Source organism: Meles meles, chromosome 8, assembly GCF_922984935.1.
Source record: "Meles meles chromosome 8, mMelMel3.1 paternal haplotype, whole genome shotgun sequence".
In the NCBI taxonomy this organism is placed as follows: Eukaryota; Metazoa; Chordata; class Mammalia; order Carnivora; family Mustelidae; genus Meles; species Meles meles.
In genome coordinates this window covers 103,279,275-103,713,865 of record NC_060073.1, presented here as the reverse complement: position 1 = coordinate 103,713,865, position 434,591 = coordinate 103,279,275, and the positions used below count along the sequence as shown (strand labels likewise).

The 434,591-nt window shown below is 51.4% G+C and overlaps 2 protein-coding genes across 2 annotated transcripts; both read left to right on the top strand.

Moving 5' to 3' along the window:
• Window positions 1-12,422: 12,422 nt before the first annotated feature.
• Window positions 12,423-430,374, top strand: GRIK4 (glutamate ionotropic receptor kainate type subunit 4). The gene is made up of 21 exons (XM_046017419.1): window positions 12,423-12,565; window positions 129,783-129,887; window positions 136,061-136,192; window positions 255,147-255,311; window positions 267,024-267,121; window positions 271,663-271,828; window positions 282,064-282,242; window positions 286,469-286,522; window positions 314,755-314,916; window positions 324,931-325,083; window positions 325,776-325,880; window positions 347,468-347,575; window positions 353,694-353,897; window positions 384,438-384,551; window positions 396,091-396,200; window positions 399,820-399,993; window positions 404,035-404,200; window positions 405,067-405,292; window positions 409,197-409,325; window positions 423,705-423,823; window positions 427,398-430,374. Exons 3-21 carry the CDS (start codon window positions 136,111-136,113, stop codon window positions 427,752-427,754), a joined length of 2,871 nt encoding a protein of 956 aa, XP_045873375.1. The 5' UTR covers window positions 12,423-12,565; window positions 129,783-129,887; window positions 136,061-136,110; the 3' UTR covers window positions 427,755-430,374.
• On the top strand, window positions 165,971-169,927 carry LOC123948119 (fatty acid-binding protein 5-like). Its single transcript, XM_046014588.1, has 3 exons — window positions 165,971-165,996; window positions 168,485-168,701; window positions 169,336-169,927. The coding sequence occupies exons 1-3, from the start codon at window positions 165,971-165,973 to the stop codon at window positions 169,756-169,758; spliced, it is 666 nt and encodes a 221-aa protein (XP_045870544.1). The 3' UTR covers window positions 169,759-169,927.
• Window positions 430,375-434,591: the final 4,217 nt, after the last annotated feature.

Here is a 434,591-nt window from a genome sequence, read left to right as displayed (position 1 = left end):
CATGAGCCCGAGTTCCCCGCTCTTCTGTCATGCCCCTGGCTTCCCATCCTGTTCCCCTCAAATCCACAACTTTCCTCATGTCTCTTGCCTGCCCGAGGGCCATAATGGCCTTATGGGGACTGCTGTATGGAGACGGAACTCTCCTTGCTTTCTGAGATGTCCACGATTCATTTGGGCAACTTGCTTTCCCTCTCCTACCCAGTCACCCTTCACCCCAGTCAGGCATAGCCTCCTCCCTGCCCCCTCCCCTTGCCTCCAGGTGGTCCTGCCTCAACCTTGGCTCTGACACCAGCCTAGAACGGACCCGTCTATCCACGTCTTGCTCATCTTCCCAACCTCCCTTTCTCATTCTCTGCGGCTGCTAGTTCCCGTTCACTTTGCCCGATTCTTTCAGCAGTTGTGGTTCCCCCCTGTGTTTCACCAGCCCCCCACGTTGCCAGTTAGCAGTGCACGCTTATTTGGGTGCCCGCTTGGCAGAGCAGTGTAGCATGTCCTGGGGAGGATCCAGCGGCGGGGATGAAAGCTAGCTACATCCATGGAGTAGCTACAGTTCCCTGCGCACGAAGTACATGGCAGGCACCGTCCCTTTATGTGCCTAACCTCCAATCTTCACAAGCGCCCTGAGAGGTAAGCGGCTTCTTCTGCCCCCCCCCACCCCTTTTTTTAAATAAAAGATAACTGAAGCTTGTGGCCGTTCTGATGTCCCTAGTGGAATAGCTAGGATTCAAGAGGAGGTCTGGCTTCCACCAAAGCCTTGCTTTATGACCCTGCTGTGGAAATAGTTTTTCCCTTAAAAGTGTGTTTACAATCAAATAGCGAAGACAAGGCATGACTGTCGCTTTTCTGCCTCTCTCCCTTACTAAACCGCAAGTTACTTACTCTGGACCAAGGGGCAGAAATTTGCATTTCATTTCAGCTGTTTGATCTTAGGATGGGTTTGGACACAGCTGAACATAAAAAGAATAAATCCAGCAGCTGAATCACACTGAGCAGAGTTGAAAGGAGACAGGTAGTAGATAGGGAAGCTGGTGGGAAACTATGCTAATGACCAACAAGAGGCTTGAAATCGGTGGTGACAGAATAGGGGAAATGGTAGAATCGAGGTAGGGTTTACAGATGTTGGCGTGTAAGTTACTGTGCAGGAGAAGAAGGAGTTAAAAAAGAAGAAGAAGACTGTTTTGTGCACCTGAGAGATTGGTGTTGCCATTAACAAGAGTGGGGAAGCGTGAAGGAGGGAGGCTTCAGGGGCAACGAGTTCCATTTGCCATGTGGAGTTCAGGCAGCTGTCTGTCAAGAGACACGTCCGCCAAGAAGCTACAAGTATGCTCCTGGGGCCAAACTGAACTGAGTCCCCCATGTTAGTGTCCTGGCTGGAGAGAGAACAGGAGCCCTGCGTTCATAAAACCTCGGAGTGGAAAGCACTTCACAGTCCATCCGCTGACGTACCGTTTAACAAAATGGCGCACCCACACAACGGAATATTATCCGGCCATTAACAGGGATGAGACACACCACCACATGATGGTCCTTGGAGAATTCACGCTGAGTGAAGAAGCCAGTTACAGAATACCACAGATTGTATGATTCATTTACATGAAATGTCTAAAATAGGTGATTCCATAGAAACAGATTACCGGTTGCCAGAGGCTAGGAGATGGGAGAATACGAATGAGTATGGAAGGATCACAATGTTCTGGAATTCGATGATGGTGACAACACGACCTTGGAAATACACAAAGAACCATTGAATGGTACACTTAAAAAGGGTGAATTCTATGGTATGTGAATTATATCTTTTAAAAAAAAATGGAAGGAAAAAAATAAGTACCTCAGAGAAATCCTACTTTGTTCCCCTACTGAGTGATTCAAGGCTTTCATCCGTTCCCTACTTACATTCCTTAAGCATGCTCAGCGACTCCTGCCACAGAGAACTCACTCTCCGTACACCTCACAGGGTTGTGTTGATGAAAAAGAAGGAAAAAATGTGAAGCATGTAGTACCTAGCACATAGTCCACTCTTGATCAATGGCAATCATTTTTTCTTATTTCTTGCCTGCCCTTTACAACATGAAATCCTAGCAAGAACTCAATCAGGACATACATGTATTTGGTCGTCCGATTGCCTGAAAAGCCTGTAGCACCAAGTTGAAGCAATGACCTTGTTGGAATAATCTGTGAAAACATAAGGTTGGTTAGTGGTCTTGTTTTTTAAGACTCTCGACGGGGTCTACCGATGCTTTGACAGCCGGTGAGGTCAGTTGGCTAGCAAGCTTGTTTTCCCCTTCATGAGGCACGCCCCCACTGTGGCTAGACATCTGAGGTGCTGTTGGACGGGGACAATGGCGTGACCTCCCACTAAGATGTGAGAGGAGCTCTGTATTTAGTTTCAACGTTTCACCCCCTGACCCAAAATGCCAATGATATTAAGAGTAAGAGCAGTCTATCGGAAACGAGGCAGCTGACCCAAACCTTCCTAACAGCCCTCTGCTTTTTGGTAACTAAAATAGAGAAAGAAACCTAGTTTGTAAAGGGAGTGAAAGTAATGAGTTGCTTCCTAGATCCTTTTTTTTTTTTTTTTTAAAGATTTTATTTATTTATTTGAAAGATCATGAGTAGAGAGGCAGGCAGAGAGAGAGGAGGAAGCAGGCTCCCTGCGGAACAGAGAGCCCGATGCGGGGCTCGATCCCAGGACCCTGGGATCATGACCTGAGCCGAAGGCAGAGGCTTTAACCCACTGAGCCACACAGGGGCCCCTGCTTCCTAGATTCTTACCCCAATCTCAGACTTTTTCTCCCGGTTTTGGCTTAGGTCAGGCAAATATGATGAAATGATATGGCACAAAAATCCTAGGCAAGAGACAGCTTATTTAGGTTCAATCATCTAGAAGATTGGGACACCTTTTACAAGCCATTTGTTATATGACATTAGCCCAATGCAGCCCTCATGGTAGCTGATGTCTGGGTAATCTCTTGGATTGCTTCATAAAACACTGTAATAAACCCAACAGGAGAAGCCCTCAATAGCTTTGCACCAAGGGGGCATCCCTCCCACCTCTCATTCCCTCTGCTTCCTACTCCCCACCCTGTAACCCACTCACGATGCTGGGCAGTTGGAACCATGGAACGCCAGGGTTCCTTTCAGAGGAACAAAACAACCAAAACGTCCCCACCTGCTTTTTTAACTGGCCAGTTGGTTTCCTGACTTCAGTAGTGTGAAGCGTTTTTCCTAATCAATGTTTTAACCTCCTCCATATTTATTCCACTAGGTTGAATATACTCTATTAAATGGAACTCTGCGGATGGGAAAATAAATCTGAATTTCGCTTCTCCGGAGACATCATAATATTTCTTATTATCTGAGGTTAGTGTTTTGCTAGGATATTAATGAGCTGTTTGCCTGCTGGGGAAGTCATCGCTTCTTCCTTCTTTCAACCGCCAAACAAACGGTTTTGAATGAACTTGGAAACCAAGCTTAATTTCTTGATTCCTCCTCTGAATCTCGTTTGAATCTCGTTCACTGTTCCTTGCCACTGTAGGTCATTTGGTGCTCCTATCTGTCCATTTCCTCTGACCCTTGCCACTGATAATAGGATTAAAGCCTCCACTCTGTTGCTTTTCATTTACTTCAAATTATTGGTGATTATGTGTGCTGTATTTTCTTTATTTAGACCCAAGGTATAATTAGGGAAGAGAACTGGACAAAGGAGTCTATTTTTTTCTGTCGCTCACCATGGTGTTGGGTGGAAAATGTCCAGCTCTCCGGGTAAGATCCCAGCTGGTCCATGGCTTCTGTGACAGTTGGGGGAGGGGCTTAGCTACGCAAATCCAGGAGTGTGACGGCAGCTTTTTTGTCTCGCTTTGTGTTTAATGAGATTCTTCAGATATTCTTACTTTGAAGTACTGCTTCTATTTTATCTAACACTCATTAAGTGTCACCCACGTGCTCATTTGCACACGAAGGATTGAAAATCTAGAATGCTTGTGGGTTTAATTTCAATGCTGGTGACTAAAAAAATATGTCTAGTGGACAGTGTATATCATCCTAGGGTATGTTTTCCAAATATTTCCTCTGAAATTAATACACATTAGACCCTGCCCCTGGGAAAGACATCTATAAAACAAGGCACAAGGAGAGAATTATAAACAAAATACACTGGAACATACTTTAAAAGTCAGATTGATCTAAAAATGAGATTTAATTTTTGTCCTTGTTTTGAGTGATTGGTTGAATTTTCTAGCTATTTTGGGTTTGGGTCTTACCAGTGTTTTCCATTCTACAAAGAACATTTTGGTCTTTGCATTTGGCCCAAGGCAGAATGGGTGGCTTGGCTCAGTTACAAGGAGCGGAAGTGTGGTCTGCAGATCACTTAGTCAAGAGGTGACATTGCTTTGTTCCATTAAACATCTTGTTCCTCAGGTTCTATACATACTACATTGTTGGGGGGTGGGAGGCACCTGGCTGGCCCAGTCTGTAGAGTGAGCAACTCTTTATCACAGGGTCGTGAGTTCAAGCCCCACATTGGGCATGGGCCATACGTAACATAAAAATGAATGCATAATGGAAGAAAGGAATGAATGAATGTATAAAAATAGATAGGTATTACATCAGGATGGCAGAGTAGTTATTAAGGTAGAACTGTAGTGGAAGGGGAATTTTCTGACTTAAAAATCAGAAGATACAACTTGAAGGCTCATCGTTGACTATGACTTGGGTGATGTTCCCATCTTTGAAAGGGGGATAACACCACAAGTCACAGGGCTATGATGAGAAACACACATCTCTGATGGCAGCAGCAGCGAGAGCACATTCTAAACTGTGAACTGGGGTGCAAATGTCACTTGTCAGAGTGGCAGGGAGATGGCCCAGGGACCTACATTGTAACAGAATTGAAAGGTATGTATCGGGGTGCCTGGGTGGCTCAGTGGGTTAAAGCCTCTGCCTTTGGCTCAGGTCATGATCCCAGGGTCCTAGGATGGAGGCCCACATCCGGCTCTCTGCTCAGCAGGGAGCCTGCTTCCTCCTCTCTCTCTGCCTGCCTCTCTGCCTACTTGTGATCTCTGTCTGTCAAATAAATAAATAAAAATCATAAAAAAATAAGAAAGGTATGTATCTTGAGAAGGCTTTCTATGTGAAATCTTTATTTTTGGTTTTTCATAAGTAGTGTGCAGGGGCAGCAGTGAGAGCTGGGGACTGGAGTTAAGGGGGTGGACTCCCGCAGAAGGGCCTCCCCAGCCTCACCGGAAGGAGGGGGGGCTTCTGGAGGGCAGGGACCCCATCTCGTCACACCTGCCTCCCCAGGACCTAGGACAGCGCCTGGCAACCAGCAGGCAGTGAGTAGAATGTTCAGGAAACCCCACTAAGGACTGGAAACCCCCCAGCAGTAACCCTGGCTGGAAACACCCCAGCAGGAACCCTGTTATGAGACAACCTTTCTCTCCTCTGCCCCCATCCACTTTTTTAATCCAGCTATACCATAAAGCAGGTCCCGGTAGGAGCATGAGAAGACACAAACCTTGTCTCTGGGGGGTTAGGAAAGAGAAGACCTACATTCTATTCCGGTTAGTAAATGTCTAAGTATTTATGTATAGGTATTTTTGCCCGGGTCTGCTTTTGCCTTTTTTTTTTTTTTCAGTTTAGCTTCTCTATTTCTCTTTCCCCGCCAAATTTTGAAGTCAACCATATCACCTCTACAGGCTCCCTAATTAGCATTTGAAAAGCAGCGCACTCCATCAGACTGGGGGCGGGGGGCAGGCAGGATAACTTGGAGTCGATTTGTATTCCAAAGAACAGGGTGTTACTGTGCAGGGCTAAGCTTTGCCCAAGTGCTTAACACTTGAAAATGCATGAAGAAAACCATCCTTCCTCTAGCAGGTGGTACAGTCTGATTCCAAGGCATAAAATCCGTAGATATATTGAGATACGTCTTCATTTTTCTCCACTCACTGTTTGCCTTCTTGAACGTGTATGCATGTGTGCACGTTATAAGAAGCCATTTAAAAAACAAGCACGATGTTCATCTATTCAAATTGGTCTTATTTGGGAACTATCGTCCTGTCTCGTAAATAGATTTCCTTCTTTAACAAGGCCATTAATGCTATTTACCTAGTAACACTTGAGTGTATCAATCATATTAATTTCGTCAATAGAGCATTTAAGTGATTATTGCATTTTCTAATATTAAGTATCTTCACTGCATTTAAGGAAAAGTGCCCATGCATCCAAAGAGAAAAGCCCAAACACATAAGGCATGTGTTTACTTTCAACGATAGGAGTTACATTTCTCCAAAGATTGACTTTTTTTTTTTGCCTCGGGCCAAAGAGACAGACTGAGAATCCAAGAATTTAGCGGATGGAGGGTACCTCATTCAACCTCCTAATCCAGTGCTGGAATCCCTTCTCTGGCAATCCTGGCAGATGGCCATCCATCTGCTTGTATACTTCCAGTGTTGGGGAGCTCATTATCTCCTGAGGCAACTCATAAATTCTCTCTTATTTGAGCTAAAATCGGCCTGTAACTTCTACCCACCGGTCTTGGTCGTGAAGCAAATGGGGACGATCCTCAGTGTTTGAAGACAGCTACCACATCTTCCTTTAGTCTTTTTAAGTTAAGATAACTGGATGCTTCTAAATTAAGACTTTCACCGGGAATCTGGAAGAGTAAGGATGTAAACAACCGAGTGTTAAAGCATGCCGTACCCAGTACAAAACTTCCACTACAAAGCCGCTAGCGGGTAAACATCTCTTCTATCTTCAAACCTGGCCGTAGCCCACTGCGCAGTACAGTTCTGGAACATAACTCATCCCTCATTTAGCTAGGAGTAGTAAGAAATCTGTCCTGGGCGAATAGCAATCCTACTATCTTATTCTTTTTACTATTCTGAATTCCTTCAGAGGGCACAAGCTCCTAAAAATTGCTGTGAGATAAAACGTAAAGGTTTTCCTTTAGAAGGGAAAATTAAATGCACCAGAACATAAATTTTTGAAAGTAGGAACTATGTCCAGTTTTTCTTTCTTTCCCCCTTAGTGCCTAATATCATTCCTGGCAGATGGAAGCTGCCTGCTGATTTATAGTTTTATTGAGCTGAAAAAGCGAACCAGCCAACATTATGGTGAAATATACATGTATTTGGGAATGCACACTCACATCCGTCTATCTATCTACCTATCTATCTGTAGAGAGACATATATACACAAACATATGCACATACATCTTTTTTTTTTTTTTACCTTTACACTATCCTGGGGTCATTTCATAGTAATTCGTGGGAAGACTTAAAGCCACGATGCAGGCAAAGCTGTTCTCTGGATAAGCTGAAAACCCCAACCACCTGGGGTGATGTGAAAAGTGGCATCTTATTTACTTATTTTGGCATCTTATATATATTTTTAAAGATTTTATTTATTTATTTGACAGAGATCACAAGTAGGCAGAGAGGCAGGCAGAGAGAGAGGAGGAAGCAGGCTCCCTGCTGAGCAGAGAGCCCGATGCGGGGCTCGATCCCAGGATCCTGGGATCCTGACCTGAGCTGAAGGCAGAGGCTTAACCCACTGAGCCACCCAGGCACCCTTTTTTAAAAGATTTTATTTCTTTATTTGAGAGCAAAAGAGAGAGAGAGGCAGGGGGCAGAGGAAGACGGGGAGAGAGAGAATCCCAAGTGGACTCCCCACTGAGCGCAGAGCATGATGCAGGGCTTGATCCCAGAACTCTGAGATCAAGCCCCAGACTGTCACCAGGAGTCAGACTCCCAATTGACAAGACACGCTGGGCCCCCCTTGGCATCTTATTCTTGCATCCCGAGGTGGTCGCACTGTGAAGGCAGACCCTCTCCCGTGTCCCCACACTGCTAAAGCCGTTAGGCTTTGCTCCCAGGTACAACGGGCACTACCCCCCGCCCCCCGCCCCCTTCCTCCTCTTCCCTCCCTCGTCCTCCTGCTCAACTGTAGCGCTTCTCCAGTCACTCTTGTTCTTGGAGCTCGAGAAGGACAACACTGAAAGGGTGAGAAAACGTACAACTACTTTCATCGTTTGCTTTTATAAAGCACTTCACCCAGTTTGACTTAAGTGGGCTTATCCCCTTCTCGCAGAGGTCTGTGCCCAGTGGTCCTTCACGCAGGACTCGCCCTAAGCCACAGGTGCCTGCTGCTGGCCTCCACCCCACCCAGCCTGCCGCCTAGACCGTGACCACGCGACGGAGTTCACTGTATGGGAAAGATGGCACAGGGAATACCCGATATCAGAGTGCGCCAGAACTGTGACAAGACACGACATTTTTTTATTTGACTGAACCCCAAGAGGCCCAGCCCTGGATTTGTCTTATTTCCTATTTCATCTCCAGGGCCTGACACATAATAGGGACCAAAGATTTCTGGAAGAAGAACAAATTGCCACGATGGCTTTCCTCTGCGCAGTAGTAAATGGAAACTGAGACATGGGGTGGGGACGACTTAGGTTGCTTAGGTTGGGAGCAGAGCAGGCCTACAGGAGGAGAGGCCGGGGTATTCCGATCAAGGAGGATCCCCGTTTTCACTGTAATTTCAGTGTGAGCAGAATCCTGTATGCCTAGACTAATAAAATGGAGATAAGAGAGGCTGGGGGAAGGGAGCTGCATCAGAACACAGTCGTCAAGGGGAGATGAGGCCTTTTCACCATAGACATAGTCTTTACAGTCAGCGAGGCTGAGCGACGTGCCGCCGTGGGGCCTGGGGGCTGTGTACAGCGAAACCTACAGGCACACATATCTGCTCTTGGCCGACACTCAGTCACAGTGTCATTAAGCAAAACCACGGCTTAGTGTCTCTTCTAAGGCAAGAGAAAAAAATCAAAGTAAAATCAAAGAACGATTCTCTTTCTCATTTCAGTTCTGCTTCTCAGCCGGTCCTGTTAGACATTCTCCTTTAGGAGGGAACCATGTATCCCCCAGACAGGTGGCAAGAAGGACAGAGAATTATGTCATTTAATCTGGAGTTGAGTGCCAGCCTCCAGCAGGGCTGCTGCGTTTGACACCGTGGGGCGGTAGGGATGCTCGGCCAGGCTCTTGCTGTCTTCAACCACAAGGCCCTCAAGTTGAACCCTACGTTCAGCTTAGGTCTGTAAAGGCTGCGAGCTTAGCGGGGACCAGGGGTTTATACTGCCCGTCAGGAAGTCTCATCTGGTTCCCAGAGACCAGCGCCAGAAGCAAGCTCGATTTGCCAGGACAGCAGACCTTACTAACCCCTACTTCATGCTGGTTCATTCATTCAGCACATTTACTGGGCACCTACTATCCCAGGCATTCTGTTGTTAATATAGATTTTTTTTTTTTTAAGTCCGTACTCTCATTACGAACTTGGGATTAACCTTCAAAGGGATCTTTAGAAAAGAGGTGGTTGGTAAATTTAAGAACAACTGTTCTGCTCTGTGGGTATACCTGAGGAAAATACAAAGAAGGAAGAAGCTAAAAATAAATCCAGGGGAACAAGTCCGTAGTCTTTAAGCGCACGCAGACACGAATCAGGTAAGTAACCATAAGCTCTAATAAGTGCAAGAGAGTTCTAGAGAGGGGAGCAGCTTCCTGTAGGAGGAGATTCCTAAACTGAGTTCTGGGTGCCTGTGTGTGTGTGTGTGTGTGTGTGTGTGTGTGTGTGTGTGTGTGTAGGGGGTGCAGTTTAGGGGCCTTCAGGGCCGAAATCAATGTGTTAACATTCACAGAATGCTCACAGAAGCATAAAACAGGAGGACCAGGGAACTAATTGTGGGCAGCTTGGCGTTGATGGAGCAAGAGGTGGGCAGTAGTGGGCGGTGGGTGGGCTGACACGCTGTGCCGAGGTGTGTCGGACTCAGTTTTACTTTATAGGCCACATGGGGTCATGAAAGGGTTTTAAGCAGAGCAGTCATGTTCGTTTTAGATCCCTCACTTGGGCAGCCATTTGTGGGGGTACTGGGGGGTAATCTGAAGGCAGGGACATCTGTTAGAGACTGCCACTAAGAGATGATGACAGAGGGATGGCATGTCCCCCGAGGTCAAGCATGCAAAAGTCACCCGGTCACTGGAGGCCTCAGTTGGCCTTACCGATGTAGTGGGTTCACTCGGCACTTGTGACGAGCCTTCACAGGGACCTTTGGAAAAGACGGTCGGTAAAGTTAAGATCACGTGTTCTTTGTGGACAAAGGAGGAAAAAGCTATCAATAAACACGGAGAACAGACTCCTTCCCGCGCACTGAAGCTCCCAAAGAACTCAGATCTGCGAGACTTCCCCATGGTGCCCAGGCACTGCTGAACCCTGGCTGGGATAGATGCTTCAGTTGAGGAGTTCTGGGGTGGGGGTGGAGCCCCATTTCCCAGCTCCTCGGGAATCCCCCAAATGGTCTGGACTGACCTCCGCAGCCCATCCCCAACCCCAGCTGAGCTGGGGAGCTTAGCCTGTCTGGAATCAAGTTCTGGGGGACGAGTGGCACCGACAAAGGAGGAAAGAACGCGGAGAGCAGTGAGCACTCTAGACCACTCATCGGCGGAGAGCAGAAGAGAGGTTGTTGTCACAAACCCAGCGTGGGGCTGCCGGTGGGCTTCTCTGGCTCTGTTGCCCACCCCCCCCCCCCCAACTTGTACAGGGCCCCTTGCTTCTAGGGTTAGAGCCCTGAGGGGCAAGATAGAATCATCCTTGCAGGAAGGGGAGCAACAGGGGCTACCTCACACCCACCAGCAATCTGTCTGACCTTGTCCAAAGCTCCTTCCCGCCTCCTTGGCAATAGGATGAGCTCACCAGGCAGAAGAATTAGATGAAGAGTTTCACATAGTATTTTTCCTCCCAAACCCTTAAGCTTCTACGGTCTTACTGATCTTGCATCCTTCCTGGAAAAGGGGCCCGGGATCCATGCTTGGAATTTCACAGTTGGAAGTCACTTTAGAGATTATTTCGTTTGCTTTTCTCATGTTTAGAGATGTGGAAACGGAAGCAGAGGGTCATGAAGTCTTTTGCATAGGATCCCAGGGATCCCTTCAGTGTACTTTCTGCTGGGCTCAGGGCAGTCCTTCTGCCCATTTGGCAAATGATGCCTGGCCTGAGGGACTAGAGCTGGAATTAGAACTTCCTTCTGTGTAGCCTGTTCACCCCTGTGGCCTGCTTTGCCGGCTTCCTCCTCTGCGGAAGGGGACTAGTTTCACCTTGCCAATTGATGCGAAGGTGACTGGGAAGACAGTGTGTACCTGTTGTTGTCGCAGTACACAGCTGGTGCTAAATAATGTCCTCCCTAGGGAGCATGCGCCTGGCCAGCGTGGGGAGGTGGGGGATGGGAAGTTGGGAGCCACACTGCTGCCTGCAGTCTGGGTGGCAGGGAGGTGGCAAGGGCCGGCGGCCAACCCTCCGTGGGGAGTGCCATGCCAACCAGTGTTCTGTCCCTTCAAGCCCGAGACCCAACTGCCAGGGCTGAGATCAAGCTGTTCACTGAGGGTCCCATCAGCTTGTGGGTTCGGGGGCCGCAGCCTGAGGGCGGGACGGCTCTGTGATCGGTTCGGTTGTCAACCCAAGGACAACGTGTGTGGTGGGAAAGAGGGACCGATATTTGCGGACCTCACAGGGTCTTGGACCTCCTTCCCCAGCCTCCCTCTGGGCGCAGCTGCGCTGTAGCAAACCGAGCACCAACTGCGTGTCAGACGGCTTGGTTGCCCTCCCGGTCCTGCCTCTCGCTACCTCGCTTACTTGGGGCCCTGGGCTCTGGGCTGGACTGTGCTCCTCTCCTGGCCTTGGGGTCCTCATCCGTAACACGAGGAGACAGTTCCTCCCAAGATGTTTGTACTCATCAAACAGCGCCCTGGAACCGGGCGCGGGGTCTCTCTGGCTTTCTGGTACAATTCGCTTTTCGGTCCCCGCACGGAGCCTCCAGCTGCCGGTCTTCGCCGCCACCGGGCCGCAGTCTCTGGCAACCCCGCACGCTCGTCCCCCGCGCGGTTCCCCCAAGTCCCACCAGGGGGCGCCCTTTGCCCGCCGAAGCCGGCGGGGCTGTAACTCCCGGGGCCGGGACCGACTGCCCCCTCGCGCCGGGCGGTGGAGGGTGCGGGCCGCGCCGGGTGCCTCCCCCCCCGCGCCGCCTCCAGGGCGCTACACCGCAGCGCCCGCCCCTCGTCCCGCGGCCGTCCGGCTGCGCGCGCCCCTCGCGCTCCGGCCCCGGCCTCCCGCTCGGCCTCGGTCCCGGCCCCCCCGGGCGGCGTCAAGTTTGCCTCCGGCCGCCCGACCCCGCTGCCGGCCCGCTCCTCCTGCGCCTCGGCTCCGGGGCGCGCCAGACGAGGCCCCCAGCCGGCACCCGGGGCGTGCGGGCTGCCGGCCACCCGGCCCCGAAGGGGCGCCCCCCCGGCCGGCGTGCGCGGGCCGCCGCAGTTCCGGCGCTGGCCGCCGGGCGGCGCCCCGTGCCTCGGCCGCGCTCCTCCCGCGCTGCCCGCTCCCCGCTCGCTCGCAGCCGGACACAGACTGCCTTCAGCTGCCGGCGGATCGCGCTGGGGCCGCCGCGGCTGCTGCGGAAGCAGGGAGAAGCGGAAAACAACAGCCCGGCGGCCCGGCCCCAGCTCAGCCCCCGGCGTGCGGAGCCGCCCAGGTAAGGGCAGGGCCCGCCGCGGCGCCCCCCAGCCCGCCTCTTGGGCTGCCCCCGGCGCCCCTCGCGTCCCGGCCGCGCGGGCCCCGCGCGCGCCCCCTCCCGCGCCCGTCCCCCCGACTTCTGACGTCTCTGCCTCTCCGCTCCCCCGGGGCCGCTGCCCCGCACCCTTCCCTGCCCCCCGCCCCCACCGCCTCCCCGGCGCCCTGCCTCCCCTCTCCCGCCTTCAGCCCGCCGGTCCCCTGCCCTCGGATCCCTGCGTCTCCCGGGCTCTGGACCCCCATCGCTCAGCTTCCGTAGTTCCTCCAGTCTCCATTCCCGTCTCTCTCCCTCCGCAGCCCTTCCCCGGGCTCGCGATCCTCCCGCGCTGGTCCTCCCCTTCCCCTGTGCAACTCCCCGCCCTGCCTCTGCCCCCTGCAGGGATGCCGGCCCCTGCCCGCCGCGGGCGCGCTCCCCCAGCCGCCTCCACCCCTGCTTCCCGCCCGGCCCCGGCTGCTCTGCCCCATCCCGGCGCAGCCCCGGAGCCCACGAGACCCCCCTCCTTCTTTGCTCGCTGCCATCTGCCTCCGCTGCCCCCTGCCCCTGCGCTGGACTCCGGCCACCACCACACCCCCACCCTCCACGCCGGGCTCGCTTCGGGGGACCGGCGTCCTATCAGAAATGACCCTCTTTCCCTGGACTAAAGAGGCTCCCACCCGTCTCACCCTAGTTCACCCGAGTGGGAAGTGAGGGAGAAACTCTGGAGACCTGCATTTGGGCGTGTGATGGGGGAGGGGGCTGAGGAGGAGCGGGGGGAGGGGAGCTGATTGAGATTCTCTCCGGTGAGGACTGGCAGAGCGGTGAGCTGCTCAGACCTGGCCTGGGTGGAGGGCCGGCTTGCGACAGCTGGGACAGGGGTTTCAAGGCACTGAGAGCACCTGTGTCTCTTTCCCTGGCTCCCCGGAGCTGAAGAAAGTGAGAGAGGAGGAGCCGGAGCCCGAGGAGAGTTGGCCAGTGGGCGGGGGCGGCGGCGGTGGGGGGCTGGGCCAGGGCCCTCTGGCCAGCCGGCCTGCCTGGCAGTGGTGGGGCGCTGCGGTCCGAGCTTCTCCCCCGCTGGACCTTTGGCTGCACAGCTCTTGGCATCTCTACTTTATGCTGCCATCTTCCTCCTGGTGCTGTTGTCTGGTGATGCCACGAGGTGCCACCTCCCTGCCTCCCTCCAGTGGCTCTCCTGGGCATGTCTCCCAAGGGCCTGGGTTGTCTGGAAAGAAGAGGGGAGCTCTGGGCATGTCCGGGCCCCTCGAAGACCAGACGGAATGGTCCTGGGGGCTGGCCCGGAGTGCAGAGCCCTGCCAGGAACCGAGAGCTACCTTCCCTTAAGCTCCCTGTGGGTCACCTGGGTGACAGGGACACTTCCAGGAGCACCTGCCAACAGCTGGCATCCCCTATGGCAGAGGCTGTCTGGGTTGGCAGTAGACATCTGAGAGAGCAGTGTGGTCCCACTTTGTCCCCCGAGTGTCTGTGCGCCTGTGATCTGGCGCGAGGGGCCTGGGGAGGTCAGCAGGGTTCCCCCCCCCCCCCACCCCCAGCCTGGGAAGGAAGCCCCAGGAACTCCACTGGGCATGGGCAGGCCGGTTGTATTTGCTGAAGCTGCAGCCCATGCCTCATCATTAATCAGGTTTATTATTTTCCTCACTGGCTGGATGTGTTCCTCAAGGTCGCGACCCTTTGGAGAGTTAATCTAATATGCACACATTACAGTGTCTGGGTTTGTTTAATTTTCTGTATTTTGTTCATTTCTTGCGGAGCGAGACTTCCGTGGGGAGCTGTGGCCCGGGCTTGCCCACCAGCCTCCTGCCCGCCTGGCTGGCTCTATCCCCTAGCCCTCCTCTGGGCCTGCCACCTGACACCAGGGGCAAGGCTGGTCCCTGGAGGTCTTGGCAGTGCCTAGTGGGGAAGGCGGGTAGTGAGTGGAGGGGCGCTGGGGTGGACGTTCTGGTTTTTCTTTGTTTTCCCCGTCTTCCCCCCTCCCCCAGGCATCTTGATCATTGGCTGACATTTTCATCAGCACCAAAAGTTCTTCCCAGAGCCTGGGTCTGTGTCCCGGTCTGGCTTTCCAGTTTGGTTTTCCCCGAGGATGGAGATGAACTTTGGAGGAGTGGGAGAGAAGTGGGGACCCTCATGAGGGGATGCGAGGGGCTTCTGGAGAGCGGGTCTGAGCCAGGTCTGATGGGAGGAAGGAAGGCGGGCAGGAGGACCTGTCCTGGGCGAGGGGAGACGCTGCTGGAAAAGCAGAGGAGTGGGGTGGCAGGGGTGGGTGCTGTGCGGCTGCTGGGGGGTGGGCCGTGGCAAGGAGTGTGTGGGAAGAAAGCCTCTGCCGCTACTTCTGCAGAGTACGAATCCCTTATGTTTGTGTGATGAGCGCCGCAGTTTTCCAAATGCTTTTTAGGAGAATTACTTCATCTGATCTCTAAGCGGGCCCTACAAGCGTTTCATCTGCACTGTCGCCCTCTATGGAGAGATCACTGGTCCCCCAGGCTCTGAGGCCCGGAGAGCTTAGGTGACCTGCCCAAGGCTCTGCGGCCACACAGAAGGCCTCCGGACTCCCGGCCCAGTGCTCGGGTCCTGCTACTTGTTGCTGGTGAAGGTCTCTGCCGCTCAGCCCTCCCTCTCCCTGTCCTGTGCTTCATTTCATCTTCACCTTCTCCAGGGTCAGCGCTGTACTTTCCCCTCCCCGTGGGGGCTGGCTGGTGGTCCCCACTGCCTCCCCCACCAAGGTCTTGGGTCTGGCTAATTCTTGGCTCTGTATTCTCAGCCCCTAGACTGGGGGCTCCTGCACGTGGCGGTGGCGGGGGTGGGGGTGGGGTGGGGAGGGGAGTGAGGGGGAGAATGTCCCGCCAGCCCCGAGCTTCCTCTTAACTGCCTTCCGCAGAGAGTTCCAGGTTCTTCCAGACACTGGTCTGGAAACAGCAGACCCCCAGGCTCTGTCTTCCTCCTCTGTCTCCCCCACCCCTCTCCTGGGCGCCTTATCCCTTTGGCATTCAGTTCTTTCCGGGGTGCCCGGCCTGACCTTTTCTTTCGCACTGCCACTACCCCTCGCTGGGCTCAGCCCCTGGGTGATGGGGACACAGCCTCCTCCATGGGTGGCCTGCTTCCAGACACCCTGCTGCCACACCTGCTTTCCCAGAAAGATGGCATTTGTGATGCGTCGTGACCAGGTCTCAGGAGCCTCAGGGCTGCACCCCCCCCCCCCCCCCCCCCCCCGCAGCTCCTGGACTCGGTTCTGCAGGGGTAGTTGGAGTTTATGGCCCTCCTGCTGTGGCCCTGCTTTAGGCCTCTGGACCTGATCCCCATCTCTGCCCTGCCTGCCCTCGTCCCGGGCTAAGTGACTTCCTGTCCTGTTGTCACTCTCTGGGTGACTTTGAACAAACTGCTTAACCTCTCTCAGCCTCACTCGTCTCATCTGTAAAATGGGGACCATCTCACCTGCCCGAGAGGCTAGTTGTCAGCATGGCTGTGTTTGGGCTGGGGCACGTGATCTGTCCATGGGAAGGCGCACGGAGGGCTCCTCTCATCCTGCTTCCTTGGGGTGATCTGTGGGTCTCCCCACCCAGAAGGCAGGTCCCTTGAGGAGCAAGGCCTTTGCCTGGTGCCTGAAGTTTGTCCTTCCGTGCCCCGGTTTTCCGCACCCATGCATTGGCCCCTGCTTATGGTGGGAGTGGAAGAAATAGTTGCTTGATTATAACATTTGGTTACATAAAACAGGGTATGCCTTACACTGAACAAACCCAACACGAGAAAGCAATTTATGCCACAGTAGCAGGCCAAGGTAAATCGTGGGAAGGAAGGAGGGAATCGGTTTAACACCGCACACTCCGCTCATTTCACAGAGTCACCCCAGCTCCATGTTTACGGATGAGGAAAGGGGGCCTACAGGGAGCCCCTCTGAGCCCCGCCATGGTCCAGGGAGTGCTCCAGAACACCCCCCCTTCCTTCCCTCATATGTGGGCCTAAAAATGGGAGGGAGAGGCTCCTTATGGAAAGATCTGATACAGGTTTTCTTGGAACAACTCAACACCTCAGTCATTTACATAAGCAGCGTTTGGGTCTTTGGGGGCTCCTTAGTGAGGCAGGGCTCAGCGAAGCAGGTTAAGGATTTGGGGGGCGAGCACAGGAGGACGCCCCCTCGATGGGACTAGGATGGGTGCTTGGATGTGCTCAGGCCGCCGTGGACGCTGGCAGTCGGGTGGGGCTGGAGGTCAGCGAGGACGGGGAAGGACTTAGCAGGTGAGGATAGCAGGTGAGGAGGGCTGCCCAGGCGGAGTTGGGGGGATGGGGGCGGCCTGAGGGGTGGGTGATGCGTGGGACGGGACTGAGGGGTCCTGTCTTCGGGGAGTCAGCGTGGGCAGGTGTAGGGTAGAACTAACAACTGAGAGGACCTTGAAAGCCGAAGAGAAGAGGTTCACTGGCTGCCTGGGGCTTGGGGGTGTGGATTCTCCTGAGCAGGCAGATGAGTGAGGGCCCAGGGAGGCCTTGAGGGGTGGGGGCGACAGGGGAGGGGTGCATGTAAGTGGCATTTCCAAGGAACAGCAGAACGTGGGGACAGATTGGGAACAGCAGATGAGGCAGCAGAAAGTGTCACCGAGAACTCGGAGATTTGGAGCCCTGGAGGCTCCCCAGGATGGTGATGCCACTTTGGAAATGGGGAAGCCAGAAGGGGAAGTGGGCCTGAGGGAAAGCCGGGGAGTGTGTTCCCAGAAGCGCTGGGAGGCAGGTGTGGGCCCAGAAGCATTTGGGGATGGAGCCTGGGTGGCCCGTGTACTCCTGCTAGAAGTTACTCCCGGGTCTGTTGCCTGGGGGGGGGGGGGGGGGGGGGGGCTGGGCTGAGCTTCCCTCCAGCTGCCTCACAGAGTGTCCCAGTGCCATGCCCTAGGCAGGTGCTAAATAAAATTTGTCTTATTAAAGTGGCCCCAAGTCATGTTTAACAAACGTTTGTTACCGAGAGAAATTCCTGGTGGAACGTGGTGGGTGAGGAGGGGACCGAAGACCGTGGGATACCTCTGGCATCCAGGAATGGGGTGTCCTGGGGCTCCCCCGTCAGAATCCAGGCTACTTCTTGCTGCCTCAGTTTACTCTTTGTGACCTCTGCCATCTCAGGCATATGACACACTCGATCTCAGGGATAGAGTCTCGGGCAGGCTCCCCGGCGAAGGGAGGGGGTGCGGGGAGGGGGGCATGACGCCCAGGGCAGGCATCACAGCGGCGGCCCGGGAGGGTGACTGCGGAGTAGGCACATGTTTAGAATTGGACTTAACGGCCGGAGTTAAAGAAGAGGATTTAATAGAATGAGAAATCAATAGCCCAGAGGAGGTTAAGATGTGTAAGTGAGAGCCTGGCTACAAGGTGCACTTAATAAAAAAGAAAATTTTAAGAAGAGCAGAGGACGGCCGCTCACCGCGGGGCGGCTGGGGCAGTCGCTGCCCTCCAGCCCGGAGGCTCCTGGGTAGGGAGACTGGGTTTCGGGAGTGTGGGGCGGCTGTCCCTTTGGGGGGCTGCTGTCTGTCTTTCTGGGTGGCCGGGGTGCGACACCCCCGTCCCGCCCCAGGAGGCTGTGTGGGGTCGTGATCGGCCACAGCTGGCTCAGATTGCGCAGGATTCGAGTCCCGGCTCCTGCAGCTGTCAGGCCGCGAGCTAAGGACCATAATAGTGGCCAAAGGAACCCTCAGCAGGTGCACTGAGCACCCCGTGAATGATCACAGTTGTCGCTGTTACAGGTACAATTACGTTTTCATCTTCACAGAGTCTCTCCTAGCCCAGTTCGGCTCATCCGCCGCTGCGGACTGCTGTCCCTGGCGAGGCTGGTGAGACCGTGGGAACTGGGTGCGGCCCTGGGGGCCTCGGTGTGGTTAAGTCACTTGGTCCAAGTTGCAAGGTGGGCAGTGGCAGAGCTGGGGCCTCCGCCCGGGGCTCCAGGCTCCCTGGCCTGTGCGCCTTTCGGGGGCCTTCGTGGTCCTCCATGCAGGAGTGAGAGGGCAGGCAAAGAGGGACGTCTGTAACCCACTCGGTCCCATTTGGCATCTGAGCAAAATCAGATTGGCACTGTGCAGGAACGCTGTATTTCTCTAAGGTGCTTAGACCAGGAGCCCCTCAGGGTCAAGGAGATGGCCCATGTTTTGTGTCTGGCGGCAAGCTCACGCGGTAGGTCCTCAGTAAGTCGTCGTGAAGTGACAAATTAGTCGAAGCAGCAACACCGATGGCCGTGGTAACGGCTCGTATTTTTTTTTTAAGGTTTTATTTATTTATTTATTTGGCAGAGAGAGGGAGAGATCATAAGCAGGCAGAGCAGCAGGCAGAGAGAGGGGGGAAACATGATGCGGGGCTCAATCCCAGGACCCTGAGATCATGACCTGAGCCGAAGGCAGAGGCTTTAACCCACTGAGCCACCAGGCGCCCGGCTAGTATTTTTCAGATGCCTCTTATGTACCAAACAGGACACAAAATGCTTTCCATATAGTATCTTAATTTATCCCCTTACTAACTTCAAGCTTTGGGATACAGTTTATGGTACTATGATTAGCTTAGGCAGTACTTAGCCTTCTGTTATACCCATTTCACAGGCAGGGAGGCTGAGATTCGGGGAGATGATTCATTAGCCTAAAGTCCTGTAGCTGGTAAGAAGCAGAGTTGGAATTTGTACCCAGACAGTCTGATTTAAAAAAATATATATTTTCTTGTTATTAAGTAAACTCTCTCCCCAACACGGGGCTCAAACTCACAACCCTGAGAACAAGAGTTGGGTGTTCTACCAGCTGAGCCGGCCGGCACCCCTCAGGCTGCCTGATTTCAAACCAGGGGTCAGAAGCTTCTGCGTGCCTGTGAGGGTACGAGCACATGTGTGCACACGTGCGTGTCTGTGAAACAGGCACTGACTGTCCCCTGACCTCCGGCCCCTCCCGCCCCCCTCACTGTCCTGTTCCTCATCTCATAGGCAGGGAGGCCAGGCACGGGGGAAGCACAGACCTTCCACACACTCTCTGGCTTGTCTTTCCTTGACCTGACTTCTTTGACCCCCCGAGGGAGAGGTCACTGGCCCTCCTGGGGAATCTGGGAAAGGCCTCCCTCCTCAGAGCTCCTGCGCGGGCCCTGAATCGTGGGCCAGTCTCCTCCCCCACAGAGGCCGTCCAGGCGAGGGCCGGGGCGGGCAGGAACTACGGATGAGACTCTCTCATGAGATGAAAAGTTTGAGGACTGGTGACACTCGCGGGGACACGTGGCTCCTTGAGGTCGCAGCAGCCCTGGCCTGCCCGGACGATTCCCTCCAGGGCACCGGGGTCCAGCCGGCTGGCGTGCAATGCTGCCTGCGTCATCAGTTGGGGGTCTCGCTGGGGTCTTGGACTCTCCGAGGCATGACGGGGTAGCTCTGGAAGAAATCTGATGGGTCGCTCCTGTCACGGTGGTGCCTTTTCATCTTTCCAGCATCTTCCCTGGCCTAGTTGTGTTCATACGATCACGACAGAAAGTCCCCAGCAGGGTTGGTGATGGGATAGGAATTTGGGGATGTCTTTCTGGAGGCAGCAGAGACTGTTTCCGAGCTAGAGAAGACTGGAGTGGGCATAGGGAGGGCGAGAAGGCCCGCCTGGAGTCCTTTCCTGAGGGTGGCTCTGGGGTTTCTCACGAGCTGTTCGCTGCTCCTGAGTTTCCATCAGATGATCAGCCCTTATGCTGAAGCCGCTAATGCCGCTTCCTGGTGGGTATCCCATATGCAGCGCTTATGATGTTCTTGATTTCCACCCTTGCCCCAAGGATCGCTCTCAGAGATGGACAGAGCTGCTAGGAATGATCATTTCAGACTCCCAGAATTTCCATAACTAGCTGAAAACCAGTGTTTCTCGATTGAAGGCTTAGATCGGGATCCAGGACCCCTGCCCCCTGCCAGGCAGGGGCTCTTCTGAAGGTGCCATCTGAGGGTCACCCGTGGTTCTTGCACATAGCGAAGGCAAGTGGTCCCTGGGCGCACCTGCTCTGCCCAAGGTGGAGAATATTCCACACAATGAAGCGGCGTTTGTCCAGAAATGATAATGCCTATTTTATTGCTGGGAAAACGGAAATCCAGGGAGGGCACTGATAAACAGAGTCTAATCCCTGGAACGAACTTGAACGCATTCGTTCAGCGTCCTACCTGATGCTCTCCTCTCATCTACACACAGAATCCCCACTGGCTAGTTATCCAGCCCCAGCTGTCACCTCTCCCCTTCCTCCTCTTCCTCCCCATCTTCCGAAAGTTGACTTTATTGAGCACCGATTACATTCTAGATGCTTTACGCGTATTAAGTTGATCTACCGACAACCCACCCCACGAGTGAACCGAGACCCAGAGAGGTCGTGTAGCTTGTTCAAGGTGATGCACTAGTACGTGGCAGAGGCAGGACGTAAATTTGGCTTCCCGGGCCATGCCCTTGACCACTCCCGAGGCAGCTGTAAATGAGGGAACGTGTGAGAACACCCAGCACGCTGTCTGGCATACAGAAGGTGCTCAGGAACTGCTAGTGATTTTCTTCAAAAAAATACCAGAAGGTTTTACCTTATTCCCAAGCCAAATCTCCTTCCCATGGGTCCTCATTCTTCACCCCTCCTGGCAACCCCATAAGGCACTTGTGCCCCCCCCTTCCTGTTCCAGTCCTCGGACTGTGAAGATACCTCCTGAGCAGAAGCAAAGCCAGCATCCAGGCTTTTCCTCGCTGGGTTTCTGTCCAAGACGCCCTTCCCCACACCGAGTCCCTGGCTGGGAAGATGATGGGGGAGCTCAGAGAGAGGTCCGAGGCTAGGACTCATGGGTGGGTCGTTGCCTGATCCTTGGCCACAGGCCCGTGAGGGCAGCTGCCACACATCCACTCACAGGACATGTTTCCGGAGCGCCTCTGGGGTGCCAGGCGCAGCCACAGGCTGGCACTGGGTGGGCGCACCCCATGGCGGGCCCTTACGCCAGGCCCGCACAGGTCCGGAACCTGCCAGATGCTAGCTACACTGGGTCTTGGGTCCTGGGGGTGGAGGGCTTGAGGCCAAGGTGACCACCTGCTCCTTTGGGCTCCTCTGAGGTCCTCCGAGGCCAGATGATGCCGCAGCTACCCCTCCCCCCGAGAGGGCTGGAAAGTTCAGGTGACCCAAATCTAGGAGTACAGAGTGGGCAACTAGACGGAGGAAGCTCCCCATTTATTTGAGCTAAAATAGCACCATCCCGTTCGCCTTTGAAAAGGGAGAGTCCTGCCAGAGTCCAGAGTAAATAGGCTGGAACATGCGGTCGGCCAGGTGGGGTGCGGATTGGAAGTAACAAGGCCATGGGCTCTATAGGCAGCGGAGAGTCAGCTGAGAGAGCGCGTGTCCCTCAGCACAGCACGGGGCTGGCGTGCTCCCTCTTCCCCTCCGCTCCTCTTTGGGGAGGGGGTTAGCCTTGAGGTGAGGGGGATGCTGGGGCCTGACATGCTGGGCCAGAGCCGACCTCTGTCGCATGTTCCCAGGCCAGGAAGGGCTGCTGCTCTCCTCTTGTGTCCGTTATCCTGTGTCATTGCTGGACCCTGCGGCAGCTCTGCCTGGGGCTTATTCCTTCCCTCTGACCCAGGAGTAACTGCCCTTTTTCCCTCTCCGTGTCTTCTCCTCCGTGGCCTGTGCTTCTCCGAGGAGCCAGTAGGTGTCTCTGTTCAGCCTCCAGCCCCGAGCAGGGGAGACACTGCAGCCGCTTATCTAGGGGAGGGTCAGGCCACACTGATGCTTTGGGAAGGTCAGCAGAGGTCATCACGTCTGTCTCTGCTCCACTGGCTCAGGGGCTGTCCGCTTCTCAGCTTTGCATTCTCAATGACTAGGACAGCCCCAGTACATACTAGCTGCTCAATAAACATTTTGCGGCGTGGATGGCTGCGTCTGTGAGCTCCTTGTCGGCCGAGGCCGTGGATGGGGGAGCCTTCGGCTGGCGCTGAGCCCTAGCTCTGGAAAGCAGGGATGGGCTGCTTTAACTCACAGATGTGGGTGGCTGAAGAGGCAGTTAGTCGTGTGGATCTCAAAAGACATTTCTCTTCAGACCAGGAACAAGGGGGCAGGGGGTTAGCATGACCTGTCATGAGGCAGAACAAGTACGAAAAGCAGCCTGGGGTCTGCCTGGACCTTGACCCTACGTACACACTTCACACTGTCCTCAAACCCAGCTGAGCGCTGCACGAAGGGCTGGGGGTTGGGGGACTGGACGGGGCTGTCTTAGTGAGAGCAGGGGTGCACCCACGGGTGAGGGGCTCTGGCTTGAGATCAGAGTGGGGGTGCTGTGGCTCCTGTGAGTCGGGGGGAGGGGCTGTGGGAGCAGGGACCTGAGCCCCATGGGTGCTCCTTCAGACACCCAGTGTGACCTGGGCCCGTGTGCACTCTGGAATTCAGGTACTTGCAAGTAGAGTCAGCTGTGCGGGAGGGCAGTGTGCAGGGAGGGGTGTGGGGAATGCAAGCGCAGGGGCTGGGAAGAGGCTGCCTTTGTATGGAGACCATGGAAAGGGGCCCAGGGTCTAGGCGATGAGAGGAGGTCTTGTTTGATATTTCATGCCGTGGATCCCAGGCCATGATCATGAGCCACGTGGGAGCAGAGCCGCAGGGACTCTGGTCACCAGCTCCTGGCCATGGTCACCCGGGGCCACTGAGTCGTCCACACATACCCCCCTCCCGTGCCCATTTCTGCTGATTGGCGGCGGTGCCACAGGACTGAGTGGAGAGGGGTCTGAGGCCAAGTGTGGGCTCCTGGGGCGGGGCCCAGTTCGCCTTGTGTCTGCTGTGGGCGCAGGGCAGGATGAATTTGTCAAGTGAAATTTTGGCCAACCATCTCATTTTACAGATGAGGAAATTACTCAGAGAGGGGAGGCAGCTCGCCCAAAGTCACACAGCTTGCAGAGTCGGGATTCCCCTGACCCCTGGTTGGTTCGGTCTCGTGCCTCTCTGACTTGCAAGGAGCCTCTTATCAAGCCAGGGGACCCAGTGCCTTGCTTCCCTGCTCCCCCCACCGTTGGCTGGGGCCCTCCCCAGCTTCTAGCCACCCCCCTCTGCCTGGGCAGGGTGTGGAATGGTCCACAGAAGCAGGTCCTGCTCTCTGGGAGTCGTGACCCCAAAAGGGGTACGGAGGAGGTCCGGGGCAGAGGCGTCCCCCCGGCAGGCAGTACACACACGCTTGTCAGGAGCACCCCGGGTTAGCTGCGTGTGAACACTGGGCCCAGTTGAAATGGACAGGGCAGGACAGGCTGATGATGCTCCTCTGAGCAATCCACGCAAGCTTCCCAGAAGAGGGGGCTTCCTGGCAACACGAGTCCCTGTGTCCTTGCTGACTGTGCAGCTTGGACATGGCGGTCAGCATATCCGAAGTCTCTACTCGGCAACAAAATGGGGGCAAGAAAGAGCTTATCCTCATGGGGCTGGGGGAGGAGCGAATCAGGCACATGTAATAGAAGCCCATCTTAAATCATAAGGTGCTTGCTTTTTTTTTTAAGATCTTTTTTATTTATTTGAGACAGGGAGTGCGAGAGAGAGCAGAAGCCTGGGGGGCAGAGGCAGAGGGAGAAGCAGGAGGAGCAGACTCTCTCCCTGAGCAGGGAGCCCAATGTAGGGCTCGATCCCAGGACCCCGGGATCATGACCTGAGCCGAAGGCAGACGCCTAACCGGCAGAGCCGCCCACGCAGCCCCAGAAAGTGCTTTCATTAGATACTGTCTGACTTTATTTTTGTAAGATTCAGGAACAGGCAAGGTAATCTTTGGTGATAGAAGTCAGGCTAGTAGCTTCCCTCGGAAGGGGCGGGAGGGAGCCCTGGGGACCACTGGGGACGCTCCGGGGCTGGATCTGTGAACCCAGCGAATGGAAAGTTCCTTGGGCTCTACGTGTGCGATGCGTGTGCACTTTCTATACACATATTATATGGTCAATTTTAAAAGTTTCTAAAGTGGTTCTCATGGCTAGAGTCTGGTCACTCGACAGAATGTCCTGGAGGAGAGCTAGAGTGACATTAATGGAAATAGCAGGTGGTCTTTGCTGGACACATTTTAGGCAGTGTTGCTCATCATTCATGTGCATTTTCTCATTTAATCCTTATAACCAGCCTCATTTGACAACACTCAGAGAAGGGACATAAATGGCCCAATGTCACACAGCCAGCCCCCGGCAGAGGCAGGCCCAGGCCAGGTCTGACTACGGAGGCCTCCGGAGCTGCCCTGACGCCCTGGTCTGTCTGCTCGCGGTGGGGTGGGAGGGGGTGCGGGAAGCGGTGGGGAGCCTCCTGGACGGTGTCGTCTTGGCCACTCTTCCAGGCCCGGCAGCTTGTGCTGGAATGTGCAGAACAGCCACAGCTGCCGGGCCAGCCCTAGTCTGGAGATGCCTCTAGAAATGGAAGTGGACGGGCAGCAGGAGCCAGAAGGGAGGCAGTGTCCGGAGAGTAACAAGCGCTGCTGGTGCCCTAGGGGTCTCCGAGGGGCACGGGGGAGGCCGGGGGTGGGGGTGGGAGGACAGATGATGAAAGCCTCCAGGGCAGATCCCTGCCAGGTAAGAGAGGGAAAACCAATATTTCTCCCAGCAGCCGGAGGGAGGGGGGAGCTGCTCTGCATAATGCGAATTCCCACAATTGTCCCCGCCCGCTGGGGGATTTGCATCTTCTCGGAGACCTCCCTGCTCCCCGGGAGAAGACAGGAGGAGCCGGGGCACATGCTGGCATCTTCCCCTGGGCTGGGGGCTGGGAGGACGCTGGGAAGTCAGGCGCTTTTGTTGCCTGTCTTACTTGGCCAGGCAAGTCAGCCTAACTCAGACTAAGCCACCCTGGCGTGTGGCCTTGTCGAGGGGGAAAGAGGTGGCATTGTGTTCGTGTTTATATGCAACTGGCAAACCAGACAAAGCCTTATTGTTGTCCAAGGTTTCCAATCAGATGGGGACAAAGAGGGCCTGTGGCTTCATTCCTGGTGCTGGAGGGCAGACAGCTTCTTAGCCAAGGAACCGGCTCACCTCCTCTGGGAGCCCTGATTAACCCTCCGGCCCCTTCCTGTTACATCCCAGTCCTCAGCAAGGGCGTATATATATATACACGCTGGGAAGGGTGTAAGTACATTGGCGAAGTTTGGTTGTTTAGGGTTGATTTCGTCTTCAGTCTATTTCCAGTACCTTTTCCTATTACCCCCTTTGACTGGAGGCTGGCTGAGGGCAAAGAGTATGAGGAACCCTTCCTTGGAGCCTCTCCTTGCGAGTCCCTCTTTGAGCAGTTGCCCATCGAGCCCAGGTGGCTGACTCGAGCTCCCTAGTGCAGCTTTGGCTCTCTACCTCAGGATGTTTGCACATGCTGTTTGCCCTGCTTGGAACCCCTTCCTCTACCACCTCTCCTCCTCTTGCTTTGCTCCTGCACATGGACTCCTCTTTTGGGCAGCCTTTTCCTGCTGCCTCCTGCAGTCTGAATGAGGCCCGTCTTGGGTGCTTCGAAGCCTCCAGCCCTCCTTCCTTTTGGAGCGCTCCCCACACTGCGTTGTAACTGCCCGTTTAAGGCTTGGACTCCGTGACTGGGGCCTGAGCTCTGGGGAGTCAGGGATTGGATTGGGCTGTTTGGGCCACTTCTGGGACCCAGGCCCTAACACAGAGCCCCGCACACAGGAGGGTCTCGCTGGATGTTTGTGGAAAGAGGTGAGGCACTGAGTGCCAAAGAGAGATGCGAGGTCCTGGAGCTGCTCCTTCAGGAGCCCACTTGCTAGGCCTACCTACGTCGGAAGGGTCGCCCTTCCAAGTGGAGTCTGTGTGACTCCTTCCGGCTGAGTCTGAGCCCCAGACCAGCTGCTAGAGGCAGGCATCGAAAGCCCAGCCTGGGCACCAGGGATCACATGGTTTTTGCTCTGCACCGAGTTCCTGACAGCGGCACACAGAGGTACGTGTGTTCCACAAACATGCCTGGATGCCAAGCGTGTAAGACCCCTGTGGGGACTGGGGACCAGGAAAGGTGCTGGCCCTCATTTATTCGTCCATGGAACCAGGTGAGGGTAATTTCAGGTATCCTGCAGTTCTTGGTAGGGAGAACCCTTCCTCCCTCATGGCCACCGCCCCCGCTGTGTGCACGTTTGCCAGCTTGCCCATGTAATACTCCCAGCAACTCTGGGAGGCGAGTGTTATTGACCCATTTTACAGATGAGGAAACAGGAGTTCAGAGTGGTTACGCTGACACGTTTGCTTCATGGCGCTAGATTGGTAGGCAGTAGACCTGGGATCCAGGGCTTCTAGCATGCCTGCCATAGCTGCCCTTCCTTCCAGGCAACTAAGTGCCCTGCTTAGGAATCAGGGAGCCCCAAGTGCGAGTCCTCAGAGCACCCCTCCCTCCCCCCTGCTCTCACTTGGCGCCTGAGAGTCCATGACCTTGGAAGGGCCTGTGTCCGACCACAAAATGCAGGTGGGAGGGAGACGTCTGGCTTTGACAAATAGTCCTGTGGTCCCAGGACATTCAGGGCTAATTCAAGTGCAAACAGTGTATTAGTATTTATTACTCATGCTCCACTGCTAATAAAATTTGAGTTTTAAAAATAATGGTGAGCAAATGAATTGGTCGATGGTCTGTGGGAAGAGGATGCAGGGAAGGATATTTCATGGAGAGGAGTGACGGGGGACTTAGCTCCAGCAAGTTCCTTGCGGGGAGAGGTGGGGCGGGGCGGGAAGCTCTCCTCTGGCTGCCCTGTCCGGGACACTGTTCATCTGCATATTCACATCTGTCGGAGAGTCTTTGTCCAAGGTGGCAGCGTCTCCAGGCTGGGTGCCTATGGCCCAAAGAACCATTTACATCATCTGTGCTTAAACTCCGAAATTTGGAAAGGCACTTCCTTCAGGGTCCCATGCCCGTGATCCAGGGGGTGCCCCCACCTCCGAAAACTGAGTTGAATGAGCAGGTTGAGCTCTGCCAAGCAGGGCAGAGACCTAAGGGGTTCCTCAGATAAACAAAGGGACATACCATAGGCTCCGTGATGTTTGAGGCTGTGAGAAAAGGGACAGAGGACCCCAGGTGTTGAGGGGACTCGGAGCTGGGTAGCCCTTTGGAGTGACGAGAAGTCTGATTGTCAGAGCCCCTGCCCTCTGCGGGAGGCAGCACCCCTGTGTCTGTAATTCACTGGTCTTGCCTGTGTCTCAGGAGCATCCTGGGCTGGAAAAAAGTATAATTTAAGAAAGACAAGACCTGCTACTGTGTGACTTTGAGCAAATCATTTAACTTCTTTGGGACTTAGTTTGCTGATCTATAAAATGGGACTGCTGAGGCCTGCCTGGCCCGTCATGGGATCAAGAGGGAAAACAGGGCTGTGCAAGCAGAAAGGATATGATGGGCCATCTGGTGTTTGGAGACGGTGCTCACACTCTCCTCAAGAAACTGCTTGGCTTAAAGCTGGGCTTTTGCAAGGTTTAGAAGATATGAGGGGACCTGGGGTCTGTGTGTGTAGGTAGTACTTACAAGAGCTTTCAGTATGTATCTGTCAGGAACGATGGAAGGGGGCGTGGCATTTTCCTCCCCTTGCCTTCTTGACCCCCACATGGACTTAGCCCCAAGTAGGGCTTAGACACCCAACGTTGCCGTGCGCTGGACTGAGCACTCTGCCCACGTGCTGTCCAAGTCTCACTCAGCCTCGAGGCGGGCACCAGTGTGATCCCATTTTATTGGAGCGGGAAACTGAGGCCCGAAGCAGTGAGGGGCCTACCCAAGGTCACAGTTAAAATTGACCTCTGCCTGGTTCCCTTCAGCGCCTTGCGCCCTCGAGGTTCTGGCCCAAGGATATCATGCCAAGGGTTGCGTCAGTGACCCTGGGGTGACCCTGTGGAGTGGATGCTTTCTCTTTTCTCTCCCATGTACCCCGAAAGGGAGACGTGCCCCGTCTTTGGATGCCCTGAGCATGAAGATGGACTTCAGTGCACCTGGCAGGTGCTTCGCCTTCAAAGCGCCGTGGGCTGCAGTGAGCAGGACTTCCAAAGGCCGAGCCAGGGTCTGTGGCCGCTCAGATGCCTGCCTGATTCTGATTTTGGCCTCTTGGAATCTCTGGTGGTTCTTCTCCAGTTCCAGAAGTGACCTGGCCATGTGCTCTGAACATCTTTGCCCCAAACCCCGGTCCCAGCTCCGTGCACCTGCCCGGGCCCACCCTTCCTTCATTCCAGGATCTCTCAGTCTGGCTGTCCCAGTGGGGTCCGCCCTGGGTGCGGGCACAGTGGCCCTGCAGGGTTAGCAGGGAGCATCCCCCCCACTGGGAGGCATTGACTCAAGATCTCCCTGGAGGGGGAAAGGGTATTGTTTAGACATTTTGTGTAAATTAGTAATATTGTAACTGTTAATTGAATGTGCATCGATTGCCTGTCAGAGGTTTGATTTAATCTGTCCTTCCTTTCCCGGTCTCAGTCGACTGCTTCAGTGTTTTGCTTGGTCTCGTTTTTCTTTCTCTAATGTGGACGCCTCCCCGGAACCCCCCAACCTTGGTCTCATTTCGCTGGCTTCATAATGAACATCTTCTGTTTTCTGGCAGTGGCCTTGGCCTCCCTGCGGCCACCAGTCCCTCCCACGTGGATCCGCACAACTCGTCCCTCAACTGGAGTTTTCTCAAGTATCTGGAGACCCAGGCGAAGACAGACTTGGCCTGGTGCCTTTCTTTCGGGATTCGAATGCTTTGAGATGTTCGGAGGTCTGAAGACTTATGGGATGAGTCCTGGTTTTGCTGATTCATTCGTTCATTCATTCATTCATTCATTGTTTTGCGGGGGCATCCACTTTATGCCAGGCCCTATGTTCAGCTCTCAGGGAACACATTTCTGAGTTCAGCATTTTGTGGTGAAGCTGGGGCAGTGGACAGACAACACAGTGCAGCATTATGGGCCGAAATGGAGGCCAAGGCACTGAGCCGGGGGGGGGGGGGGCGCGCTGCACAGAGAGGACATGGAAATCAGATGTGGGCAGCAGAGGAGAAATAATACCTGTAATACAGCTTCAGCTGATTTCAGAGAACAAGTAGGAGTTTGTCTGGTAAAGAAAAGGTCAGAGGCAGCTTAGGCAGAGGGAACATCGTGTGATGGCTGGGCCAGGGCGGGAGCTGGGGGCAAAGGTGGCCAAGAATAAGGCAAGGGGCTAGAGACGCCTGGGTGGCTTAGTCATTAAGCGTCTGCCTTTCGCTCAGGTCATGATCTCAGAGTCCTGGGATCGAGTCCTGCATCAGGCTCCCTGCTTGGTGGGAGGCCTGCTTCTCCCTCTCCCACTCCCGCTGCTTATGTTCCCTCTCTTGCTGTCTCTCTCTCTGTCAAATTAATTAATAAAATCTTAAAAAAAAAAAAAAGGCAAAGGGCTAATCACAGTTACAACAGAGCACTCCCTAAACGTTGGGCCGTGGCTAAGGGTTTTCCTCGGATTATCTAGTTTGTACCTATAGCCATCCCGCATGCAGGGGCCAGTAGCATCTTTCATCTCTGCGGTGGCAGAGTCCGGATCCCACGTGTCCTTGGTGGGAATGCAGGGGTGCTGCTTCCCTCAGACCCTGCGGCTGCACAGCAGTTGTCTGGCCCTAGGATGCTGTGCCAAGGGTTTGGTCAGTGACCTTGGGGTATCCCCATAGTGCCAGCTTTTAGAGGGGCTTATGTGTGTGCACTGGAATGTGTGAACTGTATCCCAAAAGCTGCAAAGAATCACTAAGAAATTTTAAACAGAGTAATAGCTCGATCAGATTTGTTTTTAGAAATAATCACTCTTGCTGCGGGATGGAGGAAGAATGGGACGTGACCCGGAGCGCAGGCACAGAGAGCAGTAACCATGTGTCAGTGACCCTGTGCAAAGGCTGGTGCCACCTAAGGCAGGGGGATGGGGGTTCGGGCAGCACGGAGGACACAGGACACCTAGGGATCGATTGTATGTGGGTGAGGGATGCTGAGTGAAAGGCAGGTGTTCAGGTGATTCTCAGATTTCTTTTTTTAAACCAGAGGTTACAAAAATTTATTTTTGTAAAATACCTATATACATCTCATCCAAATAAAGTCTTGTCAAAAGCCAGATTATTACCTGTTCCAATTTCCAAATCAATGCAGGATATCTTTGTTGATCGTGGAAAGGACTCATGCCCCTGTTCCCTAACATGAGAAGACACGTGCGTGGTACGGCGTGCTGATTCTTTCTGCCCACTGACCGGGAGGCTCGTATAGGCCTGGATCTCACACTGAGGACCATAAGCTGATACAGCATCACTGACATTATTTAATAGCACTGTTTCCCCAAACACAGAAAAGATGCATATGAAAACTACCCAGGGTGAAAAAGAAAGCCTTGTGGTACTTCATACCCTCTCAATGTAACTGCAAGGCTCATTAGCTACAGAAATTCCTCATTAACAGTTACCCCAGCCAGGACGGGGGGCTTCTTCTCCCCAGCGTTACTGAGATGTAATTGACAAGCCTCGCTGTAGAAGTTTAAGCTGTCCGGCTGTCCAGCGTGGGTATCGTGGAATGATTGATTAATGAATTTAATTACCACCCATCAGCTCATAGATACAATAAAAAGAAAAGGCAAAAAAAAAAAAAAGGCAAAAGAATTTGTTTCCTTGTGATGAGAACTAGGAACCAACTTTCTCAGCAGCTTTCTGTGTCTCCTCCAGCCATGTCTACTGTGCTCATCCCCTCGTACATGACCCCCCGAGGACCAAATCATCCCATAACTGGAAGTTTGTCTCTTTTGACCACCTTCCTCCAGTCCTCCCTCCCCCCTGCTCCCCACCTCTGAGAACCACAAGCTGGTCTCTTTTTCTGTGAGTTTGGATTTTTGGTTTGGGTTTTATTTTTATTTTTTTAGATTCCACCTAGAAACAAGATCATATGGTATTTGTCTTCCTCTGTCTGATTTATTTCACTTAGCGTAATGCCTTCAAGCTCTATCCACGTTGTTGCCAATGGCAGGAGTTCCTTGTTTCTCGTGGACGAATAATATTCTGCTGTATATATATAGCGCATCTTCTGTGTCCATCCGTGCGTTGATGGACACTTGCACTGTTTCCATGTCTTGGCTGTTGTAAATAACGGGGCAGTGAACGTAGGGGTGCAGATAGGCCCTTGGCGTAGTGTTCTCACTGTCTTTGGATACATTCCCAGAAGTGGGATAACTGCAATATACTAGTGCTCTTTTTAAGTTTCTGAGGACCCTCCATCGTGCTTTCCACAGAAGCTGCACCAGCTTGCACACCCACCAGTAGTGCACGAGGGCTCCCTTTTCTCCACACCCGCACCAGCTCTGGTTGTCTCAGACTCTTCTTTTGGGGCAGCTGGGAGTCACTTACCGAGGCCGGGAGTACAGGGAAGGACTGGGTTGCCGTAGGAGATGATGGACTCAACCCGGTTGTTGACTAGCTAATTTGCAGCGACCGTGGCGATCTCCAAGGGACAGTTGAATATGCCCACCCAGAGCTCAGGACAGAGGCAAGGGCTGGGGTGCATATTTGGGAACTGAGGCAATAGGGGGCACATGGGTTTGGAGGAACTCCCCGTGAAAGACATTTTTTTAAAAAAAGATTTTATTTATTTATTTGTCAGAGAGAGAGAGAGAGCACACCAGGCAGAGTAGCAGGGAGGCAGAGGGAGAAGCAGGCTCCCCGCCAAGCAAGGAGCCCAATGCGGGACTCAATCCCAGGACCCTGGGATCATGACCTGAGCTGAAGGCAGCTGCCCAACCAACTGAGCCATCCAGGCGTCCCCCCCCATGAAAGACATTTAATGGGAGAAGCGGGGAGCTGGTGACGAGCTCTGAAGACTGTCCACTTGGAGGGGCCCGAGTCCGGGAAGGAACCAGAAGAAGTAGACAGAGGTAGAAGGACTGGCAGGAGAGGAGGGTGTCTCAGAAGGCAGGGTAGACATGGGGGAGTGGTCCCAGCGTGGAGTGCTGTAGAAAGGTACACACGATAAGGCAAGAGCAGCGTTTAGGGGTTTGGCAGCTCAGGGGTCCTTGGCAACCTTCCTGGGAGAGGATTGGATGGGTCAAGGGGAGGGGGAAATTCCAGGAGGGAAACGGTGTTGGACAGGACAGGAAAGGACTTGTAACAGTGACCTCTGCAGCCTGGCCTGGAGGAGAGGAGAGACCAGGAAAAGCTTCGGGCGAAGGCAGAGGGTCCAGGGAGGGCTTCTCCAGCCTGAGAGACCCGACAGTTTACTGCTGAGGAAGATCAGCAGAAGTAAAGCGGGGAGGGCGACCAACCATTCAATTGCCCATTCAGGACTCAGAGGCTTCCTGGGACTCAGACTAAACCTGGGATGATCCTGGGCAGACTGGGACAGTTGCTCATTCTGGGAGAGTTTACTTTCACTGCTGAGCTGGTCAGTGTTTGACAAAGGGCTTGTGTGGAGGAAGCCCTGATGCATAGTGTTTACTGAATGCCATGGTACGAACACCCTTGCTATGGTGAGAATACCCTTGCTATGGTGTGAACGCTCTTGCTATGGTGCGAACGCTCTTGCCATGGTGTGAACACCCTCGCACAGTTCATTTTAAGCTACCAACGTGACATCACTGAAGGCAGAATGGAGAAGTCTTGTGAGGTGGTCTGGGCTGGCTCCAGCACACAGCAGAAGAGAGCCAAGAGGAAGGGCCTGGGGGGCAGGAGGGGCTTCCCCTCAACGGGGACCAGAGGGAGGAGGCAGGGCTCTGGGTGAATTTCAGAGCCATCAGGAAAGGGAGACCCTGCTTGGCGGCGGTAGGGTGGGCCGGGGACCAGAGGTGAGGCTGGAGGGAGCCTGACCTATGGGGGCAGATGCGGTCAAGGGTGAAAGTGAGAGTATTGGAGTCAGTGCAGGTTTGGGGAAAGAAGAAACAACCGCCAGGAGCTGGGCGGCCCCGGGGAGCCAGGTGCAACATGAGGCAGAGGCCGCAGGTGGGCAGCCAAAGGCACATTTAGATACACGTGTCTGTGCCGTCATTTGGCTGCTAAGAGGGACAATGAGGGGACCCTCTTACCCCACAGGCAAGGTTAGGGTGAGGTATGGCAGCACTGGGCCGGCCTGGGGAGGCGGGAGAGGCCCATGGGGGAGCCCAGGACGGAAGCACCTGGTCAGGCCTGGCCAGGCGTTTAGAGTCTCTCTCCTCAGCCATGCCCCCCGTTCTGGCTGCAGAGCTGAACACCTCGCCTGGGAGCCAGCCGGCATCCCGGGACTGTCCAGGCTCCTGTCGGGCTCAGGGCTCAGCTTGCAGAGTCCCTCTCTGCTCCCTGTGCTGCACTTTGTCTGCTCTTGGGCATGTTTTGGGGCTGACCCAGACAACAGGAGGCTTGGCTGGTACCGCTCGAGGCTCATGACTTCTGGGGTGTGGGGAGCCAGCACCGTGGCCTCGAAGTCAGAAGGACATGAGTTTGAGTCCCAGCCATCATTTAAACTCCGTGGGTCCCTGGTCCAGATGCTTAACTTCCCCAAGTCTCAGCTTTCTCATCCATGAAAGGGGAGTAACAATAGTATTTGCCACAGAGACCTGTGAGGATTCGATGAAATAATCCACAGAAAGTGTTGGGCGCCATGCCTGGGGGCACAGACTGAGCTCAGTTACTGTTAGACGTGATCGCTGTGGATGGGTGATTGTCCCCGCTATGACCGCACATGCTCTTTCCCATCTGCATCTACCCCCTCAAGTGAACAGGAAGGTCTTGGCTCCCTGTCCCTCCCCTCTGCTCTCTACTCCCTCCCTCCCTTCCTCTCTACTCCTCCTCCCACCCTCCTTGACTCCTCCCCACAGCACTCACTTGCTGCTAATATATTCTACTGCTATACTCCGGCTACATATTCTACTGATTTTATTTATCATTGGTCTCCCCTCACTAGACTGTAAGTTCCACAAAGGCAGGAATGTCTGTGTTTTGTTCACTGCTTTATCCCCAGAATCAAGAAGAGTAGCCTGGTATACAGTTGGTATGAAATAAGTATTTATTAAATGAATTAATAAGTGAAAGCCTCAAATAGCCTGCAAACTTTATTCTTTTTTTTTCTTTAGATCTTATTCATTTATTTGACACACACAGAGAGAGATCACAAGTAGGCAGAGCAGCAGGCAGAGAGAGAGAGGGAAGCAGGCTCCTGCCTGCAAACTTTACTTGCTATTTGTGTCGGCTCTTAACATCTCCGTTCCAGAATCTTTTGCTATTTATAAAGCCCGATCTGGATGGTCTTGCTCTAGTCTAGTGCAAATGGGTTGCTGTAGGACCAGGAGGGAGGGGACAAATCATTCTACCTGAGGTGAGACTAGGATACGATTCACTGAGAAGATGATGCCGTTGAACTAGCTTTGAGGGATGAATAGGAGTTTTCTGAGTGAGCAGGAAAGGAAAGACTATTCCAGGCAGAGCCAGTAGCAGGAACAGAGAGGGGCACAATGATGTAAAAGTCCTTGGAATGTCTGCAGAAGAGTGAACAGTATCTGGGTAAAAAGAATGTGATGCCTGCCGGGGCTGGAGGAGATGCAGTGGAAGGCTTGGGATGGGATCTGGCTGATGTATGGAATCACACCTAAGAGAGGCAGACTCCAGAGCCGGGCGTGTGGGTGCCGCGTGCCTGCCAGGGGCATGCTTCTATTTGCTGTGAAGTGGGGACAACCACAGTCCTCACCTGTAGGGCTATAGTGGGGATTAAACGGGTAAAATATATGGAGCACTTAGTACCTGAGCAAAGTGATATAAAATATTAACTATTATTATTACAGCAGGAACTCCGCGAATGCTGAATTTTTTATATGCGCATTCGTGCACATATGCTCGCATTTGCATTGCCACTTGTATGCATCCCTTGCTCATACATAATGAACAGTCCTTAAGATACAAAAATGACGCTATAACCTGCCTTCGAATCAGCGGGCACGGTTTTAATTTTTCGGCAGTAGGCATGAATGTACATGAATACGGTATTAGTAAGCTCAACTCGCTCCTCCCGACCACAGGGCTGCATTTATACCTCGGGGGGCCAAAGCCAGGAATAAATCTGAGACCCAGACAAACAAAGGTAATCATAAAGTCCTTCTTAGAGGGGAGGAGCGGAAGATTGTAAATGCGATTCTGGAAGCATCGCGTTGAGGAATCGCGGAGAGGGTGAGAGGTGCCGGAAGTCTGCAGATGGGCAGATGGTTCCACAAAGGAGGAAAAGGCAGATTAAAAAATATTTTAAAGCACTAAGTGTTATGACATTTTCCTCCAACATCTTGAAAGAGTTTACGAAGCAGATGGTTTTGGAGCTCACCAGGGCTGGTAAGGGTTCATGAAGAACACGCAAGGTCAAGTCCCATGTCCCGTTCTTTTTCAAAATCTTACCGTGTTTCAGTATCTTAGACATGGTGTCTTAATGTCAGGGAGCCTTAAGCCATGTCTTGATGGTGTCTTTAGAGATAAGATGGAAATCTATTAAAAAAAAGAAGAAGAAGGAAGGAAAAGCTGTAAACAGCCTAGTGGTACAGACAGTTGATTTGTAGCTGGCGGAAGGCATCGAGGAAAGGCCAGGGTGGACCTGGAGAGATTCCGCAGTCCTCTATTTATTCAGTTGCTCATGGTTTTGCGTGACGGATGTTAAGTGAACCGTCCCCGTAGGTCTCTAGTACCACGGGTGTCATCCTCAGCCCCATCCTTGTGACATATTTGTCGATGTCTTGCATGGGGAGAGGGAAGGCAGACTATCGAATTCACACATAGCACCAGGCTGGCCAGGAAAGGAGCTACACGGCTGGCTGACATAAGCAGTGTGTGGAATGATCGATAGGCAGGACGATGGGCCCAAACCAAAGGAGATGGAATTAACCAGGAGCGAATGTGAACTCTTGCATATAGATTAAAAAAAAAAAAAAAAAATCAATCGCCTGAACACAGGATGGGGAGGGCTGGCGTGGCGTCCTCCAAGGCAGAGGACTTGGCAGTGGGGCTGACCACGGGCTCTGTCTGCCTAGGGCGTGCTGAGAAAAGCATCACGTGGTCAGCCGCGGGGCACGTTCCCCACCCTGCACCCCCCTTCGAGCATAGTCAGGGGTGCATGGTGCCTAGAACCCAGAGTCTCATTCTGAGACACGTTGATAAAAGCTACCATGTGTCCCTGAGCAGGCCAGCAAGATGGCAAGGGACTGCAGGGAGGTTAGAGAGAAGACGCAGAGCGGTTGCTTGGGACATTGGAACGTTTGGGGTGTGGCTAACGGAGAGGGCCTGACTTCTTTGTGTCACTCTCCCTCACTCTTTGCCCTGCCAGTAGACATACAGGACCCCTCCTTTTCTTTCCCACACTTCTGTCATCCGCTCCCTACCTGGCTCACGGATCTTTCAGAAATGACGGACGAGAAAGCAGGCGGGAAGACGGGTTGTGGGCAGCAGGGGAAGCACCCGGCTGGAGAAGTTTAAGTGCTCTCAGGTCCTAGCCCCGGAGCAGGCTTCCATACAGTCACTGTCCTTGATAGGGAGGTTGTACCGCTGTTTGCTGGGCATGAAGACAAGGGAAATGCATGTGTACAAATGAGATCTGTGGGATCTCCGTATTGCCTGGGGGAGTTCTACCTGGAAGGAAATGCAAATGCCTTCTGGAAGTTCTTTCCAAACCTTGGGGGGAGAATTTAATCATTCTTTCTTCTCTGGTTCCCAAACACTTTGTGTTCCGCTTCTCTCAGGCACATATAGTATTGATTAATACATAGTAATACAGGCATATGCTGTGTGTGTGTATATGGTGTACGTCTGTCTGTGTCCATACATTTGTGTGCATTTGCAAGCTACGCCCCCACCACACTGTGAAACCGCCTTCCCCTAATTTCAGCTTCCGCCGCGGTCCCACACCATGCGCAAAGTAGATGTTCAATAATGGATGAGAGAATCTATTGCAGAATAAATACACGTTCTTCTGTGTACAGGTTGGAAGGCGTACTCACTCGTTCCTAAAAACCACCCGAACAAACAAACCTTTGCATGGGTTTCCCTTATTAAGGGGAGGGACCCAGGCTGGAGGGCAAGGATATATATTTACATGTCCTACAGCAAGGAACACCAGAGAGCACGTTTGTGATTTATTGCCAAGGCCAATGTTTAAGTAAAAACCTTGTCTTAATTATTTAGCTTTAATAAACAGGAGCGTGTTTTGATGTCCCCGCTGCAGACTTTCATATATCACACAGCCGTAATGAGGGCAGAAGTCTTTCTTTAGCGATGGGAAGAAACAAACATCAGCACCACCCACCATCTCTGAGGTTGCCCGCGTCCCTCCGGACGTGTGTCTTTCTCCAGGATGGGTCTGCTTTCCTGGACGGGTCTGGCACCAGGTCAGGGGGAGAGGGCATGTTTTTGGAGACGCTGTCCCTTCTGGGAAGAAAGAATGGAGTCCATTAATTGGTTACGGGCAGGTTCTTGTAACGGAAGTAGACACTGTCCTGTGGACACCACCCAGTCCCCACCCCAGTCCACACTGGGGGGGCGTCTGATCCCACACTGTGACGTCTACCTTGTGGAATGTCTCACTCTCCCAGGGGCACGCACATCCAGCCTCTGCAAATCCTTGGGACTTAACATTCCAAGTGTATTTTCCCTTTCTTTCTCCATGAGTTAGAATCAATTTTCACATTAGTAATGAAACTGTGTGTATTGCATTAGCCATTATCATTGGCTTCCTTGCCGCTCTGGGCTGGCTGGGCAGACTGCCTCAGGTCCCTTATCCCCCCTGAAGTACGGAGATAGGCCAGGGGCTGCACTTGGCTACTTGTCTGAGACCTTTAAACTGGCAGCTTACCTAGTCAGTCTCATCGCAGAGAAGGAGGAGGTCAGGAGGGGAAAAAGAATGGATTTCCATCCGCAAGTCGGTGTAATTCGTGGGTACGTAAAGCCTACAGGACAATAATGCTGGGTCCAAGCCAGGGCTCAGGGCTCCGACTGTGTCCCAGGATGGGCGAGGGGTCCTCCTACGGGTGTCAGAGGGAAGGCCAGTGACCTCACTGGCCGGGGGGCGGGGGTGGGCAGGTTAGAGGTTTCTTCTCTGCTTATTCTCTGTGCTGGGAAATCCCGAGTAAAGAAAAGGAAGCAGCCCAGACTAACTGCCCCTCAAGCTCCTGGGGGACCCCAAGGCCAAAGCCACTTCTGAATCAGGTGAGAGCTGCTCAACTCAGGCTGTGGCGGGGAGGGGAGGGCTCCCTAAGGTAGGAGGTTAGCACCTGGGGCTCTCTGCCTAGGGGAAGGCGCCCTCAGGGGGCCGTCTCCCTGTGGGAGGAGAGTGTAGCTCCCTTGCAGGGGCTGGGGTAGCTTCTGGGGGTCTGTGGGATAGTCCTGGGTCTTGTGTCCCTGCGGTCTGGAAGAGGTTCTGGGTAAGAGGTCTGGCACATCGCAGAGTGGACCCCTGGAGCTGTGAGTGTCTTAAACTCTCTGTGGTAATCGTCCCTTACCTTGGTAGTCCACTGTGGGTCACCAGAAGAAGCAGTTTTGCAAAGTTTCTTTTGCTTTTTTACACCACCACCATAGGAAAGAGTGCTATTTGCCCCTCTGCAGATGGACTCTGAGTCCAGTGCTCTGCCTGGGATACACAGCTGCCCCTTGTGGCCATCTGCTTTAAGCAAAGCTGGCTGGGGACCTTACTTAAAGTATGTTAGGTCCCACAAATCGTATTTGATCTAGAGCTTAATTCGAGCTGCCATGAGCAAAGTTATTATCAATGCCTACGTATTTAAAGTGGTTAAATATTTAAAGCCATGTCAGCTTCTCCTGGCTGAACAGGATCCCCAAACACAGAAGCCAGATGCCTTCCCTGGGAGCCAGACGGTGGGTCTCTGCAGGGGCCATGCATGCTGGGGGTTCCATGGGGTTCTGTGGGGTTCTGTGGAGCAGCCCGAGGGCTAAGGAGGCAGCCAGGTAAAGGGAGCGAGCGGCTCTAACCTACCTGGCTTTCAAAGCCCTTCCCAGGCACACCACCAAAGGCACTTTAAAAATTCTTGGGTTTCTGTGGGGCTAGGACTTGGTCATAGGTGGAGAGAATGTGTGTCAGTGACCCCATAGGGTGGGGGGGGGGGCAGAAATGGAGTGCAGCTGGGGCGGGTTTGTCAGGGGCCCATCCAGGCCTCTGGGGAAGGATCCCTGGGGTCCCAGGGGCCTGCCACCTGGGGAAGGAGCAGGGCCCTCTAGATGGTGTGGCATGCTGCTTTTGGGGGGAGAACCCAAACCACAGAGCACAGGCTCTGAGCCAAGAGATGTGGCCGTGTCGCCGGGTTTCTTCCTGAAGGCACTTGTCTGCGGTTTATAACCTGGGGTTTATCAACGTGTAGGGGTCCCTGAGAGGGTTCAGTGTTGGGGTACAAAGTCAATAACATTCATCAGGTTCTCAGGGAGGTCTGTAGCCTCAAAAATCCCAATAACCACCCGTCTGCTGTGTCAGGCCCTCCCCAACCTGCCCTGTATTTTATCTACCCCAACCCCCCAAACTGGGGTCTAGGCATAGGATTTAGGTAAAATCTCTTGAATGTTTTATGCTAGTTCAGGCTCCAAGGTCTTTGTTGGTGCCGTTCTGTCTCTGCCTCCTTCTCCACCTACCAAACTCCTGCTCATTCTCTGAGACCCAAGCTCAAGCCTTTGCCGAGCCATTCCCTCTGGGCAGAGCCAATGGCCCCCTCCTTGGAGCCCCCAGTAATCCTTCGCCGGCTTTCTGGAGCACCTGTCACTCGGGTTGACACAGCTGGTTCCTGTATCTATTTCCCCAGAAGACTGGAGGCCAGGGGTGCCTTCCACCTTCAGAGGAAGCTTTTTGGGTCGACCTTCAACGCAGCATGGTATATTGACCTAAGTCCCTTCAACCACGTTAGAGCAGGCTAAGTTTGATCCTGTGGGTCCTCAGAACTCTGGTCCTAAAGTAGGGGAGCGAGGTCAGGGCTGGAGCTGGAGGGTTGGGGATAATCACCTGCCTCGTCATCAGGGAAACCATGTTTGACCCATGTCCCCAAGGGAGTGGAAAGAGGAAAGTGGGAAGAACTAGGACCTTGTTGAGCACGGTGCAGGTTCCCAGGTTGGGGTCAGACATGGCGCCCGAGGTGTCTCATTTAATCACCACAGCAACCTAACGAGGGGAGTTCCTGTTTTCTCTCATCTGTGTGTGTGGAAATTGAGGCAGAGAGCTGGCACAGTTTCCAAGGCTATGTGGCTGGTCAGCAGCGGGGTCAGAACTCGGCTGCCGTGGTCCGTCATGAGGCCAGAGCACTACCGTCTCCCACGGTGTGGGGGGCGGCATCTCGGAGCTAGAGGAGGTCTGGGCCGGGCATGGCGGGGTAGCCCGCAGCTGGGGCTCCCCGAGGGGAGGTCTCACCCCTCATCCTGGCTGTGAGGAAACCTCCCATTGTTGCCAAAAGGACTGAGGCATCCCAGACCTGCAGCCCAGCTCGCTCAAAACCAGCTTATCTCGTTTTTAGAATGTTCTTTCAGCTGGAACTATATTAAGTTAATTTAATTGAAGGTTGTTTTCCTAAGATGCTTTTTTTTTTTTCTAATTATAAAATGATATATGCTCATTGAAGACAGTTTAAAAATACAGGCAGGCAAATGTAAGGGGGTGGGAGGCATCCGTCACCCTACTGGGGAGTAGTAAGCGCCATCAAGTGCTTGAAGACACTATTGTTATTAAGCCTTCTTTACACTCGAGGAGAGCAGATTCTGAGAGGTTAAGTAAACTGGATGAAGGTCACACAGCCAGGAAATGATGATGGCTGTAGTAGACGCAGTTGGCTCCAGGGTCCCCCCTCTTAAATTCCCCCTTTATTATGTGAAGTACCAACAGCAATGAATTTTGAAAGGGAGGAGTTGAAGCAGTTTACTGGGTTTTAACTACTCAGAACTCCAGAAATCTTGATTGTAATTGTCAGGTGGGGACCACCGGCTCCAGGAATCTTTAGATAACAACACCTAGAGGGTCTCTAACTCAAGCTCTGTGAAGACAGAACAAGAGTTATTGGGAACCGCCGAGCTGCTCTCCGTCATGAGAAGTTCACTCGGGCGGTACTGTGTGATGAGTGAGGGATGGAACAGCGAGGGGCGTGGCTCGGGCCGCTTCACTGGTGGGCCCCACGTTGTGGTCCAGTGTCCCACAGTGTGACCTCGGTACCCTTGGGTTCTCCCCAAGGTGGCCCTAAGGCCAGTGACCCAGAGGCCTTGGTCTTCTTGGGTTGGTTCAGGTGCCGGCCCTGAGACACAGCCGTTCTGTGTTTCCCACGGGGTTTCCTGGGGCCGCATCCTCCCCGGGAAGCGGTGTGCGGGGACGCCAGGCAGGAGCCCTCACTTGAAGACTGCCCCTGACCGCTGCTGCCTAGCCTTTTCGGTTTGATTCATCCCCAGTTGGCGGGGGTTTGCTCATGGATTTCTCAGTCTTGCACCCCGAGAAAGATGGGCTAAAGCTAGATCTGGGCCAGAGAGTGATCAGGAGTGTGTTCCAAGGAGGCCGAAGGGGTGCAGAGAGGCTGAGCCCTGTGAGAACAGACCGGACAGTTTGGAGTGACTCCCTCTGGAATGGCAGAGGACTTTCTGAGGGACTGTGCCTGCCCGCTTCCTGCCGGGGGTGGGGGTGGTGGGTGGCTTCTGTGCCTTCCATTCCAATAGTCCGATTCCTTCTCCCCAGAGATCCACTCACAGCAGGGGGACTGCAGCCTGGATGGTCGTCCCGCACCTTGAGGGGGCTGGGCCCAGCGTGTCCCCGTGGGAGTCCTGTCCCAGACTGTATAGAAGGCGAGGGCTGGAGTCTGTGGCCCACACAGGGACGGTGCATAGGGACGGCCTGGGTCTTGAATGCCTCAGCGAGTCACTCCCCTTCCTGAGTCAGATACCCTTCCCCCAGCCCCCACCTACCTCCTGGAGTCCCCTCCCCACCATGTGGCTCCTAGGACCTAGGACCAAGGCTTCGGGCCTCCCTGGATGGGACATAAAATTGAAATGCAAGAAGTCGATAAAGCATCTTGCTAGAGGAACCAGATGCCACTTCGATCTCTAATCTCAGGCTCTGAAGCCGAGCACAGCTTCCAACCGGCGAGGGCTCTGCCTGGCTGTCCAGCTTCAGGCTGTTGCCTGCAGAGCCCCGGGAGCCTCCCCAGCACCCCGCCTCCTGGCTCTGGCAGCTTTCCCTCTGCGTGCTGGAGTCTGTTGCGCCCCAGGCCCTTGGTTAGCCATCCCATCTACTGACTGCCCTCCTCTCCCCGCCTCCCCCCCCGCCCGCCTCCTCGGGAGCCTGCACAGTGGTCTCCCCCTGGGAGCCTGGTCTGGAAGCCTTCCCTAGAAACATTCGTGCCCTCTGTACCCTGGGCATGCCCCCACTGTAGCCTTCAGCATCTGAGCTAGTTTGTTTTGACATCTCTCTTTGCAGCTGGACTGTGGGCCCCGGGAGGTCAGAGACTCGCCTAGGGCATCTCTGTGCGTCCAGATTCTAGCACGCAGTGACCTCAGCAGGTGGCTGCATGGCTGGAGGGACAGACAGACATACGGGGAAGTGGGGTCACAGCAGCCTGAAGTGTCACACACATTCAAAGGCAGTAACCAGATAAGTGGGGGGTGGGTTGGGGAGAGGCTCTGGGGTGGGGGTTGGAGCTGGTGAGACCAAACAGGGAAGACTTCCTCCTATTTCCAGCCCCTCAGAAATGGTTTTTTTGTCCTAACAAAGACGCATCGGTTTTCTACATGGAAAATCAGAAGATCTGTCTTCGGGAGAGACCACAAATTCCATGAGCTTGTCATTATTTTTTAATTAAAAGACAGCAACTGCCAGTATTTGGTAAATTCAGCCTCCTCCCTGTGGGTCCACTAATGTGCCGAATTTATTTTTTATAAGAATCTGTTACTGAACCTGCTCGGTGGAAAGAGCCTCGTTAGAGCTTTAAGGAACTTCTCATTAGCGGGATAAATGTGCCGGGTGCAGGGGGAGCTGCGGCTCGCTGCTGCTGGGCTCCGGCCAGGGTGAGCAGGCTGCCTGGCCTTATGTTGGGGGGACTCCTGAGCCTTCCTGCAGGAGCACACATGTGCTGGGGCGGGGGGCACCAGGGAGATGCACGGGTAGTCTTGTGTGAGTCCCCCCCGCCGCCCCCCGTTACCTGGTGCCTGTAGCAACTCAGCCCGCTGGCAATGCAAGCCTGCCAGACTCCCCAGGCCTGCCCCATCTCCCCCTGCTCCGCCAGTTCCCAGGAGCCCCCTGATGAGTCAAAATAGCCATCAGCCGTGTTACAAGTGCTGGCTATGGAAGGGGCGTAGAGGACCCAGGGCGTGGATGTCCGGGTGATGGGCCTCTAATTCTGACTATGCGCTAGGGGTGGGTGAGGGTACACAGAAGACACTGATGCAAAGCCTTGATTCTTCTTCTTTTTTTTTTTTTTAATTTATTTATTAGAGAGCACAAGAAGGGAGTGGCAGAGGCAGAGGGAGAAGCAGACTCCCTGCTGAGCGGGGAGTCTGACATGGGGCTCCTTCCCTGGACCCCAGGATCATGAGCCGAGCTGAAGGCAGACGCTTCACCGACTGAACCACTCAGGTGCCCCACAGAGCCTTGATTCTGAGGTTGAATTGCACAGTGGGGAGGCCTAGGGCACGGGGGCCAGGGAGGGGTTCCAGGCAGAGGGAGCATCTGAGCACCGGCATGGGCATGGCGGTGTGGAGATAGGAGGGGGTAGTCAGAGGAGGGCCCAGTGTCTCGCTGGGCTGGACATCAGGCTTGTGGGAGGCAGGAAGGAGAAGTGGCTGGAGGCGGCTTGGTTCCTGATTGTCTCGCTGTGGGGGGTTAGACATTCTCTACTGGGGCCTGAGAGACATGACACCATCCTGTTAGTGTCTGGGGAGGAGGGCTCTGCAGACCGCAGGGAGGATTCGGAGGGGGAGAGAGGAAGGTCTCTGGTGCAAATAGCCGAAAGCAGAGGCAGGGCCCCAAGGCCCCTTCTGTTGTCAGCAGACTTCTTCTTTGGGGCCAGACTTTGGTGTGGAAGCACAACCCCAAAAAAGGAACTTTCTAGGCCTGAGAAGCATTGTGTGTTAGAGGCAGAAGGGCCCCAAGGCCACTCTCCCAGCCCCTTCATTTTACAGAGGACACAAAGCCCCAAGGTACTGTGATTCATCCCAAGTCACTCAGAAGAGGGGGCAGAATTTGCAGGGAAGAAAGGGCGCTCTTGGCCAGGAGAGAGCCTCCACTTGGGCGCATAAGCCTGCGCCCAAACAATGCCAGTCAGACACGTGGACGGGGGTGGGGGGTGTCGGCGCACAGCTGGAGGCAGGCCCGGGTGCGGTCTGGTCCGTGGTCTGGTTCGTGGTCAGGTCTTCCCTCCCAGGCCGCTACTGCTCTCGGCCCATTGTGCCATTTGGAAAAGGCACCCCTGTAAGGGGAGGGATGAAGATCCGAGCTCCCCCACAGCTTCAGCCGTTTCGTGTCCATAAATTAGCTTCTCTCACTTAAGCCTGTTTGAGTTGGGTTTTCTGTCGCTTGCCTGGATTTGGTTCTCAGTGCAACAAAAGCTGCGAAAGGATTTTGAGCTGGGGGGTGACGGGCTCCGATTTCTATTCTAAAAACGTCATTCTGGCAGCCATGGGGACAAGGAACTGTGGATGGGCAAAGATGGGAGCCGGAGACCACCGAGGCACGGGAGAGGTGGCTGAATCACGAGGGTCGGTCATAGCAGAGCAGGCAGACGCCGGGAGTCACGGTCCGACCCGGAATGGCATCGGCGGTCTGCTGCTGGTGGGCTGGAAGGATCTGGGGCACTGTGGTGTGGACCGGGCTGCTGAGTGACCCTGGAAAGAAGAAGAGTGTGAGGAAGGTGTGGCTTGGGGCAAGGGGCTGGGGTTCTCTTTAGAGCGGGCTACATTTGAGATGCTGGTGATACAACTGAGTACGGTGATAGCAAGTCAGCGGTTGGATGCGAGCCTGTTGCCCAGGCTGGAGGTCCGAACTGGGGAGTCGCCAGTGATGAAGAGGAAAGACAGTAATGTGGGGAGAAAACAGAAATACTGAGGAGGAGGAGAGGGGTGAGGACAGAGCTCTGGGGAATGAGCGCCAGGCAGAAGTGCAGAGACCAGCGTGGAGGGTGAGAAGTTGTGGCCAGAGAGTGAGGAGGCCGGGGCGGTGTGGTGTCCCACATGGCAGGGAAGAAAGGGCCCCGAGAAGGGGGAGAGGAGGGAGTGGTCAGCTGCACCCACGGTGCAGAACAGAAGTGCAGAAACGTCTGCAAGGTTTGGCAACATGGGGGCGCTGATCAGAAGCCCGACCGGAGCGACCAAAGAGTGGACAGGACGAGAGGGCTGGGGGAATGAGCATGAGAACGTCTTTGAGGGGCGCTGTGAGCAGGTGTGGGGACAGGAGCAGTGGCAGGGAGGGGGTGGGGAGGTTGGGAGGGGACGGAGATTCTAGGGAGCACGTTTTAGTTCTAACGACCAGAGGTGGCAGAGCACGTGCATACAGGGATGGGAATACTGGGTATGCGAACCAAAAGGATAATAGGGGAAAGCGGGTCACTTCCAGAATGAAGGCCTTGAGAGAGGGAGGGGTTGGAAAACGAATGGTGTGGCATCTGATGGGAGAATATTTGCTTGGATGACGGAGAACGTGACGACAGACAGAGGCAAGTCTAGATTTCGGTGGGGGATGTTAGGGGGTTCCTGTGTACTTATTTTCCCCGTGGACTTTGGGGCAAGGCCATGAGGTACAAGGGACGGGTGAAGGTATAGAATGCCAGTCAGGGGGACTTGGTGTCACTCTACCAGGGATCTGTGGAGCGGGGTGGTCACAGGGCAATGATGAGTGCCTGTTGAAAGCTTGTGGCTCTAAACTACAGGGCAGGTGACCCGCCGGCCATGTGGGGCTGTCTGGACACATTCCGGTGCTGGGGTGCAGGCCTGGAGAAGACCCTTAGTTGAGCGCGGGTGGATGTGGGATTTTGCCAGGTGAGAAAAGGCTAAGAAGGAAGGTGCAAAGGTTTGGAGGTTAATTTATAAGGGACAGAGTCTAATGAGCTGTGATTATGCATATCCCCAAGCTGGAGAGAAGACATGGAAAATGCAGGTTTGGGGTCATCGGGGTAATAGGCAGTGGTGAGGGTTTTGACAGGTGGCCAGGGGCGTGTGGGGGGTGAGGAGGAGGAGGGCCAGTGACCAAGCCCTGAAAGTCAGCATTTAAGGGGTGAGCGGCGGGGGGGTTCAGGGGAGACGGGTGGAGGAAACCCAGGCGAGGTGCTGCCGTGGACAGCACGAGGGAAGAGGAGAAGCTGGGACCGACCATGGGGCTTGCTTCTAGGCAGTCCCGGAGGCTGGAACTCTTCATCTGGAGGCCACCCGGGTCCAGGGGAGAAGGTTTGCAGAGGAGAGGTGGGGGGTGCTGGCCAGAGCCAAGAAGGGAAGGGAGGAGGCGGGAAACAATGAGTAGGGTCAGAGGATCAAGTGTTAGATTTGGAGGATAGCGGGTCCGGGTCTGGAGAAATGAGAAATTGGTTAATTTTCCAGAAGCTGTAGGGAGAGAAGTTATGATCTGAACTCGGGGTTATATCTGGAACCAGCAAACAGCACTTGGCTTGCAGGGCCTGGAGCTATGGAGGAGAAAACCCTCTGGGCCCGGCGGGGCAGGGAGAAGTTAAAAGGGGTCAGGGGAGGGACGGGGAGTGAGGACGGGCGCTGCTGGATCAGGACCGGCTGAGGAGCTGCACCTGTGCCCCAGGTGTCTCACCCCTCTCGGGGTGCTGAAGTAGATGGAGCTCTCCCAACCCCTGCTGAGCAGGGGAGGGGCCGAGGGAGGGAAGACTCAGGAGGGCCAGGCCCCAGGGTCAAGACAGACTGTAACCCCAAGAATCCACTTTGGAGGGAGGTGCTGTCGAGCTGGGCTGGATGAGGGGATGCTAACAGGACGGCAAGTGTTGTAGGTTTTGCCCCCAGCCCCCACCCCCACCCATACCTGCCCCATGAAACTGACACGCACAAGGCTCTAGGAGTAAAAGGAAGGTGGATAAATAGGCGTTAAAAACCTAGGGTCTGGCCCAGATGGGGCCAGCAGCGATAGCTGTGGGTTGCATGAGTGTTTTGAGCCCAGGATTTCACTGGCAGGGACAGTCTGTGCTTTAAAACAGCCCTGGAGAGTTGGGGGGATGGTGGGCAATTCGTTTTTCTCTGCCATGAGAGCCTTTGCACGTCTCACAGCATGTTCTGCCCTCTCTCTTTGTATCAGGGTGGGTGGTCAGGGCTCTGCGTGGGAACACACTGTCTCTCAGCCTTGCGACCCCTACAAGGCCTTCTGCCTCCCCTGGGTTTTCTTTTTCTCCAAGTTTCTCTTCCCACTCCCCCAGCGGGTGTGCGGTATAAAGTCAAAGGGGGGCTCTGGGTCCCTCTTCCTCCGAGGCTCCTGGGAGGGGCTTGGTTGGAGAGCCTCTGTGCATCTTTTCATCTCCTGGCTGGTGAGGGATGTGCTTGGCTTGAGGACGGCTTGAGGACGACTCCGGCGGGGGTGGGGAGGGGAGATGGCAGCCACGTTGCTGGGAGGGTGGGACCTGAAGCCCACTGGGTGGGGTGGTTGCTCCCACTGCCTGGGAGACCACAGACTGCTGCCCACATGTCTTCCTGGCCATGCACGCCTGGATCAAAGTGCAGGTGTCGCGGTGTTATCCACCTCCTTTTTTTTTTTTTAAGATTTTATTTATTTATTTGACAGGCAGAGACCACAAGTAGGCAGAGAGGCAGGCAGAGAGAGAGGAGGAAGCAGGTTCCCCGCTGAGCAGAGAGCCTGATGCTGGACTCGATCCCAGGACCCTGAGACCATGACCTGAGCCGAAGGCAGAGGCTTTAACCCACGGAGCCACCCAGGCGCCCCTATCCACCTGTCTTTACCACGGCTTCACACTTAGCTCCTGCAGATGGATCCACAAAGCCCCAGAAAGCACGGTGCTCGGTGCTTTTCGCAGGCTGGGACCCCGAATGCAGAGCCCGGCTAGTGGCTTCCTGTTTATTCATTAGGTCTGGGAGCCACGGCGGGCTTTGGGGTCAGATGAGAAGTGGAGAAGATTCCCTGGAGCTGACAGGAGCCCACGCAGGTCCCGCCTTTGTTTCTCCCAGTCTGATTTGCACTGAGGTTGCTGTGAAAGCTTTCTGCTGGGTCTGCCATTTATAGGAGTAGCCTAGCCAGCACTCCGGACTTTCTCATCTTCCCTCCGTGAGATTCACAGTGGGACTGAGGCTGCTGCCAGAGGCACACAGCGGGCATCCTTCTCTCTCCCGGCCCACCTGCCTTCCCTGACCCACCCACTCCTAGACGGTTGACTTGGCGGCTAGCATCCAGAAGCATCCAGGGTCCTGATGGAGAGGTGGGGGAGGGGTGGAGAGCTTGGCCCCGGCTCTCCTGCAGTTCTTTGGCCGCCCAGGAGAGCTGAGAGTGGCACCAAGTATGCAAGTTCCTTTTATGTCTGTCCCCAACCACTCTGTCATCATGAGAGGCCTTGGGGTCCGTTCCCACTGTCCCTGTTATGGATGCCCCTGCCCACTGCAAATCACAGCCAGGCTGAGGCCATTCGTCTCAGGGGCAACAGAAATTGCTTTGCCTTGGATTTGATGATTTGGGCAATGACAGCGTTTAAACGGGCACTTCCTACTTATGTACGGGTCATATTTCTAGTGGTTTATTTACAAATTGGCTGTTGGCTCCTTGAAAGGAGAGAGAGGAGGAAGCAGGCTCCCCGCTGAGCAGAGACCCCCGATGTGGGGCTCGATCCCAGGAGCTGGGATCATGACCTGAGCCGAAGGCAGAGGCTTTAACCCACTTAGCCACCCAGGCACCCCTTGAAAAGAGTTCTTAACAGAAATAGGTTTCCTGGTGATGCTTAGGTTTCCAAGCCAGTGCATGGGGGCTGTTTCAACATCAAAGCCAAGGATCTGATAGCTGCAAGCCTTGGGTTACAGGTCAAGTTTACACTGAGAGGAGAATAGGCAGGGGTGGGAGTAAGCCTGGGTGAGGACGAGGTCACCACCCCTGGGTTCATGGAACGCCATCGGGCTGGGACATTCATTGATTCCTGATTCCTTTCTTCACCTCACACCCGTCTTCAGTTCCCCTTTGCTCCATCCTCAGAATATATCCCGAATCTAGACCCTTCTGCTAGCTACCACCACCCTAGTCCCAACTGCTGCCCTCCCTCCACCTCCCTGCTACGTGCCCCACCCCCACCTGGCCCTGCCCCACCGCCCCCAGCCAGAGTGAAGCTTTGAAAATGAAGTCAGCTCAAGTCTTTTGCAAGGATCACTCAGAACTGGGTCCAGGAGGCAGGAGACTGGCACCTACCCCTCCCCTTCCCCCTCCCACCTCTACCCCAACCATTCCACTTACCTTGGCCCACTCCACCGTGAAGTGGGGGTCAACGTTTCTCGGGCTCCTGTTTTCTTTTGGAGCTGCCTGGTTCCCTTTTGTCCCTATGTATTCCTGCTTACTTTCTCAGCATCCTGGGTGACCTCTGTCTTTGGAGCGGGCTTACCACCTACCCTTTGCTTTAGGACAGAAAAATGGCACCTCCCTCCTCTCACCTGCTGTGTATAGACCCCAGAGGACAGGAGGACAGGTTTTTTTTTTGTTTTTTTTTTTTTACTGCGCGCCACAGGTTCATAACTGCAGTAATTCATCTCTTCTGCACTCATTCCTTAATTGTGAGTGGCAGTCACGTTCCCGCCCCCGTGTCAGTTTAGCTCAACTCCGTGCACCAGGCCTCGGATTCCTCCTTATTAGTCACCTTCCCTCCCTCCCCGGCATCTTGCCACCCTTCGCTCCTGGGCCCCCAGCCTTCTCTTCCTGGGGTGAGCTGACCCATCCAGGCTTCATTCTGCCCCCTGAAGGCACCCACCTCTAACTCCCACTGCCACGTTGGCCTGATAGGCTCAGGCTGCCCTGATTCTCAGGCAGGCGACTGCTTCCTGGAGCTGCCCCAGAGCAGCTTCCAAGGCTGACTGTTCTCTCCTGCAGCTCCATGAGTGAGTTGCTGCGCCCAGAATCTGGGACTGCAGGAGCCCCTGGGGGTCATTTTGCTCTCCCCTTGCCCTCTGTCCTTCCCACCAAGAAAGAACCTTCTTCTCTGGCCAGGGACTGTCGTGTTCAGCACCCTTCTCTTGCGTCTGCCGGCAGGCTTCATGCCGTGGGCTCCTGTCCTTGCATCAGGGGAAAAGACAGCCGATGTCCTGCTGCTGGAGTCACCCGCCTCTGGGGCTGCACCCCCGCCATCCCAGGCTCTTCTCTCCACCACTTGTTTACGGCTTCCCAGCCGCTCTGCTGTCTGGGTGACGGGAGCACCCAGCCAAGACAATCTGAATTAATTTTGCAAGTAAAATTTCATCAGACGACCTATCAAGCGCTTCACTAAATCAAGACATATTACATCTCGTGTGTGCCCTGAGCCCATTTATCATGAAAGTCAGCCCCTGAAATGCCAGACAGGCTTAGGCCAGGAAGGAGGAACATTCTTCTGTGAAGTGAAAAGGGTCTTCTTTATCTCTAGATGTGTGACCTGAGGGCCTTTGCTCTGCTCTTTTGCAGAGAAGGCACTGTTGACGGTCCTTGAGATTCAGGGTCAGATGACCCTGAAACAGAACCCCTGCTTTGATGCTTTCTCGCTGTGCAACTCTGAGCAAGCTGCTTAACCTCTCTTAGCCTCTGTTTTCTTGGGTGTGAAATGGAAATCAGACCTACCTTAGAGGGCTATTATGAGGTTAAATGAGATGAGCCTCCCTGAAGTCTCCGTATGGTAGCAAGGACTGTATGAATGTCCATTCCTTTCCCCCAAACGAGGTCAGTTACAAACCCCATGGGTGTTTCGGTTCTGACAAGCTGACGTGCATCTGCACGTATCTGCATATGACACGAATGATAGGAAATTAACAAGCGAGTAGATGCTTTGCAGGTTACAAGGACGAGTATGTAGTTGACAGAGGGGAGGGAGATGGCCTCAGGGCAGTTTCTGTTCACACAGAAAGAAAGTAGGCAGAAGATGTCACCTTCCAGGCACGGTATGAGTTCTGTAGGTTGGTCCCTCTTTTGTGTCTTTTTTTCTCGCCCTGACTCATCACCTGTGAGTTGTTGGTTTCACAGAGACCTCTGAGATCTTGACAGGGCCTCACTACGGTGATGTTGATGGACCCTCCCCTTTCTGCTTTGTTGTTTGACTTTGCTCCTGTCACCTTTCCAGGCAGCAGTTGACTAGAACCATTTAGGAGCAGGCAAAGGGAGATAGAGACACGTGCTCTCTTATCTGCTGCCAACTTAGGTTAGGACTCCTTCCAGAGAAGTCTGGGGTGGTGACCCTCATGGGATATGGCCAAGACCCCCTTCGTGACAATTATCCTCTAAGCTTGGCCTCCTGGGAGCTGGGAAAGTGAGGTCCTGGGTTCCCCAGGACTGGTTTTGGAGGGAGCCCAGGCACCCTAGTTCCCTCTGCCTTCTCGGCTGCACATGCAGGAGGCACGTGGGCACCAGCGCCGCTGTGAAGGTCCCCCGTCTTTTGTTGGGGCTTACCTGTGTTGCGCCCTGAGCTGAGAGGGCCAGACGGAAGAGTCTTTCCGTCCACCGGGAGCTCCCAGTCCTGACTGGCAGTGGTGGCGAAGGACAGAATGAATTACGGGATGTAACTTACTTCTTTAAGAACCACAATTAAAATATATATATATATATATATATATATATGTATTATATATATGTATGTATATATATATATATATATATATGTATTATATATATGTATGTATATATATATGTATTATATATATGTATGTACATATATATATACATATTAAATATTTCCATGCAAGTGAACGTAAGAAAAGGACACTAATATGCCTCTCTCTCGGACAGAGTACACAGAGCCCGAGCTGGTCATCCTTCTCATTACTCAGGGTCTTATTAGAAACAGCAGCTACTACCCGGATATTCTAGGTCCCACACCAAGTGGACCCGACCTGCTCCGTTCGTGGGTTCTTTACCCATTTTGTGATTTTCACCTCTCCTTCTTTATCTGTTGCTTCTTGCTGTTTTTGCCAGCCTGCCTGCCTCCCTTCTGTTTTGCATTTAGTATGAATAAACTCTATTAGCATTAGGCATAGAATAGAGTCTGGAAGGGTCTCTCTTGTTTATTTTGAGTTGTTGTTGTTGTTGTTATTTGGAGAGAGCTAGAGAGCTTGGGGGTGGGGGTTGGGAGTAGGAGGTAGGGGAAGAGGGAGAGAGAGAATCTTAAGCAGGATCCATGCCCAGCGAGGAGCGTGGGGCTCGAACTCATGACCCTGAGATCATGCCCTGAGTTGAAATCAAGAGTTGGATGCTTAACCAACTGAGCTGCCTAGGCGCCCTCCACACTGAGTTTATCAGTAAGTTTACTTAATAAAACAAGGAATGAAATTGAATATATCATAGTTGTATCACTAGAAAGCAAGAGAGTACTTCCATGAGCTCTACAAGAGACAGTCTGGCCATGGGTAAGACTTAGTCAAATTGGGGCTCCCATTTTAGCCCTTCCATTTACTATTTGGGCGATTTTAGATTACTTTGTGCCTCAGTTTCCTTGCCTCAGAAATGGGATGATTATAATGGCTGCCTCACAGAGTTGTGAATTAAATGACAAGACAGCTTTTAAACTGCTTAGCACATATCTGGCCCATAATGAGCAGGGGATGTTCACGACAGTGATAAAAAAAAAATAGCCAGAACGTCTGATCTGGCGGAAGAGTGGTAGAGGTGGTATGACCTTTGTGGGGGGTTTTCTAGGGACCATCTCTCTCTGCCCAGGATTTCCTCTTCCTCCTCCTTCCCCTCTTCCACGCCTCTGGGAAGCTCTTTATTTGGTCTCAGTGCTAGATGGATATTAATGCAGAAATGTTAGGGCTGGAGATTTCCACCGCCTTTGAATAATAGGCATTTGGAAAATTAAATATTTCTGTCAAGTAGGCCATAAATCTTGCCTGTTTAGGAAGGTGAGAAATTAAAATTGCAAAACAGCTGGGGAGGGAGCGTGTGGTCCAGCCCCTGTGTGTGGTCTCAGGATGAGGGTGGGTGGAGCCCCCGGCTCCCAGCCGCCTTGGAGCAGGGACGGGAGCAGGGACAGGAGCAGGCCCGCGGGGCAGAGGCAGTCAGGAGGTTGCCTGCTGCAGGTCCTCAGCCTGGCAGACTTTGAAGTCCAGATGGTTTTGATGGAGGCTTCCCGCTTTGTGTTCTAGATCTGCATCTGGCCTGCTCCTGCTGGGCTTGAAGCCATCTTCTCTTCTTTTCCTCCCACTAGGGCTTTCCTGCCCACCCACCTGCCCACCAACGAGGCGCCCCCGCCCTCCTCCCCTCTCAGAGGCAGCGTGCGGCACCACCGACAAGAGCTTTCCCTTAGTTCCTTCTGCTGCTGGAGAGCTACCCTGAAAGGGGGCAGCCCACTCTGGGCATCCCCTGCTCCAGCAAAGGCAAAAGCTGTGAGAGGGACTTGTCTCCCGGACCACACAGAGGGGGCAGTGCACGTACTCCCAGGAGTCAGGAAACAGTAAAGACAAGAAGATAAGCGGTTGGATAAGGGATAAGCGGTTGGAACATTCCTGATACACCGGATACCTAGGAAATACAAGTACCAGTGAGAACAGACTGTCTTACCTTATATTGGGCATTGAGCTAAATTCTTTAAACACATTAAATCATTTAGCCCCAAGAGTCTTAAGGTAATATTGTCATCCGCTTTAATAAGGAAGCTGTGATTCGGAAAAATGAAGTGACCTTCCCAGATGGAAGGGCTGAGAATTAAAACCCACATCTGACTCTTATTTTTTTAATATGTATCTTTTCAGATTCTGTTTATTTATTGAGAGAGCGAGTGAGTGGGAGAGCATGAGCAGGGTGAGGGGTGGTGGGAGAAACGGACTCTTCGCTGAGCAGGGAGCCCACTCTGGGGCTCGATCCCTGGACTCCTAGATCATGACCTGAGCCCAAGGCAGATGCTTTACTGAGTGAGTCACCCAGGTGCCCCCACATCTGACTCTTAATCACTTTGGATCTCTAGCCAATAAGTCCTTATTGAAAATTCAACAGGGAGTCCAGCCTTGCTCCTAAGAAGCTCAGTCTAGAAGGAGAGCAGGTGAGTATATTTGAGGATGGATGACCAGGGAATAGGGAGGGCTTCCTGCAGGAGGTGATGCCTAAGCTTAGTCCAGAAGGAACAGGAGCTAGCCCAGGGAAGAAACATTAGTAGGGTGTTGTGAGGCCGAGGGAAAAGCTTCAACAAAGCTATGAGTGAGAATCAACTGAGTGAGAGTTTGTGTCTAGGTAACAGGAAGCAGGTTGGAACTAAGGTACGCAGGACAGAGAAAAAGCCAGAGAAGTAGCAGAGATCAGACATGAAAGGCCTTCTATGTCAGACTTAAAGGCACCAGGAAACCACTGCAAGGATTTTCCCAGAAGGGAACAGGTTGAGATCCTCTGGGGGTGGTAGGACGGCTGGGTAATAAGAAGCAGAAAAATGAGGCTGTGGCAGATATCGGTGAGAACCGATGTGGCCTGAAACTGAGGCCTGCACATGGGCAAACTTGAGAGACTCTCTAGAAGGCAGAATCGAGGGGACTTAGTGCCCATTAGACATGGTGGGGGGGGGGTTGCCATGTGTAGAGAGGGAGAAACCAGGTCTGAGGGGCCAGGGTGGGCAGCCTGTCCCCACATATGTGTGGCCCACCTGCTTGGTGGCCGTGGAGATCCTCACCATGGCACAAACGCTGTGTCTGGCCTTGTGTGGATGAACGGGATGTGTTCCCTGCCTGTGGGATGCACATGATCATTGAGCTGTCAGTCATGCCGGCCAGGGCCCAGCTGGCCCAGCTCCCACCTCTTAGTCCCCTCCAGGCAACCCCCTTCTTTGTCCCTTACAAAAGGAAGTAGGTTCTTCCTGTATCGGACATATGGACGGTGTCATTACTGGCCTCTTTTCCTGTATGGCCTAGGGCTGGCTTGGCCAGCCAGCACTGCGCTTGGCCCTAGCTGCTTCTAGGTTCCTAGCATATGGCCATGGGGAAGGCAGCTGTCGGAAAGCCCCCCTGTCTAGGAGCTCTAAGTTCCAAGTTCCCTTACACCCCAGCTTCTCAGGACTCTACAGACTACCTTCTGGGGCCAGGATGAACTGGTGCCTAAGGAGAAGCTTGTGAAAAGGAGATAATACAACCCCTAGATTTCTGGGTTTCCTGGGAAGAAAGCAGAGTAGGGGGCAACCTTCCCTTTCTGGGGTAAAATGTGAACTTTGAAAATCTGGGGACGGAAAAGTAAGTTCAGTCTTAGGCCAAGCTAGCTAGGCCAGGGGCTGAGAGGGGGACAACAGCAGCCTCCCCTGGTTTAAGGGCGGCATGGGTGGGCTTTGTTCCCCACCCAGATGGCTTCTCTTAGCTTAGCAGACCCAAGCACTTAAGTGATTCTAGCCTTTGGTCCGTTGGTCCTCCATCCAAGGAAGTTAGATGTGGTGCTCCTGGTTATTCGGCTCTGAATCCCCCCACCCCCTTTCCTGCAGAAGAAGCCCACCTCCTGTTCAGAGAATTGATGGATCCCCATGTGCCTGTTCTGTCCGTTCTGACACCGGTCACACCTGGGGCGGGTTATGCCTCCCGGGCCTACCTGGAGCACCGGCTGGACTCCTGAGGATGCCTGAGGGCCTGGCCCCATTATCTGGCCCTCTCAGAGGAAGTGTGCCATGCCAGGCCAGGCGTGTCTCATGAATTCAATACAAGCTCCCAGGGAGCCTTTGAAAGGCTGAGTTGGGGGTTGGCGGCGGGGCGGGGTGGTCGTCCTCGTGGTGAGATAGCATGTGCAGGGAGAAAGTCGGGGTGGGGATCGGCGATGTCCGGGAGCACAGGATTCCTGGTGGCCGGAGGAAGGGCCCGGGGCCTGGGCGTGGATGGCGGCGAGCCTGGCGCCCCCCGCCCGGCCCGTCTCACCACGTGTGCGAGGCCTTCGTTACTCTGGCAACTCGCCCGGCTCAGAAGGCACCCGGCAGCTGAATCCAGCCCCTTGTTACGGGGGAAAATGCTCTCATTGAAGCGCCCGAGCGGAGCTTCTGCTTTTTATTGCGACCGGCGCCACCGGCTTCCATTTGTAAACTTATTAGTGTGCGCGCGCGGCCAGGGGCCCGGGAATCCGGGCGGCGGCGCGGGGCGGCGGAAGGGGGCGACGGTCGCCGCATGCTAATCAGGGGCCCGGCCGAGCCAAGGGGTGGGCAGAGGCCGCCCGCCGCGAGCGCCCCAGCCCAGGCGTTGCCCTTGGCCCTTCGGGCTCCGATTCCCTGCCCTTGCGCTAGGAGTGGAGTCGGAGCGGCGCACGGGTGGGGAGGGTCTTGGGACCCAGCGAGGAGACAGGTGTCTTCCCGGGGCAGGCCCCCCGCCACCTCTACCCAATATTGGGATGGGTCGGCTCCCTCCCCACCCCCGGGGGTGTCTCGGACCCAGGCCCGGGGCTCCCCGCAGCCCCAGCCCGTGGGCTCTAGCCCGGCCCGCGAGGGGAGGCCCCGGAGCCCGGAAAGATACTGCGCCCGCGCCTCCTTATTCTGAAGGGGCCGGTGGTTAGCCGGAAAGTGGGGCCGGCGCCCCGCTCCCAGAAGGCTCCCAAGTGGGCTGACGAACAGAGCTTGGGCCTCCCGGAAGCCGGCTGCTCTGGACCCATCCCCGGACTTCGCACAAGGGCAGCTCTTTGTTGACAGCGCCCGTCTCTCTCCCCCCGCCCCGGGTTTCCTTCTCCCCGCCTCCTCTTTCCGGTGATCAGCTCCACGTGGGGGCGGGCTGGGGGGGGGGGGCTGTCTGAGCGGCGCCGTCCCCGTCCTGACCATTCTGCTAGGGACCCTTCCCCGGGGAGGTGGCGCAGGCTCCGGGCCGAGGCGGTGACGCTGGGGCAGGCGTGGGAGGACCGACTACCGAGCCCACGTCATCTGGCCCGCGAGGAGCGCTGTGCTGCTCTCCTGCCAGCGGGCGGAGGGGCCTCGCCGCCACGGAGCGGGGCCACCTGGCCACCAAGCGAGCCAGGCTTCGCTTGCCTCGTCGCCACCAGCTGCTGACCTCATTAGGGCTGGCATCATGGAGGAGCGGGCGGTTAAAGGACCAGAAGAGCTGGAGCTAAGTGGCTGCGAAGAAATTGACAGCCTCCCTGGAAACTCGCTTCCCAATGAGCTGCTGCATCCCTCCTCCTTTAATTAGCAGGAGGGAGCTGGACAAGTTGTTACAACTGCAGGGAAAACGATAAAAGATGGCTTTGTATTAGTGTGGCAAATTTTATTAAACTGAGAGAAAGGGTAACTGAAACATGACAGCCGTGTGTGTAGTGCCTCCTGAATTTGTAATAACCCAATCTTGTTCTGAATCATCCCTGCGTTGGCAAACGGAATATAAAGCATTTAACAGATCCAATATTGTAGGAGGTAAAACAGAGAACAGCGGAGTGGGAAGGGACAGGTAGAGGAAGAGGGCCTCCAACCCAGGGCAGCCTTGGCTGGTTAATGAGACCCGAACAGAAATACAGGGTCTGGCTCTGGGGTTTGTCTCATTAATTACTCCTGCCCCCCTGGCTCGCTTTTACATCGTGGTGTTTCCACTTATAATTCAGAGGTACTATCTGGCCACAAGAGAAAACTTAACTAATAGCCCATTAGTTGGTAGGGAATGAACAAAGCCATCTTTCCTAAGGGGAGTAGAAAGACAGGGTGTGCCTGTGGTTATCATTTTGATGATAGACAGGCGCGTGAGGCCCAGACAGGTTAAGTCCTACGTCCAAGGTTTAGTAAATGGCAAGCTTGCTCTCGCATCTGGGTCCTTCAGAGTCCAAAGTCCGCACTTTGCCTGCTACCTTAGGTCTCAGATTTCAGCTGACAAATGAAAAGGGGGAAAAAATCATTTGTAGAGGCCCTTGAGTGAGGAATTGTAGCTCTTGAACTCTAGGGGGATATCAAGATCTCCCGATCTAGGCAAGATATTATTTACTCTGCTTTTCAGAAGAAGTGACTGTGCTCCAGAGATGTGAAGCCACCTGTCCACGGTCACCCAGCGAGGTGACTGAGGAAGGAGACCAGACCATACATTCCTTCCTACTGAGTAAAGCCTCAGATGTCCGATAATTCCATGCTTTATTAAAACAGGTCTATTTAAGATGATTGCGAGCTGAATCTGCGGACTGAGCCTGACTGACTCCTGCCATTTCCTATTCTTTGATCCTCAGTGGAGACAGCAACGTATATCGTCGTCTTTCCTGTGGCTCCTCCTGGAGTTGAAGGCTGGCATTTAAATCTGACCTCTCCCCTCGCTCACATTCTTCCTGCCAAAGAATGAGTTGGACCCTCTCAGGGGTTTCACTTCCCGCTCTGGAGTGATTAACATGTCCCTTCTCCTGGCACACAGAGGAAATGAGCAAAGCACTTCTGTTTGGAAGAAGAGAGAGAGAGAGAGGGAGAGAGAGAGAGGGAGGACAAAAATACATAACACAACCCCAGGCTCCAGTTTGGGTTTGCAAAGTGGAAAACAAAACAGAACCATTTCCCAGGTACTTTTATGTTATTGCCTCTATAATGTGCCCAAAAATATTTTCCAAGTGATTCATCTACAATCCAATAAGAACAACGGCTGTTGCCATTCGTGGGAAGGAAGCTGGAGAGCATTAGTGAGCCATTTTATTTTATGAAGGGGAAGTGGCACAGGTGTTTGGAGCCATTTGCCTGAGGCATCGAGGCCGGTGCCCGGGGCGTCTCTAGCTCCGGGCGGGGCAGCTGGCGGAGGTGCAGGTTGGCTGAGGCACCAAGCAGACAGTACCCCACGGCTAACTCGGGTTGGGGCTACCCAGGCTGGAAGCTTTCAACTTCAGCGCACTGGCCTCCTGCCACTCAAAGATCTTTGTCGCCTGCCAACTTTCAGAAAGTATCATTAACGGTAATAATTCACATTTGTAAGGGACTTTGTAGTTTCCAGGGCTGCCGTTTAGCCATCATCTGGTGTGATCTTGATAACCACCCTGAGACTGAAACAGATACTGTCATCCCCATTTTACAGATGAGAAGACTGAGGCTTTGAAATGTTTAGTGCTTTATCCAGATTAAGAGGCTCCCTTCCCCCACCACCTCTCTCCCCCTGCTGTTTCCCTATGTCCCTGCCCCCCTTGTGAGTGCTGGGGATTTTCTGTTGATAGAGCAGGAGGTGTGGGCTTCTCTAATGGGTAATGCCGCACAGTGTCCATCCCTGGGACAAGAGGAAGGTTGTTAACCAAGAAACAGAAGTGGTCAAGGGGACCTCAAGGTGGCAGGGGAGAAACTCTGCCGGGCCCTACTCTGCTGAATACAGACATGGAGGAAGCTGGGCATAGGGAGTGGTGCTTCTCCAGACAGATGGGCAGGGCCCAGGAAGGGTAACGAGGGAACCTCAGAGTGGGTCTAAGGGGACCAACAGAGGCCAGGTTGGATAGATGAAGGACCCTCTTGTTCCTTTCCTCTTCTTATTTCCAGGCTGGTAGAAAGGTCTTATTGAATCACTCCAGTCTCATTAGTCGTGCATTTGGGATTAAGGCGAAGGACCTGGGTTTGCAGCAAAGCAATAGTAAGGGGGACAAGATGAAGCTTAGGGGACAAAGGTCAAGGGAGAAGGCGCCTGCTGCCTGCCTCACTGGAAAGCCTCCCTCTCCTGCCAACCACGGAAGGCCAGGCAGGGCTTGAGGAATTTGAAACTTAATTGTCCACAACAATGTGAATTTACCTAACACTGTTGAACTGCACACTTGAAAATGATTAAGACGATAAACTTTACCTCGTGTAGTTTACCAATAAGAAAAATAACTAATTGTAAGAACTGCTCGTGGTTGATGAGTCAAAAGGTTTATGAGGGTTCTGACAATAGACAGAATTTCTCTGCCCTACCTTTTCCTAAGCCTTCCGCCTCCCCTCTTCCAAGCAATGGCTTTCAACTTTTTATCTCCTTCTTCTGACATTTACATATCTCTAGAGTTCTAAATAATATGTATGTATCGTTTAGCCTAATGCATCAATTATATTATCTATTGACTTTCTATTTATGCTAATGAGGGTTCTCTTTTGCCACCGTCCCCTCTGATTCTTACCCTCTATGTAGGGTATTTAAATTCTCGTTAAGTCAGTATTCAGGATTTATACTGTGCCCATTTGAGTATGATTCACAGCTGACAATTATATTATGGTTATGTTTCTTTTTTTTTTTTCCTGATGTTCATAACCTCTTTGTTTTGCTTAATTTTTTTGCTTTAATTTTCTCTGTACTTACCAATAGCCTCTGAGAATAACTTTCCTGAAGGTCAGGCTCATCAGACCATCAGTCCGTTCCAACACGTGTCTTGGAGACTTCGCTTCTGGACATTGCTGTCGTGTCCAGTTGGCTTATGCCTGGGCCTGTGGCTCGGCTGTGACCCCAGGATGACCCATGCTCTGGTCCTAGGAAATCCCTTTGCCTTTCTGTAATATACATGCCTTCTTTCCAGGGTCTTGCTGCTGCTTTTTTTGGCTTGCTCCATTGTTTGGATGGAGCTCATTTATTGGGAGTTTTCTCAGGTTTAAAAAGATGCGCAGTGACCAAAGGCCTGGTGAGGACAGGCCACAGTGTGGCGCTGTGCCCCCTAGACTCGTGTGTTCCTCACCCGGGGCACAGCAGCCTCCTGTCCCCTGGGTAGGATCTCCTGCTTTCTGTAGCCCCTGTGGACTTTCTTCCTATCTCTTCCTCCTGCTGAAGGATTTTGATTTTTAGGAAGGCAGGGCCCTCACCCATGTCACATTAGTAAGGGACAGAACGGTGACTTGAACCCAGCTCCATGGGTTCAAGTCCAGCATCTTCTTCCATCTAAGTATGATCTGTACCCCTCCTACCATAGCCAGGACCAGTGCTCCCAGGTCCTTGCCACTCATCAGCCGTCAGGCCTCATGCAACAGACCTCACCTCTAATTCCCTTCCTCTTTTTTTTTTTTTTTAAGGTTTTTTATTTATTTATTTGACAGAGAGAGAGAGAGATCACAAGTAGACAGAGAGGCAGGCGGGGGAGGGGGGGAAGCAGGCTCCCCGCTGAGCGGAGAACCCGATGTGGGGCTTGATCCCAGGACCCTGAGATCATGACCTGAGCCAAAGGCAGTGGCTTAACCCACTGAGCCACCCAGGTGCCCCTAATTCCCTTCCTCTTTACCCAGTCCCATTGTGGATGCATGTCCCCAGCCTCCTGCGCCCCTGCCTGGCTCCTGTCCAGGGAAGGCATTGTCCCCCTGGGATGAAACCCCAGGGGCTGTAAGATGACCTGGGGGTTTATCCTTTTCTGGGTGGCTGGTCTGCTTGGTGGAGGGGAATGTGGTTAAAAGGATCAAGGTCTTCCCTGCCTCCTCCCTTCATCTGTCACACAGCCCTGCTCAGGCCCCTTTGAATTGGCAGGATGTCAGTGGAGGGGATCCCCTCTACGACATGCCTGGTTGCCTTTGCCTGGAAAAACTCGGGTCTGAATCAAGCAAGGGAAGGCGTAGCGCCATGGAGGAGAGAGTCAGGCTCCTCTCCATCAAGTCCTTTGTAACTCAGTAGGCGAGAGCTTGTCATGGCAGCAAACAGGGCGGGAGAGCCTGTCCTTTGCGGGGCGGTCTCTGGGAGGCCTTGGCTGGCCTGCTGAAGGACGCTGCCTCCTCCCTCCCCTCCTAAAGCATTGCCTTCTTTGGGAAGTTTTCTAGGCAGAGTGGAAGCAAGATGGCCATGCTTGCCTGAAGTCATGCATAAGTAAAATCCACAGATAATTCCCAAGCTCTGCTTTAGCCATTAGTTTTCATCTTTCTTCCCACAAAACCTTTCTCCGAACTGCTAAGGGAGCAATGCTGATTGATTTGTGCCTTTCCCCTTTATGTTTCCTCTGCTCCCGCTGTCTGCTTCTGATGAAGATAGAAATTAGCTATGAAATAACCCGAGTAAGGCCACTTCTTCTGCACATAGGTAGACAAGCAAGAGGCTTCAGTAATCCATAAAGTAGATGATCAGGCCCAATGCCCTTTACTACTTATTCATTCATTCTTTCATTCTATGCTGTTTACTCTATGTTGTTTACTCATTCATTCATTCATTCACTCCATGGAGTCTTCTTGATTGAAGAAAGTTCTAGGCTCTGGGGTGATGAAATCATAGCATCTCGCTGTCGGAGTTATTTAAAGTACATTTGCAGCAGCGTGACCTCTTACAGACTGTAGTCACCCCAAGTCCGTGAACCTGGATGGATTTGCTCATTGGGTATGGGGTCGTCCGGGTCCAGCTTGGGCGGCGGGAGAGGCTGTTTGCTCAGAGTGAGAGCCCGGTAAGTGTGTGTTGTTGATGGTGATGCTTGGTCAATAACGCTAATCCTGCCATTGTCATCAGGGGATAAATCAGTCCTCGCGTGTGTGAGAATTTCCCCTTGAACGTGTTTCCGAGGATGCTCAATCACACTTTTTATGGGTTCCAAGAACTGGGGAGTGATGAAAAGGGCCTTGGCAGCTGGCTGCCGGGGAGAAGTTGAGCAGAAAAGAGGGAGTCCGTGAATTAGGGCCCCGCTGCTCACCCATGCTACCCCGCGGCCGCTGAGGACCCTGGGCCTCCGCTCGGCGATCTTCAGCTCAAGCTTGCGGGTTCTTTGATGGCTGCTCCCCTCTTGTCTCTCTGGGTGGGAGGAGGAGGTAGGTGCGGGGATGGGAAGTTGGCACCCGAGAACGTGGGACTCAGAATGGTTGTGAGCAAGTGTGTAAGAGAGCAGAGGAGGACTGGGCAGGGGAGCGGCTGGGACTGGACTCGGACCCAGCAGGCTGTGGTCCTGGCCACTGAAGACCGCGTGTGCGTGGCCGTGAGTCGGGAGCCAGGGAACCGCAGAGGTCGAGAGCTTGGGGTTCAGGACCTGCTCCCAGCCTGACGGCTAAGCCTGTGCTCACGCTTCTGCTCCTCAGATTGAGGCCTGGATGGAAGGTGGTTGAAATGGCTGATGGCAAGGCCTTGGGGCTCCAGCTGACTCTCCTCCACCAGCTCAGGGATTGGGGGCGGAACAGCCCTGAGAGCATCTCCTGTGACTCATCCTCTCCCCTCTGGGACCAGCCCCAGGGCCTCCAGGGCAGAGTCCCTGATAAGGTTTAATTCTTTGTTGCCTGTCTTCTCTGCAACCTTATCTTGAGCTTCCTGAGATCAAGTCAGTAACCTCTCCCATCATCCGAACGTGCCCTAACTTGGGCCAGGCGTGTGGCAGGGGCTCCGTAAGCGCTGGGCGGACGGAGCCGGGGCCGCGCTGCGTGGTCATCCCAGAATGGACGGGGGACAGCGCCCGAAGCATGTGTCTGAGATGGAGTTGCCGGGCAGGATGGGCTGCCATGGTTCTGGGTCTGCTTCCAGGGAGGGGAGGGAATGGATGGAAATGACGGTGAGCAAACACTAGAAGGGTGCGTGTTCTACCCCCGGGCCTGTTGGAATGCTTTACACAGATGCCCTCATTTAATCCTTTTTTTTTTTTTTTTCTCATTTAATTCTTGGTACAGCCCTATGAGGCAGTGTTCTGATTACTCCCACTTCCCAGATGAGGGACTGGAGACCTGGCTTACTCCTGTGCGTCCTTCACGTCTCTTCCTTGGCAAAGCCTCGAGTTCCCTCCACCTCCCTGTTACTGCATTTCTTGCTCTTCCTGGCTGTTGGCTTGTCCCGCTTCCCTAGGACTGACCGTAAGTTCTGTTTGCACAGGACGAGGCCTGTCGTGAACCCCTGTATTGAACCCCTGGTACCCGGCAGGCGGCTGGTATGGCGTAGATGCCCAGTGCACGTGTTTGAATGAATGAATGAATGAATGAACAGACCGCAGGAGCGTCCCTTGCTCTCCACTGACGCGTTCCCCCAGGCTGCAGGCAGGATGGCTCTTTCTTCTGTGTCTCTCCACAGGGCCCATGAGCAGAGGGGTGCCCCAGAACCAGACCCCTCTGTGGAAGCCGTGTTTGTTGAGCTCCTACTTTGTGCCCAGGTCCATACCGAGTGCCAGGGAAGGGGTCCCTGCCGTCAAGGAGTTTCCAACATCTTCTGCGGAGAAATCCTTTCCTTTGAATCTCTCCTGTGCTGCTCATGAATAGCCCCCACTTCATCTTGTAGGAGTTGTAGGAAGGGACAAATGAGGGCCATTCTCGCAGTCTGCTCAGCCTCGGAGGACCCTGCCAGAGCCACCCCACCCCTACGTAGACCAGACGAAATGATTCAGTTGTGCACCTTAATGCTGGGATCTTTTGCTCGCTTCTTTTTGGGGACGTGAGGTTTTGTTTCTTTGTGTTTTTTGTTTTTTTTTTCAAAATTGGAAGCATGTAAGTTTTCTGCTCAGCCTGTGGCAGACCAGGGGTATCTTTCCATTTACTGTTTCCAGTCTTGCCTCGCCTCCCCTCGCCTCTCCTCTCCTCTACTCTCCTCGCCCAGCCACTGCCTTGTACCTGGTGTAATGTTCCCACCTTATTCCGTGGCTCGTCACGGAATCTTACCTGCATCACTTCCCTCTGGGTGCCTGGGTCTTCCCACCATCTTCCACGCTCCCCTTCCCCACTGGGACATTTTTGCAGGAGATGCCAAGGGTTTTCTGCATGGGGTGTGCTCGTGAGAGTGTGGACGTGTCTCGGCATGTGCCTCACACCCTGCCCCAGGCACAGCTGCATATCCAGCTCCAGCTCTTGGCTGGTTCCAGACACCACCAGCCTCTCCGACCTCCTGCTCGGCACCGCAGGGACGCTGGCAGGCCTCGATGTCCTTGTGAACTGCGCAGCAGAAAGCTGCTGAGGGGACCCTGAGCAGCGCGGCGCAAAGGTGGTCCCCAGGGCATTCTGCTGCCACCGGAAGAGGCAGCTCCTTGTATTTTGAGGCGGCGACCATAGGAAAACAAAGTATGAATGGCCATAATTTCCTGGGCTCCTGAGCAAATTTGTATTTCATTCTGATTATTGAATGTGTTGCCTAATTGTGGCTATAAAAAGAAATAGTCCATCTTCCCCATGAAAGCCTGGTGCTGGCTAATTGTTGTTTAATTAGTTGATTCCAGTGGTCGAGGGGTGAGTGTGGAATTACAATTACAGCTCCTATTATTTCACGGAGATGGCTGAATTAATTAGTGGGACAATAGGATTCCTCATTGTTGACATCTTAAGAATCCACAATAATAACTTTAAGATGGGTTGCAATCATAGAAGTTGGTAATGGATTTGTCTTCTCTGCTGGGTGAGGCTGGACTTTAGGAGGACCAAGGCCTCCCTTTCTGTCCCCCGCCCAGGGGATGGATGGGAGTCTGCAGAGGCGGGTGCTCTCAGTCAGAGTCTGACGGGCCAGGGGTGGCGGAGGAAGCAGGGAGGGATCCCACACCTGTGCTTGGCTCTCTCGTGACCTGAGTGGGTGGAGGCCAATGGTCATGTGAGCCGGGGAAGAGGAGGGAGGAAAGGGCCCAGCCAAGAATGTGCAGGGTTTGATTCAAGGTCAGTGAAGAACTTTGCTTAGAGCTCTGGTGATCACGGACAGCCACGCTGGCCAGGGGCTGGTGGCAGGGCTTTCGGGGAGTCAAGCAGTGACAAGGCCAAGGTCATGCAAGGAGTTCTTGGAACTGGATGGGTCCTCAGGAGCCTGTGTTCCCAAAGCCTCTCTCTGACTACCAGCCTGCGCTGGGCCAGGGACAAGGTTGTTTCCTGTTGGGTTCCAGGTGACCTCCAGCCTTCTGCTTAAGATCTTACCTTAGCTCCCGCTGGGCATGCCCAGGTTGGGGTGGGGAGCTGGGAAGATTCTGCTCCCTCTCCTTCATTGTCATTTTCCGCCCTCTCCCCAGGAGTCACCAGAAGCATCCTCCCCTCTGGATGTAAAAGAGAAATATTGTACTGTAGCTTCAGCAAGAGAGGTGATAATGAGGATATAGGAGAAACTGTTTATCCAGGTAGTTAATATATGAATCATCCTGAAGGTCACGTGGTAGCTTTCTTTAAAAGAGAGATTCCTACCCCAGCCTCAGCCGCACACGTGGGCCCGTGGGCCAGGGTATTGTTCTGCCCCGAATTCGGGATCTTGTTGGAGTTGGAGCCCGGAGACGTGAAGTCTGGGATGGTGGGGTGGGTGGGTGAGTGGGCTGTGGCCTCTGAGGAGAGTGGAAGGGGCTGAGATCCTGTGGAAAGCACTGAATGGGGTGATGGAGGTCTCTCGGATTAGAAGGAGGACCTTCTCCCTTCAGGTTCTGAGGACAGTTGCCCAGTGAGAGCTGGACGGGAGCCCATTCCAGGCACCATGTTCTGGGTGGGCTCCTTCCCCTTTCTCCCACCAGTGTCCACTCTGTTCTTCCAGGGCTAGAGGCATCCTCCAAGGGGACAGAGGGCCCAGGGTTTCTTGGAAGGCACATCATTAAGATTTAATGGGACATTTCCTGCCAGACAGAGGGATTGTAAAATGCAACTAATTCAGATAGCTAGGGGAGCACAGAGTCATTTCGCCTGTCGGCTAGCAAAGGCCAGACATGAAATTATGCCAGTCCCCTGCTCTCCTCTCTCCAGCCCTCCCCACCTCATCCCTGGGCTGCAGCCTCGCTGCTCCCAAAGCAGCTCCTGGTCAGTGGCCCTCCCACCGGCGGCGGGTGTGCTGAGCAGCCCGCAGAGGGTAGTTAGCAGCGCTGAGAGCTTAATGAGGAATGCCACGCCAGGCAGGGTCCAGGCGGCCACAAGCCCCTATGCAGGGCACAGGCTCCTTGGCTCGAGCCCTGGGGACCCCAGCCGCAGCCCAGGCAACCTTTTGATTCCCCTGCAGTGGGTTTTCTGGAGCCTGATCTGTCAGGATCCTATCCCTTTGGCAGAGGGAGCTGAACGGCTGAAGGAAGAGAGTTGGAGAAGCGGATGCGGTGTGTGCGTGCATGTGTGTGCAGGCGCCAGCGAGAGACAAAGGATCAGAGACAGGCAGACAAAGGGAGAGAGGGGGCCAGAGTGAGAGAAGGAGAGAAATAAGAGTGGGGGTTGGGAAGTAGAAGGGCAGTGGTTGCCTTCCCCCCGGCAGGATCATTTGGTCAAGGCCGGTCTCATCTATGAGTCTATACCCACAGGAGCCTAGAAACGAGGACAAGGAGGGACAGAGGTGGGCACAGCCCACAGTCGTCTGGGGCTCTCTGGTCTGTGCCTCCATGCTCCGGTGGAGAACATGCTGGATTAGACTCCCAGGAACCCCGAGAGAGGCGGGGTTTTAGAGCTGCCCATAGGCATAAGGTGGAACCACCTCTAGAGGTGGCCTCCAGAAGCCTCTGCCTCTTACAGCGGGTGTGACCTCTCTGAGGTCACGTGAACACGAGGCTGCTGTTGCCAACCTCACAGGGCCGTCACAGCCAGAACTTCCGGGACAGACAGGTAAGCCGATGTTAGCCGCCTTGCCTCCCTTCTGTGACAGAGTTGCCTAAGGCAGTGTCAGACACAGGCTCGGCTCTGCACAACCTGGTGTCATCAGCCTCTGGGACCCGAGGACGATTCAGGAGCTGCCCAGCAGGACATGGGATGGGGCCGGGCCCAACCTGCCAGCAGGTCCCTACCCTGCCTGCCACGTATCCCTCGCTTTCTTGCATGGCCCAACTTTGCCCATCCCCACAGGTACCCTAAGTGAGAAGTTTGCTAATGCCGCTAGCTTGCTGGTGGCTGAGTTTGAGCCGGGCCTCAAGTTCTGGGCTAGGTACTCCATCCAGAGCAGGGCTGAGGCTGGGCCATCTTTCAGGCAGTGCCGGGCCTCCCCTGTGTCTGCGGCTCAGAGGCAGACTCCTTCCTGAGGACACAGCATTTGCAGCGTACCTACTGTGTGCCGGGCCCCGCCCCTGGCACCGAGGATGCCGCAGAGGGTAAGGCTGGTGGGATGACCGGGTGTGATAAAGATGATCAAGATGTGATAAGTGTCATGACGAAAACCCCAGGACAGATGAGGTGTGGGGGGTTTCGGGGGACCTGAGGGGGCATCTTTCTGAGGTGACGTTCTTCTGCTCAGGTGTGGAGGGTCAGAAGGAGCCCTCCCCACATAGGTCAGGGCAGAGCCTTCCGGGTGAAGGGAATTAGGCTGGAGCAAAATCCCTCACGTGGGGCATGCTTGGTGTCCTCAAGAGACAGAAAGATGGCCAGAGTGGCTGGCTCATGGCGGACGAAGGGAGGCTGTGTGTTGGGGCCAGAGCTCCAGGCGTGGCCTTGAGGGCCGGGCAAGAATTTGGATTTTACTCTCAAATGAGACAAGAAGACAGCGGAGTTTGAAGTAGGGAGTGACACAGTCTGATTTATATTTGAAAAAAGTGATACTGACTGCCCTTTAAGAATACATTATAGGGGGGCGCCTGGGTGGCTCAGTGGGTTAAAGCCTCTGCCTTCGGCTCAGGTCATGATCTCAGGGTCCTGGGATTGAGCCCCACATCGGGCTCTCTGCTCCGCGGGGAGCCTGCTTCCTCCTCTCTCTCTGCCTGCCTCTCTGCCTAGTTGTGATTTCTCTCTGTCAAATAAATTAAAAATATTAAAAAAAAAAAGAATACATTATAGGGGAGGAAGAATTAAGAAGTGACGTGTAGCAGGCTGGCTTCGAGCTGACGGCGGCTTGGATGGAGGGCAGCCCTGGCAGCAGCAGAAGTCTGTTGGGTGGGATCCAGATATGCTTGCTTCCCTTTTCTGAGGAAGGTACACTTCACAGACATTAAAATGCACCGTGTAATGCGAAGTTCTGTGAATTTTGACAAAGGCGCACACTGCGTGACCAGAGCCACTTAAGACACGGAACGCTCCTGTCACCTCACAAATTCCCCTGTGCCTGTTGTCAGCCTCTCCTCCCACCTCCTTCCCCTGGCCTTCCACCAATCTGGTTTTGTTCCTGTGGGTTTGTCTTTTCCAAAAAAGTCGTGTAAATGGAATCATACAGTACATGGCTTTTGGAGTCTTTGCCCAAGCCGTTCCTTCCCTTCATGAAATGCACCCGAGAGCACTCTTTGTTACTGCTGGGTAGTATTCTATTCTATGACAATACCGGTTTATTCATTCACCTCTTGAAGGACATTCAGGCTGTGTTTCATGTTTGGCAATGTCAGGTAAACCCTCGAGTACAGGTTTTTATGAGTATAAGTTTTGACTTCACCTGGGTCAGCCCCAAGGAGCGGAATTGCTGGGTCATCCGGTAAATGTAGGTGGTGTCATTTCATCAGAAACCCCAACCTGTTTTCCAAGGTACCATTTTTGCACCCCCACTTAGCCATGGATGAGAATTCTAGTTGCTCTGAATCTTTGCCAACACTTGGTATTGTCCTTTTTTTAAAAAAAATAAAATGTTTTCCCCCATTCTAATAGATACATAGCGATATCTCATTATGGTTTTAATTTGCGTGTCCCCAGGCACGAATGATATATGTTTTCATCTGCTCATTTTGCAATCCCTCTATCTTCATGGGTAAATTGTCTGTTTAAGTATTTTGTACATTTTTTAAAAAATATTTTATTTATTTGACAGACAGAGATCACAATTAGGCAGAGAGGCAGGCAGAGAGAGAGAGGGAAGTAGGGTCCCTGCTGAGCAGAGAGCCCAATGCGGGGCTTGATCCCAGGACCCCAGGATCATGACCTGAGCCAAAGGCAGAGGCTTTAACCCACTGAGCCACCCAGGCCCTCCCTCTTTTGTACATTTTTGTATTGCTTATTACTTTTCTTATTATTGAGTTTTGGGAGTTCTCTATATATTCTGGATGTACGTTCTTTATCCGAACTGTGATTGGCACAGGTTCTCTCCCACTCTGTGGCTTATCCTTCCTCTCATGCTCACTCATTCTTGCTTGCTCTCTCTTAAATCACAAGACCAAAGATATTTATAAAAATAGAACAAAGACTAAAGCATAATTCTTTTATCACAGATCACTCCTCTGTTGTCGTTCAGAGTGTGGTTTCAGAAGACAGCCTCTATGAGAATCTTACCTTGATGGACCAGATTTTGTAGTTTCTCTGTTTTTTAATTATAGTAAAATACACAGAGCACAAATTTAGTATCATAGCTGTTTTTAAGTGTATGGTCCCATAACATTAAATACAGGTACATTATTGTATAACCAGCCTCTAGGGCGCTTTTCACCTTTCAGAACTGAAATCTTCACCTGTAAAGCAACAGCTCTGTATTTCCTGCTCCTCCAGGCCCAAGCGACAACCATTCTTTCTGCCTCTCTGCCACTTAACGAGTGGAATCATACAGTATTTATCCTTTTTTGGACTCACTTATTTAACCGAAGATAGTGTCCTCAAGGTTCATCCATGTTACAGCCTGTGACAGATTTTCCTTCCTTTTAAGGCCGATTGATGTTCTAGGGTATGTAGATGCTACATTTTCTTTATCCATTCGTGTGTCAATGGACATCTGATTGGCTTACACTTTTTGAAGATTTTTATTCATTTATTAGAGAGAGAGAGTGCGTGTGCACACATGCGTGGGAAGGGGGAGAGGGAGAGGAAAAGAATCTTAAATAGACTCCCCGCTGAGTACAGAGCCCTGACATGGGGCTCACAACCCTGACTGAGCTCATGACCTGAGCCAAAACCAAGAGTTGGACACTTAAGTGACTGAACCCCCCAGGTGCCTTTTGCTTACACTTTTTGATTGTTGTGAATAATGCTGCTATAAAATTGGGTGTAAGCTTATCTCTTTGAGACCCTGCTTTCAACTGTTCTATATTCTTTTCATTCTTTGGACAGTGCCTTTTGAAGAGCGGAAGTTTGGGGTGCCTGGGTGGCTCAGTGGGTTAAGGCTCTGCCTTCAGCTCAGGTCATGATCTCAGGGTCCTGGGATTGAGCCCCACCTCGGGCTCCCTGCTCAGTGGAGAGCCTGATTCCCTTCCTCTCTCTCTCTGCCTGCCTCTCTGCCTACTTGTGATCTCTCTCTCTCCATCAAATAAATACATAAAATCTTGAAGAGCAGAAGTCCTGAATTTGATAAAGTCTAATTTGTCCGTTTTTTCTTTTATGAATTGTTGCTTTGGTATTGTGTCTGAGTACTCATTGCCTGATCCAAGGTCACAAATATTTCCTCCTACATTTTCTTCTAGAAATTTTGTAATTTTAGATTTGATTGTTTGGTTCATGATCTATTTAAAGGTATTTTTAAAAATATGGTGAGGGGGAAGGGTTAAGGTGGGTTTTTTTGTTTGTTTATTTGTTTGTGTTTTGTTTTGTTTTCAAGTGGATATCCAGTTGTTTTAGGACTGTTTGTTGAAAAGGCTACCCTTCCTCCACTGAATGACTTCTACATTAGTTATGTTTTTGAGCTAGGATTGATAGGACTTGTGTTTGGGTGTGGAACACGGGGGAGAAAGAGGAATAAAGGTTGACTGAGTTTTGGCTCAAGCATCTGGTAGGATTATGGTGCCATTTTCCAAGTTGGGGGAACTTAGAGGAGAACAAGTTTGGGAGTTGGGAGTTAGGCTTTGGAAAAGCCCATGAGGCATAAGAGCATTTGGCAAGGAGACAGCTGACAAAGGAGTCTGGAGTTCGGGGCAGAAGTAAAGGCTGGAGATACAAATTTTGCAAGTCACTGGTGCAGAGAGACAGGTAAGCCAACACTTTTTATGTGCCATGTGCTGAGTGTAGCAGTAGAGCTTTGTGCGAGGGGGCAGGGCTCTGGGGCAAGGAGTAAGGGCGGGAGCCCAGAAGGGCCTTCGAGGGGGCCAGGTGAGTGGGTCTTAATGAGTGAGTGAGAATTTTCCAAGAGAGGACCTGGAGCATGGCGCTTCGGGGGAGGGATCAGAATATACACAGGTGTAGGCGTATGAAGCGTGGGGGTCTTCGGGAACCTGCAGCGTTTGGAGCCGCCAGAGGAAAGGTGCAGGGATCTGGAGGATGGGGCAGGGCTGAGTCTGGAAGAAGACAAGGCGGACTCAGGAAGAGCTGTTATGTAGAGAGAAGAGTTTACACTTTCTCATGGAGACCCAGGGAGAAGCAATGACAGACTTTCTGCGAGGTCATGACCATATGCCTCTGCCCTCACGTGTCTGTTTCAGACAAATAACCAGGGCCATGGTGACAAGTGGGGACCTGGAGACAGGAAGGGGGAAGGTCAGGGAGGAGGAGTTGGGTGCCTATGACAAGCTGATGTGTGCACTTGGCAGTGGTGGGAGGGATGGGAGGCTAGAGGGGGCAGTGAGGACATTTAGGACAAGTGCCCTTCTCTCTTAAGGCTCCCTCCTTCTGCACTACAAGCCAGTCTACCCTTCCTCTGACCCGTGGAGTGTGTTTGTCCCTCGGGATCCCTGATTAGATCAAACCCCACAATGTAGATGGTTCTCTGGGCTTTGCAATCCTGATGTGCGGTTAAAATCAAGGCACCTGCTCACTCCTGTCTGCCCAGGCTGGGCAGCGAGGGGGGACCAGAGCCAGGCCTCTAGTGGACAGCCGCTGGGTCTGATCCTTCATCCATCGGCCTAATCAGACCCTGTCTGTCCTGACAGGAATACAGATGTGATGCTTCTTTTTCACTCTGTCTGAAATTGCTTTGTAATAACAGCAGGAGTTAGAGAGGCATTTTTATTGATTAAACAATCGAGGCAATCTGTCTTTACAAAACTGAAAATATAGAGGTGTCTCTTTCTCCCTCTGTATACATTACACATGCTTATTTATTAGTGGCAACAGTCTCTGCTTATAATCAAGCTGATGTTTATGATGGGGCTGCTTTACCATGCCAGGCCGAGATGGTATAATGGGAACTGGAGTGCAAAGAAGCCTAATGAAATGACACTGACGATCAGGGGTGAGAGGCCCCCAGGGAAGGCAGCGCCGGCGGGGATGAGTGGTTGGAGGGGACCGTGGAGCCATTTTGATGCGGAAAAAAGGATTCTCATCATGTCACATGGGCAGAACAACAGGGCTTTGGATCGGGTGGCTCCAGGATTGAATCCTAGCTCTGCCATTTATTGCGTGTGTCACCTGGGAGAAGTTACCGAAAGTCTCTGTCACCCGAAATGGGGATAATGATGTCTCGTAGGATGGCATACGCGAATCACTTAGCACAGTGTTAGGCATGTGGAGTTATTACCTCGATCTTTCCAAAATGGGGTTCTAGGTAGGGCTGGGTGTGTCAAGGTGCTTGGTTTGGTAACTTGGGCGGTGAGCAAGTTCGGAGCTGCTCAGAATTAAAGTTCAAGCTCAGCTCATTCATCTTAGATCCTGCTTGCAAGGCTGGCCTGCTGTCTGGAGCCTGCCGGGTTCCTGGGCCAGGTGCTGGTTAGCTGTGGTGCTGGGGGAGTTTTCTGGGGGAGGGAGCAGGCCGCGGGAGGTTGGTGAGTCACCTTTCCAGTCGAGGGGGTGGAGCGTGGCCTTGTTGGACAAGGAGGCTGCTGCTGGAGCGACTGGCTGTGTTAGTAAGAGATCTTTCTAATTCCAAGCTGCTACGGTGTAATTGTTCCAGCCCTGCAGGGCTCTGTAGGAAAACCGCTGGCAGTCGCTTGGCTGCTGGGTTTGCTAATTCGGTTTATCACCCTCGATTGTGAGCCTCGGCACACAGACCTGGGGCCTGCAGGCTCAGGAGGGCAGGCGGCTGGAGGTGAGCGAAACAGATGTTCGGAGCAGCCATCTCTGCTGGTATGGGCCTGGACTTGGCCTGCTCTTGGGGATACCCAGAATCCAGAGGGAGGTGAAATAGCTTAGGTGGGGTTCTCTGCATGCTTCTGGTCCTCAGGCTTCTGGGTGCTCGGATTAGGGTCTCCTGGGGCAGAAGCTTCTTGCAGCATGATGTTCTTGGTGTTGAAATGTTAGGGTGAGGTGACCACCCTGCCAGTCAACTCCCTTCCTTACTGCCTGGCAACCGACCAGTAATTGCAAACCAGGTATCCACTGTGTGTACGCACCAAAGGGGATGGGGTTTCCCTGGAGTGGGTGGCGGCAAGCATTGTACAAGGTCTTCACGGGCTCATCTGGAGTAGGCTTTCAGAGGTCAGGGAGTTACTGTGAATTAACTAACCTTGTGAGGAAGGTCTTGCAGCGGGAGTGGGGTTTGCAGGATTCAGTCTGCAGGCCTGGGAGGCATTTCAGGAGGCCAAGGGTATAAGCCAAGGTCAAAGTGTTTGGAATAATGAATGGAAGAGTTTGGTGTCAGGGAGGAGTAGGGACAGTGTTCTCAACATTTTGGCTCAGATGATTCTTTGTTATGGGGCTGCCCTGGCATTGTAGGGTACTTAGCAGCATCTCTGGTCTCTACCTACAAGATGCCAGTCATATCCAAATCCCCGAGCCCCCACGTTGTGACAACCAAGTATGTCTCTAGACTTGCCAGACATGTGTGCAGAGTCACACCCCTGTTGAGAACTGTTGGTGTAGGGGATAATCAGAGATAAGAGCGAAACATTGCTTGGGCCTTCTGGAAGGGCCTTGGGTTTCTTGTTAACATTGGGATTTCAGCTCAGCAACAACAACAAAATCAACCTGATTAAAAAATGGGCAAAAGACTTGAATAGGCATTTCGCCAAAGATGAAGGGCCAATAAGCATATCAAAAGGTGTTTGATGTCACTAATCATCAGAAGTATGATCAAAACCACAATGAGGTATCACTTCACACTCATTGGGGTGGCTACTATCAGAAAAATAAAAGTAAGTGTTGATAGAGATACGGAGTTGTGCACCGTTGGTGTACCCCTGTGGGAAAACAGTATGGCAACTCTTCAGAAAATTGAAAGTAGACTTACTATATGATCTAGAAATCCCACTTTTGGGTGTAAATCCAAAAATAATTGAAAGCAGGTTTTGAGGAGGTATTTGCACACCTGTGTTCATAGCAGCGCTCTTTAGAATAGCCAGGAGGTAGAGGCAAACCACATGTCTATTGATGGATGAATTAATAAACAAAATGTAGCCTATGCATAGAATGAAATATTATTTGGCCTTAAAAAAGGATGATCTGTCTCATGCTACAACTTGAATGAGCCTTGAGGACATTTTGCTAAGTAAAATAAGCCAGTCACAGAAGGATAAATATGGTATGATTCCACTCATATGAGGCATATAGTCAAGTTCATAGACGGTGGTTACTTGGGACTGGGGAGAAGGAGCAAAAGGGAGTTGTTTAAGGGGTATAGAGTTTCGGTTCTGCAAGAAGAAAAAGTTCTGGGGATCTGTTTCGCAACAATGCAAATATACATAACACGACTCAACTGTGTGCCTACCATGGTTAGGATGTAAGTTTTATGATATGTATTTTTTACCACAATAACAAAAATTAGAGGGAGTTGGGACTTTCTTCTGGAAATAACGGGGAGATGTAGGAAGATGATTCAGAGAGGTTTTGCTGTGCAACCGTCATCATCATCCATCTTCAGAACCTTTCACCTCTTCAACCTGAAACTCTGTACCCATTAAATACTAACTCCCATGCCTCCCTCCCCCAGCCCTTGGAGTCACCATTCTGCTCCATCTTGATAAATTTGACTCCTCTAGCTACCTCATAGGAGTGGAATCGTACAATATGTGCCCTTTCTTTTCTGGCTTATTTCACTTAGCATAATGCCTTCAAGTTCCTCCCTTTTAAAAACTGAATGATATTCCATTGTGTGGACATTTTGTTTATCCATTTATCCGTTGATGGGCATTTGGTCACCAAGAGCTTTTGCTCAGTTCCAAACTCCCTTTCCTGCCAAGGGTCCCCAAAGACAGACGCAGCGTGGGGCCCAGCGGGATGGTAATCTGAATGCAACGGGCAGGCCAAGCGGAAGCCAATGCTTGTTCAACAGCTTGAATTGGGGCCCAAGAGTGACCCCTATCTGGTTATACTACCCTAGTGGTCCTCAGGCTTTACCAAGCACCCCCGCCATGAAGAGGACTGGTGGAAACACAGGCTGCTGGGCCCAGCCCCCGAGTTTCTGATTCAGGAGAGAGTCAGAAAATTTGCATATTTATTGAGTTCCCAGGTAATATGTACACTGCTGGTCTGGGAGAGGTTTGTACTATGTAATTTTAACTCATTGCCCAGGCCAGACAAAACAGTTTGCAGGCTGTAGGTGTTCAGTGCCTGACCTCCTCCTAGCAGAGCTCAAAATCCTCCCCTTGACCCCGTCTTCTGAATGGCGAAGACCTGTCTAGGAAGGGCTTGACAGATTGGAGACACCTGCTTTTAGCCGAAGATAGTCTCCGGAACTCCTATTGGCTTAGCCACTGGAACATTCTCAGTGCTGACTACCCCATTCTCTTGAGCCTCTTGAATTAGACGCAGCTGCTGGAGGACAGCGCTCAGAATGTCTGAAAAAAAAAATGTCCAGAGGCATTGAGCCTTTGACCCTTTAACTTTGGGAGCAATTTTTGTATGCACTCCCTGCCTGCAGGGGGATCTAAGAAGACAAAACATGACCCTTCCCATAGAGGATCCCCTTGGGCCTCTCACTGCCCCCCTGCCTGCCTTGCCCCTCTGTCCACAATCACGGCTCTCCTCAGCAGGGCAGAGCGCATTGGTCTCTTTTAATATGTATTTAAAAGGTATTGATAGCCTAAAGGGCCGGAGGGACCCATACACAGCCCTGCCTGGGCGGCTGGCATTTTCAGATGTAAGCTTCTGTCTCCTTCACTCCTAAAAGGTGAGAGCAGGAAGGGGCCTCAAAGTCATTCTACCTAAACCCCCGAGGCCAGAGCAGGAGGTAAGTGTCACAGGGTCATGCAGCCAAAGGAGGGACAGAGTCAGCTCTGGGACCCTGGTCTTACTGATGCATCTTGACTGAAGGTCAAGGTCTGGGGCCAGGAGGTCTCAGTGGCCTTTCCATCCATAAAAGAGTAATTCCTATTGGCTTTTTCTTCTTTCTCTCTAGTGTTTTGGCTCCACCCCGTCGCCTGCCCCTTACCCTGCTCCTGCTTCCTCTCAGCTGGCCTGCCCTTACCCACAGGCCCCAACACCACAGTTCTTGGGTTCACCTGGCCTGGGCTGAGCATTTCCTCGCAGCCTCAGATTTTGTCTTTGCCGGGGAAATAGAGTGAAATTGTCTTGCAGATTCTGCCTTCCTCCCCAGAAGGGGTCCTTGACTGTGTGGATCAGCCCGGTGACCTGGGTCTCTGGTCCCAGATGAATTCTTAGTATGGATTCCCTGCACCCTGATGTCCGGGTACCACCTGCTGCTGCTGGGCGCTTATCGCCCTCGCTGCTGTTTTTCTAGGCTGTGCACAGGGTCTGACATATGATCGGCGCTCAGTCTGATTGTAGATAGTGGATGCATACATAGGCTTCGTTCCTTCCCTTGAGTTGGATTCGGGTCTTGGGAACCCCAAGCCTGACCATGTAGTGACTCGGGCATGACTGAGTGACCCATGTCCGTGGGATCTTAGACCCTTCGTGCCACAGGGTCGCTTTCTCCAGACCCATCTAACCTTCATTTGGGGAGTACCTACCAATGCCAGGCACCTGCTAGGCGTTTATGCACGTTATTGATTTTCTCAGCAGCCCCGGAGGTAGGTATTGCTGTCTTTATTTTATAGTCTGGTTAAATGAAGATGTTGAGAGGTTAAGGAGCTTTTTTTTTTTTTTTTTTAAGATTTTATTTATTTATTTGACAGAGAGATCACAAGTAGACAGAGAGGCAGGCAGAGAGAGAGAGGGAAGCAGGCTCGCTGCTGAGCAGAGAGCCTGATGCGGGACTCGATCCCAGGACCCCGAGATCATGACCTGAGCCGAAGGCAGCGGCCCAACACACCGAGCCACCCAGGCGCCAGGTTAAGGAGCTTTTAAGAGCCTTGCCTTAACTCGTCCTCAGCTCCCTCCCTCCCTTCCGTGGCTTTCTGTTGCCTGACCCTGACCTAAGCCTTGAGGCAGTCCCACATTGTGGGGGTAATTGCCAAGAGGCGTGTGTTCAGCGGTTAAGTCACAAGAGGTCTGGCTTGTTCACGTGCATCCTTCTTGTCTGGAGGGGTAAACTGAGGCAGGTCACCGCACTTGGGGGATCCAGCCATATCTGAGCACCGGGCTCTCTCGTCCTTCTTCCCAAACCTCCAGCTGGGCTCTGGCAGGTGGGTCTGGGCACAACTGGGCCCCCTGCTGGGCAGGGGCGCTAATGCATCCTGAGGGCCACCCTACAGCCACCTGCCCTGAACAAGTCTGTTCAACTCCGAGTCACTTTCACCCGTCCTCTTGGTATCGTGTCATGGTAGCCAGAGCGCCGATCGTGTCAGGAGTTTAGGTGAAGAACGTGTTGGAAGGGTGAACCCCAGATAATGGGGCTGCACCCCACGCTCCCTTCTGCTCCTCCCTCCCTCCCCTTTGCTGCCCTCTTTTCTCGGGAGTTGCGTGGGTCAGGACAGTCACACACAGCTCTCCGATGTCTTCGTCCCACGCGGCCCTGCTGTTTGCCTCCGGACTAAGGCTCACAGACACCCATCTTTGGTGCCAGCGAAAGGCTGATGCTTCTGTTTTGCTGAGCTGTACAGTTTCTGAGCTGGGCCTCTTTTTGAGCTCCCCTCCTCATCTGTATTTGCCGGCACAGGAGCTCCTGTTCCCATCAGATGAGTCAGGGGAGAGATCTTGGAAGAGTAATTAATTTGAGCAGATGTGTGTCAGTGTCCCAGGAAATAAGAGCTATGGGTACAAGCCACCTGCGGGCTGCTCTGACTGCAGAGCTCCGGGAACAGGTGTGCCTCTCCTTAGGAAAACCCACGAGGTCAAGGCCGTTGGTGTTACCAAAAAACCCATCACTTTACTGAAGTCTTTGCTACTACGTTCTTTAAAATCGGAGCTCTTTTAGTTTATATAAGTGGTTTACAGGTCATTAAGTACTTGACAGAGGGGCTTTAGGGATAGGAAAACTTTATGTTTGAGCTTAAGAACCCATGCCAATTACGCATCCTTTAGAGATGAAGATGAAGCATCTCAGAAATTGTATGTAAGCCCTGGGGGCCATGCTGTCTGGCTCAAATGGGGCTCCCCACATCCTTTCAGAGATGGTAGCCGGGGATTCCTACAGAAATGTTTCTCTTCAGTGATGAACTCTGCGCCCCTTTCCCAACTGATCCCCTACTCAAGGCTCCACCCCCTCGGCTGTTGGGGGCAATCACCGGGCTGAAAAATCAGAGTTCAGTTCATGGCCTTTGAAGATTTACTATCCTATGCTGTTTGTCTAGTGGACTCCCTTTCTGCACCCCAAAGCTCCCTTTCTTACCTTCTCTTACTGGGACCTCCCTGCTCACCCCTGTGCCCTCAGGCTGAGCTCGGCACCACACCCCAGAGCTGGAGGAGGACCCAGAAGGCCTGGAATGGAGCGTCCTCCTCTCCCCACCCCGATCTGCAAGCCTGCAACTCTCACACGTCCCAGCCAGAACTCCGAGGGCGGGTCCTCCCGCGTGTGCTGTGGATCGCAGCCTGTTCCCTTCTCGCCCACCTCCCTGCCGGGATGGGTCCAGCGGCATATGGGGGCGTGCCCTCTCATGGGTCATCTCGGAGAAAGCCACCTACCACTGCCTGCTGAGACACTGAGCTCCAGCTCGGCTCCTTTTCTTGGCCCAGTGACTGAGAACAATGTGGCACACTCAGTCCCCACTCCTTCACCCCCCCAGTCACTCTCCTGTCCACTTCAGTCCTGTCTCTGTCTCCACCACTCTGCCCCCCACCTCCCAGCTTGGGGAGGCCACTGGTAGCTTTCACGTGGCCCGGTCCTGTGGACACTGCTCATCTTGGCTTCTCAACAACAGGGAACCCCCTCTTCTGCTTGGAGACCCTTTCTCCAGGCTCTGGACAGGGTACTCCCCTGGCTCCCTTCCCACCCCCTCTGCTTGTTCCTGCTTTACTCTTGTCTAAATATTGCGGGTCCCCAGTGTTGGCCCCAGGACTTCTCCTCTGTCCTCGCTTCTGCACCCCGTGGTCTTGCCAGATAAGCTCACCGATCGCCAAGCATTAAGTACCATGTATACAGTGATGATTCCAGAGTTCTCTCTTGATCTCTGGTCTTGCAATTCTATCTGTGGACTGTGTGACACTCCATTTGAATGTCCTACAGGTATTGCAAATATACACACACCCAACAACCCAAACTCTTGATTTCTCTTTCCAAATCTGTGTCTCCCTAAATCTTCCTCATCTTCGTAAATGGCATCCACCAGTTTGCAAGGCCAGAAACATGGGAGTCAGCCCTGAGTTCTCCTGTCTCAACCTCACATCTCCTGTCCCACCAAGTCCTGCCAGTGTACTGCCCCTGTGGGTCTCATATTTATACCCTCTCTCCATCCGCCCTGCCACCTACCACCCGAGGCCACCATCATCTCTGACCTAGGACCATAGCTTTCGGATTGATCTCTCTACTTCTATTTCTGCTTGCTGGTCGTCACGGAACACGGCGTTTTAAAACACAAGATGTCGCACGTTACTTCTCTGCTTCCAACCCTTCAGTGGTTTTAAGGATAATGAAGAAAATCCTAACTCCTTGCTGTGCCTTATAAGGCTCTGTGTGATCCGGCCCATCCATGAGATTATCCAGCCTTAGCTTATATGCTCTTCTTGATTGGTTGTCCTCCCAGCAACCCTTCCTCCCATCCTCCATTGTAGCGGAGGCCCGATTGTGTTCAGACTGGGAGAAATTTTCGTGAAAGGGGTGGTGTTATTTTCAGGGGGAGATGAGCCCTTCTCCCCTCCACCTCCACTCCAGGAGGTGACCGTGGTGAATCTGAGCTAATCACGGGGTGCTGTGACTCTGTGGCCAGTGACTGGCTTCAGGGCGGGTGTGGGACTGGATCTGTGCCTTAGGACTTAAGAAATGTCTGTTGGCCATGTGTAGGAAGGATGTGTTGCTCTCATGAGAGAGTTGTACATAGGGGTGATGCCTCCATGGTACCCTTCCTGCTTTTCAGATGTTGGGTCAGGATGTGGTTCTGGACACCATGAGGGGGGACGCTGCCAGCACTGAGGGTGGCAGATGACAGGGGGCTGGTCCTCAAAGACATGGATGAATGGCAGAATCTACCCTGTGATCTACTGTCTCCCTTGAGTGGGATAATAGATGTCTTTATGGTTCCGGTCACTTTTGTAGGAAGACTTCTGTTGCTTGTAATTGACCTCATCCTCGCTGATATTCTTCCTCTTCTCGCTATGTTTCACCCTCATCACCCTATCAGCCCTTGGACAGGCCAAGCTCTCTCCTGCCCCAGGACATTTGCACACACTCTCCCCTCTGTTTAGAGCCTCTCCACCTGCTTTTCCCACGGCCACTCCTTGTCCATCCTTGGGTCTCTCATCGCCCTCACATCACGGCTTTCTTGCCTCTATTATTTTTTTGCTGATACTCTGGTTAGTTTCATTTGTAACTTCTAGAGCATTTTTTAAAAAAGATTTTATTCATGCATTTGACAGACAGAGATCACAAGTAGGCAGAGAGGCAGGCAGAGAGAGAGGAGGAAGCAGGCTCCCCTGCGGAGCAGAGAGCCCGATGTGGGGCTCGATCCCAGGACCCTGGAATCATGACCTGAGCTGAAGGCAGAGACAACCCACTGAGCCACCCAGGCGCCCCTCTAGTGCCTTTTTAAAAGTATTTCTTGTGCTTACTTTTTTCTTCCCCTCTAGACTAAGCTCCATAAGGGCAGAGACCGTATGTCTCGCACGCCACTTCAGCCCAGCCACCTTGCACAGTATCTCATGGAGAGAAGGTGCTCACCTCCTGTGTGCGCATCGGTTGCCTGACTGAAGGAACCGTCTGATCCGTGCTAATTTTCCCGCCTTTATCCTCTACTACTCGGTGACACTGCATGCTTTGTGCTGTAGCCCTGCTGATAGGATAGTTTCTGGAACATTCTGTACTCTCTCTCACCTCCAGACGCTGCATGTGCCTCGAACAGTTCTTCTTCCTTCTCTCAGATACTCCCACTCATTCGTAGGTCTTGGCTGAGATCTCGCCTCTTCCCAGAGCCTCCCTCCCCAGATCGGGAGCTTCAGGATGCCCTTCTGACCCACCGAAGCCCTCACCAGACTGAGGTCCCTAACTGTCTGCCCCTCCCCCCCAAGACTGTGAGCTCCTTGAGGGAATGCCTTCTTCCTCACTTCCCTATCACTGTACCCCTAACACCAGCTCACAGTAACTGTTCAATCCTTAGTTGCCGAACCCAATCTTTGACATTTCTGAGTGCTCACGGTGCGCCAGACATTGTGCTAAGTGTTCAGGATACAAAGGTGAATAAGAAATTGCCTTTATTCTCACATTCTAGAAAGGGACACCGGCCTGTTAACCAGTAAATATAATATAATGTAGTGAGTGTGGGAAAAGGGGTTGTGGGGACTCAGGTGAGGGAGCGTGAATTCTGCCCGGGGAGTAGGACGTGGGGTGCTGGGAGAGCTTCAGAGACAGAGTGGGAGAACAGCTGGAGGGGGGTTCAAGCCCACAAAGTTATTTCCAAAGAGGAAGGGTGACTCTCTGTGTTTATGTGTATTGGTATTTACAGAATGTAGAGAAGAAGGGGCTGGGCTAGGGAGGTATGTTGGGGTGTGTGTGTGTGTGTGTGTGTGTGTGTGTGTGTGTGTGGCCTGTGTTTGATCCCGTTCTCCCCTCACCTGGTGCTCCTTCGTGTGTCAATACTGGGGTGATGGGGGGACTTCGGGACCCTGGCTTGGTCCTTGGCTACTCTCACAGAGCTGGGGACACACCAACCCCATACCACTCTGGTCTCAGGCGACTTTGTCCCTGGGCTCCCTGGTTGCCAGAAGCATCGCTAGTCACCTCAGAGAGCTGGCCCCTTTCCTTCTGCTTCTGCTCCTTACCTGCCAGGTGAGCAGGGACGAGGCCCTTCCTGCTGTGACGGGGTGATGCTGCTTCTCAAGGTGGTGGGTTCTTGAGAGGCCTCAGGGGGGCTCGCGGAGCGTGCAGAGCAGGGTGGGGGCTTGCAATGGCGGATCCCTCCTTCCTCATCCCCTCCTGGGCTGGCTCTACCTGACAGGGGTCTCCTTGCCCTGCTCTTGTCCCAGCCCCCGGCTCCCTGGGCGCAGCCCTGTGGCGAACAGCAGAGTCTCCGTGTAGCATAAAAGCGGTTCCTTCTGCTGCTTCTTTTTAAACAACAAAAATAAAATTGCCTCTCCGTCTTCCTTGGTTGCCTCAGCCGAACGCCTTGCCAACGTGTTTACATTAAGGGATCGGCGGGGGTCCTCTAGGTTGTGGGCTGTGTGTGTTTTTCCTATCTGGTGCGGCTCCCACTTTGTCTAATTTCCTGATATGGTGCGGCATGCTAATTTTTTCTCTTAAAGGTGTGAGAGGGAAAGGGCAATTGTGGCTCTAGACGAGTCCCTCCTCAGCAGCCCCGTGCAGTCACCGCCCCCCCCCCCCCCCCCCCCCGCCCCGTGTCATGCTCCAGCCCAATTAGAAACCTGCTTGGCTTTTAGGAGCCAGAGTGCCTGCCGAGGAAGATTCCTATTCCAGGCCCTAATTACAGCTTGATGGAATGAATAAAGACATTGTGTTTCCTGCATTTTACTTACAGAGTTGCTGATGCAGTGAATGTTGGAGGAAACGTCTCTTTCCTCGGAGAGATTAAAAACCAAGTGTCTCAGCGACTGATCCGAGTGGCTGTTTTGGCGACAGACTCCCTCCTGCCCCTGTGTGGCCCGGCAGTGGAAGCGGACCTGGGGTCCAGAGTGGGGTGGGTCCCGAGAGGGACCTGCCCTTTCTCCTCTTCTTCGTCACAGTGGGAGACCCAGGCTGGATGGCCTGAGTACAAAAGAGAGGGTTTATGCAGTCCTGGCTGTGTGTACCGAGTTTTCATTCATTCTGTCCTATCGCTGTTTTTCGAGGACTTACTAGCCCCACTGGGCAGATGAGAGGCTCAGGATCCTGCCTGAGGTCACACACAGCTTGCAGGGGGCAGGATGGTGGTTTGAAGTCAGCCTTGTGGTGGTGCTGAGTTCATGGTCTTTTTGCACTGGCCCCAGGACGCTTGCCTGGCCTGCTTGGTCCAGTCTGCCCTAGACCTGGGTGGGGCGGGCGGCCAGTTCTTTGCCTTGAGAGTGGCTGGCAGACTACAGTGGTTAACGTTCACTGCATAACAAACCTCCCCCAACCTTAGTGGCTTCAAGCAACAAACTTTATGGTTTTTCGTAGCTCTGCGTCCCCATGGGTGTTCCTTGGGTTTGCACTAGCTCGACGAAAGCACGGTCTGGGATGGCCTCCCTCGGTCTCACCTGGGGCGAGAGCCATGCTGTCTCTCGCTTCCTCAAGAGGTGACTCTGGGCCTCTTCGTCTACCTATTTCATATGCAGATGAAACGTGGACACAGGTACAGACACCCATCCTTCGTCTTCGCAAAAACCCGCCAGCGTGAAGCCCGTCTATCTTTACTCATTCACGAGGCGGTGGAAAGTTCCTAGCAGTGGAAGAGGGACACGCCAATGGAGAACCCTTTCTAGAGCCTCTGTTATTTTACGTTAACTAGTGTCTGCTTGGCCAGAGCAGGTCCCCTGTTGGTGCTCGGATTTAAGAGCCGGAGAAGAGACCCGTTCTCTCCCTTGGAAGGGCTCACGCACCCCATTGCAAAGGGTGTGCATCCCAAGATGGGGAAACTGGGATCGTTTTGCCATCTGCCGTGAAGGGTGATGTTCAGGAGGTTGTCGCAATATTCCTGGTCCTGTCAACCAAGGGCTCAGCGAGGGGGACCTCCCGATCCTCTGTATCTGGACAGGATGCCACCAAGCCTGTTCCAAATAGTTGTTTCTTTTCTTTTTTAACATGCAGGGAATGAGAAAACAACCTCCCGTGGTAATTTATCCACATTCTCATAACCGGCTATTATCTTTCATTATTTTTTATTTCTTGGGACCAGATGCTTCCGATGCCTGGGAGTGCATGTTTGGACTGGGTGGCAGGGCCCATCCCCGCTCCGTGGCTTGTCGCTACAGCGATGGTGGAGGGGACAGCTCTGTGCTGCCTGCCTCCTCATCCTGCCTTCTCATCTCTTCTCTAGGACTCGTGGCGTGTCCCGGTTTCTCCATCCGAATTTTACATATTCCCCCCACTATCTGCGAAACGCAGACCAGAGTGTTTTAGAGGTTCTGAGGAATCAGTGTAGTGATCGAGTCTCTGGGTGTCTTGCCAGCTCCGTCTCAGAGTCTGCATTCCGGGCCCCCCAGCCTCTCCCCTGTGCCTCCAAGGCCATGGTGACCTGTTTTCTGAGTAGTAACGGTTTCCATGAGAGATTTGTGGAAGCCAGTTCCAAGGCCGCCTGCCTTGGGTACTTTCGGGGTGTGGGCCTCATTTCGAGGTTGCTCTGGAACTCTCCTTCCACCAGGGGGACAACAGGGCAGCAGGAAGTATAAGCTCCTTGGGTCTTTCCCCAGCTTTACCGTCTTGGGTCCATCACGGTGGGAACCCATCAAACACAACAAGGCCCCTGAGGAGAACGTCGCAAAGGTGAAATGCTTTGGGGCTGCTTAGCACTATTGGCTGGTTTTTGTTTTTTTTCCCTTCCTGCATTGGCTTGGGCACCTAGCCCTGGGCCTGGCCCAGGAGACGCGCTCCAGAGGGCAACTCACCCTTCGACCCCTGTTCTGGAGGCCGAAGGCCCCTGGTGGGAAGGGGTGGCTCCTGGTTGCCAAGATGGGAGGAAGAGAGGGGGGAGGTGAGACCCTGAGAGTGGGGGCCCCGAGGCTACACCACTGAAGCCTACGTGCTCTGCCCTCAGAGGAACTCCTGAGGCTCCCCGCTCCGGGCCCTGCCTGCTGGCTTTCAGCACCGAGGTTGACTCCTGGTGCTTGTTCACTGTCAGCCTTTATGGGTCCCGTTAGAGCAAGAGAGTAAAAGGTTTTATGAGGGTGGTTTTTTCCCCTTTGTCTTAAAAAAAAAAAAGTAAAGCGTTTTCCTGCAAATTAAACAAATGTCAAATCAGCTTTGTTTGCCTGAATGGCAGTCTTCCAGAAACGGTGCCTCAGGCTAACCCAGGGAAGCTGGGGTTTCCACTCCTAGGGCCTCCCCAAAGGCCTGCCTGTTCCTAGTCAGCAGAGGGCTGGGGCTGGCTTCTTCCTGCTTCTCCAGTCAGGGCTGTAAGAGGTCCTGTCCCAGGAGCTGTTTGTATTATTGAGAGTGAAATTGGGGGAGGGGTAAACCTGTAGCTTTCTTCACATCCTCCAAGAGGTCCTCAGCCCTAGAAAAGATTAAGGGCTCATGAGAACTGGTCCAGCTCTCTCTTTATGGACCAGAAGAACCTCAGGCCCACACAGGGCAAGTGATCCAATTCGAATCACACAGACCCTCAGCGGCTGTTTGTTTATAGATCGGATCCCCATGTTCAAGGGGAGGGAGGCCCGAGGGAGGAGGGGAGGCTTTTTCTCACTTGCGGGCGATTTGCAAAGCAGCTTGTTTCTTAATTGATTGTGTGTGTAGTGGTGGTTCTTTTTGTTGTTGTTGTTGCTGTTGTTGGAATCACTCCCAGAAGTAAAGGGGCTGAGATGAGCAAAATAAATAAGGAATAAACAGGCCCATCGCGTGGGGGAGGCGGGAAGTAAAGGGCCGCTGTGAGTTTGGGGGCGAAACGGATCAGAAGTGAATGGGCTGCGGTAGAGGCTGGGCCGGATGTGGCCTTCATGCAGCCTTAATGAGATGGAAAAGGAGCGGCATCAATGATGAAAACCTGGAGGGAGTTTCTGTATTTTCTTTTCTGCCACAGCGGGGCCAAGGGGTTCATGTTTTCTTTAAACGAGGAGCCCCGGGCTTTGGTGTGGCCCCCGACTTTTGCAGGCCCCTGCAGGCCTGGAGGACTGATGTGGAACTCTAGCCTTCCGGGCCATTGATCCTTACCTTTGATCTTGCCCGGGTCTCCTCCTCCCAGCTCAGTCACCCGCCAGGTACCCCGGGGCCGGCTTCCGTCTGCTCTCATCCTTCTCCTTCATCCAGCGCTGCTCCTTAAATTTCTAGCTTGTACCACGTACCGTCTTGATCCCGGAGCTCCTGGGGGCCAGCTCCCCGCAGATGGGCCCCTCCTCTGTGTTACCGTCGAGGAGCTCCTGGGGGCCAGGTCCCCGCAGATGGGCCCCTCCTCTGTGTTACCGGTGAGGAGCAGTGTCTCTGCCACTTCTGCTCTCTCTGGAATGATGGGGATGCTGAAAACATCCTTTTGTGATTTTCAACTGATAAGAGTTTTTGCTTCCTGGGGCCGATCTCCCTTTAGTGGATAAAACAGAACCCTGTAGGAATTGATTGCCTCCCCTCTGGCGCCTCCTAGGCCCGTTCAGGGAGGGCCAGCCCCTTCCTGGGAATGGGGAGTTGGCCGGGTTGAGGCCTGCCCAAAGAGGAAGGAGGAGGAAACTGGCTTAGCATCTTACAGACATTCCCCAGCACTGACGTCATCACAGTCCCTGGGGGTGGGCATTCATAGCCCATTTTGAAGATGAGATTATTTTCTTTATGGAGGCCCAGAGCAGGAAAGGAGCCCACTCCAGTCTTGACAGCAGGAGGCTTGACTACAGGACCGTCTGCACCCAAGGCTCATTGTCCCCATGAAAGGCCTGGGTGCGAGGGTACCCTCCTTTCCTAACTGTGCTTTCATTGGTATCTTGTTAATGCTGGAAATACGCCCATGCGCTCAGTGCTAGTTCTCGTAACAGGGGCTGGAGGCAGAAGAGAAGGAGGAAGAAGGCTGAGGAATGATTTTTGATGGGGAGTCTCCAGAGCAGAGATCACAAAGCGGGAGGAGGGGCTGGGTCCCGTGGTCCTGTGGGCAGACGTGCTGTGTCCGGAAATGCTGCTGCTTTGAAACGACTTTGAACGCCTTTGAGCCGGGCAGACATTTTCCAGTGAGGCCACAGGCCCACCGTTCCCTCCTGCCACCTGCCTGTCTGGGTCACACTTATTGTATTGGCTTGGCTGGCTCGGGAGAGTGATTCTGCACATCTCGCCCCAATTCTGCATTCTGCAGTGCCGGATCTGTAGCTTGAAATTGGCCATTTTGGGCCTACCCACACCATAGAAGTCAGCAAACACGACACATCAGAGCTTTTTATTTATTTTGGTTACTGGCTTATCGTTTGCGCGCTCGTGTACCTGCACACCACTACGAGGAGGCGTTTGCTTTCGACACTTGCTCTAAAAATCTCTCCAATTTGTTCCAGGCATGTTCACCCAAGTTCCTTTATTTAACTCAGTCTCATTCACGTCTCTCAAAGACTCTGCATGGTGGATGTCATCGACCCTGTCTTTGAAGACAAAGAAATGCACGCAGGGTAGGGCCAGAGCTGGAATTCAAAGTCAAGTCCTTTGCCTACAAGGTCAGTGCTGTTTGATGGCTCGGCTCCACTGGTTAGTGGGTTAGTTTCGCCCCCCAGGGACACTCGACGAGGTCTGGGGACATTTTTGGTTGTCTCGGTAGAGGGGGCTCTCCAGGCATCGAGTGAGCAGAGCCCAGAGATGTTGCTAGAGATGCACAGTGTCCGGGACAGCCTGTGCAGGATTGATCCAGCGCTAGATGTCTGGGGTGCCAAGGCTGAGGCCCCCTGGCCTAGCTGGTCGTTCCCCCATGCGTATTTCTCTTCCTCTCCTCTCTTGGGAAGAGATGAGCAAAGTAAAGGGAACTTTCCTCTTGGTCAGAAAGGGGGAGCCGCTGATTGTCCAGCTGAGGCTGATTCCAGAATGGAAGTGGTTCAACCCTGCCTGGTTTACGTCCGGACCTAGGAGCCAAAATAAGACTGGAGAGGTTCAATCGTGCCTGAGCAGAGGGAGTTGGGCCCTGAGTGAAGACATGGAAGGATTTCACAAGAAAAAGAAGTTGGGGGAAGGTGATAATGAGCAGAAAAAGCTCTGTCCCAAGAAGGGGCCAGTGGGATTCTGTTAGCCTTAAAGACTGAGCTGGGGAAAACGTAGGTCAAAATTCAGATGAGAGGTTTAGTCAAAATACAATGAGAACCACATTGGTGGTTCCCAAATCTGCCTCATTAGCAGAACAGGCCAGGTGACTTTAATAAGGGAAAAAAAATGTATGTGGCCTGGCCCCACCTGGGACTTAATTGGAAAGGCCAGGAGTGGGGTCCAGAACTCTGAGTTTTTGAAAATTTCCAAGGTGGTAGTGATGACCCACCAAGTTGGAGGGCCCCCGAGATAGATGGGTGTGCGGGCTGTGACGCGTCAAAATGAGGATTTGAGGGAGGCTAGGAATCAGGAGTCTTTCCTGTACCAGATGCTTGAAGACTTGGCCCACGCCATGCCTAGCTCTGGGCTCACAGCGGGAGGGTGCACGGGCCTTCTGTCCTCTAGGAGCGCTCAGAATGGTGTTAGGCATAGGCAGCAGAGTCTGAGTCATTTAACTCACCAGTTAGATAGGACAAATACTGCTTAGAGCACAGGGTCTTTGCGAAGAGGAGTGCGACAGCCATCAGTAAGTTCCTAGCCGAGCATGGGGCCGCCGGGAATGTTCTAGAACTGGTTCTCAGTGTGGGAGCTTCCTCTCTTTCAGTTCAAGTTCCACGTGGTTTGAGGATCTCCTCTGTGTCCGGGATGTTCCAGGCTCTGGAGGCTACTGAAGGGAGGGAGACCCGGTCTTGATCATCAAAGAGCTTAGAGTCTGGAAGGGAGGCGGGTGTGGAAGGCCCCGAGCTGTCACATGCAGAACGCCAGGCCCCCGTGTACAGAGCGACGTGTGCCCTGCTTTTCCTGGGTCTGGGGTGAGAGTGTACAAGGGCCAGGGGAAGGCGCTTAGAGAGAATTCCTGGGGAAGTTGCTGGATTTTGCAGGAGGAATAAGGTTCTTTAGACAAGGAAGGGGCAGGAGGCTTGTAGACAGCCTGCGAGGAAGGTGCGAGGGTAGGGGGTGGCTCAGAGCAGGTGCGTCCAGGGGGTGGTCTCTGGATCTCACGTTCCAGAGTCTACAGCCCCCCCCCTTTTAAAAAAGATTTTATTTATTTATTTGACAGAGATCACAAATAGGTAGAGAGGCAGGCAGAGAGGAAGGGAAGCAGGCTCCCCGCTGAGCAGAAAACCCGATGTGGGGCTTGATCCCAGGACCCCGAGATCATGACCCGAGCTGAAGGCAGAGGCTTAACCCACTGAGCCACCCAGGTGCTCCCAGGCCCTTCATCCTTGCCCTCACTTTCTCTCTCCCTCCCTTCTTAGCCTCCTGGGGAATGGCACATCTCAGGTGCAGACACTTGAAAAAGTTCATCTGCTCAGTGCTTGATTTATCGGTCAAACCTTCGGTAACCGATTCCCAGTCTCATAAAATATTAAATACATCCATATATTGAATATCACATTTTGATATGTTTTCACGCCTCATTTGCCACCGAAGTCAAGGACAGACTCACATTTTTCATGGCACGGGGCCCAGATTTGTCCTCGTACGGTGTTTTATTATATCCCCTTTCCCATCCCTCCGCTGCGGACCCGCCGTTTCCACTGGAACAGCCACACTGACAGCCCAGCTTGGCCTGGACCTTCTCAGGCCCAGGGCAGAAAGGCCACATATATCATCCCCAGGAAAGGTCGTTTACATAGCACCGTAAACATCTGCAGAAAGGCAAGGCCTCCACCAGCCGTCTCCAGATCCTGCATCAGACGGTGGCCAAGCCAGTGGCAGAGCCGAAGGGGAAGAAGCTTTACGTTCCTTCTTCCCACCCATTCCAGGTCTTATGCTTGCAACTGATGTTTACTGAGCACCTGTTACGTTCTCAGGTGCTGAGCTAGGCTCTGGGGATTTTAAGATGATAAACCGTTGCCTCACCTTCAAAAAGAAATGTATGGATGCCATTCAGGGCACGAGAAAGCCATAGGTATACAGAGAGAGGTGTGTCATAGAGACTACAAGGGTCTAGAGGAAGGCATGGAATTCTCTCGTGGGAAGTATGGGGAGGCAATGGGCGGCAAGAAGGACTCCACAGAAGGAGTGATCCTCGAGCTCAGTGTTGGATGAGGGGTATGTGTGCAGAAGGGACAGGGAGGACACGGACAGGCCTTGGAGGGGGGAAGAGCCTGTTCCTGAGTTGGGAGCTCTTGGTAAGGCTGGGAAGGCGTGCTCAGGGAAGAGTCCAATGAGGTTTGAGGGTGGACAGAGGTGAGGACAGATCATGGAGCTTCTCTGAGGCCGTGAGGATAAAAGGCTCATGGGCTTTTTGGACTGTGTCCTCTGGACAGTGGTCTCTCCTCCAGGGTTTCAGGTAAGAGAATGCGGTGATCAGATGTGTCACTGGAGATGGTTTCAAGCAGGACAGGCCAGTCGGGAGGCTGTTTTTCTCATCTAGGTGGGACACCATGAGGGTAGAAGCAGGGGCAGGAGCAGAATATCACTTTGAGACATGTGGGAAGTGGGTTTGACATTGGTGATGGAGCCAGGATTGGGTGGGCATTGAGGCGGGCTTCCCCCAAGGGCGGAGCCTGAGGCCAGGATTTCAGTTGTAAGAGGTTCGTTTGGAGGCCGTGATCAATGGCAAAGAGAGACAGGGAAGGGAAGGGATCCAAAGCAGGGAGAATTAACGAGCAGGTTACAGCTACAGACACATGGGTTCAATCCCACTGGGGTCTCACAGAGACAGTGGGGGAACACAGCTCTGATGTTTCCCACCCAAAGGGCCAGGAAGTTGGGGTCCTCATCGTGTAGTTCTCCCATGGAACTGGCTCAGGTTGAGTCTGTGTTGAACTCCCCAGCCCTGCGGTCTGCGGGAGGAAGCCCCCTGGACTGGGAAGTCCAGGTACTTGCAGTACGGGGATGGTGCTTGCTGGGGATGGGGGCAGGGCCCCACCAACACCTGTGTGGTGGGGAAGCAAGAGAGGCATGTCGAGAATGATTCCCAGGACAACTGGTTGTGTGGTGATGCCGTTCGGAAAGAGAGGGTTTGGGAGAAGTAGTCATTTGGGAGCAGAAAGAGGGATGATGAGTTCGGTTTGGACATGTTGAGTTTGGGGGGCCACAGGGAAGCGTCTTATTGGTGCAAGCAGCTAATTGATGGGATCTGGAATTCCGGATAGGGATATGGGCTCGAGACACGGATTTGGGCTTCATTTGGGTAGAGATGCAACCAAAGCCATGGGGTCAGAGGAAGTCACAGTATCATAAGGGCTAAGAGGAACAGGTGACTAAAGAAAGAGCTGGGGAACACGAGCATTTATGGAGGAGGAAAGCTCAAACGCCACCCGAGGAGTAACTGGACAGGTAAAGGACACACAAAATCAACCCAGGGGACGGAGGGAGGCAGTTTCCAGGAAGGAGGTGGTTGGAGGCGACAGGACCTTCTGAGAGAAGGTGCAGTGAGGTGGGGCAGAAGGCGTCCGTGGGGCAGTGAGGGGGTCATGGGGCCTCTTGGGGGAGCATTTTCAGTTCAGTGGTGGGAGCAGAAGCTCAGAGCAGAGGCAGCTATATGAAGTTGATGAGCAAAGAAGTGGCAAGGTCAATGTGGCGTTTTAGAAGATCATTCTGGAACTGGTGTACAAGATTGGAGAGAGGGGAGGCAGCGAGAGGGCTGCTTCAGGCATCCTGGATCCTGGCTTGGAATGGAGCAGTGGGCTTAGGAAAGGGGAGACAGATGGGCGGCAGCTTGCGAGGAAGACCTGATGGGCCTCCAACTTGCTAGGCTGAGCGGGGCCCGTTTGCGGTGGCTCTCAGGGCCGGCCCCGCCGGTCACACTCGGCTGGGAGCCTGCAGACTCCGCCGTTATCATGAGCCTGTGTGCGTTCTGGGGCTGAATGCTGTTCCCATTAATACACATAGTCGCTGCCCTCCTCCTACTGACAGGGTGACCTCGGCCATGCCCCTAACCCCTCTGAAGCTCACAGTGTGGAGGAGGCCATGATGCCCATCTCGCCCACCTCCTAAGTCGTGGGGCTCAAGTGCCTGATCTTTTCAAAGTGCCGCACAGGCTTGTGTGGGTTTTTAACTATGGACAGAAGGAGCATTGGGGTCTGTATCTTTGGAAGGCCCAGGATGGCGTCCACTGATCCCGACCCTGCTGCCTTCTGCTCTGTTTCTCTGCTCACTGGGCTCTGAGCCCCCAGATGTCCCCTTCTGGAAGCGCCAGTGTGTGCTGACCTTGGATGCTTCCACCTCAAGGTGGACAGGCCTGGCTGGATGGCAGTCTGTGGACAAAAAAAGTGACCTGCCAGCAGGAGCCCTTTTCTCTCTTCCTTCTTCAATTCAGGGCTGGTCTGCACCCCACTGGCAGGGAGATGATTGAACCTGATTTGCTGAAGTACAATAGCAAATTGATTTTTGTAGCCACCAGTGCCTGTAGCAAATTCCGAGTGAAGTTTGGAGAGCGCCATTGTGGGGTAATGACATTTTAATTGTGTGTCATATTTGGTCTGGCTACAATTTGGAGGCCTGGGGCAGAGGCCCAACCCCACCTCCTCCCTCCCTCCCCCTTTCAGCCCAGTCTTGTTTTCCCTGATGGGAGGTTCTATCCCCTCTCCCAGCGGTCTTCTGCTCCGGGGATTTGGGCGCTGAGCAGCTGGGGGGTGACATTGGGGCCATAGCTGGACATAGCTGGCTCACATGTCCCCCCTTCCTTCCTCATCCTTTGTCCTTCCTTCTCTGCTTCTCCCTTCTTGCTCTCTTTGTACTTCTTTACACACCTGCCTCCTGCCACCTTGCCCTCCTCTCGCCTTGCCCTCTTCCACATTCTGTTTTTTGCTCCTTTGTTCCTCTTATCTCTCCTCTCACCTGCTCTGTGATCTTGGTCATGTCACTCACCCTCTCTGAGCTACAGTCCTCTCATTTATAAAACCAGGTGGTTCAACTCGGTGGGTTTGTTTCCTCCATTGTCCCTCTCTCCCTCCCCGTGCCTTCTCCTCCCTCTTTGGATTTCTTCCTCTCACTTCTTGGATTTAGTTGCATTTTCTTATGACCAGCCTGCCTTTAGGCCAGCCAGCCGTGCTGTCGGTGGGGAGCAGGACCTTCCCCTGTCCACAGTACAGGTGGAGGCCCAGGCTGCTTTTTATGGCCTCCGAGCCGTCCACGGGAGAAGGATTTAGGAGGCAGCTGACTGCTCCCCTCCCCCAGAACAGCCAAGTAATTGAAGAAAACATGAATGTTAATGATGCATTTAGCATTTGGAAGTGAGAAGGGTGATTAATATGTTGTAAGTTGTATATTAACACCTTCACGGTGGCATAATGAAGACAAAATATATACTTGGAGATGAGATGGTTTATTCTTGTGTGCAGCACTCCCAGATCCCAGCCTCTCAAGCCTGAGAAAACACGGCGTTGCTGTGTGTGCGTGCAGGAGAGAGTGGGTGGAGGGACAGCTTTCTGGCAAAATGGGTCCTGCTAGTGGGCGGCCCCTCCCACCTGTCTCTCACCTGGCCCGGGAGCTGAGAGCCGGACGCGGAGGGCGGGAGCATGGCAGGCGGGGACCTGGGGTCAGCGGAGGACCAGATGGCAGAGAACACTGTCCTTGAGAAGCAGCCTGCCCAGAGGACAGCGCAGCGTGTTCTTGGTGGCTCGTGGAGTGGATTCTAAGTCTTTGAAGGAGTAAACGGACAGGTACTCTCTTCAGACTGCACCACCGCAGACGGGGCGAAGTGAGGGAAGATGATGGACATAGGAACCCCCTGGGGCATCTTGATCCTCAGGGACTTGGGGATTTGCCCACCCTGCTCTGAGGTGGTCTCCTCTCCTGGATGGGGGATCCTTGCTAAGTCACAGGCTGGTCCACGTGAGACACACTGATGGGAATTCTGACTAGCTTCTTGTCCCCTGCCGATGCCTCAGGCAGACCTTTTCGATGAGAGCCAGAGTCGGAGAATGTCAGAGGGGGAATTCTCAGAAGAGCCTCTAGTCCCCATCTCATGGTTGACCCTTGGAAGTGAGGCACAGCTTAAGGCAGAACGGGGAGAGGGCCGGTCCCCTTGCTTGTTCCTCCGGGGTGCTAGACCACAGTGCCGACACGGGAGCCGGGGCCACTTGACCAGGTCGCTCTTTTCGCTGCGTGGACCTGTGGAGCGCTCAGTTATCCAGGGGGCCAGGGAGGCGTTCATTTCTGAATTCCCCTCCCCCCCACCCCCCACCGCTACCCAAATTCCGAAGTGCGGAACAGTGGGTGGGTTTGAATCTCAGCGCACCCGCCTGTGGGCTGTACGGCCGTGAGAAAGTCACTTCGTCTCCCGTTCGCTCAGCGGGATAGTAATACTGAAGATCCAGGACAGTTGCGAGGCTCACTTGTATCCCGAACACACACAGCAGACGCGGTTAGAATCCATGTGTCTGTGTGGACGTGTGCGAGGGTGTGCGTGAAATGTCAAGTACTGTTTCGGCCACAAAAGGGAGCCTCCCCCCACAAACCGATGGTACTGAGGGTGCACTCTGATTCGTGGTGCCGTTGTCATCATCGTTTGCGTTCGTGGCCGCAGCCTGCCCACCCGCCTGCTCCCTGTGATTCAGGATTCCGCTTAGTCATGTCCTCTGGGCCCGTCGCCTTGCCCCCCCCACCCCCCTCTGGAGTTTCCCCCCTCGTGTGTGTGCTTCAGGCATTTACCCATCTGTCCTGTCGCCGGAGCGTGCTGGTCTCATCCCCCATCTGACTGTAAGCTCAGTGAGGGCTTCCCCCATCTGACTGTAAGCTCAGTGAGGGCTTCCCCCATCTGACTGTAAGCTCAGTGAGGGCAGAGACTGTGCCTCGCTCTCCCTGGCATCCTCAGGATCATTCTTTGGCAAGTGTTCAATGACTGAATGAGGGATCTAACTGCAGGCGTGGTGAGCTCATCGTGGACCGCAGCCCGCGGGCATGAACATACCCGTCTCGTTTTCCAAGATTAATCCTGCATCCTTCCATGCTACGCAGGGAACAGTGTGCTTTCGGGTCACATGGTCCTGTCGTAGTGATGGGGAGTCTGACACTCCGCTTACCTCTTTATGTGGCTAGTCGTGACGTCGTCAAGAGCTGCTTTCTCAAGACCTGCCCTGCTCACACTGCCTTTTCTGTACAGAATCCCAGGATACGTGATTCGTTCTCCTCCTGACATACTTGTCATTTTGCCTTGTCCTCTGTTCACTTGCTCACACAGCCTGTCTCCCCCGGGGTCTTTGGGGCCCCCATCTCTATCCCCATTGGACACCTCTCACCACTTTGAACTATCAGGGTGTTGGTCTATAATAGGCTATACTGTGAGTATTTCACTGAATGAATGAATGTATGAATGATTCCTACTGTATTTATAGTGCAGGAGCCCATCCACCTGTTACCTCGTTTTTTGTCATGCTAATTTTCTTACTCATCCAGGGTTCTAAGCTCTCAGAAAGAAAGGATCTTTTGAATTCTGTGTCTTCCCAGTCCTGGTCAAATAACGTTTAATGGGTAATTAGTTGCTCATTAATTTCCTCAAATTCTCTGTCCTATTAAGACTTTTGAAGAAAAAAAAATCTTATTAGCCTTGTTAAGGGGTGACAGCATTTGAAAGAATTGACTGAGCCCGACTCCCAGTGATGAAACTTACGGCACGTGGGATTCAACATGATGGGTGGAAATCCTAAGAGTTTTTTTGATCGTTTCCTGACAGGCCCTCATTCCATTAATGAAGGCAAAAGATCTCAGTTAAAGGGAATTATTAGACTTGACAATAGAAGCTGTAAATGCATCCCTCATTAATGACTTGGTTAATTGAGCTGTCTCATTGTGGAGGGTAACCAGCTCTGGGGCTTCCCCTGTGACATCTATGAAAGAGAGAGGGGATCTCCACTCGCTCCAGGTCAGGCAGAGACCACACCACAGCTCTAAGCTGCCACCGTGTCTGCAGTCTTGAGCTAGGGGCCCTGGTGGACATGGGGAAAGAGAAATGACCATTGACAACTTAGAACCCGGGGAGGGGAGAAGGGCCGTGATCCCATGATGCAAGCCAGTGGGTCTGTGCCTGGAAAGACAGTTCAAAACAGTCCCGCATGTAGGAAGTAGAACTTGATATGTGAGCAGTGGGGATGCTGGGGGGAACAGTCATTTGAGGCCAGAAGGGCTGGTCTCTGCCAGGTCATCTCGGAGTGTGAAATCCTGGGAGTGGTAGCTATTATCTTTACGCAGCCATGGTTAGGAGCGCACTCTGGAGGCTGGGGAGACTTCAGTTTGCAGCCGAGCTCAACCACTTCCCAGCTGCTTAGCCTCCGGTCAGTCCCTTACTCCCTGTGTTTCTTTCTCTCTTGTGTGGGGTAGCAGAGTAATCACAGACACACCTTGTTTTACTGTGATTTGCTTCATTGCACTTTGCAGATACTGTGTGGGGTTTTTTTTTTTTTTAATTTTTTAAATTTTACAAATAGAAGGTTTGCAGCCCCCCTGCATGGACAAGGTCTTGTGGTGCCTTTTTTCCAACAGTATTTGCTCACGCTGTGTCTCATTCTGGTAATTCTCACAATATTTCAGATTTTTAAAATTATTATTACATTTTATTTATGGTGATCTCTGATCAGTGATCACAATTCCCTGAAAGTTCAGATTATGGTTAGCATGATTTTAGCAATAAAGTATTTTCTAATTTAGGCATGGACACTGTATTCTATTATGTATTATTATTTTTAAAGATTTTATTTTATTATTTGAAAGAGAGAGAGCATGAGAGCAGAGAGGATCAGAGGAAGAAGCAGACTCCCTGCTGAGTGGGGAGCCCGATACTTGATCCTGGGACCCTGGGATTGTGACCTGAGCCAAAGGCAGTCCCTTAACCAACTGAGCCACCCAGGTGCCCCTGGACACTATCTTTTAGACATAATGCTCTCGTGCACTTAACAGACTACAGCATAGTGTAAACATGACTTTTGTGTGGGCTGGGAAACCACAAAGTTTACTTGGCTTGTTTTTTTGCGATAGTCATTTTACCGTGGGGGTCTGGAACCGCACCTGCGGTAAGTCTGAGGGTTGCCTGTATTCTCTGTATCTTGTAGAAGGAGATGCCTCTCTCCATCTGGGGCTAGAACCTGGGTCTCGTTAATTCATGTCTTAGGCTTTCCACACACGACAGCCAAGGGAAAGGGGACTGTGTCTGTTTAATTAGCTAGTGTTGGTAAGAGCTTTGGAGATACAAAGCTCTCGATATGAGCTAATCCTCTTAATCTTTGTAGGGCTAATGTGTGAATGGAATATACAAGGCACATAGCACGGGGGGAATAGAGCAGGAGTGCAGGGCAGCCCAGAGAGAAGGGGAGGGAGGGAGGGAGAATGTGTACGTGCATTTGCTCACACATATGTTTGTAGGCACGTGTGTGTGCACCTGTGGTTCACACTCGCCTTGAGAGCGCGGCAGAAATGATGGAAGGGGAATACGGTATTGGATGGGATTTGGGGGAACTGCCCTCCATGGCTTCCCATCGCAGAAATTCTGTGATTCCGTGCTTGGTTGGGAGGCGACCCCAGGACTGGGGACAGGGAAATTCCTAAGTTGTGAATGCACATCTGTGTGGTCCAAGGGAATGAGGTCAGAGCCTGGTGCAGGGCAGGCTTTCTGCATGCCTTCCCATTCATTGTCTCAGGATGCCTGGAAAATTTAGGAGTTGGCCTGATGGATCCCTCTGGCAACATTGCCCGCCATGCTGTAGCCTGGACTGGGGAGTCCGTGATCACTCTGGTCTGCTTTGACTTGGTGGCGGACACTCTTTTCTCCCAGGGTTCAGGTTTGGTCCTAAGTTATAGGTGGGTTCACCCTCTCCTCCATTTCCTCCTCCTCTCCCTAAGAAGCCTCTGCCCACATCCTCCCTAGCTTCCTTCTTCCCTCCTTCCTCCTTCCCTCTGCTGGGGGATGAACACAGACCCCCATCACTGCAGGGCCTGGCCCACAACTAGGCTTGCTCCCCCAGAAGCAGAGAGGGCATAAAGATGTAAGTGTGGTGGGTACCTTGGAGCTGATCCCAGGAAACAGTCATTTGCCTGAGAAACAAGATAGCAACGAGAAAGCAGACAGTAACACACTGGATGCCCAGTGCCCTGTCCATTGCGTCTGCGAGAGAGAGAGCAGAACAATGGGCAGGGTATCCCGATGGCCACTGACTGCACATTGTGGCACTGCGTCTGCCTGTGTACATGGGCTGCATGGACTCCAAAGACCAGAAAGTTCTCAGGTGAGCCACAGGTGCCCGCAGCTGGAAGGCCTCTGATCGCTGGTTTGCTGAGTCTGAGGGGCAGTGGGCGGAGTCCTGAGGCTTCTCCTGGCCATTCTGAACCAAGTTATAAGTTGGACCCGTGCTTGGCCCACTGGGGGGAGGATAGCTTCCATGGCCATAGCCCGCTCGCTTGTGGATGGCACTAGCCTCCAGATTTAGGAGCGTTTCTACAATTTTTGTTGCCCGAAGAGCCTGGCAGTGATCAGACTTAGGAAAACTGCGAACAAGTCATCATTTCTCCAGGGGTTCCTGTGTGCCAGACGCCGTGCAAAGGGACTCTCCTGTGTACCTCATCTTAGTTCTCACGGTATCCCATGAAACAGGTCTTGTGATGCTTGTTTTCCATTTGGGGTGACTGAGGTGCGGGTGGGTAGGGGATTTGCCCCTGTTCACACAGCTTGGAAGAGGCAGATAGAGGGCCCTGACCAGGCCCTTGGTCCTGCCCTGCACAGCTCTCCCGCCTCATCGCAGGCTCTGGGAGCTGGCGTATGTGTGTGGGTGGGCCAAGTCTGTGGGACTCCTTGTGCAGACGCCCGATGGAATTCATCTAAAAATCTGTTAATTACCCCCTGGATTATGGATCCATTGGTTTGTGCACCTGGAGGGATGGCAGCTGCCTTTAAGCCAGGCTCTGAGGAATGGCCCAGCCTCTGGCCCTTTGATGAATTTGTCTCTGCCTGGCAGGGCCTGGCAGCTGCCCGAGCCCTGGTCTCTCCCCCATTCCAGGAAGCCCAGCCATGCCAGCGTCTGTTTGTCACTCTCTTTGTTCCGGGGAGCCCCTGGAGACCTCTCAGGAACACATTCTACCTGTTGGGTCTGGCTGGCACTCTCTGCCCCCAGGGCCTGCTACCAGGACTGCCATCGGGCTTCGGGATTGTAGCTCACGGACAGGGGACCCCAGGGTCCTCTTTAATTGGGTGCTCGGTTTTCATTTGAATCATACAGCTGAGGAGCCCTGGAGTAGGAGATCTTGATTTAAATCCCACTAATTGCTTGTATGTCTTTGTACTCTTCTTCTCTGGGCCCTAGTTTCTTCGTAAGTGATGGAATCCTGTATCCCTTCTAGCGCTCCGATCCCTCAGGGAGACGTGGGATGTGACTGGGTTACACAGAGGGAGGCAGTTAACAGCTATTTTCAGGCGCGTGTCTCTGTTGGGTCACAGCTGTCCTCCAGCTGACTTCTCAAGCACCCGGGAACCTTAGAACGGTCCCAGAGACCTTGGATCCCACCCGTCCTAGGAGCTTGAAAAAACTGCTGGCCATCGATCTTCATGGGGATGAGGGGCAGAGGGAAACCATGGAGATCTGTGCACGTGTAGTGTAGTTGGGAAGAAGGGCTGTGGACACAGCCAGATTTGAGCCCCTGGAATGTGGACTAGTCCCAGGAACGGAGCGGCCAGTAGTATGGACCAGACATGATGGACTGTACCCGCCGGGCTTCTGGGTCAGTAATCCCTTCACTGAGGGATCCCCAGGTACATCTGAGCCAGAGCTCAGTCATAAGGACAGCGCTGGAGAACAGAGCTTTCATAGGGGTCCTGGGGAAGAACCTGGTAGATTGTTCTTTCAAATTGGCTATGACAGACATGGGCCTCAAGGAGCCATTATGAGCTTTCTGTCTCTCATCAGATGGAAGCTGGCTACTTTGTTCCAGAAGATTTGACCCTAAGCTGTTCAGCCCGGGTGGATAGAATTGGAGGTTGGCCCCTACGGGGCCTCAGCCAGAGGGCACTGGGCTCAGCTAGCATGCCCGAGTGCCATCTTCAGCCCGAGCCTGCCTTCAGCCCAGCTCTCTCTGCCCCATAGTCTCTACCTCCCCAAAGAAGACTGCAGCATCAACCAAGCACCTGTTAGGGGCCTGGCACTGTGCAAAGCCCTAGGGGATTCCCAGGTGGATCAGACAGAGACCCTTCAAGGGGCTTAGCTCCTGTGGGCAGAGACAGGACATGTGCACGTGTTCCTGGCGCCCATGGAAGATGAGCCCAGAAGAGGAGAGCATGCCATGGACTGGGATATAGGTGAAAATTCCCCAGGATTTACCAGGGTGAGGGAGAGGTGGGAGTGGGGTTCCTCTCTAGGGCAACTGCAGAAGCAAAGATGGCAAGATTGCATCTCTGCCTGGCTTGAATGAGGGCTGGGGGAATGAGGTTAGGTCTGGAACAAGCACCAGGAATCAGTGGGCAGCTCTGGCCAAGGGAGGCAGAGCTTTGAGTGGGCTGGAGATGGACAGACACGAGCCACTGACTCCCGCCCGAGGGCCATCAGAGACCCAAAGCCAGAGGGTGAAGCCAAGGGGATAGTTTGAGGGAACAGACGGATTGCAGACATGGGGTCAGGCTGTTTGGATTTTTACAAGATACCCCTCGGCCTCGGGCAGTGAGAGCTTTTCTTGCTCTGAACATGCTGTGATACACTGTGATGACCTAGGCAAGTGATTCCAGCACCCCCTTCTGCGTCAGGCTATTTTTACTGGGCTCTGGGGGTTCCTCGAAGCCTCCTCTCGCCTCCGTGAGATGCGTCGGCGGGGGTGGGTGGGGGGTATTCCCAGGGTGGTAGTAGGCGAGTGTCCTATGACAGTCCAGCGAAGTAGACATCATTACCCCTCCTGTACAAATGAGGCTCCGACCACAGTTAAGTTCCTCACCCGAGATCGGGCAGTCAGTAAGTACAAAAGCTCAAATTCCAGCCTAAGCCTGCCTGACCCCCAAACCTGGATCCTCAGCCCTTATTTCAGGGCTGGGTAGCTCAATGCTGAGAAAGAGGCCTCCTCTAGCCTTGTCCCTGTTGCCCCAGATTGGCTGAATTCTCTTTGGCTGCGTGTTGCCATGGAGTTGTCTACACAGCCCACCCAGTCCAAAGCCCCTGGCAGCTCCAAGAGGAACACGGTCGATCTGAGTCCCGGGTAAGGTAAGGAAAGTGGCCGGGGCTCTGCGGTGAGTCTGGAGGATTGGCTGGTGATCTTGAGAATCCCCTCTGCAGCCATGCTTTCTCACAGTCCATCCTGCTGTCTCTGGTTAGCTGGCTGCTTGGATGCCTGCAGGCCCTCCTGCTAGACAGGATCAGGGGATCAGGCACTTGGAGCTGTCAGGGAGAAATATTGGAATCATTTGAACAGGTAATCGTAGGATATTGTGAGCTTGTTCTGTGCAAGGAAAGCTCATTGGTGCAGAAACCCTCTCCCGGATAATCCATGGGCACAAGATCTAAGGGATTTCCTGTGGGTTGGACACAAAGGAGGCTTGTGTAGGGCCCTGCCAGTGGGCCAAAGGCCTTGGCTGGAAAGAGGCCCGTAGGAGTGGTAGCCATGGTGCCCTAGGGGCCAATGAGAGGTCATGGGGAGTTGGAGGTAGCATGCCTTTTCATTAGCCTGGGAGTTCTAAGACTAAGATCTGGTCCCACCTTGGTCATTTCATTAACCACGTCACCTTGGTCAAGTCAATGTTCTTTGGGCCTCAGTTTCCCCTTCGCTGAAACGAAGAGTCTTGCTTGCATTGTTTTAGTCCGTTTGCTCTACAATTCTGCCATCCCAAAAGTTCTCAGTTGGGGCAGCAAAGGGGTTTGGTACTACCTAACGCAGCATGGGATATGGCTTGGGCCTGTCTCTACATGTGTCTGGTTATCATTAACCATAACAGCAAATATGCGATTACTCACATTCCTTGAGTTTGCGGTACCTGGTGGGCTCTGCTGGAAGGGCATGATTTCATGTCCGCTTCACAGCCCTATTCTAGAGCAGGGTGAGTGACTCGCCCCAGGCCACGTAGCCTGTAGGGGGCAGAAGTGAGTTATTTGTCTGTGCTTGGACTCCAAAGCCCAGGACCTTTGCCACTGGGCCGGTTTTTCAGTCTCTATGAAGACAATCCCTTGCAAGAAATAACGTTTCAGAGTCAGCCAACCCAGATGACCCCCAGAGAGATATCTTATCAAACTCAGCTACTATGTCTGTGTGCTTTGACAGTTCTGTCTTCACCACTCTTGGCTTTCTCTTTTTGGGATATCATTATCGTATTAGTTTCCTGTGGCTGCTGTAACAGATGACCTCAGACTGGGTGGCTGAAGACAGCAGAAGTATATTCTGTCACAGTTTTGGAGGCTGGTTGTCCAAAGTCAAGGTGTTGTCTGAGGCGTGCTCCTTCCGAAGGCTCGAGGGGGAGAATCTGTTCCATGCCTCCCTTGCAGCTTCCGGGGGCTTCAGGCCGCCATTGCCTTTGGACGGCGTCCCTCCAGGCTGCCTGGCCATATCCTCCCCTGCGTGTCTGTCTCCTCTAGATACAGGTGATTACGTTCGGGGCCCACCTGATAGCCTAGGATCAGCCTTCCCTTTAAGATCTTTAACTGAATTAAACCTTTTGCCCTATAAGGCAATATCCCCAGATTCCAAGGATTAGTACATGGACTTAGTTTTTGGGGGACCCCCCCTTTTATCTCACTACAGTTAGGGACTCGTGAATGGTTCAAAGTGTCTCCATCAGTTATCCTCACTCTTCTTCTTGAAGCTCAAATTGTCCTGTCCTCAGCCAGACGGAGCCCCTTCCAGTCAGCCCCTTGCTCATCAGATAGGATCCCAAACTAATATAACATTGTATGTTAATTATACTGGAATTTTAAAACGATTAATTAAAAAATTTACAAAATTAAAAAAAAAATTGGATAGGACCTCCATAATCTAGGAGCAGTTCCTTGCTTTCTGGCACAAGCTGGCACGGGCTTACCTGGGCATTCCTCGCCTCTGATTTGTCCAGGTTGCCCTGATTTGTCCAGGTTGCCCTGATTTGTCCAGGTTGCCCTGATTTCTTTCTGTCATGAGCAGTATTTCTTGTGCAGTATAGCTCATTCTAGTTCATTAAAAAAATGTACTGATTATACCTATTGAAGTGATTTCAGGGACCTGCAGTTTGAAAATCACTGAGCTGGGCTCTTCTGCTTTTCCTCGCCCTTCCCACAGATTTTACAAGCTTCTATCCCATTTGAGTGTGAAGTACCCCAAAGATAGGGCGAGATCTCCAGGCACTGGCTCTCCCTTGGCCCCAAGACAGGGTGTGTGTCTGGCTTCTAGCCACTAAGCTTTCTGGGCTTCCTTTCTGGGCTTCAGCTCTCTCCTCCTCCCCTTCCCTCCCTGCCTCCCCCTCCTCTCCCTTTCCCCTGCCCTGCCTCCCTCTGTCCCTCTCGTCCCCCCTCCCCAGCCCCCTCCTCCTCCCCCTTCCCCACTGCTCTACCCCCTTCTCCCCCCTCCTGTCCCCACCCCTCTACATCACTGTGGGGCCTCCGATTTGCCATTCTGAGAGGCTAATGTGAAAATTGCTCACAGATGGCACAAACAATGTGGAAAAGAGCCTCTCTCTTCATTAGAGCAACACAGATAGTGTTTTTAAATGATTAAATTGTTATCGCAATAATTATGCCCAAATCCAAACATCTCAATGTGCCGCTCCGCCTCTCATCAAGGGCTCCTGAGGCCCCCATGGGGGTTCTCGGGGAGCAAAACCTCTGGAGCACCCAAAGATGGGCCACCCAGGTCTTTCTGTGGCCTTCAGCTTGGGACCAAATGGACAGAAATCCGGGCTGAGGGTTTGTCTCCACAGCAGCCCCGCGTCTGTGACCAGGTGCCAGGGCAGGTCCCCAGGCCAGACGCCCCTAAACTTTGGTCTTTGGTGGCCGCCCCTCCCCCAGCAGTCTTTTCCTTGTCCCAGCCCCAGGCTCCGAGCTCTAAATTAGCCCACAGGTGCTCCTGGAGGGCTGGCCCTGTCCACCCCTCTGTGCTGACTGCCCTGGCTTCTAGAATTCATGATCCTCTCAGCACCCTATCTGGAGTGGGGGGGCACAGTCTGTGGAGGAAAGCAAACTGGGTGAAGTCCTTCACAAGACAGACACTCATCTCTGACCCTCCCCAGAGTGTTTGGATTTTTGGAGTGTCTTAGGGATCGCTGGCATTTCAGCCCTCCCTCTTTACCCATTAGTGCCTGGGTTGGTGGGCGTGGGGACACACACACACTCTCTCAGGTCTTCCTTCCAGGACTGGGAACCAGCTCTGCCTCCCTTCTTGCCTGCCAGCCTCCACCCTGCCTGCTGTCCCGGGAAGCACCAAATAAAGACAGCTTCAGGCATCTGGTGATCGGAAGGGGAGGCCTTGGGGTGGAAGAGAGACTTAGGTACGGTGAAATACATCTGTGTTAAAAGTAATGACTAGCCATCAGGAGACTGCCTTTTAAACAAATATTTAGAGATTGATTTTAATTTCACAGTGTGGTCAGCTGGGAAGGAGATCTAGACGGAGGCCAATAAAGAAGGGAATGGTCCAGGAGCAGCTGGGAGGGAAAGGGGAGCCAGGGGATGCGGAGAGACAAGTGGGTGAATTGTTAACAGACGGCTTCATTTTAGGTTCAGAATTCAGTGTCACGAACTCGGGAAATGTTGATGGGTCAGCTCTTAAGCTGCTCTCTCCTTAGGTCTTTCTGTCCCCCCTTTAATAGGGACAACTCCATCTGTCCAGTAGAGGAGACGTTTCGGTCTGCGTTTCAGTGGATGGAAGTCCGACCTGGCTTATATATTCTCGTCCCCAGTTCCAAGCAGGGTGCCAGAGACACGGTATACTCCGTGTGTCTGGGGGGAGGTGGGTGGACCGACCGGAGAATCAGCACTTCCGGGTGGAATTGTCATGACGGGGGACCGACTGGTCAGCAGGGGGAGACAGGGTAGCCTACGGGGGTGTGGGGAGGTGTCGGCGGTGGCCACCCCAGGCTCTGATGGATAGACACGGCTCCATCCCTCTCCCATTCAGATTCTACATCTGATTAAGGGCCCTGACACAATATTTGAAGAAATATGAAAAGCCAAGTTCATCTGCCAGGATAGAATTACATTAAGGAGGATGAAATTAAAGGCTTTTCATGGAAAGAGATCTCGAGGATAATTTGATGGAAGACTTTAATTACTTCAGAGTGCCCCCCCCAAAAAGGTGCTTTCAAGAAGAATTCGTTTGGGGGAATCGCATAAAAATATAATGTAGGAGAAACTCTTGGAGTTTTACAGCTGCTATTGATCTAGCGCCTGTTGGCAGCCCACAAAAGGGGGCTTTGATTCCCTGCCCTCTCCCCATGTGCTGGTGCGGATGAGGCAAGACTTGGCCACCAGGGGCACCGAGACCAAGTCACGCGAAGTGGGTTTAAGTTACTCTGATGAGATACCAGGGAGGACTTTGAAGCCATCTTGCCTGCTTTAATGGACCTGGTGTAGATGCTCTCTGGAAGGAAGCTGATGAGTGTCCCCTGCCTTTGGAAGACAGAGCAGCAGATCTTCTGTGAGTCAGGAGACACTGTCCGGAGGTTGTGCTCAGGGCCGCACAGGGTAGTGGTTCTAGGACCCCGTGTCCTGCGGCCTGAGCATCTTTCCACTGCGAGACCACTACTGCTTCCTGGTGCACTCACATCTCAAGCTCATTTCAAGCTGGGCTTTCCCCAGGTGAACCCAGCTCCTAAAAACCCCCTGAGTTCGCTCAGTCCATCCCTCCGTCTGAACCCCCGTTCGGATCAGAACTCAGGAGTGACCAAGCTGCTGCCCATTCTTTGGTCTGCACCCACAGAGTCTAGAAACCCTTCCCACGGCCCTTTAAGCCTATCCCTCCTTGTTCAGGGCTTTTCTGGAAGGATGGTAGAGTCCGCTAGGCAGAGCTCTGTAGGGGTGAACGGATTAGAATGTTGGCTACATAGGCCTGCCCCCAAGAAGCACCTGCCGGATGTGATTGGCAGAGGGCCAAGCCTAGCAGCAAGAAACACCCCACTTCCTGCTGTGCTTCCTGACGTCTGGAGGCTCTCGTGACTCTTCTCTGGGCTCCCCAGTCCCTGGCGCCTGGGAGCAGCCCCATCCATGTCAACCTTGTCTTGGGAGCCCCTGGGCCAGTCCTGGGGATGCATCTGGGCTTGTAGGGCTCCGTGGCCATCTGCATCGTAGTGCAGCTTGCTTACTGTCGTATCCCCAAGGACAGAACCTAGTAGGTGTCTCGCTAATATGGGTGGATGAATGAGCATCTCAGAGCTTAAGCAAATCTAGTCCTTTATTCATCAGAAATCGTTAACACTGGCCATTTACTAACGAAACTGACATGAGCTGGGAACCTTCGCTCTCGGTCTTCCCCAGAGGAGGAGGCGCGCGGTCCGTGCAGGGAGAGCACTGGACTGAGAGTCATAAGGCTGAGTTCTAGCCTCAGCTCTGCCAGCATTGGCTCTGTGAACCCCCGTCTCCGTGCCGCTCTGCCGTGGGGCACGCAGGCTCTGTTCCCTCCCCCCAGGGTTAGAGAACTCTCTTCTTCTGTTTCCCGCTCCCTACTTGGCCCTTTGCCTCCCAGAGTCCCAGGCTGGGTGGTGGGCTGGGGCCTGCCCACCTGCCGCCTCCCTGTCGTCCTCACCTCCTGCCTGCTTGCTTTGTATAACTGAGGCCATGTCAGTCCTCCAGTGATCTGCTGTATACAGCCCGGGGCTGCCCTGCCGCTCCTAAACCAGATCACCTCCTGGGGAGAAAGGCCACCTGTCCCCAGGGGCAGGCGCTGCTGGAGCAAAGCTCTCCTTACAGCTATTGTCCTCTTGGCTGCTGGGCTACAAGCAGCTTGAGCTTGTGGCCTGGGGGCACCTGCTAGAGCTGCCCACGAGGGCCTGACTCATTCCTCCCTGCTGGAGCAGCTAAGCCAGACAAGCAGAGAGGGGCCCTTGAGAACAGCCCCCTTCAGGCTGTACACTCCTGAATTCCAGCATGAAAGTGTTCTTCAGGTCCTAACCTACCCCTTGAAGAATAAAGGTCAAGGCACACTCCAAAGAAGACTCCTGCCGGCAATTGCTAGGCCCCTTAATTTCCCCAAGCCTCAGTCTCCTTGTCTGCAAAATGGGCCTAGAATGTTCACGATGAGACGGTTAGAGGCAAAGCTTGTGGAAGTGCTTTGAAAAGTGTAGCCTTGGGGGAGAGGAGGCAGGGGTGATAAGAAAACTGGGCGGAGTGAGGGCATGCTCCGTGGAGGGGTGCCTGTAAAGATGGCTCAGATGTGGGGAGAAACTCAGAGGCTTGGCAAGCTGGTGGGTGGAGGGAGGGTGAGTGGGTTCTGTCTTCATCCCCCGGCCCTGCATCTGACCTCTCTGGCCCAGGCTGTTCATGGATCTGAGTGCTGTCTTCTTCCCGGCCTGGAGGAGTTATTAATCTTGCCCTAGAAATTTATCTTCCGTCCATGACATCAGAAGACCCTAGCCACCCCTGACACCACTCGCTGCCTCTTAGCTGCCTGTTCCCTTGGCAGAAATAAGGGATCTGACTCTTGAAAACCTGCTTACTTGGTGTTCACGGAGCCTCTCTGATGGCCACGTGATCCTTTGGGTGAGAGCATCCCTGGAGGATTATAGGTTTCCCGAAGTCAGGAGCTGGGCTCCCAGTGTCCCCCTGACAACACACAGCCTGTGCACAGAGGGACCTGTGGTGCAAAAGCCCATGATTCCACCGAGATTGCCAGCTCATCTCTGCACTGGCCCCTGTCTCTGCTGGACGGAGGACGGGAGAGAGCAGCTCCCAAGGTCCTGTGGAAGCCTGCTCCACGGGACCCAGGAGGGCCTGAGAGTAAGAGCAGCCTTGCTAGCTGTTGGGGTGGAAGACTTCTCCAGAAAGAGTGAGAAGCCCCCCGCTCAGTTCTCATTTTTGTTTCCTATACCATGAAAAATAAATGTGAAGTAAAGAGGGTTTCAGGAAAAGATCCATCCCTCTTCCCTCCCGCCCTCCCACCTTCCTTAAATATTTATCGAGCAAGCTGTGTATGCCTTCCATTATGCTAGGACGCTGAGCGTGAAGAACATGTCTTCTGCCCTCTTAGGAGCTCACAGTGTAGTCAAGAAGATGGAATAACCACCAAACGAGGCAGTCAGAGTGGGCATGCAGGCACAGAAGCGGGTACCGTAGCCGGTCTAGACTGGGTGGGTTTGGGGAAGCTTCAGGGAGTTGAGGAGGGCAACATGGAGGAGGCAGCCCAGAGTTGGGCTTTGGGTGATCACGGGGATCCGGAGAGGTGGGGGAGGTGGGAGGCACGTGGTGAGAACAGAACTGGTCCAGGGTGGTGGTTGATGATCTGAGTTTGTATCCGGTCTATACCACTGAATAGCCACGTGGTCTGAGACCAGTCGCCTTCCTACGTGAGCTTCAGTTTCTTCATTTGAAAAATGGGGGCAAGCACGGTATCTGCCTCCTAGCTTTGTTTGAGGACTCAGTGAATGGAAATGCTGAGCACGTGAGGCCAGGTTGCTCCAGGGAACGCGCGCCCTCAGGAAGGGCGGCCATTGTTGTTCCCAGGAGCACCGGGGCTGCTCTCTCCCCTCTGCCTTCCACCTGCTCCTCCTCAGCCTCCTCATGCCCTCCCAGCCTCCCCTCTTCTGGGGCCACAGATGTACTTGATTATGTACTCGGGCCCTTGGCCAATCCCCTCTCCCCAAGCAGGGGAGAGCGGACCACCTCCAGCAGGTGGGAATTAAACACAGCTTCCCTCCAGCTCTGCTCCTTGTCCTCTCAGGCAGGAAGTCAGTGTTTCCTCTGGACGCTGTTGCTGTTTGTCTCGACAGCTCCAGTCACCTCGGCCTCCCTGCCCCCCCCCACCCCCGCCATGGTGGGTGGCTGGGGAGCTGGCCTTTTGGGAGGAGAAGGGGGTGCTCTGGTCTCAGAGGCAGTGTCCGCCCACCCCTGCTGGAGCCTGACATTTTGTCTGCGCCAGGCCAGAGGCCTCTGTGCTAATTGGGCCCTTCCCGGCTGTCCTGTGTCAATCCAGACCGTGAGCCTGTGGGACCCGCCATGGACTGGCAAAGCTCGGGGGCAGAGGGCCTCGGCCGCACAGGAGGGGCACCTGGCGTTTGGGCCCAGAGGGACGGTAGCCCTCCCCAGCCTGGGTCTCGGAGCCCACCGAGCTCGTTGTGCTGGGAGGGTCACAGGCTGCAGAGTCACTGCTCTTTCCAGCCATCACGGCCCTGGCCCTAAGCTGCCACTCACCTGTCAGCCTCTAGGATGAGCAGAAGGCCCTTCAGCCGGACTATGTGGGAGCTGAGCCCCTCGGGAGTGGACAAGCCAAGCCTCCCGGGGCCTGCTCTTTAGCTCAGACAAAAGGCTGCCTGGCCTCTTTGTGATGCCCTTAAAGGGTTCCTGAAACAAATCGAAATGTGCCTGAAGAACGAGGGTGAATCAGAATCTCCTTGGGTTGCGTGTGCTCCTGGCAGCCCTCTGGGAAGAGGGGGCCATCCAGACCTTGAAGCAACACTTCTGGCAGGGTTCTGAGCTCGCAGCCATCGCCACCCTTCCCCGCGCTGCCGGGGGAGCCTGCCATCGGCAGAGAAGCCCGCCCCTGACTCCTCTTCCCTGGGCGCCGGGCTGTGTGCAGGGGTCGCTAGGACCCTGTCTCCGGAGCTTCAGGTAAGGCAGGGGCTCTCAGGAGCGAGCTTCTGTTACGGTCCGGTCCGTGAGTCCACATCGTGTTGAGCACAGATGAGCTAATGATTTACTCCTGGCCCTTCCGGGCAACACCACTGGACGCTGGGGGAGGGCAGCATAAGATTCTGGGAAGTACACCGACCAGGGTTCTGGGGCCTCGGCTGTGGGATCTCGGGCGGGGGCCCTTCTCTTGCCAGAACTACTTCACCTGTGAGATGAGAACGTGTGCCCAGGTGACCCCCGAGTTCTTGGAGAAGCGTTCTGCTTCTCGCCTGCATCTGCAGGAAAGAATGAGGCAGGGGCCGGGACGTTGGATGGTCTGGCTCTGGGTCCCAGCTTTGTCATTTACAAGGAGGCTTAGCCTGTGTCTGCCTCAGTTCTCTTGTCTGCAGAATGGGAATCATCCCAGCGCCGGCCACTCTAGGCTTTTGGGAGAATTGGTAGAGAGGCACAGAGCACTGAGCCCCGTGTTTAGCTCCTAGACGGCACCTGGAACGTGTCATCTGTCTTGTCTGCTCTCGCTGCTGGTGTCTTCATTGTCACCATGCTCTCCAGTTCTGACAGTGCTGGCTGTGAGGCTGGTTGGGAGTTCCAGAACGCTTTTCAGACTTTAATCTGCTCATGAATCACTTGGAGACCTTGTCAGAAAGCAGATTCTGACTCAGTAGGACTCTGAAATGGAGCCTGAGGATGTGTATTTCTCACAAGCTCCCTGGTGATGCCACTGCCATGGTCCCTAGGCCACACTTAGAGTGGCCAGGCTGCAGGTGCCCGGCTTGGCCATTGATGCACAGAGTGGGTCAGTGTGTTATCCGGGGCCAGGCCTCCGAGGGGGATGGGAGCCTAGTGGGGTCCCAGAAGAGAGGTGACCAGCTGGTAAGTTCAGCAGCCCGGTCATCAGAGAAAGAGAGGGCGGAGGCCTCTGGGGGGGGGGGCATGAGGTCAGGAGAGGTCTTCCCCACTGATGTCATGAAAGAGAGTTTGAAGATGATTCTTGCCGTGAACTCTTAATTTTCTCATAATTTAGAGCTGATTGTGATGATTGCCTCATGAATCTTGGGCTTGTCTTTCAAATTCTTCCAAAAGCTCTTTGAGGTCAAGGGTCTGTCTCCTACTCCTCTTCACCCCAGAGTTCCCGGAATCTAGCTGGGCTTGTGAGAGGCGCGCGGGACACCTCTGCCTGGAGCCCCAGCTGTAGAGCTTGGTGGGGTGGGGATGTGGGCTTTGCGGGTGGCCCCAGCTGCAGGCCGGCATTGTCATGCGCTGTCGTGCAGCTGGTGGGGGCACGTGCCCTTCCCTCGGCAGCCTTCCACATCTGGAACGATAAGGAGGGCAGAAGCCGTCTTAGAGATTTAGCAGGATTAAGTGAGACAAAGATGGAAAGGACCCAGCTCCTAATGGGGCTTCTGCACCCAGCTGCTCCCATTCTGTCCTCTTTATCTCCATTCCGTGTCTCCATCCGTCTTCTCAGATGCAGCGCGCCTTCTCAGAACTCTGGAGCCATTAGAACTCCATGCTCATTGCCAAGGCCTACCTCCAGGTTAGCTCCAAGCTGTGAAAGGTCTAAAACTTGTCCCTCTTTTCCCGAGGGTTCCTACCCCTTCTGCCTTTGCCCCGTTCATCATTTTTTTTTTTTAACTTATTTAAATTCAACGGGTGAACACGGTGTTACCATTAGTTTCAAATGTAGAGTTCCGTAATTCACTAGTTGCGTATCACACCCCGCGCTCGTCACACCCCCTGTTCGCCTTGCTTCGAACTTTGGTCCTGCAGGACTGGTGTTCAGGTCGCGCTGCCCAGGGAGTCCGGCGGGGGGGGGGGGGGGGGGCGTGCCCTCCCAGTCCCCTGTAGCCCTCTGCACTACCACCAGCAGCCCCCAGAGGCCTCTGTGTGTTCATGGTGAACGGACTTTTCTCCAGGGACCCCGGGGCCCCTTCATTCTGTGTGCCGGAGCGGGAGTACTGCGCTCCGCTTTGCTGCTGGGGGTTGCTGCCGAGGGACATCTGGGTTGGGGGAGTTGCTGCTAGTCCTTACTCATTACGCCTGTTTGTAACCCTCTTAGAGTTCCCACGTGGCTGCCTACTTCCTCACGTGGAACCTGTGAGGCAAGCCCGTTATTTCGCAGGTGAGGGGCCCTGGAAGTCCCCTGGTTCACTCAGGAACACAGACGGCGGCACCTCTGTCCCCCGGCTGTAAGTGCCTTGTCTTTTGCTGTGGGGAAACAGTGGCCCGGGGACCACCCACGCAGTGGCGAGAAGGAGCGTCGGCCAAGGGCACTGTCTGTGCAGTGACGGTGATTTCCGAGTCTTCTTGGCCTGAGCCTTCACTTAGGATGAAATGCCGTCAGCAGGGTATTATCATAATTGGTGTATTTAAAGTGCTTAAATGTCTGAAGCCACGTCGGGCTTGCACGGCCCCCTGAATCAGAGAGGAGCCGCTCCGGGGGACCGGTCTCTGGAATTGCAGCTCCCTGATTAGGAGCAGACAGAGACCATCTTCTGGAATGGTCCCTGCGCCTCTCTGCACACACACACGCCTGTGTGTGTGTTTGCGTGTATCTGTCTAAAAACCCTTTGACTTAGAAGTTTTCAGCGCAGTACCCTGTGTCTGAAGTTAGGCTGCCTCACCTGTCATTGGTGGGGCTCAATTAGGGACCTGAGAGGCTGTTAACTTTTATTACTTAAGAGAAATTCTAAGCATTAAAACTGTACTGGTGTAGTTTTTCAAGTGAAGATGCAATGTTTCCTAGGTGAACGGAGAAGGGCTGGGAGAGAGTATGAGAACCTCTCTCCCCCTGCTGGCTTCCTGGTGTTTGCTGGTGGGGAGCCAAGCAGAGAGAGAAGGGAGGCATGGCTGTGTTTGGAGATTTGGGGGAGAGAAACGCCCCACTTGCAGAACATCTACCATGGGATGTGCAGAAAGGCCACTGGGAACCTCTTTGCTTGTGCAGCTGTGTAGCTGTGAGCCTGTGTCACAGGGAGAGCTAATGTCACAGTGAGCTGTGCAGGCTCTGAAGGTGGCTGGACATGGGTTCAGATCCCGTTGCTTCCGCTTGAAAGCTGTACCATGTCAGAGCAGCAGCTGCTCCTTCCTGGACCCTGTCCCTAAAATGGGGCTCTTCAGACCCCCCTTTCTGTTTGTGTGATTGAGAGCGATAACGTATGTAAAGTGCATGGAGTGGTCCCTGTCACGTGCTAAGTCCCCTAATAGATGGCAGGAGGCAGCCCCCGGTGCCCTGTGTTTGATGGCACGCTGCTCTGTCTCCCTAAGGTGGTTGGAGTAGTTCACGGACACCCAGCTGTGTGCCGGGGCCATGGCTGAGGCCCCACAGCCCATGGGGACTCCAAGGTGAAGGTGAGATTCACACCTTTACTGGTTCACGCCTGTGCTGCCGCTTCGCAGGTGAAAGCAGAGGGAGCCCAGAGAGGCATCCACCCGGCACACGTGGTCTCCTCCTTCCTCAAGGGTCCTGCCCTGGTTTGCCCCCCTGCAGAGCCTGTGTGCAGGGCCCTGCCCCGGGGTTCTGGTAAGAGCCCTCCCAGGTGCGAGACTCTGGCCCGCCGGCCTGCCTCCCCTGAGAGACGTTTCAGAGAGAGAGAGAGAGAGAGAGAGAGAGAGTGTGTGTGTGTGTGTGTGTGTATGTGTGCCTTTGTTCCCCTGGGGACCTATTCAGGGCAGAGTCTGTCAGACGGGGGACCTGTTGCTATGTCTGGGAAAACCACTGATCTGGAGACAGCGGGTTTGGGAGGAGTCCGGAGAGCGGGAGAGCTTCATCTCCAGAGCTCTCGTGAGACCCTCGCAGGCAGGAGGGGGCGATACCCCTAGCCAGGGGTTTCTGTCTCTCTCCTCTCTGCCAGTCTCCTTGCCCGACCCAAACCTGCGGGGAAAAAAAAGACCCAGGGAACTTGAGCAGCCTGAGGGGTTTGTTTCCTGGTCCCTTATTTGCTTTCAGGACTGAGAAGAGTGGAGGCAGCCGGGTGTGGCTCGCAGCCGTCCCCGCGGAAGCCTTAGGTCCTGGTCCCCACGATGCGTCTGCTTCCTGCTCTGCGTGCTGTGAATTTTTGTCCGAGATCACAAACCTATAGCAATTCCCACGTGCTCAGGAGCAGGGAAATATTTGGATAATTCTTGGAAACGCGATAGAGCTGCCCAAAGGACACTCAATCAGCTATGTAAATTAAGAGATCTAGGTCAAAATCCTGTTTGCTTTTTGGCAGTATAAGGTTGTAGTCCCTGGCAAGACTTGCACGGACACACCCATGACACCCGCCACCTCCTCTCTGCCTGGAGCGCCTGTACGTTTCCGCCACCCACTCTCCGTACCTTGGGGCTGACCCAGGGCCCCCTGAAGAAGGTGCCTCCCTCCACTGTGGCTCATGCTCCGGAAGAAGCAGGACGCTCAGCGTGTCCCACGGTCTTTGGGTGAAGCGACGGCATCGGGGTGTTGAAGGCAGTAGGGAGGAGCCCTCCACCCCACAGCTTAGGTCTCCTTGCTACTTCCTGGCTATGGTTACTATCTGGAGTTCAGGCGAATCTGCTTTATTAAAAAGGACATCCCCCAGGGAGGGGTCATACTGTTGAACGGCTTTTAGTCATGGACAATTTAGTGTGAATTAATTAATCTGATGCTTTCTGGTGTGACTGTAGATGAAGAGGTGCAGACTGCCGCTCGGAAGGGGCGTAGGGTCACTTGGGTGACTGAGAGATGGTGCAGGGCTTTGAAGACCAGCAGGACTTCTGCCTTGCCAGCTTATCTCTTATTTACCTTAAAAATTTTTTTTAAAAGATTTCATTTACTTATTTGACAGAGAGATCACAAGTAGGCAGAGAGGCAGGCAGGGAGAGAGAGGAGGAAGCAGGCTCCCCGCCGAGCAGAGAGCCCGATGTGGGGCCCGATCCCAGGACCCTGAGATCATGACCTGAGCTGAAGGCAGAGGCTTAACCCACTGAGCCACCCAGGCGCCCCTTAAATTTTTTTTTAAATGTAAACTTTTTTGTGGAAGTCATTCCAGTGTACCAACCAATGAAGAAATCGTAAGTGTATAGTTTTGAGTTTTTGCAGTGAACACACCGTTATATCCAACACCTGGGTTGAGAAACCGCATAGTCGTCCCAGTCGGACCCCCCACGGGTCCCTGTGACCCGAAGGTCCCCACTGTCCTGACTCCCAGTACCAGGGCCAAGCCTTGCCTCTTTCTGAAGCGCACGGACATGGAATCACAGAGCATGCACCTTTTGTGTCTGGCTTCCTTTTGTTCTGTGTTCTTCTCCTTGTGGGATTCACCCGTGTTGTTATACCTTGTTCATTTCATGGCTGTGTTCCATTGTGTGAACATCCTGCAATTGATCCATTCTGTGGTTGGTGGGTGTTGGGAAGTCTAGTTTTGGAATATCATGAACAGGGATGCCTCGAATATTCCTGGACATGTCTTATTTCTCTTTTACCTCTCAGGTTAAATGGTGTTCTCCTGGAGCCTTCCTCTGACCTCCACCCCAGGAGACCTTAGGTGCACCTCCGTTAGCTGCCCCGCCTCACACCTCTGCATGGGACTCCACAGTATTCCATGAGGACAGGAGTGTTGAACAGTGATATTTTCAGCTCCTAGGCCATGCGCGGCACTAAGTAGGTGCTCAGAAGTGTTGGTTGGATGAATGAGTGAACAGATTTCATGTAGATCACGGTTTTGGCCAGGGCTGGTCCTTATACCAACTGGTCTAAGGAAAGCAGCTTAGGAGAGCTGTATTGGGGCATTGTCGGGACCAACTAGGATTCCTCCTTAGAGACAGTGCTGCTCTTTGGGTCCTGAGTGTCCCTGGGAATGGGATGAGTCCAGGACCGTGGTCAGGGGTGTCTGGCTGGGCAAGAGCATCCTTCTCTGGAAGTTTCACAGAGACCCAGAGACTAAACTGATGCCAAATGAGCTTCCCCCGCTCTGTGTCTCAGAGGGCCCCGATGCCCTGGGCTGCCCCGGACATAGGCCTCTGGTAGCCAGCTGGGAGGGAGGAGTCACAAAGAACAGACGAGAATGAAAAGAGGCAGGAAGGAAGGGAAGACAGAAAGAAGGAGCGAGAGCGAGAATAGACCAGCAATTTTTCCTTTCCTTTCCAGAAGTGAGGCGTGGGGACAGCCACACAGGCATGGAGCCTGTGATCTCGGGGGAAGCCAGTGACCTCGTGTTGGGGCTGTATTGTTTTCACTAGTAAGTGACAAAGTCGAAGCAGGAACATGAGCCTGTAGGAATACAATGTCAGGGTGCCCTCATGGGATGGGCTTTCCTCCCCCTCTCCACAGCCAGAGTGAGTAGCTCTCAGGCTCGCTGGCTGAGCAGTGTTGAGCAAGCAGGCTCGTCTTTATTCATACACCTTTTGCTGAGCTGCATAGCAAATGTGCTGTAAATTTCAGTGTTTTAGAGAGCGAGTCTGAGACATACAACAGGACTACCCCTCCCCCCGCAATATCACGGAGGCTGGTCAAACTCCACATACATCAAAGCTATTTGGGGTGTCTTTGCTGTGTTTCTGCAGGAAACATTACTTCTTAAAGAAGATCCACACCCAGAATAATTATTTCTCGGAGTGATCCGAGGCTAAAGCTGGTTTAATCTATTCGTTTGGCTCAGCCCAGTATTTTCCCTAATGAGGAGTGCCAGAGTGCTTAAAGCCCACACTGCAGAATGCTCCTTCTTTCTCCTGGGTCCCCTTGGCCTGCAGAACCTCACCTCCCCTACTCCCAATTATCTTGTTCCTGGCAACGGCATCTAAATCCCCATGTTATGCGTATATTTTTATTAATCTAACAAGTATGTGGTGCTTACTGTCTGCCAGACCCTCTTCTAAGCTCCTTAACAAATGAGGGTCCTAGAATCGAGTCCCGCGTTGGGCTCTCTGCTCCGCAGGGAGCCTGCTTCCTCCTCTCTCTCTGCCTGCCTCTCTGCCTACTTGTGATCTCTCTCTCTGTCAAATAAATAAAAAAAAATAAAATCTTTAAAAAAAAAAAACAAAAACAAATGTTAATTCGCTTAACCTTCACAGCTCTGTGAGAAGGCACATATTTTTTTAACCCCATATTCCTAATGAGGGCAACAAGGCACAGAGAAGTTAAGTAACCTGCACAAGATCACATAGCTAGCGGGTGGTGGAGATGGAATTTGTCCCATTCCAATTGCGTCTGCATTCTTCATTACCACGCTCTGCTGTCTCTGAGTTGTGTCTTCTAAAGTGGCATGATAAGCAGGGGCCTTTTTTCAGGAGTGAGAAATAACTTTCTGTGCCTTTCTGAACATTCTCCTTCTCCAAGCTGGCCCCTTGACCTTGGAAGAGTAGAGGTTCAGCCCCTGGGGAAGAAGTCACATGCTATCCAAAGGCTCCGCTGACTTGGGAGCACCACAGACAGCTGGAAAGGTGACCTTGGAGCTTAGCCCCAAACGGTCTGAGCTCTGTATGGGAGGATTTCAAGGGCCTGCTGTTTATTCTCTTGCTGGACTACATACCAGAAGCGCTCTTGGCATCTCAAGGTTCACTGTCCCTTCCTCCTGATTGTTGGTTCCTCTGTTCTTCTGGGATGGGGTGTCATTCCCCACCCCCTGTCTCTACCTGGTCCCCCCTCCCCCGTCTCTCCTCTGGTGGAACCAATGTCCACACAGTTGCTCATTCTAGAAGCCAGGAAGTCCTTCTTCCTTCTGGTTTCTTCATGATCCAGCTCTACCCTCTAAAGAGGTCTAGATGCAAACCTGCCTCTTCCTTCCTGCACTGCCTCTACATCAGGTCATGTCATCCTTAACTCGCACCAGGACTCCCATCCAGCCGATCGTCCCAGACCCCAGCTGGAACCCTCTAAAACTGTTTAGGTTCAGCCAGAGTGATCTTCCTATAAGTAATTCTGATTACGTCACTCTTTTACTTACAACCCTTCAATGGCTCACATTACTCTTAGGATAACATTAAAATCTCTTAGCTTGGCTGCCAAAGCCTTGGATGACCGAGTCCTGCATGCTTCTGGGCTTCGTTTCTCACTGCTTTCAGATTACTAAAGATCCCCGTTTCCTCTCCCCTTCTGGCCACGTCCACAGGTGCTGTTTCTTCCTCCCACCGCTCCCCTTGCCTCTGGCTGACTCCGGCTTCAACATTCTTGCATCCTCCTGATGCCCCGACTGTGGCATGGGGAACCCCCCCCCCCCCCGGGGGTTCCCATGGCAACCAGCCCACACTTCCTCCAGGATAACACTGTGCACCTTGTATATGAATCTGATGTCTGCCTGTGTGTTTATCCGTTCGGCATAGTGTCTTGTGTCCCCAACATCCAGTTCAGCGCTGGTTTGTGTGAGATAGTAAAACAAACAAACAAATTTAAAAAAAAAAAACCAATATGTTTTAGTGAGCGAGTGCTATATGAAAAGGACATTGACCAAGCAGTCAGGAGAGTTGGGTTTTAGAACCTGCTCTGGTACCAATTCTTGACCTCGATGAAGTCATTTTCCCTCTCTGAGCCTCATTTTTCTATCTGTGAGCTGAGGAGCCTGTCTGGGTGATTTCCAAGGTCCCTTGCTGCGTGGAGATTCTGGGATCTCTCTTTACCAGGAGTTGGGTTTTCCCTGACTTTCAACTTCCCAGGCTGTGAAGACTCACTGTCCCACTGTCCCTTCGCCATGTGGCTGTCCCTTCAGGATATGCTGATAAGCAGAACTTGACTTCCAGGCTTCAGCTGGGCTCTGACGTGGCCTTGGGTTCTCCTTGTATCCTAGACAAGAACACCTTGAAACTCTCTGATGTCCTTCTCACTTCATCTTGTTGGCTGTCAGAACATTGTAAATAGGAAGCTTCTACTGCCGCCTTTGTATCTGAATTGTCACGGTAATCAATAGGCCGTCCTCCGATCTCGAGCTCCGTGCTCCTGAGGCTGCCCTACCCCCAGCAGAATTGGGAAGCTCCTGGGGGCCATAGCCCCCTCCCCAGAATATGCACAGCCTCCTCAGCGCTCTGCGTGTGTAACGTCGATAGCTGTGTACTGTTCAGAGGTTCTCCTATTAGTTCTGCACCTTTATTGAGCGCCTGCTGTATGACACGCATTACTCTAGCTGCGTCGGAGGCCCAAGGAACAAAGGAGACCAAATTCACAGGGAGCTTACATTTTAGAAAGTGTGTGTTGGGGTAACCTATATAAATAAGAAACATAAATAAGTCAGAAAGTTATATAATAAACTAGGAGTGGTTGGTGTTACGGGAAGAAAGGAAACATAGAACGGGGAGGATAAAGACGTCTGGAGACTGAGATTTGAGTCAAGGCCTCTAAGAAGGTGAAAGCACGAGCCAGTCTTCTGGCGGAAGAATGTTCTAGGCAAGGGCAGAACCCATGCGAAGGCCCCCCGGGTGGGATCGTGCAGGGAATGCGCGAGGAACCTTGGGGACTTGGTGTTGCCCTTCACGGCGCACTCCCTGGTGCATAGTAGGCCTGTCACCAGGCTTTGTGGGAGGTCAGAGCTGGGCTGCTGGGCCTGCAGCCAGAGAGGCGACAATTAATCAGAACTGTGCCGTGTACTAAATCTTTCCTGGCCCTCTGGGAGAAGCTGGCGGGTCTGAGTCAGACAAACTGTTTGCATCCTGGCCCGTCGCTTATTAACTTTGTGATCCTTGGAGAATTACCTACCCTTGCTGAGTCTGTTTCTTCGTCTTCGCAGGAGGGTTCAGAGTAGGGCCTCAGAGGGTTTTTGTGGGACCAGATGGTGGGAGCACATGGAAGGGGCAAAGTCACCCATATGCACAGGGCGCAGGGTGGGTGCCCAGGAACGTCAGTCCCCAGGATGCCCTTCCCTGGGTTTTGGGCCAGACATTTATTTTCTCTAAGCCTCAGTTTCCTCTTCCAGAAATAGTATAGTCATTCCTGCACCACCTCCTGCCTGGACTCTCATAACCATCAGGTCACACAGTGTGGATACTATATACTTCCAGCGTAGACGAGCAGTTTCCAGGGGCTCCGTGTTTCTGTGTGTATGCACAAATGTATGCGTATATACGTGTGTATGATTGTGTGTGTGTGTGTGTGTGTGTGTGTGTGTACAGCTCTGCAGGACACAGGTGGGTTTCTTTTTCTTATGATTCATAAATGCTTCAAGGACAAGGACTTTTGTATAAGACCTTATGCTTCCCCACACTAGGTGCTCAGTGAATCCTCGTTGCATGAAGGAAATCATGCCGATGAAAAGGCTCTTTGCTGGAGTAAATGTGTGGACCCCGATCGGCAAAGCTCTTTGCTTCTAGGTAGCAGGAATGTAGGGCCATTGTGAGTTCTATTTGGAATATATTTACTGGGGTGTATTTACTGGGGGCTCAACTATGTGCCAGGCACTGTATTGGGCACTTCATAAGCATTTCTTCTTTAAAACGGCCAACAGCCCGACGAGGTAGGTGCTGTTATCATCAGTGTTCTACAGGGGAGGCAGCCCAGGCTGAGAGGTCTGTGTCTGCATCCTTCCAGACCAGCTTAATGGTCCTTGCCTGGACCGTGCCTGGGCATCACTAGAGCTCTCTGCCTAGGGGCGTCACTGCTTTGTGTCTTGGCTGTGTGACTGCCCGGTCCAGCCTATGCCCATTGACGGATGTCTGTGCCTGACTCTCCTTGAAAGAGTGTCTCGTGTCCTATTCGCTTTTCCCTCACTTGCCACTGATGCCTAATAAACACATGCCGAGCATCCGGATGAAGAGATGAATGGTCTTCATGCCGCCGTGGCCTATGCCAGCTTGGGCAAGCGCATCAGTCTACCCCCGATCCCTCATTGGGGCATGGGTTGGTATCACGGAGGGTGCCTTCCTGTGGGGTGGTGCACTTGGCCGAGCTGGACATCTTTGTCATCTCAGCTCACGGAGGGATATCAGGCAGCGTGGAGCTGACCCAGATGTTCTCCCCTTGCTCTCAGATCTGCGGAGGGCACTGTGCCGGACAGCCAGCTGTGGTCTGCTGGAAGACCTTTCTTCTGCAGTTCTGGAGCGGTCCCCATCTGGTACCTGCTGGCTTCCTGTCCCCTTGCCTGCTGGCTTCTCCTTGGGTCTGTGTGGAGAAGGAAAGCATTGGGAAGTCGTTCCTCCCCATGTTTAATGTCTTCCCTGCCTGCTGTGTCCCCTTGTGCTGGAGTTCCGGGCAATTACCCTCCTGCCGGGTTTTGTTGCTGAGCACAGCAGGTGGGCCTTGTTTGTAATTCACTTGCACCATTAACGCTGGGTTAGCACCAGAAGGGCCACTGATCCACTCAGTGCCCCCAGCCCCAGATGCCACTTGATAGCTGGTTGTTAGATTGACTTGGGGGTCTAGGCATTTCAGAGCTCCCTGTAATGTGTTTTCTCCAGTTGAAAGCAATGAGAAGCTTGATCTATTGGCGGTCACAAAGCACACACCATCATCCACACTAATGGGAACTCTGTACCCAAATACCACCCCCTCCCCCAAATCACAGTGATTTGGCTCTGGACAATAATAACAATAGTCACAATAACACAGTAGCCGTCTCGGTAAGCTCAGTATCAGGGCAAGCCGGCCACACTTTCTATTTGCAGCCGCATTGCTAAGGTCACGGGGAATCTGTGAAAGCAACCTTAGGAAGAGCTAACATTTTCTCCATTTTGTGGGTGGGGAAACTGAGGCTTGGGGAGATGACTCACTTGCCCAGCGTCACTGCTAGTAAGAAACCGAGTCCCGACTCAAGGAACGGTCTGAAGCAGACACATAGCTTCGTGCTGCTAACCTCTGCCTTATGCAGCCTTCCTTTGGGAGGAATTATGTGAAGGGAGATGGGGAAGGGGAGAGATCTCTCAACCTGCCATCCTAATTATTTTTTTGTTTTTCCTAGCATTGATATTAAGATGAGCCACTGAGCGGGGGAATGATGAGTAGGATTAAAACATCCTCTATAGGTTCACTTTTAATAATTAATCGTACATTTATTGAGCTCCAACTAGGTGGAAAACATTGGCCTAGGTGTTTTATAGAAAACAATGATAAATCATTCATCTGTTCGATCATTCTGAGAGATGGGAAGTCAGACATAGATTCTAGGACAAAAGACAAGGAATAAAATGTTGGGGGGGTGCGCAGCGGAGGAGATTACCTCGAACAAACCCTAGAGACTGATCTAGAAGAAAATATTCCTAACTTTCTGATTGCAGGTTATGAAAACATTTTTGGACACATCCTATCCTCTTCGATTTTTGAACAGCCTTGTGCCTGTTTTAAGGGAAACTACGGGGCAGAGAGGCTGGAGGACTGGACCATAACCCCATCCTACAGGGAACAGTGACGAAGTCAGGTTTGAATGCAGGCCTTCTGACTCCCCATTCACTCTTCCACAGAGTCCCTCCCCGCTGGGCCCCATCCAGGCCCTACCAAATGTTCGATGTCCCGTGTCCTGCCGAGGCTGGCTTTCGGCTGCCTTGGGCTCTGCTTTCCTTGGAGACCCATGACGTCTGTGCTCCTGCCCAACGCTTGGCAGCCTAGAACCTTTCTTTTCCAGTCTGGGCAAACCTAGTGCCCTAATGTTCAGCAGTGAAGGGTCTGTTCCCTCAGGGATGGCTTCTTCTACAATCTCGGGCTCTCCTGCAGTGGCTAAGTGCCCACTCCCCAGCCTCTCTGCCCTCCAGGCCATCTGGCACACCTCGGTCTCATTGATCTCCTGCAAGTACAGCTTCAGGATCCACCCTCCCTTGCCCAGAAACTTTCAGTGTGGCTCTTTATTGCCTGCACAATAAAGTCCCAGCTCCTTAACCTTGGCATTCGAGGCCTTCCAGAATCTGACCCCAATACTTATCTGTCTCTGGGTAGTGTGCCTCTGCCAAGCTGGTTAGTCACTGCTCTTTGGACAGCTCTTGCTTTTCCTGGCGCCCTGCTAGAAGGTCTTCCTTCCTAAGCAGCATGTGCCCGTGCTGTCCAAGAATGCGGCTCACCTGTCCAGGCCCGGGGATGCTCTCTGCCTCTGTCTTCCCAGTGCTTCCTTCTCATTTGGTGACGAAGGTTGCCCTGCCTTGTGAAAGCTGCTGTGGGACTGTGGCACGTCATGCATTCACAGGTGTGCTGCTTGTGACGTCCTCCTTTTCCAGGGCAGATGGCACTCTGGAAGGTTCTGCGGCAGCTTTCTTAGAGGTGTGTCCAGGCCCCATTTGGGTGGCAGCCCCATCGGTAGAGGAGCAATGCTCACAGCCTTTCTCTCCCCTTCTTGGAAAGAAAGGAGCTGGGTTCCCGTGGTCACGTTCTGTGCTCCTTTCACCACGGTCCCTAGGTGGGGGATGTGGAGTGTGGAGACAGCTCCCTGCTTAGCTAAGGAGGTCAAGGTTCTCCCCCACAGTCATCCTGAGACTATGGGTGCCCCTGGACTTCCAGTCCTTCCCTTGTGGATGACAGAACCTCTCCGGGCCATGGCACAGGGAAAGTGATGGGACTTTGGCAAGCTGAATGTGAGCTGTGCTCTCCTGTGGCTTGTTACAAATGCAAAAGCCCAAGGCAGCTTCTGGAGAGGGTGTCCTCTGCATCCCAAGCCCCTCAGAGACCAGCTGAACATAGCAGCCCTCCCACCCCGGGGTCTCTCCTTCAAAGGGAGGGCCCTCCCTTTGCCCAGGGCATGGGATCCAGCCAAGATCGGGAGCTCAGGTGTGTGTGTGGGGGGTACTCAGAGGTGAGCACTGAGGCTGTAGGTAGCCTGGGGAGGGGGGCGGGAGCTGTGGGGGGAGGAAAGGAGAGCTGAGAGTTGGGCTTGGACTGTGGCTGGGAGGGGAGTGTGATCTCAGACCAGGCTCCAGGGTCGGCTCAGAGCAGCCCTTGCTGACGAGGGGCCCCAGGCAGGCCCAGCAGTCACTGTGCACTTGAACCTGAGGTGTGTTTAGCCTCACTATACAGAACAAGGGGACGCAGGTTCAGGGGCTTAAGTAGCATGCTCATGTCTCTGAGCCAGTCATTGAGAAAGTTGGGATTCTTTATTGTTTTTTAAATTATTAAGTAGATTTCTTAATTGAAACAGCAGTCCAATCTCTGAAAATGCACACACACTGTAGAGAACGCTTTAGAATGAAAAGCAGGTCTCCTTCCTACCCTGACTGCCATTCTAGAACCCTCTCCGGGGGGCAGCTGGCCAGCAGCCAGTGACTGTTCTCTGCGCTCACAGAGCCTGGTGCCAGACCTCCCCTAAGCAGATGGCCGTCGGTGCCAACAGAGCTGGGTGGCAGGGAAGGGGTGGATGGACCGTTCATAGGCTCTTGGGCAAGTCCCAGAGATTGTGTTTTGCTTGGATGACCGCTGGAACAAGTGCAGTTGCTCTGCATCTTGAAGGGGACACCACGTGCTTTGTTATGCACCTTTATCTTACCATACGGGCTCTCCTCTTCTCCCCACCCCCCACTCATCCTCCACCCAGGGGAGAGCCCAGGGGGTCCCTCCTGGGCTTCCCCGTGGACTGCAGACACCTAGGGAGAGTTCCTTTGGCCCCTGGTCTGGCTGGCACTTAGAAAAAGAGGACAGGGCCTTGCTTTCTGACCATGGTGTCAGAGATGCCAAAAATCGATATGTACGTGAAGTGACCGTGGACAGTCACTTCGGCTGGGTCAAGGGAAGGCTCCGTGTCTGCCACGTGCTTCTTCATTACTAACATCAGAACACTTTCCTCTGACTTTGACCTCAGTGGAGTGGGAGAGAGTCTGCGTACCATCGCCCGTGAGTCTCTTGTAACCCGTCTTTGGCTTCTGATAGTTCAATTCTGATGAGCCTCCCCTCCTGCGTCACACACTGCCCACCCAGCCGTGCTGGCTCTTTCCAGATCTCCTTATGGAAGGCTACGGCGCATACAGCTTCACTCTAGGGCGTGGCCAAGCCTCTCCAGGACAACCCTTCTCCTCCCAGACACCCAGACAGATCCCGAGCAGGGGAAGAAGAGCTGTGTTTATCTGGAGGTAATTAAAACACTGTCCTTAAAAAGCAGTTTTTCTCTGCATCTGCTCACTCTCTCTTCCACTGTGGACACTCTTGCAAGGTCTCCCTGCTCTAAATGTGTTACCAACAGCTCCAGCACTGGGCAATTTTGTTTCAAAGCCTCGGCTCACGTGGTCTCTGCTAGGAGCTCATCTCCCCCAGGACCCAGCCTGGTGGCCTCAGATAAATGCCAGAGACGTTGCTCACCATCCCCAGCCAGTCTTGCCTGTCACACCTGACCCTGGGATCCTCTTCCCGCCTCCCCCAGCTCACTAAGACTGGTGGGTAACTTCCCATCTTCTCACCTCTAACCACCTCCTTTGCACCGGAAAGCAGATCGGATGCTGTGGCCTCCTCTCCTTGTCTGGGAAGGTGGCTGGGTCCGGAGCCAGGTTCATGGAGGCAGCTGGCTTTAGATGCGGAGCCGTATCCAGGAACCAAGGGCCCCTAACGAGGGAGACGGGATGTAAATACAAGAGACGGGGAAGATGTTGTAGCTTTCCATCCTCTTGGACTCCCTGCCATTTCCAAAATGCACACTGCGGGCTCCCACCAGAGGCCTCTGGGTCTCTCCCGGGTCGTTCCTCTGTCTGGGAATCTTCTCCCTGCTCACTGTGTCCCCTTTAAGAGACCTGGCTAACTCAGGTTGAACCTTTTGTCTCAGGGAAGCCTTCCCTTCCCGCCACATGAGGTCCTCCTGCCACACACTCCATAGCGTCCTGAACTTTTCCTTCATTGTCTGTAATCATGGCATCCAGCTTCCTGGACATGAGAACACTATCCCTCCCCGACTGTGAGCGCCAGGGCCTGGACGGTGCCTGCTCGTAGGCGCTCAATAGAAATATTTGTGGAATGAATCAAGTATCAATCCTCTAGTGCTGTTAAGGATGTTTATATGCTTTGGCCAGTCTGGAGGAAAGGAAGAAGTACACCATTTTGCTTAGAAAGCACTTCACTCATCTGCGAAGAAATGCTCCACTCATTTTCTCATTTGGTTCTCTTAGCAGCCCTGTGAGGGAGATGATAGAAGTATTATTTCCCCATCTTATAGACGAGAGGTTAAGAGATGGGTCCAAAGTCAGCTCTTCTCCTCCAGTCCCCGGTTTTTCTCCTCCGCTAGGCTGAGACTGAATGAGGAAGGAAGACGACCTTCTTCAGAGAAAGCTTCTGGGATGGGGTTGACTTGGAGCAGCGTTTTGGGGATAGGAGAGCTGTGCGGTGTTATGGGTGAGAGGCATGGAAGGCCGCCTTGTTGGGAGAGGCTGTGGATGCAGTCCTGGACGCCTGTGTGTAGGACTGGAGGGAGCCTTGAATGGTGGGTGGAGAGAGGAGAGAATGGAAGTTCACACGGACTAATTGCATTACCGCTAGAATCTATTGCAACAGCTTTTCAAGGGAGGAGCCCTAAGCCATGGTTCACGTTTGTGGAAATGGAGCTCTCAGAGCTGAAGTGACCAGCTTAAGGACACAGAGTGGCCTGTAGGGTGGGAAGCCGGGGACACCTGCTCTGGCCCCTGGGGAGGGGGAGTTGTTTAGAAGTAGACTGAGGGGGGCGCCTGGGTGGCTCAGCAGGTTAAAGCCTCTGCCTTCAGCTCAGGTCATGATCCCAGGATCCTGGGATCGAGCCCCGCATCGGGCTCTCTGCTTAGCGGGGAGCCTGCTTCCTCCGCTCTGTCTCTCTGCCTGCCTCTCTGCCTACTTGTGATCTCTGTCTGTCAGAAATAAATCTTTAAAAAAAAAAAAAAAAGAAGTAGACTGAGGGCTTCAGACGAGATCGACAAAGGAAGTGGCTTGGAGGGCAAGAGAGACTGTTTATTCCTCATGTCCTGCTCATTATGTCTGAGAATGGGGGACAGCTGTCCCTTGTCACATGTCCTGAGTGCTAGCAGATTCCCCTGGTTGCTTTGGTCCTTGATTACCCTTCCCCAGTATCAGGCGTAGGCAGGGCTAGCCACCGCTGTCTTTAGTTTATCTGAGGAGTCAGACTGGGTCCAACTCCCCAGCCAATGCAAAATGCCTTTGGCTAACCTGCCACGTTATAACTCATCACAACCTCCTGGTCACATCTCCTGATGGTAAATCCCAAACATCGAGGACACCTGGGCTGTTCATTTGGCCAAGGGGGACACTCAGACTCCTTTCTCTGTTGCTTGCTTCCCCCGATGTGAAAATTGTACAGACGGGCCCTACATCGACTTGGATTCGACTCCTCTTCTTCAGCGTCATGATAATCATTATAATCACATTCCAACATTTCCTCAAGTACCAACTGTGTGCCAAGTTCTGGGATACAGAGAGAAGGCACGTGTAGAGAATAGTGAGTACGAACAGGTCTTGGAGCCGGTGGCCTGGTATTCCCGTCGGCCCGCCAGGCGACCGTAGCAGGTCTCACGCAACCTCAGCACTTCCGGCTGCCCCATCTACAGGTGGAGAAAGTGTGAGAATCTTCCTCCCAGGGCTCTTCTGAGGAGCACTGAAGCTGAAACAGTATTCTGCACATAGAACGTGTATATTCAGTAAATGTTAGCATGAAGTCGAATTCTTAGAGCTGCAGAACGGCACCACTTGAAAGAACTTAGAGATCTAGACCTATTCCCTCATTTTACAGAATAAGAAACAGACTCAGAGAGGTTATCCCCCAGAGCCTGTGAACACTGGGTCACTGCCTCCCAGGGTCCTGGCATCACACTGCTTGCGGGGGAGACGGAAAACTCAGACATGCTGCCTAACTCTGTCAGGCCGTAGAGGTCGATTCTCCCTCAAGGAGACCACAGGGTCTAGGACGGCACTGCTTCCCTGACCTGGCCACCCAGCTTCCCTGCACGCTCCATCCAAGCTGCTGGCTGCGGCTGGGAGTGTCTCCCAGCCAGGGGGGGTCGGAACAGCCGAGAAGCCCACATCCATTTGTCTTGAGGAGCCTGGAGCGTCATGAGGAGTAATCAAGATCTTGTTGCCCACAGACAAGAGAAAACCTGTAATTAATCTGGCTGCCCCTCTGATTTCCTCTGTCATCCCTGCCACCAAACACCGTCTGGCGGCTGTCAGCCGCCTCTTGGACCCACCCTAGAAAATCACGATTAATGGTGCAACAGCCCTATGAGGACAGGAGAGAGAGAAAGAGAGAGAGACGGGGAGAGGGACTGCTGACACATCAGGAGAGGAGAGGCCATTTAGCACAGCTGGGCTGGGGGGGGTCCTGGCGGCATGCTCACTGCCTGAACGTGGTCAGCCGGTGACATGCTGTGCTCTGTGTGTGTGTGTGTGTACAAACCAGTGTGGGCTGGGGATCTTCAGGCACTTAACGAGTTCTGCTCAGTGTAGGCAGCACAGTAAAGTGTGTCGCGAAGCTACGTGTGCAGAAGAGATGTTGCCGGGCTCCCCGGCAGCTCATGGTCTGGTTGTGGAAAGAGGACGTGAGTAAGCACAGAGTTAAGTGACCAGTGGGCATGCCTTGGAGAAGGCCTGTTTGTGGCCACAGGAAGCTGGGCGCTGTTCGTGGTGCTGAAGGGCCTTCCCTCATAGCACCTTCCATTAGGCATATAAGCTCTGAAGTGGGCCAGAGATGTCTGGAGACATAGGGATCCTCTGGCCTGAGGAAGTTCACCTGTCCTGAGATTCTGGGGGAAAAAGTGAGAAATTAGGTTCTTTCGGAAGAAGTGGGATGAGTGATTTTTGGTGTTTGGGTGAGGAAACTGCCCCCGGGTAAGTAAGCGATAGAGCCCAGCTCCTCCCGGAGCACATCCTTCCTGTGCTCAGGGGGGCAGTGGGTGTCACACGCTGCCTGCCACCAGAGCTTACCAGGACAGCCTGTGCTGCGGAGAAATGGGCTCTAGATTGTAGGCTCCTTGTGGGCAAGGCCTCCAGACGTCAGTCACGGGTAAAGACTTCATGCGGCCAGAGCCTTTTCCACGTGTGTTATCTGACTGGATCCGTTCATTATTTCCACAGATATTTTTGAGTGCCTACTATGTGCCAGCCTGAGCTAGGCATTGAAGATACAGGTGGAAAATTCCAACGTGTTCCCCGCTCTCCTGGTGCTCATCAGCCTGTGAGGTAGGCATCGCTGCTTCCATGTTCCTGACGAGGAGGTGGGCTTTGAAGGAAGTAAGCCCCTTGAGAGTGTTCCCTCAGTAAGGTCCAGAGCCACCCCCGGGCTGACTTCTGTCCCGGTGTGGCCCAATCAGCAGGGTGTCCCACGTCATCCAGAGCGGTGCCCTCAGTGACACAGGAAAGGGCTACATGTCAACCTTCTGCCTTCCAAGTTCCCAAAAGTCCAGGAGTGAGGCCCAGCTCTGGTTATGTGGGGACAGAGACACCCCCCCCAGAGAGACAAAGCCATGCTTAGATACCTGCTTTGAACTAAAATTCTGCTGGAAAAGAGCAGCAAAATTACAAGAGACGGAGAAGATGTTTCAGCTTGCTATCCTCTTGGACTCCCTGCCATTTCCAAAGTGCACACTGCGGGCTCCCACCAGAGGCCTCTGGGTCTTCCCCGGGTTGTTCCTCTGTCTAGGAATCTTCTCCCTGTTCACTGTGTCCTCTTTAAGAGACCTGGCTAACTCAGGTTGAACCTTTTGTCCCCAGGGAAGCCTTCCCTCTCTGCCACATGAGGTCTTCCTGCCACACACTCCATAGCGTCCTGAACTTTTCCTTCGTTGTCTGTAATCATGGCATCCCGCTTCCTGGATATGGGAGCGCTATCCCTCCCCTGACTGAGCACCAGGGCCTGGACAGTACCTGCTTGCTTCCCTCCCCATGCCGTGATTCCTCTTTGCCCGGATCTACACCGTGATGTCCCCTTAGATTGTTTGACCTACAGCAAATATACAAAATGTACAAATCAACTGGCAATTTATTTCATATTGGTGTAAACTGAACATATGTCTCTTTTTAAAATGTCCCCTTTACTGTTTTAAGTAAACTACCCCCAACATGGGGCTTGAACCCATGACCCCAAGACCAAAAGTCACATGCTCTGCTAACTGAGCCAGCAAAACGCCCGAGCCAATGCCTTTTGGATGTCATCTGTTCATTGATTCATTTGGCTAATATTAATAGAGCACCTACTATGTGCCAAGTAGCATGCTAGGTGCTTGTCACTGTCCCTCCCATCACTGCTGACGGTTCTGCAGGTAGCCGGCTGGTGCCATGAGGAAGAATGTTCCAGGTGTGGTGGCAGAATTTGGGGAAGAGATCCCAGAAAGCCTCAGAGGGGAGATAATGCAGTGAGCCTGTAGAAAACTGTCCCCAGGCCATCAGGGGTCGAGATCACATCCCACGTGGAAGCTCTCATACAGGTGGCATATTGGGAAAGTCAGGGCTCAGGTTCTGCTGGAATGTCAGGTGCAATGGGCTGGGGGGCAAGGACAGGTGAGCAGGATCCAGCTCGGGAAGGGTTTGCCTGTGGGACTGAGGAGTTTGCCCTCGATCCTGGAGGCAGGACAGAGTCAGGGGAGACTGGGCCTGGGTGTGTCATTATCATGTTTGCATTTTAGTAAGAATCCCCACCTTGCAGCTGAATGTAGAACCACCCTGGGAGGGAAGGAAAGACCCAAGGGAGGGAGGCCAGGAAGGCTGCTCTGGCCAGAGTCCAGGTCATTGCTGAGAGACATCTGCATGGGGGTGGCATGAGGGTGGCAGTTCATGGGGATGCAGAGACAGTCCTGGGCTTTAGGAGGCAGAGCTGTTGGGATGGGGTGATTGATCAGAATGGGGTGTGGGGTGGGAGCCATCTTGGGCAACTCTCAACTTTCTGGCTTGGGTGACAAGTGGGGTGTGGTGCTGCCCAAGAGGACGGAGGGGAGAGAAGAAGCAGCTGGTGGGCGCGGGGGTGGCGGGGGAGAGGTTACCCTTTGCCTAGGACGCAGTGTGTCGGAGGTGCTCAGAACTGCGGGAGGCAGCTGCATTATGCCAGGGCCCTGGGCGTGAGATGATGCCACACCATGCAGGTGGCAAGGAGCCACAGGAAGAGGGGAGCTCCCCACGGGGGACAGTGTTAGTGGGCAGGGGCCTTGGTGCTATATCTTCAGGATCGTTTATTTTTCCTCCCTAAATTATTTAGATACTTTTAGTTGATAAAGGCTGCCCTCTTTGGTTCTAAGACGAGATTCATCGAAACATTAAAATGAAAATAAGACCTCAGATTTCTTTGTGCTTTTTGATGAAGAATCTGCAAGCTTCCTCTCTTGTTCTTATGTACAAACAATAAAGCTATACAAGAAAGGTCAGTGGAGTCAGAGACCTGGCTGTCTGGGGCTTTGCCTCCTGATGGCTGTGTGACCTTGAGCTAGGCCCTTCCCCTTTCTTGGGCTCCGCTTCCTTGGTGTGATTGAGATTGTCCTGTGGATTAAAGCAGAAAGAGACGGTGGAAAGAATTTTGCAAACCAGCGAGCCTTACAATCATGAAATTCCATGGTTCTTTTGATTCTTGTAAGTTTTGGGAAGAGATCATTTCTCATCTCTGTGCCCCAGATCATACAGTCGAGGCCCCAGAGCAGCCCAGGACCTCCGTCCTTGCTGTCCTTATGTGTGGTCTCCAGAGTCAGCTAGGCTTCACGGCCATGAACGACGGGAGGCAGGCCTGCACGATAGGAGTGTAGTTGTGTCATCAAATAGAATTTACACAGGCTAATCTGACACCTATTTAGCAGTCTGAATAATAATTACCGAGCGGCATGCTGATCGGGCATAAATGGAAGGCATTTGACATAAATGATTATAGTTAGTATTGCTTTTATACAGCCTAACCAGATTTTTACAGTTCTTTCCTCTTTGACAGCTGATTCATTTATCTATTCAACACATATTTATTGAGGCTGTAATATATGCCAGGCCCTGTTCTGGGCCCCGAGGAGACAGACGAACAAGATTTCTGCTCCTGGCCCCACCCCCTTTGTTTGAGCTTGCATTCCAGTGGGGAGACCATCACTGGACAATCAACCTTATCCATAGCAAGTAAGAATGTCAGGCTTCTCGGGGCGCCTGGGTGGCTCAGTGGGTTAAGCCGCTGCCTTCGGCTCAGGTCATGATCTCAGGGTCCTGGGATCGAGTCCCGCATCGGGCTCTCCGCTTGGCGGGGAGCCTGCTTCCCTCTCTCTCTCTCTCTCTGCCCGCCTCTCTGTCTACTTGTGATCTCTCTCTGTCAAATAAATAAATAAAATCTTTAAAAAAAAAAAAAAAAAAAAAAGAATGTCAGGCTTCTCTTGAGACCGTGTGTGCTATAATTTGTCCTTGCATCAACATCCATGAATGATAGGATGGAGATTCTGGGCCTGACGTGCCAACAGCAGAGTTGCCTTTGTCTTAGTCCTTTACCTTTCTTTCTTTTTTTTTTTTTAAATTTTATGTATTTATTTGACAGACAGAGATCACAAGTAGTCAGAGAGGCAGGCAGAGAGGGAAAGGGGGAAGAAGGCTCCCCGCTGAGCAGAGAGCCTGATGCGGGGCTCGATCCCAGGACCCTAGGGTCATGACCTGAGCTGAAGGCAGAGGCTTTAACCCACTGAGCCACCCAGGTGCCCCAGTCCTTTACCTTTCTTTAACTCTGACTCCCAATAACAGGTGATGCTTGAGCCCTTCTATTCATTAAACAAGTTCGTCCTGCACACCTGTTGTGTATAAATAGACTCGGGGGGATCAACAGCAGGCTGGCACCTGTCCTTGACCTTTAGAAGCCCACACTGGTCCCACATGTGGGCACATGGCAATGTGAGTAATAAAATAAATAGAAATAGAAATATTTTATTTCTGCCAGCAGTGGGAGAAAATGCTGTAAGCATCACCATAGGTTGTCACAGTGGCACATAGAAGGGCTCTGGATTCTGGCAAATGGCGGGGGTCGGGGAGAGGAGCATCAGGCAGAGGGAACCAGGGGTGCACAGGGAGCTGCCTAGTGCTGGGTGTGGCTGGAACATCAAGTGTGTGATGCTTAAACAAAGACTTACTGAAGTGTGCAACACACACACACACACACAGAGAAAAGTGAATATAATCCTAAGTATACAGCTCAGGGAGTTTTCACAAACTGAACACACTTGCTGGGCAGTGGGCCTTGGTGCTGTATCTTCAGAATCGTACCTAGAGTAAGCAACAGGACATTGCCAGCACTCCCAGAAGACCCCACATGCCCCTTCTTGTTACCCCAAGGGTAACCACCAGCAAGGCTTCTAACAGTTTTTATGCTACTTTTCTTTAAAAAAATTTATTTTGAGAGAGAGCACGAGTGAGCAGGAACAGGGAGGAGGGGGAGAAGGAGAAGCGACTCCCTGCTGTAGGGTGCCTGATAAGGGGCTTGATCTCAGGACTCCAAGATCATGACCTGAGCTGAAGGCAGACAGTTAGTTAACTGACTGAGCGGCCTAAGCACCCCAGTTTTTTATACTTGTTATAGAAAGAATCACGTTATATGTATGTATGCTTCTGTTCCTAGTTTCTTTTTTTTTAAATTTTTTTATTTTTTTTTAATTTTTTTTTTTTAAGATTTTATTTATTTGACAGAGAGAGATCACAAGTAGACAGAAAGGCAGGCAGAGAGAGTGAGAGGGAAGCAGGCTCACTGCTGAGCAGAGAGCCTGATGCGGGACTCGATCCCAGGACCCTGAGATCATGACCTGAGCTGAAGGCACCACTGAGCCACCCAGGTGCCCCCTGTTCCTAGTTTCTTTTGGTCAAATTATGTTCATGAGATTCATCCTGAATCTCAACACCTGTTTGTTGATGATTAATTTTCATTTCCATGGAACATTCTGTTGTGTAGATATATACTGTATTTCTCTGTTCTTCCGCTGGACAGCTGGGTAGTTTCCAGCTTGGGGAAGTGCAAAGTGCTGCTATGAACATTCTAATACATCTCTAAGACACCTGAGCACATATGGGCACATTCTGTTGGAGATAGGCTTATTGTGGGGTTTCGGGGTCCCTAGGATACGGGTAAAGCTCTGGGTTTCGGGAGCATAAAGACCAGTTTTTCAAATCCATTCTATCAGCTTACACTTGCCTTGACACCATACGAGAGTTCCAGTTGCTCCACATCCTTGTCAACACTTGATACTGTCTTTTTTAAAAAGTCATTTTGGTGGGTTTATTGTGGTTTCTTATTGTGGTCTGAAGTTGCATTTCTTGATGTCCGGGAATGCTGAGACCCCTTCCAAATGTTTATAGGCTTTTGGATGCAGTTATAAGTGGACTGTCTGTTCTAGTCTTTGCCCATTTTTCTGTTGGATTGTCTGGATTGGGTAGGGGAAGGAATAATTTTAATACTACTTTCATAATCAAGGGTGACCAGGGGCCAGCCTATCCAGGTGCTTACTAGCCCCGCCTTGACCCCATTGATGGTGTGTGGCTGGCAGGCTGCAGACTCTGTTCTCAGGGTGTCACTGGTCTCAGGGAGGGGACAGTACCCATGCTGCCTCGGGGGAGGCAGTCCCCTCCAAGGCTCTGGTTTTGACATCAGGCCCATCGACCCCAGGAGGAATGGAGATTGGTGGAGAAAGGATGAGGAGGGGGTCATTTCTAGCAGGTAGCAGGAGCAGATGCGGAAACCAGCAGATGACCTGGTTTGTGGGCTTCTGCCCTCAGTTTTTGCTGAGAATGGACCTCTTGATCTGGGTGGGGGAGGGAGTTCATCCTTTAGGCCAGGCCTGAGCGCAGCTGCTTTTCCCCTGTTATCTTGGTCTGTGGTTCAGCTCTCCCATCTGAGAGATGCCAGGCTAGTTTCACCTGCGAGGAAACTGAGCTGAGGGGTCAAGGACAGTCCTCCTGAAGGCCACCTCGCTAGCACGTGGAGGAGCAGGACTTAAACCCAGCCCCTTCCCCACGCCGCTCCCCAGGGAGCAGAGCAGGGCATACGGCATATCTCCGGGGCAATGGCATAGTCTTGCCACCCCTTCCTCTTTGGCTCACTCATGGCTTGTGTTTCTTAAGAGCAAACGAGGGTTTTCATTCCAGTTAGAGATTTCAGAACCGTGGAGCCCCTTACATCATTCGGTCAGAGTTACTCCCCCAAACCCCCACCTGGACAGGGGGCTGGGGTTAGAAACTGAGCCTTCTGTGGGCCTGGCCTCGGGAGCAAGGACCAAGGCCTGGAGCTGGCCTGGAGCTTTCCCTGCCAGCGGTTCCGCAGGGGATTGCGAGCCCTCCCCACGGGCAGCTTTGGTTTCAGGGCTGGGTGGGTGGCTACCTGGCAGGGGCGTCAGACTCACCTGCTCCCTCCCGCCGCTCTCCCGCAGAGTTATGTCATGCCCAGACCAGCAGAGGGCTCCATGAAGATTTATAGAAGATGCCCCGCCTCTCGGCGCCTTTGGTGCTGCTTCCCGCGTGGCTAGTGATGGTCGCCTGCAGCCCGCACTCCTTGAGGATCGGTAAGTGGGGCAGCCCAGCTCTGGGGGATGCCCCTGCCTGGAGCCCGGGTGTTCGTGGGGACATCTCGTGCATTGTGCCCTCCCTGAGTTCAGCTGGCCTAGCGGTAGGGGTGGGCTGGGAGCCGAGAGGCTCACAGCTCCCATCCGGCCAGTGGTCAGTCTGTCCAGCCCCTCTGGGGAAAACAGAGACGCTGAGTCCCTGTTACAGTTTGTGGTGGACTCGGCCTGGCACACGAAGGGTGAAGCAGGAGGGTGGGAATGGCTGTGGGGATTTTAAATCCAGGACTGGAGATTAGGGAAGAGATCACCTCTCCTGGTCTCTGATCAATCCAAGAAGGCTTTCTGGAGAGTGTGCCTCAGATCTGGTCAGGGAGAGCTCTCAGGGGCCCTGGCCGGCTGCTTGGCAGGGCCCTTGACATGGTGTGTCGGTTCTCCCTGGCCTGGCTCTAGAGAGGGAGGCAAGGCCACTGCAGTGGCCCACGTTCTCTCCCTGGCCTCGCTGCTGGGGGGATGCCCACTCTAGAGGCAGGCAGGCTGTGTTGCTCCCTGCCCCAGCAGCAGTCCCAGTCCCGGAGCAAGGCCTTTCTCCCCTGGGAATGCAGGAGTGCCTGGGAAGCCAGGTACCTCTTCTTCCCCACGACGGCGCAAGCCTCATTCCCTGCAGGCTCGGGCACTGCTAATGTGGGTTGTATGGAAACAGCCCCGACGGCAGGGACAAGGAGAGTTTATGCCAGCGTGCACTGTGCGGTTGGGCCAGCTGATGGCCCAAGACTGATGTGGGCTGCCATGGATTGGGGGATTGTGTGTATATGGGGAACGGGGTCAGTGTGGACAGGTGGGTTGGGGTACAGCAGTGAGAAGCCCAGGCGGATAGGCTGTTGGTCATCAGAAGGCTGAATTAACATCAGGACCCCTGGGGCAAGGTGAGACAAGAGCCCCAGAAGGACTCAAACCTAGGCAGCTTCTGGAGATAGGTACCATGTGATGCCCCTCTTCCCAGATTGGGGTGGGGAGTCGGGGAAGTGGGTACTGCCAACAGGGCAGGATCCTAGATCCTAGACCTGAACTTAAAAGTGTTAGAGGCTGATTGAGAAGGAAGGTATCTTGACGCCGAGTCCCCGGAGATTGGCTTTAAAGCCCCTTGCAACAGGGACGGGTCCAGAGTCCTAGAGGTTGGCCTGCTGCTGGTGGTCAGGAGGCCCTGGGTGGACAGAGTCAGGCCAGAAGCCGTGACCCTGGCTAGGCTGGCACCGCAGGCCAGAAGCCAAGCTGCAGGTCTCCGGGCTGCCCCGTGTGGACTCTTGGGCCCACTTCTCCATGCATATGCAACAGTGGCTGATTGGAATCAGAAATGCAGACAGGTGACTTCCATTCACCCTGCCCTCAGCTCAGCACTCTGCATGCTTTAAGGCAAGGAATCAAAAACAAAATCTCCCCCCCCCCCCTCCGCTCCCCATTCGTTTTTACCGAACTTCAAAACCTAATTTAATTCTGCTTAGGAGCAATGCAAAACGGTTCGTATCCTTAAGATGCTTAATTTATAAGATGCCTACAGTTATTCAGCGTTGGCTGCGAGGTTTTCTCCCCCTCTAAATGAGCGGATAAAGCGGCAACCCATCAATTTCCATTTGTCGCTAATGGGAAGCGGAAAGGGATTGAGCCAGAAACGGCAGCGCCTCACGGCCTTGGCTCTCCTGACGCTGGTTCTCCAGGAGGCGAGCAGAAAGCGGAGCTGACAGATCCCTCTCGTGGCTGCGATGCTGACAGCGGAGGGCTTCAAAGGGACCCCTCCTGCTCCCGCACCCACTCCTGGAGCACTGCTTGTCCAGGGCTGTCAGGACGCCGTTGGCCCTCTGTTTTGGTTCACACCAGGCCACTTCCAGCCCATCTCCAGCCAGGCGCCCTGCTGGCTGGCAAGGTCAAACCGGGCCTCCTCTCCCACAGAGGCCGGGAAGCAGAGTGAAGCCAACAAAGGGAAAGAAAAGAAAGGCAAAACCAAAAGCCGCAATGCCGGGACCCGCTTCCCCCGTCTCCTTGGTTATCCTGGGAGCCAGGAGGTTTTTCTAGTCTCCTGAACCTGATGGACAGAAAGGTGCTAATTACTGTGGGCTCCAGAGGGGATCTGGAGTGGGGCGGGGAGGGGAAGAGAAGTAGGTCAAGAAAACAAGTAGCTGAGCTTGGCAGCAGGCAGCCTTGAGCACAATGGGCTGGACCGACGCTGGTGGGGCTGGCGTCTCCCGCGGCCCCCAGAGACGCACGGGAAAGGGAGGGGTGCGGCTCCCCGCGCCCCTTTCCAGGGGTCACTTCTCCCTGCATTCGGTGCTCTCCGGGGTTCCTTCCAAACCCCTCAGCCTCAGGAGAGATAGCGGGGAGAGCGAGGCTGCAGAAAGAATGAGGAATCCCAGAGATGAATTGTCCCGCCTGCTCCGTCCTCAGCCCTGCTCGTCTGCCGGTGACAATATGGATGTTTGCAAAGAGGCGGCCGAACCCATTACGCTGCCCGGGCACTGCTGTTTTTCATTCAAGTGAGGTGCAGGGCGGGAGATCCAGCCAAATTGTCTATTACGGTGCCCGGTGTTTACCCCCCGAATGAGGTTTTGGGTAAGAGAAAGGGATTTTATTTATGACCGTGAGGCTGCCCGCATAAATTCCCCAAACTCTCACACATACGTTAGCCCCCTTCAGTCGTCCATCTTCTGAAAATGTCTTTTGATTTTGCTTCTGTCCCTCTGGGTTCTCTGAGTGATGACTGTGGGAGCCACAAGTTAATAAATGCTCAGAAGGGGACCGCACCCCATCTCTCCCGCCCTCTTTTACTTGGAGGGACCGTCGTCTTCTCTTAGAGCAATAAAGGATTCTGAAGATCCCATTCTCCAAGCCGCTCGTTTCACATATGGGGAAGGAGGACCCAAGCAGGTGTCGCGAGTAGGTGGCCAGGCTGGTGGCAGCCTGAGCCTCTAGTCATTGATGCTCTTGCCCTGCTCGCTTGGCCGCCCACCTGCGGGCTCACCCGGCCACTGGGGAGGAGATTGGCCACCAGTGGTATTGTCATTGGGTGCTTTTTCTCCATCCCGTCCCTGACATTAGCAAATGTTACCTTTGCCCCAGACACATGAAGTACTCACTAAGTGTCAGCTTTCTAGACTGTCTCCTGTTACTCGTTCCCTGGCTCCCGTTTCAGCCACATTGAGCTACTCACTATTACCCAAATAGACCAGGAAGCTTTGCTCTGGGCTTTACCCACCTCCCTCCCGTGCGGGGGAGCTGCTCTCCCCATTCTGGCTTCTCTTCCTGGAAAACTGCTCCCACGATGTTTCCTCTTCCTCTTCGCCCCCGCCCCCTTCCTTCTTGGAAAACTCCTACCACAGCTACCCCTTCTCCCTCTCCCTCTCCTCCTCTTCCTCCCCCGTCACTAGTCTCCCAGGCTTAAATAGCTTCCACTGCAAAGTCCTTTCTCATGATCACCCTGTCCGTCCCGGGGAGAAATCATCTTTTTCTGGCCATGTTTCCCATTCCCCGGTACTTAACACCTGTTCCAGCACCTGCTGGGTCATGCTCTACTTATCACTAGACTCTGAACTCCAAGGGCGACTGGCCACCGGACACACTCCACGTATGTGAATGGATTGCTCAGACTCAGTGACTGGGGTGTGTGGACAGATCTGCGGCCCCTTGCAAGACTAGGTTCCCCGAGAACACATTCGGTATCTTTGTTTTAACATACAAAGATACCGAATGGGTTCTTGCGTATGCTGGTCTTGCGTATGCTTAAAGGGGTAGACTGACTGGAGGAAGGGGAAGAGAAAGGAGAAGGAGAAAATGTGCTCTGTCCTATCTGGAACACATAACAAGAGTGGGCTGAGGCTCTTCATTGGGCTCTGATGCTGATGTTGGCTGTGACAGTAGATGCAGTGAGTCAACTACCCATTCCCCAGTGCCCTCAACAGGTGTTTGTTGAGTACTCTGGGCCAAGCACTGAGGACTTGGGGGCCCGTTAATAATCACCAGAGCCCCTCCCACTCAAAAAGGCCTTCCTCTCTGTTGGCTTCATAGTTCACATATAACCGGCAATGTCCACGGCAGAATTAACCACCGGATGTTTAAGATGAAGACAGGAAGCCTTGGGGAGTTGAAAGAACTCGCAAGGTCATGTAGCTACTGAAATTGGAACCTGTCTCCAAAGCCGTCTCTCTGCTCTGGGCCACTGCAGCTGGTACAGCTGGAGACATAAGGGTGGTCCCATTATCAGGACACGCGTGCCAACAACACCGTGTTCTATCCGCTAAAGGAACTGACAGATGGGGTCTTGGCCTTATGGCCTCTCCAGCTCTCCGTGGATTCTTTTACCTGCAGACCATTTCCTAAGGGCAGAGAGAAAGTCCATCTGACCAATGGGGAAACTGAGGCCTGGGCATTTGAGAGCCTTGCTCATGGGCCACAGAAGTCCCGACAAGCTTGGGGCGTAGGAGTCACATGAGCAGGTTGTGGGAGCAGTTGTGTCTCTTTCAAGTTCAGAGTTTACCTGGCTGGTAAGGCAGCAGGAACCTGGATTTATGTGATGCTCTGCCTTACTAGGACGCCCAAGCACTTTACAACTACCGTTTTTTACTTGGTTGGTTTCGCCCAGTGAGTTCCAAGTCCTGTACAGAGAACATTAAACATAGAACATTCAAATGTTATAAAGATGGAGATAATAAGAACTAGGGGAGGTAAGAGGGAAGAATAAAAAACATTTTTTTTTTCATCCTCTTCTGCTGTGTATTAAATATCTCTGACACATTGGGATCCAAATATACCAGCAGAATTCTGTGTCTTGCAAAAAAAGGATTCACCATGGGTTGTTTTTTTTTTTTTTTTTTTTTTTTTGAGGAGTGGGCTCCCCTCAATAATGTTACCACATGGCGTGATTTATGGAATTTTGATGGGCACGTAACTTTTCATCTCCCTTCCAAACTGAGTCATGCAGGTAGGCAATCAATTGGTCTTTCATATTAGTGACAAATAGAAATTGATGACTTTCTCCTTCATCTGTCATCCAGAGAGGGAATATGGAAAGATTTCTGGGACACAGATCTTTCCCCTGCCGAACACCTTAGGGGATTGTGTCTGTCTTTATGATGTCTGTTTTCCTGGGTCTAACCCAGTGCCTGCCCCACAGTCGTGCCCACCTAACGTTTGCTAGATGCGTGATCTGATGGCACGGTTTTGAAGGTTGAGCCCGACCGGTCCGTTTTCGGATGTCTCTCTCCCCAGACATCGGTCAGTGCTCAAAAACCCCAAACAGTGTCGTTTAACGATAAGTGTACAACATATGTGATTAGAAGAGTCAAGACATCTGTGTGTGTGTGTGTGTGTCTATAAGCATGTGTGCCTGCCCCAGGCTGCCTCTCCCTGCTTCCCACCCCACCTCTGCTGCCACACCTGTAGTCGGGGGCAGGGAGCCCCGCATCCCGGCCAGGGTGCTGTGCGGAGTCACTCGGCCCATGATGTCATCATTTGCCTTCGCCTGCTGCTTGCCTTCTTCCAAGAGTGCCACACAGGATGTTCTCACAAAGTCTGCATGCTCTCCCCACCTTTCCAGAACCCATCAGTGAAGTTCGACCTCGGGCCGTAGTCTTTTCTGCTGAGACGGGAGGATTGCGTTTGGTCCCGGTGGGTTTCATGTTACTGATAAAGAAAACTGGGGGTCCCCATAAGGTGAAATAAGCCAGCAAAGGGCCCCTCCGACAATGCCACAGCTCCTGACTCCTAGCTGTCCGGAGAGTTCTGTGCCATGGTTTGTGGTGTGTAATGTGTTCTCACACCCATGTTAGTTCAATTTCCCCAGCAACCTGCAAGGCAGGTGGGAGTGAGCTCATCTAATGGAAGAAGGTCCTGAGGTTCACAGAGTTTGAGACTTGCCCAAGCTTCTCCAAGGGAGGGGAGGAGCAGGCATGTCCCAGGTGGGTTAGCCGAGGAGTTCTGGAGAGCAGAGTTGGGGGACAGCCAAGGTGGCGGGGTCCTGAATAGCCTTTTGACAGTATGATCTTGCTCGGTGGGACTAAAAGCCACGGAGACCCGTACACCGTCACCAAGGCCTCCTGAGATCTGGCTGAGCTAAAGAGAATAGGCAAGTAATGGTAGCAAATGTTGTGTTTTCTTAAACAGATCGTGAGTGATCTCTGGGAGAAAGCTGGGAAAGGTCCCAGAAGTAGGGGTATCAGAGCCAAGGAATGGGGCTCTTGTTCCGTAACTGAAAGTTCTAGAGAACAGAGCTGATTTGCAGATGAGATTTCATGTGTGGCTGCCTGGGTTCCCTTGTGCTAGAGTGGCCGGGTTTCCCTTGGGCTCTCATTTTGCCCCTCTGCACGTGCCTGAGAGGAGCTGCTGCTCTGGTGGGCGAACCCGTGCTGGCAGAGACGCACCTGGTCTGGGAGAACAGTCATGACGGTATCGCGTCAGACTTTCGAAAACCTGTCTTCAGCTCTGCGAGATGGTTTACAAAAGTCTTGAAATGGGGAGTGAGTCGTTAGCTAGCTCTTTTTTCTTCCCCCTGTGGTGGTTTCAGGTACGTGTGGGGAAGGTGGAAATTATAGAGAGAAGTTGGGCAGAGAAGTCAAAAACTGTCTATCAGGCAGATGGGGTGAGCCATTCTGGGGACAGAGGCTCCCACAGCTGGAGATGGCCACAGGGGTGGACAAGGATTTCAGCCTCAAAGCCGGGGGTTGGACGTGTTACCTCGAAGGCCACTTTGAACCTGGGATTCTGTGGAAGGATACTTTGGTCTGTTCTCATATGTCCATAGGGAAACATTTCATTATCCTTGTGTCCTCATTAACGACCATTAATAAGGGCTTAGAATGGAGGCGGCCATCTGCTTAACGTAAGCCCTGACCCCGTCTGGCCCCAGGTGCTCGGACAGGGCAGATAAGACAAGAAGCCCTCCCGATTCTTTCTCCGTAGTCAGCGTAGACCTGTCTGCGTGTTTCCCTTCTCCTTGCGGTCACGGGCGGGGTTGCTGGAGAAGCGTGGGGGATGGCGGGAGCTGCTGAGTGCGTGTGAGCCGAGTGCCTGAGCGGGTGGGATACACGTGTGTGCGTCGGCAGAGCCCACACCTCCCGCTCACAGCCTTGCGGCTTGGCTCCAGGCGCGACAGCGGTCACGCTTACTCTCTCCGGTCTCTGCAGGAGTGGACACACATTCTGTGTCGGCTTGATGGGGCCTGGGCCATGGCTGCAGGGGGCCCTGGGTATCAGGAGGCTGTGGACACCTGTGAGACTGCCCAGGTGTACTGCTGTGTCTCCCTGTGGGTTTCTTTCCATGGAGCCGAGTTACGGAGCCCCCGGGTGTCACGGAGCCCCCGGGTGTCACGGTGGCTGGGTTGGTGAGGCCCGTTTGAGCTCACGTTGATGAAGAGGGCTGTGGAGAGGGAAGAGAGCCCAGACTGGTGTGGGTAAGGGGGGGCTCAGCTTGCACCTCTGTTGACATGCCCAGGAAGACGGTGCCACCGCGCTGGTCTTGGGAAGCACCACAGCCCTGATGGGAGTTGAGATTCTCTCTGTTAGCATGACCCTTCTCAGAGGAGAGGGTCTGAAGTCCATTCTGAAACTCTACCCCAGGGGCAGACATTAGCCACATCCCCTCAGCTCCTCTCCCTCCCTCCCTCCCTCCCTCCCTCCATGTGTTGGGGTCGAGTGGCCATTGGTGGTGGGCCACGGGAGGGTCCCTCAGTGTCTCCTCCTCCTGGCCCTTTCCACCCAGACCCTCCCAGATGTCCGTGGCTATTCCAAACTGATGGGTGCATGGAGGGCAAGAGGAAAGGGGAGACAGATGTGTTCTGGGTAGCACTGGGGTTGGCTCTGGCAGGCTCTGGCATCATGTGGGGTTGCCGCCCGAGCAGGGACTCTAACCAGACTGCCTGGGTTTGAATCTGAGCTCCACTCTTTATGCGTTGTATGACCTTGGGCAAGCACGTAATAGCTCGGTGCTTTAATTTCTTTATCCATAACATGGGATAAGAGCAGGCTCTCACGAGAGTTCAATAATTGACCCCAGGGAAAGTCCTTCGACCCACATCAGGTGTGTAGTAAGTGCCTGGACAGCGACAGCTGGGATGACGAAGAGGACTTTGGGGCCACCCTGTCTCCGTCCGGCAGCTGTCCCCTGCCCGGGCTCCCGCCCTTCTGCACTCCTCCACCAAAAGCTATCTTTCCCGTTTTTCTAAAGCCTGCTTTAAATTCATCTTTTTCTGGGAGCTGGGACTCTGCACCTGATTGGAAAACTCTTGCTTCCAGAGTTTTCCGAGTGCAAGTCGTGCGTGTGCTCATGCGTGCACTGCACTGTGTTCACTGATGAGCACCCATCTATCCCTTATTTGAATTCCATCTACCTCCAAGAGCCTAAGAGCTTCCGAGCCTAAGAGCTTCCGAGAGACGGGACTCTGTCTTCTCCACCCTCGAGGGGCGCTTTCCACGCTGCAGTGATGGTCCCAGGTCCTGGCTAAGGGATCCGAAGGTTCTTCCATCTTAAAACGTCCCTAGCCTCACATCTTTCTTCAGCTAACACCCCATGCCTCTCCTCCACTTTACATAGAAACTCTGCAAGAGAATTACTTACTCAAAGCTGTCTACATTCCCTGTCCTCTCACCCTCTCCGTGGGGCTTCCTCCCGTCAGAACATCATCCCCACCAGGATGCCCGCTGGACCGCATCCGGCTGTCTGTCCTGAGGCCTCATCTTACTGGCATTGATGTAGCCTGTCACTCCCTCTCCCTTGAAACACTTCTTGCTCTTAGCTTCTGGTCACGCTCCATCTTGGTTCTTACCCTTCTCTCCAGCTATTCCCTTTTAGCGTCCTGCTGATTCCGCGTCTCCCTGACCTCTGGATACGGATGTGCCCCAGGGTTCTATGCTTACACCCCTCTCTCCTCACCCACCCCTAGTGATCTCACTCGGTCTCAGGGCTTTACGTGCTTCTAGCTCACGTCCTCTCATCTCCAGCCCCGACCTCTCCCATAACGCCAGACTCCTGCACCGACTCACCATCCCCACGTGGATGTCTGAGAGAAACTCAGACTTGGCATACCCAAAGTCAAGGTTTGGCTGTTTCCCTCCATGCCTGCCGCTCCTCCTTTCTCCCCCATTCCATACACTGGAATGCCATTCCATCTTTTTGGACTTAGACGCCAACCTTTGGAGTCACGCTTGATCCTCTCTCTCTTTTTTTTTTTTTTTTAATTTATTTATTTGATAGACAGAGATTGCAACTAGTCAGAGAGGCAGGCAGGCAGGGAGAGAGAGGAGGAAGCAGGCTCCCTGCTGAGCAGAGAGCCCGATGTGGGGCTTGATCCCAGGACCCTGGGATCATGACCTGAGCTGACGGCAGAGGCTTCAACCCACTGAGCCACCCAGGTGCCCCTCCTCTCTTTCTCTGACATCCTGTATCCTTTCCATCAGAAAATCCTCTCCAACTATGCCCAGAGCCCAGCCACTTCTTACCACTTCTCGCTTGCTTTCCTGTTCTAAGAATGTATCATCTCGCACTTGGGTTACCACAAAGCTTTTGTCCTGGTTTCTCTGCTTCCTGCTCACCTGGCCACTTTCATTTCTCAAAATGGCAGCAAGAATGATTATTTCAAAATATAAGTTGGATCATGTCAGTGTACCTCCCCAGCGCCTTCTCAGCCCAGAGTCGAAGAAAACAGCCACAGTGTCCCGCGGGACTCTCCACGGTCTGCCCCACCGTTGTGTTACTTTTCCATCCCCTCTCTTACCGCATTGCCTCTTGTTCACCCACACCAACCGCGACCCCGGTAATCCCCTGCCTTTCTCTCAGACGTGCTGCACTCTCTGCCTAACACATGCTCCACCAAGAAATCTGCCTGGTCCATGCCGTCATCCCCTGCAGGCCATGCCCTGCCCCACAACGCCCCCCCCACCCCCACACTTGCTTCTTTTTTCCCTAGTGCTTATGGCCACCTGGCAAAACGGTCCTAGTTGTTTCTATGTCTTCCCGTCAGGAAAAGCTCTTTGTTTTCTTCCCTACTGTTTCCCCAGCACGTCAGACAGTGCTTGGTGTATAGAAAGTACTTGCTGAATAGCTACCGGACAAATGAATGTTGCGGCCCCAGGGAGGGTCCCAAAGGAGCGTCCCACATGCCTGCCGTTCAATGGCAGAGACGATGATGGTCTCCCCTGACACCGAAGCGGTTCTGAACAGGTGTTCCTTGCTAGGGACAGTGCAGCAGCCCTGCTGGCCCCCTGTCCTGCCTTCTCCGGTCCCTGCAGCCAACTCCAGGTCCTGGGGCCAACCTCAATCTCACTCTGAGGAAGCCCAAGCCAGCAGTTAATGACTCAGCATCGGAGTGAATGTTGGCTGCTGGTCTTCCTTCGTCCCCTCAGATCCAAACACCTGGCCGTTGACGTCTAATCACCCCCACCTGGGTTGCCGCTGCAGTGCCCAAGATTCTGTCTCGTTGGCAAGTCTGAGACCTCACTCTGGCATTCGACGGTGCCCAAGGTCCCCTGGGCCTCTGCGGTCAGGCCTTGCTTGTCTCCGTCTTCTGAGAGCCCGGGGGCCTGAATCTGGACCCACCCTCCCAGCTGTGACCCTGCCCCCTGCTTCAGGCTCTTTCCTGCAGCCTCCTTTGCTGGCCAGGGTACCTGTCTGTTGTCTGCCAGCAGATGTTCCCAGTGCAGTGCTCCGCCTGTCACACAATCCTGATGGTGGCAGGGACCCCGATCTAACCCATTCCACTTTGAAGACCGACTGTTGGTCTTTTCTTTCTGTTGAGCCCAAATCTGTGTGTCCGTCTGTGCCTTCCACCTCCTGTCCCAGCCCTGCCTGTGGCTCAGGAGCATTCAGAGTGGGCGTCCGCTCTTCCCGGTGATGGCGCCGCTGGGCTCCAAAACACTGTCCACAGCTCCTGGTGTCTCCTTTCTTCCAGAGATCATCATTACTGCCTTCATTCCTTCCTCCTCAGCATCCTGGTCACCCTCCTCCACATGGGTTTTCTCTTCTTTTTTTTTTTATTATTTATTTATTGGACAGAGAGAGATCACAGGTAGGCAGAGAGGCAGGCAGAGAGAGGAGGAAGCAGGCTCCCCGCTGAGCAGAGAGCCCGATGCGGGGCTCGATCCCAGGACCCCGAGATCATGACCTGAGCCGAAGGCAGCGGCTTGACCCACTGAGCCACCCAGGCGCGCTGGGTTTTCCCTTCTTTTTCCAGAGTATGCAAGCCCCAGATCAGAGGCAGCCCGTCCCCTTCACTGCTTCCAATTGAACACAAGCTCCTGCTCCGGCTCCAAGCCCCTTGTTGGACCCATTCCCACCGAGCCCTGGCTGACTACTCTGGAGGTTAAGGAAAGCCCATCCAGGTCCCACCTCTGCCTGTGAAATGCTCCCCCACCCCCTTTGGCTCTTCACAGGCTGGGCTTTGCTCTCCGCCCCCAGAGCTGATGCCCTTTGTTCGAGGGCCTGCAGTAGGATGTCGTAGGGTCACCTGTGCAAGGACACCTGTGTTAAAGAGCCCGGGGCTGGAGCTCCACGACGTTGCAACTCTGTGGTGTCTCCCCAGATGTGCTTTTCCCCATCCTTTCTAGTACGCGGTCTTTTAAGCAGGGAGTGACACAGGCAGGGGAGGGAATGCCACTTGGCTGGCAACGCTCATAAATTCCCCCTAGTGGCTGGGATCTGACAACATGAGACTTTGAGCTTTCAGCTCATAAATGAGAGAACAGGGATTTTCCCGGAGATGACAGAAAAGGGAAGCACACAGCCCGGGGGGCCTCAGCAGGAAGCTGTGCTAAGGACTTGGCCCAGAGTGACAGCAGCCGCTGGTCTGTGTGGGAGTCGATTGGCTCAGGGTGGCCCCAAACCTCTGGGCAGCCGCCCTGGGGTCTCAGGGCAACAGACCCGGCAAGGGGGCGAGCTGTGCAAAGGCCATCAGTAAGGAACGCTGCTTGTACTTTCTGGAGCCCTCGGGGTCTCTGAACCCAAGGGGACTCTTACTTGGAAACGATGGTTGAATATGACTTTCCCCTTCAGAGCCAATTTGGACGCCAAGAATGTCCAAGGAATTAAGGTTGTTAAGTGGATGTAAGTGGCATTGGTGGAGATGAATCAAGGTATCTGCGATCCCTCCTATTGGAGCTCTCCTTATCCTTAGTTAGCTTCTTCCTCATGGGCCCAGAGAGCAGCGTTGGCCCCCGGGGCCGGCTTGAGCAGGACAGGTGGGCCAGGCTCTCTGGGAGGGCTGCCACTGTTGGTTTGTGGTTCCAGCCTGGGGCGGGAGGCTCCCTTTCGGGTCACGAGCCAGCGCCTCTCTTGGATTAAAAATTCATAGGTACGAAGCTCCTTTACTGGCTATTTTCCTTTAGGCAAATTACTGAACCTTTCTTGCACTCAATTTCCCATCTGTACACTAGAGATAACAGTGTACTGTGGGAGGTTACTGTATTAATTGAGAGGAGATACGTAAAATACATGCTGTGTGCATCTAGTAATATTTAATAAACAGTAGTTCATTTCCTTTTGTTCCTTAAAAAAATAGTAGTACATACTACAAAAAGAGCAACAATTTGCTCGACATCGGGGCCAGCCTAATGTTTGGATGTTGTCATAGGGTAGTAGAATGGGGATGGGCTTTATTGACAAACAGTGTTGGAACTGAATTATAGTTTCAGCATGTGACCTTGGACAAATTACTTGGCGCCTGTTTTCTCCTATAAAAGGGGAGTGATGTTACTTACCCTGGATGATTGTTGAGGTTTATGTGTGATAACTTACGCAAAATAGCTAGCATGGTGCCTGATAATTTATAGGTCAATAAATAATAGTTATCAGTAGTTCTATTAATTATTATTACCATAGTTAATAATCATAATTATTATTACTGTAGTTTTCCATTGCTTGCCGTAATGAATTACAATGAATTTAGTGGCTTCACCAAGAAACATTCATTATCTTACAGTCTGTAATTCTGATGTCCAACACGGCTCTTGCTGGGCAAAAACTACCGTGTCGGCAGAGCTGTATCCTTTTCGGAGGCTCTAGGGGAAAGTCTGTTTCCTGCTCATTTGAGTTTTTGGCAGAATTCAGTACTTTGCGGTTATAAAATCAAGGTTTCCGTTTTATTGCTGGCTGTCAGCTAAGGCTGCTCCCAGCTTCTGGAGTCTGATGCATCCCTTGGCTCGTGGCCCCCTTCTTCCCTCCTCAGAGCTGGGGTCAAGTCTTTGTCACACGGCAGCCCAGGCAGGGAAGGCTCCCTGATTTTAAGAACTCAGGAGATTATATTGAGCCTACTGGGATAATCCAGGATGATCTCCCCATCTCAGGGTCTGTAACCTTAATCACATCTGCAAAGCCCCTTTTGCCATGGAAGGTAACGCATTCGCAGGCTCCTGGGAGTAGGCAGTGGGCGTCCTTGGGGCCATTATTCTGCTCTTCTGCTTGGATGGCCTCCAAGATGGGAGGCTGAGCCACTCGGAAGCCTTCTCACGAGCAGTGTCTCGTGCAGGGGGCTGTGCATGCACTAGGAAACTGTTTCCAGTCTAAACCTTGGCCGGAGCTGCCTGACTCCTGTTACGGTCAACCATTTTGCAGGAGAACCAGGCAACCCAGACCACCTAAACCAGTGCATTTCCTTGATTGGTACAGAGAACACGAGAGGACAGCCATCTGACTGTGCCTGCGGTTGTACCGTGTAGGGAGAGAGAGCCAGGAGACAGAGAGAGAGACTGTGTAACGGGAAGCCCTTCATCATGTTGATTTAACGCGTCAGGGTTCTAAAGGAATAACCTACAAGCTGAGTGTTATCTGAGGGCGTGTCACGTGGGCTTTGCTGGGCTTGGCTTGGAGTGATGTGTTTATTTCCTGCCACAGGGCCCGGAGACAATAATGTCCCCCGGGGTCTCAGCAGACTGTCTTGTACTCTGCCTGTCATCCTTCCAGAAAGGGACAGATCCTTCTAGTGGTTTGAGGAGCACCATGATATAGGAAGGTGCTGCTCAGAGCAAGGAATTAGGAGACCTGGAAGCTGGTCCAGCCTGTCCCTCCATCCCCGGGTACTTACTGAATGCTGACAGTGCCCTGCAGGGGGCCCACCTCTGTGGGACACACAGGACAAAGCACATGTTGTTAACGTTCTAAATATGGGAGGGCAGGACTCGCAGACACGAAGGAACCATGGGGCAGTAGGAAACAGGGAGGCATCCAGTGCCGAAGGCTCAGCAAGCAGTGGGGACATGGTGATCCAGGGACCGCGCGCACACTGGCATTTTGGGTTTCGTTTGCACTTCTTGATGCCTCTCCTGCTTCCATCTCAAGCGGGCTTGATGCAAGGGTGGTGGACCAGCCCTTTCAAGGGCCTCAGCGCAGGAGATAGAATGACATTCGCGTTTACTGAGAGTCTGATATGTGCCCGTCACTTCCTATGGCTTATGTACTTAACATTTTGCAACAATATCCAGAAGTAGGGTTGATAATGGCTGGTATTTAGGGATGGAAACTGAGGTTCGGCGAGACTAAGGTCACTCATGCAGACCCTAGAGGACCCAGGATTTGAACCCAGAGTTTTTTGGCTGCAACCCTGTGCTCTGTCCTCCACACCAGGCACCTCCCTTTCTTGCCCCCAGCCCTGCTGCCCACCACGAAGCCCCCAGGGAGAGGTGTGGGGAGAAGGTGGGCATGAAGAATGTTCCCCACCCCCCCGCCCCCAGGGTCGCTGGGACAACTCAGTTTCTTCAAGGAAGCAGAAGGCAGATGCTGCCCCTGAGCCCTCCTCCTGGTCCTACCCTTGCCGGCTTCCTTTGTGGACATTTGGGAGAGAGAAATAGACTTGAAATTGAACCATAGGACTAGCGCTGGAGGCACCTTTAGGCTAAAAATGAGAGCAGAGGCTGCGCCACTCAGAGGGGACGAGTCTGCGTGCTGCCTTTATTTATAGTCACTTATTTATTAGGTTTCAAATGATGGTTAACCAGGAATCATATGGCAGTGATCTTTGATTACTTATGCAGCTAATGGCTGAACATATATTATGATCGCTATTTATTCAGCCCTGTTAAATGTACCGGGTGTTGCTTTTCCTGGAAGCCACCAAGGAGAGGCCCAGAGATTGCTTGCTGTGTAAGATCAGCGTGGGGCCCCAGGGGAAGGAGAATGGAGAGGGAGGCTTGGCAGGTGGCCCCAAAGACAGGGCAAGCCCCTCCTCACCGAAGACATTTTTATAAAATGGGGCAATTCTTTGAAGTAGAGGGAGTGGGGATGGGAGTGAGAAGAAACACTCTAAAAGGGAAGAAGAGTTTGGGGTGAGATTTGGGTTTTGGGGGGGCAGAAATATCTAGCCTTATAATAATAGCAACATTTAGTAAGTATTTATTGCATGCCAGGGACGGTGCTGATCAAAATTATTTAATCCTGGGGCGCCTGGGTGGCTCAGTGGGTTGAAGCCTCTGCATTCGGCTTGGGTCATGATCTCGAAGTCCTGAGATCAGGCCCCGCCTCGGGCTCTCTACTCAGTGGGGAGCCTGCTTTCCCCCCCCCCTCTCTGCCTGCCTCTCTGCCTACTTGTGATCTCTGTCTGTCAAATACATAAATAAAATCTTTAAAAAATTTATTTAATCCTATCATCAGGCCCATTTTAGAGATGAGAAAGCTAAGGCTGTGAGAAGTTCAATAACATACCCCAGGTCCCACAGCTGGTGTGAGGCTGGAGCCCTGTCTGCCTCAGGAGACTGTATGCCCATTGTACCATCCTGCCCAGATTCAAAACCAGTACCCTTCTCCTCTTCTGATGAAGCTTGATTTCTTGACTGAACAGCTCAGGAAGGTAATGGAGAGCTTCTTGTCCCTGGAGCCCAGCAGAGTGTGGAGACCGGAGTTGGTGGCTTCTCTCTGCTCTCCCATGGTGCTTGAGGAGCTCTCAGGATGAGCTTCTAGCCCCGGGACACAGCCCACCCACCTGACACAGACCTGGGGGGCCACTTGGGGAGGGGCAGGGAAGGCGCCATTCGGGGTGCTGGGTAAACGTTTACTCAGACAGCGGGACCCCCTTCTGCCTAAGCTGTGGGGCATGGCATCCAAGAATGAGGCACGTGGCAGGGTCCTGGGGGCTTCAGACCCGGATGCACCAGGATCCAGAGCCAAGACATCCCCCCACGGGCGTCTGAGGGGAGCAGGACCCGCCTTGCGAGGAGAGCTTGACTCACTGAGTGACCCCACGCCCACTGCTACCACTCCCGGCCCTGGCCACCCTCGCTGTCACCTCTCACTTCCCGAGTGTTTCCCAGTTTCATCTTTCTAGAAGAAAGTGCGAACTTCTTTCCAGGGTATCCGGAGCCATTACAGGCAGGCTGCAGACCTTCTAGATGGCATCATTGTTCAGTTTCACTCCCTCCTCCCCATACCCTGCCCCGTAGCCGCTCACTAGCACGCCTCCCACCTGCTAGACACACAGGGGTCTCCAGAACATGCTTGCCCGTCAGGTGTCTGGGCCTCGGCCCCCCTGCCTGAAACGCTCACTCTCTCACCTTACGGGCTAGTGGGATTTTATTCACATTCAAGGCCTTGTTGACCTCCGAGCTCCTCCTGGGTCACCCGCCTGACCACCCTTTCCATGTCAAGGACTTTGGCCTCTCCCGTGCTTCACTTCCCAGGATGTGTGTGACTCACGGGGACATGGCGATGGGAGTTGTAAGCACGGATTTCTCTTTTTACCTGCACTCCCTTGGCCTTGCTCATAGCAGGTGGTAAACAAACACTGGCGGAAGGAATGAGTAAATGGATGACTCATTTGATCCGGGGCTGCTGTGGGGGACGTGTTTGTTCCATGTGGGACGGTATACCCACTGGCTTTGAAAATGGGGACATTGGGTTAGGAAACAGGGACTAAATGAGCTAAGTTATGCATCTCGAAATAGAACAGCAAAGAGCCTGGAACATTCTTGTTGTCGGGGGGAGGAGGGAGGCTGTGAACTGGCTGTCTCAGAGTTTGGAAGGGAGGGAAAGAGACTTGGGGTGGGGGGAGGGGGGATTTCAGGAGCGCCCTCCCCGTGCCCTCATCCTCCCTGTCATTATGACGTGCCAGTCTCCAGCCTTTCCAGTTATAGTGGGATACTCTGCAGGAAGCGTTTGACCTTTGGAGATGGTATATGCTCGGCCCAGCATCTCAGAGGCCCCCTGCCCTGCTTGGCTCTGATGCCCGATTCCCCCCCCCCCCCCGGGGAGGCGCCCCTGCGCCATGGGGTGGGCTGACCTCAGGCTTTGTCACCCTTCTTCCTCTTCCCTCAGTGCCCTTCCCTTCATCCCTGCAGACACAGCCAGCTGCTGCCTGGGGTTTGCTGGAGGAGAGGGTTCCCACAGAGTCAGGTCAGGTTGGAGGAGGAATAGAGAGCCAGTCCAGGAGCTGCGAGTGGGGCAGCTCGGGGCTTGGGAGGAAAGCCCAGAATGAGAATGAGTCGCCGGCTGTGGCACTGCTGCCTCTCAGGGTCACAGCCCCTCTCTGGACCTCCGTTTCTCAAGCCGTGGTCCCCCAGGTTCACCTCCAGCCAGAAGTCCTGGGCTTCTGGCAGTTCCTCTCCCTCTCCTGAGGCTGCAACAGATGCACATGAACCTCCCCGTCCTCGTCCCCCTCTGCCGTTTCCTCTCCCCTCCGTCTCTTCATTCAGCCCCTCCAAGTATTTACTGTCCACCTGGGCCCAGATTATCCCCTGATTAAGTGCCATTTAGCTGTTGGCTGCCTGTTCACTCCGTTTTATAGACACATTCAGCATGGCACAGAGGCCAAGGCCTGATTTTGGAGAGGGAGGGTAATGAGAACAGAGCACAGCGGCGGCCCACTTAGATTGGATTTTAATAAAGTTTCCAGCTAACCTAAATCATCCTCGTCACAGGCTGCCTAGAGACCACAGAGTGTGACTGTCAGCCCGGTGCTGCCTCTCCAGGCTGGGGCAGGCAGGAAGGTGCAGAACTGGAGGGTGCGGGGGCGGGGCGGGGGGGAGCGCTGTTGGAGAGGAAGTGCCCGTCCCCAGCAGAGGACCCTCCTTGCGGGCAGGAGTGGGCTCGGAGGGGAAGCCTATCACCTTCTCTTGGAGCAGCTGTTAATTAGTTGCAGATGATGAGATAATTCATAAAAATTAGCCGTGATTTCCTTCATTGTGTTAATATCACTGGGCAATAAAACTGCTGTTAAAGATGACTTTTCTCTGCATCAAGGAGCAGGATGTCAAGGAAGAAAACAGCCCTCCGCAGGGGTGGAGGGGAAAAGGGAAAACAGGACCACAGAGAGAGAATGACAGGGGGAGCGATTTCCAAGCTTTGGCTGGAATCATCTGAAAGGAGTCAAATTGAAATGCAAATCCTGGGTGTCTCCGGGAGCACTGGCTGGGAAGAAATGCATTTGGTGGTGTCACCTTGGCGTTGATGGGCAGACAGCTGGGCCTCAGGGAGGGCTTCCCTGGCTGCGCGTGGAAGGAGAAAGATGGCAGTGACCAGAGGCTGTGGCTTCAGCTTCTGCCCCCAGCAGCCCCTTCCAGTTGGCCAAGAAATTTCCAGGAGAATTCTCCGGAGAGGGGACACGCTTGCCTTGGAGGCCTAGGAAGCATGAGCTAGACTTGACCCCTTCCATCCTCATGTCTCCCCCAGCTCTGCCCACTCTGACCTGGTGTCTGTTTCTTCAGCGTGCCCAGAGCCTTCCTGTGTTAGGGGCTTCAACACACTGTTCTCTTTGTCTAAAAGACTAGTATTCGCCTGCTGCCCTTTTCTTTTTCTTTCTTTTTTTGGGGGGGGGCAACTCCTGTTTGTCCCTCCTGTAAAATGTCATTTCTGCAGATAAGCCATTGGACCGTACTTCTGGTTCCTGACACAGCTCCCACATTGTGTACGGGGACCGATAGATGGACTAAGAGTCCTTTCCCTGCTTAAACCCCTTCTGGGTTGCCTGTTACCTCCAGGATAAGGTCCCAGCTCACGTGCACGTTGATAGTAGCCGTAACAATTTGCGAGGCCTGGCATCACCAGTTAACCGCAGACGGGGTCGCTTGCATGACAGAAAAGTATTTCCTCATGGGCCAGAGGCTGCAAGTCCAAGCTGCCGGTGTTGGCAGGTTGGGTTTCTCCTGAGCCCTCTGTCCTTGGTTGGCAGATGGTCACCTTCTCACCATCGCCTCTCGTGGTCTCTCCTCTGTGCATGTGCACACCTGGTGTGTCTCTGTGCGTCTGAATGTCCTCTTGGTATAAGGGCACCAGTCAGAGTGGATGAGGACATGCCCTAATGACCTCATGTTAATTTCTCACCTCTTTAAAGGCCATCTCCCCAAATATAGTCACGCTCTGACATATAAGGGGTGAGGGTTTCAATATATGAATTTCAGGGGAACACAGGCCAGTTCATGGTAGTACCCCATGTTCTCTGGTCCTTGCCTACCCCACCGGTCACATCGCCACCTCCTCTCCCAACTCTGGGCTGTGCTTAATGCGTCCCGAAAGTGCCCTACTTTTCTATTTGCCACCACACCCAGAAGGCTTTTGTCCAAAATCCTCTAAAACGAAGTTTAAATGTCATGTGTCCCATGCGGTGTTCCCTGTTACATTTTCTGCTCCGTCCTAGTGCTCAGACCCTTCTTCTGCATCATCATACCTTATAAATATCTTTAATGTAGGGGTGCCTGGGTGACTTATCCGTTAACTGTCTGCCTTCGGCTCAGGTCCTGATCTCAGGGTCCTGGGATCAAGCCCTGCTTTGGGCTCCCTGCTCAGTGGGGAGTCTGCTTCTCCCTCTGCCCCTCCTTCCCACTTGTGTATGTGCTCTCTCTCTCTCAGTCAAATAAATAAAATATTTTTTAAAGGTTTTTGTTTTTTGTTTTTTTTTTTTTAAGAGAGGCAGGCAGAGAGAGAGATGGGGAAGCAGGCTCCCTACTGAGCAGAGAGCCCGATGTGGGGCTTGATCCCAGGACCCTGGGCTCAATCTCAGAACCCTGGGATCATGACCTGAGCTGAAGACAGGCTTTAACCCATGGAGCCACGGAGGCAACCCAATAGATAAAATCCTTAAGCAAAAATAAATACCTCTACTGTAGCAGGTTTGCTTATGGGTGTTTCCGGAACTTCTCCTGTTCTTTCGACTAACACAGAGGAGATATGCCATCAGTTGTTGAACGAGCAAATGAACACATGGGTTGAAAGATCAGAACATAGTTTTGGGTACCATTGAATAATCCGGAGATGATAATGGCCTGAGGTTGGCTTAGATTAGGAGGATGACAGTGGAGATGGTGAGAGGTGAACAGATCTTTTCGAAGTTGAATCGACCAGTCTTGGTTGTAGACTGATGTGGACGATGAAGGAAAACTCAGGAATGATCTGATTTCTGGCTTGAGCAGCTCGGTAGTCAGAGGGATCATTTAATGGGAGGGGGCAACCCTGGTTGGGGAAGAGGGTTAGGAAGGGTACATTAGGAAGGATTCCATCTGGGAAACAGGGAATTCTGTAGGCATCCAAGTGGAGATGTCAGGGAGTCAAATGGAAATAATGTGATATTTAGAAGGGAGGTCTTGGATGGAGATATGAATATGGGCATAATTATTAGTCTTTTAGGGAGAGAAGAGTGTGGAGGACCTACAACTGAGCAACCTGAAATGTTTGCTCGGAAAAGAAGGATGATCAGGGCTCACAGGGCGTTTGGCAAAATACACCTAGTCTAGTGAATCCACAATAAATCACAAAGCTAAAGTATACATGAGGTGCACCTGGGTGACTTAGTTGGCTAAGCATCTGCCTCTTGATCTCAGTTCGGGTCTTGATCTCAGGGTGGTGAGTTCAAGCCCCAGGTTGGGCTCCACACTGGGTGTGGCGCCTACATAAAAAGGAACCAAAAACCAAACCAACTAAAGTATGAGTCTCAACCAGTCAAAATATTTTAACCAGCAAGAAAGAATAGAAAGTTGTGAATTTTGTGTCTGAGAAGCATATTAGCTAATGATGCTGGGTTAACCATAGAAAAACAAACAATTGTCTCAAAAAACCAGTCTCTCTTTTGGTGACCAGCGGATACTATGTCCTGCATTGTGGCTTCCCATCCCGTCCTGGATAAAGTAAATGTTAGCCCTGGAGTCTCTGTTTGCCAGGCTAGGAGAAGTTTCCCCTAGTGATGTGTTGGACGATTCTCAAGGGATAAATCATGAATGCAGACTTGCAAGTATGAACAGAACTTTTCCAGACCATGAACACTTTCTGGTAAGCATTCTTTGTTCCTGGGAAGAAAGAGTGAAACAAATAGCATATGCAGTTGATTAAAAAACATTTAATTTAATTAATGAAATTTACATTTAATTAATTTAACATTAATTAAATGTAAGTTACATATTACATGTAATATGTAACAAAATTATATATTACATGAATATGAGTAATATTCATACTCAATATTATGAGCAAACCGCACATCAAGATTCAGAAGAAAAAGAGTAGTATTTGATCCCTGACCTCTGAGAGCTTGTGGAGACAATACTGACACATAGCAAAAATTGAAGAACCATGCCAGACAATCTAATAACTATCGTGAGACAAAACATATCTTAAGTGCCCAATGAGCAGTAGAGATCATATATGGTATGAGCCTAGCAGAGGGAGAAGTCACCCTCGCTATACTGAAGTGGTCAAGGGAAGCTTTTCTGTGCTCACCTGATCCAATTATGTATCTTGGGAGAGTGAATACAGGGTGCTCTTGATGGCGTGTAGGGAGTCCAGATGGAATGGAATGGAATCTGCTCTTCCATGGAACATGACGGTTAGATCTGCTGCCATCTGTTGGTGAGTGTGGAAAGGAGCCAGGAACCCGGTTCTCAGGCGGTAGAAAGACAAAAGCTGCCACGATTCAGGTGTTGTTACCTACCTGTCTGGGACAAGTAAGCCTTGGTCTGCTCCATTGTCGTTAAAAATATGTCCTGTTCCCCACGCACTGGGAACATGGTTCTCAGACCAGCAGCATTGACATCACCTGGGAGTATGTTAAAATGCAGACCCTCAAGCCCCACCCCAGACCCGCAAAACCAGTATCTACAGTGTAACCAAATCCCCAGGTGATTCTCACGATCATTCAAGTTTGAGAAACACTGAAATAGTCCTGGTGATTTAAGAATCTTTTGGAGACCTCTGGGTGGCTCAGTTGGTTAAGCGTCTGACTCTTGATCTCAGTTGAGGTCTTGATTTCAGCTCTGGTCTTGATCTCAGGGTCATGAGTTCAAGCCTTGCGTTGGAGCCTACTTAAAAGAAAGAGGAATCTTTTGGGCTGCTTCCCAGACTCTCCTCCCTGGTAATTCTGACTGGTGGGACAGGGACAAGACTTGGAAATTCATATTTTTTGATAAATATGCCCAGAAGCTCTCTGCCATCAGGAAAGTTTTGGAAGCTCTGCCTCGGGTGTGACCATGTCTTTGGTTCAGACCAGCTTTCTCACCATGCATACATCCCTCTGTAGGCTTTCCTCTCTCCATGAAATTGTTCTGTTGAATCTTCTTTTAAAGAATGCCGCCAAACAAATGGTGCTGCCAACCAAATGGTGCTTTCTTGGTCTTCATCCTCATCCTTTTTTACCTCTTTGTGACTAGTAGAGTCTTGACTACCTCTTCCTTTCTGATCTCAATTTCCATTTAGATCTTTGTTGATCATGGTTTCCATTAGACCAGGGTCATCCTTCTCCTGACTCCTCACTTTTTTTTTACTCCTGACTCTTTCTTTGTCTCTTTTCTGGTTCTTCTCCTTTCTTGAGCCCTTTATACTTCCCTTACCTTTTCTGGGCTGCCTTGTCCACTCTGTGGCTGAAAATACCATCTCTGTGTAAACAGCCTCCAGGTTATCTGCAATCCTACAACTCTGCAGCTCCAGCTGGGGGCAGGAGGTCCCGCATGTGCAACAGCACCACTCAGGTGGTGGGTCAGTGAGGTGACCCTCAGACAGGGAGTGTATGCGCTGTAGAGCTAAACACGTTTGTATCTGAGTCCTCCTCTTCATGTGCCAGCTGAAGGATCACAGGTAAATTAATTTGCTTTTGAGTCTCCTTTTACCTCTACAGAACGAGATGAATAGTACATCCTTCCAAGGATTATTTCCAAGTCCAGTTGCGATAATGGATATAAAAGGGTAACACATAGTAAGTGCTTAATAAATATTAGATTCTTTTTTAGAAACATTTTTCCTCGTGATTGATACCTCTGTCGAACTGAACTCAATTCCTGGTACCCATCTGGTGTTCTCTTAGCTCTGTGTCTTTGCTCAAACTCTTCCCTCTGCTCAGATTCTTTCCAGTTTTGCTATCTTTCAGGGCAAGATCTGTTGCTACCTTGGCCAAGTCTGTGATCAACTCGGGCCTGAATCAGCTTTTCCACAAAATTCCTGTACTACTTTAACTGTCACTCTGATGTCACTTTATACCTTGTATTGTAATTATTTGGTTACGTGACATCTTCCCTATGAGACTAAAAGCTCCACTCAGGCCAGCCTATGACCTTACAATAGCTTTATTCTCTAAAAGGCCTAGCACAGTGCCTATCCATTCCACATCCTGGAAGCTCAGATGTCCTGCTGGTGGGGGGCGGGCTGCATTGCCTTTACAGGTGGAAGTTAATCCATTACTCTTCATTACATATACTAGCGGAGGGTGTAGAATCAAAATAACAGACTGTCTCGACATTACTGCTGTTGGCTTTGGAAGGTAGTGAGGTATTTGAGATTCAGATTTACCTTGCTGATTATGTTTCGTCTGGCGTACATTAATGTGGGTTTGCATTCCATCAGCATGCACCATCTGGAAAATGAAGGAGATGATCCAGAAGCCTGCTGAGCAGTGGGAGAAGCTAGGTTAGGATTTTCGATTGTCTGGAGATAACCCAACGAGTGAATACTCAACCCCACCCTAACTGAGCATTGGCTGTTTTATTATTATTCCTCTCTTAGCTTTCTCAGGTCAAGACCCTTTGTGACAATGTGGGCATTAGTCAGGGGCACGCTAATCACCTATCAGAGTCATAAAATCCTTCTGGTGATGGAGCAGAAACACTCGGTTTTGAATTGATGTCAGACTATTATAATAATGGTAACTTCTATTTGTATAACAGTTGGTAATTTATAAAGAGCTTTCATGTATGTTATTGCATTATAATTTCTTGGTGCCCTGAGGTAGACAGAGTAGCTCTCTATTGTATTTGACAAATGGGGAAACCAAAGCTCAGAGAAGTTTGAGTGACTTCCTGGGCTCTCTTAGATAGATACAGGCAGAGCCAGGGACCACAGCTGTGGCCTTTTTACTCTTGGGTCCCAGTGCTTTTCCCACTTTACCATGTTCCTTTTGTAAACCGCCAGTTTTTAAGACATTTATTATTATTCACTTGTAAAATTTCCAGGTGGTTCTTTTTATAATTTCTAATTTTCTGGTGACATTCTTTATTTTCATCTGTTTTCTACAATTTCTTACCATTTTTGAACAAAGTTATCACAAAGTCCTTTTAACTCTGATATCTGGATCACCTATGGGTCTGTTTCTATCGTCTGGTTTTTTTTTTGTTGTTGTTGTTTTTTTCCCTCTTGGATTTTGGTCATATTATTCTACGTCTGGGCATACCTAATACTTTTTTTTTTTTTTTTTTAATGCCAGACATCGTATAGACTGTAGATACTGTGACCTTCAAGAGAGGATTTACTTTTTGTTAGGCAGAGTACAACCAATGATATTAATCTAATTAAAGACTGAACTGAGTCCCACCTGTGTTGTGTTTTGATAAGGTTTAATCTACTTCTAATTCACCCCTTTCTGAGGAAATAGCCAGCATTAATTGGGGACCTAGTGTGTTCACTAGTTGCCTTTTCTGCTGGGTCCTGATTCTAGTCTTCTCTCCTCAGCACGTTGAGATGGCAAGAAAATCTGTTTTATAGAGGCTTTCCGCTAAGGTTTCTTTGTTTGTTTGTTTTTTGTCCTTCTGTTCCATTCAGCTTTAGAATTCTGTAGATGACCTCAGGGGAATACTGGCCATACATTTGAGGCCCCTTACATTTCTAATTTCCTCTTTGTAGTGCTAAGTCTGCCAGAGGCTCTCCTGCCTTTCTTTGTCCCCTAGCAGCAGCCCTATGCCAGGGCCAAGCCCAGACTCCCAGCCTCTCATCCTGTGCCCAGCAATGGCAAATCTCTCCAGGTTAGACGCAGCTACAGAACATCGGCTCACTCCCCCACAATTTCCGCTCTCTGTCATCCTGTCCTCTCTTGATCCCTGTTACTCCAGCAGGTCTGTGGTGCCTTAAAACAGATGATTATTGTGTTTTATTTAGCATTTCTACTTGGTCTCCGTGCAAGTATTGATGTGCCACAAACTATCCCATCCTACCTGGAAGTAGAAACAGATGTTTATTATTAACCTATAAAACCCACAGAATTACAAGGGTAATTCTTACCTGGGGGTCTCGATAGGTGGCCCAGCCAACTGGGGGTGACCCTTCCTTGAGGCATTTACTAGAGTCTCTGGACTGCCTGGCCAGAAGGAAGCAGGGAAATGGATGGGTTGTAAGCACGTGCCCGGAAGGAAGGCATTCATTAGGCTGAGGAATGAGCGTTCGGCAAGCTCTGGAAGCCTCGCCACTCCATCAGGTTTCTAATGATTTTGTCAGAGTGTTAATCCCCCGGGTGAGCAGCGGCATTTTGATATCAGCAAGCAGATTGTGTTTCAGCCCAGATAACCCAATATGGAGTCCTGCATGAGAGCTAAAAACAATTCATCATATTTTAATGGGGTGGAGAGAAGCTAGGCAGGATAATTTATACTGGAAATAGGGCGATGGGGTTCACAGTGAGGGTGGGATGGTGGAGAGTCTCTGGACATGGGACCAGCCCCTACGTGTACCCCAGTGGAGTGTGCTTGTGTGTGTGGGTGTGAAAGAAAGAGAGAAACCATATGCACAGAGTGTGCTCCGTGGTCATGCCCAGTCGGGGCTAGGTCACGGGAATACAGAGATAAAGAAGACCAAAGTCCAGCTCTTGAGGACCTCACAGTCTGATGGTGGAGGTTGACAAGTAACACAGATGACAAATAACAGGGTGCTAGGTGCTGGGTGGAGCCCAGAGCAGGACAGGGCTTGGGTGAACCAGGAAACGTGTCAGCTGACCTCCGAAGTGAGCCGGATGGATGGGGGTATAAGACACTCCCAGCAGAAGGAACAGGTTGAGGAAATGGGGTGCTCTAGTGTAACCATAACGTGCCCAGCATTTTGCAGAAACAGAATTCCCATTGTCTCTGCCATTGCCCTGATTGGGTCTTTCTGACCCCTTGCCTGGGAGAACCTTCCCCCTGGTTCTGATCTCTTCCTGAGCGTGTTGTACACGTCAAACCCAAGTTTTCTTTCTGGTCTACAGACCTGGCCCTTCTGTTCACAGCTCCAGAACCTCCTAGGGTTGCTCGTGTTTATCACGTAAAGTACATCGTCTTTAGTGTGTTAAGTCCTTCCACCATCTGACCATAACGTCCCTCCCTTTTTCCCTTCCCTCTGTACCTTCCCTGGCCCTACCGGGGGCCCTGTTCTCTGCTCTGGTCTTACTGGGCCACTCACTCTTCCTGTCGACAACCAGCATTCTCCTGCCCCCATAGCTTTGTTCCTGGCAATCTTACACCCGATGAAATTCCATTCTCGACTCAAGACCCAGATCATATGTCTCCACCTCTCTGAAAACGTCCCTGATCTTCCCCATCAGAATGAGTCATTTCTCCTCTACGTTACCTGATAGTTTGCTCTTTGGTTAAAAGCGCTCACATTTTGCCCGTCTTAGGGCTTTTTGTACTCTATTCGCAGCAGCCCCACCCACACCACAGCAATCTCCTTGAAGGCAGGGAGAATGCCTCTTTCATCTTGTAGCCTCCATCAGCCTCACAATGCCTGTGGGTACCCGGTGCTCGATAAATATTTATTGATCAAATGAATAAATGAGTATTGAATGGGCTTTCCATGTGTTTTGCTCCAGGTGTCTCTTATTGTAATTAAAGGTTTTTTCTTTTAGTCAATTTCAGGCAGAAAGCAAGATAAATTTTACGTGAGCTTTGAGAAGAACTGTAAAAGGGATTTATGGTTGAGTGGGAGGATCTGTGCAAACAGGTTGGGGAGATGCTCACAGGCAGCGCCGGCTCCCGGAGTCACTCCAGACCCCTAGTGGAGAGCCACGGCTGCCCTCAACAGCCATGGCCAAGGCCTGAGGCCCTCAGGTGGAAGGCAACCCCCCACCCTCCTGGCACAGAAGAAACTTTATTACATGGTGTTGAAGCACTGAATAAAAACACTCACTTCTGATGGGGCGCCTGGGTGGTTCAGTGGGTTAAAACCTCTGCCTTCGGCTCAGGTCATGATCCCAGAATCCTGGGATGGAGCCGTGCATTGGGCTCTCTGCTCAGCAGGGAGCCTTCTTCCCCCTCTCGTACTGCCTGCCCTCGTACTGCCTGCCTCTGCCTGCTTGTGATCTGTCTGTCCAATAAATAAATAAAATCTTAAAAAAAAAAACCCACTCACTTCTGAGAGAACGTGTTAAGGGTATGAGTAGCATTCACATATAATACTCCACAGCAGCGTGTTCGGGAATGGTCCTTGTGCTCTTAGGCACCTCTGCACCCGTGGGGATAGATCCTGTCTGGCATGTCCTCCCACTGCCACCCTGGCAAAGCCCACGCGGGGCTCAGACTGGTGACCTTGGCCTCCTGGCCTCATGCTCCCTCCAGCTGGGCCAGCTGCCGCAGCAGGACCTCGCTGCACCTGTCTGAATTTCCAGAGCGAAGTTGAGGCTGGGGCCCTGCCTGTCATGAGTGCCTGGAAACAGGTGTTCAGCGTGGAGAGCGAGAACACCTTCTGAGCAGCCAAGATGGGTCCCGAAGGGGCCATTTCTCCCAAACAGGGACAACAGCCCTGGGACCTGTGGCTTTCGCTTTCTGATGACTTGGCACCAACAGCCAGGTGCCGGCGTGTCCCCCCACTCCCCCGACCAGCCGTTGTTCCCAAGGTCCAGATTTAACTTTCTCTTATTTTAGTTTCAGGCCATTTCTTCTTTTAATGGTGTCCCAAGCTGCCTGAAATAATTCTTGCCCTTCTTTTATGTGGCTCTGTCTCGCATATTTATGGGAAGTTATCATGTCCTCGCAGGTCCCGGTTCTCTGGGTTCCATATTATGTGCCTTTAACCTCCCTTTATAGGTCAAGGCTTCTAATTCCTTTAATCATTTTTATTACCTTCCTTTGTATTCAGACTCTCTCCGTAGCTTCTTTTAAAAACAGGAAAGCCCAAACTTCAGAGTGTGTTCCAAGAATGACCCAAATGGGGGACAGCCAGGGACCCCTGTTGTGGAGGCTTTTTTGCTCCTTTCTCCCGATGATGCTCTTGTGTATTTCTTGTTTTATCTTGGCCTCGCTATTCTCCAGTCATCTACCCTAAACTTTCCCTTCCCGTGCAATGGGCTTATTCTCCGTGTGGGCCACTTCCTAGACTTGCGATGGGGACGAGGAGTCTTTAAGGGTGTGGAAGCTGAGATTAGGAGGATTGAGGGTAGAAGGAGGCGCAAGGCAGCAGGTACCCAGAGCCCGTAATGTCCCGGGCACAGTGTAAGACACACCACATACAGTGGCTCATGATTTGCACGCGAGCATATGAGGTTATGTGTTCTGTCTCCTTTTGGCAGTTAGGGAAGCTGGGGCTCAACATTGTAAAATAACTTCCTATAGGGCGTATAGGTAATAAATGGCACACCTGGGATTTGAACTCAGGTCATGAGATGAGTCCAAAAAGCCTTTCTTTCCACTCAATGCAGCCTCCTCCAGGAAAGTGGGAGAGAGGGTTTTGTAAACGGAACGTTACAACCCAGAGCAGCCTTAAGGTGAGGACTCTGTTTCCTTTGTCTTCATTAAACCCAGATTCTGGGGGACTAGTGTCTTTCTTCAGGCATGGTCTGATAGGAGAAAAAAAAAAAAAAAGATCCAGAAGACAAACTCACTTGCTTTAGTCCTGATGCCTGTTCCTGTATCCTGAACTCAAGTTATTTCCTGCCTCTTATGCAGTGGGAAGCCTGTGCTTCCAGCTCCCCTGCCGCTGGTCTGAAGGGCGTACTGGGGATATCATTGTTCTACCCCGACCGCTACTGCTGAGCTGGGTGGAGAGCGTTCTCAATCCTAGAGTTTGGGAATTTCCCCCATAAGTTGACACTGCACCCAACCTTTTCCTCCTTCCCACCGGGGCCGCCGTGTCTGTACCCTCCTATGCCCTGTGCACTGGATTGGCCTGAGCATGGACCCTCTGAGGTGGGTCTCCCATCCCATCCTCTCCGAGACCAGCCAGGCAGCAGAGGGAGGACATCATGGTCCAGCATGGCCGACCAGCCAAGGTTCAGTGGTCCCGGGTATAATGGCTACCTTCCTTGTCGCTTGGTGGGAGGTAAGGAAGGATCTATCACTATTCTGGTGCCCCCAGCCACCTCCCTGCCTCACCCCATCATAAGAGTAAACACACAAGGGCACTGCCCCATCAGGAAATGTCAAGGGAAAGTCTTGGCTCTTCCATGGTGGAGACTCCCCCTCCCTCCAGAGCACACTCAGCTCTGGGGAAGATTTCTGAGGCCACGTGGGGGGCACATGCCCTCACTTCAAACCCAGCTATGGTCATTATGCTGGTCTTTGTGCTGGGCGTTGGGGAGACACATGAGTAAGACCTAGACTCGTTTTTAAAGAGTGAACAGTCTAGTGGGAGAGACGACACGTGATCCGATCATGATAGCTCAGTTTGGCAACGGCAGGGATGGCGATCGGCGGCGTGGACCAGAGGCAAGGCACCCGCCAGCCCAGAACAGGGGCGGCAGAGACAGGAATGGTTTCTAACGAAGATGTCCCCTGAGCTGGGTTTATAAGAAGCCTGAAAGTGGGTCAGGTGAAGGAGAAGGATATGCCACCGGGGAATAAAAAGTAGGACAGTCAGGGAGGTGAGACTGGAGAGGAATCCAGGGCCAAGTCGTGGAGCCCCAGTGTGTCATGTGTGTCGAAGAACTCTGGGATTATCAGGGAACCCTTGAAGAGGGTTTTAGGTGAGGAAAGCAATTTACATTTTAGTTAAGTCATCTTGGTGGTAAGGTGGAAGGCATATTTGAGGGTGATAAAATTTGCAAATAGAGACCAATCAAGAGAAGTTTACAGTAGTCCATCTGTCCGTCCATCCATCCATCCGTCCAAGTACCAATCTGTCCGTTCATCCTTTGAATCAATATTTACCGAGTACCTGCTTTGTGTCTGGCACTTGGAGAGTGTTGGGAATACAGAGATAGGTAAGAAAGGCAGAGTCCTGCCCTCTCAAGCTGATACAGGAGAGGTGAGGAAGCCTGGACCTGTCTTGTAGAGCAGGTAGAGGAAGGAAGATGAAGTAAGGAGTCATTTTGGAGGTCTGCTCGGTAGGATTTGGTCCTTGATTGGATGAGGTGGCGGTGGACATGAAGGAGGAAGTAAGGATGTCTCCCATTTTCTCCTCTGGATGACTGCAGGGGCTGAGTCATCCTCGGCACCCCGATTAGGTCTATAACCGAAGGAAAAGCAGTGTGCCTGCCGTGTAGACTCAGCTATAAGACACAATCACTAGCCCCATTCCCCCTTTCAGCCCGACTGCCTTTTATTCCCTCCTGTAAAAATCCTGGGGCTGCCCCTGGGTGCTCGGGTGGCTGCGTGGCCCATCCACGGAGGCTGGCATCCAGCAGGGGCAGACAGTGAGCAGCAGATGTGGGGGACAGCAGGTGTCCACGGACATCTAAGTAGAGACGTCCAGCGAACACCGGACACACAGCTCTGAAACATGAAGGAGGGTCTGGATTGGAAGCATCGCTTTGGCATTGGCAGCGGAGGAAAGCACGAGAGCAGATAACCCGGTTGGTGCAGGGAGGGTAGCATCAGAACAACAACGGACTGAATGTCAGGATACCTTGGCTTGGGTCTCAGATTTGCCATTCATTTGCTGTGTGACCTGAGCTCTTCCCCACTTGGAGAGTCTCAGACACCCTTATCTGTAAAATGAGATCATCAGACCAGATTGGAGTTTTTGGTTTTTTTTTTCCCCCAAATTTGTTTTTAGTGGCTCAATGTCTTGTTCAAATAAAGTCACACACAGAATCCCCATAGGTGCAAATTGAGCCACTATGGTCGAAGCGGGACATCAGGGCTGGGGACTGGGCTCCCTTCTCCCTACCTCCCAACATCCAGCTGTGGCCCCTGGGGGTGCTCTGGGGAACACACTTTGAGAACCAGAAATTGATGAGATTTTTTTTTTTTTTTTTTTTTTTTTTTTTTTTGAGCTCCCTTCCATCCAACACCAGCCTCCCGGAGCCTCATTCATAGGTCACTCAGGTGTGGTGAGGCAGACATGTGGGTCTCCTGGAGGTCGCAGGAGGGGAGGCTGGGGAGGAAGAAGGGGCCTGGAGACCATTCCCGTGCCAACAAACTCGGGGTAATTTTTATCTTTCTGTAGCCTCATTAAAATCCAAGTTCTTTAATTTGTTTCCCTTAAAAAAAAAAAAAAAAGATCGAGAAGCAAAGAAGAGCAACACAGACCATAAAACCCTGCAGCCTTCCCCCTAAGGATTCCCGTTCCCTCCTGCGGTTGGAGTTCTTCCTACTTTATCACCCTCAGTCTTGATCACAGGAACCTGATTATTTCCTTTTCCCCTCCAGAGCGTTTAGGAAGGTTAAAAAAAAAAGGGGGGGGGCAAGAAAAGAAAGATCCTGAGCCTCATCTGAAGCCGCTTCTGGACCTCATCCCTCCCGTCTCCCGTCAGGGTCCTGTGCTATTTATGGTCCACAGTCCCCGCAGGAGGAAACCCAGAGACCCCTGGCTAAGAGCCCTCGCCGCAGCCCCTCCTCCAGGCCCAGGGCGGCGCCTGCAGACAGAGGTGGCCGACCTGTGTTCCTAGCTGTGAGTTTGCCAGCTGTTGTCCGATCCCAGAGGAGCTGTAAATAGGGGCTTGGTGGCCCTGGGCTTGTGCTTGGAGACATGCCCCCCGCCCCTTCTGGCCTGTCGTGGGGTCAGCCTGCTCTCCCCGAGAGGCCCCAGCTCTCCCTCCGGCCAGGGTGGCTGCCACGACCTGCCGTGAAGGGGCTTACGTGGCTGGCCTTGGGATCGTATCCAAGATGTACAGTTCACTCCGGCCCCCGTGAGAACGGCTCACCCTGTCCTCCCTGCGAAGCCAGAGAGAAGTTTCTTCGGCACATCAAGACATCACCTCTTTAGCACCAAGGGGACTCAAAGCCATGCTTGTCAGAAATTTCATTTCTGCAGAAGAGGAGGAGAGGTCAGCCCACAGGATCCGGCCTGGAAGGAGGCCGTGGGTGGGGAGGTGGAGACGGGCAGAGCCAGCCCTGCCTTGTTCGCGCCGCCAGAGCCCTGTTTTGAGCTGGAGCGGCAGCAGGCAGACATCCTGTGTGACCAGCATGAGATGCAGGGTCAGGAGCAGCGCGGCCTGGCTGCTTGTGGGTTGGCCCTGCGGAGAGGCCTGGTGGGGCTGACAGAGGGGGTCACCGTGCAGACCGCTGCCCATGGACCCTGCTGTGGGCCGCCCCCCCCCTTCAAAGCACCAGCAAGGGCCGGAGGGACCCCACAGCGCTCACCAAAGCCCTGCCCTGTGGACTGGCAAAGCACCGGCCTCCACCCTGGGGCCTGGCGGTGCTCTCCTCCTGAGGGGACGTCCCTCGGTGCTCATCCTTTCCAGGCACAGGCCTCTCTAGCTCTCCCTCACCCGCAGAGGGATCCGGGCTACCTACTTCTGCAAGATGCGAGCACCTCTGTGACTGCCCTACAAATGACAATAGCGCTAACAAGATCTAATTGGCTATTAAAGGAGAAAGCAACCCTGTAGATGCTGCAGGCTAATTAACCCTGGGAGAGCGCAGAGCGGGAGGACGGATCTCTGCAGGGGCTCCGCCTGAGCATGTCTGTGCTCAAGTGTGTCTGCCCCAGGGGCAATCAGGGAGGGCTATGCCCTGAACGGTGGACCTGATGCCACCCACGTTGGGTCTCGGAGTCCTGCTTGGTGGGTAGGGAGGGGCCCCCAACTCAGAGCCTGGAGCATCAGATCAGAATGGAACCTCAGGGCAAGCCACGCTTCCCAACACCCGGCTCTGCTCTGCTAGCTCGGCCTGCCCGCCCACACCCATATTCAGCAGCTGGTAGGAAGATGGCGCTTAGTGGAGAGCAAAGGCTTTGACGAATACATGAAGGAAGCAGGAGTGGCAATGGCTCTGCGAAAAGTGGGTGCAGTGGCCAAACCAGATTGTATCATCTCTTCTGATGGCAAAAACCTCACCCTAAAAACTGAGAGCACTTTGAAAACAACCCAGTTTTCATGGAACCTGGGAGAGAAGTTTGAAGAAACTACAGCTGATGGCAGAAAAACTCAGTCGGTCTGCAACTTCACAGGCAGCGCATTGGTTCAACATCAGGAATGGGATGGGAAGGAAAGCACAATCACAAGAAAATTGGAAAATGGGAAATTAGTGGTGGAATGCGTCATCAACAATGTTACCTGTACTCGGGTCTATGAAAAAGTAGAGTAAAATTTCCATCATCATTTTGGATAGGAATTAGCTGTGAGGATGAACAAGCTCAGTTCAATGAACAAATCTCCATACTGCCTTTTTTTTTTTTTCCATTACTGCGTTCAGTTATCTTTATCACAAACATTTTACATGCAACTATTTCAAAGTGTTGATTTAATTAGGATCATCCCTTTGGTTAGTAAATAAATGTGTTCGTGCTATGCCAAAAAAAGAATGGAACCTCAGGATCGGGTCCCGTGCACTCATTGTACAGATGAGGAAACTGAGGCCCAGAGACGAGGTAGGACTTACCCAAAACTACAAAGCTAGCTGGCTGGTGATGAGGCCAAGATTGCACTTGGGGGTTGGGAAGGCCTGTCTTCCCTGCCTTGTGTCCGGAACAGTGTGTGAGTGTGTCCGGGACCCTCTCTCTCGGGGGCATTCAGGGTCAAATGAGGGAGGCAGCCCCGTGAGGGCAGTGCGCGATGTGAGCCGAGTGGCGAATGCTCCGCTCCACGCAGGCATACAGGAGGGCTTCCTGGGGGAGGCGACATCTGAGCTACTTCTGAGCAAGATGATTCTGGAGAGAAGTGTCAGGGGAGCGCTTGTGACAGAGGAGCCTGGGGAAGCGCAAATTCAGTGAGGCCCGACGTGAGAGAGCCGAGGTCAAAGGGGGGCTTTGAAGTCGTCTATCCAACATGGACTCGAGGTGTTATCCTGGGCGTGGTGGGGAGTCAGCCTACGAGGTGGCTTCCTCGTGTTTCTGTTTGGAAGAGACATGGAGGCAGCCACATGGGCTTGGGCTGGCGGTAGGACAGAGTCAGGGAGAGCTGGGGGAAGCCTGTGCCGCAGGCCAGGTGAGCAGTGTTGAGAGTTTGGCCAAGGCCATGGCAGCAGGGATGAGCGCACGGGCCAGGAAGGAGCCTGGGCGTGACTCCCAGACCTTGGCACTTCCCGCAGTGACCGTGAGCCCGCTCTGCTCTCACCGTCCTTGCCAACGGACTCCCCAGCTCATAGGTTGTCGCCACCGAGCCGAGGCCTTTAGAGGCCCTCTGGTCAGCTCCTTCATGTCTCAAAGAGAAACTGAGGCCCAGTGAGGAGCTGAGATGAGGTGGGACACCCTCTCGTCTGGAACCCTGGTGTCTCGCCCTTGTGGAGTGTGTGTGTGTTGTCTCTTCTGAGAGAAGCTGCCTTCTGCCTCCGCCCATCCTTTGTCACCTTCCTCCCTCAGTTTTCCCCTTGGCCCCTGCGACTGGAGCCCTCTGGTCCCACCCAGGGCCGGCTCTGCCTTGCAGCCCCCCTTGGATTAAGCGGTCAGTCCTCTTCTCAGAGAATGGACAGTTAGAGCCTGTGGTGGGTCACGGGAGCGAAGGGGAGCGGCAGAGGACCGCGTGAAGCACCCGCCATCTCCAAATCCTCGACGCCTGACAGCGCGCTGTGTACAGACTTGTCTCACCATGTCTGACCTTTAAGACAGTGTGGCTCCTTGGGCACACGCCAGCTGCTGGGGGGAAGGGTTGCTCATGACGCATGAGCTAGGAGTGAGTCACAGAGCAAACAGGGCAAGACTAGCGCGTGCGGGATGGCTCCTGTGAAGATGTCACCCGCATGGTCAGGCGTGCGGGCCACCGTACACTCCCAAAGTTGGGGTTTATACCGGGGTGGAGATGGGGCTATCGGGTTGGGGCCCGCTCCTCCGGGAAGGGCCAGCCGCGGTGAGTGGGGGCCCAGAGTGGTCTGGACAGAGGGTCTCCGCTCCTGCACGTGCCCTGTCCTCCTCTTGCTCCAGGCCACCCTCTCTGCTCCCAGGGTCCCAAGGGTAGGGGTGGAGTGGCTTGGCCAGAGCCCGAGTGGTCCCACTGACCTTTCTGGCTTTGATGGTGTGGTGTTTCCCAGTTCAATCAATCCATTTTATAATAAGCATTTTGAAAAAGTCTACTCTCCTAAAATGAAATTCAGAGATACTAGAACCTTTCCGCACACATGATTTAAAAAAAAAAATCGTGTCCTAAATATGACATAAAGGATAAATTAAAAGGAACTAACAGAACGGACTCAATACATAAATGCTTAGGCGTTGTTACATGGAGAGAGCAAATATGTGCCCCAAGTTTCCAGAAAGCCTCCTAGGGCTCTCGTTAAGAACCACTGGCTTTGGAGTTAGAGGGACTTCTATTTAAAATCTGTCCCCGGCCGCTGAGAGCTGTGTGACCTTGGGCAGGTGAACCTCTTTGAGCCACCCTGCTCCTCATCTGTGAATTGGCCCCAACAGTAGCCGCGCCCTAGGGGGAGGAGGTCTTAGCAAGAAGCAGAATTTTTTTTTAAAGATTTTATTTATTTATTTGACAGACAGATCACAAGTAGGCAGAGAGGCAGGCAGAGAGAGAGGAAGGGAAGCAGGCTCCCTGCTAAGCAGAGAGCCTGATGCAGGGCTCGATCCCAGGACTCTGGGATCATGACCCGAGTGGAAGGCAGAGGCTTTAACTCACTGAGCCACCCAGGCACTCCAGCAAGATGCAGTATTTTTAAAGCTCTTTTAGAGCCCGGCGCTGACTTCTCCCTTGCTTCCTCCGCTCCTGATACCCATGTCCTGGCAATAGGGGTGATATCCTTACCCTCGCCTTTGCTCTGTGCTTCACATCACGAAGCAATTTTGCGTTGTCACGCTCTGACCACCTGCTACTCCACACTCCCCGTCTCCACGGCTCCTTGCAGCCATCTCGGCAGCCCAGCCCCTGCCTCTTACCTGCCCTCCAGCCTTCTGCCCTCTCAGACTTCCCTGAGCCTCTGACTGTCCTTACGCTTCTTCCGCTCCACGCCCCTGGGCGGGGGGAGTACCAATCTCAGGAGCCCATTTACCCCCTGCCCAAGGTACCTACATTTTCCTAGATTGTCAGTGCCTCGTTGTAATCAGGGGAAGTGGGCTCTTGGCTTTCATCTGTCCCCAGGGAGGCGACATCCCTGGGTAAGAGTTTCTAGTAAATACTCCATCACCCTCCCTGCTCTACATCATGGGGAGAAACCCTGTCTGGCTCAGGCAAGTCTTCCCGCTTGCGTCCCTGGCAACCCCAAGCACATACTTCACGTCAGGCTTTACAGTTCCCATCGCTACTAGATGCTAACAGAACCGACTGTTGCAGTTCGCGCGGCTGCTGGTGGCCCTCTGGCCCCGGGTGGCAAGGCACTGTCCAGCTGCTCCGATCCTCTCTTGGGGGCTCGTGCTCCATCCCCCTCCTCCAAAGCCTGGGGCAAAACGTTTGCTCTAAGGAAAGATCCAAATGGCTCTTCCATGGCTTCGGGACACGCGGGTGGCCCCTGGGGATCACTGTAGGCTCCATAAGCCCCATGAAGGGTAAGGTCTATACCAGGGCCTCTTGGTTCCTTCAGTCACTGAACAAATATTTATTTAGTGTTTGCTCTGGACCAGGTACTGTTCTAGGCACTGGGCTTGAAGTGGTGAATTAAACACTTACCCCTACCTCATAAAGAATATAAACAATTGTGTGCATTGCACGTGTGTGTGCACGTGTGTGTGTGTGTGTGTATCTAGTCTGTTGGGGATGAGTATTAAGCAGAAAAATGAAGTAGGGAAGGGGAGAAGGAAGATCCAAGGGAAAGGGCGTGAACACACTAGGGTGTCCTGGGACAGCCTTGTGGGGAGAATGAAGTTTAGAGATGGAGAAGGAGTGACAGAAGGAGCCCTGCAGATGTGAGGGGAAGATCCCATCAGAGGGGGACCAGCAGGTGCAAAAAGCACAGAGACCAGAGGCAGGAGTGGGCCTGGCCTGTTCAGGGCACAGCGGAGGGGCGGGGGGGTGGGTGGTGCATGCGTGGCTGATGTGGCTGGTTCGCTGTTAGCCCTGGCAGAGCAGCAGGAGGAGCGGTCAGAGACCTGGGCAGGAGGGTCCAACCACATGGGCTCTTTAGAGTAAAATGGGAACCTGGCAGAGGGTTTGGGGCAAAGCAAGGCCATGATCCAATTTAGATTTTGAAGGGACCGCCCTGTTGCTGCTTTGAGAAGAGACTGCAGGGGGCTAGGGAGGAAGCCGGGGGCCCCCTGAAGAGGTGTTTGCGTGCTGCGTGCTGCGGGCATGAAAAAGTGGGAGCGTTCTGGACAGATTTTGAAGGTAAACTCAGCAGACTTTCCTGACGGTTAAAAATGCGGTGCGAGAGGAAGCAAGGGGGCAAGAGGGACTCGGGGCTTTTGGCTTTACTCCAGAAGGATGGAGTTGGCGTTTGCTGAGACAAGGAAGGGGCCCGTGCTGGTGTGGGGAGAAGGCGCTCCCTGAGTTCAGTCTTGGGCCAAGGCTGAGAGGCCGGTCAGAGGACGTGCGCTGGCAGTTGGGACGTGAGCCTGGAGTTCAAGCTCCTGGACTCTGCTGGAGCTACAGATCTGAATGTTATCAGACCACGGATAGGATGTAAGGCCGTGAGACTGGGTTTGTGTAGAGAGAGAAGAGGACCAAGGACAAAGGTCTGGGACACTTCAACATCAAGAGGTTAAAGAAAGAAAAAAGAGATGAATGGATGGAGAGGCACAACCAGGGCATGGTGGGAGAACCCCACGAGCATGGTCTTCCGGAAGCTAAGGGAAGAGTGGTCTGCTTCAACAGAGGTTTCTAAGAGATCCAAGAACATGAGGACTGAGAGGCGGGATCACTCTGGTGGGGATTTTTGTCTTGTTTTTTATTATCTTTAAATTATTTTAAAAGATTTTTTTATTTCAGAAAGAGAAAGAGCACAGGCATGTGAGTCGAGGGAAGGGGCAGACAGAGCGAGGGAGCAGACTCTGCATTGAGCAAGGCGCCCAACCCAGGGCTCGATCTCATGACCCTGAGATCATGACCTGAGCCAAGACCAAGAGTTGGCCACTCAACTGACTGAGCCACACACATGCCCCTCATTCTGCATTTTAATGCTCCACATTTTTGGAGGAGGAAGCCTGGGGAAGAGTAGTAGAGCCGGGGTGGGGACGTTTCTGAAGGGTCCAGCCCTGCAGAAAACAGATGGGGGGTCGGGAAAGAAGAGCTATTGGATAAAAAGGGAAAGAGGAAGACACTAACAGACTTGCAAGTTTGCCATCTCGTTTTATTCCCACAGCAAGTCCTGTTAGGGAAGTATTTGTAGTGGTATTCCCATTTTAAGACGAAGAAAATGAGGTGTAAGGAGGAAACATAGCTGTCTTTAGGTCTTGGACTCTTTTTTTTTTTTTTTTTTAAGAGGCGGGGGATGGGACAGAGGGAGAGGAAAAGAGAGACTAAAGTAGGCTCCCCACCCAGCACGGAGCCCAGCATGGGGCTTCACCTCAGGACCCTGAGACCATAACCTGAGCCCAAATCAAAGAGTTGGACACGTAACAAACTGAGCCACCCAGACACCCCAGGTCTTAGAATTTTAAGTCAATGTTGGCCAATACAACTTTGACTGATGATGGAAATGTTCTGTGTGTGCTCGGTCCAGTATTGGGTCTGTGGGCTACATGTGGCCATTGAGCACCCAACATGTGTCTAGTACAACTGAGCTGTCTTCTTAATTGTGTTTAAGCTAATCTAGATTTAGATTTATAAAGAGCAACCTGTGGCTAGAGTCCACGTTAAAGGACAGTGTTGTTCTAGGTGGTGAAAACTGGATTTAAACTCAGGTCTTCTGACCCCAGGCCTGGTGTCTTTCTGTCTGTTGTCTGCTTCCCAAGAATGTGGTAGAATGTTCCAAAGAGGGAGTCTGGCCTGAGCTGATTGATGTGTTTTGAAGAGAACAGAGTGGGAGAAGGAGCTTATATATATTAAACTAAGGGCTCGCCTGGAGTTCCTGTGTTTATTGGTCAATTTATAGGTTCTCCAGAGGGCCCTGAAACCTTTAGTTCCTACTGTTGAACCCAGGCTCTGTGAGCTGGGTGGACCAGAGAGGAAAATATACCTACTCATTGTGATCATTGATAAATCCTGCCATCCATCCATTCCTTCTCCTTCTTAAAGGTTTCTTTGTCTCTTGTGTCCCTAAGACATTCCTTTGAAATATTATGTAAACCTCTTTGGGGGCACTTAGGCTATACCTGGTGTTATTGTCACTGTAACACAACCCAGTAATGGCTGGGTCCTGCCTCCTGAATCACTAATAAACTCCTGAAGGCAGGTGAATTATGCCACATCCTATTTCCTGTTCATGGTGGATACCAAAGGGTGTGGTGTAAAGGGCCATTGTGTCTTTAGAGCCTAGAATGATGCTTAGAAAATTGGAAGAGTTCTTTGGATGTCTGTTTAATAATTTAATGGTTAACCTTAGAGTCATATAGTTCGGGTTCAGATTTCTGGGTGTCTGTCCATCCACCAGCTTTGCGACTCAGCACAAAATACTAATCTCTTTGAAACTCAGTGTCCTCATCTATATCTGTATAAATGTGTAATCTGTAATAAATGTAATAAATCTGTAAAATGTGTTTACACACTTTTTTGGTTCCCATGAGGATTGAAGGAGGGAATGACTGCAAAGTTTTTATACAGTGCCTGGCTCCTATCAGGTGCTCATTAAGTGATGGGATTTTATTGTTTCTGTTTTGGTGAGGTGTCTTTGGCTTATCTTTCACTAGAATGTGATCTTCTGCAATGTAGGGACTGTATTTTACTCACCGTTGTCCTCTATAGCACTCACACAATGCTCCAAACGTACTAGGATCTCTGGAAGAGCTATAAGATTTATTGCTTGCTGGACACTTTTGGCCCAAACTCAGGAGAAACAGCTGGGTGAGACATGACCAAGAGCCAACAGGGAGCATTTAGGTGAGCCCAAGCTTAGAGGATTCAGGGCTTCTAGCTTGGCTTGAAAGCCTGCTCGTAATTTACAGACAGTATCACTGCTTCTCTTCCCCACAGGGCCACTGAATTTCTTAAGATTGCAGGACTGTCCTGGATGATTCACCTACTGGAATGTAAGCTTCTCGACATTTTAGTCTAGTTCTCTTCAGTGTTGTATCTAGAGCAATACCTGCTCCATGTGGTAGGTGCTCAATAAATGTTCGTTGAATGAAGGAATGTCCATAGGTAGGTATGAGAAGCAGTATTTTATATAAGGGTCGGCAATTTTTTTTAAAGGACCAAATAATATTTTAGACTTATGAGACTTATGGGCTTTCTTGTCTCTGTTGCAATTTACTGAGTTCTTCCATGATAGCACAAAAGCCGCCATAGACAAATATATTGCAATAAAACTTATTTACAAAAGCAGGATGGCTCGTTGTATTCCAGTTGTCCCAGCACCATCTGTCAAAGAGGCTATTCTTTCCCGCATTGAATAGTCCTGGCACTCTTGTTGAAAATCAGTTGGCCAGAGACGTTTGCATTTATTCTGGATTCTCAGTTCTGTTTCATTGGTTTACATGCCTATCTTTATGCCAGTACCATAATGTTTTGATTACTGTAACTTTGTAGGTATTTTTGAAATCAGGAAAAGTGAGTATACCATTTTTTTTTCCAATACTGTTTTGGCTATTCAGGGTCCTTTGCGATTTTATATGAATTTGAAGATAAGCTTTTCCATTTCTGTAAAAATGCCATTGGAATTTTGACAGGGATTGCATTGAATCTGTGGAACACTTTGGGGAACACTGCTACCTTAATAGTATTAAGTTTTCAATCCATGAACATGGGATGTCCTGCCACTTAATTAGATCTTTAACTTCTTTCAGCAATGTTTTTAATTCTTAATATATAAGACTTTCAGCTCCTTCACTTAATTTATTATTAACTATTTTATGCTTCTTAATGTTAACATGAATGGAAATAATTTCTTAATTTCTTTTTTGGATTACTCATTGCTGGTATCTAAAACACAACTATTTATTTATTTATTTATTTATTTTTAAACACAACTAATTTTTTTTATGTTGATCTTGTACCCTGCAACTTTGCAGAATTTTAGTAATGTTTTGGTAGGTTCTTTAGGATTTTCTATGCATAGAAAAATGTCATCTGCTAGCAATAAAGTTGGGCCCTTACTTTACATACAGAATCAAACTCAAAATGGCTCAAAACCCTACCTGTAAGAACGAAAACTATAAAACTATTAAAAGAAAACATAGGGGTAAATCTTCATGACCTTAGATGTGGCAGTGGATTCTTAGATTTTACACCAAAAGTATAAGCAACAAAAGGATTAAATAAAATGAATTTCATCAAAATCAGACGAATCAAATTGGAGAATCAAAGGACATTATCAAGAAAGTAAAAAGACAACTTACAGAGTGGGGGAAAATATTTGCAAATCATGTGTTAAGAGTTTAGTATCTAGAATATGTAAAGAACTCAACAACAAAAAGGCAACCGAATTTAAAAGTGGGCAGTGGATTTGAGTAGTCATTTCTTCAAAGAAGATCTACAAATATCTAACATCTGTGCATGAAAAGATATTAAACTTAACTGGTCATTAAGGAAATACAAACCAAAACTACAATGAAGTACCATCTCACATCCAACAGGTTGGTTATATGGCAAAAGTAAACAAACATTAAAAAAGAAAAAAACCAGAAAATAGCAAGCATTGCCAAAGATATGGAGAAATGTGAACCTTTGTACACTGCTGGTGGGAATGTAAAATGGTGTAGCCACTGTGGAAACAAGTTTGGCAGTTCCTCAAAAATTTAGTGGTAGAATCATCAAATGGTCCACCAGTCCCACTCATTGTTAGGTACCCAAGAGGAATGAAAACTTGTGTCTGCACAAAAACTTGCATATGAATATTGATAGTATCCTTAAAAGGTGGGAAGACCCCAACTGTCCATCAATAGAAGAATCAATAAGCAGATGGTGGCCTATCCATATCCATACTATGGAATATTATTCAGCCATAAAGAGGAATGGAGTCCTGATACATGTTATGACATGGATGAATCTTGAAAATACCGTGTAAAGAAGTCGATCACAAAAGGACAAATGTTTTATCATTCCTTTGTGTGAAATATCCAAAATAGGCAAATCTATAGGGACAGAAAGCATATTAGTTGTTGCTAGGGGATGGGGGAGGTGGGGTGAGGGATGATTACTGAAAGGGTATGGGGTATTCTTCTGCGATGATGAAAACATTTTGAAACTAGAGAGAGTTGGTTGCACAACACTGTAAACAGAGGCACCAAATTCCACTGAGTCGTACACTTTAGAATATGTGTATGGAATCATAGGAACTGTATGAATTTCACCTCAGTTATTCACCTGTGGGCCATGGTCCGTCAACCCTTGTTCGAGAGCACTGTTTTCCAAACTGCAGGCCAAGACCCATTAGTAGGTTGGGAAATCAATTTAGTGCCTCACAACCAGCAATTTTAGAAAGCTAAAAAAGAATGGACTAGAACACACCAGGGGCATCACAGACCGTAAAGTTATTGTTGCATGAAATGTTCTTTCTGTTTTATACATATGTATAGGTATGTGGGTCTTGGTTAATGATGTAGTAGATATTTTTTCTATGAGTCATAGTTAATAAAACTTCAAAGCCACGTTTTGCATAGTTCTGGGGCCTCTTTTGGGGGTCAAGTCCATTGCCAAAGGCTAACACCATTGTGTGCTTTTGGCTCATCTACGCTGGAGACCAGGTTTGACTTCCTCCTTTAGCCACAGTGAGGCCACCAGGACGTCCCACCCCTCAGCACTGGATCCTGAACACCAGAGAACTGCTTCCCATGTCCATTCTGGCCTGAGCAGCATGATTTCATGCTCAGAGACCATGAGCGGGTCCATTTGGTATCCGCTCAGGAGAGACACAAAAACCTCCTCCTGCCTTTGTTTGTTGATCCACCCTGAAATCCTTGCATCTCCCAGGAAGGGACCGAGGGCCTCGATCTGACCCTGATGTCTGCCTTTAACTCTCTTACCATCTTTTTACCCCCAACCATACCCCTCTAGGCACTCTGTGTAGATAATTTGTCACATTCCATCCCAGTTTCCTCTGGTCTCCTGGGTTTTGTTCCTAGCTCTCATTTCCTGCTTCTCCACCCTCTTCCTCGTGCCTGTGTCAGCTGCTGGGGCTCCGAGGGAGCTGGTGTGAGTGTGCACGTGGGGGTGTGCTCCTGTGTCTGCATGTGAACCTGTGCTCCGGTCTGCCCTGGGTCCTTCCCCTTCTGCGGGACACAGGAGCTTGGGGGTCATGGAGAAGCCCCCCAGGGAATGGGATAGAGGCTGGACTAGAAAGGCTGACAGGCCATGTGTGTGGTTTTCTGAAGTTGTAGGAGCGAGGGACCCCTCGTGGAATTGGGGTTGATCTCTGACCCTGGACATACTCAACCTGCTGGGATCTTTATCACTCCAGATGAATAGGGGCAGGTAGTCGGTTCCATGCAGTGCTGGAATAATATGGGAGATTCAGAGAGGAGGGCTTATGACCAAGGCCCTGAGGAGCTATAGCTGAATTGATGGCGACTAGTCCCAAGGCCTCTGTGGCCGCCTGCGTGGTGGCCTCCTGATTTCTATTTGGTGGCCTTGTGTTTGTTACAGTCACCGCATTAACACACCAGACAGCAACACCCCATTGCCACGGCTTCAGGCGCCACGAAGGGAATAAATATCCCCGGGCTCTTTCTGTCTCAGGGTTCCTGTTACAACCAAGTGGGGCCTTTTTGTCTTTATCAACACTGAACCCCAGACTTAAGTGAATCTGCCAGCATCGGGCTTCTTGGGAGGATGCTACGGCGTGATGCTCATTTCCGGAGGCTCAGAGACAAGAGCTCTGGAGAGCTATGAAAGGGGCTGAGCACTAGTGATAGAACCACAGTCCTGGGGAGCGGGAGCCCGCAGCTCTTCATATCAGTTCGCTGGCCGAGACCCACTCACTTGGCCATCAGCCTGCCTGGCACTGTCCCTCTGCTCAGGGCGAACTATTGAGGGGAAGCCTGAGGAGGGACCTGTCCGAGTGGGCTGAATCAACTTTGAACTGCCCCTGTAGATCCCACGCATTTGTCTCTACCTGAATCCATGTGGCTTTTAACCTCAGAAACCCCCTCTTGGTGGCAGACTGGCAAAGAGTAGGGGGAGTGACCTGAGAGTCTGGGCAACCCTGGTGACCTAACTCAACCACAGTCATTCATTAGCTCAAAGATCTCCAGTGGGGAAGTCTCAGTGTGGTGGGTTCTGGAAGCTCCTCCCTGATCCATGTCACATGGATGGGGATCGCTGATGGTAGGGTGTGTGTGTGTTTGGAACTGGACAATCTGGTTCATGACGGCTCTCTTCCATGCCTGGCAGGTTGTTGTTGGCTGGAGACTCAACAGAACTGAGGACCAGGGACCCCTCTCTTCCCTTCCACACGGATCTCTCCACATGGCCTCCTCTGCGGGCTACTTGAACTTCCTCACAGCACAGTGGCTGGGGCCCGAGACTTAGCAACCTGAAACATGGTGCAGAAGCTGTGTTGCCTTTTATGATTGATGGGGCAGACTCATAAAGCCTCCCCTCCCCTGTAGCCCCAAGCCCACCTAGACCCCAGAGGCGGGGCCACAGACCCCACCTCCCAATGGGAAGTGTGCAGGGTCACATCCTAAGACCAGCATATGGGATGGGAGATGTTGTGACCATTTCTGGAAAACGTAGTGTCCATATGAACCGTAGAGAGGGAAGAGCCATTTGGATGTTCTCCCAAGCTTGGAAACCCAAGTTACTTAATGATGTAGTAATGAGTATGAAGGTAAAGTGATGAGGAAGTCGATGTTGGCCATCAAGAACCCTTGTTTCTATCCTTCCTGCAGTGGGGGAGGGGGGGCACAAAGCTTTTGATCTGCTTCTTTGTTCTCTGTAAAAGGCCCTTTGTGAGAAAGACACTAGATGGGATTTCTGTGTGTGGAGTCTCCCCACCCCCTTCCACCTCTATCTCAGCTCAACAGAAATCCCTGATGAATAATCCTGATCAGGACGAAAACCAGAAATATCTTCCTACTTAACAGGCAGGCAGAGGCCGGGATGAGCCCAGGGTTTGGAGGTGTAGCCCTGGCAGCTGGCAGATTGGCCAACTTGGGTGGTTTTTTTTTTGTTGTTTGTTTGTCGTTGTTTTTTTTTTTTTCCTTTTGAATCTCTGGGCCCTGGAACAGAGCCACATCCTGGGAGATGCCCTCAGCTTGGTGCTCCTCCTGGGGCTGTGAACAGGCTCCAGAGGACAGACGCAGCTGCTTGTTCCAGAAATGAAGCTGCCCCTTTAAAGGTTAATTGCCCTCAGCTGTACTGGGCCAGAATACCGTCGCTGAGCCCCGCTGTCCTTCTTATGTGCTCCCCGAGGCCTGCACAGGGCGAAGGCTTTGGTATAGGGCAGGGCGGCTGGGCAGTCCCCGATGTGCTGTCCACAGATGCTCCTTTTCTGTCTCCCAGCTCCCTCCCCCTCCAGATGGAGGGAGGTTTATCTGTGTGCTCCTAGGACTCCAGCAGGTCCTCTGGCTCCTTGATAATGGCCCAAAGCCTGAGCCAAGTCTGGGGGATAATTTGTACCTGCTTGGCCTGGGGATATTTCTAAAACTCAAGAGCTTGGGGGCAGACTCTGGACAGGCCGCTCTCAGGAAGACTGCCAGCCTGGGAATCCAGGGTCCTTTCTGAGCCGGCGTTTTGGAAGCTGCGGGGTTGGGGGTGGGGCAAAGATCACCTATTTAGAATGCTCCCTGGAGAACTTATTTAAAATGCCGACTTTTCAGACCTACTGAATCTAGAATCGCCAAATCCGGCATTTGCATTTTATTTATTGATTTATTTCTGAGATTTATTTATTTTAGAGAAAGTTTGTACACATGAGTGTGGGGCAGAGGGAGAGGGAGACAAAGTCTTTAGCGGTGAGCACCAAGCTGGATGCCGGGCTGGATCTCATGCCCCTAAGGTCACCACCTGAGCCAAAAACCAAGAGTTGGATGCTCAACTGACTGAGCCACCTAGATACCCTAGCATTTGCATTTTAACAAGCACCCCAGTGATTCCTAGGAATCAATAGATTGACACCCATTTGTAGTCCCCAGTCTAGAATGCCAAAGGCAGCAGCCCTCATGACTTCTTTTGAGATCCTACTGTGTACCTTGGGTTGTGTTATGTGCTAGAGATGTGAGGATCAATAAGACATGGTACCTGCCAGGGAAAGGATACTCCAGAAATAGTTCCAGAAATTCCTGGACTAAGTATTACCATCTAAAAATGAGGATTCACTTCCCTGACCCTTCTACCCTCGCCTTCTACCAGCTTTAGGAGTTATTTCCTAAGGGATTCTCTACAAATGCTAACTAGCTTATAGAAAATAAAAGGTCAGTTCGAGAGGAATCCTAGGGAATTGATGCCATCTGGTTTTTGCAATGTGGGATTTTAGTAATAACTATGCTTTACTTCTATATGGCACCTTTGACTATCCCTGCAAATAGACAAATCTAGAAGTGTTTATTTCATGGACAGCTTTGGACAGCTGTTCACACGTTTCCCAAAGCTCCTTCCTTTGTGAGGCTCTTTTAGGTTCTTCTGATTGTACCAAAGAGTCTTCAGTTTTCCACAACCAAAAAAAAAAAACAAAACCAGAGCTACGTAGAAGAAAGCATCATGGACAGAGAATAAGATGGGATCTGGGTTCAAGTCCCCTCTCAGCCACTTATGACCCATGAGACGTAGAGCGTGCGTTTTTCTCCATTGCCCACCTGCCACACTGGTACCCCCGGCCTCCCTCACAGCGACCAGATGGGGTAGGCCGATAACGGTGTGTTGAACACTGGACAACAGCCATGCGCATGCAAAGCATTCTAATTAGGAACAAGAACTCTGTGCCTTGATTTCAGAATTGCCTCAGGTCCCCGCTGTGAATAGTGGTCAACAAGAGGCAAGGCAGAAACAAAACGAAATGACTGACCCCGTGTCCAATCTTAGATCCTGCCTCCAGCAGTCCAGGTGTCCTGTTTTCCAATGAACCCTTACAGCTGCGTTAAGAAAGAGGGAGGACAGATGTTATCTCTATGAGGAGATTGAACCAGATATCTCCTGGGGTGTCTTCTAGCTCTAAGATGAAAAAAATTCTGCTATTTGTCAGATGAGAAAACAGAGTTGAACTGAGCTGGGGTGGGGGGAAGTTAGGTCTGACTGAGATTCCTGGCTCATTAAGGACAAAAGTCAAGAGGTGACAGGCGCCTCTGGTCCTCCACGCATGCTCTCCTGGTAGGCTGCGGTGGCTCACCTCGACCCCATACTGATGAAGCAAACTTTGCTTCTGAGTCTAGCCTTCTGTTGGGCTCCACTGGCCCCCCAGTTCCAGCTGTGCGAGACATCAGCCACGGGGGCCCCTTGCTCCTGAGCTCTGCGACTCACGGTAGAGTCTTAATAGATTGGAATGAACGGGTGGTTTCTGGCCTCTGGGGAGTGAGGATCCCTTGGCATTTCTTTCTATTTTTTTTTAAATATTTTATTTATTTGACAGAGAGAAATCACAAGTAGGCAGAGAGGCAGGCAGAGAGAGAGGAGGAAGCAGGATCCCTGCGGAGCAGAGAGCCCAATGCGGGGCTTGATCCCAGGACCCTGGGATCATACCCTGAGCCGAAGGCAGAGGCTTTAGCCCACTGAGCCACCCAGGCACCCCCCCCTTGGCATTTCTTTGAGGAGGGAAGCACACTTCTAGACCCCGAGTCCACAGTGGGTCTGACCTGTAAAGACGGAGGCCTGCCCAACCCCTCTCTCTCAGCTGCTTTGCCACCTTGGAGAGTAGAATGAACTGTTGTCACTTTACTATTTTAAATGCTAACGATTTGTATTATTTTGAAATCTGTTTGTGCGCCCAGAGCCCAGAGGCCTCTTTGCTTGAGGCCCACTGAGGAAGGAAGCAGGTAAATACATAAATGGGGAACCTTCCACAGACTTCCATGTTCGCAGTGCGGAACGTGAGCATCCAGCCTCCCAGCCGTACCCCGGAGGCCCGCAGCAGGTGGGGAGGATGTGTTGGCTGCTGTAGGGCTCACCGCGGGCTCCACTGAGCAGCAAGAGGCTGCGAGGTCCACGCCAGCCTCTCTGATGAACGCCACGCCAGAGCTGGTTACATCTGGGAAGCGTGACTTCCTCGAGAGACGTTCAATATTAATAGCGACAGTGGCAAGTAGAGGCCGAGGGTAAACAGAAATGAGTTATAAAAATGCTCATTTCAAGGGCCACTTTGTTTGCTCCTGAAAGGAAAAGGAGCGTTTCAGGAGCAGGCCAAAGCGAGGCATTTAACTCTTTGAGTCTTAACTTTCTCAATGAACTGACCAAGTTAAGATGAGCGTTCTGCATTTTATCTGCTGTCCCAAGTGGGGGATCTCCCCGTGCCCCTTGCCTGTCTCTGCCACAACCCAAGGTGTGCGGGGAGAAAGAGCATACTCACGCTGGTGTGACTTGTGCCTCTGGGCCGGGAGGAGCTGGGGATCTGTTTCACAATACTGCCGAGTCACACCCTCGAATGGGGCCTGTGTTCATGGGAGGGGTATCTCCCAGGAAAGCCCAAGTCCAGGAAGATAGGCCTATGCTTCTAGAATCCCAGGGCAGATTCCCAGAGCAGACAGGGAATCATCTTTTCAATCTCTGGCAAAATCACGTCAAATAGATGAATTCTTCCTGTATGCTGGGGAAGAATTCCCTCAAATGTCTCTTGCAGGACTGTCCAGTGGTAAAACATAGCTGGGTAATCCACCTAGAAGCTGCAGACGTCCTATTGGGAGGGAGGGGACAGGGGCTTCCTCTCCAGAGCTTGAGGCCAGGGCAGAAAAGCCTCAAAGCTGCTGTGCAGGAAACAGGAGGTGGGTTCCGAAGCGTTGAGAAGCTTGGAAGTCGTAGCGACTGAGTGTACATGTTCATACTGTAGTTACTCAGTCCTTTCAAATCGGTTCATTCCTACATTCATGCATTCAGAAATATTTCTTTTGTACCTGCAGCAACTAGATACAGTAACGAGCGAACAGCAAACTGGACCAGGTCTCTGCCTGCCTTCAGCCTCATGCAGTGGGGAAATTAGATCAGTACGCGGTAACTGATTGTAACTGGGGTTAAGTACTTTGCGCTAAGGGAGCTGGGATGCAGGGGCACTCGACCTGCTTTTGAAGGTGCTGGAAGCTTCCTCAAAAGGGCTGATGGAGAAGCTGAGTCCTGATGTCCAGCCATGGTTTGCAAGTTGGGCGGAGCTGGTATGCTGGTTTGGGAGTTGACAGGAGAGGGGGCAGAAGTGGCAGAAAATGCGCCCCGAGAGGCAGGACTCAGGAGAGGAGACAGAACCTGGCCTGCTGGTCTCCAGAAGCACCTTCCCCAAAGCAGCTCGTAACTATCCCCTGCTCCATCAGGAAATGCTCCGGCAGCCTTCTGTGCTCTGTAGAGTCAGTATCAGCTGAGGCCTCTTCTGGGTTTGTTTTCTCCTGAGTTCATCCTCAGCTTAAATCCTGCGAGGGATGGAGTGCTCACTGCCTCTTGAGGAGTGGCCTTGCCTGTTGGTCAGTTTTTCTTGATGTTAAGTCCACGTCTGAGCCTTGTCACTTCTTTCTGGGAGTCCTGGTTTGGACTCGTGGGAAGGGGGAAGTGGGCTCTTACTTCTTCTTGATGGTCCTTTACACGCTTGAAGTCAGCCACGGGGCCGCTTTCAGACAGGAATGAAAATTTCCTGTTCCTTCAGCTGCTTGATTTCTATATATGCCACTAGCCCAGACGCTTTCCTCATCTAGCTCGTCCTTGTCCCTCTGAAAGCGGTGACCACACTGGTCACCGTGTTGGGCATTAGTCTGGCTAGAGCAGAGATCAGAGAGGCAGTCCCCTCCCTGTCTCAGACATCGTGCTATTATTAAACAGCCCAAATTGCACTTAAAAAAACAACCAGTCATCCTCATCAAGCTTGTGGTTTTAATAACAAAACAAGAAAAGCCCACGTGTTTTTCTTTTGATAAACCTACCCAGGCCAGGTGTCCCCCGTCTATGGGTCTGCTATTGATTTCTAGAATCCGAATGTAAAACTTTTACATTTTCCCCCCCAAGATTTTATTTTCTTGGGAGCCCATAGTATTCTTCTCCATTGGTCATTTTGAGTTTGGACTCTGTCACCTGACAGGCTGAGAGCAGGCCCTCCCAGATTTGTGCCCTCTGCAGATTTGATCAGCTGGTGTGGGCTGTCCTCCCCAGTACCTGCTGTGAGTCCCCAGACCCTGGCTGGTAAAACTCCGTATAGCAGCAGGAGGAAGGCCAAGTGGGCCCCCCTTGCATGGCCGACACTGGCTACTCAGTCATTGTCACGTTGTAATTGGCAAATGCAAAAGGAGCAGCGTGCTTAGTGCTCCAAGCCCTTTTCCGGGCTAGGTTTAATTGCTCTGGGATTTATGATGGGAGCTCGTAGGGTAGGGCGTAATAGATGTGTCTCTTTCATCCTCGCTGGCTACAGAGGACTTCTAAGGGAGGAGGGAAGACAAGTAGGACTGGAACTAGAGCCCTACAAGGCGCAGAGGTGGCCACAAGTGACTTGATGAGCCGCGGCCGCTAAGGTCGTCCTAAGAGATGGACGACATGAATATTCATAGGTCCCTTTGCCTAGGTGGTGCGTGTCTCACCTTATCTCTCCACGGCAGCTTTGGAAGAGTGGGGAAAGGAGGGCTCGAGTCTCCATTTTACAGAGCGGGAAATTGAGAATGGATTTTCTGCCGACTCCAGGTCCCACTGAGAGGCGGGAACAGAATGGAGGGTGGGATCTGGGTCTTAGGCTCCGATCCTCTTGCCACGGGGCGTCCTGTGCCTCCAGGATTGCTCACAGGATTCCACCTTTGCTCCCCGCTCATCCCTCTCCCCGTGTGAGCTAATGGGCGTGCTGTCACGCTGTAAACCAACGCCCGCTGGTGCCAGTCACCATGTCCGCCCTTAGGATGGAGAACTTTCTGCATGCAAGGCACCATGCTGTGCCCCACGTGGGACACAAAGTGTATGATGTGCTATCCTGGCTTTTAAGCAGTAGGAGTGATGGTTAATAATGGCAGGAATTCACCCAGCCTGGAGGCTCATCTTGACTCCGATCCACAACTCGGGGCTTTTGGAGAAAGGAAAGCGCCAGTGTACGTGTCTGTTGCAAACTAGAGTAAAGGCAAGGAACTGGAAGAAGGAAAGGACTGACCTTTCTCTTTCCCCCTTCCTCCCCTTCTTCTTCCCTCCCCTCTTTGTCTCTTCCTCCGCTCCTTCCTCCCTCTCTTTTCCCCTCCCTCTCTGTCTCCCTCCCTTCCTCCATTCATTTATTCTCCCAATTCTATTTCCTATCAGCAACTATTTATTAAGAAACTGTTGTGTACCAGGCACCGAGCTAGAGGCTGTGGACACAGTGGTGACCAGGCAGATGCAGTTTCTAGCCTCTCAGGGCTTAGCATTTACTGGAGGAGACAGAGGACTGAGCACTTACTAAAAAGTGTCAAACACATCCTGATAGACGGCATGTGGGGTACTGAAGGGTCACTTAGCAAGGGCCTGTGACCTGATAAGGCTGCTAGAGAAGCCCTCCCAGACGAAATCATAACTTAAATGGAGAACCGAAGTTGAAGTAAAAGGTGGGAGTTAAGTGCAAGTGTAGAGAGTGTGGAAGGGTGTCGTAGTCGGAGGGAAAAGCCTGTTCACAGACTCAGGCAAGAGAGAACACGATATTTTCAGGAAATGGAAGGGAAGGAGGAGGCAGGAAGAGGTTGACCTGGAGGGGTAGGTAGGGGTCAGGTCATAAAGGGCCTTAGCAATCCTGTTGAAGAGGGTTGGACTTTAGCTTAGTTCAGGGGAAAGCTACTAAAGAGTTTGAAGCAGGAAAGAACTGATCAGATTTCTATTAAGAGACACTCCTCCAGCTGCAGCGAGGAGAATGAATTGGAGGCATTCAGTTGGAGTCCTGCTGATTCTGAAATGCTTCTGGGCTTCCCATGGTAGCCCTGCATCCTGAGGGTCCCTACATATGGAGGTGGGTCTGGAGCTCAGAAGACAGGTACTGTGGGCCATAGGAATGCCCCACATCTGGTCAGCACAGGGGCCTGAATGCTGGTCCTGGCTGGGTGCTGGGACTCAGCTTCAAGCCATAATTGAGGCCCTGGTTGTGGTTGCTCCCACAGAATGGAGCAGAGGGCCCAGGACCCAATTCTGAGTAGCACCAACCAGTGAGGACAAGCAGCCAATCTAGGAAAAGGAAGTCCGCTTTGGAGTCACAGTAGAATCCAATGAAAGCTGTGAGTCCTCTCTCAAAACAAACAAAAGAGACCCAAAGCTCCTGAACCTCTCTGAGGCTGATTGGGGAGGTCTGATGAAGAACCCCTGGCCGAGGGCACCTCTCTGGAGGGAGCACAGGTCCCTGCTCCTTCGCCCTCCTCCGCCTTTCCCTGATTGTCTGCTTCAGAATCTCCCCCACCTTCACGTTTCCTTTTCTAGACATTCGTTTTCCCCACCGATGGCTTCCCAGTCAGGTATGGAGAATGACATTTGCAAAGGGCTCTGAAATTCTCAAATGCCGCTGGCCCTAAGCCACGCTCCTGCAACATTTGCTCGCACCAGGCTGCACGGGTGACTCGCTGGCTGGCTGTCATGGGGCCAGTGGACTCGGGGCACAGATCCCACTTTGCAGGTAGAGCTGGAGAAACTGAAGCAGAAAACACAACATGGCCTCCTCTGGGTTCTGACTTCAATTAAATTCAAATAAGTTCATCATACTCTTCTGGAGCCCCTGCTTTGAGTGGAGCACTGTGGATTCCAGGTGGGGGAAATAACCCAAGCAAAGGCACTGGGGCAGCACCACCCTGAACAGAGAAGGGGCTTCAGGGTCGCTTAAGAACTGGATGTGTGGTAAGTCTCCATGAGGGAAGTGAGGCCAGAGGGTAGGCTGGAGTCCGATGCTGGCGGCCTTAAATGCAAGGAGGGTAAAGAGTCCAGGCTGTTCTGTAGGGCAGTAGTCCGCTGGCAGCGGCTTCCGAAATGGGAAGAACCGTATCAGAGCCGGGACGGGAACCAGAGACTGATTTGCAGAAGCTCAAACCTGGGTTTGTCAGTTACAGAACTCATTAATTTACCCAACATGAATCGAGTACCTGCTATTTGTAGGCTCAGATCTCAGACCAAAGCATGCAAAGATAAGAGGCAGCTGGTGCCTTCAAAGAGGTGGCAGCCTGGCTGGGGAAACAGAAACAGTGACAAATAGATGGGGAGGAAGCTCAGGCCCCTGACATGCCCCCTCCCCAGCCATTGCATCCCACCCCCTACCTCTGCACAGAGTCCCTTCCGGTAGGGAGAAGAGGAAGAGAGAATCTTTTCTCCCGGGGAGTTCCTGGAAAGAACGGAGAGCAGAGACCACCCGGAGCAGAGACCTAATGACGGATTCGCAGGAAGGAATTTCTCACCGTACTTAGCGGCTCAGGGCCCTGGTACAAAAGCCTGTTTGCACGGCCCTGAACCAGGATTTTAGCTTGGAGGGTTAGAGAGGGTCTCGGCTGGGATTAGGATCCAAATCCTCTAAACATTTGCTGTGGGGACCACTTCATACTCAAGTGGGGAGGGGATGGCGAGAAAGTAGCCCCCTGGTGCTCGGGCTGGCAGTCTGGGGTCCAGCCAAGAAATTGCCACCTGGGACTGAGTGACCTTCCAGTGGAGGCTACATGCCCCCTGCTTGTTGCAGACCTGGTCACCTTAAGGTGAGCCTGGCTGGGCTAATGCTAAGGAGCCTGAGGGCTGAGAAGCAGGAAGGGACTACACACACAGACACACACACAGACACACACACACACACACGTAGTGAACAACAGCACAGGAGAAGATGCTTCTGGAACAGTGACCGCTCTGGGGTCCTGTCGGAAGTGTTTGCATTACTATCAGGGTGGGGACCCCTGAGGCCCCTTTGGGTTTTTACATCCTTGTTCTGTCCACTGAATCTGCTCACGGGAACCGCCAGCCTGCGGAGGACCCAGGAATGCTAAGGTCGCAGAGAAAGACAGGGCCCGCTTCTCCTCTCTGCCACCCCCACCCCGACCTCCCTGCTAGCCGTTGTGAGTCCCGAGCCAAGGCACTAGGCTCCTGGGTGTGACTGTGGCTGTGGCTGTATCCGCTGAGTGCTTCCAGCGTCGCTGTCTTGTAAGAAGGGAAATAAGACTCACCCTCGCTCCCTGTCTCACCGAGATGATGGGAGGGGGCTGAATGGCTGGGGAAAGAGCTCATCGGTGGGAAGCACCGTGTGTGTGTGTGTGTGTGTGTGTGTGTGTGTGTGTATGTATGTATGTAGGGGCTTCTCTGGAAACCTAGCCTGGTGTGGCCTTCTAGCTGGGTGTGCACACACAGGGTGCTGAGCTCAGCGCTGGGCTGGGGCAGAAAGTCACCAAGGCACACCTCCCAGAGCCTCCTGGTGCCCGCCCTGTCCCCTGACCAGAGACACTCGCCTGCTGCAAGATGACTTGAGGAAACCGCAAATAGAATTAAGTCAGGGCAGCTTTTCCCCCTCAAGTGTCTGTCTAGACATACACCTGATTCCCGGAGAGGAAGGTCGTAAGTCAGGCGCTTGCCGCTTTGGGTCCGGAAAAGCCTGTCGTCTCTCCTCGATTCGGATGCCTTCCTTCCTCCATCTCCTCACCAGGAGCAAAGACAGGGCTCAACGCTGGAGCCATAAGACAGCAACCCTGGGACTGTCACTGGAGTTCTCAAGGAAGTGCCCCCCTCCCCCCCCCCACCCCTCCCACCCTCCAGTGCATCTCTAAGGCAGCCCCCGGGCCTCCCAGCCACCTCGCCTCTGTCTTTACCCGGGCTTTCCAGAAACAGCAGGAAAACCTCCATCTCCGTAGACTGAGGGGTGATGTGGCCAACGTGTCTAAGGGCTAAAGCATCCATATTCAGGAGTGGATGCTGGCCGGTTTCCATTTTCCCTGAGGACCGAGCGAGGAGAATCAGACGTAGACAGCCACAAGCCGGATTTCTGCTGGGGTGAAGAAAGAGCTCGCCGCCGGTGAATAGAGAGATTTGCTCAGCTCCTTGCTCCTGCTTCTCCTCGGTATTCTAAGCTGGGGACACTTAACCTCCAGCTGTAAGTACAGTCTTGTCCCAGCACGGGATTAATCCTGCTTCTGAGAAGGAAGAAAGCGGGGGAGCGTCCGGCATGCATTAAGCACCGTCTGTATGCCGAGGCTGAGCAGGGCGCACTTATCTCCGTGCAGTTCTCCGTTCTCCATTCGGGCAGACAGGTGGACGTCCAGGGCTGGAGTCTGACGCGTTGGGAGGGTCAGCCCAGCTGCTGCTGCCTCCAACCCAGCTCAGGGTCTGCCGGCGCCCTGCCTTGACTTTGCCTCCTTGCCTGGGCCCTTACCTCAAGGCTGCAGGAACCTCTTACTCCGTTTGCTGCCAGCTTCCTAGACCTTCTCCTCTCCTTCCCTGGCGTCCTGGCTGGTTTCCTTGCCATGATGACTCTGATCTGAATCATTTCATGACTGGTTGAGCCTCATTTTAACGAGAGTTGCTCAACGCCTCCGATCCTTTCTAGAATAAGGTGGTGCTTAAAGAAGGAAAACAGTGGGTTTTTAACATATAGGAAGAATACAGCAATTTCTGTGGACACACAGGAAGCAGTATTTCCTATACTCTGGCCAAGGCAGAGCTAGGGATGGGGATGGTAGTCGAGCAGAGGGCCCCCTCCCAGGAGCAACCTGGTAGAAGGGGAAGCCTTAGAGTCAGATCTGGCTTCAGATCCCAGCTCAGACACTCAGCTCTCTGTGACCTTGGGCCCGACTGCCCGGTCCCTTGGACCTTGAGTGTGGTCTCTTTTGGTAAAGCCAGACTGACAATAATACCTCGTAGTTGTGAAGATGAGCTGAGGTGAGAAGTCAGTCTCCTGGAGCCTCCTGCATATGCTTACCCCCTCCTACTTGTCCTTCCCGTTTTCCTCCAGGCCTTGGAAGTCTGGCGTTGTTGATAGACTCCCCTTCTCATCCTAAACAGAAATTTCATTTCAGAGTCAGATTTACCTGGAATGAGAGAGTTAGGAAAGCTTCTGTCCCACCTCGTATTCATAATCAAAATTTATGAAATAGGGAACTAGAGGACAACGGCTAGACTTACGACGGAAGGAAGCTTTTGCGTGAAGGCATTTGCTGGGGTCCTTCTAACCGCAGAGGATTTTTGTCCATGTGACAGAGACACCAAGAGGAGAGGCTGAAAGCTAAAGGCTTCCATAGGAAATCTTAGGAATCTTTGTTTCCTAAAGATGAATTGAAGAAAGGAGTAAATAGATCAGACGAGTAAGATTTGGGGAGACTGGGATTTGATTGACAAAAATTCAGATTGATTCAGGAAACAAACTTTTTTTTTTTTTAATTATATTTATTTATTTGACAGAAGTCACAAGTAGGCAGAGAGACAGGCGGGGCAGGGTGGGGGGAGCAGGCTCCCTGCCGAGCAGAGAGCCTGATGCAGGGCTCGATCCCAGGACCCTGGGATCATGACCTGAGCCGAAGGCAGAGGCTTTAACCCACTGAGCCACCCAGGCACCCCTGGGAAACAACATTCACATGAAGCAAAGTATGCCTGAATCGAGGAGCAGCATGGCGCTGCCCTGTGTCTAGAAAGTGGAGCACATTGTGTGTGTGTGTGTGAGTGTGTGTAGAGAGAGAGAGAAAGGAGGGAGGGGGAGATGAAGAGCGAGGGCCGCTATTGGCATGACCATTAAAATTACTTCTGCCGGTCACAGTCATAGCACATTAAGGTCTGCTAAGGCAGGATTGGTCATGAAATCGATCAACACTGCATTTTGTGTCTGACTCTGGTTTATTGTAGACTGTTTTCTCCAGACATCCTCCGATGCCTCTTTGGCCGTGAGCAAACTAATCCAGATTTCCCCACCACATTCCAGGTCTCAAGGCTGAGTCCCCCACCATTGTAGAGCTAGCGGGGAGCAGGAGCTGTTTGAGATGGGGCCCCAGCCCTTGATCCCAGGCCTGGACTGTGTGGGAGGCAGGACATGAGGGTCCATGTGATCTGGCCTGGGAAAGCAGTAAGCTCTCAGGTGGGAGATGATGGTGCGCGGCCACGGGGAGTTGCGGGAAGTTGCGGGAGAGGCGCCGACACTAGGATGAGCAATTGGGAGGATAGAGGCTGGGGAGGGGCAGGGAGGGATGGAGACTGTAGATTTCAGTTCGTTTCAAGGACTTGAACACAGTGGGGTAAAGTGTGGGTTGGAGGGGGAGATACTAGACTAAGGGAGGAAGGGGGTAACTGCTGTGTTTCAGAGCGCGATGGGAAGGACAGAGGAGCAGGGGGAGGCAGTGGGAGAGGAAGGGCAGAGAGAAGAATGGGGGACAGGGAGAGAGGTGACGAGTTGAGGATGAGTGAGTTATACAAATTGGATGTGTGTTTCTGGTAGTAATCACCGAGCACCGGACATCACGCTGCATGCCGGAGGGAGGACACGGCTTGAGCTCTCCTGGACTGACTTCCTCATGGAGGCTCTACAGCCACAAAAATGGATGGATGACAGGAGCTGTGGGAGCCCATGGGAGGGGCACTGGTCAGGGGATCGGGGAGGTGGTCCTGGAGGACTTCCTGGAACAGGTGACCTCTAAGCTGTGAGCCGGTCAACCAAGCCAAGTCCTACAATAAGGCAAGAGAAAAAGAACAGACACGAATGAGGCCGCCTGCTTGGCGATAAGACATCATGGGTGACCTTCGAGAGAACAGCAGTCTTGGGGGATGAGAGCTATGACAGAGGCAGTATTTTAAAATACAGTGTGTTTAAAAAATAATAAAAATGAAATAAAATACGATGGGTTAATAGAAAATTTGAGGAATGGTAAGGCCAACAGATCGGGAGAGAACTGCCGTGGGAAGGGTGGCTTTTACCTGCAGGTCTCCAGAGGCAGGACCATGCCAGACCAGGGGGTGGGGGGCACCCAGGGGGACACCAGGGCTGCTCAGGAGGCAGAAAAACGAGCGTAATGTGGGCAAGAACGTTTATTGTGGGTTTTGTGGGAAGGGATGGGTGAGGCAGGGTGGGCGCGCTTAGGACTGGCTCGTTTGAAGAATTTCAGTGGGTTGTGGAGCATAGGGGTGGCCCGCGTCACGTGGTAGGTAGCTGGCCCTGGGATGATGAGGGCAGGTGGTCACTGGAGTCAAAGCGCCCAATGAGGGAGGTGGTTGGGGGTGTGGGCTCAGGAGTGGTCAGTTTGTAGTTGAAAAGTACCTCTAGCAAGAGAACCGTTTACTGTCTTTAGGCCTGGGAGGGTCAGTCCGTGAGAGCCTTGATATGGAGAATGAAAGACATGGTCAATGCAGGCCATTAGAGGAATGATCGTAGGTGACATTTAATGACACTGTGCCTCGGGTGCTCTTCTTGGTAATTTATGCACTTTAGCTCCATTTTCACTGCATCTTGAGGAATTAAGTACTAGTTTCTGGATGAGGAAACCGAATTCAGAGAGGCTCAGTAGCTTGAGCCGAGTCACACAGCCGGGAAGCCTCTCGTCCAACCCAACCTGCGCTGGGCTTTCAGGCGAGCCCCATCCCTGTGTCCTGCCGCCAGTCTGGTGGGCCTCCCTGGGCGAGTTGTAGCAAAGGTCAAGTTGAATTCTCTCAGCAGTGACCAGTTTAAGTAAAGCGGAGAATTTCTTACTTTTCCATGCGGCGTTTTCCTTTCCAGCCTCTCCACTTGAGCCTCCCGCGTCCACCATAATAGAGGTAATGGCATTCTGGAGCAGGATTAACAGACGATCAGAAGGGTTTTGAGTGAGGCTTTTCCAAAGAGACGTCTTGATGCATTTGGGGAACCAGACTCCCAACTTTGCTCTTCTGCAAGGAGCTGGCGTTTCCGTGGCTGGGGCGAGCTAGCAGGCAGGCTTCCCCCCAAAACGGTGCTCCTCCTTCATTTGCATGCACACAAGGCACAGGCTTCAAGGAATCTTTTGAAGGGGAAAGACAAGTCTTTGCTGAAGCCTGTGGAGCATCCAGTGAACCCAAATGAGATTTACTTGGTAATTATATTTTCCTGAAGGAAGTAGGAGGGAGGCGGTAACTAACAGGGCTTTATTCAGAGACACCGATTGCTCATCAGTAAATGGGGCTTTAGGAGCAGAACCATAAACAAAGGATTTGGAAGGGTTCAGATTCCAAAGGCAGCAGTGAGCTGAAGAGGGAGAAAGGAAGTACTGAGCGTTGGAGCCTATGTTTCAAATTCTGATAAATGGCCTTGCCTCCTGTTTGGGTGGCGTGCCTAAGGTTCCAGGGCCTTCTTGAAGGTACCCTAGGGGGTTCACTGGGAGGGTGGAGCTGAACCCCCAGCCTGGGAAGACCCTCTCGAGGTCCATGAAGTGAAGTGTCTTCCTTTAACCCTTAAAGGTGATTAGACGTGCAGGAAGGACTGAGCCTTCCGTGTATTTGTAATCAGGGCAGAGAAGGGAAAAACTAGCCCTGGGAATCCCTGGGCTTGGACCTTGTCAAAGTCAGGACAGTTTGCAGCAAGAATGGCCTTGACTCCTGATTTTGTCACAGAGTTGCCTTGCCCAGATGGGCCACCTTCTGGACTTCCCACTGTGGGAGGCACCTCCCTCCAGGGTCCAGGATCAGTGATTTCCACCCACTGCTCTGCTGGGCTTTGTTCCCATCCCCTGTCCTTTGTGGGACCCTCAGCTGGAGGGGACCGCTGATAGGTCTCCCTTGCACCTAGCCTGTGATACATCTCCTGGTTCTTAGCACAGAGAAGGCAATGGGTAACGATCTGGACCCCGAAGCCTGCCATTATTACCCAACCTTTAACCAGCTTTATGGCCTAGGGCAAATCGCTGAATCAGAGGAGGTCAGGACCAAAATTTCAGAAACTGAGGTTCAGAGAAGTATACTTGCCCGGGTTGTACAATTGTACCCAAGGGGTCAATTTCAGGCTTTGGAACCAGATCGTCAACCAAAGTACTGGTTTTCCCACATAAAGTCCCACACGGTTTCGTATGGAGCCATCCTGCTTATTTCCAGAAGTGGGTCAGTGAGTCTTGCCCAGCCTCCTTCACAGTGGGCAGGATATGTGGAAGTGCTTTGAAGCCAGGAAGCTCTATACCAGCGGTTCTCAGTGGGAGTGCTACTGATTTTTGGGGAACACTTAAAAATTTTGAAGTATAATTATGTACAGTAAAATCCACTTGTTAGAGTGTACAATTCTGGGCGTTTTGGACAAACACACGCGCATAACCCTGCTGCAGTTAAGATCTAGAACAGCGGCATCAGCCCCTGGAAATGCCCTTGTATGATTTTGTTGTCAGCCCTTCTTCCTTCTCCTGGCAGCCTCCGACCTGTTTCCTGGCCCCAGAGCTTTGCCTTTTCCAGAAGACCATAGAAGTGGAATCACGCAATGCTATCGGCTGGGAGGTTAGGTCCTGAGGCTGGGGCCCCCGTGAATGGGGTTAGTGCCCTTGAAAAAGAGACCCCAGAGAGCTCCCTTCCCTCTCCCACCACGTTAGAGAAGACGACTGGCTGCGAACCAGGAAGTGAGCTCTCGCACCAGAAACTGAACCTGCTGGTGCCTGGATCTTGGACTTCCCAACCTCCAGAACCATGAGGCACAAATTTCTGTTATGTAGAAGCCACGAAGTCTCTGGAATTCTAAGACATACAGTACGACAGCCTTTCAGCCTGGTGTTCTCCGCTTAGCATAATGCATTTGAGAGTGAAGTGTGTTGTCGCCTGCAACAAACTGCGTCTTTTTTATTGCCCGGGAGCAGTCCATTGTGTGGATGTGTCACAGTGTGTCCGTCTGTCCATTCTCCAGCTGAAGGACAGTTGGGTTGTTGCCAGTTTGGGGCGACCATGAGCAAGGCTGCTATTTCATGGTCCTACAAACCGAGCAGGCATTTTGTCAGCGTGTTGAGTGGCTTTCGGTTTCATAATAATTGAGGAGGGAACCCGGCTGGTGTTTGAGGAGATTCAGGTAGAGTGCCGCACGATGAAGACGCGTCCTGCTTCCTGCAAGACGTGGAGGTGTTCTACTGGGCGTGCATGTAAGTGATAAACTTACTCGCCTTTAAATACCTGAACCGAGAAACTAACTCCATTTTATTTGGAAAGGCGGAATATTTTTTTTTTTTTTTGAAAAAACTTGACTGTGCATTGAATGTTCTATTAATGTGACTATTAAGTCACTTTTGTTTTGTTCAAGTTTACCAAAAAGTAATTTTGGTAAAAAGCATTTTGGAGACATCACACCACTCTTCATCAGTCTGGCCAACTCAGCATATGGCATTTGAGTTGCTAACACAACATTCCCGTATTAGTCTGTATTTATAGTTGCTGTGCTCAAGTGATTCAAATAGGGTGCAAACTTCGGACTCTTTCATTGTGTTTTTGGGGTTAGTCCTACTCAAGAATTGTGTCATAAAGTATTTGGTTTATTATAAATCACTTTTTAAATTAGTTCCTTTTATCATAATTAGAGAATTCGGTGGGTTTTCGCAAACTATGAGGCATATGTAGTTACAGACGGATTTTGTTTCCGAATAGAAAAGGTGTGTTATAAAATATTAGTTACAGAAAGGGACTATTGGTTCTAATAGAGTTCTTGACGACTATTCTTTACATGAAGTGGGTGGTCCAGACGCTTTATCCGGAAGCCTAGACGGGGCCCTGTCCTGAGTGAAATGTTTAGATTCGCAAGTGGCAATTTTGGGAAAATGTTCATGTTCCAGAGTTTGCTGGGGCTCAGGGCTTGGTTCCCTTGGGTGTATCCAGAGGCATTTTGGAAGACAATTCACTGATAAGTAATGATCGAGCACCTATTAGTATCACTGCCCACGATGAGAATTCTCTCAGTGGGGTGGGGGGAAGGTATGCAGACTCACAATATTTATGCATACAAGTTAATGAAAGAGATCAATGCAGGTACTATAAGTGCCGAGAATAAGATGAAACAGTTGACAGTTTTGTGTAGTTATAAAGAAAGGCCTCTCTGAGTTCAGGCCTATATGGTGAGAAAGAGGCAGTGTTGCAAAGGTGTCAGGAAAAGCATTGCAAACGTAGGGAACAGCAAGGGTAATGGCCCTGAGATGAGAAACATATGGGGATGTTTTGGGGACAAAAAAAAAAAGCAGGTGCCTGGAACATAGAGAATAGAGAGAAGGTGGCGGGGGACGGGGTCAAAGGAGACACAATGTTCCAAATTATGCAGACCACGGTTAGGTGTTGGAATTTGGTTGTTGGCGGTGGGAAGCTTTTGGTTTGTGTTAAACTTGGGAATGATGTCTTCTTTTTTTTTTTTTTTTCCATTTTATTTATTTTTTCAGCGTAACAGTATTCATTGTTTTTGCACAACACCCAGTGCTCCATGCAATACGTGCCCTCCTTATGACCCACCACCTGTTCCCCCAACCTCCCACCCCTGACCCTTCAAAACCCTCACGTTGTTTTTCAGAGTCCATCGTCTCTTATGGTTCGCCTCCCCTTCCAAATTTTTTTTTTTTAATAAACATATAATGTATTTTTATCCCCAGGGGTACAGATCTGTGAATCGCCAGGTTTACACACTTCACAGCACTCACCATAGCACATACCCTCCCCAATGTCCATAGCCGGGAATGATGTCTTCTGAGTTATGCTTTAGAAAGACCACCCTGGCTGCCCTGAAGGGAGAAGGGGAGACAGAGAGACCAGGAAGCTATGCAGAAGTCCAGAAGTGGAAGCCTAAACAGGAGAAAGTATGGAGGTGGGAACTAGTCATTGAATTAGGGATGTGTTTTGGAGGGAGAATGGCCAGGGCCTATGGATATGATTAATTTGGCGGTGTGAGGGTAAGAGACTTATGTCCTAGGTTTTTGGTCTGAGTAACTGGGAGGAAAGTAGTGCCATTTGTTGAGAGGGGGAAGATGGAGAGAGATGGTAGATTTGGGGTGGGGAGACACACACACATTGGCTTCTGTTGACCAAGTTAAGTTCGAGGCACATAGTGGACCATCCACGTGGACATAGCCTTTGCGAGTCAGAGTGTACAAGGTCAGGTGAGAGAGGCGATCTGTAGATAAAACTTGGAAGTCAGCAGGAGAGATTTTGGTAAGGTGGTAAGATTTTGCTAAGTAGCCGCAGAGTTTTGGGATTAGATCGTCCCAAATCCCCACATAAAGCAGACAAAACAATGGAAGAGCAAAACTGAAATGCTATAGGCGACCCTGATGATAAAACTAGGTGCTAACGGTATCCCCATGAACTCCAAGTTACAACAAGCTGGGGAGGGCCTCTTAACACATACAGGACTCGTCTGTTATTGATGTCCACACATGGTGAGCAGGGAGAATGGAAGAGAGAAGGACCCGAGATCAGGAGAACCTCCAAGCAGCAATAGGTATTCAGAGGAGATGATGGTGGGACACTTTGAGGGGAGCAGCGGAAATTGGGGGGCTACCCTGGTTCTGCCCCCTGCAGTAGGAGGTGAGTACAGGGAGCCCACCAGGTGATCTGAAAAGGCCGGACCAGTATAGTTCCTGCATAGGTCACCAGCATGAAGCCTCTTTCTAAAAGTTCAGGAAAACTCAGGGTACCTGGGTGGCTCAGTCGGTGAAGCGTCATGAGATTGAGCCCCAGGTCGAGCTCTGCACTCAGCGGGGAGTCCACTTGGGATTCTCCCTCTCCGTTTCTGTCTGCCCCTCCCCCCACTCACGGAAAACAAAACAAAACAAAACCAAAAAAACAAAACTCCAAAGTTCATGAGAACTCCTTTCACACAAAAATGAAATGATTATATTCAAACCCCATAAAAGTTACTGTAAGAGAATGAGGAGAGTTACGTTCCTGGCAGGCAAGGAAAGCAGGTGTGTCCCAGCAGGAAGCCATGCTCCAAAACAAAGAAAAACAAAACAAAAGCCACCCTATATCATGCTGTTCTCACAAAGAGCTTAAAGGCATTTAGCAACAATACCAGAAGTGAAACATAACACAAAATGGGGATTAGAAAAGCTTAGCAATTTCCAGAGAGAATTTAAGAAAGGATTAGAGATAAAAGAAAAAAAAAAAGCCACGCTTTTACTAATAAAGACTAATGACAAGGACCATAACAGCAAATAAACGTTGTCAATAATGCCTTATAAGAACTAGAAGGCATAAAGGAAGGAAAAATGTAAAACCAAGAAGAAATGAAGTATGCGACGAGCGTGGTTTGAGAGGAAGTGACTAACCCTGAAGAAGGCAAAGAAGATTCAATCCATGGATAATGGGTATCCCTGAAGCAAAAAACAAACACACAAAATTAAAGCAAGATCGTGAAGCAAATCCTAAAAATTAGAATTCAGAAAAAAATCTGAAATTAAAAAAAAAAAAACCTGCTTAAAGTGGCCTGTTGAGACAATGTGCTATGCTTGAGGACGCTGGCCCAGAAGAACCAAGACATATTCTAGTACGATTACTGAGCCTTAAAGAAAAAGAATAAAATCTTTTGGGCATCTAAGCTGAAGAGAACGTGGCTGATGAGGGGAACAAAATGATACTATCATCAGACTTTTCTGCAGCCCCGTGTTATGGCAGAAGAAAATAGAGTGACATTTTCAAGGTACTCCAGAAAGAGAAAAGTGACTATGAGAGGCAAGGATTTTATACTCCGTGAAATTGACCTTCAATATTAAGAGCACAAGCTATCATCAAAAGAGCATGTGTGAACTCAGAGAATTTTGTTCCCATGAGTTCTTCCTTGGGAACCTGCTAGAGATTGAGTTCAGACACCAAATGACCAGAGACACGTTGACATGAGCCTGGGTGAGCATTAAACATGCGGTTCCTTACAGTGCAAGAACTATGGGAGGGGGTAGATGGAATTATATTATATGATACAATGTCAACATGATCTGACAGTAAGACACAGTATATTAAGAAAAGCAGAAATAGAGATAGCATTTGCAAAAACATTCTAAACCTTTCATAACACCCGTCATGGTATTCCTGGTGCTACTGTTTTTCTAAGACTGTTGTATGTGTGGTGCAGGGTAAAGCAAATGAATAATTATGGGTTATTCTAATTCCATCATTTCTGTGTCCTTAAGAGCCAGAATTCTCAGTGCAAAAAGAGTGGAAATACAGATGGGGCAGAGCAAGGGCAAAGAAAAACCCTGTAGACCTGAATTGGATACTTTATTTTATTTTATTTTTAAGATTTTATTTATTTATTTGACAGAGAGAGATCACAAGTAGGAGAGAGGCAGGCAGAGAGAAAGGGGGAAGCAGGGTCCTTGCTGAGCAGAGAGCCCGATGTGGGATTCAATCCCATTACCCTGAGATCATGACCTGAGCCGAAGGCCTAGGCTTTAACCCACTGAGCCACACAGGCACCCCAGGATTTTTTATTTTATAAATTTTGTATCTGTATTGTATATACATTATATGTCATGTGTAACATATGTAATATTTTTATCTCTATTTGTCTATTTTATTTTGCCCCCTGGCTCTGTCCACTGAAAAAGGAATAGCAACTAGACAGAGATGCAACCTGATTATGGTCTTGCTGTACCATTTCCCCCTGGAAAACTAGGGCTTCTTGGAGAAATGTCTGATCCCATTTCTAGGCAGGAAATGTACAAAATAAGCCTGGAACAGGTCATGTCAAAGGCCAACATAAAGGGACTCCTGCTGGCCAAAGATGACAATCTGAGCTATAATAAAGATAATCATTGCAATGAATTAAAACTCATGTTTAAGCATGGGTTTAAGATGTGTATATCCATGCAGTCATAAGGACATTTTTAAGTCAGTGTTTTTGTTTTTTTTATTGTTTTTTCTTTCTTTTTTTTTTTCTTTTAGTAATCTCTACACCCAACGTGGGGCTTGAACCCACAACCCTGCGATCAAGAATTGCATGTTCTTCTCCTTCTTCTTCTTTTTAAAGATTTATTTATTTATTTGAGAGAGAGAGAGAGAACAAGCACGCACAGGGGGAGGGGCAGAGGGAGAGAGAATGGCAAGCAGACCCCCTGCTGAGGGTGGTGCCCTACGCGACACTTGAACTCACGATCCCAGGATCATGACCTGAGCCAAAGTCAAGAACCGGATGCTTGACCGACTGAGCCAGGTGGGCGGGCCCTCATAATGACATTTCAAAACTGACCTAATTGATCATCATCACAGGATGACAGGGAGCAAATTTATTGTTGTGAAAAGCAGGTCAGTAAGGGAATTGCAGAGTTACCCTGTCCTTCCTCTAGGAACTGTGCCCCTGGGTAATCAAATAATAGACGAAGAGTCGCTCTCTGTAGAAAATCATCCAGGCTGATGTATGAAAACTAAAATGAATTAATGGATCGAGGTCTAGATTTTAGACATTAAGCAGCCATCGTTGCCAGATACAGGAAGAAGAAAAGGCAGAGGCATATGCCTCGTGAGGAAGGAGCTCAGCCTTGCTTAGTCTTGGCTAAAGGCTTGGACTTGAACTTGATCGGGCCTTTGGGTCTCGCTGCCGGTTCATGAGAATACAGGGACAGAGTTGCAGGCTGAACCGCTCCAGGAACCCGCAGGCCACGGACTCAAGGCAGTGGGAATCCCCACAGGGCAAGTGAACTGGAAATAAATTGTCGGGAAGGGAAAGAGAGGAAGAAGAGAATTAAAAGAGTTTCAAAAAGTGGGCAAGGAATCCGATTGGATGATAAAGCCATAAAAGAAAAAAGAACATAGGAACTTACTAGAAAGGTTAGGAAAGTGGTTGTGTGTGGAGGGGAGGATGGGGCTGTGGTTGGGTTGGGGACCAGCAGGCCTTTGGGGTGGCCAACAAGTTCTGTATTGCAACCTGTGTAGTTATTATGGGGACGTTCACCTTAGACTAACTCACTAAGCTGTTTGCTTGTTTTGTGTGGTTTTCTGTATTTATCTTGTATTTTACCATAACCAGGTAGAACAATATTTTTAAGTCATGAATCTGTAAGTGGATTTTGAAGCCATGGGAAGGGTCGAGGTCAGCTGAGAGACAGTGCAGACAGGGAAGACAACCCGGGACTGAGTCTTGGGGGCACCCCAACGTTTGGAAGGCTGGGACGAAGGAGAGATTGAGAGGCAACAGTCACTGAGGCAAGAAAGCAAAACCACAGCGAGAGAAGATCAGATGAGCGAGTTATCAGGGAGGGTTTGGGAAGACGGTGTCTCTCCGGTAGATGCTTCTGAGAGACTAAACAGAGAGAGAGGCTAGATTACCCGTGGGCTTCAGCGCAATGCAGGTGATTGGTGACTTTAGGCAGCCCCGTCTTGGAGTGGGGGAGATGAAACCCGACGGGGTGGGTTGAGGTGAGAATGAATGAGTTGGAGACTGCAAAGACCACACTTCTCAGGGCACGTTGCAGGATATGTAAGGCGGGAAGTGGGGGCGGAGATGGGTTAGCAAAGCCCTTAAGCTCCCTTAGTGCTGGGCAGGATGAGCATCCTACCCAGCTCCGTGACATGGGCGTTCTGTCCGAACCTGAGCTACCTGGCACATTCTTCTGCCAATGTCCATCACCCTCCAGCCCGGACCCTGCCCCTCCCACCCTCTGCTCCTCCGGGGCAGGACACTGAGCCCAGCAGCAGGGGGGCCAGCTGGCGTCTTCTGTGCTGAGCCAGCAGGGCCCGGAGGGCCGGGGGTACCACGCTTGTGGACAACAACAGCCAACTGTTGAGAGGACGCGACTCAGATCAATGAGCCATCAGCCAGGATTTCTGATCTCTCTCCCCAGCTGCTCTGGCAAAGCTGAGAGAGCCAGTTCTCCCCGTGTCTTGTCCGTGCCTTCCTTCCAAAGCTCAGCAGCGGCCCTTTCTCATCTCGATGAGACAGGAGGGTCTGGCGGCCGATGACAAGGCAGGCGTGGGGGTGGGGGGAGCAGGTGGAGACACAGCCAGTGGGGAGCCAGCTCGGACTTGTCCAAATAGAGAAGCAGAGTAGCTCTTTGTTCATGGAAAGATCAGAGCCCAAAAGTTGGAGCAGAGAAACTTTCACAGCGGGTCTGGAGGCCTTCTTCAGAGCAGCCTGCCAATTGAAAAGGGGGCATTGTAGCCCTTGATCCGCACCTGTCCCCCAAGCGTCCACTGCCCAGTTTGGTTACTGGGACTGCCAGTCTACCCACCCTGTAGCCACGTACCTTGCCATGGGTATCGGGATGGAGAGCCAGACTTGGGGTTCCTCATCCGTATGGAGATGGCCACAGTCCCAACCTCATAGAATTGCTGTAGGAGCGAAACGGCTTGCTGTCCTGAAAGGGGACAGAGCTTGGGACACAGCGGGGTCAGTTTAGTGCATCTGCCCTGGAGCTTTCCATGGGTTCTCCCTGGACATTTCTGCGAGTCTGAGGCTGGGCTTGCCTCACAGCTGCTCAGAGCTGGGCCAGGGCTGCACGTCTACTCATCCGGCCTGCCCACTGCCTGGGTTGTTGTGAGGAGTGAGGGAGCCCAAGGATGATTTTGTAAATGAGAAAACCCAGGCCCTAGGGGAGAAATCCTTCTCTCTGACGTCTAGAGTTTCCTCTCCCATTCTCATGTATATCTATACGTTGGAGCCAGAATTCTCCATTGCTCTGTGGATGAATAGCCTTTCTGTCCTCAGATGGCAGTGCTCAGCAGGGTTATACGTACAAAGTTGTCACCCGGTATTTGTGGTGAATTCACACAGAACTGGCCCAATCCATGCCTGCCTAGTATCTAAAGGGCAGGTCCAGGCTAAAGGGTGACTTTTGTGACTATAAACAGAATCTGACCAACAGGATCACATACACCCACCAAACCCATTATCCGTGTCATAGGACAGTGCTCCGGCCATCAGACCTCACATCAGTGCTCCTCATCTGTGCCCCCAGGACAGCCCATCTGGTGGCCAGTGTCTGTATTTGGTAAATGCAGATGGCTGGTTTGCATGACACTGAGCAGCTTGGGATCTGGGCTACATGGACCATTGGCTGAGCTTGTACAGATCCAACCAGATGTCTGGTATCACATAGATCTAGCTTGTTCCACACTCCCCGCCCCCCTTCCTGAGCCTACTCTCAGCCTCCGGGAATTTTAATAAAATGCCTGAGCCTGACGGGACTCTAGAATCTACAGTCTGTCATACCTGCACATAGCGGTGGGTTGTAGTTAGGCCACTGGGACGGTCCCAGGCTGCCCGTGCAACTTGCTTTTGATCTGAAGATCAAGGGGACTGAGGACAGTCCCAGCTGGTGTCTCAGGGGCAGTAGCTCTCAGCCGCTGGCTCCCAGCTCCACGTGAAGGGCAGAGCCTCCGGCTAGAGTAAGGGGAGTGACTAGGGCACCCCCTCAGGAAACTGCTGACCCCACCTCATCCACAGCTGCCCCATGACCCTGTTTCCGCTGGGGCTCTGAGCATCACGCCCCACCATGCACTGCACCCGCTGAGACCCCCAGCAGGCAGAGGAGGGCAGGGGAACGGCCCAGGAAGCGATCCGCCATGGCCTGGTGACTTGGGCAGCTGTCTTTGATATCTGCCTGCGATCTGGGCTTCCCCAGGTTGCTCCAGAAGAGCTGGTCTCTGCCACTGTGTTCCCAGGGAGCAGAGTGACTAGGGAGGGAGGGGAACATGGTGACATCTCCCCTCCTGCCCATCAGTCAGTCCCCTTCCTCGTAAGTGCCTCAGTACGTCTGTCAAGTGCAGTGGCCTCCTTCTCCCTTCTCCTGGCCACGTGCTTTGCAAAATGCTCTGATTATGGGCCATCTCCTGTGTCTTCCACACCACCTGGGCGCCCTCACCTTTTCGTGGAGACAACGTTTTCCCTTGATTTTATATGAACCCAAGGGCTGAGACTGCCTGGAGGTGCCTGACCCTAACCCCATATTTCTGGGTCTTCCAGCTGCGACAGGGACCTAGCCACTGGAGGGAGGAGGGGCCTCAAGGAGCTGAGGGCTGTGTGTAAGGCAGGAGCTCAAGCACGCTCCCTGGGGTAGATCTCTGGCAGGTGCTCCAGAGCCTCCACTGCTGTGCTTCCCCCGCCCCGGGATAACTGTTAGCCTTGAGCATTTAGCAGAAGCCTGGTGTCCCTCTGGGCTCTGCATGCATTAACTCAGGTGCCCTTCGTTCACAGCATCCCCTGTTGGACAGTTGAGGAATTGGGAGATGGGAGACATTAAGATACTGGCCCCAGGTTTCACAGGTAAAAGGCAGCAGAACAGGCAGTGTCCTCTTAACCATTGTACCATCCTTCCTTTCCTCAAAGAACGAGCATGCAGACCTCCCCCCTCTGGTGGCCTTCTTTTCCTGCGAATGAATGCCACACAAGGGACCCTAACTCTCCAGGTCAAGTGTAACATGCGTCTGTTCTCCTGGGCATCAGTATACAGGCATGTGCCCACATACGCACATACACAGACACGCACATTGGCGGTCATTGCTTTGCTTTTCATTCATTCATTCACTCATTCATTCATTCAAACAGCCAAAACCTGTTGAGCCCCAGTAAGCCTTGTGGTGGATGCTGGGTCTTGAGAGGGGAGTGAGGCATGGTCTTGGCCCCGGGGGAATTGTCAGGTCAAGAGAAGGGACTGGGAGACAGACAGTGGCCTGAAGCAGGTGCAGCAATAGAGACGTAGAGGCACGAGCCTGATCTGGGAACCCGAAGAGGGGGAGCTCGTCCAGGAACGGAGGGAAGGTTGGGTATCATGGGATCTTGGAGTCAGCATAAGGAAGGCATGGGCTCTGGTCCCCGCCTGGTCGATGTGGGCTGGGGATTTGTTGCTGAGCTAATGTGTCTGATGATGTGGTGTTAGGGTTAGCTGGACCAAGTCTCATAAATTTTTTTTTTTTTAATTTGTATTTCACAACTAGCTTTGTGACCTTGAACAAGTTAGCTAATCTCCTTGAGCCTCAATTGTCCCATTTGTAATGTGGGGGCGATCTTATCTGCCTCGACTACTTTTAAAGATGATGGTAAGAAAGGAACCATTTAGTCCAGATGAAAGAGCTTCAGCGTGGGAACCGGCCTCTTTGCTGTAAGAGCTAGCCCGGCATTGTGTGCAGGGAAGCCAGGATCTTGGGGTTGTGCCTTTAGGTGCTCTGCAGAAGGACTCCAGTGACACCAGCCGCTGGAGTACGATTCTTCCAGCACCTCCATGTCTCCATGTCACTGCCCTTCGCAGTGACACGGTCCTTGTAAATACTTTGCAATAACAACAACCTGTGTGATTTCAGGTGGGGGGTGATGGGGCTGGAGGGAGCATGAAAGGAGCTGTTGGTGTCCGTTAAAGCCAGGCTCCCATCAGACTCTGTGCAGACTAGGAAATGAATGTTCAGGAAGCTATGGGATTCAAACCTCTTCCTTTCCCTTGGGCCCGGACATGGACAGGATACCCTGGTCCACGACTCACGTCAGTCAGTTTGGCTTTTTCTTGTTGGTGCATTTTACTTTGGGGATTTAATTAATACAAAGAGGCAGGAAAAAAAAATTAAAAATCCTGAAAGGCCCGTTCTCTGGCTGGAAGAGGGAGTCGGGCTGCAAACAATGACGGTAATAATGTTAGCCACCATTTGCTCTGTGCCAGGTCTTGGGCAAAGCAGGTGGCAGCCCAGGGGATGCAGCGGTTTTTGCCTGGGGGAAGGAGATGAAGAAGAAGCAGGAGCAGAGATCAGCGGAGGGAGTGGGGCAGCGCAGGGTGGAAAGAATGGCATTTGTGAAAAAGACTCAGGAGGGGATGCATGGAGAAGGTAGTGCTGGAAAAAGCAACAGTTCTAAGTGGAATATTAATGGAATCCATTTTCTTGTTGTTTCCTGCAGGAACACTGTGGAAGTGCATGGGAAAAAAAAATCACTTTGCAGTAATAACTGTTATTTATATAAGAGAACAGCATTGGATAGATCAAAATGTGAGGTTTCAAGGTAATAACTCAACCCTCACAATCATCATTATCCATTTAAAAGGCAATTTCTGGGCTAGCAAATTGATGGGGAAAAATGGCCTGATCCTACTGTGGTGGTAAATAAATTTATGTTTCAGTTTTATGGTTTGATTTCCTTCTGAATCAGATGGGACTTGGGGGCTGAGAGAGTTGGGCAAGGATGTAAGTAGGAATGACCTTGCCCAGAGCATCTTTACTGAGGTCCAGATAGGACTGCTGGGGAGAAGCCCGCAGCTTCCGTCCCCATCCCAGCTGGAGGGCAAAGAGTGGAGATGGGAGCATTTCCTGCCAGAGTCTATGGGGGCATCTTCTGCAAAGTTTACCCCTAGCCCCTGCTGTCCCCTTCTCCCACCTGCCAGTTTAACCACCATGCAGGAACAGTCCTCTGGATTTTTTTCTGCTCATACTAAATCTATCTATCTATCTGTATTTGTTTTGTTTTGTTTTGTTTTCCCTCCCAAAACAGACGGGGAATTTCTCTAGACACATTACATTGTGGTTGACCTTGTTCACTATACTGTGAATCGCTTTCTAGGTCAGTTTATAAAAATGCACCTACTTCTTTTTAAAAGCTGCATGTTCTTCCTTTATATGAATATTCTATTGTTTGAGTCAACGGTTCCCCTTTTGATGGACGTGTGGGTTGGCTCCATCCCCGTACATGAGTCTCTGTACATTTGTGGGAGACTTTTCTGGAGAGGAATTCTTCGAAGTGAATGATTTGGGTCAGAGGTATGAACGTTTGCATCAGAATCAACTAGAGCATTATTGACCTTGAAAAATGAGATCTGACAGCCTCTATCCTATAGGTCAAATGGGTTCTCAGGATGTCAGCCAAGTGGGCAAAATTGTGAAAGATCTTTCTGGAAGTTGGTGCTCTTGCTTATTTAGGGGCCAGGACAAAGGCTGAGAAAGGAGATGGAGCTGGGTTTGTAATACAGGATGTGGAGCCCCATCCCCACTGATGATGTCAGTGGTGTGACTGGAAGGGATCTGGTGGATAATGGTGACCCCCTTTGCCACCTCAATTAGTGACAGTAACACCTACGGCTGAGCAGTGAGCATGAACAGGCACCGTGGACTTGCCGTCCAACAGCCTCTGGGATTCCAACGGGGCTGTTTGGGAGCTCAGGACTTGGGTGTGGTTTTTAACCTCTTCCTGGGTGAGATGGATGCCATCACACACAGCCCACAGAGCTCTTCCTTGGGTTAAATATTATAATTCTCGTAATACTGTTTTATCAAATAGAAAGCACTACTGAAATCCCAGTGTCATTGTTGATGATGAATCTGAGGTCGATTTAAAGCCGACCAGTCCTTCCCCACCCACCCCCACCCCACCCTGGCCTCTACCACAGAGCTCAGTGTCCTAGGACCGCAATCACAAGTGTGTGTTTTCTCCTCCTGGCTCTTTGACCTTGGCAAAGTTACCAAACCTCTCTAAGCCAGACTTTCCCCTTCTGAGAACTTGAAGGAAACACAGATGTTTAAGGGGCTCTGCTGGTTTTTGGATAGAGTGTGGGTTAGATAGGTAAGTATTTAGGACAGGTAAGTAGGCCAATGGGAAGGGCAGGGAGGTCGATCGGTAGGTAGGTAGGTAGGTAAGTAGGACAGGTGGGTAGGAAGAAGAGACAGATACGTAGTAAGACAGATCAGTTAGGTTGGACAGGTTGGTAGGCAGATACGTAGGTCATGGGAGCAAGGTGAGAAGAGCTAACTGCTTCTTTCTCCAAACCTCCCTTCTCTCCTGGCTAAGAGGGGAGGGCTCTGTGCCCTCAGAGACCAAGGACTCAGAATACGGAGCCCTGGCATAGAAAACACCTTAGGAGCCAAGGAGCCGTCCCAGACAGCAGATGGGCAGCCGCTCACCCATATGCAAACGGGAGAATAAAGCCTCCATTTGTATTCAGACATACTGTGGAGAAATCAAGAAATATTCAGGAGTTGTGAGCATCAGATGAAAAGGTCTCTCTGTCATCATCAAGAATCCCACATTCCTCAGAAGAGAGGCCATAGAGCTCAGGCCTTCTCACCTCCTCTTAGCATATCACTCAATAGCATTTCAAACACGGACAGCCCTTGAATTAATCAAGACACTGTGTGAAGGCAGGTGTTGGAGGAGGGGGACAGTTCCACAGACTGGTTAAGACGGTGGAATTGGGATTCCTGCTCCACCACTGGTAAGCTGTGTGACCTTATGTAAATCGCTTAACCTCTCTGAGCCAGGGTTCCCCCTTTCTAAAACAGGGGTAATGACACCTTCCTAGCAGGCTTGCTGTGAGAATTAAATGAGGTAAAATGCCTAGAATAGAGCAAGCTCTCAGTACGCGGAGCTCTGTGAAGGATAGTACCCCTGAAGTAAAGGTCGTGTATGCCATGGTCAAACTCCTGACGGCCAGTTAAGGTCCACATACTCAAGCCTTTCCCAGTACCGGCAGACACTGCCTTGATGTGCTAACAACCCCTAATGAGCGCCATGATCATCATTTACGTAAACAAGCATTAGTGGGCAAGCAGAAGGCTCTTCCTCAGCATTTCCTATTAATCTGCTGGTCGTTAGCTCACATTAGCTGGAAGCTGATTAACAGCACGTCCTAACTGGCCCTGGACGACCTCAGTTCTGAGTGAGACCCGTGCGTCCCTGGCCTGTCTCAATGTGCCACAGTCCCCTCACCTCCGAGAGTTTGTGACAAACCCAGTCAGTGTGTGAGCTGCTGAAGATGTCTGGAAGGAATCCATGGAGTGATGGGAAAAAAATCGCAAACCCCCATAAACGGATTACCTTAGATGTAAAGTCAGGAGTGTTAAGGTGGTTTGAGGCTTGTGAGAAACTTTGACAATTAGCTGAGGCTCTAGAATGGCTTCCGAGGTACTTAGAGCAGGGCAGGGGTGGGAGGGGCAAGAGGAGGCATCCAGGCTTCTGGGACTCCTGGTTCCGTATGCCCTTTGCCATACATCTGCTTGATGACTTACTGTGAGCACAGCCCAGTATTACTCTTAATTTTTTTAGTATTGTGGTTAATATGGCAAACATTATTGTCAGATAATTTAATTGCAATTTTAATATGGTTTCTAGAAACAGGCACAGGGCCTGGCACAAACTCTTTGTGGACAGAGACGCGTACACACACACACACACACACACACGGCCCAGTTCTGAAGGCTCACCGTCTCCAAGGACGCTTTTCTAATAGGACCCAGGGTCAGGGCCGTGCAGGTCTGAGTCCTTAACATGATGTACGGACTTGACTGTTTGCAACCCAAGCCCATGATCCGGTAACTGAACAGTTTAATTAAGCTTATCACTGCTACCCGGAGCCAGGCGCCTCTGTGGATTAATGTAGCTAATTCGGTGTCCTCTCTAAGAAGTATCATCCGGGAATGTGATTCTGCTCTGAGAACCAGCCTTCAGCCTCTCCACTCACCACCAAAGCCTGATCAGAGTGTTCGAAGTTGTCTCCCGAAGTGGTCTCTGGGAAGCCTGCGGACAGGTGCACTCGCCTCCCTCTATAGCCCCCGCCCAACCCTCGGCTGTTGGGTCCACTGGACACATTCCCAGCCCCCGCCTTCCTCCTTCCATCTCCTTCCACCCCTGCTGAGTACTTTTAATTTGCTTGGAATAATTGATTCTGTCTTCTTCTTGCACCTCATTTTCTGCTTGCATTTATTTATCACTTTTAAACCTCTCCTTGATGGAAGCAGGCCCCGGCGTCTGCAGGGAGAAGGCAGAGCAGGGTGAGTGTCTGCGGTTGCTGTGTGGCAGACGGATGTCCAGCACTCTTCTGGCCCTGGGATCCACCCTTTCCACTTCCTCGACTCCCCCTGCCCTGGTGCCCTCGTGGCTGTGACCTCAGTGTCTAGAAAGCCCCTGGCGTGTGTGAGAGTAACAAGCAGCTGGACAGAATGATGAATGCACGGATGACGAAATGAATGAGCGAAACATGCCTTGTCTCTTCCTGGCTCTGGCCTTTGTACCTGCCTCTCCTCTGCTGGCCAGTGCCCCCCCCCCCCCCCGCCCCCGCCGCACCTCACCCCTACTCAGCATTCACCATAGGGCTCCAGACCTCCGTCCTCTGCACTGCCCTCACTGGTTACCAGGGGAAGTCATCTGGGTCCAGACTCATTTCATGAAAGAGGAAACTGACACTCCCCAGAGTCCCCATTCCAGGATTGCCCCACAGCGGACCTAGGGCAAGGATTCTGATCCGGAGACCCCTCTGGAGCGCCACACTTCTCTCTCCTGGCACTTTGTTGTTTCTCCCCCTACAATTATTTAAGTTGTTGCCGGGGGACTGGTATTGGGTTATTGTTCTTGAAGACCTTTCACAAGATAGATGGCAGTGTTTGCTACCCAGTATCGAGCCTCCCATTAATATCTGCCCGGGTTTCTGATAATGATATTAATACCTTGCATCTGAGAATTTCAGTGTCCCATAGATATCCTGTAGCATTTTTAAAGATTTATTTATTTGACCGAGAGAGAAACTGCAAGTACAGAGGCAGGCAGAGGGGGAAGGGGAAGCAGGGTCCCTGCTGAGCAGAGAGCCTGATGAGGGGCTGGATCCCAGGACCCTGAGATCATGACCTGAGCCGAAGGCAGAGGCTTTAACCCACTGAGTTACCCAGGTGCCCTTATCCTGTAGCATTTTGCACATAGAAGGTAAAGTTTTTTCCTTAAGTTGAAACTCCTGGACAGTGAGTCACCCGGGGTCCTTTGGAAGCCAGAGAGGCTGGGCAAGCTGCAGCCTTCTGTCCACCTAGGGTTATGGTAGAAATCTGCTGCTCTTCCCCATACCCCTTACAAAGCATCCCTGACTTTCTCGGGAAAATGGTGATGCCCTTTAACCAAATTCCGAGTGGTCTGTATCATTGGTGTGCGTGTTGGGATTGGGGCTGGGGGATGGAGGCCAAAAGAACCAGAGGACCTCTTTAATCCAGTCAGCCCTGTGTGCCCTTCCGACCACCCCTCGCCTAGACTGAGAACTTTGTGGGCTCCTATTTCTAACTCGCTAGCCTTGGCTCAGTGACTTTTCTCAAGTGTTTTAAGCTACCCTCTCCTCCTTGGTCCGCTGCCCCGAAGTGGGTATATGGAAGCAGGAATGAGAATTCCAAGGGTTTGGGATTTTGTAGGCAGGGTCCCATCCATGCTTGGCCCCTCGTACTTGTTTGTGTCCCCAGGGGAGTCCTACCAGTGCCTCCTCCCTCTTCTCCCTGCCCATGACCGTCTCTGCTGATCTGATATGGCTGGGGAAGACGCAGAGTTCTCCAGAACCCCACAGAGCAGCTGTCCTCTGGACACTGATGGCTGGAGTGCCTGGCTAGAAGGGAGGCCCCCTTGCTCTGTGACCCGGGCGCTGGGAGCATGACTCGGGGGACGGGGCTGCGATAGGGCCAGAAGACCTCTCTTCCCCCAGCTCACACACGGTGACAAGGAGCTAGAGAGAAGCAAACAGTCCTGCCGCTGTCCCAGGGGCCCCATCCTTGGAGAGACCATGCCACCGGGTGGATCAGAGCCACCTGCAGAGCTTTCCGGGTGGACTGAGGGGGTGCTAACCAGAGCAGATGAGCTCCCCAGAAGGGGTCAGACCCCACAGGCCTGGGTTTGCGCAGCTGAGATTCAGAGGCCTAGCCAAGTGCAGTGAGCACAGCCCCAGAGCCCCAGAGAGACGTCAGAAAGATGGGAGGTGCCCACCTCTGCTCTGCAGAAGGGGGGGTCCCACCAAGGGGGCCTTGGTGTAACTCTCAGGAGGGCTGATGGGCTCTGGAGGGGCGGCAACAAGTTCCAGAATTCGTTTAAAATTTACTTTTATTATTTTTCACCGATGGATGAGAAAGAGAAATCAGTCTGGCAGTAGGCCCCAAGTTTAGTGCTGTATGATGTGTGCATGAGAAGCCTTTGTGAGTGTGCTTTCTTGGCAGTGCTGGCGGGGGACGGGAGGGAAGGGAGGCCATAGCCCCAGGAGCATCCCAACGTGTTAGCACTGGGCAGAGCCTCAGGGGTCCCGGTGTGACTTCCGTGTCTTACAGATAGAGAAACTGAGGCAGAAAGACGCAGGGACGGGCTGGAGCTAATAACACAGTTACTTTATGGCAGAGCAAAGACAAGCTCCTCCCCATGCACCCCACCAGCTGCTCCACTCTGTGGGAAGAGGAGGGATAAGTTTCTGAGCACAAAGATGGAGCCTCTGTTTCTCCCATGGTGGCTCATGGCGGTCATTGAAAGCATGTTATTAAATTGAAAAAAAAAATTGTTGGGCACCTGGGTGGCTCAGTCATTTAAGCCTCTGCCTTCAGCTGAGGTCATGACCTCAGGGTCCTGGGATTGAGTCCTACATGGGGCTCTCTGCTCAGCGGGGAGCCTGCTTCTCCTTCTGTTGTGCTTTCTCTCCCTCTCTCTGTCAAATAAATATATAATAAAATCTTCAAAAAAAAAGGAAAAACAGTCCTGAAACCTGTGGTCTGGGTACACGCTGACCCTTCCTTAGTTGTCAAAGGGGATCGTCAGTTTGGAAAACTCTCTCTCATTCTTCTATCTCCTTGTCTAGAGCACAGGCTCCTCAAAGTGAGGAACTCTGTGTGCCATTTTATTCAAATAGTATAATAATAGTCTCCTGATGAGCTATTCTGTACCGAGTACTTTAGAGAAATTATCCCATGTCATCTTCACCAAGTCAGGCGGTAGGCATTGTTATCCTCGTCCCCGATGAGGGCGCGGAAGTTCAGAGGAATGGAGTGATTTGCTCAGAGTCCGGTGGCTGGTTTGTGGTTGCGCTAGGATCTGAACCGGAATCTGTACGTCTTAAAGAAATACATGGGCGGTCGAGCCTTTTGCAGCATGAAAGTTAGGCAAGGAGGTCTGTCTCCCTGTAATATGCCCTCGTCGGCTTTGGCCCGTGTGCAGAGAAGGCAGGCTGGGGAGACTCCAGCGTGAGAATTTCGGTGGAGAGGAAGCAGGCAGGGCAGTCTCACCTTGGCAAGACTCCCCTGGCCAGGCCCCCTACTCGAGCACCGTTAACCAGCTCTCCTGTGGCAAGCACAGAACCCAGGCCTGGTGGGAGGGAGCAGGTCCCTGTGCCCGCGGCTGCCAGCAGGAAGCACGTGGCAAGGAGGCTGCTGAGCCGAGGGGCAGAGGACCAGGCAGCAGGTGCTGCAGTGCTCTTACAATTAAAAAAAAGAGGGAAAAAAAAAAGGAAGGTGGGGGGAGAAAAAAAGAAAAAAAGCCTTGGTGGTTCTTGGCTCTGAATCCCAATTTGCATCTCATCTGGGAGTCATTTGCATAGGAAGTCCTATCAGTAGCTTTATGAAATAAAATAAATAAAATGAATGGGCTGGTGAAGCTGCCAGGCAGATTCCCAAAGCCTGTGCTCTGAGAGGGAAGTTATTGCTTTGTTGGGCTCTCCTCCGAGTTCCCAGGAGCCCTTACTGCAAGGCTGAATGGGGGTGGGGCTGTGGGGAGGTGGAGGAGAGGCTGGGGGAGGGGCAGGGTGCAGCTTTGCAGAAGTGAGCAGGTCAGGGACACAGGAGGACATCTGCCTGGACTCCTGCAGGCTTCTCTCCGTCTTCCTGCCACGGGCCCTGCCCTATCATCCCAGCTCCTCTGGGACTTCCAGGCTGGGCTCTGTACCTGCTCAACATCATTTTTCCAAGTTGAGGGAGCACAATAGTCCTGGGGAAGCTTGTTGAAATGAAGGTCCCCTGGTCCCATCCCGGAGTCCGATGTGGTATGTCAGAGGGGGACCCAGGGATGTGTACTGCCAGCATGCGGCTGGGGGCTGGGAGGGGTCACTATTGGAGAACCCCTGCTTTGAGGTACAGGGGTGGGTGTCGACAAGATGCCCAGTGTTCCCCACAAGGTGACGTGTCCTCACCCCAGGGCAGTTGTGTGCCCCCGCAAGCGCTGACCTCACACGGAGGTCTCTAACTTACTGTGCCAGACCAGGAAAAGACCTTCAGATGGGCCAAGATCTGCCCAAGGTCACTCAGCCAGGAAGCAGGAGAGTTTGATTTAAAATGCCCCTCTCGAGACTCAAAATCCTGCTGTGTTTTAGTGGGAGGTCCTTGAAGAAGCAGCAGCGGCTTTCCTGGTGGACTTATGTGGTCATGAGTGGGAGTGGAGGGTGTGAGTGCATGGGGGTGTCATGGTGGGCATAGACCCTCCCACAATATTTGAGCCTTGGCAGCGGGGTGGGGCCAGTGCACCAGCTGGGAGCTTGGCCAAGGCCAGAGGAACCCCAGCAGGGCGGGGAGTGGAGATCTCTGAGCCCAGCGGTTCTTCTCACACTGGGGATAGTCTAGCAAAGCTGTGAATGGCTCTTAAAAGGTCAGACATTTAAATTTGTTTTTTCCTTTTAAAGTGTCCCCACTTTTGTAAATCGGTTATGTTTTCTTTCCTTCTATGGCAGCTGTGGGCGGAGGCGGGGAGCACATAGCTTTGCTGAGGGGCCAGGACTGGGACACAGTCTCCCGACTGCCCCCTCCGCCCCCCCATTCAGAGATCCCTTCTCCGGTGCTTCTCCTTGTTCGGCTCTCTGGTCCTGAAAGCTGGAGAGGGGACCACCTGTTGTCACTTTTGGCACAGCCAGGGCATAGAGCATGGCCGTGAACACGGGACCCCCAGCTGGCTTCTGGGCCAGTTCCCCTCCTCTCCACAGTGGATCCTGGGTCGGAGGAAGCAGGAGGGCTGCAGGCCTGGGCTGCAAGGTGCCCTTGAGGTGCCACCTCCTGGGTTTGCCCCTCCCCCCACCATCTTGTCGCCTGCAGGGAAAGCATCTTGGGAGTGCAGGGTGCTCAGCGGCTGGGAGGGGGGTGCTTACCAGTGCTCCACCTGTCACTGTTCATCTCATCACTTCCTTGGCAGGGGAGAGGTTGAGCAAAGGATGGGTGATTTGGCAAAGACAAGAAAGCTCTGGAGCCTTGCCTGGCTTTCCCTAGAGCAGAACAGAACTGCTTCGCCTGAGCCCCGCTCTGCATTCAGCCTGTTTAGGTGAATCGGAGGAATCTGAGAGGTCTCCAGGGCTTCTGGCCCAAGGCTGCGAGCCAAGGCGGACACTGAACTTGGGACCACCATTGAACACACTCAGCTCCGTGTGTGTGTGCGCGAGCGCGCGCACGCATGCGTATGCGCGTCTATGAGGGACAGAGGGAGAGGGAGTAAGTTAGGGGAGCTCTGCTTAGGGATGGGAATAGCAGACAGGTTATCAATACTGGAGTCTAGCCATTTGCCCTGTTGTCATTCACCAGCTGCAGCCTCTGACAAGACATTTAATTTCAATGGCCCTCAATTTCCTCTTCTGTAAAATAGAGATCATCACCGTCCCAACCAGCTGTGACTAGACAAAAGTCAAACAGGTAAGCGCGTCCCCTCTAGACGCCAGGAGATCATTACCCTGGTGATACTGAATTCGAAGGAGAGGCCACATACCGTTTTCATTTGGGCCTGAAAAGGTCATCGCTTTTCACCTCAGCAATGACATAGTAGTTACTCTGCTCCCAGGCCTGTTTACGTTGCTGGAAGGGATTTGAGAAGGAAGATCCAGCTCAGACCCGTGTTTGCCAAAGTTAGAATTGGAAGAGCTGGAGGTCAGAGAAATGAAGACATCAGAATCTGGGTGCCGGCTTTGTCTTGTTATCTATCGTAAGCAGCTTTGCAGAGTACATTCCCGTAGCCTGCAACTCTCCAGTTAAAGCAAACATGCCAGTGGGTCTCGACACGTTCACAGGCGCACGCACCTCTCACCGCCATCACTTCTAGAATGTTTTCGTCCCCTCAAAACAGGAAGCCGGTAACTTTCAGCAGTCATTCCTCAACCCCCTCATCCCTCCCAGCCCCTGGAAGCCACCAGCCCACTTTCCGGTTCTGTGGCTTGACCGGTGGTGGAGATCTTGGGTGAACAGTGCCAGGCAGGCTGTGGCCTTGTGTGTCTGGCTGTTTTGTGGAGCCTCATGGTCTCCGGGCTCAGCACGTTGTGGCCGTGAGGACTTTATTCCTTTTTGTGGCTGAGTAATAGTCCACCGGGTGGTCAGGCCCTGTTATTTATGCCTTCCTCAGTTAATGGACATTGGAGTTGTTTTTTGTTTTTTTTTTTTTTTCTGCTTTTTGGCTGTTGTGAGTAATGCTGTTCTGTACATGAGTGTCCAGGTTTTTGTGTGGATCTGTGCTCTCATTCCTCTTGGATGTATTTCTAGGAGTGAGACTTCTGGGTTATCTGGTAATTCTGTGTTTAACTTTTTGAGGAACAGCAAACTGTTTTTCAAAGGGGCTGCACCATTTTACATTCCCGCCCCGGGTGATTTCTCCCCATCCTAATCTCGTGTGGTTTTGATCTGCATTTCCCTAATGGCTAAGAATGTTGAACATCTTTTCATGTGCTGATTGGGCATTTGTATATCTTCTTGGGAGAAATATCTGTTCAGATCTTTTGCCCATTTTTAATTGGGTGATTTGTCTTTTTATTAAGTTGTAGGAGTCCTTTATATATTCTAGATACAAGTCCCTTATCATATATACGATTTGCAAATCTCTTTTCCTTTTGTGTGGATTGTCTCTTCGCTGTCTCGATGGTGTCCTTTGAAGCAAGATATCTGAATCTGAATTGCAAAAAAAGTGTCCATGTTAATTACATTGAAACCTCATTAATTTGGACTCTGGTAACTTGGAATTAGTCAGGGCAGAGGTTCAAAGTCTGTTCGTTCAACAAGCAGTGATGGAGACTGTCGGCAGTCAAGGGCCTGTGCTAGGCACTGAGGAGGGAGGGGTGGATAGGGCAGTGCCTGCCTTTGCCGTCCACAGTCTGCAAGAGGAGAAGGCTCCCCATTATCCAGCCAGTGGGCTGGACCCTGATGGCAGAGCCCCGGGGAAGGAAGAGCTAAGGCTGCTCTTCAGAAAAGGTTTACTAAGCAAATGAGCAGTGAAATCTATTTAGGAAAATAAAGTGCTTTTGAAGGCCCCTACCTCCCCGTGATGGCTTTCATTTCTGTGCTAACAGAAGATGCGGTTGGCCTGGTCCTATCCAGGGAGGAAACTTGGCTTAGATGCTTCTGCTGCTCCTCCTGTCCAGCACACTTTCTCATCCTTGATCTTCATGATGACCTGGTGGGTAAATTGTTAGTGTCGCTATTTATGGAGGAGGAGGCCGTGACTTGGGGAGGTTAAGTGACTTGCCCAAGGTGACAGCAAATTAATTATTGGCATGGGATTTTGGAGGTGTTCTCCCTGTAGCATCGTGTTGCTGTGCTCTGACCCCTGCGTTCCAGTCCCAACCCGACTCCAGCAGGGTAAACACGATGCCTTCCCTAAGACAGGAGTGATGCTTCCTGGCCTGATGAGACGTCTTGTCACAGGCACTACCCAGAACCAATGTATGGTATCTCTCTTGCAGCGTGAGCTTATCCAGGCAGCACCAGCCTGAGGAACGATAGTGTGTTGTTGGCCTCCTCTAGCTGTCAGGCCTCACCCTCAAGTCATAGGCTAGGACTGCATGCCCCAGCCTGCCATCAGATGCTCTCTGGGTCCCGGTGTCTCCTGGAGCGTCTCTAACTCTAGCCCTCGAGTACGCTTCGGTGTCCTGATGTGGAGAAAATGTGCCACCCTCTGCTGCCCAGGGAAGGAAGCAGGGTTGCCTTCTAGGCTCAGCACCCGAAAAAAAACCTCTCTCTTGTTTTTGCTTGTTCTTTGGTGCATGTTCCGTGGGGTTTGACTCAAAGCGTAGTGTGATGACCATGAGTCCTGCTGGCCCCCAGATCATTTTGTTTTCCTGCCAGTTCTTAATCTCTTACCCCAAGTTTACCATCATCCCCTCTTCTCAGTCATGCCAGTGGATCCCAGTAGCCCCACCCCACGGATCTTCCAGATTTTTCCATTGTCCTGATGTGAGCACGTAGCTCAGCTTCTGACCCTGAGCTTTCTGGGCAGTTTCACCATTTCAGAGGCAGAAGTCACATTCAGTGGAGTGTCCGGGCCCAAAACACCCTGGGGCTGTGACCCAGGCCAGGCTGCCACGGGGCTCCTTCTCTATAGGCTTTATGCAGCCTGTGTAACTCCGCTCCCTTTCCACCTTGGCCCCTCTCTGTACCAGACACCAGCAGCCAGACATCTAACCTGTGCTCAGCTCATTTCCTGCCTGGAGAGCACAGTTCAGTGGAGCTGATTTTTGTGCTCTTGAAGGAGGTACAGAATTCCACCCTTGAGTGAGCCCAGTGTACTTGCCCATTAGCTCAGTGGCCCGTGAGTGTCTCATTGGTGGCAGGGCGGCAGCATCAGGTGGGTCTCCTTCCTCTCCCAGTGGGGGAGAGGCTCCCAGAGTGGGCACAAGAGGCCTCTGGAGGCATGTCCTTGGCCATCAGGAGCCACCAGCCCTGCAGAGACACCAATAGATTCCCTGAAAGCAGCCTCCGGGGAGATGGAATGGAGAGGGCCGCCAGGCAGGGCATGGCAGGTTTTGTGTACTGGGCTATGGTCTTCGTGTCTTGAGGCTTTCTGGAAGGTGGCGTGGCCCCCTGGAAGGAGAACGGTCTTCTTGCCGAAACCTGGCTTTTGTTTTCTCTGGCTGTGTCTTTGGGTAAGTCCTCTAACTTTTCTGAGCCTCAGGTACCTTATCTGTAAAATGTGGGTAATAGTACTACCTGTCTCATGGGGTTTAAGAGGCAAAACTATGTAATGTATGGAAAATTCCAAGGATGGTGCCTGGCGCAGGGAGGCCTCAGTAACTCTTAGTCTCTCTTTATTCATCATCTGTCCACCTCCAAAGCTATAAAAGGAAGACGAGCTCTGGGGTCAGGCAGCAGCAGTGAAACCTCTGTCTCCCAGCCCTCTCTGTTTTATTTTTGGGGTTCCAAAATAAGACTCAGTCTCCAGAAAGGAGGAGAGCTGCATTTAAACACTGGTTTTGCCTCTCGGGCATGGAGCCACCCGTCTTCCTCTCTCTGCGGTGACCAGAGAGCCGTTACCAAGTCTGACTTATCTGTGGAGAAGAGATTGGATGGGGGCACATGCATGTCCCTTGGGGGTCCTTCTCTCAGACCTTTGGGGACAGGCTTTCTCCTCTTCCCTCTGCATTGGATGTGGTTGGAAAACAAGAAGGGACCCTGAAGCATCGGGCTTGCCCCCAGACCTTTCCTTGGCAGTCCCATAATGAAAGACTTTGCAGATTCCTTACAACTTATGGAACTATCAGCATGGAGACCAGTATTGTCGCCAGCAGGGGGGAGCCAGGCAGTGTAAGTGATGTTCCCTGTAGCCCCCTCACTTCACCAGAGGAATCACTTCCAGCACCAACAGTCCAAGTCTCACGATGGTTTTAGCTCCCTGCCCAGGATGAATGTTGGGCTGAGATGCCCCCTGGGGATTGTTCTCGGCCTCCTCAGGACCCCTGCAGATCCATGTGCCTGGCATTCCTTACACTCAGGGCAGCACAATCTGTCCCCCACCCCCCACCCTGGAGAAGGGGCAGCACGTTGTTCAGTCCAACAGGACGCAGCGTGGCTGCAAGAGCTCCCCTTCACTCCACCCCCACCTTTGGCTATCCACCTTGCTTTTCCCCGTCTGAGGACCTAGAGGGCCCCGTGCCTGGCATCTGCGTTTCTGGAGTGCGTTAGCAAACTAGCTGCTTGCTGCTGGAGACTTCAGAGGACCTCTTAAGGCTTTGCCTCTGCATTGTCTTATTCCAAAGGCTCTAAGCCAGTATTGCACAGACTGTAAAAGGAGCCAGCACTAAACCTATAGATCCAGTAGGGTATGATTTACTTTGGAGTAAAGGGTACCATTGTCACCTAAATTTGGGAATCGGTGCATGTTCTACTCTTAGCAGCACCGAACCAGGGCCTCAGTGATGCCCAGCACTGTCATGAGGTGTCTGAGAAATCGTGCAGTGAAGACAACTGCTTAGTTTTGTTCCTTGGAATTATTTAAATATCAAACCTGGAACACTCAGTAACAGTTAAGTCTCTCTCGAATATATAGACCCTATATGACACAGAATGAAACACTGCAGAAGATAAAGGGAGTAGCTGAAGACAATCACCAGATGTTAATTGGTCTGCATAGGCAAATATGTGAGGAAGTCTTGGGTGTCTTACCTAATAACATCTCATGGGACACTGCTGTTCCCCAAAGTGAGGCCTGGGTAATGCTGTTTGCATGCAATTTACTTATTTGTTTATTTTAGCGAAAGACATTTATTTATTTAAGATGGTGGGGGAGAAGCAGCGGGAGAGGGAGGACGAGCAGATTCCATGCTGAGCGTGAGGCCTGCTGCGGGGCTTGATCCCACGACCCCGAGATCATGACCTGAGCCGAATTCAAGAGTCAGAAGCCCAACCAACCGACTGAGCCAGCCAGGCGCCCTTGTTTGAAAGCAAGTTAGAGAGCGTCTGATAGCCAGGCACAGCGCGAGGCACTTGGGATACAGTGGAGAACAAGACAAACGTGGCGTGGGTGGTAAAGGGAGCCGGGAGACTAGCAAGGAGGCAGGGACAAACACTTCATAATAGACATGTGCCATGTGCTGCAGAAGGGTGAGCCCAGTGGGGATGGTGTATGGCTCTGGCGCATTATCTGTCTAGGAGGTCTCAGTGGCCGTCCTAAGACGTTGCTGTTTATGGTGAAACTTGAAAGATGAGGACTGCTGGCTGAACAAGGGATGGGGAGCAGAGAGCTTTCTGGGCAGAGGGAATAGTATGTGCCAGTGGCCAGAACTGAGAGCTGCTTTTGGTTGCAAGTAATGGAAAACCAAACCCAAAGCAGCTTAATGGGTAAGAAAATGAATCGGCTTCCACAACAAGGGGACAGGTGGGCAGGCGTCACTGCTGGTTGTCTTCGGTGGCTCAGCGAAGGCAGCAGAGACTCAGGCTTTTCCCCATCTCCTCTGTCTGCTGGCCACGGCATCGGCTTTATCCTGACGTTGGCTCCCCCTCGTCCTGTAGGCTTTCAGTAGCAATTTTCTCAAGTCTATCAGGAGAGTGAGATCCAGACAGAGTTCTCTCTCTGCAAGTTTTAAGGGACCAATTTAGAGCAACCTAACCACCCTGAACCGATTATTGTCATGGGGGTATGCCTGGCTCTGAATGGCTTAGTCTGGATTCTTACAAGAAAAACACGGGATGGGGATTACCGTGATCGACTTAGACTAGGAATCACCAAACTTTTCCCATCAAGGACTAGATAGTGAATATTTTTGGCTTTCTGGGCCACACAGTCTTTGCATATGGTGCTTTGTAGCTCAAAAAGCAGCCACAGACAAGACACAAGGGAGTGAGCCTCGCTGTATTCCAGTACAACTTTATTTATGGATATTAATATTTTCATACTGTGTCATTCTCCTGTGTCATGAAATAGTCGGCCTCCTTTTTTTTCCCCAACCATGTTAAAATGTCAGAATTCTTAGCTTGCAGACCATCTCAAAAAACCTCCCAAAAAAGGAGTGGCAAGCTAGATTCGGTTCATGGGCTGCACACAGTAGGCTGACCTCTGATTGAGATGAATCAGCACGCATTCCTGGAACAGGGTTCAGTCCCTAAACCACGTTGCTGTCCCACGGGGTGGGAGAGGTAGAATGGATCGGGAGTCAAGCTCAGTGTCCTTCCCGGGTACTTTTGAGGGTCTGCAGGATGTCCAGTGGCTCAACAGTGGAAACTGGGCGTTACAGCATCTGGGCAACTCCTCATGGTGCACAAAGCCCTTGTTAACAGCTCATGGGCAGCCCTTCCCTCCCCCCTGCCTGGGTGCTGCCACGACGCCTTCCCGGCTTAACTAATACCCCATGTAAAGAATTAATTTTGGAAAATTGTGGCTGGGCAATCGCCCTGTCATTTCCCAGTAACATCAAACTCCACGCACGCGCACAGGGTCTTCGTGAACACAGGGCCCCCACTTTGGTTGCCCGACCCTAAGGAGTGGCTGCAATTAGTCAGTAAGTAGTCACTGAAACACTCACCAGCTTTGCAGCCCCCCTGGGTGCAGTAGGGGAAGCAGGAAGGGTTGGATGATTCTGCTTTATAGCGAAGGCGTGGCATGCAAAACAAACACACACAAATCTTCCCAAACTCTGCGGCGCAGAGCCACCCCGATGACAGTGGCATGATGGAATGACCTCACCTCCCAGCATCTGTTTATGCCACACAGCGAAAGTTAATGAGGGCTGACCCCCCGCAAAACTGGGAAGTCAAGCAAAGTGCAGCTTCGGGCTCCGGCCATCCTTTCCAAAGGCGTGTGGCAAACTCTTTCCCAGCCCCGTCACCCTAGCAGGCTCTCTGTCCTTTCTGATCTTGCTCTGTCCTTTAAACAAGGACCCGCCGTTGGCCAGTCCCACTGGAGATGGGTTGACAGGATGTATACTTTGTTCTGAATTTCAGTTGTGTCTCTTTCTCACATTGTGTATACGTTTTGGTATTTTATGCTTAATTTTTTTTGAAGATTTTATTTATTTGATATATATAGAGAGATCACAAGTAGATAGAGAGGCAAGTAGAGAGAGAGGGGGAAGCAGGCTCCCTGCTGAGCCGAAGGCAGAGGCTTAACCCACTGAGCCACCCAGGCGCCCCTATGCTTAATTTTATATTTCATGCAATGAGACTCTGACTCTGGAACAAATCATTTCAGGTCAAAGCAAGCATGTGGTGGGGACTGATTTGGAGCTGGGAGAGAAAGGGCAGAAATCACAGCAATATTAAACAATGTTTGGGTTTTACTTCATCGTTTATAGAGTGCCCGTGTGCGCACACACACATGCGCATGGTTTCTCACAAAACCCTGTGAGGTAGTAAGGCTTTGACAGCGTTGTCACCGTTATACCCATTTTATAGGTGAAGAAACTGAGGCTCAGAGAGACTAGAGGTGCCGAGTTGCTGTGTCGCTAGTATATTGGTGGGACAGAGAATTGAACTAGGAGTTCAGACTGTGTCAAAATGTATGCGCTTCCCAATGAGATGCTGCCCCTTTCCTAGCCCCGGCCATCCTCACTTCTCTCCTGGTCTGCTCGTCAGGACAGCTGTGAAGATAAATCTAGTCAGAAACTTTGTAACTGATTCATGTAGACAATCCTGAAGCTGATTAGGCTATAACTATCGAAGGTCCGTCCGTCCTTCCTTCCTTCCTTCCTTCCATCCATCCTTCTTTCCTTCCTAGCTCTTGGGGGTAGAAATAATAAATACTGTGAATATTGTGCTGTCACTGCCTTCCAGTCATTCATTTATTTAGTCAGCCTTTGTTGGGCATCTACCACGTGCTAGGCTCTGTGCTAGATACTAGGCATGTTAAGAGGAGAGCCTCTGCTTCTAGTAAACAGACAATTATCACGCAACACCTAAGCATTGGGATGGAAATCTGGGCAGGAAACAGTGGCTCCTGGGAAAGGGCATCCAACCCAGGCGCACAAGGTCAAGAGAGGAGTTAGTCTAGAAGCTGACTTTGGTGAATAGGCCAGGATATGCAGTTAAAAGACATACAGTCAAAGAAGGAGTGTGCGTGCGCATGTGTGTGTGTGTGCGTGCACATGTGTGTGTGCGTGTGTGGCGTGTGCATGTTTTACATGGAAGAAATGAGAGCCGTTATACTAAGGAGAAGGAGGGATGGGAAGGTAGAGTTACAAGAGAAAGCATGGGAAGAGTAGAGAGGGGTTGGAGCTGGAAGGGCTGGTCTTACACAGATGAGGGGTATCACTTCCCCCTGGACAGCAAAGAGAAGTGGTATTAAATATTGATGCCTTCGTTCACTCATCTAGTCATATTAACTCATTAGCTCCGTACTGAACGCTGCGATGTGCCGGCATTACTATGCTAGGTAATGGGAATATAAAGTTGAAAATAATGAACTCAATACATACTTGCCAAGCATCTCGCTACTGTGTGCTGTCTTAACAACGACAGCAATAATGTGGTGAGTGTTTGTCGTGGTGCTTGCTTTCGTTTGAAGATTTTAGCATCTATTATTTCATGTAATCATCATAACAGTGTATGCTAATGTTATTGCTATTTTTAGATGGTTAAACAGATGCAGAGACCTGCCCGATATTACAGAGCTAGTAAGTGGCGGAGGTCGGCTTTGAACCCAGCCAGTCTGCACTCGGAAGCCCGTGGCTCGGAAACACTAAGTGTGTGGTCTCAAGCTTGCAGGCCCGGTGTGGGTGGACAGACGTGCAGGCAAACAACTAAAATACAGCAGATGTCTATTTCTGCCAGCACGGTTGACTAGATAAACTGAAAACTCCTCTCCTAGAAAATACTAAGAAGTGTTGGATGAAATATAATAACAAACCTTTGGACGCTAGCTGAACAAGAAGGAGAGTCAGGAAAACCACAAGGGACCAAAAATGAAGAGAAAGTGGAAAAGGAAAGTGGTAAGCATGTAAATTGATGCTGTGGCAGCTTGGAGTGAGGCCTTGGGGGCTGGGGTGGGGGTGGGGTGGAATATTGCTCGTCTCCAGATTCAAGGAGTCAAGGAGTTTGGATTTCATTGGCCATGAAGAGGTAGGAGGCAAGACCTTGGAACTGTGTAAGATAGAGGTAGAATTGAGAATCCCACATAAAGACGATGCCCTCAGTGAAATGGGACTTATAAAATAGCCCAGTCTTAAGCACAGGGTGATAACTTGGGCACTGAGTGAGAAAAAATGGTCTCTCTGAGACTTTATAACCATGGGGTATCCTTAATGGGTTTGAGGTTGGAATTTACACTTCCTGCTGGCCCAAGAATTACCAAGTTGCAACATCGGTACAAAAAGTGGTAACAGCTTGGTGTAATGCTCCTGAAGTTTCTGATAAGCAAAGCAGAGCCCCACAAATGGACAAATCTTCAACCCTGGCTGCAAGGGATTTCCAAGATAAAGCCCATGAATGAGAGTCAGCAGGTGCAACAGACATCAGGTTGAGACCCTCAGGAAGTACAACTCAGAAACAATATGTTTGACCAGGGGGACTTCACAGACATTTACAGGTCAATCCATCCAGCAACAGTGGAATACGCATTCTTCTCAAGGGCACATGGACGTTCTCTAGGGTAGATCATATTTTAGGCCACAAAACAAGTCTTAGTAAATTTGAGAAGGTTGAAATCGCATCAAACATTTTTTAAACATAATGGTATGAAGCTAGAAATCAATTACAAGAACTAAACTGAGAAAGTCATGAATATGTGGAGATGAAACGATGTACTATGGAATGACCAACAGGTCAAAGAAGGAAATTATAGAGAAAAAAATATCTTGAGGCAAATGAAAATGGAAATACAGTATGCTAAACCTATGGGATGCAGCAAAAACAGTTCTAAGAGGAAAGTTTATAGTGATAAATCTCTACATTGAGAAAAAAGAAGGATCTTAAAGAAACTATCTAACAACTCAAGGAACCAGGAAAAGAAGAACAAACTCAGCCCAAAGTTCTAGAAGAAAGGAAATTACAAAACTCAGAGCATAAATAAATGAAATAGAGACTAAAAATATAGTAGAAATGGTGAAACTAAGAGCTGGTTCTTTGGAAAGATAAAACAGACAAAGCTTTACCTGCTCTTACCAAAAAATGAGAGAGAACTTTAAAAAAAAAAGATATGAAATAGACATTACAGCTGATACCACAGAAATACAAAGTAGCATAAGAGACTACTACCAACAATTATACACAAATTGGACAACCTAGAAGAAATGGGTAAATTCCCAGAAACATACAACTTATAAGACTGAGCCATGGAGAAATGGAAAATCTAAACAGACCAGGTACTGGTAAAGAGATTGAATCAGTAATGAAAAACCTCCCAATAACAAAAGTCCAGAACCGGATGGCTTCTCTGGTAAATTCTCCCAAACGCTTGAAGAATTAATAACAACCCTTCACAAACTCTGCAACAAAATGAAAAGTCGCCCTATGAAAGAGGAGAGAATATTTTCAAATCATACTCATAAGGGGTTAATATCCAAAATATATAAAGAACTCATACAACTCAAAAGAAAAACAAAACAAAATAACCCCAATCTGATTAAAATTGGGCAGAGGAACTGAATAGACATCTTTCCAAAGAAGTCATTCAAATGGCCAACAGGCAGTCTGAAGTCAGAATTTCTTCTTCCTTAGGAATCTTAGTTTTCCCTTGTAACACCTTCGACTGATTGAATGAGGCCCACCCACATTATGGAGAGTCACCTGCTTTATTCAAAGTCCACTGATTTGAATGCTGATCACATTCTCAAAAGTGCATTCACAGTCACATCTAGATGGGTGCTATCACCAATCTGACTCATAGAATTAACCTTCTTAAAGTGGGGCCTGATAGTGTCTGTCTGTGACCTGGAAGACAAGATAGAGTACGGAGTCAGAGATGTAATGGTCGGATCAACAGGACCTAGGATCAAGGTGGGGGAGTGAATGAATGGATGAATGAATGGATGAAAATCTATGTGACAGCAGAGGGACTAGCATGCATGGCCCCTCTGCCACTGAGGCAGGAGATAAAGAAGTAGGTACACGTCGGGGAGGAGGAAGAGGGAGCCCAGCCGTTCTTCCTTCACTCCCCGTTCTCTGTCCTGGGCACCTTGGGGTGGCTTATGTTTTCAGTATGTTTAACTTCATTTGAGTTGGTGTTGGATGAGGGCCTTGTGACATGGCAGCCCCTTACCCGTGTCCTGGACCGTCCTTGGGCCTCTACTTCTTCACACCTGGTCTGCTAGCTTCCCAGAACCTGCTGTGGATTGAAGAATCTGAACTCTCACATGTGAAACCACACACAAGCCACATGGAGGGCTCCCTAAGGGGGAAAAAACTGTGTGGGGAGGAAAAGACAGGATGTGCCTAGAAATGCAGCTGGAGTTGGGTGGCTGTGGGGAGAAGGAGTTAGTCCCCCTCCTCCCTTTGTCGCCTGTGCAACTTGAACAGACCTAGGCTAACGGTCCTTGCCCCCTAGACCTCACCAGGTTATCTAAGGACCTAATGAGTTCACTTTGTAAATGATAAAACATGGCAATAGCGAGAGGTGCTATTTGTAGGAGCTTAACGTATACGCAGAACATAGAAAAGGGAAATTTCCATTGTCTCTGGAGTGGGATGGAGTGGGAGGGGGTACGATGAGACGCTGACGTCATCTGGGGGAAGACCTTTCCCAAGCACCTGCCGTGCTCCAGACCCCGTGTTGGGTCCATGATATTCGTCTGCTTATTTAAACCCCATGCAACCCTGATGACAACCGTTGGGTCAGACAAACCAAGTACGTTGCCCAAGGGCAATCAGTGCCGTGGTAGAGCTGAAACTGGGGTTTGAGAGTGCCTGACCGTCTCCCCACCACACAGTGTACCCGCTTGGGGTATTTGTGAAGTATTCTTATTATTGTCATGAGGGCCTGGAGATGTAATGCACAGCATAGCGATTATAGTCAATGGTGCCATCCTGGAAACTTCAAAGTTGCTAAGAGACTGGATCTTCATTGTTCTCACCACAGAAAGAGATGCCGAGTGGTATTGATGTTAGCTCACACTGCAGGGGTAATCATGCTGCAGTCGGTATGTGTAGTCAACCAACAGGCCCTATGCCTGAAATTAACACGATGTTGTATGTCAGTTACACCTCCATAACAAAGATGAAAGTGGAATATGGTTGTTGGGGTCAGGCTGAGCTTCTTTCTACCCAGTGGTCATTAGGCAGATGGTAGACCACGTGGTACAATGGCAGGCTGGGAGGGCTTCCTTGAGAAGGAGTCTTGGTTTGTCTGAGAACCTGGGCATGATGGCCTTCCATATATGTGTATATATATATATATATATATATATATATATATAGTTTGTTTGAAAGACTGTAAGAGAGAGAGCATGAGCAGGGAGCCCAGTGTGGGCTGGATGACAAGACTTGGAGATCATGACCTGAGCCAAACGCAGACACTTCACTGATTAAGCCACCCAAGCGTCCCTAAGGACTTCTGTTTGTTTGTTTGTTTGTTTGTTTATTTATTTGGTGGACAGAGATCACAAGTAGGAAGAGAAGCATGCAGAGAGAGAGAGAGAGGAGGAAGCAGGCTCCCTGCTGAGCAGAGAGCCCAATGAGGGGCTCCATCCCAGGACCCTGGGACCATGACCTGAGCCAAAGGCAGAGGCTTTAACCCATGGAGTCACCCTAAGGACTTCTTATTAAGAGGGTTAATGAGGGGGGACCTGGGTGGCTCAGTCGGTTGCATGGCCAACTCTTGATTTCAGCTAAGGTCATGATCTCAGGGTCATGAGATGGAGCCTCATTCCAGTTTCCACGTGGAGTGCGGAGCCTGCTGGGGATTCTCTCCGTCCTTTCCCTCTACCCGTACCCCCACTTGCCCTCTCAAATAAATAAATAAAGTGTTACTAACACTGAATAAACAGGTCAGAGAAAGGCCAGCCTCCAGCTGTTGTTCCGGCACGCGCTAAGCCTGCCCTGAATCGCCAGTTCCATTATGGCCATGTAGACGCCACCGCAGTGCCCTCTGACGGGTTCATGAATTAAGCATGCATCGGGGTGGCCGGTCACATGGCTGGGTGCTCGTGTTTTTGCTGCGCCTCTGGGAGCTGCGGGGGCCACAGGCGCAGGCAGGCGCCCGCGCCGCAGAGCTGGAGAGGGGATTGCAATGTCCCCTCGCGGCCGGGGGCTGGCCTCCGGTGTCCCGCCCGCTGGGCTTTGCAACAGTGGTGCTGAAGCCCCCTTCCTTTTTGCCAGACCTCCTTAGGAATGTCTGATTGGTGGCCTTTACAGAGGTGACATCCGCCGTCTCTCGTCCCAGCTCTGTCCCCACTATGGGGGGCGGGAGTCCGCCGGGGGCTCTTGAAAGGGTATGAATGTATGAATGACCTACCACTGCAGGCTGTATGAATGACCTACCACTGCCTAACAACTCACCCAGGAGCTTAGTGTTTATTATCTTGGGCGGTTCCTGGGGGTGAGGAATCCTGGAGCCACTTAGCAGGGTGGTTCTGGCTCAGAGTGTCTCAGGAGGCTGCAGTGGAGGTGTGGGCCATGGCCACGGTCAGCTCCAAGCTCACCCACGTGGCTGTTGGCAGACTGCGGTTCCTTGTTGGCTGTTGAGTGTTCCTAGCCCCCAACCATGTGGGTGTCTCCATGGAGCACGGCAGCTTGCTTTCCCCAGAACGGGAGGGGCGATGGTGGTGGTGTTGGTCGGCGGTGCATCCCAGCCCCACCCTAAGTTGGAACACAGTGTGAGAAGGGACATCCCATCCCTTCTGTCATTTGCTGTTGAGCAGAGCAGCCTGGGGTAAGGTGTGAGGGGTGTGAATTCCAGGAGGCTGAGTTGGCCCGAGCCACCGGGGGGCCTGACGGGCACACAGCCTAGCAGAGACTCTACTGCGAGAGCTGCTGGGGAGCTAGAAACTTCGCCCCGACGTTCTCCCAACAATTCTAAAGATGCTGTTACAGGTTTCTCAATGAGTACCTTTGAGATCAAGTTCAAGTCCCTTTAAATGGCCTAAAAGGCCCCCCACGGCCCACCTACCTCACCATCAACAGCTCCAGCTTCATTTTCTCCCTTCTTTCCAGTCACCCCAAGTCCCAGCTGGGGCTAACTTGGCTTCCTGTCTTTGCCTCTGGACCAGCAAGTCCCCTTCCCCAGCCAGCGACTTTGTATTTCACAACCCAGTTTAACTGTCTCCTGCTTTGTGAAAACTTCCTAGGTGGCTCCCCAGAAGGAGGTCTCTCCCAGCACTCCAGAATCAACCCCCCCCCCACACCTCTCCTATAGCATGACTCGTTCCACGTGTCAGGTATTGCTAGAATGCCTGCTCTGTCCCCAGGCACCGTGCCGGGGCTGGACACAGAGCAGTAAACACACACATAAAATTCCTGCCCTTCCCTGAGCTCTTCCCCGCATAGATTTACATCACAGTGGGGACCCACACACCACAAAAAAAGCAAGGAAAGGCAGAGTGTGCTGGATTTTGATAAGTGCTGTGGACAAAAATACAGCACGGCTGGGTGAGGGAAAGGGTGAGGGGCGGGGGGACTGTGGGCTCTTTCTTGCTGGGTGCTTGGGGAAGGCTCACAGCTGCTGCAACACAGAGCAGAGGCTGGCAGGACGTAAGGATTGACTTGGGGGGATATCTGGAGATAGAATGTTCTGGGCCTGTCATGTTGGAATATTTGCTTTCACTTCCACCTGCCATTTCTGTATGCTCCTCGAGGGCAGGGACCAAGAATATGTCACCTCTCTGTCCCCAGTGCTTTGCCCAGTGTTGGTGTATAGCAGAGGCTTGAGGAATGATGAATGTCCTTTGGGTGAGTGGGGGCTGACACACGAGAGAGACAGGATCGGACATTCTGCAAGCTCCCACAGAGTCCGGGAGGACTGATAGGGGAGAAAACCAAGAGAGAAATTTGTTTTGTGGATTAAGGGTTTGCTTTGTAGACATCCCTGTGTTTTATAGACAGGGGTGAAATGAACGTGAATTTAAATAAAGACTTTAGTCTGTCTTTAATGATGCAGTTATTAGACTGCATTTGGCAATGCGTCCCCTGACATAAAGTTTTAAAATCAGCCTTTTCAAACACTAAATTCCCCTTCGGGTCTGCCAGCTCTAATGATAAATAAAGTGCAAGTTGACCTCATTACCATCAGATTCATGGAGTGGGTTAACGTTTGGTAGATTAACCAGTTCCAGGTGCCGAGGGATGAAAGCTACAAAACGATAGACTCTGCTGGAGAATCAGGGCTGGAGCCACATCGGCCATCAAGTTCGTTACCCGTTACACCGGGTCGATGAGCCTTTGCTTCTAATCAGTGGGAACTCTGGTCCCTCCACCTTCTTGTAACAGAGTGGCCTGCAGATGCCTTGGCTCTAGCAGCCCAGGAGTAGTGGATTCCTTGGGGGCAGGGAGGGAAGAAAACCCTGACTGGAAAGAGGTGGTGTGAGATGTCTTTGTGAGCCCACGGAGTGGGTTCCCTGGGAACCCTGTGCTTTTGGAGAGGTGTGTCTAGCCCTCCATGGGAAGCACCCCTGCAGCTCGTCTGTCGGGCGAGAGTGGGGTGAGTGCTGGTTTGGTAGAAGAAGGCACTAGAACCTCTGTTGTGCTTTCCTTCAGGAGGGAGGGGGAAGGGCTTCGTGAAAGGTAGGGTTCTTCTCTGCCCCCTGAAAAGTCCCTGACTCAGTCCCGTGACACAGAGGAGGGACCAACCGCCCTCAGAGGAGATGGTCCCTAGGCCTGTGTGAGGAAGGGAGTCAGAGTGGAGGAGAAACCCCCACAGGTCTTGTGTCTCCTCATCCTGAAAGCCTAGACAGACAGGGTAGTCAGGACTGGGAAAAGTACAGATGGGGTACAGGAGGGGAGAAAAATATCAAGAAGGTGTCCCCTTTCAATTACAAATACCCTGGTGGGGTGCTGGCGAAGGAAGAGAGAGCTGGGTTGACTGCCAGCCAAAGGCAAGAGGACATGATGCCTCATGTTGGCCACCAGACATTCTAGAACGTGGAGGCCATCTTGTTTGCTAGGCGTGAGAGCCTGGGCCCAGGGTCACACAGATCTAGATTCAAAGTCACAGTGGAAGTGGTCAGGTGATTTAAGGGGTCTATTTTCTTTGTCATCACCTATAAAATAATAATAGTAATGCCCACTATTAGGGCATTGTATGTGAAAGTTAAAAAGAAAAACACATACAAACTGCCAGACACATGGAAACATCCAGAAAATAGTGATTTTTCCCTAGATCATGAGAGAGGAATCTTCCTCAAGTCAAATAATTCCTTCTCTTCCTTCTCCCCCGCTGCCTGCCTTCTTCCCTCCCTCCCAACTAGCCAGCTACTATGTATACATCACTTAGCACATAAAAGGTGATTTACTACACAGAACATTCTAGGAGAAGCATTGTGATGTACTGGGCAGCATATTGTTGTGGAGCAAAGGATCTGATGTTTACTTGTAATCTCTCGCCACATCAGCTGCATGGACTCGAACAATTTAATCTTTCTGGGTTTCTGCAAGCTCATCTGTGAAATGGGCATGGCAATATTTTACTGTTACCTCCTAGATTATTATAAGATACAAATGAGACCAGACATGTGAAAGTGCTTTATAACTGTAAAAAAAAACAAAAACAAAAACACAACCCAATTCTCTGGAGGCGCCTGGATGGCTCAGTCGGTTAAGGATCTGCCTTCAGCTCAGGTCATGACCCCAGGTGCTGGGATGGGCCTCATGTCAGGCTCTCTGCTCAGCGGGGAGTCCGCTTCTCCCTCTCCCTCTGTCCCTCCTCCGACTCCTGCTCTCTCTTTCTCTCGCTCTAAAATCATAAAATCTTTAAAAGAAATGAAAACAATTCTTTGTATCTAAGAAATCATTTTTAGTTGTGGTAGAATGTATAGAACATAAAACCAGCTTAATCATTTTTATGTGTACAGTTTGGAGATTTTACGTGCATTCATACTGTTGTTTTTGAAGATTTATTTATTTGAGAGAGAGAGAGAGAGAGTGGAGGGAGGAACAGAGGGAGAAGGAGAGAGAGAATCCTCAAACAGACTCCCTGCCAAGCCCAGAGCCCGACACAGGGCTCCATCCCAGGACCCTGGGATCATGACCAGAGCCGAAACCAAGACTCGGATACTTAACCAACTGAGCCACCCAGGCGCCCCCATTCACACTGTTTCACAACCATTACCACCACCCAGTGTCTGGAACTTTTTTCATCTTGCAAAACTTTGTACCTGTTGAGCCATGACTCCTTATTCCCTGTGTCCTCGATCCCCCGGCAGCCGTTTTTCTACGTTCTGTCTCTATGAAGGTGAACGCTCTTAGCTATCTCCCATAGGTGGTTGTACTTATCTTTTTGTGTCCGGCTTCTTTCATTTAGCGTAATGTGCATAGGGCTCATCCATACTATAGCAGGTGTGAGACTTTCCCTCCTTTTTAAGGGCGACTAATATTCCACTATACCTATGGATGCCACATTCTGTTTACTCGGCCGCCTGTTGATGGACACTTGGATTGCTCCCATGTTTTGGCTACTGTGAGTGAGGTTACTATCAATAAAGGCACACGAATATCTCTTTGACATATACCCATATACACCAGCCTCTTTTGGATATACACCCAGAGGGGGAGCTATTGGACCAGATGGTAATTCTGTTTGTAATTTTTGGAAGAACCATCATACTGTTTTTCACTGTAGCTGCACCAGTTTCATTCCCACTAGCACGGCACAAGGATTCCAGTTTCTCCACATTTTTACCAATACTTGTTATTTTCTGGGTTTGCGTGTGTGTGTGTGTGTGTGTGTGTTTTAAAGATTTTATTTATTTGACAGAGACACAGTGAGAGAGGGAACACAAGCAGGGGGAGTGGGAGAGGGAAAAGCAGGCTTCCCGCTGAACAGGGAGCCCGATGCGGGGCTCGATCCCAGGTCCCTGGGATCATGACCTGAGCGGAAGGCAGATGCTTAATGACTGAGCCACCCAGGTGCCCTATTTTCTGGGTTGGTTTGTTTGTTTGTTTTCTTCTTGATAATAACCATCCTAATGGTTGTGAGATAAAAAGAGTTCACAGTCTTAGTGGTTCACACAAGCACTTGATGTCATGGTAGCTTACCTCCTTCAAAACAGAAAACAGGGAGGCATACAGCATGATGGAAAGCATATCTTGGAAGGAGTCGAGTTTGTTCCGGGTGTGGTCCCTGGATTAGCAGTGTTACCAGCTCCTGGTGAGTTGTTAGAAATGAAGATGCTTGGGTCCAGAATCAGAAACCCCAGGGGTGGGACCTGACGGTCTTCATTTTCAAGCCCTCCAGGGGCTTCTGATGCAAGCTCAAGTTTGTTCAGAGGAGTAGAAGCCGATGAAGCTGGGTGTGGGTTAGAGGCTAGTTTATGTGGTGTAGAGCTGGGTCAGGGAGTTCATGCTCTGCTTATAACCCTCTGGTGACTGCCCTTTACAGTGAGAATAAAATTAAGCTTCTCGTTATGGCCCACAAGGCAATATGATCTCCTCTGTCCCCCTCTTCACCTTCCCTCCTTCCGTCCTTCCCGTCATTCACTACACTCCCGCCGCTGAATGCCAGCGCCTGCAGGATCTGGAGGCATTGGAGGGATGTCACACCTGGGGAGGGTGCTCCTGGCATCTAGTCCTAGTGACGCCCAACTTACCATGACCCCCAGGACAGCCCCCTACAGCAAAGAACCATCTGGCTCCAGATGTCAGGAACACTGAGCCCAAGAAACTCAGCTCTAAACTAGGGGGCTGGTTGCAGGAATGGGAATAAAAAAAATGAATATTTCTATTCAGCAGGGTAAGATTTTGTCCCTGTCTGTACCTCCCGTTATGACTTTAAATCTTTCTCATAACAAAATCAGAAGACCCCAAGCACAGAAGATTCCTCTGGAAATATGGAGTGCCATGCTTTCGTCCTGTTTCTCTAGGTGCCTGTCTCATGCTTTGGCTAATCTTATTTTTTTCCTTCTTCCCCTCTTCCTTTCTCTTTCCTCCTCCTTCCCTTCATCCTTCCTCAGTCCTCTTGCTTTTTCTTCCTTTCTCCTTCTGCTCCCTCTGTCCCTTCTCTCTCTCTCAGTTAACTGCTCATTATGAAGATTTGAAGTTTAGTGGGTTTATGGTCTCAGTCCTTAATTTTTAAAGCAGGTAATTGCGTGGTCTATACTAAATTAAATTTACTAGCTTTCTACTTCTGTGGCATATGGTGTCTGAATGGGGCTGCTTTTTTTTTTTTTTTAAAGATTTATTTATTTGACAGAGAGAAATCACAAGAGAGGCAGGCAGAGAGAGAGGAAGGGAAGCAGGCTCTCCGCTGAGCAGAGAGGGGCTGCTTTTTATCTCCTGTAGGTTAGTGCTATTTCTTTTCCCTTGTCCCTCTGTGCCTTTCGAATATTCTGATGATAGCCACTAAGCCTCTCTTCCAGCCAATAACACATTTTCAGGAAACTCAGCCAGTTACAGAGTGAGGTTGCCAAGACCTGGTCTACCGAGTTGCGACGCGGACCCTGGACCGATGCCCCCTGTCAGAGTGCGCCCCTCGATGTCTCAGGCTGCTCTTCTGGGTTCTTTGTGACAAGGGCTTTTGGTCTTCCCTAAAGGGGCCACCCCACTCTTCCTCAATATTGCTCCAAAAAGCACTGCGTATGCAATTCCCCAGGGATACACTGAGGGGTCTGGACACCTGCTGAAGCTTAAATTAGTCTCGTGGAGAAACAGGGTGCATCGAATGGGTTTTTGAGGGAGGACAGACCTCAGAGGTATTTGTTTGTGTGCGGTGCTCTGTAGACCATGTGGGAGGTGCTGGCCTCAGGGAGGCTGACGGGAACCAAGACCAAGTTCCTTCCCTGCATTCTAGATGGAGGCTCCATGGGAAATTTGCTTTCCAGCACAGGGAACAGGGACTGTCCTCCCCACTCAGAAGTAGTAATGACAGCCTGAGGTAGAAGGTTGACACATTTTGATGACATGAAGCTCCTCTCTTCCCACGTTAGGGAAAGGGCAAGAGCAAGAGGATGACGTTATTTGAATATGTTTTTTGAATGAATGAGCAAATGAACATTCTGTTCGTCTCCCATTGTGGGGCCGCAGCTTACTCTCTAAACCCCCGTGTCCTCCTGGATAAATGTTCCCTGTCCTGGTCCCACTCCCAGGGAGATGACGACAATGAATCAGATCTCTTGCTTGTGCTCTGATCTCCTGGGATAAGAGACGGAGACCTCCAAGGTGCGAGCAATCGAAGTCATGGCCCTGTGGATTTTTCGGGCCATATTCTCAAAGCTGTCCTAATCGGACATTATCTCTTGCTTGCCCTTTTCTCTGAGTGGAGGGACATTAGCATCATCCGAACGTCTCAAACTTCTAGCGCCCGTTCTAATCATTTCCGATCCAAGCTGACAAGGTCCCACATTGCAAACTGTAGGAGGCAGGGTCCTCCTTTATTCACAGTTGTGGCGAAACTGAGGAGCTAAGAAGCCCTCGGTGCTCTGATAACCCAGGCTCTCTCCGCAAACTCAGGGAGGGGGCCTGAGGTAATGATGATGTGACCAGACGGAGATGGACAGGTAGGTCAGCAGACCTCACAGAGCATTTATGACTCAGGGGTAGGGGATTTGGGGGATGGCACCTGCCCACTTCCCCACGGAGCTCCCCTTTCTCAGACCCTGCCTGGTACCCTGCTTGTGCTCTCTGCCTTACTCCCCACTCCCATCACCATCGCCCCAACTTGTCCCTGAGTGTTTGAGAACAGGAGCCAGAGCCGCCCTATGTCCCCATGTCCTGTATTCTCGGTGGTGTCTATCCCACTAGCACCTGGCATCAGAAAGGTGATCAGTACGTGCTCACCGATTTGAATTCCCCCATACAGTGAAGCCGACCTGGGCTCAGTGTCCTCTAGAAGTGAGGCAGACTTCCTGGGCACCCTTGGACATGCTCGACCCGTTAGGGCTCCCAGCAGCCCCCATCGCTCCCCAAGCCTCTGCCTTCATTCTGCCCCAGCCCATAACTCAGCCGGAAGGCTGTCACTGGCAGCTATTAGAGAAGACAAACAGGCAGCTCCGGCACCCACGGCTTCTCTCCCCCGCCTGGCTCTGCGCGCGGGGAGCCTGGAGCGTGGGGACGCCAGGCACTGTCCTGCGGCAGTCGTGCATCTGGTCCCACCAAAGCCAGCAAGGGGAGCTGCCGTGGACAAAGCTGGTGGCCCCCTCTGGGACCTTGAGAATTCATGGGGACTGTCCTTCCCCCGGAGGAAACCCAGAGGGATGTGGCACAATCCAGAAAGAGAAGCCAGCTCTGGGTGACCTGGGAATATCAATGAGGTATGCGGAGACCTTACAGAGTGGCTGTATTAATAAGGCTCTAAATGCAGATGTAATCGCTGGTCATGCCAGGGACTGTGTTCATACATTTGTTTGCAGGGGTTGTGTCCTTCGGTTAACGGTGGGAGGAGGGAGGAGGAAGGGATGGAGCTAAGGGTTGTGAAAGCCCCAACCATCAACACACATCGCGATCCGGTCTTTTAACAAGTCTGGAAGGCACGCGTGGTGTGTAGCGTTTGCCTGTATCTGCTCTGAGTCTTGGTGGGGCAGGGCGGGGGGGGGACGGGAGATGATGAGACGTGGTTCTGCCTTCGAGGTACTCACTGTTCAGAGGGCTGCCTCGTGGCACCAGGAAACAGCGCTCTGCCCCCACCCCCTTCTCATGCACTGGCCCCATCACCCGCCTTCCCTGGGATCACATCTCCTCGCAGCTTTGCTCTGTGTCCAGCTTGTACTCCTGCTCCTGACCTCCCTGTAGACCCTTTTCAGCTTGTCATGGGGCCCCATTTTGGGGAGAATCCAAACCTGGCAGATAGAGTGTTTCCCTTTCACCCATCTCCAGAGGCAACTGCTCATGAGAGAGAGAGAGAGAGACAGCTGGATTTCCCTGCTCCCCATCCTGCCTGTCCTGCCTTATTCCCCGAGACAAGTCTCCACTGGCCCAGCACCTGCAGTTCTTACGTCGGGCTGTGATTCCTGGCTCACCATGTCCTCTCATCTCTCCCTTTGCTCTCACAGGATTGTCCCCAGCACCCATGGGTCTGTTGTCTCGTGCCATTGCCTCGGGGATGCATAACTTCCACCTCCAGTGACATTCTCCATGTCCCTTTCTAACCCATACTTAGGACTGTGACCACGCTGGGTGCCCTTCTGCCTTGGAACCCTGAAATTTCAAAATCCCACGGTCTGCAAACAGTATCCTAGGCTCCTGCTTTCCCCGTCTTGCTCCCATTACTAAAGTTCTTGCCACATCCACATATCCACGTACCCCCAAGCTCTCCATAGCCTCTCAGCTGTGCGGGCTGTGTTCATTCGGACAACTTTTCCTGGGTTTCACTCCCTTTCCCGGTCATGCCTTCAACCCCGTGTCCCCTCATCCTGCCTTCCCACCCGGTGCCTCCCACCCTTGACAGTACAGACATCTATGTGCCTTGCTTTTGTCTGTGTCCTGAGGCTGCTTGCAAAAAAACAAACAAACAAACAAACCAGCCTCTCTTCATTTCATCTGGGCCCAAACAGAAACACGGTGACATGTTGGAACACCTGTTCTTAGCTTTCGCCTGAAACCACCTACGCCATCTTTGCCACTGTTGCAAAGATGACGTCAGAAGGTGACGATCTTGCCTCTTTTCAGAGACAATAGAGACTGTTGAGCTCAGTCTCCCTCAGCTCCCCCTTTCCCCCACATGTTTAGTTAGAGCCGTTCCGATGAGTATTAGACCGGCACTGTCCGGTGTTGTAGCCACTAACACTCGAGCCCTTGAAATATGGCTCGTCTGAATTCAGATGGACTGTTTATTTATTTTTTTTAAAGATTTACTTATTTGAGAGAGCATGAGCTCATACGAGCTGGGGGGGGGGGGTGGCGCAGAGGGTGAGAGAGAAAGAGAATCCCAAGCTGACCCTGCACTGAGCGTGGGGCCCCACACGGGGCTCGATGTGACGACCCTGAGATCACGACCTGAACTGAAACCAAGAGCAGATGCTTCACCAGCTGAACCACCCAGGGCCCCCTCAGATGTACTGCTTAAGGACAAAGTACACACTGGATTTTAGTATGAAAACAATATGAAAGGTCACAATGATTTTATATGGTATAAAGAGTCATATTTGAAATTTGGGTTAAATAAAATATTTAAATTACTTCCATGATTTCGCCTGCTTCTTTTTCTTAATGGTTTGGAATGTGGCTGCTAGAACACGTCAGGTTACAAGCGTGGCTCATGTCGCGTTTCTACTGGACGGCCGCTGGAGCTTCGGCTGCCTGGTCGCACAGTGAGCTGAAGGAACATGTGGTATTTCAAAGACAGAAGGGTGTTTCTCTCGGGTGTGAGTCCCCGGGTCCGCCTTGGTCCGGGGCTGGCTGGGGGCGGGCGGGGGCCAGGAAAACATGTTGCCCTCATCAGTGCAGAGTTCCCGTGCATTCCTGTTGTCACTATTTACAGTCAGCAGGAAAAGGGAAGGGGAGTCCAGGGCAAAGGGACGGCCTGGATGTGTCATGGTTGTTTCCACTCAAGTACCCTGTCCCCCTTTGGCTCCTGGCCTCCCCCAGCTGCAGAGGAGGCTGGGGAACATGGTCTGGTTGGGCAGCCATGCATGCAGGTGGCACTTAAGAGTGTTTCATGATTAAAAGGAAGAATGGGAGAAAGGCCCTGGGGCCAGCGAGCGGTCTCTGCTGTCTCCTGGTGGGCTCTCCTTCCTCTCAGCCCATGGGAACCTATACCCTGTGCCCCAGGCTCTTTCTCTTTTGGCCTTTCTGCAAAGTGCCCCCTTGCTTCTGACATGATCAGCTTCTCCCTGCCCTTGGACTCCTTCTTCTGAGGCCCTCTCCTGGGAATTCAAAAAACCCTTCCTTGGGCAAAGTGAGTCACTCCACCTGCTGCCCTAATCCTACTCCTTCCCTTGAAGACAAGCTCCTGGACTCCTTCACCTTCTCAGCTCCTTCTTGAGCAGCTGGGTCTGCCTGCTATCCCCGCCTTCTCCTGGAAGGGTTCTCACCAGGGTCCCCAGTGACTGCCTAGTTGCCGAATCTCCTAGAACATTCTCAGTTCTTATCTTATTTGACTTTCTTTCAGCCTCACTGCTGTGTTCCAGTCTCTTGTGTCAGCTTCTTTCTCTACCTTCTCCCTAGACGTTGAGACCCCAGGACCTGAGCCTCATCCCTCCTGTCTCTCCACCATCCATCCTGGGCCAGATCCAAATTGGCATCACCACCCTGGCCCTGGGGTCTCCCAGGTCTGTGTCTCAAGCCTGGATTGTTCTCTGGGGAGCCAGGCCAGTGACTATCTCCGCTAAACAGCGTGCCCCGAGCTTAAATACGATCCCAGACTCATCCCCTGGGCCCGTCTCCAGAAACAGAACAGAACAGCCTTCGCCTTTACACCCCTGTGTTCTTGATGCTAGTCAATGATGTCACCGTCTAAATAGTTGAACCAGAAGCCCTTCACATCTCCTCCTACCCACCACGGGCAGCCGCTCTGTTCATTGCATCCCGTGAATCGTGCTCAGCTCCGCCCCATCCCTCTCCATCCTTCACTGTCCTGCCCCTCAGCACCTGCCTCATCTCTCTTCCCCGGGCTCTTGACATCATGCCGGACTCCTCTTCCCAGCTCATTGGTCAGTTGCTGCCCCCGTCCATCTTCCGTGCCATGAGTGATGGCGCTAAAATGCAAATCTGAGGACGTCACCGTCTGTCGAAGGTCCTCCTGTTGTCACCTCCGTTCCAGTTCCCTGGCATGACACACAACGTCCTTCCTGCTTAGGTGGCTGTCCTCCTTTCCGGCCTCTCCCGCCAGGTGTTTGGGCCCCTGACACCTGCCGAAGCATTTAGAGGCTCTGCATGCTGGAACACACCTCGTTTCCCAGCCTCCCTGGGAAGCTCACGGGCCTGCTTCAGGGTTGTCTCTTCCGTGAAGCCTGGTGCAGTACCTGGGAGGCAGTAGTCGCTGGACACCTGTGTGCGATAGATAAGTGCACGAGGCCGTCCCAACAACTTCTCTCCACTACCCGGAAGAATCTGTGCTTCCTGTGAGCTCTGTGGTTTTCCCTCTTACACCACTTACTGTCTCTAAACCCCTCCCCGCAAATGTCTTTGAGAGCCAAAGACCCACTCGTCGTTTTCTGCAAATTTCCAGCACCTGGATGGCTTACAGATGGATCATAATGGGGTTTGGCCATAACACTTAACCGTATCAGGTTGTGGCTATTTGATTTTATGGCCGCATTCTCCTCTGGACATGGTAAAAGCAGAGATACATCTTATCCTTCTCTACGTACATAGTGCCTTGGTTAAGATAGACGCTTTAATAGGTATTTGATGAATTCATAAATAAAGGAATGATTGAGTGGATGGATGCATTGCCTGTTTCAATTACAAAGCACAAGATTAAGTGCTAAATGAATGGCACAGACCGTGAGAGCATTGGAGGATTCGAAGCCGGCAGAATCAGTGCAGGCTGGAGTCGTCCAGCACCTGCCTGGGTCCGGGCGGGAGGGAACTTGAGAATGGTGCATAATTTAGGTAGGGTTTGGATATGGGTAAAGAAAAGCAGAATGCTTCCCAGGAAGAAGAGACTACCTCGAAAAAGGAGAGGGCAAAGTGACAGGCTCCACTCAGCATTCAGCAAGGGCTACCTTGATGTAGCTGAGTGGTCAAAGAATTTGGTAGAATATGAGCCTGGAAAGGTGTGTGGTGCTAGATTGTGGAGGGTGTGGATGGGAGGCAGGTGAATCTGCAACAGGAGAAGCTGGGTTTTCACAGGGGAGAGGCGGGGGTGGTAGTGGGAGCAGAAAGAGAACAGGGGTTGGGGGCATATCCCTTGGGGGTCCTCAGTGACTGAGCAGGTACAGTGGAGGGAGGGCTGGGGAGAGAGCAGAATAGCTCTGCCATGGATCGCTTGTGGGAAGGCAGAAAGAGCCCCCCGTTCTACGAAAAGATAATGGGTTACATTTGGGACATGGAGTTTGGAAGGGCCTCCAAGGGGATATTTCCTCTTAGCAACCAGAAGTAGGAGCCTGATGTGTGGATGGGGAAGTGGGGCTGGGGGTAGGGATTTTGGAATTATCTACATAGGGCTGATAGTTGAGAATGAATTCTTCAGGGGAAGTAGACAATGAAGGAAAAGTGGACTGAGGACTGAATCCAGAGGGTGGGGCTTGGAGAACACGGCCAACTACGGTTATGTAAAAGGGGAAGGAGCTGGAGCTCGAAGGGGTTTGGAACAAAGGTGATCAGAATGAAAATCAGGCAAGCGTCATATCAGAGATGTTAAAACATGACAACCCAGAAAAAGCCTCCAGTCACATGTGACTCAGAGCCTCAAAATCCTAAAAAACCACGGAAAGATTTGTAAGGAAGGAGAACCGTAGTGAATTCAGAGATGGTGGAGACTCAGGATGGAGAAGATGCAGAGGAATTGGAGGCAGTGGGTATAGATCACAGAGTTTAAAATGTCTCATTGGCTGAGGGTGAGGATAGAGGGTAAGAAAACGTAGGAAGGAGCCAGAAGAATAGTAACTTTTTTCTCATCAAAGTGTTTTTAAAAAAAAATTGAGGTATCTTTTCCATATGATAAACTGCCTATATTTTGAAGCAGACAATTTGATAAGCTTTGCCGTTTGTACACCCGTTACACCATCACCACAGTCCAGATGATGCAGTTTTCCATCACCCAAGAAAGATTTCTTGGGGCCACTCTCATTCCTCATTTTCCCTCCTTCCTCTGCTCAGCCATCCCGGGCAGTCCCCAGGCAACCACAGATCTGCTTCCCATCACTACAGTCTAGAGTGTATTTTCTAGAAGAATATATACATGGAATCATAAAGTCATGCTCTTTTTGTCTGACTTCTTAAATTCCGTTTTATTAGTGAGTTGTATTTTGTTGTATGGGTATACCACAGCTTGTTTATTTATTCCCTTACGGGTGGTTGTTTCTGGTCTTTGACTATCACAGAGCAAGTTGCTATGAACATTTATGTATGAATTTCTGTGTAGACTAGGTTTTCCTTTCTTTTGGATAAAAACCTGGGAGTAGAATGGCTGAATCGTGTGGTAGGGGAAGGTTTACCTTCTTAAAAAATGACCAAACCGTTTTTAAGTGATTATGCCATTTTACATTCCCACCAGTTGTGTATGAACATTCCAGTCCTTCCAGATCTTCTCTGGCTTGGTGTGGTCAAGCTTTTTAATTTTAGCCATTCTAGTAGGTTGATGGCAAGATCTCATTATGGTTTTAATTTGTAGTTCCCCAAGACTAATAATGTGGAGCGTATTTTCACATATTTATTTGCCACCCATGTAACTTCTTTGGTGAAGTGTACATTCACATCTTTGGGACATTGTTTCAAAATTGGATTGTTTGCGGGGGGGCACCTGGCTGGCTCTGTCAGTGGATTGTGTAACTCTTGATCTCAGGGTTGTGAGTTCAAATCCCATGCTGGGTGTAGAGATTACGTAAAAAAAAAATCTTTAAAAATTGGATTGTTTGGTTTATTATCGAGTTTTAAGAATTCCTCGCATATTCTGGATACAAGCTCTTCAGCATATATATGCTCTTTGTATATTTTCTTCCAGCCTGTGTCTTGTCTTTCTGTTCTATTCATGGTGTCTCTTGAAGAGCAGACATTTTTAATTTTGATAAAGTCTACTTTGTCAGTTTATTTTTTATATGTTATCGGTTTTGCTCTTGGTGACTTTTTTTTAAAGAAAAAAAGTGACTTTTTTTTATTTACTTATTTGACAGACAGAGATCACAAGTGGGCAGAGAGGCAGGCAGAGAGAGAGGGGGTAGCAGGCTCCCCACTGAGCAGAGCGCCTGATGCAGGGCTCGATCCCAGGACCCCGGGACCATGACCTGAGCCGAAGGCAGAGGTTTAACCCACCGAGCCAACCAGGTGCCCCTCTTGGTGACATTTCTAAGAAATCTTTTCTAACTAAAAGTCATAGGGGGCGCCTGGGTGGCCCAGTGGGTTAAGCCTCTGCCTTCGGCTCAGGTCATGGTCCCAGGGTCCTGGGATCGAGCCCTGCATCAGGCTCTCTGCTCAGCGGGGAGCCTGCTTCCTCCTCTCTCTCTGCCTGCCTCTCTGCCTACTTGTGATCTCTAACAAATAAATAAATAAAATCTTTTAAAAAAAAAGTCACAAATATTTTCTTCTAGAAGTTTTATAATGTTAGGTTTTATGCTTAGGTCTGTGATCTGTTTTGTGTTAATTTTTATGTATGGTGCAAGACGGGGTTGAAGTTCTTTTTTTTTTTTTTCTCAACATATGGATATCCAACTGTTCCAGTGCAATGTGTTGAAAATATCATTTTTTAAATGCGCTTTTGTCAGAATCAGCTGGCCATGTACGTATGGGTCAGAGTAGTAATTTTGAAGGAAGGAATAGAAGTTGGCATAACATCCCTCAAAAGCCAAGATGAATTTGGCTCAAACATTTACGGAGTGCATCTTGTTGTCAGGCAAGGTGCCAGGCACTGGGGATAGAAAAGATTAAAGAGGAGATGTTAAAGATGAAACTGATCATTTGGAAATAGAGTATGTGTGGGACTCTATGACTGTACATCCTCGTGGCCCTTGATCAACTTCTGTGTTCAGAGAAAGCTTCCAGAAGGAGGGGATGTGTGAGCCGAGGACTCATGCCGAATAAGAGCGGTCAGTGAGCCACGGTGCAAAGGCGGAAGGAGAAGCGTGAGTACAAGTGCCAGGGACCAAACAGCATGCGTGTGCGTGCACGCGTGTGGGTTTAGGTGGTGCTATGGTCTTTCGGTATTTCTAGAAAGTAGAGAGGGATGAAAGAGAAGCAGAACATAAGGTCCGAGAGAGAGGAGCCAGGTCTCGCGTACCACACCAAAGAATTTCATTTATTTTGAGACCAAAAGCCAAAAGCAGGGGTTTGTGCCTTTCGGTGACCAGCAGCTGTGTGTGGGCATGACTGAGGACTGCCACGTGCTGGCTGAGCATTTGGTGGGAAAACCAGGTGAGAGGCAAGAGGTTGCTGTTGAGTAGTCTAGAGGAGAGGACTGAATTTTGACCATGGGCCTGAGAGAGAGAAAAGGGGACAGACCTGGGAAACAGTGAGGGGCAAAGGCAGAGCCGTTGGAGGTGAGGGATGGAGCTAAGGCCATGATGCCTGGAGGGCTGGCGCTGTCATTAGCTAAACTCAGGAAGAACGTAAGAGGGAAGAGGGTGAGTTGGCTTTGGGCCTTAATCAATTTGAGATGCTCATGGAACATTTATGTGATGTCCTCAGGCAGGTGGGCGTCGGTGATAGGTCAAGATCACTTAGGCAGCCTGTGGGAGTGAGTCAAGAGGAGGGCTCTGCACAGACCTGGGGGCTCTCCAGTGTTGCGGGGTCAGCCAGAGGCGGCGGACCTTGACAGAATGGGCAGAGAAGCAGGAGGAAAGCCCCAGGGGCTTCGTGTCATGGAAGCCTCCAAAGCTGAGGGTCTCAGGCAAAGGACTTAGAACTCGGGACTCCAGACGCTCAGGACTCAGGTTCAGGGGAAACTAGCAGGCAGCTACTGAGCGGTCTGGCAGCTCACAGGCTCCGAACCCAGGCGGCCATTAAGAGCTGTGTGATCTTGGGCAAGTTGCTCACTCTGCCCCTCTCTCAGTTTTCTCACCTGTAAAATGGGGCAGTATGTTGCTGGGTTGTGTGAGGATTACCTGAAGCAACGCACGCGATGTTCTTGGAACGGTCCCTGGCAGACGACGAATAGTAATGCCGGCTAGTGATAGAATCGAAGAATCAAAGTGTCCCCTGACTTCACAACGATGACCGTTTCGGTGACTTTGTATGCACAGCATGAGTGGGCTGGTGGGGACAGAAGGTAGCTTATAGTGGCCAAAGGGGATGTGAGATGAAGTCCAATCAGCGAGATGTTGAGCAGTCACTTGAGAAGTCGGGTTTGGTTTGAAGGTAAGATGGAAGGGCGAGCCAGAGGGTTGTACACGGTCTGTGCAGTCCATGTTGGGTCCCTGAGCACGTCTCGCAAAGGGGAATAAGCTGGTCTGGGGGAGATTTGGAAGGTCAAGGGGAGAAGGGAAGCATGGTGGGGCAGGGTGTCGGGAGAGGAGAGCTGGGTGTGGTAGGGTTCTCCTAGAACATGATCTGAGCCTGTTGGAAAGGGGCGCCTAGCTGGTCCAATTGGAAGATTCTGTGACTCTTGATCGTGGGGTCATGAGTTCGAGCCCCATGTTGGGCATAGAGATTATATACATACATACATACATTAAAAAAAAAAAAAAGGAGGTAGAGGCACAAAGTGTAGACAGTTCCCTGCAAGTGGCTTCGGATTAACCTCTCTGTGGACGAGAGAGGGAGTGGGAGCTGGGTGATGGCCAGAGGTGAAAATCCAGGGAACGGGCCTTGTGTCCAGCTCCCCCGTTCACATGTTAAAGTCTGCATTCCGGCACCTCCAAGTGAGACTGTACGTGGAGACAGTGTCTTTGAAGAGATAATTCAATTAAAATGAAGTCATCGGGGTGGGCCGTAATCCAGTATGACAGGTGTCCTCCTAAGAAGAGGAGATTAGGGTACAGCTGTGCACAGAGGGAAGACGGAGTGAGGGCACAGGGAGAGAACGGAGGAGGGAGGCCTCAGAAGAAACCAGCCCTGCCCTCACCTTGATCTCCGGCTCCTGGAAAATAAATTTCTGTTGTTTAAGCGCCCCTCGTCTGCCCTGCTTTGTGATGGCAGCCCCCGCAGACAGAGCTGGAGAGGGAGCTGGCCAGGCGAGGCCAAGGGCAGAGGGCGGTCCTGCGTTACCCCCCAGGAGAGGAGGAAGGCTGTGGGTTTGGGCTGGAGTGGCCTGCACAGTGGCATGGCTTTCTCCAGCAGGAGGGATGACTGGGACCCACAGGAGTCCGGGGTACAGAAAGGGACACGAGAGCTCAGAGGTGAGCAGGGGAGGCTGGTGCAGGTCACACTCGGGCTGGGAGTGAAGCCAGCTGCCTCCCTGGAACTCCAAGGGGCTCTCCTGGTTAGGACAGGGCTCTAACCGGCTGAGCTGCACAGCCGGCAGAAAAGCGATAGAGCCTGCCTGCGAGACTCCCCGTAAAACCTCTTTATTCCCTGCTTTAAGAGTTAAGAGTTATCAGAGCGCTTGGAAATCTTCCGGAGGGAGATTCTGGAAGATCCGAAGGATTAAAGGAGGTTGATTTCCCAACCGGAGGCGTCCCTGGTGGGCTCTTGGGGGCAAGCCCTGTTCCAGCTCCCCCAGGTGAGCGGAGAGTAGAAGTGCCAGCCCCCGGGTGCCCGGGGGGACCCCGCCGGCCCTGCACCGTGGAGCACTGGTTCGGGGGGACCGCCCTCCGCCTGAGCAGACAGCGAGTGCTTCTGCACCGTGTCACATTATTCTTTCACTCAATAACCATTCATTAAGGGCTCCTGCACGTGCGTCTGGAATTGTACAGGAACAGAGATGAATCAGCCGCGGCCCTCAGCCTCAAGGAGCCGGCTGCCTCGGGGAGAAACGACGGAGAAACAGATAGGCATAATAAAAAAAAAGTCGAAAGTGATTCGTGTCTAATGAAAGGTACAGAGAAATTTCTATGGGAGTTTTAAGGAAGAGGGAATTAATTTGGGATGGGGAACCTGGGAGTTTCAAAGAAAGGAGAGATCACTCTGAGCTTTTTAGGTTCAAGCTAGTTGAGGAAAGTTCTAGAGAGAGATGTAAAAGGTAAACAGCCCTCCAAGGCAGTGAGTGGTCTCTTGGGAAACCTAAGGAGAGCATTGGGCTGGGGGAATCAGGGAGAGCTTCTTGGAAGAGGTGGTTCTCAGGGGAGCAAGGGACAGAGCTGGTGTCAGCAAAGGCATGGAAGAGGGAAGGTAAGCCAGCTCCTGTCCTAACATGGGGGTGCTGTTGCTGTGTGAGTGGAAGGGGTGCTCCAGCTAGAAGGGCATTGGGAAGCTAGACTGCAGAGGGCCTGGTTCCATCCTAGATACTCAAGTGAGACCAACCCTCGGATAATGGGGAGGCCTGAGGACTTTGAGCAGATGAGTGATAATCATGGCCACACTCACGGGGTGAACCAGAAAGGATTAGAGTGGGCACGGCCAGGGCTGCCAGCCCCAGGGAGGCATCCTATCCAGAGTAGATGTAGGCCTGGCCCAGAACATGGAGAGAAGACCTTAGGGTAGAGGTGGGCACAGAGTCAAGAGGCCACTTTTTCCTTGGCACGAGCCTTAGAACTCAGAGAGAACTGGGCAGAGGGAAAGCAATTGGCTCGTGGGAAGAAAAGCCCAATGTCAATGTTGAGGGTCACCAGCTCCCTGGGTGCAAGAGAGGCCTGTTGAGGACATGCAATGTACAGATCACTGTGCACGAGTCCCCACGGCTGGAAACCTGGGGAAGACCCTGCTCCCTGATCGCCTGTCCCCATCTCAGCTTTGTCCTGGCTGTAGCCCCAGACCTTCCCGTGTCTCCTAGCTCACTTCTCTTTAGAACAGTCCTGGGGATGGTGGCTGTGCCAGATTCTACGGCTCCTCATTAAGCAGTGGCTGGAAGCTTGGAGCATCCTGGCCCAGTGCAATCACGGGGCTTGTGGGAAAGAGCGTGGGGCCAGGAGCATCAGCGGCACACTTGGTCCTGAGCACCCTGCTCTCCACCCCCGAGGGCTCCTTGTGGGGGACTGCCAAACAGCACGGTGCTCTTGGTAACCGCCTGTTGGGAACATGTTCTTCTGGTGTCCTAACAGGGCCCGAGTTGGCCCCTCACCCTGTGTCCACAGCCCCAGCATCTGGGTTCCTGTTATCGTCCTGATTATTCTGATCCCAATACGTTTGATGCCAACCAACCACCCAGTTGAGGCTGTTCCCAGACAGGAGTTAATCATTGTCTAAAATCCCAAATCTAAAGAAAAGTGGTACCCAGAGCGCAGAGGTTGGATGGAGTGCAGAGCCCTTCTTCGGGCCCCGTGGGGAGGGAGAGAAGAAGGAGGTACTCAGGGGACCTCCTAGACCCCTTAATAGAAAATCTCGATGTTCCCTCTTCCACACCTGGCCATGCTCCCTTTGTCTCAAAGTATGTCCTGTAACTCTCTGTGAGTTGATTCTGTGGTGTCCCGCGGCTGGCTGACGTCCCGTACATCTGGGTTTGCACTGGCATGTTTTCTCTGTCGGCTCGGGCTGCCATAACACAGCACTGCAGCCGTGCCGGCTTCGACAACAGACATTTATTTTTCGCAGTTCTGGAGACTGGGAATCCAAGGTCAAGGTGCCAGCAGACTCGGTTTCTGGTGAGAGGAGACTGCTTTCTGGCTTGCCTTCTCGCTGTGTCCTCACCTACTAGGAGAGAAAGAGGTCTCTTCCGTGTCCCTTAGGACACGCATCCTATCTGATCAAGGCCTTACTCTTACGACTTCGTATCACTTTAATTACCTCTTCCAGGCGCTGTCTCTAAATGTCCTTGTGTTGGGGGCTAAGGTTTTGACATGTGAATGCGGTGGTTGCCGGGGGGGGGGGGGGGGCAACATTCAGTCCATGGCACGTGTCCTCAGTGCACACTGTTCAAGAAGAGAGCACACAACCCTGAAACAGACTATTGGGTGTGCGGTGCCTCCTGTGGTTTAGGTGTGATTGTGCCCTTTGTCTACTGATGGGACAGAGGCAAGACCGGTGTTGAAAGCCTGAACGGCCCTGTTAAAGCATTACTGAAGTAAATCCCCTCCCCCGCCAGAGGGCTGAGTTCCTTCCTAGCTTGACAGGGGACATGGGCATTTTCTGAGAGATTATTTTATTACTTATTTTATTGCAGGCAATTTCCTAATATTTAAAGATCATATGGTCCAAAAAGAAGAATGCCCCCTCGTCTAGAAATCTCGTGGGGCTTGGGAGCATTAGCTAGGGGAATGTCCAGAGGCATAGCGTCCTGCCTGTTAGTGTTTCAGAGTTGATATGCCTTGGTGACATTTTCTTTCCTTATGGAGGCTGCCAAGCTCATGTGGTCCGCTGCGATGAATGGAACCGTGTCCTCCCAAAATTCACGTGTTGAAATCCTAGCCCTGCCCCCAACCCCGCCAGGGATAGCTTTGTATTAGGAGGCAGGACCTTGGGGAAGCATTCCGTTTAGATGAGGTCATGAGGGTGATGGGGCCTCCAGGATAGGATGAGTGCCCTTAGAAGATTCCAGAGAATGTTGTCCCTTTCTTTCCAACCTATGAGGACCATGTGAGAAGGCAGAGGTCTGCAAATCAGGAAGAGGCCCCTCGTCAAACCCAACTCTGCCTGCACGCTGATCTCAGGTCCCCCCACCTCCATCCAGAACTGGGAGAAAGAAATGTTTGCTGTATAAGCCATCCAGTCTACGGTATTTTGTGGCCGCAGCCTGAGCTAAGACACCCCTCCCTAGTACACCCCCTTCTCAGCAGTAAATCCTGACGAAGACAAGTTTTACTAGAAGGAAGTTGAGCCTTGGTTCTGGGTAGAGGGTTTGCATGAGGCTGACCTGGGGTCACCTTCCGCCTCTCCCCCTCACCAGCCCTGTGAATGTGAGCACGTCCCTTGACCTCTCTGACCATTTTCTCATCTCCAAGCGAAGGTAACAGGAGGAACACGCTCATCTCAGAGTCATTACAGAGATTAAGTGAGCCCATATCCACTCAGCACTTACGCTAATGTCACGGAATAAATGTGGGCCTGTTCACATAAAACTCAAGTGTCAGGGATCCCGTGCCTCTCTCTCCTGACTTGTGTGTGATGCTCTGCCAATTCCTGACATTGCCGATGTCTCTCTTCTATGTTTTAGGGTTAGACTCATGATTTCTATTTTATTTTTAACAGCGAGACACTCTTTCCCCCATATCAAGTCTTCTGCGGAACCCCAGTATCCCAAACCAATGGGTGTGGAGGTGCTTGTTGAAGCTGTCAGGGGCTTGGGACCCCCATGCGGCTTCCTAATGGAGCCCAGGGCCGTCCAAGGAACACCATTTAAGAATCACTTCTACAGGCTGCCCTTCTTCCTTTCTCTTCCCAGAGTCTTCCTCCTGGGACATTGTAGCACAATATTTTAGGTGTCTGCTTCCTGAGGAACCTTCTCATCTTGGCCTTGCTTTCCTGAGGTTACCTGGATAGATATTTTGGGTGTCCTCAGTCTCATCAATCACACATGTGTAGCTCTTTGGGCCGCTCTTACAGGTGGCGATCACGCCAGTTGTGTGAGGATTTTACTGCGTAATTCCCAGAAGCCCACTTGAATGGCGGGTCTTGGGATGCGCCTCTGTTACCCAATGTGTGGCCCAACCGATGTCAATGAAATCCGATTTTTATCATCCAACAAGACTGTGCATATAAACACATCCACACATCACGGGGGCGGGGGGGAGGCTTTGTAATAATCTGTGTCCTGGATTTCGGGTTGGAAAATGGGTCACAGTAGGTATAGGAGCAGTGTACAGAAAAGACAGCGTGGGACCTGGGTCTCTTCTGTCCACGCCAGCCGCAAAGGTTTCACATGTCGGCGAAACCTATTTGGATCGATACCCCATGTCGCTTTTCTGAGCCTTCAACCTCTGGAAGCTAAGCTTGATATTTCTTCTTCTTTTTTTTTTTTTTTCTGTAAGAGCTTTATTAAAGTGTCATTCATATACCACACGATTCACCCATTTAAAATATACAACTCACTGGGGCGCCTGGGTGGCTCAGTGGGTTAAGCCTCCGCCTTCCGCTCAGGTCATGATCCCAGGGTCCTGGGATCGAGCCCAGCATCGGGCTCTCTGCTCAGTGGGGAGCCTGCTTCCTCCTCTCTCTCTCTGCCTGCCTCTCTGTCTACTTGTGATCTCTGTCTGTCAAATAAATAAATAAAATCTTAAAAAAAAATACAACTCACTGGTTTTTAGTGTATTCACAGAGTCAGCACCCCCAAAAGAACCACTGTGTACGCATTTAGTAGTCACCCTCCCCCCCCCCCAGTTTGTCTCAGCTTTCCCGCCACTGCCACTAGGCAACCACTGATCTACTTCCTGTCTCCGTGGATTTGCCTTACTGGAAATTTCTTACCAATGGGATCATCCCGTGTTTTTTTGTGTCTGGCTTCTTTCATTTGGCATCGCGTTTTCAAGGTTCATCCATGTGGTGGCCCGCGTGAGTCCTTTGTTCCTTTTTCTTGTTGAACACTGTCCCATTGTATGGATGCGCCGCATTTGTCTGACTCATTTGTCAGTTGATGGGCACTGGGATTTTCCCACTTTTGAGCTGTTGCGCAGAGTGCTGTGATGAGCATGCGCGCACAAGTTTTTGTAGAGATCTGCGGAGATTTGCAGTCTTGTAACTTCCTCTACCAAGAGAACGAAGGCTACCCACAGCTAGGTTTGTTGAACCTTTTGGGTGCTGTGCCAAGCCCCCCACACAGACCGTTCAGGTCATCTTGACGATGGCCCAAGGAGTGGGCGCTCTCCCCATTCTACAAGCGAGAAGACAGGTCTCAGAGCTGCTGCGGGGAGGACCTGGGATTTGAACGCAGGTCTCTAGGCTTCCAGAACTCTTACCTTTAATGCTGCTTCTGGAAGATGGGCCGCTCGTGGAACTAAATGACTCCACCACTCGTTTTAAGTCATGCCAGTCAAATGCGTGCGTTGCGTTGCTTACATACATTATCTTACTGAGTCTTCACACCACCAAGGCCCTGAGGTTGTCTTCCTACCCTTCATGTTCAGGGAGGAAAAGATGTTCTGAGACCCTGCCTGGCCCACCAGCCGACGTGATTCCTCAGCATCCAAGCCTGGAGAGCTGGCATGCAGCCGAATGTACCACAACTCCCCGTCTCGTACCTGGTCTCCTTTCCCCCTCTCCTGTCTCAGGGAGAGTCCTGCAGATGCCCAGAATACCATTGTCAAAGGACGGCCCCTGTGTCCCTTCCTTTGCACACGTGTGCCTGTGTGTGCGTGTCAGCGTACCTCCAAGCACGTCACCACATCTGGGTCTGGTACACATAGACCCCAGTGGCCTGCTGTGACATTTCGGGGTTTCCGAGGTGGATAGGCGCATTAGAATTCATGGCCGCGCATGGCTACGAACCAAGACCCTCAGCATGTAGAGGACTTGCTTTGGGAATAGTTCCAAGGACAGCACGGGGGCAGAGCGGAGGCGGGGAGCTGCCTGGCAGAGGCGGCAGTGGGGGGGGAGGGGAGGAGAGACTGGAGAAAGAGGAGGGTAACAGGAGAGGGTACCAACTGTCTCTGTGTGGTTGCCTGCCCACAGCTGCTATCTTGGATGACCCCATGGAGTGCAGCAGAGGGGAGCGGCTCTCCATCACCCTGGCCAAGAACCGCATCAACCGCGCTCCTGAGAGGCTGGGCAAAGCCAAGGTCGAAGTGGACATCTTTGAGCTTCTCAGAGACAGCGAGTACGAGACTGCAGAAACCAGTACGTAGAATGAGCAGGGCTGCCCTCTGCTTTCCCTGCTGGCAAGAGGGGCTAAGGTAGTGTGAGCTGCACCCGCTCCAGGCCTGTGGTTAGAGATTCTCTGGAGAGGGGCAGAAACATGCACCAGCAGGCCCCGAAGGGCTCAGTCTGGGGGAGATCCCCAGGTTTTGTTGCCAAGTGTGTGTGGAGTAGAATTAAGACAGGATGCTCATTCATTCATTCATTCATTCACCCACACATTCATTCCTTCATCTATGCATTCATTCATCTCCTGGACATATTGTACACAAACCCCTGAATGAAACCTTGTGCGTGATTAAGAAAAAAGGGGTGTAGCCAGCTGGGGGGGTCACTTAGTCGACGCACATCTGATCACCTATCTTGCTTGTTTGTGCGGAGGGCAGCATTGTGGGGCTTGGGATGGAGTTTAACCGCTCTGTGGGTGACCTTGGACAAATTACATATCCCTGTTTGACCTCAGTCTCTTCATCTGCAAAATGGGAATGCTAGGCTCTCCTTTGCCAATCTTGTAGGTTGTTGTGGGGTTTAAAGGACGCGAAATATAGCAAAATCCTCTGTGAGTTGCAGGGGTTTATAGACATACGCAGTAGGGCACTCGGGTCCCACGTGTGGAGCCCCTACCATGTGCTGGGCACTGCTCTTGATTCTACCAACACGAGAGTTAAGTGTTCTTGTCCCCGATTCACAAGAGAAGCTGAAGCTCAAAGACGACGGGTAACTTGCCCATCCACAGAGGAGTCAAGGGCTGAGCCGGTGCTGAACCCTGGAGTCCTGAGCTCATGCTGCAAGACCGCACCCGGCCACCATGACCTCCCTGGAATTCTCTGGTGTGTTTCTGGCTTTGCCTTGACAACTTTCCAGGCTGAGCTTCCCCAGTCAGTGGGCCAGTGGCTCAGAGCCGAGCTGGCCATGAACAACCCCAGTGCAGTAGGAGGGAGAGGAGCCCCTCAGCCGGAGAGGCGATAACGAATGTCTCTTCCCTAAGATTCTGCCCCAACTCCTCCCTTTGTCACCCGTTTTAACCTCAATGGCAAAAACTGACAAAAAGACGAACAACTTTCTCAGGTATATACTGAGACAGCTGGTCTTCTGGGGCAGGACAGGAGGACGCAGCAGTGCTCGGATCTGGGCCATTAGTGCTGTGAGAGAAGAGACACATCCCACCGGCCCAAGTGCAGTAGGTAGGGTGTCCTGTGGATCCAGACAGAGCAGGAAGGGAGGAAGACAGCAGCTCTGTTTCTGCCTTGGGGACAGTGCAGAGAACAAGGTAGACACAGACCCTGCCGTCCGCTGGCTCACAGTCTCTCCCCTGTGTGTACATCAGCGGCAGCTTCCCTCGGCGTCTCTTGGTTTGCATTTCCAAGGTAGAGGATCTGTTCGTCCAGCTCATCTTGCATGGCCGATCTTACCAGTCACAGGTGTTGGCCAGACGGGCCTAATAACTATGAGCGTCCAGGCTTAGGGACGAAGTGTGGGTTCCTGCCCTACAGAACAGGACTGGTGAGACCAGCCGGATCTGTGGACACAGTTTCATCCCGATGGGGGAATAGAGGCAGAACAGGTGCCTGAAATAGCCACGCACTTATTCAGTCAATCAGGTAATATATATGTAGTGAACCAGCTGCACTCTGTTCTAGGCCCTGGGGATTCAGCAAGGAGCCGCTAGAAATCCTCACTGGCAGAGAGATGAAATTCTAGCACAATGAAAGTAAGATTCCAATTTCTCTGCGTCTTCTGAATGAGATCAGAGATACAGCGACAACTTCTTGTGAATCTCCTCGTCTGGTCTGTGGTGGTTCCTTGTCCAGAAGGACAGGTCTCTGACAAGGGGCCAGATTCCTAGATAGTGCTGTAGAGCGTTCTTCCAAAAGCCAGCTCCCCCTTCCAGGGTTTCCCTGGAGGAGCAGAGAGCACAGATCGTGCACTGGGATTGGAGGTCTTTACCACATGTAAATTTCCTCTCCCGGTGACCCAGGCAGCCTGACTTCTTAAAGTCAATACTTCTAAAATATTAAGCCAGATGAATCAGGGGAATAAAAGAAACTGATATTTTTATTCCACGTTCGAGAGCTTTGGGGCATCTTTTTCATGCCCTTCTTTTAGGCGCCAAGTATTTTTATGAGCTCATAACCCTTGGTTCAGCTTTTACATCTCAATGCGTTTGAGGCATGATTAGCATTTGTTAGAAACAGGGCTTCTGGATCTTTCTACCCCAAAGGCCTTTCATCTGAAGCCAGAGCTGTTCCCCCACAATGGATTTTAAATACCACCCAGATAGTTCACAGGAGGGTTCCAGGCCAGCTAGTTCCTCCCAAAGTAAGGGAGAGAACGGGCAAGTGCTGTTGGCTGAAGCCAGGCAGGGACTGGGCTTCCGTGGCAGTGTTGGGGGAAGGAGATGAGAGGGAGATGGGGTCCCTGGACCAGGGAGGGGCAATAGCTCTACGATGCCTGCTTTGGGGCATCTGTGTTACAAAGAACAAGAACATGGATTTTAGGATCAGACTGGCCACCTTTAAACCCTAGCTCTACGATTTCCTAGCTATGTGACAGTGGTCAAGACGCCGACCCTTTTGTACTACAGTTTCTGCGCTGGTAAAATGAGGGTTCTGGTGACATCTCACGGGGGTCGTTTGAAGCACAGCACAGGACAGTGGTGAGGCGCCTTGCTTCAGGCGTGGGACTGGCATTCAGCAGGCAGCTGCTGTGGACTTGGCTGTTGGCTCCCACCCCCTCCTCTGAGCAGGCTTCCTCCCCCGCATCTGCCTCTCTCCTCTGTTCAGAGTTCAGCCTTCCGTACACAGCAGCCCTGTCTGCCTCCCAGCTCCTCCCAAGTGGCCTGTCTTCATGTCAGCACCCCTCCCAGGGCATCCATCGTAACTGGACATACCCTTTCTCTTTCCAGTTCTGAGGGCTCGATGCCTCTGACAGCGTGGAGCCTTTGGGCAGTGTCGTGGGCCACCCAAAGCCAGCTGCTGCTCCGTATCCTGGGCTGTGTTTTCCCCAGGTTAGGGGCCCAGGGCTAATTTGCATTATTAACTTCAAAGGATCTGAGTCAGTCTGGGCTCCTGAACAGCGACCCCAACCTCACACCTGTCACCCCAGGCCAGGTACTCTGCTTCCAGGGGACCAAGGAGACCCTGGCGGTGATGTTCTTGGTTGTGGAGAGCCGAGACGCTGCTCTAAGTCTGGGGCGGTAACATACCAGCAATGGACAGTAGTACCTCCTTGCAACAACGGGTGAATTTGCAAAAGCTCTGTACGAATTGTGCTGTCGTGATTCGTGTTCGGGGAGGGAGTATCGGTCGAGGGGAACAATGACTATTTCAAGAATCCAAGACTGCTGAGTGTAACGCAACTGAAGACGCCGGTGTCTCGAGTTCCACCTCCTCATCTGATGATTCAGAATGAGGCTGGGAGGTGGGAAGTACCAGACGGGGTGTCATTAATAATAGCCCCGGACACTGGAAAGTTACAAGTACAAAATCACCTCCTACTGTATCTGATTCACTTAGATGTTCATATAGTGGGTTTGTGTAAAGCAGGGGTCCTCCATAAGGCTTCCTCAAACCCGAGACCGGGTCCCTTCACCTCCCTGCTCCTCTCACCAGCGCCTCAGGCTTCTTGATGTTTGACTTCCTGACTCTCTCCACGCATCCCCGATGATCTGAAATCAAGAGGGATGAACAAGACCCATGAGGTCATCCCCTTCCTGCCTGGCCCTTTCCCTCCCAGCCACCGTATCTTATCTCCACCTCAGCCTTTCCTGTGCAGGGAGGGTCCCACGGGCCCTGCCCCCTCTCTGTCCCAAAGATCAGTGTGTCTCCCGCAGCTGCCCTATTGGACTTAAGGGAGTGCCCATTCCCTTATCATCCAAACACCCGGAGCACCTGCTCCTGCCAAAGCCTGTTTGGAGTTTAATTTACTGCAGAGCTAGAAGCGGGGGACCTCTCTGTCAACCACTTGCCTCTGCCGTGGTTTGTCTCTGTGAGGCCAAGCGTGCTATCAGCTGTCCACACGGCTTCCCCTGGAAACTCCAAGACACGCGGGTTATCCGGCCCCACGTGGCCTCTGGGTGCCTGGAGAGGAACCCGGCATGTGGAGCTCCGGCTGCAAGCTTCCTCCTCCCGCATGAGCTCCCCGAGCTTCTCACAGGCTCCTTGGCTGTGACCTCAGGTGGTCGGGAGCCACCTCTAATAAGAGAGGGTGAGCATCTCCCCATCAGTTCAATAGAACAAATCCAAGGCGGCATAAAGGGAGATGGTGAGGAGTCGTAAGAGAAAGTCACATGAGTAGTGATGAGTCACTCAACAAATATTCCTTGCTCCCCACTCTCCGAGCTCCCCATATCAGGCATGCACAGTATGGACTCAGAAACATGTTGAAATTCAGTGCTTAGAAGTCGTCTGGTCCAACCACTGCATGGATGGGGGTCAGATCGGGAAACTGAGGCTCATAGTCTTTTCCAGGAGGCGGTTAAAACCCAAACATCCGAAAAGTGACATAAAGTTAAGTAGCTCTGCTGTGTGGTTCAGACATGGGCAGAGCATGGTGGGAAATAGGGCTGAGGTGTAGCCAGTGGTCAGGTAAAGCCCCTGGGGCGGACCATAGAATGTTTGGTGGGCGGAGAGCAGGGAAGCGGGGTCTCAGGGCAGGAAGCCACAGTGTCTTGGGACACAGTGACAGATGGCCGTGGCTGGAGCAAAGAGGTTCTGTAGGGTTGGTGGGGAGGCCCAGGTTAGCAGTGTAGACCGGGATCAGGTTCTGGAGTTGGACATACCAGGATCCTAATCCTAATCCTAGCACCTCGGGCTTACCTTCTGTGCCTCGCATTTGAGAAGAATAACAGTTCTTACTTTAAGAGGTTTTAATTTTTTTTAAGATTTTATTTATTTGAGAGAGTGAAAGAGGGAACATGAGCAGGGGGAGGGTCAGAGGGAGAAGGAGAAGCAGGCTCCCCGCTGAGCATGGAGCCCCAGGGCTCAGGCTCGATCCCAGAACGGAGGACCCTGGGATCACGACTTGAGCTGAAGGCAGGTGCTTAACCGACTGAGCCACCCAGGAAACCTGGTTTTCTGAGGATTAAATGAGATGAGGCACTTGTAAGACTTGGAGTGGTGCCGGATATAGGGTGAACTCTTGATAAATTTTACACAGTAGCAGTAGTAGCAGAGGAATTCTTACAGTGAATCCTCCTCTCAGGGCGATTACAAGACTTCAGGGAGCTAGCGTGCCTGGCGCCCGGGACGCCCCAGTATGTGCTCTCATGGTGGTCTGGGACCAGGCTGAGGGCTTGGAAGAGAATATCATTAGTGACGGGGGCTGATGGCAGTTCTGAGCTCTCTGACCAGGGAGAACCCCACCACAGGGCATGAAGGTGCAGACGCCTCGCACTGCGCTCTCCTGTGCCCCCTTCCTCGGCTCGGGGATCAGCAAACCCCCACTGTCTGCTCTCTGGTGGGGTTTGAGAATGGAGCATGCTCCCGCGGGCTCTGGTTCAGGTGAGGACATGGTTCTTCCAGATGGATCAAGGTGATGGGAAGGACTCTGGGTTCTCCCAGCCCCCTCTGGTCCACCTCATTTTCAGCCCCCGATGGCCAGCCCTGTCCCCTCGGGGGCTCAGGGAGCCTCTGAGTAGCTCCCTGGAAGTGCCCTACACAACCACCCCCCGGGGAGGCCACCCCTGCCCTACAGGGCCTGGAATCCGTGGTGCCCACGGTTAACCCCTCTGTACTCTCTGCATCACAGCCAGACCCTTCCGCTCCCTGGGAAGACTCAAGAGAAGGATTGGGATCCAGGCTGGAGCTGGTATCTTGAGGGGAGAAATCACCCCCCTTATAACACCCCATCATGGTCTTTTGCTCCAGCACCTTCTCTGACCCTTGTCTTCCAGTGCCCCTGCTGGCTGGGAAACTTTGTTGCCATGGCAATGTCACTCATGTCTCCCCATTCCCTCTCCTTCGGGATCCCGGGGAGGCAGAGATAGAATGTGCCCCCCCCACTCCTGTCCCTCCCGCAAACTGCTCAGGGCCCTCATGCAGATGTCTGCGTCCCCGAAGTTTCAGAGCCGAGGCCCTTTATAAACAGTTTCCATTTGTCTTGAGCAGAGCATACCTCATAGGGAACGAGAGAGCGATTCCCAGACCCCAGGAAATCCCCGGGCCATGGACATTGGATCATACTGGATCATTTCAATTCAGTTGAGCAAATGTCTGTTGAGCAATTCCTTTTTGCCAGAGCTGAATAGATGCGACCCGAGCCCTCAAGGAGTTCCCAGTCCGGTGTGGGAGATGGAAGATAGACACTGAGAACCGAAGGCACAGATCCACATACCTGCAAGGCTAGATGTTTTCAGAATCCAGAACTCTCCATATATTGGAAAAGTCATGTGATGCATACACCATTTTTTAAAATTTTTATTTATTTATTTGATAGACAGAGATTATAAGTAGACAGAGAGGCAGGCAGAGAGAGAGGAAGGGAAGCAGGCTCCCCGCTGAGCACAGAGCCTGATGTGGGGCTCGATCCCAGGACCCTGGGATCATGATCTGAGCCGAAGGCAGAGGCTTTAACCCACTGAGCCACCCAGGCGCCCTGCATACACCATATATTAAGTAACATCTCCACGTGGGCCCTGGCGCAGAACCCCCAGCATACCTATATTCAAATAGTCACATACTATAAATAGCCTCACATCTGTCTAATAGACCAGATTGGCCACCAAATGAACTTGATGAAAACCATCGAGCTTCAAGCCTTTTGGATTTTTGGAATTGGGAGTAAGAGATTTTAGCCTTCTATAAGAATTTATTTTTAGGAGAAGCTTCTCTCTATTGAGGCCCAACATAATGAACCAGCTTGGGGTGGAAGCTGGCCAAGAATTCAGAGAACAGGGAAGCTGATGGGCCTCAGCAGCGCCAGCGCAGGGCTGACTCAGAGCCACAGAGCGATGTGCGTAGAGGAGGAGGAGGAGGTCTTCTTACCTGGGGGCAAGATCTGAGTTGGGCACGGGAGGATCAATAGGAGTTTGCCAAGCGAGAAGGGCAAGAGAGGGTCTAGACCACAGTCTGGGGGTGCTAGTGGACTCCTTCTCAGAAAAGTGCTTCTATTCTTTTCTTAAGATTTATTTATTTATTTGAGAGAGAGAGAAAGCACATGTGCAGGCAAGGGGAGGGGAAGAGGAGAGGGAGAGAATCTCAGGCAGACCCCCTGAGATCATGGCCTGAGCCAAAACCAAGAGTCGGCCGCTCACACGACTGAGCCACCCAGGTGCCCCACGGAAAAGTGTTTTAAAATGAGTAAAATAAAATAGGTAGGTTGACCAAGGAAACCAGTTACATGAAACACTGTGAAAATATTTTTCTAATGATATATTAATAAACGTGCTTCTTTATTAATGTATGAAATAGCCAAGCCTAGCAACAGGTCCAACGGCTAGCCTGATTTTGAAATAATAATAAAATGATCTCCTAAGATTATCCGTAACACTGCAGGGTGGCAGGAAAACATTTGTGCTGTTCGCTGGCAACAAAGTCAGAGGTGCTGGTAACTTACCGTGGTTTATTTCCTATGTTCAAAATGGAAGGAAATGCCAGAGTTCAGTTAAGAGAAAAAAGAGTGATGTCATTTTGTACCCCCTCCAAAGTGCTCACAGACCACTGACTTCTACCCCCAGATCTGAGGCAGCAGGTTAAGAATCCCTGGTTGGGTCAGGGAGAGCTACTGGGGAACAGGCTCGTGAAGGAAAGTAGGAAGGAGCCAGGCGAAGGAGCCGGAAGCAAAATGGGAGAAAGTTCTGGAAAGGTAGTATCTTGAGGAGATCCCATACGTTTGGGTTTTACTTGCTTCTCAGAAGAAATTTTTCTTATGACAAGTTATGAAAGGAATATATGCTCATTATAGGAAGCAAAGGGGAGGAAGAGGGGGAAGAAAGTCACTCCATGTCAGCAGTCCCCATGAACGTCCAGCCCCATGAGCCACGGGAGGCTGCACGGTACTGGGCTGAGTGTGCTGACCCCGGGCCCAGGGACTGAGGGTGGGAATCCTGACTCTGACCTTCAACCTTTTTGTCCTCTTTTCTCGTCTGTGAAAGGAAGTAATAGTTCCGATCCCTTAGGTCGTTCTTAGAATTAAATAAGTCTGTTCTACAAAGTGCTTAGAATGGGCCATAATTAGCATTCAGGAAATGTGGGCTTTTGTAACATCTTCTAGTCATTCCTGAGCTCATAACTGGTTCTTGTATTTACTTCATTGCGGCATTCCTATCTCTCTACATATAATTTTATATCCTCCTTCTTTCTTTTCATATTATTTCATAAATATTTTTAATACTGTTATAAAACGCTCATAAGCATTTTAAACACCTAAACAGTATTTCATGTGGGTATATGACCCACACTTTAGGTAAGTATTCCCTTAGGATTGGACCCTTAGCTTACCTCCAGTTTCCCACGGAAAATGTGGAGCAGGCTTCCGTGTGGTTCACCCGCTCTTTGTCGAGCACGTAACCCCGAGTCAGGCCCTCTGCTAGGTATGGAGAACCCAGATGTAAGTAAGACCAGCTTTCTGCCCTGCAGCGGCCACACACCGATGTTTTAGGATTACAGTTTGTCTCACAGTCTGGAGAACGCGTGGGAAGTGAAGAATTCTGGAGACGAGAGAAACCCCTCAGGAGGCAGGTGGAAAAAGGGGACGGACTTAGGACAGTCACAATGGGTGTGGAAAGGAGGGGACGGTGGGCGAGCAGGTCAGGGGGTCAGAACCCAGCCGCCGGTGCGGTACAGTGCGTGGGTTCAGTGAGAGAAGCCAAGGGAAAGTCACAGGGGACTTGGGCTGGGAGCTTGCGGAGCTAAGTGGGGTGGAGTGCAGTGATTCAAGGCTTTGTTACCTCATCTCTGAGTTCAAGCCCAGCTCTGGCCTGTATTACCCGTGACCGTGAGCAAGTTCTGTCAATGTTCTAAGCCTCCATTTCCCCGTCTGTAAAGAGGGGAAATACTGAATCTTTTTTCCTAGAAGCATGACTCAAATCAGATCTTAAGTATCTGTCACACATGTTGTGTGGACGTAAGAACGCCGTGTAGCATGTCAGGGTCGTTCTAAGCACTTTGGGTCTATTAATTTGCTTTAATTCTCCCACCACCTCTACTGTTAGAATCGCTGTTCTAATGACGAGGGAGCAGTCCAGAGAGATTTGGTAGCTTGCTCAGGGCCTCACAGCGAGAAAAGACAGAGCCAGGACTCAAACCCATGCAGTCTTGCGTCACAGTCCACGCTCTAAATGACTGTGTTTTCTCCCTCTCTGCCATGGACGTGATGAGTCCCTGTGGTGATGTCTGGCAGGTGTTTGGGATGAGACCTTGTAACCCAGAACATAGGTTGGAGTGCAGGATCACCTGGGCAGGGGCAAGAGTGGAGGTCAAGGCAAGGGTGACATTGCCAAGGAGAGGGAGGCGCGGATTGAAGCTGGATTTAGCAGGTGGAGAAGGGAGAGGAGCTGACAAAGGCAGGGAGGAAGACTGACCAGAGATGCAGGCAAGAATCAGGGCTGGGTGGTGGTAGGAAATTCAAAGGAGCAACACCATCAGCTGCATCGAATGCTGTAAAGAGTAGGGCGAGAATCACCAAGAAGTCCCTGATGACCTTGGGAAGCAAATTCAGTAGAAAGAAACGGGTTGGGGACCTGGATTGGAGGGGTGGGAAGGGATGCGTGAGGCGGGCCACGGGGAGGTGGGCAGCTAAGAGGGAACAGAATGAGCACCAGACAGGAAGGGGCCAGCACACGCGAATTTGGACACTGGCTCTGACCTGTGTGGGGTGTGTGACTTGGGAGGAGTCACTGGACATCCCTTGGATGCTCTTTCCTTGTTGGTAAAATCAGGAGCTGAGATCCAGCCCTGAAGCTGTTGTCGTCTGACGGCCAATGACTTCGGACATCTAGCAGGCAGTAGGAGCGAAGCTGGCTGAGATCCCGTGGGGTAACTTATACAGAAACTGCTCGAACCGGGCAGAGCCCTCTTCGGAGATGGGCCTGTTCACCGTGACTTTGTCACTGTCACTGTGGCTCTGACACAGTGCGGAAGTGTCCCCTCCCGCACCCAGCCTCTCTCGAGATCCGTGGCATGGCAGGATCCCTGCCCAAGCCTCAGGCCAGGAAAAGAGCTTATAGATCTGCAGTTTGTGTGGTAAACACTGGGGTTTGGACTCTGAGGCTCTCCCCACCGCCTGTACCCCATGAGGGAGACTGCGTGGCCATGCAGGCCAATGGTGAGGACCGTACCCTAGGAGAAAGAGCAGGGGTGGCTTTGTGGCCGACTCAGTGAGGAAACTTGCACTGATCCCTTAACTTCAGTGTACTGACCTGGGAAATGGCTCGGCCTTGCTCTTGACGTGAGTAGGAAGAAAATGTGTCCAGAGGCAAGCTTTGAGTTTTGCAGGGAAGAATGTCTTACAGCGTGTCAGGGAAAGCCAGTGCATATCCCCGGGGGCAACTCTTGGGTTCTGATATCACGATGTATGTCCTGAGAATTATGTCAGATTCTGTATGTCAGAACTTCCAACTTCTTCTCTCGTCCCTCCTTTCTTGGTCGCTAGTGTTTAAAAATCTGAGATTCTCTCTTCCTCTTCTGACCACACAGCCCATCCATCCACACATTCATCCAATGAATATGGGGTGGGCACCTAAAAAAACGTGTGCTGGCCACTGAGGAGGTGAGGAGTGGGCATTTGGAGAGAAGGATGGCTCAGCTCCTGCCCTGACGGGGTTTGAAATCTGGTGGGAGCAGCAAGTCACCTGAGCAATACGCTGAAACAGACACGTTTGCAAGTGTCTTTGTACAGAGGGATAGACCAGGGGCCTCGGGAGCCCCGGGGAGGATTAATTCCAGAGGAGCCGGGGAATGTGTGAGCAGGAGACATTTGAGGTGCTCTTTGACAGCAGAATGTCGAGTAGAGGAAGGAAGGGCTCCTTCTCCATGGAGAAGCCCCAGACAGTCAGGGAAGCAGGTGCACCACGCAGGCGTCTACGAGAACGGGAGTGACAGAGGGTGGCATTGAGACAGGAGACCCCCTCCTTGCCTCTCACTCTCTTTTTCTGCCTCTCATTTTCTTTTTCTTCTTACGTCTCCCCTACTCCCTTTGGCTTTAGTGGAGTCTGACTTCTCCTCTCTTGTCTGCGTCATCCTCCCCTCCCTTTGCACCCCTGCTTGTCTGCCTTTCTCCCTCCCCTTCCTCTTTATATTTGCTACCCAACAGATTGCTCGGCGGGTGCCTGTTCTATGAGCGGGGCTCTCCACCCCTGTGGCAGCCGTGCCTCGCTGTGCCTCCCAGTACCCACCCTGCAGGCCTGGCCGGATGGAGTCTGCAGGTTCCCGCCATTAGCCTCTGTCCTTCAGTGACAGCCAAGACAATTTATACTCCCTGTTGGCTGTGGCCGTATGTTGTCATAACCTGGGTCATTTCCTCATTTAATACCGCCCATAAACTCCAATAAAACTGTCCCGGAGTCCCATAGTCCAGAAAAGGAGAGGCACGGGGTTTGGAAGGATGGGAAGGCGGCAGGGGAAGATGGAGATGGGGCTTAAGGTGAGCGTCCCACAGGTGAAGGTTGGACTTGAGCCTGACACCCAGCCTGTCCCACCTGATGAGTGCCTTGTTTCCTTTCCCGCTGTCCACGCTCTGTCCCGTTGCTGGCTGCAGTGTGTCAGATCCTCCCCAAGGGGGTGGTCGCTGTCCTGGGACCCTCGTCCAGCCCAGCTTCCAGCTCCATCATCAGCAACATCTGCGGGGAGAAGGAGGTGAGTGCCCTACAGGGTTGGGGGGCCACGGGCAGGCTGGCAGCCCGTGCCTCAGGCCCCAAAATATCATGGATTCTCAAGGTCTGCAAGAGCCTGTTTGGGCCTGGTGGGTGTTACCAATAACAACAACAACCAAACATTGAAAAGAAATGGTCCTTTGTTGGGCACTTTCTTTTCTCCAGGTGGTTTGGGTAGAGGGGACACAGAGGAGAGGTTTTGTAACAGGATTTTCTTTCTTTCTTTTTTTTTTTTTTTAAGATTTTATTTATTTATTTGACAGAGAGAGAGAGGTCACAAGTAGGCAGAGAGAGATGGGGAAGCAGGCTTCCCAATGTGGGGCTTGATCCCAGGACCCAGAGATCATGACCCGAGCCAAAGGCAGAGGCTCAACCCACTGAGCCACCCAGGCGCCCTTGTAACAGGATTTTCAAACCTCAAAGACCTCTGGGTCTTTGAGTCCCCAGAGGGCCCCTTGGTTGTGGTGGGAGAGGGAGAGGCTGTTGGGGGGGGGGTGGTCCAGGGGGCACCAAGAGGGCGGGAGTCTGAGCTCCCCAGGAGGTTTTGAGACTATTTGTTTCGACACTGGGATTCTGGCAAAGAATGCCTTTGGGACTGCTTACATCTTATTGCTAAAATAAAGTTGGAAACCTCTGTCTTGTAAATTCTCTAGAATCTTCTTCCCCGTTCACCAGTTTCCGTGTTCGCTTCTTCAGTCAGAGAAATCTTCCTCAGGTGTCCCCTCGGCCTGGAGCCTCTCTAGTGTCAGTGTGGAGTTTCATTTCCTCTGGCTCCAGTTCCGTGGGGGATAAAGACAGTCGGGTATGAGTTTCTGAGTAACAGCCTGCTCCCCGGTCCATCAGCTCTCTCCTTCCCCTTCCCCTGGAGAAAACAAACTCAAGTTTGTTTGTTGTTTAGCTCGTTGCTGGAATCCTTCCTGGCTTCTAGCTTCTATCCGTCTTCCCCTTCACAGAAATCCCCGGGATACAGTGGCAGAGTGTCCCTTCAGCCTCTCTGTCTGGCCTCGAGGGCCTTCTAGCTAGGTCTTTCGAGGACAAATGGAGCATGGTGTTAGGGGGCGTGAGCTCAGGAGCTGGGGAGGAGGGCAGGCAGAGGGCCCAGGGAAGGAAGGACCAAGCTTCACCTGTCCTGGAGCGTGGGGGCTCAGCCTTCCAGAAGCATTAGCCTTGGGAGGAGCTGATTCTAGACATGGGAGCAAACCCACCGCAGGACAGACTTCTCCTGAGCAAGCTGTCCCTATCCCACCCCCTCTGGAATCTGCCCCCTTGATGCCACCACCACTTCTCTTTATGACCCGTAGGATTGGCAAGAGTCCCTGACGCCTGGGGCAGAATAGCTACTTTCCCTATTTCGTGAACCCACTCTCGGAATCGTGACCTGCACTGTGAAGTGCCGGGCAGTCCTACCCCAGTCCCGTGGCTGGTTCTGCTCCCTTAGGGCTAAGCCACTGCCCTGTAGGCTGGGCCCCCTGAGCCTTTTTTGCCCCGGGCCAGGTCTCTGTTGACAGCCCCCATCCCTCGCCCCTCAGATGTCCTGAAAGATGACCCTTGACCCATCCCAGGCCAGAAAAGGAGCCTCGGACCCCACTGCACCCCCTCCACCCACCCCCTTCTCACAGGCCTTGGCCCCGGAAAGTTGGAGCTGATGTTTAATTTAAATCTTTCTTGCCACACTCCAAGGAGCACTCAGGTCCGTGGCAGGCTGTTATTCCCGCAGCCGCTGGGATCCTCACCGAGTGAGGTTGCCAAGACTTCAGCTCCCCACTTCCTCTCTTCTCCTCCCTCCCCGCCCCCATCACACTGCCTCGCCATTCCTTCCGGTCACCCCCCAACCCCCATTCCAGAATGGCCTCCCCGTGGGCTTCAGTAGATGTTTTATCTTTTATCTTAGCTGACACGTTTCCCTTAACCCCGTTTGGCGTTTCAGGCCAGAGGCAGGGACCCTGATTTATAGCCATCACCCCGACCCTGCCACACTGGCCCCGGTGCCGTTGACATGCCAGCCAGGTCGTGTTGCCCAGGGAACAGCCAGCTGGCTCCCCCTCCTTTGTCTCGTCATGTCCCTTCCAGAACAACCTTTCCTCTCCGTTCAGATTATGCATTTCTTTTTCATATTTTATGAGGCTGAACTGGCTCACCCTGATTCCCCTCCACTCCAGGGAGAAGAAATGGAGTTCTCACCAAGGAGTCCGTTCCTTTAACTGCCGCTAACATCGCTATAGCCCTGTGGCTGGCTGGTTCTGCCTCACCTCTCCTTCCCCACACACCTCCATGGTGATGGTGACGGGACTGCTGGATGCATTTGTAATTGCTGATCAATTCTGGATTGATCTTTGTCCTAGAGAGAGAATCGGGGGATTGGCCTGGGCCGTCCCTGCATAGGCCCATCAGAGCAGCTGGCCGATCTTCCGGCAGCCTTCAGGTGGCGGGCTGTGCTGGAGACGTCCCACCGACTCCACTTGGAGGAGCCCCTCATCACACCCCCCACCCCCGCAAGGACAGCTTCAAGAGCTTTTTCAGGACTCCCAAGATTTGGGGAGAAAGGGGGAGGGGAAGAAGAGAAGGCATTGCTGGGACACTTATGACATGTTAGGTCCTAAGCTGTCCACAGCAGGCTTTCATTTTACCCTCCCAGAGATCCATGAAGCACCCATTGGTGTCTCTGTGCTAGGAAGCCTAGACAGGTTAAGGAACTGGGCCCAAATCACAGAGCAGAACCTGGCTGAAAACCCAAGTGTATAGCCTGTAAAACCCATTTTTCTTTCATTTGCCTGAGTATCCTTCCTGATGCATCTCTAGGGTCTGTGGCTTGAAAGGTATTTCTAAGGGTACATTCTGTTGGGGTGAGTGACCTGGAGCCCTGTAGGCTGGATGGCCACACGCAGAAGGCCTGGGTCAGAGATGCTCAAACATATAAGCCGGTTGGCCCGGCCACCCCAGCCTCCCTTCCCCCTGCCTGGCCTTGGCCTCTATCTTGGCCCTTTGTGACCCGTTTTTCCTTTCAAGGTGCATTTATTATTCTTTTTTAGACAGATTGTGTGGGGTGCAAAATATAAGGAAGAAAGACCCTTTATGACAGTCCTCAGATCAACCTCAGTCTTCTAAGTCTTCTCTCGTAACTCACCAGGCTCTCTCCAGGACTGCATTTTTCAGTCTCTGCTGGAAAACATCGGTTGCCATCTCTCTGTGGCTGGAGGGCTAATCCTAGTTGAATGCAGGAATTTTCTCCCTAGTGTCTGCTAAGTCTTCCCCTCCTCTCCCCACTCCCCGCCTCCAATCTCAGAGGAGCTCTGGTCGCTGGCCGACCTCTCCCAGAATCTTTTCGTTTTGTTTTTGTTTTTTATTTATTTTTTTCTCTCCCGGAATCTTGACAGGACAAGGTAGCAGAATCCTACAGACACCATCTCAACATCTTCCCAGACTCTGGGCCAGCCCCAGCCAAGAAAATTTCTGCTGTCATTGCTAAATAACTCGTTCTCAGAGCCAATGAACTCACTACCAGGAAGTTCTTCCTGCTTTCTACCCTCAGTCTTACTTGCTTTAACATCCTTCCAAACCCATGCTCGCTGCGACTTGGCCCTCCCGCAGTGCGCTAGTCCTATGGGAGGACGTGCATTGAGGTTTCCTGAGTCCATCTCCAGTAGAGGTACCAGGAAGCTCTCCTGGCTCCGGGTACCAGGGATGAGAGTGACAAAATAAAATCAAGGTGGATGGCAGCTTATTACACTTTAACTTTCCTATTACCTACCTGATAGCCTTAGCCACTGATAGAACAGCATCAGAGGCTGCTAAATCTCTTCCCAGGAGAAGAGAGGCTGGTCTCGGATCCCGCAGGGGCAGTGCCTCCCGGAAATGTCAGTGACAGACACAGAGGGAAACTGACATTGTCCTAATGAAGCCACAGCACGTTTTTATTTACCTGGCTCCACTTGGGGGCTCTCTGGGCGGCTTCTCAGCCTGCGACACTCCCCACTCTGTTGTGTGTGTCTACAGAGGGACCCATCCCAGGCTGTCACACAGGAAGTTGGTTGGGAGCTGGTTTGTACACACTTGGCCAGGCTGGGCTGATGGGGCTCTTTTCTTAGTCCCCAGGGCAGTGTTTTTCTCTTTCTGCCGCCTCTGCTCTGATTTATTAGCTACCAATAAAATATCATAAGGATTACGGCTTTGAGACACTTTTGTCTGACTGCCTAGAAGCGGGCAGTTGCTCTGAGAATGAAGACATATGACTTTGTCCCTCGGGGCCACAGTCCCCGGTGCCAAGGTCCACAGCACACTTATACAGGTCTCTGGCCAGAGGGCTTCTCATCCTGGTGTTCCTGTTTTAAGCATTGTGCAGGACGCATTCTTGCCTTCCTCCTCCGGCGTGGGTGTCCTGAGTCCCGCAAGCTTCATCTCCACCGGAGTGTGGCAAAGGCCTTCCCGAGAAGAATCCTCCGTCCACAGCCTCGTTTCCCTAATGCCTGCTTTCCTTTGCACTCATTCTGGATCCTCCCGAACACCTGTTTTTGCCCCTCCTCCCAGGTCCCTCATTTCAAAGTGGCCCCGGAGGAGTTTATCAAGTTCCAGTTCCAGCGATTCACAACCCTAAACCTCCACCCCAGCAACACGGACATCAGCGTGGCTGTCGCTGGGATCCTGAACTTCTTCAACTGTACCACCGCCTGCCTCATCTGTGCCAAAGCAGAATGTAAGCTTCCCCCGCCCCCCGCCCCCCCCCCCCCCCCCCCCGCGGCTCCGCCCCACGCAGTCCTGGTTCCTTTGTGGATTTCACCCCCAGGGCTTTGCCCTTGGCTAGGGATCCGCCCGGAAGGGGAGGGGTCCCTCTGCTGGTGGGGGTGTTGATCAGCAGCTTCGGGCATTCCCACGTATCCTTGGCTGTTTGCGTGTGAGAGAGAGAGAGAGAGAGAGAGAGTGTGTGTGTGTGTGAGAGAGAGAGCGCTGTCCAGAAACACCCTTTGCCAGACATGGGCGGAACAGAGAGAACTGGGTTACAGGGAGACTGGCCAACAGCCAAACCTTTTTGCATCTGCAAACTCAATTCCCACATTTTCAGCCTCATTGTGAAGGATCTACAAAAAGAGAGAGAGAGAGAGGGAAAATGTAAAATTGGATGCATTTTGTACTTGACGGGCTGAAGAGCTTCTTCCCCTGGAGAGCGGGTTTTGCTGATGGAACAAGGTTCAAGGGCAATGCCTGATAAAGCATTTTTTTGCAAATGCAGGTTTTAGAAATACCGTTTCTCTGACTCTTGGACAATTTGTAACTTAAATTTAGTGTTTATGAGATTTAGCTAATTTGAGCCAGCATTTTCTAGCAAATCTGGGCATCTGTGGGCTCCCAGTAACAGCTGTGCACCCACATGTGGTCAGGCAGGTGCTGGGCCCTGCCCGTCCCTGGGGCCCTGTGCCCGAGCCCCAGGCATCTGCATTGTGTGCAGCTCGCTGGCAGGTCCTGGCAGGCTGCACTGGCCGACCTATGTCCTCTCCGTCGGGGCTCTTGTTCATATGGGTTCTCAGATCTGCTCTACCCGCTTGAGTCCTTTCTCCACCATGGAATCCCTCCAGCACCTGTAAACAACAACCCCCTCCCAGCCGAGGGACAAAACCACCTTCTTCACAAGGCATTTGCACCCAACTGCCTCTCTGTGATGGCCATTCAGCTCACTTACTTGCATAAACACAGATTTGAGATTTACTCCGGGCTACCCCAGAGAGTAACTGAGCGCCAACTGTGTGTACTTTTTATATGGTTTATTTAATTATCGCAATGATCCAGTGGGTTCGGAGGCATTGGAGTTCCCCATGTCAAAGTTGACTCAAACTCAAAATCCAATTCCTCGGTCTCACTGGCTCCCCGCGGACAGCGCAGACCCAGAACATTTCCGCCCTCAGAGAGAGTTCTGCTGGACAGCCCTGCTTTAGATAGTAAGTGTTTGTGGCTAAAATTTTTTAAAAAGGTGGGGGGGAATGTTTGGATAAACACTTCACTCTGTTTCGCCCTCATGGAGATTCACGGCACACATTAGCACAGATACGCTGAGTTGTCCTGTGGCCAAAACAACTATTTACCTCTTCTCTTCCGAATAGGATTGACCATAAGTCCCAAAGGGATACTGATCAAAAAGCCCACAGGATGCTAGTGTTTGATGGGGTTGAGGACCATGGCATCCCACGAGGCGGCCCTCCTCCTGTGGCGTCCTCCAACCCCTGTAAGGTGGAACCAAACCAAGGGTTCTCCCCGTGGAAATTTCTGCCACATGTCCCCTCAGGCAGGACTCAACGAGTGTGCCCCATGCGTACAGCGGGAATGTTAAGAGACAGAGGACAGGCCATCAGCCTCTCCCAGCAAAGATTCTCCTGCTGCCTTCCTCAGTGCAGGGTCCAGTGTCTCAGCAACCTGATGGGAAGTTCTTTCTTGTGTCTAGCCACAGTCCCCCTTGCTCGTAGGGTGAGCCCCGCTCTCTCCACTTCAGCTCCTCCTGGCAAGTGAGTTGCTCACCTGTTTGCTGAGCACCTACTGTGTGCTGAGCTCTTTGCCCAGTTCGGTTGCCTCGTAGGGCAGGGTTCTTTCCCGTAGAATCATGACCTTCCTTGACATGCATGACATTCATACAATCCCGTGCAGATGACAAAGCCCTTTCACGTACATTGTGCCATTTTATCTTCCTCCTCCCTAGTCATTCTAGAACCAAGGAAACAGAGTCTTGGAGCTGTTAAGGGACTTGCTCGAGGTCACACAGCTGGTGCATGGCAAACCACGACTCTAACTCAGGTCTTTTGACTCAGAAGTTCCTCCTCCACCGCTGCTTCTGTCCTCCTCATCTACACAGACAACCTTAGAGCAGTGGCTTAGGGCAGGCTCCGCCTGGCAGGTCCGGTGTCCTTTGAAGGACAGAGATCTCTCTGGAGCAGCGTGTCCCCCTTGCTCCCTCGAGCAGGGTGCAGGATGGCTGAGCACACAGTCCTGAAGAGGATGAGCCTGCCTGAGAGCCAGAGGGGCCAGACCACAGCCCAGGTGGGACTCACCAACCACACAGTGCTACCTCTTCTTGAAGAACTCATCCACTGAGGTTGCCCAGTGACTCCGGCCCCACCTCCTGGGACCCAGGGAAGGAAGGTAGGGAAGAACTGGAGAAGTTCAAGGGCAAAGAGGATTAAAATCTAATCAAAGGATGAAGAAATCAGGGACTGAAGGGAAATGCAGCTCAGAGCTGGGGAGGAGACCTGCTTCTGTCTTCCTTATTAATGCAGGGCCAAGAGATGCCGCACGTTAAATTAGAAACAAGCATCTAATTCTATTTTTCAGCCATCAAAATTAGGTATAACGGAGACCGTCCCACAGGGACTCCTACCGCCTTTTTTCTTTCTTTCCAAAAGTAGAGTTTTAATAAGCAGGTTTTACACCAAGTAGAGTTGTATTGTGTTTTACATTATTTTTCTTTCATGGGAGAAAAAATCAGGACGTCTGCACATGCCTAGTTCTAATGAGGCTGGGGGGTGAAGGGAGATGTGGTGAGGGGTCCAGACATGCTGTCCTGGGAGCTCTCGAATGGGGAGAGTCGGGGTTCCCCACCGTGGCCCCTGAGGCGCCTTTGGTGAGATCACCCAGCCTTGCCACAAGGCAACCTTCTGAGACTCTCAGGATGGACCCAGGGCCTTCAATTTTCTGTAGTCACAAGTACAACAAGCTGGATATTTTCCTGGTATATGAGCAAACTCAAATACTATTTTTTTTTAATGTTTGCATTGATGTTTCTAAGTATTTTAATGTCCTTTTTGTGGCTACATGTCCTTCTGCCATCTGTTTACCACCTGTGTGACCTTGGGAAAGTAAAATAGATACTCTCCAGCTTCCTGTTGTCTTGTCTATAAAGTGGGAACGATGATGCCTCCCTTGCTGGATGGCCGAGGGGATTAAATAGGACGAGATATCCAACAAGGGTCTGCACCTGGGCCACAAGAGGCAACAAGAGTTTTTCTTTCCTTCCTTCCTTGGATCCCTTTCAAACTATGCCAGGTCAGGACCTGGAGCAGAGTGACCAGGGTTCAGCTCTGTCCTTCCATCATCCCTGTGTTGGCTAAACTCTGCCCAGGTGGTTGGAGAGGAGCAGACTCTGATCTCGGGGAAGAAGTATAGTTGAAGAGAAGTCCAGAATGGTGCAGTAAAAAAAGAACCATCTTGGGAGCCAAAACAAGCTTCTCAACCACTCATGAGCTGTGTGATGTCAAACAGATCACCGTACCTCTCTGAGCCTCAGTTCCCTCCTGCTAAAGTGGGAATAATACTGCTCTTCAGGGTATCTGGGTGGAAGGTATCCAGCCCCAGAATATAATAAACATTTACTTATTTTACCCTGTGATCCTGGCTGTGGCAGCGGGGGCTGGGGGATGGGAGAGTAAGACTAATACGCGGAGCCCCTTGTGAAAATAGCGGGACTCTAGAGGACCTTTCCCATACCAGCCCCAGGAGGCACATGCTGTGGGAGGCCTTATGCTGGGAGCAATACAAAAATTAATCATTTAGTGAGCACTCACTCTGCTAAGGCTTTTGAAATTATCCCATTTGAGCCTCCTGATAACCATCTAAGATGGACTTTATAAACGTTCCTATTATCTGCATGAGGAAAAGGGAGATTAAGTCTATTTTCAACATGCATGGTTCTTGTTTCCTCTTCTCCCTGCTTCTTTCAATGCTGTGGAAAAGACAGAAGAGAGGCACCATTTCTTCCCATTCTGTGGCTAGGTTGACGCCTTGCCATGCCAGCTCAAGTGGGGAATCAGAGGCCGGAAGTTAGAATCAGGAGACCTGGTTTGGGTCTTGGCCTGTCATGAGTTTTCTAGCTCTGTGATCTGTCACTGCACCCCTCCCACCAGGCGCAACTGCCCTCCCCGAGCCCTGGGGGTGGGGGGCAGGGGGGTTAAATCAACTGTATGTGAAGGAACTGAAGAAACGTGGAAGACTGCTCAGGGCAGGGGCACCTGCTGAATCCCACTAGGGGAGGCCCAAGCTGGAGACAAGCTCCGAAGTTCGGAGGCAGTGGGAGCGGAGAAGCCATGCTCTTCCCACGCCCTTATGTCAGAGAAGAGGACGGCCTACAGGGCTGAGCAAGGCAGAGCAAGGTCTGCCTGTGAGCAGAAAACCTCACCTTCTCCCCCATTGCCTCTCTGTCTCCTCCTCTGTCTCCTGTGGTTTGGCCTCCCCTGCCCTTTCCCAGGGCCAAGCCCCGCTGTGGGATGAGACAGACCCAAGAAGCAGGTGCGGTGGGTCATTCGAGCACTTGAACTTGCTCTGTGCCCCTTCCCCATGGTGACTCCTTGGACTCTCATTCCCATCTCCCCGTGAGAATCTGCTCGTGGAAAAGGTCTGAAAACCACACACCCTGAGGCATGAGGCCCAGCAGCAGGAAGGGGCATGAAATGTTAGTGGATGTAGGGCACAATGGTGAACCATGGTGTCTCCCTAAATCCTCGCCACGGTCCCCCTCGGTCAGTTTTACATCCCTGCCTCCAGCAAGATTTAAAAGTGCTGTCCCTCCCTGGAGTATTAGCGTCTTCTATAACCAGAGCCCACAGCCTCCAAGGGAGTCAGCCAGTGGAGAGGGACAGATGCCAGTTGAAATGGGAGTTTATTCTTATTTTTGATCCAAGGGTCCTTTGTGTCCCCCATAGACCATCACTTAGGTATTTGTGTCCTAGTCCTGCGGCCCTGTCCAACCCCGGCTGTGCCTTTCACAGCTTCCCCAGCCTCCTCCCACCCCGCCTGGCCCCCTGCCTTCTAGTCGCAGAAGCCAGCCTCCCTCCTGCTTCCCAGAACAGCCAGCCTGCTGAGGCTCTCATCGATCCATCCCGTTGCATCCTGAGCGAGACTAATAGGTTCCCCAGGTCCCTCTTAGCCTTGGACTTGGCAGGCAGATCTGCTTCTGGGCCCAGGGCCCCACAGGAGAGGAGGGCTGGGGCAGTGGCAGAGGGGAAGCCGGAAAAAGAGCAGCTTTTAACCCCTCTGGTGGCAGCTGCCTTCAGGAAATCCCTTGGTTTCATTAAACAGATAGAGGTGAGGAGAATGATGTTTGGAAAATTCTACACTGCACGCAGAAACTCCTGATGTTCTTAAAGTCACTAAACCACACTTTCCCTTCTTCAAATTCCTTGCACTGCCTAGCATGAGAAAGGATCCCTTTCTGATTCATAGAATTAGAGAATCTCTGGGCTAGAAAAAACGTCAGTGTTCTTCTAGTCCTACTTTCCATCCACTTGGTGTAATTCACTGATAGTCGGCAAGAGGGGCTTTAGTCTTTTCTTAACTACCTCCTGTGACAGGGAGCTCACTACCCTGCATCTTGAGACAGCTTGAACAGAGCTAAGTCTGATTCCCTGGGACCTCCCGCCACCCTTTATTCTGAGGGGTCGTCCTTGAGGCTGCCAGGAGCAGGTCTGTCTCATGACGGTCCTTCCCACTCTTGCTCAAGCCAGGGACCCCCTGCCTTCAGCTGCTCCTCAAGGGACATGGTGTCCATTCCCCACTGGGTACTGCTGCTCCCCTGCTCTGTTAGGCTGTAGGGTCCCGCTCTTCCCCCCACAGCCTCAGTGTCTAGTTCAGCCCCCCAGCCAGCACCATGCACCGTGCCTCACACTGGGCATGTGCGGAAGAGCCCGAAGTGGGAATTCCTACTGAACACCGTGAAATGCTTCGTGTTTATGTATTTCCTATAATATACATATGCATGTGCATACGTGCTACCAAGTATTCTGCGTGGTGTATAACGAAGGACTATATTTTGTGGATTGGATAATAAACCCGGGAAGAAAAGGAGATGGGTGAAGGACAGTTAGGGGATGTGAGAGGGTGGGGGAGGGGGAGAACGGAAACCAGGTTTGTAAAGCATCTTCTAGGAGACCGACACTGTCCTGCTTGCTTGCCCTCCTTGTACTAACCATGTAAGGTAGTAGTTGTCCTTACTTTACGGATAAGGTCACCGAGGGACAGAGGGAGTCGCCGCCACTGGCCAGTCCCAGCAGTGCTAGAGCTGCGACCCCCGGGGGGCTCCCCTGCCACTCTGCTCTGTTTGCTGCTCCAGGTGCAGTCCAGGCTGGGCAGGCAGTGACTGATAGGAGACCCTGAGTGGGATACAGATTCTCCGCATTACCCCACCCCAAGGAATCACTGCCCTTCTCCACCCCCCCACCCCCACCCCCACCCCCGGCCACCCTGCCTCTCAGCTCACACCAGAGAGTGTGCTGGATAAGATGGGGATGCTGTTTCCTTATTTAAAGAGCAGCAGAACACCTCACAGGAGAGTCCAATAGGGTACACCGGGCACTGATCGGAGCAGGGGCCCCAATTTATCTGACATCTGGGAGGCTCTTCCCTGGGAGCGCAGGGCACCTGACAGTTTTAAAGAGATGAACAGTCCTGGCCGCCGTGGCTGGGCATCTCCACGCGAGGCCTAATCCTGCCATCCCCCAAGCTTCCCTGTCTTGTCCCACTGGACTTCACTGCCCCTTTGAAGGATCCCAGGGGATTTGGCCTCTTTCCCAGCCAGGCTCTAGCGAGTCTCCTTGCTATGTCTCAGGCCACCTCTCGGCCTCCCTCGCCTTGCCCCTCCAGCTGCAATGCTCCCTCCTCCCTAGCACACCAGGCAGATCTTTCCTTGAGCCAAAGAGACAGCCAGCTGTCCAGGAACACTGGCTCCTATGTCCTCCCCTGACCTTCTCACGGTGTCTTTGGGGCCCGGTGCTCTGACCTTTGTGCAAGTCGGATTTTGCTTTTCACGTCACATCGCCTCTGAGGAAGACATGAATATTCTCTCCATTTTGCATATAGACCTAAACAAGGCAGTCCCCATGGAAAACTGAGTGATTTAGGGTATCAAACAAAATATGGGTTTGACTTGAGCTTTGTGGTGGACTTACTTGCAAGTCCCTGCCCTCTAATCTCCCAGAGGCAGAGTCTGTATCTGACCCACCCTTCTCTGCTGATGTCTTGGGGGCCCAGGGCCTGGCCCTTAGGGCATGCACAGTGTCAGTTGAACAGATTTGCACTGTGGTCCCTTTTTGTTCTGCGGGCTATTGTGGCAATGAGTAAAATACAGGAGAAGGAAGGCTGAAACCACAGTTCCAGTTCCCAACATACTCCCACATCTTGAGTTACACCCATTTTACAGATGAACAATGGAGCCTCCAACAGGTTATATGACTTCTCAAGATCACACAGCTGGGGAGGGCTGACTCTGAGCTTGAATCCACATCTTCTGCAGATTAGTTGGCAGGAAGTGCCGGCAGGGTGAGGGCCTGCAGGGGCCACAGAGAGTGGGACAAATTAAAAGTCTCCTTTGACGCCCTGTGGGGGAAGGAAGGGAGAGGCTAACGGCTGATGCCTCTTGAATGACAGTCCCTCCCAGGGTTTTCCCCTCTGGGCTGCAGCCGCCAGCTCCTGGGACCACCTTGGTGGGACACAGGACTGGAGGATGGGGGTTGGCACCACCTTCCCAGAGCTCCTGTCTTTATCCTGCCAGGCCCCTGGTCTCCACCCTGCTACCTTGTCCTTGTTAGAAAACACATCCACTGTGGGTTTTCCTCCCCATGTCCAGAGATGCATACCCCCAGGCCGCTCCTAGGTTCTGTGCCTGTGGCCCCTGCTGCTTGTGTCCTGGGAGGCCTCTGGCCACATAGGAAGGCCAGAGATGAGAAAGTAGGAACCCTAGTCCCAGCTGTATTCCTGTGTGACGAGGCACATCTTAGCATCTCTACAGATCAAGGGAGGCAGCTGCGATGCCCTCCAGAGGCCTCTCTCTCACCTTTTCCTCCTCAATGATGTAGGAAAGATATTAGGGTTCAAAGCCAACAGCCAAGAAAGAATTCTTGAGAGTCTTTGGTGCAAAAAGCTAGTTTTATTAAAGCACGGGGACAGGACCTGTGGGCAGAAAAAGTCTCCTCTGGGGTCATGAGGAATGGACCATTATATATTTTCAAGTTGGGAGGAGGTTAGGGATAGAGCGTAAGTCTCTAAGGAATTTGGGAGCCAAGTTTCCAGGACCTTGAGGGGGCTAGCTATGGTTGGGAAAAGGTCGGTTATTACCATCTAATAAAACCTTAGTCATGAGACCCTTCGGATGTAGATCAGTGGGCCATATGCTTGGGGGGTGATTGCCAACATGTATCTTGGGGGTTTAGAAGTAAAGGAAACTTCTAAAGGAATTTTTGTATGTTGAAGTAGACTTACAGGCTCCTGGAAGTTGGGAAGAGAGAGTCGGGCTGGGATTGCCCTTTTCCCTCAGCAAATTGTCAACATCGAGAGACAGTTGTGTCCCTAGAGGAATGTCACTCTGCCTGTTTCAAGGACTTGTCCATGGGCTCTAGGAAGTAAGGAAATTTAATAATTTCTCTTCTGCCTTTGTTTCCCACATCACTCAAGGGTCAGAAGGGTGAGGAACCTGTGCAGGGCGGAGTCTGGGGTCATTTGGAAGACGTCCCCACAATGACCATGCTGTAGCTGGGGCAGGAACGGGAGCGCGGGGGCCTTGGGTTAGAAAGCCAACCCTTCCCTTGCCATCCAGGGTGCAGAGCTACTCATCTCGAACCTCATGTTCCCCTGTGTGGGATTAAAATGCGTTGTAGGATTGTTGTGAGGACTTGAGGACGCGCCATGTGGAATGTTTAGCTCATTATCTGGAACACCGAAAAGAATCAATAAACCCTACTCTTGTCGTTGCTTTTGGGAGCAAATGCCTGTACTTTTCTCTCCACTGGAGTTGAGACCACGTCTTCCCAAGAGACCCTCCCCACCCCCTCCCTACCCCCGCCCTTCCCCCCCCCCCTTCCTGTCCTGCCTTTTCAGAGGCAAAGCTGAATTAAGACCCTTGTGTCTCAGTGACACCATTCTGGAAACCCTCCTCCCACCCCTGCTCCTAGACCGCAGTTAGCTGGCGGGGGGTGGGGGGGACCCCATATTTTCGTTTTGTTCCCAGCCTGCGTTCTTGCCCGTTGGAGCACAGTTCAAAGCCTGTGCTCTTATAATCTTAATAATACCTTGTCTTAATGCAACCACTATGCTCTGAGGAGTTCAAAGGGTTTTTGTGAGACCTGTTTCCTGGGCCTTGTGATCTTGAGCAAACTGCTCCCCCACATCCCTGAGGAAAACAAAGGCCCCGCTTTCCTAGAGCTAGATGTGACCTTTGTGGGCCTTTGCGACGGGCGAGGCCCTGGCTTAAGCAATTCACAGATGACTTCATTTCATCCTCAGCAACATCATGGGAGCTGGCGGCTTATTCTCGCTTCTCAGATGAGGAAACTGAGGCCAAGAGCCGTGGCCATGTGAGAAGGTCATTTGGTGTGTGAGCAGCCAAGTTAGGGGGAAAAACCAGGCCTCCTGGTCTCTGAACCCAGGTCTCGGTTGCCAGGCAGTGCTGGGGGGAGGATTGGGAGTCCTCTCATCCCAGTCAAGGGACCTCTGTTTAAAAGAACATCCCGATAGGGACGCCTGGGTGGCTCAGTTGGTTAAGCCGCTGCCTTCGGCTCAGGTCATGATCCCAGCGTCCTGGGATCGAGTCCCACATCGGGCTCCTTGCTCGGCAGGGAGCCTGCTTCTCCCTCTGCCTCTGCCTGCCACTCTGTCTGCCTGTGCTCGCTGTCTCTCTCTCTGACAAATAAATTAAAAAAAAAAAAAATCTAAAAGAACATCCCGATAGAGCTGAGGGAGGCCACGGGGGCTTAGGAACATTCTTTGGACTGAAGCTGGGAATACAGAAGCCCACAGAGGTCTAGAAGCTTGCTCAGGAAAAGGGGCTGCTGCTTCGCACCAGCAGTGGGAGCCAGACCCACGGCCCAGCCTCCAGCCCAGGACGACCCTGCTCGTCCTGCCTGTGCCCTCGTGTCTCCCAGGGAAGCACTGGGGACCCTCAGCGCCTTCATCCTCTCTCCCCTCCAGGCCTTTTAAACCTGGAGAAGCTGCTCCGGCAATTCCTTATCTCCAAGGACACCCTCTCCGTGCGGATGCTGGATGATACCCGGGACCCCACCCCGCTCCTCAAGGAGATCCGGGATGACAAGACCGCCACCATCATCATCCACGCCAACGCCTCCATGTCCCACACCATCCTCCTGAAGGTGGGAGCCTGGCCCCGGCAGGCGCGGTGCGCGCGGAGCCTCCTTGGCCCTCCCCTGGCCCCCTCCCCCCCCGAGCTGGCACACTGCTCCCTCCTTGCCTCAGGTGTCACCCAAAAGGAAAGGCAAGATGGGGCTGATGTTGCAGAATCATTACCTCCCGGTGCAGCCGGACAGCCCCCAGGCAGAACCCTCCCTACCGAGGTCTGTGGGGTCTCAAGAGGGGCCACGGCACTTGGGGGACTTGGGGCTCTGTGCCGAGGAGTATAGAGGTATTTCCAGGTGTGGACAGCCAGGGCAGTCCCGTCAGCGTGTATAGCCGCGCATCAGCCCTCTAGGTCCTCCCTGCACGGAGTACTGGTTTCCTAAGCGCTGCCGTGGGGCTTCCCAGCCTAATCCTCTCAGTGCCTAAGTAGGGCTCGTACCTCGTCTTCCCTGGACAGGGGAAGAGACTGGGACTCTGGGCGATGAATGGCGAAGAGCAGAGCTGGGCGCATACCTGCTGTCTCTGAGAGCCGGTCACCAGCTTCGTCTACCGCAAATACAGGGGCAGGGCGGCAGGCCCCAGGTCAGAAAGTCAGGGGTGGCGGGGCAGGGAGTAGGAGGGGTCCGTGTTGGAGAAACAGCGAGGGACCAGTTGGGCAGCCTCGGAGTCCTCAGGCACGGGCTCCTGGCCTGGTGGCTGGGCTCGGCCTGTGATTCCAGATAGAGGGACCCTGCTTGCAGGCTGCGCCGTAGCTCTCCCAGCCCCTCCAGGCACACTGGCTTCTTCTAATGCCGTCCTAATTGCACATTTAAACGCAACCTGCCATCTTCCACTGGGAGAGCAAGGCTTCTCCTTAACCTCTGCCAAGCTGTGGGGAGCCCGGCAGACACTCGGATGATTGTCTCTTCCTCCCCGTCCCCCCTCTCCTCTCCACACCACCTCCCCCCCCCACCAGCTAGTTTTTGTCTCGGAGTTAATAAGAGATTTGAATGAGTTCTCTGAGTGCTGAGGGCTGTCCCTTTAGCCCGTTGCTATAGTAATTCTCCGCAGCTCCAAACCCACGTCTGTCTGGGTGCATGTATGCAACTCAACACACACACTCAAATGGAAATTTTCTCTTTTTCTCTCGTCTTGTGTCTGGGCCTATGATGGATGAAGTCATCAAGAGTGGAAGAGATCCTCTAAGTTTCAGGGCCACAAAGAGGTCAACCCCCCGGGGATGATGAGGAACAGAGAGGGAGATAATTGTCTCCCCCCCTCGCTCCCCCGCCCAGTGCCCCTTGCAGAGGCCAGACAGAATGCACGGTTCCCCCTGTAGGAGCCAGAGCCTTCCTGAGCCCCCCCCACGTGGAAGCACTTTGAGGACAGCCCTTATAATAATAATGTCAACCTCAGGAATAGTTCATGACTCCCAGCTTATGTGATTGGGCTCTTTTTGAAAAAATAATACGTCTACTGTTGAAATTTTGGAAAGCACAGAAAAGTACATAGAAGAACGTAAGAATTGTTACAGCTTTTCCTTTCTTTCTGATAAGCCTCTACTCTGGGATAAGCTAGGCTAGGATCTTACAGGTACACGTGGAAAAGAAAGACACTCCATCACCCAGAGACAGCCACTGTGAAATTTTGATGTCTCTTCTTTCTGCCTTTATAGACACGTTAGTTTCTTTTCAAAGTTATTATCACCCTGCAATACTCTCCTGTTACCTGCTTTCCCCCCACTTCATTATATGCCCTGCATTTTGCTTATGGCATTACATGTTTGTCTACAAATACTTTCATGGCAACATCATTTCTTATCATACGGATATGCCGTGATTTATTTAACCATCCCTTTATTGTTGGAGATACAGGTTGTTTTCGATCTTTCGCTATAATAAACAATACAGGATGCACATCTTCATACATAAATCTTTATGCACATTCATGAATATTTTTGTAGCATAAATTTCCAGAAGTGAAATTACTCAGTTAAAGAGAGGCATGCTTTTAAGGATTTTGATATGATTTGCCAGATTGCCTTTTCAAAAGGCCATAACAATTTATTCTCCCACCAGCAGCATATAGGTGTCTTATGGTACCCTTGCCAATACTGGGTATTTTCATTAACAATACTTTTTTTGGTTTTTAATGGCTGAGTTTTTGAAGAAAATCCCCCCTGTTATGATAATTATTAGCAGTTGTTTCTGCTGGGTGGACAGTAGCAGACTTTGCTGAGACCACCTATTGGCCTTGGCCTTTGTGACCTTGGCACCAAATCCATCGCTGACCTTGGCACCAAGTCCATCGCTGACCCGCGAGACTTTGGAAGCCGGCTCCCTTTGTTCCCATCTGACTTCCTGGTGCCCCCAGCACGCAGGTGCCACATCAGGCCCTGGACTCGGGCCACAGGCTCATCCTTGCTGGGTTAACAGCACAGCCTTGGGGGAGCCCCAGGGAGGCTGGACTCAGTGTGGGAAGCTGTGTGAGCAGAGAGCACACGGAGCTTCCGGGAGAACCACCGCGCCGATGTGAGCCTGGCCCCAGAGCTTGGCAGCGCTCTGCTGTCTCTTGATTTCAGAAGGATTTGCAGAATAATCCCCTACTTTATTGAGCAGCTGTTCCGTCAACAAACTGCGTGTTTACCCAGAATTCAGGTCTTAAAAACCAAGGATCTCTTGTCTTTTATCTTTGGGCAGCAGATTTCGCAAATGGGTTCTAACCATCTGACGGTGCCCCCTGCCCTCCCCATGCCCAGCCCCTCCCTGTCGCCAGGTTAACCGGGGATCCCACCTGTCTAGGCAGTGCTGACAGGCACTGGCACTTTTCTGTGGACAGTGTCGAGTGGGAGGGGATGGGAGGGGCTGGGCAGCAGGCCGTACCAGCCTCTTGGAAGTGGAAGAGGAAACGCAGTTTTGCTTGGAGGAAGAAGGGAGGCCTCGAGCCCCCTGTGACCCTCGCATCCTCTTGCCCCAGGCCTAGAGCCCTACTGTACCTCAGTTTCTGTCAGAATGATGGCAATAGAAGGACCCAGACTGCCTTTCAGGGAACTTGTGAGGGTTCCTGTGAGAATGCTCACAAAGTTACCGGAGCTCCTTGGGAGGTAAACACTTTGTAAGAGGAAAATGTAATCATCCCTGGCCTTGTTTTCCCCTCATGCACCTCAGCAGGTAGGACAAAAGTGGTTTCCCAGTGGCCCTGGGGCTGCAGCATCCATGATGAAAACCTTCCTGTCAGAAGGCATGAGGGTCCCGGGGAGACCTGGGCTCATTATTTACCTGATCTACTTGCCGGTGTCTATAGCACTTGTCACGCTCAAAGTCGGGCACGCTGACTGGGGAGGTTGGTGAGGGGTGTCTGTGATGGCTGCAAAGATCAGACCAAAGGGAGGCTGTTCTGATGTCGCGGCCTCCCAGCTGTGGCACAATGACACGCGGGTGTGCTGTGATCAAGGGTGAGCCATGTCACCGGCAGCTTGTTCCTTACTACTAATAAAGGACCAAAGTTTGCAAATGATTCGCTTGTTTCCTACATTACTGCAGATTCAAAGACTCTGATGAGTCTTGCTCGCTTGCCTTTGACAAGGGTTGAATTAATTTGGGAATCGCCTGTAACCCGCAGACTCTCCTGTCTCTGCCTCAGCCCCTAACAGAGCTGTCGGGACTTCCATCAACACCGCGGTCCTCCAGGGAGAGGATAGTTAGGTTAAAAGGACTGAAATTAGGCTGCCTGGCTCTAATTTCATCTTTCCCCACTTAGGAGACATGTGATCTTTGCAAGTTACAAAGCCTTCCGTGTTTCGAGATTCTTCCGCGGTCAGATGGGAGGTGGAGGAGGAGTGATAGGCCTACCTCATCCACTTGGCCCAAGTGAGCTGCTCTCTAGCGCCTGGCCCATGCTAAACAGTGGGTACATGGTAGCCACTGTTACTGCTAATAGTTTGGCGGATAATTATTTTTGTCTGTTTTATTATTTGCTTCATTTCCCTGGAAGTCATTTTGGTTTCCATAATATCTGGTTGTATCCATGGGAGTGTGTTGGGTATGAGAATATCAGCTTCTAGGAGTGTCACTGCGGGGGTGGTGGTGGAGACACCTGACTCTAGAGGCCAGTGTTTCTGTTCTTCATCCTCCCAAAGTCAAGGGCAGCTTAAGAACCAAAGGGTAGTGGGTCAGACAAATGGCGGACACTTGGAACCCTCACTACTCACTCACTCCCGGTGAGTTTTTGTTTTCTGTCTAATCTCTCTCTCTTCCCTTTGCAGGCAGCTGAACTAGGGATGGTGTCGGCCTATTACACATACATCTTCACTAATCTGGTAAGACATTTTCACAGCTCGCCTCCTTGCCGTAGAGTATCAATAACTAGGATCAGTGGGGTATGATGGAATGAAGCTTGGGACATGGAGGGAATCAAAGCAGAGGAGCAGAAGTCAACCAGAGAGGCAGGACTTTCTAGAAACATGGCAGTCCAGGAGCGCCTGGGCTTCCCATCCGAACAACTCTTGGCCTTGGGAGGACGGGAATTTGGGGAATCTGATGCCTCCATCCAAATGCCGCCGCCACCTAGCACTGATTGGGGTAAGAGCACAGATGTCGTAGAGTAGCTGTCATTTTGAAATGGCTTAGTTTTTTTTTTTTTTTAATATTTTATTTATTTGACAGAGAGAAATCACAACTAGGCAGAGAGGCAGGCAGAGAGAGAGGAGGAAGCAGGCTCCCCGCTGAGCAGAGAGCCCGATGCGGGGCTCGAACCCAGGACCCTGGGATCATGACCCGAGCCGAAGGCAGAGGCTTAACCCACTGAGCCACCCAGGCGCCCCGAAATGGCTTAGTTAATCTCCATGGAGGCATTTTGAAGCTGTAACATACTAAGAAATGGGCATGGTCGTTGTGAAGGATACACACTCAGAGAATAGAGGGAACCTTGGGGAATGGTTTAAAAAAAAAAATGTACGGCTTTTTACTTGAAATGATTGTAGATTCACAGGAGTTGCAGAGATAGTAGAGAGTGGTACCAGGTGCCTTCAGCCACATTTCCTGCAGTAGTTACATCTTACGTAATGGTCATACGGTATCAAAACCAGAATATCAAAGCACCAGGTCTGTCCATCCCATGCAGATGTGTGTCAATCCCGTTGGAACCAGGACAACACCATCTAGTCACCACAGAGATCTCCCTTATGCCACCATTTTATGGTCTCACCCGTGGCCCTCCCCCACCACCATCCCGAACCCTTATCCACCACTCATCCATTCTCCATTTTGACACTTTTGCCCTTTCGAGAATGTTATATAAATGGAAGCGTGCAGTATCTGACCTTTGTCGCGCGGTGTAACGCCCTTGAGGCCACCCGAGTTGTTGCCTGGGTCAGCAGTTTGTTCCTTTTGGTGGCTGAGACATTATTTCTTGGCGTAGGTGGACCACGGTTTGCTTAACCATCCATCTTTGAAGAGACATTTTGGTTGTTTCCTGTGTTTGGCTGTTAGAAACAATCCTGTGGAGAAGGGTTTATTTTATAAATGCATGACATGTCAACATCACTTAAGGCAGCGGCCCTTCCATGCTGACATGCTTCTGAGTACCTCTTACCTAACAGGGATGGGACCAGGCATTAGGGATTAAAATGGGAATAAGAAACAAAACCTGCCTTAGAAAAATTCAGAATACTTGTTGTAGTGCAAAGTGGCAAATTCTACTAGATGTGTGTACAGAATGTTCTAGATCCTGGAGCAGTCAGAAAGGCTTCACCAAAGAAGGGGCCTTTAGGTTATGCCCTCACTGGGGGGAGAGGGGAGGGTTTTTCCCTAGGTAAAGAAAGGAAGAGCATTCTGGGTTAAGTAACAGCATATCCACATACTTGGTGGTTTGAAAGGACATGGCCTGTCCAAGAAACAGGGAGTCATTTCGGACGTAACGACCACTCCAGGGATGGGCCTATGCCAATTAATGACCATTCACTTTTCTGTTTACACCCCACCCTTGCAAGTTACCTCTGTAGAGGACTTAAGGCAGACGTACATTAGTTTTAAGATCCTCGCTAATTTAGGAAGCAGAATACAACCTCTACAGATTTGACTCTTAAATCTTAGAATGAGAAATGTTCCCGAGAAATTACGACTTTCTCGGTCAACCTGTTTGATAGGGCGACCAAGGAGATGGTGCAGTGTCCCTCCCTGGATGGAGGGATCAGGTCTCCTGAAATGGCCTGCCCGGGCGAGGAGAGGCAAGGAGGGTCCTGTCCAAAGAGATGGGCTAGGACCCTGTGATCCTTGTTCATTTCCAACTGTAGGTTTTTATGAACAGCGCTTTCTTTCTTTCTTTTTTTTTTTTTAAAGATTTTATTTATTTATTTGACAGAGATCACAAGTAGGCAGAGAGGCAGGCGGGGGTGGGGGGGTGGGGGGGGGAGCAGGCTCCCTGCTGAGCAGAGAACCCGATGCAGGGCTCTATCCCAGGACCCTGAGATCATGACCTGAGCGGAAGGCAGAGGCTTTAACCCACTGAGCCACCCAGGCACCACGAACGGCCCTTTTCTGGGGTTGCTGTGGAATCGCTCACCCTGAAGAATGCCGAGGCCTCTGCTCTGAGTGGAGACATCTTAGAGGAATGGAGTGTAGCTTCTTTTCTGCTGTATGGATTCCCCCCGATGAATCCTTAGAATATAAACGAGGTTCATGGGAGTGGGATCTGGAGCTGACGACCAAGAAAGAATTCTTGAGACATCTTTGGTGCAAAATGGTGGTTCATTAAAGCAGGGGGACAGGACCTGTGGGCAGAAAGAGCTGCTGCCCAGGGGTTGTGAGGAGTGGCAGGTTACCTATGATGGTGTTGGGGGAGGTAAGGAAAAAGGGAGGTTTCACTACAACTTTCATATGCTAAAGAAGACCTGGGGGATACCAGATACAAGAGGCCTTGCCATTGTCAAGGTCCTTTCCCCCTTCTTAGCAAGGTTTTTGTTTTTTTTTTTAAAGATTTAATTTATTTATTTGACCAAGATCACAAGTAGGTCAAGAGGCAGGCAGAGAGAGAGAGAGGAAGAAGCAGGCTCCCTGCGGAGCAGAGAGCCCGGGATGAGGGGCTCGATCCCAGGACCCCAGGATCACGACCTGAGCTGAAGGCAGAGGCTTTAACCCACTGAGCCACCCAGGTGCCCCCTTAACAAGGTATTAACATTAGGATATTTGGGAGGTTCCTAAAGAATGTCACTTTTGTCCCACCCAGGAGTGGGGGTGGGGGAAGGTTGCAGGTTTCTGCTTTGTCCTCATCCAGCCTTCTGTTCCCTCATGGCCCCCACAACAGGCTTGCCAGAGAGCCATTCAGCATTCCCTCCTTCTCAAGGCCACCACTGCCACAAATCCATCTGCTCCGTTGCTGGAATTTTCACTTGAATTCTAGCGTACATATAGAAGTCCACACAGATCATCTGTGCGCAGCCCTGGGAATGTTTTCCAAGGGAGCACACCTGTGTAAGCAGCACCCAGATCCCAAAATAGAACCCAAGCAGCCCCACAGAAGTCTCCCTCCCGCCCCCTCCCTGCCACTACCCCGCGAAATGGAAAACAGAAGGAATTTCTTTGTTTGCTTATTTATTTATTTATTTTTCTATCCTGAGCTGCTGCCTCTGTAAGTCAGAGCATTAACATGTAAAAGGGGAGAAAAGGATTAGAGGAGTCCCAGAGCACCTCCAGCACGCACCTCCTGAGCATTTGCTTAAAGTAAGGAGATGTCTGGGGGCAGGGGGAGGAAAAGGAGATTCAAGTACAATCTGGCTCCATCTGGGGGGCCCCCACGGGATGCCTAGAGGAGGAGAGGGGAGAGGCAGGCCAGGGGCGCCGCACATGTTAGGCAGCCCCATCAGCAGAGCACAAAGCTGATACGCAGAGAGGCATGGAATGTGAACTTCCAGGACAGTTCCTAGAATAAGCTGGAGATGCTTGGCTTGGAGATTTTGAAGAAAGCACCCCCCCCCATCTCTTCTCAGGACTGATAATAACGCGTGTGATGATTTATCTAGTGGGAAAAAGCACAGGCTTATGAAGTCAAGAGACCCAGGTCAACGCCCCATTCTGCCTTATACGCTGTGTGGCTTTGGGGGAGTCTCACTGACTCTCTGAGCCCATTTTCTCATTTGGAAAACTATCATCCTACTATCCTACTGTAGTATTTGGATACTATCATCCTACAAGGTTGTTGTAAGGATAGGTCAAAACACATCATAAATTGAAAAGTACTATGGGTTTCTAAGACTTTTTTTTTTTTTTTTTTAATAACACAGTGATACGTTCGGGTTTCAAAGAGCTTTCTCCTTTTCTGGGGGCATGGAAATGAACAAGCTGAGCTCTGGGAACATGCCTCAGTCAGAGAGTTCTTTGAACCTAGAATTACTAGGACTCACACAGTTTGTAAGTTTGCGAGGAGAAGTCAAAACAGTCACTGTATGAATGCTGATGGTTGAGTAACACTCAGGAAAGTAGAAGCAGGGCCACTGCAAAAATCAGTCAGTGGGAGGATTTTCTGGAAGCCTCTTGTTAGTGCTTTGACTTTCTGGAAAGGACAGGCCCCTATTAAGAGGAAAGAAACTGCTTTTTAAGTCCATTCTTCCTTCCCACTTGCCCTTGGAGTCTGGGAACAGAGAGGGAGCCTTGCACGGAGGGAGTGAGTTACCCTCCATGCTTCTCCCATTCCTGCCCCACCTACCACCACATACAGATGCTGCCCAGACGTTAATATTTCTTTATTTCTTTGAATTCCTCACGGATAGCCATCACAGCCCAGCTCTCTGATTTCTGCCACGGTGATGCAGCGGGTGCTTAGATTAGCTTTTTGAAAGCTTACCCATGAGCTGGAAAGGCATGGGCCTTTGTATTTGGTAGACGTGATTCAGGACTCTGCGTTGACTAGCTACCGGCTGTGTGATCCTGTGCGAATAACTTAACCTTTCTGAACCTCAGAGACCTCGTCTGTAAGTGGACACTATTAACACATGCCTCAAGAGATGCTATCCATACAGCACCTGGGTACAAAATACAAGTGTAGTAACGAGATATTATTTATGAAGTCCTATTCATGCTTCCCATGTGCTAAAAAGAACAAGAGGTACTAATTTTTCCGTGCAGCCTCTAATGGCCTGTAAAAGTGACTCTCACAATGCCATCCAACTGATTTGCCAACAATGACTCAAACTTAGTAGTTTAGGTGTTATGCATGACTGAACTGACCAGAGTAGGGTTCCTGTGTGTCCGTTCTCATTCTTCATTCCCACCCAGGCATTAAGAAGGCTGATTGATACCTCTGTTTTTAGTTTTTTGAGGAACCGCCGTACTGTTTTCCAGAGGGGCTGCACCCATTACGTTCCCACCAGCAGTGCACGAGGGTTCAAATTTCTCCACGTCCTCCCCGACACTTGTGATTTCTTGTCTTTTTGATTTTAGCCATTCTGACAGGCGTGAAGTGGTATCTCATTGTGGTTTTGATTTGCATTGCCTTGACGGTGAGTGATGCTGAGCACCTTACCACGTGACTGCAGACTACCTAAGTACCATTCGGTTCAATTCCATTTCTGGGTATATTTACCCAGAGAAAACAAAAACGCTAATTCAAAAAGATATATGCACGCTCTATGTTTAAGCAGCATTACGTACACTAGCCAAGATATGGAAGCAGCCCAAGTGTCCATCGATAGTTGAGTGGATAAAGAAGACGTGGTGTGTGTATATGAACGTGTATAATGGCATATTATTTGGCATAAAAAAGAATGAGATCGGGGCGCCTGGGTGGCTCAGTGGGTTAAAGCCTCTGCCTTTCGCTCAGGTCATGATCCCAGGGTCCTGGGATCTAGCCCCGCATCGGGGTCTCTGCTTGGCAGGGAGCCTGCTTCCTCCTCTCTCTCTCTCTCTGCCTGCCTCTCTCCCTACTTGTGATCTCTATCTGTCAAATAAATAAAATAAAATCTTTAAAAAAAAAAAAAAAAGAATGAGATCTTACCATTTGCGACAACATGGGTCATGGATGGACCTAGATGGTATTATACTGAGTGAAATAAGTCAGAGACAAATACTATATGATTCTATTTGCATGTGGAGCCTGAAAAACAAAACAAATGAACAATAATAGTGACAAAAAAAAGAGACTCAAACATAGAGAAGGAACCAATGGGTGCCAGAGAGGGGGTGACTGGGGGATGGATGAAATGTATGAAGGGGATTAAGATGTTACAAACTTTCAGTTATGAAAAAAATATGTTACAGGGATAAAAAGTACAGCATAGGGAATGTAGTCAATAATAGTATAATAACTTTGTATGGTGACAGATGGTGACTACACTTGCCGTGCTGAGCATTTCATAATATATGTTATTGTCAAATCACTATGCCATACATCTGAACTAATATAATTTTATATGTCAATTACATTGCCATGAAAATTTTTAAAAAATTGTTTTCATTTGAAAAAGAAGGCCAGTTGATTTAGGGCATCTGTAATAAATAAATCCAGTTGATTTCTCTGAAGTTTAATCAGTTAATTACCCATTATAAGAGTTGGGAGAAAAATCTCCATCATGAGTCAAACTTCTAAACCTTCAATTCAGTTGACCCTCTAGACAAGCCGTTTTTCTCTCTGTCAGAGTGTGGCCAGCAGGAGAGTGAGGATGCCCACCCTGAGCTTTGGGGGTCAGGGGTAACTGACAAGGAAGAAGAAGGGAGCCAAAGTTAGCTGAGTGAACAGATGTTTAGCATTGTTTTATACATTTTTTTTTAGATTTTATTTATTCACTTGACACACAGAGAGAGATCACAAGTAGGCAGAGAGGCAGGCAGAGAGAGAGGGGAAAGCAGGCTCCCCCCTGAGCAGAGAGCCCAGTGCGAGTCCTGATCCCAGGACCCTGGGATCACGACCAGAGCTGAAGGCAGAGGCTCAACCCAATGAGCCACCCAGGCACCCTATACACCTAATTTGAAATGGGATTTGGGGTGGTTTGTACTGGTTTCAGAGGTTCAGTGGGCAAAACAGCTTCTTGCCCTGCTTCTGGTTTTGCTGTGTCAGGACTCAGCCCCAGCAGAGTGAGTCTCTGATCAACAGGTGGGAAGGGGCCTCTGAAGGCACCCAGCTAAGGCGGGAGCCCAGGGCAGGGGATTAGTGACCTTACGGACAACTTTAATGGTAAACTAAGAGCCACGATGTGCATTTGGTCAGCGATCCGGACAGGAACCCAGAGGGGAAGCAAGTCATGGCAGGTGCACCAAGGTGAGGGTCAAGAGTCCAGGCCCAAACAAGGAGCAAAGCAAGGCAACCAAGAAAATGAAGCTTGAGAGTCACCAAAGACACAGATGCATGAGCAATCTGAGAACTGTTTCCTGCCTTTATCCAGATTTCTTTCTTTCTTCATCTTCCGAAAGTTCTTAGTGGGGTGAAGCATATGTAACATTCGATTTGCCAATTTAACTATTTATAAGTGCATTCACAGGGTTCTCTGACCAGCATCCCTATTTCTGTAACTTTTTCATCACCCCAAACAGAAACCCGACATCCACGGAGCAGTAACTTCCCATCCCCCTCCTCCTGGCCCCTGGTAACCTTCTATCGGGTTTCTGTCTCTACACATTTGCCTCGCCTTCGGTATTTCATAGAAGTGGAGTCAGACGATATTTGTCCTTTTGTATCTGGCTTATTTCACTTCGCGTCCTGTTTTCCAGGTTCATCCATGTGATAACATGCAGCAGAACTAAATTCTTTTTTTTAATGTGGTAAAATTTACATAATGTAAAACTGTCCATTTTAACCATTTTTTTTCATTTTAACCATTTTTAAGCATACCAGTTAGTCATAATAAGTAATAAGTTCCGCAGCCGTTACTACCACCCGTTTCCAGAACTCTTTTCAGTTTCCTGAGCTAAAACGTCACAGCGTTAAGCAGCAACTCCCCATCCCTTCTTCCCGACGGCTGGCCATCATCTGTCGCTATCAATGTGCCTATTCTGAGTACCTCTCAGCGGAGATACGCAAAATTTGTCCTTTTGTGTATGGCTTATTTCACCTGGCATAAAGTCTTCAAGGTTCATTTGTGTGTCAGCATTTCCTTCCTTTTTAAGACTGAGTAACATTCCACTATATGCGTTTCCATTCATTCATCAGGAGACACTTGGGTTCCTTCACCTTTTTGGCTATTGTGGATAATCCTGCTACGAACGTGAGTCTAAAAATACCTGTTTGAGTCCCTGCTTTCAGTCCTTTGGGGCATATACCTAGGAATGGAGATGCTGGATCATATGGTAATTCTGTGCTTAATTTTCGAGCAACCGCTGTACTGTTTTCCAGAGCGGCTGCACCATTTTGCGTTCCCACCAGCAACACGTGAGAGTTCCGGTTCCTCCCTATCCTCACCAATGCTTGTTTTTATTTTTTAATAATCGCCATCCTAATGGGTGTGACTTAGTCAGATGTGTTTCTCATTTCTGTTTGGAGTTTGCAAATCGAAAGAGGCAGGACCCCATGGCTGAAGTTGAGAGTCAAGCTGATGCAGAAGCTTTGTAATGAAAAAAAGTAGCCAGCGTGTAACAACCCAGTCAGACCTGGTGAAAACCCCCGGGTCAGGAGCTTCCTAGCCGTGTGGCCCTGAAACTCTTGGGGGATTCGGTTTCTTCATGTATAAAATGGAAATAATAATATCCATTTCAAAAACTTTTTGGTCAAATCAAAAATTAGCTATTGAGAAACAAGATGGGATCCGGAGGGAGACAAAGATTAAGAGACTCTTAATCTCGCCAAACAAACTGAGGGTTGCCGGGGTGAGGGGGGTAGGGAGAGGGTGGTGGGGTTATGGACATTGGGGAAGGTATGTGCTATGGTGAGTGCTGTGAAGTGTGTAAACCTGGTGATTGACAGATCTGTACCCCTGGGGCTAATAATATAATAATATTATATGTTAATAAAAATTTAATTAAAAATTAATTAATTAAAATTAATTAAATTTAAATTTAAAAAATTAGCTATTGATAACACTTTGGATCTGGTAGGTAATGCCGACTACCAAAGCAGACAAACCCTCCAATGTCTTGGCTTTACACAATGGAAGTATATTTCTCATTCAACTCACGTCCCAAAAAGGTGTTCCTGATCAGTGGGCAGCCTTCCATTATGTCATGCGGAGGCCTAGGTTTCTTCTGGCTTATAAATAGGTCCTCTTAGAGGCCAGGAATGGGAGAAAACCATGGAGGGTCAGACCCAGGAGGATGTTATGGCCCAGGCCTGGGAGCAGCACATAGCATTTCTCTCTCCTCATGACTCCATTGTCTAGGCCTCGGCCACAAGCCTGCCCCTCCCTGGAAGGGGGCGGTTGGAAAATACAGTCTACCGTGTACCCAGGCAGAAAAGAAAATAGGCTTCGTTATCAGTTAGCAATACCACCACGTTATTAAATTATTAATCATTGTCACGCATCTCTCTCATGTGTGCCGGGAAAGCAATTAGCGTGCTAAGCCCTGGCAAGTCTGTTTAGAGGTCAACTGATCCTGTCTGTGGAAGTCTGATTAGCACCTCGATGTAAGGGTATCAGCTCTCTAATACATGGAAGGGTCTGCCCCTCTGGTGGGGCAGGCCCGAGACGGTTACAGATTCTCTGAGAGTGTTCTGCGCCTGAGTGTGGAAGGAGTCTCTGTCCTCCACTCGGCCTCAGGATTTGGTGGGGAACTGCTGTTCTGCAAGACTGATGGGAGTTTGGATAGAGGATACGAGGAATTAAGGGCCTTTGGGCAAAGCCCAGTTGGCCTCTGAGACAGCAGAGACGCCATCCGAAGAGAGGGTGTGAGGGAGGAGACACAGTTGGAGCTAATAAATCTGGAGGGATTAGCCAGCTACTAATGAACCCGGGGAGACTTGCAATCACTGCCTAATAGAAAAGATAAAATCACCCTAATCTATTGTCAGAGAGTACAGATGGGCCCTGTGCCAAAGGCAGGAGCTACCGCCTTGGTGGGGAGAAGCATCGAGATTTAAGGCTCAGGGTCAAAAGTGGTGAGATGTCAACGGAAGGCAGGAAGTCATTGGGCCCTGGAAGCAGGAGGCTTGCCTCTTGGGCTGGCAGGTGTTGCCGGTAGCACAGCCAGCTGGATGCTGGGCCCCCTCCTTCACTGTCATGCCCCAGGCAGGGCCCAGGACTTGGTGTTCCGGGAACCACCACTGTGCCAGAGGCCAAGCTGCCATTTGTGGGGTGTGGAGAGAGGCGGCGGGCCCCGCAGAGCTTTTCCCTTGGGGAGTCTAGAGAGAGGGGCCCAGGTGTTGGCTGTGCCATGATGGAAAGCATGGGGAAGGGTTACAGCAGCCAGAGGCTTCATCTTCTAGGGGACGGGCAGTGAAGAAGCTGCGGCTTCTAGCTCCAGACAGGGACCCCAACTGCTTCCCTCTGTCACACTGGTCTAGGCAAACCGTTGACCCTTGCTGGGCTTCATTTCATCATCTGTAAAATGGGTTGTGTCAGGTGACCTCTCAGGGTCTTTTCAGTCCTCGACTGGTTTTATCCTACACCGTGTTGGGGCATTTCATTTCCTAGCACCCTTGGATTGAGAATGTTTCTTGGAGATGGGGGCTGGGGACGGCCATGAAATTGGAGGGCCTGCATGGACCATGGGGGAGGTTTCTGTTCAGCTGATAGCTCCTCGGACCCCCAAAGAGTAGCCGGTCCCAGCGAGTCCTGCAGGATGTAACCCTTCTCTGCCCCGTCTCTGTCTCATTTGGGCAGAATGAATCTACACAGCCAATTTTTCTCCTCTGAGTTCATTTTATTGTCAAGCAGACCAAGCCTATGTTTATTTTTCTAAAGGTCTATCAGAGAGATTAGCCATAAGTAATTGAAATTGCTAAATTTATTACAGAAAGGGGAGCCGGGGCAGACGGGGGGTGGGGGGGAGAGAAACCAGAGGAAGGGAGCATGCTCACCATCTATCCCTTCTGCTCCTTGCTTTGGTGAGCCAGACTTAGTCATCTCTCAGGTCTTATTTAATGTCACTACCTCAAGCAGTCTCCTCCGACACCACACTAGGCTGGATCCTCTGATACTGTCCCACCACCCTGTGTGCTGTGTTCTGTAGCGTTCATCTCAAGTGCGAATTCTTCCTTCTGTATCTGACCCCTCCGCCAGACTTTGAACTTCATGAAAGCGAGACCAAGTCTGTCTTGTTGATCCCTGAACTCCAGGTGCCTACTGGCACATAGTAGGTGCTCAATAAATACTTACGGAGTCTATGAAGGGAGCAGTTCCTAACAGGGTAGTGTTGTTGGACAAGGAGGGCTGGCCAGGTGAGATGGCTTATCTCCTTGCATCCAGAAGGAAGTCAGTGCCTCCCCACAAAGCCCATGAGCACAGAGGTTTGCAGCTCAGCCCAGGAGGGCTGGGCTCAGTGTCCCCTTTGCTGAGATGCCTCCACACTTTCATAGCCCATAGGGTGACTGCTCAGTCTGGTGGGATGACCTTCCTCCATTCTGGGCTGGACAGACTTGAAAGTAAGAGCATGCAGGATGCTCAAGGGTGCTTTAGTTCAGGACCCAAGAGACGGGATTCCAGGGAGTTCTGATGAGTGGGGTAGTATCAAGACCTGAGCCCCAAGGTGGGCACCAAGAATGAGCACTGAGGTAGGAAGAGGCTGAAGAGTATGAAGGTAATCCAGCTGATTGTGCTGTGTGCACTGTGTCACCTGGGGCTGCTTTCTGTCCTGGCCTCACCATGTCCAGGCCAGCCTTGGGCAAGTGGCCTCTTCAGGCCAGCACCTGAGCCCTGGAGCTGGAACACAATGGTCTTTGGACCAAACCTCTCCTTCAGGTTTTCAGGGTCGTTATGAAATTATCTGATCCTGTCTGCTGTCCCCACGGCTTGGCATATGAGCTTGGGTGGGACAGAAAGGATGGAAATATGGTTTAAGGGAGGCAGCCAGGGTCTCAGATCAGAGAGGACGTGAGTTTGAAGCCCGGCCCCGCCGTTACTCACCGGTTGGAATCTCAGTCTTTCCTTTTGTGAAATGGGAGTAACAATTCCTATAACATCATTTAGTGACGGAGAGTTCCTCATCCTCAGTGGGCCTGCCCACTTCCCTGTTGGGGATTTCCATCTTTAGACCTCAGTTTCCCGACCTCCTGCCTCTAGTTTTCTAAAACTCCAAAGCTAGTATCAGAAAATTTCCAAATTGGCCTCTCACCTGGTTAGAACTACAGTTCCCATGGTGCTCGGGCCCCTCCCATAACTTGCAGTCTTTTCTGAGAGCACACACCACACATGTCCACACACGTGCGTAGACATGTACTCACATTGCTACGTGCGTGTGCACACACAAACACACATACACAGCTAGCCCACAGCTACAATGCATCCTCAGACAACTTTCTGGTGCCAGAGCAATTGATTCTAAAGTGTGGTTCATTGTAAAATTATTAAGTCTATTTACATTCTTCACCTTTATTGAGCCTTTTAGGAGAACCACTCTGCATAATACCGTACACTTTCGTGAATAAATATGTTTTTCGTGTAATGAGAAAAAGAGTAATGGAGTGAGTGAAAGCTCCGTCTGGGCCTCCAACACCTTCTCCTCCCCCCACCAGATGCAAACCCTATGAGGTAGCAGGTCTGGTAGGAACAGATCTCTCTGGGTCCCCCACAGGGGTACACCAACATCTAAAGGACAAACTCTCCATCCAAATTTGCGCTCTCTGGCTGCCAACCCTCCTGGGTCTGTTCTCCGAGCTAGCTCATTGGTAGGGAGGGGGTGTATTCAGAAGGAGAAATGGCAGGGAGAATTAGAAGGAGATTCAGGAAGTATTGACTAAAGAATTATTCTTTACGTTTGCACTTGGGAAAACTGTGTCTGGCTGCTGGAAGCCCCTTGGCCCAAGTTATAGGATTATAAAGTGCTTAGCCAGCCGTGATTTAGTGACTTACCTCCGCAAAATGCTAAAGTCAACCATACGTATGCAGCAAAGATTTATGAAGTGCCTACTGTGTGCTGGGGGAAAGCCAGCAGCAGCGTGATGGGGCTGGGAGAGCTCTGGCTGTCAATGCGAGGTGTGGAAGGCCAGAGAGGGGAGCATTTAGGGCCTCTGTGGGAGCATGAGAAAGGTTCACAGACATCGTCTCCTTTAATCATTTATTGAAGGATGGTTAGAGATGAGAATGGGGGAGGGACGGGGGGCAGATGTACAGGGTGGGTTGGGCTGGAGCAGAGCGGTGGGCTGGAGAGGGATGGAGCCGGAGCCAGCAAAGCAAGGTGCAGGTCACATCACCCCTGCAGAGCCGCTGGGCTTCTTAGCCTCTGAGTAGGCATTGGCAGGACCAGGGTCTTGCCAGCATGGTTTCCATGTGGGGGAGGGGACTTTCCTCTCCGTGGCTTTTCCGTGTCCTCCAGTGCCCCCTACGGTCCAGGTCCCCGAGGTGGGGCAGCACACCTGACTTGTGAGCCAGGTGGCTCTTTCACTTCCCCTTGCCCAGGAAGAGCCGTCCTCTCTCCCTGGCCCAGCCCACATCACCTGCTGGATAACGGACCTCCCCCATCTCAAAATCCCGTTTGTGCCAATGTGTTAATGGATGATGATAGCATTGAGTTGGGGGACCCTTGAGAGGATCTAACTCAATCTCATCGTTTTCTAGTTGTGGAGAATGACTGGAGGGTGCATGACTCATCTGAGCTCTCAGAGCGAGCCAGGGATGGAGCGGGGCAGCCCCCTGGTCCACAGGCCCACACGGTCACCGGATGGGCACTAACCGAGTGTGCACGGTGTCGGAGACGCAGCGATGCATAAAGCCCCAGCTTCCAGGAGGTCAGCCTAGAGGGGGAAATAAACCCAAGTAAATTATTGCAAATCAGCAGGTGGAATGAAGGGATGATGAGGGCATTCGCAGGGCATTATGGAACCACCAAAGAAAAGCCCCCTGGCCTAGCCGGACAGGCTCAGAGAAAGCTTCCTGGGGAAGGCTACATACACCCAAAGGGCTTTAAAGAATCTATGGGGCTTAGCCAGGTGGAGATGGGGGATGGGCAGGACAAGCTAAATGAAGGATACGCATAATTTCGTATCTTAGACAACATTTGCTTTTTAGCCGAGGCCTTAACCAAGGAAGTGGACAATATGGAAACCTGTGAAGTTGGTGAGGAAGGTTATTTCAAGGTGGGGAGAACCTTTCAGAGCCTTCATGAGTACATGCACAGGCAGCTAACTTTCCTATCCATGGAAGGCAGGGCAAGAGGGAAGGTCAAGTCCCAAGTAGACCTGGGTGTACACCATGAGGCCCAGATGCCTGAGACACTTTGGGCTCCCTTGGACAGCTGTCAACAATTGTCCCCCCATGAGGTGATGGCGCCACTGATAGAGAGATGCGACGCCAGGACTGCCTGGGGGAAAGTGGGGAGACTTGGCCAGTCCTACCAGCGGGGTGGCCCTGATGTCCTCAGGAAGCAGCTGCTATAAGCATCGGATGGGCACACTTTTCTGCCAGTACAGAGTCTGCCGCATTCCTTACGGTGAAGCAGGCTCCACCTGGCCTGGCAGAGTAGTCCCTTCTCTGCTCTCCCCACCTGGCAGAGCCTCCCAAGCCCGAGCCTTAGGGAAGGAACCACGCCTTCGTGGAGAAGGAAAGCTGCTGGCAGCTGTGGTGGCCGTCAAGGGAGTGGGTGACAGTGGGCACAGGTCCAGACCCAACTCGAGATGCCAGGTGGTGTAGATGAACTTCAGCTGGAGCTCCAGGCTACCCTGGACTGGCGGGGCTCGTTTCCCACGCTCGGTCCCCCTGTGTTATGGCCATGCTTCACATGGCCGTTCCTTCCGCAGAGCTTCTGGAAGTTCTCTCTCCGTCCTCTGGATAGTACCCAGTACAGGGCTATAGACCACGAGGCATTTGAATCAAGCCACTGCCTGTCTGGGCTGGCAGATGTGTGATTACTCACCAAGTCATGCTGGGCAAGGACCCCCCTCCCCTCCTTGGCAAGCCAGGTGACAAAAGAAGAATCATCCTGAGCGGCCACTGGAGGCTTCTCCAAGAACTATGTGCTTGGAGATATTCCGCACGTGTTCCCTTACCCCCTCTTTACCCAGAGCAAGGATTGGTCTCCGCTGGGGCTGATGTGTCCGTAGATCTGGGGCTGGAGCGGTAGGGACGTGAGGCGTTATTGTCAGTTATCCTGGAAGAACCAGGCGCCAGTGGCAGGGAGGCAGGATCGTTGAAAATGGAAATGACCCAATTAGGCCTTTATCCCAGAACTTGGGCTGGGGGGAGGAGCCCGGCACCTGGGCTTCGCAATGGGCTCTGGTTTCCAAAGCTGAGGCAGGAGCTTCCAAGTACACTTGAATCCTTCCCGCGCGGGGCAGGGGATATGAGAACAGAGCGAGTACTGCCAGGAAAATCAATGGAAACCGAAGAAGCGTTCAACAGGGGGTTTGGAGACCCTCGCGGAGTTTAAAAAACTGCTTCGCTTCGGAGGAGGCAATTATCAGACAACCCGTTTGCTGATGTTTGACAAACGGCGTGACCGTGAACGTGGCTCCCACGGGGCTCTCAGAACTAAGGTTGAGATATTCGTGTATCATCCATGTAATAGAAATTGAAACTCACTTGTTCCCTGAATCTGCCCCGACGCACACACCCTCACACGGCACACACAGTCTCTCATCCACACCAGTGTGTGTCGGTGACTGGGTGCACCAGACCACATATATGAAATAAATCAATTGAAATAAGAACCAGACTCTGGGGACTACTCTGGTTCAGTATCTCTGGGAACATAACAGAAATGTCCCCCTCCGACTGCCCAGACCTTCCATCTGATAGAGCTCTGGAGGAAGGGAAGACCTGCCTTGCCGTCAAGTTCCATTAACGAATTTGTTAAAGGTTCAGAAATTTCATTAATTCAGTGAAAGAGTCCTTGACCTCCCCTTCTGTCCAGTGATCCATCATCATCTCCGTCCAAGATTCTGAGCATAAAAATCAACCCATTTCCACAGCTGGGATTGTTGCAGCAGTCACCGATGTGCCAGACGCCATTTGAAACTATTACGTTCAGGATCTTGAGGCCCCAAAACATCCCTCCTGGAGAGGCAGTCTGTTCCGCAAAGCGGGAAAGCGAGGCCCAAAGAAGCTTGAGAGCCCTGACTGAGGTCATTCAGCCAACATGGGCTGAACTTGTGCAGCTGACAATTTGCCCTTGACCTCCCAGCCCACACCTTGTCCTTATCAAATGGATATTTATGGCTTCTTCTGTGCTGTACTAACTTTCTGTTGCTGTACAGCAAGTGACCACAGAGTTAGCAACTTAAAATAATGCCAGTTATTCACTCACGGTTCCGTAAGTCAGATGTCCTGCATGGCAAGGTTGGGCTCTCTGCTCCAGCTGAAATCAGCTGGCTGTCTTCTCATCCAGAGTTCAGGGGCCTCTTCTAGGCTCCTTCGTGTTGGCAGGATTCACGTCCTTGTGGTTCTAGGACTGAAATCTCTGTTTTCTTCCTGGCTTTTAGCTGGGAACTGTTCATGGCATTCAGGGCCACTCTCTGGTCCTTGCCTGGGACCACCTCCATGACATCCCCAGCTCCTCTCACCTGTGGAGAACCTCCCTCTGCACCAGGCCTTCTCATACTTTGAATCTCCATGATTTTCCTCTTCTGCAGCCAGCCGGAGAAAACTGTGTTTTTTAAAAGAGCTCATGTCCTTAGGTGAGAGGCACCTGGATAATCAGGACGTCATGGTAGAACCTGCTATAGCCCCAGTCCCGGCGATTGTGTGTGTGTGTGTGTGTGTGTGTGTGTGTGTGTGTCTCGAGGTGGGGCGGGTTTTGGGAGCTCACCTTAGCATCATGCCTACCTATGCCAGCCTTGTAAGTCCATTCATTTCTTTCACCATCCGCTCCCCCAATCACCTGCGGAAAGGATGGAGAAGGGGAGATCTAGCCAGGGAACCAGGAAGAAGAGACCGGAGAGTCTTGGGGCAGGAAGTGGCACGTCCCCTGGGAGCTGATACAGTCAGATTCTCTCTGCTGGCTCTGGGCAGAGAGCACCCCCAGCCCCTGAGAAAAGCCTGAGAGCCAGAGTCCAGGGGGGAAACTGAGGCCACTCAGCACTGCGGCAGCTATCACAGAGACGCCTGGCGCTGAGGAACTTGGGCCCTGCTGAGAAGAGCGTTTGGGATTTAATGAATGTTTGGAAAGCATAGGGAGCCTGAGAATAAAAGACATTATGGCAAATCGTATTATTATTATTATTACAGTATAAGTGCTATTGTATTACAAGCACCATTAGGAGTAGCAAGTGCTGTTATTATGAAGCAATCCAGCTTCTCTGTCCCCAGCGTCAGACTCTACTCAGTGTCAAAGGCATCAACAGCTCAATTAATTCCCATCTGAGGCTTCTCCCCAGCCCCTTCCTTGTGGTCCCGACACCTCCTGTTCACAGCCCAGCGGTAAGCAGGACACCTGCCCGTCCGGCCGAAGCCTCCAGCAACGACCCACACGGTGGATGCCTCTCCTGTCAGTTGCAAAGCTGGATTGTTATCTTGCCTGAGCATTAAGATCCTCCTGAAACCATGCCTGATGCTCTCTCCCTCGTGCTGACAACGCTCCCATAGCTCCCCATGATCCTCAGGATAAAGTCCAGAGCAGCCTCGTAGGCACTCCCCCCCAGGCTTTACCCTGCCCCAGTCCGCACCACCCACGGCTCACCCCAGCCAGACTGTGAGACTCGCAGTTCCCTGAATGTGCCACACACCCTCGCTCCTGGGGCCCTGCGCCGGCTGTCGTCTCTGTCTGGGAAGCTCCTCCTCCCACCTCGCCATCTGGCTGGCTCTTGCTCATCCTTCAAGCCTCGTCTTGCAGCCAGCTCTCCGCTTAGGAGGATCAACGGAAATTCTGAGGAAAGGGACTACCTTTCCCTGCACCTCAAGTGCTCATCCTGACCCACTGTCTGGGACTCACCGCCCGCTTGCTGCTAAGTATACGTGCCCGGAAGACAGGGATGAGGCCGGTCGTGTGTCTCGTGCCTGACATCATGTGTCAGGTGATGCTCAAGTTTTTCTGGAATGAATGAGGTGAAAAGGGCCAAGATCTGAAACTCTCCTGTTGGGTCCATTGCCCTCCCCTGTGGGAAGATATATCTGTGAGCCCAGTGGCCCGAGTCCCAGGCCTGCCTGTGTCACCTATGTCCTGACTGATCTGGACCGTCCCTTGTGGGAGCCCATCGCTTGGTCCTGAGGCAGAGCTGCCGATGGGCAGAGTCAGGAGGCCGGGGCTGCTGTTTGAGAGCACCGCTCATCTTCCTCAAAACCTCCTTAGCGCCCTGGGAAGAGGGGGATGGGGGTGCCTGGAGTCTCTACAGGCCTGAGGTTCCACACCTGATATGCGATAAGGGAGGCAGGCCAGCAGAGAAGCCGTCGTCTTCCCAGCCCATGGGGAGAGCCCCGTGTCCACAGTTTGTCATGTGAGGTCGGCCCACGGAGGTTTCAGCTTCCCAGTTGTTTTATTTTTTTTTTATTTATCTACTTGACAGAGAGAGAGAGATCACAAGCAGGCAGAGAGGCAGGTAGAGAGAGAGAGGGAAGCAGGCTTCCCACTGAGCAGAGAGCCCGATGCGGGGCTCGATCCCAGGACCCTGAGATCATGACCTGAGCTGAAGGCAGAGGCTTTAACCCACTGAGCCACCCAGGCGCCCCACCTTCCCAGTTAATAACCACTTATTGAGCCCCAGAGGCACAGACCAGTCTTCAACGGACAAAATGAAGACGATCTCACCTCTGGGGTACAAGTGGGAGGGTTCTCCCCCAACCCCCCACCGGCCTCTGCCTTCTTCTTCGTGGGAGCAAATGACCGGAAGGCTTTGGAAAGATGGTCCCACCCTGATGGGTGTTTACAGGTGAACATTAATTCATTTAATGAATGTGTATTGGGCATTTGCTAAACCCAGGTATCGCGTAAGGTACGGGGAAACAGATCAATGAACAAGACAGAATATGGTCTGCATTTGAAGTCCTGTTTGGGGATTCACATTGGGAAAGAAAAGCAGAGAAGGGACAGGGTCCCTGGGAGGAAGGGGTATGCGTGTTTAGGTCACGGGGATAAATGAATAGGAAGCATGCAGGGAGAAGAATCCAGGAGATTTGGGGGCTGAGAGGTTTAGGACCAAATCTCCCATTAAATGGAATTCACTGACAGGTATGAATTAGCCTCCCAGCTGCTGCTTTCTTCAAAGACCGATTCCACGAAGAGCAGTTGCCCAGCCTGCAGAGAGCAGAGGCTTTGATGCAGATTTAATAGACAGACAGGAACCTGGGTGGGGGTGGGGGGTCGTGCCCAGGGGGCGTGTGTGAAAGGGTACCCAGCAGACTCCACTCCGGTGTCTCCAGCGCTTTCCTGAGAAAGGCTGAGAGCACTTGTGAGACACAGGTCTGGGGCCTGACTTCTGTCCATGACTTCTGCCATGCCTTAGGTTCCCCAGGAAGGATGAATGGCTATAGCCCTAAAGGAGAGCCTTGTGAAGTCAGCGACGTCTGGGCTGTCCATGGGGTAAGATGAGGGACAGCCTGACAGGAGCTCCCTGCTTAAATTTAATCAGTAAATAGTGTTGACTTTTTTAAAAAAAGATTTTATTTATTTATTTTAAAGAGAGAAATGGTGGGGCAGAGGAAAAGGAAAGAGAGAGAATCCCAAGTAGAACCCCCACTGAGTGAGGAGCCTGCTGCGGGACTCGATCCTATGACCCTGAGATCGTGACCTGAGCCAAAATCAAGAGTCGGATGCTCATCCGATTAAGCCGCAAAGGCATCCCAACAGGGTTGACTTCTTTCTCTATGTTGTGTACCAGGGTAAATGCTGGTAATGCGAGTGCATTTGTGTCCAGCACACTGGACTGTGTCCAGTTCTGGGGAAGTAGCTTTGAACAAACTCACATGATAAAAGCCTCTGAGTGATGATAGGGATAGCCCAAAGATACTTCTGGGGAAGTAGCTTTGAACAAACTCACATGATAAAAGCCTCTGAGTGATGATAGGGATAGTGGTGGCCCAGTGGAGGCAATGGCCAGTTCTGCCTGCTTTGGGTGATGGAAGAGGTCAAAGGAAGAATGGGCGGAGAGGTAGACAGGAATCATAGCATGACAAGACATGTGTCAAACTAAGGAGTTTGTATTTGTCCTGTTTGCTGTAAAGAGCACTGGGAAATGGAGAGGGACTCATGATCAAATGTATAGTTTAGAACGATCCCTCCGGCAAAAGCACCAAGAAGGAGCTTGGAGAAATGCCAGACTGGAGGAAGGGAAACCAGTTAGTTGTTAGTCCAAGAACAAAGCTGGTGAAGATCTGAACTGAGACAGAGGGGAAGGGGATGGAGGGAAGCGGAAAGATTCAAGAGATCATTGACGATGTAAAAATGTTCTCCAACAACCATGAATGTTTCCACCCAGGAAAGAATGAGATGGGGAACATGATAGAATGGGAGAAACAGAGAAGGAGTTCTTAATTCTGGACCAAATGATGGGTGGATAAGGGTCACATTCACAGATAAGCAACCAAGGGAGGGGGTTAGATTAGGGTGGGAGATAAGGAGTTCAAGTTTGGGAGTGACATCGTCTTAAGGATATCTTCCATCAATCCAGCTTCATAATAATGGCTTAAGAAATTGGAATCCTCTGGTGTTCTCAGTACTCCTGGGGTGAGAACATTAGAAGTTATCAGTCATTAACAACCTCAGTGAAGGGCGCATGCATTTGAGTTCATACGGTGTCTCCTGGTGACCTAGTTCTGAGTACACACTTGGGGGAGACATGGGATAATCAGCACTGATCTTATATGCCAGTACCCGGAACTTAATGCCACCTGTCTTCTGGGCAAGATAGTTAATGCCCAGGTGCCTTAGTTCCTTCTTCCCACAAATGGGGATATGAATGTCCTGTCTGGTCTGAGTGTGCTTGTGAGGACCAGAAGTGATACGTGGAAGTGTCTTGTAAGCTATGCTGAACCGTGTCTACAGAAGTAGTAAATGTTATTAACTCGGTAAGAAATTGATGTTTAATGAATGGCTTGTGAGTTGCGTCGTACAAGCTGCTGGTCTCCTCTCTCAGGCAACGAGAGGCCAGGGCTGGGCATGGAGGTGAAGGGACCAAGGGCAGATTCTTCATTGAAAGCAGCCAAAAAGCAAGGGTGTGTTTGAAACATTGTTGTTAAGAATAGAAACCAGTTCTGGAGGGAAAGGGTCTGTAAAGACAGTCACAGCCTGATTGGGTCCCGGTGACCTAATTCGGGGAGATTTCAGAGGTCATCAGGCATCAGGATTGCACCGTTTAGGGATCGCCCATGGCCTGGCAGGGAGCTTTTAGGTTCTTGGGCCGCTGAGGGTTTTACACAGGACTGGAGGGGCTCATCTTCGTGGCATGTCTGGTGGCCTCCACAGTCTCCTCACTGCCTGTTAACAATGCCTCAAAAGGCACGCAAGATGCCTGCCTCGAGCGATTGTCATTGTTCCTTCTACTAATACTAGTAACTCAAGGAGTTCATATCATCCCTTGAATCTATGGAGGGCTTTTCCTCTGTATTATCTCTTTTAAGCCTCACATCAGCACCGCGGAGAGTCATTTCCCCCACTTCATACCGAGAAAACTTGTCTAATTAAAAGAGATAAAAAATGAAGCAACTGAAAAATGTAAAAACCAAGACTGGTTTTGGAACATGGGTTTATAGTGAGGAAAATCCAGGACCAAATACCCAGAGACAGTATATGCCTTAGAATGTTCTAGGTCTGCATTGATACCAGTTTTGTCCAGAACAATTATTCTCCTAATCATTTCATTAAACCAGCGAGCCAGCTTTGGGTGTCACTGACTTTCTCTGGGCAGTAAGGACACAGCAATGAGCGAGACCGCCCAATGAGTGAGATGGCAGGGAGGCATCCGTGCCTCAAATGATGGTGCCCTTAGAGGGGTTTTCAGGATGACCGAGGCTCCTGAAGGACTCACACCAGATGGTCAAGGTCATGAAGCAGCATCATCACCGTCTTCCCTCTGCACCTTAGCCACACGCACCTTCAGTTCCGCCTCCTTTATTTCCAGACCCCTCCCCACCCGTGTCGTCCTGGTGTTTGCTCCTGTCCCTTCTCCTATCCCTTCTCCCGGCTCTTCACGCTGAACCGGGTGGGGCAAGCCTCCCTCTCCCGGGTCCTCAAGATCATCGCTCAGGGGCTCAGTCTGGGGCCCCGCCCCAAGCCCCAGACCCCTTTGTAATTAAAATCCTTCTCAGGAAGAGATTTAGCGGATGATGGTAATCCCTTTACTCAGGCTACAGGTGTTCATTTTGTAGCCCCGAATCTTCACGCGGGTCTTTAAGTTGAGCTGTACTCCTGAAATCAATTGTAACTCAATTTTCCAGCTGTTTTTATAGCATCTCACAGTGAACTCGGAGGGCCTCTGGCCATTGGTGCTCCCACATGGAGGCCACGCCACGGTGAGTGGGTGGGATGAAAACCCAGAGCGCAGGCTTTGACGTCAGTTGGGCCCGACTTTGAATCCGGTCCCCTTTGTTCACAGCTGTGTGCCCTAGGGAGAGCCGCTTCACTGTTCTGGGTCTTGGTTCCTTCAGCCTCACAAGGCAATGATCACTCCTTTGTCATAGGGCTGCTGTCGGGAGGAATGGAAACCGGGCTCAGAAAGTGCTCGGCTTTGCCAGGCACACAGCCGGTGGTCACTCCGTTGTAGCAATTATTATTATTATTCTAAGTATTGCTTTGTTATAATTATTTGTGTTAGAAGATCTGGAACTTCAAGCCTTCTGTCTTGACACAAATAGCCACACCAAGCAATTAACACCTTATGGTGACTTGTTTAGCAAAACTTTTCTCATTTGACAAGTAGCTAAAAAAAGCTCCTTAGAGAGTGAGAGGGAGGAGAAGCCCCCAGGCCAAATATTTCCCTTTGTCAGGATCCAGCCGTGGCATAGGAATACCTATGATGCACGAGCCACTTTCCGTGGATGACCCCGGCAAGGCAGATGTACTTTTCCTGCATTTTACAGGGGAACAGGCTGAAATTCAGAGAGGTTACTGACCTGCCCAGGATCTCCCAACCAGTTTGTGGCCAAGTCAGGACTGGAACCCAGGATCGTCTTAGTTCTTTTTACTATATCCTGATGAGTCCTGATGAGACCGCCACATTGGCGCAACTCCAGGGGCCACAGCTCTCACTGCCATCAATGTCAAGGGCACCTGGGATTTGGGCAGTGGCGTGGCCCTGTCTCCTGAGATCAGAGGCAGTTGCAAAGGAGAAAGATGAAGGCTGGACTTGGTGGGGTTGGAAAAGGAGGGACAGACTCAAGAGACATTCAGGGAACATTTGAGAGACAGATTGGACAAAATTGCCCACTGACTGGAAATGGAGTTAAATGATGAAGGAGGATTTGGAGTTTCCAGCTTACGTCGCTGGGGGAATAGCAATGCGCTTCCTGGGTTAGGAATACAAGGGAGAAGGGGCTGCCGGGCTGCCGGGGAGACAGACATCAGAGAACATCACCTCTGCTATTTCCCATTTCGCCCAGGCCCAGGCCCTGGTGATGTAGGGGTAGGGGATGGGTTGTATCCAGGAGCCCATGTTTTACCTTCTTGCTTTTCTTCCTAAAGTCGAGCACATGAATCTGGATCATTCAAAGCGTTTGTGCTTTTAGCTCTAGTTGACTGACCTTGTCCCTTGACTCACAGCCTGCCCTTGCCCCTGGCTCGGTGGCCGGAGAGCCGGGAAGTCCCTGCGGGTGGCTGGTGAGTGGATGCCTGTTGGTGGACCAGGACACTGGAAATGTCCCCCCTGCTGGAGAAAGTGAGGGGCACTCACCTGGGTTGTACCATTCCCGATGACCTCTCCGTGTCGCTCTCAAAGCCCTTAGCCAGGAGGCTTTCCTTCCGGGCCTGTTCAAAACGGCCCTCATTCAAGGGTAACCATCCCCTGGATCCCTTTGTGGCTGTGACATGACCTTTGACTGCAGTTGTGTAGTTCTCTGCAAATCTTTGCACACTCAAAAATTCACACACACACACACTCTCTCTCTCTCTCATACATGCGTGCATGCATACACATTTAAAAACGTTCTGATGTGAAAGTCAAAAGATAAGAAAACAAGCTGTCAGGAGTTTGTTTTTTAAGCTACAACAATGCAACCTCCAGAGGATAATCAGGGTGTGGTGCAAATTTTACTTGTGTTCTTACACCTTCTGTGGGACGAAGACTGCTGACTAGGAGACTAGGTAAGAGTTAGGCGCCCTGAGGACCCCGGGGTCCTCGGTCAGTGAGAAACGTCTTCAGTCAACAGTCCTCAGCCAGCATTTAACAGACGGCTTGCGGGCGTCAGGCACTCTGCTGGGGGCAGTGTGGGGTTCAACGACAAGCCTGACATTGTTGTTCTCTGTAAACATGCGGGCCTTTGGGGGGAGAGAGGCCACGAGAAGGTAATGGCAGTGCAGGGGATGTCACAAATTTGTGCAGATTTGGGGTCACAGTAGATTCGCGCTTGGTCCGTCCTGCCGCTCAGCTTTACCAGGTGGCCCCTGGCTCTGTTCTTCACCCTGGTTCCCCTGGTGTCACAGCAATGGAATCCAGTCCCATTGGGAGCGGGGACCCTCGGGATTTCCCTTCCTGAACCATTTATAAGAAGAGAATGAAGTCCCCCCTCCCCCAAGTAAGAACCTGTTCAACCCCAGGGCTTCTAGCTCTTTCTCTCATTTCAAGTAAGGCTGCAGCCAGCCCGGCTGTGTGGTCGGTGGGAAGGGGCACAGGGAACCAAGTGAGCCAGGTGTGCATTCCTACAGCTTGTGGTGGGCAGCAGGAACCAGATGGCTCTTAAACCCCTCCAATCCTGAAATTGTTAATTTTATGAAATATCCCTCTCAGCAAAATGTTTCCGCCACTTGATTTGGGGGTGTATAATCAGAATTTTCTTGAATGTGTTTAGAGTAACATTTCCCGGGGCTCCTGGGTGGCTCAGCCGGTTAAGTGGCTGACTCTTGATTTCCGCTCAGGTCCTGATCTCAGCGTCATGAGCCCCAGCCCCACGCTGGGCTCTGCGCCAGGCTCTCTCTGCCTCTCTTTCTCTCACCCTTCCCACTTGCATGCACACAGTTTCCCCACACCTCCCCCCCCCTTGGAAAAGAGTAACATTTCCCAAAGTACATTTTGTAGAACACTACTATGAGACCCTCGTAGGTTTGGAGAGAAAGAAGTGTTCCATGGGAATACATTTGGAAGTTTCTGGGTTGAACAAAATTTTAAACAAGCTACTTTCCTGCAGGATTTCTTTAAGCTTTTCATATTGCTAGTGTGTGTGATGAATCTTGAAAAGACGGATATAAATAATATGCAGTGTCTTCTCACCTTAAATGGGAACCTTGTTTCTGTGAAATTTCTGTTAACATCCTGGAAAAGCTAGTGTCCCCGGGAACACAGCTGGGCAAACACTGGCTTAGAAGGTGTTCATTGTATAGAAACTGGCAGTGGTCAGGGGTTTCCCATTATTCATTTAGAGTTCAGCCTTCAGCAGCAGCAGAAGAGTCCAAGTTTAGACATAAAGAGGCATTGCCTACCTGAGAGGGCCTCGGGGAGTAGAGTCTAGAGTTGTCCCGGGAACTAATGATAAGAGAACACACCACCCTCTTTTTGTCCTTCTTCAAGCTCTCCCATGAGTCATTATAAATAGAATGAATTATGAAGGAAGCTCCTGGATCTTTTTATCTTAAGGGGGTCTTTGAAAAAAGATATAATTGAGGGATAAGAAGGTAGGAATTAAAAGCGAGAAGACAGACGAGCTGACTTCTAGAAGGGTCGTCTTCTAAGTGCCTGTAATTAACTCATTCAGTCTTCCTCTGCCCAGAGCACCAAATTGAAGCAAACACCTTCCTAACTCATGTTTCCTAAGTAAGTAGAACTAACGTTGAGGGCTGGAAGGTGCCCGAGAGCTCAGGGTCCTATATCGGTCACTGTCCTACGTTGAACACTTCCATGTGCAAAATACAATGTAAAACCTTTTGTGTGCATTTCCTGTGTTCCTTGAAACAGCCTGTTGTTGGGTTGCTCTCAGGATGGTTCCCATTTTACAAAATGAGGATCTGAGGCCGGGAGAGGTTAAAGACCTTCCCTAAGGGCATCCGATATGGTGTGGAACCTGGATCTGAACGCCTAAGCCCTTACTACATGCGCCTACTGCCATGGGGAGTGTGTAGACATCTGAGACGTCAGGGCTCCCTTGAGATGGGCCTCCTTCCATCAGGTGTCGGAGAGAGGGCGGAGGGGAGGGGTGATGAGGAAAGCCAAGGGAGAGGGGGCACCTTCCTGCTGATGAGGCCCCTTGGTTGCCTAACAGCAGCCTGGCTCTGTGCCCCCGCCCCCTCCCCCCCCCCCGCCCCCGGCCCCCTTGCCAGATGCAGCTCTTATTAGCCATCTGCCCCTCGTGCTGCTGGGAGCCCACAGCGCATGGGCAGCTGCCCTGTTCGAGAGCCCAGAGATAATATCAGCTTATGAGTCAATACGTTCTCTGGCACGTCTGTGTTCCCCTAATGGGAATGCAGCAGGATCCAAAATATACTTAATCCTCATCCGGCTCCATGCTGTCAGGGGCTGGAGGCTCCAAAAAGAACCTTTGTCATTCTAGTTTGTAAGCTGCGGTTCATCAGGCTGGATTCTGGGCCGGGAGCTCAGGCCCACGGCCGCAGGCCTTGGCAGCGGCTGCCATAGGTGAGGGTGCAGGGACAGGCCAGGGCCCCGGCCGGGCTATGTCTTAAGGAAAGGAGTCTGCAATGCAGGGTAAGTGGTGCTTCAACCCAGCAGGAAAGGAAGCCCGGGGCTCCTGCCATCTGTCCTGATAGGCCGAGTGGCTGTTGGGTTTGTCCTGGGCTCTAACTACAGAGCTGGTACAAGATGCTTGGAATGAACGTGCATTGGGTGTGACTTCAGGGCGTGAACATGACCTGACCTGTGCCGGAAGCCATTCTTCCAAGAGCAGGATTGGTGAGCTCAGTAAATGCACACGTTCTTTGCCGGGTTTCCTCACACAGAACCTCAGAGGGCCTGCACACCTTGAGCTCAGCCTGCGGGAGGAAGGCGATTCTTCTCCCTTTGACATTGACTTGCCTCCATGGGACTCGTGCCTGCAGGTTTTAGCTTGCTGGGAGAGCAGCTGGCTCCAGCCAGCTAGGGCCCTGGAAGAGGGCTGTGGGTCCTGGGAGAATGCCCTTGAGCTTCTAAATGTCACCGCCCTGGATGGGGTCTCTGTGACACCCTCATTCAAAGCAGCCCCCCCCCCCCGCCCCACTATCGCTCCCATGGATGGCTGAAATTCTATTTTTTGTGTGTACTTACTGTCTGCCTCCTCCAAGAACCCACAGCCTCCATGAGAGCAGGACATGTGTCTCTCTTGTTCGAATTTTTTGTGCCTGGAACATCTTTTGTGCCTGGGTCTGGCTCATGATAAGTACTCGAGTATCTGTTAAATGAATGGGAAAATGTAATAATAAGCGAAGGCACAACCCTATGGGCAGACCTCCAGGCTGAGATTCTTTGAAAGCAAACCTGGCTTTGTCACTCCCCTGACGACAGTCCCCTCGGATCCCAGCCCCTATAGGATGAAGTGTGGGTTCCCTAGCCTGCCGGCCTGGCCGCTGAGCTCTAGCCTCTGCTGACCTCCCCAGCCTCCTCTCTCCCTCTTTCCTCAACCCCTTTATCCCCCGTGCTCACCTGGCGACTCCTAAGCATTGCTGTACACGTGACCTTGGGACCTGCTGAAAAGGCAGACTCCCGGCCCTCAGCTTGGCTAACTCAGATTCCGTGGGTATTGGGTGAGGCCCAGAAATTGTCACATTTTTAAAAAAATATTTTATTTATTTATTTGACACACAGAGAGAGATCACAAGTAGGCAGAGAGGCAGGCAGAGAGAGAGGGGGAAGCAGGTTCCCAGGACCCTGAGATCATGACCTGAGCCGAAGGCAGAGGCTTAACCCATTGAGCCACCCCAGGCACCCCAATATTTTTCTTTTTTTTCTTTTTAAAGCTATCTCCGAGAGTTCCAATGGCAGGTGCTCCAGGGACCACACCTGGGGCAGTGCTGCCCGGTCTGAGTACCTGGCAGGCAGTTGGTTGAGAGGGCCACACTTTCTCACCTCTGTGCCTTCTAATCACGGCTGCCATGAGGACTTCTTTCTGGAATCACCTTTGTCCATCCTCATTTGCCACCCAGAGGATGCCTCTGCCTCCTTCGAGGCTCAGCTCAAAGGGTCACACCATCTGTGCACACAGTCCTGCTTCCCCTGGGCTCATTGGACTTTTCCTGTCTCGTGCCGTGCACATTACACATACCCCTTTCTTAGAGATCATGCTACTTATTTCTCTTTTCCTCCTCTCCTCTCCCAACACCATGAGCTCTCAGAAGAGCCACCTGTGGTTCTCTCTGGATCCTGAGTACCGAGCAGAGTGCCTGCCAGCAAACGTTCATGGGACTAGAAGGAGAGTCCTGGATGCGCTCCATCCCCATGCCTCTGCCCTTGCTAACCCCCTTCTCTGACTCACGGGTCTTGCAGGAGTTCTCCCTGCAGAGAATGGACAGCCTTGTGGACGACCGTGTCAACATCCTGGGATTTTCCATCTTCAACCAGTCCCATGCTTTCTTCCAAGAGTTTGCCCAGAGCCTCAACCAGTCGTGGCAGGAGAACTGTGACCACGTGCCCTTCACGGGGCCTGCGGTAAGTACCCGCGGGAGCCCTCCCCGTGCCCGTTTGCCTCCTCCCGCACGTACCCTCCTGGGGTCCAGCCCCGTCCGGGCACCTGCTCAGAGAGAGAGGTGTGTCCCCCTGCTGGGAAGTGGTTACAAGGGAGGTTTGGGGAAGAGTGAGCTGTGAGCAGCAAGCTTCTTGGAGGCCCGCAGGGAGAGCCCTGTGCAGAGGGACGGATCTGTCATTGAATGGTATCCTGATGTCCGCACATGTCCTGTGGCCAGGCTCCCGATTGTGCTGTTGCTGAGAACTGAGTTGAGGATCCACAGTCTTCCTCTTGGAAGGCACTTGTAGCTCATCAGGTCCTCATTTTTGAGGATAGGAAACCGAAGCCCAGCCTGGGAATGGGGCTCAGGGTGGGGATGTGGAGGTCTTGCTCAAAGGTGAACGTCCAGCTTTTTGCAGGGTGATGCTAGATTCTGAGATGTCCTCACTCCTGGTGCAGGGCTCTCTCCATCCTGCTGGACTTGAGCAGGAGCTCATGCAGGAAGGCCTCACCCATGTTCTTCCTCTTTGGACTTCCTTCCTCTGCTCTGTGTGCGATGGAAGCAGAGTTTTCCCTGGCATAGTGCACTGGGTTTGATGTCCTTACTCTGCGGGCCAGATCCGGTATGTGGGCTTCTGTCCGTCTGTTAAAAGGCGAAATCTCAGGAGACCAGGATTGTCTGGCTTTCTAGGTCCTGTCCCAGCCGTGTTACATTTAAGCCTCCCAAAGCCTCATAAGACAGCTCATGCGATGCTCCCGTAACTTTTCCACGGTCGGCTATCTGTATCTTCACTTTGCCGATGATGTAACAGAGGCCCAGAAAGGTTAAGTAAACAGCCCAGGGTCACACAGCTAGTAAGCAGAGGAACCAGCATCAGAACTCAGGTCAAAGTTTTAATTGCTATGCTGTTTTCCCCTTTCTAGGAACTTCATTCGTGGTGCCACTGCACACTGGCCTGGCAAAGTGAGAGTAGTTAGTGGGTATTTGTCGAACGAATGAGTGAAGCATTGAGGAAGCGGAACAGTGAGCTAGAGATAGAACGATCTGGAAAAGAAGTAGGCCTGAGAGGTGGTAGTGGAACTGGACACCCTCCTGGTGTGGGAGCTTCCCTGGAGGGCTCCTAAAATAGGAGGAGACTTGTCTTTGATACATGTCCTGGGGCAAGGGTGTTTCTGGATATCTGCACAAACAGACACCTAATTAGTGGTTGGCCAAGGTGGTAATCCAGTGGTGGGCTTCCTGAAGGCAGGGGCGTGGACGGCGGGCTCTTCCAGCAAGCTATGTACCTCGAGGACAGCGTAGGCTGCTGGCAGTCCTAGGAAGGAAGGAGTAACTAAGGGGTCAGAGCTCATGCAGAGCTCAGGGAGCTGTGAGCAGGGAGCCGGGTAAAAGGACACTTGAGAACTGAGTTTCAGGAACGGTTTAAGGAGCACATTCCGACAAGGTATTTTAGACCTCAAAGAGGTGAGAATCCACAGGAGGGACTTGGCAGGGGTGAGACATCGGAAGGAAAGGGCTTCTCCCCTCTAGCAGATGGGTTTGGGACGGCCCAGGACATGCTCAAGCATGGTAGGACGAGGCTCGTCCCTCCCAGCCAGATGCAGACCTGTCCCCTGTCCTCCCGGCGGGTCTTGCGGCCATGGCTCCCCAATTCTGATGAGGTGCTGGCAGCCTGGGAAGGTTGACGGGGTAGTACCAGGAAAGGAAGCAAAGCCTGCTACCTGCTCTCCAGCCCAGACTCCTCCACATTCGGCACCTGGCCTGGCAAAATAAAAGTCCCTGGGCCATGTTTCCAGTTTCTCTCGGAGGGGCTCAGCCCTTCCATTACCGACCGCAGGCAGGCAGAGGAGAGGCCCACCCAGGACCCAGTGGGAGGGCTTGCAAGGACGTGACACGCAGGCCAGCCGAGGCCGATCACGGGACTCTGGGACCGGCCGTGCTCACACGCGCCTGAGAGCACTGGCCTCAGAGGCATAGAGGACCTGGATTCAAACACTGCCCTTGCCGTGTTCTCGCTCTGTGATCTTTGGTAGTTCCGTAACTCTTCTGAGCCTCTGATTTTTTTTTTTTAAGATTTTATTTATTTATTTGCCAGAGAGAGAGGCATCACAAGTAGGCAGAGAGACAGGTAGAGGCGGGTGGGGGGGGGGGGCGGGGAGTAGGCTCCCTGCTGAACAGAGAGCCCGATGCGGGGCTCGATCCCAGGACCCTGAGATCATGACCTAAGCCGAAGGCAGAGGCTTAACCCACTGAGCCACCCAGGTGCCCTTGAGCCTCTAATTCTTTACTTGTCGTTTGGGGCCTATTCTTCTCGACCACCTTAGGAGATTTTTCTGAAAATAAAATGGAACATAAGTCTATCTTCAAATCAGTTATTCACCAAATGAGCTTATTTAACGCTCTATAGGGCCGCCTCAGGGAGAGGTATTAGGAGATGTATCTGGTAGTTTTTGCTGTATAAATGCTGAGTAACAATCAACCCCCAAATCGCACGAGCATGTGACGTGCAGCCCTCGTGTAGCTCACGGACTCATATATCAGATCAGCTTGTCTGGGGCGTGAGGGAGGATTGGCTACAGATTCCTAACCCAGCTGGGGGTCAGCACATCTGAGTCCTTCCTTTGCGAATCGGCGCTGGGCCGGCCTCGCATCTTCTCATGGCGATGGCAGGACTGTGACAAAGCCAGTAGGCGCCCCAGACCTTTTCGTGCTCATTTTCCAGAACGGGCACACAGTGACTGCCACATCATGCTGCTGGCCAAAGAAAGGCACACAGACACATTAAAGTCAGGGAAGGAGGAAACAGACTCTGCTCTTTTGGAGAAGGAAAGTAAGGAGTCAGAAGGAAAAGGCCTGAGTCCAGGGTAGAATGAAGGATGGGGACCCAGCCCGTAATCCGTCCTGGTGAAGCAAAGCCAAAGCCTCTACCTTCCGGGGTTCTTGATGTGTGAAGTAAGATCTGCCTCCACCTCGAGGAAAATGGTCCTTGTGGGATCTTGCCCTGTGGAAGCCGAGTGAAGCCCCTTAGTTCTGCCTGGAATGGTCAGGGAAGGCTTCCCGGAAGAGGGGGAAGCAAACACCACATTGCAGCTTGCTGCGCATGTGGGACACTGTGCAGGGTGTGAAGGGTTCCAGGGTGGAGCAGGGGCCGCCTGTCGGGCCACACGGAAGCAGCCCCCTTGACCTCATCTTTGTCCTTCCCAATCCAGTCTCGGACCTCCCAAAGCCTCAGCATCCTGTGTTCCCCCAAGAATGTGGGGGACCTTCAGGGAATGAGGGGTTCTCTGGAGGCTCCCTCCACATTAGGGTTGGAGAACAAGAGTATAAGCCTACTTCAGAGGGGCAACGTGAGGAGATGAAGTGTGAGCCTGAGACCCAGCCCTGGTCCCCAGGAGGGGACAGTCCATCCTGGGTCCCAGATTGTGGTGCTACCTCAGTCAGCTTTCTCTTGGCCGAGCCCTGCTGTTTTCTTGCCGACAAAATAGGGACGTGTGTTCTTTCCAGCTTGGGAGACCGGGGTGCTCATTCCATGTGTTTCAACCGTGTGCAGAGCTGAGGAACACTGGAGCACTTCCCACAAAATTATCCCACCTCGACCTCTTCTTTTCCTCCTCATGACATCCTAATAGCAGATGAGAGTGGCCACACGCCCTTTGTTTGGTGAATGGAGAAACTGAGGCACAGAAAAGGGAGATTAGAGCCCAAGACCTCCTCTCTGTGCCAAGAGCCTTGCAGCCACCATCTCCGTGGCCTCTGAGGAGGAAAGGAAGCTGTTACAGAAGCTCCTCACCTGGAAGAATACGGGAAGAAAGCCCCCAGCTTCAAACAGCAACAAATCCTTCTCAAGGCTTCTCACTTAGCAACTGCCTTTTGAAAAGCGGTGCCTCTTCCTGTCTCTTTGGGGGTTGAAATTCCCAGCACAAACAGCCCAGCCCTTTCATTTGCTGGGGAGCTGGAAGGCGAGAAATAATCAGTTTCAGGAGAGCCCAGGTCCATCTCTCTCCCCATCCAGCTTTCTAAAAAGGCTGCAGCCAGCCAGCTCCTCCACAGGGACCAGCTCCGGACCATCTCTCTCCTGCCTCCAGGGTCCTCTTCTCTCCCGCAGTTCCCCTCTGTGCTCTCTGTCTCAGGTCCGGTCTCTCTTCCTTCTCGTGCCTTCTCTCTGGACTCTTCCCTCCCCCTTTTCCCCTCCCTCAGTCACCTCCTTCCCTTCTCTTCCCCTTCCCCTTCCTCTCCTGCCCTCCGCCTGCCTTCTGCACCCTTGGCATTTCTCTTGTCCCGTTTCTCTTCCTCCCGAATTGTGTGTGCCCCGCTGTGTGCAGGGCAGCTGCTCTGAGGACACAGAGAGGGAGCATCTGAGCTGAGGGGTTAGTCATCGAGAAAGAGAGCAAGCGGGCTGAGCTCAGCGCACAGGGGGGACACACGCACTCCGGGCCGGGATGCATCTCCAGGTGGCCGACAGCACGTGTCTCTCTCGCCTCCCGCCTGACGCTGTGTGAGCTGTGGGCGGGGGAGCGGTGGATGGAGACACATACCCGCTATTTCACGTGCTGTTCCCATTAATCACACTGCAAAGAACAAAATTCGTAGAAAATCGTTAAAATTACAGATGGCTAGGTTAAGTAATTAGAATTTAGGCTAAAACAGATGTTTGTAATTAAGTGTTTATTTCATTGAATGAAACCCAGATTGTACGGACTATTCGATGAGATTTTAATGGCTCCTGTCCTGGTCTGATTTGGGGGGGCAGAGTTTAAACTACAGAGGTTCAGAGACGAATGGGCATCTGAGAGAATGGGATCCCAGTGGTCTGGGTGAGCGAGCTGCCTGGGGAGGGGGAGATTAGGTTTACAGGTGTGTGTTTGGAAGATATTCTTATTTTTCCTTCAGAGGAGGGGGTGGAAACTCGGCCACTGTTTCCTGCATCAGATTGATTTCATCTTAATTTATACAGTCTTTCGTTCCCCTAAACAATTTACAAACAGCTCAAAAGGAAATAACAATGAAGAACCAAATGATAATATAAAAACAAGGGAAATCAAGAGTCCCTTGCCAAGTGACATTTTGGTGCCAAGAAAAGAGGAGAGGATTTTAAACAAGGATTGAGCCGTTCGGGGGATTTAATATTTAGAAGATCGGGGACAGGGGAAGCAGAGACAGACGAGAGAGGCGTGCGCACAGATGGGGCACGGAAGCCACGGAAAGACAGAGGCGGGTGGAGAAGGGAAGGGCGATGGGATGGGAGACTGGAAGGAGCAGGGACGGAGGGGAGTCTCCACCCGGACTGGAGACATGGACAGAGCGCTGTCTTGGTAGCAGAGCCGCCTTCCCCCCGAGTGCAAGTCCCGAGTGCTTGCCAGAGCTAAACTAGTAAATACTAGCAGAGAGCGAAAGCAAGGAGGAGAGCCGCAGGCTGCTTTGGGATGGCAATCTGCAGTGAGCCGAACAGTTGATGAGGCAGAGATCCCACGCCCTCCGGTCAGAGGTGGACCTGGCTGAGCGGAGGAGATGGGCATCTGGGGCGGGCTGGGCAGCGGGGCTTAGAGAGGCAGCTGGAGGATCCAGGTGGAAGGCCTGGGAGCCTCACCAGGAGTCCAAGAGACAGGGGCTATGTATGGAGGACTCTGAGGAGACCCAGATGGGAGGGATGGTATTTGGGGCTTAGAAGGTTTCTGCTCAGATGGGCCCAGACTGAGCCGCGGAGAGGACCCGTGAAGCCCAGGGCTCACTGGGGACTGCCACCGTGTCACCTCTCCGAAGTCAATATGCAGATGGAGAGGAGACAGGAAACTTGAGGCTGACCCCCTTCCACTCACCCCTGTCCCCAGCATCCCTCTCTGGGCTTCCGTTCCTAGAAGCGCTGGCAGATATCACGAAGGTCCCAGAGCAGAGGATGCCCAAAGAACACTGCGGACGGGCACGTGCCCCACTCCCAGCAGCCGGATCATTTGCTAATAAGAGAACATCAGCCAAGAAAACCGCATCCCAGACGAGTGGGAACAGCAAGCAGGAGGCAGGAAGCAGCCCGGGGCCTGGTGGGAGGGTGTGAGGAATGGCGCAGAGAGTGGCGTCTGCCGGTCTGCAGGGACTGGGGTCTTCTGGGGACCAGCACACAGCCTCCTGAGAAGAAGGGCCTCTAGAGGGGGATGAGGGGACCCAGGCCTCTCTGAGGGCAAATGTGCCCTGGGAGGAAGGTAGTCCCTGGGGCCTTCGTACTGGTTAAGGTGCATTCTGCTTCCAGCAAGGGAAGTCTTATATTAAAGTGCTTTATTCACCGAAAGGAAACATGTGACCTCGTGTCACAGCAAGTTGGGAGGGAAGGCAGACTCTGGACGGATGTTTTTGGAAACCCAGTTTCCTTCTGTTCTTCTCTGTCCCCTCTGAGGTCAAGCCTGTCCTCAGGCTGGAGCAGGGCTGGCTGCTGCAAGCCCAGGCTCCATGTCCTGACACCGTAGTGCTGGGAGGAGGAGGAAGGACTCCCTCTCTTGGAGAGTTCTGAGAAGTGATCCCTCCCCGCTGGTCTCAGTTCGTGTCTCGTGGGTCAGAATTGGGCCGCTGGCCCATTCCCGAATAACATGATGGCGAGGATGGAAGGATTCCTGGACCACTCAGGATCCCTTGAGAGCTGGGGCTGGCTTGGCCATCCCTGCAGCATGTGGAGAGTGGAGGATACCTGAACACAATGGGAGCTCTGTTGGGGAGGGAGAAGGGAAGAATGGGTGCTGGGTAGGCAATCGGTGGTCCCCTCCCACTGCCCCTTCTGTCCTGCCCTGTCCTGTTCTAACAACGTTTCTAAGTGGTTCTTTACTGGGAGGCTAGTGTGAGGACAGACAACTAGTCAGACCAAGGGGCAAAGTGGGTGATGGCCAAACCCAGGACAAGGGAGAGGCCTGCCCACTACCTTTCCCTGCCCCCAGCTCTGGCCCAAGAGTCTCATGCTCCCGTCTGCTGTTGAGAAGGTCACCACATCGAGAAGACTGCCCATGTTGTCCCAGGAGGCTGGGTATGGGAATAAATCTGACAGCGTAATGACTCACCGCCGGTTTCTCGAGGGGACGGAAGGACAATGTCGTAGACACAGAGAAACCAGACTGGAGAAAGGGTCCTGGGACTCCAGTCCTGGCCCTTCCTCTCTCCTGCTTGGTGACTTTGGGCAGGAGGTGAATTTTTCGAGCCTTGGTTTCATCAATGATAAATAAGAGAGTTGGTCTCTTTGATGTCTAGGAGACTTTCCTGTCTAATAGGCCGAGATTTTGAGATTCTCTGAATGGACAGATTAGTGGCGAGACAAAGGAGAAGGTGGGACAGAAATTAGTTTACCGTATCCTTTAAATAGCCAAACGGAAGGATCTAGGGGCCAATGTCAGTGGCGGTAACCAACGCCCCCCTCCTCGGGTCAATGTTTGTCTAAGCTGGAAAGGGAGAGTCTGTAGCATTGATCATTTCCATATGTCCTTTTGGCAAGGAAATGTGAAAGGTCCATTAATAAAGGAGCCACATGTGCTTGGGGGAAAATGAATTATGTGCAAAGGACAAGGACAGTTGTAGGCTCGCCGAGAAGCATCGAGCGCCTTGCAGGTGAGCCTGGAATCAATGAAGAAGGAGCTGAGCTGCAGAGGGGAAGGCGGTGGGGAGGAGAGAGAAGGAGGTGATGGGCGGGAGGGACTCGAGGGAGGTGGCCAGTCAGCATGGCTCAGCCTGACTGCAGAGCTTTCTACTGGTCCTGATCGCTCCGTTTAGTGCCCCTACCTGCTTGGTCTTTAGGCCACAGGGCACTTCAGGGCCAGGGGACAGAAAAGGAGGGGTAAGAGAGCTGAGAGGCCCAGCCCAGGCACAGGGGACACAGGGGCTCCTGCCTCTGTGGACGTCTTGGAGGAGAATGGGAGATGTTGAGGTCTCGGTGCTGCCACATTGTAGGAGCTGAATAAATGTGGGAAGAAGGAAAAGAAGCAGGTGGAAGGAAGAAAAGAAGGAGCCAGAGAGGGATGGAGAGGGGAAGGAGGAAGAAGGACTGCGTGGGCCAGGCAGGTTTGCAATGCAAGTGAATGCGGATCAGGGCAGGGAAACTTACCTGGGCTCTTCTCCCCTGTAATTGACTTTTAGAAAGATGATCCGAAGTCAACACCCCCCTCCCCTGGAAGTCGGAAGTCGCTGTCACAGCACTCCTTGCCCAACAGGCAGCTGAGCTGCAGAGGGAAAAGTCACTGTTCCCAGCCTGTTTCCTGCCTTGAGCTCCCTGTTCTTGTGACTCCCTGTAGTCTTCGTTCAGCCAGCACCTGTTCCCGAGCTGACACCTGCCCGCACCCAGGGGGTGCACATTTGGCAGAACACGCTACAGACCCGCGAACCAGGGGGGCTGCCTCTCCTTTACGGGGAGCCGTTTTTCTCTCCAGGCTTCCGGTATGCTCCGGATGGCTCAGCACATGCATGAAGGCTGGGATCTAGACTCTGGGTGTAGTCCTCCCGGTTTCGAGCTTTCCCCTGAGTCCCCTGTCTCAAGATGCTTACACTCTGTCTTGAGAGCTTGAAAAAAATCCCAGAGGTCACCAGATGGTCTCCCTGCCTCCAGCCTTGGAGGGGTCAGACCCCCAGGGCCTCGCCAGGGAGGAGGAGGTTATAAGAAGTGACAGATCCCGATGGGACTGCCCCCACAGGGCCATCCCCTCAGGGCTCCTGTACAGTTTGTCCCTACTGTCATTTACACTCAGTAGGTTTTTCTTGTTGGGGACTGTATGTGAACAGCCGAGTGTCGTTGTCAAGGGCAGGCTTTCGGCCCCTACCCAAAGCGGCAAACATCAGGTTAATACATGGGGCAGGGCTTTGGCTGAGTCTCCGTGGGCAGATTTCACCCAAAACTTAATTCAGTTCTAGAAATATGTCTTGGGGGGGCCTACCACCTGCTGGGTCCCGGTGCTAGATGCTATGTGGGGTAGAGAGATGATGGCCCTATCTGTTCCTGCCTAAAGAGCTTGCAGTTAGAATAGGGAGAATAAAATATGAACAAGCTGCCTGGGCTTCTTCCCCCGGCTCTGACTCCCTCTGCAGAATCATCTCTGCCTGCATTGCTGGTTTCTTGCTTCTTCCCCTCCCACGCGCCCCCCAAGTGTGTCCCACACTTTGCACCCCTTTGTGTGTCCAGTTCCTCCTCTGCAGGCCCTTTTCCCCTTCCCCAGCTCATCCCCCTCCCAGATCCAATGATGTCTCTACCAAAATCCTTCAGTGCTCAGTTCCAACGCTGTGTCTTCCAAGAAACCTTTTCTTGATCACGCAACATGGTCTTCCCCTTTGGGCCCCGCCCCCCGCCCCGACCCCTGTGTGTCCACTCACTCAGTTTCACATTACCCTTGTCTGGGTCCTGTCTCCCCATACACCCTCTCCTATCCACGGCAACCTCTTGCAGGAATAGAGTCTTGCTCAGCTTTGGGCTTTGCGCTTACCAAGTGCTTTGTAAGTACACATCACACTGAGTAGTACAGAGCAGTAGACCGACAGTAGGTATATCCAGGGAGATGCCATATCCTGGGGTCTTCTAGGAGTAGGTGACCTTTGGCCGAGCATCGTACAATGGGCAGATCTGAACGTTGTGTCCATGTTTCTTCCCTCTTCCCGAGATAGGTAGCCGTATCCCCTTCTTGGGGATTTCTGACAGCAACGGGATTTGCTACCTCCTTGGAGCAAAGAAAAAAAAAAGATATCCTTGAAAGCGCTGGGGCTCCAAGGGACGGCTGGGTGGTCCAATCCCAGAGAAGCCTTTGCCCCCTGCCTGCCTTGGGCAAACACCTGAACGCTTTGGGGAAGCGGAGCTGTCCCAGAGCCAGGCAGTGTCCCCGAGAAACAAACAAGTGCCCTTATTTCTTCTTTGTTTCTTTTTTCTCTTGGTCCCCTCCCTTCTTCTCTTCCTCCTTTCCTTTCCCTTCCCCACCCCCTTCACATCCATCCCTCCTTCTCCCTGGGCCCCCGGCCACTGCCCTCCTGCCCGCCGTCCGCCCCCTCCCAGCTGTCCTCGGCCCTGCTGTTTGACGCTGTCTACGCTGTGGTCACCGCCGTGCAGGAGCTCAACCGGAGCCAGGAGATCGGCGTGAAGCCTCTGTCCTGCGGCTCAGCGCAGATCTGGCAGCATGGCACCAGCCTCATGAACTACCTGCGTATGGTGAGGGGCCGCTGGGGCCCCGCAGTGGGGCGGGGGGGGGGGCACTCTGCTCGCCGCCCTCCACCTCCAGGCCTCCTCGGAATATCCCAGCCCCAGATAAAACAGCCATCCGCAGTGACACCATTCCCTGCACCGTGCACCGTTGTTCCCTGATCCCTGACGCCCCACTGAGGAGGCGTAGTCTGGAGCTGGCTTTCCTGGCCGTGTCTCCAGCGTGTCTCCTCTGGGGGGATGGAGACGTGGATTTCTAGCCCACCAAGAAGACCTCTCCTGTCAGAGAAGCCTGGTGCAGAGTGGGTTTTGCATTTAGAGTCAGGGGTTTCCTGACTCCCTGCAGACCCAAAGGTGCATGAGCAGCTGCCCAACGAGGATAGATTCTGTTAACAGCACCACCCTGGGGAGGAACACAGGAGAACTGGAGTGCAGGCCGCCATCTTGGCACTGTGTTGGTTTATGTGCGGTCATTGGGTGTGGGGCATCCTTCTCTGACTCCAGCCCCGGCCAAGTCTGAACTCATTCCAGAAACATCACATTTGTAGTCGCGAGAGCCTGTGGTTGAGAGACAGGCAGGAGAATGGACCTTGATGGTCTGCTTTCTCTTAGGCATCTTTAAATAGCCCGTGTGTGGAATGCTTGGAGCCAGGTGGAGCACGGGCCCTGTTTGGTGCTGTAACTCACTCTCTCTTGGACAGGTAGAATTGGAAGGTCTCACCGGCCACATTGAATTCAACAGCAAAGGCCAGAGGTCCAACTATGCCTTGAAAATCTTACAGTTCACCAGGAATGGTTTTCGGCAGGTAAGTCTGGCTCCACAGCCATGATGGCCCAGCCTTCCTCATTGTTCCCTTCTGCGTCCCCAATCCTCCCATCCCATATCTCCTTGGCACCCAGCATGGCCCCTGCTCTCGGTTATCGCCGGGAGCTACAGGTTGCCTCCTATGCATGGCTCCCCGCATGCGCCGGCCTCCCCCGCTTCCGGCCACAGATCAGCTAGTGTGGGTCAGGACTGCAGCCCCAGCAGAACACCAAGAGGGAGGCCATCATGCTCTGTAGGGGAACCGGGGCAAGAGGGTATCACATAAGGAAGAAATTCCCAGGCCACGCCCACCATCTTGAATTATTCTACTCCCTGAGTTTCACCCTAACACTGGAACCAGCATCAGACTCCCGAGAGCGTGCAGGGAAGGAACCAACTGGGTCCCTTTGGTGTGGGAGTGGACGGCCAGCTCCCTCCTGCTGGCTCTTTCCTGACCGACCCACGCCCACCCCATGCTGGTCACAGCCCTCCCCTCCCGTCTGCTACCTATCTTCACCCATCAGCTCCGGATAGCTCGGTCCTCTGAAGCTCCTTTTCAACCCCACCACTGCTCCCTCCTTTCTACACGAGCTCATTCTCCCTCTGTCCGGTCCTCACATGTCCGCGGAGACAGGAATCCGGACAGCCCCTCCAGGTGCCTCCCTGAAGGTCTCCCAACTGCCCCGTCATCTGGATAATCAACCCCCTATTCTTAAGCTAACCCTCCTCCAGCCTTAGAAGAGCCAGAGAAATCGGAACTGATGGGCTAATTATAGCAGGAACCAGACGCACTGGAGGGCTTCCGGCTGTCAGAGTAGCTGAGCGCAGGAATGTGGCCCGGAAGGGGCTACAGTCACCTTTCCTCAAGGTTATCCAGATTCTTTGCCCTCCTCCTCCTCCTCCTCCTCTTCCCCTTCCTCTCCTCCTCCATCATCATCATCATCATCATCATCACAGAGCAGCTTGGTGCTTCCTAAGCTCTTACCACTGGCCATAAACCATATGGTTGTGTCCTATGTGTTTTCTCATTTAACCTTACAGACAAGGTGCTTTCCATTTATTTTCATTTTATTTGTTTGTCGTCCGCGCATAGAGACAGTTAATCTGGATACCATCTATTTCCTTTTCTTGTCTGGTTCGGTAGCTAGAACGTCAATGTTCAATATTGATAAGTTGTTTCTGATCTTAGGGGGACACTCTGGCCTTTCACCGTTAAATGTGCTGCTGGCCCTGGTGCACTGTTAGATGTTCTTTATCAAGTTGAGGGCGTTCCCTTCTCTTTCTAACTTCCTGAGAGTTTTTGCCATGACATGGGGGTTAAATTCTATCAAGTGCTCTGTCCGGGTCAACAGGTAGAATCATATTCCTTTTCTTCTTTACCTTGATCATATGGTGGATTATACTAATTGGTTTTCAAGTGTTTAACCAGCGGCACACCCCTGGAATAAATCCCACTTGGACAGAGTGTATAATCTGTAGACATTGCTGGATTTGGTTTGCTAATATTTTGTTGAGGATTTAACATCTACGTTCTGAGTGGTTACTGGTCTGCCTTGGGCTTGGAGGGTTTTTGACTTAATTTTTTTATTCCTTTCGTCTGCTTTAGATATCAGGGTACTACTGGCTTCACAAAATGAATTAAGAAGTGTTCCCTCTCTCTTCTATGTTCTGGAATAAGTTGTACACAACTGCTGTTAATTCTTCTCTAAATGTTTGGTGACATGCTCCAGGGAAGCCATCTGGGCCTGGAGATTTGTTTTTCGGGAAACTTTAAATTACAAATTCAGTTTCTGAAATGGTTATAGGACTATGCAGGTTATTTGTTCCATCTTAGTTAGGGTTTGTTCTTCTTAGTGAGTGGTCAGTGATAGGTACTTTTTTTAAATCCCTCTTTTATAAGTGACGGAAGGAATGCTCATGGAGGCGGCCGGACCTGGCCTTGAACAGTTAGCGTGGTAGCTGGTTTTGAACCCAAACATCTCTGACTCTGAAGCTCGCCTTTTTAACCATGATGACAGACAAATCGTGCCTCAACATCACCTTGGTAATTTGTTCAAAACACAGGTTTTTAGACTCCACTGTACAAGGGTCCCATTGGGTAGACCTCGGGTAGGGCCTAGGAACTGATGTGGTCACTGAGCGCACTGGGGCATCTCAACGGAACTCTAGACTACGCTGTTGACGCCTGGCCACACCCACGTCCTGTCACTCTGTCCCCATGTCTGAGGGGCTCTGGTTCAGCCCTTCCTTCCAGGAGGACAGTGATTATGCCAGGCCACGACGCCACGTTACCTTTCTTGGAAAACAGCAAGATAAAAAGAGGGTCCAGGGTTAGGTAGATATCCAGAAACACTGGGCTAGAGTATCACGGAATGGTCATCCCATTTCTCTAACCAACCGATGAGCACGTGCTCAGTATGAGTACGAGTTCTGGCTTCCCCAACTGAACATTTTACACAGAAGAAGCAAGTCCCTATGAGTGTGGATTTGACCCTAAAGGTTCAGCACACCTACCGTTTTCTGTGCAATTTCCCCTAGTAGCTGTAATATTTCCACTCTTTGATCTAGAAATGACAGTGCTTCCTTCTGTCAGGCACTGTGCTGGGCTCAGAAGAAACCAAGCTACAGAAGGCACAGTCCCTGGCCCTGAGAGAGCTCACAGTCAGGGGACACGGGAAAATAATAAGTGCAGTTTGGGGTTAGGAAGCTCAGGTCATGCCCTCAGGCTCCTAATACCCTGAACAAAGGAAGCCTCCAGCCTGTGGGGAAATTGCCAGGCGGATTTCTGTGAGCCCCAGTATGCTCAGGGGCTGTGAAATGAAGAACATTCATTCCTGTGTTCAGTAAATACCTGTTGTGCCTACTATGGTCCCGACTTTTGTCTAAGCACAGACTTTAAAGAATGGGCAAAGTGTCTGCTTTCCTGGGGCCTATATTGTAGTATGGGACAAACAATAGGCAAACATATCCATACATAATACAGTGTCAGTAATGATCAGTGCTATAGGAAAAATTAGAAATGTAAGAAAATTAGAAAAGTAAGGAAATGAAGCACGTGGGGATAATCATGGGGAAGACGTAGTTAGGAGAACATAACGCTCGTGCCCAGCCTCAGAGACACTCCACAGAAGGTCCAATCCCAGGCTCTGAACATCTCCCCATTAGACCTCATGCCTGCATCCAGAGCGCTGCCCAGAAGGGGCCCCTTCCAGCCCCCTCCCACCAGGCAACACCTGCAGTGGCAGAGTTGGTTGGAGGCTCTGACCCCGTCTTCTGCTTGAATGACAGCTGATTAGGCTCAAAGTACCTCTTTCCCTTAACTTGTCTTGTCCAGTAGCCACTACTTAGGCTGGGAAGAAACAGCATCACCAGCCTCCAGGCCCCACCACAGCCCAGCCCAACCCAGCTCAGCCCAGGGAAGCCCAGCCCAGCCCAGCCCAGCCCAGCCCAGCTCAGCCCAGCTCAGCCCAGCCCATTAGGGGATTCTGGTCTGCGGCATCCTGAACAGAGGCTACTGGTCTTTCTTTGGCTACATACATGGTTGTTGTAGGTAGGGTGTCTCCAACCCAGATGTGCAGAGGAATGACCCAGGTGCTTGCTGTAATCATACATTCCCAGGCCCCACAGCTGTAAATTCTGAGTCAGGAAAACGGGGTGCCTTGCGTAGGTCTGCATATTCTTGTCTGGCACCTAGAGAGCCAATTACAGTACAGGGGGGCCACAGGCTGTATTTTGACATATAGTGCCCTCTGTGCATAGAATTTCCTCTTGAACTCCCCATAGCCCACCCCCATCTTTTTGAGCCAAGGAGTCCATCAAAGAGAAAGGCGTTTCTGGTCTTCCGCTACCCTAAGGGACGCACATTTTTCTAAGTTTTTATTTTAATACCAATTAGTTAACATGCAGTGTGATTTTGGTTTCAGGTGTGCAAATAGTGACTCAGCACGTCCATGTGTCACCCGGGGCTCATCATGACCAGTGCCCTCCTCCGTCCCCATCACCTAGTTCACCCCTCCCCCCACCACACCCCTTTCTGGTGACCAGCAGTTTGCTCTCTGTAGTTAAAAGTCTGTTTCTTGGTTTGCCCCCCTTGTCTCTTTGTTTTCCCCTTGGCTTGTTTGTTTTGTTTCCTATATGCCACATATGCCTGAGAGCATACGGTATCCGTCTTTCTCTGGCTGATTTCACTTAGCGTAATGCTCTCCAGATCCATCCATGTCATTGCAAATGGCAAGATTTCATTCTTTTTTATGGCTGAGTAATATTCTTTATTATCACATCTTCTTTATCCATTCGTCATTGGACGGACACTTGGGCTGCTGCCATAAGCTGGCTATTGCAGATAATGCTGCTATAAACATCGGGGTCCATGTCTCCCTCTGAATTAATGTATTTGTGTCCTTTGGGTAAATACCCAGTAGTGCGATAATTGGATCGTAGGGTAGCTCTATTTTTAACTTTTTAAGGAAGCTTCATACTGTTTTCCAGAGTGGCTTGCACCAGTTCGCATTCCCACCAACAGTGCACGAGGGTTCCTTTTTCTCCAGGGACACACATTCTTGATTGGATTTATAAAGTGGATTGCGATAATCCCCTTTATTACCCATTTTTCTTCAACAGATCTGGTGACTGTCCTGCTACTTCCCTGTCTCGCTCAGGCTCTGTGAATACCTGTGAATACCGTGCAAGTTGTATCATGGGCACAGACAGAGCTCTGCAGCTCTGGTCCTCAGGTCCCATCTCAATCACCAGCCCAATCTTTGCCTCTTGATAGGTGTCCTTCCCCTGATTATTATAGGATGAAGAAATGGTTTGGGGAGTGATAATTACTTGGGCTTCTTTTCCAGGGTGGGAGGAAAGTCACTAGCTCTGCTTGAATATTCTTCCAATGGCATCCAAGGTGGTGCTGGCAGGGGAAGGGGGAGCAGCCAGGAACAGAGGCAATAACATCTCTCGAATACCTGTTGTGAATCAGACACCACAAGGGCCCTTGGCACAGATCCCATCTGGCATGGGGGACCGCCCTTGAAGGTAGATTAAACCCCCACATCACACATAAGGAAACTGTTGCTCCAGGAAAATAAGGAACTTGACCCAAGTTCACTATTAGCAAAGGCTTTGGGCAGAGCTAAAATTCACCCTCAGGCTTGTCCAACTCCAAAGCCCATGCTCTTAGACCTCCTGCTCTTGGCTTTTGCTCACTTTCTTGGAACCCCTGAGCTCCCAAATCAAAACACTTTACTCGGGTCTGTGGTTTTGCTGTCACCTGCCCCGGTGACCTGCTGGGCTGGGCTTTCTTTAGGAATGGTGTCTTCTCCTTCGGATTTGGTGTTGTTCTTTCTCTTCCTGTCTGGGCGAGTGGCTATTAAGAGCTGGTTTTGATTATTGAGAAAGCACCACACAGGGACCCAGTGGGTTGTAATTGGTAAAATGTCTGAACCAAATGCCATATTCCCTGCTGGTGGCTGATTAAGGGATTATTACCATTTTAAAAATAGTCTTTCAGAATTGAGGGTGATTTTTTTTTTTTAACCATTAAAAGAATTACTATTTTGATTCTGTTTGGAGAGGGTTTTCCATCTTGGAATTCTGTGGAGCTCCCATTGGAGACTGTTTTGGGGGAAATGTTCCCTAGAGTGTCCCATAAGTTGTATTTCTGAAGCTGGACCGTCTCTCAGTTGCTTATTTATGGGCCTAGAGGTCAATGGTATTGCTTCAGGGTCCCCCAAGGCCATCCTCTTGTTCCGCCTATGTGAGCTCTCCCTTCTCCAGCCCATATTCTCCCTTTTCGTTCCCCAGAAGATGTCCTGGATCGCACTGGAATAGTATAATCTCCCTTCTTCATTCAGGATAAATCAGATTCGGAAGAGACAAGGGGAACAAAGAAAGAAGCCGAGCATGAGAGGGCCCTTAATTTCCTTCGTTTAACTTAGTCTAAAGATCAGAGATTCTGAGCAGCTCCCAAGTGACTTTCTTAGGGCTGTAGTAGGATGAGCACACCTTTCATCTGAGGATCGGAAAGGGCTTAACAGGCTCTAATTAAGCCTTTGGGAGAAGGAGAGCTGAGGCATGGGGGCCTGACATCCCTCACTAAAGACGCAGATCTCAGTTTTCCTATTGGATCCCTGTGCGTCACAATGGGGATGCCTCAGTTTACTTCCTGTGTGAAGATGGTAACTCCTCAACAATTGGCCTTGTTAAACCCAAGGATTTATGAAACTAGATTTGCATGGTACTCTCTTCTGCTTTCCTGTGGCTAGGTAGAACATTGGCTCTGCTGACATAATGAGATAATAGGTCTTCTCCGTGATGCCCCATGCAGAGTGGTGTACATAGATATTTAAAATTTCTCATCTTTTATCAGCCATACATAAAGGCTACTCTCTCCATCTTGCCAGCAAAGAAACTGAGGCAGAGAGAGATAAAGTAATGTGTCCACATCCACACAGCTAGTAAGTTCCAGGCTTACCTGAGTCCAGGTCAGGCTATCTTCAAAGTCTATGGTCTTTCAACTCTGCAGCTTGACCCCGGGACGCGTTGGGGGAGACCTCCGAAGCCTCTAGTCTAATCTTCCATCCCAGTGCAAGAATGTTTTCCATAATGTCCCCGAGAGAAGCGGCCACCCAGCCTCTCCTTGAGCCTTCCCCGGTCTGGGGAGTTCACTACCTCTCAAAGGACATATTCCCAGATCTTCCAGGCAAAGTGTCAAAATCTGCCTCCTAATTCTGCTTTCTGAAGCAGCTGGAATGGCCCACTTTGTGTTCTTTTTACCAACTCTTCAAATATTTGAAAATAGTTTGATTTTTCTTCATTTATTCACTTCTTCCTGAAATTTTGCATAACACTGTTGGAGGACCTTCTCTGTGTTCAGGGCGGGGACTGCATGACATGAGTCATGGTCCCTTCAAGAGCTCATCATCTTTGGGGAAAGGCAAAAACTGTAGTCAACAATTACCCTAGTGAGCCTCTGATATCTTTCCTTCCGCCAACAGCAGTCCATAGCTGTTCCCAATATAATATGGCCCCCAAGCCTCACACCTCTGATGCTTTGGGGTATGTTTAGGTCTCCATTGAAACATGAAGCCCAAATTGAGGACCACACTCCAGATGGGGTGAAATGGGGTAGGGTTGAGAGCACTGGCTCACAAACGTTAAATTTCCATTCACTGCATTAGCTTGCATACTGGAATTAGCCTTCGAATCTTTGATTCATTCAGAACTCTGGACGTTGGGGTCAATTACTTGTTCGACTTGCTCCCTTGCCCCCAAACTATGCAAGGTTATTTTCATGTGAACTTTCCACAGAAACCATCCCTGAGCCACCCCTCCCTTAGACCAGTTGTGTACTTAAGTCTGTTCCCATGGAGATGGAGAGATATGCAGATCTGGCCAAGAGTGGGCGAGGAAAAAGCCTCGAGAACTGATGGCCATGTTTCGTTTTCCAAAGCTGATATAAACTCGGCTTTTCAAAGGGCTGGTTCTCTGGAACGACTTGAGTGTAGTTCTAACGAGGCAGGGGGATGAGCCAGATGGCTTTTGTGAGTCACCCTCGCCAACCAAGAACTCAGGGGTCCCATGTCCTCCAGAAGGTTCAGGGAATCCAGCTCCAACTTCCTGAGTTCCTGCGGGTCCCACCAGTTGCTGGGAGGACAGCCTGCCTCTCTCGAATTTCCTCTCCTGCCGCCTTCCTCGACAAGCCCGCACACAGGCACGCCGGCCCCCCGCGTGGGGACGTCTGGGATCGGGCAGTGTTTGTGGTGGTAGAACTTGCTTTGGCAGCACCCCCGAGCCGTGTGAAGGCAGCCAGCTACATTTCTCGCCATGGCTCTCTGCGGCCGGGGACACCAGCAAACAAATTCCATTGCTTTGATGGCAATCTTCACAGAACTGTTGGTAGGATCCCCTCCTGTCCCTACCTCCAGACCCTTTTCCCCACTTCAAAAGCAAACAAACATAGAACAACAGAAAACTCTAGAAAGACCCTGTCACATGAGAGTCTGTGCTTCCATTGCCTGCAGGTGGCATTGGGAGAGCAGTGAAGAGGGGGTCTCCCCTCCATGGAGAGACCCGGCCCGGCATCTGTGCCCTTTGGCCCAGCCCCTCCCATCAGGAGCCTCTGTGATAGCGCAAACGAGAACAGCCCTCAAGGCTCAGACAGGTTCCCGGGTGGAACGTGGGACGCTGCTCTGAGAGTGTCCTGATTGCTACTGTCTAATACATTTTCAATTTGAGGAAGGAGTTTACCATAAATATGCAGATCCTTTGAAGCTGCCTTTGCGGAGCCTGGCTCAGAGCGCCGGAGCGGGGGTTTGATTGCTGGAAATCAGCAGCCCCGAGTGCCAGCTCGCTGGCTGGGGGACAGAGCTGACAAGAGTGAGCCGGCTGGGGAGGCTGCGCGGCGGGCCATTCCCCATGCGCCAGCGAACCAGCGAGCACTTTGCCTTTGATGGGAAATTCTGGGATGGCAAGCATTTCTCCAGGAGAGGATGGGGGCTGCTTTGAAGGTTACTGAGAAGTCATTTGCGTCTTCCTTTTAATTAAGGAGCCGGGAGACGGGGAATTGGTCTGAGGTTTGAAATAGCTGATGTCTCCTCGAATGTCATAGATTCTTAGAGCTAGAGGAGCCCGGAAGGATCAACGGGTCCAGGTCTCCCTCTGGAGAACGCGGACAGGCGTGTGTCACTCCAGGGCCTGAGACCCCTCGTGGACCCGTTTGCTCCCAGAGTGAAATGGCAGCTCCTCAGTGAGGCCATCACACACCGGGCCCTGCTCACCTTCAAGCCTCCTCCGGTACCATGGGGCTTGGACGCTCTGCCTCTGCTGTGGGTTTTCTGACCCTCATCCTTGAGAGCAAAGCCAGCCCCGCCCTGCCGAGAGTGGGGCTCAGCACAGGCGTACAGAAAGCAATGCACCAGCAAACAAGGGAATGGGGTGTGTGCAGGACCGGACGCCGGGGCCTGGGGAGTGTGCTGGGAGCACCCCGGACAGGCGACTCCAGCCCTGAGGAGCTCACATCCAGAAGGGACGCCGGAGGCCTGGGGACCTAGGAGTTTGTTGTGAGAGCTCTCTAAAAGCTACCTCTCCCCAGTTTGTTCAAAGAGAGGGTTCCTTTGACAAGCCTCTGTGATGGCAACTGAAATTTGAAGCTGTGAAATGGGAGGCCCCCCCCAATCACCATACACATCTTTCCCTTCCCCCAGAGCAGTACTGTCTGTAGGTGAATTAACAGTCTTCCATCCCTCCTCCCAGGAGGGCATCCGGCTTTCCTGGCCACCCCGGAGATGACAGACAGCCGAGGTGCAGATTAGCTGGCTTTGGATGGGTGTGACCTGAAGGACCCTCTCTCCTCCTGTCTCCCCGGCCCGCGTGCATCTGGTTCTTTCTCCCAAAGCACTGGTACTTCCTGCTTATCAGCTTTGATGGGAAATTCACCGACTGAGAGAGAAGCTTATTCACACATCAGCCGGCAAACAAATTAGAGCTACTTAAATTTTCCAAACGGGGGGCTGCTTTTGGGCAGAGGAGCGGGGTTGCAAAGTGCTGCATTTTAAATATATTTCTTGTAATATGCCCCATCACGCATCCTGCCGGAGCCCAGCCTGGGGAAGTTTGCCAGTGCAGAGTGACTCTTCTCCGCGCCTCTTCAGCCAGCTCATGCCTGGGAGAGCTGGAAGAGGCCGAGCTGCTAATTTGGTCTCATGAAGCAGCCCACGTCATCAGCTCTGCTGAGAGGTGGGCACGCCACCGACCAGAGGTGTGGGCAGTTGAGGGCAGGCAGGCCGGCTATGGGGGGAGCCCAGGGAGGCGAAGGGGAGCCGCGTGCAGAGACCCTAGCGTTCTATTCCTTTGTGTCCCCCCTCCCCCCAGTAAAATAGGGCTGATGGTCTTACTGATACTTGCTTTATGGACTTTATAAAATGATCGTGAGCACAAAACGAAAGGCCGTTTGTAGATGTGCTTGGAGGATTCTGCCGTACTGTGCAGAATTGAGTCCTGTCCTCTCTCTCCTGGAGAGGTCTGTGTGTCCATTTCTCTGTCTTTGTATGCAGTGTTCCTGGAGTCTTGCTTGTAGCCAGGTTCAGGGCAGAAACAAGGACAAAGCAAGGCTGAGCCATGTGTTTACATCACCCTTGCTCCGAGTCCAGAACGCTGCGGGAATGCCACGAAGGCCACCCAGTTCTGCCACCCAGCCCCTCCCTGCTGCAGGAGGGGCTCCCCGTGGCCTTCCCCTCCCCTACTTCTCTCCTTCTCCACCCCTAACCTCTGTCCTCAGTCTGGTCCTTCATGTGGCAGCTTCACACATACTGCTTGGCTCTGGGTGGGATGAAGATCAGCCCAGAAGTCACAGCTCCCTTCCTGGGAGAATCGATAGACTTTCTAGGGCCTACGTGATGTAGCACTGCCCCAACGAGAGCTGCTGATGCCCCCAAACTAGAAACTCCCCCATCTGCCCAGAGTCCCGTGAGGCTCAGCCACATGCAACTTCCCTGCGGCCCCGCATCCCGGTGGGGCAGTGATGGGCCGTTCTCAGGCCTTCCCTGCAAGCTTAGCATCCAGCGGACTCTTGAAAGACGGGGAGCAGCCAGGCTCCTTCAGGCCCAGACACTTCATTAGAACCATTAGTTCAATTGGCATCTGCCGCTCAGAGCTCAAAGTTGTGTGTTATTAGTACAACTGCTTTCCCAAGATACTTCTCCACCTGGCGAGTTTAACAAATGAAGCCAGGAGCTCTCCATGCCCCAACCGTGGCGTGTTCCTTGGCAGTAATTTCCTTGGAAGATGAAAAATCTGAGGCATGCCTGAGCGCTCTGATGAATTCTCTCCTCAGCAGCTAATTTGAAATCCCCACTAGCTGGGAGGCGGGAGAGGGATGTGCAGCTGGGTTTCCAGGCTCTCCTGTGCACTTGGCCCGTGCCAGTGTGAGCCGGACCGACGTTGGTTCCCCCCCCCCCCCCCAACCGAGAGGCTCGGAAGAGAGTCCGTGAGATTGTTGATCACACCAGCGAGAGGGAGGGAGGGATGTAAATAAAGGAAATTATTCAACTTATAAAGTACTTCTGTCCAAAGAGAGAAGCAGAAACACAAAAAGGAAACGTTGTCCGGGCCCCCTCACTGCCCTGTGTCGGGAGATTGCCCTTCTGAAGCCACAAGCCGGTGGGAGAGCCTGGGAAGTCCCCTGAGCCTGTCTCTGGAAGGCGGCGTTTTCAGTCCGAGCTGCCTGCTACACACTGAGCTCCGCTCCTGCCCTGGACAGTATTTATCTGTCACCAGAGCCCCTGAAAATAGTCTCTGTGGGTCTGTTCTCCTTGGCAGCCGGAGCGGCAAGGGCCGGGCCAAATGCCACTTGCTATCCCGGAGGTCGGGGATTTGGGATGGAGGTCTGGGCCCATCTCGGCACGAGCCAAACACTCGAGCACACACACAGTGCAGCTATTACCTCGTTATTGGCGGATTCCGTTTTTGCAAACCCGTCCACCCCCTGGCATCTACCTGTGTCCCAGAACCATTACTTGGGGCGCTTCTCTGGACAGGGAGAGAAGAGTGGAAACTGAGGCAGCGATAGGCACGTTCCCGGCTGAGGCAGAATGGGCGGGATCTGCTTCTGCTTTCAGTCCTCATACTGTAAACCCGTGTCCTTTTTGCGGTGTGGGTCTGCTTACTGTCACGCCTTTCACACTGGTGGGTTTGTTCCTGGTTCCGGTGCTGTTTAAGATGACCGCCCCGCCCCCCACCAGCGGAGTGCTGAAGTGATAGGTAGCGGACGGAAGCACCAGAAAGCCATGGTGTGCCTTTCGGACAAAATGCAGGTGTTCCAGAAGCATGGTGCAGGTGTGATTGTGAATTGCAGTCTGTTGTTCAGTACGAGTGAATCGACGGTATGTGTGACGTACAGTGTCGGTAAGCACAAACACACATAAGATGAGGTTGTGTGTTGACCGGTTGAGGAAAATGCAACAGAGGCTCCTAGGAACAGAACCCTGCTTCTCCCCTAGGAGCAGTGGCTTGGCATCCTCCAATTCAGTAATTGCTGCAAATAATGACAATCCACTGTGATGAGATTCAGCCAGGAGAGACCAGGAATGAGCTCACTAAGAGTTGTTGACCTTGTCCTGTGGTGGTCTTTTCTCTCTGCATTCACTACCCTATACTCCTACTTTCTTGTTTTCTTATAATGTCTGAGGGCCTCCTCTGTTCCTTGATGCCCTGGCCTTCCTCCTGGTTTCCCTGGTATGGAAGTAGAAGCTAGATCCTACAATCTTGGGGCCAAAAGGAGTAATAACGTTCTCTAGACCAGTACTCTAATCAGATGTTTGGATTCTTGCAAGTGTGTTCTCATGATGTAGAGTCTGTGCTTGAATGCCTCCCATGTCAGGGAACTCACTACCTATAGAAAGTAGAAATCTCTCATTGTTAGAAAGATTTGCTATCTAATGGGCAGAATTCTTTTGTCCTTTTTTCTGCTTCCTGGGTCCACACATCTATTCTATCCTTCCCATTGTCTGCCTTTCCTTTTTCCTTATATAGTACGATTTCAGTCTCCTCACCTTCCTGGTCAGTTCCTTGGAGTACGCTCGTTTGTCTGTGCTTTGCTTAAAGAGCAGTGGCTGGAACAACTTGCAGGATTTCAGGTGTGGTCTGAGTAGAACAGTACCGTCTTCCCTCACATCAGACCAGCCATTCCTTTGTCAGTGGTGTCCACAGTGGAGAAGTGTTAATACTGCGATTAATTTTCACGTTAACCAAACATAGTGTCTTAGCTCTAAGACCAGGCTCTACTAAAGGGATGCCAGGCATCAGCCACGGGGCACAGGCCCCCTGAGGAAGGGCCCTTCCTCACACCCCCTTTTAGGTGGCCACCTTCGTGCCTGTGCAGCTGAGCTTCTGGTCACCTCTCCAAGGCCTCTGTGTTGTCCCTCTCAGGACTGTCCCTCCCCGCCTTTGCCCCCAAGGCACTTTGGAAAACTATACCACATTATAAATACAGCTGTCATTTTTAGGAATTCAGGTTAGAGCTGGATAGGACTAGGCTCTATCCTTCCTTTATAGGAGAGGTAAGGCTAAAAGGAAGTGACTTGCCTGAAGGAATTTCATAACATAATTAGGCAGATATTTACTGGGCACCCATGACACGTTCTAGGCCAGGCATTGTCCTGGGAGCTGGAGCCACATAGGGGAATCTATTAATGCAATTGCCAACTGTTTCCTAAGCACTGATTCCCTGCTAGGCATTAGGGATGTGATAGGGAGCAAGACAGAGCCTCATCATTCATGGAGTGTACTGTGTAGTGGGGAAGGCAGACTGGAAACAAATAATAACTGAAATAATTATATGATTATAAGTGTGAAATTATATGATTACAAGTGTGACGCGTGATATTCTCTCCCTCCCCCTCTGACCCTCCCACTCATGATCTGTCTCTCTCTCAGAATCAAAGACAGGGAAAAGTGTGGACTCTCAGACAGGAACCTTGTAGCAAATAACAATGGATGAGAAGTAACAATTCAGATGCTTACTAAATGTTTAATGACATATCCATAGCCTGGAAGAATTAGAATCTCAGGGACAGTGGAGTCCAGTGCCCCTGCCTGGGTTTGAATCTGCATTAACCTACCCTTCCCAAGCCTCAGTTTTCAAGTCTGTAAAATGGGGATGGTAGCAGTACCTCCTTAGTAGTGTCATTGGGAAGATTAAATAAGATGATGAATGTAAAGCATTTAGTCTAGTATCTGGCCCACAGTAGGTATTCAGAAGTATTAGCTTGTATAATTTTCTTAGTCCTTGAGTTATACGTGATGAGGACTTGGAGTTTATGGTGGCCAAAAATGTGTTTATTGAGCATCAGCTTTGTGCCAGGAGCTCTGCTGGGAGCTGATGATAGTGAACAGGCAAGGTGTCCACATCCCTGTGCCAGGCACTTTCATACTTTGGGAGCAAGACTTCCACATGGGTCTTGCAACCCAGGACACATGGACACCTGCCTATGCGTAACTGAAATCAGAGCTTATGAAACATGGCGGCCCCTGCCATGGGCAGGACTCTCTGATCTAGTCTGGATTTAGATTTCATTTTTAAGACACAGGTCTTGACCCACTAAATTGATTTCAGAAACCGCTAAGGGGGAGCAGCCACGCTCGAACAAAACACCACCTTAGACCAACTGAGTTGTGGCTTAATAAGCACAGGTAGACATTTCTTTGATGTGAAGTCTTCCCGGTTTTCTCAGGGCTTGTTTCTGATCTCTTGCCTTTGGTATTTACTGTGGTTATCGTTTGATCCTGAATTTTCACAGCATTCTGCATGTAAGCATATATGTTGTGTTAAAATCATATTTTGGCTTAGAGAACGAGTTCTTTGGTCAAAATCAGCAATGCCCTTTGTTCCCCCAGATCACCCCCTCAGGCCCTCCACTGTGTCCTTCCTTGTGACCCAGTCTCCCGCATAAACTAAGCTTTTATGATTGGAGATACCGGATTTAAATTCTATAAAAGCTTAATTCCTTCATGCTTGGGGTGTTTGCAGTAGGGGTTTAGTTTGGTGGGTGAGTTTTGAACTGACCTTCAAGCCAGGTACAGCCCGGTGCTGTAGAGACTCTGAAACTGTAACTCAGTCTCTGTTAATTCCGGGGGTCTCTAGTCATGGTGTCTCACATCTGCCTGTCGTTGGTCCTACCTGTAGGTCAAAATCAGTTCTGTGCACTCGAGGAGACCCTCATGTGTTATTGTGTGCATCCTTCTTCTTGAGAATTTCAACTTCAAACCCTGAATCTGAGGTCAAGAAAATGAGTCCTTGGTTATGGCTTATCCAACTTTGGATGGTCCCAGAGAATAAGGATCTGGAATAAAACAACAACAAAAAAAGAGCTTGCATTGGGATAGGACTTTAAATTCGTGTCACATCTGGGATTGTCTCAGATCAGCCCAGTAAGTGGAGAAGAAAGGGAAGGCCTACCCTTAACTCATAGGTGGCAAAATTGACTTCCCAAGCGACATGGCAAGGGCAGGGTGGAACTTGATGTCAAATCTCCTGGCTTCTGGGCAGCTGTGTGGCCACCAGACAGACGGTAGTATATTATCTTCCATTCCCATGGCTGCTTTCGGCTCATCAAAAGCCATTTTAACATTATCTTGGCTTATGGTCAGCTGCAGTGTTGTGCTATGGACAATGGGTTTGTTTATTTCCATTTTACAGATGAGAAAGATTCAGAGAGGTTATGCGACTTGCCTGAGATCACAGCTTATGCACGGCAGAATAGGAAAGAAGATGTGGGTCTTCTGGGGCTTTCCCCAACCCTCCATCCCCTTGTGTCCAGCAACCTCCCTGCACCTTGGCCTCGATTTTGTGGTGTCTTGTAGGAGACTCCCTTCAGGGCTGTACTGTCCAAAGCACAAGTTTATAGTCATCAAAGAGGTATGTGCAAAGGCCCAGATCCTAGCGTCAAGAGAGCCTGCACCCGCCCCAACTTGACCAGACAGTACAGAAGTAAATAGAACGTGGCTGCAAATCCCAGTTTAACCTTCTGTTCGCTAGAATCCACAGCAAGCTGCCTGACATCTCTGAGTCTCAATTCCTTTGATTCTTTCATTAATTCGTTGAGTCTTTCAGTAATAACTTGTATCAAGTACCTATATTAAGCATTATTACTGTTGTTGGAAGTGTCTACATCTCTCAGGTGGGAAAAATAATAGGGTTGTTACGCAGAATCAGGGAAATTTATGTGAGCAAACCGGTGGCAGAGTGCCCAGCATGCAGAGGTGATCGATAAGTATTTGCAAGCTCTGGCTGTGGAGCAGAAGGGCCTGCCTGGCCTTGGAGTGACGTCAGCTTCTCTAGAAGCTAGAACCTGGCAGCACTGAGTGCAAAGAACAATCCTTCCAATGTACATAAGATATTAAATGTTACAGAGCGCATACCCACAGATACAGGCAAGGATGGGAGAAAATCCCTCGGGGAGTTAAAGATGAATCCCTTTTTACCTACTTGGAAGAGAACAAATAGGCAAAATGACAGCCCTGAGTGATTCCAGGCAGGGAGGGAGAGGACTGTGGGGGAGGGGCACATGTGGCTGCTCCAGGCAGGACCTGACCTCCCAAGGGGACAGCAGAGGGCTCTCCCTTGGAGGCATAGCAAGAAAGACAAGCAGTGAGCAATGATCTCGTTGCTGAGCACATAATTAGAGCCCGAGACATATGTTCGGAAAAAGAAGAGAAGATAGTTTGGGGAGAAGTTTGACTTTGGGAGAAAAAGGAGAGAAAGACCACTTGGAAGCAGTGACTTTTGAACTGTAGCCTGAAGGACTCACATCTGTGACCTAGATCAGGGCTTGGAAAACTCTGAAGGTCCAGATGGTAAATAGTTAGACTTTGCAACTCTACGCTCGTCTATGAATGCAGTCTCCGATAGGAAGTAAGTGAACGGATGTAGCTTGTGTGCTAATAAAACTTTATTTCCTGAAATAGGCAAGGAGCCAGGTTTTGCCTGTAGTCTGTGGTTTTGCAAGCCCTGAATGGCAGAATGAGGCCTCGGGGTCAGGGTGAGTAGGCAGCACAGAACATTCTGGAGGGGGAATGGCATGCACAGAGACCTGGCAAGAAGGGACACGTTGCACTTGAACACGTCAGCGGGACTGGCACACAGACAAAGCTGGAAAAGAGAGTGTGAGATGAGCATGGGCAGTGGGCAGAGGCCTGCCGTGCAGGACCTGGTAGGCTGTGGGAAGTCCCTCTGTCCTTAAACCAAAATGGGAAGAATTGTAGGGTGTTAAGCCTGGGTTAGAGGAATCGTGTTTGAGATTGTGTCAAGACCACTGCCCGCTGCCGGGTGGAAAACAGAACAAAAGTCCAGAGTGTCCCCTCGTCCAGAGGGAGCTCAGTAAGGCCAGGGAAGGGGGGGACTTGCGGAGGTTTGCTGACTTGCTCAGGGCCCCTGGGCCTCGCAGTCACAGTGTAGATGTTAATGTGGCCCTCCACGCCCCACGTGACACGCTACCAGCTCTTTCTGGAAGCAGCAGGGGACCCCTGGGGTCATGGCCCCGGACAAGCATTTCCCGTGGTGTATTGCCGAGGGAGTGACCACCTTGCTTACACCAATCTGGGGTCACACACAGACTAAATGTAGGTCTCGGACACCCCTTCAGCTGTTCGGCAGTGGCCTTTCCAAAGCACTGTGGATAGTATGTATCGATGCCCCAGAATCCATTCCCCGGAGCCCCGAAATCCTATCCAGCCTTATCTGGGTTCTCCTTACAGCGGTTCATTCGAGCTCCGTCCCTTGGTTGCTTGCCCAGGGGTTGAACACAGCTATCCTGACAGCGGTACCGAGTGGCAGTTCACAAGGAGAAAAGACACTCTGAGAAGTAGACAAATTAACTTATCAAAGCACAGAAATGAAGGCAAGTGGCCATCCCCATTTCAATGACACAGATCAGCATTTATCACAGCACAGGGTAGTAACTGCCTTCACAACAATGACACTGAATGAAGGTCAGGACTCTCACTCTATTTAAGAAGACAGTGGAACGTGTAATTCTCTTCGAAAGAATTTTTGGGAACTGTGCTTTCAAATAAATAATTAAAGTCTCCAAAATTTTACTGCTTAAGGAGCAAGATGATTATTAATTCATATGGACACAAATTAACATAAATCCTGTGTCCTTTAGAGATGTTGGATGAAGGATTCTTTCTGGGCACACACAAACACAGCCCGGATCATTTATTTACAGAAATGTTCACATTTGACGAAACACTCTGATCACGAGATGCTTTTCCCAGGAGCATCAGAATCAGTTGTGAAAAGAGGTACACATTCTTTTTAAATATTATGGTCTTCAGGAAGCGGCACATTGGCCTTGTCTTGAATCCTGTGTTTTTCCACTTGCCAGCTCGGTGACTTGGGTTAGTAAAGCCCGTGATAGGGCACGGAAGAGATCCCATCTTCTGTCTCAGACCATGGCATTAAAAATTAAATTAACGAATGCTTTCTTAGTGCTCACACACATACCATGTCCTTTAGTCTCGTTAAGGAGTCTGTGAGGTAATAATCACTATTTTCTGCCCCATTTTATAGATGGAGGAAACTGAGGTTCAGGGGGATCGAGTAACTTACCTAAGGTCACACAGCCCCTCAGCAGAACAGCCATGTTCAACTCGGGTCCCCCCACTCTGGGGCCACTGCATTCATGGTGCAGACGGTGCGGACTCAAGGGCGAGGAGAGGCTGGAATCCAGCATGCCCAGCTGTGCACCTGTGCGGCCACACCAGCCCAAGTGGAGGGTGCATTTTTCTTACCTGCCTTAAGGTGTCGTCAAGGCTATCAGTGTCATCCAAGTCCATGGACATGGTGCAGAGGCAGAACAAGCGGGAGAGACAGAAAGTACAGAGAGGGGGGCCAGGGGAAGACATCATCTGAACATAATCAGGCCGGCGCGTGTGGGCGCGAAGAGGATGACCAAACTTCCTGCAGGAAGTTTGGGGGACAGGTGTCAGCAGCGTGGAGTGAGGGAATCTGGCTGGAGGCAGAGCCGCAGATTGTCAGCGAAGAGAGCCGTGTCTCCTGCCCACCCCTGGCATGTGTGTGGCGTGGAAGGGGCCCAGTGGGTGGGACAATTAGCCTGTACCCCAGGATGCTTGGCTCTGTCTCTCCCTTTCCCTCCCACCGCCTTTCTGTAATTAGATTGCTCTAGGTAATAGCTGCCAGGCGGCTTTGTTGCATCTGATGAGTTTATTAATTTCTTGGGGACTAATGGGAGGGTGGTGGGAGATTCATTTCCTGACTGGAGCTTGGGGGCTAATTAGTCTGGTTGCTGTGTCCCCAGAGGTTGGTTGGGGTGGGGTCGGGTGCACTGGCCAAGCTGTCAGATCTGGCTCCGGGTAAATCATTTCTATCTCTGGCTTTTTTGGGAACCTCTCTGATGGCTTGGGTAAGATTGAGGAGTCTGGGCCTGGGGGCTGGTTAGTAAAGATCGGGTCCTCCAGGAAGAGCAGAGGCGGGGGACGTGGGGGTGGGAGGAGCTGGGGTCTTGCTGGCCCTCTTGGTGTGAGGTACACATTTAGGTGACAGCTAAGACTGTGAGAAATCCCGTCCTTGTCCCACGTATCTCAATGGTGACATCCAGCCCAATTGTTGTTTATGTCCTTCTGTCTAAATCTGGCCCTTCCCACCCAAAGAGACCACTGGGAGCCAATTCTAGCCATTTTCAAGACAGGGAAATGAGCCTTCAAGAGGAGTCATCTCACTTGTCATTGGCAGTGGAGTGTCAAAAGCCAGGACAGAAGAGTGGTGCAGGGTTCTTGCTGGATGGCTGACGTTCCTTTCTCTGGTTTGCCAGGCCTGCTTTCGTGGAGCCCATGTTGGCATTGCCAGCCAGGAGATAGCAGCAGACAGGAAAGTCTTGTTTTAGGGATCAGACCTCCACGTTCAAGCCCACGCACCACCACTAGGCGGGCGACCTCAGGCAAGCCGCTGAATGTCTCCGAGCCTTGGTTTCCTCATAAATCAAAATGTCGACGCTCCCCACAAAGTTGGGGGGAGAGTTCAAAGAGATGATGGAGCACATCTCGCACAACAGGAGTCTCGTCACTACTGCTCCCCTTCCCCTCTGTGCTGGAAAATCACCCTCCCCACCCACTTCCCCTGCCGAAGGAGGCAGGTGGGGGGCTCCAGCAGCAAGCGGATGAGGCCGGTCCCTTCCAGAAGCAGTAGGGGCTCCAGAGAGCTAGAGGGGGCTCACTTGTCTTCTGCCCACACTCCACTGGCAGCAGCAATCTGCTGATATGAAATGTTGGCTTCCCCTGCTTCCAAGTACCAGCCCCCAAGCAAGATGCTGGGGCGTGAGCACACACCAGCCAGCCCCACACAGGCTAGTGGAAAAGACAGGCAAACGAAAATGCGCTGTAGGACATTGGAAGGGCCAGACAGGACGGCCGTGAAGGCTTGCTTGGGAAGACGCATCTGGGGGCTGAAGCTTGGGCTTCTCGGCTGATGGGTGAGGCGACCCTAGGACAAGGTAGCACAACTCTTGTCTCATCCATCAGTTGGTTTATCTGTCAAATGGGGTTTCCCGTGTGGATAGCATGAGACTCTGCTTGTAAACGAGAAATGAATGAGTGTATGTCCAGGACCCATCTGCCCTTGCAGCAGTGAAGGCTGCCCGCTCCTCTCCACGTGGCATCCTCAGAGGGGCTTGGAAGGCAATTTGGGGTCATCTCCCCTCTGGCAGATGAAAGGCTCACCTATGAGACCACCAGTCCTCACTTGGCCCTCCCCTCTTCAAGCTGCTCACTGTGATGGCAGAGAGAGGGTTACTGACTCCCCCAGACCCGCCACTCTCTGACCCTACTGAGTGGGGGTTGGGGCCAGGGGTGAGATATGTCTTCATTGTTGTTCTGTTTTCCAAAAGAGGAACGTGGAGCCCAGCTCTGGTGAACAGAGCCACATGCCATCCACTGAGCTTGGGAGGGTTTTCCAGGAAAGCTGCTGCTGGTGCCTGGAGGTACCTGGCAGAGCTGGACGTGTGCATTTCACTGGGTTTCCAGCCAGCCATCAGCCATGTCTCCTGGCTGCCCACCTCCAACCCAAGAGCCACAGAAGGGATTTGCCAGGGGCTCCGGCTAGTAGAAATATATTGGTATCACACACACACATGTATTTATAAAAGGGGTTCCACTGAGAAAACAAACCATCGAAACACCCAATGAGGTTGAGTTTAGGTATAGGCGACATTCTAGAATGGAGACCTGAGTCCGTTGGGCATTTTTCCTGCTTGAAGGGGAGGCAGCGGGGAAGAGGAAGGAAGATGGTGTCAAATATATTCTCACAAGGACCCAGTGACGTTTCTGGGATTATTCCCGTTTCATAGATGAGCAGACACGCTCAGAGAGGGTCGATCAGTGTTCAGAGGTTACACATTGGCGATCCACACTCCTGGGCCGGGGTGAGAAATCTAGCGTCGAGCTGGTACAGCCAGGATCTCGGCTGGCTCTGAGGAGAAGGCGGGCAAAAATTATCATCCCCGCTGACAGATGGGGGAACCACGATTCAGAGAGATTTGAGTAACCTGCCTAGGTTCTCACAGCTAGTGAGCGAGCCAGCCAGGACGATAACCCGGGTCTTCTCTCTTCCGGTTCATTCACCCACTGAGCCCCTCAAGCAACATTCACTGAAGGGACGAGTGTCTGCCGGTTCTGTCCACTCTACCGTTCTGGTTCTTAGTAGGGAATCAGAATTATGGGCGGTAGGCTGAAACAAAAGAGCGTTGTGGCTTAGTCCTGACTTAAGATAATGCGGTTCCTCATGTTTCATTCCCTTCCGTGTGAACAGATGTCTCGGAACCTTCTTTTTTCAGCCCCCCCCCCCGCCATCTTCCCTGACCCCCTCACCCTATGGAACAGTAACCCTGCCCTCGTCCAGCCCCTCTCCATACTCCATATCCCTGCCTCCTTCTATGGCTTCCGTAGGGCCCGGCCGGAGGGAGGGGACCGGCCTCTTGGCTCCTTCGAACCCTGGAGACCCGCACACGACCTCAGCAGCCCTGCTCCCCAGCCGCCTCCTAACCCCATCCCTTCCCAGCCCTCTCTCCTGTGTCTCCTCAGATCGGCCAGTGGCACGTGGCGGACGGGCTCAGCATGGACAGCCGCCTCTACGCCTCCAACATCTCCGACAGCCTCTTCAACACCACCCTGGTTGTCACCACCATCCTGGTAAGCGGGGTGGTCCCGGGCCTCCCAGCTGCAGCTCCCCGGGGTGCCTCCTCCAGCTCCCGGTGCGCCCGGGCTTCCCAGAGAACGCGGGATGGGAGCTCTAATCACAGCGCCGAGGCCAATTTATGACAGCGTGATTACACGCAAGTTGCTGTTTCATATGGAAATGATATTTGATGAGTTCCAGAGCAGCTGGAGAAGAGGGATGGAGTGCAGAGACATCCCAGTTTGCGGGTGCCTCTTCCGGGGCACCCGGACAGCCAGGGTGGCTGTGCCTGGCCCAGGGAAGGGGACCTTCTGACATGGGGGTGGGGGAGGGGAGGAGCCCAGCAGGGGACTGGATCCAGTCCAACCCCGTGGTCTCACTCTTTCAGGATAGCCTATCTCGTTTGGTGCCTACTGTGTATAAAATATGCCCCCTCCCAGTAGATCCCCAAATTTCCATGGGTTTTTATGGCTTGTTTCTTCATTTCCAGATGGTCAAAAGAATTCTCCATCTTTAGAGTAAGGAACCATCTGCCTTTTTTATTTGATTCAATTCTCGTCAATAGTTACCAAAGCCTTCTCCCCACGGGTCAGGCACTGTGCTCATTCCCAGAGACACAAAGATGAGTAAGACATGGTCTCTAGCCTCAAAGAGGTTATGATTTAGTAGACAGCAGGGGTCAAGTGCATTCATGGCCAAGGTTGTCATCTTCTTCCCCTGTAGAGACCTCGTGTTTTAAAAGATTTATCAATTAAACCAACTACATATATTAAGCAATAATTAGTTTGTTCCTCTCCCCTCACTCTTCCCCTTTGAACGAATCAAAACGCATATTTGCCTGCCTGGCACAGTGTCTTATCAGCAGGAGATAACCACTGTTGCCACGCTGATATAATTCCAGCCCAAAGCAGAGACTGGATGCACTAGTTAGTCTGCTCAGCCTTATCATTGCTGAACGCTCGAGGTCTGCAAATGCGTCTGTTTCTTTAGGCTTTTTGAGATAATGAAAGAGCTCGGGGACTTCCATCCCTACCTTCATGAACTCCTGGGGCACAGGAACATTAGACTGGAATTCTTGATCTACTGTGGGCAGCGTGCAATCAAAGTCTAGGAAAGAGGGTCACACCTACCACTCTGGGAGTTGAAAGAGGGAGGGGTCCCATCCGATTAGGAAAGTCAGCAAAGCTTCCTAGAGAAGAAGGGGCACTGAAAAACGGGCTCCAGAAGACAGGGAGAGATGGGGAGGGAGAGATGAACGAAGGACAGCATTATAGAGTGCTTAGGAACTGCTGAAAAAGGCAGCTTCTCCAGGAAATAGGCCTTGGTTGAGAGGCAAGTTAAGGCCAGAAAAGTGGGCTGGGCCCATAGTGCTTCAGGACTTGGATGCCGGCTGTTGAGTTTCCCCTTCATGTTAGGAAACGGAGTCACTGAATATTTTCATGCATTTATTTAGTGACTATTTGGGGGGCACTACTGTATGCTGGGCACTGTTGTAGGTACACAGGAATGGACAGAGCTGGAGGGGGGTAGTCAGGGTGCCGGAGCACAGGTGTCCGTGTGGACGTTGCTGCGCCAGGGAAATCCAGAGCAGAGACCTGTTGGGCGGAGGAGGGAGCCACGCGGCTATCCGGGAGACAATATTCCGGGCAGAAGAATGGAAAGAGCAGTTCCAGCTCCCAGGGTTTTGGTCACTCCCCTCTCAGCTCCAGCCTTAGCTTCTCCGAACCAACGTGGAAAGGCCAGAAAGATTGGAGGGTTATGGTGTCATCACAGGCCCTCCTGAGGTCTGGTGGAGCCTGGCCGAGCTGGGTGATGGCGAGCTGATGTCCTGGCTGAGCACGACAGCGGGGACCTCCCTCCTGCCGACTTCTCTACCTCAGAAGTACTTCTTGAGTCTGTCCCTGGCTGTCTGTCCCCAAAGCCCATGCCCTAACTGAGACTCAATGTCCCTCTTTCACCTGAGCGTGACCTCCTTAGAGGCTCCCTTCTCCATTGCTCAGTCTACCGTGCACAATACTCCCTACCCCTTTGTGGGCATGACCTTTCTAAGGAGGACCCGCTGCCCCTGCACTTAGACTAGAAACCCCTCATAATCAGGCCCAGCCTGCCGTACCCGGTACCTGCTTCCTCTCCACGTGACTTGGGCTCTGGTTGTCCGGGACTGCCTGGCATTTCCTCACCGTATCATGCCATTCCCTGCTTCTGCACATGCTGTTCCCTCACCCCAGAGTACCCCTCCCCCAATACCCGTTTCTCTCCGGAATTGCCTATGCGCCTTTCAAAGCTCTGTTGAGATGTTACTTTTTCCATGAAGCCCTCCCTAACCTGACTCCTGCCCTCTCCCCGTCTCTAGCACTTTGCCCACACCGCTATTGTGGCCGTTTCTCCTGTTAGAGGTGGTTGCTTCCGCCCTGCTCCCCTTCTAGGATGAGAGCTTCTCGAAGATTGGGGTTCTTGGCATAAAGTGGGAGCTCAGTGATTGGAATTTGAATATAGGAGTTTCTTCCTCCAGGGTAGGGGGATGTCCCTTAAAAGCCAGCCAGAGGCTGAGAGGAACGTGGGGACATCACTGGGTTGTACTTCCTGCCTCCAAGGGGCTGGGCTCAGACGGTGCTCAGAGCTTTGGCGTGGACCCACAGAGACACTGAGACCACGGGTTGTGCTTCTAGATCGGGAAAAGCCCTCCGACTCTATGTGCGCAGGTGTGCTCACGTGTTCATATATGCACATGCGTGTTCGTGAAGGGCGGCAGCAGGGCCCCTCTGTGTCAGGGGACGTTTAATAACACAGTAAGCAGAGCTCAGACACAGATTTTGCCTCGTGCGTGTGTTTTTGTGTTGGTAGCTACAAGTCAACAACTCTCCCCCGGAATGATTACCTTAATTGAGTCCCTGGGGACCATTTGTGGGTTATCCTTGGCAAGCGGTAATCCAGAATGGTTTATCCCTTAAAACGCAACACACATCCCTTTTGTTGTTGTCTCCTGTTCCTGCGGGGGTACTCCTGGGACATGGGAATGATATATTTGCACAGAATTAGCCGTAGCTCTCACTCCCTGGGCACTTACCCTGTGTCAGACCCCAAGTTAAACATTTTGCCTGTGTTACCTCTTTCATTCTCCCAACGCTCCTGCTGAGACAGGGGCCCTGCTCTAGGCCAGCATGCGGTCCCCATGTTCTCCAAAGTGCTGATGAACCCCAACCTTTCTGATATTTTGAGTCTGTCCCCTGCTCTAGGATTAGTCTTTTGTATGCTTACTCTGAACATGTCAGTGGATTTTTCCATTACCTTGAGAGCACAGAGTATCTGGGGAGAAGAATTTCATGAAACTCCTCGGGTTAATTAAAGATAGGCTAGGATGTTGCCAGTCCAGGGGAGGAACCCCCAGCTAAACCTTATCCCTAAGGCCACTTCAGCACTATTCCCTCGGTCCATGAGTACCCAATGCTGGAGTTAGATGGGTGTCCCAAAGAAGGGGAAGAGTACATCCAGGTCCCATCCGAGGAGCACATCCTAGAGGAGAACTGGACCCTTTGGGGCCCTGGCAGTGAGTGCAGTGGGAGTTCTGAGAAGTGAGTTGGTCTCAGAGGAGGTGATGGGATCCCAGAGACAGAGGTGAGTTAGGATCGGCAGAAGAAGAGGGGGGAGAGCACTTGGGGCAGAGAGAAACCGTTGAATCAAAGACAGGATGTGTGGAAGGCAGAGTCTGGCCTATCTCACTGACACGACAGTGAACTTGGTCATGAAGAAGAGCCACATCACTTTGACTCAGAGCTCCCTCTCCTTCATAGACAAAATTCTGTCATCTTCTCTCCCATTTCATACCCACATAATCGCTCTCCCGTACCATCCCCTCATGACCTCCGATCTGTCTGACTCTCCATCTTCCCCAACCCAAAACGAGCTCAACAAACCAGCGTTTCAGCACTTCCGTCTCTTAGCTTCTAACACAGTCCCATGATGCTCAGCCCTCCCACCTCATATCTGTCCCCAACCCAGTTGTCCTTGCAACCCCTGCTCCCAGCTCTCAGCCTCCCAACTTCAGCTGGGCCTTGGCACCCCCTGGGGGCTCATGTCTTATTCCTTCTGTGTCCTAACCCCTGAGCAGTTCTGTCAAACCCTTTTGCACACCAAATCTTCAGTCCTGCCCCCAACCCAACTGGGGGGGCTGACACAGATTCCCTGCCCTCCGCCGCCTCCCTTCCTCTCTGTATCCCATGTCCATCGATGTTTCCACATCACCTCCAGGCCCACTTCCCAGCATCACTCTCACTTTGGCCCTGTTCCCTTCCACTCATCCCTGGGACCGTGCTGCACCAGCTAGCACTTCTCTTCCTTTGCTCATCTCCCCATCTCCCAGGATCCTTCCTCTCTGCCTACAAATATACCCAGACCCTGCTATCCTCCGATACCATTGCCACCCCCTTACTCATGCCCAGCTACCCCTCCAGCTACCCTCCAGTTTAGGGGATCATAAATCGTGCTGCTGGTGGACACTAGGGGAGTCCTTCAGTCCTGTGGTTTGCAGACAGGGGAGCTGAAGCTGCAGGAGAGACATGGCCCGTAGCCGTCGGGTGAAGAGGTCATCTGCCTGCCTTCCTTTGTCCCCTGACTTCTCAGAATTCTGGTCCCTTCTCTCATGCACCTCTCATTTGCTCCCCATTCCTGCCAGCCCCACTGAACCTGCCTCGGAAGGGTCGCCAGCGACACCTGACCCAGGCGCCCTTCACAGCCCTGCTTCCTCTCTGTGTGGGAATGTCTGCACTCTCCTTCCCCCTCCTTCCTCCTCGGCTTTCAGTGGCCACATTTTCCTGATTTTCAGCTTTTCTGGCTACTTCTGCTTTGCCTTTTTCTCGGGCGGCTCTTCATCTTCCCACAGTGGAAGATCAAGGTCTTGTCCCTCTTCTGTCCTTCCTCAGTGCTTCCCCCTCGATGACCTCACGTGTCCTGCAGTTTCAGCCACCCCCTCCGTGCAGAAGCCTCCCAGGCCCTGCCCTAGTCTTGCTCTCACTTCCCAAATTTGAAGCATTCAGCCAGGACTTTCCTCCCGGAGAGCCTACAAGCACCCCACATTCAACATGTTCCAAATCCTCTTCCTTTCCAAACCATCCACATGGGTGAGGTTGCCATCCTCAGTCATCCACTCAGGCCCCATTAGTGTGAGGGCCCCTACCCTCGATGCTCCACAGCCCCTGCTGTCCAGCCTGACCTTCTCGCTGTCTCTTACAGCTACCCAAGCCAAACTGTGGCTCAGGACTCAGTATCTCCCATCAGGAGACAGTCCGACCTTTCCCCCCGGTGTTCTGTCTTACGATCTGATATCCTTAACCCTTAAGTCTTGCAAACCCTCCCTGCTTCCGTTCCATGTGTGTAGGATATGTATCCATTTTGTCCTGGCTTCCGAGGCCCATCGGACCCTAACCCATCTAATTTATCCTCACAGCCACCCCTGCACACAACCCACACTCCAGCTGAAAGGAGGATCCATTGTGCCCTGAGGAGGCCCCATTGTGCCCTGAGGAGGCCATGCTCCTTCTCACCCACGATCATGCCTTGGGTCTTGCTTTTCCCCTGCCTAGGATGCCCTCCACTCACACCTCCTCCATTCATCTTCCATGCTCCTCTGGCCCAGCTTGGATTCTGCCTCCCCTGTAGAAAGTTCTCTGGACATTTCACCAGAGAGCCCCATCCTCCTTCCCAGAGCTCTCATGGCTAGACGTGCTCTGCCATGGGTTGCAGCTGGTCCGTGGGTGTTCTGACCCTGCCCTGCTGCGTTGTCGGCAGCCTAGTATCCCATGATGTCCTGTGATAGGTCTGCGTGCAGTGGACAAGAGGAAGGGAAAGGCAGAATGGATGGAATGAGGGGTAAGGTTGGATGATGACCTTGAACAAGGTGGAGGGTCTTCAGCTCAATCCTTTGTACATTGGGGACCTTTGCATGGTCCTGGTAAGAGAAGTGCCTCAAGGTTGGGAGGGGAGCTCCTTGCCACCTCCAGAGCAGCCCCCATCACCCGCATCACTCCCCTTCCCCTCCCCTTCTCCCCTGCCCTCCCTCTGCCTTGGCACCCCCATCCCTTGTGGCTGAGACACCAGGAACAAGATGAGAATGACAGCTGCCCAGTTTTGCTGCAGGAAAACCCGTATTTAATGCTGAAGGGGAACCACCAGGAGATGGAAGGCAATGACCGCTACGAGGGCTTCTGTGTGGACATGCTCAAGGAGCTGGCAGAGATCCTCCGGTTCAACTACAAGATCCGCCTGGTCGGGGACGGCGTGTACGGTGTTCCTGAGGCCAACGGCACCTGGACGGGAATGGTCGGGGAGCTGATTGCCAGGGTAAGGAGAGGGGAGGTGATCTGGACTTGGAGGAGGGCCAAGGAGGGAGGCAGAAGGGCATAAGGTCGTACCATATACTTGTGAGCCATCCACATATTCAGTCAATCGTGCATTTTTCGTGTAGTTGTCCATTGCACAAATCTTTTCTGAGCCGACACCAAGCCAGGCACGGCTGGTACACATCGGTGAACGAGACCACCATGGTCCCTGCCCTGTGGCTCTCCCAGCTCAGCACCTGTCCCAGGTATTGGAGGTTTTGACCAAACAACGTGGATTTGATTGTTTGGGGTCCATTCCTGGATGAGCCTGGTGCTCTTGTGTGTTCTGATGATTTCACTGCTCAGTAGCACCCCCTGACAGAGCCTTGGACAGGCCTGGGAGAGCAGAAGGCATCACATCCTTTGACTTTGACACTGGAGAGGTGCTGTCAGGGGAGATGTGGTAAAATAGCAGGGGGAAAGGGATGGACTGTCAGAGCAATTGGTCACGGTTATGGTTATCTTGCTTCTCGTCTTACTGTCGGTGGTTGTTAATGTGCTCTTACAGACCCAGAGTCAAGGTGCACTTGGATAGGCTGTAGGTTTCCAGGGTAAATGTGGGGACTTGGTTAAAATGCAGGTGAGCATCACAGAATGTCAGTCATCTGCTCAGTTAGAGCAACGGTAGAGAAAGTTCTTCTAGGGGGAATTCTCTTTTCTTGGTACACACTATGAACACCCGTAAAAATTAATTAATTCGTTACTGATTCAGTGTCCACGTTTCCATAACCGAGTTTTTGTGGCCAGAGTCCTGCTGATGGAAATTCTGTGCAGAGAGCTCGGACCTGGGTTCTTAGCGTGACCTTGAACCAAGCTCTCTCCCCCTCTGTGCTTTCCAAGTGCAGAAGGAGCCCTTGCAGGGCTCCTGCAGCCTCCCTGTGAACGCCAATGTGCAAGGTGCTTTACATACATTATCTCTAATCCCCTTTAAACATAGCTTTTAGCTAGTTGTTATCCTCATTTTACAAACGAGCCATCTGAAGCTCAGAGGGCTTGAATGGCTTGTCGGAAGCCACAGGTTAGTATGAGCTGGGATTTGAACCTGGATCTGTCTAGCGCCAGGACCCATGGTCTTCCCACCACCACCCACCACTGTGGCTGGACTGTGATGCCACGGAGAAAGGTATCCTTCTGTCCGGGCCCTTCCTGTCTCCTTCCTTTTGATGCTCCCTCCCTCCACATCTCCTTTCCCTTCAGTCTGGCTTTTTTCTTTTCATTCCTTCCTTCTTTTTTTGTTTCCCCCCTGCCCTTGCTCTCTCGAGTTAATATGACTTTAACCCTTCCTATGTACCGCACTTGGAACATGGGAAATTTTTGCCATCCTAGTGTTCAAGGATAAAAATGTTAGGCTGTTAAAAAAGCCGTCCTTGGTGGTGCATCATGAAACGTTCTATCTGGACGTGAGCACGGAAGATATTGAAGAGCGGAGGAGGAGGGGTGCTTAGAAAGGGTGGCCTGGCAGGATAGACAGCATTTGCAATGACCCGGCGGGATACACGGCCAGACTTCTGCAGGGAACTGTGAACGCTCCAGTGTGAGCTGATTCTGAAGTGAGGCCTTGCTCCCAGGGAGACGTTTGCACACAGAGGACTGATCAATCAACAGAAGGCTACAGAAGGCCTAGAAGGAGCCCTGGGAACATCTCACAGGGGCAGGGGTTGGGGGTGAAGATTTCTTCCGAGAGCTGTCTGCTCTCTTTGAGATTCGAGCCTACCCTGCCAGCGATGCCCTTGCTTCAGCACAAAAGGACGCGCATGCTGCTTCTCCGTTCAGTCCCAGAGCTCCTCCTGGAACAGATTTCTGGTTTGCATCTCGCCGTGCAGCCCAGTGGTTAAACCCCAGAGAGCTGAGATGCCGGGCCTTTCCCTTCTTCTCTTCCCGACCAACTTGGTCACCTTGAGCCCGTTTTTTCAGCCCCCTTGGGCTGCCTGGCGACTGGTAGGGTGACTTCAGGGATGCCAGAGTTAGTATATAACCAGTCCCCTTATAAGCCCCCTAAGGAGCAGTGACACAGGCCGGCAGGGAGAGGAGGGCAGTCTGGGGCTCAAGGACACGCATTTCCATACCGAAGGACTTAGGCGATCAACCAGGGATCCTAAAAATTCCCCCCAGGTCGGCTTTCAAGCCCAAACACTGCTGCTTTGGTCTCAAGACTTAGCTATGTAATTTTTTTTTAAGATTTTATTTATTTATTTGATACAGAGAGATCACAAGTAGGCAGAGAGGCAGGCAGAGAGAGGGGGAAGCAGGCTCCCTGCTGAGCAGAGAGCCCGATGCAAGGCTCTATTCCAGGACACTGGGACCATGACCTGAGCTGAACACAGAGACTCAACCCATTGAGCCACCCAGGTGCCCCACTGGCTATGTAATACTAATTAATTCCTTAAATCAATAATTCCATAACCACTTATTAGATACCATCTGCTATTCAGATGCTGGAGATAGAGTGGGGGACAAAATGAACATGGACTCTGCCCTCATAAATCTTACCAGTGAGAGACGGATGTTGATGAGAGATCATATTACTATATAATTTCCAGGGGCGCCTGGGTGGCTCAGTGGGTTAAAGCCTCTGCCTTCGGCTCAGGTCATGATCCCAGGGTCCTGGGAACGAGACCCATATCAGGCTCTCTGCTCAGCAAGGAGCCTGCTTACCCACCCCACCCCCACCCCACCCCTGCCTGCCTCTCTGCCTACTTGTGATCTCTGTCTGTCAAATAAATAAATCTTTTTTAAAATAAAAAAAAAAATTACTATATAATTTCCAGCCGTAAGTGCAAGGGAGGCAAAGTAGAAGGAGCTATGAGAACGCATCAGAGGGCAGCGGGATCTGGTCACGGGAGGCAAGACGGCAGGGAAGGGAAGTCTTTTCCCTTTGGAAGAATAGGAAGAGTGGTCCAGCCCAGAGGCTGTCTGAATGCCAGTGGGGTTGGCCCTGGGCAGGAGTGGGTGATGTTGGGACCCCACGCTCCTCAGGTTCAGGCTTTGATATGCCTGCCAAGATGGTCCCCTTGGTTTACGTTGATCCTAAAGCCTAGATCCATCCTGTGTGATCAGACAGGGACAGTTCAGAGGCTGGAACAGCAGAGCCTGGAATGTTCCGGCCAGAAGACACTTCCGAGCCCACCACCCCTGAATCTGTCCCTTCTACAGTTGAGGAAGCAGAGGCTCGGCGAGGTTGACGATCACATAGCTAGGAAGTGCAGAGTCAGCACTGAAGCCCGGGTCTCTCCGACTTCAGTGGCTCAGGGTCTCAGAGGACACAGATTCTGATGCTAGACGGACCCGAGCTTCCGTTTCCGGTCACCTCCTTACGAGCTTCCGTTTCCCGTCACCTCCTTCCGGATGTGCAGAGTCTCATTTCTCCTTGGCTGAGGTTCTCTCTATGGAGGTCACGTTCCCTGTGCTTCTGGGTTGTGCCCCAGGAACCCATGGCCACCTTCAAAGAAGTCAGATCCTGAGGTAACAGTGACAGCGCCCCTAGTACCAGCCACGGGGGATGGGCCTGAGCTGCTGAGCTACCTCCCTGCCCGCAGCCTTGCCTGCGGCTGGACGAGCCCGTGCAGCTGGGTCCCAGGAGGCCCCGCGTACTCCTGTCTCTCAGCAGCCTCGGAGCCGGAGCCACAGGAAGGGGTGAGGTGGGGCTCCACGAAGGGTCAGGAGGAGCAGACGGTGGGCCAGGCCAGCCGGGAGGGTGGAATGCCACGATGGCAGGGTCTCAGGCACTAAGGAAGTGAGAGAATGTGCCGTGGATTGTGAGGACACAGCTGCCGTGAGGCCACCTGCCGGGGGCCACGGGTAACACTGAGCAGAAGTCCTTTTTTTTTTTTTTTAAGTTTTAGGCCCACCGTGGGGCTTGAACTCACGACCCCAGGATCAAGAGTCACACGCTCTATTGAGTGAGCCAGTCACGTGCCCCTTAGAAGTGATTATGACTAGGTTCATTGAGGCATACCAGGTGTCCCAGTGCCCCTTTCTTGCTCAAGGAGATGGCCTTCCCCCATTCGAGAAATGAAACTAAGCCAGTCATGACGACAGCTAAGGGTGTAAACGTTTGTTCACAGCATCACACTGGGGTAAGCCTGAGATTTCTTCATGGGGGTGTAGCGGTTCTGGGCCAGGGCCTCGGTGTCAGGGCTCAGGGTTCCTCCTGCAGGCACACGTGGCTTTGGGGGAAGAGAGTGTGCAGAGGGGAAGGCATCCGGCGTGTGTGTGTGTGTGTGTGTGTGTGTGTGTGTACGTGTGTACAGGGCTGCCCGCCAGCTTCCCCTGGACAACCAGCAAGGTGAGGGTAATTAGAACTGAAGCAGGAGAGAAGAAAGCTGGACATAAAGGGGAACCACACACCCCGCACGGGGGCTGGAACCTGGCTAAGAAATCTCTTCCTTTAGAGAGTTTGAAGAGTACTGCAGCTTCCCGCACGTGGGAGTGAGACGGAGAGCAGTGCAGAGGTGTGGGCCCTCTCCTGTGGGTGTTCTGGACCCTCTGAGTTCATGTCCATTGTCAGCTGCTGACCCAAGGCCCTTGGGCCCAGACACATGGCGTATTAGTTGCAGAAGAGTGTTCGAGCATGTTTACGGCATCTCTTTGGAAATCATCAGAATCTGTCTCTTGGCACAGATCCGGTGACAAGTGGACTCCCATCAGCTGGACCAGGTAGATGGCCTCTCATGTCTGTGCTCTGTTTGAGCAGCGGAGATGAGAAGGGTGACTCTTTAGGGAGGCTGTTGGGCTTGGATTCATTTTGCCTGAGTCAGAGCCTTCTCCAGTGAGCCTGCAGGCCTGCCCACAGTGAGGGCGTGTGTCGGTGGAGGTGTATTTGGTAGAGAGGGGATGGACTAGAATAGTGTGAAGTGGGAGGTGCCCAGGAACTGTCTCAGGGGTCCTCCTGTAGCACTCCAATAAACTTATTTAGAGTTTTCATTGAAATTGTTCGAGGCATTCAGATACAAAGATGAATAAGACAGGTCCCAGGGCACTCTCTGGTGGGGACAGTTGGCTGAAAGCACGATGAGAAAGACAGTGATGGGAAAGAGCAGAGTATATAGAGAGAGGGCTGAAGGACGGGCTCCAATTCTCCTAGATGCTGGTGACATCTCGGAGAGACACCTGCTGGAGGTGACGCTTGACCAGCATCTTTAAGGATGAAGAGAGGTTGACCAGACACGGAGGGACATGGAGAGAGAAGAGCATGCCGGGAGGAAGGAGCACGAGATCCTAGGCGGAAGGGGCATGGATAGTTTCCACCTTAGGTTAGAATATCCAAATGGATCGTGGTGGGAAATGAGGTTAGGAAGCAGACAGTGGTCCTTGATGGGGGCCCATGTGTCCTCCTGCAGTGTGGAACAGGGACAGCTGATGGGGGCGGGCATGAGACAGTAGCAAGGAAATCATGGAGAAGGCTTTACTGTTGCAAGAGGTGGTGAGAACCAAAAGTAGCTTGGGTGTTCAAAGAAGGTACACATCCAAAGGCTATCTGAAAAGTAACAGTTTATCATCTATACAGAAGAGTATACTCTTTTAAAAAATATGTGTTTAAAAAAACCCAAAATATTACTTATAATTCCACCATCCAGTAGTACCCCTGGTTAACATTTTAGTTTATCATCCCTTCTGATTTCTTAACAAATATAAATACTTTACAGAAGTAACAATAGCAATGGGGTCGTAGTGGATGTACTGTTTTGTAACCTGTTGAAAACCATTTAACAGATCAGTCCTCAGGACTCAGGGACCAAAAGGGTGTGGACAATGCGAGAGAAGGGACACAGTAAGAAGACTCCCAGATTTCTAACTCGGACATCAGGGTAGATGATATTGCTAATCTTTGAGGTGGAAAATTCCAGAGAAAATCAGGTGTGGGAGGAAAAGGGAGGACGAATTTTGCTTTGGAACTGGGAACTTTGAAATGCGTTTTGGAAGTCCAGGTAGAGGCGTTCCGCAGAGAGCTGGCTACCGTGGGCTCGGCGCACTGAGGCAGTAGCTTCTAGAGTGCCCCGTGAGTAGGAGGTGGCTGCTGACGCCATGAGGGGGCAAGAATGCCCCAGGGAAAAAAACACATCCCCAAGAGGCTTCTAAAGGCCATGGAAAGAGAAAGGATAAAGAAGTTTTGCCGCCCTTGAAAGGAGGTACCGAAAAGCATTTCTCAGATTTAGCAGGATGGAAGTCACTGGCTGGAGCAGTCTCAGTGCAGAGCTGGACTGAGATCTGATGGCCATGGTCAAGGCTGGTGGGATGGTCTTTAGAGAAGCCTTAGCTTTGTGGGAAAGCAGGATGAGGGGTTGTAGCTAGAGGGAGCCGTGGAGCGGAGGGCTGGGCTGTTGCTTAAAGTGAACTTACTATGGGAAGGGCTGCTCAGAGTTCAGAACTGAGCACAAGGCCTGGGACGGAATACGGGGTGGGGTTCCGGAGTTCTCACCGACACTCGAGGACGTCTTCTCATGGCAGCGGATAGCTGGGGAGCAGCATGGCCAGGGGTGTCTCTGTCCAGAGTGCTGTCTCAGTGTTGCTTCCCCTTTGTGTAGTGATTTCAGGACTGAAACCACTTGCGCCAGCACTCATCCTTTACCTTTCACCACGGCGCTATCAAGTAGGTATTCCTATCCCTGTTTTACAGATAAGCAACCTGAGGCTTAGGAGTACAGAATGATTCTCCCAGTGTCCCACAGCTGGTGAGTGGTAGGGCAGGGTCAGGCTTAGGCTTTGAGTCCTAGTAGTCCATGCTGGCACATGATCCCGCCCCCCGGAAGGGCAGCCTCGTGTCCCTGAAGCCGCAACTGGCATTCACTTCGGAGATGTCCTTCTAGCCAGAGGATTTGGAGGGTGCCCGGGACTTGGTACCCACATCTGGCTCTGGCCCATGAAGAGATTGCACTCCATGCACAAGGTGAAAGAGCTGGGCGGAGGACCTCCATGTCCCCTTCCTGTCTCACTCTGCGTGGGTGAGGCATCCTTGTTGGTGAAGCCCGGAGCACTGGTATCCTGAAGGGGAGGGACTGCATTCCACATCCGTAGGACCCAGATCGAAAGCACATTCAGGAAGAGAAAGAGTCCCCCTCTAGCTTCAAGTGCAGAACCATCCACGCTGTTAGCATTCAACACCATGTTGGCAGAATGGCACATTAGGTTCAAAGAGAAAAGGGCTTTGGAAGGCTTAGAATCAAGGCTCATAAGCCTTTGACATCAAATAGCTCTTACCAGTGACATTTTGATGAATTAAGTGTAAATGAAGCTGAAATGCCTCGTTCCATTTCCCCTACTGGGCCGCTTTGAGAAAGGACTGGGGAGAGAGTTTGCCAGAGACCTGATGGGGTGGGCCGTGAGCGGCCTCGACCAATGGGGAAGGCTGACCAGAGATATTCTGCGGAGCTGAAAAAAATACCACAGCAAGTCCCCCGGGATTGCTTTCACCATGAAGCCAGAGAATATTTTAACTGCAAATAGGTCATAGAATTTTGTTCTTTAAAAGAAAGATGCCAGTCCAAGGGGCTAAAACTCTGTGTTCAACTCTTTCCCCCATGCAGCAGCCAAGCTCAGGGAGAATTTTACTCTATCTTCCCCAGGAAGGCCTGGTTTCTGAATTTCCTCAAATCAGGAAGAGATGGGCTTCAGTGATCATTTCACTGACTCATTGATTGATTGATTGATTCATTCATTCATTCATTCATTCATCAAAGTTCCCACTCTCTAACAAGTACTATTTGGATGTGAACAGCTGCTGGTAAGGAGTCCAGCATCACTCTAAGAGGCAGGCAGGTAAAGCAAGAATTACAGTACAGGGCGATATATTAACAGGGACGGTAATACTAATAATGAGATGATGATGATAATGGCTGACATTTATTCTTTCCTATGAGCCCAGCACTCTTCTAAGCCCTTGAAACACTTGACTGTATTAACTCCTTTAGTCCTCACAACAAATGTTGCAGATGAGGAAACTGAGTCACAAAGCATACAGGGGACCTATTTAAGGTCAGGCGGGTAGTGAGTGACAGGGGCAGGTCTGGTAGAAGTATGGGCCCGTGGGAGCGGGGAAGGGCTCACCAAGGAAAGGATGTAGTGAAGCTGGAGAAGGATCATCTTGGTAGAAAAGACTATCCTTGGTGCAGCCAAGGCCGAGATATAGACCGACCAGTGTGGGCGGTTCTGTGTGGCTGGAGTCAGACATGGGAAGGAGCAGAGGAGAGTAGGGTTACAGGCAGGGGCCTGTTGTGATCAGATTTATATGTTTGGATATTTAAGCTGTGTCCAGAAGATTTAGGGGGAGCTGCTGAAGAACACGGTGGTCTGTTTTGTTCGAAGATGGGGGTGCCTTAATTGGCTTTGGCTCCTGAAGGTTCCTGTGGCAGCAGAGAGGGGAATGGAGGGGACAAGGGGAGACCAGATGCGGGCATACGCATTAGGCTTCTGTCCCATGATCCAGGTGGACAGATGGCCATCCGAGTCAAGGCTGTCAAGGCCATGGTGGGAGCCATGCCCGGGAAAAGACAGTGACACGTAGGGACTTCAGCATTTGATGCTAGGACCTGGTGCGGGGCTTAGGCTTCCCTTCCTGAAGGCCTTTAAGTGCAGGTTTGGGTACCTGCCTCTCAAGGGAAGACGATGGCTGTTTGACTCTGGGAAAGGTCCTTTCTGGAAGAGCATCTTGAGGGAGGCGTGTCTTGTCGCCTTGCTGGCTTACAACTCCCAGAGGCTTGGGAAGGGAGGAAATCCATCTTGTCTGGCTCATTATTCACGTACCATTGTCCTTGAGAAGAAAAGGGTCAGAGCCCTGGACCACATATTGGGCCACAGCTGCCCCCGCCCTCCCTCTCAGCAGTGCCTGCCTTTACACTACTCTGTCTCTTTTCCAATTCTCAAAGCTGCTTTTCCGTCATGCACCTCCTTTTACCTACCTGATAAAAAGCGGATAAAGCGGTCTCGAGACTACAGCCACACTCCCGTCCTTCGGAGACGACTGTGTTGGCGGCCACCAGTGCAGCGGGGCTCTCCTGTCTACCTCGGTGACTGCTTCCCTCTCCCCGTTCAGGAGCGCCCTGCCTGCACCCCACAAGACTCGGGCTGCAGAGCCACAGGCCGAGGTAGGGTGAGCCCCCAGGTTCAGCAGATGGTTCTGCCAAGGCCTTCAGATGTCCTCCTCCTTCTTGCTCCCCTTGGCCGTGTGTGTCTCCTCTGCTCCAGACACTTGGTGACATCTCTGCTTAGTTCAAAGCTGAGTCCCCAGGAGTGAAAGACCGTAGGAGTATCAAGGGCCAGGAACGACACAGGAGCTCCTCTTGCTGCCCTGCAAGGGGCCCATGAGATGCAGGGAGTGACTTTGGCCAAGTCTTCCTGTCCTCTGTGTCTGCTTGCTGGAATAATGGGGAGGAGAGAATAGATTGCTCCAGGAGAATGGCGGTAAGGGAGATGGCTCCGAGTGGCCAGCTGGAGGGGGACACCTGGCTAATGCTTATATCCTCAACCCCCTTCTCCTGGAGGTGGGTGTTATTGTAACTGCTTTGTTTTTACAGACTAAGAACACACAGCCTCAGAGAGGCCAACACCCGGGAGTGCTAGAATTTGAAACCAGGTCCCTTCTCTTTAGGAGTTCTCCAGCTAGAAGGGCAGGCAGAGAAGCAGAAATTATTTTAACACAAGATGGTATGGGATAGGTCCTAAATTAGATATACAAAGTATATCATACTTGAATAGCAGCGTAGGAGGCAGAAATGACTTCTGAATGGAGGCTGTTGGGATGGATTCTTAGTGGAAGGAAGACTGGCAGCTCCTTGAGGGCAAGCACAGCATTTTATTCATCTTAACTTCCTTATGCACCCAACACAGTGCCTGGAACACAGCAAAGCATTACTAAACAGTTGCTTCGAATCCTACAGAACAAGGCACCATGCGCTAAGTATTTCTTGCACAAACTTAGGGAGATCACCCCTCGTCCTTTGATGCCGTCCCTTGATGGCAACCCAGCTGTCAAGCCAAGGCTTAGAAAACCAGGCTATCAGTCAAATAGTCTGAATCAGCAGAAGGTAATTTCACACCTCTCTGTGTAGGTCACAGTGCTAGGGGCCTGGGACCAAAGGGCAGACCAGATTTGGTTCCATCTTTGGAAGGTTACCGTCGTGGTGATGTAGAAGTTGGGGGAGGACGGGCACATTAAAGAAATGTTTGCTCCATTGTGGCCACAAGAGATGTGAGTCTGTGGCTAGGGGAGCCCCGAGCCAGGCAGGACCAAGTAATGACATTGTACATCCACTGCGAAGGTGAACAGCTTAAATCCTTATGTCCCCTAAGGCAGTCTTCGAAACGTGAGGGGCAGAGAAGGTCAGTCCAGATTCAGGAAAAGACCTCAGGTCTCTGTCTCCCTGTCCTTCAATCCCCATGGTCGTTCTCTTCCATGACGGGGGTGGATGTGGACATGTCCTAGGGCGCAGGGGGTGGGGGGTGGAGTTCAGCCGTGTTCGCAGCTATGTCAGCTGCTTCAGACTGGGAACTCCTCCAAACCCCATGGGCGTCTAGAAGCAGCCCGGGAAATTGTCAGAAGCCTCACTTCTTGGGAATTATTTCCGCCATCCCCACGGAGTCCAGCTGTTAAGGGGAATGAGGGGTCCGCAAACGAAATGGAAATGTGTTAATTAAGGCATCTCTAAAAGCCTTCCAAGAGATTGGCTTGCCGTTTCACAGAAGAGACAGGCAATAGGGAATTGATTTGGGGCAGGGGTGGGGAAGGAAGCTATAGAAGAGGGTATCTTATTATCTTCTGAGGGTCCTCTGGTCCTAACTGCCCACCCACATGGCAGAGCTGAGATGTTATCTGCGGGCTCATTCAGGCTCTGGGCTCTAAGAGAGCTTTCAAGAACTCCAGTTCAGTATCAGGCACTTAACCTCTCTCTCGGGCCCCAAAGCACATTCTTGTTCACCACCCAATTCTAATAATTCAGCTCCTGATTATTCTTCAAGCCTGAGTCTCTCATATAGCTAACCCCGGTCCTTGGGCTCCCTTTTTCCCAGGAGTGAGAAGCTTATCCCTGAGCCTGAGGCCAGGACCCTACTCGTCCTGCTGAGATATTCCCATCCTCAGCCAATATTACCTGCCCCTGGATGCCCTGATTCAACATCAGTTGTGGCTTCAGGCTGGTAAGGCACAGTCCTTACTTCCACTGAACTCACATGCTGTATACAAGGAACCTCTAAATACAGTTGCACAGGTTGTATATTATACAAGGAGTGAATGGAGGTTGAAACCTAGCCCTCACGCTGCTCGCCAAGCATGTACTGTGATCTGAGCCTGTAACTACCTGTAGATCCTCTCCCTACAGAGAGAGCCTTTTGTTGGCCAAACCACGTGCCCACTAAATCTACGGGGAGGATGAGCTTTTATATGTCATAGCATGGTCCCAACCACACTGGGAGTGGGACTGGGTGTGTAAAAATCATGCGACCATACGTGTGACATATGCAAAATAGAATCATACAAAACTTCGTGGGAACACAGAGAAAAAGGGAAAGAGTTCATCCCCAGGAAGCCAGGCAGAACTTTGGAGCAGAGCTAATGATAATAATAGCTGTCGTTTACTGTCTACTCCTTGCCAGGCATTTGTCATACATCAGTTCCTCTCCAACAACAATCTGGAAGGATAACTATTATTATTTATATTTTATAATGAAGACGCTGAGGTTGGCCCCAGCTTAGTGGAGAGGCTAATTCAAGGTCTCATAGCTAACAAGGGATTGATCTTGAGTTCAAAGTCACGGCTGTCTGACATCAAAGTCCACAGTCATTCTAACTCACTGAGATGCCTGAAAGGGAGGTACAGTCAGGTTGGACCTTGATGGACAAGTAGAAATTTGACAAGCACCAGGGGGGAAAGAGTTGCAGGCAGGGAACTGTGTAGGCAGACACAGCATCTGAAATGGTTGACAGCTTTAAGGAACACGAGTTGCGCACTGTACTCTCTTCCCAGGCTAAAGGCAGGTCAGTAGCCTGATGCTGGTGATGCTGGAAAGGCGCATCTAGGCCAGGTAATGAAAATGACCGTGAGGAGTTGGGACTCTGTTTTAAAGACAGTAGGGAGCCACTGGCTGTCTTGCCAAGTAAACAGAGGAGTGGCACGATTGGATCCTTGGTGTAGAAATAGGTTCTAGAGCCTTGGTTCTCAAACTGTGGTCCTTGAGCCAGCAGCAGCATCATCATCACCCAGGACTTGCCTGAAATCCAAGTTCAGGGGTCCCATCCGGACCTACTGAATCAGATACTCTGGCGTGGGGCCCAGCAGTTTGCCTCTGAACGGGCTTTTCAGGCAATTGTGATGCACGTTCAAGTTTGAAAGCCCTGGTTGGTGCCTGGGCATCTCCAGTTTGGGAACCACTGGTGCCCTTCCCGGGCCTCTCCACTTTGAGAATCATCAGTGCCCACACAGCTCAGTAGACCAATGGCATGGGGAGGCCCTGGAAGCCACAAGACCAGTGCAGAGACTACTGAATAATTCAAATGAAGACGAGAATAATGGTAGCAGCACGGAGAGTTGAGTCGCGGTAATGGATGAAGCAGGCTTTGCGGAAGTGAAATGGCTGGGGCTTGGTTATCGAACGGGGAGAGAGCAGGGAAGGGAGGGCAACGGCAGACTCCAGGCTGACTCCCGCTCTCTGTTTTGGATGACAGGTGGCTGGTAAAGTCATGAACTGAGAAATAGTACAAGGAAGAAGAATAGCTTTAGGTGGTAGAGATGTACATGACATGAGTCTGAGGGCGAGAAGGACCGGAGGTCATAGGGAAAGGCCAGCGGGAGGGCAGAGCTGGGCCTGCTCTGCCTTTGGGAGTCACTGGGATACACGCGGTGGAGAAATGGAAGGACTGACTGTGCTCATCCCTGTCCTCACACCCCTTTCCTGCCCCACGGGCCCTCGTGTAGATCCCTGCTCTGCCATATGGGAGCCATGAGGGCAAGTCCCCCAACATTCCTTACCCCGCGTCTTCATCCTCGAAATGGAAACGCTAGCGGCCACCTCTGAGTTAGAGTACGAATCAGTGACCTGCAGTGTGCCTGGCATGCGGTCACTCAGGGAGCGTGAGCCCTCTCTGTCCTGTAGCAGGCGTGTGTTACCCATCTCTCCACAGGAGGCTCTGCTTGTGCTTCCTCTCCGGGCTCACAGCTCAGGTCCTCAGCCTCCCCGCCATCCATCCCCGTCCCTCCAACACACACACACACACGCGGACTTGTCCACCTGCTCCTGGAGGTGCACACAGCCTGGGCTGGGTTCTTTCCTATCCCGGGATGGCCTGCGTTGTGTCCTTTGGCTACACCATGCCTGGTCACTGTATAAAATTACCAGATCAACACAGAGCGAGCGGCCATGGCCCAGTCCTGCCCCTATAGTGGGGAGATCCAGCAGCCTTCCAGAGGTTCTGTGCAATGGTGGCGGCCTGCTGTGTTGTTCTGAACTCCCTCTTTTCTTGCTCTTTGTGGGGAAAGGGGGCACAAGGAGCAGAAATTCCCTCCAGAGGGAGGGCACTCTGGGCCATCTCTTGGAGGAGGAGGCACCTCTTTTAGGTGACAAGGGGCTGATAAGTCCACATGTCCTCTTGGGCTTGAGTTGAAAGTCAGGGTCTTTCCCTGAACCTTAAATTAGTGCTGAATCTTCCTGGGCTACCATTTGCTCCCCTGTTAAATAAGCATATCGATTTCTGCCATGCTCTGTCTTGCATTGGCCACAGTTTCACTAATACCGCTGGGGTCTGAAGGACTGATCCAGAGCCCACAAGGCTCTGACTCTCCCATTACTTGGTTCTCACTCTCTGTGCTGCATCCCTACTGACATTGTCTTGGTCCCTTGGACACAACATGCTTCATTCTGGAACATGGCCCATACATTTGCTCTTCATTCTTTTTTTGTGTATATATATATATATATATATATATATATATATATTTGTTTGAGAGAAGGAGAGAGAGAGTGTGAGCAGTGGGGAAGGGCAGAGGGGGAGAGAGAGAGAGAAGCAGATTCCCCACTGAGCAGGAAGCCTGATGCGGGGCTCGATCCCAGGACCTGGAGATCATGACCTGAGTTGAAGGCGCACACTTAACCAACCGAGCCCTCCAGGTGCCCCATTTGCTCTTTATTCTATTGGAAACCTGTCTTCCCCAAGTCTCCAATATGCTGTTTCCCTTTCATTATCTATGTCTAAGCCAGGTGTCCCCTCCGAGAAGCATTCTTTCCCTGCCACCCTAAGGGACCTCCATCCTTTCTCCTAGTCACACTCTACCACATTATTTTGTTGCATTATCTTGCATGAAATCATCATCATCTAAAGTCATCTTGTTATTATGGGACTATTTGATTCTTGTGTGTCTCCCTTCACTAAAATGTAAGTTCTCAGAGATCAGGAATTACATCTGTCTTATTCATCTGCATAATGGTAACATAGAACCCAGAGTACAGTAGTGCTCAGTAATTACAGGATGGATGGATGGATGGATGGATGGATGGATGGATGGATGAATAGATGGGTAGGTGGACAGATAGTTGGATGGATAGGCAGATGGGTTGATAGACAAACAGATGGACAGATGGATGGGATGCTATAAAAGGCAAAGAATGAACAATTACAACCTCTGACCCCAAAGAAATTAGAGCCTGGACAGAACAGCCCAATGCCAAGAGCTAGCTATAGATCTTCAGACATCCCATTGGACTCGTACCACGAAAAGCGAACCAGTAGCCTAGGTCTACTGCTGCGTTCAGCAGGTTGGGCTGTTGGAGTTGATGCCTTCTCTGGGGCTGCCCTTTCACAAGCAGCCATAGGACCTGCATAGGCTTCCTGTAAATCCCTGCCTCCTCTTCCTCTATGCCCAACCCCACTCCCCTTGGCACACCCATATTGTCTTGAGAAAGAAGAACTTGAGCAACCCCACTCCTCTGTCTTCTCCCCACGAGGTGGGAATGTCCAGGGTTAGTTGTCTGGCTCTAAAAATGGACCCAGGGTCTCTTGATCTGTTCCCCGAGTCACAGCTCTACCTCTTTCCACCTGTCCAGCTCCAGTTGGCCTAACTAGCTATCTGCTCAGCCCCCACCACACACACACACACACACAAACACACACACACATTTATCTTCTAACTGCCTTTGGCATAAACCTTGTCCCCATTGTACTTGCTGGCTTTATTCCCCGAGTCTGTGTGTTGAGGGGTGACAGCGGCCTGAACATCACGGAGCAGGCTCGAGGATCACCTGCCGCTGGCCTTCTGAGTGCCCCTCACCTGAGACTCATGTGCTGTGCTCCAGCCCTTGTGCCTCCCTCTGCTGACCTTCTGCCTGTCCCTTGGCTGGAAAGTGCTCTAAAGATAATCCTGGCCCTGTTGGGTGAGCCCTTGCTATGTATCAGAGACAGTGCTAATAATTGCTTTCCAAATATTATCTCATTGATTCCTTAAAGAACTTTACCAGGTAAAGTCTCATCACCCCCGTTGTGTAGATCAGCAAACAGGCTCTGAGGCTAAACATGTCCAAGGTCACGTGGCTGCGGAGTGGCAGAATCAGGCTCCAAGCTCAGATGGGTCCACAGCATGTTCTTTTAATTACTGCACAGAGCTGCCCTGAGCACACGCCAGGCTTTGCTTCCCTAGCGGGACCTCAGTCATCAGATCTTGCTGCCAGGACTCCCCGCCCTGCCCCAGCAGGCAGCTCTCGTCTTCCTCTGAATAGATAGGCCTGCTTCAAAGACTCCCAATGTGACAGCTCCCTCTGTCCTCTGGCCATCCCTCACTCGCAGAAATGAATTTGCTCCAGAAGGTCTTGTGGTGTTCAACTTGCTCGCTGCCGTGGCTTGGCCTACCCATCTCACGGTTCCTGGCCAGCATCGTGATAGACTTTGCGGGGCTTATTCGCAGACTATTTTTCTTGCCATCCTAGAGCTCGTCAGGAGCCACTGACATCCCACCGTTTGTCAGCGTGAGAACCAGGCCTGTGTGGTTCGTGCCAACAGCAGCGTTGGCAGCAATGGAAGCTGCCGCGAGCCCTGTGCTACTCCAGACCTTTCCAGAACCTGAGGAATTATTTCTCATCTTCTGCAGCTCTCAGATAGGCTCCCCTGCTTGGTGACAAACTCCTGCTCTGGCCGTGTCTACATTTGCAATCTAGGCAGCAAAACAAAGGCCTACATTTTTTTTTTTTTAAACGGCTGCGTGTGGCCCATTCAGTAAACTCGGACTGCTCAGAAAGACACCGTCGACTCTTGCCAGATGGATCCCTTCTCCCAATTCAGGAGACACCCAGAGCAGACTGCCATGTCCTGGAGGGTGGTGGAACGGTGGGCCGGGGTCCTAGCTGGGGCCCCAGCTGGGGAGTGGAGAAAAGCAGGGCGCAGGCAGGAACCTGAAGAGTGGAGATGGGGTCAGGGGGTCTAGCCAGTGTGTCCGTTGGTGTCTTCCTGGCCAAAAGTGTAGACAAGTCAGTTGCAGCAAATCAGGTCGAAGGGTTCAGCCTTCTGGAAATCCCCACCGGGCAGGATGGTGCAGCCCACAGCAGAGGCCAGGTCCTGGGGGCTTCAAAGGGACTAGGCAGAGGACGGAGGCTGGACTCTAGAATCAACCACAGCATAACAATGGCAGTGAGCACTTACTGAGCACTGAGCATTGGCTCTGCATCAGGCCCCCCACCTTAGCTCATTTAATCCTCACAACCCTATGAAACAGAAGCTGTTACCCTTCCTGCTTTGCTCACGAGCAAACAAGTTCAGAGAGGCTGAGTGGGTTGCCTGAGGTCACACAGCTATCAAGGAGCAGACTTACACCCAGGGTCCTCGGACAGGGTTTCAAGACCCACCTCGAGTGGGGGCTGCCCAGGGCTGGAGGGTGACGGCAGCTCCCAGCAGGGAGGACAGGCTACCCTGGGGTGTGGCCTGGTGTTTAGCAAAGAGTGGCCCCTCCGGAAGTTTTGTAGTCTGTTCAGCTGTTTGGACCAGATGAGGGATCTAGGCTTTTCTGCATCCAGATGCAAATGCAAATCTAATTAAAACATGCAGCTGTTCCTTTCTGCCCTTCTTGAATTAGAAGTCACCCACATGTTTACACGGAGATGTGCAGTAGACACGCCAGGCCTGAACTGACCTTTCTCAGTGTGTGCGAAATCCCCAGCCTGGGGCTCAGTTATTGTGGCCGTGGTAGCCCCCCCCCCCCCCCCCCCGCCCGCAACCACGTGTCTTATGGGCTTTTCTTTCCCAAAGAGTCATCACGAGGCTCCGTGTCAGATTTGAAGGTAGCCGTTCTTTCTTCTGCTTGGGCAAACCACTGAACTTTTAAAAAAATTTTAGAAATATAGAAAAGTACAGAGATCTTTAAGTGTCAGCTTGATGAATGATCTCAAAGGGAAGGTACCTGTGTGATCACTTTCCAGGTCAAGAAATAACACCAGTAGTAGAACGCAGAAGGACCCTCGTCCCTGCCCCACCAACATGCCTCCTCTTCTCTCTACAATCCCCCTCCTGCCCAAAGTTAGCCATTATCCCTGATTTTTTTCTTTTTAATTTTTTATTTAAACTGAATTTGCCAACAGAGTACATCGTCAGTTTCAGCTGTAGTCTTCAGTCTTTTATCATTTGCGTGTAACACCCAGTGCTCATCGCATCACGTGCCCTCCTTAATGCCCGTCACCCAGTGACCCCATCCCCCCACCCGCCTCCCCTATCTCCGATTTAATACCTCCTGACTGTGCTGAGCCCCATTCCCCAGTCTCTAAATTGGCTACTGCTGACCTGGCAGGTGTTGTGGGGCCGAAAGCAGTCTGTGCCAAGCCCCTTGGGGATGTGATTACAGGTGGGCACACAAGCCACCTGGGACACAGTGGGACACCTTTCAGAAGGGTGGCCAGAGGTTCATGTGACTTCTCTCGCTCGCCTCTTCGAAAACCTACAAGGATCCCTGAGAAAATGCCCTTCTACCCTTTGCAAGGGTTTTGACTTGTGCGTGTACTGATAAGAGATGAGAGAAAGGCTGGGGGCTTCCCAGCTCTGATCTGATTGGTTGGATCATTGCTCCCTTCCTCCTGCCGTTGGGTAGCTCGGGGGCTGGTGTAAGGCAGGGCTGGGACCTCCCTCCTTGTCCGGCAGGATCGTGAGGCATGAGCAGAGACGTGGAGGGGACTTGTTGGCTCGGAGCACAGAGGAACAGCGGGGAAGCCTCTGGAAGTTCAGCAGTGCTTCCCACAACTGGTGGTCGTTGATTTCATCCCACAAAATCCGTCCTAATAACGGGGCTGTTGAGTGACACTGGGTTTCATTACAAGGCTGACAGGTGGGAAAGGAAATGAAAGCAAGACAGCCCCGCCGGCTAGTGGTACGGTCAGATTCCTCGGAAGCCACTTGCCTGAGCCTGTGTGACCTGCTCCCGCAGTGTTGACTTGGAACCTTGAGGCCCCGGGTAGATGTTGAGCCAGTGTGGTCAGGGCAAGCCTTCTGCTTTTGAAGTCAGGGCTGCAGGATTGATCCCCATGTGGGCGGTGAGCTCTGTGGCGGGGCCCCGCACTGCGCCCCAGCACTCACCCCGTGCCAGAGTGGGCAACGGGCCCGAGGGTGCAGACTTGCCAGTGGCAATTCCGTGCCTCTCAATGCCAGGCCTTCTGGTGAGTTCACTGTCCCGTGAACTGGAGGGATTTCTCGACTCTGGGGGGGAGAGGGGTGTTTGTATTAGAAATGAGTGTGTCATCCTACACATTTCAATAGGATTCTATTTTCTTTATTTGACACGTGATTGCTGGTGTGTCTTCAGAACGTCGCGTGTGATGGTGAGGATGATGATGTGGTATGAGCAAGCTGAGCTCGGGTATCTCAGGGCTTGAGGGCACAGGTGTAACCTACTTGGACCCAGCTGTCACTGCTGTTTCTTCTTCATCCCATCCCAACCACACAAATACTGTGTCATGAACATATCGCACATTGGTTTTCCAATTGTAGGATTTCTTTGCATTTTCCCAAAACCTATGCCAATTTTTTGAAACAGTATTTTTTTTTAGTAGAATTGAAGTTGATCCTTTAATGTGAAACCCACAAATAAAAGATGAGCTTATGCCTCTGTAGCATCTCCTGTTCTGGGCATTATTCTAAGGGCTTTCACACAGTAATTCATTTGGTCTTTGCAACACACGTATGAAGTATGTATAATTCCTGTCCCCATTTTCCAGATGAGGAGACTGAGGTGCAGAGAGATTAGGTAACTTGCCTAAGATAAGTGACTGGTGAGTGGCGAGGTCGGCTCTGGAGTGTGTTCTCTTAGTCAAAACACGACTACAAAATTGCTCCCCCAGCTCAGAGTCAAGGTAAGAGAATAGTGCGAACGGAGCTCCTACTTTCTTTGGTTCCCCTGTTCGTTCATCAGATGTTTATGGGGTACCCCCCACATTCCAGGCTCTGTTCAAGTCTCTGGGAGTACATGTGCATACAAGGAAGTACAGGCTTCTGCCTCCTGGAGATCGCGTTCTAGACAGTGAACCGCTAAATGAATAAACAAAGAGGACAATTTTGCATCATCATTTTTGCTGTGAAGATAACAGGATAATAGGACAGAGAGTGTCAGGGAGGGAGGGGGGTCCTTTAGATGGGCACACAGGGAAGACCTCCCTGAGATCCGAGCAGTGGGACAAAGCCAGCCTAGCCACGGCCAAGGCCAAGGCAGAATACCGCAGCCGGAGGAAGGAGGAGATGTGAAGACGCAGATGAACTTGCGAGGTCAGAGGAGCAGGACCAAGGCCATCATGGCCCACACGTGGTGAGTGGGCAGCAGGGCACAGGTGGGCTGGAGTCAAGAATGACGCTTGTCCCTTTAACGACATGGGTTTACACTGCGTGGGTCCGCTCATATGTTGATGTTTCTCTGTCAATACAGTACAGTGTTATAATGCAGAACAATGTATTTTCTCTACCTTATGATTTTAAAATTTATTTTATTTTATTTAAAACCAATTAATTAACATACAGTGTATTATCAATTTCAGAGGGAGAATTCAGTGACTCATCAGTTGCATATAACACCCAGTGCTCATTACATCACGTGTCCCCCCCATGTCCATCACCCAGTTACCCCAGCGCCACCCCCCCCAACAACCCTCTGTTTGCTTCCTGTGATTAAGAGTCTCTTACGGTTTGTCTCCCTCTCTGATTCCATCTTTTTAAATTTCTCCCTCCTTTCCTCGATGCTCCTGTTTTGTTTTTTTTTCTTATCCTTCTGGTTTTCTTAATAAATAATACTTTCTTTTCCCTAACTGACTTTATTGTAAGAATACCGCAGAGCATGCATGCGACTGTTGGTTTTCCGTAAGGCTTCTGGTCCACAGTAGGCTATTAGTCGTTAAGTTTCGGGGGAATCAGATGTTACACATAGAGTTTCGACTGTGCGGGGGACCTGTGCCCTATCCCTGCGTTGTTCTGGGGTCAGCCTGTCCCGTTTGCTGAGAAGTGTGTACAGGTTCCTTTCCTGGGGATCCGTGCACACCCGAGGACCTGAGGATAGCATTAACACAGTCCATAAACTTGGAAGGGACAAACTGACATCTATTTTTTTTTCCAAACTTTAGCTCAAATATGTTATTTCCTTCAATGACAGCTGTGGGCGACAAACAGTCATGATGTTTTAACCACACCTGAGCCATTGTCGTTGCTGGTATCACTGTAATGTTGCTCTTAGACCGGCCTGTGGCTCTTCTGTGCCCCGGTAGTGCAAAAATGGAAAAAAATATTTGACAACCGTCTTTCTGCGCCCTACAGTTAGGCAGTACAGCAAATAGAATAAACATCTGTAAACGTTTCTAAAGAAGGGGTTAAGAGACCTCAGCAGAGTGTGAGAAGGGTCCCCAGGCATAAAAGCGATGAAGAAGTCAGTAAAGTATAGAACAGTGTAATCTCCTTTAGTTTCTCAAAAGCCTCCTCCGGCTACAGTCAGAAGAGGAACAGCGAGAGGCAGGACCACACCTGAGCGCCATTTACATAGTTGTTACCTCTAATCCTCCCAGCAACCACAAGTGATTTTGCCCATTTGAGAGAGAAGGAGACTGAAGCCCAGACTTGAGGTAATTTAGCTCAGCTGGTGAATGGCGGGGCTGGGATTTAAACATACATCTCTCTGTCTGACCCCGAAGGACAGGAGGGTCCACGGCCCGTGAATGGGAGCCTGGGGCGAGAGGTCAAGGTGAACGGCATCCGCTTGGACCCCCACACCACACCACCCACCTGTGGACGAATGGCCGGCCCCTACTCATTCTGCCAGATTCTAAAATCTGCCCACATAGGCCAGTAATGCAGCCCTGAGCCGAGCCAACTAAATATTTCATGGGGATTTTAATTTAACTCTAAAGAAATTCATCCAACCCTGAGAGCAGACTGCCCCTTGGAGAAATAGCACTGGGGAGCACTTGGACCCGTGGATGACATGCCACTTCCCGGGAACGCTAATGTGCCTGGGACCTCTGCTCCCGGAGCATTACCGAGGAGGGACACCGCCCAGCGAGCGCAGAGAAATCCCACAAATGGGGCCTTAGGTTGGTTTGTGAAAGCTGTGATCAGAGCCTCCCTCTGAACAGGGAGCAGGCCTTCTTTGGGGCCTGGGTGCTGGCTGGGTTGGGGTGTGTGCGTGTATATATATATGTGCGTGTGTGTGTGTGTGTGTGTGTGTGAACGCATGCACGTGTATGACAGGTGACTAACTGCCTGCTCTCCTCTGTTCCCTCATCCTTGTTTCCGTCTCCTGGGAAGGGAGGAGAGGTGGGGCTGGCATCTGGTGTCCCCAGCAGATGAGGACACTGTTTTGCAGGCCTGTGAGCCCCAAGAGCGAGTTTATCCTTGACCCCGTGCACCACGGGAGGGGTGGGATGTCAGCCTACCTCCCACCCCTGGAGAGCAGATGCGCACACTTCTCAGACTTGTTATTAGGAAGGCCTAAATGATGACTTTCGCGGAAGCTCGAGCCAGGAGTGGGAGTGAGCTTCCCTGTCTCCTTCAGATCCTGCTGCCGCTCTGCCTGGTGACCTCGTGAGTCATGGCAGCTTCCCTGGGCGTCTCGCTAGGCGGAGGAGGAGTAGGTGAGGGGAGAAAGGCACCCAGCAGGTGAATCGATCCAAAGACAGGAAGTAAGCAGATAATCTAATTTGAAATGGGCTGAGCTGCAGATGTTAACATGCTCACTGCGCAGCAGGAAAGGACTGGGGGCCGGCAGAGTCTGGAAGGAGCGCCATGCGGCCAGTCCCGCCTCTTCTCGCTGGGCCCAGGGTGGGCCTGTCCTCACCATCTCTGTGCCTTGCCCGGGGGAGCATGAGATCAGAGGCCGGTTCCTTTCCTGCCTGGGGATCCAGGGCATAGGCCTGGGAGGGTGTCGGGGGGGCGGAAAAGGAGCCTGCTGCCAGGGATGTGGGGCATTGAGTCTTCTTTAGGCTGGAGGAGGAGGATTGTATCTGACCACGTCTGGATCATGACCTGAATCTGGTTCTACCATTCTGACTTGCTGATAAAATCCCTCCTACGTACAGGCTTGCATCAGACTTCAGCCTCATTCTGTGGTCAGAGGAGGCCCTTGAGAGTAAGCCACGTTTGGTGGGCTGTCCTCCTGTGTCCTGCAATGTTGGCTGTGCTGGTTGTCCATTTAGGGACGTACTGGGTGCCCACTTTGGGAAATCCCCCTTGAACAGCGCAGCCATCAAAAGTACACAGCTCTGGGCACTGGGTGGCTTGGTCTATTGGGCATCTGCCTTTGGCTCAGGTCATGATCTCAGGGTTCTGGGATCGAGCCCCACATCAGGCTCTCTGCTCAGCAGGGAGTCTGCTTCTCCCTCTCCCTTTGTGTCCTCCCTTTCTCTCTCTCAAATAAATAAAAATCTATTAAAAAAAATGTACACAGTCCTAAGACTACATGTGGGTCTGAAGCCAGCTTTCTCCATGTCCTAGCTTTGTGTACTTGAGCAGGTTACTAACCTCTCTGGGCTTCGTTTTCCTTGTCAAACAGGGCCAATGGCAACAATGAAATGCTACATGTGTTAGGTATTCTAAACACCTTGTCCCTGCTTCTTATAATCCGATGGGGAGCTGAGATAGGCACCCGGATGCCCACACCGATGGTAACAACAGGAGGGGCTCACATTTACGGAGTTGTTCTGTGCCAGGCCTGGCTTGGCATGGCATGCGCATTGGATTCCCGTAGAGACTCTGTGAAGGTGGGACTGTTGTCATACCCCTTTTGTAGAAGAAGAAAGTGAGGCACAGAGAAGGTAAGTGCAGAGCTGCCCGCCAACTAGAAAGTACAGAGTTGGAGGAGGAGCCCTGGGCCCCCTGCTCTGATCCAGGGCAATGCACGGCATACGCCCCCCAGTGGTCCGAGCTGTGCATTACCGCCTTTGCTGATTGAGCAGAGGAAGGGCTTACTCCTGGGGAGGTGACAGACGTTTTTACGGAGCAAGTCAACTGTGAATGGACCTTGAAGATGCAGTGGTTGTGGGTTGGACATTCAAGATGGAGGACACAGGTCGTTGGAGCCATTGCTGTCGGGAAGTGCAAGGTGTGTTTGGAGTCAGCTGCTCTGGGCCCCAGGGGATGCTGGGAAGTGAGGCTGAAGTCACCGGAGTTCACAGAATTGTGTATTGTTGGCTAAGAAGGAGGACAGGTATGGTTATCATGGTGTAAAAGTTAATTTTTTTTCTAGAAAAATGAGGGTGGTCTTTTCTTGCCTCTCTTGAATCTTTTTTTCTTCACTAGAGCCAACTGAATTGGTTGAGGGTTCAGGACACAGTCTCTGAAGCCCAACTGCCTGGGTTTGAATCTGGTTCTGCCACTTACTTGCTGTGCAACCTTAGGCAAGTTCCTTAACCTCTCTGAGCCTCACGTTCCTGATCTGTAAAATGGGGTAATCATAGTAGATTGCCCCATAGGGGTCTTGTGAGCACTAAGTGAGATAATATGCAGCAGGTGCTCAGTCCAGTCCCTGACACACAGGAAGGGCTGTAGGCGTTAGCCGCCTTAGTGTTACAAATCTTATCTTGTAGGCCATCCACTGCTTAAAATACTCAGGGTCCATCCGATTCCTCTTCAGTGTGTTGCCTCTTCTGCCTGCCTCTCCAGCCTCATCTTACAGCATGCTCCCCAGCCTTATGTCCTTCGGCCACTCGGGCTTTCTTCCGGGCCCTGGAAAGCACCAAGCTTCCTTCTGTCTCAGGGCCTTGGCACATGCTATCCCTTCCCCTGGGAGTGCTCACCCCAGGCCATCTCACAGGTAACTCCTGCCCAGGCAACTGCATCTCATCTTGGGAAAGCTTCCCCCTCTCTGGACCTCCCAGACTCTGTCAATGCTCTGTTCTACCTTCTCGTGGTGCCTTCTAGGAGCCCTTCATAAAACCTATTACAGCCGTAATTTCACAAACATTTGCTCTGACGGTTTGATGACAGGTCTGCCTCCGCAGTGGACTGTCAGGGGCCGTCAGGGGCCATGCCTGTCTCTCGGCACCTTGCCCACTGCCTGGGACAGGGTGGAGAGTCAGAAAAGAGAGCTGAGGGAATGCTGAGCATCGCAGTTGGAGGAAGGGGCACGAGGTCCTCACACTGTCCCTGCCTACCCCAAGAGCCCACACTCAGGTGGGGGAACCCAGAACACAGCACTTACAGGAGCTCGACGAACTCAGTGTCCCCATGTCACCCTCAGCCAGAGCCTAACGCACATGATCCCTCGCTGCCAAGCCAAGCTTGGTGGACCCGGAGCTCCTTCCTGTCTGGGTGTTTACGCGTTATGCCAGCCCCGTTCTCGCGTTCTCGCAGCCTTAAGCAGGCCTTGCTTGGAATTCCGTAAGCCTCCTCCATACACGGGGGATCTCCCGAGACAATTACCTTGGAATGAAGGTTTCCAGGAATGCTCAATACAACCTTATTCTGTGCAGCATTTTCTCATTCCATCTGTAGCCTCCCAGAGCTTTCCAGAGTTAAGTAACATGATCACAGAGTTAAATAAATGACAGCAAAGAATGCAAGGCACTGTGGAGCCTGAGCGGCAGGTGAAATAAAGTGTGTGCAGATGTGGCCTGCAGAGGGGCAGGAAGCTGCTGGCACTGAGGAGTGGCCGGCTGCCCCAGGGGGCGGGAGGCTGGGATCGTCAGGGTGCAGGGAGGGGGAGAGTGCTGTAAAAAAACAAACAAACAAAACCAGAAAAGCTCTGGAAGCTGATCACGGATAGCACAAAGGAAGCTGGGGAGGTCGTTTAATCTGCTGTCCCCGGAGGAGAATCACATAACAAGGAGGAGACTGAGGGGAATGACTCGGTTTTGTCTCCAAGCTGGGTGTCAGCTTTTTCCTTGAGTTTTCTAAGCAGTGGGACAGGATGAGGCCTAAGAAGGTCCTTGTGTGAATCGTTGGAGACAGGCAGTCACACCAGTGTTAACACATCTCTGTGTCTGTCCCGGGTCACCTGGAAGAGACCACCAGGGGCCAAATGTCCAGGGTCCCCTGCCCTACATGGAGCTAGAAGAGGCCTGGCTGCCCTCTGGAACGTTCCTGCTCAGCATGGGTTAGGATACTGTCTGCAGAGACTCTTGTAGGCCTCCTGGTGGCAAACATACACCGGGTATTTACTTTGGGCCCCGTGCTCACTCGTGCTCACGTCTACAGAGCTTCGTCTCACTTAGTTCCTCAGCAATTCTAGGAGGAAGGTCCGATTATTATCCCCACTTTATATGTGAGGAAACTGAGCCTCAGGGAGGTTGAGTGACTTGCCTAAAGTCACGCAGCAAGTCGGTGCATACTAATGGAATCCAGACAGGTCCGTCCCATCCTGAAGGCTGAACCTCAGCCCCTCATCCTGCAGTCTCCACAGCTCCCCCAAGGCCTGGCAGAGCTCTCCAGGGTGTTTGAGTTAGAAGTCTCTTGCACTCCCGCCATCTCTCTTAACTCTCCCAGGACGGCGATGGGCAGGCCCAGTAAAATGAGTCCCAGAGATGCTGAGTGGCTAGAGGTATGCTGTCTTGGGCCCTGTCCCATCCTCTCCTTAGCTCAGCTCTGTGGCGGAGAGGGGCTGCTGGGCAGGGGGAAGGCTGTCTGAGGCCACTGGCGGTCTGCCCTTGCTGCTGGGGCCCTGCTGAGGGGATGGGAGAGCGTTTTGCCCAAAAGGGGGCAGCAGCTCTCTAGAAGAGGAGGAGGATACAGAAAAGTGCTTTGTTCCCTTTAGGGTGCAGGAGCCAGGGCTGCCATCAGACTCCTTCCCGGTGGTATCTGTGCTCTCAGGGAGGCTCCAGGTGGGAGCCAGGGCTCAGGCAGATGCCGCCTGGAGCCCTGCTGTGAATTTGCTGCCTTCTTCGCAGCCAGGCCCCAGCTCCCAGGAGAAGCACGGCAGCCACACTGAGCCTCCAGGCTTTGATAGCAATGGGGGCAGTTGCATGACCCCTATTTAAACTCCATGAGCCAAAGGATAGTCTGTTTTGGAAATGACCTCCAGGCCAGCTCCAGCCTGCCCTCCCCTTGTAAATTCCGCAAACATCCAGGAGATAAAAGGGGGGGATCTCTCAGTGGCAGAACATGAAGCTCTTCAAAGAACACTTTCAATCAAAAATGGGGAGGAGAGAGGTCTTTCTCTCAGAGGGAATGTATTTATATGCCCCTGTGGTCGCGCGCGCACACACACACCCCAAGACCAGGAACACTGTAATGCATACAGAACTTTCTGCCACTTCTCTTTTATCAGCCCTCCTCCTGTTTCCCTGGCTCTGGGGGATGCCTACCTTTTTTGGTTTCCCACCCCGTGGAGTTACACTCCCAGACCTGCTGTCCAGATGGGGGTGTCCCTTCCTGACCTTTCTGGATTTCTTTCCCTAAAATAAAATGTCCCCGCCTGGGGTCCCTGTCGGCTGCTGGTCTTTGCTGACCAGTCTGCGAGTTTCTTCCTCAGAGCTCCTTCTCCTCGTCTGTTCCAGAACATTCGATTCTGCGGACCACCGTCATCTTCTTGAGCAAAACAAGGGCCCGCGGAAGTAAGCTCTACCTGTTTGAGGCAAGCGAAATGAAAGTGTGGGGTTTGGGAGCTGGAGAAGACAGTTTAGAGGGCATTTGGTGGGGCCTTTTCATCTGACGGGATGAAACTTCACCCCAGAAAATGGAGTAACTCGTCCACGGCCCCAGTGAGTTGTGGCCTGGCCGCAACCAGGGCCACGTCTTCTGATGTCTTGTCTACAGCTCTTTCTGCCCGAGAGCACAGCCCTCCTGCCCCGAGTGGCCAGAGATGCAGAAGGGCTGGGATGGACGGGCAGCCTGCCCTCCCCTCCCTCCTTCCCCTACGCCGATGGTTGCTGGCATTGTACACTCCCAGCCCCCTTGGCTTGTTAGTTTGGTTTCATGGCATATTATCTCCTCATCTAAGACTGCTTTATAGCATAATGTCTTTTTAACTAAGGTGAAATAAAATGAACGCGTGTCTTTTGGAATAACCGGATCCCCAGAGGTTGTCGCTAAAATTATGGGCGGTGTTGAAGCCAAGGTAGATAATTACTATTCTATACTGAGTTGATTAAATAAAACAAAACAAAACCAAAAAAACACCACCATGAAACCTCCATCATTTCTTTTAGCTTGCCACGCTTTTTTCCATCCCACTCCGCTTTCCCTGCCTCCTCCCCTGCCTGTAACTTACTCCTGACGGGGGTGTGGGGGGCGGCAAAGGGAAGAGGGACCGGCTGGTGGCCATGAATCAGCAGTGTCCCCATGAGGCCGTTGTTCTGTTTGGCCCAGTTTGGGAAGGGTCTCTCTGTGAGTAGACAGAGATGCCCTGTCCGAGCCTGGGGCACACACTCTCCCTGGGTATGTGGTCATTCTGCACGCACCCAGGAAAGGCTTTACGGCTTTACCATGACATCATTGTTGGCCAGCTTTTATAAACTTGTGAACCGATTTCCAAATTCCAGCACAACGTTTGCCCTTTTGGGGATGTGTGGGTGGCTCAGTCGGTTAAGTGTCTGTCTTCGGCTCAGGTCATGACCCCGGGGTCCTGGGATCGAGTCCCGCATCGGGCTCCCTGCTCAGTGGGGAGCCTGCTTCTCCCTCTCCGTACAGTGCTCCCTGCTCCTGCTCTCTCTCTCTCTCTGGCGAATAAATAAATAAAATCTTAAAAAACAAAAACAAAATTTGCCCTTTTGGGGTGAAAGCTGTAGGTGAGGAAAAGAAACCTGTGGGTAGAGTTGTTGAGTTCAGTTAATTTGGGGGGCAGGATCTGTGTTTTTAAATAACCAGAGAAAGGACTGAAAGCTGTGTTTATCTTTGCCCACTTTATCCGTTTTCGTTTTCCTCCTCTTTTCTTCAATTCCTTTGGTCCAACCCAACTGGCTCTCGTCTCCTCCTCCCAAGGTTCATGCAGGGCTTGGCTGCCAACTAGCTAGAAGCCCGCCCATGTGGGACCCGGCACTGCACCTGCTGGGTCTTTGTGCTGGGTTGATTATCTGTTGGTGTACACCTGTGCTCTCAAGCGGGCGGAGGGGCCGAGGTTCTGAAAGACCCAAGCAGCCCTCCAAAGAGCCCCCAAATGAAAGCATTAACAATCTTCTAATCAAACTTCGTTTTTTAATCTCAAGGGTTGATTCACTTGATAGCAGTAATCAACACTCTCTTGGAGAAATACAGAAAGAGCACAATGAAACATTCACATTTTTCATTTTTTATTAAAAATCTCTTACATCCGCACCCTAGTTTCTTTTCTTTGCCCCTGGCCTCCCTTTATAGGGCCCTGAGTTCGTTAACCTCTGCCAGATTACATGGCTGCTCCAGCAGACGGAACGTGGATCGGGAGTGGAGGCGCAAGGTTGAAATACGGGAGAGACTGACCCTTGCCAAGAGATTTATCCTTCTTGTACGCAAATCGCAAATTCCCTTGTGTGCAGAATGAGGGCCAGCGTGTCTCTTTCTCTATTTTCTTTGCAGTGATTTAGGGAGAATCGTGCACGTGTGCGCGTATGTGCGTGTGCTCATTCAGAGACGCCTGGCCTGTTCTCAGATTGCTGGGGACTCCGCTTGTCCTCCTTTCTGTCTTCCTCTCTTCCATCAGCTGCTCCACCGGAATTAGAAGAAGGAGTTAAGCTGACGTGGAGGCCAGTCTGAGATACACGCCTCGGTTATAAAATATGGTTCTTTGGGGCGCCTGGGTGGCTCAGTGGGTTAAGCCTCTGCCTTCGGCTCAGGTCATGATCTTGGGGTCCTGGGATCAAGCCCTGCATCAGGCTCTCTGCTCAGCAAGGAGCCTGCTTCCCGCCGCCCCCCCCCCCCCCCGCCTGCCTCTCTGCCTACTTGTGATCTCTGTCTGTCAAATAAATAAATAAAATCTTTTTTTTTAAAAAAAACATGGTTCTTCAATATTAGTGGATGTCAGAATCAGCTGCGCCGCTCGTTACCAATACAGATGCCTGTGTCCTACCCACCGTCTGCTCCAGGGGGTCGAGGGTGTGACTCAGGAATTCGCATTTTAGTCAGCCTCCCACATGTTTCTGATGCAGGTGGTCAGAGACGAGATGTTGAGAATCCCTGTTAGAGAATCTTTGGGCAGGGTCCTGGCACGGTCTTCACCTCACATCCTTGGTTTAAGGACGAGGCCAAGGATGTCTAGGGGCTGGCCTAGGTTAGGGAGTTGCTGAGGGACCCGAACGGCACGCTGGTTCTGGGCTTTTCCCCTTTGCACCGTGCAAGGGAAGCAGACTAAGAGGAAGTGAGTTTGCTTTGCCAGGGGATGGGTTTAAATAAGGGACGAGGAAGCACTGTCTGGCAAAGAGGAACATTGAGGAAGCCGATCGCGTTGAATTCACTCTCATCCGATGTGGGCATCTGTGGTGTCCCACGAGGGCCGAGAGCACGGAAGGAAATGTCTTCAGAACAAATTCTGGTGGCTTTTACATGGAAGGCCACAGAACCTTCTTTTACTTCTTTGGCGCCTGAACTGTAACCGCGGCAGCAACGTAAGTGTCCAGGGCCCCGGAGGCCTGAGGTCCAGTCCCGGCTCTGACAAGGATGATTTCTGTGTGGTGGGGCTACCCGCTCGCTTCCTTGGTGGTGTTAGCTTGTCTCTCTCTTCCATGGTTGCATCCGTTTTCTCTCGCACCCCCAAGCCCCCCCCCCCCCCACCGAGGTTCCTCTTCAGGCTCACACCTCCGTCAAGTTCTGTGGACTGAGCAAATTGGGAAGTTGAATTTTAAAACGACTTCCTGTTGAGAACCCAGCAGCCTCTGTGCCAGTTCTCCCTCTCCTTGGGCATTTTGAGACGGTCCCTGAACCGTCCTCTGCTGTTTGTACTTATGATGTGTCTAGAGGCGTCTGGCCACAAGTGTGCCCAAGTTCCAGCTTCAGCACCTTGTCCTCTCGTGAATGATTGTTCGGGTCTGAGATGGCTCGGGGCTACCCAGAGTCCCTCCGCACACTGAGAAGACGGACCAGAGTGACATCTCCCAAGCAGGGACGGCCTCTAGCCACAAGTCCCTGTCCCTGCATCTCACCTGGGCCGCCCCACTGATGGGCTCTGTCTGTCCCTTTCAGAAAGCGGACCTGGCCGTGGCGGGCCTCACCATTACTGCGGAGCGGGAGAAGGTGATTGATTTCTCCAAGCCATTCATGACTCTGGGAATTAGCATTCTTTACCGAGTTCATATGGTAAGAGACTTATTTTATAAGCATTTATGTCATTAAAGTTATTTGCATGCAAACACTGAGTTTTATGGTAATAATGAATGACTCACAGAAATATTTAGATTTCAAGACTTAAATGCAAATGAGCTGGGCTATTTTTTCCTGCATCAGCTGTGCGGACTTGCAAACAGAAAGAATGGAAAAGTCACACTTGTGGGCTTTCCAGTAAAAATTACTTCTGCCTCACTGACTAGGGATGGCTGAGAGCGAGCGCTCAACCCTGGTTGTGCGGTGTGTTCGTGAGTGGACCTGTTGGTCACTCTGCTTCCTCCTAGGGATGGGGTCTCCAGTCCAGATAAGTCATCCCAGCATTTTCAAGGGCTTTGCTGGTTCCCAGGTGCATCTCTCGTCACTCTGAGCATTGTCTGGTGAGGGAATGCAGACTCCATCCTCTCCGGGTTAGCCATATTGGTGAATAAATAATGTCTTTTATATCTGGCCTGTCCCCTTTTCGGCATCCTTCAAAAAGAGAGAGAGACTTCTCTGCTCAAGTTGCCTAGCGTGAGTAGAGTAAGGGTCTAAATGAGTTTGGGAAGGCACACCAGTGGGCGTGAGGACAGACCTGACGGAGGACACTGGCCAGGGGGAGTGGTACAGGAGAGTAACAGGGCTGAGCCTCATCTACAAAGGGAGTAGTAGTGATGTTGCCAGGACACAGTTGCCTGAACCAGAAGAGCCTCCTTCTCATCCTTTTATCCAAACTGGCTCTGAATGCACAGCTATTATATGGATTCCCCAATGCTCAAGTCATTCTCGGTGTCCAAAGTCACACTAACCTAGAATATTGCGGGGTGTTACCAGGCACCACAAGGCTGCCCAGCAGGGAAGGGATCAAGCGCTCATCCCACATGCCTGCTGAAGAACAGACCCTCTAGCTTCCGACCCCTTCCCTGGCCCCACATCCCAGCCCTGGAGAAAGAGGATTGTCTGTATTCACAGTCCCAGCCTGGGCTCACGTAGCCAGGGCTGCTAGGGCATCGGGAACTGCAGCCCATTTCTGTAAGAGGGAAGGTCCCCTTGTCACAGAGCCCATTGGAGCAGCTCCGAGGAGCACTATCCAGTGCTGGACCTCAGCATCCATCATGATCGCTGCCTGGCTTAGAAAAGGAGGTCACAGCATTTAGAAGAAGAGGCAGCATCGAAATCCCAAGCTCCCCAGGCTAAGACAGAAAGCAGTGTGAGGATTTGGGCACTGTTGGCGCTATCTTGTGAATTAATGGCGAGAGTGATCCCCCCCCGCCTCTTTTCCACGATGATGAAAGCTCCCGTTCATTGAGCACCTCCTACGTGCCAGACAGTCTTTCGGGCACCTGCAAGGATCTTGACTATGGTTATGGGTTGACTTGTGTCCCCTCAAAAGACATATTGAAGTCCCAAGCTCCAGGACCCGTGAAGGTGACCTTATTTGCAAAAAGGGTCTTTGCAGCTCTAATCAAGTTGAGATGATGTCATACTGGATTCGAGCAGGCCCTTAGCCAAGGAGGGGTATCTTTGTAAAAAGAGGGAAATGTGGACCCCGGGGGAGAAGAGCGTGTGAATTTGGAGACAGAGTAGCATGCTGTCTCTACAAGCCAAGGAACACCAAGGATTGCCAGCAACCACCAGGAGCTAGAGGTGACAAGTAGGCATCCTCCCCTAGAGCCTTCAGAGGGGGCATGGCCCTGCTGATGCCTCGATCTTGAACTCCTCGTCCCTGAACTGTGAGACTATACGTTTCTATTGTTTTAAGTCACCTAGCTTGTGGTACTTTCTTCTAGTGGACTAGGACACCAGTACACTCGTGTTGTTCTTATAAGTGTAAGATCAGAGATCACACCCAAGAATGGTGTGCCTCGAGCCTGTGCTATCTCTGGGACACCAGGCGGCCCCCCTCATTCATGTGATCTTTGAGTAACTTATCCTAGAAGGCTTTCTTGTGTACCTTTTCTCATCTGGTCCTTAGGACTGTTGTTTGAGAAGAGGGAAGGCATTAGAATTCCAACTTGACAGTAAGGAAACTAAAGTCACACTTGGAACTGATGCATGACGGGGTCTGGAAGCCAGGTGTTCTAACTCTTGAGACAAGGGTTCTTGTCCTCCTTATACCTGTCCGTAGTCCCTAGGTGATTTTCCAGCTAGCACTGTGTCTTGAACCTGCCTCACCCCATTCCTGCAACTGAGCCCTGAGGCAGCATCCCAAAGAAGTGGGGGAACATAGGACCTTTCTCTAAATCATATTACTATGGCCAAGCTGTACAACTAGGCTCTGGCCTTGATTTCTTTTTTTTTTAAAGATTTTTTTTTTTATTTTATTTATTTGACAGAGAGAGAGATCACAAGTAGGCAGAGAGGCAGGCAGAGAGAGAGGAGGAAGCAGGCTCCCTGCGGAGCAGAGAGCCCGATGTGGGGCTCGATCCCAGGACCCTGAGATCATGACCTGAGCCGAAGGCAGCGGCTTAATCCACTGAGCCATCCAGGCGCCCCTGGCCTTGATTTCTTGATTAATGCCAAGGATACTGGAGCCCCACTCACAACCCGATGGACTGGGAGGAACCATGTGGGTAAAGGCCCCTGATCCCTGGTGTTTCTATTCAGTGCCAGGGGACGTCCTCTGCTAGGCTACCCTCACCACCGGGCACACCACTGCCTGGAATATCAACTCCACCAGAAACAAATTCCCACTCACCAGTCCTCTGGACATCTTTAATTGGATTGTTGGCTAGATATTACCCACTACCACAAACCTATGATTATATTAGTTCTTGGAATGTGAGGTTTTACATATCAGCTTCCCTAAGCTATGGTGCCCAGAGGTTTGATCAATCACTAGCTTAGATATTCTGTGAGAATATTCTGTAGATGTGATTAACAGCTGTGTTCAGTTGACTTTAAGTGAAGGAATTTACCCTTGATAATGTCGGTGGACCTCATCTAATCAGTGGAAGGTCTTAAGCACAAAAACAGGTTTCCTGGAGCAGAAAGAATTCTGCCTCAAGACTATCCCTTAGAAATCCTGCCTGAGTTTCCAGCAGGCGCTATAGATTTTGGCCTTAACTGCTCCCACAATGGTGAGAGCCAATTCCTTAAAGTAAATCTCTTTACACACACACACACACACACACACACATATATCTCCAACTGATTCTGTCTCTCTGGAGAACCCAAAGTCATACGATTCCCCTTTCTGGTCAGGAGACCTCCCCACTTCCAGCCTCTACAACGAGGCACTGATCTGCCACATGGCTGCTCAGAACTGATTTATAACAGGGGGCCGAGCTGAATAAAAATTGAGTGCTGGCATGAACACCTTACACTAAGCAGAGCTGACAGTTTATGCATTTATTCAACAAATATTTATTGAGTGCATTCTGTGTGTGAGGCAGTGTGCTTAGAAAGTACCAAAAAATCAGCTGGAGAGAACAATCCTGAATCAATGAAACCAGGGGAGACCTGGAGAGAACAGGTCTGAGATGAACTTTGCTGTATCTGAATTGGCAGAAACAGCTAATACCACAGGATAGCCCCGTGGAGTTCACCATGAAAGCCTCAATCTGAAATTATGGAGAGAAGCTCTCTCTCTCCTATAATAGTGTTACATTAACAAAAATAAAGTTGAACACTGGGTGTTTATTCTTTTGTGAATTTTTCTGAAGTTGGTAGTTTCTCAAGATGATTAATTTCATTTATAATCTAATATGGCCCAGAATCTCTGTCTTAATTCTGTATCTGAGGTCATCTGTGTCATGAGTGATTGTTGCCAAGATGTGAACATCTGGTGATGATGAAGCCTGTGTGCAAAAGTTAAAATAATTAACCCAAAGTATAAATGCCTCTTTCGAAAATATTGCAAAACCCTCCCAAGTAGTAAGGGGTGTCAGGTATGTATCTGAAGTCTAGAGACAATCAGAAATAGTGCGTGAATTTCCAGTCATCTAAGATTACCTAGGGTTAGTTTCTCATGACCATGGGATCACCAAGTGTCGATGATGTCATATTTTCCTTCTTCTCACCATTGGGGTATAATCTCTGTTTCTGCTCAGGCATCTCTAGGACCAAAATCAGAAGAACGTTTCGCTATTTGGATCCACTACTCCCTGCCACTCAGAGGCTGACTTAGAATTCTGGTTTCAGCATTTGTTACTGTCGATCCCTCCCACTTTCCCACTTTCTAGAACTCTCTCCGTTCCAGGTTCCAGGTCACTGTCTCTTCCTGTTTTTCCTCCTACCACTCTGATCGTTGCCCCTCCAGCATTTCTGTTGACTCTCTCTCTCTCTCTCTCTGCCTGCCCTGTGAATGTCCCTGGCGCATTTCCCTTCTCTCTTTGAGAGCTCTCTGCCGCATCTGTAAATCCAACCCTGGCCACTCCCCTGAATTCTAGAAGCGTATTTCTAGCATGACTAGACATCACCTGACCATCCCACGGGCACCTCAAATTCGGTGTCACAAACCATATTCTGTGGAATTCTTCCTCCTCTTCCCCTGTCCCATCTCACCTCATGGCATCTCCACCCAGTCCCCCGAGCTGCCCCTCATTTCTCTCACTGCACATATTCAGCCAGTCAGCTCACCTCCTAGATGGTTCTCAAGCATGCTCTCCACCCCCACCGAATCCACCTTGCTTCAGGCTTTCCTTATCTCTGACCTGAATTGCCATCCTGGTGGCCTGTATCCTCCTTGAGGTCACTGGATGAGAGGTGTGACCCTCTCTTCCAGTACTGCGTCCCCATCAGAGGGTCATAGTCACTTCCAGCATTCATGAAGAAGCAGTGGAAAGTTCTGGAGCCAGATCTGCCATGTACTTGCTGCGTGTCCCTTGTGTCTCAGTTTTCTCACCTGCGACAGTGGGTTGTCGTGCAGATTTAATGAGGATACGTAAGTGCATAAGAGACGCACCTATGACAGTGCCTGACCTGTGCACAATAAGGCATTAGCTTTATATTTCATAAATGCACGTGACTTGCTGAGAGTTCGTTTTTTAGTTTACTGTTTTTGTTTTTTTTTTTTTTTACAAATGGAATCATATCAGCCTCCTACTTAAGCTACTTAAGATGGTTCACTGGCTGTGCATCACTTACAAGACCAAGTCCCTCCTTCTGAGCACAGAGAACATGGCCCATCTTTCCTGTTCTACTCGCAGCTCCTGCTATAGGTGTCCTCACCACGTAGCGCTCACTGCTTCACCATCACACAAGCCTCTTCCAATCTAGGTTCGTGCCCGTCTTCTTGCCTCTTGGCCGCGGAACAAACTTCTCTTCAGCCTTCGATACCCAGCTCAAATGTCACTTGCTCTTCAGTGTGACTCCTCTGGATGGAGCTGTTGGCCTCTTTCCCTGAGCAGCAGCCCTCTGCCCGTGTATTTGCTGCACTGTACTAGTCTTTATCTCTTTCTCCCTAAGTCGATCCTAGTGGGACATACAGTGGGAAAAAGGTACCTCTGGTCAGGCCAGAAGCTCTTATGATACAGTTTTTGATGCGGAAACATGATCATCCCAAACAGGCTATATTGGCTCTGTAATTACAGAAAGAAGAAAGGCAGGAGGGAAGGCTGAGGGAGGTACCTCACTGTCCTGTGGGCAGTGAGCCCCACTTTCCTTTGTGGCTCCTGATGGAGCAGCATGGAGCCCAGGAGCCTGGCTTCTGTCAGGAGGCCTCATAGCCCAGGCAGCAGGATGAGTGACTGAACTAGATTCCTTGTTTCTTTTCTGGCCTTGATCTCAGTGGTCTGGAGAACAAGAGGAGATGGGAGGCCCATGTTTCAGGCCACCCAGGTACATCTTATGCTCCAGGCCCGTTGGAAAGGCTTTCCCCGGGACTCAGTGCTCCCTCCCCACCGATGCCTGCACAGCCCGCACACAACCTAGCACCCACCTGAAAAAGCATTGCAATCCCTGGTCAGGGCTAGATGAGCTTCCAAACCATACATACAGGGTCCAGCCTTTAGAGTCTGGGTACCAATGAGATCTGAGTACCCCTGCTATTCCAAGAATGCAAATGAAATAACAGGACATCTGAAGTTCAAGACTCTCTTGATTTCCATGGCACATCAGCTCATTCATTATACACTGAAGCGTAAGGAACCCAGGGGCATCTGTACTCTCGGGTCTTATGATACTGATGTCCGCTGTGAGGACTCCAATATCTATGTGAATGGAGGAGAGAAGAGCACAGGGAAACGAAAACATTCATATTGAACATCAGAGTATATCGTGTCATTTTGCTGTCTTTTTTTTTCCTGCACCAGTAATTTGCCTAATGATGTTTTGCTCTGATTAATATCAAAGTAAGTCTGTACTCCTCCAGCACGCACTGACTGTTGTAGGAAGGCGTCGTCTACGTGTGCCAGACGCCAACCTGAGATTTGACGCTTGGCACGTATACCCCCCAAATGGGTAATTACATTTAAAAAGTTCAGTGTTGACATATTCAAGGTGGTTGGGTATACGTCAGGGTACTTGTGTGTTGACTAACATCTGTCTGGCATCTCTTTATTTATAAAGCACTTTTGCATGGAGTCTCTGCTTTAATACAGCAATCCCCCCTCCCGACTGAGGCACAGTACCATGGTCCCCATTTTATGTGGAAGTATGCTAAGGTCAGCGGTGGCTAGCGGGACCATGGAGAGAGGAGAGAGCACAATGGTGGAGGGGGCATCGAACCCAACTTTCTGGTTCCCAGGTCTATACGTTTTAACTACTCATCTTTATGGTACAGTTAGGTGCATTTCTCTATGTCAAGACCCTGTGCCAGGGGAATGTTCTAGAGCCTTTCTAATCTGAGAATACTATCTGTCCTATACTATCCTGTCCTGTTTAGTGTCTCCAGCCAGCCAGAGTACCTAAGACCTCCTCCAGAGCATGCCTTTGCTATCTTCCCTCTGTAAGGTCCTCACCCACCTTTGATTAACAAAGTGGGGAAGTTTTATGCTCTGTCTTTTCCTCTTCTTAACTCTTAGCTAGAGTCTTCTCTGTCAAGAAAAGTTAAAAAAAAAAAAAAGACAGCTATTAAAAAGTGAGAGAGGCATAAATGCCAACATTAAATTAATGCCCAGCATTTTTGCTGGATATATTACCCATTTTTTTTCAAGAAGGTCTGTTTCATTTCAGAAAGACTGTCTAGAAGCATGGAGAATGATGCTAAGTAAACCAGTGAATCATTTCTAATACTGCTTAATACCCTGCTATAAGGAAACAGAACGTGCAGAGTTCTGTTCCTTAAGGCTAAGTAACATGAGAGCCCATAACATGAAAATATGGTTTTCTGGGCCTATCATCATTTTAATATTGGCTATTTATTGAGCGCTCCTATCTCACAAAGCTCCAGGTGTTCTATCAACATTACTGTAGTAATTCTCTCATTCCCCCTTTATGCCGATGGCCGGGTCTCATTTTCTGGAAGAAGACAATGGCACCCAGAGCAGTTGAGTGGCCTGCCTGGAATCACTCAGCAAGTCAAAGTCAGTGCCAGGATTGGAATTTAGATCTCCTTGTACTGGATTTCCAACAAGCAAAATGAAAATAGATCTGCTAGCGTGTGGGTTACATAGGCAACAAACTCATGTGGGTGTTTTATGTGAGGAGGAATTAATTGCTTGCTTCTTTTTCCCCATTGGCTTCAGAGGTGGGACGTGCATGCTAAACCCAACTATCACCAAGACCGTCCATTGCAGACACCCTGAGGAAAGTGACCTGTGGGTTCCTGGGGCAGGATAGGAGGAAATCATCTTCTTCTGCCTCTTCCAGAAGGAGGCATGGACACTGCCTCCTTTTATCTCTTCAGCCCTAAAGAGTATTTTATTGACTGTGGACCACAGCTGGGAGTTGAAGGAGACCTCTGAATGTGTTGCCATTTAGTTGTAAAGACCACGTGGAGGACAGGAGGAGCCTTTGTCCTTGGCTCTGCAGGAGAGGGGAGGGGGTATAGGGAAGGAAGAGAGTCCGTATCACTAGCTTGTGTGGTGTCAGCACGAAGGAAGGGGTGACCAGGATGCCCAGCCCTTCCACAGACAAGGGAGAACCCACCACACATCTGACCCACTCTGTACCTTCGTTGGAAAGGCTGAGGCAGAACTGAGGTTGGAATCCCTGGCTTCTAAGAGCTGTCTTTCCAGAATAGAGTCTGGTGTTGCCTTAATGGCTTCCCTGGAGAGCCCTGGGGAACCCTCATGACTCATGAGTTATAACCCATAGAAACTCTAGGAGTTACAGAACGTGACTGTGGCCACAATGGCATTCTACCCCCGACATCATTCGCATGTGTCATTGTAGGGCAGAAAAAATATTTCTTGTCCATTGAGGGAGAATTAATATAAAAGGAAATTCGAAAATATATATATAAAAGGAAATTCCACCCTCCTCCCTCCCCCTGCACTCACGGCTACCATTAGCCAGAGAAAAAGCCAACACACATGGTTTTTACTATGTGTTAACTCATCCAGCTCTCAAAACACCCCCCTGAGGTAGGTTTTACTGTACCCCCATGTTACAAAAGAGGAAATGGAGACCCAGAGAAGTTAAGTAACTTGTTCAGGGTCACATAGTTATAAAGGATGAAGCCAGGATTCGGTCCTGGGCAGGCTAGCTACAGAGTCTGTGTTTTAATTTAGTGCCTGTCCTGCATTACCTAGCTCTGGTGTCCTTATGCGTCTGGCTCTAGACTCTGGGAAAGTAACTGTGTTCTTACTGTAATGTCATTTCTTCTAGAATGAAGTATCATTGACTCAACAGATTATCTTTAAGAACAAGAGAAATATTCCACGTGCAAGGGGAGTTGACTGCCCTTCACGCCACTTTGTAGCTCCCCCTCTAACATTTAAAGGGTCTCCTCACGCTGGGATGGTCATCAGTTGGTGACCAGCCCCTTGGGTCTCTCCCACCATCAGACAGCATCAAGAATGCTGGCTCTGGTGTGGTCAGCCTGAAACACAGTACAAAAGTCCAGGAGCTAGGGGCACCTGGGTGTCCGGGTGGCTCAGTCGGTTAAGCCTCTGACTCTTGGTTTCGGCTCAGGTCATGATCTCAGGGACATGAGATCAAGCCCTGAGCAGGGCTCCATGCTCAGCAGGGATTCTCTCTCCCTCTGCCCCTCCCCTTCACTCGCTCTCTCGAATAAATAAATCTTAAAAAAAAGAAAAAGTCAGGGAACTAGTTAAATTTTGGTGGATCCAATCTTCAGTCCATCTGCAGGGCTTGGCCTGTCCTGGACGTTTAGGCTGTAGACTCTATATAACCAATTATCTATCTTCAAAGTGGTTGCAGTCACCAGAAGGAAGTAGTCCACCTTGCAGCCCACAGGACATGTATGAATCAGTACAAATGCCTAAAAATACAACAGAGTCCAACTAAATGATGATGGGTACAAATAAATAATGTTCAAGAGGGCTTTATGGGGTTGAGATAGAGTAGGCTGGGATTCTGCTGGCACTGGGGAGAAGACGTGAGATTAATTAGGGGGTTGATTGGAGCAGCAACTTGCAAAGATAAAAAGGAGAGGAAGACGCGGTACGGTGGCCATCTGAACGAGGGAGAGGCGGCATCTCTGTGGCGCGGCGTGATGAATGAGCACCAGAGAAACTGAAGCCGTCGCCAGTGATTTGAGCAAGGCACTTAACCTCCCTGGGTCTCCATTCTTCCATCTGTCAATACAGAGAACTGGGTATTGAAATCAAGAGGACATAGTGAAACATTCTGAGTTCTTCAGAAGGAAAGTATCACCATCATATATCCTCTGGGTTAGGGAGAATCTGTTATTTGGAAGAAATGCCGGTGGCATATGACACCGCATTTGCCCCCAAGCACCAGTAACTCAGAAGCCTTTGGGGGAAAGAAGCAATCCAAGTCATCCACATACAAGGAAAAAAATAGTAGGTGTTCGGCGCCTGCAAATAACGTACTTCTCTTTGGCATCCTATAAATAGCCTGGGCTCAGCCCAGACCAAGGCAGTTTAAGCCCAGACCCAACTCTCACATAACTGCCCACTCATTGCTCTTCTGGTTGGCGTCAGTCAATCACAAGTAGAATCAGATGTTCTCTTGCCAACATGACTGATAGGTTTCCAGCGGAGCGATGTTTACGTCTTGATCCTTGTTTGTGTGATGTTCGATGTTTTATAACTTGAGTCTCCAGGAATTTTTCCCACGACCGTGCATCATTCCTTATCACCCCTAACCAAATATGGCAGCTTTAAATAGTGCTGTCATTTCCCTCAATTCACTCGTTGTGATATAATCAGGTATAGATTTCTGACATTGAGCATCAAATGGGGTTTCAGATTCAGAAACCAACAATGAAAGATTCCCCCCACCCCGGGTATCTCTCAATTGAGAGACACAGAGTGAAATCGTCATGAGTGACAGGGAGCTAAACTTCATGTCCATTTGCCCCAGTGTAGAGGGGGTGACTACCCCTGAGCTCCAGCCCATTGGCGATTTAGGCTCAGAGTTTCCAGACCACCCCATTTTGTGAAAGATGCCAGAAATCTGGGCTTTTACATGAGGCTTGTCAATTCATGATAGCCACAAATGTAGAATGGGTGAACACAGCAGGGGAAACAGACAGGTTGTATGACAGTTGTCTGTGGTAAGCCAGCGGTGTGGCCCCTTTGACCTATGGGGGGCTCTGATCAAGGCCAGAGAAGGGCGTGCACTTGCCCAAGACCCCAGAGGAGATCATGGAACTCCCTCCTGCTCATTGCATTTCACTGTCCTCCAGAAAATGTCTGGGGGCTTGGTGCCTAGGTTTCTGTTCCTGGCCCCATCCTTTGGCTCCCGTGACTCTGGCCAGGCACCCCCTGGACTGGGGACAGACCACGTCTCCCCACAGTGTGATGGTACCTAAGCCCTGAGCTTGGTGTCGGAAGATGAGCTCTTCCGATGACCAAATGATCAAAAGATGAGCATTTGAATCCCAGCTCTCCCACTCACTGACTATGCAACCTTGGACCCACGTCTCTTGACTGCCCTGGGCTTTCAGTTTCTTCACTAGTAACATGGAAATAATAGTCTGCCTCATGGTACCATTTTCGAGGTTAAGGCGAGAAATCTCACTGTGCGTCAGTTCACCCTCCAAACAAAAAACCAAGGTGCCTGTTCTGTTAGCATCCTTGTGAGAAAGACGTGAGTGTCAAGGAGGACTGCTGTCCTCCTCCAGCGACGCGGACACCAGCGGCTCTAAGCCCCTGCGCCCACCATGCCGTCCCCGGGGAGGGGGAAGGGGGGACACAGGGTGGTACATAGGGGTGCTAAGGGCCCTTCCCCTTGCCTAACACAAAGTCTCCCTCAACCTGGGAAGTGAAGTGGCCCCAGCTGTCCCTGTGTTTGGTCTGCTGGGATCAGGGCTGGCTAGGTGTTGGAGCAGCCCCTCTGCACCTTGGGCCCAGTGCCATTTAAGCCTGTCACCCAGAATCCAGGGGCAGGGCCATCTGGGGCCAGACCCACATCCCTACACCTACTCTGGCCTGCCCAGCCCTGGCCAGGGGCCATCCTGACCCACTGAGTACAGTGAATCTGGTTTTGTCTTTATTTCCAGGGACGCAAACCTGGCTATTTCTCCTTTCTGGACCCATTTTCTCCTGGCGTCTGGCTCTTCATGCTTCTAGCCTATCTGGCCGTCAGCTGCGTCCTCTTCCTAGTGGCTCGGTAAGCTCGTCGCCCCTTCCCTGTCCTCGCACTGCCACCTCGCGTCCACCTCTGAGAACTGCATGGGAGGGGTGGGGAGCTGGAGGGGCGGGTTCAGAAGACCTTAGGGCCACACTGGAGGGGTGGGAGGGGGACTGGGGACCTGACCTGCTCTGTGCCGTGCTGTCCACCTGGCACCACCCATCCCCCCACCTACTCACGGCTTCCCTACCATGCACGGTGCAAACAGGCCAGCTTGTCTGAATTTGCTTCTATACCCCTGTCCCTTCCCCATTCTGTTCCCCAGTCTCTAAGCCCCCTGTTTGTGTTTGGGTCTTGGGGGAGAGAGGACGGGAGGGGGGTGGCAGGAAGATCCCTCTGATTAAGCACTATGCCTTTGGCTGCCCTGGCATCAGGCCTTGCCAGTATCTGCCACAGAGTGAACTGAATGATGACCAGAGCTGGGGGACCGGAGGCCCCAGGGCATGGGCGACAGAGAATGTTTCCTCTGAAGAGGGCCTGGCCCTTCCCCAGCCCTGATCTGCCAGTGAAAATACAGCTGCCTTGTTGAATGGGAGCTGTGGAGGATGGTACAGGACAGGAGGGTGGGAGGGAAAAAGGCATTTGCAAGTAGGGTTGATTTGCAACAACGGGTCCAGATCAGGGGTTGGGGACAATGAGGCCCTCCCCTTCCCCTGCAAAGAGAAACTGTCCCTGGGCCTCCCGAAGAACATGAAGGCATCCCATGGCTGAGGCCTCCCATGAATGTGCACAGAGAGGGCGGTCGCTCTCCGAGGCTGCGCCACTAGATCAGCCTGGGCTTCGGGACAGCCGGCTTCCTGTCCAGAAGCAAAACAAGCCCAGGGCTCGGGGGACACCGGTTCAGAATCCGCACTCTCTGCTCAGCACTCAGCTCGCCATAGCGCAGGACCAGAAAGGGCTCTTACTTGGGAGCAGAGAACGACAGGATGAGCTTTCCAGAGAGCTGGTGTCTGTTGCAGCTGTCTCCCTAGCGGTCTCCTTTGCCTCGGGGCCACAGTGGCAGCACCCGACGGTTCCAGGGTATGTCCCACCTCTGCAGGCTGAGGCCTTTCCCAAGAGCATCTCTGTTCAACAGCTCAAGGAGAGCATGTGCTCTCTCTAGCTAGAACACAACCCCAGGGCAGCTCCCAGCCTGCCCAGGGAGCATTGTCTCACCGAGTCTGTGCCTCTTCCAGTGGAGATCGGAGCCAAGTTCAGGAAAGTCAGCCTGAGCCCAAGACATCCAGCCCCACAGAGGAAGGCCTTGCTCACAAGCTGGTAGTCTTCAAAGGCTGCTGTGTGTGTCTCTCAGGTGCCACCTGCCCCCCTCGGGCCTGGAGGCGTCGCCACTGTCAAGTATCTGTTGTCAGTGACAACGGGCGAGACATGCAGGAGGCTGGCGTGCCTCTTCCCCACTTCAGCACACTGTCTGCTGCTGCTTTTAGGAGGCTGTCTGCCTGAGCCCTCGTTCATGGCTCTGTAATTCACTCTTGCCCCCTTCGGTCGAGCCCCAGTGTGTAGCGAGCCACAGCTCTCGGGGGACCTCAAGGGCCCTGGAAATGGTCGGAGGGCTTGGTTCCTAGATATACAGACACAGAAACCTGCTTTATCCTGCCTGCTGCAGCCTGAAGCTTTTCACCCAGCCCCGGGGGCTTAAACTGCCCCCCTTCCCAACCCTGCACGCACACACACACACACACACACACACACACACACACACACACTCACACACACAGCACACACACGCATGCGCTATCCCAGGACCCAACATTAACAAAAGGACTAATGAAAAAAATACCATATATAAATATATATAAATATATATATGTGTATATATGTACATATATATATATATCTCCTACATGTATAATGCGTGAACCTGGGTTAATGCACCTACCTTAGGTACTGGTTTTTCAAACAGGGTTCCTTGGGGCATGAAGGCTCCTGGGAGGTGCCAGGGACTTCGGAGGGGTGGTGAAAGGCTCGGCAGCCAGAGCTCTGGGCCTCAACTCCTCTTCATCCAGACCAGTTACACTTTTATCTCTTGATCTGTTGTACTTCTGGGTGAGATTTTGGAGGGGAAAACCTATCTGGAAACCACTAATCTAAGGCAGCCGTTCCCAAGCAGGCTGATATCAGAGTCACAGAGGAGCTTTTAAAAATGTGAATTCCCAGGTCCGATCCTCTCAGCACTTCTAGGGCGGAGGCCAGGGAATCTATCTTTGAAGCCCAGTTCTAAGAGCCTGTGGGCTTGGAAACCACCAAGCACAAGCCAGCCCTACAGGCCATGGGGAGAAGGGGCACATCTCCGGACACGAGCCAGCGATGACACACCGGCATCGAATTCAGGAACAAGAGGGGCAGTGGCCATGTGGGCGAGCTGCGGCAGAACAACAGGCAGCCTAGGCCAGGGACGGGAAGGCTGGTGAGGAGACTGGCACCCAGTTCCACACCCTGCTCGGCACACCCCCATACACATCCCTGTCGGCAGCTGGGGGGGTTTGCGTGGGAGTGGATCGAGGAGGGAGAGCATGCGTCTGGGGGGCACAAAGAAAGGGCATCAGGGAGGGACAGCGGGAGGGAGAGGCAGGGGGCTTAGAGAAGCCTTTCCGGACCCTGTGTGCCCATCACACTCACCTGCGGAGCCTTAGAAATGCATGGAAGCAAATCACATCCTCTGCGAGTGGCATCTCATCATCGGCATTTCTGTGAAAGCTCCCGGGTGAGTCTGACGCAGAATCAGGGCCGAGACCCACAGCCCAGGGGACCATCTAGGCCAGGGTTTCTCAGCATGGACCCGGGGCATCACGGTGAGCCAAGAAGCTGCCGATTCTTAGTCGGCACCAGACTCCCTGAGTCTGAAGCTTCAGGCGCTGAGCCCAACACTCTGTGCTTGAACAAACCTTCTTGGTGATTCTGATGTAGGCGAACATTTGAGAACCACTGCTCTGGCTGAGGGTTTGAACACTGGCTCTGTGGGGTCCTCCGGTCCCTTTGTGACCACTTAAGGGGGCTGAGCGTGGCCCCCTTAACACAGCACCTCCCAGGCGTCCCCTCCTGCCCCCTGCCACTTGCAGCTTCTAGTCAAGGAGGCTGCACGTTCATCTGTTTTGCGTTTGGAGTTCCACATCACGACTTGTTTTGAAAAAATTTAAAAAAAATTTTTTTTTAAATTTTTTTTTTTTTAAGGATTATTTATTTATTTATTTGACAGACGGAGGTCATAAGTAGGCAGAGAGGCAGGCAAAGACAGAGAGAGAGGGAAGCAGGCTCCCTGCCAAGCAGAGAGCCCGATGCGGGGCTCGATCTCTGAGATCCTGACCTGAGCGGAAGGCAGAGGCTTTAACCCACTGAGCCACCCAGGCGCCCCCCCCAAAAAAAATTTTAATTGAAGAAAAGCGGTACAAACACTGCCAATGTAGTCCAAGCCCCTTGGTTTTGGTTGGGAGGATCCTGGTCCAGCAAAGGGAAGTGGCTTAGCCGAAGCCACAGGCCTGGGACTGAGTACAGAGGTGAGGCCAGAAGGGAGAGCAGCCCCCCCCACCACCACTGCTCTTCCCAGTACTGTTCTTTACGCCCACCCTCCCTGGCACTGGTCTGTGTTCCTTTTCTCCCACAGGTTGACCCCCTATGAGTGGTACAGCCCCCACCCGTGTGCCCAGGGCCGGTGCAACCTCCTGGTGAACCAGTACTCCCTCGGCAACAGCCTCTGGTTTCCCGTTGGGGGCTTCATGCAGCAGGGCTCCACCATCGCCCCTCGAGCCTTATCCACCCGCTGCGTCAGTGGCGTCTGGTAAGATCCGGGGCAGAGGAGGGGCCAGGCCCAGTGGGGTAGGGGACCCCCGGGGGTCCTCGGGTGAGCCCTGCTCTGGCTACAGGTAGGCAGGAAGTTCACAGAGAACTCTGCCTTCCAAAACAGCCTAGCAGGAACCTGGGCTGCATTCCACCAGCTCCAGAAGGCTTGGGAGCACTGGCTTAAGAGCACTGGCTTGGGCACACTTTGTACCATCTTTTCCTGTTTCCCTTTCCCTCTGCCTCGGAGGTCTGGAGACAGAGGGCAGGGAGCCAGGGCAGGAAAGGGGATGCAGAAAACAGCCTTGTAGGCACACAGCAAAGGGATTATAAATTCCTGACCTGAAAATGACCTGAGATTGAGTGGCTGGGCCTGCCAAGGCATATGCAGATTTATGCAAATCGGAGTGTGCAGCGGGAAATGCCTGCTGGAAGAATGGAAACCCGGCTGTCACATCTGGCCCCCTCTGCCAGCTTTCTCCACCTTCGTCCCTCTGGGCCTGGCGCTGGGACCTTGCCGGACCTGCCCACTCCGCAGGTGTGGGCCGAGGCAAACTCTTAGTGGCTCAGAGTTGGACAGGATCTCGGGAGCCGTCCCCACGGGCAGGCAGCCAGCCTGGCCTGCAGCTCCCTTCTCCTTCTGGCTCACCCGGGGCAAAGAGAATATGGTTGAACGATTCGGTGTGTGGGAAAACAATCTGAAAACTTGAAAGTGCTACATAAATATGTGAACTAATCATTGCTGTTAGACCGTTATGGGGAGAAATGAAACTCACACACACATATATGTGTTGTATGTACACAACAGACAAGAGGCCAGCTCACAGAATCCCAGTTCCCCAGCCTTGCTCAAAACCCCACTGTTGCCTTTGGCTCTCATAGCCTAAAGGACTTACAGCCTCGGTTCTCTCCCCTCCTTCTCAGCCTGTGTAGCCAAAGGAGAAGGGAAAAGTGGTGTTTCCACCTTGGGCACCAGTGTCTGGACGGTTACTGGAGGGACACTGGACTGGGATTGATGGGGAGGCAAAAACACAGCTGGGACAGTGACCCCCACTCAGCTGGGGGTTTTGTTTTCACTGATAAATGATAAATACAGTAGGATTTAAGACATCTGGGCGATTACCAGGTAATGCCCAGAAACCACCATGTAGATCAAAGGAAAGAACTGGGTTTTAATGTTCCCCGGGAAAAGGGACGTCTTGGGAGGGAAAAATCACAGAGTTCCGGCAAAATCCTGGAAATCTGGCAGAAGCCGTACAGACAAGAAGTCGGCCGCAGACTCTGATCTCTTTCTACTCGGGGCTGTTCCTTCCAGAGAATGCTTTCCTGTGTGCTGCTCTGAGGGCCCCATCGCTGGCTGCATCCACCTGTCAGCTCCCCAAGACCCAGGCATTCCCTCCTCTAGAGAATGTCTGCCTGTGCGCCTGGGAGGGCCACTCGTCCCAAAGGCTGGCCCTGGCCCGCTGGCTCAGCAGTACTTTAAATAGCTGTCGGGGGCTGGGGGGGCTCCCTTGTGTCTGGGTGGGGGGCTTGACTTGTTAGGGAGATCCCCTGCCCCTCGGAGCTCTCAGTTATCAAATCAAGGCCTCTGTTTGGTCAGCTCCCTGAAGGAGTGGGAGAGCTGGAGAGAGGGCCATCGCGGCCTGCCTTAGATCTCCACCCCGAGCAAGGGTCGGAGAATGCCACATTGCTAACAAGAATGTCAACTTGACAACTGTTAACGCCCCTTTCACACGGGAGCAGGGCTCCACTGACCCCTCTGGAGAGAGCGTGTGAGAGAGCATGTGATTCGCTTTCTCAGCAGAGATGATAGGCTTGCCCCAAGCTGCTTGGCTCTCTGACCCATTCCTTTGTGACCAGCGGTATAAAGGTCCCCGCAGCCACCCAGGGTGGGAGAGAGGCCAGAGTGTAGCCAGAGGGCTGAGGGAACCTCCCCAGCCAACTCTGAGGTCAAGTCCACACCCGGGGCTCATGAACTCACAGTGCTACCCCAGGTAGCTAAGCCCCTTCAGAATTCTGGCCTCCATGTGGGGATGGCTCACCCCACCTCCCTGGCCTCCACTGGGGGACAGTCACAAGAAAGAACTTGCAGCAGAGTGTGAGAACAGAAGTAGGAGCAGGCAAAGCAGGTCTTAAGGACGGAAGGACACCTGGCCCTACTTACAGGTCACACATAGGGAAGGTGGCCAGATGCTTTTCTTCCCATATTCAGCGGGAAGGTCTGTCTCTACATTTCTCTCTATCTCCCATTCCTCTGGTCCTTTACAGAGGGTTAGTCACCAGCGACATCATATCCCATTTGATCTCACAATTCTCCGAAGACAGGCAGAACAGGCATTACTATCCCCGAGCAGACGAACTCGGAGGAGGTATGTGGCTTTCCCCCCAAGGTCTCACAGGCAGAGTGGAACAAGGCCAGAACTGAAACCAGGTCACCTCCCCAGTGGCCTGGCATATGGAGGCACTCATTGAGTTGGTAGATGACCCTGTCACTTCCCACCTGGGAGGCAGCCTACAGGAGTCCTTGGACACAGTGGTAAAGGAGACAATGGGACTTCCCGCTCTGAAAAATCCCCTGGAATCTGTCGGCCTCTGGCTCCTGTGGCAAATGCTATGCTTTAGTCGACAGTGTCTTCATAATGAGGAAAGCCTCATTAATTCAGACTCCGCGGATTCAGAACCTGTGATTATCCAACCTCAATTATGCCTGGATATGTCTTTGAACCCCTATAAACAAATGCATTGGGATGCAGAGCCACACTGCTGACCAGATGGTAGAAGGCTTATTTAACCTACTTAAAGTGAACAAACTAGTTGTAATGGCTTTAAGCATGTACACTGCTTGAGTTGCAAAATTATTCTCATTTTAAATGAGTTCATTTTACCCAATAAAATACCCCTCTATTTTGAAATAGTTTGCCCATTGCAAGAGGAGTTTCTTTTTTTCTTTTTTCTTTTTTTAGATTTTATCTATTTATTTGAGGGAGTGAGAACAGGAGAGACAGAGAGAGAGAGCGAGAGAGAGCGCATGCGCAGGAGGCCGGGGGAGGGGCAGAGGGATAAGCAGACCCCCCTGCTGAGCAGGAAGCCCACCTGATCCCAGGACCCGGAGATCATGACCTGAGTCAAAGGCAGAAGCTTAACTGACTGAGGCACCCAGGCACCCGCAAGAGTAGCTTCTAATTCTAACTTCTCAGCAGTTCAAAGGTACTTATCACCAGTTAATCTTTAAGAGTTTCTTGTTGGTAGAACTCATTTTAAAATGTGGATTTAGGGGCGCCTGGGTGGCTCAGTTGTTAAACGTCTGCCTGCGGCACAGGTCACAATCCCAGGGTCCTGGGATCAAGTCCCGAGTCCAGCTCCTCGCTGGACTGCTTCTCCCTCTCCCACTCCCCCTGCTTGTTGTGTTCCCTCTCTTGCTGTGTCTCTATCTGTCAAACACATAAATAAGATCTTTAAAAATAAAATAAAATATGAATTTATCCATGTGTTACTTGGCAAGTTCCTTTGCTTCTCTAAGCCTCCGTTTCCTCATCAGCAAAATCAGGGTAAGACTTCCCTCCCTTAGTTGTAGGGAGTACATGAGATGATGTGTGTGGCCCACGGCAGGCGCTCAGCCCGTGTTGATGTACATCTGATTGTAGACTGCCTCATGAGAAGACAGGGGCAGCCACCCAGCCCTGGCTCTAAACAGAGCCCCCAGAACTGGCACCCTCCGCTCATTCACTAGCTCATTTCTCATGGTCTCTGAGATGGTCTCATATGCATGGACATACCTCTTTTGAATAGCAACCCAATAATCACCTCCTTTAAGAAATGAAAAGAAAAAATTAATGGTCTTCTTTCAAGAAAGGCTCACAAACTCTGTTCATTTCTGTTGACATCATATGCCCTGCCTCCTTTTTCTTCTCCCATGGAGCTGGGAGCTCCTTCTGAAGAGGGACTCCTGGTCTCTCCTGTGTCGCTGGAGGACTGGGGGGTGGGGACTAAGACTCCTGGGGGTTTCCGGGCAAGGATGATTTCCTGGTCTTTTCTCACATAGGTGGGCATTCACGCTGATCATCATCTCATCCTACACGGCCAACCTAGCGGCCTTCCTGACCGTGCAGCGCATGGATGTGCCCATTGAGTCAGTGGATGACCTGGCTGACCAGACTGCCATTGAGTATGGCACAATTCACGGAGGCTCCAGCATGACCTTCTTCCAAGTAAACCCATTGGGTGGCTCACCAACATGGGGAACTGGGCAGAATAGAGTTGAGACATTTGTCCTCTAAAGATAACAACATCAATCTTCATCCCATTATCTCTTTCGAACATCTAGTTTGGAGGTTCACTTGGGGCTCATCTATGTCCTGCTCTACAAAGTGCCCTTGGAGTTAATAGGTGTCCAACCAACTGACTACCCAAGACATCCATTTCACATGAAACAAGTCCAAGGCCTTGGACTTCAGTTTTCTGTTTTCCATACAAGCCTCAGTGCCTGTTGGCACCACAACCACTGAAGGCATCATGCAAACACAGGTGTGGATAGAAACACACACCCGGCTAAATTCTCTCAGTCTTCTTATTTGTAAAAATAGAGGCCAGCGTTTGATCTGGGATTGATTCGTTGGTTTAGGGTCAACAGAAAGTGGCTGGCACTCCTCCTTCAGACAGTGTTTCTTAGAAGTCCCAATGACCCTGAGTTCACTGCCTCCTACCTGAAGGACAGCGAAGGACACAACCAGAATTTCCATTCTTCATTCGGTCCAAACACGCAGGTTGGCAACAAAAGTCTTCTCTAGGGTAGATGGGGCAAAACTGATTATCAAACCACTAGACAGAGTTTACAGTGTCTTAGGACCCTGTTCTTTTCTTGCCTTTCTGTGAAAGGTATCAAAGGCACAGCCCCCTCTCCTGCCATGATAGAGTGGTCATTGAGAGATGGAAGGGAAAATGTTATATGGACTATAATGAGGGGATTGAGTAAGAAAAGGGCCAGGATTTTAAGGTCCACCTTGATTACTTCCCTTTTAAAACCAACATTTCCTTTCTCTTGTTCTAATCTTGCTTCCTTGTGGTCTTTTCCCAGAATTCCCGCTATCAGACCTACCAACGCATGTGGAATTACATGTATTCTAAGCAGCCAAGTGTGTTTGTGAAGAGCACTGAGGAGGGAATCGCCAGGGTGTTGAATTCCAACTACGCCTTCCTTCTGGAATCCACCATGAATGAGTACTACCGGCAGCGAAACTGCAACCTCACTCAGATTGGGGGCCTGCTGGACACCAAGGGCTATGGGATTGGCATGCCAGTCGGTATGCAGGAGAGGAACAGCCTCTTTGGGTAGCTCCATCCAGGCAGGGTCAGAGTAGCTAGGACTACTGAACGCAGCACTGAATTCGACAACCCTGTTCTAGAACCAGTTAACAGTGACTTTAGGTGGGCATTCTTCAGGTTAAAAAAAAGCAAAAAAAACACAAAAAACAAAAAACAAGCAAACCCACATACTTCCATCAGAGTTCTCAGTCTTTAATTATGGCAGGTCAAATTGATTAGTTATTAATTGATTAATTACTCAAGGACATGTTGATGCCCTTGGTGGATTCTTCACGGCTTTTGTTTTCCCCTCTTCTGCTTCCTGCCCTTTGGCTCTTGCTCTGTTGATGGACCTCTAGCAGTGGGAAGGGGAAAGTAGAGATGGTCAAACTTAATTAATTTTGCTATTAGTGTCCCCGGGGAAAGGCTTATTACAAAAGGAGACGGACATGATGAGGTGAGGTGGTTTTCAGATCATCTGTGGAACCCATCTACTCCCAATCAGCTTAGGTCATTGAGAATGAACAGGAGAACTCAGTATTCAGTTGACTGTGGCCTTCCAGGCTGTTATAGGATGGTAGGGATGTTTGACTTCCAGAAAGGTCTCCCAGCTATGCTTTCTAAAGGATATTCATGCTTTGGGCCTTCTCCTGCTGAGAGTGCCTCCATCAGAAGTTGAGGGGAATCACTTTGAACTGCTCTTTAGATTGGAGAGGGAATCTGAAAGTGTTCCCCTGGTGCTTGGAGCATGTGTCCTTCCCTCACCCATCATGAAGAACCACACTGTTTGGCACTGTCCTTGCCCAACACTGTTCTTCTACAAGGCTATCCTGTACAAGGCAGCAGGGGGAGAGGCAGCAACTGAGGCCATCAGACCATGTGGGGAAAGCGATCTATAGCATGTAACATCTTTGCTACCATCTACCACACTCCTTCTCTTGATCATTACCTAACTTAGAATTCTGTTGGATTCACTATTCCATGGAGTGTGAAAAGCGTGGGTTTGGGGACAGGCAGACCTGGGAATGCTCCTGGTTCCGGGCTGTGGGACCTCAGATCATTTAAGCTCTCTGAGTCTCAGTTACCCCCATCTGTAAAATTAGGTTTCCAAGGCCTACCTTATAGGGTAATTGAGGGGTAAACCCAATAATCAGATCAGGTACCTTAAACCACAGCATCTCCCACTTATGCTGTTTGGGGGGAACATGAGTGCCCTCCCATTTTTTCCCCAATCCCCTGTGTTATTTGGTAAAAGCAGATGACTTCTTAAAGATGGATGGGAAACCAAGCCAATGAGCATAGGCAAGGATACAGTTCATTCTTGAGCTCAATGAATTCTGACACTAGCTCTTCTGTAAACCAGAGGCCTCACTCCGGGCACTGGGAAGCCCACATATGCCCTTCTTACCATCATATTTCATTGATATTTATTAATATGCAGATTACGGCCCTCTTTGAGAGATTTATTGGCTTCCATTTTGTTTCAAGATGGTGCCGTGAACCACAAAACAAACTTTAACGTGCACCTTGATCAGGATCCAGCTGTTTAAGATAAATTTCTTTAAATTTCAGTTAAATTACTGAAATCTCAAATGTTTTAAAAGTGTTCATGGAACAAACCTGTTGAGGGATGACACAAAGCAGGCCGACTTTAGAAATTGTTATCAATAATGAAGGAAAAAGAGAAGGAAATACACTTCTTCTTCTGTATCTGGCATGATGCTATTTTCACACGTCAGCCTACCTGCGAGGTAGATGTGGTCCTTCTCACCCTAGAGGAGAGGACTGAGATTCAGGACGACAACGTACTTGTCCAAGGTCACAAAGCAGGTAGAGGAGCTGGATTTTGAGCCTAGACTGCCTATCTCCAGATTCAGTGCTTTGCTTTCCAGACCATGTTGCCAGAGGGTCCCACCGGCTCAACAAGACAGGATAGGTGAGCTGTGGGCTTGTCCAGGTTCTCAGATCAGGTTGGGAAGAGCATCCTACAATCCACTGATGAGACAATTTACATCCCGCTGAGGTTACGTCCAGGAAAGGCAGCATGTGTGTCGTTTTTAAGTGGGCAGAGAGAGTGGGGTAAGGACATAACCAGAGAATAAGCAATGTGCTCGGACCCCAAAAAATTAAGAAAAACGGCACACGGAATGAGAGGGAAAATTAGTAAACTGGTTTAGGAGCAACGCAGGGAAATGTGGAATAAACAGAATAATCCTTCCATGGAGCCCCTGGGGTGCTGTTGAGGTTGGGTTGAAAATGCCTTGAAAACTGGTTGAAATGGCCGGACAGTTGTCTGTAAACCTGGAATGTTCATCAGTCTCACCACCCAGCCCCATCTGGCAGTTCAAGTAGCCATCCGCTGCAGGTGTGTAGTAAGTACCTATGGCACACGAGGCCTTCTTGCTGTTGGCCCACATCGCTTGCATAGACACGTTCTGTGCCGCAAGCTTGGGGAGTTGCATGCCCAGGCATAGTTGTATTTCCAGGAGGGAAGCTTCCCTCTGTGGGTCGGGGCTGTCAGAGTCCCGAGATCTGGCAGCTGATCTAGGCCCTGGTCTGTCAAAGTGCAGTCTGTGGCCGAGCAGCAGGGCATCCCCTTTGGAGCTTGTTAGAAACGCACAACCTGAGGGCACCTGGGTGGCTCAGTCGGTGAAGCATCTGCCTTCAGCTCAGGTCATGATCCCAGAGTCCAGGGATTGAGTCCTGCAGTGGGCTCCCTGATCAGCAGGAAGCCTCCTTCTCCCTCTGCCCCTCACCCCACTTGTGCTCTCTCTCTCTCTCTCTCGCTCTTTCTTTCAAATAAATAAAATCTTAAGGAAAATAAAAGGCCCATGGAAACATGGATTCAGAGTCTGCAGGTCAACCAGATCTCCAGGTCATGCGTATTAAAGTTTGAGAGCACAAATCTATTTGTTCCAAGCTTCGGCCTGAATCCTTAGCCGTAGCCTTTTCCCCTGAGGCATCTGTCCACATCAGGCCTTCACAGAGCTTGAGCAAGAAAACTGAGCAGTTTAGCTGGTCTCCAGCCTCTTGGCAGCTTTTCCTTTAAGATCTCCGGCCTCAGCCCGTACTGAGGCATTGAGCTTCCCATGGTTTCATTTAAGCCTGTTTTTGTGATTAAACCTAAATTCCAGAACCAAAGCTCCTTGACCATATTCCATTAGAAAAATTAAAAAAGAATTGCAGCGAACAGAAGCATTCTGTCTGAGGAGGGAAGGAGGAGCTGTATACACGGGGTGATGGACGGGGACGGGGGCTTGTCGGACACTCAGCAGGCAGGGGGGAAGGTTGGGCTGCCCGAGACTGGCTTCTGCGTACAGATGGGGGAGAGCTGGCTTCTGTCACTCTCTCGGGTGGCTCTTCTCCCCCTAGGGGCTGCCCTGGGTAAACAGGTGTCAGGTGTGATGTAGCAAGAGTTACAGGTGCCTGGGAAATTCATTTAGATCAAGCAAAGACAGACAGCTGACTGAGGGAGAGGTCTGTGTCATGCAAGTTTTCCCACCCTGACCTCTTGGAGGCAGATGGGAAGCCTCGTGACCAGCTTCCCGAGTGTCCCTAGGCAGGTCGTTTAACCTGAGTAGAAAGTGGTGGGGAATCAGGGCTCCACGGGAACCCGAGAAGCCGTTGCTTGACCCTCACTGGGCTCTCGGCCGTGGGCTGAACGTGGCATCAGTGTAGAGAGAAGGAAAGTAGAAAGGCCCAGAACCCCCTCCTCTTCATGGAGGGTCCTCAGAACTAGTCAGGGGGAGAGGCGTGCCCCTGCGGGGACCCTTGCCACGTCTGTCTCTCTCCTCCTGGGGTTAAGTGACCAGAGTGCCCAGGAAGTGTACTGGGGAAAGGAGCAGAGTGACGCCTAACAGCGCACTCACACCCCATGTTCTGAGCTCTCCCGTGACCCCACAGGTTCGGTTTTCCGGGATGAGTTTGACCTGGCCATTCTCCAGCTGCAGGAGAACAACCGCCTAGAAATTCTGAAGCGCAAATGGTGGGAAGGCGGCAAGTGCCCCAAGGAGGAAGATCACAGAGCCAAAGGTAAGCGGGTTCAGGAGCGCCCCCTCCTGCTCTGGGGTACAACAGCTTGTTCTGGTGTCAAGAGTCCAGGCGATGGTGGCTGGAACACACCAAGAGCAAGCCGTGGAAGGAAGTTAGGGCTGGGTGGGGCTGAGGGCTGGAGCCTCTGGAGGAGGCTCCCCAGAGAGGACATCCCTCCCCTCACCCGTCTCCCCCATCCCCTGAGCTCTGCTTTGGTTTTCTTGTCAGGCCTCATCACTCCCTGATACTATATGTTCTATTCATTCATTTGTCTACTTTCCATTTCTTCTACCGGAATATATGTCATGAGGACAGGACTTGTCTTCCTCACAGGGCTGTCCACAGGGCCTGGCACATGGATGTTTTATTGAATGAATGAGTGAGTGAGTGAATGAATGAAGTCTAGATCACACTGGATAGAAAGCAGTCACTGGCTGATATGTGTGTTGGGGGAGTGTTCAGGGTCCCTGAGCACCCGGGGTTTTTTGTAGGGGGTTCACCCAGGATAGTCCCGGGCTGCATCTGTTGTTGATCGTTTAATGCCTCTTAGTTATTTTTAGAACCTCCTTTACTTCTCGTAATGTCCTGGTTTGGACATAAATCATATGATCACCCTAGTCATCTAAGGCAGCCTTGCTAAAATATGTAACAAATTTACTTATACACGCTATTCCCTAGGAAGGCAGCTGAGGAGGGAAATGAGTAATATTGTATGCTTCCCTCTCTGCCCAGCGTGAATGATTATCCGTGATGACACAGTGAACGAGTGACTTCGTGTTTCCAAGTGTCTCTGCATGGGAATCCGTCCTGCAAGGCAAAGTCTCAGGAATATGGCCTTCTGGGTAGTGGCCTTTTCTAAGTTAGAGGAAATGCTGCCCCTTCCCTCATAGGAAGCCACAGAGGCCACACAAACCTTGGCTTTCCAGTCCCCAAAGATCAAGTGTGGAGGAGACTAACTCTATTCCGAAAAGGAAGGAAGGAAGGAAGGAAGGAAAGGAAAGAAAGAAAGGAAATGAATGAATGAGGATATCAGGAAACTTCTGCGGATTTGATAGAATGAAGTAGATGTTGAAGCTGTTCAGGAGCTGAGTGGTAGGGAGGGCTGGAGGGGGCGGTTGCAGGCAATGGGCCCCTTGAGGAAGATGCAGCAGGAATCTGTGATGTGAGCAGGGGCTCCGTGGACGCAGCCGGAGCTGAGCAAGGTTCCCGTGGGGAGAGTGGAGCTGTACGGAGGGTTTGTCCTGGGAAGGTGTTGGTAGCGAAATGCTCCTGCACCACCCCCTCCCCACAGAAAGACACATGGATTGAAAACAGTCTAAATCTGACTAGGCTGGAACAGTCAAAATAAAATGAGCTTATTGATAAGATAATGTAGGTCAATGTTGTTCTGTGATAACAGTGGCCTTCAGAGTGGTGGGAAAGAGCAACCGTCTTGCCAAGTGGGGGTGGGAACCGGTGGTGGCTTTTGATCTGGAATAATCTAAAGTAGGAACAGGGAGGTGAATCTGGGCCCCAGAGCAGAGGGACCTTGGGTCCATCCCCTGACCAATGACTGAAATAGGAGAGATGTCCATGTAGCTCTCTTCCTAGAAGCCCCTGGTCTCCCTCTACCTCCACTCCCCCAGTGGGCTGGGTGCCTTCTGTGACTTGGACAGAGAACTCAACATTCTGCATTGCAGCTCCTGGGCTCTGCTTGGCAGATGGCATGTTAGCCGTGGACCCAGTCTCGTTTGTTTCTATGTTCCTAGCCTCCCCGACAGAGCCTGACATGTACTAGGGACCCAGTAAATATGTGTGGGATCTGTGACTAAAGCTACTGGCTGGTAGTTGTCAAAAGCTACCCAGGACAGTGTCCTCCTGGGTCAAATTAGCAAAGTGACCAATGAAACTGATTCAGTGACCTTCCTGCACAACCTTCACCCCAGAGCTGTCCACTCGGGCAAGTCGCTCCTGCCTCTGAGCAGCTGACCCAGCAGATGTGACACAGAGACACTGTGGATGAGGGAGGCTGGAACACCATGGGAGGGGGCCAGGAGTCAGGGCTCAGAGCAGTGTAGGGACCCCGACAAACTCCTGCATTGTTGTCCTCCCCCACCCCAGCTGGCAGCTAGCCCTGCTGGCTCCAGATCTCCCGCCCCTCCTGCTTCCCACTGTCTGTGGGCTTCCCCAGCGTTCCCTGCCTTTGTCAACCCGATCCCCCATTTGATCTCTTGGAGCACATTTCCCCTCGAGGCTCACTGCTGAATTGCTCCCATGTCTCCAATTTCCCCCTTTCATCTCTGACCCCGAAACCTGGCCACAGGTCCTTCCCTTTTGTGCCCATATGTCTTTGCCGGTGTTTATTTATGCATCCCGCTGATCCCAGAGAGAAACAGTTAGATGGGCAACAAAATTGGCAAATACGATGATTTGGGTGCTTTATCGTGGTCACTCACGGACCCCCCGTCTGGATCATCTCTCTCCCACTTAAGGTGTCACTGAAATCCAATGGACTTCCCCCAACCCTCCTCCCAACCTCCAAGAAGGGAGCTCGTTAGACTTTTACTGTCCTGCCTACCTGTTTGTTCTACCAACAGCCACGAGGATAGCTCTCTTCCCTCGGGCAGTTTCTATGGGGTTCAGGATCATGGGCCTTGGTTCAGACGGATCCCACTCCATAAACGGCCTTGTTACAGACACTAAAAAAAATCTTTGAGCCTCAGTTTCCTTCTCTAGGAAATAGAGATGATGATTAATAATCATGTCACCTCCCAGGGCTATTGTGAAGATCGGATGACATAAATCATGTTGAATAAACCCTCTGCAAAAGTGACTGGCACAAAGGAAGTGAGAACTAATTTTATTCCCAAATCTAGGCCTTGAGGAGCAATTAAGGCACCGTGAGAGTTCTGAACAGTGTCCACGGCCACAAGCGTGCCCACTCATTATGTGCTCCTTAAGGCTAGATAGCTCTTCTAAAACCCACACTTACGACATCTCTTTTGCATCTGTTGACATTTGTCCCCCATAGACTATAAAAAACTCAAATGCAGGGGCTGTGTCTTATTTATTTTTGTATCTTGGTGACCAGCATTATCACATGACATCCATGTTTGATGAAAGGATGAACAGTGAATGAATGAATGAATGAATGAGTAAAGTGGGCAGTCATCTCAAGGACCTCCAGACTGGTACCACTTCCTATCCCTGTTGCCTCCCAAACAGGAACCCTGACTCCCCGCCCCCCTCCCACCGCTGGTGGCATAGAAATATTCGCATACCCCCATTGCATCCAATGTACTTTGTCAATCAGTGCGTATCAGACGCTGTGCTAGGCTCTGAGATTATGGAAAGGACTAAGACATGGCGCCGTCCTCAAGAGGTTTAGAGCCTAGAGAGGCACAAATCATCACTATAACGCTTGTGCTGTAGGAATGCTTTACAAGACCCATAAAGAAAGTGTTTATGAAGCCCAGGGGAGGAAGTGATTAATTCTGAGCGGTGGTCAGGGAAGACTTTAGGGACATTTGGCCTGAACCTTGAAGCATGTATCAGGAGTCACTGCTTTAGGAATGTTGTAGCGCATAGCTATTGCGTTTAGAAACTGGTTTGAATAAGTAGGACAGGGTTGCAGTTCAGAAGGCGTTGAAAACTTGTAGGAAGCATTTGGACTGCAAACCAGCATGTCCCAAGCTTTTCCATGGGAGGAATTAATAGCAGTAGATACCAAGCCTATACTCTTGGGAGTCTGGGGACATCCTCTAAAACAGCCCACCGTGCTTGAAATGTCCTTGGTCTCCTATTTTATTCTAAAAACACATGAATTTTGCAAATTACAATGTAACATAGGCTTGTTTATTTAAAATGGTTTTCCCACTTCAACTCTAAGTAAAATTAGTGTCCCAGAAGATGCTTCGTAAATATCCAAGGGCATTACCAATGCCTTGGCACCCCGGGCCGAGTTTGAGAGTGTTGGCTCCAGACTTCAGAGATGCTGGGCTAAGACGGGACATGATGAAAGCAGGTTCTGGGATGGAATTCTGAGCTGTCACTGGCATTCATGGTCTCAGGGGAAGTCCTTGCAACAAGAGGAACAAAGAATCAAATTATTGACTTTAAGTTCCAACGGTTCTTACAACTCAACAGAGACAGTGTTCTTAGAAGTCAAGGTTTTTGATTTGCTGGAAAAATATTTTGCAATACGGAAGGCTCATACCTAAAGGAAGCTTGGCATGAAGCTGGCACTAGAAATTCGAGAGTAGAAAAATAATACAAGACCCAGGCCACATCTGCAAACCAGATTTAAAATAATAACAACAACAACAACACCCTGGCCAGGATAGGGAGCTTCTGAGCAGGAAAAGGATATATTAGAATATATATTAGCTCCTTCTCCCTGAGAAGGAGCTCTTTACCTTGCTGGGACAAAAGACAGGAGCAGATAGAACTTCTAGATTAGTTGGGGATTCTAAGAGGGAAAGAGATTTTTTTGTTTGCTTCTGGAGTTTGGAAAGCCCCAGAAATATATGTCATGCTACAGTGAAGAGAGGGCGTGAGAGAAGAGACAGGGGGACCCAGGGCAGGGAGCAACCAGTGACAGGCTTGCCTTTTCCTAGGCCCCCAGATACTGGAAATCTAAGTGGAACCCAGCATTAAGACCAGACACCTAACCCACCCCATGATACATCATTTCCTTCCTATCCTCAGACCCGAACTACATCCAGGGGTGAAGTGAGAACAGAGGAAATACTGCATTTGGCTGAATTTAAAGCCAAAGTGACGGAGAAGTCTCTAAGTTTTTGGCAGTCGGTGGAAATGGGAGCTAGGGGTAGACATCAGGTAATTTGTAAAAAACTTAAGTTAGAATTTCTGCCAAGTGGAAAACCTTGGGGTTTGGAAACCCTTCCCCAGTCCACAGAGGCTGACGCTAGAGCTCAGGAGGGATGGCGAGGGGAGGCACACAGGCAGACCGGGCTCCCAGGGAAGTTGGAGAGGTCATAACAGGAGGCTTCACTCTGCACTTGGGGACGAAATGTTCCCTGGCACAGAGAAGAGAACGGAGCAGATGAAAAGGGGAAAATAAAGAGTGAGGTCGCCCTCCCTGGGTCCCAAATGCTTCATGGGATGCTAGGATTCTCTCAACTAGGCTGTGTCTACTCTGTCCAGCTGCCCTTTGGAAGGAAAGGATGAGCTGTATTAATACATCCAAAGCGCCCCGTCTGGGAGATGCTGTGCAAGTCGCCATAAGAGCCAGGGCTCGGCTCCCATCCCAGCCACGGCAGCTGGTGCCAGTTTAAGGCAGTGGCCCCATTTCTGCCATGGCGGAAGCCCAAACAAACACGACTCAGAAAACTGAAAGGGCTTCCTCACCCAGCAAAAGTCCGCATGACCCTCTCCAAGCCAAGCAAGAAGCACTAGCCTGGAACGAAGACATCATCGCTTGGTCTCTCTCTGGCAAATTAGCCATCAGACTTCACGGAATATAACTTCCTGCTCCAGGGAGCCCCTCCTAGGGCAGAAGAACAGGACCAGCGTGACCCGAAAGATTTCTTCCTTTAAGTCTTTAAACGGTTGCCAGGAAGGGAGCCACAGGAACTTTTTTTTTTCTTTGCATCTCAAACCGAACAAAGGGCAGTCATATTAATTTGCTTTCCAGAGCGGCTCCTGGGTGATCTTTCTTTCCCTGATGTGAGTCCATTGGCTTTCCCGTGAGCCTAAAGGAAGGAGGAGACTATGCAGCAGGCAGAGAGGGATGGAGGTGAAGGGATGATGTGAGGAAGGTCATTTTGTCAGAGGCTTCTGAAACTGACAGTAGCTATAGGCACTTTGCTTTCAAGTACAGCTGGTCCCTGACTTAACGACGGTTTGACTTACGATTGTTCAATTTCATGATGGCGTGCAAGCAAGATGCATTTAGTATACCGCATACTTGGAACCCAGGGTTTGGATCTCTTCCCAAGCTAGCAGTGTGTGGGACGATCTTCTCCTGTGATGCGGGGCAGCAGCAGAGCGTCCAGTCACCCGAGATCGCCAGAGTCAAGGGCTGATTCACTGACAGCCTTTCCCTCCCCACACAGCCATTCCAGTGTTCACTTTCAGGACAGTGTTCAGTCAATTACATGAGATGTTCCAACACTTGGTTACAAACAAGGATTTGTTCAAGATGATTTTGCCCAACCGTAGGCTAATGGCAGTGTCCGGAGCACGTCTCAGGAGGGCGAGGCTAAGCCGTCATGTTCAGTATGTTAGGTGTAGTAAACTCATTTTCCACTTAGGATATTTTCAACTGACAATGGGTTTATTGGGACATAATCCCGTCGTAAGTCGAGGAACATCTGTAGTGTGTACCAGACATTGGGCAGTAGCTAACATAATTCTTCTCCACTTCGTTATCCTATTAAAGTTTGAGATATTTCAAAGAATAGGATCTGGTGCTACCCTACTTCTAATCCAATATTACAGCTCAAACATCACTGCCAAGTTCCAGAGAAGAACCCTAACATTGGGATGATGCCGGCAAGCCTGAGTCTTTTGCCAGGCATCCCTTGGCTCTGGTGAGAAGCACAATGTTATCCCTTCCCCATACCTTCCCCAATTTCCTTCCCTGCCTGGAGCTCAGTGACCATCTACCTTCACCTGCAGCTGAAAAATGAAATGGTAGAGTATATGGAAGCCTGTTTCAAGCTCTTTCATTTTCTTCTGCACTTTCTTTTCAAAAACACTTGTTTTATTTATTCTCTCACTCAGCCCCTATAAAAAGAAATCTCCGTTAGCCGCTCACAAATGCCGGCATCCCGATTCAAGGGGATTGAGTTACCGAAGGCTTTACAGAACAATGGTTGGACAAAAAGGTAGCCGGTAAATTCCAAGGAAATTAAATACCTTTATCTTGAAAAACACAAGCTCACAATTGGGCTTCAAAGGAACATAAATACACCACCACGCTGTGAAAATCAGGGTCCCTTTTCAAGGATGGAAAAGGGGCCAGTGGTATTGACTCACAGAATCCTTAGAGAACAGGAAGTTTGCTGTCTGGCCCAGGGGGATGTGAGGCATCTTAGTGGGAGTGGGGGTGAGGGATGCCTGGGGAGTGGACTCTGGGGTTGTTTTCCTCTCTCTCTCTTCTCAGGGGGCCCAGCCTGATGATCCCGGTTCTCTGGTTTCTCTGGAGAGAGCCAAGACTGGAAACCCGAATATGGGAGTTTAGATAGTGTCTCAGAGAGATGCTTGCCGAGGAAGCTTCTCCCTAATCAAATCAGATTGACTGTTGAGAGACGGAGAAATTCCCAGGGGATGCCAGTTAACAGGATCAGGAACCGAGGCAAATGGTGGCCCAGTGTGCCCAGTTTGCCATCAAAGGAGGTCAGCAACCATAGAGTCTGCAGCCCAACTTTGTGTGGCCGCTGAGCCAAGGTGAAGTCAGTAAAGCATTGATTCAAGCGTTTGATGTAATGTTGTCAAGGAGAGAAGGGAATTTTCTTTTCTTTTTTAAATTTTTTATTTATTTTTTATTTTTTATAAACTTATAATGTATTTTTATCCCCAGGGGTACAGGTCTGTGAATCGTCAGGTTTACACACTTCACAGCACTCACCTTAGCACATACCCTCCCCAATGTCCATAACCCCCTCCCCCTCTCCCAACCCCCCTCCCCCCAGCAACCCTCAGTTTGTTTTGTGAGATTAAGAGTCATTTATGCTTTGTCTCCCTCCCAATCCCATCTTGTTTCATTTATTCTTCTCCTATCCCCCTAAACCCCCATGTTGCTTCTCCATGTCCTCATATCAGGGAGATCATATGATAGTTGTCTTTCTCCGATTGACTTATTTTACTAAGCGTGATACCCTCTAGTTCCATCCAAGTCGTCGCAAATGGCAAGATTTCCTTTCTTTTTGATGGCTGCATAGTATTCCATTGCGTGTATATATACACCACATCTTCTTTATCCATTCATCTGTTGATGGACATCTAGGTTCTTTCCATAGTTTGGCTATTGTAGACATTGCTGCTATAAACATTCGGGTGCACATGCCCCGAGAAGGGAATTTTCTAAGTGGAACTCACCACCCATACATACAACCATACATCACCCCTATACGAAAAGAGTGACCCTCTTTCCCGGTCACTCTGAGTGGGAGGAGAGGTCCCAGGAATGAACTCAGTCATCAGAGCATGGGGGTGAGCTCTATAATCCCATCCCTGTAGCAGAAGGAAGGCTAGTTCCAGGGAGAGGCGGTGTGGGGTAGGGGTAGCGACGCAGGCTCTGGCTTCAGTTGGGATCTGGCCCTTGCTGCTGGCCGTGGGACCGCGGGCAAGTTACCTGACTCCACTACCTTGATTTCCTTGTCAGAAAAATGGAGGCAAACATGGTAGCAGTTTCCCAGAGATTTAATGAAAATGTTTAGCCTAGTAGCTTTGCTCCCAGGAAGCAGTCATAAAGGTCAACTTCATTTTTATAAAGAACATGAGCGAGGGCAGTGAAATTTATCTAGATATCCCGTCTCAGCTGTAAAAACTTGGGCCACTTAACTTTCCTGAATTTCTGTTTCTTTCGCTGTAAAATGCCGACAGTGGTTTTTTTTTTTTTTTTACAGTGTTTTTAATGATAATGGAACGAGATAGCAAATGTTTTTAAAAATGAGGCGCTTGAGCTCGTATTTTGATAAATTGTAAAGCGCCTCTCCCAAGCTTCTGTTTTGATAAATTGCAAAAATTATCAGATGCCTCTTCCATCCCTCTTCTACGTCGTGTCCGTTCACCTGCTGTCACTATCTTCCGTCACTGTCTGGAGACTCTGCTAGTCTAGTCAGGGAATGTCCCGGGAAGAGTGAATGACACGCTTTGCTGTTTCCGTCCTCGGCTGTGCACACCTGATGGGTCCTTTCGTATTTTCTCACAAGGTCGTAGAGGTCAGCTCACGCGTGGTCTCGTGAGGATGCTATTTATAGTAAATAAGTCTCAGAAGGTGGGACCATTTAATATATTTGCATGGAGGTAGGTGAACATGACTTTTGAAATAGAAAGTGCTCGAAAGTTACTTTGGTCGAAGAATTCAGGTGTTTGTCCGGAGTTTTCAGTGTGGATCGCTGCACAGAACTTCAGCACACTGCCTGGCGCTCAGCTCATGGAAGCTTCTCGAGAAAGATTAATTGACCCACATCCAAGAACAAATACACGGGATCATAGTGCCGATCTCTCTGCTCTCTGTACCCACCTCTGGGGTTCTTGCGGCCTCTGCCTCTTTGCCTCCCAGGCTAGACCTACCCTTTGTTCAAAAGGAGCACAGGTGCATCTCAGTTGCCAATTTCCACAGTGCCACCAGGAGATACACAAGGGGAGTAAGGCACGTGACTCCAAAAAGTGATCACTTTCAGGTCAGAACTGAAGGCAGAGCAGTTGGGTGGAGATTCAGATCTGCTCCGAGGTCCTCCCTTCCAGGTTGCCATTCCCCTGTGTAGTTCTAGAGACAAGGAAAGTTGTTGGTTTGCCTTTATCAACCGTAATTTGTATTCACGGACAAGCTAGGAGTGACACCAGGGTTAGTATTTAATCAAGAGTTTTCAGGGGGAGTTCGGTTCTGTTCCAGTTGAGATGGTCTTATTGCTGGGGCATAGCTGAGGCTCCGAGACTCAGGTGCCAAGAGAGACTGTCAGTGTGAAAGCCATCTGTCTAGGTGGCTTCTGTGGGGGTACAGCTGAAGAAGGGAAAGGGGCTGTGATTAGCGGACTCCCCCCTTGCAGGGGCCGAGGCGGCTGTGAGTGCATGGAGGGCTTGTGGTCAGACTGGAGGGTGTCCGTGCTCAAGGAGAGGCTGTGTGCGGCAGAGGCATTTGACTTGAGGAGAGAGACTAATGGCAGCGTTAAGTAGAACTGCTGTGCTCTGCTAGCACTCGCTGCCTGCTCCCACTCCATCTGTTTCTCAACTCTGACTATGCCAGCAATCTATTCTTGCCTCCACTTTCCAATAAGTTCCTAAAGGCACCGATGGCTTACAAGCTCGCTCCTGGGCGGGGAGGCCGCCCAGCCAGGATTCAGCACGCTGGAGCTAACAGCCATGATTAACATGCTGGACCTGAAACTTGAGAAGCTGGGAAAGCAAGACCTGGGGGTGTTTCAGTGACGCATGCTTTCTCCCCGCATCCTGTTAAAACCTCAGCTATTCTGCGAAGCTTTCTGGGATCTGATCAAACTTATCCCAGCTCCAATCACCTGTCTGTGTATAACCCTCCCTCATGCCCTTGCACCTGCTGGGGACCCGGTACCATGGGTCCACGTTGTGGATTAGCCCATGTCAGAGTTCACGCCCACCTTGGCCAGCCACTCCGCACAGTCTGGGCCATCTGCTTCTGTGACCGGGCTACGAGCCCCCGACAAGGGCTGTCACACTTTACTATTATTTCAAACAGAATTTAATTAGGAATGAATACATTTCACAGTATGGATCCAAAGCTTTTGATAATGCAGACTTCTACATAGGAGATATCTTTATCCTCTTACTTTCTGTTCACTCTTTCCACAAACATTTATCGGGCTCCGATTACGGGCCACGCACCATGATTGGGAGGTTACAGAGTTGAACGAGACCTGGATATTTCCCTCAAGGAATGCATAATATAGTTGGAAATCCAGGGATAGCGATCAAACTAGGGCATTATTTGATGCAATGTTAGAATGAGTCACAGTACATGATCAGCAAAACACCAAAGCCGTGTATCTTAACAGAGCTAGCTAAGATCAGGGAAGGCAGCCTGGAGAAAGTGACCACTCCGCAAAGCCTTAAAAGAAAGATTAAGTTTAGCGCAGTGTGTGCCTGGGGGTTTGAGGTAGGCTCTAGACAGAGGAGGGTACAGAAAGAAGAAGATGGGGCAACAATGCTATGTGCTGGGAACTATGAACAGTAACTAGAGATTTCTCCCAGTTAGATTTTGCATTTTGGGAAGATCACTCAGGCAAACTTAGTGGAGGGTAGAGTTGAGCGATATAGCTGCAAGCAGGAGGTCATTTCCAAGGCTGCTGAGTAGTCCAACCAAGCGACGGTGGGAGCCTGAACATGAACAAGGAAAGCGGTAGCAGGGATAGAGAGAAGGGTGAGAAAGTAAAAAGTATGTAGGAGGCAAAATCATCAGGACTTGGTACTAGCCAGGGCAGGAGGGGGAGGCAGGAGACCAGATGCAGGGAAATGAGGAAAGAAGGTGCCTTAGAGCCAGCAAAAGGCATGGAGAAATTTGCCAGAGGGCAATGTCTTTATAAAAAGTCAAGAAGGAGATGTGGTTGGCAATGCCAAGTGCTATAAGAGGTCACTTAAGATCAGGACTGAAAAATTTCCAAAAGGTTAGAAACATGCTGTTCATTGGTGACCTTGGTGTGGGTGGTTTTAGTGGTGCAAGACAGAATTGCATGATGAGTGATGAGTGAGTGGGAAAAACAAAAGCCGATTCAGATAGAACCATTTTCTTCTTCAGCTTCCTTGGGCCTAAAAGGTTTTCCAAGCATCCAAAATTACGTTTGAGGCCTGAAAAAATTTATTAGCTTCAAGATGCAAAAAAGAAACTGCAAAATTAAATTAAGACACGTTTAATTAAATATCTCCAAAATGTAACATTGTTTCGACCTCATTAATTTTTAAATTTAATATTCATAAAAACTTCATTACATTTAGAAACAATTTTGGGGGTTAGATTTTTCTCATTTTGCAAACATCCCCTTCTATGCACAATGATTGCTGAGAAATCACAGCCAGTTATCAATTAAATGTTGCTTGCTACTCAGTCACATCACAAGCAAAATCTTAAAAACGCATTTAACGTAAGATATGGGTGCATTTTCTTCTACTTGCTGTTATGTGAGAGGGGGCCTCCAAGTGTACGCTTTTTTAAGGGCTTTAAAATGTCTTAAAATAGTTCTGATATAGACAACTGTTTCAAAAATCTTGGCCAGGGAAGGAAGGAGAGAGAAGGGGTGTTCACTAGACAGAGCTGGAAGGGGAAGGAGGGATTCTTATTTTCTCTCTGAGAGGAGAGGCATGTGGGTATGCGTCTACACTGAGGCAGAGTCAGAGGGTCTGGGTGATGCTGAGACAGACAGGGAGCCCAAATGGCAGAATTGGCCCCGCTGAGAGGACCTTCCCCTCTGCAGAAACAGGAGGGGAGGTTGAGGCCTTTCAGGGGGATCCTAGTCTTTTTTTTTTTTTTTTTTTTCTGTATCAAGTGCAACTATCCCAAAGTGACCAGAGAGTCTTATAGGACCTTCACAGTCACTTGGGGGGTCCGTTTACCTGAACAGGTAGACATACCTCTTCTAGGTAATGGGGTACCACTTGCCCTTCACTGAGGCCCTCCATCCAGCCTTCTCCACAGCTGGAGTATCACCCATGGAGTTCACCCGTGATGCTCCGATGTACTTCCCTACACCACGCATGTGCTCCTGGAGCGGACACCAGAGCGTCCCGGCATCTGTGCACTCTTCTTTCTCAAGGGTCCTTTGTGTCTGCCCCATTCACGTGGGTCCTGATGTTCCCATGGTCAAAAAACTTTCTGCCCAAATGATCCCAGGTTAGAGGGGCAGGTGTTGAAATGAACCCTAACCCCCTTCCTCCCAGAAAGTAGAAATCTTCTCCAAACCCTATATGCCTTCCCTTAGAATTGAGTTTGTTTGTTGTTGTTGTTGTTTTAAGATTTTATTTATTTATTTGTCAGAGAGAGTGAGCACAGGCAGAGGCAGAGGGAGAAGCAGGCTCCCTACCGAGCAAGGAGCCTGATGTGGGACTCGATCCCAGGATGCTGGGATCATGACCTGAGCTGAAGGCAGCCACTTAACCAACTGAGCCACCCAGGTGTCCCAGAATTGAGTTTTTAAATATCCCCTTGTCTGGGGTTATTCAAAAGAGAGGATCCATAGCAGATGATTAGTGTAGGCGCCCCTCCCCCTCCCTCCCACCACCCCCCCCCAGACACTGGGCTGGGCCATTGTCACAACAAGACAAAAAAGCAACAGACATCGACTCGAGGCTTGGTGAGAGGAAACCCGAGGCATCTTGAAATGGCTTCTGGCTACGCTGAGCTATTTTTCCAGCTCTCCAAGATGCAGAACTAAGCTCATTTCTAGTGGTGTGTGAGCCTGGCTTTCCCTAACGCTGACGTAGCTCCGTGTGCCACCCCTGATTACGCAGACACTCAAATGCGCAAGCATTCCAGACTAGCACAGGGCGTAGGCTACCCTCCCGGCAATTTCCTGGATCAAAGATGCTTTCGGATCTACCACGGTGGCCCCTGTTGAATCAGGGTCTCATGGGCTTATGACACGTTCCTGAAGTTTGGGTTTCTCTGATGCCAAGTAAAGCATCCGGTGACACAGCTAAACTCAATGTTTGACACCGTGGAAATGAAACAAGCATAAAACCCTGCAAATATTTACTGAATATAGGCTATCTGCCAGGGATCATAGGGAGAATACACTGGAAACTGCCTGACTTCAAGGAACTTTGTGATGTATATTGCCCCCCAAAAATACGACTCTCCAAAAGAATTTTAGGTCTGGCTAGAAAAGAGTCACCTGTAAAATGTATTTTCAAATGCACATTCCTGGGCCCCACCCCAGAGATATGGATTCAAGAGGTCTGGTGGTGTAAGGACCAAGAATCTGTATTTTGAACAAGCTTCCCACGTGGTCCTGATGGCCACCACTGGTACAGATTCTGTCTCAATACGTATCTTAGTAACCTGTTGACACAGATACAGAAACAGAATTTTTTTCTATCCATAGCTTGGTTGGAAAACTGCTTTATATCCAACAAACCCGGTATTGTAAAGATGGACTAAAGTTTTTATGAAACACCTAGAATTTATAGGTATTTTGGTATCATGTCTCTGCAGGATAAATCAGATTTTCCCTGACACTTTTCTTTAAAAAAAAAAAAATATTTATTTTAGAGAGAGAGAGAGAGAGGGCAGGGGAGGGGCAGGGGGTAAGGGAGAGAGAATCCGCAGCAGACTCCCCACTGTGCACAGAGCCTGACATGGGGCTCCATCTCACAACCCTGAGATCATGACCTGAGCCAAAACCAAGAGCTGGACGCTTAACCGACTGAGCCACCCAGATACCCCTGACCCTTTTCTTAAAATCACCCTCACCTCCCACCCCCAGAAGGCCTTTTGGAGGCTTCTCACCAGACTCCTCCCTTTCCAACTCGACTCTCCTTCTTCCCCTCTTCTACTCCAGCTATACCACACCTTTTTTTTTTTTTTTCCTCAAAAGGATAATTATATCTCTGCAAGGAGGATGTGTGAAAAGCATCTATAAGACTCAGGTTCTGGTTGGTTGAACGACTTCCAGCATGTTGGTAGAATGAGTATGTCTTGTAGCCCTCTTACAGTATTTTGTGTTTGTTCTCACTCTCTTGCAGGACTGGGGATGGAGAATATTGGTGGAATCTTTGTGGTTCTTATCTGTGGCTTAATCGTGGCCATTTTTATGGCTATGTTGGAGTTTTTATGGACTCTCCGACACTCGGAAGCTACTGAGGTAAACCTTCGAACGGGTACGACCTGTGGTGTTGGCTGATGGGCTCACACACCTACAACAGTCATTTCAGACAAAACCTGTGAGATCCCGGAAGAGGGGGGAACACCCACGGGACAGCGAGGCAGAAAGAGTCCCGGTCCCATGGGCAAGCAGTCTGGGTTGATGCTTCATCGCTTATAATCATGCCGCCGCAGAAAGTGCAATTAACCCCTGAGCTTCGGACTCTTTTCCAGAACAGCCCAAATGATAAATATATGATGTGTGTTTTATTCACAACGAAGTCTTCTGCAGCTATAATTTAAGCTGTAGTGTGGACAAAGAGCAACAGCCTAAAGTACCAGGCTACCAGGAGAAGGACAACTTTGGCTCTTCTGTCTTTGGTTATGTTTTCGCCTTACTGGCAAAGATGTTTAGGGATATCCCAATTCACGTAAGGCCAAGAAGTACATCTTCCTTCTCAGGGATTTTGGGTCCATTTAATTCCCAAACCTGTGGCTTAAAAACTGGGTTAATGTAAATTTCACACAGACTGAGAAGTCTGGATAGAAGGCAGAAGACTTTATTCCATCCTTCTCCATTCTGCCTCCGAGAAGGGGCCCCGGTCTTAAAGCACGTTCGCTTTTCTCTCAGTCTTTCAACTCCGGGTCGTTGTAAGCCTCCTCCATTATGCTGGAGAAACGGGTATACACGTGCCCCTCCGTCTGTGGGGTCCAACCTCAGGCGGTGCCTCAATACAGCACAGCCTTCTGGTCTTTCTACTTTTCTGTGCTCAGACTCTTTCCCATACCCACTAGGACTTCCAAACCATCACCAGCTCCTCACATCCCTTTGTCCCTTCATGCGTAACGGTTAATTTTACTCCCACAAAATCAGGAGTGGCTAGCCCTAAATTAAAACCCCACTAAAAACTTTACCCACAGCTAAAGCCACCCTTGCGACCACCGCAGAGGCTCCTGGGCACCCCTCTGTCTCTGCCCTCATCCCACTTCCCTCGGCTACTCCAGGATTTTCCTTTTTCCCCCTTTTATGTTTGCCTCTTGCTCTCTCCCCAAAATCTAAAATCATGCTCAAGTTTATCTTCTATTTTGAAATAATAATATTGGGACACCTGGGAGGCTCAGTCAGTTAAGCATCTGACTCTTGATCTCAGCTCAGGTCTTGACCTCAGCGTCATGAGTTCAAGCCCCTTGTTGGGCTCCATGCTGGGCTTTTCAACAAAAAGCCACAAAAAAGTAGCAGTGTTACTATTACTCTTGTGCTATCCTTCCCCTCCTCCAAACCAGGCGGATCCGGCTGTCTCCCGTTCCTGACCTCCCATCCAGTCCTCAATGCAGGGCAGTCTGACTCCTCCCCACCCCTGCACTAAAAAGTCATTGCTAAGAGATCTAACCCCTCCCAATAGACAAAACCAAAGAGAACCCAGTGGGCCTTACTGGACCTCAGTGTGCCCTTCATGAAGCGGGCAGTTCCTTCCAGAAGCTTTTTCCTCCCTTGCCTTGCCTGACACCAAGCTTTCTTGGTTCCCCACCCCCACCCCAACTTCTTCCTTCCACTTTACTGGTTTTCTCGCATTGTCCACTCCTAAAATAATGGTGCTACCTACTTACTCTGTAAGACTCAGTTCAGGGGTTCCTCTCTGAAACCTTCCCCAGTTCTCCTGCCTTCATCCTTGGATGGGAGGAGTTGATCATTTCTCCTCTTTTCCAACACCACTGCAACCTGTGCATCAAGCACTTAGACATTGTCTTGCAAGTATTTTCGTATCAGCCTCCCTACTGAACATTGCATTGCCTAAAAGGCAGGACTGTGGCCACTATCTTATCTCTGTGCAAAGCACAGTGCTTGATATATAGTTGACAGTCGATAAATGTATGTCTTGTCACATGTAATAGATTAGGCAGGTGCTATTGTTTTAGCTTTTAGGGTTATTACTGGAAGCACAGAGATGTTTTGGGACTTGCCCAGAGTCTCTGATATTTAGTAACAGGGCTCAGTTTAGGAAGGGTCTAAATGGGCCGTATCCCATTAGATGATATTCCTTCTCTGCAGATAGAGGATCTGGTTATTCTTAAAAGCTTAATCACCCTCAGGATATACCTCGAAAACTTCAGTGAGGACTTCCAAGAGCTAAAATGAAGAGTAAAGGCTCCGTTAGCTCTTTGGCTGCAGTAGAACAACCATTCCATTGATAGAACGAGAAGACTGGAAGAAAGACCATGAAAGAGCAGGGTTTTTTCTCCTGTCATCGTCCAGGAAAGCATCCTTTCCAGCACAGAGTAGAGAACTAAACAGAGCGTACATGTGCTTTGGAGTGGATAGGTTTAGGTTCAAATTCTGGGCCAGCTCTTGGTGAGTCGGGTGATTTTTCACAAGGTCTATAACTTCGCTGAGCCTCCCTTTCCACATCTGTGAAATGGGTAGAGTAGAAGTAGCAGCCGTGCAGGGTCATGATTCTTCACCCACAACTCTGAAACCTAAAAGGCTTGGAAAGTTCCAAGTTTTTAAATAAATTTTATGCAAAGTACACTGGGCGACAAAACTTGCACAGGTCCGAGGCTAGTGTTAATGTTTGCAGTCTCTGTCCCACTCAGTGTAAAGGTATGAACGTTTTGCTACAGAATGTTAATGGGCTCTTTTCCAGTTTTATTGATAAATAATTGACATACATTACGGTGTAAGTGTGAGGCCTGGAGGGTAATGGTCTGATTTACCGATACTGTGAAATGATCCCTGCAGTTAGGTTTCGCTCGCATCTGTCCTCTCATACAGATAAAATAAAAAAGAAGGGGAAAAAAGGAAAACCAGTTTTCTCCTTGTGAGGAGAACTCTCAGGATTTACTCTTAACAACTTTTAATGTGTTTGAATATAGGGTCTGCCCTAGATCCCACTGGCTTCGATACACAGTATAGAGCATGTGCATTGTATAACTGCTCTAACATCTAACATATTCTGAAACGGAGCTGGACCTGGGGTTTCTTTTCAGGAGGCTGTGGACCTAGAGGGTGGTGATTGCTGTTCCTTTTGTTGTTATAGTGAGTATTCTCTCTTAGCTATAACCACTCGACCCAAAGAATGAGAGTCTTTAGCCTGAGAACAGAATGTTCACGGAGAGTGAATTTTTCAGGTACCTGAAACACTGACCTGCAGAAAAAGGGTTATTTACTTAGTAGGCTTCAGGGTATAAATCTAACAGGGATGGATGGAAGAAAATTTTAGGAAGACGAATTGTGACGTCTGTAGAGGGAAGATCCATTTCATGGGCTCTGTTCCAACACGGTGAGGCCAGTGTCTTTGGAGGTGTGCTGCAAAGACTGGGCGACCAGCTGGCAGGGGTGTGGAGCACTATGGTAGGGAGCGCGTTCAGAAGCTAAGTGGGACAGCGGAATGAGGGGATGGGTTGACAGGTCTTCCCAATACCTCCATTCCTACGATTATTCCATTATTCGATTCGGAGATGCTGCCCCCGCCCCCAGCCACCCGAGGAGATGTGCAAGGGACACGCCAGGGACCCTCAGGGGTTGGTTCTGAGACGTTGGACTGTGACCTCCTCCTCCCCCCTCCCCCCCCCCCCAGGTGTCCGTCTGCCAGGAGATGGTGACCGAGCTGCGCAGCATCATCTTGTGTCAGGACAGTGTCCACCCCCGCCGGCGGCGAGCTGGGGTGCCTCCCCCTCGGCCCCCCATTCCCGAGGAGCGCCGGCCTCGCGGCACCGCGACTCTCAGCAATGGCAAGCTGTGCGGGGCGGGGGAGCCCGACCAGCTGGCGCAGAGACTGGCCCAGGAGGCCGCCCTGGTGGCCCGCGGCTGCACACACATCCGCGTCTGCCCCGAGTGCCGCAGGTTCCAGGGCCTGCGGGCGCGGCCGTCTCCCGCCCGCAGCGAGGAGAGCCTGGAGTGGGAGAAGACCACCAACAGCAGCGAGCCCGAGTAGCCCCGGGGGCGCCGGACACGTGCAGGCCGGGCGGGGAGGCGGGAGGGCCGGCCGGGGGCGCTGCGCCCCGCGGGGAGCCGGGACTCGTGCAGCGTCCACGCTTCTCGTCCGAGCCTGGATCCCGGAACTTGACCGAAAGAGCGCAGAGAGCCTGCCGCCCTGGCCAGAGCCAGCGCCCGGGGCCGGGAGCTGGGGCCACCCAGAGACGTTGCACCCCAGCGGCGAGGGGACGCCCTCCCTCCCGGCCACAAGGACCCGTCTTCTCCCAGTGGGCCTTTCCCTCCCGCCAGAATTACAGAGTCTGGGGTGGGGGGTCCCTGCTCAGACCTGTCCAATGAATTGGTGGAATCATCAGTGGAATTTCCCCTAGGAAGGGGCCATTGTACCCTGGGTCTAGTTCTTACAGGAAAACAAATTAAACTCAACAGGGAAGTTTTTCTTTTCTGGATTTGTATATTTTTGTTAATGTTGTTTTGTTTTCCCTTCCCCACCTTCGCCCGCCCCGCCCCACTTTTCTTCTTCGTGTTGTCTCAATTCTAGCCATTTGTTTGGGGGGAGGTTGTTTTTGTTTTTGGAGGGGGAGGCTGCCTTAGGCATTGGGAGTCTAAATAATCCGTTTCTTTTTCCTAAATTTTAGGACATGGAGCGGCCAGTGCATTGGATTTCAGGTGCCGACCTCTCTTCTGAGTGGGGGTTGGGGGCTCCAGAGAGTGTAGGAGAAGGGTCTTGGGAAAAATAAGGTGGAGAGTCTCAAAAGTCCATTAAAGTAATTTTTTAAATGCCAAAATCCAATCAATTCATGGTTTACTCAGAGAGACCTTGAAATGCCTGGGATTTCAGGGGTTACTATGTCTTCTCTTTCTCTCCCTCTTTCTGACTTTCACGACCACTGGGTTTGATTTGGTCTTTTGTGAAGGTGATCTCTGAAGAAGAGAGACGGGGAGGAGAGCAGAATGCATGAGGTGTCCTGGGGCCTTGCTTAAGGAGCAGAGTGGGGGTAAAACACTTTTCCCATACCCTGGCTTGGCTTCAGATGGAATGTGCTAGTCACAGGGGAGAAGGGGGGTGGGGTCCCCCTATTGTTACGGTGCATCCTTTGTCAAGGGCATCTCTTTAACCAAACTCAGTAGCTGCCTATGAAGCCAGACCCCCAAGACTATCGTGGATTGGGTGATTTCTTTCTAATAGATGTGAGACCTGGGTGCAGGAGTGTGTGTGTGTGTGTGTGTGTGTGTGTGTGTGTGTCTGTGTGTGCACGTGTATGTGGGTGAGTGTGTGCTCTGCGTGTTTATTAAGTGGAAAGACCTTTAAATAATCAAGAATGTGCCAGGTTCCTAGGAGACAGGTGGGGTCTCACAGCTGATACACCCAGGGCTGGAAACGGGGGCCTGTTGAGCTCTAACCTGAGCTGGGGCAGAAGTCCCCTCGTGTGAGTTTGAGTAAAATATTTAACTTCTCTTCCATCTCTGAAATCAGAATGACTGGTGCTTTCCAGGCTCTCAGATGGCTGCTGGTTACTGCTTTCCCTGTGAGATGTTTGTGGGGTCCAACACACTCAGCTGAGGGGAAGGGCTTCCCAGCATCCCTGTGACCTTTGCCTGGCTCCAGCAGCTGGGAGTTTCACGCAGAGTTTTCATTTTTGGATGGAAAACAAATTCTATGCAATTCCTGATTGTAAACTTAGACAATTCAGAGGGAGAGAGAAATAAATAGCCCCTACCACCCCCGCCCCTACCACTGTCACCTCGAATCCAACTGTCTTCACATTTCTGTTCTGAACGTACTAAAGTAAAGACATCTTTGGAAGATGATGAGCTTAATTCCATGGGTTTTTTTGGTTTTTGTTTTTTGGTGGTTTTTTTGTTTTTTGGGGGGTTTGGTTTTGTTTTGTTTTTACCATTTGGGTAGTTCAACAGCTTCTTTGTGCCAGTCCTGTTAGTTAGAACTGCCAGCCTGGGGGCCAAAATGGGACCCTGATGATTTCCCTTAAGGATGCCGGTTGTGTCCTAGGCTGACCTTCTCTCTCATGAATTTGAATCTTTTTTTTTTTTCCCCCTCTTTAACCATCAAATGATGGCAAGCTCTGACAGGACTCGAGTATTTTTTTCAAACTTTGCCTCGAGTCTCGTGGATTTGGTGGGAAGGGCACCAAAGGCCACCTGACCGCAGACCCCAATGGTGCCACACTGTTCTAACCCACAGCTCTGTTCCTTGCTTCCGGCAATGTGGTCTCTCCTGTCAGATCACACTGGGGAGGGAAGGGATTTTTTTGGTTTGTTTTGATTTTTTTTTTTTTTTAAAGAACTCATTTTTATGAACAGGATATCTTGATCAATAGCCAACTTTTTTTAACGGATTAGTGAAATAAATGTCCCCATGAATCATTTATGAAGTCTGTGTCCTTCACCGCGTGGAGTGAAGATAAGACTGACAGCGCTAGACAGTTTCTATTTGCTGCGGGGACTGTCGCTGCGCCTCACTCGAGCTGGTCAGGGAACCTGCAACCAGCTAGTCCTCTTCCTTGGTTCGTCTCCACTTTTTATCTGTTGGTTGTCGGCTTTCTTTCCATTCTGTATTTTCTATCTGACTCTGTATACTGTATAAAGCGGTTTTTTCTTGTCTGTTTATCTTTCTTCGACTGGAATATTTACAATAAAACAGAAACAAACCCTGAAGTGTTAGTGATGGGTGAAAGCTGCTTGGGTTTGGGAAGGATAGTTTGGTGTGGCCGACATCCAGGTACGCTAAAAGCAAATAAAAATATAAACCTACTTGGTGTCTTCCCCTCCTCTCCCCTCCTCTCTCCCGCGCGCTCTCTCTCTCTCTTTCTGCACCCTCTCTACGTTCTCCAACTCCCCCACCCCCTTTGGCCTTTGTTCAGATCCCAGAAAAGTCTAGGTGGCTTCTTTCAATTTGTAGTCCTGGGAGTCTGAGCCAACCCCCCTCTCCCCCCCAAAGGGATACACATGTTAATGAAGTTCAGGATTCGTAGGGTTTTGTCTTCCTAAATGCACTTTCACAGAATAGCCATCAATTGATACCCGGGGGTAACTCTAGTCAGATATCACCCCAGATTCCACTGGGAGCTTGAAGATTACATCAATTAAAATATAATACTTTGCTTTATTTCTTTTAATTGCCTTGCAGGGCCCCAACCGTCACAAGATCTCTACCCCAGAACCCAGGTGGGGTGTAAGTTGAGCGTGTAGATGGCCGAAAATCTTTTGGCTTCCTCTAATCCAATGCTCATAGGAGAATATTCATCCTGGGAACTTGCCAACCGGCCGCCTTATTGGTTAGGTGAGACTGACATATCGTGATAACCAATCCACCTGGGGCCACTCTGTGAAAGTTTATTAGTTTTGGATTCCAAGGAGTTGAATTTTCTTTTGGAATCCAAGGGGGACTTCCCATGGTGTAGGAGTCAAATACGTGAGGCCAGCAAGGGCTGGGGCATTTCAGACACGACAGATTGGTGGTTGGAGTGGAGCTTGAGGAACCATTTGTGGTGTGCACAGCAAGGTAAAATAGTCTGGAAACGATAAGGGAGATTTAATTCCCTGACTGGTTGTTCACTCACTTGGGGTAATAACAAAGAGGCCTGTTTGGAAAATTCAGAGAAGGAATCCTTTCATAAATGGATTTTGCTGAAGGCTGGTGCTTCCTATGGGGCCCTCTCAAGACAGAAATTAAACCTTTAGTTGCCTTGAGTTATGAGTTATTCCCGTGTTTTCTGTGAACGATGACATTCTCCCCATAGGAAAATCCCCACTGTTACCCAAAGGGTGCCCCAAGGGGGTGTCGGCCTGGTCATCCAACAGTGTGCCTCAAAGATCGGTGATGTCAAGCCTTCAAAAAGCTCTTCTCATAGAGAAAACTATATATATCTTACTTTGTTTTATTAAAATATGCATTTATATAAATATGAGCTATATATCTACATATAAAGAGAGAGAGATTTTACAACTTGGTGTGGCTTCTAGAGGAAAAAAAGTGGGCAAGTTTTAGAACTGAAGGTGTCAACAAACCTGTTACAATTTAAAGGCCACCAGGTAAGAGAAGTTCTGTCACTCCTGATAGAACATAATTTTTCAAATTTTATTAATGCCATAGTCCTAAATCTGGAGAATGAATGAAAAAATACTAATATTATACAAAGAGCACCAGTGTTGAGAAAGAAAATCCACAAATCCACAAAGGCAATCAAATGGAAACGAGCTCTCTGGTCAAAAATGACAGAAGACTTGAGAGCCCAAGGAGGAGGGAGCATGCAGAAACTGAGCTGTAATCTGTCCAGATATTAGCTAAGGGCATGCATATAAATATTTCCCTGGCTGGGATGTATTGAAGCGCGTCAGGGAATCAGTGCCTTGTGACTGAAGTTGTGTCTGGGGACTTGACCCTAGTGACTAGGTAAGACTGTGTTGACCCGTATTATGGAGGGTAGAGATCAAACATGTGACTGCAATGATCCTCCTTCTAGAAAATTAGCTAAAGAGCCTGCTCACTTTCATATTCCGTGTGCCTAACCTAATGTTCTCTCGTGACTATGCCAGAGAAGTCAGAGGGACCAAAGGACTTCTCATCCTGTTGGCACTTTTTTGACATTGGTGAGTGAGCTTGAGAGGGGATTTCTTTAACACACAGCACCACATTAGATTCTGTGGGATGAAGTGAGGAAGGGGAAGAAATTATTCCTATTCTACCTGGGCAGACAGAGCTCACCCATGAAGACCGATGGAAGTAAGACATGAAATATCCAAGTGCTGGAGTGTGTGACTTGGAATATAAACCATGTAGAAATTCAGAGGGGCCAAGGACCCTATCCACGTGGTGGAGACGGGCTTAGTGGAGGAAGCAGGACTGTGACTTGGGGTTGTTAAAAACAGTTTTCAAGGCTAGAAAAACAAAGCTTTGCTTCTTCTTCCTTGGCGTGCACTGTGGTTAATTCACGTTAAATTGAGCGCTCTTGCGATGAGAGACCGCTTTTGCCTTCATCCTCATGCTCCCTTTTGTGGGATTCCGGCTCTCCTACCGTGCACCTTCCTGTTGGCTGCCAACACTGGGGATTTGTACCTCTGTCTCATTCCTGGGTTTCTTTAAATTACATTAGTGGGATTCGCTGCAGAGACAAACAGCCTAGCCCTGCAGAATACAGAAAGACTAACTGAAGTAGGCAACGGAATGGTGCCAAGTGGAGAATGAGCTCAAATATTTTTTAAATTGGGGGGCAGGAGTGTGAAGTGAAGGTGTGGAATCAACGTGAACAGTTAATTCAGAACCAAATCCCCCCCCCCCATTTGTGATGTATAGGAACATCGAGAATGATTTTCCTTTTCAGTCCATTAAACCATCCTGTTATCCATAGCACAACGGAGTCTGCCTGAAAAGTTATTCTACTTGGATTGTTTTGATTAGGTTTGTGGTAGCTTTGCCATTAAGAGTAACAGAATGTAACTTCTATTTCTACATCATCTGTAATCCTGGAGCACTAACTGAGCATGAAAAAGCATGTCAAAGCCCCAAAACGTGGTCAGATGTGAAGGTCAAGAAGTCATCCGCAGGCAGACAGCACCCAGCAGCATTACCAGGAGGCTGGGCCTGCCCACGCGCTCCAGTGCAGGGACAGGACTCGAAGAACTAGCTTGAGGAGGATCAGGTGAAAAATAGTTCTGTACAGAGAGATTTATTTTTCTTTGCTTCTTCCCTTTCCCCTTACATAGGCTGAACCATGCGTGTGCGCGTGTGCGTGTGTGTGTGTGTGTGTGTGTGTGTGTGTGTGTGGTTTAACACAAACCTGCAGGTTACATCAGTGCTCCCTATGCCCATTTCAAAAGCGAGAGAAGGCTTTGCATTAGCATGTCAGCCTTTCTCCGTGCTGCTAGATAATATTGCCAGGTTTAGTACTCTGGCTTAGTTCCCACTGAGTGATCTTTGATGTAATTTATTTCTAAGCCAACCGTATATGTAGATGCAGGAAGTAAAAGGTGTTTTTCCCCCATTCCCAGTTGAGTGTTAAGACGCCTGAGCTGACTTCTTAAAACCTCTTTCCGTCTGTCCCCATCAGCTGCCAAGCAAAGTTCCTCTAGCGTTAAGAAGTGAGCAGACAAAAAGCAAAGCAATGGTGTTACTGGACACAACCTGTGAGAACAAGAGTAAGGCAGGTCGACTTCCATTTACACTCTGTCCTTATCAATAGCCATGTCCATTTTAGGCAGAAGACAATTTTCAGAAAGGTCAAGACAATGGAATTGTTAAAATCTGAGTGGTCGAGTTGGCCAATAAAGTACAGAATTCAGAAGTAACATTTTTATTCAGCTAGCGCATCTTTTGTTCCAAAGACAGCAGCAGGTTTGCTGAGCCTACCCTTATTTCCAGAGGATTTAAGGTCTTCCCTGATCCGGCCCAGGCTGATCTTTCAAACTTCTCCAGACCCTTTTCTCACCTACCCTCCATCCACCCTGCAATCCGTCCACACCACTGCCTGTTGCGGCTTGAGCCTGTGTATTCCGTGCTTTTCATTTGTCTTCGCTAGGACAACGCTCGCCTCCTGCAATGTCCTTCCCAGTCATCTCTATATCGCTAAAGCTTACCGATTGAAGAACGAGCTCACATACCATCTCCCCCTGTGAAGCCTGCAGTGACCCCCATCCGCAGAGGAGTAAGGAAGTAACCTCTCCCTCTCCTGAACATTCCCAAGTCTTTTCAATGGCCCTTAGCACCTTCTGTCGCATTGAACTCTATGTACTTGATACATGTGTTGTTCTTACCCCCGCCGACCAGAGTAAGGCACTAAAAGTGCAGAGAAATTGCCTTTTCCATCTTTTATTCTTTCAG

What these genes read in the sequence shown, in the direction of transcription:
- LOC123948119 (XM_046014588.1), top strand. Translation starts at nt 165,971, where the DNA reads ATGGCGATCGGCGGCGTGGACCAGAG. An exon ending in ATCGGCGGCGTGGACCAGAG is followed by an intron (nt 165,997 to 168,484) that starts GCAAGGCACCCG and finishes TCATTTCTGCAG; the next exon opens with AAGAGGAGGAGAGGTCAGCC. An exon ending in TGGCCCTGCGGAGAGGCCTG is followed by an intron (nt 168,702 to 169,335) that starts GTGGGGCTGACA and finishes CTGCTCTGCTAG; the next exon opens with CTCGGCCTGCCCGCCCACAC.
- GRIK4 (XM_046017419.1), top strand. Translation starts at nt 136,111, where the DNA reads ATGCCCCGCCTCTCGGCGCCTTTGGTGCTGCTTCCCGCGTGGCTAGTG. An exon ending in ACATCTGCGGGGAGAAGGAG is followed by an intron (nt 267,122 to 271,662) that starts GTGAGTGCCCTA and finishes CCCTCCTCCCAG; the next exon opens with GTCCCTCATTTCAAAGTGGC. An exon ending in GACACTCGGAAGCTACTGAG is followed by an intron (nt 423,824 to 427,397) that starts GTAAACCTTCGA and finishes CCCCCCCCCCAG; the next exon opens with GTGTCCGTCTGCCAGGAGAT.